The sequence below is a fragment of the Mustela nivalis genome, assembly GCF_964662115.1.
Source record: "Mustela nivalis genome assembly, chromosome: 5".
In the NCBI taxonomy this organism is placed as follows: Eukaryota; Metazoa; Chordata; class Mammalia; order Carnivora; family Mustelidae; genus Mustela; species Mustela nivalis.
In genome coordinates, this window is record NC_139024.1 from 9,575,427 (window position 1) to 10,152,142 (window position 576,716).

Sequence of the window (576,716 nt, forward strand, 5' to 3'; positions counted from 1 at the left end):
CCTGTTGATAAAATTAGGCTTAGAAACCCCCTACAATACCTGGTAGGTATCATCTCTAATTTAATTATCTCTGGGATACAAGAAGCAGAAATCCAGGCTCTTAAGAGGAAATATTTGCATTTAAAAGAACATGTTCACCCCCTGTTTAATGCAGCACGTGATTTAGGTTCCAAGAACTCCCCAGCATTCAGAGAACTACATTCCATTATTTCAGCTATGTGCCATTACCACGCCTATGGACTGAAATTACCTATAACATTGCCCGTAAGATCCAAGCCCTCCAACAATATTCACAATCTTAGAAAATTCTACATAAGAGAACAATTAAAAAAAATAGTTGCTACAGAATCCATAACCTACTGGAGAGAGCATGGAATGATATCAGAAACGTTATTGTAACAGGAAGATAACTTCTGAACGGACAGAGTCTCTCCTACAGTTAGACACCTCCAGGCCATCTGGTTATAACAATACAGGACAATGTAAACTTTCATTGTTAAGACTATTTGGGAGTCGGGGTGCCCTGGGACTCAGTCTGTTAAGCATCTGCCTTCGGCTCAGGTCATGGCCCTAAAGTCCTAGGGTCGAGCCCCACATTGGGCTCCTTGCTCAGCAGGGAACCTGCTTCTCCCTCTCCTTCTGCACCCCACCCCCCAACTTGTGCTCACTCTCTGTGCTCTCTCTCTCTCAAATAAATAAATAAAATCTTTAAAAAGAAAGAAAAACCACTACTGGGGGTAAAAGCCTATCAGCCTATGACACATAGATCAACCATACCAACCAACCATAGACACTCCCCAAGGAGCTTCTGTCCCCATACCCCGAGTGTAACACAGCGCTTTTGACAACCCACATACTCATATGGACTGATGGATATTTACTACCCAAAAAGAGGATATTTCAGTGATGTAATGTCATGTATTATACCTGGTCTGAACTGGAAAGAAATGAGAATCTTCACTCTCTAGCGACAACATCCATGGAAAATTTATTCTTCCACATGGGACACTTCCACAGGATGATTTGTGCTAAGAACTCCTCAGAGGTCACCTTCTTTGATCACACTCAGAGACATAAAATTGTCACCACCATCGACAAAGAATGCATTAATATATTGTATCCTATTAACGTAACATAGAATAATGTTATTAAAATGGGTACGTTTATCTCAGAATATTTGTGTAAGGATTTTCCAACATCTTATCACACCAAAGTAACAGAAATACTTTGGGTGAAACTGACAAGACTGATAACTCTAGATGAAAACGTAGAAGGACTCCCGGCGGCCCAGAAAACCTTGAGCAGCAGGCTAACCCACTTCGAGCAGGCCACACGGGCTCATTGTGTGGCCTTGGCACTCCCCAGCACCAACCCTGTCACACTGCCCAGAGATACACAAGACTTACATAGTATCTGTTCCTTTCTAGAATTACTAACAAAACCTTTTAAACCTGTTGTTTGTTCTGGCTCCTGGTCTATAACCCTTTAAAATACTTAAAGATGGGTTGGAATTACTTCTCTGCTCATATTTGAGAATCCATTCAGGACATCCTTCTATTGCTTTTAGCTATTATTTTTGCTAGCTTATTAATGAAGCTATTAGAATGTTATGCACCATCAGGTTTAAGAAGGGAAGATTACCAAAAAACTATGATTAACCATACCCTCCCCGTTCTTTTCTGTATGTGCCATGAGTCTCTGGCGAAGATTTCATTCATGATTTTCATTTGATTCTGTTGATTTGTTATCTTACCTTAATTGAATTCCGATTTAGTTTGGTTTCTGACTTAATTCTTATTAAATAAGACTTAGAGTTTGAGTTTTGATTCTGATTTGACTTAATTGATATTTGATTTAATCCTTAGTTGATTTTGCTTTATTCTAAATTGATTTACCTTTATTTGACTCAATTTTATTGATCTAACTGTTTTGATCTGTTGTGACTTTCCTTCCATGCTGTCAGTTGAAAATTTCATACAATTTAAGGTTGATTTGATTTTGTTTGATTTTCACTGGAACCATGATTACATATCTTAGATTTGCCTTTATCCGTAGCAGAGTAAAACCATAGTGCTGATGCGGTTAAAAACATATTTGATTCCCGCATGACCCTTTCATGAGTAATCATGGGATAGGATGGAGAGAACAAGATGGAGTCACTCGTGTCAAGCAGCGAGCTAATCAGGAAAGCCGCCAAGGGCGCCGCAGCTGACCCCAGCTCTCACCCCAACCGGCACTGACCGGCAGCACCAAGGGCTGACCATGGGTGAGGCCACAGCACCCGGAAGAACCCGGGGCTGATAATCACCGGAACCAGAAGAGGCCTGCAAAGGCCCACGACTGATGGAACTCTTTCAAGAAGGGAGGACCTGTGCAGCGAACTGTCGGACTCTCCAGCCGCTGACCTTCCCCGTCTGACCCCGCGGGAGAGGCCGCTGCCCCGGCAGGCTCGGGCTGCTGGGTCTCTGAGCAGAACGGAGATCCCCCGCGGTGTGATCACAGCCAGCGGCGAGCACGGAGGGCTGACCCGGGACCAGGCAGAGGCCTCCCCTCCGTGGTGCCCAGCGACTGACTTCGCTTTGGTTCATTAACTTCTTGCCTTTCTGGTGTCTTGTTTATGGTGTGACTTTGTATTATAGCTTGTCTTGTGTGACGTGTATGAAGCCCAGTTAAATGCGTAGTGAAATGTCATGGAGTTTGGAAGCCTGAACCTGCTTCACAATCATGTCAACCTTGCTCTGCGGCTGAATAAAACTGACACTGTGGAAAGACACAACTCACACGCCCGGCCTTCAGGTATTTTTGTGACACCCTCCAAGGAGCTTCTGTCTCCAACTTCGAGGTTACCACAGGCTGTGATCCCAGCTGGAGCTTTTGGGCCGGGACGTGTGGGGATTTCATTCTGAGATGTCCCATTAACCTCCTTCTGGACTCTTGATAAATTTAAAAATGCCTCAGGGTCCCTGAGGTGTGAGGGAGACACAAGAGGCTTCCTGAAGTGCAAATGAGAGATCTAAAAATTTCCTTTTTTTTGGTCAAAATGTATGAACGAATGATTCAAATTGAGTGGCAAGACTTTCACTCAAGGACAAGACATGACCAGGAGACAGATCCTTTTTTTTTAATTTTATTTATTTATTTGAGAGAGAGACAGTGAGAGAGAGCATGAGAGGTGAGAAGGTCAGAGGGAGAAGCAGACTCCCCTCGGAGCTGGGAGCCCAATGCCGGACTCAATCCTGGGACTCCAGGATCCTGACCTGAGCCAAAGGCAGTTGCTCAACCAACTGAGCCACCCCGGCGCCCCGGGAGACAGATCTTAATTGGTGTATTAGTCCAGTACATTTTGTTTTTATTAGCAGGGATACATGTTAAAAGAGGCAGCTATCAAACCAGATCAACCTCAGTCTAGAAAAGAAGTATTTAGAGATAATGTCAAATTTGTGTCCTCGCGAAAATAGTCTCTCTGACGTCCAGAGATTTCATTAGTTACATTCAACAATGGCGTTTGAAAGGATCTGGCGCTACAGAGTGCTGTGGATGTTTGTTTGCTGAGGTCAGGCTGAAGCGATAGTCTTCATAACATTCCTTGACAGTCTTTCCTAAGTAAAAGGAAAGTTGGAGACACCAACGCTTGCTGACAGCCTGCTTGCCCTATAGTAGGTTCTCATATGCCTTAATCTCACTGAGTCCCTATAGGCAGCTTTGAGAAAACCATTATTGTCCACTATTTACAGACATGAGGAAATCAAGGCTCACTTAAATAATTTAGTCTGTCATATTTGTCAACATTGGAAATGACCGTAACGGTGGACCTAGTGGCTTTACTTCTAGGAACTTGTCCAGCTGTCTGTCTTGTGTAAGTGTGAAATATGCTTAGTAAATCATTGCCTTGTGAGAACCCCAAACAGACAGCAACCTATATGTTTGTTGACAGGACTATCTCAATAAATATGGTACATCCACACAAACGAAATACTAGGAAGCCTGTAAGAAAGTGGTTCTATTTTACGAGGTGTTAATAAAGGTAAAAAGAACATTATCGTGCAATCCGTTGATGTAAAAAATTTAAAAATGCATTGTCTATGCCTAGGAAATTCCTGAAAAGATTCACCAGATGGTATTGTCAGAGGTTTTGCATAAAGATGTATTGCTTTATCTTAAGAATGAGTTTACATTTTAACAACTAAGAGCACACACTAGTATGTGGAAAAGCCAGGATCTGAACTCAAGGAATAATATAAGTACTGAAGTTTCCATATTCTTTTAAATTTGAAAGCCAAGGACAGGTGCCTGCAGCCTGTTCAATAACGCGTGTTTTGCTAGGAAGTCAAGGTTGTACCTATGACCTGTGTGTTCTGCATGCTCAGCTGAGAAGAAGTTCTGGGCAACAATCATTTTGGGCACCTAGCACCAAGAAAGCCGGAAGACCAGATTTTCCTGGTCTTTTCCTACTTGAACAATTTCTATAGGCTTGGATTCATTTGGAGAAACCAAATGCAGAATAACCAATGCAAATCAATATAAATAGAGAAATAAAAGTGAATCTCCATGTATATTCCTGACCCGTGGTTTACAGAGCCCGGAAGTGTGGTCACTGATGTAATCCTCATGTGAGCCTGATCTTTGCCTCTTGTTCATGCCACCATCCCAGGCTCTCTGCTTCAAGCACTCTGGCCTCTTCCTTCCTCCTAATTCCTAAGCAGAACACTCCCTTCCAGGGAAAGGACCAGGGCCTTCTTCTTGGGCGGCCATGTGACCTGTGCTAAAGGGACTGCGTCCAGATGGACCGGATCCTTGCTTTAATGCTCTGTTCTCACCATCCTTAAATTCTTAATCGGTTTGAACAAAGGGTCTCACAATTTCATTTTGTGCTGGGACTCCTAAATTATGTTGTTTATATTGTTTCTTTGTCTAAAATACTCCCCAGCCACCAACCATCCACCCTCCCCACCACATCCCAGCGAACCTCCCACTCAACTTTCAAAGCTCTCGCGAACAGCCGAAGTGATTACAATTCTCAGGGAAATCTCCCTGGCCTCCAGTCTAAGTCAACTTCTGTCCATTTAAGTTCTCCTAGTACTGGTTTCCTTGCCTTTGGAAACTTACCTCAGTTTGTAATTCATTGGAGTGACCACTTGCCTGCCTACCCCATCAGACTGTAAGGACATTAAGAAGAAGAGTTTCGGGGGTGCCTGGTGGCTCAGTGGGTTAAGCCGCTGCCTTCGGCTCAGGTCATGATCTCAGGGTCCTGGGATCGAGTCCCGCCTTGGGCTCTCTGCTCAGCAGGGAGCCTGCTTCCCTCTCTCTCTCTGCCTGCCTCTCTGTCTACTTGTGATCTCTCTCTGTCAAATAAATAAATAAATAATCTTAAAAAAAAAAAAAAAGAAGAAGAAGAAGAGTTTCCATGGTCTTGTCTCACACATGCCTCTGCTCACCTAGCTTGCAGGAAGACCCCATTCAAAAAACTGTGTGGAAATGAATGAGTAAATGAATGAATGACAGGAGTTATGAATCACAAATCAGCATTTGCCTGAGTCTACTCTTGAGCAACTCTTGGGATTCTGTGGAACACATCTGAAAACCACTGTCCCATCATTACCCATGCTAATGTGAACCATTGCATAATACAAGCTTCCACAAATTTTATTACTCAACAACATCCTGTTGTTGTGTGTTTTTTTCTTTTTTTTAATCTTTAGAAGTTTTATCCCTCTACCAAGTTTTAGGAAGTAATTTCATGCTATGATGTTGCTTTTGGCTGGTGTGTAGGAAAATGATGTTGTGAAGCTGAGCAGTATTTATTGGAGATGTTAAAAATGCGGTAAATAAAGGTTTTCATTATGCTCAAGATCTCTCTAGTGTGACTTATCATTGAAGTGCACATCTCTTAGGTACTTTCTAGGTATTGGCTGGCTTTTGTTTGTCTTGGATGTAAGGACCAAGGTCATGGGATTCTGAAACCCCAGTCCACTCATTTGCAGGTGCAGGAACGAGACCAGAGTGGTTCAGAGGCTCACTTACAGCGGTGAATTAAGCCAGAACAAGGACAGGAGTCCACTTCTCTTATGATGGTTCTCTAAAACACGTCATTTTCAAACTACCAATGTTTTAGGTGAGAGGTTTGAATGGAGTTTTGTGAAGGTAAGGACAGTCACTGTTAATATGGGACAAGGACTCGTCCTGGAGGAGCCACCCACCCACACAGAGGAACAGAAGAACAGAAGAAACATGACACAGTTTTCTGTCATCTGACGAGATCCAGATGTCCAGGGGAGCAGCAGCTTCTCCCAGACAAAAATTTGACTTCACTCGAGACAGTCACGGAAAGCTCTGGGTGAAATCGGGAAGCAGATGGCTTTTGTTTTCTGCTTCCATTTGGAAAAACCCATTCATGCCTCTTTCTTGCCTCCCTCCACCTCCTTCCCTTGACATCTTTCCTTGGAGGTGGCACCTTCCACGGACTGCCCGCAAAATCTCGAGTCTCCGCACTGAGACTGGCACACATTTCCTCAATGGCCAGAGCTTCCAGTGCTCACACTGGTGAGAGCACAACTGATGAGCAAAGGAATTGGTATTTGCAGACAGGTTTTTGTTATAACGAGATTGCCCTTTCAAAAGGAAAAAGAGCCTGTAGCCAGAGCAATGGAGCTGTTCTGTTTAGCTTTTGCACTCTTGTCATCCTGGTGAGGTGGAGGGATAGGGGTTCCATGGAAGTCCCTGCTAGGGACACAGCTGGTGGCAAGAGGAGAATAGCCATGGACTGTCTGGGTTCATTCAGTGACGTGTAGCTGGGATGACTACTATACGCTCAGGAAGTTAAAGCACTTTGGTTTTAACTAAAGAAATTAGTGACTTCAGGGGCACCTGGGGGGCTCAGTGGATTAAGGCTTCTGACTTTGGCTCAGGTCGTGATCCTGGGGTTCTGGGATCAAGCCCCGGACTGGGTCCTCTGCTCCGTAGGGAGACTGCTTCCTTTTCTCTCTCTCTCTGCCTGCCTCTCTGCCTACTTGTGATCTCTCTCTGTCAAATAAATAAATAAAATCTTAAAAAAAAAAAAAAAGAAAAAGAAAGAAAGAAAGACATTAGTGACTTCATTGTTGTAACTCAGAAACTCTCCAGCCCCAAACTCATTTTTACATAACAAAATGTTTTAAAATTCATCTTTTATTTTAATTTTGTTTTAAGTACGCTCCCCACCCAGTGCAGAGCTCAATGCGCGACTTGAACCCATAGCCCCTGAGATCAAGACCTGAGCTGAGATCAAGAGTCAGACACTCAACCAAATGAGCCACCTAGGGGCCCCTAAAATTCATCTTTTTTTAAAACTAGAATTTCTTAGATACAACTCTGTGGTTCAGGAAAACACAAATGCAATTGCCACTCCATTCCCTTCTCTTTTCTCCTCCTTTCTTCCTGAGGAGCAGAGTTTCCTGTCAACAGGTATGGATTCTGTTACTTACAACCCACGTAATCTCAGGCACGTTACTTAACTTTTTCATTCTCAGTTTCCTGAGCTGCAACATGGAAATGATAATAGTACCTATGTCATGGGTTTGCTGTGTGTGTTAAACTAGATAATGAACAAAGGACTTCGCATGATGTTTGATACCTAATAAGCACTCAATAAATACCATTATTAACCTTCCTGTTAGTTTCTCAAGTCAAAATTAGATTCTCGTTGTATTTCAGCAGTTCAGAACACAACTCAGTGCTAGGTCAACTAATGGGAAACTATTGCAGGAATATGAAGCTATGAGAACTAATGTGGAATGGCGGGGGGGACATGTGTGACTGTCCCCTCCTGCCCGTATCGGAAAATGGAAGCATGGGGACTAGTTAGGGACTCCCAGAGTGGGCGTGGGTCTGATACACAACTGTATCTTCTCTCACTGGATGAGCTGTTTGAAGTTGAAGTGAACCTCAAGGGTGACCTTGAAAATAGCAAAACTGGGCATGACAGATGCCTTTCCAATTCCAATCACAACATGTGTATTAAGTCTTCGCCTTGTACCAGATATTGACAGAGGCAAAAGTCCCTGCTCCCTCAGAACGGACACTGGGTAAGGGGCGGGGGGAGACAAGGCACCACGGTGCATATGTGAGGTGTCAGGTGCTTCAGGAAGTGCTCTGGTGGAAAATCAAGCGGGGGAAGGAGACAAGGTGAAGGGAGAGAGGTTATTTTATGTAAGGCTTCCCGCGGTGTTAAGCTTGCCAGTGGTTATCTGTGAAAGTGAACGTCCTTTTGTTTGGGTTGCTTAGCTAATTGGTTGGTTTTAGTTTTTGTTCCGTTTTGACTCAGTCACTTTTCTCTTCCTCTGTCTGGGAGGAGACACAGTCCACGTATCATGATTGGAAATGGTGTGCAGACCCAGAGATCTAGCAGGAACTCCTCTGCTAAGATCTGAGTGGGGAGACAGGGACAGAGGGTCGAGGCGGGAAGAGGCTGGAGGTCAGTGAGACTGCACGGATGGCAGAGGTGGCCCGGCCGGGCAGAGTAAGTCCATGACAAGGGCTGCTCCCTCTTGGTTCTGTGCTTGCCTGTTTGCTCCATGTGCACCTGACTCCCAGAAGGAAGGCTGGGATAAGAGGTTGAGATGGCAGCAGCGACCATAACATCAGCTAATCAGTTGGCTTTCCAGATCTCCGAGGTTCCGGCATCCCTGTGTACCCTAAAGCTGCACCTAGGACATTGCTTTGCTTCTCTGACCTGCTGTGGACAGACTCTGTGTGAGCTCTCAGAACGTGTTCATAGACAAGTGGTTGGGCACAACGAGGTGAGTGATAGCAGGAGGAGGGAGATTCGGGGTGCAAAGGTCTCTTGCAAGCTCACATGTCATTGCTCAAGTCACAGACTATGGGGTTACTTTCAAAGCCAAAAGTCCCACCTGACACACTTGTGCACACACACGCAGTGACACACACCTATATGCACACACACGGCTCCTGCATGGGAGGCTCTTCCAACGACAGTGATCGCCAACACGAATGTGGGGTATTTGCCGCTACCCCCACGATTTAGAGCTGGTAAATGCGAATGACAGCTTCTGCCCATGAAGTCTTGTTTCTTCCCAGGCCTTTGAGCAGAAAGGCCACCGGCTGCCGAGTGCTGAATGGTGAGCAAACGAACCCCGGATTTGCACAGCCCGTGGCTCAAAACTCATTTCTGCTGCTTCCACCTGTGTGCATTGGGGCAGTTAATCTAATCTTGACCCTCCGAGCTCTCATTTATAGTGACGCTGCCCTAAGGCTTGTTTATGAGATTCAGCGAAACGGCCTTTAACCCAGCAGTATGCTGTCTTAAAAGATCATTTTCTTTATTTTTAAAAAGATTTTGTATTTATTTATTTGAGAGAGAGAGCAGAGGGAGCAAGAGAGAATATGAGTGGGGAAGGAGGAGCAGAGGGAGAAGCAGGTTCCCCACTGAGCACAGAGCCCAACACGGGCAGGGCTCCATCCCAGGATGGGATCATGACCTGAGCCAAAGGCAGAGGCTTAACCCACTGAGTCACCCAGGTGCACCTGTCTTAAAAGATCTTAATAGTTATTAGTGACTCTGTACTAGAGGGGCCCACTCTGGTGCTGAATTCTTTCTTTCTTTCTTTCTTTCTTTGAGAGAGAGAGCAAGCATGAGTGGGAGGAAGGGTAGAGAGAGAGAGAGAGAGAGAATCTTCAGCAGATGCCCCACTGAACCTGGAGCTGGATGTGGGGCTCGATCCCACAAACCTGAGATCATGCCCTGAGCTGAAACCAAGAGTCCGATGCATCACTGACTGAGCTGCCCTGCGTGCTGATTTCTAATCGCGGTTCTCAGATCTATAACGATATTCTGAACATGTTGTTCCATAATAGTTTGAGCTTTTCCATCATCCACATCCTAGACCTGTATTTGCTCACTCCCTTGGCGTTTCTTTCTTTTCTCCATCCTCACTGTTGTTCCGTTTAGCCCCTGGGATATACTTAATCTCTTCCCTGGGGTGCCCAGCATCTCAAGCTTCTCAGCATTTTCACCGATGCCTCAGCAATTCGTCTATCAGTCATTAAACCTCTGATTAAGTCAAGAAATGTCAAAATGCAAAATATTCTTTTAAGTGAAAAAGGCCAGAGACATTCATAGTTCGTATAAACATAAGCTCCACCTTAGTTTCAAAATAGGTGACAAGTTTAATTTTAGAGAAACAGAGACATCCTAAGCTCAATTTCTAAAAGTATTAAATTAGTAGCTGTTCAGAAACACAAAGGATTCTTAGAAACAGTCCCTATCTAGCTGATGCCTGTCCATGTTAATATTCGCAAAGTAAAGTTATGGTTTTCAGGTGACAATTGTTCATTGACTGTAGTGATGCACACAGAGCTCTGGCACTTGCTAGGCATTCAAGAAACAGTGGCTCTTATTCAGACTGGTTTGGTCTATTAGCTGCTTTTTAGTTCATTCACAACATCTTTATTGTGAGTGTGCAATGGTAGATAAGCTCAAAGTTGTGAACAAAAATGTATTTTGTGTTCCCCTAGAATTGGAAATAGAAGGAAAATAAGACATCCATCCTAGTACCACACTCAGAGGCCCCAAGGTGGTTGTGGTTGACTATTTACTCTTATTAAACAAACAACCTGTGTTCTTCCTGGAAACGAAACTCTCATACTCTTTCCATGAGAACCACTGGGAGAATCACCTGTATTTTAGAGAACTTGTGGTTTCTCAAGTAAAGAGAAGGGAAGAGATCTGAAAAGCAGAACAATTCTGGGGAGTCTGCCCAACCACACTACCCCGATCTCAAACCCCAAAATGCTTACCCCAGAGCTGGTGCACCTCACAACTATCTTTTGCCTGAAATGTTTCCTACTAGAAGGTAACAGTTAGAGATGAACTTAGCATGTACTTTTGAAAATGTAATCTAAAAAAAATTAATTTTGGGGGGGAGGATTAAGAGGCTCGTGGTTCCTTGATGAAAACCAGCCTTATAAATATTCAGTAGATTGAGTTGATGGAAATGATAAGGAAGTGAATAATTATGTAAATCAATTATAGTAGATACCTATGTTCTGAGCAGGCCTGGGTCACTTAAAACAGGGATCCAAGTTAGTGGGTCCAGCTACATAATTTGTGGGTTCTGGAGCAAGACGAACATGTGTGAACCCTTGTTCAAACATGATTAGCAATTTCAAAAGAATGAAGTCAGTCTTATCTCACACCATATACAAAAGTCAACTTAAAATAGATTAAATGTAATATCTGAAACCATAAATAACTTCTAGAAAAATGTAGGGTATATCTCCTTGACATTGGTCTTGGCAAAGGTTTTTTTGTGTCTGACACCAAAAATACAGCAAAAAACAAAAATAAGTCAGTGGGCCTACATCAAACTAAAAAGCTCTGCACAACAAAAGAAACAACAAAATGAAATGGCAACCTATGGAATGGGAGAAATATTTGCAAACCACATATCTAAGGCATTAATATCTAAAATGTATAAGGAAGTCACATAACGCAATAGCAAAAATCCGAATAAGCTGATTAGAAAATGGGTGGAGGATCTGAATAGACATTTTCCCAAAGAAGACATATAAATAGCTAATGGATTTATGAAAAGATACTCAACATTGCTAATCATCAGGGAAATTCAAATAGAAATCACAATAAGATGCCATTTCATACCTGTTAGAATGGCTATTAGCAAAGATAAGACATAACAAATGCTGATGAGAGTCTAAAGAAAGGGACCCCTTGGGCACTATTGGTAAGAATGTAAATTGGTGCAGCCATATGCAAAGGAGTATGGAAATTTCTCAAAAAATTAGAAGTAGTACTACCATATGATCCCGCGATCCCACTTTTGGGCATAAATTCAAAGGAAATGAAGTCACTATCTTGAACAGTTATCCGCACTCCCATGTTCATTGCAGTATTATTTGAAATAGCCAAGTTATGGAAACAACCTAAATGTTCTTTGACAGATGAGTCAATAAAGAAAATACAGTATTATGGAATATTATTCAACCATAAAAAGGGACATTCTCATGTTTATGACATAGATGAACTTGGAGGACATTATACTAAGTGAGATAAGCCAGATACAAAGAGACAAATTCTACATGATTTCACCAACACATAGAATCTTTAAAAAAAAGTCAAGTTCATAGTATCAGCAAATAAAATGATGGTTTCCAGGGGTTGGATGGTGAGGAAATGGGGATATTTTGGTCAAAGGGTAAACATTTTTTAGTTACAAGATGAATAAGGTCTGGGGAATCTAATATACAGCATGGCGACTATAGTTATTTAAACTGTATTGTATACTTGAAATTTGCTAAGAGAGTAGATCTTAAGTGTTCTCACCACACATACAAAAATAACTCCGTGAGATACATTAATGAACTTGGTTATGGTAATCATTTCGCAATGTATACATATATTAAATCATCACATTGTACACGCTAAATATAAATAATTTTTCAATTATAAATTTTAAAAAGCTGGAAAAATGAAGAAAATTTCAAATAAAACAAACAAACAAAAAAGCAAAGATTCCAACAAAAACACAGGGTGAACAATGTTGGAGAATTCAGGATAGAGTTAAAAGAAAAGTGGGATGTGATTAAAAGGGGAGTAGAGAGAATGTAGAGAGGAATCGATATCAGAAAAGAAAATACAGAAGCCTCTTCCAAACTGATGAAAGACATCAATCCACAGATTGAATTTTCATTTAACTCCACATCCCCTAAGCAAAGTGCATAGTAAACAACAAGCTACACTATGTTCTAAAGAACAAAGATAATGAGGAAGATTTTAAAGACTACAGAAGCCAAACACACAAGAAAAAAGCTGATAGCTGAGATCTCAATATAAATAAAATAAGAGAGACATCAGTGGAGCATCATTTTTAAAGTGGTAAAGAAATCTCTTGATAAAACAGAATTCTATACCCAGCAGCAATACTGTCCCCAAATAAATATTTCTTTTTTTTTTTTTTTAAGATTTTTATTATTTATTTTCCAGAGAGAGAGAGAGAGAACACAAGCAGGGGGAATGGCAGAGAGAGGCAGAACAGGCTCCCTGCTGAGCAAGGATCCCAATGTGGGACTCCATCCCAGGACTCTGGGATCATGACCTGAGCCAAAGGCAAATACTTAACTGACTGAACCACCCAGGCATCCGAAAATAAAGATTTCTTAAGACAAGCTTAAGCTGAAACATTTTGTTGTTAGCAGCACTGAATTAGAAAAAAACACTAGAGTGAGTTCTTCATTCCAAAGGAAAATAATCCCAGATTGAACTGAAAATATAGAAAGGAATGAAGAATAATAAAAAAGATAATACATAGATAAATATAAATGAATATTGTTTTGTGAAGCAATACTAGAAATGCCTCATGAAAATTAAAATATATGTAGAATTTAAATGAATGACAACAGTAATACAAAAGTCAATAAAGGTAACAATAGAATTAAAAGTGTTCAAGGTGTTAGAATTTGAGGATATAGTTTATTAGACTCTATTAAGTATTCATGACTTAGTCATTTGTGTCTGATTATAACTAACAAGTTTATAGAGGGATCAATGGAATAATAAAATACTTAATTCAAAGCAATGGTAAATACTTTTTCAGGTAAAGTGACTAAGGAAACTTTAACCAGTTAGGTCAAAATGTGGGGAAAGAGTAAGATGGTTGAAATAATCTCAAATTTATAGCAATGATGTGAAAAGTAAAGGCACAAAATATTAATTTCTTTTTAATGGCTGTGTGATTTATTCTTTAGAACTTTTGACAAATATTTTGCACATTCATTTATTGAAAAAAAAAAAAAGAATTTCAAGACAGCAAAAGCAGAGCATTATTTTTTTTTAAAAGATTTTATTTATTTATTTGTCAGAGAGAGAGAGCGAGCTTCCAAGTAGCTTCTTCCTTATCCAGACCCAGATATCATCAACCATGGCTGACCCATTCCTGCACCCACCTGCTGTTTGCCTCACCTATTATATTTAATAAACCCTAGACATCAAATCATTGTATTGGGAAGAGCACACAGGACTTAGGGGCCAATCATATGTGTGCCGTATTGGGGAGGAAAATTTTTACTCTATCCTCAGGATTCTTTTGGCTGGTCTAAGAATTTAATCAACATGAGACAAATTAACAGGAGAAAAATCACATTTAATTTTGTATGTACGGGGGCTCCATGGGAATCCAAGGCCCCCATGCAGATAACTGAGGCTTATATGACATCCAGATGTAAAGAGAAAGGGATAGGGGTCTGGGACTTCAAAAAGAAGGAAGTTCTTTTTGAACTTCTTTTGAACTGAACTGGGAGTTCAAAAAGAAGGAAGGTAATTCACAGGAAGACGAAAAAAAGTAAAGGTTTGTCGGGCCATTCCTAAACAGTGGGACATAAGAGAGGAATTTTAACAAGCACACTGCTAATTTCCTCTCTGCCTACCATACCCAGCTCATGTTATACTCTACTTATCTCCCGTGATGGCTCCCTTCCTGGAGCAGGTTGTTTACCCACATTTTATCAGGCAGTTAGGAGGAAAGTCAAAGATTCTCCCTGAGCCTTCTGTTTCTTAAAAACATTCGGTCTAAGATAATCCACATGCCATAGAGACACACTTCGGGGTGGCGAATTTTGCTCGCCTATGGTAGAAAGGGAAAAATTCAGGTAGCTATGGTCCCACTGCTGAATAGTAGTAATTGCTAACATTTTCTTAGCACCCACAGGGTGCTGGAGATTGTTCTTGGCATGTCACACACGAATTTTGCTAGAGAACGGTGAAGCCATGGATAAAAACGGGTGCTGGGGAGGAACCCAGCGTCTGAATCCCTTTCTCTGCAGCTGGCTTTCTGCACATCTGGGACGAACATGATCTTTATAAAGAAAAATTTTATGGGCCATGGCCCAACAACCCTGGAGAGTCTCAGGGTCAGTGAGGGTAAATTTTAATGGGCAATTATGATTATTGGAGGGGTTGTGGATTAGACTTGCAAAACCTTTCTGCAAACCCTTCTCCAATGCCAGATATTGGCTTGGCCTGCTAGTGTCTGTGGCTTATCCTTCAGCCTTGAAGTGTTAGCAGGCTTCTTCCTGGGTTATAGCCCTTTCTGTCCTAACTCAGGTCTCCTTCACCCGAAGGAGGGGTCCAATTCTTGGCTCCTCCCTTTGAGGGTGGGCTGAACTTACGGGATTGCTTTTGATGAATAGAACAGGGCCGAAGATGTGGATGTTCTAAAAAGACTGTGGCTTCCACCTCGGATGCTCTGACACACACACTCTCTCTCTCTCTCTCTCATCCCAGCTGCTATGTCATGAGGACATCCGGACAGCCGCTGGAGAGTTTCTCAAGGCAAGGGGCTGGGATTTGCTGCAAAAACATGGATAAGCTTGAATTTTCCTGAGACCTTCTGAGGTCTGCCCACAGTCACATGAGTGAGCTGTGAGAGGACGTCAGCCCTGGCTGACAGCCTGGGACACCCAGCTAAGTTGTGCCCTAAGCGAATGTTTGCTGTTTTTAGCTCTTAAATAGTGGGGTAATTTGTTACGTAGCGTTAGGTCAGGAACACAAATTTGTACTAATCACTGGGAAAAAAATAATTAATAAGACACATCTTGAGTAATGAGTCACCATCCATACTCTCCTCCCAAGTATGAAATCCGATTCTTACTTTAAAAAAAATGGGTCCCCCAGGGAGGGGGGCCCAACATCCAGTTTGACCCCATATCTTTAGTGTCCACTTGGGGATGTGGGCCACTGTCCTTCCCCGCCTTCTGCTGGGCTTTCCTCTACGTCTGTCATCGTCTGACCCTGCATTAGTAGTTGTTCATCTGCAAGTACTCCTGTTATGCTTTTTACTTGTTAAGTTTTTTACAATCAATCAAGTTACGGAAATATAACTGTATACAGGAATATAGCACTGCAAACTTCTGGAGGGCAGACTGGGGAGCGCCCTGAGCTGCAGCTCTAGCCTAGACTGTGTAGTGACTCCATGTCTGCAGATCTCCTGGGGAACCCAGGAGGACCCTCTTGAGGTGACGCAGGCGCACATTGCTGTCATTCGGGCTGGGGCATCTTGACCAGCTGTGATTCCAAGGAAACCGTGCTTTACTTTTTTGTGTGTTATGGAAAGTGGTTGGTGTCAGTTGCGTCTTTAACACATTAAGAAAAGGATGCTTTTATTTCATAAATAAGGAGCAAGGAAAGGTAAAAACCACTAATGGGCCTTTTCTTAAATGTGGTATCAAGCTATAGGTTTTTGTTGTTATTGCTGTTTTTTCTTTTTTAAAGATTTTATTTATTTATTTGACAGAGAGATCACAAGTAGGCAGAGAGGCAGGCAGAGAGAGAGGAGGAAGCAGGCTCCCTGCTGAGCAGAGAGCCCGATGCGGGGCTCGATCCCAGGACCCTGAGATCATGACCTGAGCCGAAGGCAGAGGCTTAACCCACTGAGCCACCCAGGTGCCCCATTATTGTTGTTTTTAAAAGATTTTATGTATTTATTTCAGAGAGAGAGTGGGGGTGCACATGCTCTGGGGAGGAGCAGAGGGAGAAGCAACTCCCGGCCCAGCAGGAAGCCTGATGGGGGCCTTGATCCCACAACCCTAAGATCATGACCTGAGCTGAAGGCAGCCCCTTAACCGACTGAGCCACCTAGGATCAAGTTACAGTTTTAAATGACCTTTGCCAGATTCACATCAATCACTGGTCAGCAATCACTGGTGAGCTAGAGTTTCTGTGTGTCGGGCTGGGGAATTAAAAAAAGATGAATAACATGGGGCGGGTTGGTGGCTCAGTGGGTTAAGCTTCTGCCTTCGGCTCAGGTCATGATCTCCTGGTCCTGGGATCAAGCCCTGGCATCGGGCTCTCTGCTCAGCAGCAGCCTGCTTCTCCCTTTTCCTCTGCTTGTCCCCCAACTTGTGCTTGCGATCTCTCTGAAATAAGTAAGTCTTTAAAAACAAAAAAGATGAACAATGCCCTGGGTGTCTGCTGTTGACAAATTCATAAATCAGTGGGGGACAGGACCCCTAAGCAATTCATTGTAACACAGTAAGTAAAGGGTTAAGGAGCAGTCTCAGTTCAATTGGCTACAGTGACATTTCTTTTCTCTAATCCTGGTCCCAGGCAACCCACTTTTTGATGCTATATTTTTGCCATTTACAGAATGACATATAAGTGAAACTGTACAACAGTTATAGTCTTTTGTGGCTGGCTTTTTTTTTTAAGGTTTTATTTATTTATTTGACTCAAAGAGAGCGAGATCGTGAGAGGGGGACAAAAGCAGGGGGAGTGGGAGAGGGAGAAGGACTTCCCGGTGAGCAGGGAGCCCGATGTGGGGCTCGATCCCAGGACCCTGAGATCATTACTTGAGCCGAAATCAAGAATTCGACACTTAACCAACTGAACCACCCAGGAGTCCCTCATTTTCATTTTTAATGTTATTTGTCAGCGACCAAAACATTTTAGTTTCAAAGTCCAACTTCATTTTTCTTTGAAAGTTTGTGTCCCATCTGAAATATCTTTGCCTACCACAAGAGCACAGAGATTCTCTCATTCATTTTCTGACTTTTGTTCTTACATGATCCATGATCCGTTTTGAGTTAATTTTTATGAATGGTATAAGACAATGGTTGAGGTTCAAATTTCTTGTCCGGACAACCAGTGATTCAGGCCCCATTCGCAGAAGGGCTTTCTCTCCTCCAGGGAATCGCCTTGGCAAATTTGTTGCAAATCCACTGCGCAAAGAATTGTGGGGCAAATTCCTGGGCTGTCTATTCTGTGCCACTGGTCTATTTGTCTAATCTGCCAATAGCACATCGTCTGGAATATTGTCAGTGAATGTAAAGTTGATATCAGGTAATGTAAGCCCTTTAACTCCCTTCTTTCTTAAAAACTGGCTTGTCTGTTCTAAGTTCTTCCCATTTTCAGAGAAGTTTGAGAATCATCTGTAGTTGATTTCTATAAAGAACAAATTCTAGGATTGTGATTGTTTAAATCTACAGACCAATCCAGTAAGAGAGAATTGCCATCTCAACCTTCAGTCTCCCAACACAAGAATGATAAACCTCACCATTTATTCAGGTTCTCTTTAATGTCTCTCAGAAGTGTTTTATGATGTTCAGTGTTTAGGTCTTACATGTTGTCTTTTAAGTTCATTCCTAGGTTTTGTGATACTACTGTGAATAAGCGTTTTAAATTTCACCTTTCAATTATTCATTCATATAGAAATACTAATGATTTTTGTTGACTGGCTTTATATCTTACAACCTTGCTAAATTCATTTATTAGTTCTAGAATATTCTAAAAGATTCCTCGACATTTTCTATATTAGACAATGATGTCCATGAAAAAAAAAAAAGCAGTTTTATTTATTCCTTTCTAATCAATATGTCTTTTGTTTCTTTCTCTTACATTATCATGCCGTGTAGGCCCTTCAGAACAATGATGCCTGGAACGATGAAGGCAGATATACATGCCTTGCTTACAATCCGAGATAGAAGCTTTCATTCTTTCACCATAAATATGATGTTAGCCCAAGGTTTTTCACAAATGCTCTTTATCAGGTTGAGGAAGTTCCCTTCTATTTCTCATTGACTGAAAATAGATTTTTAAAATCATAAATAGGCACTGAGTTATACCAAATTTTTTTTTTTTTTTGCATCTCTTGATACGATCACCTTTTTAGTTTTTCAGTCTGTTGATTTCGGGAATTACACTAATTTTTAAACTGTGAAACCGAACTTGTATTCGTGGAATGCAAGTGGGGATAAACCCCACTTCATTGGAAATATGCTATTTTTTTTAGACATTGTTGGATTCGATATGATCACATTTTGTGAAGATTTCCTTGGGTCTTTACTCATGACTAGTATAGATCTTTCCTTGGAACGTTGTTGACTGGCTTTAAGAGCAGGATGGTGGTGACCTCACCTGATGAGTTCTGCAGTGTTCCCTCCATCTTTACTTTCTGGAAGACTTTATGTAGAGCTGGTATTGTTTCTTCTTTAAAGTTTTTTTTTTTTTTTTAAGATTTTAAAAATTTATTTATTTGACAGGCAGAGATCACAAGTAGGCAGAGAGGCAGGCAGAGAGAAAGGAAGGGAAGCAGGCTTCCCGTTGAGAGAGAGCCTGATGCAGGGCTTGATTCCAGGACCCTGAGATCATGATCTGAGCTGAAGGCAGAGGCTTTAAACCACCCAGGTGCCCCTCTTCTTTGATGTTTTGATAGAATTCATTATAAAGTCAAAAACCTAAGCCTAGGATTTTCTTTGGGAAAACTAAAAGTTACCAATTCAATTTCTTTAGTTGGTACAGATTTATTTATATTTTCTTTTTTCTTTGAGTTAGTTGTAGTAATATGTCTCTTTAAAATAATTTTTCCAGGGATGCCTGGGTGGCTCAGTTGGTTAAGCAGCTGCCTTCGGCTCAGGTCATGATGCCAGCGTCCTGGGATCGAGTCCCACATTGGGCTCCTTGCTCGGCAGGGAGCCTGCTTCTCCCTCTGCCTCTGCCTGCCATTCTGTCTGCCTGTGCTCGCTCTTTCCCCCCCCTCTCTCTGATAAATAAATAAAATAAAATCTAAAAAAAAAATTTTTTTTTCCACTTCATCTAAATTGTCAAATTAACTAGCTTAAGTTGTTAAGAATATTCCCTTAATATCATATTTTAAAGATGTCTTAAAAAACATTTATTTATTTATTTGAGAGAGAGAGCTCACAAATGGGGCAGGGGGAGGAGAACATCTTCAAGCAGACTCCCAGCTGAGTGCGGAACCTGTCATGGGACTCGATCCCATGATCCATGAGATCATGGCCTGAGTCAAAACTAAGAGTCCGATGCTTCACTGACGGAGCCACCCAGGCGCCCCTCCCCGATTATCATTTTAATGTCTGTACAATCTTTGGTGACCATCTGTCATTCATTCCAGTTGTCGTTAGCAGGTGTATTCTCTATTGTTTCCTGGACACTGGGTGCTGCTGGTCCCTGTACTTGGCCGAAGCTGGACACTGGAGAAGTGGCAAGTCTGGTAGCTTGGACACTGGACTCTGGTGCTGGTGTAGATGGCCAGGGAAGCCACGCACAGGGAAGCCACGCACACTGCAAGCACACAGAATGAGAAAGAATGATTCTGCCTCTCTTCAGTGTTTCCCAGGTGCTCACAAAGCTTAACATCGAGACATCTGTCAAAGGAAAAATAAGACTTAAATATTAATTAAATAATATAAAGGGCCCAGATCCATTTTCACAGAACTGGCAAAAAGTATGAATTTAGAGCTGAGAGTCTATACATTTATAACCAGAACAGAGCACTCTGTTAAGTAGCAAAATCTAACTGATGTATGGTAGATCTTCTTGGTTAATCTTCCAAGGGCCTTAACCCCCTTTTCCCTTTTTCTGTGTTGTGGTCTGGGAAATTTCTTCAAGATAGAGACTTTTTTCCCCCCCAGCTCTGTCCAACCTCTGGTGTTAATCTACCTACTGGATTTTAAATTTCAAAAATGAATTTTTTTTCATTTCTAAGGAGCTATTTGGATTCTACTGGATTGTCCAGTAGACAGTCCGGAGTTACTGGATTGTTGCATGGTCTTATTTTTTCACGATGATTTCTATATCCTTTAAAAAACAATTTCAAACACTCTTATTTTATCACTTATTTCCAATTCTGCTATTATCTCAGGTTTTTGCTAGTCTTTCTGTTTGATGTGTTCCTGGTGAGTTTTCTCTTGTGGTTTATAATTTTTGTTTGTGAGCTTATTTCTTTAAGATTTTTTTTTTCCTGAGAAAGTCACTTGTATTTTCAACTAAGGAAGTATCTCTAGAGAGTAGTTTATATTTTCTTCTTCTTAGCAGCTAGAAATTTCACCAACCTGAGACTAATCTTCATGTTACAAGTTTAGCTTGGAAATTCCCACATAATGGGGTTACTGTAAATTTCAACTCCACACCCCTCCAGGGTATAGGTTTGGAACCTCAATATTTCATAGGAGGCGTTTTTCCAGGACTCGGGGCAGAATTTACTTTATTGTTGCTTTCTTGGGAAAGCAGGGAAGTTTTTTAGCCACTTAATAAAAGGATAGCTCTTTCAGGATTTCAGTTTATTTATAAGTCTTGGTTCCAGCTCCTTGCTTCCTGGGGGCCCAAGAACACATTTCCTGCCCTTGCTTGGGTGTTAAAATCCCGTCCCTAGCGTTTGGGGCCCACATACAGATCTAATTCCTGCGCTGGACCCACGTCTGAGACCTCAAGTTGTAAGTTTACAGCTCATTCTGATACCTGGAGCTTTCGAACTCGTCCATGCATTCAAAATAATTTCCGCTATCTTTTATCTAATATTTCTACGTGACTGTGAAAAGGTTGTAAGGTTGGCAGTTACATTTGCATTAACTCAGTATGCCATATTTCTGGAACCTGAGTTTTAGATTTTTCATCATTTTAGAATTTACAGCAGAAGATTTTAAACAGGAGAGGGACACAATCAAATCTCTTTTGCAATGATCACTCTGGTAGATCTAAGAGTGAATTTTATTTTTTTCATTTTTTAAAGATTTTATTTATTTATTTGACAGAGAGAGACACAGTGAGAGAAGGAACACAAGCAGGGGGAATGGGAGAGGGAGAAGCAGGCTTCCCGCTGAGCAGGGAGCCTGACTGAGGGGCTCGATCCGAGGACCCCAGGATCATGATTGGAGCCCAAGGCAGACACTTAACGACTGAGCCACCCAGGTGCTCCCTAAGAGTGAATTTTAGAGGAAAGTCATTCATGACTGGAGGGCCAGTTGGGACGCTATTGCAACAGCCAAGATTCAAAGATGATGAGAAAGTGAAGGGTCTCCCTTCCCCCACCTCACCCGAGGAGAATTCTTGTCCTTTAAGAAGGGAAGATTGTGAAGTCACGTGGTTGCAGGATGATTCAAGGAGGAGGTGATGCCTGTTTTCATCTTTGAAAAAGCGGGAGGAATTATTTGGATAGTGAGCAGAGTGAAGAGCCTTCTTTCAGGGTGGACAGGCCCAGGCTAAGCCAAGAAAGGAAAGTGGTAGGAATGTACATGGCTTATAGGAAAGGACTGGAGAGTAGGACAGCATGACCAGAGCAGCGGGCCAAGCAGGGGGCCGTAGAAGGTATTGGAACAACCACTGAAACCCGATTGGGAAGGCTGTTAGATCCCCCATAGATATCCTTACCGTTGGCGATTACTAATATTTTGGGGAACACAGTCCTGGAGTTTGCCAGTGGAGAAACCACACAAGGTATTTTGGTTAGATTGCCATATGAAGGAAGTTGGATCCAAAATTGTAGTTGTCCCAATTTTCAGATCATCTACACTTTCTGTTGCCGCGAGAACCTAAGTTTAAATTTCAGAAAGAAAATAAATGTTTGACGATTGATTTAAACCATCCACTTCCAACTGTATCAAAACAAACAAAGTCCCGATTTGGTTGCTACCCACTGCCGTTTTCCGCTTGATTTTAAGATTATTTAGTAGAGAGCAGGACACAGATGGGTGTTGGATTTGCTTTATGTTTTTTAAAAAATGAGATGGGTGGGTGTTTTGAGAGCAACTTTAGGATGTTTTATTTTCCCTACGAAAAGTGGCATAGCCAAAATCATATGCACAGAATAATGTCTCACAAATGTGCTTCTTTCCACAATTATCAAATATTTTGGAGAGTTGGAGTAACTGTCCCATCTGTTAAAGATAAGTCCCTCAGTAACCTCTGGCATATGCAGAAATCAGAATGGAAATAAGGAGACGGGGAAAAGCTCAAGGTGATGGATTTACCATACTGAGCAGAAAAAGAAGCCAAGAGAAAGAGACACTTTTTTCTTTTTTCTTTTTTTAATGATGACTAGTTACAGAGTGGCTCAGTTCTAGGCCAGCATTGTTTTAGCCATTTATCTTTCTTAATAGACTGGTGAAAGAGATAAACACATTTTTATTAATTTTTTTGTGTGTATGGAGTTCCAATAGAAGGTTCAAATAACAATTTTTGACTTGGAGACCAGAAGCGGGATGGGTTCCGATTACTGTAGCAGCCACTTCATAGTCTGCGCCCGATACCAGGCCTGTGGCCAGGAAGAACTGATGTATGTGCTAACCCGTAGCAGACGGGCCTTTTCTGACACATCTGGGTGCATGCAGAGCCCGACATGGTGCCAGGCAGACGGCGGACGCTCAGGGAAGCTTTGCTGGATGACGGGATGGCGGACAGGAACACAGAAGCGCTTAAGCTACGGTTCCGTAAATGTATATTTAGATAATAGGTTATATACAACAAGGGCTATAAACTATGTGAATATTTTATCCAGAAAGTGAATCAAAGGGGAGTGACTCTAAGCTTCCTTTTACCTCCTCCAGTGGGCAAAAGAAATTTTTAAGAAATTTGGTGCTTTCCGCCTTTTTATGGGCCCCAGTATGTTCTGTTCTCATTCGTGGTGGGACACCACGCAGCCCAGCACCTCTGGCTATCTCAAAGCATCAGAAAAGTGTGTCAGGAGTCCCCTATGTTTGGCAAATTGGAATAGGTGCTGCCTGTCTCCGTACTCTGGGGAGGAGAAACGTACTTTGGGGATGCGACCTATACTCTGGGGATGGGACCCACACTCCAGAGACAGGACCCACAGGCAGACGGGCAAGACTCAGAACAGCAGGGTGTGCTTTGCTTCTTAGAAGGTCAGCTCTCAGGGCCTGTGAGGATGGTTAGAGGAGGCAGAGGAGGAAATATGGGAGGCCAGATCGACTGAGAAATTCAGGTTCTAGTCCAGGCTAGACATGTTGAAAACCTGGGCCAGGCTGGTGGCCACAAGGACAAAGACAACAGATATTTGAGGTGACGGGATTGGGGACTGCAGGACCACGGGCGCTGAGGCAGAAGAAGGGTTGAAGACAAAGCCCAGATTCCTGGTGTGGGTGGCCAGGGGCTTGTGACACGGTTGCCCAACACGGACGAGTCTAGAAGAGGAAATCATTGTGGGAGCAGGAGCTGCTGGGTTATAGGGTCAAGTCACAGAATTCTGCTAATGCGAGTCATGGTCCAGGAATCCCGCTAAAAGCTTACTGCCAGACCTGAGAGCCCTTAGTGAGGAGAAAAGATATTTTTTGTTTATAACTGGGCCAAATGTTTGTTATTGTTGGAAGCACTGAGCTTCCCTTCCTGTATCTGGGCACCCCTCACTAAGGAGGACTGGTGAGGCACAGAGCCCCACTTCTCGCTGTAGGAGCAGAGGTGGACTTTTCCCTCCCCCTGCATTCTGGCTGCCAGGATTCCAACGAGTTTCTGGGTTCAGCAATTGGTTGCTATGATGGTTAATTGTCCATTTCAACTCAGCTAGGCCACAGTACCCAGATATTTGGTTGAACGCTAGTCCAGATGTTGCTGTAAAGGTATTTTTAGATAAGATTAACATCGAAGTCAGTAGTCATTGAGTAAAGGAGATCGCCCTTCACAATGTGGGTGGGCCTCACTCAATCAGTTGAAGGCATTAAGAGAAAAAAAGATTGATGTTCCCCTGGAAGCAGAGGGAGTTCTGCAAGCTTCATCATCAGTTTTTTCCTGAGCCTCCACCCTGTCTGCTTGCCCAGAAGAGGGAAGAGAGCCAGAGTCCATTTCTGCTGCTTGCAATAATGAGCTTGTCTAATATAGTAACACATGCTCATTGTTGACAAATCATAAACACCAGAAAAGATGAAAAAAAAAGAAAAGAACCAATATAAAACTAAAAAATTCACATACACCCTGATGCAACGAATTTAAACATTTTCCCAGTTTCTTTCCAGACTCTTCTGTACATGCGTCACATAGTCACATCCATATGTATATGGTATTTTATCCTGCTGATTCACTGAGCAGTCTATAATTACTAAAGCATTTAGATGCGTCCTTAACCATGGGTCATCTTACTGGTACTCTTGGTCCTATCTCAGTCCTCTTGATGTATGCTTTCTGTTTGTCAGGCTGCCTTCTTAATTTCTTTTCCTCTTTGTTTTCTCATCCTCTGGGACCTATGCTGTATATGATTTGCTTTTAGTTCCCAAAGTGACTTGGAAATAGACACCCCCATTTAAGTCCGCTTGGGGTTACCTCTAAGTTTAAGAACCACATCGTTGAAATCAATTTCTCTAGTTACTAAAGTTGAGAACTGATGTACAGATCTCCTTTTCCCATACCCTCTCCCTGCTTTTCATGTAAGACCCTAACACATGTTAAGTATTTGCTCATAGAAATATTTTCTTAAGAATAGTTTTTTGCTTCATTGATTTTGAAACCGTATCCCAAAGGTTATGTATACATTCAATTGGTTTTAATACTTACCGCATGGCATTCCTATTCTTGGAACTTGTGCTTTCAGGAAGATATTAGAATGGTGCATTTTTTTTTTTTTTGAGCCCTTGTATATTTGAGACCATCTTTGTTACTTTCACACATGAATGACAAGTTGGTTTGCTCAGAGAAGTGTTCTCAAGCTATTAATAGAAACTTTTAATGGAGGTGAGTCAGACCTCCTTACCCTCTTACCAGCCATCCATGACTGTGCTGGCTTAGATGACAGGGAGGGAGGATTCAAAGGGGTAATTTTCAATCCAACCTCATCCACTCCAACGTCAATGGAAATTTCCCCCCATCCTGGCCCATGGTGCGCTCTCCTCTCTAATGCCCAATGGCGTCCCCAGGTCCCATATTCCTGTGTCCCTTCACAGGTATTCCAGGGGGCGGTTCAGGGAGGGTCTACTAAGTAAGCCCCGTGTCTACTGTCCTGTTACCTCCAAATGCCAGCTCGGAGTCCGTCCCTCCCTCGTGGGTCCGTAGCTTCACCAGCTGCTGTTACTGGAGATGCAGCCTTCTTTCATCTGCATTCGTCAAGCCTCCGCAGCTGCGTGTTCATTGCAACAAACCTGACTTAGTGCAGACAGAAAAGGAACCACCTTACAAGAATGCAGGAAAGCTTCATGGAACCCAGGAGCAAAACATGTCATCGGGTCTTAATAGGGAAGTGGAAAGTTCTATGGACCCTCCACTTCTTACTCCTGTTTCTTTCTACAGTTGGCTCATAAGGATAAGCGGAGAACGCTGTCTACAGAGTACTCAGTCCTTGCCACAAGGACCCTCGGAGAAAGTTATTGTGTAGCCTCTCCAACTGCACAGATGAGGAAGCCGAGACATAGAAATTAAGTTGTCACCCCCCCTGGGAAATTACAAACACAGAATTTAGATCTCCAGCATTGACACCCTTAGTCTGTGCCAAATTCAGGTGTAGCTACCCTACACATATAACTTCAAAACAAATACAATGTTCTAATTATGAAATTAAGGAGGAATAAAGGAAAGTAATCTTTGAAAAAACAGAATGTAAATGCTGAGGCAGAGCTATGCCGGAAGACACAGGAAATGGTTATTTGCACTTGCTTATAAGAAATGTCTCTGGGCGCCTGGGTGGCTCAGTCGTTGGGTGTCTGCCTTCGGCTCAGGTCATGATCCCAGGGTCCTGGGATCGAGCCCCACGTCGGGCTCCCTGCTCAGCGGGAAGCCTGCTTCTCCCTCTCCCACTACCCCTGTTTATGTTCCCTCTCTCGCCGTGTCTTCCTCTCTTTCAAATAAATAAAGAAATAAAATCTTTAAAAAAATGTCTGTATTCCCAACAAGTAAGAAGACTGGATGGCTCTCTGTAGAAAAAATACAGAAAAAGAAAGAGAAGAGTTATAAGTAAGCATTGGGAGAAATGATAGGCCCAAATTACATATGTATGATGAAAGAGAGAGAGAAAAAACCTTCTTTAAAGTCATGATATATGTCAAAAGCAAAGTATAGACTTCTGAAAATGAGGAAGTGTGATTTTGTCACAGGTGACATAGGAGTTCATTTAGAAGCACACTGTCAAACAATTTCCTGCCTTCTGACATGGGACAGTGGGTTGCCAAAGACATGTCTCCTGTACTATTTTCCTTGAATTCATCCTGCAGTCAATGAAGCTTTGGAGGCCGTGGGCTTCAATGGGCTCCGGGGCAGAGGATGGAGTGGAAAGAGAAACAGGACAAAAGGCCCTGGGGCAGCCCCGTGCCCAGTGTCATGAAAAGACTGGAAGATAAAATGGGGACCAAAGCAGAATTCTGGTATACAATGTCCCAATGCCTGTCTCATCCCCTAGGGACAGAATCAATATACATGTGACACCAATCACAGGAAATCTTCTCAAAGAATACTTCTAGTGAAATTAAACTTGATCTTTGAATTCATGTCTCTGGCAATGTAACAAGTTTCTGGAGGGAAGGCAGTTGCCAGGAGGCTTCAGACAGCTGTGTTGCCGAGTCGTGCATGAAAATGGCAGAAGCAGAACCAGCTAGGTGTGTCTCCAGGCCCCTCGGACACCACAGGCTGGCAGCCCTCCGTGGGGGTGACCTCATTTTTCCCCCACAGTGAGCAGCTCCTTCGTAGACTTTCCAAACACAGCACAAGAGTCCTTTCTCAGCTTACATGGTAGTTGCATTCCCGGAAAATTTGTGATGGTGAAGAGTGTGAAAAGAAATATTTTTGCATTTCTATGCAGAAAGAGGCGTTCTAGACAGAGATATTTGTAAGAAGCTTTTCTCAGCCCCCCAGTGGCTGGAGGCAGTTCTTCATCCCCCCGGCCTGTCCCCCGGTTGCAGGAGGCCTGGCATCCGGGGCCCCTAACCCACTAGGTCCCAGCAGCGATCCCTCCCCCACCAAGGGTGCTGCTGCTGGGAAGACCCCTTGGGTTAGAGAAGTCCATTTGATTCCCCTCTCTGGGACACAGGCAAGGTTGGTGCCCACGGATCCTTCCACACACACGTACGTTGGTGTAGATGACAAGCCAGTTCTAAACGTGTCTGCTAGGCAACCGTCTCCTCCTCTCATTTGTATTTACCATTGTCCTAGTTTAAAAAAAAAGTGGTAAAAACACACAAATTTACCACTTATTTATTTATTTATTTATTTATTTATTTGAGGGAGAGCGAGAGCCCCTGAGCAGAGCAAGGGGGAGAGGGAGAGGGAGAGAGAATCTCAAGCAGACTCTGTGCTGAGCACGGAGCCCTACTTGGGGCTCGACCTCACGATCCTGAGATCATGACTTGAGTCAAAACCGAGAGTCCCATGCTTAACAACTGAGCCACCCAGGTGCCCCCATAAATTTACCATTTTTAAGTGTCCAGAGCAGTGGTATTTGGCACACTCACATTGTTGTGCAAACACCCCCACCATCATCCCCGGCTCCCCCTTCCCACCCACCGCCTCGCTGACCCACAGGAGATTTTTGTTGTGAGACATGAATCCTCAAAGCCACTGAGATTTTGAGGTTATCTTGTTTCTACAGCATGGCCTTTTCCATCTCGACTCCTATCCTTCTTCTCTAGTTTCAGAGATAGGATTTACACAGAAAAAAGTTACATTCCCTACAAAAAGTCCAAACACAACTGAATTGTCAGTGTGAGCAAATGCCAGTTGTGAGATTTATAATAGAAACAGCATCGCGAGGATATTCTTGGGAACAGGAAATGTTGAGGAGTGCAGGAACATTAATTAAAAAAAAGAAAAGAGAAGAGAAGAAAAGTAAAGACAAGACAAGACTGCTCAAACTCCTGGAATGGAGGGAGGACCGACAGAGCTACCTGCCTTGGCATCTTACGTAAATCACTTCTGAGAATGACTTCGGTTCTAACTTCCCTGATCCCTAGGATACCAATTCTTTGTCACTCTTTGTCACACTTCCTCTTTAAAGAAAGAAAGTACTGACTTTGTTCGTAGAGCTTTTGTTCTTTTCTTTTCTTTTTTTAAGGTTCTGACCCTTTTTCACTTATAGGAATGTGAGACGTACAATTTCGTTCAGCATCTGGCTAGCTTAGTACTTCCTCATCAGACATAATTTTACTGTTACACTTATACCAAAAGTCACTTCAACAATGAAATAGTATTTAAGATTAAATTAGGAAGACTATTTCCTTCACCCAACATGTTTATCAACGTTATCCCCATGAGAACTTATCATATCAATTTTATGTATAGAGAGAATAATATAATGAATTCTCATAAAAATGTCATTTTGGTTTTATAAATTAACATTTTTGTCATACATGCTTTATTTATTTTTTTCCCTTTGCCAGATGTTTTAAAGCTAGTCTCAGACCTAAAAACAAGGAAAACTTTTGTCCGTCCAACATTTCACTATTAAATGCTTCAGTGCACATACCTAAAAAATAAAGATATTTTCTTACATAATCAGTACCATCATCACGCCCAACAGAATTAACAACATATTTCTCAGAACATCTGAAACCCAGTCCATATTTAAATGATCTCAAAGATGCAGTTTTCTTTTGTTTTTATACTTAGTTTGATTTGGAATCTAAACAAGGTCACATATTACATTTCATTGTTCAGTTAATCATTTATTATAAATTTATCTTGGTGTGTTTCCTTTTACTCCCAATCCCCTGTTTTTAAATATTTCTACTTTTCCAAATGTTTTCTTTCCTTTTTTTTTTTTTTTGGTGAGGTAAGTCTGAGCAAGACGCTCACTTTGTATCCGGGCAAATCTAGTATTTTTTTTAAAAGATTTTATCTATTTATTTGATAGAGATCAGTAGGCAGAGAGGCAGACAGAGATGGAGAAGCAGGCTCCTTGCTTGCAGAGCTGAGAGCCTGAGGCGGGGCTCGATCCCAGGTTGCTGGGATCATGACCTGAGCCGAAGGCAGAGGCTTTAACCCACTGAGCCACACAGGCGCCCCATGTTTATTCGTTTTTAACAGTCTTTAAAGACAATATGATATGGTAGTAGAAAAAATACTAGCTAGAGCTTTTAGGGAGTTAGATACCTGGGTTTAGTTCTGCCTTTAGGGCAAACTAATGATTTGAGTAGAGCCCAACCTTGTCCGAGCCTTGGTTTCTTCATGAGAAAGGCTGGTTTAATTGATAGACAAGATATACCTGGAACATTCTAAAATTTCGTAATGATATGTGACCAAAGAGACCTATGGCATCCTTCTGTCTCCCCAACAATTATACGAAGGTCTTAGGCTTCCCTATGAAGGTCGTTCTTCAAAGCAGGCTCTTTGGAGCCGGGAACTCATTTCCCTGAGGTTGCCAACCTTCAAAACATTTTAGCAAATACTTCCAAACTCAGTTTACAAGCCGCACAAGAAGGTAAGTACTTGATGTCCGCATCTCCCGTCTGATGGAAAAAGCATTCATTGTAGGTTTGCTCCTCGGATGAACTGTGCTGGGTGTTGAGGTGGCCAAGGCAGAGGTGGGCACAAAGATGAGTAAGAGAGTTTCTGCTGCTGAGGAACCGGCGGTCTGGGTGGGGTGGGGAGATAGGCACGTGCGGGACACAACCAAAGGGAACAAATAAAACCTTTGAGGGACGGAGAGTATCTTCCCCATCGCATTAGTCTCTCCAAAGTCAAGATCCTTATATAACTTTATATTTTGAGGCTGATAAGGTGACTCCCATGTGATATTTATCAAAAGTGATTCTAGCGGTGCCTGGGGGCTCAGTCAGTTAAGTGTCTGCCTTCTGCTCAGGTCCTGATAGCCCCGTCCTGGGATTGAGTCCCATGTCAGGCTCCATGTTACTAGAGAGCCTACTTCTCCCTCTCCCCCTGTTTGTGCTCTCTCTCTCTCTCGCTCTGTCAAATAAATACAATAATTAAAAAAAAGAGGTGCCTGAATAGCTCAGTCAGTTAAACATCTTCCTTTGGCTCAGGTCATGGTCCCAGAGTCCTGGGATCTAGCCCCGTGTTGGGCTCCCTGCTCACGGGGGAGCCCACTTCTCCCTTTCTCCCCACTTGTGTGCTCTCTCGCGAAATCTCTGTCTCTCTCAAATAAATAAATAAATAAATATGTCATTTATTTATTTATTATTTTTTTAAAAAAATTTTATTTATTTACTTGAGAGAGAGACAGTGAGAGAGAGCATGAACGAGGAGAAGGTCAGAGAGAGAAGCAGACTCCCCATGGAGCTGGGAGCCCGATGCGGGACTCGATCCCGGGACTCCAGGATCATGACCTGAGCCGAAGGCAGTCGTCCAACCAACTGAGCCACCCAGGCGTCCAATAAATATGTTTTTTAAAAAAATCTTTAAAAAAATGATTTTCGTGTGATCACTAGAATCAATAGCCAGGGTGGAAATATGAACAATCATTATCAGCTTGAAAGTAAAAAAGTTCAAAGCATCCTTTCGGCAACGTTGCGCCAAAACAAACACACTATACCCTCACTCATTTAAATGACCAATAAATGCTCTTTCAAGAAGTGAGAACATTGAAGCATTTATAACACTATGGGTGAATTGCCCTATTTTTAACCCCAGTTAAATATTTTAGGGCACAGGTGTTTTCAGTGGGATTTCATTTCTGCCGGATTATTTTCCCCCAACATGTTAACTGATTCCTTCACAGTCATACCGATAAGTATCTCTTAGGTTGACCAGGAATTTTAGTAGTTAGTCACTCGACGTTCCTTGGTGCTGACTTCCTGCTATCAGACTGGTCAGAGAAAAGCCATAGTTACCCCAGGCAACCCAGGAGCTTGTCCTATTGGATGTTCCAAGCGTTTCTTGAAGTGGGCTGATCAGTGGCTGTCACATTGCTGGTGTGACCCCCACTGTTGGTGCCAAGAAGAAAGATGTCACCTTGCCAAGTGCTGAAGAAGTGTTTGTTGTGGAAGATGAGCGTGGCTTTTCAAAAAGCTCACTTAGCGTAAAATCATGATCCTCATGTATTTATTCCAGACACAGTTATTGAAAAACTACCAGGGACCAGACCTGGTTGCCATAGTGTGTGGTTACATCAGGTGTTCTCGGCTGGGAGACCGGCTGCGTTGTACCGGAGAGGACTGGTTGACGTTCAGAAACAGATGAAGTTTATTCTTGGCTTCACTATTAGGAAAGGTAATTTCTGCTGTATGTATTAAGGCCATAGAAATCGCTTCCGAACGCAACAGACAATAGTGATAGAAAATTAGCTTCAGTAATTTATACTCACTGAATTCACTCAACCTGCACCTGCAGTTTGGGGAGGGGAAGCGCTACCGATGACGTCACAGCAATTCATCAGCACAAGCTAGGACTGCGCGGGTCTGGTAGCTGCCCATTTGAGAACCCGCTTGACATAGTCTGTTTACAAACAGAACGAAATGAAACAGTAAAAACAACCTTACTTAAAACACCCATGAGGCAGACCTGAAATGCTTGAAAGAGACTCAGATAAAATCTGTTCTTATTCATGGTTTCCTAAAATGACCCAACAGTGATTACCCAAAGGGTTAGGAGCTAGAGCCAATAGGATTTTTGTTGTTGTTGTTTAGAGAGAGAGAGACAGAGTGTGCTCGAGAGAGAATGGCGGGGGGAGGGGCAGAGGGGGAGAGAGAGAGAGAATCTTAAGCAAGTGGCATGCCCAGCGTGGAGCCCAGGAGGGACTCCATCTCTTGACCTTTAAGATCAGGACCTGAGCTGAAATCAAGAGCCAGAGGCTTAAGGGACTGAGCGACCCAGGCAACCCAGAACCAGCAGGATTTACAGGAATCCAGCTGTTCTGTACTTTGAGGCACCTCCCTCTGAGAGATGTCCAGAAAGGCAGCTTCCTCCCCGCCCCCCACCCCCACTCGCTGGAACAGAGGAGGTGGAGGGTGAGATTATCTGGGGTAGAGGGCACAATTGGCCGGAGGCGGCTGTGGTTGCAGAGACAAGCCCCCATTGCACAGTCTAAGGTGAGCTGAGAAGCAGTGCAGGCCCTTCATCCTCGCAGGGGCCACACCTGCTCCAGCACAGTATCCCTGTCTGGCTCAGCAACAGGGGAGAGAACAGGGAGGGGGAGCATGCCTGTGGCTTGCAGTCCTTTGTAAATGGTGACAGAGGAAAAAGGCCATTGGGTATGATTCCTGAGCCTGAACTTCCTTGTCAACCTCCCCAGCTCACGACAAATAACAAGAGCCAAGAACCCTCGTGGGTAACTTCTCTTCCTCTTTTCCCTTTTTTTTTTTTTTAAAGATTTTATTTATTTATTTGACAGAGATCACAAGTAGGCAGAGAGGCAGAGAGAGAGAGAAGAGGAAACAGGCTCCCTGCTGAGCAGAGAGCCCGATGCGGGGCTCAATCCCAGGACCATGGGATCATGACCTGAGCCGAAAGCAGAGGCCTAACCCACTGAGCCACCCAGGCGCCCCCTCTTTTCCCTTCTTCATGCTCTTCCTGTTTCAGATATCCCTTCTCTATCTGCAACTCTCTTCCCACTTGCTGTCAGTAGACTCTGCTCAGTTCACAGCTTTGACTTTCACATGGCATGTTGTGGAGAGCCCAACTGTGTGGGACATTCCTGGCTTCCTCCCATACCTGTTTTTCCTCCTTAGTAACAGAACTCCCCAGGGAAACCCGGAATAATGACTCTATTTCCCATCACTCCCTGCGGCAGGCTGGGGGCCCGGAAGTCCCACACGTTGTCTCGAGGATGTTGTGGCCACAAGTGGTGGAAGTCCATGGGAGCGATGGGTCGTGGAGGTTGGGGAAGTGACCAGCTGGAAGGTGCCTGTGTTCCTGCCATTTGTGGGGCTGCCCCAGTGACCCTGCCCTAACTGAGGGAGGGCCAAACAAAGTCCCTTATTTGAGCCTTTGTAATCCTGAGAATTTTGTCACTCTGATTTAATCTTCGTAGGAGTTGTAACCTGCTTTAAATTGAAACAATACCATCGTTTTAGCACTTACTTCTAGGCCATGTTTTAACAGTTTTAGGTTTATTAACTCATTTAATACAACAACCCTATGAAAAAGTACTGTTATTAGTCATACTCATTTTAGGGATGAGAGAAATGCAGGAATGCTAAGTCACTTGCTCAAGGTCATAGGAGTAAATGGCAGAATCGGAACTTGAACCCAGGCAGTATGAATCCTAAAAATGTACAGTCTTATCTTCTACAACAGAGGTTGGCAAACTAAGTAGGGCTGGTGGGAAAATCCAGCCTGATTATCCCTCTTTTTGTCAGTTTTATTGGAACATAGCCATACTCATTTGTTTCTGGATTGTCTATGGCTGCTTTCATCCTATGAAGGAAGAGTTGAGTAGTTTCTACGCAGACCAGTTGACTCCAAAGTCTAAAATATGTATTACCTGCCCCTTTATAGAAAAAGATTTCTGATCCCTGTTCTATGATATACTGCCTCTATACCTTATCTGGAAAAACATGAACTTCTATAAAAGATAAACCACGGGTGGTTTTTTACTTTAGACAATGGTTGACAATAGAATTGCCCAACTACTAAGGGAAATATTAATTTTGGTGACATCTTTTGTATCAGGAATGGCATTAGGCCCTTTACAAAATGAAGTTTTTTTCTTTTATAATCATCCCAGAAGGTAGATGTTCTTATCCCCATTTTGAAGATGAGTAAACTGAGACCTAGAGAATTAAGTAACTTGCCCATAGTTTCACAGCTATTAAGTGACCAAGCTAGGATTTGAGCCCAAGTATTTTATTTTAATCCTATAGTCTTCACTGACTATATCATGCCAACTCACTTGAAATATTTAAAATATAATTTAATTTACAGAAAAATGGGCTTTCCCAGTATGTTGTAAAACCTCCTATAAAATTTGTTTAGCAAAATTTAATGAATTATTTAAGCCTTCATTATAGGGTGATGATTTCACATCAAACTGGTCTCTGGTGGTTTTGGTCTAATATATGTCAACCTAGAAACTTCGAAAACATTGTTCATAGAACATCTTTCTAGAATTCTGATTTTCCTGGGTTGTAAAAGGAATTAGCTATTTCTAGAACTGTACTTCAAGTAGAAGGCCTTTTGAATGAGAAGAGAAAGACATGGCAATCTTTCCACATAAGCCAGTTCAGATAAGCCATAGTTCATCGTCCATGCCTTAGTCAGGCAATGATTCATTGATCGCTAACCAGGGAATGGCTTTTAATCTTTTAAGGATTATACACTTCTAAGAGGACCTCTGGATGTTTTCCCTTGAAAAAATTAACACATACTTAAACAGTTTTCCAAGACCTTTGGAACATTATGGACAACATTCTAGAGTTCCTCAGCCCTCAAGTTAAGAGCTTCTGTGTTATCTCTAGTATTTCCTCTCTATTATTAACAAGAGGACTTTGGACAAATTACTTAACCTTAGCAGGCAACAGTTTTTTCAACTGTATAGTAGGCATAACAACAGTATTTACAAGTTTACTGTGAAGACTAAGATAATCCGTAAAGTGTTGAGCATACGTCCGTCACATAAGCATTCAAGAAATACTAGCTGGGGTTATTAGAGCTGGTTTATCTGGTTTGTTTCCTACCTTTAAAATGTTACAAACAGGGACGCCTGGGTGGCTCAGTTGGTTAAGCAGCTGCCTTCGGCTCAGGTCATGATCCCAGCGTCCTGGGATCGAGTCCCACATCAGGCTCCTTGCTCGGCGGGGAGCCTGCTTCTCCCTCTGCCTCTGCCTGCCATTATGTCTGCCTGTGCTCGCTCTCTCCCCCCCCCCCTCTGATAAATAAATAAAATCTTTAAAATAAAATAAAATAAAATAAAATGTTACAAACAAGGCTTGATTTCAATTGATGAGGATTTGGCCACTGCTTATGTCTGGAACTGTGCTAGGATTTGTAGGTGATATCAAAATCTGGTTTATCTGGTTTGTTTCCTACCTTTAAAATGTTACAAACAAGGCTTGATTCCAATTGATGAGCATTTGGCCACTGCTTATGTCTGAAACTGTGCTAGGATTTGTAGGTGATATACAAATCTCATAAAACCACTGGTCATTCAATTATGCTATAGAATTTTTTACTTCTTAAGAGTATATAAGGAATTAATAATTTATAAAAATGATAATTAGCATTCTATTAATAAAATTGAATTGTTTAGAGATTAAACATAAAATATTTTTCTACTTCGGGATCCCTAAAGATGATGTTAGCAACTAATGTGGATATACATTACATGTGTTATATATGTAATATAGTATACATATGATATATTATACAATCTTGAGCAGGAAGTGATGGCATAATTCCCTGAGCTGCTTCTGACCTTGGAGGGCAGGATAGGGGATATTTAATGACGTTTCATGGGAAGCATCAAGGTAGCCATGTGTTAATGGAATGGGGGAGTCAATCAAGTAGGGATTCTTTTTGCCTTTCTCTCTGTTACATGGCACAGAACTCAGGGTAGAAAGACAGGGGACTATAGACTCAATAGCCACAGTTAACATTTCTCTCAGTAATATTTTATAGTTTTCATGGTAGAGGTCTTTGCACATATTTTGTTAAATTTATCCCAAGTCAACCATCAGAGTCCTGTGACTGTGATAGATCTCAGAACTCAGTGAATGGGGGGGGTCCTCAGTCAATTACATTTTCTTTAATGGAAAGTCTGCAAAGTATATTCTTATGACCACCATAGAACTCTAGTACAATCTTTAATAGAAGTGGTAAGAGTGGACATCTTTACCTTTCTCCTAACCTTACGGGGAAAGTGTTCAGTATTTCATCATTAAGTATGGTGTAGGCTGTAGGTTTTCTATAGAAAAGAGGTTTTCTATATTTGTATCAGTTTGAGAATGTAATCTTCTATTCTTAGTTTACTGAGCATTTTTTAAAAAATCGTGAAAGTGTATTGATTTTTGTTGAATTTTTTAATCTATGAAATGATCATACATTAGCCTTTTTATTCTTTATTCTGTTAATATGATTGATTTCATTGTTTGATTTCTTTTTTTTTAAATTTTTATCTATTCACTTAAGAGAGAGTGAACATGGAGGGGAGGGAAAAGAGGGAGAGAGAGAGAGAGAGAAGCAGACCCCCCACTGAGCCAGGACCCCCCCCCCCCATACAGGGCTCTATCTTAGGACCCCATAATCATGAGCTGAGCTGAAGAAAGACGCTTCACCAACTGAGCCACCCAGGTATCCCCATTGTTTGATCTCTGAATATTAAACTGACCTTTCAATCCTAGAATAAACCTCACTTGGTTATGATATATTATCTTTTTTTTATTAATTGTTGGATTTGATTTGCTAATATTTTGTTAAAAATCTTGCTCTTAAAGTGTATTGGTCTATAACTTTTTTTGGTAAGTTCTCTGACAGGTTTTACTCTCAGAATTATGTTGGATGCATAAAATACATTGGGAAGTGGGCTTTCTTTTTCTATTTTCTGAGAATTTGCATAAAATAGTATTATTTATTTCTTAAATGTTTAATAGAATTCACCAGAGAAACCATACAGGAGATTTTTGAATGTGAATTCAATTTCTTTCATAAACATAGGACTATTCATATTTTCTATTTCATCCTGTATCAGTTTTTGCAAATTATGTTTTTCAAGGAATCTGTTACTTTCATCTAAGTTGTCAGATTTAATGATATAAAACTGTTCATAAAATACCCTTTTGGTAACTCTTTCATTTCTGATACCAAACAATTATCTTTTCTCTCTTTTTTCTTAATTTGCCTTTTAGAGTTTATCAATTTGATTAATATTTTCAAAGAATCAATTTTTGGTTTTGTTAAATTTTTCTATTCCATGTTTATTTTCAGTTTCATAGATTTCTGCTCTGATTTTTATTTCTTTCTATTTGTTTATTTGGATTATCTTGCTTACCTTCTCTAACTTTTTTTTTTTTAAGATTTTACTTATTTATTTGAGAGAGAGAGCACAACAGGGGACAGAGGGAGAAGGAGAAATAGGCTCCCTGTGAGCAGGGATTGCAAGGCAGAGCTCTATCCCAGAACCCCAAGATCACAACCTTACCCAAAGGCAGATGTTTAACCAACTGAGCCAACCAGGAGCCCCCACCCTTTTTAACTTCTTTAAGTGGACACTACATACTTGGATAACTGAGTTTAAGCCTTTCTTCTAATATAAACCTATGAAGTTATAAATTTTCCTTTAATCAGTTTTAGCTATAGACCCTAAATTTTGATATGTCATATTCTCATTATCATTCAGTTTGAAATATTTTTTTTTAGTTTACCTTGTGATCTTTTTCTTTGACCTAGGAGTTATTTAGAAGAATTTTGTTTAATTTTCAAGTAGCTGAGGATTTTCTATAGATAGTTATTGATTTCTAATTTAATTTGTGTGTGGACAGAAAACATATTTTAAAATTCAATTTTTAAAAATTTATTGAGACATGTTATGATTCAATGTATAGTCTACTTTGGTGAATTTTTTCTTTATTAGCTTCAGAGGGCCCTAAGGGCCCTCCTTAGTGCCCATCACCCCATTATCCCTCCCCCCGCCACCACGTACTTTGGTGAATGTTTTATGTGTACTTGCTAAGAATGGATATCCTGTTGCTATTGGGTGTGGTGTTTTATAAATATCTATTAAGTCAAAGTGGTTGAAAGTGTCCTTCAAATCTATATCCTTAATGATTAAAAAAATTTTTTTTGTCTATCAATTTCTCAGTGCAGAGTGTTAAAATCACAAATCACAGTTGGAGATCTATCTGCATCTCCTTTATTTCTGTCATTTTTTGGTTGCATACAGTTTGAAGCACTGTATTTTGTTATGTCTTCTTGATATATGGATTCTTGTGTAGTTATGAAATAACTTTCTTTTCAGTTATACTTTTGCTTTCAACTTTATTTTGAGTCTATTTTGTCCAAAATTCATATAGCTACCTCAGCTTTCTTACACTTCTTATTTTATAGTCAAATTTTCATCTTTGTTTCTTTCATCCTATTCGGGCAGCTCTGTTTCAGGTGCCTCTCTTGAAGGCAGCATATAATTAGGTCTTCCTTGTCTGATATAGTTGAGTGTAAGTCTACCATCTTCATATTTGTCGTAGCTGTCCCATGCTTTTTTTTTTTCTTATTTATCTTTCCTGACTTTCTTCTGCATCACTATTTTCAATATTCCATTTTAATCCTCTACGGGCTCTTTAACTATGCTTCTTTGCGTTTAGTAGTTGCTGTAGTGGGTATAATATATGCCTTTACTTCATGACAATCCACTTACGGGTAATATTGTCCTGCTTCATATAGTTCATGGGAACCTTAGAGCGGTATAGCTCCATATGCCGTGTGTGCATGTGCACACACGTCGTGTTCTATGTACATTACATCTACCTCAAGCCAGTGAGGCTGATGTTTCCTGCATATAAGGAGGGTGGGCATTCAGGAAGTTTCCTCAAGGTAAAGAAAAAGAAGTAGCAAACTCCCAGATATCACCAGGTAGAGTTTCCCTCTTTCATGGGTAAACTCGACTCCAGTTTCTGCCTCCTTTTACTCACTCTCCACTGCTTTCATATATGAAAAAAATTTTTTTCCCTTATTATCTGTAGGGCTTATTTTCACCAAACTACATTGTCATCACCAGAACATAATCTCCACAGCCAATCTTCTTCAGAGAATTTTATAAGAAATTAAAGCCCTCTGGGTGCCTGGGTGGTTCAGTTGGTTGGGTGACTGCCTTTGGCTCAGGTCATGGTCCTGGAGTCCCAGGATCGAGTCCCACATGGGGCTCCCTGCTCAGTGGGAAGTCTGCTTCTCTCTCTGACCTTCCGCCCTCTCACGCTTTCTCTCTCTCATATAAATAAATAAATAGATAAAATCTTAAAAAAAAATCTCTCTCAAAAAAAATTAAAGCCCTCCATTGAAATCAATTAGGAAATGCTCACTATTGTGGGAAGATGAGCAAGTTTAAGCTGAGACTTTGCCTTCAGGGCCTTAATGCAACAAGCATCTACCGTAATGGAGACAGAGCACGTGGTCACACAGAAGTGAATCTCAATTGGGTTACTGAGGAGCGACTGGCACCTCACGGCAGAGCCCGCTCTAGATCCTCAGTCTCTTGAATGCTAGCCTAGATGTTGAACCGTTTGAAATGGCCACCGTTGGCTGGTTTTGACCTTAAAAACTATGAGTGTTACAATTCAGCCAAATGGTCTCTTATAGAATGTGGGTTTCATTCCTTCCTGAACATTTTCTCATCTTTACAAAGTCCTAAAGGACTCCCTGCATTGTTTTATAGAGAGATAAACAGGAGGAACAGCACCTATGAGAGTCACAAGTCCAGGAGGCAAAGCTAGGTGAGCAGCCCCACGTAAAGCGATCTGTCTTCACAAGGAGTGTCACCTGGTGTGGCCAGTGTGTCAGGTATGAGCAGTGACACCAATTACAGGGAACTGTGCTTCCTTGAAGGCGGGAGTTGATTATGTGATGTCTGATATCTTCATCCTGAGATGGTCTTAATAAACAGCGTGGGTTTAGTGTTGCCAGAGTCAGCAAAAACAAAAAATCAAATAAACACAAACAGGGTGCACGGTTAAATTAGAATTCCAGATAAACAACAAGACCTTTTTAGTGTATGTTTTCTTCTTATCACATGAAACATAGTTATACTAAAAATTATTTGCCACCGATCTGAAATTCAAACTTATCTGCAAATTTACCCGACAACTCCATGGTCTACAGTGTGCGGTGCCAAAGAGGACAGGGTTCTGGCCCTGGAAGTCTACACTGTTAGGGAAATGGACCTCCAGGTGGGATGTTCATGGTTCCATCTCTGGGAGAAAGCAGGCATCCCCAGTTGGGAGGCCAAGTTCACAAGGCACCTGGAAAGTGGGAGCTCGTCAAGAAAATCTTCCTTTTGAGAGCTCCTATACCAATAGTAATTAGCTTTATCAGGAGCTTTTTCTGTGAGTATCCTCTGTAATTATTCATTTGTTAATTGCTACAACATCCTGTGGAGGTTGGTAAATATTTCTACTACTTTCATTTTGCAATGAAATAAACAGGGACAGAAGAGGCAGCTGAGTCACAGGGCAGCCCAGCAGGCGGGGAGGGGACAGGCAGGATGGCCCAGGTGTGGGTGGCCTCACATACCGAGCTGTGGGTTTGCAGGCAAGCTTGCCTAGGGCTGGTCCTAGCAATGTAAAAGCTCAAATAAAAATCTGATACGAGGAATAAAGAAAATGTTCTGAGCTGTCTGAAAACTCCAGATTCTGAACAGCTTCATTGTTGGCAAATGAAATAGACCAGAACAAAAATATGTAGAAAGGAAACGGTGGAAAACAGATGGTTTTTCCAAAGGAGGGAATAGCTTCTCCACCCTTTGTTTCTCTCCAAGCAAAGGTGAATTTTCTTGTCAGTGCCTGGAAAAGGAAGACAGTAAGAGAAGCAAAGTGATTCCACCTGTAATAGCAGCAGTCCACACCGAGGGACTATCTCTCGTATCAAGGGGTTTACCAACCTGATTGAATTTAATCTCCACAACCAGCGCACACGCTCCAACTGTCCCCACTTTGCTGATGGGCAGGCGCAACTCAGAGGGCGAGAGAGACTTCTGGGGTATCCGCTGCTGTGAAGAGAGGAGGAGGACTCAAGGCCGGGACTGGCCCGACTTAAGTGCATGTACCATTGTCTGCCTCAACTTTCCACCCACACCCAGAAAACATCCAGCATACCCAAAGCTCTCCCAGAAGGCTCTAGGGAAGGATCCTTCCTTGCCTCATGCTGACTTCTGGTGACTGCTGGCAGACCTTGGTGTCCTTGGCTTGAAGACACATCTCCCCGCCCTCTGCCTCTGGTGTCCCATGCTTCTCTCTGTGTGTCTGTGTGTTTGTGTCTAAATTTCCCTCTTCATACAAGGACACCGGTCATTGGACTCACTTAGGATCTACTCAAGTATGACCCTGTCTTAGACTGATTGTAACTATAAGGACCCCATTTCCAAATAAGGTCATAGGTGCTGGAGGTAGCACCGGAGGGTATCTTTGCGGGGGACGGGGCACACTTGAGTGCGCCCACTTGAGTCCCACTATCTTCTTGTCTCCTCCCTTCTCTCTCCTTCCCTTTCTACATCCTAGGCTGTATACTGCATTTCCTGAACATCTCTCATTTTGTCCTTCTCCATCGCATTGTCTTGATTCCGACCCTAACTGAGCTGGATGACCCCAGCGGTCTCCCCTCTTCCTCTTTGTCCTGTTGGTTTCCCTTTCAGCCAACTGCCTCAGCGAGCCTGGAGCAATGTGGATTTGGTCATGGCATCTGCTGCCTAGAATCCCAAATGGCTCCCGAAGTCTTTGGGATCAAAATCGAGAGCCTGATTTTCTCATCTTTCAGGGACAGACTTACTAATCAGGCTCACGCACTGACCATTTGCAGCCGGAAAGCCACTTTACCGATCTAAGTAGGAACTGTAGCGCTAGACTCTGGGGTCCTCCAGCCGAGCCACACGCTCCCGGTCCTGCCACCTGGAAACGTAAGTTGTCAGAAGATCCTGTGAGCCTGGAGTCAGACAAGGAGAAACTGTTTCATGTTTTCCACATTGAATCATACCAGGTTGGGCAGCCCTGGATGTCCTCCAGGACCCTGCCGACCCCCCTTGGCACAGCCTGGACAGGTGAGTTTCGGGCAGGATCGGTCCTCTCGGGAGGGGCCTGCATGGGTCCTGCGCCTTGGATGGGGTCACAGCCTGTGTGGCTGTATGAGGTGTGCCTTTAATATAAACTTTACCAGAGATGGGGGAGAGGCGGGAGTGGGATAGAGGCGTGTTTATACCAGAGCTTTCCGAAGTGGTGTACTGAGAATGGCTTATGGATACGATGTCCCTCGGGGAGAGCAGATTCTCCTGGCTGGTCACCTCTAGCTGCACCATGTCTATGCTAGCGGTGGGCTGAATCATATCCCTGAAAAAGACAAGTTCAAGTCTGAACCCCCCATTCCTGTGACTGTGACCTTATTGGGAAATATGGTCTTTACTGATGTAATTAGTGAAGATGAGGTCATACTGGGGTAGGATGGGCTGATGTCCTCAGGTCCCATGTGCCCCTCCAGTGACACCTGTTCCTCATCTTCCCCACTGCCATCCCTTTCCTTACTTCTTCTCTGAGGGGAAACACCAATTTCTTCACCTCCTTGCCATCTGCAAGGCAGTTTAAGTTAGCCCCCACTGGGCCTGCGCTCAGAGCCCACTTGAGCGACTTATCCAAGGAATGGAGGCTCATTTTTAAGGAAACTGATATTCACACAGATAACTGTGCCCTTAACTGTCCTGTGGCAGTTATTCAAAAAGATACAGACTGAAAAAGGATACAAATTATTGAATAATTACAGCATGCAGATGAAAAAACAGAAAGTTTTTTCCCCATTTGCATCTGGGGAAACTGAGGCTTAGTCGGTAGGCAACTTGCCCAAGATGGATCCAGACTTTGAACCTGAAACGATCTGACTTCAAAACCCTTCCTTTAAACTATGTTACAAAATTGACTTCAAAAGATGTAGTCTTATAAATATTTGGAAGGGCCAGATTTGCCTTATTCTTCCTATAATTTTGTTATTTTATAGACATTTGCTGCTGAAAGTGGACATAAGACACCTGAAGAAATTCAGGATGGTGATCTATATTTCAGTTATTCTTGGCAGTTTATTTTCTCAGTAGTAAAAGTAAAAATTATTATTTGGTCTGGAGCCTACCAGCCTTCATAGCAATTCTACTAAATTTGTAGAGAGTTCCTTAAGTATCAGTGTATTGTGTTTTAGTGTTGGTAAAGCACTGTCTCTTCTTTCTTCCCTGAAGTTCAAGCATAGACATAGTCAATATATTTTCTTTTAAACCCTTGCCGTGATAATTTTCTTTCAATGCAAATTTGGTGTTGCATGAGCTTTGGGCATCCTATGAAATTCTTAGCCAAATAAAATAATAAATCACTCATTTTTTCCAAAAGTCTTTTCTGTCAAACAATATCCAGTTAGCTTCAGCTTAAATGAATGAAGTTTTTCAGCTTAAATTATTACACTAAGTGAAACTGGGGTGTGGGAAATCCCTCTTTTACTCGAGCAGCAAACTGAAAGCTCATGTTATTAAAATGCCCTCGGTCCTCCGTCTTCAAAGCCAGTAAACCGTCTGATGTCTTCTTGCTCTCGGGAACTTTAACCACAGGCCATCCTTGATGTGCTCAGACATGCACTACTCGGAACGGGGTCTTGTGAGCCCTCTTTACACGCGTGTCCTGCCTGACAGGATAAATCAACAATCTCAAGGCCTTGGTTGAAGTCCAAGCGCCACTAGCCAAGCGAAGATTCCGCACAAACATGCAGAAGATAGCTAGCACTGGGCAGGACCAGCTGTGAAATTTGCAGGCCTCGTGCAAAACGGAAATGCAGGGCCCGTTTTTCAAAAACGATGAAGCATTTTGAGACAGCAACAGCAGCTGTCTGTAACAGTAAGCCGAGGACTGGGCCCTCTGGGCATGGGCTTGGGCGACTGCAGAGCCACACACCCCTGGGCGGCCATCCTTCCAGCTTTCGGCTCCTCCTTCTGCCACCTGCCATCCGGCCCCACGCTCCTACTCCAAAATTTCATCTATCGCTGAGGCTGATTCTGACCCCTGGATACCTTGCAAACATGCCCATTTCGCCTCTCTCTTTCCCGATGCTTCTTACCTCCAGTCACTCTCTGCCCCGGGCCCCGCAGCCTGGCTCGCTTGTTGTAGAGATGCTGTCCTGCCCCGTGGATCAACCTTGGGAGGCTTCCCATCGCCCGCCCTTGGTGGAAGGCCAAAAACAAGCACATAGATGCCCACACCTTACTCTTTCTGTCCTGCTTCCTCTAGCATCTTCGGCTCATGCCGGTGCCTTAGTCACCCTGGCTTTCTCCCGGGTAGCTTCCCCGATAGGACACTCTTCCAACCTCCTTGCCCTCCCCAGGGCTGCCCTGCTAGCCGTTCCTTCTGTCTTCACCTGGCCCCTCCCGGTCAGCTGCAGGGCTTGGCTTGAGTCTGATGTCCTGGGGAAGCATTCCCGGCCTCCCAGAGCAGGACAGATCTCCCAGCTGCCCACTCCCCGCTCCCCGGCATCCTCTCTGCTTCCTGCTACAGCTCAATGCACTCTCCCTGTGTGGCTCCTGTCCGTGAAGGGGTGGGGGGTGGGGGTCCCAGGGCTCCTGTTCCCTCGCAGAAATGGCAGGGACTTGTCGGATGGGCTGTGGTTCAAGATTCTGACACAAATACAGCATCCTCGAGAAAAAGAACTATGGTCACTTAGTAACAAGGGACCTGTTTTGTTCTTGCTGCTACTCCGTAGAAGGCTGTAGAACACAGACACTCAGAGGAGCGAGAGGCTCTGGTGGCAGACGGTGTGACCCACCGGAACGAGTACTGCCCACCTGAGATGTGCACTGCTTGTGTTTTTTCAGTATGTTTAAAAATGCGGCGTTCTGTGGTTATGTGTGGTTTTGAAGGTTCCTTCTGTGTTCTTCCAGTTTGTGACGATATGCAGACACCACTGTGATAACCATGATGAACCACCCCTCCCCAGCAAACTTGGTTTTAAAAAAAAAAAGTACCAGGCAAGAGGAATTTCCTAAAGGGGTTTATTTTCTTTGCAAATGTGTTTCCTCTGACTGGAAAGGGGAAACTGCTTTCATCCCTCTGCTCACACACAGCAGAAGAAGGCATGAAGAGGAAGTTATGTATGGTGTCAGTGGCGCCAATGAATATTCTTATAAAAATTTATATAAAAGTGAGAGAACATAGCCGTAAAGCTAAGCCACGAGAGCTGCTGAACCCGAGGGAGGGCGTTTACCGCTCTTGATGTTCTGAGCTTTGAGAAAAAAGAGGACAATTGCCTTCTAGTCTCAGACCATGGCTGTACAGAGTTGTAGTTTCCAGCCTGGATTATCGAGCCTCAAACACTTTTTTCCTTCTGCTACATTTGTCTCTGCTATTCAGGCAAGAAGGATAAGAAACAGAATTTGAGTCAAGTCTGTGGGATAGGCTAGGTGGGTTTCAGAATGCGTAGTAAGGCTAATGGTTTAGATGAACATGAAGCAGTTTATACCAGCATTGGATGGGGTGACCCACTGTCCCTGTTTGCCTGTGACCCAGGAGTTACCGGGACCCCAGACTCAAAACTGAGATGATCCTGAACGAACCAGTGTGAGATGATGACTTGTGGGAAAGCAGACCAGGTCCAGGCCAGCCTTGGGCCCCGCCCCTGCTGGCCCCGCCCCTGTTGGCCCCGCCCCCCGATGGCCCCCTCTCCTGTGGGCCTCACCACCGATGTGTTGCGACTTGGCTCAGCTTCTGGTCCCCAGCACTCTGCCTGAAGAACTCATAATATCACCATTTTCCAGGGCAGTTTTGAGAATCGACTCTGGCCTGAACTTGGGAACTCAGAGCATAATTTCATCTTCAGTGGTGTCACTCAGCTTTTCACTTTCTAGAATGAAACCCCTTTAACTTGGGTTTTAAAATGATTTGTGATTTAAGAGAAAACAGGATCCCGGTATGAACTCAGATTTTGATACATTCGAACTGTCAAAATTGTTCCCTTTAAGTTGCACTCAATGCAAATTTCAGTTCCTAAAAAACCCAAATAAGGTAATAAATGTTAAGGGAAGGAGGGTTGATTTATCTCTTCCTAAACTGATGACCTAGTAGGAAAATTGCTGATTTGAGGAAAAACACGTCGGGGTTCACGCTAACACAGAGACACACTCATGGCTGTCAGAGTGATCATTCTATTTCTGCTGCAGGGGTGAAGGAAAGTTAGGGCAGGTTCTAAGGGAGGGCTGTCATTAAGACGTTTACTGTGGCGTTCCACTTCATAGGCACCCCTCCAAGGGGTCCGGTATTCCAGGAAGGAGATGGCATCATCATCCCACTTTCCAGAGAGAGACTCAAGTGCGTAAGTGGCCCAAGGACAGGCGTCCGGACCTGGTGGTCTCCCACCCCTACCTGGTTGCATTCTTCAGAGTGGGGCAAGTCCGTTTCCTAAGTGTCTTACAGCCCTCACGCTAGATCAGCCAACCAGAGCTGAGATGTCATTGACAAAGAACTCACCGTCTCTGTCTCCGCTGAGTAAGAGATGAAATAGAAGCTGCTTTTGATGTTTAAAGAGTCTTGATACTGTTTAAGGAATTGTTCTGTGTAGATTAGGAAGAACTTTCACATTCACTGGAAGACAAAGAAGAGCAGCGGCGATGGCAGCAATAGTCATAATAAACGCGCCCACAATGTGGGACTCGTCCCCATGCTACGAGGACGCTGAGGCTCTGGGAGGTGACTGAGCTGCCATTTTGTCCCCAGGCTAACCCTGAGGTTCACGCTTTTTGTGCTTCATCGCATGGTCATTTTTTAGTGTGTTGATCTCATTTTACAGCTAAGGAAATGAAGACACTTGGAGGCTAAAGGACTTGCTCAGTTCTCGTGCTCAGAACGTGCCGAGCCGGAGCTCACCCGTAATGGCCAGCCACCTCTGCAGGTGTCCTAGAGACCCTGCCAGCCCGTCGATGTTGAATCAGCCTGGAGCCAAGAGCCCCAGAGAATGATGGGCTTCTGAGATAAGAATTAGTACCAGTTAGTGATCTCTTGGTTGCAGGGGCAGAAATTGTAGAGTTAAACAAATAAGGAAAATGTTAAGTTTTTTAAAAAAAAAATGTCAAATTGAGCCTGGAATGAGCTTGCAGCTGGACCTCAAGAGGTACCAGACTTAAGCCTGGGACGAATCAGGGCATCTTCTCTGGTTTCTGTAGACCAGCTTTCCCTGCTCACCAGGGCCAGGCTGGAATGTGGCCACTGGCCACACCCACATTTACACAGTTTAAGTCCAGCTATTGGGAAAGGTTTTTTTTTTGTTCCATTTCATTCTCCAGGAGAAGGGCCAGTGAGTGGTCAAGTCTGGGTAGACCGTGTGCCTCTGGTCCCCACTCCCGTAGACGGGAGGCAGACAACACTAACAAGGCCAGCCCAGCCCCCCAGCCCCTCAGAACTGGGGAACCAGAGTTACCAGAGAACTGGGAATCACACAGAAAGCTGGGCTTATGGCCCAGTATATGTCCAGGCATCAGAACTCATCAAGTCAGAACAGAGCAGTGGAAAACATCTAGACAGAAGCCATGGTCCTGTTAAGCAGTGCTTACATCAGGGAAGGTGTATCCAACCAGCTATTTATTTCATTAAAATCCTCCAGAAAACAAGTATGTACCATAAAAATTGTCTTTGTGATGAACTGTTTCTAAAGGTTTTTTTTTTTTTTAATTTTTATTTCTTAAATTTGTGTAATGATCACTTAGTGGGGGAAATGGGCTACTGTAACTTCCATCCAACAATGCAGATGGGCCCAAGAGATTGTAAGTTTTCTGGAGCAAAGGAGTCTGCCGTGATAGATTTCCCTGCTAACGTCCTCCTGCTCCCGAAGCTCCTTGGTGAATAAATATCACGGTCTTTTTGCAAGAGAGGCAAGATGGAAAATTAGCAGATGTGAAATGTGTAGCTCTTTATAATGGATGCTGCCCAATCTACCCCAGGTCCTTTCTCTCCAGAAAGTCACTGAACGATATGCAAATGATATAAAGCAAAAACAAGCCCAGAAAAACAAAAACCAAAACCCCACAAATCACAATGCCTCCAAGCCCCTGTGCTTGTTAGCTGCAGGCCTCAATTCGTTTCTGACATGCGGGGGGACTGGGATAAGACACATCTGCCTTGGCTCTGAAGGACTTCACACGGAATTCTCTGTGGCAGAGAGTGGGGTCCGAGTCGGACGGATAGCTGTCCTTAAGGGTGACAGTCATCGTTGAGCAGGGACGAGCTCCTTCTGCCTCTAAAAGGCTGATTAAAGCTTGGCCTTCGTCCTGGTCTCCTTTCCGAGAATCTCCGAGAATCCCTGCCCCAGGTTCATGCTTTGTTACTATTTCAAGTTGGTCTGGATGATTTCCACGGCAACCCTCAAAGCATTGGGATCTGTAATTATATTTTGCAAGGGGTATTAGGCGCTGCCAACACATTTGACAGTTTCGTGTTGCAAGGCGGGTGCCCTAACTTTCTGCCACTTGGTTGTTTAATTCCATACAGTAGAGAGACTTAGTCGCACTAGTGGCCTCCATGAGGAAGCGGGAGGGGCCTCTCTGTGCCAGCAACATTCCTGCCGGTTTGGCTTCCCTCCCCGGAGGTAGGTTTCACGTTTGCCACGTGATGGCCCCCGCTGCTGTCAACAAGTGATTCATTGTCAGCTCAGAGGGAAAAACAGACTGTGGAGGAAGGTGCTATATGGTGATACATTCCGGGGTTTTTCTGCCTTCTGCTGGGTACATTGTGCCTTATTGTCACGCATCAGAGGTGGAAGTGTGACGCAATTAAACTGATTTACAAAAACCACATACAGAAACTAGTGCCTTTTTTTTTTTTTTAAGCCTCGGTGTGGTTAAGGTTTACTTCCTCTGCATATTTATAGCGGAGACTTAGGGGCATGGCTGGGGGAGCGCCAGCATCTGATAGGAGGTCTATCTGCTGGTTACTGCCTCTGCAATTTATATTTTCCCCCCCGGTTTCACAAGGAAAGGGTCTTCCTGGCCTCAATTAGATGTGAAGGTTGTGATTCTCGGCAGCCATTGGCCATTCCAACAGAGAGCAGGACTAGGAGCCGGAAACAGATCCAAAGAGGCACAGGGCTGGGAAATACTGCAGCAGATTATTTGAGCTCTCGATTCTGTGTAGCAACTAGCTCAAAAATAGACCTGAAAATGCATATACAAAGCAAGACTAATTTTCTGTCATAGGGCCGTGGGGCTTTAAAAGGCAGCCTGGACATCTCAGCGAGTCCGTTTTTAGAAAGGGAGGAAGGTGAAGTTAATGAACCTCGACACCTGCTTTGTTTTCTTCCTCTGCTCTAAAAATCCTGCCTGGTGAGGTTCTGGGGCACTTCTTAGATATTATATTTAAAGAACAAGAAGCAGCGGTGGCTGCGCGGTTCATGAAACATGCTAGAAACGTAATGAGGCCGATTCTAGCGTCTCCAGGCATTCGCTGGGAGCCCGGGCAATGTTTCCTAACCCGCAAATTTTCCAGGGTGAAATTCACACTACTTCACCTGGGTGTTTGGAGGAGTTGCCGTGAGGCAGTGTGTCAAATCTGTGGGAAATACAAGGTGTTCATCAGATTGTGGCTTGGGTCGCTGGAATCAGGCAGGTGCACAGGGAGGGGGTGACTCATGGAAAAGGCAGGCTTCCACCTGGAAAGGAGGCTCACTTGGTGTGTTGACATGTAGGAAAGAATGAGTCCCTAGAATCATGACTCCTTGTCTGACCTGCTCCTGGGTCAACATCTGAACCCCAGGACCATCTCAACAGCTTGTTTCTTCAAAGCTGAGCTGTCCCAGTCTCAGCCTTCTACTGTTTATAGAGTGCTAGTTAGCAGGGGGAGTAGACACTTTTCTGCAGTGAACTGTCTTGGCCTTTAGTTACCTAAACTCCATGGAGAAGGACTGGAGATGCGTGTGGAAGTGCTCCTTTCATTCCAGGAGGGTCTGACCTGGAAGCATAGGGCACTGCCGCAGGCCTTCTCCCTTCCCTGCTCTGGGAGAGGAGCCCCAGCCCCCACTCAGCATCAAAGAAGGCAGGAGGACTGACCGCCCATCACCCATTGTCATGATGCCAACCTCAGTGACCTCTGGAAACAACTTTCCATCTATTTCCAAGTAATCATGACAAAGCTCATGGTTTATGCTGCTGAGTGCGATCTCTGTGAAGTGAGTCAGAAAGAGGCCAAGAGGGCATCTTTGTTTTATTTTCCATTTGATTTGGGAGATGCAGAGGAAGCCATAATGTCTCTACCACACTCCTTAACAGGAGAATCATCCACTCTCCAAAAATGCATCAGAGCCAACAGAAAGAGAAGAGGCTTCTGCTTACAGATCGGATCCTCCCCCTTGACAAGGGTGTTGGAGATGCTGCTCCAGGAGCTTCTTCTGGACCTGACTTTTCCTTCCCAACCAGACACAGCAACTCTGAACGTGTGAGACACACAGTCTCAGCCATGGCATTGTTCTCTGATCTCTGGAATCTTCTTTTTCACTTGGCTTCCTGGAGTGAGCCCCACCCCGGGAGAGGCCTGGCCTGGCTCCTTTTCCTGCTGAGCTCTCAGTTTACCTAGTGTCCACATTTCACGTGTTCACTTTGATGTCCTCCAACTTTGCGCAGCACACTGTATTTGCAATGGAAATTCAAGTTCCAGACCTAGAGCTACATTTGACCTCCGCAGATACGCTTGCTCTGGGCTCCATGTCTCCCCTTCTTGAATCCTGGAAAGCACCAGGCTTTAAAACATGCATCACCCCTTCCTATACCCGATTTCACTGGACTTTTAGAAATGACACAGAAGTAGCTGGCTGGGGGTTCTTAGCCCCATTCTACAAATGGCAAAACTGAGGCTGCGAGCAATTGAGTAGATTACTTCTAAGGTCATACAGTTGTTACGCCCCGGAACTTGACTGTAGGTCAACGTTGCCACATCTGCATGCTCATCTCTTTTTAAAGAACCTTGTTTTTTATGCTTCAGACCTCTTTCTGCTCCGCGGGGTTCAACGCTAGAATAATAGGAAAGTGGTGACTCATAGCTAACTTCTGACTTCTTCTGTTACGTGCACAAAATAAGGCGGTCTACGAAGTTTTTCCAGAGAGCTCATTGCATCTCTAACAGCGCTTTTCAACTCTGAGCTCCGTGGATGGCCTGCAGCCTGTGGACCCTTGAGGCATGTTGTCGTCTGAACGGAAAAACAGGACATGCCTCCAACACTCGAAAAGTAAGGGCTTCTATGAAACTAAGGCCATAAAGAGGAACGGAAGAACGACGTGTCAGCTGTTCTAACACAATCAACTGATTACGTAGAACCCCGTCAGAAGTGCCCGGCTGTGCGGAGGGTGGCCGCCTGCTCTGAAGGAGTGTTTTGTCACCACCGTCGCTTACAACGGCAGTGATAATGCAAAGCGGGCCAACTAGCTGGTTTTCTTGCGTTTTAATTCTCTGTAGACCATGGGCCTTGCTTCCTCCTCTTTCTCAGGACACTACCAAGTACAAACAGTGACTCCTGTTACCCATCAGATCAGAGTTTTTCAAAATTATTTTATCTTATCTTATTATATTTTTGATAAGTACATTTCACTTCCTTCTGTGTGGTTGTCAGATCCTGCCTCCCTCCGCCTGGTTCCCCTCAGCTGCCTGCAGGCTCCCATCAGCCAGGCTTGGGGCCGTGAGACTGAACCCCCCTCCCCATTAGGGGGTGGAGACTGGGGTCCTCTGCAACTGCCCCCCCCCCCCAGCACAGTATGGTTGAGCAGTCGGCCACGCTGGCCTCTGTCCCTATCCTGGTTTTTTTCTGGCCCTGAAACCCAGCACTGAATGTCAGGCCGAGGAACTGGCGTTCCGCCTCCTCCCTCAGGCCTTGCTCCCCACTTTCCCTGCGCCCCCCAGTCCTCTGTATCCTCGCTCACGGACACTTGCATCAAGTTGGACAGAGCTCCCTAGAGCAGTGACACCGGCATTCCCTGAAGCTAAGAGCTGTCCTTGTGCAAACCCTCTGCCGTTGGCCTCTCCAGCCTCACCAGACGGAGATCAGTGCTGCTCCCTGATGGGGAAACGCGGAGGGGCGTCCTCTGGCATGTTTCCCAGGGCCTGACCATGACTTCTTTTATCTGCCATTCTCCTTCCTCTGAATGAGAACATGGATGCTTCCCCAGCTGACCTTTGGCCCGGATCCCTTTTTCAAACACCAGTGTCTCCTGTACAACTGGCAGCACATCTTCTTCTGACCAGATCACAAGCATCTCCTACTCCTACGCACTACCAGGCAGACTCAACTCTCCAATGTTGTTGGCTCTTCAGTCCATCAATATCTACTGAGCACCTACTGTGTGCTTGTCGCTGTGACTTCTGCACATCATGCAGCCTAAATAAGCCACCGTCCCAGTCCCTACAGTCCCTACCTAAAGGAAATGGAGTCACCACCAGTTTGGTGACCTAAGGCAGAGTCATCTTCCCACACGGCATATTTACAATGATTTGGTCGGTAAATCGGACCTCTTCTTCTACTTCCTAGTCAAGTCTAGAATCCTTCCTCCTCTTCCTCCCACCATGACCATCTTTTCTCAGGTCCTCGTACTTTCTCTCCCGGATGCTGCCGGAAGCCCCTCACTGGCCCTTGGGACTGCGGCAACCCAACCCAGCCCCCGTAATGCCGGCGGAACGAGACTCCTGAAGCCACATTTATGACATCACCGTTTCCTTGTGTAACATTCTCCCAAACACCTTCCTGACCTTTAGAACGAAATCTATGCCTCTTGGCATGATATAAAGGGTCTTCTGTGTTACCTGGCGCCTGTCTACCTCTCTGTCTTCTCGTTCCCATTCTTCTTGGGACTTATGCTCTGGTCACAGAGAACTTTGCCTAGAATCCTCCCCTCTCGCACCCCACCCCCATTCCGCGCCCTTCTTTGATCCCCTGCTCCCCTATTTATTCTTCAAAACTTGTTCTGATGCAAGTCTCCCAGGGTAGTTGTGCTGTGGGCCTTGTGGAACAAGCGAGCGGTGCTGTGCACACCTGTAGTCATTGCAGATTATCAGGACAATTTTCAGGCATATGGTAGTCAGTCAAGTGTATATGGCAGTCAAGTGCAGAGTGCCCCTGAGGCCATCAGCAGGGCTGCTCCTGTCAGCCCCTCCTGGCAATGTCTGCTGACCCTCCCCATCTGCCCTCTGAGGCTCTTCTCTGTCATGGCCAAGTCAGACCATCCTGTAATCATCCTGCTGATTAGTCCCGGAGCTTCTTTGGAAAATGAGCTCTTAAAGGAGGGGACGAGGTCTTTTATCTGTATCAGCAAGGAGGGTGCAGGGGCCCTAGTAAATGGTCCATAAACGTTTGTTGGGTGAATGAACATAGTACAGTGGTAGCCAAGGGCACGGACCCCTTTCCCCCTTAACCCCCAGCGAACCCCGCTGTTGTTTCTTCCCGGCGGTGGGGTGGCCCTCGTCACTCGTCACGTGGGCAGTCACTTCACGTGACGAGTGCGAGGCCTCAGGGAGGAGAGGAGCAACTGGCAGCTCTTACAATGATGGGGTATTGGCAGGTCTCAAGCTCCTTCTCTGTTGGGCTTCCCAGTTCAGGTTTCTGGACTCCCTCCATCGGTCTATTATTATTTTAGCCTTCCTCATTCTTACTAGAGAAGCCGCATGATCCTGATGTTATAAATATGTTTGGCCGCCAGCTCTGGGTCGGAGGAGGTGGGGATGGGATGGGGTGGGAGGTGGGGGTGGGGGGGGCGGGTGTGAGAGGTGGACTGTGGCTCCAAGATCTGGGGTGTGGCGGTGCGTGTGAGCGAAGGCAGCAAACATCCATGGCAGCTAAAACCCGAGGGCAGGGCTGTCAAAACCTTGGGGATTATCTGGCTATTCCCAGCTGCCTCTGGGCTTGGACGGTGGCCTCATTTGCATATTGGCTACCCTGACTTTTCCCGGGTGGGAGGCACTGCTTCCTGCTGCCGCCCACCGCTGGCTGGAGCCAGACCTCCCCATGTGTTTGACGATGTTGCCCCCTAGGGATCAGGCCCAATTTTCAATGACTATGGACTCCCCGGTTGGAGGCTCGCAGGTCTGTGGGCTGTGTTAGCAACTACAGGGGTGCAGAAGGGACCCCTCTCTCAAGGTAGGATGTCCCCACTCAAGGAACTGGACACCTTGATAATCCTGGAAAAGCATCAGGACTGGAAAGTCCTGGAAAGTCAAAGACTGGAAAGTCAAAGAACTCTGTGTACAAGGACAGAGGGGTTACTGAGCCCTGGCGAGGATTGCGATGAAGGTGGGCCAGCAATCCTGTTTGTAGAGAATTTAGCAATTTGCAGAGAACCACAACCTGCATTTTCTTGTTTCTTCCTTTCAACCACACCAGTGAGGATGGTATTAATGAAATAACCATTTTGTTGGGAGACCGACAGTTAATACCATCACCTTGGCCACTGATGGGACTACTGAGGACTGCCTTGACTTATCAACTGATATTACTCTCATTGCAAAGGTCACACTTGAAACAAAGCATCGTTTCAGAGGGAAAAATAAAATCCCCATGACTGTGACTCACCAGCGTGACTTTTCTGTAGTACCTAAGCTTTCTCCTGTGGAGTCTCTGGTAACATCTGGAAATATCAAAGCATGAACTAGACAGATGTGATGACTGGGGACGACTTCTGTGGATAATTTTCAGTTTCTGTCTTGCAACCATGATCCGAAAAATTACGAAAAGGCACTTTTAGGATCAAAAGCATTTATTTTTTTCAAGAAAAGATTTATGTATTTATTTGAGAGAGAGAGTGTGAGAGAGCGTGAGCAGGGATTGGGGCAGAGGGAGACAATCTTCAGGCAGATTGCCCACTGAGCACGGAGCCTGGATCTCATGACCCATGAGATCATGACCTGAGCCCAAACCAAGAATCTGATGCTTAACCGACCGAGCCACTCAGGCGCCCCGTATTAAAAGCATTTAGCTTCATTTCTTCATAGGAATGGAAAATCAAAATCATTCTGAAGTCATTTTTTTAAAAAGATGCAAAACAACTCTCCATTGCTTTGAAATCCCTCACATTCAAGCTTCAATCACAGCGGCATTGTCACATCGTAATCTATTTGAGTGAGTTAAACCAAATAATGGCGAAGGGTCCTTTTCTTCCTTTGATCTTTGAGAACAAAAGGGGAGCTCCAAAATTTATGCCGAACAGTCTATCAGGAGTCCCGATTGCTGCAGACATTCAGAGTAATGCCCGCACCGGCCGCGCTGGTGTCCTTCTATCGCAGATGCGCTCTGTTCCCCTCCAAGAATCGAGGAGTGACTAACACTCGGGAATACGGTGCCAAGAGCAGCCATGAGGAGAGAGAGACAACTCAGAGAGAGAATTTCTCCCTGGAGATTGTGAAATATTCTTTTTCAGGAGACAAAGCATCTTTCCCAGCTTCCCTTCATATCTTTGTGGCCAGAGCTGGGTCACATGTCGATTGCGTCTCCCCTTGGCCAGCGAGTTTGTTTGGACAATTCCTTGGGAGGGTAGAATGGATATTGGGATGTTAACCACCACTTTGGATACTGTTTCTGGAAACTTTGAGAGCCAGACCAGCTGTTCTTTGGTTTGAGGCAGATCAGAGGACTTGCTGCTCCCTTTTGAGGGTCTTTGGTGGTTAAATGAAAGCCAAAAAAAAAAAAAAAAAAAAAAAAAATTCCTCTTTTCTCCCTGCACTCTTATCTGCGTAGTTACAAGAGGGATCTCTTATTTGGAAAATTTGCTGTGGAAACCCAAAAGCACAAGGCAGAGTTTAACATGACGTGTTAAGGCCCACTTCTGCAATGCACTGCACGCCCATTTTACACAATGTTATGTGCGTGTAGACCCAGGGCCAAGAAAGCATGCTTAGGCCTCACTTCGCAGTAGCATCTGATAAGGACACATCTGATAAGGGCAAACGCTGTCGGTGGTCTACCCAGCAGGCACCTCTCATCTTCCTTGCTAACAGAACCCTGATTTTGTCCTGGTGTCTGTCCTCTCTAGGTTTCTCATTTGCAGCCCTAGAAGCAGAATCTTGGTAACTCGGGGACGGGTAGTCTCGGGGGCTGGTTTAGAGCAACTGTATGACCAGTTCTGGCCAATGACACAAGTAGGGCAGGGGTAGGTGTGGGCGGGTCATGGAATCTGAGGCTCCAGGGAAACATTTCTTTGTTCTTAAGAAATAGAGAAGAAACGGAACAGCCCCTCCCCCTCCTCTGGACCTTGTTACGGCCGTCTGCAATCTTGGGATGCGGCAACCGTCTTGTGAAGATGAAGGGAACTAGCCTAAGGGCAGAACTGCCTTACCTAGTACGGTCGACTGAAGAAAGACCCACTTGCCTTGTAGACTTGGGAGTTGCTGAATGAATCACGCCGGATGGCTCTAGCCCTGAATGTCTTGTCATCAGCTCACATCCCCTTGTTTAGAGCATGTTGACTTTAATCTGAAAGCATCTTAAACAATAATCCGCACCAAACTGTTGTTTCAGTTCACGGGGTGCTGCTTCCCCTCCTCTCTCGTTCTCTTACCCTCCATCTGAGCAGGAGTCCTTCTAAGGTTTGGGGAGGCCCTTCGTTCCTGAAGCTCACTTTTAAAAACAGAAATACTCGTCAGCACAATTACCAGTGCTGGTGGTAACCGCCGCGTCCTTTCTGTGTCCGCTCTGCAAGGTCAGCGCCAAACCCCTTGCCTACAGTGTCTTATTTATTTATTTATTTATTAAGGATTTGTATTTATTTATCTGACAGACAGAGATCTCAAGTAGGCAGAGAGAGAGAGAGAGAGGGAAGCAGGCTCCCTGCCGAGCAGAGAGCCTGATGTGGGGCTCAATTCCAGGACCCTGAGATCATGACCTGAGCCAAAGGCAGAGGCTTTAACCCACTGAGCCACCCAGGCGCCCCTACACTGTCTTTTTTAATTGTGAAAAGGACTCTGTGATGTGGGGACTCTTGTTATTCTCATCTGATAGGCGAGAAAGCCAAGGCCCGCAAAAGTTAAGTAGCTTTCCCTAGGTCTGAAAGCCGGCAAGTGAGGAAATGAAGGATCAAAGCAGATGCTGGCCACGCCCTTGCCCATCACCCTGACTTTGAGCTCTACCACCGCGGGAACAGCACACACGCATGGGGCAGAGACCTCTTGCCTGACTGTTTTTCATCCTCAATACGTGAGTTTCCCAGGAGAGGTGAAATCTAATTAGGTTCTAAAGGTAATGCAGTACATAAACGTCGCTGCTCGACAGGAATTCCCTTGTGAGTTTTATTTAACCGCTCTGCACTTCAGATTCTCTGTTTGTGAAGTCAGGACGAGGAGACTTGCCACTACCTACTTCCTCAGGATATGAGAAGATACACATGATCATGCATCCAAGAGCATTTTGCAATATCGAGAGGAAAAATACACAGAAAGCCAGGCCATTGTTAATGTGATTTTAGTAACTCCTCCCAACTCTTTGGGTGCTGATAGCGCAATGGAACCTGATAACTTGTTGAAAAATTTCCATACTGCTCCTTAAAGTCTGAGGAGAAAAGGCTCTGTGGGAAGATAATTGAGAAATCAATGACTTGGCGGCCACCCACCAAATACGTTTTAATGCTCAGGATTTTATACTGGACAGAAGGCAAGGTTGTGTTAAGTTAGGGAACATTTTTCCTATTTTACATATGTGTTTATAAAACATTTGGAAAGAATGGATCCTGACATCAGATATCTGATGTCAACCTAAATTATATTTTGTTATTTAAATATGAACAAACTGGGACGCCTGCGTGGATCAGTGGGTTAAGCCACTGTCTTCGGCTCAGGTCATGATCCCAGGGTCCTGGGTTCGAGCCCCGCATCGGGCTCCTTGCTCAGCAGGGAGCCAAGGAGCCTGCCTCTCTCTCCACCTCTGCCTGCCTCTCTGCCTGCTTGTGTGCTTTCTCTCTCTCTCTTTCTGACAAATAAATAAATAAAATCTTTTAAAAATATATGAACAAACTAAACTTAGGTATAGCTTGTGAACTAAAATTGATGTGGCCTTCCCGTTTTAGATCAAATGCAATTATAGAACAAAGATAAATTTACAAACTAGATAAACACAAAATGACAAAACCAATAAAATTCAGACTAGTAACATTAATTTCTTAGGATGGGTGATACTATTTTGTTGAAATAAAGTATGTTGGGTTTAATAATACATGGAGCAAAACTCTTGTTTGGTCCTTTACTTACAGGTTCCAGTTTGAGACTCAGTCGCTGGATTAAAATCCCAGCTCTGTTTCTTACTGGCTGTGTGACTGTGGGCAAGTTAGTTAACCTCTCTGAGACTAGGTTTCCTAATAGGAAAATGGAGACGATAACACACTCAACTCGAGAGTTCTAGAAGGAGTTCAGGAAGATGGTAACATCTGTCAGTTAGTTGGCACAGTTGGACATAATAGGAGCTTAATAAATGCTAGCTGTTACTACTACTGTTATTTTTTTCTTTTTAAATATTTATTTTATTTACTTTAGACAGAGAGAGCATGAGTTGGAGGGGCAGAAGGAGAGGGAGAGAGAATCTCAAGCAGACCATGCACCGATCTCACCGTGGGGCTGATCTCACCACCCTGAGATCGTGGCCTGAGCCAAAACCAAGACTCAGGCATTCAATGGGCTGTGCCACCCAGGGGCCCCTAATATTACTTGTTTTACAGTTGTTGAAAATAAGCTGAATTCTGCGGTAGTGTTGAAATTTGCGGTAAATGAGTAGTGAAAACTATGATTGCTGGAATAGATAAAAGAAAAACTTTTGTTACAAGTTTTTTTCTTGTACTTAAAAAGCTTCCCTGACTCCAGCCCCGGGACAAGTCCCAACCCCAGGACAAGCATCTAGCATGGGACACACCTGTCACTCACTTCTTAATTCCACTTGCCCCCTCCCCTCTCTCACATGCTTGTGCTTGGACTCATTGAAGTGGCTGCCCCTTCAGTGACCTGCCTTTTCTCAGCTCAGGCGAGTGAAGCTTTAGGTTAAAATCACCTCGGGGTAGAATGGAAACACGAAACTTTCCAAGTCAGCTTTTCCAGAGTTAAAAATCAAACAGGAGCTGGGGAGGCTCAAATCCTCTTTTCTTGGATCAACAAAGCACAGAGGAAGCAACAACGATGTCATTTTATATATGGAAAATGCTTCCGTGCCTGCAGAGGACTTCACTTGGATGGATAAGGGAAAAGAGAAGGAAGAAAAATTTCTAAAGCTGAATATAAATTCTAGGTCCTGGTAAAATGGCTTCTTTATCTGCCTGCTGCAGACTTCATGAACACCTGGCCGCAGCTATAATAATTACTGCCACTCATTGAGCAACTACTGTGTACTTAGCCTTTGACATATATAATTTCTTCCTCATAATAAACTAACAACAAAGGCAATTTTATTCCCACTTCATAGATGAGGAGGACAGAGGCTCAGAGAAGTGTGAATGTGTCCAAATTGCAAAACCAGTAAATAGTGAAAATTGGGCTCTGAACTAATCTCTGCTTGACTCAAAACTTGCTTTTTTTTCTTTTAAAGATTATTTTTTAAAAATTTATTTAAGGGATGGTGGTGGAGAGAGTAGAGGGAGAAGGACAAGCAGACTCTGTGCTGAGTGCAGAGCCTGATGTAGGGCTCAATCTTAGGACCCTGAGATCACATCATGAGTTGAAACCAAGAGTCAGATGCCCAACCAATCGAGAAACTCAGGTGCCTCCAAAACTTGCTTTCTATTTAGCACTCCATTTTTGCTTATTATAGACTCTTGTTTTCCTTGAAGTTGTAAAGAAAGACAATCCAGATGGAGAAAGTGTCATTGCTCCCCAACTGGGACTCTAGGGAGGATCCAATGGAATCAAAGGCTTGGATGGAATGAAAGGCTTGGACGGACAATCTTCCAGGTCCTTCTTGGTCCCAAGTGGGGAGGAGATGCCATGAATCTTCTGTGGCGTGGGGAGACTGAATAAGGAACAGGGATGTCATGACGGCTCCCATGGGGTAGTTGATTGCATTTGAGAGAATCCTGGAAGCAGGAGAAATAAATTTTTTGCTAATTGTTGCCTCCAGCAATCTGCAAATGATCAGTGGAATTAAATTTTCTTACACATCTTCTTACAGATTCCATGAGTCATTTCTTTAAAGTATATTGAAGATTATACCTGGAAATTGGTGCAGTATAGTAAGGAAACTACCAGAATCTCTTAAATATATAGATCATTTGTGGGGAGGAGTGAGAGGGTGTCCATGCACAAAGGCCCTGACCTGGGAGTCAGAAGAAGGGTGATCTAGTCTCCGCTCTGCCTCCCAACTACTCAGGCCCAGCCAGGAGCAATCATGATAATATAAACGGAAGAGCTTTTGTTTTCAATATGAAGCATTTACCATATTGCAGGTTAGATTAGTTTTTTTTTTTTTTAGATTAGTTGTTTTATATAAACCCATCATTTAACTTACATGACCCTTCCTCCAACTCACTCTTAAAAAAAAAAAAAAAGAGATTTACTTATAATTAAAACAGGTAATTTCAGGCAGGGTAAAGACCTCTGAGAATCCAGTCTCCATTCAAAGCAACAAGAACACCATCAAAAATGGTCAAAATCCACTCTTTCAGAGGTCTGAAAACTAACCGAAGGCTTACAACAATACCAGAAGCTTTCATTCAAGAAAAATTGCTGGATTCTGGTAAGAACAGTGATCTTTGTGGAGTTTCAGCTGTTCTGATTCCAGCTCCCTCTCCCCGGAACTCCTCTGTAGCCTTGAGGATCCACAGACTTGCAACTCTCCGTAAGGCGCCATATTATCACACCGTCACCAGGCACGGAGTGATGGCGGGTGCGACCCTGCAGATGGACTTGCAGACAGTAAGCCAGACACAGAAGACCATACGCCGTGTGATTGCGTTCATGTGAGATGTTCAGAGCAGGCAACTCCATGGAGACAGAAAGCAGGTGACTGGTTGGCAGGGACTGGGGGTGAGGAGTAATGGGTTACTTCTTGGGATGATAAAGATGGTCCGGAATCAGGCAGTGGTGAGGCTATAGATCCTGTGAATATACTATAGACACTGAATTGTGTATATTTTTAAAAGATTTTATTTATTTATTTGAGAGAGAGTGAGAGCGGGCATGAGTGGGAGGAGGAGCCGTGGCGGAGGGGGAGAGAGAGAATCTCAAGCAGACTCCACGCTAAGCGCGGAGCCCAGTGCGGGGCTCGATCCCACAGCCCTGAGCTGAAATGAAGAGTTGGTTGCCCAACCAGCTGAGCCACCCAGGTGCCCCTGAATTACATACATTTTTAAAGGAGTGAGCTTTATGGTATGCAAACTGTATGTTAATAAAGCTGCTATCAAATAAAATGCATGGAATAAAATAAAATTGGTAATTCATATCTATGGTAGAAAAGAAACCAAACAGCTCAAAAGCATTTAGAATAAAAGGTAAGTCTGCTTCCACTCCATTCTCCCAGCTGCTAAGTGTCTGTTTCCCGTGTGTTATTGTGAATCCTTTCAGAGATTTTTTTTTTTTCTTTCTTTCTTTCTCTCCGAGAGAGAGAAAAAGAGCACTCAGGAGTAGAGGGAGGGAGAGAGAAAATCCCCAAGCAGGGATTCCCAAGAATCCCAGCACAGAGCCCAGTGAGCCCATCGAGGGGCTCGATCTCATGACCCTGAGAACATGACCCCAGCTGAAATCAGAGGCAGACGCTTAACTGACTGAGCCACGCAGCCACCCCCACTTCAGACATTTTTTAATGTATTCCCAAGTACATAAGTACATGTACACGCATTTGTATATAAATGATAGCATACCACACCTTCTCCTCAGGTCCTTGCTTTTTCATTTAATTTTCATTTCATTAAAATTTTCATTTAAGTGTCAACACTTAGCAATCATTCCACATTAGTACACACAAATATATTCATTTTAAAAAATTGCTACAAAGAATGTTTTTGTATGGATGTGCCATAATTGTATATTGTATATACATTGTTCCCAATCTTATCTTATCTTATATTATTAAACATATTTTAAACATATGCAGGATCAATGGATTTACATATTTTCGATCTTGATGGATATTGCCAATTGCTACCCCACCATAATCGGTTCTTTCCCATTGATCAGAAAGCAATTATAAATCACAAAGCACTATTTATTTGCTGTAAAAGCTTGGAATGCATTCTTTATTTTTTGTGGGGGAGCAATGTGCATTGTTAAAAATGTAATTGAAATGTAATTGAAGAAAGATATAGGGGGTAAGAAACAGATCCTCCTGGAAACTTGAACTCCTTTGATTTAAAAAAAAAAAAAAGCAACTCTCTATGTCCCTTTCCTATTGTCTGAGCAACTGTCTTGAGTCTCCCTTGAGGAGGGATCCTGTACCGACCTCCCCTTCCTGCAGTACTCCCAGGGTTGGACTTTGGCTCCTCACTGTGCATGCTCTCCTCGGGCAACCTGTGCATCCCACTGACTTCGCTGTTGTCCCTGTGCTGTGGCTCCCTAATCGCACCCCTGCCCTGTGCCGGGACAGGGCTGCCATGACTCTGCCTACTTCCCTCCTCTCACCATCTGGCCTCTCCCGACCCACCAGCAGAACCATCCCAGGACTACCATTTTCCAGTCTCCCTTTAAAATCAAGGTTTTGTTGGAAGTCTGAGCTGGGATTCCCAGGATTTAGGTGAAATTCTCAAACCCCACACGTCAGGTGCACCTGGCTTCCTCTCAAGACTTTTCAGAGGTTCACGGGATGGAGCTTCGCAGGGTCCCCGAGGGAGGTGACCTTCACCTTCAAACTGGTGATGAAATTCTCATATGCAGGTTTGGCAGAGTGAGGCTCCCTTTACTTATTATGGGATGGGTTACTCGGGGGTGATGGCGGGGGCTTGCTGAATCTGGAGAGAATCACGAAGGTGTCGCAAAGAGGGGGCTGCTTACTGTGTGTCACACTTAGTCAGGTGTCTCTGTGACCTCAGCCTGGAACTTTACATCTCATATGCCACGACGCCGACAGTTGCTAGCTGTCAATAAATTCTAAGAGGACAAGCTGGATTGCTCTGTTCCCTCTGTGAGGCCCACCATCCGGGAGAATGTGGAGTCCATGACCCTGGAGGGGGGACCCCAGCACTAATAACCCACTATCTACTGGACATCTCTATGGGGCTGTCTCTTGGAATCTGGGTCAGTCTCTTATCAGAGCTCATGTTGCCCCCTCCCCTGGCTGACTGAGGACCCACTCTCAGCCGTGAAGGCTGAGCTCCAGAGTGGTCTGAAGCCTCTCCTGACTCTCCAAGGAAAACTTGGCCAGCTCCTCCTTGAAGCTCCCCCACTGCCCCCATCCACCCTCCCACCATCTGCGTTCCGTCCCCATCCAAGGAAGGCATCATGGAGCTCCCACGCTGGGGTTCCTTCTTCCTTATTTTGTATTTTGCTTTATTTTGTGTCTTAGTTGGATCGTGACTTTTCCATTTCTAACAAACTTTGAATGTGCCTCCCTTTGGTGGTGGATCCTGTGAGATCGGTTCCTGCTGTAAACTGTGTATGATGCGCTTTGGCTAAAACCATTCGATCAGCGAGCTCTTAGTTCACCTGCTACAGTTTTTACTGAATCTTAGACTTCTCTCCAGTTTCAGGCTTGCCTCTCGTCCAGGCCTGAGGCCTCTGACACACACTTCCATGCATCTTGTATGATGTAGGAAGTAATAGCTGTCCAAGGACGTGAGTGTGCTCAGAGCCACCCAGCACATTCTCTGCTGTCATTGGAAGAAGTATGGCGCTGGGAAGTAGAAGGTTTATTGTTTTGTCCTGGGGGTACCTCTCCGCTGGGTGTAGAGAAATCACTTATGTGACTGGTGGTTTTTTCCACCTCTAAAATACTGCCTCACGAGTTTTTGCAGGCATGCTGTCTGGTCTGTTAGACATTACCAGCGTGGTACTTAGGGCTTCTACGGAGCTTCAGAGTCAAAATTAATAAGAACTTAAACGCTTGAAGCTCCTCTAGTTATTAAATTCAGTGTTTATGAAACTTTCATTACATTAGAAAATGACTTATGGATTAATTATTTTTTTAACTTTGTAAAAATTCCTGAATAGCTAGATGATCTCCAGGAAACGATTGCTGACCCTAAATTAGTCACTTGAGCAAAACAAAAATTTTCGAAGTACTATAATAAGATTCTATTTATTTATTTTTTTAGATTTATTTTTTATTTTCAGCATAACAGTATTCATTATTTTTGCACCACACCCAGTGCTCCATGCAATCCGTGCCCTCTATAATACCCACCACCTGGTACCCCGACCTCCCACCCCCCACCCCTTCAAAACCCTCAGATTGTTTTTCAGAATCCATAGTCTCTCATGGTTCTATTTAAAGTGAGATGTGGACACATTTCAGTATGTTTGCTCTGATGTGGGGCCACAAACGTCAGAGTCCTAGGACTCAGGGAGATCTTGAAATGCCCCTGGATTAAAGGCTTTATATAGGTACCTAGTGAATTACAGAAAAATGCATTAACTACTCTGAAAAAAATCTCTAGAACAAATGCCATTGTCCCAAGAGGCCGCCAGCCAGGCATGTCTACTCAAACAGGGGTTCTGAATTCTACTGGATCATTCAAATTGCGGAGAAGAAGGTCAGGATGGTGGCTGAGAATGGGTCTTCTGATGATTGTTCCAAGTGAGTCTGGCAACTGGGCAGATTTGGGCACCGCTGGACTCTAATTGGGCTCCTCCCATCTCCTCTCATTTCACTTTGCCCTTGGTTTGCCCTTTTGGAAAAGAGCAGCGGATCATCCTCCGCGCCACCACATTTCCTGAACTTGACTGCTGCCAAGTCTGTCTTAGCCAGACAAGAGAAGCCCAAGGGCATTCATAACACAATCAAACATCGCTCCGTCCTCAGCCCTTCCCTTCTCAAACTTCTCCCCATCCAGAAGAATTCACATCCCAGAATCCTCATTCTTTTGCACTGTCCTTAAATTTCCTTCTGAACTTTCAGATGCTGCCTGGAACGTCTTTGTCTTCCCTGCTCTCTTGTTCCAAGTCCCAGCTTCTGCAAAATGTTTTCTATTCTAGTTTGGCAATAACGGGCAGTAGCTGGGATTCCTGGGTGAGAGTGCTGTCATTGCTGTAAAGAGACCGGAAGTAGGAAGTAAACAGTGTTCCATCTCCTGAGACCAACAAGTGGGGCCAAAGTGTTTGGGGGAGGGGGGAGGGGAAGAGGGAGGTTCACCTTTGCACTTCTGGGCGTATTACCTTTCCTGGGGCAGGAAGTCAGTTGAACGGACGGAGCTCTAGAGCCAAGTGGGGCCTGACTCTTCACTAATCCAGGCCGGAGGTTGGAAAGATGTTGTCTGCTGGAAATGTGACAATTGGTAATTTTAGTAAGGGTCTTATTTTTGCAGCAAAGGTCGGGGGGTGACTTCCTTCCCCGGGGGGAAGCCTTCCCTGCCTTGAGGTTGGTGTGTTTGGCTCATATGTGCAAGGAGAATGCCACCAGAATTATTTAGCATTTATCAACAGGCTCGCAGCATACCGCAAAAACTGCAGATTTCATTGTTTTTAATGGAATGCAGCTATCATAGATAGATAATTAAAATTAAGATGAATTTTCTTGGGGCATACTTGCCGTCCTCCGATTCTGCCTGTTAACAGCACAGTCACAACACACCAGCTGCAGCGTGACGCACGGTTTCTTGACATGTGACTGGTGATGCACGGTTTCAGAACCACCGCGGTGGGGGCGGGGGGGGGCTGTTCGGAATGCAGAGTCCTGGGCTCAGATTCAGGCAATCGGAATGTTGGGGTGAGGGGCCTGGGAACCTGCACGCTTAGCTTAGCCTCTCCAGTGAGTCTCGAGAATTCCAAAGTTGAAGAATCACCAATCAAGCTAGACTTAGTATGTGCTAGGCACTCCAACTGATTAGAAAAAAATCCTCACAGCAATTGTGCGAAGTAAATCCTGTCATCTGCCCTTTTACACCAAAGCTGAGCGGAACTGATAACATTTCTGAGATCACATAGGAAATGGCAAAGCCACGATTCGAACTCAGGTCCGTCTAACACTAGAGCCTGCGCCCTTTCCAGGCGGCTCCCATCTTCCCATGGAGGCCCAGTGGGAGCGGCCGGTGCCATTCACGCAGGGCCCCGGGCAGAGGCCCGAACTTTGCGGGAAACCCATGGTCTCTGTGAACTTTCTTCTCCAACAACTGCTGGATTTATTCTCTTTTGGATGGTGGGGTGCTCCCAGCTCCTGGGAGTCCACGCACCCCACGGGGCTCAGATACCGGGTGCTTTGGCTGCCCCCAGACGCTCCTCTTTTTCAGGAACTCTGGTAATTAGCAGCCAAGCACGGCCGATGCCAGTGGGAACCCATCCAACACCCATCTGCTCCCCTCCCAGAATTGGGAGACTGTGTCAGGAGGGACTGGGACTCGCAGCAGCTCCTCAAGGTGACCCTTCATTAGCCCAAATTAGTTGGCAATTCCCTTCTGCCCGCCTGGCCTTCAACAATGAGCATCTGCCTCCATTCGATGAAGATTCGAGAGCGAGTCTGCTGGGAGGTCTCTGAGAGGGACCCCTTGATCACGAGCTGTCCAAGCCGTTCCAGAAGCAGAGGCCAGGACACCCAGCCTTTGCTCCACCCGGAGTTTCCAGCCCCATAGTCACAGGTTCATGTCAGCTGAGTGAAGTGTTTAAGCCCCACAACGACTGGGCGCAGGAGGCCTGCGGGCGAAAGCGGGCGCTCCCGTCGAACCTGGGCCAGACTCCAGGGTCTCCCGAAGACCGTGTATGCCAAAGCTCTCCCCAGAGTACAAACCTCCTCAGTTTGGAATCTTCGGGAGGATCAGGCTGGATCTGGGCCGCCCAGGCCTCGTGTCATGTTTGGCAGCTTTGACAGAGCTGTTCCGGGCTACGGAGGGCCTGAGGGAGAGGCCAGGCCCAGGCTGACGGAGCGGCCTCTGCTGCCGACGCCCGGCCTCCCGCCTCCAGCCGCCAGAGCCCCGCTCTCGGCTTTCGTCCTCCCCCCCTCGGCCTCCGATTGTCAGCTTCCTCAGGACGTTCCTCGTGCAAAGCCAGCTTCCTCGTCAGGCGCCGTCTGCCGGCGTGTGGGGACCCGAGACCTCAGATCCTCTGTCCCTCCTGGCTCCGGGGCCAGAAGCTTCCCTGACCCGGCTGACCCCTCAGCTTCCCAGCAGGCCTCGGCCAGAGCTCAGGGGTCTGTTAGCCTCAATCCGGGTTTCCAGTTAATACAACACAGTGTTAGTGGTTTCTAAAAATACTTCTTAGTTTCCTCCTTAGGGCGATTTCGCAGGCTCAAGGCTGAGAACGAAGAAATCATCGTCACAGAGCCCGCAGGCCAAAGAGTAACTTCCAAACCGAAGGAATTCTAACCCCCAGGGAGAGCAGCCACTGGGTATTTGTTTATTTTCCACTTCCTCCTCACGGTTTAATATGATTCTCGCCAGGACGATTGTTAACCTTATGTCACGATGAGGATAATCACGTCAATCACAGTGTTGTTGTTATTCATCGTTGTTTCCATGATAGTCACGCTTATCCTGGGTCGTCAATGAGTTGGTTGTGGTGCAACACCGAAGAGAGTTTCTCTGCTCACTCACAGTGTCTGATTTCACAAAGATGATTCGGAGAGTTCCCCTAAAGACCCAGTACCTCTCACCCCTCTCTGACAACCACTGTGACCCTCAGGTGTCTCTGAAGGCTGAGGCTTCTGAAATGTGCCACGTCCCTCCAGAGATGGGGAGACCACCACAGGCTTGCAGGAGACACTTGGGGAGGGGGCCTGTGCCTTCCTGAGCCAACGGAAACATTCTGAAGCCTCCTTTCCTCATCCTGTCAACCCCAGGAATAGGCCTGTAAGCTACAGCCAGGTCCTCCTGGGACAAACCTGTCCCACACAGTTTTCTAAGTCAACTTGGGGCCTGGGAACCATTCCTACAGCCCGAAGGGATTGTGAACGGTGTTCTTAGCCCTCCTGAGACTCTATATTTTTTCTAAATAAGCTTGAAGGCAGATGGACCATTCCATTCCACCTAGAATGCCAGAGGGCGGTTTTACCCTCCACCAGAGCCTCCAGATTTTTTTTTCTAGGTCAGTTTAGGAGCCTGGGAGCAGCCATTGCCCACAGACATGCGCAGAGAAGGCCTCCAGGATTGTGTGAGCCCCGGGAGATTTTCTGAGCCCCCTCAGGGGACCGCAGAGGCACAGAGAGGGCCAGTGCCCACCTGACCAACCGCAGAATCTTCTAAGTTCTCTGAGGAAACCCTGGAGTTTCTGAGGATTCTAGCTAGGGGACGCTGAGGATAACGCACTCCAACAGCTCCGGCTGGAGATGTGCGGACCAAGACATCCCCACCTTGAGAGGCCCATGAAGACCCGATGGAAACAAGATTTTATTTTTTTATGTTTCATTTTGTTAAAAAAAAATATTTTGTTTATTTATGAGAGAGAGAGCACAAATGGGGAAACCCTGAAGCTGACACCACACTGAGAATGGAGCCCGAGGTGAGGCTCGATCCCATGACTGCAAAACCATGACTTGAGCTGAAACCGAGACCAACACTTAACCAACTGAGCGATCTGGATTCCCCAAGATTTTTTTGTAAAAAAGGTTTTTTGTTTTTGTTTTTGTTTTTTTTTAGAACAGAATAGCAGTTTATTATGCTCTCTACAGAGAATACTAACCAGCAGTGATTGCCCCCTTTTTGGAAACAACACCCAGAGTTCCTTTTGGGCAACAAGACCCTAATCCACTCTCACAACTAAAAGCCTAAATACAGCTTTACCCAAGCTGCCGGGCTCAAGCAGGCAACCCAGGCCTCAGCCAATAAGGGTGTTGTAAATGCATTGGGGCAGAGAATGTTGGAAGGCGCTAAGTGCTATGAGAACGCCTGGTGAAGTCCTGTATTCCTGGGGGAGGGGAACCAGCAACTTTCAGCAGTTGAATATGTGGTGTTTTCCTGGCAATTTGCAATCTGACCTCACTGCTGAACCTGCTAAGTGCTCTCCCTTCTTCCCCGCCTCCAGGCTCATCCCAAACCAGTCCCTCTCTCTACCCGGTAGGCAAGGTGGGCTTTTCAAATATAAACAAGTCTTCTCTGCTCGAAATCCTTCGACGGGGTTCCACGGCCCTGTTGGCAAAGGAAGAAGTCCAGACGTCCACCTTAGCACTTGTGGGGCTTGGTGATTGGCTCCTGCCTCCTTAACCCACACTGCCCTGCATTTTCATGTCTTCTCCATCACACTGTGAGCTCCTTGAGGGCAGGGATCATCTATGACTAGATTGCCATCCACACGATTGTGATTCCCATTATGAAATCCAACTGGGATCCCAGTTGAAAGTAAATACAGTTAAGCACAAGATAGAGGAAGAACATCTCTGTAAGCAGGAATGACATTCTCTCTGGATTCTAACAAAGGATCTAACAGAAACTGACACTTTGGAGAGAGATTAAGTACAATTTAAGGGGACTTAACAGGGGATCGTTCCCAAGTTTCTTCACCTGATCTGAGCAGGTACGCTCCAGGAGGTCACACTTCCTCTTCCCACAAGTAGTAACTCATTCAGACAAACATCTTCTTAAAACATAGTATCAGTTTAGTACAGACACCAATCTAGTGTTATGTAATAACCATGCTCTGTACATGGTTGAAGAGACAAGTTCTTTGCTATAATAAGCAGGTAGTCGTCAGAGCCATGAGCAGACTCGGGACATGGTTTCCCCTTCCTGATTCTTAGGAAAAGAACCTTCCTTCCTTCCTAAAGTAACACCTCCTTATTGGAGAAAAATTCTGAAGATACTGATAAGTAAAAGGAAAATGAAAATCATCTAGTAGCCCTCTACCCAGAGGTAACCACTATTGAGAATTTGGTTTTTCCCTCCATTTTTAAAAAAAGTTTTACTGAGATATAATTTACATGAAGTTGACTCATGTAAGATGTACATTTCAAATGCTTTTAGTATTTTCTCAGAGTTGTGTATCCATCACCATAATCAATTTTAGAACATTTTTATTACTCTAGAAACAAAACCTGTTCCTCTTAGCTTTCACCTCTCAAATCTCCACCTCCTTGCGTCTTAGGCAATAATGAGCCTAACTTCTACCTCTGCAGACCTGCCTGTTCTGAATGTAAATGGCATCATACACGAGGAGTTCCTTTGGGACCGTCTTCTTTCCCTTAGCTTCAGGTGCCTGGGATTTATCCATGTTACAGCACGGGGCAGGGGTAGACAGATAATGCTATGAGAGACCTTCCTCATTCTCTACTAAATGAATCAATTACATTTTCTTCTAATTCTTTTATGGTTTTTTTTTTTGAACATGTAAAGCTTTGCTATGGATTTTATTTTTATATAAGTAAGAAGCGACTTGGTGAATGTGACTTTGAATTCCTCTACTCTCTTTAATTCTTCGCTGATGGGAATTCTACCTTTATCACATTCTAAGTTCCAGTGTACATATCAACACTCTAGGCCAGCTCATCAAGAGACTCCAGTTTAAAATAAAAGGCAAGGCAGGGAAGGATTTTGCACAGTGTCCTGTAAGCCAGGACTTGTACTTATGTCCTACTTCAGCATGATGGTGCCAGGAGGCATAGCTGCCCTTGACTTTGAATTTACGCAACGCTCAGTGAACATGGGAGTAATGGAAAATTGTAACCTCTATTAGGTTTCTAATAGAGCATTTTAAAGAAATCACCTTTGGAGGAGGTGTGAAGAGGTAGGCAAGAAGAAATAGCATCAACACCTTCATCTTCTTCACCAGGAAAAATAACCAAGGGTAAAGTTGAACATTTGTTTCTAGGATTCCTAGTTAAGAAGCAAAAAGGTTTTTAAAACCTACTCAATGCCCAGTGTCAGCTGTGCCTTCCTTAGAACCTTAAGTGACTCTAGGGGAGACAAGGGGGGTCCCTTTCAGAAGAAACAGTTTCACTTGCTGTAAATAACAATATAGCACTCTAAGTGAATCTCGGGAAATCCCTGCCTCTGGGACTAGAGCAAGGAGTCACTGGTACAATCTAACCCCGATGGGGAAGAATTAATATTGCTTCTGGGCTATGCCATAATGTCGTATTTGCTGTGGAACAGATAGTATCATGAATTACTGTATCCTGCAAGTGCTAAAAAACAATTTTCGCAAAGGTAAAGGTGGACCTTTATTTCAGATACAGATTAAAGGAGCTAAAACATTGTCATATTAACACTTTGTGTCAACTGAAGGCGACCCTGTGCTTAAAGCTTTGAGTGAAGCTGTATACATCCATGTATACTCGCAGACCTAGTGTCCTTCGTAGACTCCGGGGAATGTGCGGGATGAGGGCCATCTGTATTCTATTTCCCCTGCTTACCTCCAGCTCTGAAATCCGGATTTCACAAAATCAATTCAGTTCGTGAAACATCTTTTTAGCCCAACTTGTGCCTCACAGCCCTCACTGGCCATGAGCGGAGAACGTAATTTTCCAGAATGCCATCATCCAAGGCTATGTGTGTAGCTGACTTTTACTGACAGTTTGAGGCCACGGAGAGGTTTATAACATAGCATCTGAGTGTACATCTAAAGTTAAGCCTGAATTAAACCTAAAATCGAATTACCCGCCATCCTTGCTTTGGTATTTTGTCCCATCTCATCAAGGGTTTCTGTCTCACTGCTCGTATTTCTGCCCATTTCTGTGCTATGTCTCTTCTCTCCCCTCCTTGACCTTCTCCCTTTCCTTACCTTCTCCTGACCTTTTATGCAGAGCACTTTGTCTCCCTTCCCCCCCCCCACTATCTTCTTCCAGACAAACCAATGAACACTGACCTCCCAACTAGACTGACTTATTAAAGTATTTTTGAAAACAAAGGCAATTCTTTTCACAAGTGGAACTCTGGTGTTAGCTGGTAAATAACATTTTATTGGATACTTGTACAATTCCCGGTGAAAGTAACCTTATGATAGTTTTGAATTTTACTTAACCCCTGTGTTTAAAAAATATTTTAGTTAAATAGTGAGGTAGGGCCAGGGGTAGTTTCTGTTCCTATAAGTTGGATTAGAAAAACTCATGACTCACTGGGCATTGGTTAGAGTACTCCCCAGGGTCTTGCCTCAATATTGGGGAACAATGAGCCCTAAATTAAACATGACCATAGTCCACTTAAATTTTAAAAGCAAGACAGAAAGAATCAAACTATTCCCAAGTAATTTACCTTATCAAGAACAAATTCAAGAATATCTACAGGAATACAAAAACATCCAGTATTCAACAAGGTAAAATTAATAATGCCTGGCATCCAATCAAAAATTACCAGGCATACAAAGAAGTAGAAATATACTATTCACTATTACTCACTACGTATACTATTGAAAATCACATAATAATACTTCTAATGTACTCTATTGGTTGAAATTGTCAAAAGCCTACTCAGGTTCAAGGGGTATAGATTCCACTTCTAATGGGAAGAGTTCAAAGATTTTCAAGGCCGTTTTCCAACACTACCACATAACCCGAAACCCAGTGTCTTAAAGCAACAACAATTTGTTTAACTCATGATCTGCTGGGCAGTTTGTATGGTCTGAGCTAGGCTTAGCTGATCTTGGTGGGGCTCACTTAGACACCATTGGCAGGTGGACTGGGGGTTGGTTGGTTTATGATGGCCTCGATGGAATGGCTAGGATGTCTGGGGCTTCTCTCCATATAGTTTCTGATCCTCTAGCAGACTATCCTGGGCTTTTTACATCATGGCCTCAGTGTTCCAAGGTAGTAAAAAAAGCAAGCCCTAGTGGGGGAGGGCTTTTCAAGTCTCTTGCTTGCTTCATATTGCTGTTATCCTATGGGCCAAAGTAGGGAATAGCCAAGCCCAGAGTCGGTGTGGGACAGTCCTGCCAAAGCAGGTAGGTACAGAGAGAAGAATCTGTGATCATTTCTCCAACCTCCCCCAAATACTATGATTATTCTCATTTTACAGATCAGGAAGCAGTAACAGGTAGGTTAAATAACTTGCCCAAGATTACCCAGCTAGTAAGTGAAGGAGAGAGGATTCAACCTGGGCAATCTGGTTCCAGAGTCTATTCTTACAATGATTGTGTGGAAGCTTGGGGAGTGTCAACTCAGGCCTCCTACAAGGGGAGACATGGGATGACCTGGAATCTGGAACATCGGAGAAACGTATCGAAGATGCTAATCTCTTACTGAGTCAGTGTGTGCATGGACGCTTGGGTTGATGGCTGCACAAAATCAACCTGTATTCAGCGTCCGGCACTACCAACAGTCATACTATTTGTAGAGAGGGAAGTGGAAAAGGAAAGACATAAGACAAAAACTTGGTTTTACTGTGGAAAAGCAATACTAACTCTAGCAATAGATGAGAACTGATGATTATTTCTGCTCCTTACCATGATCGCTTTTCTAGCAAACACATACTGAGCGCGCACGGTTTGCAGGTGTCGTGCGTGCCACTGTGGGTAAAGAAAAATGAGTCTAGTCTTCATGAAGCCTACAGCCCAGGAGGACCAAATGCACAGTAATGATTACACATCACAGCATATTGTCATTAATCTGAAGTTTTGATTATAACAAGCTCTGACTGAACAGGCGCCGTCTTCTTTTGCCCCCGTAGCATGCCTGTTCTAATCACTGCTTAAAGCATTCAAGGCAATACTGCTGAGAATTGGTGGGATATAATGAGTACGGCCTCTCTGACCTGCAGGGGACAGCTCAGCACTGTGGAACACAGAGTCCCTGAGCAGGAAGGGAGGCCTGGACACTGTCCCCAGTCCCCCGTCCCCGACGGCAGATGTCAAACAGACACTTGCCCCTGATATGGTCTGAACCTCCCCGGGGCTACACCCAAGAGCAAGGGTAGTACAGGGAACGAAATCTCCTTCCTCCATTCCACATCCTTGGCTGTTTTTAGAAGGTATTCAAAGGTTTCTTATAAAATATTCATTCAAACCCAAACAGGAAAAGCCTGCTGGGCTCTCAGCAGCCTCTGGGAGGTCAGTTTTCTTGGTGCCTGGAGGAAACCTCCCAGAGCTGAGGCCGAATGTTAGATCTTGCACGGGAGGCCCCAATCCAGAGTCTGAGGAAATGACACGACAGGAAGCAGACTCTGCCGCATCACAGGCCTGAAGTTAATGAGTGCTCGGGGAGAGTTAACTCCCTGGGGATTATTTTTTTAAATGTGATTCTGAACTACTCTTTTAAGAGAATGTATTTTCCTAAGATTAAAGAAACTTCTAATATGAGGAAAAATAATTTTTATCATTTATGCCCTATCAACTTTAAAAAGAGTTTTGAGGTAGCTTAAAATATGAGAGCGTGCACTAAGCAGGGCCGGGAAAATAGAGGTAAGAGGCGTTCAGAAGCCGGGGGCAAAGGGTGAGTGGGTCGATTCCGTGCTCATTCTGGAAGTTACTAATTCAGGACAGAAAGGTGGTGTAACGGATTGTACTGTTCACGTTGCCCGATTAGAGAAAACCTTCTAGAGAGATGGATATTTTCCAGGAACTGAATTTTGGGAGAGATTTCTTGGGAGACCGTTCCCAGGAGGGGTGCTAGCTGGGACCTCGGACGCGGTCTTCGCAGCAAGGTTGTAAACAACAGAAAAACTTGGACAACAGGAAATGCGAGCGAGCGTCCGTGTTCCCTTGCAGGATGGCCAGTCTTGTACCTTCTCTGACCTTCTGCTCACTCGCCCCCTGCCAACCTCATGAGGCAACAAAAGAGAAACACCGTGGGTCGTTTTGCTGTACAGGAGGGAGGAAAGGGCTGCCGGAGTTGCTGGCAGTACTGGTGGTGGTGGAGGACCAGGACAGGAAAGTGGATTCGCCGCACAAGTACCCGCAGAGCGTGTGATGACGGTTGCCACCGGAGGACAGATTGAAGACGGTGTGTGGCACAACCCCGGACAAGACCTGAAAGGATTTTCCGATCATCTTTTGTCCAGAGCACGTATATCCGCTAACCTGAAAGGCTCGGTGGTTAGGGGCTCATTTTCAGGCTCACAGAACAAAGCCTGATTTTTCCCTTCACTTCTGCCTGCCACAAAAGGGAGGTCATTATTGGAGAAATAGATTTGACCCGTAGGAACTGGAGGCTGGGGCGCTGGGGGAGTTCAGGTCATGATCCCGGGGTCCTGAGATCGAGCCCTGTGTTGGGCTCTCTGCTCAGCAGGGAGCCTGCTTCCCCCTCTCTCTCTGCCTGCCTCTCTGCCTACTTGTGAGCTCTCTCTCTCTGTCAAATAAATAAAATGTTAAATAATGCGGATTTTACTTTGTCTTCAAGCTTAGGTGATTCATTTGGATGATGTGAGAGTTTCTGTCGGTTATGAGCAGAGTGGCCCCGCGTTCCCATCTGCTGGGACAGTCCCAGTTCACATCTGTGGTCCTGGTGGGGTTATTAATAGGACCCCCTTTCACTGTCAAAAGTGGCTGGGTTGGGCGATGAATTCTATAATCAGGCTCGTGAGGATGTTTAAAAATGCTTACAGAACGTCAAAAGCCTGGCTTGCCAGTAAGGGGGGGTCCGGTCCTCCTTCCTGGGGAGGCCAGGGTTAGGGTGGCTTCAGGGCTGGCCGGTCACCTGGCTCCACGGGGTCTTCGTGATTCTGGGTTCTTCTTGTGCCTCTGCTCTGCCCCACAAAGGGCATCCTCCTCAACCTGGTGTCTGTCCAGGGACAACACGGTCCCAGCTGCCCCGGAGCTTTCATCCACACAATACACCGTCCAGAGGGAGAGACGGTCTCCTCCAGCAAATCTCTGCTTGTGTCTCCCCAGCCCAGCCTGGGTCACGGGCCACTACTGAACCAGTGCTGGGATTGTCTGAATGGCATTTTCTGGGTCCGACCCCGCCACCGTGAGGCATGAGGTAGTGTTATGCCATTCTCTTAGACTAATTAGGGCCCTCCTCATTTGAGGGTCCCCCTCTGCCTAAGCCTTTAGGAGGCAAAGGGAGGCTACTTGAATGAAAATCTGAATTCCCTTAAGAAAGAAAGGGAAGAGAGATTCTAGATGCAACCAGCAAAGGCACATGACACGGGCCATTAGGATTCTTCTGTCGGTGAGGAGTTTGGGGGACTTGTTTGGAGATTCTAGTACGAACCCTGGACAGAAGAACAGTCCTCCTCTTCCAGGGACAGTTGTCCTCCTCAACAGAGTGCTCAGCTCCAGAGAGACACACACGGAACCGTGAGGGAGGGAGGGACGCCAGCCTAACCAGCAGATTAGCCGGGTCAGCGCTGGTGATCAAGGACAGCAGTCTCGGCCAGATCACCGTCACATGTGTGGGAGCAGTCTGGGAGGGGAGAGCTCTCTCTTTGAAGGAGAACAAAATCCCTTATGACTTTCATCTCGTCAGCTGATCTTTGCTAACGGACTTACTCAAGAATATTCAAGAACATTCGAGAATCAGGAGACTTAAGCATTGACTCTTCAGAGTCATTTTGGAAGCTCGAATTCACCTCGTTGTTTTTCTTTCTGTGGTTTTGACAGCACGGAGGCCCTGGTCGGATGTTATGTTTTCTCCCTAAGAGTGACTCTGCTCTCACAGTATCTTCACCGGCTCCTTTCCTAAGCTGAGTGACCTCTGCTCACGCCCAGGAACCACTGAGGCTAAGTCGGGAAAAAAACACACGTGAGTCAAGTTTGTCTCAGCATCTGAGTATGTTTGCCTTTGTCTTCGGCCCCTTGGCTTTACTCCAAAGTAAAGTGTGAGCGCTTCAGAATCTACCATTATTTTGTATGTCTCCTCCATTAGCATAAGAGCTGAGCTCCGAATCATTGTGAAAGTCTTAGACATTTTCACCCTGAGCTCGAAAGGAGCAGAGGCAATGTTCTTCTCTTGCTTCTGGAGCCACTCTGGAGAATCTTGTTATACTATCATTTCAGCTGTGGCTACTTGAAGGGAATGGTCAGAGGCGAGGTCAGTGGAGGGTCATTGGTCTCTCGCCACGGGGTGAGTCTGGTGGCTAAAGGGACACCTGGGAGGTAAGCATCCTTGAGCCCTTTGCCATTGCCCCAGCAGCAGGAGGCTGTAGGTGAGGAGGCTCCTATGGACCTCTCAGAGGAAGTCCCTGTCAGTCAGCAGCACCAACAGCCGAGGGAGAACCAGGATGGCGGCCGCAGGGCAAAGACCCTGGACCTTCCCTTCCTCTTCCTCCTCCTCCGCACAGCACAGTGGGTGAAGGAGCGAGGTGGAGAGGGCGGCCAGAGCCACCACTGCCCCTGCCTCAGGCCAGATTTCTGAAGTGAGGACCTCATCACTGCTGGGGGGAGGGGGATATGAAAAGAAGTGGATTAACATGGATTGGACAAGACTTGTGCTTTTTTAATACCCTGTGTCACGAAAGAAACATGGACTCAGGATAGGATTGCTAAGGGACTGGACATAAAATGGGTTTATGTAGAACATAAAGCCATTTCCTATTGGTTTAGCATCGAATACCAAGTTAAGTTTGTTGAACAAAGCAATTAGCTACACATGTCTAGTATGAGTTATGCTCCACTGATCTAGCTTGTGTTTTCTATTTCTTTTTCTTAAAGATTTTATTTATTTGATAGAGAGAAAGAGAGCACAATTAGGCAGATCAGCAGGCAGAAGGAGAGCGGAAGCTGGTTCTCTGTGGAGCAGGGAGCCCAATGTGGGACTCGATCCCAGGACCCTGGGACATGACCTGAGCTGAAGGCAGCCACTTACCTGATGGAGCTGCCCAGGTGCCCCAGCTTTTATTTTTTACTTCAGGTCTTTTGAACTCATGGATGTAGAGTTTCTTTATTTGTTAATTAATTTTATTAATCTTTTGTGTCTTTTTGTGTCTAATTAACTTTATTAATCTTATGTGTCTTCCACCCCATCTCCTTCTAGAATGCACAGAGAACCTAGGACTGCCGTTCAAAGAGGCCGGCGACCACCTCCACAGAGCCTCCTCCATCGCCACGGCATCCAGCTCCATCCTTGGACAGACTGGCTCAGCCTCAACTACTCGGCTGTGAACTATTGCTTCAACTATTGCTTCAACCGTGTGTGGAGCACCTGCCAAGTACAGGGCCTTGTGCTGGCGGCTGGAGACGCACAGCTGTTCCGTACAAACCTGCGGCCTTCTGGATACTCCCCATCTAGGGAGGCCGGGCAGCGACTCGAAGGACAATGCAAGGATGGTGCGACCGCAGGGAACTGCGCAGGGGTGGGGGAGGGTGAGGGAGGAGGGAAGAGCAGGAGCAAGAGTCTCACAGCTCACCCCTCATCCCCTCCCACTGCTCTCCTCTCATTGACGCCAGAAAGCGCATTGGAGGGAGGCCTCCCATTGGAGCCCCCCGGGTGACCACGCACCAGAGGCCACAGGAACACAGCTATTAACTACCCTTCAGTCCATAAAATGCGGAGATGGGCCATGGGAGTGTTGCTCAGTATTCACAAAGATACTGGACCTTGAATTTGCTTTCTGCTGATGTTTTGTCCCTCCTTCCAAAAAGAGGCAGCGACGGGAGCACGGCATCAATCACTTCCTGGCAAAAGGAGACCAATTTCTAAAATGGGCTGCAGCATGCAATCAATTTCACATTGAAAGCTTCTCCTTCTAAATGCTGAAAAGCTATAAATCAACAAGCCTAATGGGTTTTGTCCTGTCTATTCAATATCTTCTAGGGCACTGAATTTAGAATGTAATGCATGGGGGGCAGGAAGCCCTCCAGCAAACACATGAGTTTGAACATTTTCAAAGTAAGATCCTCCAAGCTAAAAGCTTTCCTTCTCCCTTGTTGTGAAGCCTTGACCACTTGTCTGCTCGCTGACCATCACGCACTCAGAGCTCACCTCAGAGTGCAAAGGAGAGAGCACGATGCCTTGCCGCCATCCCAGCTCTGCTGCTCCAACTGTGGGCCCTCGGACAAACAAGGGGAGTCTTTGCAGGGTTCTCGTTCACCCAGCGAACCTTGAGGACGTAATGGAACATGTTACAAAGAACTTCAGGCAGACCCTGCCTGACTGGGGTTGCTTGAAACATGGCGGCCAACATGATGGTTGTGTTCCCATGTAGATCCCCTCGCCGGCTGCGTCCTCACGTAGAGGACAGAGGCAGCCATTGCCGCTGTATCCTTCTCTTCCTTCCTTTCCCTCCTTTCTGTCCGTGAGCAGGACAGAAACCACGAAAGAATGTCCCTGCTTCACTAAGTAGCCAAACGCGCAATTCTAGGCACTGTTTCAGGTGGGAGGGTGTGGGGCCCAGTGGGACCCACCCAGCTCTGGTTTCAGTAAAGCTTGGGTCGGGGAGAGGCTGCCAGCCTCCCAGTCTCCTCCTTCGGGAATGGCTGGGGTGGGGCTGTTTTCCAGCTGAAATCACAGAGGCCCCCCCTCACCGCTCAGACCTGGCGAGCCTCCTTTCAGGGCTTGGACCGGACCAGCCAGGATTCCAGGCCCCGCCAGCAGGGTCATGAGAGTTGTTGTAACTCACTGTTGTGGGGAATTTGGGCCTGGAAAACAAAGCTGTGTTGCAAGATTTCTTCATTCCTGGTCACACACCATCAAATTACTCATACATTTAATGTCATTTGAGTTTTTCTCGTGGATGGATCACATGGCCAGAATACAAAACAGTTGACCAAATCGAGCCAGGACTCCTAATTTCTAGACTTTGTCTTTTCTTTCTCCCCTTTTTATAGACCATTTAACCCATAATCTTTGTAAACAGAAAATAACAGAAGCAGATGGATAGGGTTGGTTTCTTTATGTGAGCAGTCCTGTAAGGCTTAGAAAAGGGCTTAATTAAAAAAAAAAAAAGCCTTGGGGTGCCTGGTTGGCTCATTCGGTTAAGTGTCTGCCTTCCGCTCAGGTCATGAGGCCTGGGTCCTGGGATCCAGCCCTGTGTTGGGCTCCCTGCCCAGCAGGGAGTCTGCTTCTCCCTCTGCTCCCTCTGCTCTACGCGCCACACCTTGGCTCCTTCAGCCCGGGCACAGGTTTCTTTCTCTGGAAGCCTCCACCAGCTGATGTATGAGCACATATTTCCTTTATCTTGGAATATACAGTGGAGGCCCTTGAAGCACAGCAGGTTAGACTGGGCATGTCAACTTCACAGTATCGCCACCATTCCTGTGTTTTGCTCACGGAGCCATTGCGAAGGGCATACAGTACTCCTTCTGGTGCAGCCTGAGCCCTTCTCGGCCCAGTACTCCGGATGGGCACCAACAACCCATCACTGTAGACATAAGGGATGGATTTTAGTTGCCATCCTGAAGGTAAGACTATCGTGCGAGCCTGGATATGTGAGATGCGGTCAGCTATCTTGGGGTAGCAGATAACCTGTTCTCTTCTAAAATGGAAACCACCCGCTGCTTCTCACATAGCGGTTGACCCAGAAAATCGTGTTAGAGGAGTTGGCAAAATTGTTTTCTGAAGTTGTACGTTCCCAGTGAGTCAAAGATAATACAAGTCAATGAGATATTAAGTTTCTGCACAGAGCAAAGCTCATTCAGGCAGGAAGCAGACATCTGTTGTCATGGGAGATGATGATAGTTTAGGGTCCCCTCAAGGGGACACCTTTGTCCTCTGGCACCTTTTCCAGATTGAGGATGATCTGATGGAACCTCTGGCAAGCAGAATTTCTCTTCCAGGCCCGAGCTTTCATAGGGGAGTAGAGGTGGGGGGAAGGGTGAATGGGTCGACGGGAGGCTGAGGGACAGGGAAGGTGGGCTGGTCCAGGCCATGGCCCTTTCCCTGCCACTCCCAGGTGGGCAGGTGTTCTGTGCACCACAGCAGCTGTGGGTGATGGTAAGGGGCTCAGACCCCAGAGCCCACCAGACCACTCCCCAACTCTGACAGGGCATTCCCCTCCACAGGTTCAAATGACCTGAGCCTATACTTCTCCCACGGACAGACACCCCTGTACAAAGAGTCTCTTCCGGCTGCCACAGGCTCCTGCTCCCTATAGGGGGCTCTCTCCTGTGCTGAGGTGGTTTCTTTGATTGGGTAGCAGACAATGTCAGCCACCTGCCCCCAAACCACGCATGCTCCCTTCCTGCTTCCTGGCAGACTCCAGGTGTCAGAAGAGGAATCCAATGAGCCAACCAGCCATGGCAACCGCACGCTGCTTATCGATGATTGGTTCACTGACACAGGCTAAGTACGCAGGGTACACTGTCTGGTGGGGGCATGTTCTGCGGTGAGCCATTTTTTAATAAACTTTTCCCACTATGCCTCGTATTGCTTTGTTTTTCTTTCCCTCTCCATCGACGAACAGGAAACGGCCACCAGAAAACCTGTTTCTGCTTTCCATGTGGCTCCCATAGGAGCCGATAACATGGTCTCAGGGCCTCAGGTTTATTCAGTCTTTAAAATCTGTGGGAGCCCAGGAGACATCATGGAACCCAGCAGCGGTCAGAAAGGAAGGTCTAAGAGAAACACTCTTTTCTATGTCTCCTTCCTCCCCTAGTTACCTCCTGCATAACTGCTTGCTCTTCCGTGGAGGAACCAGCAAAGGGAGACTAACATGCTGGAAAGTTCCATCTTACTGAAAGAAACACACTCGCTGCAAAGGGAAAAGCTTGCCCAAACCATGTGTTTGCCTTGCTAGCCTGTTCTGTGTCCACGACCAGGCATTTCAGGAAGGGGACCCTCTGTTGGAGGGGACCCCGTTATCATGTGCTAGGAGATGCCTGCTCGGAGAAGCCCAGCATCGGAGAGTGCTCAGCCCTTGTCCTCCTGTCTAGCCTGAAATCCCAGAGCATCCCCGGAACTGGGCTTCAGTTCTCTTCCCATCTGACAGCCCAGCTCCCTAAGAACTGTCAAACCACAACTGTGAGACAGTAATAGCTACTACTGATTAAGAGCTACCCATTAGATATGTGTTCGCATGGGCCATCTCTACCCCTTAAGTGATACTATGGAGGACAGGGAATTGTGCCCACTTTATAGACAGGGAAAACTGAGGCTTGTCGACACAGAGTAGTTCACCCCAGGAGCAGAGCAGAGTCCACCAGCAACTGGTCGGTCTGTGAGGAGCAGCTTCTTACACTGGGGAGCACCACCTGCCACAGGGCCAGAGCCCACCCTTGCCTGCCCGCCCACCTCCCTCCTGCTCTTTGCTGGAGTCTGACCAGGGATATGGGAAGGTGGAGAAGCCAGACTTGCTCAGTCAGCCAGCTCCCTGGTTCTCAGCCCCAGGAAGTAGGGGACAGTGTCTTGAGCCACACAGGTACCCCATAGCTGAGGGAACCAAGGACCCCAGCATCATTTCATAGTTGAGGGAGCAGAATCCCAGAGATGGGAAAGGCTGGTTGTAAGTCACTTAGGACAGTGACTGGATAATTTATTTAGCTCAGTTGCTCTGCTCCTGCCCTCGTGACAGTGCGGTCTCTCAGACACGTCTGACTGGATCGGGACGCAAGTTTAGACCCACTCCCAGGAGATACTGCCTTTGCCCAATACCTGAAGGTGTGTAATTTAATTGAATGGTGACAATCATCGGCTCACAAAATGGGCAGATGTTGCATTTATAGCAATCCTTGGTGACTTGAAGGAGAGGGACCTGGAGATGCTGCACAGCCAATGGCGAAAGGGCTTCCTTCCAGACCTTCACACCGGGGACTGGTAGTGCAACTGACAGTCTAGTGTCTGGCTGAGGTTTTCTAAGTTTTTATTATGGGTCAAGAGCACGATACAAGCTGGCTCATCTCCACTCCGTCCCAACAACGCAGTGAGGGTTGGTAGGGGCTGGCGGTGACATCTGGAAGATGGAAACATTGACCTTGGAAAGACTGCTTGATTTACTCAAGGTCACCCAGCTTATAGGCACCTGAACCGGCACTTGAATTCCGAGCTGCCGGAAGCCAGCACCCACATTCTTCATGTTTCTTCAGCCCCCTCAGAGCAGAGTCTTTTCTGTTTGCAAACTCATGGTTTTGTTTTTTTTTTTCCTGGAAGCCAGAGAATTTTGAACTCTGATTAGAAAATCACCTTTCCATATTGATAGGCCTGGGCCCCAGGTGCCCAGACCCCTCAAATGAGCCTGATTCCACACGGAGGGGACACGCAGGGTCTGGACACCCTAGGTGGTAGCTTTTGAGTTTATCCACAAAAGTGTAGTGATTTTAGTTGTGTTCCCCTAACTTATATGCCGGACCTCTCACCCCCAATATGACTGCATTTGGAGACAAGGCCTTTCAAGAAATAATTAAGGCTAAATGAGGTCATAAAGGTAGGGCCCTAAGAAATATTGGGAGCTCTTTCTCTCTCTGTTTCTCTCTCTCCCTCAATCTCTTCCTCTCTTTCAATCTCTTTCTCTGTCTTCACGCTCCCAGAGAAGAGGCCATGTGAGGACACTGCAAGAAGGTGGCTGTCTACAAGCCAGAAGAGAGGTCTCACCTGGAACCAGTCCCGATGGCCCCTTGATCTTAGGCTTTCAGTGTCCAGAACCATGAGAAGAGAAGTGTCTGTTTGGCTGATCCTGCCTTGTCACAGCAAGCCAGGCAGGCGAATAGAGAGTTTCCTTCACAGATCCTCAAAGCCCACGTTCCAGCACAATGCGGAGGTCAGAGCACAGCTTCTGAAGTCGGGGGTCCGGGGGAGGGTGTCCCATGTTCACCCAGGACCTTGGATTCTACTGTACTTTCATAGCCTGTTTCATAAGACTGACAGGATGATTGACTAAAGCAAAGCCTAGCAGTAGCGTGGTGGGTAGAACACATACGGATGTTATTGTCCTTGTGAAGTTAGCCTTCCTCTGAAGGAGCCGGCAGATGGCATTTTTTTTCATCAGGCAGGGATACGTGGGCTCAGTTGCCCTGGGTCCTTCCAGCTGTGGTCTGATGGTTCCCAAGCCCACAACTTCCTGACTCTAGGGCATCTCTAAGTCTCCATGAGGGTTCATGGCTTATTTTCAGTATATCCCGAAGTGTGTGGGATGTCTCGGGCTTGCTCACAATGATGCTACACGGGCTAACCAACACGGCATGTTCCTTCGCTTTTGGCTAGAATGAAACAAACTCACCATGGAGATGCTGCTTATCTCTAGATGACCCGAAGCTGAGATTGACAGATAGGCATGTGCTTGGTTTATAAGAAAATGGGAGCATAAAATAATTATTATCTTACCAGGGACTCCAAAGGAGCCATGGCAAGAAAAAAAAAAAAAAAAAGACAAGGAGTCCCAGGGGGTGAGAAGGTGAGGAACCCTGGATGAAACCGTTGCATAAGGGTTGCGTATTTCCCCCCCCAGAAATTTTATGGAAATACCGTACTTTTGGATCGAGAACTGGCTTGCTCTTTTAATGATTACATACGGCTTAAATATATGATGTTTCGCTGCACCACTCTGAGTCGCCAAAAGCCAAGGCACGTGAAGAGCTCGTGGGAGCCTTGAACACGCTCCTCACACCTGCCGTTGTGCGCTTGCACGTGGACTCAGCCCCCCGCGAGGACACGACTCCTTGTACTTCCGGGTGCTAAGTCCACACTCCGTACAGCCGCACAGGGCGGGCCACGCCTTCAGGGACCGGAGCCTGTGCTGCCATTTCCATGGAGGGCAGGATGGACACCTCCAGTGGGGCATCTGGATTAACCCGGTTTGTCACATTTAATGGCCTCAGGAAAGGCTCCGTCCTGGGTGTGTGCATCACTCAGTATCACAGACACTAAAGTAGCAGCTTCTGATGCAAACACAGCCCGGAATGACAGACAGAGGACTCTGGCCAGCGGGGGCTTGGAATACAGAAAGGATGCAGCCCTACATACCTCAGGCTTCTAGGAGGTTTGGCATCTCATTCTTACTGACCCTGAGGGGTTGCCCCTCCCAGGGCTAGTCTACTCCTGGAGACAGCAAATCAGTTGCCCAGAAGGCACCTTTTTCATATGCAAACTAACCAATCCAGAGTCCAGCCCCAGCCGCCTCCTCCATCTGGCTGTCACACCCTGGGCCTCTGTGCACCTGCCCTAATCCCAAGGGCCAGACCCAGACAGACCCAGACCCAGACCCAGGTGCCGGACACTAGGGAGAGCCCTTCCTCCCCAGACCCCAACTTGCCAATGCCAAGTCTGCCTGCCCTGCCTCTTCCATTCCTTCCCTCAGAAACCACAGGGAAGGGTCTTGCCTGCATTTTCCTCCCCACCCTGCCTGCTCCCCACCGACCCTGGTGGTTTCCGGTGCTGCCCTATGGGGTGGGCCCTGCCTCCTGATTTCAGGGAACTGCACATGTGAACAACATGAACAGAGGTGAGACGCTGTTTGCAGACAAGCCTTCGTCTATGTCATCCAGGTCTTTGGAATTCGCCCTGTGGATGCTACTCGCGCTGCGGATGCTATTGGGGAACCGGTGGAGGGCTTGAGAAGGGAGTATTCTAGAAAACCACTCAGGCTGTAGTTGGAGACCAGATTGGAAAGAGTAAGATTAAGATTGGAAGGGACCATTGGGAGTTTTCCATCCATGGCTTAGGCAAGAGGTGATGTCATGGGTTGAACTTGTGTTCCCCAAAAAGATCTGTTGAAGTCCTAACCTGTGGTACCTGGGAATGTGACCTTATTTGGAAATAGGGTATTTGCAGGTGCAGTTGGGATGGGCCCTAATCGAATCTGACTGGTGTCCTTATAAGAACAGGGAAAATGCATGTGAAGACACGAAAACACAGGGGGAAGGCCCCAAGGGGACCGAGGCAGGGACTGGGGAGATGCAGCTGTGGGCCAAGGAAGGCCAAGCATTGCCACCACTCCCCGGAGCTGGGAGAGGCAAGGCAGGCTTCTACCCAGCCTCCCAGAGGGAGCGTGGCCCTGCTGATGCCTTGATTTTGGACTTCTAGTATCCAGAACTGAGAGAATACAGAAGTCAGGGTACTCAGCAGCCCTAAGAAAGGCATCCAAGGGATCCTGGTTGACTTTGGGAGTGGTGGGGGGGCACAGAAAAGGGAGGTTATGTTGCTGTTTTCTTGAGGTTGAAAGACCTCGTTGGCCAAACAGATGTGAGGGTGAGGGAAGCACACGGCAATGGATGGTTCTAGATTTGGGCTTGGCAACTGCCCTGTAAGCTCCTGTTCCTTGTTTTGGATGAAGAGTTGGTCTATGCTAGCCCTCTTGAGACTGGCTGAGCTGTGGTGCTCTTGACCTTGTCTACACGCTGGTTCACCCAGTAGTGGTTTATGTAAGGGAAAGTCAGGAGACGGTCGCTGCTTTGTCCACCCCGAAGCCAGCCCACCCCGATGTCTGCGTGGTGAGCCACCCCTCTCTACTCTCGGTTCCCGTCATTTGAAGGAGGCTGCCTCTAGACCTGTGGCAGGGGGGAGCACCTCAGGCCACCAGAGTCCTCCCGCTCCTGGAGCTGGCTCAGCCCTGAGCACGGCCCATGGAGGCCTTATGAGGTTGTGTTCCAGGACTTGGCAGATGTGGAGGAGGGAGTCCCCCCACTCTCCTTCACTGGGGTTGCTGACCTGGAAGGACATAAGCCAGAGGACATCAGTGACTGTTGTGTCACTCCGATTCTGTGTGAGTGTGAGGTTAATGTGGGGGAAAGCAGAGCTGAGAGGCGGAGAGAGGGAGAGAGAGGTTGAGAGATCGAGTCCTTATGACATCAACTTAGCCCTTGGCTCAAGCCAGCCTGACGTTGGGTTATCTCCGTGATGTGACAAATCCTCCTGTTTGACTTTGATGTGGGTGTCCGCCGCGCTTCCCTCACTGGCTGATAGTGCCGATGAGTCGGACAGAGGAACTGTGGACTCCAGGCAAGTTGGGGCCCAATATCACTCTTTGGGTTCCTTCTGCGTCCCTGGAGCTGTCTTCCGTAGAGCATTGGGGGGAGGAGTGGCTAACCAGAGAAACTTGCTCAAACCATGGTTTATCTTCATAAAGACTAGTTTCCCCATGACCATTTTTTCTGTTACTCTACGTGGCCACGTTCTCTTCTTTTAAAGCTACGGACTCTGAGTTGGAAATGGAGACACACACAGTGAAGAACCTTAACACTCGCTGGGCCGTGGTGAGTGCGGGGCCCAAAGCCCCGGGTCTGACCACTCTGGGTGGTCTTTTCACTCTACAGCAGTCTCTGAGAGACGGGGTCCCTCATGGGGACCTGACTGGGACAGCACAGCACCCCGGTCAGGCTTCTACTCACTACAGAATAGCGAGATCCAGCCCTTCGTAGAAAGGAATATATCGGGGTAACTTACGAATGTTCTCCACAAACTGTTTGCAGCGGGTACACGTTGCCAAGGGGACAGGAAGGCTCTTATGCCCTCCCCGTCTTCAGAGGTAACCACACACAATGCGGGAGAACCCTCGGGCCCTCGTTACTTCGATGTGTCACAGTAGAATGTTTTTATTTTATTTTTTTTCAAACACATTTCCTCTTAAGATCCCTTGAAGTCCTTCTAAATCAGGCAGCTGGATGTGTGCAAGCCTAAATAAGCTCTTGTTCTGCAAAGGAAACCAACCACTGATAGTAAGCCTAAAATAGACCCAACCCAGGAAATCCTGAGCTGGTGTTCCTGGTGGCCAGCTCACAGGGCAGCAGAGTCCCAGCTCCCAGAAACGCGGGTGGACCTGAGCATCATATCCCAGCATCCCGGTCTTCAGGCAGGAACTGGGCCCTACTGGGGGCAGGGGGGCAGCTGATCCAGGGGAAAGAGAGCCTGCTGGGCCTGCCTAGGGTCAGACCCAGGACTGAGGGCACGTGATGGGACATTGTTCCAGTTGTGACTGTTCAAGGGAGACCCCTTTGGGAACTGTCCTCTGTTGATAGCATGATTCACCCCACTGTGTGTGTGTGTGTGTGCATTTGCTTTGATCATTATGATCACATCATCATTTTTTTTTTTTGCAGTTGTGGCCAGTGTATGTTTTTTAATTAATAGATTTTCTTCTCTTTCTTTTAAAGATTTTATTTATTTGAGGGATGCCTGGGTGGCTCAGTTGGTTAAGCAGCTGCCTTCGGCTCAGGTTGTGATCCCAGCGTCCTGGGATTGAGTCCCACCTCGGGCTCCTTGCTCAGCGGGGAGCCTGCTTCTCCCTCTGCCTCTGCCTGCCATTATGTCTGCCTGTGCTCGCTCTCTCCCCCTCTCTGATAAATAAATAAAAAATCTAAAAAAAAAAAAAAGATTTTATTTATTTGAGATAGAGAAAGCATGAGAGAGCACAGGTGAGGGTCAGAGAGAGGAAGAAGCAGGCTCCCCACTGAGCAGGGAGCCCGATATGGGGCTTGATCCCCAGACCCTGGGATCACGACCTGAGCTGAAGGCAGGCGCTTAACCAACTGAGCCACCCAGGCGCCCCAATAGATTTTCTTTTTTCAAGCAGTTTTGGTTCACAGAAAAATTGAGCAGAGAGTGCAGAGTTCCCACATCCCCCCAGCCCCTGCACTCACAGCCTCCCCTGCCAACAGCATCCTTCACCGAGGGGTGCGCTGACTACAGTGGATGGACCTACAAAATCCAGACTTTACGTTAGTAGCGTTCCCTCTCGGTGGTGTACATGCTATGGGCTTGGATGAACGTGCAATGACATACGACCACCATTATAATATCATACCAAGTAGTTTCACTGCCCTAAAAATCCTTTGTGTCCCTCTTACTCCTCCCTCCTCCCTTAATGCCCCCCATCCCCACCCAAGCACTGGTCTTTTTACTGTTGCCACAGTTTTCCTTTTCCAGAATGCCACAGAGGTGGAACCATACGGGATACAGCCAGCTCAGATGGGTTTCTTTGCTCAGTAACATGCAATTAAGAGTCCTCCATCTCTTTTTATGGCTCCAGAGCTCATTTCTTTTTAGTGCTAAATAGTATTCCAGTGACTGCCTGTGTCCCTCTTCAGATATCCAGCCACCTACTGCAGGACATTTTGGCTGCTTCCAAGTTTGGGCAGTTATGGACAAAGTCGTTATACATGCCCATGTGCGGGCTTTTGTGTGGACATAAGTTTTCAATTTATTTTGGGTAAATACAAGAAGCATGATTGCAGGATCTTACAGTAAGAGTATGTTCAGATTTTTTATTTTTTTATTTTTAGAGGTGTGGGAGGGGCAGAGGGAGAGGGAGAATCTTAAGCAGGCTGAACGCCCAGCGTAGAGCCCAGTACAGGGTTCAATCTCACGACCCCGAGATCATGATCTGAGCTGGAATCAAAAGTTGGACGCTTAACTGACTGAGCCAACACCCAGACGCCCCAAAAGTATGTTCAGTTTCATAAGAAACCACCAGGCTGTTCTCTCCTGGGCGGCCGCGCCGTGTTGCTCTCCCAGCAGCAATGAATGAGAGCTCCTGTCACTTCTGCTGCTGCCCCTGTTGGGATCTGGGCCATTCCAACAGGTATGTGGTGACAGTGCTGCTTCTAATGACATTTGGGGCACTATTTCAAGTTCTGACTTTGGATGCTGTGGTTCAACGTCTTGAATCCAAGGAAAGTGTAAGAGAACCGAATCGTACATTTATCATTCATTCACAAGTCAGATTTTTTTTTTGGAAGCTCCAATGGTCCAGACACTGGGGGATTCTTAGAGGAAAATGCTCTCCTTGTCTTCGAAGGCCTCACAGTGGAGTTGGGGAGATAATGACCAGATTGGAGAGCGATTAGCATCCAGGGGTACGTAGCAGCGGTGGCGAGGGGGGGGGCGGTTCAGTGCTCCTGTGGAAGGAAGTCTCTAAAGGGGGCTCTGATTCAGAGAGAAGGGCCTGGTAGGCATCCGGTAGGAACTTGGAGATTAGAGGTTATGATTTTAGGGCCACTGGAGTATGGGGTTTGAAGATGAGGAAGCAAGGATTCAAACAGGATAGGGGCATGACTGGGTTTGCTTCTGGGGGGGACCCCTAGATCACGTGCTCGCAGGGGGTGGACACACAGGAGGGAGTGACGAGAAGGGAGGGGACCATGGAGGGCAGAGGGTACAGTCCGCAGGTCTCCAGAGCTAGCGCTTTCCTAGCCATCCTCTGTTCTTGTGCTGGATTACCCCGAATCTAGCTTTAGGGACAGTTTTGACCTCTTCTCTTGAATCCTCAAGCTGGAACCACTTCTGCTGACAAAGGAATTCTAGAAGGCTAGTTCAGGTTATTGATTCTCCTCTCCTTTACTCCTTCGGGGGAGGCTCAATGAGTCATGAAATGGCCATGAACAGAGGGGCAGAAGTCAGGAGGGGCGGGGGGGGGGCACCGGCAGGGACTCACACGGGCGGTCAGTGCCGTTGAAGCCATGACAGGTGGCTGTGAAATTAACAGCACCCCCCCCCCAACTGCGGAGTCCGCTCAGCCTCCCTGTGAGAGTCCGCGCGAAGTTCGCTTGTGAGGATGATGCTAAAGGGGCTTCATCCTGTTTTAGAAAATGGGTGACGACCTTTTTTTTTTTTTTTTTTTAATACTCCCTCACTGCCTTCTGTTTTTTCTTTTCTTTTCTTTTTTTTTTTCCAGTTTATTTTTTAAGGGGCTCAAACCAGCAGCATTTGCACACACACCATTAAGCCCGAGCAGTTACGATGACGGTACGAAAAATCCATCAACGAGAAAAATAGATCTTTCCCGCAGACACGGGATACTGGTATTTCTCCGACTCGCCTGAAGCCAGTAGGGAAATTAGGCGTTGATGGGCCTTCTGAAGCTGGAGCCAAGGGCGGCAGGATAATTGGGCAAGTGCGGCTTCCCAAGGACAGGCACTGGGGAGTGGCCACCTGCTTCCTGCAGTGTTGAGTCCCCCCTAAATTAAGCTCTTTCAGCCGTTCAAAAGACCCTGAGCACCTACTATGTGCCGGGCATGGCTCCAGGCACTGGGAGTACAGGAGTGAGCGCGACAGGGTCCCTGCTTATTACGGGATTTATGTTCTATTTGCGGAAACATCATAAACAACTTCAATATTGTAGATAATGTTGAGAAGCAAAAACTGCAACGAAAAACTTTAAAAGCAAGGAAAGGGGCAGGAGACCGATGGGGGGATGGGTGGCTGTTTTAGAGACGGTTTGAGCCAAGTGCATCCTGTGGTGCCCGAAGGATATTTCTAGGCAGCAAGCTGAGGGGCCTGCTTGTGCATGAGGAAAAATCTTTCTGTGTGTGTGTGTGTGTGTGTGTGTAGGGAGGAGAGGCAGGTGTGTTGTGACTGTGGAGGAGAGGCTGGCTGGTATAGGACTGAGGAGAAGCCTCTCTCTGTGTGTAGGAGAAGCCACAGTAGCTAGAACAAGGCCAGAGGGTGGGAAAAAGGGGCTGATTTCATGCCCGTGTCGGCCGCTCATGCTGCCAAGGTAGGAACATGACCTGGCCAGGGACCAAGCCCCTCTTTGTGATGGGCACAAATGTCATAGTCACAAACTGGGTTATAAAAAAAGCCACATTTTGAGAACTACTTCATTTCCAACTCTGAACCTCCACAGTGGAAAAAAAAAAGGAAAACTGGTCTAGGTAAACTCAGTTGAAATCCGGGATTTCCTTGGTCAGGTGAGAGTTCCCTCTTGGCCTGAACTGGGAGCTTCTTCAGAATCTGTGTGGTGCTGGTCACGGTGTCCTTTGGGAACGAGCCTCTGGTTCTCCATCACTCTCTCTGCCCAGTGGCCGCCACAGAGACGCGACTCCTCTCAAGGCATCTTCGGCATCTGCATGGACTGCGGGGGGCTGGGACTTAGGGCATCTGCTCGAGGGACCCCATCTGACCACAGGCAGGGTTCCTGCCCCGCTAGGGTGCTGCTCATATCGTAAACCTCACAGATCTGTGTGTTTGCCCAGAGGATCTTGTATTGAATGTCAGTAAAGTGCGGTCTTCTTATAAAAATCAGTCTATGATGAATTTCCCCAATGGATGGAAGTAATGGGTCTTGAGGACCCTTTTCCTGATTTGTGCAGAGGGGCTCCATGTGGCTCTGCGCCCAGGACACATCCAGCGGCTCTTCCTAGCCTGGTCTTGGAGCCAGGGAGATGGGCTGCCTCCGTCTCTCTGCTTTTACTGACCTGCTATGATTTCCACTAGGCATTCACATGCCGGCCCGCAGACGGCGTGTCTCCTTAGACTTGACCCAAGAAGTGAGGCCCTGGTGCCGTCTGCCCTCAGGTTCCCCGCAAAGCTATGGAGAACAGCAGACTTCCCTCACCAAGACCCCACTGAGTGGGGGGCAGGGGAGCCCTCCACTGCTCCAAAGTCTTCCCTCAATCCAGAGTTCTCCACTCTTCTCCCTGTGGTACAGAAAAAAAACGCCAGTTGCTCTCCTTACAAATCTCTGTTTAAGCTCTACTAGTTGGTATTTTCTTTTCATGTCATGGTCTCTGGCCTGGCCGTAGAAAACTCTACATAGACACTCTGGGATAAGAACTGACTTCTGTCTTCTGGGCAGGGCCAGGGCCCCTTGGATGGGCCACGGACTCAGTGAGTGGAGGGTGGTGGCCCCACAAAGAACGGAGAGGAAACCCGTTTCCATCCTACAGATCACCCTTGAACCCTTTGATCTTGCTGTAAGGTTTCCTAGAAAGGAATGGGGCACAAATGCCTGACTTGTAAGTTCCGTTCACCCTGAACTTGAGGTTGGGTTAATCCAGGTTTAGACAACTCAGCAAAGCAGCTGATGCCTTGATAGACATTAGAAAGAAAGAAAGAGAGGGAGAGAGAGAGAGACAGAGAGAGAGAAAATCTGCTCCCTTCTTAGAAAGAGCACTGCTCTCCTCTGCAGCTCTGCGGCTCAGCCTTGCCCCTGGCAGGTGAGGGATGCTGAGGAAAGAGTTAAGGAATTCTTTCTAGGACAGATCCCACCTGCCGATGAACTGATAAGGAGGTGTCTGGAAGAAAGAAATGCTAGAATTTAAAAGTAGATCAGCCATCGCAGCTGGAAGTTCAGTCCTGGAGAGACAGAGAAGTCTGTGGGTCCCGAGGAAGTGCCACGTCACAGGGAAGATGCCATGTCCAGAGGTGACCGGGTTTGTATTACGAGGTCCCTAGCTTGGATCCTGTATAAGACAGAAGCAGAAGTGAAGGGGTGTCTTTGTGAAGGGGAGGGGGCACATGGAGAGCTCCAGACCAGGGTAAAAGGAGAACTCGAGGTGGTTCTGAGCTTCCTGAAAGGGTCATGTTTTCAATTACCTTCTATCATGCTCTTGGGTTAGATTTTATGGCAGAAAGTTAATTTTTATCCAGATCTTGGGCAGATGCCTATGGAAGGCAAGGCACCCGAAGATTTCAGTAAGATAATAGAGCATCAGTTCACAGGGCCCTCCTATGACCTCAACAGAGCTGGTCTAAAGCTATTACTTAGGGACATGGAGAATCTTATTTGATATTTCCATGAGAACAGTGGGTTTGGAATAATCCTTGGTGGCTTCAGAATCCATCTGTTCGCATTATGCCAAGAAATTGTGTTTTCTGGTGCAGCTTCCAGACTGACCTAACTAATTAAGTTTCAATACTCAGGCTAGATTTCAATCAGAAAACAGGTGCCACTAACAGATGTTTGCCGACCAAATTTCTCAATAAAGGACACTAAGAAGAAATCTTGCATAGAGTCTTCACCTCTATACATTTCCAGAGTGTTGACTAGGTTTCAAGGAAACATTTTTAAAAGGCTTTACAAAATAATCACTATTTTTTTCATCACAATGATCAATGACAGCTAGGCATGCCTCAAGACAGAATGCGTGTTTTGATTCAGGGTATTAACAAACAAAAAAATAAATTCTCAATCTCCAGTGAGCTGTACACGTTTGGTCAAGTTGGATCCAGCTGTGGAATCATCTAGAATTTCTGCTGGAGAATCATCTCAGCTGATGTTCCTGAAGGCTCTAAATATAAAGGAAAAGCTTGTTTCTAAGAGGTACCTTAAATGTATTATGAGGGGTTTCACTATTTTGAATCTCTGGAAGTAGAATATGTAAGGCTTCCTTTCCACTGTTTTGTTTGTCCCTAATACAGATTTTTAAAAATCTGAGGTCCATGTGTTTCTTAAGATGGATTTACTCTTTGGTGGTGGGGTAGAAATAAAAGAAAGGGGTGGTCTACTCTCGAGGGGGCCTGGGGTCCCCAGGTCAGAGCGCCAGGCTCAGGACTCAGAACTTAGAGTCCTTTGGGGAGTTTAGAGCCCAGGTTTGTTGCTTGCATTATTTCAGGTCAGTTACAGATTATTTTGCAACTGACCTAGGTTCTAAATGTCATTTAAGATGTTTGCTTCCATGAGAAAACACATTTTAAATTCCACGCTAATTTCTGGAATACAATCCGTCAGTGAAAAGTATAGAAAATATATCTCTATATAAAAAGCAGTTGTGTGTACAAACATGTAAGAGTCTAATATATTTGAGTGTATGGTATATGCCTTCATACGTGAGTATATGCCATCGCTCATTTCTTTCTCCGTTCTTCATTACAGTCAGCCTTGTTTGTGACGTAAGAGGGAGCTACCATCCCTTTATCAGTCATCTGGCATCTCATCAAACCACTGGCTCTGCGGATGCTTGTCTGGAGCCCACACACGGATGTCCGCATCAGCGCCGTGATGTGCGTGCATGGTGCAAAAACGGGATTTTAGCAAAGCGGCGTATGAATGTTTATTTTATGTCTTATTTCAAGGCCTCTTTTATTAAATATCTGTAGTCCAGAAATAAATAATTACAATATATGAGTATACGGTGTACACATTCTATGATATGGGAAGCGAGACACATTTTTCAGGGACTAACCCTGTGTCATGTAGCCAACAATGCTTGTCAATGGAACTGGTTAATAGATTTTTATTAAACAAAAATTTTTAAAGCATGCAGTCCCTAAATAATCTAAGTTACCTTACTATTGATCACAAATTATATATTTAGAAGATTAACTATTTTTTAAGATTTTATTTATTTGAAAGAGAGAGCAGAGAGAGAGAGATGGAGCACAGGGGGGAAGGGCAGAGGAAGAGGGAGAAGCAGACTCCTTGCTGAACGGGGATCCTGATGCGGGACTCGATCCCAGCACCCTGGGATCATGACCTGAGCCGAAGGCAGATGCTTAACCGACTGAGCCACCCAGGCACCCCCAAAGTTAACTTTTTTCCATTGGAATTTTATAAAATGATGATTGATGACCGCAATTTTATCCCAAAGTAGAATATATGCCACAAGGAATGGAAGGGAAGCCTCAAGTGGGCTTGTGGAGGGAGCACAGATGTTCTGGGTCTGAGGAGCAGACCAAGACTGCTCCTGCTCAGGCGCTCTCCACACAGCGCCTTGCATCTCAACAACCACATTTCCTTACAATGGACACCAAAGGGGTTAAAAGAGAAGATGGCTCGGCTTTCTGCTGAGGCTGTGAGGTCTCAGGATGGGGTCCCCTTGGGAAGTTTGGGTCTCTGTTTCTTGAACTGTTGCCACTGTACCCTTCTCACCTGAACCCCCGTCTTCCTGAGCATTTGAGGATTCCGTGCCCGAGTGAATTGTCCTGCCTGGCACGCCCCCATGTTTTATGGGGAGAGAGAACCTTTGCATGAGAATGTGAGTAACAGGTATTCTAGAAAGAGCATCAAATGTGTGACGGACATGTTTCAGATGTGCTGGTGGTGTAATCTTGTAAATATACTAAAAAACCACTGAGTCGTACATTTTAAAAAGGTGAACTTATGGTAAACTTATGGTATGTGAATTATACCTCAATTTAAGAAACTACCTGACAGACCAATTTAAGAATTCTGAGGAAAGCAGTCCCTCGGTCTGTCAGAGAGCTTATGGAAGTGTTGGCCCTTGAGCAAGGCCTTGAAAGCTAGGAAGGACTATGGGGAGAGTCAGGAAGAGCAGAGGGAAGATGGGGAGGGTAGGAAGTGCATGACTCCTACCAGAAGGTGAGGAGGCCAGATGGTCAGAGAGGGGAGCACAGGAAGAAAGGGACAGAGGACAGAAATACTAGTTGAGGCCAGAGAATAGAGGCTTTGATGTTGGTTTAAGCAGCATATGGGCAAGAAAAAGCCTTTGACCGTCTCCTGCCTAGGGCCTGACATGCACCTAGCATGGTTGGGGGAAGACCAATTTGTCTGGGTTACATGGGATGGACAGGCTTAGGAAAAGCTTTGGAAGGAGACTTCTTGGAGCCACCATAACACTCTGGGGAAGACAGTGAAGACAGCAATCCAGTAGAAAAGAAGGACAGATTTGATGGATATTATAAAGCAAGACTAGAAGGGATTGGACACCTGACTGGATATGGAGAGTAATGAAGAGTCAAAGACCATTCCAGAATTTTCAGCCAAGGACTCTACTAGGGAAGCAGAAACTAAAATAAGGACTGGTTTGGGGGAAAAGATGTGGAATTCAATTTTAGGTATTCTGAGTTTAGGGTGATGATGGAACATCTAAATGGACACTGAGCCAAGAGTAGCATGGTGCATCAGAAGCCACTCATAAACAGGTAAGGAAACTAGGAGCAGAGGCTCTACCCATCACCCAAGTGTTAGAGAGCTAGTTTCCCCCAAGCCAGAGCCAGAATCCTGTCTGAAAACTTTCTCCTCCTGGACAGCTGGTTCAGATGTGGGCTGGCACTGGGGAGGGAGGTGATCCAGGAGAGAGAGAGGCTGGAGTTCACTATAGAGGATAGACAAGAAGGCACTGGGAGTGGAAAAGTCTCTGCAGGGGAGGAGAACCAGGAAAGCGAAGGGCAGAGGATGTGTCCTCTTTTAGGGGGTGTGAGAAGGAAGCAGAATGCAAGGAGGTGCCAACTGGAAAAACAATGTCACTGAGCCAGAGGACAGAAGCACAGTGGTGAAGCACAGAGAGTTTGCCTGAGGAGCCTCGAGGCCATTCAACCGCAGCTTGCCTTCCATGCCCCCATGGCCCACCTAGGCAACACCATGGTGCCAGATGCTTCCGAGATGCAAATGAGATGGTAGACCAATCCTGCTGGATTTGGCCATTGGAGACCTTGGAGCGCCAGTCTCATGAGTGTGGCACGAGGGAATGCCAGGGATGAAGGGCAAGGAAGAGGATTTTTTTTGTTTTTGTTTTTCCTTTTTTTTTGATAGAAGAAAAGCGTGGTGACCTAGAAAAAGCAACTAATGAAAAGAGAGAAACTGAAGATGCAAGAGAAAGGGCTGGATCCTAGAGGTCATGGAACAGCCTAGGTCAAGCCTACTTTAGTAAATAGGAACTCTCTCCAAAGAGAGAAAAAGTGGGTGAAGACAAAACTTTTCTGGTGGAGCGGAGAATGGATAAACTCAACTAGCAGGTCTCTTTTTCAGTAAGGAGGAGATGAGGTTATCCATTGTGATGATCTAGTAAATACTCATTTTGTCCTTCTTCCTTACAGAACTTGACATTATTTGGGGCAATAATGTGTCCAGCTAACACACCATAATTCCTGCCTCTTTTGTGCTCAGGGGTTGTCATGTGACTCGACATTGGCAATGGAGAAATCTGAGTAAGATTTGGAAATGGCTCTCTGAAGGGAGCCATCTTAAGTGTCTTGTACCCATTTTGCTCTTTTCCTTTGTTTCCTTCCTGGAATACGGCTTTGATGGCTGGAGCTGCAGGAGCTATCTTGTGGCCATGAAGTGAGCCTGAGGATGAAAGTCAATGCTAAGAATGGCAGAACAGAAAGAAAGGGTTCAGGACACTGACGACATTATGGAGCCATCACTGACTCTGGATTGCCTGCCGCTGGGCTTATTTTGCATGACAGAAAACACATCTCTTTGTTAAGCCACTGTTACTTGGAGATTTTGTTATTAGTAGCCAAACACAATTCTGATCTGGCAAAGTTAAAGGCTGGGGTATGTGTGCGTTAGAAGGTGGAACACAGAGCAAGTAGATTACAGGGTTTGAAGCTCTTAGTTGCTCTAAAGTCATTTGCGAATTTAAAAAAGTTGAGAATCACAGCTGTAAGAAACCAATCTAGGTATCTGTGACCAGAAAATCCAGTACTCTTCAGAGGAGTGTCTACACAGTGAAAACTCACCCAATGCAAATCGATCTGATTCTTCCCTACACCTTGTTGACCTTGAAAATCTTATAAAGACTGAGGTTTACATTTGATGCCATTAGCAGTTTTTATTGAAGGAGGAAAATACTTTCTTAATTCATTTTAGGTTTAAGATAGATTCTGCAAACATTAAAACATGAAAGGCACTTCAATAAGCATAAGTATCTTGGAAAACATGCAATGCTCTGTATTATAGTGTGTTCACCATTGTTCCGATTCAGGGCTTTGAATCCACTAAGAGTTTAAAAGGCCTTTTTTCCCACCCTTTCACACCAAAATGTTTGACTCATGTGAAATACCAACACAGAATGCCCTGGGCAAATAGTAAGTGAGGATGTAATCCCCCCCCCTTTTTTTTAATTGCAGGCTAAAACCATGTCCATTCATGTAGAACCCAGAAAACATGTCTCCTTGGATAGGCCATATGGCTTCTCGGTGTAACTCTCCATCTTAACATATCTAGGGCAAACAGAGAGCCGTCCATTCATGTCTTCATCAGCAATACCAAGTGTCTCTTAAAAAGTCAACAGCGGATGAAGAAAAGTCTTCATGTTGCGCAAGATGGAAGAAAAGTCTTCGTGTTTCCAGCCCATTCTGTACGTGATTCCTAAGGTTTATGAGATTTAGAAAATAATTCCAGTGAAGGCCATTTATCTAGTTTTGTGGCAGCTGCAAATTCAGTTGCTCCAGAAACAATCTAATCTTCAGCCTCCCAATTATTTTCCATGGCTGGATTAATGTCCTGATGCCTCGTCTGAAAATCCATCCTGGCTGTATGGTGAGGACCTTACAGTGAGCAACTAGATGGAGGATTTCCCCAGGTACAAAAAGCCATGAGCATCTTTGACATTCATATGAAAGAAAACGACTTTCAGCTTATTTAATATTTCAATAACTTATTGTTAGAAGACAGAGACAAGGGGGTGTTGCATCTCGAGGGAACAAATGGGGGGGTGGTTTTTGATGCAGGCACATGGAAAATGGCATACGAGGCCATACGCAGAGCTCCAGGACCTGTGGAGGGGACCGGGGAATCAGACTTCATTTGAAAGGCTCTCTCCTTTGGACAAGAATATGCTTGACTTCCACAACTTATAGGTACTTAATAAAAAATGTAAACATCGATTTGACTTAGGCTCAGCTTCAAAACAGTTTAAGGCATTAATCAGAAAAGTAGATCTGACATTTGTTCCCTTTAGTCTCTTTTCTTACACGATCAAGACCTGAACAGGTGAGGCAGTGGTCCTGTGGACGAATGACAGACAACGCACTTCAAAACGTTCCTTAAACAATGAATGCGAGTTCCTGATGCCTTCTGGCTAACTCAAAACCACCAGCCAAGGTGGGAAAGCCCTGGGTTTCTGGTGAAGAGGCTGACTGTTTGTGGAGCTCAGGAAGGGGGCATCAAGTTACAGTTCCCCTCTTTGGGGAGCAAGGAGGCTCTGAGACCCACAGAGGAGCCCATCAGGCTGTGCCCCTCAGAAACCTGTGATGGCGGTCCCCGAATGGCTTGGATTCTGGCATTTTCCCGGAGATGCTATTACAGCCCCCAGTGCCAGGGACACTTCCTGTCATTTTAGGCAAATTCATAGACTTGCTGTTGAATCCGACAAGAAAGCCAGGCCCAAGCCCAGGCAGTGAAAAGCTAGGGGACTTCTGAAAACCCATTTAGGTCCAGCAGAAGCATGGCTCATAAAATGGGGTTTGCCTCTTGTTTTGAATCCCAGTCAGTAATCCTAAACATAATGGGGGGGGGGGTTACGGGGTCCTTGCAGGGGGCTGAGCTGAGCACAAGGGTCTTCCTCGGTGTTATTCTGGGCCAGAACAGGTATTTGGCATTTTGCTGGCCCAGGCTGGGGCTATGGCATCACCCTCCCAGGCTGAACGCTGGAATGAGCATTTTTTCAAGTGCGTCAGCACAAATGCTGGCCGATTCTCCCTAGGCACGGAATGTCATGTCATCCTGCCCTTTCAGCGGGCACGCTAGCAGCCGCCTTGACTCTCCAGCCAACATCCTCCCCAGGACCAGGGCACTCAGGCTCAACTCAGCCTCTGAGTGCCTGGCAAGCCTGCGGTGCCCGAAGCACTTCTGGGAGGAGGAAAGCAGATGGATTTTTAGATAACAAAGTGAGTGAGTGTGTGTGTGTGTGTGTGTGTGTGTGTGTATGCATGTGCATAGGTTTGATAATGGTCCAAGCTTTAATAGCACGGTAAAATATTAATCTTATTTTCATAGCCAGCATGCAATCGCTCCATAACACACCGACAGAATTTAGAAAGATCAAGGTCTATATGCAGCCACAGCTTGATGAAACCACCCAGCATTTAAAAATATTTGTATTTATCAGTTAATGGGAAATGCAGATCCATCACCAGAAGTTCCTTTCCTGAGATCAGGGGAAGTTGGGAGCTCCCCGGCTCATAGTCCTTCATTCCACAGACTCCCCCCTCTTTTCTAAGCCACAGACTAAAGGGCTGTGAGTATCTCTCTGGTCTGGGGCTTGAAGAAGTTCATTGTTATAGCAAATGGGCCTATTCAAGTTAATCACCCTCCTGGACCCTGAATGGGCTTGATAGCTTTGATTTGTTTCACTGAAATTCCCAATCCCCTTTCCAATACATGATGTCAGTGGGTATAGGAGATAAGGCCGGGGGTGTGTGGAGGATCAGTAATATATATTCTGTAAGTATTGGTTATTAAAGACATGAAAGATCCTTACTTCTTGGATTTTATCATAAGGAGGTGGAAAGAGGGACCAATCCTGGGAAATCAGCAACCACTGAATTAGATGATAGAAATGGAAAGACTCAAAAGTTCATTGTCTTCATCTTCCAGGTGAAGAAACTGGGAGTGGATGGAGACACAGACACTGGAGTGAGAAGTGACCCATCTTCTCCCCAGGGCCAACACTCTCCCAGGGTCTCAGGGCAGCAGATGGAAGGAAGCAGAGGGCAGAGGGTTAGGAAAGTTCCGGAAGGCACATCGTGGGGCTATTGCTTTTTGCTCCCAGGCAGTGCAGGCAAGGAGAGAATCCCTATGGGTTCGTGACCGTGAGTGTGTGTGTGTGTGTGTGTGTGTGTGTGTGTTTGTTGCTGTGTAAGGAAGAGCTCTGTCCCCCTTATTATAAATTCCAAGCGAGCACAAGGAGCTAGGAGGTCCGGGAGGTCAGTAATGGCTACACACCATCTGCCTTTCCTGTTTTCTATCTGTATAGACAGCATGAAAAGTTACAGTGGTTCCAAGACACCACCCAGCCAGAATTGTGGGGTTATTTTCAGCACAGGAGATTCTCCACCAACAAAGAATGGGCTTTATTCCAGATGAGACTTTAAATTGTGCTTTTCTTTTCCTTTTCTGCTTTCCTTTTCTATAAAATGGCAACTCTTTCGTGGGAGAAACCGCCTTTTTCCATAAATGCAAATCGCTGGGGGTGGCTGGTGTTTCACACAGTTGTGAGGAGCCCCAACTTGATTTTGAACTTGAGTCGATTGGGCGGTTGAATTTATTGTCTGGAGAGAAGCCTGGACAGAGCCTGCTGAGTCCCCGCAGCTGCCTCCGAAATGACTTACTCCTTAAATACAGAGCCCGCGTCCTTCTCGATGATAAATGAACGAATGAAGCAGTAATTTTCTTAATTCCACTCTGCTTCATGTCTGGGTGAGAATGATCAGCTACATGCTCAGGGCCCAGACGTGAAGCCAGTTTCTCCTCATATTCTGATACCCGAGGAGAACCTCGCGCTGCCCTTTCCAAGCACTGACCTTATGGAATAGGACATAGAAGACCGCCTCACGGTGGCCTTGTCCCTGCGGGCCCTCTCCCGCCACCCGTGGATTAATCGCCCTGTGGCAATCGGTCAATGTGGAACAAATTCTGCTGAGACCGTATCAGAAAGACAAAGAAAAAAAAAAAAAAAGAGAGAGAGAGAGAGAGAGAGAGAGAAAACCACTGTTGGAAAGCTACCCGCTTACCTGAGAAATCATCCCGTAAATCCCCCCTACCCCATTCCAAGATTTTACTTTTGGCTGTTTGGGGACCGTTCCTCGCTAGGGATACTTCGGTGAAACCACACTCTCCACAGGTCAGCCAGATGACTGTGTCGTCATTGAAGCTGTTAAGGATAACTGTACGCAGATCCGAAATAACAGAGGACGTCATTTTATTGGCTGCCCACAGGACGTTTGGTCACACAAGGAGGTGGAGACTGTGGCAGGCGTGGTACGACACAAAGCTCGTCTAACTACCCAACAGAAGGTGAACTGATACTTGACAGGGCACAAGCCGGCAGCCCCGCAGCCCGGGTGCCACGTGCCCCTGTCTAGCGAAGCTCGAGAAGCTGGCGCGTGTCGGCAATGTCCGTGAGCCTCGCTGTGCTGCACTGGCTTCCCCTAAAACAGCACTTGAAAATTCACCAAATTAGAAGAAAGAAAGAAAGCAAGCAAGCAGCATTTCCGTTTGAATACCAACACCACTTGGAAACAGACGTAGCGTGGCATGCAAATCCAGACCTGGTCTTTTTTTTTTTTTAATCCCCTTTAGGTTTTAGTTTTTGTTTTTAAATTAACAAATGGAATGGTATGTCTAGTTCAAATATTAGTAGCATAACATGTAAGTGCAAATTCAGTCTGGCCACCAGCGTCCTCAACCTTCCCGTGTGTCTGTCCCCAGAGCAGCGGGCGGACCGCAGAGCAGCCATCCGGGCCGGGTCCGTTCCTCCTGGGCTCAGCCCGCAGCCCCGGAGGCTGCTCCTCTCTCCCCAGGCCCACCCCTCAAATGCCAGCCGCCTGGAAACAGCCACTTCTCCATTTTCACGGTGATCAAAGCAGTCAGGGTGAGGAAGAAAGTTCCATCAACCCAAGCTGTAGGCATTCGGGCCCTGCCCTCTTCTGCCCTGGAAGGGCCATCCGTTTGCGCTCTGAGGGGTCTGGGCGCCCCAGGACCCGGAGTTGTCCTCGCCGCCTTGGAACCGGGTCACGGCCAAGCTCCCATGGTCTGCGGCCCTTGTCCCTGGGCTGCGGTCACACGGAGCTGAGCTTCACCAGCCCGCGCACCGAGTCCTCGTGCAGGGAGTCCTGGCTGGCCAGCCCCAGCACGTGCATGGTGCGGCTGTGGGCCAGGGGGCTGCCCGCCAGCATCCGCGGCGGCGAGGGCGCTTCCTCCGGGGTCAGGAACTGGTGGCCCACGTGCTCGTCTTTCAGGGGCAGGATGTCTGTGAGCGCCGCCTCGGCGGTGAGGTTGGGCATGGAGGAGGGCGGCGTGGGCTGCCCGAGCGTCAGGCTGGTGCAGGGTGTGCCCAGGCCCGGCTTCCCGGGCAGGTGCAGCTCGTCGCTGGTGAGGCTGGGCTCGCTCTGCAGCAGGGGCGTGGCCGCAGCCTGCAAAACGAATTTGGTGCTCTGAATGCACTGGTCCTGGTCGCACTGGGCAGCAGGAGGGAGCCGGCAACCCGAAGGTGGAGAGGCGACGGGCATGGGGTGGGGAGGAGGGGGGGCACAGGAAGGGGAAGGGTGGGATGTGAGAGAGAGAGAGAAACCCGTTAGTGATGCTCAGTGAGACAGGCAGAGAGCATGCACAGGGGCCTGGTACCAGCCAGGGACGCCCGCACCTGGAAAACACGTGCACCGAAATAAGCCGCTGGGGGGGGGACCCACAGGTGCCCACAGCACCCACAGGTGCCCAGGGAGTTAAGGGCAGCCAGAGGCAGTTACGGGCAGCCTCCTGGCCCTTGACCCCCAGACACGACCTAATTAAGGAAATATCCCCTGGAGACAGTCACAGGCTTCACCCCCCAGAGTTGTTTCTGGTGATCAGTGGCCGCTGCTTGCAGGCTGGAAACCACTTTTACTCGATTGTTTTACAAATACAGGGGCCCGCACCCACGCTCACAGCAGCATCCGTCACAAGAGCCAAGAGGTGGAAGCAGGGGTCCGTCTGCAGATAAACAGATCCACAAAACGTGGTCTAGACAGACGGTCCGCCACAGCTGAGCCGTGGACAGGAAGGACATCCTGACACAGCCCACCACACGGATGAACCCTGAGGACATCGTGCTGAGTGAGGTGAGTCACAAGTGGGCGAGTATTCCATGATAACACACGCGGTACCCGCAAGAATTAACTTCCCAGTGACACAAAGTAGAGAGAAGGGTGGGTGCCCGGGCCGGGGGGGAGGAAAGAGGAAGCCAGTGTGCCTGGGGATAGAGTCTCAGTTTTGAGACACGAAGAGGCCTGGAGATGGACAGTAGCCATCTTTGTACAACCCTGCGAGTAAACTTACTGCCACCGAACCGGACACTGAAAGATGGTTGAAAGGGTAAATTTTGTGTTTTGTATATTTTACTACAAGGAAGGAAGGAAGGAAGGAAGAAAGAAAGAGAAAGAAAGGCCCCTCAGGGTCTGGTCAGACTGTTGTTCACAAAGCCCCAGAATTCCCCACTGCTAACTTTCCATCTGCTTCGAGAACCCTTGAGCTTCTGTGTTTTTTTTAATCCGTGAAAGAGAATGCCAACATTTCACAAGATGTTTCCTTTTCTTCTAAGTGTCCTTACGTCATGTCGCACCTTATGTCCTTTCCCTCATTTCGCTCACTGGGTGAAGAAATGGTGTAAACATATTTTGAGCTGCTGGAACGTGGCATGTGGAACGTGGGCCATGGGACGTGGAGCGTGGAGCCCTCCCTCGAGCGATGGAGCAGGTATGGATCAGCCAGAAGACGCCTCGGCAGCCTTCAGAGATCTTGAACTTGAGTGTGTGCGGTCAGTCCTTCGAGAGTTTCAGGAACTGCTCTTCGACCAGGAGGAGGAAGAATGGGTGTGACTTTAGGTTCGAGCAGTAAGCGAGGCACTGCACTGTTTCTTCAGAAGTTCTTAGAACAAACACATTTCCCCCCTGAGGCTGAAGTGAACGAGTGGCTTGTTTAAGCCCTTACGGATAAGAGTAAGGCAAGGACCCAGCGTTTGGGGCTGGGTTTGCTTGACCATGAAGCTCTTTCTACTACTGCGCGTGACACATAGTAGGTACTTCATAAACCTTGTCTTGCTATCCCCTCCTCTCTTTTTCAGAACTCCCGAGTTCTTGTAGAACCTGTCCCAGCGGTTTTGTGGTGGAGGCGGCTCACTGTCCTGCCCAGGGGACACCTAGAGCTGCCATCACTCCTCCACCTCCGTGCAGGGAACAGAAGGAACCACGCACCGCGCACACTTTTGGGAGGAGAGAGAGTTCATCGAAGTTCCGACTTACGAGGTCTTTCTTCCTTCCTCTCTCCCTCTCTTTCTCTCTTCCTTCCTTCCATTCTTTCTTTCTTTCTTTTAAAAAATCTTTTTATTTAAATTCAGTTAACACAGAGCGTGTTATTACTTTCAGAGGCAGAGCTCAGTGCTTCGTCAGTTGCACATAACACCCAGACCTCGTTACATCACGTGCCCTCCTCAGTGCCCGTCACCAGTTACCCACTCACCTCCCCTCCAGCAACCCTCAGTTTGTTTCCTGTCGTGGAGGGTCTCATGGTTTGCTTCCCTCTCTGTTTTCTTCTTATTTTATTTTTCCTTCCCTTCCTCTATGTTCATCCATTTTGTTTCTCAAATTCCACAAAGGAGTGAAATCACACGGCATTTGTCTTTCTCTGACCAACTGACTTCATTTAGCCTAATAGCCCCTAGGTCCGTCCACATCATTGCACATGGCAAGATCTCATTCTTTTGGAAGGCAGCGTAGTACTCCGTAGTGGATCTACACCGCATCTTCTCCGTCCATTCATCTGTCAGTGGACACTCGGCTTTTCTTTCATTCGCTCCAGTGTGTGCGTCCTTTGGCCAGAGGGTTTCTTTCTACAACTGCAAGGGGCAGGCCCGCCCCAGCCCAATGAGGAGGAGGGAGGGCTGCAGTCCCTGTGAATGCACAGGCTTTCAAAGGTGAAAGACCCAATTTCAGGCAAGAATAGAGTTCTTTACCGAAGGAAAGCAAGTCTCGGGGGGACCCTCACTCTCCATCACCTTCCTCCCAGTCCAGGGAGCTCAGGAACACGGAGGGCCCTGGGCAAGGGCTGGGATCTCCTGTTCTCATTTTTCCCATCACCACCCCGTGGTTTCTGCCACCGCAGTGCTTTCCCGAGGGCTGGTCGGACACCGGGTTCCAGCTGCTGGTGGGGGGCCGGGGCGTTGCTTTCTGGCGGAGATGCTGTGCAGCGAGGCGGGGGCCGCGGGCGGGCTGGTGCCGGCAGGTGTTGCTCACGCTCTCCCGTACGGTCAGGCTGGTCCAACACACCGGCTTGGTCTTGACAGGGCAGAGGCAGAGAAGAGCAACCTTCCTGATTAAACATTCATCTTCTGGAAACCATCCTAGGGCTTTGGATATATTGTGCTTTGCAATGAACGTGTTGTGAAAAGCACGGTTTGGTCTCCTTGATGATCAAGACAGCTGGGTTCCCTCACCGCCTCCTCCACTTTCCGGGGCTCGGGGCTCGGTGCAGCCTGGGAGCAGGCCGGTGAGCGACCCTGGGGCTGAGCCGTGCCTGGAGGCCAGGATCCTGTTCTCAAATCTTCCCTCCTGGAGCTCTCCCCATGTCTCATACCTTCAGTCTACCCAGCACCCTGGGCTCTAAGGAAAGATAAAACTGCAAATCAGACTTGCTTGTCTCTGTTGCCTACAGAAAGACTTCCTTTTTATTGAACACTAATTGGCAAATTCTATTTTAGGGATCGGTGCAAGACTGATGTTTGCAGACTCACAGAGGATTATGTGAGAGGGCAGAGCTGGAGATTTTCGAGGTCAGGGGCACCAGGGCAAGGGGAGAGGTAGCCCCCCCTCCTGTCTCCAGCTCACTTCCCTGGTCCTTTTCCCTGGTCACTCCCCTCCAGCCATGCCCACTGCAGAGCCAGATTCCCCTGGAGGAAGTGGTCAGTTAGTTCCTTAGACCTTGTGATCATTGGGGACTTCACGTGGAGCTGGATGTGGTCTGGAAGGCTTTGTATGACCAATATCACTGCTGCCTCTAACAGGACCACCCGTACCCGGAGGTGGGTTTATCCTGAAGCTATGAGGCTTGAGATCAAGTCCCAGTTCCTGGCAAATTGTTTTCTTTCTCTTAAAGAGAAAGCCCCCTCCAAACCAGGGTCCACTCCTGTACACATTACAGAGCTTTCCTGTGGCCAAACTGACAATTCATTAAAACGGTAACAAATCCGTGCTCAGCCTCCCGGTCAGGACTATGAAAAACAGTGTTCCGATTACCAGAGGTAAAGCCTAAGAGCTTGAACACATGAAAAACAATTGACCCTGAACTATTGCTTAAAAAAAAAAAAGTCTAAATATAAGTGACTCAGAAATATTTTCAAAATGAGTATTTTGAACCCTAGCTTGTATTAACTGACTTCAAGCCTCTCTCCTACATTGATTTCTTCAAACATTTAAAAAGATGACTATCTTTCTGAGTATAGCTATGGATATTTCTTTCATCATAGGGCCTGCTTTCATATTAATAATTAACCTACTCTCTGCCGTGCATCGCTTCCCGCCAGTTTAACTTGCGGTCGTGACGTCCGTGAGCACAGTTACCGGAACGAAGAACCTAAGTGTCCAAATCCTGCTGACCCAAAACTTTGAAAAGAATTTGTCCCATTTGAACTGATTTTCCTTTAGACAATCAACCCCATATGGGGGAACCCAGGGACCAGGATTTGTTCTACTGGAGTTTGCCCATATAAATCTCTTATTGGTTCCACGTGACAATGGACTTTATTGGATTCCAACAAGGGACTAGAATTCTCACATTAACTTCGCATGTTTTGAACATCTCCTTCTTAGTGCTCGCTTCGGCAGCACATATACTAAAATTGAACATCTCCTTCTTAGAAAAGATTCAATGATTGGGAAGCTCCTTTTTTGTTGTTGTTGTTTTGTCTTTAAAGTTAGCATTCCCTCATTTTGCACAATGCCAAAATTCCCAGGAGGATGGGTTGATAAACCTTCATGGTTGCGATCCCATTTGATAACTCGGCTGATATTTTCAAGGTCACTGTGGAGGGGATCCATGAAGCGATGTACTTATACCTCCTCCTTTCACCTCTGCTTCTGATTTTTATTTGCCCATTTCTTCTTTCTTCTTCCTCTTTTTCCTTCCCTGTCTTCCTTCCCACCTCTCTCTTCTTAAAGGTCAGCCTTTCTTTTCTTATTTATCTATTTATTTTTTATTATATTCAGCTAGCCACTGTATAGTACATAATTAGTTTTTGATGTAGTTTTCAGTGATTCGTTAGTTAAGTGTAACACCCAGCGCTCATCACAGCAGGTGCCTCCTCAATGCCCATTGCTCTGTTACCCCCTCCCTACACCCTCCTCCTCTGAACCCCCCAGATTGTTTCTCGGGATCCATAGTTTCTCATGGTTCATCTCCCTCTCTGATTTCTCCCCCCTTTGGATTTCCCTCCCTTCCTCTATGGTTCTCTGTGCTATTGCTTATCTTCCACAGATGAGTGAAACCATATGATAATTGTCTTTCTCTGCTTGACTTACTTTGCTTAACATAATCCCCTCCAGTTCCATCCATGTTGATGCAAATGGTGGCTATTCGTCCTTTTTGATGGCTAAGTAATATTTCCTTGTGTATATGAGCCACATCTTCTTTATCCATTCATCTGTTGAAGGGCATCTCAGCTCCTTCCACAGGTTGGCTATCAAGGACACTGATGCTATGAACATTGGTGTGCATGTGCCCCTTCTTTTCACTACATCTGTATCTTTGGGGTAAATACCCAGTCGTGTCATTGCTGGGTCGTAGTGTAGCTCTATTCTTAACAACCAAATTGGCAAAGAAGAAGTCAAATTCTCCCTCTTTGCAGATGACATGATACTATATGTGGAAAAACCAAAAGACTCCACCCCCAAATTACTAGAACTCATACAGCAATTCAGCAATGTGGCAGGAGACAAAATCAGTGCACAGAAATCAGCTGTTTTTCTATACATTAACAGTGTAACTATAGAAAGAGAAATTAAGGAATCAATTCCGTTCACAACAGCAACAAAAACCACAAGATCCAAAGGAAATAAACCTAACTAAAGAGGTAAAGGATCTATACTCTAGAAACTACAAAACACTCATGAAAGAAACTGAAGAAACAAAAAGATGGAAAAATATTCCATGCTGATATATTGGAAGAATAAACATCTAAATGTCTATCCTCCCCAGAGCAATTTATACTTACAATGCCATCACTATTAAAATACCTTTGACATTTTTCAAAGAGCTGGAACAAAAAAATCCTAAAATTTGTATGGAACTGGGAAAGATCCCGAATTGCCAAGTTAAGGATGAAACAAACAAACAAACAAAGCTGGGGGCACCCCGTTGCATGTCTTCGAGCTGTATTACAAAGCTGTGATCACCAAGACAGCATTGTACTGGCACGAAAACAGACACACAATGGAACAGACCAATGGAACAGAATAAGGACTCCAGAAATGGACTCTCAACTCCATGATTAACTAATCCTTGACAAATCAGAAAAAAAATATCCAATAGACAAAAGACATTTTCTTCAATACAAGGTGCTGGGAAAATTGGACAGCTACATACAGAAGAATGAAACTGGACCATTCTCTTACACCAGACACCAAAATAGACTCAATAATGGATGAAAGACCTCAATGAGAGACAGGAATCCTTCAAAATCCTAGAGGAGAACACAGGCAGTGACCTCTTCGACACTGGCCACAGCAACTTCTTTCAACACATGTCGCCAAAGACAAGCGAAAATGAACTTTTGGGACTTCATCAAGATCAAAAGCTTCTGCACAGCAAAGGAAACAGTCAACAAAACTAAGAGGCAACCCAGGAATGGGAGAAGATATTTGCAAATGACAGTACAGGCAAAGGGCTGATATTCAAGATCTATAAAGAAATTCTCAAACTCAATACTCAAAACTAATAACCCAGTCAAAAAACGGGCAGAAGACATGAACAGACACTTGTCAAGAAAAGCTCAGCCTTTCTCAAGCCACCCCCCACCTTCTCGCCTTTTCATGAGCGGACTCCTCTCTTCAACCAGTAGGGGGCGACATCACAGCTTACTTCTCTGACAACTTGGTCCAGGGCTTAAGGCTCCAGCACTAACACCAAGACACCCTTAGGTGTCTTTTAGAGATCTAACCACTCACATAATCTTAAGAAAAACCAATCAAGCACCTGGATACTGGGCAGTACAATCCATCCAGTACAAACGGGAAATTGAGAGACTTGTGCTATCATTCCAAAACAAGCCTTTAAAGGTTACTATCTCTCAAATATTGGGTTGAATTCTATGAAACTGCCATTCTAAAAGTAAAAAAATCAGGGACACCTGGGTGTCTCGTGGGTTAAGCCACTGCCTTGGGCTCAGGTCGTGATCCCAGGGTTCTAGGATCAAGCCCTGCATGGGACTCCTTGCTCAGCAAGGAGGCTGCTTCTCTCTCTGCTTCTGCCTGCCACTCTGCCTGCTTGTACTCTCCTGCTCGCTCTCGCTCTCTCTCTCTGATAAATAAATAAATAAAATCTTAAAAAAATAAAAAAGTAAAAAATCATCCAAATGTGGAAGACCACTGGAATAGAAACCCGATCTCTTGGAAGAGTATCTATGAAAAGACCCTCGTGTTGGCAGCAGGAGAAACAGTGGGGGCAGGAGCACGGACCGCTGTGTTTGCTGTGTGAGGGCTGGCTGATTTACCACCCGGACAAAGCACTGTCATTTAACGTACAAATCAACTGATGGTTTCAGATGTTCAGATGTCACACACATTGTCACTTAATGTTACGAGGGGAAAGTGCAGAGATAATTTACTTTCTGTTTCTGCAGATTTTCAAATAAAATTGCTCATGTTGGGATACATTTTATTTTACTCTCACTGACTTCTTGTTTGAAATAAACCTAGCACACAAGTTCAATGCTGTTAAAAGCAAAGCTGGGAGTTTTCTAGACGGTCTTGTATACAAATGAAGGGTGAGTGAAATTATTTATGGCTTCTGCTCCAATTCTTGTCAAAAGTATTAGCATTGGGCATTGTGTATGTCTGCTTGGCCATGAAGCTGTCTTCTGGGGGTCTATGAGTGCTCAATTACGGTTCCAGAAATACTCTATACTTCTAAAACACACTTAAAATGTAGGTTAGGAAGAGAGCTTCCTTCTTGTCCTGTGATTTAACATTATTGTTTAATCTATTTATTTTTTTCAGATGATGCACGAAGAATTCTGCAAGACTAGTTGAATAAATCACATAAGTGCTGGGTTTAGTTTAATTAATAAAATTAACAATGAATGAAGTTGACATCAGATGTCTTGTAGACATTAAACATGCATTAATTCCAATTTTGTAGTTCACACGTTTTAGAGCTCATCATGTGTTTTCAAGTCTTAAAGATTGTCACCATCCCTGGAAAAGCACACAGGCACTTGGCTTACAGTGTCCAGTGGGTAGACTAGCCATGACCTCTGGTTTCTCAGCCCATGGACTGATTTGATCGTACCAAGGCTGTCCCTGCACCAAAGAGAACTCCGTCCCTCTGGTTCCTAGTTTCATATTCATAGGGGAGCCTTTTGCAGATGTGACAAAACTGGAGAGAGGAAGGAATGAGGTGGAGAAATAAAGACAGGAACACACCAGTGTTTGTGCAGAACCCCCAGGAGCAAGGCCCCGAGACGGGGACATTCACGCACACTCAGCTGAACGTCTAACGAGCCCCTCCTGCGTTCCCGGCTGTGTCATCGGCTGGGGCTGGGAGGACGGGGCACACAGGGTCTCAGTCGGTTCTAATCACCTCCGTTCACGACTCTCCCCTTCTTCCCTTCACAGGTTAGGAATGGGAGGCTCTTGGGACTAAAGGACTTGATGTCCCTGATGTCCCAGCCCCAGGGTGAGGACTGGTAAATACAAGCCCAGGGGCTGTGATGCCACACGAAGCTCTCGCTCTACCTTTCCACACTGCGCTGAGTCCTGAAATCTGTCCGTCTGCATTTCCCCCTCCTCATATTTCAGCTTTATTCGCTCATCCTCGATAGTGTCTAATTCGGTCAAGAGACTTGATTTGACTTGGTGAGGGCAGAGTTGACAGGGGTGGGTGGAGAGAAAGTCAGGAAAAGATATTAAATGTTGATTTTCAAGAAAAGACTCTTCCAGCAGGAGAAACGAAATCAGGTTAATAGATGACAAACCAGCAGCTCATGCTTTGTTAACAATGCCGATCGGCTGTTATTTCTAAGACAACTAATAAAATTGACCCACGTCTCTACTATTTCAAAGTGAATTTCTACAAACCACATCATTCCTTCATAAGCACGGGGAGGGAGCCATCTGTAAGTTTTCCCCACTACCGGCAGGGTACCCCCCGTCACCCCCAGCTATCAATGGGCACCTTCAGCTTCCCCCTCCCCCTCTCCTTGTGTTTCCTTTGGTGACTTTTATGACCAGCTTGTCACCAAGCTGAAAGGCGGGGGGTGGGGGTGGGGCGCATCCCTGGCTCCTTGTCCCCAGCCCTCCACAGAGACTCCACCCCTGACAGCTGCTGCTTCTTTTCTAAACCCACCTCGGCTGTCCCGAGCAGCCCCACTGCCGCAAGGTCTACTGTGAAGGTCTTCTTCTGTTTTCCCCATCTCCGTATTAACATGCTTCCCTCGGCACCGCATGGGACCTCCTGGGCTCCATTCACCCCCAGAAAACCTGATGGCATTGCTCTCTGCAACAGCTCCCTGCCTTGTGGAGAAATCCATGCTGCTTCTAAGGCACGCAAGGCTCTTCACACGCTCCCTCCAACACCTGCTTTGCAGCCCACAGTCTGGTAACTCAGTTGTCCGGCTCCTGCACCTGCATGCAGGGCCACCCCACTTGCACCTGTGACCTGTCCGTGCTTTGTGTGGCGTGTTTCTCCCACCCCTGGGTGGCTAATGCGTTTTAACGAACCTCTTACTATTTGGCTCCGATGTCATCTCCTCCAGAAAGCTTCGCCTGAAACCCAAGTACCTCTGTTTGGAGTCCCACAACTGCCCGGCCTCTCGTTTGCTAGCACATTCTGCTGAAATCCTCCGTACACCTGAGTATGAATATTTTCTGAACAGAGCATGTCTTAGTTGAGTCAATTCAGCTAAGGTTTTTCAAGAAAAACGTTCTTTGTGTCAGAGCAAAATATGGCTCAAAAATCACTCCTTTTAACCCAAAAGTCTTGGAGAATTCAAGAGAATTTGAAGGTGATGGTTTCCAATGCTAGCTGACGGTTCAAATCACCTCCGGGGTCATTAAAATGCCAGTGGTTGCACTACCACCTGGGGATTCCGACTGAGCTGGGCTCAGGATATCAGCGTTGGGATCCTAACGTTCACCCAGGGCTGAGGCCCACTGGGTTGTAATGAGCTCGGCTGCCAGATGTAAGGGCCAGATCTGAAGAGGTCCAGCTGACACCGATTTGAGGGCTTCTGGAGTTGAATTCGCAGAAAGCAGCCCGGCTTTGTGACTCTGAGCAAGCCAGGCATTATTCTAAAGCTTCAGTTTCATGTTTTGCAAAATAGGAATGTAAGGACCTATTTAGCCAGAGCGACTCCATCTTGGTTAAAAGCCATTTTGTTGTTTGTGCAGTAAAACTCAAACTGACCCTGCCCCCCCCCCCACCCCGAGAAGCTTACTTAGAAGCAAGTCTGGGAAACCAGTAAAATATGGTCGGCCAGTTCCTAATAACAGAGCCCAGAACACAAGGACGAGTCAGGCCAGGTGGAGACATCCAATCAGTAAAGCACACATATTGTCTCCCTAACCACCAACGAATGTGAACTCCACCTTTTGGGCGCCAAACTTGAGCACCAATTCTGACCAGAGTAATCGGTTAGTTTGAACAACTACTATAGGGTAAATTGTAATTCAATTGGCCACCTGCGTGTGACCTAACATGACTATGCAACTTTCTCTGTGTGTTACAATCTCATTGGCCACCTCTGTGTGGCCAGGCTTTTGCTCTATAAAAGGTAGCCTGTAAGATGGGGAGGGGTCGCTGTCTTCGGAGGCGGCCCTGACTGGTCAGTCTGACTTCTAATGCTTAGCATAGAATAGAGCTTTGGATAACTTTCACTTTGTTTCAGTCTCGTTCCTCTGGCCAATCAGTCTGACTTCTAATACTTATCATAAAATAAAACTTCAAATAACTTTCACTTTGTCTCAGTCTCGTTTCGTTTAATAACAGACCGAACTGGGAATACCTTGTAGGTTGCTGTGGGGGTTAAATGAGATGATCCCTGCAGTAATAGTATCCACACTGTCCACACTCTGTTGACTGCAGCGTGAACTGACTTTTGCCCCAGCGGAGACCCCCTGGCCACAGTATAATTCTGTATTAAATAAACTTGGTTCCACTTTTAGAACTGCCTGAAATGCACCTTGTTTGTTATTGTTAGATCACGTTGTGATTTAAATTCAACTTTAAAGGACTTGAAACCAGTTTTCACATCTGTCTCATTGGGGATTGGGACACAAGAACATTTTTTATTGCTCGTGTGCTCTAATTACATCTAATAAATGAAATAAATAAATAAAAAGGAAGACGGTGGGTTGCTTGTGGACAAATCGCTCCTAGCAATGATGCACGGCTCTTGCATGGCAGAAGGTAAGTGCCTGGATGTCCACTGGGCTCTCAGAACTGGAAAACCTGCAGGGATTGGGGTTCTTTCTGGCCAAGCGCTGCTGGGCCTGATGTGTTGGCTCGGTTTGAGGTGGTCTTGGTTGGGGTGTCTGTTGGAGGCAGACGAAGCAAGTCAAAAGAAAGGCATGTCATAATCTGCCTCAAGGAATTATGGTCAGTCTTGAAATATTTAAGCTCCTTTTTCCATATTCTGACAATGTCTGGAAAGTGCTTGTGTATTTCTCCTGGTCCTAACATTACCCAGAGCAGGACCTGCAGCCCACGCTGGAAGTCACTCTGGTAGGGTCCCCTAGCTCTCTCCTCCGGGGCACTTACAAGCATTTCACAGCCCGCGGCACACAAATCACCAATTACCCCTTCAGGGCTCAGTTTACCTATGTTCCTTCCCTCCCACCACATTCCCTCTCTTTTCACGTCTACAAATTACTCTTATTTGTTTTTACTTTTTCAGTCCTTAACTTTCCTTCCTTTCATCTATTTCCATAATAAAACAATAATGATATGACCGAAGAGACAAGGGCAACAGATTAGGTAACTTTGTAAAATAAATTCCTAGAAAGACAAGTGCTCTTGAAACTGACGCAAGACGAAGTAAAAAATCTCAACAGACCTGTGAAAAGTAGTAAGTGAATTCATAATCAAAAAACTATCCACAATAAAAGCTCAGGACCAGAGAGCCTCACTGGTGAATTCTACCACATCTTTTAAATGGAATTAATCCCAGTTCTTCATAAATTCTTCCAAAAAACAGAGAGGAAGAAACATTTCTCAACTCAGTCTATGAAGCTAATATTATCCTGATCCCAACGCCAGACAAAACAAGAAAAGGAAACTGCAGACAAAAATCTTTTATGAATATAGATGTAGAAATCCTCAACAGAACACCCAGCAAACTAAAGCCAGCAACATATAAGAGGGATTATACATCACGGCTAAGTAGGATTTATCCTAGAAATCTGAGAAGTATGAGACAAATAAGGGGAAGTTTTGGTATAAAGCCCAGACTGCAGCAGGGTCTCGAGTCTGGGTCAAGGTGGGTAGGAGGAGTGGGAGGAACCAAGGGTCACAGTGTTTACCCTTTTCTGGGAGGAGCTGGCTCCCTTTCCTGTGTATGGGGACTGAGAAGTTGTTCTCTGCTCTTCTGACCTGTCAAGCTGCAAAGATCAGAGCTTCACAAAGAGTTTCTAGCTAGATGGGACTTTAGAGACAAATTAGTTTCAGGTCGCATTTTGCAGGTGGGGAAAACTGAGGACCACAGAAGCAGAGTGACTTGCTAATAGTCAGGGGGAGTTAACTGGTGAGAGCCAGGACTGGAGCTCTCACTCTCGGCTTCCATCGAGGCTCATTCCCTCACCTGGGTCATGTCCATTGTTGTTCAAGTTACTCAGCGTGGATGCAGGGTTGATCTTATCATCATGGCTATCAGGGAGATGATGACAGTAATAATAATAGAGCTCATACTTAGATAACACTCACCTTGTGCCAGGCAAGGCTTTAAGTGCTTAATATGCATTAACTCACCTAATCCCCATAGAAACCTTACGAAGGATATCAATGTTCCCATATTATGGATGAAAACACTGAGGCAGAGAGGTTAAGCAACTTGTCAAGGTCATTTACCTAGCAAGCGGCAGAAACCTGGCTCTTTGCACAATTAATCCCTATCTCCTCTTGGAGAGAAGAAGGAAGGCCTCTTTCAAGCCTGGTGCCTGACTGTGAAGTGCACCCCATGTCGAAGACACATCCCTGCACATTTTTAAATCACTGCTGGAACAGCCCGGCCCAGGGACCTGTGCACTATTTACCAAATCTGGAGTGTACTTTGCCGGATTTTTAGATTTTGTCTCTGATAGGGAGAAGGTGGACCATGGAACTCAGCGATGTGGAATTTCTTTACTGTGGAGTCCACGGGAGTCAGGGGGAGCAGCTGGTCCAGAAAGCATATGCAGAATGTCATGTATCTGAACTTACGGTCTGCACATGTCATTAGGGTTGTGGCAGCTGGAGTGTTAACGATCCCGGAAGGCTCCCCAGGCTGACCTGTGCCTTGATCATTCCTTTACATCCCATGGCACTCTCAGTGCCTTGTCCAGAAGAGCTTGTACGCTTTTCTGGAAAGACCAGTGCACGCCTGGACAAAGAAATGAATGAAGCTCTTCCCCTTTCTGTGTGCTGGTGGCGACGCAGGGCTGTGGGACGTGGTGTCTTCCACCTCCACTTGGGTGAGCGAGGTAGACAGGGCATGAAGTCCAAGTGCTGTCAGCCTTGGCAAGTTGCCTGGGGTCATGGGGCCTCACTTAGTGCCCCCGGTCATCACTCAGGACGCCACGGTTACCAGGTTGGGCCTGAAGAAGCTCTGATGCAGGTCAGAGCTCTGCCCAAGCCCCCAATCTGACTGGCCCTTCAGGCATGTACCCTAACCATTCCTGCCAGGCCAGTGCCCTTGGGAGTATGTCCTTAACTGGGGTCATGGTGCGGGTCTAGATGGCCTGGACCCCAGAGGCACAAGGGCAATTCTGATGACTCTGATTAACCGTACGAAGCAAAATAACCACCATGTCCCCTTTGTCAAACCTGCCCTCTCGGTCTAGCATAGAGGCACACAGTAGGTGCTCAGTAAATGTTTGTGGAATTAACAAAGTGTGCCCTCATCCCATCTTAACATAAAGTGGCTTAACAGTGTCAACACCCTGAAGGGGGCCTTGTTTACTTCTTAAATCTAAAGAAAGTGCAGAGCAGGGCGAGCTCAGTACCACGGGAGTCAGGGCATGAAACAAACCTAAGTTCATTGAGTCTGGTAAGGACCCCTGCCCTTAGAGGCAGCGTCTAGTGAGGGCTCCTCCTGCATCCTTCATGTATGTGTGTGTGTCCTGTCCCCAGACCGCTGCCTCCTCGAGGACAGAGGGACTGCTCTCCAGAGACCGCACATCTCTACCCCCGAGTCGAGTCCTCAGCACACAGCAGGGACTCAGTTACCGAACGAACTAGAGAATCCAGACACAGTGTGTGAAAGCTCGAGCACACATCCCAGGAGTTATGGGTGGGAACCATGGTCAGGATGGCAAACAGGAACTTTCTCCTTACAGGACTTTTGTTGTGCACCTGCTGATCTCTGAGAAAGACTTCGGGACATGGATACTGTTGTCCATGGTGCCTGTTCACGGAAAGGAGGCAGTATACGAAACAGACACGGCCATTAGCCATCAGACTGGTTTTGGATCCATGAACTTGTGGCTATGTGCCCTGGGGCAGATGAATCCCCTCTCTTAGCTTAAAAAGAAAAAAAAGCGAGAGACAAGCAGGCCCCTTTGCATTGTTGGTTTGGATTCAGTAAGATTCTGCTCAAGTACATTGCACGCAGTTGGTGTCACATAAATGCAGTCTCCTTTCCTGTGGGCCTCGCTCCTTGCGCTCTTAGTCCTCATTTCCCTCCTCTAAAAACAAGGCGGTGCCCCTTAAGGGCCTCTTGTGTGGGTGAGTGCAGACTGAACAAGATGTCCTGCGGCCACTCTCAGAGTGGGGTGGCAAGGACCGTGCCGCACGCGCACTTGCCTCTAAAGGAGACACTTGGTCAGCAAAGCAAAGCACCAGAGCACAAACTAGACGCCCCCGCCGCCGACAAACAAGCCCCCGCAAGCTTGTCCTGGGGGTCCAAGCCCATTCTCATGGGTCTCGGGGAGGAAGCGGTTTCCCTGAGCGCTTATTGAGACAGCTTTGAGACTGTTGCTTCTAAAGCAGTTCTTTCTAAGCGGAAACAAAGTGTCCAAGAGGCTCTGGTTTTCCCAGTCTCCCCCAGAAGACAGGTCTTTGATCTGCTTGTTACAGAAACTCTGTTTTGGGTGATTCCCAACTATAAAGAATAAATAGCTCCAAGTGGGGTCACATCGGGTTCCCTCCTGAAACACTGAGTTTCTTTAGGGAAATCTACTCCAACAGAGGAAAGCCATGGTCTTCCAGACACCTAAGGGTTTTTAAGAGACTGACGGTCAGAGCCAGAGCTGACGGTGCTTTTAGGCGCCTATGGAGGGACTCCCGCCCTGCCCCAAGTCTTCACCTGCAGACTGGAAACAAAGCCTGTCCGTATGCCCCACCTCGCAGGACACCTGGGAGCCTTCTTTGGCGAGACTTACTCAGTTTGGGCTCTGAATGATTATGAGCATTAAGCTGTGCATGGCTGATCTAAGGTTTGGGCTGAGAGAGAGGTGAACTGGCCACCCAGTGCATAGAGTGAGGCGAAGGCACGGAAAGGGACCACCCGGCCGGCCCTGCTGCCAGCACTGGTATCTCATTCCCTAGACAACGCCCTGGTTCTGTGTAAGGGGGTTTCCCATCACAAGGTGCCATGTCCTGCTCCTGGAGGACTTTTTGCACGTGTACATCCCCTTACACGACCCGACCTGGAACACACCAACCACTCAACGGCCCTCGTCCTTTGCTGGGCACAGCCTTCACTTCACGCTTCCTTCCCCCCAGTGAGACTTTCCGTGGGCGTCCGGGAAAGGTTTCTAGCAGTGCTTGATTTGTTACTGGGTTAGTGACACAGAAGCAGAAGAGAAGCCTTTGCGGGAGCGCTGGGCCTGCCGCAGGCACCCCTACCATGTCGCTCTGTGACTGCGTGGCCCCGTACGCGGCCATCCCGTTGGACGGTGCGGCTGGCTGCGGCGTGTCGGACTGGATGTAGCCTCTTCTGTCGATGAGGCTGCCAGAGAAAAACCAAACCAAACATCGGAAGAGGGAACAAAAAGCCAAAGGCGTCATCAACCCTATTTTCATTCCCATTTGGGGCTCCCTGTTTCTGTCTGGCCCCAGTGCAGGCCCCTAGGGGTATACCCCCATTTAACCTTCACGTCCAGTCAGGGACCGAATTCTGTCACCTCGGCCTTTAAAAAATGCCTGTAGCATCTGTTCCCTCCCTGTCACCTGCTGCGGGCTCCCATGGTCTCCCACCCCGTCCCCCTAAGCTTCGTCTAGCGCCCAGCCCTCATAAGGCCTCCCCGCCTGCTTGCCCTGCTCTGGGGCCACTCCACCACCCGCCAGCACTCCTCCTACTTGTCCCCACTTCCCACCCCGGCCTCAGTCTGTGCCTTCTTAGGACAGGCACCGTGTCCTCAGGTCCTTCCTTGAGCGTGTGACACCGCAGCCCCAGCCCCGCCCGCTCGCACCGGTGTCTGCGGTCCCTGCACTGCTCCGGCTCTGGGTTTTCTTTCCCAGTCACTCTCCCTTCCACTCCACTGTCCGAAGCCCCCAACCCTTGCTCTTGCCCCTTCTCTGGATTCTCTGGGCCCTGCACAGGACCCCTGTAGTGGCACACACCCCTTTCCGCCTGGTGTCGCCAGGGTTTATCCGCAGCCCCCCCATCTAGCAGCCTGCCAGCTCCAGACCACGGCCCTCGTCTTCCCCCCAAAAGCACCTACCCTGGCCCCACGCCCACCCCCACCCCGGACCAGGCCCCTCTGCGGTTCCCCAGCGCGCCCTGTCGGTCACGTCCTGTTGGGGGGGTCCCCCGCTGGCCGATTTGCATCTGTCGTGGACTGTAAGCATCACGAGGGCAAGAACCAGGTGTTAATCATGGAGCCCCACCACGGACGCCCAGTAGGAGCTGCGCAGAAGCTTGGTGGCTGAATGAGTAGAAGTGGGTCCCTGTCTCTCGCTGGCAAGTGCCCAGAGAACAGTAAAACCATCTCTTCTGTGGCCCCGGGAGCTGTCGCCCAGAAGGAAGAAATGGGAAGCTTTATGCAGCCATCAAAAGAGCCGCCTTTTTTGCTTCCCAAGAGAAGGCTCAGTGTTCCTTGAGTCTAAGGGCAGGACTGCAAAGGGCAAGCGGGGAGGTTGGGCTGAGGAGTGGCCGCTCCTTGTGCGGCCCCCGCCGCGTGGGGCTCGGCCGCTGGCCCCGCAGCCTCCGCAAGATGCTGCAGGTGCGTCCCGGTGCCTGCGCGCTCCCTCCTCCTCCGGAGGGTGGCTGGCCGGTCCCCTGAGGCCGCCCCCCTCCTTGTCAGGTTGCCTCTCAGGAGACATGAGTTTTTCCAACGAGCACCTGCGGGTCTCCAGACTGCACAGTCACAAGGCCTGGAAAAATACTTGTGACAATGGGATTCTCTCTGCTTCCAGTTTCGGTTGGATTTCCAGAGGTATGGAAAAACCAAGAGGCGACAAGGACCTCCATCTTCCAAAGGTGGGGGGCGGGTGCTGGAGCCCCATGCAGCTCACACCGAGTGTGTGACCCCCTGCAAGGGCACAGAAGATCAAGTGGAAAGAGCACAGAAGGGTGGACAGTGGTCATCTGCAGCCCACGGTGGACAGGAGCCTTGCAGGTCCCCTGGGATGGGCCCGTGTGCAGTGGGGGTGAACTGCGACTTTCCGAAAGCTGTGCTGAAATCCTAACCCGGCTACAGGTGAAGGGGAGGAGAGTCTGCCTTTCAGTGAACTCTGGGGTCCCTACTCACGGAAATGACACTGTGCTCCAGGACACGGAAGTGCCCCGAGTCCTTTGTTTTATTTTTAGGTCACAGAGAAATTAAGGGGCTTGCAGGGGGTTTCATTCAGGAGCAGAAAAAAAAAAAAAAAAAAAAGAAAAAGAAAAAGAAAAAAAAAGAACGAGGTCCTCAAAAGAGTCTGAAAGGACAGAAGGGACGACAAAATGAACTTCGTCTCGGCCTGCATCCTCTGTGTTCGGCCTGTTTCGTGGACCAAGCACACACTCAACACCGTAGCACTCTGCCTCAAGTCTCCTTTCAGCCCTCACGGTGGCCGGGAACCCCTCTAATCTGGACGCCCTCCCTGCCCTCCCCTCTTGCTGTGCCTTCTGTGGTGCCCGCACTCCTCCACGGGAGCTCTCTCAGGTCTTCCTCGAACACGCCCTGCTCTCCTCTCACCCCAGGGCTGTGGCACGTGCTGCTCCTGTGCGTCCTCCCCCAGATTCCTTCCCCCAATTCCTACTCATCCTTACAACAGACGACAACTTTGGCCCCCTCCTCTGGGAAGCCCTCCTGGGTGTCCCATGGAACCTGCACCCCGCCCTCTGTCACAGCCACTCTTGGACTGTGTAGACTGTGTTCTGTTCAACCTGTCAGTGACAGGATGACCCTTAGCACTGGCCCACAGGGCCTGACTGATCACACCTTGGGACCTTCTGTCGTTCCAATTTTCCATTCCCTCTGCTAGACTTGTAGGAGAAACCCCTTTCCCAAACCTGGCCATTTCCACCCCGCAGCCATGCACAGTCCTGGGGACCCGTGCAGGGAACCAAACGTGGGTCTTTGTCCTCATGGTTCCTAGTTCTCAGATGGAAACATGAAGACATCTCCCAAGTATGTCGTTACACAATTTCGGAAGACCTCAGGGGAAATTCAGGTGCGTGAGGTTAGGCACGCTGTGGTTCGTAGTCCCCACTGCAGAGGCTTGGCTGGGATGCCCATGGAGGGTACTGGCCCTCTTAGGGCATTGGGGTGGGTGAGGTAGGGCAGAGAGAGAAGGGGCAGAGAAGGCGACAGGAGGGAGAAGCAAAGACAAGCGCCCTCCCCCTGCCATTTCTGTCCAGGGCCAGTTCCGGGAGCCGGTGGGCACAGTGGGAGAGGCCAGGGGCCCATTTTCCCTGCACAAACCCAGGAGCAGGTCATGTGGTTCCGAGGGGAGGGCCGCCCTCAAGAAGCGCCCCATCCAGAGGGACTTGGGCTCGGGAAAGAATACAGCCCCAGCTCAGCCACAGTAGGAAATTTTATCCAGTTGTGGAAGCAGTAGATTTGGTGATGAGATTTGATAAATAAATGATACAAAGTCGGGGAGGCCACGGGAAGGCTTGAGACGAGGACCAAACCAGGCCCTGACGTGTGCCTCCTTTACAGGCTGAATAGCCGAACAAAAGGCTTAGGTCGATAAAGTCGAGTAGCACTGAGAAAGGGTCTGTGCTGTGCGTTGCGCGCTCGCCTACGTGACTTCCCACATGTTGGCTAGTCAGCTAGAGACGACTGGGCCGGGGTCAGAAATTCTTGGCCGGACCTTGCTGCCCTTGCGCGGGCTCTAGACCACACCACTGTAAGACTGAGCTGTGCTTACACATACTATGTCTTGAGTGGCCTTGAAGTCAATACATCTGGCGCTAGAAGGTCTGCTACTGGGGCTTGGGAAATAGATAATGGGAAAGCTTGAAGGATTTTCTGTGCATGTTGCAAACTCTTTAGTAATCAGCTAAGAATAGATACTTTCTTATGATTGTTTCTGTTAGCTCTATAATGCCTCGCAGCCTTGAACACAATCGGCACTATGGGACATCCTGCTCCGTGCTCCTCCTGCCCCTGTCTCTTTGTCTCTTAATTTCTTTTCACCGTCCTCTTACCCTCAACGTTCCTGGTCGATTTGTCGCACCGGCCGTGACAACAAAGCAGCGCCAAAGGCAAATCGAAGAACGGGGAACAAGAAAACAGATTTGTTCCAAATGGGAGACTTCAAAATTCCTTTCCTGGGTTCAGATGCGTTTGAGATTTGGGGAAGGAGGCCTGTTCCGTTGTCCTTTGTCTATTACGCTCCTCTGAGGCCCCTCACCTGGACCTCACGGCCTGGCCCCATGATCCACAAATACAAGCCAGTAGGAAGCAAAGCCAATTGTAAAGAAACAAGCATATCCTGAGGGGTTTTCTGGCCCAAAGAGCCCGAACAGGGCTCCTGGGTGGGTCTGGAGGTCTCCTGGGGAAAGCCTCGCACCTTTCCAGGCACGTCTGATGCCCCAGCCCAAGGCGACCTTCCATCCAGAGTCCTTGGCTGTCCCTGCCTGCAGCCCTTCCTCGGAAGAAGCCCCCGAGGGACAAGCCAGGGGGCTCTTGAGGGGCCGCAGTTTGGGGGGAGAGTGGCACAGTAGGCTCCCAACTTTCTAGGCCCAAACTAGAAAACGATCAACTGCTAATTACCCAGTAGTGCCAGTTATATAACCCGTTAGTACGAGGCCTCAGAATATATGCTTGGGTTTATTTCTGGGGGGAGGGCAACACTCTTACTGCCCTAATGATATTTCAGTGAGCCTGATGATAAAATCGAGTGTGCCTTCCACGAGCACACATTGACCATGACTGGCCACGGAGGTCCAAGCACAGAGTGGGGCCACCTCGGAGACCAGGGGCTCTCGTGCAGTGCATTTATGCATTTAGAGGCCAAAAGGGAGGAAGTAGCATGTTTTGGAAACTCATTCTAGAGACTCGGAATATGTGCTTAATAAATACATTGGATGATTATCCAATGACTCTGTTGGAAATGCTCTGCCTGACAGTCGACTCACAAATAATGAGGAGCCGGCTGCATTTTGTACTTGGGTAGCTTCCCCAGGGGGTGCGGGGGGCAGCACGTACATCCCTCACTCGCACTCGTTCTGATGCCAGAGCCTGGGTTTGGGTCCTGACCAGGGGGCATTTACTAGCTCGGCAAATGTGGGCACATGTTGGAACCTCCCTGGGCCAATTTCCTCATCCACAAAATGGGATAGAATTGTCCCTACGTAGCTCTTAGGTACAGAGCAATGTTTTTTGTTTTGTTTTGTTTTGTTTTATTTTGTTTTGTTTTTTAAAGATTTTTATTTATTTGACAGACAGATCACAAGTAGGCAGAGAGGCAGGCAGAGAGAGAGGAGGAAGCAGGCTCCCTGCTGAGCAGACAGCCTGATGTGAGGCTCGACCCCAGGACCCTGGGATCATGACCTGAGCCGAAGGCAGAGGCTTTAACCACTGAGCCACCCAGGCGCCCCAGAGCGAGGTTTTAAAAGCTGATACATATAGGGACACCTGAGCGGCTCAGTTGGTTGGGCAGTAGATTCTTGATTTTGGCTCAGGTCGTGATCTCTGGATTGTGAGATCGAGCCCTGCGTAGGGCTCCACACTCAGTGCCGCGTCTGCTTGAAACTCTCTCTCCCTTTACCCCTCCCCCCCACTCGGGTGCACGGGCTCTCTCTCTAAATGAATGAAATCTTTAAAAGCCAACACACATAAAGCACTTAGAGCGGATCGAACACTGCTCATGAACGTCAGTGGCTGCCATCACAGTGCTGGCGCGTTACCACCGCCATGGAAACTCAGCTCTCAGCACCCACTTCTACAGCTTTCCTAACTGCTTCCTCCATTGCGTCCTGGACCCCCTACTCGTCTAACCACCACTCTCTCTTCAGCACGGATGCTCAAGATGATGCCACAGTTAATGGGAGTCACATGCCCCAGTTTCCCCATCTTGATCCTTCGGAGATTTTCCTCATCCTTGACAAGCATTCAGTGAAAGAACCAAAAAGATGACAGGAACAGCACCATAAGCAGAGCCAGATCTCTACTGCCCCAACGCCACGTCTCCGTGGCACAAAGCCGACCCCTGGCCTGGCGATCACCCAGAGGGTGCGATCAAATCTAACAGCGGGTTTTGTGGCTGGGTCTCTACCTCACAAGGCCTGTGCTGCCACACATACGTTGTTGGCTTTTCCGAGGTCTGCAAAAGCGCCTGACGCTTTCCGAATCTCACCTCGGAGAGATGGGCCCGCACAGGGCAACACAGCAATTGGTGAAGATGTTCCCGTAGCTGTAGGGATTGTAATTTTCTTTGCCTCTTTTATTTGACCAAGATCCTTTAATCTGAAAGAAAAAGGGAGACAATAACACCAACGCCACAGCTGAGGGAAACTGGATTGGAGGAAGGCCATAAAGAATGCGAAGTCATCTTTACTCATTTCTTTGCCAGGAGAAGCCGAGACACTTTCTCCAGAAAAACAGGCAAATGTTTTTTTCTCTCTAATGTGAACCAAACCTGGGTCACATTAGAGAGAAAGTAACATTCTTTGGGGACAATAATCTCTTGTTTCTATTACATGGCTCCAGAAGGTCAGCTCACATAAGCCTGTGGAGGGTTTTTCAGACCCACAGTTGGCGAGCTCAGCGATAGTTAAATGAATGGTGGCTGATGGTTAACACGGCTCCCCTGCCACCTTACAGCCTGACGGACGGAATCTGGCCTCACAGTGTTGCCCAAATAATCTCACAGATGCGAATATCCACAGCTACCAAATACAAGTAACTGTTAATATTCTCTTAACTCACGTATCTCTCCAGGCTTTAAGGTGATCTGACCGAATCTGAGGTAGTTAATCGCGGTACTGACAGAAACTGTCAGAAGCTAAATATTCAGAGCAGAGAGGACCAGGCTGTGAGGAACCTCGCCAACATCAGGATTTCTCTTTGTATACCTCCTCTCTGGCCTCAATAAGGACACACAGGCAATCCCGGACAGAAAGTGAAACTCTGGGTCAGGGTGGTCTCCTCCAGAAACGGAACTCTCATGTGGTAAACCTGAGAGGTGGATTCATTCGTTCACCCTGTCAGCCGGCCACGGTGTCCCTTCAGGGGATGTGTAACAGGTTGCTCACAAAAACCACTGAAAAGGAAGAGAATCTCCTCCCTCAGCGTCTGGAATTGGGTGTCCCTTAGCCGACCTCAGAATCTGACTGACGTGGTCAGAAAGTAGGACAATTCGGAGATCCCCAGCTGGGAATCGTGGAGGCCGACTATATGAAGATGCTTCCACAACATTCTTGGCTCCCAGAGGCTCACACCTGGACTGGGATATGCAGAAGGCCTTGGCCCCCAAGCTCGTCTCCTTTCCCCCTCTGCCTCTGGACACAGACGCCCACACCCAGCACCGCAGCCCGCCAGGAACTTACATCTTCATTCGTCGTCTGGTTGGAGCTGATCAGGTACGTGTGGAAACCCGAGAGGCCGACAATAGACCAGACCGAGAAGAAGCACACCACGGCCTCCAGCACAGTGGCCTGGAGTCAAGGAGCAGAACGGGGAAGGCAGGGGGACTCTCAGGGTGCCCGAGGAGCCAGGAAGACATGAGGTTTGGATGGGAAACACCCACAGACACTCCCCAAGGCCTTTGAGCTTGTCTTGCTTCATGTCAGGGCCATCCCTAGTCAGAGCGGTGTCCTTCAGGCTGGCAGTGTGTCCCCTTCTCTTCTAACCTCACCTCGTTCATGCTCAGTGAACCATTGGCGGGCTCCCTGAGCTGTCACATTGACAGTTACTTCTCTCCCCCAGTCTGGTGTCAAGGGTAGGAGTGAACTGTCACAAAACAACAGTTGACAGTTGGGCACAGGTCTGGACACTGGTACCTGGGAGCCTGGGCAGGCCTTCTTGTCATGTTTTCTCTCTCCCCGACGGTCCCTTCACCCAACGGTGGCTGCCCGCCCCCCACTATGAGTGGACTTCTGAGCCAGGGGGCCGTTTCTCAGAGTGGCATCGGGGGAGGGGTATTTCTAAGTCAGGGGACTTCTTTCCAGCCCCTTAACCCATGCTGACACATGGGGCCATTTTCAGCTAGTCGATGGGCGACTAGGAAATGCGGCTGCTCGCCAGACATTGAGGGAGGGAGAGTCCAGAATTCCACAAGATGTGCCATAGCCAGAGGAAAGTGTGGTGTCCCTCAACAGATGACACAAAACAACCTAGAGTGTCTTCCTTCCCACGAATGTTCATGAAATTGTATTTACAAGATATAAACGTTTCACAGGGAAAAACAAAAATATCCATCCTAGGTCTGGGAGTTGAAATACACACCATGCATCCCCCATCGATAAGTCATATCAGGCTTGGAGAGAGCAAATCCCGTGCTTTCTTTATGCTCCCAAGGACAGAAGCCATAGAGCATGCTGTAATAGACCATCGTTGATTTTTTTTTTTAGGATTGGAAACAATTCATCTTTAGGCCAGAGAAATGAACACAGTATTCAGTGTGGTGTCAGAATCTGCCATGTCATTATTAACAAATACCATCGTCCACGCACAAGGGGTGGCATGCGAAACGGGAGAAGCCACCAGGCTCCTGCCTGACTGCCTTTCGGCACCAGGATGAAACAAGGGCTGTGCTCTGTGTGACGGAGAGATATGCTTTACTCTTCGAAGGTTTGAATTTCTAGAAACCGCAAGCACTCAGAAAAACACTACTCTGCCGTTAGATGGACACGTGAAGAGGAGAACGTTCTTCTGCCAGCTAGCTAAGAGGGAACAGCCCCAGGTACCCAGTCTTCCAGATGCCAACATCTGGGGGTTCCCAGCGGGCCTTGTCCGTTCCTCACAGAGGCAGGCAGGAGGCGGACAGAAGTGAGGAGTAGCTACATCTTTTGAGAAGGGAAACTAAGGCACCGCTTTGGAAAAGCAGGTAGGTATGGACACATGGGGACGACCGGTGGGGGTAAGAGAGAGATGCAGAAAAGCAGACCCCATCCCAGGGGGACCACCAGCCTGGGCACCCCCTTTCATGTCTCCCAGGGTTGTCCAGATGGGGCAAATGGTGATGAGGGGAGGCTTCGGGTGCACCTGGGGACAGGTGGTATGGTAGCCCTTGTAGCAAAGATGGTCTCATTCTCAGCTGCCTTCTCACAGGTCAGGGCTCACAGATGCCCCTCCTCCATCCCCGGCCCCCTCCCGGGACAGACGGGGCAAGCAAACCCCGTAGGGTGTAAAGGCAGAGGTGAAGCGGAGCCCAGGGAAAATGATGGAGGTGAGCAGTGGGAAGGCTGATTCAAGGAAAAGGGGGTTGCATTAAGGCAGGTGACCCTGGCAATGAATTTGCGCAACTGGAAGGAAAAGACAAGAGCTAGAAAGGTCAGAGAGGAGAGGACCCATGACACGGAAACAAGCAATGGTCAGGGTAGAGAAGAGAATACAGAATGAAGGCAAAGGACTTATTTGCTGAATAATACATGAAGAGCCAAACTTCTGTCTCAGGAACACTTCGGTGTTGCCAAAAGTTTACAGTCGGTTAGAACGATGGTGGCGTCGTAACAGACACAAATGCTAATGCATGAACCATCTAAAAACAGGCATGTCCATGCAGGAGGATCACAGCATTTCAAGTGGCTTCTGCCCAGCTTCTGGCTGCTGCCCCATTTGCAGCGCCACCTAACATGACCACTCGTCGGAGGAGGCATTGTTACCAGTGGACATGTAACATTCAAGGCTTACAGCTCCAAAAATAAGGTTGCAGTTTTCTGTATTAGTATCTCATGAGCTTTAGAGATGTTTTATAAATAGCATACGGCATGGTTAGCTCAGAGCTGGGTCCGAATGACATGAAGACAAGGCAGGACGCCAGACGCAGCCCCCTGCGCTAGCCCCTCCCGGCGGACACCTCCCACCACTGCGCATCGTAAGGAGCCGTCATCGCCATTCCTAACAACTTGTGGCTGGTGTTTCTGGCTACGCGGCAGGTGGCACTCCAGAGGCTTCACATGGATGAATTCACTTGATGCTCAGTCAGAGACCCAGTGAGAAATGGGATTCCCAATTACCCAATAGGGAAACTGAGGCAGGGAGAAGTTCAGTACTTTGCTTGAGAAATAGTAGAGCTGGGAATGGACTCCTGGATGTGTGGCTGGGCCACTAGGACAGAAAAGCCATGGGCTGGTTCCTTTCCTATTCCTGAGAAGGCCCTGATGGCTCTAGGCTGACCACATCCCCCTGGGGGAGATGGGGACACTCCTTGTCACGGATTTGTGACCCTGTGGCAGCCTAAGTAGACCACTCCCCTTCAACTTCACTTTCAGGCAGGGGGACAAATAACTGAACACATCTTCTCACCGACTTGATAGCCAGATGATGAAAATACCTATGCCATGATAAGATCAGTATAAATTTCTCTTGGGTGTCTGGGTGGCTCAGTCGGTTAAGCATCTGCCTTTGGCAACAGGTCATGATCCCAGGGTCCTGGGATCAAGCTCCGCATCAGGCTCCCTGCTCCGTGGGGAGCCTGCTTCTCCCCTTTCCTCTGCTTCTCCCGAATAAATAAATAAAATCTTTAAAAAAATTTCTCTTAAATGTATCAAACCTATTTACTGAGAGTTTTAAAAGGGGAAATGAGGGGAAAAAAACATGCCAATTCCACTGAGAGCTAATTTAATAAGAGTTGGATGTTTACTGCCTCAGAGATGGCTCCAAATTACAGCAGTTACCACAGCCAGCCTCTGTCTCCCTCTGGCCTCCAGTAAGACAGGGAGCCCCTTGTGTGGCCGGGGTGGGGGTGGGGGGGTGTTGGCATTCTATTCTCTGTAGCTTCTAGCCCAGGATAGTGCACATCGAGGTAATCACTAGATGACTGTGGGAATGCAAAAGCCTGGAAAATGCTGATGGGCAGACACCGTCCCACTGGGTTCCCGCGCCATCCCAGGAGCGCCGGCTCGGTGCCTTTCTATGTGTGCAGCCAGCCCTGCACTGAGGCCAGCAGAGGTGGGGAGGGATTCCCTCCCTGCTCAACGGGAGTAGGGGTCTGTATGCCCATGAGAGGTAAGCAATGCAGACATGTGGGCAGGGTGTTGGACAGCCTAGCGAGGGCATCTCAGTATCTGGATAATCACAGAAGGCGAGAGATCATGGAGCCAAAGATTTTTAACCTTCCTGGGTCCCCACTCTTTTCTCATAAAAATATGCACACACGCTTTTTTCCCCCTTATAATTTCAGGAGTTTTGGAAACTCCTCTGATACCTCTCCACAGATACACACAGACCTCAAGTTAAGAGGTCCCGATTTATTTTAATCCCTTAATTTTATAGCTAGGAAGCTGAGGCCCAGAGGGGTCAAGCCACTTTTAGAAGCTCACACAGCAGTTCACGGTAGAACAGAACTAGAACTTGGTCTCCAGACTTCTAGGACAGAAAGAACCCTTGCCAAGACCCCACGTGATGGCAATGTCCCAGGACAGGCTGCCACTTACAGCAGCAAGGCCACCTGTGATCTGGAACCTGACCCATCTGTCCCACAGTCTTGTCTTCCTTAGCATGTCGCCAGCCACCTTTCCAGTTTCCGTCAATCAGACTGGCAATAGTGTTTTTTGCCCAGCACCAAATTGGGGTAATAGTTTATTTTTTAAAAGTCTGTGTTTCATGTCCGTTTCCTCATTGACCCAAATCCTCTGGGTTCGAGAGTGGCCGGGGAATGCCGAGTCTGGGCTCGGGCTCGGGCGCTTTCCTTCCTGAGCACTGGGTGACCCAGGCTCTGGGGGGCCTACGGGGCTGAGGGGCACTTCTCTCTGCAGCCACAGCCCTCACGAATTTTAATCTGCTTCAGGTCTCTGTTGCGAGTTCTGATGTTTAAAATGTAAGAAACATGTTCTTGGTCATCTTTTCTTTTCCCCCTTAAAAATTACAGTAAACTCGGCAGCCCCCCCCCCCCCCCGGAAGGGTTTCTGTGGAAGGGCGGCCTTCAGCGAAGCCGCCCTCTCTTCTCTAGACTCAGTGTCTACGTCAGCATTGGATGCTTGTGGATATTTGGGGTCAGGAATCTGTCAGCATGTTTTCCACATCTACTGGATGACCCTATAGTCCTTAGAGATGGGAAACGCAGCTCGTGCCACTGTCACCAGAGCGCCACCCTGCGTCGGGGGTGCAGGCCCTTCACGTCCCGGTGATTCACGTGGCAGATACTGTCCCTGCAATGGCTCATTGGTATGTGCACGGACATACCAGAATACCATCTGGAAAGACCCACAAACACTGACAAGGTCAAGAGCAGTGCTCCTTTTTTTAATGCTTCTGTTTCTGACCATTTGAAATCTCTTACAATGAGAGTATGTTCTTGTAGTACTTGGGTGATTTAAGAAACCCAACACCATCCTCCCCGACTTTGTGCCCTCATGAGATGTAATCTGATGCTGCTTCTTCACGGGACTTCCCCAGTCAGACTGGTCAAGGCACCGGGGAAGCATCTCCACTCCCTGCGTGGAGAGAGGGACTGGCGGTGAGAAGATCCGGCCCCTAGTTCTGGCGACACTGTTGAGCAGAAATTGGGGGCACATGACCCTTCAGTGCTGACTCAGCTGTAAGGGACCTCAGGGCGCCTGTCCTACTGATTTTCTGGGGTCCCTTTGAGGATCCACAGATACTGGGACAGAAGGGTCCTAAAAGCTGAGTTTAGCAAAGGCTTGTGCTGCCTTCATTAATTTTGCAACAGGCAGTACGGTGTCCCTCCTTCCTGGGGGCGCTGAGCCAACTCCAAGCCTTCTACCACATTCCATTCAAACAGAACCATGTCCATTAGGCCACTGGTGGCTTTCAGACATTGCGCCTCGAAATGAATGCAAACTGGGGATAAAAAGGCTTTCTGTCAGAAGCCTCCACCCACGCAGAATCAATTACCATTTGATTTAGCAACCACTGGAAACTCTTCGTTTGGGAGCACCGAACAATAAGTCATGATTAAAAATGACTGTAATCCTTTTAATTGGATGTTAATGCCATTTCATTGCAACGACCCGCTGATCACAGGGCTTCCCTTCTCTGGCTCCTCCTCAAATGACACCGCCTGCCCTGGGGTCCTGTCCCTGTGGGGTTCCACCTCGTGGAACCTCGAAGCTGGGGAGCCCAGGGCGTGGCCATATGGTTCCCCAGGCACCGTGTGACGGGCCCCATTTCCTGTGAGGTTGGAGCATGGTCACCGCAGGCTCTTGACTTCTTCCTCCAGTATTTCATGCAATGAACTACAGAGGATCCTGAAGGTATTTCTAGTCTCACACAGCGGTTCCTGGGGCGGGGGGGGAGGTGTCATCGTTTAGGTTCTGCTCCTCAGTAGACTGCAAATAGGACTTATTTCCCCCGAAACCAGTGCTGGCAGTCTCCCTTTTCTGCTGTGCCCTCTCTCCTGGACACCCAGGGCTGAACCCTCAGAGTTGGCTCTGACCCTCCACCCCATCCCCTCCCAGCAATACTGATCTGACTGCCGAGCTGCTGGCTAAGCTGTCCCCTAGTCACTCATTCAATTTTGGGGGCCTTTCCCCTATAAGCATGTCCTCCCTCCTTCCCTGTAATTCCCTGCTGCAAGGTGAGTGTTATTAAGGCAACAACAAAACCCAGCTCTGGGGATGTCATCACCTGGCAAAAATCTAAGCTGGTTCCCTAGCATCCAGGGGAGGAAGGTGGTCCCACTCCAAGCTATTCAGGCCCCTCCCTTCCTGGGAGCAGTCACTCCTGACCCCTACCCTCAACTGGGGTTAGCCATCCCGGCCTCCCTGCCCCTGCCTACCACGTGTATGAGCCCAAGGACATCTGTGTGCTTCCACCATGAGGGCAGAAGGCCGGCTGACTGGGAGCCAGCACCCCGCAAACCTTGTTGAGGGAACGAATGAACACAAACCCAGCTCCGGCCCTACATGTTCCCTGTTCTTCCCTGACACGTGCTGAGATGCCAACCCCCGCCCCCTCCCCAACCACCAGGCTTTGCTCAGGCTCTCAGTTCTGCTGGAGACCTCTCCCCTCCATGTCCCTGTTAGCAAGCCCCCCCGAATCTTTCCAAGCCCTGTGCAAACACCACCTGCCAAAGCCTTTCCTGATTCCCCTGCGCGATGCCCTTCTGGAACCAGCCCCCACCCTTCGGCCCCAGCGCAAGCTCTCTATGATTTCTGATGCCACTTAAGATTTATTCTGCTTTTGAAAAATCAGAGTCCTCCACCAGATCTTGGCATCAACAGATGCTCGCTGAAGAGAAGCATGAACCACCCCGCCCACCCTTGCTGTCTGCCCCCTTGGATAGAATGCGCTTCGGCATTGGTGGTTCCCTCATTCGCGCCAGTATCTCTGATAAGGTGTCTCAGCTCGCTGTTAATTCGCCATCTGTGCTTCTCATTTCTCTTGTTTCATCAACGACACGGCTCCCAGTTGGATAGTCTGCGGTAAATCCACTGAGAGAGAAACCTTTGCCGGTGCCCTGATTCCTTGCCACGATGTTTTGATATCATGGTCCGGAGATCAGATTGGAGGCCACGGAAAACATAAATTTGAGTTATTTTCTTGCCCGAGAACTCTCGGCTGGGTCACAGGCAGAGGCAACAGGGGACTTCAGTTCTGCGCTCAGGCAACGCCCCAGAAAACCTCTTGTTCTAAGAACTTGGCGCGGGACAGACTCTGGCCCTGTCGGGACTGCGGGGCTGGAGAGGATGAGCTGAGGGCAGCAAGGCCAGCAGCCAGGGAGCGGTTTCCATGAGGGTGAAATTCCCAGATCCGTCTCATCCGTCAGAAACCAACCACCTCCAAAGAGGCCCGGACTCCCAGGGCCTCAGCGATGGAAGGGAGCTTGGGAGCATTAACATGATCTGATGTTAGAAGCTTCTACCATCCCAGCAGCACGATCCATCATCTTTGGGACCGCCCCTGTCCCTGTGACCTGGGGTTGCTGCCCCAGCGGTGAGCACACCTTCCCCTGCGAGCTGAGAACAGCCCCTCACTGGTACCACCTGGCCATTCCCGTGCCCCTCCCAAAGCCACACATGTGTCCACAGGAAAGGCAGGAGCCAGATATACTGAACAGATAACTGAATGGGAACTGGCCTGACTTACCACACACATGTAATCACTCCTAACCAGAACTTCGGATTTTCTCAAAAACACATCACAGCCCCACAGACCTAAGGCATGCTTTTCCTTCTGGAATACCAATTCATGATAAATCATCAGACCTCAACCCTTTTAATAGACTCACTCGATAGAAGGAGGGATTCTTTTCCAAACTGAGAAGACGCGTCAGCACCCAGAGCCTGGCGGGAGTCAAACCGACGGGGGAGGGGGCGTTCGGTATTCAATTCATTTATGTTCTTTGTAACTAAAAAACCCAGCACCTCACTTCTTAGCACGGGCAAGTCTGATGTTCCTGAAGTTCCCCACTGTTTCCGAAAGAGTGAAGAAAGATGCTGCTCACACGGCTCCTGTCATCTCCCTGCCCGTCTTGTCCCCGCTGGGCCGCTGTGCTGTCACGTTCCCCTGGGGGCCTGCTCTTGGTCCCTGATGTCCTCTAGCAGGGCATCAGACAGACGTAAGGGCACAGACCTTGAGATGGGCAGATCGTCCTGAATTCTCAGGTTGCGGCCGCGCTTCAGAAGCGGAGAGCCTTTCTGGCTGAGGTGGGAGAGGTGGGCGGGAGAGTTTCAAAGTGTGGGAGGGACCCGGCCCGCTGCTGCTCTCTCTGAAGAGTAAGGAAGTCCTGAATCTGAAAATGGAGAAAGGGTCCTTCATCCTACAACCCACGGACATGGTCAAGCACCCGAATGAGCCCAAGAAAGGGTTCTCCCCCGGAGCTTCCGGATGAGAGTCGAGGCTGGTGATGCCTTGATTTCAGCGCTGTGGGACCCAGAGCAAAAATGAGCCAAGCCTGCGGCCTTCTGACCTACAGAACAGCACAGCAATGACTTTATGTTGCTTGAAGCCTCCAAAATACAGCAGGCGCATGTTGGGGGTCGGTCCCACAATCACAAGCAGGTGGTGGCCGCCACAGGCTCTTGACTGGGCTAGGTGGCTGCCCAGCTCCTGACGTAGTGGCCATGTCCGGGTGACACACAAGAAGGGACATACCTCAGCCCCGAGATCCCGCAACACCATCTGGAAAGGCAGTGACTGAGATGCCTGCGTGTTTTCAAAATCTGGGCCATAGCTAAGACTCTTTACTTCTACCTGAGAATGTAATTTGGAGGGAAAACAAGCTAAAATTTGCTCGGAACCTGACAAGAGCATTTCTCTCTCTCCTCTCCTTTCTGTGTGGACGGTTTCTCCTGCAAAGTCAGCGGGCCGCTCTTTCCACCAGCAGCATCTGTCTGCTTCCCTTCCTGAGGAACGCAATGCTCTTGATTATACACAAGAGCACAGCCAAATCATGAGAATGAGCAGACATGTGCTCTGAAAGAAGGTTCTGGAAGAGACCGCCCATTGGACATCTTGCCACAAAAGATGCTTCTTTGAAATCACTCCTGTCATGCACATAAACAATATTCTGGTGCTGGGTGTTCTCACTTATATTTCGTATAACTGACTTTGTCGCCACAGCATGTCAAGTACGGAATGGCTAACTCTAGCAGGTCAACAACTTGAGACACAAAAGGGTTCAAAGAAATGACCTTAAACATCATAACTGTGAGGGTAAGCAGGAATCCAGATCTCGCTCTTTGGTCCTTCCTTGGGATATGATAAGATCCATGCATTGGGAGGTCTGTAATAGCTATCAGGAAGACCCGTCAACAACAGACCAACCACACACAAGAAGTGCGTGTGCTCTGCTCCAGGGGGACAGCTGTGCACGAAGGGGGTATGGAGGTGAGCCCCAGCGAGCAGGAGGGAGCCTGCTGTCCCCAGGGATTGGAGCACCTGAGATCCCCCAGGTCCCAGGTCAGGCTTTCACCTCCCCTCCCCGTGCAGAAGAGTCCCCAGCACTGATGCCCATTCATTGTCTGGAAAGCTCCACAGGCATCCATACAGGCACACACTGTCGGAGAAATCACAGGTGCCAGGGACAGAGGAGGGGCGGTGGCTTAGGCTGCCACCCTCTCGAGGCTTCAGAAGGCGTTCCGGCTGCAGCCCAGTCCTCAGTTCTGGTTCTCAGGTGCATTTATAAAACTTCATGAGACCGGCATGTTTTCATGATGCAACCAGTTTTCTGAAAGACAGATGAGCCTCTTCTTCAAGACAAGTCTTGACTATAAGATATACCCAAGCAACATGTGACAACAGAAGGGCACAGAGGAGATGGTGGATGGAGTCGCCGCTGACAGCACTGGGAAGAGAGACAAAGAATGACCCTTCCCGTGGGACCTGTTCTTAGCGGCCACGGACATTGACAATTTTGATCTCAGGACCACCTTTCCTTCTGGATAACTTCTAGCTAACTCTTGCCTCCCAGATCCTTCATAGAAGACAGGATGTACCTGTAAAATGTATTCTTCAAGTCGGCTTTGTAGATCTTCCATATGCCCCTGCCCCCTTTCTGGGAGATCAGCTGACTATAGACTCTGTACTTGTAACCAACATTCTGTGCTTTAAATACAGAAGTACCAAAATGGAGATACTTTATAGAATGAAAATATATACAGGACCACATTTGTTTTCAAATACCTAAGTAACACCACACACACACACACACACGCCCCCAGGGACACGAGCTGGTTCATTTTAATAACGAAATGATATAAATGATATATACATCTTAGCAAACTTCTTCATTCATTGTTTAAGAATCCTCTACCACAAGATGAAGATGACTTTTGGGAGAAATGAGAAGTTCAAGTGCAGTCTACTTGGTTATACGGAGAAGGAAGAGAGGCGGTCCCAGATGGAGCCAGGTCAGTGGGTCCAGGGGGCCAACCCTACACTAATGAATGGGAAATCTAGGGGGACAGGTGAGGCAAGGAGCCCATTCAAGTCCATCATGGGTGAACATTTTCTTTCAAGAAGTTCAAAATACAATAGCACGTGCCCATACAAACTGCTTGGCAGGGTGGGATCAATCCAAATGTCTTGAGATTGACCATCTTTCAGTTAGTCCATTCAAGACTGTGAAAAGGTGTTCTGAGCCTGGGAATAATCTAGGTTATCTGGACTGCTTGAAGGTGTGCCTAACAGCACTCCCAGAAGGAATCCATAAAGGGGGTCCGAGGATTCCCATCTGGTGACCTCATAGCGAGCAGGCCACCCACCAAGGGTGTCTGTAAACACTTCGCATGGACCCCCTGCTCATCAAAATGAAGTCCGCCGGACTCCTGCCCATACCAACCTGATTTAACAAAAATCAATGCATGTTTTGAGAGTGAGAAAGGATTTACACTTAGCTTTCTAGTTCGAGAGCACTTCAACTTAATACATGCCTAAACAAGTCATGCCCAGGTTCAAACCTTTGGACGCTACTGCTTGTCACGTGAACATACTTTTTTAGAAGGAACAAAGGAGAATAGAATTTCTGAGAAGAAAAGTGAAGGCACAGAGGAAGAGGTAGTTGAGTAGAAGGTCAGCCCAATACTTAGCACGTTAGCATTGTGGGAACCAGGGCAACCCCAAAGGATATCTTGCAGGACTGTCCTTAAGCGCATTTAGGAATCCTGTCTGCTGTGAACCTGTGGAAATGAAAAAAAAATTTAGTATTCAAACATTCACCTCCAGAGAAACAGCCCTTAAGTTGGAAGTTCCCTCATCTACATAAAAATAATAGGTGTCTAAAGATCAATTAAATAATTACATTTTGTTGTGCTACGGCTCCCAGGATGCTGATCCGGGACCGAGATCCAACTCAAGTTATTTAACAAGAAAATGGCAGATTCATAATTAGGCCCAACATCTGCAGGATATTTTTTCAATAAAAGCAGATGGATGTCTGCATACTTTCCCATAAATTATAGTTCTGATTACTCCTTTGTTTTCCTCATTTTAATAGGAAAACAGAATATGGGATGTTATTTTCTTCCTCTTCTCTTATGAAAGACTGTTTTTCCAAAGTTCATTAACTGTTGACCTCGGACATCCTATAAATTAGGCTGCATCTAAAAGATGTCTTTTTCTGCACCCGGAGTACAACATAGCTCATAAAGTGACAATTTATTACTCACTCCTTTAGGAGTGAATTGCTGGTGCAAAAAATACTTTCTTTAGGGGCTTGAGGAAAGATGCATCTGACAAGAAACATTTTGTCTTTTACACGTTGTAGTCATGGTTTTTAAACACAAAAGCCCAAGAGGAGGAATGCTTGGAGCTCCCATCCCCGAGCGGTTCCTGCTGTGCTGGGTGAAGCTGTGTATGTGGGGAATGGAATCCGGCCTGGAGCAGCAGCAGAGGAACAGCTGGGCTGGGCACAGTGTCCCGTGCTGCCGCAGCTGCACAGGGGAGTGAGAGGCAGGGTCCCACACCCCTCTGTGTAAGAGGGAACTGTGGCTGGCCACGGGAGGGCTAAGCATTTGTCCCCAAAGTCCCATTTCCTCTGTGCTGTCTTCCCCAGTGGCCACCACTGAGGCACAAAGATGTGCCCGGGGCTAGGATGCCCAAAGGTGGGAAGACGAATAAGGAAAGCTTAAGGTTGTCGCTTCCATCTCTGTGAGGCCGGGGGGGCAAAACCAGCAAGTGGGCTGGGGCAGATCTTAGAGAAGTAAAATGAGGACATTAAAAGAAATGAATTCTCTTTCCCTACTGAATCTAAACTGGCCCGCTTTCCCAAACTTTCCATTCTCAATGAGGAAGTCTGGCTGTCCGCTTCCTCAGAATCTCTGCTGCCACAGGATTCCGCCCTGGCTCCCCTTCCTGTCATGGCCTCCAACCCCCTCCTCCCCAACCCCCGGAGCCTGTTACCTGGCAGGGAAAACTCAGGACAGTTCTCCAGCTGCTCTCAGTGTCCTGCCTTGGCCAATGTTTTCAGAATATTGGGGGATCATGGGAGCCATGTAAAAACATACCCTTCCTGAGAGCACTGAGTGCCGAGCCAAGTCAGGGGGAGGTGGGGTTGTTGGTGGGGGGGATGGGTGGGTGCAGAATAAGAGGAGAGGAAAATCCTTATTTGCTTTTGTTCAACATATTCTGGTAACTTGCAAGCAGATAAATTCTGAATGTTTTTGGTTTTTTTTTGTTGTTGTTTTATTTTGATGGGATTAAAATATATAAGCGTAAATGACAGCAAACTCCATTTTGTTGGGTCTAGGGTGACTAAAACCTGAGGGGAGATAAAGCGCAGTGTACATCACCCAACTGTGGGGGCAGTGGCCAGTTTCACTGTGAGTGTGTGTGTGCGTGTGCTCCCGAAGCTCACGTGTGCAGGTGTGCAAGCAAAAACTGGCCCTTGGTGTCCAGAACACAGGGGCAAGGTCATAAATATGTCCCGATAATATACATAGAAAAGCATTCTGAAGTTGCTAAAGATGATCCAAAAATGTCAAGTTTAAATTCTATTTTTTAATGTCCTAAATGCACTGAGGTCTCGGTGTTTATTTCTTCTCGAGTCGTTTCTGATTCTTTTGCCTCTTAAGATGCAGAGAGGACCCTGGCTGCATTTTTACCACTTTTCAACTCTGAAATGAGAGGGAAAAGGTGCCTTTGCAGAGGCCATGGTGAGTGTGGAAAGGGCCTCTAACAAATGGCTAGCCCCTTCTTGGGAGCGCACGGGGTCTCGGCCCTCAAGCATAGACGCCCAGCCCGAGTCCCGTTGGTATGAAGGGATTTCAGCCCAAAGAAGGGGACCTAAGTTTTAAAATGCCATGAAAATTTGGGAGATTCTACTTCATGTCTGAATTTGACCAACACATCCATGTGAAATTCTCCATACTGTCTCCTTGGCTTAAGCCCCCGCCCCACTAAAAGAGAGGCCGAGAGTAACTCTAGCCTTAGCACACCATCTGTGGTTTCAGCACTGCCCCATGGGGAGAAAGGGAGGCCGTGTTCAGATGCTCCCAGAAACAGGGCAAAAGGGAGCTCTGCATTTGCTAATGGGCGGTTCCATTTCTGGAATGTGGACAAGAGGCAGTGCTCGACTTTAATGTTGCTAATGGCACTGGAACGGAAATTTAAAAGCTTAAGTTTATAGTTCAAAGCCAATTTCCTTCCTTCTCATCATTCCCTGTTGTTGGAAAGTGGATAACCAGAAGTCAAAAGAAATTCAAAGTTATGACCTTCAGAATAGGAAATGAAAAATGTCATCTGCCTAGGCAAATACATATTAATCTCCTTAATATCCCAATCTCGTTTTTAATAAAGTTGCTTCCTTCGTATACCAGGGATTTACTAATGGTCAGCCGATAACTGGAAATCTTTTTGATTGTGTATCTTTAGAGTGTGTGTGTGTGTGTGTGTGTGCGTGTGTGTGTATGTGTGTGTGGAAACCCAGTCTTCATTCCCTAGACATTGTTTTCTCAGGATGGGGACTGTTCTTACATAAGCCAGTATCATGTTAAAAGTAAAACAAAACTACTGTTTGATGCTTATCATTGCAGCACCTTCTCCTTTGTGCGAAATGTGGGAATGAGTCTTCCAGGGGATCCCTGAGCCAAAGAGAAAGTGAGGTCACTGAGGTTGGAACAGGGGCAAGCCTATGAAGGAAAAAATCTTGTAAGTGCAAAGAGAGCTTGATCTGGGTGATCTGGTAGCTGTGGCTGGAAAGATGAGGAATGGGAGTAGGAGGAACAAGGGGCAGGAAGAAGGGCAGAGAAAGAGGCTGGGGGGTGACAGAGAGGGGGAACAGGGAGGGAGGGCGGGGAGGGAGGGGAGACAGGGAGGGAGGAAGGGGCGTACACGAAGGGGCAGGCTGGACGTGAGGAGAGGAACAGGAGAGGGGAAAAGAGAAGAAAGAGCCCGAAATGATCAAAATACTAACTCAAAATTAAATCAGAAAACCAAAGGCAGGCACATGGTTACATACATCATCTGATTTCGCCAGCATACTTACGAAGAATGACGTGGGTGATAACGAATGCAAATATAAAGACTGTCAGAAAAGACAGAGATAAAATAAACATATAAAAAAATCTGTAGTTTCTTTTCCCCACACAGTTGCCTACCCAGGGACAGTGGTGATCAAACCGTTCTGAAATGAGAGGCAGAAAAAAAAAAAAAAAAGGAAATCAGTTAATAGAATGTCTTTTTACTCGAGGGAGCCCCTCCCTGCCCCCCAATACTCTGACAAACCATCGACCCTTGAACGGTGCCGGGATTTGGGATGCTGGCCTCCGCACAGCTGCACACCCCATCTAACTTTGACTCCCCTGAAATGGAACTACTGATAGCCTTCTGTTGCTTGGAAGCCTCAGCAATCACATACACAGTCGGGTAACACATGTTTTACACGTTATATTATTATATACTCTACTCTGGCAATAAAGTAAGCTAGAGCAAAGAAAATGTTATGAAGGAAACTGTAAGGAAAAGATAATACATTCACAGCACTGCGCTGTGTTTATGGAGGACTGCCCAGGAATCACCGGCCCAACGAGGTTCTGGCCTGTGCTGGTCAAGGTCAACTGTACCACAAAATCACATCCAACCACATATTTCCAAATGCACCACTCAGGGAAATGCTTAACATGAAGATGTTTCCAGAACAGAATCATTCTTCCAACAGAACTCAGCTGTTTTGAAAAAACGAGGAACACACCTTCCTCTCAAGCAGTAACTTAAAGGAATGGGAACTCAAATTCTTATCATGATGAGAAAAGATTTCCTTCTTCTGTAAAAGCCTCCGAGATTCACACAACAGTCTTCTGTCTTGTTTGTGTGCACGCATGCGTGCACGGGGGTGCGTGTGTGCGTGCGAGTAGCCACAGACAGAGGTCACAGGGGCGGTAGGACAGAGGGGTCCTCCTCTTGTTCTCACATCCCATAACAACCATTTCCCAAGGAATGTCTCCACTATTTCAATAGTTGTAGGAAAATTGTATTTTAAAAATCAAACTGTGATCTTCACGTCCAATGTAACACACTAGATTTTTTAGTCCGCAATTCTCAGCTAAGTTACCTGTAAAGGGAAGATGCTCTTACAGGCTTGTTGAGGGGTTACCTAATATCTGGGAGCGCATTTTTAAAAGTACACGGTGTTGGGGCGCCTGGGTGGCTCAGTGGGTTAATCCTCTGCTTTTGGCTCAGGTCATGATCTCAGGGTCCTGGGATCGAGCCCCACATCGGGCTCTCTGCTCGGCAGGGGGCCTGCTTCCTCCTCTCTGCCTCCTCTCTGCCTGTGTCTCTGCCTACTTGTGATCTCTGTCAAATAAATAAATAAAATCTTAAAAAAAAAAAAAAAGTACACGGTGTTTTGTGGTTTGTCGAGAGAAGTTGCATGTCTTGATACCCCTGGCCTTGAGCCATTTCTAGGAGGAAAAATGACGTTGCCTTTTCTAGAGGAGCAAACTGAGTCCTAGAAAGAGGAGAAGAGACCCCTCAGGAGCAGGGGGGCCAGAAGCTGAGGCCAGGCCCCCCCCCATACGCTGGCCCTGGTGCCCTGTGGACGCCTGAGGGTTGACACTGGGTGCTCTAACACTGTCTCCCCTGGAAGCCTGCGGACAAATTCACATCTTCTCACTGCAGGAATTTCACACAAATTCTGTAATGCCATTGTGATTTGTCCCTCCCCTTGCAAGTCATGGCCAAGGGCTTCTCTTCTCTGCGGCTCAGCGGATCTTCCTTCCAGAAGGACTATGTGGAGTGTCCTACTAACACACTCACCCTGATTACACCGCCTGCCGCCCACGGGGGCCAAAAACACTGGGGGGCGGGGGACACCTTAGCTTTTCACTTGGGGTCTTTCCCAAGCTTATCTTCTACCCAGTTTTCAGATTTTAAATATCTATGTTTTAAAAACATACAGAGAGGCTTTTGGGAGGTGCGACTATGTAAGTAAGCCAGTCCAAAGCCAGGAAAGGCAGAGGGTCCTTTCTTTCTGGTCACCTGTCATAAATCACTCATCTCCCATTTTATGTCTCCTGCAAGATTGCTTCTTGAAAAGGGCACAAGGGACATTCGGAACAGTGGTGGTAAAGGAACTGTAATATCCATCCTAGCTCTCAAGGTGCGTTATGGAGAAACGGCCAGTGTGAACAGAGACGCCAAAGAGAGATTTCAGAGCTCACTGGCCTAGTGACAAGCTGCTGGCCGGTACGAAGCTGACACCTGCGCGAAGGGATCTCTGGTGGCGGTCCCCTGTCCTGTGTTAACGTGGGCTGCCGAGTCCACACAGCTGGAAAAGTTAACTCCTGTGCCAAAACCACCTCATTTCTCCCAAGTCACTGGTCTACACAGACTATACGAGAAGACGTCTACACAAAGAAAGGCAAAAAAAGGAAAAAAAATCTGAACCAACCAGATATTCCTAAGACTTTGAGTCTGTCATTTTGAGAAGCCTCTTTTTCTTGATCCATGAGGACCGAACAGGGGAATGGGAGGTAGAAACCCGGGGGCACAGGAGGACATGCTAGATTGGAACTTCTGATTCCAGCTGTGAAAGCCGATTTCCAAACCCCAGATACGATGTGGACTGAGCCTCTGCCTCAAGTATCTATCAGCGCAGAGGACGCCAGGGCTTGGGAGGTGTAACTAGCACTGTGGACACGGCCCCTCGAAGCACCAGGGTCTTTGTAGCCCACGGTAGACCATGGCTAGCGGGGCAGGCGGCTGTTTTCTTTCTAGCTGAGAAGTCTTAGCTAAGCGGGAACTCTGGTCTTCTGGCGGGAGGCAGAGCAGCTGGGGAAGGTGAGGGGCAGGAGACCCTTGCTCATGGCGTCTGGGAGGGTCCTACGAAACCAGGAATGGCGGGAACGCCGGCTCTCCCAGCGCCCTCCTCCCAGCCCCTTCCTAAACGTCTCTCTCTGCCCGACTAGCGGCGGTGGCCTGCCCGCTGGGGCTCAGCTTGGGCCCCTTCTCCTCTCCATGGATTCTCCACCACGGGGAAGTCTCTCTTCATCCCATCTCTCTTCATCCAACCACACACTGGTGATGCCAAAATGGCATGGGCCACCTTCAACAGGTCCTGTCCACTCTACCCCCACTTTTCTCCACAATCATTCATTTTTTGCTTGTGTTTGCCAGCGCTACGCTAAGTCTTTAATACGTGTTTGTCAAATGGCTGCATAAACGCTCATACTCCCAAGAGGACGTCCACGCCAGCAAGCGTGTTGCCCAACACTGCGCTCAGTTGGTGCACAGCAAAGCTGGCACAAAGCCCGCTCCATCTGCCTCCGGGACTCCCGGCCATGAAATGCACGTGGCCCTTCCTGAGTATTCTGCAGGTGCCCGGTGCCATGCCAAGTGCCAGGAAGGAACACAACAGCAACAACAACACTCCGTGGCTTCAAGATGCTCCTCATCTTATTGGATGCGATGCTTTATTTTCAGACTCCAACTTTTCTCGCACTTAAGGAGTGAACTCCTCGCCGAGAAAAGCTACTTTAGCATCTCACGCAGTCTGCTCTCTCTCGCCAGTGCTGGCAAGCACACCGCGTCCTCCCTTTACGGGTCGGGGATAAAAGCAGGACAAGGGGTGCTCACCCCGTCCTGCATGGCTCTGCTCAGAACACATGTGCCCTTGCTCGGAGTGGAGGAAGCTCAGGGGGCACCTGGGGCTGTTCTGAATGGGAAGACTCCTGTGACTCAGTTTCCAGGGAGAGGAGCAGACAGGAATTGGGTACAGGCCGAGCTGGAGCAAGAGGAAGTGTGCATGACATGCCCTCGGGGAGCCTGTGGGAAGCAGGAACTGCCTGGGCAAGAGGTCATCTGAGGGAGGAGAAGGGGGACCCAACAGCTGGCAAAGGTAGCTGCATGCGTCCGCAACATCTGGGACGTTTCGAACAGCTGTCACTAGAGGTCAGTTTGTGTATTTCCTGCAGGGAAAAGTTAAATGGAGTGTCGTCTGTCCTGGGGTTGGGGGTGGCGGTGGGTGTATGGGGTGTTGTGGGAGAGTCTTTTAAGAATAAATTTTTTGGAGCTGCTGCCACAGCCCTTGATTCTCAAGTTTGGACCCTGCCAGAAGGGAGTGGTCTCTACACCGTGGCATTTCTGGAGGGTTCCTTTCCAAAGCACCAGGAGCTATTCCTGTGCTGTCGCACTGTCCTGGATCTGTGCTCAGCCTTCCCTGCACACCGGAACAGAGCCTGACAGGAGGGGGACAGCACAGAGGGGCAGTAGGTGCAGACAAACATGGAAGGTTCTCTGAAAAGACTGGAGATCTGAGGAGTTAGCTGGGGCACCCTGACCTCAGCGCTGTTAGCACCACGCTGCCCTGTAATCATCTGTGAATTGTCCTCCCCTCCTTCCCCAGGTGAGTGTGCAGCAAGAAACCATTTCTAGCTACCCGAACAGCCTGGCAGACACTCAACACACAGGCATCAAGCCAATGAAGAGATGCCTTTAATGGCTTTTGGTAGGTATCCAAGTGATCGCTGGTTGCCAGGTGCAGACATGGAATATGCTGGTGAAAGAGAAGATTTTGGGCGAGCCAACCTGAGGAAAAGGCAGGGGTCCGTGAGATCTGAAAGCACTCAGACAAGCCTGAGGGGTGGCAGCTGTCGACCAGAGCACCAACTGGACAGTGTGAGTCATCGCATGGCGAGAAGGGGCCTCTGGCTTCTCCCACTAACAGACGGAGGCGGGGAGGTTTTATCAAAAGCTCCAGAGGATGGACTGGGAAGACCCAGATGCTATGGCTGGGAGGCAGGCCAACTTCAAAAAGTCACCTGCCCTGAGATCTTTAGTGGGGGAAGGAGGCCCCAGAAAAGCAAATTATGGTCTTACTTTGTTAGCTCAAAACTCAAAATAATAATGAACACAGTATTATTAGTGATGATTGAAGGTACCGTTTATCGGCTGCCTGTTACGTCATGATGTATTATGTGTTGTTAGGATTACCTTGTCATTTGTCATTTACCCTGAACAACAGCCCCATTGTAGGTGCTATGCCCACACTTTACAGAGGAGGGAATCACCCAGAGACACTCTGCCCATCGAGAGCCGCAGGTTTGGAGGGGAGACTGTGTCTCTCCTCCAACTAAAGGAAGATCAGGGGAAGGAATGGAATAGGAAAAAGACCCCAAACACAAGGAAAACAGGAGCGGTATTAAAACTGCGCGAGGATAGAACAATCCACTGAAACATTAAGGCAAAAATATTTGCAGAAGTTGTATTTGAAGGCTGCCAGAGAAAGAAATACAATGCTTTAAAGTTTAAGAGGTTAAAATCTCCTCAAAGTCTGGCTCTAATATAGGCCCTCAAGAGTGGAATCAATCCAAAGATAGAGGAAGACCGTACCCTCAGTCCAGGCAGCTGCAGACCAGAAAATTGTGCATTTTCCAGACAATGGTTCTGGGCTCTGGTTGGGCTGCATCTCAGCTTGGTCGGAAGGGAAATAATCCCAATTTCTTCCCCCAAGAGCATCTTGGGAATCATGTGAAAAAATAGATGGAAATATACAACTGAAATTTAAAACTCCTAATTTAAATGTTACCTCTAAATTAAGTTAAATGTTTTCAAATATATGAAATGGGAAATTATTTTTCTTTAAACCTAGGGCTTTTTTGTTTTTCAACATCCCAAATTAGAAAAATCTTGCCTTATGAGATACCTTTTTTTGTTTGTTTGTTTGTTTGTTTTTTTAATTGATGAAATATTAGAGTGGTACATATTGTTATCTGGCCTTTATGATTCCCATGCACTTCTTAGACACTAAATAATTCATACCGTTCTAAACTTTTGGTAAGGCCCAAGTTAAAACAGCTTTGCTGCTATGTTCAAGGACTGGTTAGGTTTCTGGAAAACAGCCTGGGATGCTCACTCCACTTCCTCCTCCTTCTCTCACTCTTACCACTTTTATCCCCACGAGTCCTTGCCAGCCACTGTGCTCAGTACTTCACATGAATGTGTCCTTTACTTCTCAGGCAACCTGGTAAGGTTGACACTATTATGCCCATTTTAGAGATGAGAAAGTGCAGCTGGAGAAGTTGGCACTAGAGTCCAGGTGTTAACCCGAACCCTAAACCACCACCTGTTCCTGACTCCTGGGCTGGTTGCTGTATCAGATGGCCCTAAAGGCCCGGCCCTTGCCTCCTACAGAAGCAAACTTGGGCACCCACAACCCAGCAAGACCTAGCTAGCTCAAGTCTGGGGATGCCTGCCCTCAATCAGGAAGTCCTCCAATGTATCAAATGATGACCACATTGTCAGCAAATGATGACCACATTGTCAGCAGAAGGAAAATCAGAAGAGGGGTCTCCTTTGGAGACATACGGATTTGACAAATCTATCGCGACTGTGGGCTTTGGGGGTTATTTGGGGCAAAGGGACATATCAGGGAAGGTCTTCTACCCCACTGCTAAGGAGTAAGGCTCCTTACCTGAAGATGAATTCTACCTGTAATATCATATTGACTAATTTTGTGGCCTTCATTTATCATCTCTACATGGGGACTCAATTTCTCCACGTGTAAAAAGTTGAATTCGATAAGCTCCAAGGCCCCTGTGAGCTATAAAGTAAAATGCAAAATGACTCTGTTTTCTTAGTCCCTGTATGGATTTTTTCCAGTCTTGAGCCCTTGCAAATGGCCTATAAATTAAGATTCTACAGCTTTTAGCTCTATTGGTTAAAAAACTAAAATTTCCCATGTAAAACCAACAAGTAAATGTAGAGTTGTTGTAAACTTTACAATGCAATTTAACGTCACCTTGGGCAGTGATGTGGAATCAAAGCATGGTCTCATCTGCACCCGACCCCCCACCCCTGCTCTAGCTTCTCCATTAACCAGCAAAGTACTGAGTCTTTTTGGGCATTGAGGGAGGGGACTTGACAACACAAAACTAAGGTGCCTTTAGCTCCCCCAATGGCAATCTGTACACATTTCTATTTCCTTGAATTGTCTCAGTTTGCTTAACTTCTGTTTGTAAGGCTGGTTTCCAATGCTGGGGGAATTTTCTGCTTCTAGAAGGAGGGGAAGCACGCAGGGGAGAAGCCAGCCTTTGGAAGCAGCTGTGCCATGAGGGAGACCATGGCTGAGAAACAAAGATGACAACAAAATTTGAAAAGAGGGGGGAAAATGAATGTCTTTCCAGAGAAGCAAAGAGAAATAGTATCTCCCCAAAATGGGGAGGAAGGCAGGAAAAGACAATTTAGTTTGTAATACAAATAGTTTTTGAAAAGAGATATAAGAAAGGTAATAGAAATACGATGACTTTAAAAAGTGAATCAGCCCATTATGAGGTAGAAGGAAAGAATTCTTAAATTTGGGGTCCTAGGGGGGCATCCTAGGAAGTGTCAGTTCCAATGAGGCAGGCAAATGGCACTGCCTTCTCCGGTCTCGCTGTCCCAGCATCTCTGGCCTCGGGAAGACTCAGATGAGAGCCCCACTATTGAGCTCTTTGAGCTTCCTGGAATTTAGTTGCTGGATTAGAGCTCTGGCTCATTTTGACAAAATCAGTAATGTAAGTTCAAATTTGCATATCCTCAAGACAACAGTCTTGAGGCATGGGTGGTCCCTGCTGTGTGGTGAAACTCTGAAATAAGCCAGTGCCTGGGCATTCAGGAAGTCTTACTTCCTGGCAGTCATTCTATGAGCCTGCCCAGACCCCTCTCAGCCTTGGCTCCCCACTGTCTGTGGGTCTGCAGGGCCAGAAACGCTGTCTGGGAATTCCTCTTCATTCTCCACAGAATAAAACTATCTTCTGAGTCTGAAAAAACAAGCTCGTGCTATCAACCAACACCCCTCAGAAACTTCTCCATGCCTCTCTAGTAATTCCAGGCCTTGAAATCAATATCAACATCACCTGACATCGGAATGACTTGAACATCTGTAGGGCTTTCTGATTTTTAGTCCTTGTTAGTGTTCGCTTATCTTACACCGGCCCTGGGAGAGAGGCAGCCCAGGTGCCCGGGTACAGGTGAGGAGAGTGAAGCCGGGAGCAGGTGGAATTGCCAAGGCCCTGGTTGCTCCATGCTGGGTCTGGGTCAAGAACCACTTTTGATGTCCTGTTGCTGATTTCCTCACGTTCCCACACTTCAGTCACGTTCTTTCATGTCCCATCACTGTGGTTTTGAAGCCCCAAATGAAGGTTTGAGAACAAGGGTTTCAGAAGTGGTTTATCTTGTGGGCACATAACACACGTAAAGCTGATGATTCTAAGGCTCTTCAAAAGCTGTCAATTTGACTATGGACATATATGGTTGGAAGCCTGTGCTCCTGATGGGAATGCTTTTCTGGAGTAAGCCCTTCTACAATCTTGTAGCAAAGACCTGATGTCGTCTCAGGCACAGAGCTGTGTCGATGAGCAGGATACAATAACTCAGTGGAATTGATGATGAATCCCTTGCATAACAAACTGATGTGTTCAAAGTAATAACCTTAAAAAAATTACCCAGAATGAAATCTTTTTGCAAAGCTTCTGAGACATTTTATTTCTCTTAAGTTGAAATTGTAGACCCAACTTTATGACAAGTAGAGCTAAAACAGAAGACCAGTGCAAGGAAAGGATGGCAAATATGTACTGTGCTTTATATATTTTAGGGTGCTTTCCCATGTAATAGCTCATCCAGTAATATACCCGTGTCCACGCTGTGTCTCGTGGCTACCACTAATGACTATGTGTTACGAGATGATGAACACAGATGTGGGACTGGAGAGTGACAGGGGCCCGTGCTCCTCCTATAACTGTTCTTTAGTCATGTGGCCAATATTCATATCTGTAATATTCGTAATTGTCCCCAATTTTGCATTTCGAAAAGGTGGGACCCTGAGGCACCCACCCTGCCTAGCATGCTCAGAGTTAAGGCCTTCTGGAGGCTCAGTGCAGTTATCCTACTGGATAGTCCCGGCTGCCCTACTTTGCAATACAGAATAAAAGAAAAGCCAGACTCAGATGGGCTGAAGGGATATTTGATGCTCAGAAGTCCCCTGTAGGGTTTTCCCAAATTCTCACAGCTGCTGTCACTCTGCGCAGATGTTCGGCCCCTCAAGTATCTGCGTCCCCAGCTGCTTGTGTGATTGGCATTCCGGAACATGTGCCTGAGATTCCACAGTCCCTTTGTCCCTTTGATTCAAGGCTTGGTGATCTGGTGCAAACATCCAGGTTTGGGAGGGTACCGTTGAGGGTAGGTAACCCAGTCATTCCTATTGAGCACAAGGAACTGAGGGTGTGTTTGGATGTCACTCACCCCAAGCTCCTTTACTTCTCTTACTGATACATTCACCTTGACTGAGCTCTTGCTATCCTTCCAACGGCCCACTAGGCATTCCTACCTACCGGTCTTGTAGACACCTCACCTTCAGTGGTCCAAAGCTACATTCATTATGCTTCCCTGTTCACTCTTCTCCTCACCACTGCCTTCGTCTTAGCAAATGGTGCCCTCGAGGCATCTGGCTGCCCAAGGTGGAGAACGTACTTTCTGCCCATTCCTCATATGCAGCTGGCCAACAGGACTGCCCGCTGTATCCTGCTGTCTTGTTCATGCTTCTGCCCCCGTCTCTGAAGGCCATCGCAGTGCATATGCCTTTATCAGCTCTTCTGTGAACCACTGTCAAACCTTCCAGGGGCGCCCCATCCGTGCATGGCTGCTAGAAGGACCACCCAAAGCAAATAAGATCCCATGAGCCCTGTGTTTGTACTCCCTGTGCGGCTCCCGCTGCTGGAGCCTCCCCATTGGGTGCAGCCTTGATGGGACATAGAACTGCTGCATTTCCAGAATGAGCTCCTTGGGTGCTGGGAGGTCCCTCTCTCTAGTCATTCACCTTTTCTTCCCTTTCAACTAGAGGAGACAGACCTCTATTGGTTTTATATATTGAGTTTCCCCATTATATTGCATTTTCTAAAATGGCCCACTGCTTACAACCCCCCCTGTCACCCCCACATACTACAACCAGCTAGTAAATGTTCCCTGTAATTATTCCGAGCAGTCCCAAGTTAAGATCCCAGTATGTATGGTATCCCGCTCTTGTCAAGTGACAGCTTGGGGGAGCCTTGTTGAACAGCCACTGGGTTCTCAGGAGAAAGGACCTGTGACCTAACCCTAAAGGCTGATTTAGCAATGTCCCCTAGGCAGGTCTGTGGGTCCCAGCAGCTGGATATACTACTGTCAAGGTTCTTTCCAATTCAAATATTAAGATTATAGGGCTGAATACAAATGTCAGAGATTGAAGTCAACTGAGTCGGTCTTGCACAAAATTAGGAAGTGCTGGCAGGCTTTAGCAGCAGGAACTATAAATAATTGATAAGAACTGGTCCTCTTATAGACACAGGGTAGGCCCAGAAGGAACCAGAGGCTGTAAAGCCTTCAGACTACAAAGTGCTACATAAATACTCCCCCTCCCACCAGAATCAGATCAGCACTGATTTCTCAGAAGCTAAACATAGTGGGTTGTCTTCTCGTTGGTGGCTGTTGTTCACGAGAAGTGTGCCAGCACATCCCTGAGTCACTCTGGTCTAGCCAGTGGATCGTCAATTACTGTTTTAAAACAAGGCACTCAAAAGAAGAGGTCAAGGTTCTCTCTAGTGGTCAGGATTACCAACATAAGTTGTGGGGTCCACTGCAAAATGACCCTATAGGGCATCTTATAGAAAAATTCATAAGATGGGTGCCTGGATAGCTCAGTCGGTTAAGCATCCGACTCTTGATTTTGGCTCAGGTCATGATCTCAGAGTTGTGAGATCAAGCCCCAAGCCGAGCCCTGGGTCACCTCTGTGCTGGATGTGGGACCTGTTTAACATTCTCTCTCTCCCTCTTCTTCTGTTCCTCCCCACCCACCCCTGGCACACGGAAGGGCACTCTCTTTTTCTCTCTTAAAAAAAAAAAATTCGCAAGAATTTCAAGACAGCGACAGCAGAGCATTAAATCGACCTCGGGTCCTGCACAGCCATGAAGCCAGACCTGCTAACTGCCAAGGGTTTATGGTCTGGGAAAGTGATTTTCTATCGAGGACAATTAATGGCTAGAAATTCCATCGGATTGTCTGAAAGGATTTACAAAGGGCATCTAAGAGAGAAGTACAGCAGGGACATGGTGATGGACTATTAAACCTGCAGGAGGCTGACGTCCCATCCCTTGTGGAGAGCAAGTGGAAAATGCCTCGCTGCTGACAAGGCCAGAGCTACGGAGCTCAGGTCCAGCGGCCAGGCCAGGGGAGGCTCCTGCCGCTGGCCCGGGGCTGCTGGAGGTGTGACTGAGGACGGCATGATAGGGGTGAGGTTAATGAGAGAAGAAGGATGACAGGGAGGACACAGGAGGAAGCGAAGGCTAAAACCCATCCTCTTGGCTACAGTTTCCCACCAATATCAGAAACTCAGGTTTCTGGGGGCGCCTGGGTGGCTCAGTCAGTGAAGCATCTGCCTTCGGCTCAGATCATGATCCAGGTCCTGGGATCGAGCCCCACGTTGTGTCCCCTGCTCAGCAGAGAGCCGCCTTCTCCTTTTCCCTCCGCTGCTCCCCCTGCTTCTGCTCTCTCTCTATCCTTCAGTCAAATGAATAAATAAAAAATCTTAAACAACAACAACAAAAAAAGAAACTCAGGTTTCTGACCTCTAGGGCAGTGGTTCTTAATGCTTTTTATTCCCAAATGCTTTGAAAATCTGATGAAAACTGTACCCCATCCCCTCCATGCCCTCATACACAGGAGTTTCCATACAACCACCCCAAGCCTGTTCTTAGACCCTGGGGTTAAGAATGGTTGATCGATGGTTTCCCTTGCTGAAAATGAAGCAACTCACTTCAAACAACAAATTTTCAAGTTGAGTTGTTCTAAGAAGGCAGGCAGATGGGTCTGTTCAATGTGCGCCCTCGGGTCCTGAGGAACAGTGTCCTAGAGCCCCACCTCTTTTTTTTTTTTTTTTTTCTTAAAATCTAATTTTATTCCTAAAGTTCAAATTAGCTAGCGGTAGCACTGAAAATACACTTTCACTATACAAAACAGTGTAAACTGATTACACGTTAATAAAGGATTTAACACAGCTGGAGGACGGCTCTCTGCTCACCCCGCGTAACTTCCAGCTGCCGTGCACCCACACAGAGCGTGAGCGGCTTTCCTTACCGGAAGGGCCTATGTTTTATTCAGGGTCTTTCAAACTAAGGGCTGTGATTAAGTAGTGGGTCACGAAATTAATTTAGTTGGCCACGACCAGCATTCTGATTTTTAAAAAGGAAGACAAATAGCCTGGAAAATACCAAGGCATCTCATGTAATCAAGTTACTGCTTCACGAAACATTTATATACATCAAGTACCAGCGAATATGCATTTCTTCCTGTGAGTTGCAGGAAAGAAAAGAGTTGGAAAGCAGCTACTACTTTATTCACATCTGTAGCTGGCACAGGGCAGGCCCTCAGATACTTGCCCAGTGAATAAACGGATGTAGGTATCCTATCTGCAAGAGGCCAAAACGCATTCTCAATCATGCCATTTCCATGCTCCCAGAGCTGTTATCAGGGGTATTAGATTCTGATCAAACTTCTATTTTATAACTTTTTATCTTTTCTCTTGGGAGTCTGAAGATGTTATTTGTACTTCTTGAACTTTGAGAGTTTGTGGGTGGGGTGGTGAGTTTTATTTAGTGTAAATTTTGGGAAGGAAATGTTTTTGTTTCAGTTGAGAGCACTAACATAGTGAGAGAACTAAAAAAGCAATATACCTTTTTTTTTTTTTTTTTTAAAGAGAGGAAGGTGAGGTGGAGAGATGAAGGTAGATATAGCCAGAGGAATGTTTAATCTTTCTTTTTCCTTTCCTTGCCTCCTTCTTTTTGCTCCCTCTATTCCCAAATATTAACGGAGCAGCTTCATGCCAGGTAAGGTGCCGGCGGCTGGGAACACGGAACGAGGGAAAGAGATACCGCCTGCCCTCCTGGAGCACCCACTCCAAATGAGCCTTCTATCAGGACAGCCTCGTGCATGCAGGCAGAGTTCAGAAAGCCAGGAGAGGCTTCCCAGGTCCCTCCCCGAAAGGCAGGCAGGAGTTCACAGAGGAGACTGTGGCTTGTTCCAGGAAAGGCGAAGACAGGGAGGCCAAGCTGGAGAGGTGGGCAGGGCACACATCCTCATGTTTGACCGGGTTAAGGATGTCGGTCTCCTTCCTAGGAGCCACCAGCAGGAAAGCACTTTCAAGAAGGGTTGGACGATCACGTTCTGTCTGGAGTCGTAGAGGGGGGATCAGATGGGGAGAAGAGACGGATGGAAGAGGCCACCAAGAGACCCCTGCCTGGTCATGATGAGAGGTGACGGCAGCTTGTCGCTGGCCCTGGCAGAGCAAAGGTAGGGGGGTACGTGAGTGGAGCTGGGACCCCCCCGAGTAAGACAGAGCCCTGTGATGGAGAAGGAAAGAGTCAAAAGTGATTCTTAAGTGCTTGCCACTCCAAGTGTGACCCACAAACAGTTTGGCTCTCAGCAAGGTGAAGGTCCTGGGAAATGCTGATGTGGGATGTCTCTGCTCCCCAAGTGGAGATGTCAGAAAAACAGGGGGCAGCTGCTGGTCTGGAGCTCTGAACTCTGAGCTCTGAGCAGAGGTCTGAGCTAGAGCCATAAACTGGAGGGCAAGATTTCAGGAAGACAAAGGGAGCCAACACACTTCCCAGGGACAAAGCCCAGCACAGACTCCCCAGGGACAAAGCCAGGAACCACACACGCATCAAGGGAGACAGCAAGTCAGAAGGACACTTAGGGAAGGGGCTAGGGGGATAGAGGGTGGACAGGGAGACCAATAGAAACAGACTTTCACAAGGTACTTGCTTGTGGCTTTCCTGGGTGTTGAAAAAAAGTATTTTTAAAGCAGAGTTGCAGTTTGACGATTATAGGCAGAAATGAGGCAAGCACTTCTTAGCCAGATAAAAATAAAACCCACAGCCGGAGGTCCAATCTACCTTTGGCTCAGAAGGAGGCCTTGGAGCAGCACACACAGACACTGGGCTGTAGTCCCATGGTGCCCACCCAAGACGGGCAGAGAATGGGCCCCGGGGCCCCCAGAAATTCTGTCCTTGAAACCTCCCTGTTGCTGGGGGATGTGCTTTCCAAACCATCTCATCAGACACACAGTCTCTCTTTTTTTGAAAAGCATTTTTAAATGAATGTGCAGAATAAAAAAAGTAATGTTCAAAAATTATTTTAAAGGCATTATTTTGAATGAACAGAATCCTCTAACAAAGCATTTTTTGTCAAGTGCACCTATCAACGAGCCCCATTCTGCTGTGAGAGCATCTGACCCCATCATCCAGAAAGCCGCACAGGGCAGGGCCTGTGCAGGCTTCTGCTTCCTACCGTGGTTGTATTTTCCATTCCACAGTTAGAAACTGGAGTCCTATTTACGAATTGGCTGTCCAGAAGAGAAAAGGGCTGGTTTTGCATGGTGGGAGAACTCTAGCCCCTGGGACAGGAAGTCACAGTCATTTGCTGAAAATGAACACGGGGGCATCCTGGCTTTGCTCATTCAGTGTGGGAGCTGGGCCAACAAGGTCTGTCACAAAGGGATGGCTCTGCCCTCCTACACCGGCAGAGCCCTGACCTCACTCCTGCCAAGTGCAGGCTCTAAGACCAAGGCGACTCACTTCCCCTGCCTTGTCTCATTTGGGGCATGAGCCCTCCTGCCATCCCAGCCTCACCCATGGTGAATGACGAGAACATGACATGTGTGACCTCTGTCAGACTTGGGGGGCTGGGCGTGTTACTTGATTACTCCCGCTCTTAGGTCCAGGTGGTCTCAGATTGACCCAGGTCAGCTATCTGCGGACAACAGGTTGTAAGGCAGCTAGGGCCTCTCCTCGGGCAGCGATGATGCCACCAAAGGACCCTGTTGGAATCTGAAGCTCCCTGGGATGAGGACGATGAGGGCTCACCCTACAAAGTCACAGACAAACGTTCTAAAAAGGTGTTTTAGGATGTTGTTTCCCAATTTTCTCTCCAAGAAACTGCTGATGACTTTTAGACAGAGAGTCAAGGACAGATGGGACCCCAGTCCGGCTAGGATCTACCTCGGGAGGCCCCTTGCTTGCCCCTGACACCCCGAGGCAAGGCTCCTTCTCCTCCCGGGCTCGCTTGCATGCCTGCCCACGGCCCGTCCCTTGGGACTCCTGGGTGCTCTTGAAGGACTAGCTTCTTCTCATGCTCTATCCTGTGGCTCCAGCACGGGGGACAGACTCTGCTTGTGGCAGGACTGGAAATGGACTCCTCATTAGCGGCAACTAAGAACAACCTACCCACTCAGCAGGAAGCTCGGAGCTCACTGCGTGAACTGTAAAGAGCGAGGCCTGGGCAGCGTGAGCATGCCAGCCGTGGGGGCCGTTCTGGGGGAAGGGAGCAGAGTTACTGTGGGGTCTGCCCTCAAGCTAGCATCCTTGGCAGCTCCCAGGGCGGCGGGTCCTGTCCTAGCACCGTCTGCTCTCAGCCCCCTGCAAGCTCCTGACCCCACCACTCGCTACCCTCCCTTTCCCCATGTTTGTCTTTTTTGCTCTCTTCTTTCTCTTGCTGTGATTTTTCTAGCGCTTCCCCACCCCCCTTCTTTTCTTCCCTCTATGTGTCCGACTTCACAGACACCAACTAACCACTCCGGCTTGACATTGTAGCTCTGGCTCTCTGCAGCTGGTCCCATCGTTTCTAGGTCCTCAGGTTTAAGTGGCTATGGATGGAGTTCTGGAACGAGGGCCAGAGGCTTCCGGGCAGTCAAGCTGAGTTATGTGCCATACAGACAGGTCAGTGTGCCATGATTCACTTAAAATACGTGAACTCCATTTTTCTTTAAAAACATTAATTTTTTTTTTAATTTAAAGATTTTATTTACTTATTTGACAGACAGAGATCACAAGTAGGCAGAGAGGCAGGCAGAGAGAGAGGAGGAAGCAGGCTCCCTGCTGAGCAGACAGCCTGATGTGGGGCTCGATCCCATGACCCAGGGATCATGACCTGAGCTGAAGGCAGAGGCTTTAACCCACTGAGCCACCCAGGCGCCCCTAAAAACATTAATTTTTAACATGGGGATATAATCATGCTTCCAAGAGATAAAGGGCTCAAACCCTCATTCCCCTATCCCAACGCCATGAATTCAGTGAAGCACGGACTCCTGCTGGCTCTTCCCCTGAAATATTTCTGGAATCCATCCACATTGTTTTTCCACCTCCATGGTCGCTTCCCTAGCCTGCGCCAAGGGAACCTGCCAGGGCAGCATCCCTCCCACTCATCTACATGGCTCTGTCTTGCCACCATCCACTCACTGTCTGTAAGGTGGACTGAGGCCACTTTCTGAAACACAGTAGGGTCACTGTGTTGTCTCCTGCTCTCAGGGTAAGACGGAGGATCCTCAGTGGGCTTGGAAGGTGCGTGTTTACCTTCTGCCTCTCATTTACCTCCTCCCTGACTGCCTGGGCTTTTCATGTCAGCCTCTTCCTCGGGTCCCTCCCTCTGCCTGACAACCCGTGCTTATCCTGCGGTTCTCAGATTGGGTGCTCCTTCCCCTGGGTTAGGAACCTCTCCTGCGTGTTCCCACCTGTGTACTTTTGAATTGTTCATCTGCCTCCCCATTCCATGGATGCAGCCCCGCGTTACTGGGCGGGTACCTGCAAGCTTGCAGGTGGGACCCAATCAACCCCATTCATCGCTGTCTCCCCAGTGCCTGCCTTGCATGGGGCCTGACAATCGACAGTTGGTAGACATCCCTCCGACAGCTGAGAGAAGTGCTTACAGAGTCACACGTCCAGCCCTAGAGGATCAATAGCCTACAAGCCCCCTGCTTCCCTGAGCACGGGGTTTTAAGAATCCCAGACACACATGCTGGGGACTTTCTGTCCTCCAGCAAAGCATCAGCATGATCAAAGATGGAAAAAATGCAGGTGCTTTTTTGTTGTTGTTGTTGTTCAGCTAACCGGACTGAAAAATAAACCTACAAATCAATTACTAATAATGGTTTTTCAGGCACAAACCGCCGGTGGAAAACCAGTTACTTTTATCATGTGATAAAAGGCATACTCCTCTATTATGATATCGTTGTGAATTTAACTCCTAAGCGTCAAGAATATGCTCTATAATACCACCTTATTTTTGCCCGCTTCCAAGGGAAAGACATGTGGCACAAACCATTATACAACCCACGGCGGGGGTGGGCTGGGGCTGGGAAATGATCTTTGCTTCAAATCTAAGATGACGCCCAGTGAGCCTTTGCGGGAAAGCCTTAATTTCTTTAACTACACCAAGGGTTCTTTTCTTCCCAGTATTTCTCAGTGGCATAAAGAGATTGAGACAAGGACAGTGGGGAGGAAGGGATTCTCAACAACTTTTAAGGAACTTTCAAGAAGGATTCTGTTTACCCAAGAACCCAGAGAGGTGGTGAAGACAAGCTCAGACGCTCATCCCGCCACTGAGACCGCCCACCCGCCTCCAGGAAGCTATGTGTCTGTGTGCTGCACACCTGCATTTCTTGAGAGAGAAAGAGGAAGAAAAAGGGGAAGGAAGAAGAATGAGCCCAGTGTCATTGGTCTTCTTAAAAAAAAAAAAAAGCTTGTAAAAATGGCATTCTTGGGTGTCTGGGTGGCTCAGTTGGTTAAGTGTCTGCCTTTGACTCAGGTCATGAGCTTGGGGTCCTGGATCCAGCCCCACATCGGGCTCCCTGCTCGATGGGGACCCTGCTTCTCCCTTTGTCTCTCCCCTCACTTGTGCACCTGCTCTCTATCTCAAATAAATAAATAAAACCTTAAAAAAAAAAAAAAACACCAAACAACCAAAAAACAAATGGCATTCTTGGGGGAAAAAAAAAAAAGTTACTGGGTATACTTGAAAAAAAAAAAAATTAATACAGTCCATCTGGTGGGTGGTGGGGTGGAGAGATGTTACCTGTCATCTTCAGAAGTCTATTTTCTAACAAGTGAAGAGTCTAAACAAGATTTAAGCGGGGTTCTTAACTTCTTGGGTGTGCCGTGACCCCTGCCAGGAGCCTCCTGAAGCTTACTGGCCTCCCCTTCCCTATGTGTTTTTAAATTTATAAAACACATGAGAGGACAAAAGAAACCAAAAATCAGTATTATTTTCAAAATAATTAAAAAGTTGCGACACAACAAAATGCATGCTTGTTTATTCATATGCCAAATAACAGAAATTAGATTTTATCAGTTGTTGTAATTGTGAAGCAGTGACAAGTGGAAAGGTTGGTCTACATATCTGCAAGGCATCAGAAATGTCTGTGGTTTCTCGTGGTGACTAACCCTATTTGTGTGGTTTGTGGCCTGTATATATAATTGAAGGATATATTAAATTCCATTGAGAGGTTCGTGAGAATAAAGATGGGATTGTTTTTCCTATCCAAGCTCATGGATCCCTGAATTCCATCCACGGTCCCCAGATCCGGAATCCCTGCTCAAAGCAAACTCTAGAAGCAAGGTGTTTGGTCTCTGGTCAGGCCATGTCCTTGGAGGGGCCAGGCCCGGTGACGGAGCCGCATTTCTCTAGCAGTGGCCACGGTCTACCTGTCCTCATGGCAACTGAGCTCCGGCTCTGAGGCTGCTGGAGCCTTGCTCTGTCCAGGTCGCTGGGGTAGATCATGGAACTCTCTCCCATGTGGGGCCCACGGCTTCCACTCAAGTTGCTGGTACCTTCTGATTCAAGTACACAGCTCACCTCATTAAACTCTCCTCTTGGATCTTAACAGACCCATGGGAGCCCTGAGAAGAAGGCCCAATCCAAGTACAAAAAGCCTGTATTATGTCAACTCAAGAGGGTAATATACATGTCAATTGCACACATGAGAGGATTCTAACGATCTGAATCACTTACACATGTCCCTTGTCTTGCTAACCTCTCAATAATCCCAGGACAATAAGCAGTGTGATGAGTTTACTTAAGACTTTGCATGGTTCGTGGCAGATGCTCACCTTCTCTACTCATCCTGGAGCCTTCAGAAGCTCTTAGAGGTTTGTGAATGCCTGTGACTCATCTTCCTACTCTCCCTGCAAACTGCAGCCCTGCCCGGGACCCAGGCACAGAGCCTCATTCAGTGTTGGATGAATGGCGTGTTTCTGCTGGAGTGGGATAGAGGTTACGGTCTTTCCACACAAGTTAAATCCTACTGTCTGCCTCCTGCTCACCTTCTGGCCCAGCTGAGTTTCTCCCTGCTATGCAGCTGTGCATTAGAGCTTTCCCACAGGGCTTGGGAGGACGGCTTCTTACCCAGGCTACTGGAGTCCTGCTGTGTGACCATTTGCAAGTTCCTGCCCTCTCTGAACCGGAGCTCTCTATCAAATGGGGGTGATACTCTCTACCCCCCCTAATGCACAGGCTGGTTGTGAGCAACAGATGAGATAAGATATAGAATCACCTCCTAAAGTAAAAAGCCTTCCCTAAATATATGATGATGTCATAAAAACCCAGGAACTATTTGAGCGTACATTGTTTCTGTGTATTCATTTCCTGTCCTTAATAAAAAATGTAGCAATCTCATGTTACAGGCACAGTAGTAACTTTTTTTACATTATTAATTTTCATTTTTTTAAAGATTTATTTATTTTTAGAGAGCAAGCGAGCATGCGTGCAAGCAGGGGCAGTGGGAGAGGGAGACAAGCAGACACCCCACTGAGTGGGGAGCCAGACACAGCTCAATCCCACGACCCTGAGATTGTGACCTGAGCCCAGATCAAGAGTTGGATACTTAACCGAATGAGCCACCTAATGCTCCACGTTACTAATTTTTAAATAAGTGATTCTTCTTCCCCTTTTCCCAACTTAATCTTTTCATGTTAATGAGTCTTTTATTTAAAATACTTTCCAACCTTTTGAAAGTAAAATAAAACTTAACATATTCTAAGAAACCCAATTATTTCCAGAGCTTTTCCTTTTCAATGTACAAACTTATACTAAGCTTTCAAAACAAAAGCACACAGGTTACTGGTCACTATCCCAGTGGGCAGCCTTTAAGAGCTCAGTCCTGCCCGACTGCTGCTGACAGTAGGTGGAATTCTGTGAAACCTTTATCGTTTAACACCCAAAAGCGAGCAGCGGGATCAGCTGGTCGACCACAGATATGTTGGAAGAAAGAACTTCATAGCTGGTGATGTATATTTTATCCTTTGCTTCCCTAACTCCCAAATCCATTGCTGGAGGACAATTTCACCTCTAGGCAACTTAAGAAAACAACAGATGGCTGGACTATAAGACACTCTATAGTATAAAAAGATGAATAGACACACAGCCTTAGAAAGTGACCGGTCTTCAGTCTTCGAGTCTCCCTGCAGGTGACAGATTGGTTAATTTCAGCAAATACTCACTTTCTTCCCTCTTGAGATAGAATATCCTTCCCTGTGCCACTGACAGATCACAGTCATGGGCATATGGCCATCTGACTTGTTTGGCCAATGGAGGCTTAGCACATGTGCTCCTAAGCAGGGGCCTTAAGAGATACTGCTTGCTTTGGTGTCCCATCACCTGGTCCAGTGACGCACACTGGGAGAAGAAGACATCCCTGCTGGCTGCAGTCCCTCCATCCTGGGTCCTCAGAATCAAACTGGAGAAGACTCACCCTCCTCAATGCCCGGAGCCAAGCCCAGCCAGTTCTCAGAACTGCCTGTGACCCACAGCCACACGAGAAGGAGAAGTGCTATTTTTTAAAGTCATGGAGATTTCAGAGGATGTTTGTCAGACAGCATCGCTGGATAGTAGCTAACAGATACATCTCATCGACTCACTTTACACTGTGAGATTAGCCCTCCTAAGGCCAGATTTTGATCTTGTTCCAGCAATTCCTGCTAGTGGCTGAGTCTGGTCCCTCCTTCTTGGGCCACATCCGGAGCCTCAGGGTGGCTGCCATCTAATTTTTCAAGACTTTCCTCCCATCTCATCCCTTTGTGAGAATTCAGCTAAAATGACCATCCTAAGGTCAGACTAGCTATCCCGAGTGTTAAAAACTTGTCAAATATTCTTTATGGTGTTAGTGAACTTTTCATAAGTAGGCAGAAAACTTCTCGACGGCAGGAGTCCTGTCCTGTACTTCTTTGCCCTCTCCACCCACGTAACCATCTGCTGCTGGAGGCCAGCTCCAATTCTAGGCCGCTCAAGTCAACAGCATGACGTATACATACGTTTGATTTCATTACAAATGCTTACGTTACTTCTACCCCTGTTGGCAAACTGTGTCCACATCCACCTCAGACACCCAGAGAAAAGATGGCCCTAAGGGGAGCTGGAGGAGAAAGACAGCCTTTTTGATGAGTTTTCAACATTTCCTATGCATGGTTTCCAGCAGCCTCCAAAAGATGGTGGTTACTTATTAATATTAAAATCTCAAAGTGGCTAATCACCTTGAGCAGTTTTTCTTCTAGAAGTGGCTGCCTCCTGTCAGAAGAAATGAGCAATTCCTGAGGCTTCCGCATGGCCTGACCTCCGGGCTGGAACGCTTGCCGATCCCCTGGCTCTCAACCTTGACTGTGACTAGGAACCCGCTGGGAACTGTGCTAAAATGCAGACTTCTGGGCCCACATAGTCCATCTTAAGACATTTATACGGACTTACATGCACTGACACCTAGAACAAATGTGTTGTGATTTGTGAATCTACTTCACAAATATGTTGTGAAGTAGATTCTTCTGCAAGAGGAAAGCCTTCGAGGAGTTTCATTTTATTTTGGTTATAGCCTCAAAAGCACCTCTAGACCCTCAATGTTAATGTCCTTTTTAGAAGAAACTCCTGGAAGCAGAACACAGAAGACCTCATTGTGGGGAAAGCATGTTGAGAAAGAGATGGCCAGGGACGGGGCAATGGTGTGAAGACTCCACGGACAGTGCAGAGCCAAGAGACAAGCTGGGGCCAGCCGGGGACCCAGGAGAAGAGGAGCGGGCATGATGTTCGGGACAGAAGAGCTGGCAGGAAGAGACAGCAAACGGCATGGAGGCAACCAGAAATGGTTTTCATTTGACGCAAGAGGAGGTGAAAAGACTTCCAGGAAAGAATGTCATCTTACCATCAAGTGAGTCAGGAAGGTTACTTGGAATTCTGTCATCTGTCACTTAAGCTAATAACACCGAATCACTGCTAATGAGTGACTTCATTAAAACTCCCCTCTCTTTCTGAAAAAGGACTTGAGCTGCCTATAAGCAAATCAGGAAGAAGTCAGTGCCAAAAATACATGCCCTGAGGTCTTATTTATATGCTCAGAGGTGGGTAAATTTGGCTCTGAACTTCTGATATGACTAAAACCTTTAAGGAACACATGGCAGTCTTCTGCACAGCCATGAACTGAATTCTGGCCCTCTCTCCCGTCTGCAAAGAGTGAGTTACATCACAACAACAGTGACAGTCCTGACTTTCTCTTCATTTCAAAAACCCCCTTCAGCCTTCAGTCCACTATAATAGGTGATCAGAGAAAAAAGGAAAAATAAAAAGAAAAAAGAAAAAAACCACCTCCAAGTTTGTTTTTAGCTGTAAGAGCTCATGACTGCAGGTATTCACTTAGAGTTGGAGGTAGGCACACAATTAGGGGAGGCACGCAGGAACTTTCCAGAGGTCCATAAAGGTTAAAAACAGGGCTGGTGGCTTGGATCCAAAAGCATTAAGATGATTGATAGAGTTTGAAGTTTAGTGACAGGACCTGTTGCTTCAACCAAGGAAAAAGGACAAAACTCCGGACACTGAGGAAAAACTGACAGGCTATTGGAAGGGACTAGATGTCCCGAGGAGCAGAAAAACCCAGCCGTGTGCAACCGCAAAAAGCTCAGAGGCCGGCCCCACAGGAGTCGTAGAGTAAACAGCTCCCCCAAATCTCAGGGGACAAGCCTCTTGGACTGTTTTCAAGCATTTGCACAAGTCTCCGAGCTTCTGTCCTGTCTGGTCTGCCCAGTATGTTGACCCACTGGGTCTCTTGCCTTCAGTAATGCAGTAACCCCCTCCTGACACTGTACGACTTGGCAAAGGGACCCCCTCAATGAGAAGTCTGGGTTCCAGAAGACCCCTCCCTGTGGTACCAGCCCTACACTGTCTTGATGACCTCTGCCATTCTCGCCAGACGGTGAGACCCTTCTAAACAAGGACTGTGCATTCTGATGATCGTTTCAGAGATTTGGAAAATTAGAAGTGACAATGAAGAAAGTATTCACACACACACATATACACATGAATAGGCAGCCCTCAAGTCACTTTCTGCACCTGGTCTGTGGGTCAGGGACATGCGTTAGACCTCATGATATCCAACAGTACAGGTCTCCTTGCATTGCTTTTTCCCCACAGTGTTACTGGTTATTAATGGCTAGCTTATTCTTTTGACTTAACTGTGTAATTGTTTTACCTCATCCCCTGCCTTACGTTGGTTAATTTTATAAAGAATATTGTGGAGAGAGGGCGCCTGGGTGGCTCAGTGGGTTCAAGCCTCTGCCTTCAGCTCAGGTCATGATCCCAGGGTCCTGGGATCCAGCCCCGCATGGGGTTCTCTGCTCAGCAGGGAGCCTGCTTCCTCCTCTCTCTCTCTGCCTGCCTCTCTGCCTACTTGTGATCTCCCACTTCCTTCAAATAAATAAATAAAATCTTAATAAAAAGAATATTGTGGAGAGAATGTATTTTGATTTCTATTGTGATTCCTAACTGATCTATGACCACTTACTTTAATGTATTAATTTGGTAACTAATAACCCTACTGAACTTTAAATGAGCTCTGATGTTTGCTGGTACTAGTTCTAATGTTATTGTTGGTTTTCTTGTCACCTGCAACGAAGGGATTATTTTGCCTGCTTCTTTTTGAAAGTGCATATTTATTTTATCTCATCTTCCTGCGTTAGTTTAAAAAAGCTAGAAAAATGTTAAATGCTAGCCATGATCGTGAACATCCTAATCTGTGTCTAACTTTAATGTAAAATAACTCTAGCATTTTGCCATAAAGAAAATGTTAGCTTTTTTTAATCTTTACAATTGTGTTAAAGGATATTCTTTTTGTTAGTTTTTTTATAAGTGCCTAGCAATTTGTACATTTAAACAACATCTCCTTCGGTCCCCTATCCCCCATTTTACTCTGTTTTTATGAGTACAGCTTTTCTAGATTCTGCATATAAATGGTACCATACACAATTTGTCTTTGTCTGACTTATTTCACTTAGCACCATGTCCTTGAGATACATCCATGTTGAAACAAATGACAGGATTTCCTTCTCTCACGTGGAGGAATAATATTCCATTGCATGCCTATACCGCCATCCTTATCCATTCATCAGCTGACAGGCACTAGATTGCTTCCATTTCTTGGCTATTGTGAGTAAAGCTGCAATGAACATGGGGGTGAAGATAGCTCTTCAAAATGCAGTGGCTTTAAAAAACACAAATTTAGTGTCTTGAAATTTTAACAGGTCTGGAGGTTGGCTCAGGGTCTCCCAAGGCTAGGATCAAGGTAAAGGTCGGGGGTGCAGGTGCCATTGGGCTTGGGTCCTCTTCCTTCCAAGTCTAGTGTGGCTGACAGCATTCATTTCTTTCTTGCCTTTTCCACATGGTCCCCTCCATCTTCAGGCCAACCATGCAGGATGAATCTTTCTCCTACTTGGAATCTCTGCTGTTTGCTCTGAAGGGCTCTTATGATTACAGTGGGCCCACTTGGATCATTACTTGGAGTCAGTTAATTAGGAACCTTACTGGCATCTGGAAAACCTCTTTGTCATGTGAGGTGACCTAACTGTGGAAGTAATACCATAGTATGGAGATCATGGGGCCCAAATTCAGCCTATCAGACCACCCAATCTTGGTCTGCCAAGTTTTAGAGTTAGAAATGGGTGCCAGATTTTATTAAATCTCCTTTTCTTATCTATTATCATGATCATATACCTTTTGGCCTTTGACCTATTGATATAGGAAGAGACTTATTAACATTTTAAAAATTGCAATCCTGGGATAGGCCCTTCTAAGTCAAAATGACGAATTTTCTTATTATGCTGTTAGATTAAATTTGCTATGTTAGATTGAATTTGCTATGTTATCATGTTGACTTTTACATATATTTATTAAAGAGAGTCTTCTTTTTCTCATGTTATTTTGTTAGATATTAGTGTTAGGTCTATGCCGTCTTGGAGAAATGAACAGAAAAGCTGTCCAAGCTGCTCTAAGATCTGAAACGCTATTCAGAGCACTGGAAGTAAGATTGTTTGGTTCTGGCATCTTTCTTGGATGTTTCTTTAGTAAATTACTCAGTCTTTCATTATTATTAGTCTACTTAAGTTTCTACTAATTCTTTGACTCATTTTCCATAAAGTCATGTTTCACTGAGATTTTCAAAGCAATCAGCGTATTATATAATATGCAAACTAATGTAATTATTTTCTAATAACTAAAAATTCACCTATATTTGTCTTATTTGAATCTGTTATTTCTACTTTCTTTTTATTTTCTCTTTCAGTCTTACCAGAAGTTTATCTTTACATTGCTTATTTTCCAAAGAATCAGAGGTGGGATCATATTTATTCTTCTGTTTTCAAGGTCACTAATCATTTTCTTCCTGTTTTTCTTAAGCTTATTTTGCTATTCTTTTTCTATCCTCTTGAGATGGATGCTATGTTTGTTTTTTGGTTTCTAAATTCAGGGTCTTTTTGCACTAGATTTTTAAAAACTTTTTATTTTATTGGCCATTCACCATCCAAGTAAATTTCCTGTTTTGGGGAGAATCCCAAAATAGGTAGGAGACAGGACCCCACCCTTCCACCCCCCAATATAGAAGCTGAAAGTGGGTAGTTAACTTCTCCCACCTTGCTAGCTCACAGGTGGGGAAGTGAAACAGGCCCAGGGGCTCCCATCCAGATGTCTGAACCCACAGTCCTTGCAGACGGACGGAGTCAGTTTTAAGTTGAGAGCAGCAGCAGAATTAGAACTTGGTGGTGGTGCAACAAGCATTTTGCTTGTGGTGCTCGTGCCTCCTGTGACATCCTTTTGCAGCCGTGACTGCACTCAGTCACGCAGCCCTCCCTGGCTCTTCCTGGTTTTCAAGCCTGGTTCTTAGGCTTCTCCTTCATTCCTATGGGCTACCTGACAGCTTTCCAAATAACTCTCTCTTGCTTAGGTCAACTCTTGTGTGTGTTTAAAATGTAGAATTCTAACCTGCATACAGTTTTCTTTTGCCTGTTTCTTATTGTCATTTTCTAACTAGTCCACAATTGTGATTTTGAGGTTTGTGTTGGAAGTTTAAAAAGTTGTTTTTTTGTTGTTTGTTTTTTTAAATATCACAACTGGTCAGGTTTGTGTATTTATCTCTTTGTGACTGATTTCTAGTTTTACTGTTGTGCCATCAGGTATTATGGTCTGTGCAATATCTGTTCTTAGAAAGCTAGGAATTTTTTGTGGCCTAGTATGATTAATATTTGTAAATATTCCACATACCATTTAAAAAAAGGTAAGTATACTTTGTAGAAACAAAGTTCAGCATATACTTATTAATTATATATTAATATTCTTTATTTCCTTACTTCTATTTTATTTACCTGAACCATCAAAACTAGAATTATACAACTGTTTCTCATTAGCATTATGTTTATACAAAATTATCCTTGCTTCCTCTAACAATTTTTACTTTATATATTTTGACACAATATTACTGGGTGCATATATGTTGATGACTGAATTGTTAATTGTACTCTTTACCAGTGTAAAATTACTCTCTTTGGCCTATGCACCATAATAAATATAATGATTTCTTTCTATATTGAATTCTTCTTAATCTGTTCTTAGTAATGATCGTTGAGGACTGTCTTTTACTTGGATGTATCTAGCCACTAGCACAGGGTCTGACACATAGGTCCTTATTAAATACAACTGAAAAGGAAAGATATTTGAAACTGGGGGGTACAGTAAACCCCTGTTTGTTTTGGTTCTTGGGAGAATGCAAATGCCATCTCTCTCCATTCCCCTCAAATGATACACTTTCTTGGGAGATTAATAGCCCTCTCCCCATACCTAATAGTTAAAAAGAAACTCCAGAATGCAACTCTACACCAGAAGGCACCTGTAATTCCAATTCTCAGATATTCTAAACCTTTTAAGACTGAGCCCAACAGTGAAGCAGTAGCTCTAATGCGTGAGCTCTAATATACACAGAATATACACAACAGACAAAATATCAGCAGCTGAGCTCAGAAAACCACATCACACAGGAAGCTGCCGGATCAATGGGACGGAGACACTATGGTGTGGGGTGAGAAGGGGAGTGTGCACTCCTCCCAGGAGAGCGAGAGCACAGCAAAAAAGAGGCAGGGGAATGAGAAAAGGAGTTTATAAGGATTTTTAAAGATGGTGGTACAGCCCTACTCAAAACAAGAGTCACTGAACACCAAGTGGAGGGCCTCTAGAGGTTCTTTGTGCCACCTACACCAGAACCAATAGACGAGGACAGAACAAAATGGGACCAGGGCACCCCCTATGTAAGGAAAGAGGCTAGCAGCACTGAGTGCAACCCAGGGGCTGACACAGCCTGAGGGCTTCACGTGCCCTTTTCTTTGTCTTCATAGGCAGAGAGTGTCCTCTTTGCCCACACAGGGCAGCAGGTCTGGGACCCAGGGGGCTGCTGCCTCCAAAGGCCACCTCTGGGCCTCAGGCTAAGCTGCTTCTGCCTGGTCAGAACTAGACTAACTCGAGGTAGAGCAGGCTTACAAACACATGCGCGGTCTCATTGTTTAGCCAACTCAACTTCATCCACAGGGTGTGATTAAGCTACTTTCAAGTAAGTCCCTTTTAATTACAGGCTTAGATTGTGTTCAGAATACCCAATTCCGGTGAAAGCTGCTGGCTTTTTTGACAGGAGACCAGAGACCACCAAAGGACAGACTTCCCTAAAATGTGGAGCAGACTCACGTGGGGGCTCCAGTATGTATACAGTGAGTTGGAGAGGACCTCCCAAGCACGCAGTGTGCTTTCCAGCACCTTCAGTTAGTCTCACTTTAATCATGATCTGAGGGATCCTGAGGATCAGAGACAGAAGAAAGGGCTCCATGGCCCCAGATGTTGGGTCATTTAAAAATACCGTATAACTTCAAAGATCACCTGGATTAACCAATAAGCCAGAATACTCTGTTCTGCCTGTGCAGAAACAATGGATGGCAACAGAGAAAAAGAACTAGAGAGAAGATAAAGAAAGGTTCTGAGAGACAGACAGAAAGAGAGGTAAACAGTCAAAACCAGAGCGGAGAGGCATATGTTCTCTTCTACTACTGCAGGTCCTCTAAAGCCCACCAGATTACAGGAAAACAAGGTGATTCTTATCACGCCGTGAAGATGAATCTTGTTCTGTGCAGTTACCTTGAAGCATCATGGTAGCATTTCCCTGGTCACCCGTGACAACACTGATGGCAAGCACGCACTGAGCCCCCAGTGTGCACCACGTCTACCTGTGGTCTTTGCTGGACACTGTCTCACTTAATCCTTAAAAGAAACCTCTGAGGAAGTACTAGGGTCATCCCATTTTAGAGAGGTGGTAACAGTTGGGGACAGTCAGATAACCTACCCAGGTACTGATAGCATCCAATGACAGGACCTCGATCTGGTCTTGTGCATTACACCCACACTGCCAACCACTAGGCTCTGCTAACCTGTTCTGTATTTGCACCAGAGTCTGCTCTCCATGGAAGCTTTGTCCCTCAGTTCTCAACTCAAAATACAGAGCCCCTCCCAGTATGCTCTCATTTCAAACTTAGTTAACAAAGAAAAATACTTTTCTGGACCACCTGGGAAACTGCATTTTTCCTCTCTCCTCTCCCAGTGTAAAGCAACACTAAGCCATGTACATAGGAAGAACCAACCCAAACCCATTCATTACAAAGGAAGGGAAGGCGCATGTGCTAACCCTGGCTTTCAGCACATCATTGTACATTTCTCCCTGGCTGCAAAAAGTATAATTCTTTCAATAAAAATTTTCTTCCTACAAATAAAATCATGGCAAACTCTGCAATTACAATTCTTAGTTGGAGACATTTGCTTTCTGTTCTGTTTTCCCGAATGTGGAAAAAGGTCCAATTTGCTGGTCTGCTCACGGGTCACCCCAAAGGCCCAAATGTAGCATCATGGACTGGAAAACAAAAGCTATGTAGGCTTGAATCACTGTGTAGTTGTTCCAGGAGTGCTGTGAGTAGTTTTATTTTTAATCAGCTGTATGCTACTTGTCTCACCTGTCACTTGTACACTGGGGCCCTGGCCAAGCTTTGCCACACTCCAGCCCCAGGACCAGCAGATGCTGCTTTGAGGCAGATGTTGGCAATGTGCTCTTTGGCCAGTTCTCTTCCCCTTGAGCCCCCTCCCAAACTTTCCCCTTTCCTTGCCTTCCCCTTTGCTGTTCTGTGTCTCCCAAATATAGGACACCACTATGCTTATTGGTGGTGTGTGTGTGGGGGGGTGCTGGATTGCTACTGTGACTTGGATTCATCAGAAAGGTTGCAGAAGGCTCCTAGACACTGTGGACTGATGGCTCCTATTTTTTTAGCTGGTACTTTCCACAAGACACTGTAGAATCGTAGACAGTTATACTCAAGAAGCACACCATTAACTGCGGCTGTATATAATTTTGGTAAAGGGATTTTACATCTACTCATCAGGGTTCTTTAAGGGACATTGTATGTACACCTCCGGGTGTTGGAGGGAATGAATAAGACGATGATATGACCTTTTAGAAGGCGTTTTACAATAATCCGAAGAGAATTTTAAAACATGATGAGCTGGGAAGGAAGTTTTATCATGATCAGGAGTCTAGCCTAGAGACAGAAAACAGAAAATTGGAACCAGTTGATATAAATGAACAGTTGGATGTCTAGAAGTGGGTAAATATTTTTATAAATAATAAAGAGAAGGAGGTACCCAGTAAATTCTTTGGGTTTATAGATATCAACTCCCTACCTATGAATGCCTAGTGAAATATGTCACCAGACCTTCAGGAGAAGGCAAAGTAACAGAAGAGTTTTGTGAAAAATTTAAGTTACATCATATAATAGTTCATCATTAGTATCAAAATTATGACCCAAGCAAAGGTTAAGCAAGACCCAAGCAAAATTCTCAAGCAAGGGTTTTGAGAATCTCTACAGGTTATTTCCTGAAGTCACCAGGAAGCCTATCAGAAATCTATCAAAGGCTGCCACTGTGTCCTTGTGGAAACCCTGGTCTGCTATCACATGGAGGATGAAGTGTGGTTTTGGTCATCACACCCACAGAGGGCTACGAGTAGATCAAGAAATTATCTAGAGAGAGCTAATCAAAATATCAAGGAAACAGAAGTAAGAACTGAAGAGTAACAAAGATTACAGACACAACAATAACATTTGCTCTACCCAGGCACCATTCCAGGCTCTTCCTCATATCAACCCACTTAATCCTCCAACCATCCCATGAAGTAGATACTGTTATCAATCCCATTGTACAGATGAGAAAACTGAGGTATAGAGAGTTGAAGTAGCTTGTCTGTGTCATGATGCTAGTATTGGCACCCAGGCCATCCAGTGCCAGATTCCTGACTCTTGACTCAGGCTACTTGCAAATGGGAAAGGACTGAATAAAATTCCATGCCCTTCTGCTTGGGGGACAAGGCTAAAAGTAATTTACTAAGTTGATAAAAACAAGACAAGGCCTGATGGCGAAAACGGGGACTTTCTACCAATTTTAGGTTTTTAATGTTAGGATGAAATAATTTTCAGATAAAAGGTAAACAGTTTGCACAGCAGAAATGCATTACGACATTTTCTTTCCCTCAAGAATTGAGACTACAATTCTAATAGATTCAAAAAGAGTGCTGGCCAGGCATGATATGTTACTGAGGGAAGCAAATTCGGGTCTGAGCTCATAGAGGATTCCCGGGCCTAATGCCCAGAGTTATCCATGGCAGGTTATGGGACTGGAGAAATGTGGGTCTTTCCCAGGGGGCAGAGCACTGTCTTACCCACCCTTCCTGTGACTTGGGTCTTCTATCATCTCCTTGCCAACTTCATTCTCTAAGAAGCTTCAGACCGGGAAGGAAGATGGTCTGTGGGTGTGACTAGCAGTTCTCTGGCTGAAGTGACAGGAAGTGCTTGCCAAGTAATTCCAAGGGCCTGAGACCCAGGTCAGCTGTAAAAATCCCCTGTTGGGCCAATGGTGGCCAAACAGTAGAGCCATGTCTTACAACAGAGGACCTCTGTGCTACCCATTCCCTCTGCTGTTCCTCCAGTCTGTCCTGGAGAAAGCAAGGGGACACAGAGGCAAGGTCCTGGTGGTCTCTGGGGAGAGCAACCATCCTAACTAGGGGCCTGGAAGTCCTCCCGCCTCTGCCTCTTTTCCTCTCCTTGGACTTCATGGGGCCTCCAGTTCCCCCACTAAGTGCTTCTCTGAGGAGTTGGGAGAACTAGACAAAGCCCACCCGGCCACATTTAGGCAACAGAGGGACCTCTGGGTAACAGGGTTTTACTTCTAGTGCCTGCCGATCTGGAAGCTCCAGGAGCAAAGAACCCCACTCTGGTGTGTGCGCTCCGGGAGGAGAAGGTCTAGGGCGCTGTACCCGGAGCGGAGGTGGTGGAAGAAGGAAAAATGAAAAAGTAAAAAAAAGAGAGAGATTCGGTAACACTAGGTTTGGTGAATGGGATCGGCGGCAGGAGGCGCTTGGAATACGGCTAGTACTGAGTTCAGTCCCGCAGGATGAGAGAAACCCACGTGCTCTCGTCGGCTGTGCTAAAGCGAGTCCTCCGAGGAAACGAGCCCCCCCAGTGCGGCCGACACCTGACCCCCGCGTGACGGGCCCAACCGAGGCTGTCCCCGCGGCTACTCACCTACGCAGTTATCGCAAAGGCTACAATGAGAGGCACGAGGGGGCCGGAAAATCTTGCAGGTGAAACAATACTTAAGTTTCACAGTCTGTCCATTGATGATGACTTCTTTGGTTCTGGGAGGCGGGCGGTACCCCCCTGAACTGGTGCCGTTTGCGATATCTGTGGAGAAAAGAAGACAAAGAGCGCACGCTCGTCACACGGTCCCCGGTGCCCTGCAGGCTCCCGCATCTAGAAGGGAGGCGTGGAGTCTGCATGTCTAAGGGCAGTGGCCACCCTTGGCCTTGGGACACCTACGCCGTTCTGGGAGGCACGTGACACACGAATGTTCCTGAGGCGCTGAGGAACTACTGTCCCACAGACTTCCTGGTCCTTGCCAGGACTTGGGCGGGGGAGCGGGATGCTGGGACTGTTTCACACAGGTGGGAGCGGCCACGTGACTGAGCTCTGGCCAATGGGATTCCAGCACTTCCGGTGCACTGCTGCCAGTGGGTACCTCCCCAGTGGAGCCCCGCCCACTCTCTCGCTCCCGGCCAGGGCACTTTAGAACCCCAGCAAACTGGGGACCCTGGATGACTGTGCAGAGTAGAGCTGCCTCTCTGACCTCTTCGCCCTCCACACTCTTACATGGACACCGAATCCCCACCAAGTTAAATTGCTGAAGGTCTGGGCTTTGTTACAGCAGGTAGTGTTGACCTATTTAGTACAGTGGGTGATACTGGTATCAAGATCTTTCTCCAGGGGCACCTGACTGGCTCAGTCATTAAGATCTTTCTCCCCTGGTGCATCCCAAATCCAGTTTGAGAATCTCCCACCGTGTACACTGGCCTCCTCAAAAATCCCAGGTATTGGATAGAGGGAACGTAAGTCATATATACGTGTGTGTTTATATGTATTCAAAAATATACATGTATATACATTTAAATATACGTTTAAAGGCATATTATATATATTCAAAAACATATACATTAAACTGATATTTAAGAAATAATTTCCCTATTTTGTTTATTGTCTGGCCAGCATCTTTTGCCTGGCCAGTTTTTTAAATGTTGAAAAAAATACAAATATGTATATTTTTTTAAGTTTCATTTTATCTTACAATCTCGTTCTGGTCCCTGAGTTCACATTAAAATCACCCAGGGAGCTTTTAAAATTCCCCTAATGCAAGGACCCCGGGCCCAGACCCATTACATCAGAATCACCCCCAGGATAGTTCCGATGTGCTGCAGGGTTGAGAAGCCTGCTCTACAGGAAGATAAAACATGGGAGTTTTATTCTCATCTAGACCTCTCCCAGCCCTGTAAGTGCTGCCAGAAAGAATTTGGGGCAGGCAGCTCGCCGCGCAGCCAAGAGCAGGAGGCCACGAGGGATAAATAGCGAGAATATCTAAGGGCTTCGGCAGAGACTCTGCAGCCAATAAACAGTCAGGACAGACCCTAGGGGCTGGAGGAAATCTTGGGAAACTTCATGGTGTTCTGGAAACAGAGCCAGGAGCATGAAAGGTAGCTGTCCCTTTTAATTCATACACACTGAAAGTACACACGATCAGACAGCAACAGTTGAAACATTTGGCAAATTTGCCAAGGGGTAGTGGGTAGTCCCACCACCCACAGAGCCCCGCCCCCAAACAGCTGGGAAGAGAGTTACGGGAAGAGCTTCTGAAACTACTGGTCTTTCCGTCCTGCCCTCAGACAGTCTGATTTCATTGGCAGGGTAGAGTCTGGCATCAGAGTGGTAAAAATTCCCTGGGGATGGTGGTATTTGCAGAGCTGTACCCTCTGCCCGCCGCCCTGCACGGACAGCACCCACCATGCACGCCTCGTGATATCAGGGGCCCCTCACCCTTCACCCCAATCTTCTGTAAGAGAAAGACAGAGGCTGGAAAATCTCCTCCAGCCCTTTGGCCTTAGTGTTGGAATTTGTGAAAATACCAACCGCAGCGGTAAGACAAGCATATTGAGCAGTTAGCCATTTTCTATTCACGGAAAATGAAAGTTCTCTTAAGCAGGTTATGGGAGGAGAGGACAGAGAGTTCTGGAACACCTGAGGGAGAGGAGGTGGTGGGAGGCAGGGAAACGGGAAAAGTAAGGAGCAGCCCTCTGATCCACCCCTGGACTGAAAACAACCCTTCTACTTAGAATAATTAAACAGCCGTGGAGTCATCCTAAAGAGCCTGGTGGCCTTGCCAAGTAGGATACCCTCTCTTGGCATGTGTCCCACCTGCCTGGCCTCCTATAGCTGCCCCATGGGACATCTCAACAGCTTTTCTAATAAGGAGAAAGCAAAGAGAGGACATGGCTGTGTACTTCCCTAAGCATCTGGGTAAAAATAACTTGCTTTGAATAGATCAAGGATAAGGTCAGTTCTCCAGAGACCATGCCAACTGGATGCCACTGAGGCCTCGATTAATTATGACTTGGTGCCTTCCTGGTCTTATGTCAGCCCGAAATCTACTGTATCAATTCAGCTCATGAAAACATGGGAAGAAACACTAGAAAGCCAGATATAGACTTTAAAATAATAATCCAATCAGTAAGATTTGTGTTGATTTAATCAGAAAAGTTTAAAAACTGGATTGTCAAGTGCAGTGTTTTAAAAAGTGGGAATGATAAACTCACCCACACTAGAACTACTAAAGGCTTGGTCTGAGTACCAGTGGCTTGGAGAAGGATCTGCTTGCACTTCTTAAGACAAACTAGTGACCCTGTAGTTCCCTAGTATATTCTGGAAAGATTAAAGCTTTGACACAATGTGAACTGAAGGCTATAATTCAACAGACACGGTCAACTGAAGCTTAAGACCGAGGCTAAACCCCAAAATTCTTTGACTTAATATCTGGAGAGCTTTTTATCTAAAAGAAATGGAAAAATCAGAAGACCTAGATTCAGGACCCAGCTGTGCCATCATTAACTGACTGAAAGTCCACAGAACTAAAATAAAAACCAAAAAGTCAACTGACATTCAGGATATATGGTTGACCTGTGAACAACGTTGGGTTTGGGGGGCAAATCCCTTGCACAGCTGAAAATCCAAGTATAACTTTTGGCTTCCCCAAAACTTAATTATGAATAGTCTGTTGTTGACCAGAAGCCTTACAAATAACATAAAGTCGATGAAGATGTATTTGGTATATTCTATGTATTAGGTACCGTGTTCCTTAAATAAAGGAAGCTAGAGAACAGAAAATGTTATTAAAAAAATCATAAAGGGAATACACATTTACAACACTGTTCTGTATTTATTGAAAAAAATATCAACAACACATGTATAAGTGGCCCCGTGCAATTCAAACCCACATTGTTCTGGTCAACTGTAGGGACCCTAAGCAAAATACCATGCCAGAGGCCATGGAGGTCCCATGACCAAAGACAGACATGGGTGCAGAGGGGGCAGCGAGAGGGTGTTGCTGGGCAGTCTGGTGAGCAGTGAGTCTCCTGGCTACCCACATGGTCTTCCACGCACCTGACCTTCTCTTGCTGCTCAGTCTTACAGAGAGCCCGAGCTCACCGCACAGTTGCTTCCTTGCGCCCCCTTGACCAGGCGATGCTGTTTCCTACTTCCAGGCACGATGCCTTCTCCCCCTGGGCCTCCCTTTCCTGCTGTCTGCATAGACACCCGTCCTTCTTAAAGGACCAGTTTGAAGTTCTCTTTGTAAGCTGAGCTGTTTCCTCCTTTAGACTGCTACCATGCGGTTCCTGTATATATATATGATATTCAATCAGTAGGTCGTGTTGTGCAGGGTTTGGTCCTGTGCTGGGAGCAGGGGGAGACACCTCCTCTGCTGGTGGTTCTTACAGGTCAGAGGGAGGACCTTGCTAGGGCAATGAGACCAGGATCTGCTTTTGTGTCTTCCCCCAGATGCTGCTGGAGGGCGGAGACCGGGCCATGCCCACTTGCATATTCCCACCATCCAGCAAAGCTCCCAGCACACAATAGCTCTTCAAGGTACATGTTGTATGGAAGGCTGATCGTTCTGGAAGGTGGGCACCAAAGATGTCTGGATGCCCAGGATTTGTGTCCTCCATAGGCACACATCAGTCTGATGTGTGAGTCCCTGCGCCCTGTGACCCACCCTTCTCCCTGGGAACGCCTCTCTCAACATCTTCCTCCAGCTGTTGCTCCTCTCAAACACATCCCTGGCGACTGCTGGTCCGAAGGCCCATCTCACCCAGCTTGTCTGAACCACCAGAGAGGGCCGGGCGACACGGACAGCTGAGCACCTCAGGGCACCCCAAAGGGGCCATTTTATTTCACATCACAAATTCAATAGCCACCCCAGCCAACAGCTTTCAGGCACACCTGGGTCCAGGATAGATGTGAATAATACGGGCTTGAAACCCAGGGCTTCAAATACCCCCTGAACACAAAGGAAGTTTCTCCTCTGCATTCAGACAAATGTCAAAGGCTGGTCAGAGACTCTGTTCCTCATCCCTGGAGATGATGAAGCCCCGTGGCCCACCCCACATCATGAGGCACAGAAGGTGGTTCTCCTGCTTGAATCCTCAATGACTCTGTGTTTTTGGAGTTGGGTTTTTGTTGTTGGCAACAACTGTGCCTCTGCTTCTTGGGGCTGCTCTTTGTGGTTTAAGCACAGCTGTGGAAAAAAGAGTAATTGAACTCTGCAATACCTAATGGGTAGAGAAATCTAGAATTTGGGGGGATAAAGCTCTAACAGCACTTCAAGTTTATATGAGTCTGTATTTCTTTCTTTTTTTTTTTTTTTTAAAGATTTTATTTATTTATTTGACAGAGAGAAATCACAAGTAGATGGAGAGGCAGGCAGAGAGAGAGAGGGAAGCAGGCTCTCTGCCGAGCAGAGAGCCCGACGCGGGACTCGATCCCAGGACCCTGAGATCATGACCTGAGCCGAAGGCAGCGGCTTAACCCACTGAGCCACCCAGGCGCCCCAATGAGTCTGTATTTCTTAAGGACACTTTTATAAACAAGCGTTTTGAAAGAGCTTAAAAGACTGAAATGGGTTTTTTTCTTCATGAAGAACCACCCCTCCCCTGCCTTGCAAATTGTCGGTAGCTGTGGCTGTGGAGGCAGAAACAGTGACAGAATACCATTTTGCCGCAACCTCACGACCAGCAAAGAAAAGGGGGTCTGGGGAGGGGGGAGGGGACGCTGTGCGCACAGTGTGGATCCGGGGACGCAAATGTTCTCACTTGGACAGGAGGCCCGGGCTTAGCAGAAGTCTTAAGTAAGCTGTTTGTTAATACATGTCTATTTTAAAGCCACTCTCTGAATAAATCTTGTTCTCTTCTTGAGGCAAATAATAAATAGGGCACTCACATCCCAGGAGACCCACTTGTGTAGCATCTCATTTATTCCTGCTCCAAATTCAGGGAGAAAATGGTTGACTTTTAAAACTGTTGAACTTCACCATATAAAATAACTGAACTCTGCTTTTTTGAAATGCAAAGGGAGTGGGGGCACCGGGGTGGCTCAGTTGGTTGGGCATCTGACTCTTTGATTCCAGCTCAGATCATGATCTCAGGGTCATGAGATGGAGTCCTACCTTGGGCTCTGTGCTCAGCGGGGAGTCTGCTTGAGATTCTCGCCTTCTCCCTTTGCCCCTCCCCCTGTTCACATGCTCTCTTATCTAAAATAAATAAATAAAATCTCAAAAAAAGAAACGCAAAGGGAGGGGCACCTGGGTGGCTCAGTCAGTTAAGCGGCTGCCTTCAGCTCAGGTCATGACCCCAGCTCAGTGAAGAGCCTACTTCTCCCTCTCCCTCTGCTGCTCTCCCCACTCCTGCTCATTCTCTCTCTCTCTCTCTGTCTCAAATAAATAAATAAAATCTTTTTTTAAAAATGCGAAGGGAAAAATCCAAACTCACAAAAGGGGCACATTAAGATTCTTTTTTTTACCCAAAGGATTCGGAACACTGGGATTACCTGATGCATTGAACCTTTATAGACCATTCGGCACTGACAGTGTCCTGGAGAAAGGGAGGAACCTCCCTTATTAACCTCCCTTAATAAATGTTTAACTGGAACGAAGGCAAAGCTTCTCTGAACTAGGATACAAGTCGTAGGGGAAGTATAATTCGCTGTATATGCAGATCATTACATTATGTCTCTGCATGAGCTGGAGGACAGCTGGTGTGTTTGATACCCCTGAAATTTCACAAGGCTCATTTCTTTGGTGCTCTGCAGCATTTGGACCACAGACTACCCAACCTTGAAATGGTTATCTATCATGAAGGCATATGGCTAAGAGCCAATTAACACAGACTCTTGGCTAACAGTCTGTAAGCTTCCAAGTCCGTAGGAAAATATTCACATGATTCGACGGTAGACAACTCAACTATTAGAGCATCAGGGGGGAAGGTAGAGCAAATGCTGATCTGTCCACAGACATTGGCTGGGTTTCCACTGGAGGGTAAAATGTGAATATTTTCTCGCTGCTCTACTGGAGGGCAGTAGCTTTGCTCCTGCAAATGCTTAGATACAAATGTGCATTTGAAGGCTCATGAATGGGTCACGGTCCCCTAGCCTTCTCCCTCCAGATGAAATCTCTGTTCTGTCAGTTTGTCTTAAATGTTTATCTTCAAAGACTGGAACTGATGCCTGAGGTGAGGCTCACGCAGGCTGAGTTCAAGCCTGAGCCATACGGGCGGGTGGGCAGACAGGTGAGCCCCTTCTGCTCTGTGGGGCACATCTCAAGGCAGAGCAGAGATGGCCTGCAAAGCTGGGAGCAAGAGAACAAGGAAAGCAGGAGCGGGGAACCCATGGGCAAGCACGGGTCCCACGTGGGACTGAAGGGGTCCTACCAGGAAGGAATACATGTGGTCCTCATGGCCCAGTGAGGCCTCCCCTCAGTCTGTCAGCATCTGTGAATGTTGGAGGTACCCTGGTAGGCAGCACAGACCTGGTTCCTGCCTTAAGGAAGTTTATGGTCTAGTGGAGGACATGGATATTAACTAAGTAATCAGACAACTTAATGTGTCGCTATGCATTCTGCCTTTTTGAGTCAGAGAAGCAAGGACATCCTCCTGGTGTGGGGGCTCTCCCCAGAAGAAACTGTACTTGACCCAGGATCTGAAGGATGATGGAGGGGGGACTTCCTTAGGCAATGCCTGTGCACGCGTGTGCAAGCTGGCTGGGATACTGGAGTTAGGAACTGGGTATTTTAGGCAAAGGGAATAATGACCTGTGCCCTGGCCCCAGGACAGGAGGCAGACGGTATATTCAAGAGGAGAGAGGAGGTTAGTGTGACCAGGACACAGTGCCTGGGAGACGGTCTGAGAGGAAGAAGGCAGCGGTTTGATGACACAGAGCCTTGTGGTCATGTTTGGGATGTTGGCCTTCATCCTAAGTGCAAGAGGAAGCTTCACTGTTAATTTTTTGTGACAACTTGGCTAAGTTGTGTGCCCAGTTGCCTGGTCAAACCCCAGGAGAGATGTTGCTGTGGTGTTTCTAGATGAGATTAAGATTTAAATCAGATTTTGAGTAACGCAGATAATGCTCCATCCTGTGTGTGGGCCTCGTGCAATCACTTGAAGGCCTTAAGAGCAAAGACCGAGGTTCTCCAGAGTATAAGAAATTCTCTTCAAGACTGCAATACAGAAATCCAGCCTGTGAAATCCGGACTCAAGACTTCGACCTTGACTCTTTCCAATTTTCCAGCCTGCAGGCCGGCCCCACAAACTTCACTTGCCAGGTCCCATAACCCCTTAAAAATAAACTTAGATACTCCTATTGGTTCTCTTTCTCTGGAGAACCCTAACACAGAATCCAAGGAGGATTAAAATGTATATGTAATACAAATGTAGGTAACATGTAAAATATCAGTTGACTACAGTCCCAGAGATGGGCTAGGGACAGAGGGAAGCAAGACAGCCCGGTAGGAGGGACTTGGAATACAAGCCAGGAATGATGTTAGCTCAGAAGAGGATGGGGACTGTGGCGATGGAGAGGAGTAGACATTCCAGAAACGTGAAAATGGTAACATCAGTTACTAGCGGCTGCGATCAATGAGAGTCAGGTGGGTGTCGGGGTTGAGTCTCAGGCTCTGGCTGGCACATGGGGACGGGGGAAGGAGGGAGCGCACCTGCTAGCAGTGAGTGGGAGGGCATATGCAGGTGGATGCAACACAGAGCAGGACTAAGTGGAAGGGCCGAGGCTGCAGAGAAACATCCCTTGACCATAACAGCATCACAAGGCGTGGGGCCAAGGGCTGAGCCCCAAGGCACTTCTACGTCTCCAAAAGCCAGGAGCACTGGAGAGGCAGAAGGAGGGCACAGTGTTGCTGAGTCACTGAGGCGGCTTCAAACACGTTTGGAAAACCCTGACACTGGATTCCCTCTGGGAGATGGACTGCGACATCAGCACCACAAAGGTGCTAGGAATAAAAAAGTACAAAGGAAAAACCCAGGGTTTCCCCCAGTGAACTCGGTTCTCCTCCCTTCCAAGGAAATTCCTGTCCTGTGGGACAAGGAGCATGATGGGACCTGCTAGAGGTGAACATGCTGGTGTAGGAGGGGGAGGCTGGCAGGGCAAGCAAGTTTCCCTCCGGATGAAGGGGACACGGCTGGGACGGTTGCAGAGTGGATGGCGGGTGGAGCAGGAAGGAACGGTGCTCCCTCGGGGCTGGACAGAAAGCAGGGGAGTCAAAGCACAGCCAGGACGCCACGAGGGCGAAGGGATCAATGCACGCCCCCCCACCCCTACCCCGGGCTCAGCCCGCAGGCCCAGAGACAGGAGAGCAAGGAGCTGAGACTGTGAGTCCCTGGGCTGCCCTCAAACCAGCAGAGTCATTGAAGGAGGCAGAGAGTTGGAGAAGGGGTGAAGAGTGCAGTGGTGGGGAGCTAATGCAGACTCCTGGGGATGGGGACCCGGCAGGGGGCCTGGGGCAGATCCCATATAAGGAGACTAGCTGCCTGCCCTTGCTGGAGGCATGAAGGGTGGTGCAGAGGGGATCCTTGTTCCCACGGAGTCTCACACCCATGCTGGCTGTCTGGCCTTCATGAACAAAGCAGGGCACTTGAGGTCTGCTGCAGGGACCAGGGACTTGAGGTGTGCTGCTCACACACCGTGGCTGCCTGTGAACCACTCAGGAGGAGGAACGGAAGGAGACAGGCACTGCTGCTTTCTGGCTCTGAGGGGCAGTGATGTACATGTACCCTTCCCACTCATGGTGCGGCCCGTGGCCCTCCCAGCACCATAAGAGGGTGGAAGTTGGGGGAACAATGACAGCGCAGCAGGCAGCAGGAGCCTAAGAAAGAGGGAGATGACAAGTGCAGACAGCAAACCCACGGTGCACAGAGCAGCCCAGGCTGGATCTCGCCTCTCCTGAACACGCAGCTGGCTTTGGTCATGGGAGGTCACGGCGCTTAGAAACCATGAAGGCTTTGGGCTTCCTCCAGACTTGGTCATCAAAGGGCTCGTAGGTTGGATCTCCCTTAGGGGAGAACATGCCAAGGAAAAAGCATTCGTCAGATGAGAACTGCAACAGTCACACTTCAGTCCCACAGCCGCTCGACCACTTATGGCTTTAACCAGGAACTGAGAAAACACAAGGAAATAGTTGTAGAGAATTGGGCAAAGCCACTTTCCTCTGTATGCTTCATAGAACATAGGGAAAGGAAACCTTAGAGAATGAGCCTCCAATGCTGCATTCATTTGTTATTCCTGTCCAATATTTACTAGGCCCCGACTGTGTGCTAAGCAGCCTTCCAGGTGTTCTGGAGATAACGGTGAACAAGTTAAGTCCTCTATCCCTTTACACTCGAGGGAAGGCAGATAAACCCAGAGTACAGATTTTGAAATGTACAAACAAATCGCCTTTAGCAATATCTCTTACTCTTGACTGAGGGTCAAGGTCACCTAGGGCAGTGATTCTCAACCAGGGGTGATTTCGTGCCCTAGGGAAAATCTGGCTACGGTCAAACATGTCTGATGACTTTTTTGGTTGTCACAAGCAGGAGAGAATGCTATCGCATCTAGGAAGTTAGGCCCAGAGATGCTGCTGAACATCCTATAATGGACAAGACAGCCCTCACAGCAAAGAACCACCCAGCCCAAGATGTCAGTGGGGCCAAGGATGCGGCACCCGGGCCTGGGGGTTTGCTGCTCAAAGTGTGTTCTGTGGACCCGTGATAGCAGGGGCACTAGGAAGCTTGTTAGAAATGAGTAACGCCAGGTCGTTGGAGGCATGTGACAGTTCGAGAAGCACTCTGTCCAGAGGCAAACACTCATTAGCAAGCAGGACAAAAGCTAAGGGTTGGGGGTGGGGGAGTTCCTAGGTGCATTTTTTCAGGTAAGGTGACAAGCACCACCTGTGAAGGTTTGCTCACTTGGGAGCCTTTTAAAATGCAAAGATTCCTTGCTCCTGAAGATTCTTAGGTCTTAGGTCCAGTATGTTTAGGTCTTAGGTCCAGTATGTTTAGAAAAAGCTCCCTGTGGACAGCAAATGAAGAGGCTTGGGATACAAGGCAAACAGGACGCGGGCAACAGTTAAACTCAGCCGAGTTTCTAGCACTAGCTGGAGAACCGCAGGAGCTGGCCTGGGGACGCGCACGAGAGGGATGTGTGCCATTTACTTTACTTTATTTTATTATTATTAATATTATTGATGTGTGCCATTTATAAAGATGTTAACGTTACCCGAAGAGCTGATTTTATCTACTGAATTATGGAAAATGGAAAGTGGGCCCCAATGAAGATGCCTGACCAGGTGTTCAAATGGTGCTTTTTTGGTTGCCTTTCTAACAGTCTTTTTTGTTCAAAGACAATCTTAAGAGAATCTGAATATCCCCAATGGGAGAGAATGAAGTGGCTCTGGTTTCTGTGACTGGGCCTGTTTGTTTCATGCCCTGCTTCCAGGGGACGCAGTTTGCAAAAGACAACAGCTGTCTGAGGGAAGAAGGGCCCTGTTAAGTTAAAGGAGAGTCCCTGTCCACATTTCTGTGTGCTCACAGAGTTAAGGAGGTGGCTATGAGCGTGAATTTTAACTATGACCATGGAATGGTAAACATCATTCTTCACTGTCACAAAAATAATCCCACGAATATAAGCCCAAATATTCCTAAAAACAGTGCTGAAGCATATGTTCCAGAAAACAGGATGGCATTGGTGAGAGAAGTGTGATTTTTTTTTTAATCTGGTGGAGAAAACAGGCCTCAGTTTCTCCACATTTAACTATGACCCTTCGAGTGCCCACAGTTCAGGGGCAATGTAATTCATTGAAAGACCTTGACTGTCAGATGCTATGATGTTCAGAGCTATCAACACTTCTCTTTTGGGGGCCTGCCCAGATCCTCTAGGGCAATATATATATATATATATATATATCTGTATCACTAACTAATACAATTAAAAACAAGAAAAAGAAAGTGCTTAGTAGCTGTGACCTTTTTAGTTTAACTGAGTTCCTCTAAAACATGCTTCTGGCAAAATGAAAATTAATGACGATCTTATTTTTTGCCATACTTTTTTCCCCCACATGCATGCCAAAGACTCACCCTTAAATATAAAAGAAATAAAGGTCATTTGTCCTTGCAATGTTTTAATTTCTCTCACCAAACTGCTGAGCTGCATATATGAAAATAAATTCTTTCACTGAAGGCCAAAGCTAGAAGTATTTGTGTGCATTTCTAATCCATGGGGACAGTCCCTGCATCATTAGAAGCTACTATATATTGGACAATGATAGAGCTCAGTCTGGGTTATTGGTGTTTGGAGTATTATATGACAAGGAGGGGAAAACAAGGTTAAAAACTGGTCACGGGGGCACCTCAGTGGCTCAGTCGGTGAAGTGTCTGCCTTCAGCCCTGGTCAGGATGCCTGGGTCCTGGGATGGAGCCCCGTGTCGGGATCCCTGTTCAGAGGAGAGCCTGCCTCTCCCTCTGCTGCTCTCCCTGCTTGTGCTCTCTCCCTCTGTCAAATAAATAAATAAATACAATCTTTTAAAAAGCACCTGGGCGCTGCATGCCACGTGAGAGCGGGGCTGTACTTCCTCATTATCACGAGGGAATCTGATGTGCTTTTATTGATGGTTGGGTGGCATCAACAGGAGGACATTAGCAAGGACCAGCTTCTATCTCATTCTGTCCAGCAATGTCACAAGATTGCATCTTTAGCACTGAGAAAAAGAGAATTAAGGATGCCACTGGATGACTAGTGGATGTTATTTATAAATGCATTGTGTACTTTACTGGAAAAAATGTCCATCTATGGTGGTTCTATAATATTTTCCCTTTTGCTTCTAATCAATACTGATTGAGAAAATTAATAAGAATCTTTAATAAGATGGGGCACCTGGGTGGCTCAGTGGGTTAAGCCTCTGCCTTCGGCTCAGGTCATGATCCCAGGGTCCTGGGATCGAGCCCCACATCCGGCTCTCTGCTCTGTGGGGAGCCTGCTTCCTCCTCTCTCTCTCTCTGCCTGCCTCTCTGCCTACTTGTGATCTCTGTCTGTCAAATAAATAAATAAAATCTTTAAAAAGAAAAAGAATCTTTAATAAGATCATGGGTATAAATCCATATCTGGGTATCTATGTATCTATCTAAACATCAAAAGCCTACACACACACACACACACACACGCACACACACAAGTATATATATAATATTAGCAATAACCAGTTGGAGGGACGCCTGGGTGGCTCAGTGGGTTAAGCCTCTGCTTTTGGCTCAGGTCATGATCTCAGGGTCCTGGGATTGAGCCCCACATCGGGATCGAGCCCCGCGTCAGGCTCTCTGCTCAGCAGGGAGCCTGCTTCCTCCTCTCTCTGCCTGCCTCTCTGCCTACTTGTGACCTCTGTCAAATAAATAAAATCTTTAAAAAATAATAATAACCAGTTGGAAACTATAAAGGGACAAAATCCCATTTACTTCAGAAAAAGTAATCGCAAGACTAGGAATAAATCTAACCAAAAAAAAAAAAAAAAATAGTTGGTGGGTTTCAAAGGCAGAGCTCTGCAAAACAACACTGAGACTTTAAGGAGGTTTCGAAAAACAGAGGAGCGTTCCGCATCCTGGAGTGCATAATTCTGTACTTTAAACATGTCTGCTCTTACCAGAACACTTTATGCATCTGTTACAAGGACAGTCAAAGGCCAATATTATTTGGGGAAATTCTGACAAACTGGAAAAAACGATTCTAAAGCTTCATCTGGAAGAATTAAACAGGTGAGAATATTTGCAAAAAAAAAAAAAAAAGAAAAAGAAAAAGAAAAAAAAGGGGGAAATAATTGTCCCAGGAAAAAAGTGAAACATTGAAGCAGAATAGAACATTCCCAGAGAAATAAAAATTCTTTAAGTTTCAGTATTTGATAAACGCAGCTTTTCAAATCAGTGGGGAAAACAAGAGCCATTCAATAAATGGAAATGGGATAAATGCCTGTTTGTTTAGAAGGAAAACCCCCAAATCTAGAACCATATCTTATACCAAGATACGTAAACATAAAACATTACAGGAACTAGAAAAATGTGCATAAAGTTAAGAGTCCGGGTACAGGAAAGCGCTTTCTAAACACACAAGCCAAGGCAGCATATGTAAAGAAAAGACAGAGGACTCCGACTACACAAAAATTTGAAAAACTCTATGTCAAAAACTCCATAAAGTGCAAATGATAAAGTAGAAACATTGGTACACACATAACGAAGAGTCTATCTTCAAAGAGCTCTTACAAACGATTAAGAAAAAGACAAATATTGCAATTAAAATAGGGAAAAGACGTGAACAGGGAACTCACACACAAGGGAGAACTAGATCAGTAAATCTATTGAAGGAGTTCGCCACTTGGCTGCCCCCAATCTCAAACAAAGGCCCGGGTTAGTTTTAAATGGTGATATTTAGTATTGGTGAGAGCAGGGAGGACAGGCATGCTCGTGCACTTTCGGTGAGAATATAAATTAGCATAACCCTTCGAGGATCTCAAAACATTAACATAATATATCTCAAAACATTAACAACCTATATATACCTTTGGCAAACCAAGAGCATCTTTAGACATCTGCCTTGGGAAATTTCCATGAATGTTGATTGCGACACTGTTTTTTAGTATTAAAAACTGAAGTGTTGGGCGCCTGGGTGGCTCAGTGGGTAAAGCCGCTGCCTTCAGCTCAGGTCATGATCTCAGGGTCCTGGGATCGAGCCCCGCATCGGGCTGTCTGCTCAGCAGGGAGCCTGCTTCCCTCTCTCTCTCTGCCTGCCTCTCCATCTACTTGTGATTTCTCTCTGTCAAATAAATAAATAAAATCTTAAAAAAAAAAAAAAACTGAAGTGTCAAGAAAACAGAATTGGTTAAATGACTTGTGATCGTGATTCTACAATGGACAGCCATAAACCTATTGAAGATGGAGTGGAATGCTTCATAGTACAGAGCAGGGGAAAAAAGTCTGTTTTCAAAAGAGTTACACATGACATGTGTAAAAATATATTATGCAGAGAAAAGATACTGAAAGGATACATCAAAATGTTTACCATGGGGTGCCTGGGTGGCTCAGTTGGTTAAGTGACTGCCTTTGGCTCAGGTCACGATCTCAGAGTCCCAGGATCGAGTCCCATGTCCGACTCTCTCCTCAGTGGAGAGCCTGTTTCTCCATCTGACCCTCCCCCCTCTTATGCTGTCTCTCTCGCTCACTCTCTCTCAAATAAATAAAATCTTTTAAAAATGTTTACCAAGGATATCTCTGATTGGTCGGATTAATTCATTTGCTAAAAAAAAAAAAAAGAACTAAATAAGTCCTTTATGTCCCTCATGGGTTCTACAATCAGTATGTGTTATTTTGTAAGGAACAAAAAAACTGTTGACTTTTAAAACATCTGGCAAGAGGCATAAAACACTTGCAAAAAGGGTTGAGATAGTCTGGGTTCCCTCTAATTCATAAATTCAGACGTCAACGGAAATAGTTCTGCTGCTTCAGAAAAATACTTTAAATTCATAGATTTCAGCAATTGTTTTATTTTTACTTAGTGACCATTTTGCGGCATCTACTGTGTACAAGGAACCGTTCTAGGCACTAAAGATAAAGCAACGAACAAAACACACCAAACCTCTCTGCTTTCGGGCAACTGACATTTTGTACGTGAGGACCAGAACGGTTTTGAGCAGAGTGGATATTCATCAATAATTTTAGAAAGATGTTCTCCGCTCCGCCTAAGGACTGGTTGTGAGCTAGATGCTTTTCAGATTCCTTTTTCATTCCTGAAACGATGTGAGAAGGAGTCTGCTCCACTCATTGGGGCCACTTGTCACTCTTGGAATTTGAATCCTCCTCCCGGCTCTCTGGCACACATGGTGCTGACTGGGGCCAAGTCATACAATTAGCTCACTTACCGCAGATTATCTCAGCACAACATTGATCTCTAGGAACACTGCCTTTCCCGCTACTGGGCACTGTGTTCTTTCTGCCGCCACAGTATCACCCAGACTGTGCACCAAGAGAAAGCAAGGGGAACAGAGAATTTTCCCAGGAGCCAGGAGACCCAGTTCTCTTGTCTGCACTGCCGCCCTTGAGTGATTGAGGTCTACTGGTCTACCCAGATCTGTAGAACCAGGAGCCGGAGAGATGACGCAGAAGGCTCTTGGCTCTTTCCGGGTGTAGGAGTCCGTATGGATGCGTGCCCCCCAGCTTTCTGATTCCACTTGGCTTTGTGCTTTGCATCATGCGTGCGACTAAGTCTGGATCATACTGAATAATGTGCTTGTGTTCTCCATGAAATCAGTTCTTGTATTTTCGCTTTAGTCCCACAAGCAGATGGTGAATGGGTTGAAGGCACACTGCAGGTAGGTACTTAATAAATGCTCGTTAACCAGCCCTCCATTAAATCGATCTCCTCCATGCAACACCTTTCCACTTACAGTGATTCCATGAAATTGTCCAAATACTTTTGCTTTGGACTGCATCCCGAGGACATGCTCCTTCTTGACAAGAGCAGCAGGGAAGAGCCCCCCGCCTGCCCACCCCCAGTGGATCTCTGCATCTAGCTCCTAGAGCCCCACACCTGCCTTAGTGGGCCCACGGCAGTCCCCAATGTTCTCTGGTACCAGATCTGAAAAAAGGCCAAGGTCATGGCAAATCAGGCAAGAACGAGTTGCATCTCAACTTGCTTCTAAGGCAGGCAGTGGTGATTTTGTCTGCCTTACTGGTGCTCATCCATACTTTAATAAAGGGCTGTAAGATCTCTGAATAAAATGTGTCGGGGCGGAACAGAACTCAGATAAATTATTTAATAGCACACACCTTGTGATCAATAACAGTGCAGGCTAGCTTTGACAGAAACAAAACAATTTCATTTTTCCTTTGTTCTCTTCCTTGCTCACAGCGTAACTTGCAACGAGAGTCAAAACTGTGCCGTTTGGACTGGAGGCAAAGAAAATTGAGTTTCCAGTTCTTGAGATTAGCATTTAATGGTCACCAACTTCCACAAGTTTAAAAAAAAAAAGTACACATAATACAAAAGACAGCACCTAAATGCCTACAAGTCTCCCTCCAGTCATGTGGACACACTGATCCTCCTGAATGTGATTATGGTTTTTTTTTCTTTTTTGGGTCCCTTTTGGCAAATAAAGTATCTCACTCGGGTCCCAAGTTTGTTGGCATAAAGCGTGAATTAGAAATCTGAGTCCTTATGCCTTTTGCTTCTGATTATCTCATCATGTGACAGTCTGCAGACGCCAACGGAGACCACCACAGAAGGACGTTTTTAACTGCAAAGGATACAATGTTTGATTTTTTACAAAATCTTCTTGTCATCTGGGTAGGAATGTCTCTGTTCCTTTGTCAATTAACTTGGAAGAAATACGACTGAGACATTCTTTGGGTTTCCAGCCCGATTTCATCTGGGCAAGGGCCCCGATGTTCTTAGGGATCTGATATTCCCGGACACTCTTTCCATTCTCGGCCCGTAGGCTAATGGTCTCCATGTCACAGAGATGCTCGGAATGGCCCAACCAAAGTACCTTGTGTTTCACTTTTGTTCAGGCTTCTTGAAGTCCTAGAACTTCAGTGCAGCCCCAGGGCTCAGACTCCTCCAGAAGGGCGGCCTTCAGAGGCCATTAGCTGCTTGTTTCTGAAACCTTCCCCTCCCCTGCTGCCTACTCCCTTCCACGCAGGTCTGGGTGACAGATTTTTGGCCTGAGGCTCTGAGTCCTTGTTAGCCCTCAGTCTTGGACAGTGTCTCATCAGCCCGTCTCTGCTGGCCGGAGGCGGGTCCAACCCCCACCCCGTGGTTTTGTATGTGAAGGAGAGAAACGACCAGATTTGTTCTGGACGCACATGTTGCTGAGCAATGATGGTCCACCTGGACAACTCCTTGCTAGGGCATTTGTCTAATAAGTGTCTTCCAAGACGCAGGTCCTGCAAACAAGAAGAATACATGCTTCTCCTTCAGACAGAAGCAGTTCTGTGGGGGGGATTGGGGAAGGAACACCCCCACCCCACCATACACATAGTCAGAACAGAGCGATGCAGAAACCAGCCACTCCTGGGTGTGCGCATGTCCTCCAGACCAGTCCCAGCTCTTCCTCTACCTCAGGGTGGGACCTTGGGGAGTGTGCTGGAAGAAGACTGGCAGGCCCTACTTCCTAGAGATGCTCTGTGGGTTTAGGTTGGGGCCTGAGGATCTGCATTTTAATGACAGCTCTGCAGACCTAAGGATGACAGTGGCTTCAGGACTCCCCCTCCCTCCTGCTGGGTAAGTATCTGCTCCCAGACCCTCTCCTGGGAGCCCCCACCCCACATCTCCCTAGAGACACTGCCCAGGGAGCCCTAGGCATAGCTCCTGGGGTCTCTACACCCGAGCGGCTAATGGAAACTGGGGGTCCGCCCAGAGTACACAAGGGCAGGGCCCCTTCTTGTAGAACTTCCCATCCAGTAGTTAGGAGCCAACCCCAGGAGCTCTGCTGGCCCTTCTCACAGTTTGGGGCTCCAGGGCCCTGCTTCCTTTCCTCGCTGCCGTGGCCCGTGGGTTTCATGGTCATCGCGGACTCACAGGCTCTTCTTATGGGGTTCCGCGGCTGGCTTCAGGCTTCAGGGCCCCAGCTGCACCTGCACGGCCTCGTGGCCACACACCTTGGCGACCTGCTCACACTAAACCATCTGACCCTTCCTGGTAAGCAGCTCTCTGAGTGGAGGAAGCAAAACGGTTTTGTTTGATGTATTATAAACCCCCATGTTTCTCACTCAGCCCGCAGAACCTCAGATACTGAGAGAAAAAAGTAAGACCCCAAGAATCTCTATACATTCCATGTTTAACTTTCAAATTCAACCCAACAGTTCAAGGCCAATGTCGTAGAGCTCCATACCAGGCAGGTGCGTACAGTTCATGTCCCCTTCGACAACAAAGCGAGGGCAACAGCTGTGTCACCTGCATTCCCCATAGTTATCCTAGCATAGGAGAGTGGGTCTCACATTGGGGGCTCTAAGTGGGGACCCTAACGGCTGAATCAGAATCTCCAGAAGTCTCTGACCTGCGTGTTAACACATTTTATGGTCAAAAAGTGACACACGGGGATGCCTGAGTGGCTCAGTGGTTAAGCATCTGCCTTCCACTCAGTTCATGATCCCGAGGTCCTGGGATCGAGCCCTGCACCCCCCGCTGAGCCGGGAGCCTGCTGCTTTCTCTCCCTCTGCCCCTCCTCCTGCTTGTGTTCTCTCTCTGACAAAGAAATAAAATCTTTTTTTAAAAAAAGTAATATACCAATGGTTAAAAAAAAAGTATCATGTAAAATTTTAAAACCTCTACAGGAACTCTAATCTGCACGGACATGGAAACCCTTGGCCTAGACAAACCCGTGGCACCGGACAGCTGCTCAGTAGGTGCTGGATGGAAACCCGGACAATAGAGCCTTCGAACCCCGCCTGCCCCATCCGTCTAAGGCACGCTTCTCCCATTCACGATCTGAGCCAAGCACAATAAACAGCAAATCTCAGGGGCAGCTGCAAGGGCCACTCCCATCATCACTGGGAAATGGGGCTCTCTCAGGGACAGTCCTTGCATGGGGCCAGCTAACGCACCCGAGCCCCCCTGCTATGTGCCCACCTTTAAGTTTTAGTTCCTTTCTGGCTGCGATTCAACTTATCATTCAAGCTTGTTCAATTTCCTGCTTCTTGTGTTTTAGCAGATTTACAGCGAGACGTAGCAGCCAACACAGTGTTCTAGATATTGCTTGTATAAATAGCTTCACTTTCTGCAGGTTAAACGCGCGGGCTCCTCATCCCACTTCCGTGAGGCAAGCAAGGCCACTGGATCCCATGACCCAGGCGAGGACAGGAAGCCCCAAGAGACAGATTTGCTCGGTCCAGGCAACTAGCAAGCCACCAGTAAGCAGGCTTAATAAAGGTTGTGAGTTCATGTAATGATACGGCTTTTTTCTGATTATAAAACTAATACGTGATCATCGTAGAGAATTCGGAATATCAGAATATACAGAGAAAAAGTAAGATCACTTGTCAGTCTAACCACAGGGAAAAACCTCTTTATGTTTCTTCCCATTTTTCTAGGGTTATGCATATATGAAGACTGTCATTTATGCACATTTTTGCATTTTGCTTATTTTCATTTGATGTTGTGGCAAGGTCATTTTCATAAGTCTTTAAATATTTAATATATTTATTTATTTTAGAGAGAGAGGGGGAGAGAGTGTGAGCAGGGGGGAGGGGCCAAGGGAGAGGATTCAAGCAGACTCTGTGCTGAGCCCAGAGCTGGTCACCGGGCTCCATCTCAGCACCCTGAGATCATGACCTGAGAAAAACCAAGCTTTCGATGCTCAACCAACTGAGCCATCCAGGTGCCCCAGTTATTAAATATTTTTGAAATCAGCATTTTCATGACTTCCTTCCTAGCAGTAATTGCAGAAGTACACAGTTGTTCATTTATCCATTTTCTACTATTGTACATTTAAATCGCCCCTAAGTTTTTACAATTTTAAAAATTTCTTTTAAAGATTTTGTTTATTTATTAGAGAGAGAGAGAGCAAGCACAAGCAGGGGGAGTGGCAGAGGGAGAGAGCGAAGCAGTGGGAAGCCCATCGTGGGGCTCAATCCTAGGATCCCAGAACCATGACCTGAGCCAAAGGCAGATGCTTAACTGACTGAGCCACCCTGGTGCCCCAATTTTTTACACTATTATAAATAACCCTGCAATGAACATCTTCATATTTATTTTTCAAGTCAAGTTTCAATTTTGTTCCTCAAAGCTCTATGAAGTGGGTACCTATTTTAATTTCTTTTTAATGGATTTCTTCCATCACTTTGTTATTTTGGCCCTAACATTAATTTCTAAAACTTGATACAAAGTGGAAAGACAGCTCATCATGTTCCTTCCACTGATTCCAGGTCTCTGAGAGCTTTTCTTTTAACCCACTGAGCCACCCAGGCACCCCTCTGAGAGCTTTTCTTCCAGACTCTTCGGTGGGCAAACCATTTGGAACTGGTCTTCTACAAAATACTATTCATGGCTCTCTGGAGCTTGAGACCAGGAAAGACAAAAGAGGGAAAAAAATTATGTAAAGAGTATTTTACTGAGAAATTAGGAAGTGACCGTGGAACATGAACACCATTTTCCTTCCAAAGCAGGTTCCTTGTACGGGGGCAGAGGCATTTGTCGGATCCTACAGGTTTAGTCAAATCCTCCTCTGTCGGATTCCTGCCACCAGCACGGGCATAAAGAGGCCACCAAAGCAGCTCTGTGTTTGGTGGCCAATCGTACCTACAGAAAGAGGCAGGTGGCCAATTCTGGGGTAGGGTTTTTCATCACTCTGGCAAGGGAGCCACACTGCCTTGGGGAAAAGAGCATCAGAGTGGAGGGCAGCCAGCTGCTACCAGGTCAGCCGCCCAGCCCCGATGGCATACCTGCTTCAGAAGGCTCTCAGGCAGCCAGACACCGGGCTGGCACCCGCTGGTCACAAAGGGATGGCCTTGCCTCTGCTGGCCAACTCTGTCCAGTGAATCACCTCTGCCGTCTGCTTCTGTAATTACCATCAGACTCTCTGTGTTCATAATTGCCAAAACATGCAAATAGTCATTAAAATATTGATGAAAGAAAACCCACAGCCATTGATCATCACAGAATAGCAGTTGTTAACTGCTTTTATCTCTGGAGAGCTTCGTGGGAAGCCTGAAAAACCTCTCCATCATCACGCTATTTGTGTGTTTGGGGCTGTAATCGTCCTGAAGGGTGACCAGAATCTGAAAAGCCCACCTGCATTTCTCTCAAAGAGCTGGAGGAGAAAGCCAGCATCTGGGGACCGGGACCTAGGTGGCCCTCCCCCAAGGTCACATTTCCAGATGTTTTCACTCTGGTGTATGTTTGGCCAGGAAAGAAAAGGAACCTCCAGCAGGGAAGAGAACTCTCCACTCTACATTACTGGAACTCAGCAATGTTGTTTTATACCCCCAAAGTTCAGTTGGTGACTTTTGCAAAATGCCAGACCAATAATTTTTATTTTAGTAACGACTCCCTAGAACTACCCTGTGCACTGTCAACTGGAGAAATGGAATCATAAACACCTGAAATGAGGATCTGAGGCAGAAGAAATAAAGCCCAAAACACAATTCTGAGTCTTCCATTGCTTTAGCCTGAATTCAATCTTTCTTTATTGATGGGCTGTTGCTTTTCTTATATTAGAAATTCCTCCTTCCCACCAACTTGGATTCCATTTCAGCACCGAAGTTATTAGTTTTGTTTTCCTGTGGAATTGGTAACGGCTGGATGTGAGAGCCTTCTGGACGGGCCGTTCTTGTCACTAAATGGTTCATCGGGGGCTCTCTGGGTGATGGATGGCTCTTAAACAGTTTCCCTCTGGTAATGCAAACCAGCTGAGGCGCGAAATGAACCACAGACTCACATTCGTGCACACCAGGCATCCGTCTTATGGGAACGAGAGTGACACAGCCATCACCAAGCTCAGAGTAATTACCAGACTTTTTCTGGAATGCCGATACCACAGTTGGGAGTTTTAGACCTGCTGTCCAATATGATGGCCGCCATCACCTGTAGTTTCCGAGCACTCAAATGTAGCTAGTCTGAATTAGGATGCTTTGTGAGTGTAAAAAATACACACCAGATTTGAAAGACTTAGTACAAAAGGAGAATATAATATATCTCAGTACTAAGTTCTGATTACCTGTTCAAATGAGAATTCTCTGAAGAACTGGGTGAACTAAAAATATTATTAAAATCCATTGCACTGTTTCTTTTTACAGTATACAGCGGCTACTAGAGAATGCAAATCAGCATCCTTGGGTTTGTAGCTCACAGTATATTTCTGTGATATGGTGCTGGTTTGGGCGGTTGAAAATATCTACTGGAATTTAGTGGAGAATCTCCCCATATGTTATTTATTGGGGTGGCGGGGGGGAGGGCTGGTCCCAGGACTCTGCCTGGATGTGCACAGCACCAGCCCTCATGCTGGTGTGGACCCTTCACTCCTGGTCTCTCTCTCTCTCTGCTCTCAGATCTGTCTAATGTTCTCGCTTTTCTCAGTGGTGTGGGAATGAAAGTAGGAAGTCTGCAGGGACGGGTCCAGCGCCCAGAGGCGTACCACACACCCTTCAAGTATCTTGACGCTCAAGTTATTTTTAGAGCTAACTTCACAAGTAAGAACCACCACAGCCCTGCCCCTGGAATAAAATTTTGCTTTTTTCTCAGTCTTCGGCCTAACACAATCTGGACACACATCTAACCGCACAGCTCCAACAAATGTGAAATTCCACACTTCAGCCCTGACCGCTCAATTTCTGTCCATTTATATAAAAACTCTCACATATCAGATGATTCACTAGAGACTAAAATCCGAAGATGGCAAAAATCAAGTTTCTTTTGTCTCTTCTCAGAGCAGCCCCTGTGAGTTCTAAGAGCGCCAGGCTTCTCTCTCAGAGCCACAGTCTGACCCCCTCTCCTCAACTGTACACCTGCCGCAGCCTCCTCACGATGTCTGGCTTCAGCTTCCCCCTCTCCAGAACCCCTTCGCTCGCCGCTGGAGAAATTTCTGTCCTGGCTACAGGGAGCTCAGAGCTCTACTAGACCCCACACTTACTGCATCGCATTCAGCCCTCCCCTACACTTGAGGACAGACAGTATTATTGCGTCTCTGATCCAGAGAAGGGGACCCCGAGGCCAGAGGGCCGAGCACTCAGCCCAGATCGCGGCAGTGAGGGGCAGCGTCAGGGTCCTGGCCGCCTGCCTTTAGGCCTTTGCATGCGGCTCAGCTTCACGTCTCTCAGGCAGCAATCCCTCCGCACCCAGTTCCCTGGCACAGACCAGCCTCCCCCCACCTCAATACTCCTTTTGCCCCACCCTGACATCGAGCTGGCTTCAGCTCACCTGGAACCCACCTGGACCCACCCTTGGCCCGTTCCCCCTCTGGGTGACCTTCCCCTCCCAACACCCTCCGCCAAGCCCAGGCGTGCCCAAAGACCTCAGCTGTCACCTCCTGCTCAAAGCCCCTGCTCTGTTCGCAGCCTGGCACCCACCGTCCCCATCCGTGGGGCTGAAGGGACTGAGCTGCCTGCTTGGGACTCTTCATCTGCAGCTTTCCTTTGAAATCTGAGAACCTCTTGGACTCTTCCTAGGAATCCCTGATGTTTTCGCAAAGGAGGGTGAATGTTTTTACTCCTTCCCAACCCTGATTGACCCCCTGGATTCCAGACCACCCCCGCCTGGCGGTGAGGAGAACACCATCACCCAGCTCTGCCTCAAGGAACCCACGTCCCCTGCACAGTGGGTACATGCGTGGCCTCAGGCCCCAGGCGTGGCCTAACTCCTGGCTCTGCTGTTTACTAGCTGAGAGACTCTGGGAAGTTCCTGGTCTCCTTCGAGCCTCAGTTTCTCCAGCTGTAAAGTGGTAAAACGAGAACAGCATCTGAGAGGTACTTCGGCTGAGAGAAGCGAATTAGCCACAGAAAGCTAGCTCGTGTCCCTGTATTTCTCTTTCCCGTCCTAAGATTCTGAAACAGCACCTCCCTTCCACTCTCTGGCCCTCCACTCCGCCATCTCCTCCGTCAGCTGGGGTCCTCCTGTCTTCTGAGATGCAGTTCAGACTTGTTCTCCCTACAAACTCTCTCTTGATTTCTCTCCCCGGCCCATGGTTTCCTCTGTTCTGTCCCATCTGTGGTGCTCAAGCCCGGGGTGGTTTTTGCCACTCCCCCCAGGGACACTTGGCCCTGTCAGGAGACAATTTGCTTGGGACAGGGTGCTGAACCCCTGCCAAGACAGGACATCCCCCACTCCCACCCCACAGAGAATTCTCTGGCCCCGAAACGTCAACAGTGCAAAGACCGTCACCCCGCACTAAAGTCATCGGTCCGTGTTGACGTTCCTGTTTAACGACAACAACAACAGCCTTCCTGGCTGTCTGAAGCCAAGGAGAGATGCCTCAGGAGGAACTAAGCCTGGTAACACCTAGATCTTGAGCTTGTAGCCTCCAGAAGTGTGAAAAAGTAAATTTATGTTGTTAAAAAAGAAAAAAAAAAACCCTTCGGTGGTTTCACTGATGCATGCCAGCCTCCTGCTGGGTTTCTTCTGATTCTTCCACAGAACCTAAGACACTGCTGTGCTTAAAATAGACTGATTAATTGATCATGATCAATTTTCTAACTAAACAGTGAGCCAGGAATATTTTTCATCGAAGGTGTGGAGTATGGCATCACAAGATGAAAAAAAGCCACATAAATGTTTGAAACATCCTGTGCTGGTCGAGAAAAATGCAGAAGTCTAGTCACCAAGCCAAGTCTGTCCCACCGCAGGAGGGGCTGGGGGAGTCAGAGAGCCCCCTCCCCCCACCCGTCAACATCAGACACAATTACACAGGTCACCTCTTCGTGACCTGTTTCTTATCTGTGTTCTTTTCTGAGAACTTGACCGTTTGGTTGGTATTCATGGGATTAATATGCTAGAAGACAGCCAAACCTGGTCATCCAAATCTAAGAGAAAACGTGTCTCTTTTCTACAATGGAAGTGGCAGCCAGGAAGGTGCATCGGGGATCTAAAACTGATGTCGAGGGATGCCTGGATGGCTCGGTTGGTGACACGTCCGACTCTAGATTTGGGCTCAGGTCATGATCTCAGGGTCGTGAGATCGAGTCCCATGTCTGGCTCCACACTGAGCATGGAGCCTGCTTAAGATTCTCCCTTTCCCTCTCCCTCTGCCCCTTCACCCCCGACTCATGCTCTCTGTCTAAAGAAATAAATAAAATTGATGTCGAGTTGTTCAAGGCACAGGTAAACAGGACGCCTGGCAACTGTTCCCTAGTCTGCCACAGGGCTTTCCTGCAAAGCTGACAACTAAACAGAGGGGGAAGAAAAGACCTTCCTTCCCACCAGCACTTCCTGGGGCAGCCCCGTAACTGGGTGGGGGGTTTCTGTGGAGCCCAATGACCAAGCCCCCGACCCATTCCTGCCCAAGGTGAGGAACAGAGAAAAGGCATCCTTGTAACTCGTAACAAACCTCTCTGTGCAGACTGCAAAACCGAGGGCAGCCCCAGCCCAAATTCCCATACTTCACTTGTTGGCTCGAAAAGCCTAGAATTCCAGTCTATTACAGAGAGCTGCACGCATCTGGGGTGGGATGTGTAAGAATAATTAGACAAAAGCTCTCTGACTTGGCGAGAGGAGTGCTGTCCTTCCAGACGACGCCCAGACGACACTCCAAGTTCAGTAAGGCGGGCCTGGACCACCGGGAAGTTACACAAACTGAAAAAGAAACTCATTAAGGATCAGAGGCTACCATTCCGAGCAGGCCTTTTCTCTGGGTGTTTGCGAGCTTCTAAATCAACCCTGTCATCAGCCATCTGATGGCATCCAGTCAGGAAGCTGTGGCCTGGCTGACCCCCAGCCCGGCCCGCTCTCACCCTCTCAAATGGTCCATTACACTGGAGTGAGGGTCGAAGATTTACATCTTGTAAAACAGAGCCCTGGCGGGGGGGCAGGGGGGTCCTCCTGCTAGGACTTTTGGCTCTGGAGGAGCGTGGGACAGACTTACATGAGGAGGGTCATCTCATGCTGTGGGGGACAGACAGCAGTTCCCACTGGTTCAAAAGCGTCAGCAATCCTTTGATAGGAGGTGAAAGGCAAACTTGTCCCATGAGGCACCAGAAGGAAAGCCTATGTCCCGCCAACTCACAGGCTCTGTCGCGGTCCCCTGATTCGGACACTCTGGGATGCGGGGTGTGGCATCTGTCTGAACAGGCCCTTCAGTGATTCTGCTGTGTGTTCAGGTGTCAGAACCGGTGGCCTTATCCACAGCACAGAATCTCACTGTACTAAAAACTTTAATGCTGGGGCATCTGGGTGACTCAGTGGGTTAAGCCTCTGCCTTCGGTTCAGGTCATGATCTCGGGGTCCTGGGATCGAGCGCCACATCGGGCTCTCTGCTCAGCAGGGAACCTGCTTCCTCCTCTCTCTCTGCCTGCCTCTCTGGCTACTTGTGATCTCTTGTCAAATAAATAAATAAAATCTTTAAAAAAACCTTAAATATCATTAAAAACAAAAATGATTCTGCTCAGGTATTCCAGATGATTCCATCACTTACAACTTTACAATGACCTTGATAGAAATGAAAAGAACTCTGCTAAGAGTACAATTTCCATTATTATAGTGGCTCGTGCTGAGTAAGGACTCAAGTATATGTTGAATATGTGAAAAATGAATGCATGTATGAGGTTCTTTGAAGAAATGGTGACGTTAAGAGCCATTCTCTCAAGCTTTACTCCGAAGTGATCTGAAGCAAGATAGACAATACCAATACCTCTGAGAGATTCTAACAACTATTTAGGTCCAGTTCTGGATCCTTTAAATCTGTGATGCCTAATATGCTAGCCAACAGACACGTGTGAGCCCCAGGAATGTGAGTAGTCTACACTGAATGTGAGTAGTCTACACTGAAGATGCAATGAATGCAAAATAACACTGGGAAGATTCAATGCCAAACATTTTTTTAAAGAGGAATGTAAAATTTTTTATTAGTACTTTTTGATATTGAATGCATGTTGAAATGATAATATTTTGGATACCCTGGTTAAAGCTAATATAGTATTAAAATTAACTGTATCTGTTCCTTTTCATTTTTTAAATGTTATTACTGGAAAAGTGACAATTACACATTTGGCTTGCATTATATCTCTATTGGATGTGCTGCTCAGTGTTTTTTTTTTTAAGATTTTATTTATTTATTTATTTTAGAGAGAGAGAAAGAGTGAGGGGAGGCACAAAGGGAGAGGGAGAGAATCTCCAGTAGATGCTGAGCAGAGCGTGGAGCCCACCGCAGGGCTCGATCTCACAACCCTGAGATCATGACCTGAGCTGAAATCTGAGAGTCGGACACATCACCAGCTGAGCCACCTGGGCGCCCCTGGGCTGCTCAGCATTCCTCCAAGTGTGTTACATCTAGCTGTGTGAGAGCCACAGGAGGCTTCAGTCCACTTCTACTCTACTGCTTTCTCTTGAGTATAAGGAGCAACCCATCTATCACTCACTCAAGGACCCTTGGATTTCAAGTTTCCATCCTTAGAAGAAAATAAAGAGATTTTTCTGAAGTGCACACTCCAAATTTTGATGGTAATGCGGCATTCATCCACTTGTCTTGTTTTCTCCTAGACAGTCTTCATCTACAGTCTCAGAATAAATGGTCTTCACTTCTGCCCACTTCTGTAAGTTAAGAGTTTTCCTTTGGGGGCTTATGCAAGTAAATCTGGATAAATGAAAAATGTGAGGAATTTTTCCCTCACAAGAGAGGCTCCCCCATTCTCCCACTGTATGCCTCCTTCCGTCTGAGTGCTGGCTATAAGTAAGGCCCTACACCTGTCCCAAACTCTGGACAAATCAGCAGATGTTAATCTATTCCTAGTCTTAGGCATACATTTGGAGCCTCAGAACTTGTCCACCAGAAACACAAAATTACAGTTTATCTACCTCCCATAGGTTACTCTTGAGTTTCCCCAGGCACAGAAGGGAAGGGAGCTAGAGCACACGTCCACCCCACCGCCAAAACTGGCTGTCAGTCCCTACCCTCCAGCATTAGATTCTAAAGGAGGCGGGAGAAAGATCACTTGGAAAGCCAACAGTGAGTTGGTTTGATTATAACAAAGTTTTGGAGGAAGATCATTGTGGCAAAGTTTGTTTGTTTGTTTTTTTAAAGATTTTACATATTTATTTGACAGACGGAGATCACAAGTAGGCAGAGAGGCAGGCAGAGAGAGAGAGAAAGAGGAGGAAGCAGGCTCCCGGCTGAGCAGAGAGCCCTATGTAGGGCTCCATCCCCCAGGACCCTGGGATCATGCCCTGAGCCATGTGGCTTTAAGCCACTGAGCCACACAGGTGCCCCTGTGGCAAAGTTTCATTGACTCGCAGACCCCACCGACATCACAGAGCACGAAAGCTTATAAAGGACATAGGGGCATCAAGGCCAGGTAAGGGATAAGCAGAGACACTAAGAGTAGGTTACTCAACAAGGGGCTCTGCGTTAAATTGGACCCCTAGCATAGACTCCAGCCACAAAAGACATAAAACATGCAGATGTTTTATGAAGCAGAATGTGGGAGGTTCCCTAGACTTAAAAAAAAAAAAAAAAAAAAGAAGGAAAGAAAGAGACAGGAAGGGGGGGAAAGAGAGAAAGAGAGAAAAGCTCTTCCCAAGAAAACTTCAGGGAGTGCCTACTGCTTCTTTGACCAGAGCGGCGTTCTCTAAGTGTCCTCTCCTGCCCTGCTGGGCCCCTAATCCTGGGCCAGCCCTGCACCTGCTCAGCCCATCTCCTCCCAGCCCCGACCCAGCCCGCCTCCCGGCCCTGGTCCATTTCCTCTCTCCTCACTGGGTGCTTTGTTTCCTTTGATTCCTGAGCCGCCTTTCATGCTACTCTACACTTTAATGAGAAAATGCCTCCCACTTCCAGGCACAAAGAGCCTTCCCACTCTTCTGATTAACCTCCTCCAGCGGGATTTCTTTCCTGAAAAGCCATTCTCGCTCTCCCCTCCTCCTCGTGCCTTGCACGCTCACCAGGGCGGCTGCCTTGCCGTTCCAGAGCCCGTTTTGCCCAACATGCCCTGCCCGTTCTTGGATGAAGCGCGGTATCTTGGACTCCCCCTAAAACCGATCGACTGACTCATTCCCTCAGTCAGAAGAGCCATCGTTCCATCATTTTGCGTCACCCTCCCAGGGACGGCCAGTTAAAGGAAGAATGACAGTCCTATTCCTGGGAATCAACTTATCTCCTGTTTCGTGCACCTACAGTTCGCTTGCAGGGTTTACACAGGTGTGCGTGCAGCTTTGCAATCTAAAATTATTCCCAGAATATGTCATTCTTCTTGTTTAAGTAGTTCACAGGCTAAATGACCTAGAATATTCAGGTTCTTGGATTTTCATGGTCAAGCCAAGGAGGAGGAAGGATTTATTTCTAGACTCATAGGGTGATAACATTGGAATGGATCTTTGCACTCAGAGGGTCTATTTGATATGCACTAAAATCGAGGCTCAGAGAAGTTAAAACACTTCTCAGGGTCACACAGCAAGTGGAAGAGCTGGGATGCCGACTCAGGCAACGTAGCTCAAGAGCCTGGGCTCATAACCATACGCTTCACTGATAACAAAAGCACACAGGGACTTTGGAATCTGTAAAGCACCACCAAAAGAGAAGGTATTTGTCATACAGTTATCATTAGTCAGTAATAATAAGGGAAAAGATACCACTCACAGGCACTGCCAGGAGACTTCTACACCGAATGCTCAAAGTCAGTGAATTTGTAGTTAGCCACATTCCTGAAATCCTGGCAGTCCGGGGAGCTTAGGAGGAGAGGAAGTAAACACTGACTGGGGGGGGAGGGGTGGAGGACGGAAGAGGCTGGGCGCTGGTCCCCGGCTGAGAGCGAGAGGCACCAGGGCTGTGCTTCTTGGCTTCCAAGGGTCCTGTTAAAAATTTAGATTCAGAGTCGCTAAGTGTGGTGCAGCCTGAGGCTCTGCATTTCTAATAAGCTCCCGGAAGATGTTGTAGCAAAGATTTAGGGACTCAGTTTCAGAAGAGAAAGGGCAAACAATAGGTATCTGCAGTTGTCTCCCTCTGAGCCTCAGCTCACTCTGCAAACCAAAGGAGTGGTCCAGGGTGATCTCCACGATTGCCGAGGCCCCTTGAAGCTGGAATGTTCTATGACTCAGAGCACTGCTGAGGACAGGCCTACCTGGAGTCCGGGAAGTGGGTTCCCCAAGCTCTTTCACTGACAGGATCTGCCCAGGTCAGTGCCCCTGGTTGGAGAAGGGCATTCCACGAACACACACCCGACTCTTGCTCTTTCCTCTAGGCCTGGTCTTAAACCACGGGGTCCCGATTCCTCCATGGTTTTGGTGCCACCTGGACCTTTCCATCCCCTCCTTACAGCTTCTGGCTTCCTCTGCCCTCTTGCAGCTGACCTGTTCCTCACCCTGGTTCGGTCATCTTCCCTGCGGCACAGCCTTGTATATGAGAGCAGATTATAATTACAGCACGTTTCTTCTTTCCTCTCTTTTTTCTTTTCCCTTTTCCCCTTCCTTCCTTCCTTCTTCCCTCCCTCCCTCCCGGCAATGTGTGTCAGTACTGCTGTGTGCCATCATTTTGCTGATCTAACAGACTCTAAAGAATGGGACATTCATGCGGTGAGAGAGAGTCCCCTCATCTGTCATGAAGCGATACCTTTGCTTCGAGGGCAGTTTCATTAATTCTCTAGAATAGATTCCAAACCTGTACGTGTGGACACTTATGTAAGTAAGTCGAACCTTCAAATTGTTAAGACTTAATATATTAAAAGAGACACCCAGTGGCTTCAGGTCACTAAAATACCCGTGTAGATTTAGGAATTCAGATTCAGAGGCTCAAGACAGTGGGGACAAGAAAGTGTGACCTCAGCAAGTGCCCCTGGCTCAGTTTTCCCTCCTGTCCAAGGGAGGAAAATACCACTGGCCCCCCACAAAGCTGTCTGGAGGACACCGAGGCAGGCGGTTCTGTAACGCGCACCCGCACAGGAGGGGAGCTGCTGGGTGCTTTTCCCCGTCGTCCTAATTCTCCACTCCAACCATCACAGGAAACTGTCCTAACCTCACAAACAAGCAAACGCATTTATATCTGAAACTGGCCTCGGGTCCAACACATGGTACACTCCCCCAAGTTCGCGTTACTACAGGAAGAAGGAATAACATAGGCTTCAGTGAACATCCTGGATGAGAAACACCCAGCCTCCCAGATCCTTTGGAAAAACAAAAATCTCTGGCTCCTTCCTTCCCTCAGAACTAGAGCCTTCAAAATCTTGTGGTATTTCCCCAAATACCACAATTTTGAATTGTGACATCTGGTTCCCAGCTCTCCCAGGCCTGGATTTTCTTTTTCTTTCTTTCTTTTTTTTTTTTTTAAAGAGACAATCAGGAATTTTGACATTCTGAGTTGCCACCCCGAGTCGGTGTGGGAGAATCCCTGCCCACCCTTCCCTGGCATCCGTATGCTCTAGATGATTCTAGCATTTTCCCTCAAACAAGGACATCTACTTTTTGTTTTCATCCTTGAATGCCATTTTCTTCAAATGTCTTGTCTCTTCCAGACTGTATTTCAGATGTGCTGGGACACCCTGCTCTCCCTCCCCTCAACTCCTTCATGAGCATCACGAGTCCCAATGGACAGGAGGTGCCTGGATCTGCAGGCGGTTTCAAGAGGGGCGTTAGGTTGTCTGGACTTTCCCTGTGTTTCTACTCTCTCCACCGAACTGGGATTTGAGAAGCAGGCCCTATGGCCACAACGTGCTGGACACAGCTCTCTATTTCTAGGCCATGGGTGACGGAGGAGTCAGCCAACAGGATGGGAAAGCTGGATGATGTCGACAGTCTGGGGGAGAGAAAATAACTTAGGGGGAATGGGAAGTGCTACTTGTTCCAGTAAGACCAGAAATCTGTTGCTCGGGGCCTGGCTCCCCAGAGCAGTGAGATGGTGGGCTGTGGTTAAAAGCACTTGGTGGGGCGGGGTAATGGGAGACAGGCCTGCGTTCCTAGCTCTGGTCAAATGACCTCTGGCCAATCACTTTCCTTTCTGAGCCCTGGCTTTCCTGTGAATAAAACAAGAAATGAACAGAGCAGCAAGCAAGCAGCTGGGGAGAGAGGATGGCAAAGGCAGAAGGAATCCCACCCAGGCAGGTGTAGTTCAAGTCTGAACAGAGTTCCTAGGGCTGGCCGAATGTTTGTGAAAAGCTGAAATGTCCATAGCAGAGAACGATTATACAGATATACTGGGAAGATTTTGGAGGTGAGCAGAGAGATTCAAACAGGATTTGGGAGAAAGGAGCAGAAAATATCACCTTCTGGAAAGAAAACTGGCAAAACCCAATCAAATTAACCACCAGGATCCTACCCCTTCTCTTTCTGGATGTTCTATACTGTGGGCATCTAGTATGCATTACCCAAAGTGAATCCAAGTGTCAGGTAGGTTTAATCACATATCCATCAAAGATAACAGATGTAGCCCAAGGCCAAAAATGAATGGAACCATCACATTTTAAAGCAATTTTATGGTGAATATTACCAGTAGAAATAACCAAAAAGAAACCAGTATTGACTGCAAAACATGCAATCACCAGGAAAATCTATCTTAGTAGAAGTCATAGTTCTGTAAGAAAATTCCTAATGGCAACTTTCAGGATATAAAAAAGACCTGAACGAGAAAAAACTCTTAGTTATAAATTTTATGCAGAAAAAAATTACTCCAATTAAAATGATTTTAGTGAAATCATTTTAGTAAAACATCGAGATGGGAGAAAATTGGAAATAGTGGAGCTTTACAATACAGAACATTGATAAAGGTCTTCAATTGGCTTAGAGTAATCTCAGAAAGTATTTTCTTCAACAAAAATCCATCAGTGTTGTTAAAATCCAATTAAGTGTTTCACCTCTTAAACACAGAATTAAAATGTCTCAAGGGGGGGGAAAAAAAACTCCAGCAAGTCAAGTTGGCGGGTGAAGACATCCTGTTCCCATGAAACTCTTCCCAGGACTCACTCTGTGGCATTGGGCATAACCGAGGCTGGTTGGCCGGTGTTTCCTCGGGTCAGGAAACCATCCTGCTCCCTAAACATCTCATCTAAAGGATGTCCGGACCAAGGACTAATTTGAGAAATAACGAAAGGGAAACTCTCATCTTAGAAATGGTGGTTGGTTCTGTACACTTCAAGAAAAGTTGTTGATGGGAGTCTGGCGGGAGAGTAGGGGGTAGGGGAAGAAGAGAAATAGAAGTAGGGGGAGGAGAAGGGGGAGAAAGAGATCTAGGGGAAGGAGCGGGAAAGGAGGAGGGGGACCAAGAGGGGACAGAGGAAGAGAGAGGGGAAAGGAGAGAGAGGGAAAAAGAGACAGAGGGAGACAGACAGAAGGAGACAGAGAGAGAAGGGAGACTCGTGTGCCCACCGTGTCCCACCAACTCTAACTGCCCAATAAAAGGGGCAGAGCGAGGCAGTAATTCTTCAGATTCTGCTCCTGCCACAGCCCAGGTGAGTTTTCTAAAGAACGCCCTGCTTCCTTGGATCGGATTTGACACTCCCCAAGCAACCATAAGATCTTTGATCAATTTATCTCTCTGCCTTTTACGGATCCTGCCTTTGGTGTTGTACCTAAGAACTCCGGGTGTCAGGGTTACGGTGACACAGGGAGAGATTTTCCGAAGGAACCAGCCTCGCTTTGGGATCCCGACAAGCTGAGTTCGCATTTCGGCTCCTCCAGGATTCCCTCTCTTGGGGTCCCTCTGGACTGTCGGACTGTCGAGGCGTGGGAAGAGGCAAGACGCATAATGAAAAACAGAGAGGCAGACCCGCCGCTCTCCCCCATTTTGATCCCTGGAAAGGTCTATCCCTACTGTGACTTACAACACAGTCTCATTATTTCTTTCAAGCCCCAAATCCACTGCGTAGTATCTTATCCTCCCTGAGTGAACTGAAAAAACGGAGTTTCCCAAGTGTCACGTTTCCAAGCAGGACTCCAGTGACCAAGTGAGACCTCCCTGCACCCCTCCCCCACCCCGCCCCACCACTGCCATCCTGGGATGTCATTTTAGCTGTAAGGTAATGAACCAGGAAAGCTCTTTCAGAAAAACATAAGGGTAAGGCCTTTTAAGAAACGGTAACAGACTCTGAGACGCAGAGCGTCCCCCTCTTCCTCACCACCTCCTCCCCTCCCGAAACCTGAAGACAGGGAAGCTGGTCCCCCCCAACCCCTTGGCACAGCTTCATTCAGTTACTCAGACGGCTGGTTTCAAGTGGCTACCGTGGGCTTCTGTAAGGAGAGCTCTATAGACAATTAGAATTAATAACTAATAATAATAAGTTTCCAAATCTCATTTTCATTTTTTCCTTCTTCAGTTAGATAGCACAAAGCCAATGTGCTAAGACTTCATTGAGACATAATCTTATTCTCCACGGCCAAGTAACACATGGAAGGACTCCTAATAAAGAATTAGACTGGCTCAGCCATTTCGTCCTATCACGTGGCAGGTGGAGAATTCTTTTATGACAGTCTATGTATGTGGGAGGTGAGGAGAGAACTGGCTGGGAAAAGAGAAGAATTTTTCTTTTTAAAAACACAAAAACAGGGCCGCCTGGGTGGCTCAGTGGGTTAATCCGCTGCCTTCAGCTCAGGTTATGATCCCAGAGTCCTGGGATCGAGTCCCGCCTCAGGCTCTCTGCTCAGCAGGGAGCCTGCTCGCCTCTCTCTCTCTCTGCCTGTCTCTCTGTCTACTTATGATTTCTCTCTGTCAAATAAATAAATAAAATCTTAAAAAACAAAACAAAGACCACAAAAACAAAAACCCGCAACCATTTACTGAGCTGATCCCGAGAAGAACCTTATAGGATAAAGGTTATTATTCCCATTTTAAAACTAGCCTAACGCCATACAACCAGAGGCGAGTGGGCCTTCTTCTGCTACCCCATCTTCCTCCTCTCTCCTTCCTCTCCTCTTTTTTGGACAGTTTCTTGTGCTGTAACTTACCACCCTAGCAGTTATCCTCTGGAAGCATGCAGTAACATGACCTTTCATAAATGCATCGGGCTGTGCCACCAGTACCCCAGTCCACTCTTAGACCGTTTTCACTATTCCAGCAAGTTCTCTCACGTCCAAGTGTGGTGACCCTCACCTGTGCCCCCACCCCAGGCAATCACTCCTCTGCTTTCTGTCTCTAAAGCCACTTCATATACACGGAACTACACAGTAGGTAGCCTTCTGATCCGGCTTCTTCCATTTGGCGTGTTTTTACCACTAATCCGTGTTGTAGCATATGTCCGCACGGGGCTCCTTTTCATCACTTACCGACCGTGTGGCTATACCACATATGGTTCATCAGTTTGCCCAATGATGGACATTCGAGTTATTTCCAATTGAGGGTATTAGGTACAATGCATATCAGGAACGTAGGTTTTCGTTTCTCTTGAGTATATACTTAGAAACAGACTTGTCAGGTTATATGGTAATCTATGCTTAAAGTCTTGAGGAATTCTGAGGACATGTTTTCCAAAGTGGCTGCAGCATTTTACCCCACTGGTGATGCACGAGGGTTCCCATTTCTCCAGGCCGTCACTGACGGTGAGAGCTGTTCCAGTGGGTGTGCATTGGTACATCACTGCGGTCTTGATTTGCATTTCCTTCTTTTCTTGTGTTCATTGGCCACTCATAGATCTTTTTTGAAAAAATGTTCAAATCCTTTACTCATTTTTGATTGGGTTGTTTTTCTTATTATTGTGTTGTAAGAGATCTTAATATATTCTAAATACAAGTACAAGATCCTTTTATCAGACATATGATGTGCAAATACTTTTTCCCAGTCTGTGGCTTGTTTTTCTATTTTCTTAATGGTATCTTTTGAAGCACAAAAGGTCTTAATTTGATGAACTTCAATTTATTATCTTTTTCTTTCTACAGATCATGCTTTTGGTATCTATGTAAGAACTCTTTTTTTAAAAAATATTTATTTATTTTAGAAAGAGAGAGAGCATGCATGTGCATGGGTGGGGGAGGTGCAGGGACAGAGGGACAGGGAGAGAGAGAATCCTCAAGCAAACTCTGTGCTGAGCATGGAGCCCAAGAGGGCTCAATTCCAGGATGCTGAGATCATGACATGAGCTGAAATCAAGAGTTGGTCCCTTAACTTTCTGAACCACACAGGCACCCCTTTGTAAGAATGCTTTGCCTAACCCAAGGTCATGAGAATTTTCTCTAAGTTCTGTTCAGAAGTTTTAGAACTTAAGCTCTTACACTGAGGTCTACGATCCATTTAGAATTAAGTTTTATGTATGGTGTGAGGTAAGGATTCAAATTCATCTTTCTACATATGGATGGCTGATTTCTTTATTTGTTATGGCTTTCTTCAGCTTTTCTATTTCTTTTTGAGTCATTCTTTAGGTAATTGTGGCTTGCTGAGAATTTGTCCATTCATCTAAGTTGTCTAATCTGTGGCGTAAAGTTAAAATCCTTTTAATGTGCTAGGGTCAATAGTGATGCCTCTGCTTCCCTTCCAGATTTTGGTACTTTGTATCTTCTCTATGTCTTTTTTTGGAAGGAGTGGTGAATGGTATCGTTCAAGATTTATCAATTTTGTTAATCTTCTAGAACTAACTCTTGGTCTCACTGATTTTCTCTGTTGTTTTCTGTATTCTATTTCATTGATTTCCACTCTCATCTTTTTTTTTTTCTTTTAAAGATTTTATTTATTTACTTGTCAGAGAGAGAGAGAGAGAGTGAGTGCACAAGCAGGGGTAGCAGCAGGCAGGGTGAGAAGCAGGATCCCCCCTGAGCAAAGTGTCGAACTGAGGACTGATAAAGGACTTGACCCCAGGACCCTGGGATCATGACCTGAGCCAAAGGGAGATGCTTAACCAGTGGAGCTACCCAGGCGCCCCTTCACTCTCACCTTCAATATGTCTTACTCTTAGTTTGCCCTTTTTCTAGTTTCTTAAGGGGAAACTTCAGTTACTGACTTTTTTTCCGTATTTCACTCCAAAGCAAATTAGCCCCTCAGGCAGGTAAGCTGCTGGTTTTCAGAGTCTTCCCTGTCCAGCTAGAACTTCCTTACCTTTGGAATTCAGGTGGGCACTAGACCAGCCCTGGGTGAGACTATCACAGACACCCAGTATTCTTATCCAAAGTCCACTAGATTTTCATGAATAACTGTCCCTCAATACAGTTGAATTCTAGACCCATGAAATGGCTGTGATTGTTTTGTCCAGTTTTCTTGTTGTCTCTTGGTGATAGGATATGCAGAGCCACTCAAGTCTGCCATGCTGTCCTGTCTTTAAAGACCCTCCCCTCTCCCTCCTTTGAAACAAGATTTGGTTTCATCCTTTACCCCATCTAGTACTTTCACAGATTCTGTGTCTCAGGGGGTGTAGGGCAGAGCTGGTGTTAAAAATACTCATGTTGAAAAAACCACTCTTAAGTTATCAACTTAAAGCCAAAGGAAAAAAAAAAGCACTTTAGTAGATCACTCAACTTCCTCAATATTAACAGGGATGAACAGAAACTCTGTGCCTCTTAGAATCTGCATTTATGATAGAGAATTTCAGTGGCACTCCTTGTCATCCCCAGTTCCCAATCTTGCTGATTTCACAGATGCTCCTTGCACTATCTGAGAGGTGGGAAAGAAAATAGGATTGCAGCAGGAAAATGCTTCAAGGCCAGTGTAAAGACCAAGGTACTCAACACACTGCTTGAGTAGAGGGTTTTCAAGCTGTGTGCTAAGGTGATGTGGGTACAGGCTATGCAGTTTCCAGAGGCCCAGTTCTGTTTCTGAAGGAAACTGGACCAGTCTCCTCCCCAAGACATGACACCCTGGAAAGAATAAAGGCTGAGACCCAGGAGACCTGGGTTCAAGCCTCTGGCTCTGCCACTTCCTCCCAGTTAACCTCCATGGGGCTCTCCGTTTCCTTATTTGCAAAATGAATGTCATAATCAAGTCTTCTTCTTAAACTTACTTGGGTATGGTTAATTCAGTTATAACTGTGGATGGCCTTTACAGAGGATTTACATGCTATAAATGTAAGCCTTTAAATTATGAATTAATATATAATTAATGTCTTGAAATCCCAAGATGCACTGGCTAAGAAAGAGACTGTCTCTCCATTGCTGATTCTTCCTTTCTCTGCTTGCCTGCCTCGGGACACAAGAAGGCTGCAGCCAGAGGACCACCACCATACACTCCCGTCATGAACTCCTTTACTGCTCCCCTTCTGCACAGCCGGGATGAAGGATGGAGGCAGATGCCCAGAGGACATAGCCATGCTTTGGTACCTGGAGAGGGCAGTCCACAGCACATGTTGCCTCTCAGAACCCACGCTCCTATCTCTTGACACCGGAAAGCCGGGGCTTTTGGCTGAGTGAGGCTGGGAAGAGAAGCCCACAGGGTAAGAGGAACAGCAGGAGGGAAGTGTCAGATGGGTTTTCATGCTAAGCTTTACATTCACACAGAGTCACCACAACCCCTCAGCCACACTTGTCAAATTATCATAGTGTCACTGCAAAGCTATGAATTCACAAATGCAAACTTTTAAGAGCGAGAAGTTCTCTTTTTAACTAAAAAGGGAACATTAAAAGTTTACCTTGCAGGGGATTAGGATTTGTTTTAATATGTTTAAAACGGGTCCCTGTAAACTTTTTACATTTCAATACAGGGTTCCAATATCTAAGGAAAAATGAAAGCTCTTCATCTTCGCATATACCATGAACATATATCTTTGTTGCCTTAATAAAGAAAGTTCTGGGTCCTAGGCTGGATCAATGAGACAGCAGAGGAAGACGTAACCTCCCCAGGCTTCTGTTCTGGGAAACCAGGAACAAGAAGGACGCTCGTAAAGGGAACAGAGAGTTGCCCCTAATAACGACGAGTCTTACAGGACAGAGGCTCTTCCTCAGCCGGGCTTGGGTTTCAAAGACACATCAGGACCCAGAGCATCATGAGGGAGGCACCGCTGCTTGGTGGCACCACCAGCCCCTGGGCTGACCTCCAACCACTTCACATCCCACCTCCTACTCAGCCTGTCCTGCCACCGAGGAAATGAGGACTTCCCGGACGCCTCCCTGGTTACACGCCACTGTCCAGTGCCCGTCCTGCACCGGCACCTGGGCCTGTCCTCCCACATGGCAGCTGAGCCCCAGTGGGAAGGGACCCAAGGCTCAGGGCAGCCCATCAAGGTTACCTATTTGTCGCTCCAGGTCGGCGGCTTCATCGGGCGTGGCTCGCGGAAGGACTCCTGGGTCACTGAAGCTGGTGCGAAGCAGGGTCCCCATCACAAAGAAGAAGAGGATGCCACCAACCACGGGGATGGCAGGGGTGATTTTCACTGCTAGGTACGGGCAGCTGCCAACAGGTTGGAAAGGCCAGGAGGGGAAGCGGGGAGGGGGAAAAGAAAGGAAATACAATGTCAGTAATCAACAGGGCACGGTCTGTATCTTCCAAGAAGCCGAAAGGCTTATTAGAGGAGCAAAATTGATTTCCATTAAAAATTCATCTATGTTAAGCATTTCCATTTGGGGAGGTCCACAGTTCTCTCTTGTGGATAATCGAACCCTCCCTTTCCAGCCGCAGTAACCCAGGCCCTCTGCTCCCATGGTGCTCCTTGGGAAAGACACGGGCAGGCAAGGGACAGTCACCGTGCTCCGTAATCATCATAGGACATGTTGGGCTTGGATGCTTTGTGGTCAATACAGCACGTGAATCTGTGTGACCTGCCTGCCCTTCCCCGGAACTGCATCGTAAAAGAAAACACCAGCTTAGAGCCATCTTCAACAGACCCAGCCTCTCCTTCCTGAGTCAAACACCTTCATGGCATGAAAAAGCTGAGAATGGTAAATTCATCCTTCAAAGGCAAGAAAACATTTTTCAATCTTTTGGAACTAATCTCTCCCAAAGAGGTTAATGAGCAATGGAAATGAACTTGCAAGCAGGCGTCTGAAGAGGCTAAAAGGAATTTAGGCAGCTGGGATATGATACACTCCTGCTTTCCAGAAGGCATGTGAGCTACCAACTAAAGAACATGGCCCAACTCAGTTCTACTAAAACGTCCTCACTGTCCTTCAGTCCTGGGAGCTGATGTGCAGCGGGGACTGGGATGAGTCGGGCAGACTAACGTCTGTGCCAGTGGGCTCTGGGACAGCTTCAAGCACCGGGCCCACTGTCAAGGTCCCTTGATTCCATGGAGGTGGCGAGAAGCAGAGTGAGAATGACCTCGATGCCTGGAGGTGAGTGAGCTGAGTGGGATCTGCCATGACCACGATCAGTCTGTTGTCACCATGTTCAGTCACATCATGGGCACCAAGGGACACAAGATGGAATCAAAGAATTGTCATATCTGGAATGGGAAGCACCTCCAAGATGGTCCACCCTGTTGGCCGATGCTCGTGTCCATACTCGAGAAGAAACAAAGAGAGGGAGTGGGGTGGAAAGATCTGGTCAAGACAAGGGGCTCCATCCTGGGAATGCTAGCAACCAGCACCCTATTCCTGTGCAGTGTTTGCAGAGCAAATGGTAAGGTCACTGACAGGTTGGTAAGGGGATCTCGCCAAGAGTCCCAGGACTCAAAGACCACAGGGCATGATGGCCTCAGGCATGATGGTCAGCCTCAGGCCCGTGAGAACATCTGGTCTTCTAGACACCTGGAAAATTGGACAGGTCTCTGTGGGATGGTTACTGCGATCTGAAGACCAAAGGCCTCTCCAGAGTGCCCTGTTTGGAAGGAACCCACAGAATTTCCTACAACTTTAAGAAGGTAGAGGAGTGACCCCCAATAGGACTAGGCCCATGGCCTCCAGGAAAATCACCTGATCTCGAGAGACAAAAATATATGACATTTCGAATATCTCTTTCATCTCTCCTACACCAACTGCTCTGCAGAAACAGAACAAAACCACCATCACCGATATCATGTCACACTTAACTTCCTGGGTTGTCATTGTGACTTTCCTTCATGGGACTCATGGGAAATCATGGAAAACAGTCCATTGTCCTTCTTGCATCACTATGACCCTGTCCAAACTCCCAGACACTTAGAGCCTTTTTAAACATCCTCAGGGTTTCTCGTAGGAAAGCGAATTTGGCAAAAAAAAAAAAAAAAAAAAAAAAAAAAAAAAAAAAAAGCCAGCAGACATAAAGAACTTGCTGTGGAAAAAAGGAATACAAGACCGTCTAACCTAAAGACATCCACTTAGTGGAAGTATTTCGTTAAATAATGGAAAGGATGTTTTTAATCCAACTGATTTTGCTCTGCATTAAATTAAAAAAATAAAAAACAATGTTGCTTTCCTTGAGTGTAGTCTGGCAAATACTGACATAATTAATACCCTTTAATGGGGTTCCAGTTTTCCTTAGAAAATGTGAAAAGCTTCAGGTCAAATAAAAAAACATTTAAGAGACTGGGGACACCATAATCTGGTAAATGGCACTTACTGTCTAATCCTGGATTGTGAAGGGAACATTTTCTTGCAATAAGATTTAAACAATTAGAAGGTTTTAAAAGATGGCCCCACTGAGGGATTCAGTATAAAGTGACAATCAAAATCACATTAACGACGGAATCAAAGTTGGAATCCTAATGCTTGTATGGGGCTGAATCCCAGCTCATGGTATAGGGTGGTGCGATGGGCTCTGGGGATGGGTGCCTCTTGGGCACCTCATGTCTACGATGTTAAGTTTGGCACATTTGGACTGTGATGTGAAGCTTCTGTGAAGAACTTGTAATAAAAATTCATTGCTGCAAGTCTGCTGAGTAAATCTCTAACTGTCACATCAACCTGGAGCTAAGAGCAAGGAACGTAGACTCCAGAGGGTCCTTAAAAGGTATTTGTGTCATAAAAATGATGTTATCTTTACTACACTTATTATCAAATAAAAAATAACCTCCCCCATTGTATTAAGCCTTGAAAATGCGTTAGGTACCACAATCAGAAATAAACAGAGTCCATATTGAAGGCATAAAACTGACCTTAGTCCTAATAGATCTCTATTTATAATAGTCCTAAAATATTTTTTTCAAGTTTTTATTTAAATTCTAGTTAGTTAACATATATGGTAAAATTGGTGTCAGATGTAGAACTTAGTGATTCATCCTTTACATACAACACCCGTGCGCATCACATCCTGTGCCCTCCTTAATGCCTGTTGCCCCTCTAGCCCATCCCCACCTTCTGAAGTCCCTCCATCAACCTGCAGTTTTTTTCCCTATCACTAGGAGTCTTTTATGGTTTGCTTCTCTCTCTCTTTTTCTTCCCCTTCCCCTATGTCCATCTGTTTTGTTTCTTAATCCCACATATTCCCACATATGAGTGAGATCATACGTATTTGTCTTTCTCTGACCAACTCATTTCATTTAACATGAAACCCTCTAGCTACATCCATATCACTGCAAATGGCAAGATTTTATTCTTTTTGATAGCTGAGAAGTATTACTCTGTGTGTGTGTGTGTGTGTGTGTGTGTGTGTGTGTGTGTGTACACATACATCTTCTTTATTCATTCATCTGTTGATGGACATTTGGGCTCTTACCATAATTTGGCTACTGTTAGTAACATTGCAATAAATATCAGGGGCATGTCCCCTTTCAGTCAGTAGCCCTAAAATATTTTTTGTAGCCTAAAAGAATCTACTCTAGGTGGACTCTGTGTGTGTGTGAATGTGTGTTTGTGTGTGTGTATGTATTTCATAAAAATGATTAGAGAAATGATTGTATAGAAGATGATTTCCCAGAATTCAAATTTCAGGCCAAGGTTTCTCCTCTTTCTCATCATTAATGAGTTTGGATAGGAAAGAGTTGGAAGAGTCATCATGCAGCAGCACCCAGGGCAGAGCTGGACAGGATGTCGGGGCAGACCAGGCAGTAGGACATGATCTGCCATGGGTGTCACGAGCTGTGATCTATTTAGGTCACTCTGGCTTCTCCAAGGTTGGAGCCTACTTCAGTCCTGCTGAAAACCCTCTTGCGAAGGTGGTTTAGTTGATCTTAGGTGACAGTGTACTTGTCTTTCCTTTTACTTGCTTGATCTCAAACTTGACGTGCTCCAGGTCTCACAGAGTACCTCCTTCGAGCAAGATGCCACTGATGAGTAAGCCATGTCCTAAAAAGTTTCTTGTTGTCCCAAGTGCACTGGTATCTTTACAGGACACTTCTGGCCACTTCTCCAGGCTGACAGCTCCAGAAGCCTCCCCTTACCTCCACCTGCCTCTCATCTCCCGCCAAGGATGCCCACTGCCTTCATTGGATAACATGTGACATTCAAAGGTCAGAGAGATCCTCTGTCTTCTAAGCCTGCTAGGTACGAGCTTAATTTCCTCCTAACAGGTGCTGAGAAGATTTCACCCAGGAAGCTTCTCTGGCCAGGAGAAGGGTAGGTTCTCCCCAGTTCATAGAGCTGAGTGTGAAATAGGTTTGCACCTGTGAACATTAACTAGAACCTCTAACCCCTTCACAGCCTGAAGTCCTAGCAGATAAAACTCCTTATTTTGGTACAATTTTGGACAGACCATCCCCCTGTCCAACCTACCTCTGTGAGACAAAGCACAATGTCCAGTTTCTCTTTGAAATCTTGGACAACACTCTTTATAAGAAGCAGCAGAATTCACACCGCTAAGTGCACGACAAGATCAGGGCACCTTCCCACTGCTGCTTGGAGAGAGTGGAGAACGTATGAAGTCCCTCTGGTAAAGATAAGGCAATCAGCAGACCCCGCCCCCGACAGGGCTCGCTAGACCTCCCTCCGGAAGGAGGCAAGGCTAACGGGAAATCCCAGCCAAGCCCCCGTGGCCAGCACGGCTTCATAGCCCAGCCACGGCAAAGAGCAGAGAAAATTCTTAGCCCGAGCTCAGACAACTGGAAAATGTCTCCTTCACATTTCTGAGCAACTGTGGCTGGGATCTCCAACTCTGAGAGCCATCTGTGAGGAGGAAGACTCCTTCCCCCGAGGGCCTGGATCTGATACAAGATGATGCAGCTGCCAAAGACACAAACCCAAATGGAGGCCTCTCTCTGGCCAAATTGTGACCTACATGCAGCCCAGGGCCTGTGGAAAACAGGCTCTAAGCGACTTAGTCTTCATAAAGCTCAATGGGAAAATGTCCGGAGAGGGGAAAAAAATTGCAAAGAATCTGAAAGCATGTGTTTTCATAACATGAAAGTAATGAGCTAATTTAGCACCAGACCAAAGAAATGCTAACCTGATAAGAAGCCATGCCAGGGCCCTTCCCCCTCAATGGTGCGCGTCAGTGGGGGCCGGTAGGCTCTGGCTTGTGGTGAATGAATACCCACAACAGACTGTTACCTCGTTGGATGCCAGAGGTAAAATTTTTCCAGGTAAAAATTAGAAAATGTAGCATTATCAAAAAGGTAAAAGGGATATTTTTCTCTCCCTCCTTCCTTCTTTTCTTTCCTCCCTTTCTCCCTCCTATTCTTCCTTCCCTCCTTCCTTCCTGAGAGAGGGATGCCCGGGTGGCTCAGTCGGTTAAATGACCTGAGCCTTCAGCTCAGGTCATAATCCTAGGGTCCTGGGATCAAGCCCTGCACCAGGCTCTCTGCTCAGCGGGGAGCCTGCTTCTCCCACTTCTCCCCATTTGTGCTCTCTGTTATTATCTCCGTTTCTCTCTCTTAAATAAATGAATAAAATCTTTAAAAGAGAGAGGGAGAGCAGTAGGTGGAGAGGGAGAAAGAGAATCCCAAATGGAGGAAGAGAGAGAGAGAATCCTAAGCAAACTCCATGCTCAGCGTGGAGCCCAATGCAGGGCTCAATCCCACAACCGTGAGATCACAACTTGGGCTGAAATCAAGAGTCAGATGCTCAACTGACTGAGCCACCCAGGTGCCCCGAGAAAGAATGTTTTCAATTCCATCAGCAATCTTCTCAAATCTGTATACAAAATAATGACTTGTTCTTTGGTGTTTATTGATGGGATAGGGTAGTTTTCTGGGTGCTCTTGTTACCCGAGCCCATACCTTAATTCCTACAACATTGTTTTATCATCAAACAGATACTGACATCCCAGAATCAGTGCCGTCCTTAATTCAGCATTCCTACTTAGAGGATGGCTCACTGGTTTGAATGTGACATGCAACCAATTCCTTGGACAAAACTCCTTGGGCCATGTTAGTTTCAGAGACATTTCAGAGAGGAAATCTGGATTTCATTACTGGGTAGCCAGATTTCTCTGTTTCTCCGTGGGACATTTTTTGGGCAGTGGCGGGGTGGGCAGGCGGGCGGAGATTAGCTTTACTTAAAAAGAAAAACAAAACAAAATAAAATATTAACAAGATGTGGCAAAGGCATTAAAACCAGGTGGCCTTTGGAACAGAAAGTAAAGAATCTTTTCTTATATCAAAGCAATTTGAGTCATCTTTTAATTTTTCACTTGTAAATGGGTACACATACACAGGAAAACAAAAAAGAAATTCTGTTTTGTGGCTCATGACCCCGACACAACACAGCCTACATTTGATGTTTGCCTCCTGTCCTATACATATGGACAAGTAAACACCAGAATCACTATTCTTTACAGAGAAATGAGGCCCACCGTGAAAGTCCATACAGGGGGAGACAGCCTTGGCTCTGTGACGCTATACACCAACAAAAGACATTTCGGTGTTTCGGAAATCACAAAGTGAACCTATTATTTTACATTCCAGAACCCTGATTGCAATGCATTTTGGTAATGGATAGCTAGGGAAAATGATCATAAAATGAAATAATCTGAGCCAATGACTCACATGTCTGAAATAATGACAGAGTAGCCTTATGAGGAATGGAGGTCGTGAGGGTTGTGATAAAAATGATCTTTTCCTCTTCATATGAGTCACTGTAAAATAAGTGTAGTCTTCATTTATAGGCAGGGACATAAACACCATTAATTGTATGATTTGTTCCTTAATCACCTACTTAGAAGTAAATGGACCACCACAGGGCAAAGATAAGCACATTACCTAGAGACAAATAGAGAAAAAAGTGGATTCAGAAATAATATCCGCTCACAACTCTAGAATGGGGGAAAAGTGATGATTTCATTAACCCTTAAGACTATCATTTCCCTGTAAGAGAACTCCAGGTCTGGAAAGCCCCCTACTTGCTCATTGCACATAATATGATCTGGAAGGAGGGAGTTTTTTTTTTTAAAGAATTTTATTCAGGGACACCTGGGTGGCATAGTCGTTAAGCGTCTGCCTTCGGCTCAGGTCATGATCCCAGGGTCCTGGGATTGAGTCCCGCATGGGGCTCCCTGCTTGGTGGAAAGCCTGCTTCTCCTTCTCCCACTCGCCCTGCTTGTGTTCCCTCTCTTGCTGTGTATCTCTCTCTGTCAAAAAAGTAAAGAAAATCTTAAAAAAAAAAAAAAAGATTTTATTCAGGGGTGCCTGGGTGGTTCAGTGGTTTAAAGCATCTGCCTTCGGCTCAGGTTGTGATCCCAGGGTCCTGGGATCAAGCCCTGCATCAGGCTCTCTGCTCAGCAGGGAGTCTGCTTCCCCTCTTCTCTCTCTGCCTGCCTCTCTGGCTACTTGTGATCTCTGTCTGTTAAATAAATAAACAAAATCTAAAAAAACAAAAAACAAAAAAGCCCCCCCAAAGCCTCAAAGCATATTAAAAAAAAAGATTATTTTATTCAATTATTTGACAGCAAGAGAGAGAGAGAGAGGGTGCAAATGCATAAGCAGGGGGAGAGGCAGAGGGAGAAGTAGATTTCCCCCTGAGCAGGGATCCCGATGTGGGGCTCAATCCCAGGACCCTGGGATCATGACCTGAGCCGAAGGCAGATGCTTAACCGACTGAGCCATCCAAGCATCCTTGAAAGGAGGGAATTTAATTAAATGAATCCAGGGACAAAGGGGGTGCACATAACAAGAGAAAACTGGGAGGAAAAGCTCAAAGCCAGAGAGAAAGGCTGGGAGAGATGAGAAATCCACACACACATTTGTCAACTGTAAATGTGGCTCACAGAGTCATCAGAGTCCCCCGCAGGCTCATTCTGACATCTGTCTACTTTCTGATCTGAGAACTGAAGCTTTCAGGCTTTCTGAAGGGTAGGAGGCAGGTGAAACCCAGAGACCAAGAAGAGGACAGTCCTTGAAGAACCTGGCTGCCTTCTCCCTGCAGGCCTCCCAGCCGGGTGTGTCTCTGCCTAGATGTCCCCAGATAGCACCATCCTCCCTAAAGCCTCTACAGCTCCTTGGTGACAAAATCTGTTTCATGATTCTAAAAAGGCCTCCCCGGGTACCCTAAGAGGTCAAATTATAGACTCAGAACCTGGGAATCTGTAGTTTAAAATGGAGGTTTCAATGCACAGGGTATAAGCAGCCCGTCACCTGCGCCTCTGTTGAGAAGGTCAAGAGCTTGTCGGGAGAATGGTGGCATTTCGAAGTTTCTGCCGAGTGATTTTGAATTTGATTTAAAATTCCAGGAAGTCGAAGGCTTCGGGCTAGTGTGTGAACCACAGGGAGGAAAGCCAGGATTTCTCTGCCCTAAAGACCGGCTCTTTCATGACCCACGTGATTACTTAGGCAAGACGACCATACATCCTAGTTTTCCATTAGAGTCCTAACTCAGATGACCTGTCATTTTTGGGCAGAGTATGGTCACTAAAGTACCAGGCCATGGTAACGCCATCGCCGAGCTCCCCTTGTGTCCTAGGCCAGAAGAAATGACAAGACCAGAGAGGTCCCTGCAGGGAGCTGTCTGCCCCGGGGACATGCTGAGAGCCACAGTGGGACGTGGGAACTTAGACCAGGTGGCTGGAGGACAGTTAGCCTCCGCCCTGGCCCTACCCAGAATGCCAGTGTGGCTGCTCAGATCCTAGGAGTTTCTAAACTAAAGTTTCTAAACATGGCTTATTTTTGCAGTGGAAAATAGATGATTAAAAATAAATGCATAAATTCTCCTTGAACTGAAAAAAGGGAGGAATTGTCAAATATTAAAATCTTTCTCTGCTGTCATAAAAAAAAAAAACTCCAACTATCTATAAAGAAGATGCTTGACAATAATGCATATTCCAGGTTAGAGCAAAAGCTCAAATGGCTAAAGCCCCTGATTTCTACAGGTACATCTAATGAGGTCAGTGTGGTACGAGGTACGGGGTAGCATCTATTTAAAGATACAAGAGCCTCACATCACTGCATGCGACAGGAGAAAGTTCTCCTTTTCTTGCCCTCATGGGTTTTCACCTTAAACTGAACATTTATATATCAATAGCAGAGACAACTATGCCCTGGTCTTCCTATGTCACAGTGAGAAACAAAACCAAACCCAAGAGACAGCTGAGAAGGAGGCTGGAGGTGTAGACCCACGTGCGCCGGGACACGGGCGCCATCATGGCCCGGCAAGCCCTCTGGGGATCTGGGGTCCCGGACTCATTGTCGTGTACCTCTTCCTATTCTTGGGTTGGGGCTGGGTCCGAGGATGGCAGGACGGGGAAAGAGGCCCTCTGGAATGAGAAGGGATGAAAAGCTAGTAAATTAAACTTCTCATACACTGGCCATGTTCTTGGAGCTGAACCCAAATGACGGACGGCTCTGTTAGAAGCATCATGGCTGAACAGACCGTTCAGCACAGAGACATTTTCAACAGAACACAATTTAGTGTAACCATTATATGTTCAGGAGAACCTTTTCCGGGATGAAAATTCTCTGCCTTGTTTTAGACTGCACGGTGGACACCAATGGACCTTGTCTTCTTTCCCAAGACACTGGGGAGCATCGGGTTCTCTGCTGGAAAGTGACCCTACGATGCCCGCTGGTACCACGCAGCATATAATTGTTGTTTATGTGGTCTGTTCTCTCCTCCCTCCTGCTAGCCCTTGTCCACAGCAACCCCGCCCCAGGGTATGTGAAATCAGGAAGCATAGCACTGAGACCTCTGCCACAGTGTGGCCCCAACCTCCATTACACTGGGGGATGGCATCTCCTTCCAGACTCTAGAAGCCACTGATATAGGAAAGTGGACTTGAGTGTTATGAAGACCACCTCAGAACCATAACCATTCGACCTTTGTGTGAGTTTCAGGAAGTTTCTACAGATGAGAGCAAGCCCTGTGGATACTGTGGGGACATCCTACGTCACCTTCTTTCATCCAATCACTCCTCACACTTGCAGTGAGGCCATACTGCATGCCAACACACAAGGCCAAATGCCAGGGATACAAGAAAATCAAGACCAGATCCTTGCTCTCAAGGGGCTCACCTCCTGGTAGAAGAGACAGACCCCCAAATCAGGTAACTACACACACAACAGCAAGTCTGGTGACAGTGGTACAGAGTATGTGGGGGGAACACCGAAAGGGACCAGCTGGCCTGGGCCTGGATAGGACCGGCGAAGGCTTTCTGGAGTGGGTATTGACAGCTAAGCAAAGGTTAGAATAGCACCTACAAGAACTTGGAGCCACTTAACCCCCCACTGTGTTCACTGTATCCTGGCCTTCCGTGGTCGACCACCAAGCAAGAAGGTGGGGCCTTCTCAGACCTACCTGGACTGGACTCCCCTGCAGGGACAAGTCCAGCAGGAAGGAGCCTTTGCAGGCTATTGGGCCACTCCTCTATCCCCAGTACCCCAGACACCTCCCACCACAAAGCAGGCACTCTGCAAATATTTGCCAAATTGAGTTTAATAGAATCATCAGAGCAAACCCGCAAGCTCGAGGTCCACACTGTGGCTGGAGCTGCAAACAAGGTGTCGCAAAGAGTTCAATGTTCATGGAGTCATGGAGTTCAATGTTAAGGAAACCATGCGTGAAGATGAGCAGACCTCCATCTCGATATATTCCCTACTTCTGCTGACAGCTCTCTCCTATCCTGCTAAGGCTCCACTCATCCAGATGTCACAGTTAATTTTCTCCTATTCCTGAGGGGAGAAGGAGGGCCACATGCTTCCTTTTGGAGAAGAATTACCAAGCAAATTTCCTTTATAGTATTCCTCTAAGATCAAGGAGAGAAGATTTGGTTTTTAACATACCCATCCTTATAAATGTCTCAGAAGTAAGACAATGGAAGATAAATACAGTTGAGAAATCGCCAATCATTGGGACCAAGAACGCACGTGACTTTGGATGGCAAATCAACTTCACTCATGCACTTATAGAACGATGTTCTTGTCCATAGCAGACACCATTGTTTGAAAAAGAGTACATGACACTTACTCAGAATGGAAATACGGTGTTTTTGAGGGGAGAAGAAAAAGTCTACACATGTATTTAAGGAAAAAAGTTCTATTTCCCCAAAAGAGAGAAATAACAACAAAGCAAGGTAACCAACTTAACAAGCCCATGAACATTTTGACACCAAATGGGAGTCCATTGGGTAAGGACAATTTCAGAAGGACATATTTGGTAGAAATAAAAACAAAATGAAATTTAAAATGGGCAAAATGCAATTTACCAACAGTTTTTGGATACGGGGTGCTGTTGGGGGCTGCAGATTAATTTTTCCCTAGTCTAAAAAGACAGCACTTACTGTTCATGAACAGACGATTTCTTTTGCTACCCCCTAAACACTGCCCATGCTACTGGTTATTCTACTGTATAAAGTGCTTTTCCACTAAAAAAATGGTGAAGGCTTCTCTCTTCCCTGATGGTGGGGAAGACTCTCCTACCATGTAATTATCCAGCCCATTAGAAGGCGGGGTCAGATCAGACAGATACAGAGGGGAAGTCCACCCTTGCAAGGCACACAGATGTGGTCACAGGGTTTTTAAAGGAACAGTCACTAGGGAGGGAGACTGCAGGGAGAGGATGGAAGTTTCCAGTTTTTGATCAAGAACCTACATTTCAAACAGTCTCGCATATCATATTTCATGAACTCCCTATGAAAAGTCTATGACCTTGGCATTTTACAGATGAGGAAACTAAGTCATAAGAGGTTCACGGAATTGACTGAAGACATCCAGCCCATACATTTCAGAACAAGAAATCATATCAGACGAGGCTGTCTTCAAAGCCCACATGCCCAGGGCACATTCTCTCAATTACACCACCATGAGGTCTGCATTTTTTTTTTTTAATCGAAGAATAATGACATACAATATTGTATTGGTTTCTGGTGTAAAACAGTGTGAATTGATATTTATCTGTATTTCAAAATGATCACTACAATAGGACTAGTTACCTTCGGTCACCAAAGTTGTTGCAATATTATTGACTATGTTCCCTATGCTGCACATCACATTGCCTTGTCTTCTTTCTTTTATAACTGGAAGATGGTACCTTGTAATCCCCTTCATCTATTTCACCCAACCCCTCACCCCAACCCTACTGCCCCCCTGCCCTGGCTACTTCCAGTTCTGATCTGCACCCTCTATGCCTTCTTAGTAAGATACAGTAACTGTTGTACTTGTTTTTACCTTCTTATCATGATCTCAATTACCCTCATCATGTGCAATTAAGAATACCTAGAAAACCTGAAACTTGATTCCGCTGGTAGGTGCCTTGCCCCATTTGGAGAGAGGAGAGGCCCAGGTCATGAGATACAGCACCTCCCAATGATGGATCACCAGCAGATGGATAGGAAAGGAAACAATTCACAGACCTGCCAAAAAGGCAGCTGAGCCCAGGATCCTGTGCTGTGAGCACCAGCTGGAGGCCCAAACTGTGGGGTGAAGAGGGCCGCTGTGAGGGGGCGGAGAGCCAGAGCCACTAACGCGTGGGACACGGGAAAGGGGTACAGCCATATTTCGGACACACAGATCTTTAACTGCTTAGGGCGCCCCCTAAGCTTCAGGGAAGACTAATGAGGGAGAGAACCTTAGTGCTCCAAGGTCAAGAACACTGCTCTTGGGCTCTGCTTCTCAGTTCCATTGATATGTAACCAGCTCCATAATTTCTGCCTAGAAGAGTGCCTGTATCCCCAGAGTCCCTGTGAAACAGGCTTTGACACCGAATGGTGAAAACACTCCTGCTATTTCTACTTGTGTCATACACACACAGCCCTGGTTAGTACTGCCTCAGTATTGGGGGATTCTGAGGGGTATAGTGCTAAAGCAAAACTCTCATTTATGAAAAAAAGCAAAGCTTCCTAAAGTTCCCAGGCTATACCCAAGGAGTAACTTGCTTCTCCTAAGAAGAGGATGGGGTACAGAAAGTCGAGAGCCCCTACTTCCCAGAAGCCAGAGTGGGACTGAGTCTAAGGCTCTGATTTAGACTTCTGTCAAGCAGACAAGACAATGAACCTCAGGTGAGAACAGGTGGAAGGTGCCAGGTATCACCCAGGAGCCTGGGTATTCTTACTAGATAGTACTGAGTATAGTACTTTACATTACTGAGTACAGTGATGGACTTTTTATGAAACTCTTTGAACTCACTGGAAAAAAAACTGAAAAATATCGTATTGACCAATTAATGCCTCAACCACTCCATTAGACCCCTTGTTCGTTTCTAAGTGTGTTCTTCTGTGGCTCAACTTTCATGCTGTCTCTTTCTTTCCAGCTGTGCACTTCCGAGATAAGGATCTTCTCAGTTCATTTCAAAATAGAATGGGTTCCTAAGGACAGCCCGGTGGCAAACATGACTCTTAATTTCTTAAAAGGGGAGGTCAAAAGGCAAATGGTGTTCAGTAGTTCTAGAGAAAATCACAGAAATAACCTTATAGCATATGATGGGAAGACATCTGGGAAAAGCATATTTAACGAGAGCCCAACAACACGGGTTTAGGCAAAGGAAGTTATGCCTGGCTATCCGGATGGAATTTTTGGAAGGTGTTACTGTCATGAAAAGCACAATAAATTAAATCACTGCCACACATTCCTTGAATTTTGCTGAGCAGATGGCAAAGCTGGAGATCCAACCAGGAAGCTGGAGAACGATACAGAAGACTGGGGGAGAGATCAGAAAGCGTCTCCCGCGGAACCGAGTCCTCATTCATCTGGGGCTTGGGCCAGGCATCATTCACTTGGTTCAAACAGTCTGTAGGATTAACGAAGTCCAAAGAACTGCCATGTCTGGAGGGTGACCTTTTACATTTCCAGAAACAACTACCTGAGAGGGAGGTCATGTGACTGCCAAGGAAAACCACTTTATGTTTTAAGCACTTGTGAGACTCTATGATGTCAAGAAGCAGACGTCCACCCAGCTGGCCCCTGATGCTCTAGCTGTGTCTGTGGGCTCAGTGACAAAATCTTGTGGCTCTAAGGCTCATTCTGGACAGTTCTTGAGGAAGACTTTTTCAAGCAGAAGTTTCCATAGTTTGGGTTTCCCCTCTCCTTCTTCCCTCAGAGGAATGTGTGTCTGCTGCTGCCCTGAGCAAGAAGACAGGACTTTACTGTTGTCTAAATATAACAGCAAGCTTTGCAAAACTGTTTTTTCAAAGAGAGGAGTTATTGGATAGGACATCTGGGTCGGAACCTAGGAGATTGGGTAAACTGGACAAGGAGTATTAATCAGTGCTGTTCTACAAGTGAGCTGAGAAGTCTGCCTCTCCTTAAGGGGAGCCATAAGTCTGGAAGGGAGTGGGGGCTCTCAGCGAGCCAGGCCTGCCCATGGGAACCTGCTCTCAGGTGGTCAGGAAGAGGCCAAGCCGTACCTTCAGCCATGTCTTAATCTGGAGGTTATGGGCTTCGCAGTCTACTAGGAGAAGATCTGTGGGTTCTTTAAGGGGTTTGTGACCCCCAAAGTATTTCAAATTACTAGGAAGGGAGATATAAACCCATGTACCTACACAGAAAGTACATTTCTGCACTGCTAAAAATGCTTCCCAAGTGTCTCTGTGTTCCCCAGCCACCATTCACCACCTTAGCCCTTCTCCCCACACCCCGCAGGCCTCTCCATGAGCCAGGAAATAAAGCTAATGTCTGCCCATGTTATAGTCCTCCAAGTCTTGCTCCGGCAGTTGGTAAATAACATGGTTATCAGCTCTGCCCACAGGTCTGAAGAGTGGAACCAGCCTGACCAACTGACACTTGGGGCATACACATTGGTCCAGCGGAAGACGGGTTCACAAATTCTGAAGTAGGGAGGAGACACGGGGGCCACTTCAAGGTTGGTGCCAATGTGGGGACAAGCAGTGAAGCTCCTTCCTCATTCACAAGGCCAAAGGTGGGCAAGATGCCTGAATGATAAAATACTTCACCTTTGGCAAACACAGGAGTGTAAGAAGGTTCTAGAAGAGACTGAGGAGGGGTACCATCTTATCTCTAGCCTTTTCTGGCGTCTGAGAACTTCACCCTGACAAGACCAAGTAGACTGACAGTTAAGATAAGAACCTGATTCACTTCTACCCCAGAATCCGAGGACTGGGTCCAGAGGGCCATGTGACAAGTTGCATGGTATGCGGGAAGGCCTTAGGTACTGGAATCAGAACAAGTGGCTTCAAATCTTAAATCTGGCACTTAGTCTATGAACTTGAGGAAGCTACTCATTCTTGCTGAGTCTTCGTTTCCACCTGTTTGAGCTGGAACAATTGTAAATTACAGGTACTGACATGCCCAGTGTAGTGCTGGCTTGAGAGCTGGTGGGTTACTGTTTGGAAGACCTTCCACAGAGCCCTGGATATATACTGTGTACTCCCTTAATATTATTCCATTCCTCCTACAGGAGCTAGTCTGGCACTTGTGTGGATTTCTCGTAATTTTCCATACTTCCTTGTTGTTCCTGGTTTGAGTCTGGTCCAGTGGCCTCCCTGCGGTTTAAAGTTAAAGCCCATGAGGTTGTGCATTTGTTTCAGAGGCCAGCGAGTTGGGAAGAAGTGTGGCTTCAAAGCTCGGAGAGGAACTCAAGAAGTGATCGGAAGCCACTGGAAAAGAGGGTGAGTAAGCAGTCTGAAAGAGAAGTGTGGTGGAGAATGGAGGTTGAAACCAGGAACTGGCTCTGTGCGATTCGCTGGCTATGAAGACCGGTCCCCCGCAGCCATGGAACAGCAATGGGACCAAAGGAGGTTCAGCTGTCATGCTGTTGGATGCCCCAAATCATTCAATTGAAACACCATAGAAAGAAGTCCTTTCATAGGACGGTGGGCAGCTAACCAGATGGCTCTGGCGATCCTGGCCTCCTGGTGTTCAGCCCCACCTGGAGTGGAGGCTGGCCTTGGTGACTTCTGGAAAATGGCCAGAGAAGTGATGAGTTCTCACTTCCAAGATTAGGTCACAAAAAAAGATGGCGACTTCCCTCTTGCTCACTTTCTCGCTCTCTTGGGGGGAGGCCTGGCTGGTGTCATGCTGTGAGCGGTCTATGGAGAGGCTCTGGAGACAAGGTTCACAAAGGGGGCCACTGGCCAACAGGCTCAGGAGTGAACTTAGAGGCAGGTCTGCCCCCAGTTGAGCCCTGAGATGACCGCAACCTGGCGGGACACCTGAGCCAGAGGCCACAGCTAAGCTGTGTGGGATTTCTGACCCAGATGCTTCGAGATAATAAATGTTTGTTGTTCTAAGCTACAAAACTGTGGGATGATAGTTACACAGCAATAGCTCACTCACACACACAGAGCTCCATCAGGCACAAACTACATTCAGAAGTTACATCCGCTGAATAAAATGGAATATTCTTCTTCCTAGAGTGACTAGAACAGAATCACTTAATGGAATAAATCCTGAGATCCTTCCAACCTGAGATTTTGTCTGACTGGCTGAGTGGTATTCGGGACTCCCTTGGGATGTGGGGAAAAAACTGCAGTGCTACAGATCACCAAACACTTTGTTTCCCTCCCCATTTTAGTTCCATCTTTTATACAAAGTTGTAAGGGATACACATTTACCAATGAGTCTTTGTTTCTTAATGAGTTCAAAGAATATTCTTTCTGGAATCTGACTATGCCAACCTTTGTGCCCCCGGAGTTTGACAGGACTGTGAGAGGCATAAAATTTAAAGTCAGAAGTCTCTTGGTGGGGTCTGCATAGCCACTGACCAGACATGTCTGCTATCCCTGGTCCCAGCCTCCCACTAGAACCCCCACAGGGACACCACAAGAAGCACAAGAATGTCAAAGGCAGTGAAGATTCAAGAGAGGAACAGCACGGGCCAAAGTCCAGGGGGTTCCATTAACATACCGTGGATGAGGACAAGCCGAGAAAGGCATTTCTAGATCACACGTCACCTATTACATAAGCCGTGAAACCAAACAAAGCAGATGCCCCCACCCCCAAAGGGCAGGGAAAGACCTTAACACAGAAGAAATGAAGATGGCATCAATCTCACTAGTGATGGAAGAAGGGCAAATTGAAAATACCATTTGTAGATTCATATTGACAAACGCCCCCAAGGCTCAAGAGAGAAAGAGAAAGAGAGAGAGAGCCTGGGAGAAGGCGGGGAGAACTATCCCTCCCCCCCGCCCCTTGTCTGCCCCTGGGAGGACAGACAGCAGGCCAGCGGTCCTGCCAGCGGCCAGAGCCTGATGGTGTAAGGCCTCAGCTCTTTTAAACCTGGTCTGTCTGGAGAGAAGGAAGCGGGTGGAGGGAGGAAAGGAAAGGAAAAGAATAAAGGGAAGAAAAGAAAAACAGAATTTACAGTGAGCAGATTTCTAAAAATCATTAAAAATTACTTTTAAATAACTTCTCAAATAAAAAAAATGATTAAAAACGGTTTTCGGGAGCATCTGGGTGACTCAGTCGGTTAAGCGTCTGACTCCTGGTTTCCGCTCAGGATCTCAGGGTCAGGAGCCCCCAAAGCGGGCTCCTCGCTCAGCAGGGGGTCCACTTGAGATTCTCTCCCTCTATGCTCGCTCACACTCTCTCGCTCTCTCAAATAAATAAACAAATAAATCTTTAAAAAAAAAAATAGGTTTGGTAACTTTTGGGGACCAGAAAAGAAATAATTTCCTTAAAATCCATACCACTAGGAAGTAGACTCCTGGAATCTCGTTTCCTATGCCCATGCTTCCTGTGCCAGTTACTTCCTCAAAATCTCAGGGGCAGGAAATGGGGGAGGGGAAGCCAACAGGCCCATAAACAAGACAACACCCCCACACTTAATGGAAGAGTCAGTGTGAAAACCAGTGACACACTGTCAAATCCGTTCCTGTCTGTGACTCAGATTTACGAGCTTCTCGCTAATGTCTGAATTTAATTTGAGAGGATGCATCGAGTCTTAACTCTAATTATGTGATGGCAGAATTTCCCCTTTTTCGCCGTGAAAGCCATTTTTATCTGTTTGGCTTTTGACATAACATCTGCATTTATAAAGCCTGGCAGGAACGTGCTGCATGGATAGGTCCAGGGGCCTGAAACAAAGTCTGCACCCAATCTTCCGACAATCCCGTGGTAGCTGCTGGACCAGAGGAACACACAGAGCTGCTTAAGCAACCTGGCAAAGGTCATCTAAGCAGTGAGTGTAAAGGGCAAATCTAGGACCCCTTCAGGCCAGAGTTGGGTATCTTTGTGCAGCCTGGCTTTGTGGCTTTTTAAACACAATTTATTACATACTTGAGCAATTTACAGGTTCATTAGGTTAATTAAGGCAACCATCTCAAAGGCTGCCCCTATATTCTGGGGCCTTATGCTCCTCCCTGTGGACTGGGAGGCTTGATGCCATCAACCCTCAATGAAAGAATCAAAGCTGCTCCTTGTGCTGCTGATAGGGGAGGGCTGTGGCTGGGGGTCCGGAGGCCCAGCCAGGAATTTCAGGGTCGGCACCTTCCCTCCCCCGCTGCTCCTGAGCACTGTCCTTCCAGGAAACAGACAGGCGACTTCTCTCCCGATCCCTAAGTAACCCCTTGCTCTAAAGCTAAGGTTCAGAGCGGAAAATGCAGGAGTCCATTATTCAAGGCTGACCTCCAGAATTTTCTGAGCTAAATTACATGATGGGCACTGAGTCGGAGTTCAGAGTTAGCTAATATGTCAGACTCCAAACTATAACGCAAAGCAAAGATCTGACTCACTTGTGTGAACTCCTGACTCTACCTACCTGGGTCCCTATTTCATCATCTGTCAATGAAGTTGGATTAAACCCCCAAATGAGCCTTTCAGCTCGAACATTCCATGGTTTTAAATACGTATCTGCACGCACATTTCACCTTTCCTCCCCCACAGACATATTGGCAGAGTACAGCTACATTTTATGTGATTTCAATTTATGTGAATTGAAAATAGTAAGATTATAGAAGTATTGATAAAGCTTCATTTTATGTGCAAAACTCCAAAGTCCTCTGAATTAAAGGAATTATCAAGAACCATGTCATTTTAGAAGGAGTATTCAGTGCTATTCCCCAGGTCAGTGGACACACCAGCCATCCCTTGTACCAGCATCCTACGGCCAACACTTTTGCTCCGTGTCTCAGAACACATGTATGGGATTTTAGTGACGATTGTGTTATTTAAATATCTACTGGACATAATTTAAAATCTTTGGAAAATGTCCTATAGAAATGTCACTGACGTGATCATTAAGAGGTAAGTGCTAGTGCTGATACTGGAAAACACTAAAAATGTAATAACTTTGGAAAGAAAGATTGTAAAACACTATTATGTGTGTATAATTATGCTTTTCAAACATTTTGCTCAAAACAAGCACAAATATCCTTTTATTGGTTGCAGATTATGTCTTTGAAGAACACATCCTCCTCTCTATAAACTTACTTCTAAGGAAAACTAGTCTCAGATTATGTGTTTTAACTCATATGAGATCTTCAGAAACTTGCTTCTTGCATAAACTAAGACTACCAGGTAATCTCTAATTAAATACGTTCCAGTAGTGGCGCCTGGGTGGCTCAGTGGGTTAAGCCTCTGTCTTCGGCTCAGGTCATGATCTCAGGGTCCTGGGATTGAGCCCTGCATCGGGCTCTCTGCTCAGCGGGGAGCCTGCTTCCTCCTCTCTCTCTCTGCCTGCCTCTCTGCCTACTTGTGATCTCTCTCTGTCAAATAAATAAATAAAATCTTTAAAAATAAATAAATAAATAAATAAATATGTTCCAGTAGAACTTCTGTGCCATGACAGCTGGGGAAGAAAGACCTAGAAGCATGGGCAGCCAAAGTGCGTAAAGGCAGGAATGCAGGGGGGAAACAGCCGAGTCTCCCTGCAGGTTCCGCCACCAGTCATAATGGGAAAGGGACTCTTTCCAGGGCCACTGCCCCAGGTAAGGACACAGCTGGGATGCAAACAGAAACCCATCTGCCCAGAGTTCGGCATAAATCATGCACTCCAGTTAGACTCAACTTTAGATCTGGAAGTGACCCTGGAAATCATTGCTTGTCCTGCAAATGCCCTTCCCTTCCTCTCTACTTGGCTCAAGTGCCACCCACTCCGAGAAGTCCTTCCTGAGCTACCCTCCCAGCCCTTTAGTGTCTACCTCTGTGTCACCCAAGCACCCTGCGCATCCGTTCACTCCCCTGCTGGGCTCCAATTGCGGGTTTTGTCACTCCTCTTACTCAAAAGGACACTGAGTCCCTTGGGGACAGTGACCAGCTGGTCAGCTTTTTATTCCCAGGACCTAGCAAAGCGAACAGACTCCAGGGGCCACACTATAGATGTCTGCCCGACAAAGCCAACCAGCTGAACCCTTTCCTTCTGCAGGGGAAGAGCCGAGAGGGAAGGGACTTGCCCAGGGCCACACAGCTCCCGAGGGCCAGCACTGAGACTAGGACTCAAGGCTCCAAGGCCCTTACCTGCCGGTCATCTGGGACATGCATCATGTGGGAAGCTTACATTGCTTCCAGAAACCTTGTAAGGCAATTGTGCTTCTAGAACCACCAAGCCTGTGCCTTTTAGAAAGTTATTTCACTTAGACCTTCTCTTCCCCATGAGCACACCTCTCTGGACAAGAAGATACCCGCCGCTGGGCACACACTGAGCATCTTAAGATAAGTAGTCACATAAGGAAAGTATCTCGTTTTTTCCATGTGATGTCCTACTTGCCTTCGGGTTTATTAAAATTACGTATTATTCCCTGCAGTTGCTTCAAAGCATGCATGCATGCATGAATGAATGAATGAATAAATAAATAAATACCAAACTTTGTCTCTTTGCTTCTAACCTGAAGACATTATCATACCTTTAATACCAGGGTTGGAAAAATGCAATATACACGATAGGCCTGAAGCTTAGTTGCTACTTCACTGTGTTTGGATCCCTATGCTCCAGGACAAAAATCAAAAACCAGCTCCCCGTTCCACGATGACTCTGGGAGGGCTCATGCTCTTGTGGCTAGCAGCATGAGCGAATCGTGCGAACCCTCCAGAACCCGGCACTAAACACCAGGGGCCCCGCAGGGGGGCTGGGGTCTCCACAGAGCAACAGCAGTGACTTCTACGTGGCTCTCCCTCTCCCACCATGGCTGTCACCTGTCTGGGTTGGCTCATAACAGCTACAGGGTGGCCAGTAGCATACCTCCTGGTAAGTGTCCCCCAAGTGCAGGGGAGGGCCCAGGCCACTGGAGTGAAATGACTGCGCCGATCACAGAGCTCGGGCCTGGAGTCTTCTGTGGAAATAACTAGGGGGACCAGTACAGGGTGGGGGTGGGGTGCGAATGCCAGGTGTCTCGGGCTCCCACCCAAGCCCCAGGACATGCGTGTGGAGGCAGATTCCAAAGTCCCCAGCAGCCACAGGGGAGAAACCCGGGGATGGGAGGAGGTTTGGGGCCTGGAACTGGAGATGGAAGGGACAGCAGGAGAGGCAGGGGACGGGTTTGCAGAGCTGGGGGCCGGGGCACAAGAGCACACACGGGAGGGCCTCTCAGCAGCTGTGATGCCTCTAGTTCCTTTTCCGCGCCTCCTGTGAGTTGTAGCTCATTCCTCGTCACGGCTTTGCCAGCCTTTACTCCCCAGGCACTGAGCCCACCACCAGCTTGTTTCGGGGTGTTTGTCAAACACACCCTAAGTCCCTGTTGCCCCAAGAAGCTCGCGACCACACACCTGGCCTTCTGTTGCTTGTAAGTTACTGCTGTTAGGAACCACTTGCTTGAGTCCCAAACTTAACTAGTGGCAAACATCACCGTGGCCTGGGGAAGATCTAGCAAGTGCCGCTTCTTCTTCTTCTCTTTTCCTTCTTCTCCTCCTCCTTTCTTTCTTTTTTTTTTATTTTTTTAAGATTTTATTTGGCAGAGAGAGATTACAAGCAGGGTGAGCAGCAGGCAGAGGGTGAGGGTGAGGGAGAACTAGGCTTCCTGTTGAGCAGGGAGCCCAACACGGGCCTCGATCCTAGGACCCTGAGATCATGACGGGAGCTGAAGGCAGACGCTTAACGGAATAACTTCCCCAGGCACCCCAAGTGCCACTTCTTTCACACTGAAGCACAACTAGACTCAGGGTTTCTGGAGATTTAAAAAAAAGAAAGAAACTGCAATGGCAGGTGGGTGGTCTTTGTTGCTGCAGGCCTCCGCACGGGGATCCGGCCCGAGCCTCAGACTGCAGGAAAACAAACAGAGCTGCGGGCAGCCTGCCCTGTGTGAAGAAGCCAGCAGGGTCTCTGCCTTTGCCATCCTCCTGCCTGGCTGTGTGTCCACACCCACAGGTGCTTGGGTGCACACACACATATTAACACACACATGTGTGCACTGGTACACACATGCACGTCCATGCTCACATGTGTACATGCATGCATTCACACATACACACATGCTCACACGTGCGCACATGCGTGCTCACACAGGCATATGTGCGTATTCTCACGTGCACATACACATTACACACGCGCATGCTCACACATACACACAAGTGCACACACGCGGTATACACATATGCTTGCACAATACATGTGCACACACACACTCCTTTTCAAGTTGTTCACAGGCAACTCACCCCGCTGACCCTTTCTCAGCCACCAGCTGAAGCAGTGGCCGACATGGGGCTTTGATAAAGAACACAGGCACTGCCTCCAGCAACACTTCAAAAAATCCACCCTCTCTCGGTGATGACATTATGTTCTTGATAAATAAAAAAGGAAAAGCAAATGCCGGCACTGCTTTTGAAACGCAGTAAGGACCAAGACCACAGGCAGCTCCGTGGACCAAGGATCCGGCCTGGGTTAAGGCAGCCGCTCCCGACCGGCCCTCGTTCAGCTGTGGGCCCCGCTGCTGTCTGAGCTCGGGAGCAGTCTGGGTGTACCTGGCAGTGTTCGCATGCCCCGTGTGGCTGACTGCTGGGGAGATGCTCAGGGTGGAAGGTTCTCTGGGGCACACCCATCCCCCACACACTGTGGAGAAAGCAGCCAGGGGCTGGGTGGCTCAGCCAATTAAGCTCTTGGTTTTGGCTCATGTCATGATCCTGGGTTCCTGGGATCGAGCCCGCAGCAGGCTCTGTGCTCAGCGGAGATTCTCTCTCTCCTTCTGCCCCTTCCCTGCTTACGCTCCCTCTCTCTTTTTCTCCCAAATAAATAAATCTCAAAAAAAATTTTTTCTTTTTAAATAAAAAATAAGAAGAAAAGAAAGTAGCCAACTCCACTAGGAAAACCAGTTCTCCCATTTTGGGGAAGAGTTCATGGCTCCTGAGGAAGGAAGGGTTCAGTGGAGGAACGCTCAAGGCAACAAAGATGTCCACGGGCCTGACGCTCACTTCAGTGCTGTGGCCAGATATCCCACTACCTTCCCATCGGAACTCTCAGTACTTGTTCTCACTGCTTTGCTAGAGCTTTCCAAAAGGAACACAGAAGAAACCCTGCCCCTGCCCCTCCCCTCGGTGCAGCCATGGTGCAGAGTCTGCGTACTACAGATGGGATGGGCGCGGTGAGAACAGGTTTCTTCTGGAAAATGACAGATGCAGCTGGAATGGTTTACATATTTATCAACGTAATGCATCTCATTGTGTCTAGCGACAAACACGCCCAGGAAGGACCACAGAGGGTCGGCATTTACTAGCCCTTCAGTTCTCATTTGATTTCATCTCAGACTTGATCTTCTGTCTGCATCCTTTGTCCCTCCTTGCACAATTTTATATATGACTGCAGTCCCAAAATCTTGGTTCCCGTCCCTCATCACTACATTCAATCCACTAATAAATATGGATTACTTAGCAGGTGGATTTACAGTGGGGCTAAAGAAGATTGGCCAAGTCCGCAAATAACATCCCGGTATGACAGAAAGAGCACGGACTGTGCCCTCGGGGTCCTAGAGCCTGCCTGTCCATGGGAATGACAAGGACATACTCCCAGAACTCTGATAGCAGATTGTGTTAAGAGAGCAAACCTAGAGAGATTCAAAATGTAGCTGATTCAAAATATACCTAACACCGTATACAAGATGTTCAAGCAGCACTACTTAGAATAGTGCGAAACTGAAAACAAGCCAAATGTCATCACAAGTAGAATGTATTAATAAATTATTCATTACTATAATGGAATATTATACAGCACTGTATAATATAATATAATATGTATAATATAATATATATAATATAAAAAGGTAGTATTTGCTGCATACAACATACACACATCTTACAAATCTAATGTGAAGCAGAAAGTACACTGTGAGTTTCATTTATATAAAGCTCAAAAACAGGCCAAGTTAAAACCTATAACGTTAGAGGACAGCAGTTCCTTTTGAGGGGCTGGTGGCTTAAAGGGGGATCATGGGGGGCTGGCTAGGCTCTATTTCTTCCTCTGAGTGCCGGCTTCATGGCTCCAATAAATCTGTGAAAATTTATCAAGCTGTATCCATAATTTGTACACTTTTTAAAAAAGATTTTATTTTTTATTTGAGAGGTAGGGAAAGGGAAAGAGAGAAGGAGAGAGAAAAAGTGTACTTGTGGTGGGGCAGGGGCAGGGGGTGAAGCCGACTCCCCGCTGAGCAGGGAGCCCGGTTCGGGGCTCGATCCCAGGACCTGGAGATCATGACCTGAGCTGAAGGCAGACGCTTAACCACCCAGGCACCCTGTACCTCTTTCTGTATATGTTATATATCAATGAAAGGTACATATATATGTGCAGGGGTGAGTGTAGGACACAATGTCTGGAAATGTACAATGTCTGGAAATGTGCAGCTCAAGAAACCTGGGCTGCTCCCAGTTCATCATGCATGATTTGGCATGAGCTCAGAAAAGAAGGCCTAAATGTGATTATAATCATATAAGCCAGAATGTGATGTTACACTGTGCTCTGCTCAAAAGATAGTGAAAAAGATTTGGAGAGGGACAAGTTTGTAGTGTCTGTCCTCACCATCCCCCAGAGAGGTGCTCCATCAGGAAGGCAGGAATATTCTGGCTACTAGAGATAGGCTCAACTGTGGGTGATTCATCAGGCCTTGCCATTCTCAGCTGACATGTCGTTTAAGGTCATTTCTCCCTTCATTCTTGTTCCCCACTCACAAACAGCCTTCCAACCACAAATCCAATCTCCCCAGCCCAGGACACCCTAGAGTTCCAAAAAAATATTCTGGTCACTACAAAATGGCTGCACTAAACCCACCCACATCCTACTGCAGACACCTGCAAGGCCCCTGCTACAAACACTTCGGAAAACACTGGGACAACACTGAGTCCCTGCACTTGCCAAGTTGGGAACTAGACCTTGAACTGCAGGAGCACCCCCAGAGCACAGTTCCCCTGACCCACAGCCCCAGATCTCCCATGCTCTTGGAATGGGCTACTTGGGCATGTGTTCAGTGCCTGTACCATAGGCAGTCACTTCCCAGCCACCTGCAGGAAGAGAGCCTGGTTGGCCTTCCGGAGGTCAAGGCCAGCAAGACTTTCCAGGAGGCAACAGGCTTCAGGAATCAGTCAGAATTAGTGGTCTGTTCCTTGTCTCGGGGGTTCCTTCAAGTTGTGTGACATCTGTCTTAACTCGCTCCTCTCTGTCCTTCCTCGCTGCCCACTAATTAACACACAAGTGAAGTACAGGGGTTCCACCCCAACTGTGGGTAGTACTGACCCCGGCATATACTATGTTTTCTCCTATCCTTTCTACCTGCGATCAAGTTTAATTTTATAAATTAAGCACAGTAAGAAATTAACAACAATAATCAAAGAGGAAAATAGCAACCATATAGTGTAACACAGGTTACGTGAATGTGTTCTGTTCTCTCAGACTATCCTCTTGTACTATACTCTCCTGATGATGATAACGGGAGAGAATCAAATGCCCCCATGATGAGGTGACATGCGGGGACCGCTGTAGGCATTGTGATGTAGTGTTGGGCTACCATTGACCTTGATGACAGGTCAGAAGGAGGATTGTCTGCTTTTAGACCCCAGCTGAACTCAGGTAATTGAAACTGCAGATAAGGGGAGACTACTGTCTACACTGGGGGTCCTGGGGACCCTTCCTGATCCTACGCCTTGATGAGGTCTAAATACCAAACAACAGTCTCATCAGGGGACATTTTTGCTCTATTGTCCCCTTCAGCAGAGTCTTCCATTCCTGCTACTGATAGGAACCCCAGAGCCTGATAGCCACAGGGGAGGTTTTGGAAGGTGTTCCCCGTGGATAAGGAGGGGGACTACTGTATTTTAGTTTTGGTCTGGGGCCTGCTCTCTGCACAGCTGACAGTGACCACAGGTGTGCAAGGAGAGGAAGGAAAATTCATGGCATACCAGACTTTTGGACGTGGAAGTGAATCCCTCTAGGACATGGCAAGGGGCACCTCCTTGCTCAGGCCAGTGATTCCATGCTGACCCCCGGCATGGCAGGACAGTGGCAGGCAGTGCTTGGCCCTGAGCTTGCTGGTTTGCTCATCCCAAGGGGAACTGGAGAGCCCAGAATCTCTACCTGCTTGCCTTCAACATGTCTTTTCCTGGCTGTCTTTTTCTTTCAATCTCTGAATCTACATTTCACACACTTGCTAATGAAAACTCAACTCATTTTGTTTCTCTAGACAGAACCAATTTCAGGCAAGTAAACTCATTCAGGACGACCTGTGTGAGTCATCAGCCACTGTCGGAGAGGAAGGGTGAGGACTGAGAGGCCGTGGGTCACAGTCACGGTCACAGTAGGAGGAGCATAGTGGGCTGAAGACCACTGACGGCACTGAGCCCCTGGGTGGGTCAGTCCCCCTCTCTGAGCTGCAACTTGCTCAGCCATAAAATGAGGGGCTGGAAATCAATGTTTCTAAGTTCCCTTCAAGATCCACGATGAGTGGCTAAGCAGGCTCTTCTTCAGATCAGGCCTGGATTCTGATCTCTAATTTCACCACTAGCTGTGTGACTCAGGCAAGTTACCCAGCCTCTCTCAGCCTCTGTTTGTTAATGTGTAAAACCACAGTAATAATCATCCCATAATAACATGATGCCAATCATAAAGAATGATGATATGGTATATAATATACAAAAATAATAAGAATAATACAAGTGAAGTAAATGTACGTGCAGCATTAAGTCAGGCAACCCTTCCGTGTAAATAATAAATAGCAAAAAAAAAAAAAAGAGTGTGAGTCTGCGTTTCCATTCACAGAAGCCCAGATGAGACACAGTCTGCTGTGAGGAACGGTAGCGGCTTAGGTAAGGGTGCGAGATGTTCAGAAACGACTGAATTACCACCCGATCCAACCCCGACTCTTCAAAGGACCATCTCCAGCCTTCACTAGCAAGTTCCGGCGAGCTCCCACCGCACTCACAGCTGCGAAACATCTCGTCTATAGGCACATGGATGACAACTCCTGAGGTTTTAGTGTGCATTTATGGAAGCTAATGCCAGAAAGAGAGGAGAATGGTGCTGAATAGTCAATTTTGTTTACATCTTACAGAGAACACTGAGCCATTAAGAGCAATCTGTGCTTAAGAGCGCAATGTAACCAGCCAGCTGGGGTGTCTCTCCTGACGTCCTCGGCTGAAGGGTGTCCTTAAGGACAACAGCACCAGCCACACTCCATTTAGAAGTGGCTGCTTTGTTTAACGAAGTACGGCAGAAACAACTTTAGGACACTGATCTGACGGGTACACACATGTCTTGTTCAATGTTCTCCAGTATTAGGATTGCATTTCTCTTCTGGGTTCTTTTGAGCTTTCTCTCACTGTTAACGACCTACCAGTTCATACAGGGGGTACCTGGGGGAGCTCAGTCAGTTAAGTGTCTGCCTCTTGATTTTAGCTCAGGTCACAATCTCAGGGTCGTAAGATCGAGTCCCCTATCAAGTTCCACACTTAAGGTGGAATCTGTTTAAGATTTTCTCTCTTTCCCCCTCATCCCTCATCCTGCTTGTGCTCTCTCTCTCTCTCAAATAAATAAATAAAAATCTAAAAAAAAAAAATAGTAATTGCTTACAAAGGCAGAAACACAAACTTTTCCTGAGGTAAGGAAAAATGTTTAACTGGCATACGTAAAGTATTTCATTCTTCAATAAAGAGGAGAAGAATGCTTCAAGAATACTTAAGAGTAGCCCAGTCCTAAATTCTGATGAGCTTAGGAATTAGAAAATAGAAGTACTGAGAGACAGCTATGTTTTCATCTGTTCCAAAAAGTTCACTCATTTCTAAATAAGCCATTTATTTACTATTGCTCTCGTTCCCCCAAGGAAGCCCATGGTGTGTATGTGCTTGGGAGTGTTATGAACCACACAGACTGTGTCCCACGTCGTGCAGGAACATGGCACTGTCTTTGAAAGGCAGGTCACAGAGATCCTGAGGAGGAAATGACCAGATCAGGAGCAGAGCCACTGACATTCCAGAGGGATGGAGAGCTGTGAGTGGAGAAGGCTCTGGAATGGGCAAGGTGGCCTGGCCAGGAGCCCCCTTGAGATGGCTGGCGGCCAGTGGCCTGGACCTCGCGTCCGCACGCCTCCATTAACATCCTGCTGGATGCTTACTTGCTATGTGACTTCAAATTCCTTAACCTCCCCCTGCTTGGGTCTACTCTGAAATGAAGGTAATAGCTGCAGGAAGGAGCAGTGTATTATTATCCGGGCACTATTTCACACGCACGGGGCACCGGGATAGTGTCTGTCACTTTCTTATTCAAGGTAGCTTATCATTACCTTTGGAAACACTCCAGTTCACCACTCCCTGATCTAGAGCTTGCTGTCTATGCATCTGTTTCTAGTAAATCAAGATGACTAAAAGGCAAAACTGATACCTTCTCTACCAGCTCTCATGATCCAATCAACAGCATAAGCATCATTAAGTATCATTTGTTTATGCACAGTACGGAGATAAAGGACAACACCACTCAGGACATGCGCTAAACCAACACGGAAACGAAACCTGCTAGGCACTGACCGTATGAGCAAGCGGACGTCATTTACGTGAAAATCCTCTCCCGGTGCACGCCCGCCCCCACCACTAGTCCCCACAAGCCGATCCACTCTCCTCAACGGTTGGCTGTATTTCACAGAGAATGACACGGGGAAGCAAATATCCTGAGACAAGTAGCAGGCCCAGGGCGATTCCTCTCCCTGCTTTGCACCTGAAAAATCCTTTCTGACTCCAGCAAAACACGGAACCACCTTCCAGGTGGAAACATGAGGTAAGCAATCCTGGCCATTTGTCCCCACGCTGTGGCTCTGGAACTCAGACACACAAAGAATCTGCACTTTAGAAACAGACATAGACAACTTTGCTTTAAAAGAGGCAAATGGCCTTGGCACTGAGGGGAGACTGGGATTGGCCAGGGTGGAATTAGAGACAATGGCTTTCCATGCTTTTATTTCTAAACCATAAAGGTCACTTTTGATTAAAAAAATTTTATTTTATTTGTATCATTTATAAAAGATTTTATTTATTTATTTGTCAGAGAGACAGCGCATAAGCAGGGGGAGTAGCAGCCAGAGGGAGATGCAGGCTCTCCACAGAGCAGGGAGCCCAATGGGGGACTCCATCCCAGAACCCTGGCTGGGATCATGACCTGAGCCACCCAGGTGTCCCCTTATTTGTAGCATTTTTGAAAAATACAGCAAGGAGAGAAAGTTTTCAAGGAAATGGCAAAACAGCAGCAGGCGGCAGCCTAGGGGTGGAACCAAAGCCCCCAAAACACCTGTAGAATCTGGTGGCCCCGCCCACAGATGGGCGTGGCCACTTGACAGCGCTCCAAGTCATGTTGTAGATGAGCACCTCCTGCTCATCCGCACTTCAGGCGAGGCCCCTTCTGAACAGGTACATGTTCTCCTCCTCTTGCAGACTGCAGAGAGGGCCTGTGGCCAAGGAACAGCAGACCCTGGAAGGCAGGTGTTGCGGGAAGATCAGAACTGCCTACGGAAGAGGAATCAGAAAGTAGGAAGAGAATCCAACAGCAGAAAGCCAAGAGGAGAAAGTTCCGGAGCAGGGCAGTGTCTCTACTGACTGTCAAGGCTGAGGGGTTACCTTACATGTGGCCTAGCGGTATCCAGAGGGGGACGAAGAGAGAAAATTGGTTCAGCAGATCCATGCCTGTGTGTGGGTTCGTGCCCAGACCTGCAGGACTTTGGACAGGGAGAAATGGGGACCTTTGAAGAGTAGGCTACCCAGGGCAGACCAGACCTCAATGGCCTCACTCACTCTGGGTCTAAGATCCGTGTTTAGGAAGCTCTGGGCAGACACAGTGGTATCCATTCCACAATATCCAGAGAGGTGGTTCTCCCTTAGCTGTAGTCAATAGCTCATGCTAACATTTCCCTCAGACCCGTGTAAGACGTATCTATTGATAAGTTTTGCATAAGTGAGCTCACTAAAATGAGATGGTGTGGGCTTTTTCACACACCATCTAAGGACTATATCTAATTTGTCCTGGAAAGACTCTGGAAAGTTCTAGCTTGTCATTGCTAAGTTTACTATCCTTTGCATGGTCTGGGAAGAGGTACCTGGAATATAATACAACTGAGAAATAAGGTTGTAGGGTATTGTAGAGGTTTGCATTATAACTCACAGACTGGGGGTTTCCACCCAACTGAAGCACAAGTAACAGTGTAAGTCAGAGGGCAGGCACAAGTGGTTCTTTATGAAGAGACGCCCAGAGTCACAGAACATGGGATCTGAAAGAGACATCAGAACTCTTCACCTTTTCCTTTTACGAAAGCAGAAACTGAAAGAGGCTGACAAAATCACAATTGTTCAATGTAGTCACTGGTGGTTCCATACTGGGCTCTGTCTGTCTTTACGTTTTGAGTGAGACACAGCAAATTTCTCATGGGGCTTTAAAAGATTATGCTGAATCAAGCAAATGACACCAGAAGTCCTCCCTTTATCAGAAAAGTAATTACAGGAGCAACCAGGTCTTCCCACCAAGCATCAATGCCCAGAGGGGAATGTAACCAGAGGTGGAAATCACCAAACAGGTGTGCAGTCTACACTAAAGCTCCTCCGCTGTGTTTCTGAGTCACACAAGTCCTGATCTTGACCTTCAACCTCATGTGCTCATGGCATTCCCTCTCACCAGGGGATTCTCTTGCTGGTGCGTGCCTTTTCCAAATCACTCATTAAAAATATGTGATGAGGCAAATATTGCCCAATCACTACAGACATGACAAGGTTACACCTCTCCACATAGATGAAGGCTCACTGAACTCCTATTCACGTATCACTTCTGATGGCTGCCTCCCTATCCATGAGGAAATATTTCCCCAAGCCACAATGACGTCAGGGTTTTAATAACTTTCAATAGAGTTGTTAATCAGATACTTTTTCAAGGTCTAAATAGATTTCAGCCACTGGTTCCCCCAACCATATGATGATTTGTTCCCTGATGGGATATTAATTGATCCATCTGACACAGCTTCCTCTTACAAGAATCCTGTTACTTTGTCACCCAAAGGCAATGAGTCACATTCACTTAAGAGCTCAGTGAGCCTCTATTTTAAAAATTATCATGTGGTATTTGATATGGGTGATGGGTGGATAGACAGGTTATGAGAGCCCAAAGAAAACATCCCTCCCAACCTAACCCTACCATCCAAATAAACATCAGAACTTATTACTGATTATCACTGGAGTCAACTTGGTGCTTTTCCCTGATGCCGCCTTCTAGACTAACCCTCCCTAGATAAACACTCTTGATTTTAAAGATTTTATTTATTTACATGGGAGAGAGAGAGTGGGGGGAGGAGCAGAGAGAGAGGGAGAGAAAGAACCCCAAGCAGACTTCCCACTGAGTGCGGAGCCTGACTCGAGGTGTGATCTCACGACTGTAAGATCATGACCTAAGCTGAAATCAAGAGTCGGATGCTTAACTTAATGTGCCACACAGGCACCCCAACCACCCTTGCTTTTAAACATATATGTTTACCATATATGGATGCGTCCTAACAATATATTGTTTTAATCTACTTGCTTTTGAGATTCATAAACATGGCATTTTACTGTATGTGGTCTTCGGGAACTTGCTTTTTTTTTTTAATAAAGATTTTATTTATTTGACAGATGGAGATCACAAGCAGGCAGAGAGACAGGCAGTGAGAGAGGAGGAAGCAGGCTCCCAGCTGAGCAGGGAGCCCAATGTGGGGCTCGATCCCAGGACCCTGGGATCATGACCTGAGCTGAAGGCAGAGGCTTAACCCACTGAGCCACCCAGGTGACCAAACTTGCTTTTTTTCCCTTAAATTGAATATTCAGTTTTGAAGATATATCCATGTCATTGTGTGTGGCTGTAGTTCCTTCATTTTCACTGCTGTATGGCCATCCATTGTGCAAATACACCAGTGTATTTATTCTGTTATAGGACATTAAGATTGTCTCCAGGTTTTTGTTACAATGAACATTATTATCAAGAACATTCTCAAGCATGTCTCTTAAAGAATTCATAAAATACATATTTTTCTTGCTTTGAAGGGTGTAGGCATGTTCTGCTTTACAAGATAGAACCAACTTTTTATCCAAGTGTTGAGACCAAATGACCCCCCACCCGCCCAGCAGTGCCTGAAAAGTCCTGTTTCCATACACCCATTACCCCTGACACTTGTGCTGTCAGATGTCTTAAATCCTTTCAAGTTTAGTGGGAGTAGAATAGTATGTCATTGTGATCCTAATTTACATTTCCCTGATTACTAATGAGGCTGAGCATGTTTTCATGTTTTCAGATTGTCTACCACCTGGCTCCTAATAATTTTACGCAATTCATTTTGTAGCACTGAGTGTCAAACTATTCACCGGCCCCAAATCCTGCTTGGGAGAGGGAAGGGGTTGGAAAATAAGACGCACAGTATCTTACAAAACACGGGTGGCTCTGAGTCCTAGGTAATAGAGATAATAGATACCTTGGCTCTGCAGGTCATTAAACTCTGCCCACACTAATCAGCAGCCTGTGGCTGGGGGACTTGAGCTCAGCTTAGAAGGTAGGTACGCACGATAGAAGGGAAAACTCTCCGGCCGGTTAGGGGCGCAGGACTGGCAGTGTGAAATCTGTTTAAAAAGAGGCAAAGAAAGGCCCACCAGAGGCTTCTGGGAAGATCCTTCCCTATTCTTACAGGCAGCACAGCAAGCCAGGATTTGGCTGACCCTAGAAGTGAGGGAGGCAGCAGGCAGGTCCACAAACAGCAGTAAGTCCACAAGGAGGACGATGGTAGAACAACGTTATCGTCATGGAAGGCAGAGCAGACAGATGGAACAGCCCGGGTCCTTGATCACGCTGCTGAGCTGCCAGGTGAACCAACACTGATCCACTCTGACTCAAGGTGCCAACTTAGGCAAACTGATAAATTTCCTTGTTGCTTAAACCAGTCTGCACCTGGCTTTCTGTTACTTCAACCGGTGCGCCCTGAGACAGCCATCTCTGATCTCAGTGTCCTTCTTTGTTACAAGAACAATACTGCAAGACCGCTGATTGGATGACGACAGTGCATATCACGTGGTTGACAACTGGCAGCCATTACTGTTAATGACGTTGGGTTAAGTGCACAAATGCCCAACATTCAGGGTGATGCCGTGTGGTCCAAAGGTGCCTTTTAGCCACAGAATCTCTTCCAGCCTGGAACAGGAGAGTCCTATATCCTAAAGAGTCTAGAAAACTTCTCCCTTTGGGGAGAAGGAAAATGTTATCATATCCTTATCAATAAGGGAGAAGCAGAGCAACTTGTGAAGAGTGAGGGTCTTATTATCAAACTGTAAAACCAACCACTGACACTGCTACGGGTTCCACGAACCAGCGAAACGTTTCATCTTCATAGGAGGAAATCAGTCACCAGGGTGATGGTCTTGTTTTTGTATTCCAAAATAAAACCATACTGGCTTTAGAAATGTAGAAACACTCTGAACATGAATACACTTTTTAATAACTTCGTGTGCTCATAGACACAAAACAAGAGCTGACACAGTTTTAATATCAAAGTTTAAATTTCAGTGCAATGCAATACTAATCACAGGCTTTAAATGTAATCTTAGAGAACAAGAAAATACCCAGTAATACAGCTAATTTAGAGTAGAACAGATTCCTGGAATAATTATTTAGTTCAGGAAAAGATCGAGAAACGGTTGACACCCCAAAAAATCACATTATTCCAATTTTGCACAATTTTTTACAGCAATATCCTAGTTGCAATAACATAATTGCCTTAGAAAAAATTAGACACCATACAAAGTATGTCGAACTATTTTTTTTTTTTTTTTTGCAGGGGAAAAATCTGGTAAATAGCCTTAGAGGAAGTAAAAAATGATAGCACAACACAAGGAAAGCAAACAGAAGAACCAAAATGAGTCTACCCAACCCTGAGTATTATTTCTACAAGAAAATTAGTTAAGATTTCAAATACCAGCACTGAGAAGAGGAAACCCTGAATTTTTATTGTTTGCTTTCTTTCCACCATTAACTGTACTGATTTTGTCTAGCATCTTCTCCTACAGAAGAAACTGTAAATTAAGCCCCATCTTTCCAATACACTAAATAATGAAGTTCGTAATGAACCCATGATAATGGGTCTTTTTTTTCTGGAAGCTGCAATTTAGTTTATTTTTCTAAGGAACATCTGCTATGGTTTTGAAAGGTTGCTAAGAAGGGTTTAAGAAAAGGTGATACAAAGCAAACGACTTCTTTATCCTATTCTTCACCAAAAAATGCAGCACATTTAAAATTTAAACTTGTATTCTAAATTATGAAAACCATTTAAGGTTTTGATGGTTCTTCACCTTCATGAAGGGGCCATGGACTCCGTTGCCACGGGTCACATTCATTCTGGGGTGACGGGGCCAGGGTTGGGGTTAGTGACAGTGACCTATGGGCATCTCTAACTGGAAAATTGGAACAGAGCTATTCCCCTGATAGCCACATCCCAAATTCACCCATTAGCAAATCATATCAACTGTCAAATTCCTGTTCATCCTAGTTGCTTCCTATGAGTCCATTAATGACCCCAATCAGATCCACACTAGTCCGTATCTGGAAATGACTTCTGCATTTCTCTACTTGCTCCCATGTTCTAACATTCCATTCTGCCTACCACTGCTAAAGTGATTATGTAAAAGTGACTTCCTGTTGTACTTAGAACATAATCTAATGCCCTCAATGTAGTCTATGAGGCTTGCCTGATCTGGTGCCTGGCTATCTTGCTGGCCTCATCTGCTACCATTTTTCCTCTTGTTCAATGCACTCCAGTCACACCACACTTCTTACCATTCCTCAAATAGGCCAATTTCATCCTACCACAGGGCTTTTGTACTAGCTGATCTCTCTCCCCACAAACGCATTTTACCAGATATTTGGAAGCCTCAGTTCCTTGCTTCTTTCATATTTCCACTCTTCAAAGCAGAAAGAGGTGTCATCTCTTCAAAGATGCCTTTCCTAATATGTTGCCTAAGACAACCTAATCTCAATACTTAGGAATAAACATAACCAAAGAAATAAATAACCTGTACTCTGAAAACTATAAAACACTGATAAAAGCAACTGAAAATAACACAAATAAATGGAAAGAGATTCAATGATCATGGACTGGAAAAATTAACAATGTCAAAGTGTCCATACTGCCCAAAGCAATCTGCAGATTCAATGAAATCCCTATCAAAATATCAATAGCATTTTTCACAAAACTAGAAAAAATAATACTAAAATTTTAGGGACACACCGAAGACCCCAAACAGCCAAAGCAATCTTGAGGAAGAACAAAATCAGAGGTACTACAATTCCAGATTTCAAGCCAAACAGCATGGTACTGGCACAAAAACAGACTCATAGATCAATAGAGCAGAGTAGAGAGCCCAGAATTAAATCCACATATATATGGTCAATTAATCTATGACAAAGGAGGCAAGATGAAAATGGGAAAAAGACAACCTCATCAACAAATGGTGCTGGGAACACTGGACAGGAAACTGGACCACTTTCTAACACCAGCCACAAAAATAAACTCAAAATGGATTAACAATCTAACCTGAGACCCGAAACCATAAACATCCTAGAAGAGAGAAGACACGGTAATTTCTCTAACATCAGCCATAGCAATATTCTTCTAGATATGTCTCCTGAGGCAAAGAAAACAAAAGCAAAAATAAACTAATGGGAATAGACCAAAAATAAACCAAAGATAAGATCAAAAATAGACCAAAAAGAAAAAACTGCAAAGGAAACCATCAAGAAAACAAAAAGATGGTGAGTATTAAGGAGGGTACGTATTGCATGGAGTACTGGGTGTGGTGCATAAACAATGAATACTGTTACACTGAAAAGAAATAAAAAAAATAAAATAAAATAAAAAAATAAAAAAGATGACCTACTGAATGGGAGAAGATATCGGCAAATGCCAGATCCAATAAGGGGTTGACATCCAAATATATATAAAGAACTTACACAACTCAACACCACAAAGACAAACAATCTGAATGAGCAAACAAAAAAAAGCAGAGTCAGAACCATAAATACAGAGAACAAAACTTGATGGCTGCCAGGAGGGAGGGGGGAGGCTTGGGCCAAATGGGCGAAGGGGAGTGGGAGATACCAACCTCTGGTTATGGAGTGAGTGAGTCACAGGAAAGAAAGCAGAGCATAAGAAGGAATACACTGATATTATAAATCGATGTAATAGGGCAGATAGTAGCTATACTTACAGCAAACACAGCGCAATGCATAAACTTGTCAAATCATTAAGTTGTACACCAGAAACTAATGTCACATTGTGTCAACTACATTCAAATGTAAAAAAATAAATAAATAAACGAAACAGCATAATCTCCCCAGATCTCCAGCCTTATCCTTCTCAGTTTTCTCCCAACAGTCGGAATTATCATGTGATATTACATTACACACGTATTTGTGGCTTTGTTTATGGTCTGTTCCCCCTATTAGAATGTAGGTTCATTGAAGGCAGGGACATTACATTATTCATTGCTAGAACAATCCCAATCCTCATCAAATGTTTGTTGAATGAATACATGAACGGATTCATTGGTTTCCTAAAAAGTGCAGACCTAACAAATCCCTACTTCTTAAACATTATATTAAACCATAATTATGATGGAAATTATAGGAGGATCCAAGTAGCAAAACCAGTACTTGGTATAACATGGGCACAATCTTCCTGTCGCTCTCATCCCATGAGCCCATCTCAAAGCTGTCCCTGGGAAATGTCAGGAACTTACCCCTCCTAGTGAGGTAGGTCTGGATGGATGGAGGAAGACCAAGTGCTGCTCTACGGCAGACACCACAGCAGGGGCCACACACCAAAAATGTTCTCTGATCCCCTGTAGAAGCTAAGAGTTTTATGGGCTGCAGAAAGCGAGTGGGATTAAAATCAGGCATATTGTCAGCATTTTCCGTTTGCTTTTTTTCATTCCAGTTTTCAGAATAGAATATATCATCTAACCCCAAACAAAAATAGCATTAAACACGGTTCTGCTTTACCAAAGCCATTAGGAGCCCATAGGAATGGAATTAATATTAAGCAGAGGGGGTCAAAATCTGCTCGGTTCTTCCTGAGTAAGAGCCATGGAAGTCAATGTCAAGTAGACACAGACAGAAATGATGGGTGGCTTTCATCTATTAATAAAGTCCTAAGTTTAAGTGAACAGATGTTTGGGAATCACTTTTTGGACACACTACCACCTTTATCTGAATCTGCTGGTTTTTATTTTAACTTTTATATAGGCAAAAGAAATAAACTAAATGGGACAAAGGGAGAATGAATAAAGTGCTAACATCTGTTCCAATAAGCTGCTTTTTCCTCTCTGCTCAATGAGATAGACATTTGCTAGCAGATTCCAGAGATAATGTGCCTTAAAGGCCTCCCCAAAATAAAAATAATAATATCTGCACAATGATATCTATATTGATACTTGCCTGCACCAAATCCCTTGAGCCACCCAGGTTTGGACTTGACTCCAAATATGGGCTGGAGGAGACATAACAAGTTCCCATCCTAGCCCCTGGGACCAATCTGCCCCTGAGTCCCACTTTCCCACCTCTGCTCATGCTCCCTTCTTCCTGGACATGCACTTCAGCTACCAGTGTCTCTGTCAATGTTCTACCCCCTACGGGGGCTCTTCTCAGTCTTCCCTTCAGCAAATCTACCTTAATCTCTCACGTCCAAACTCCTCATTGCTTCTAACACTCCCTTTGTAGTGTGCCTTATGGTCTTCAAAATATTTTCACATAACTTGTTCAGAAGACAAATATTCTTTTTTTTTAACATTTTATTTATTTATTTGACAGAGATCACAAATAGGCAGAGAAGCAGGCAAGGGTCGGGGGAGCAGGCTCCCCACTGAGCAGAGAGCGTGATGCAGGGCTCAATCCCAGGACCCTGGGACCATCACCTGAGCCGAAGGCAGAGGTAACCCACTGAGCCACCCAGGCGCCCCACAAATATTCTTAATATTATTATTCCAGGACATGGATGAAGAAAAGGGGAGTATTCCAAGTTCAAGGACCCACAGGAGGCCCTGAGGCCTTCCACTGCCCTGCTTCATCAAACAATGCTAGGACATTGGGTTCGTCTGGTCGATTACAGGCTATGAGAAGAGGAAGGTGGGTACGCCTCACAGCGCTGGACAAATGATCATTACTTTAAGATACTTGTTGACTGGGATACTGGAGAGAAACAAGGAGAATGGGATTCTGGTGCTGACTCACTATCTTCAGTTGTCTGATTGGTGGCAAGTCACTGAGATTCCATTCAGATCCCCCAGCTGCTGAACTGAAGGGTTTGGGTTGAATGCTGGTGTTAACCCTCTGGTCCTAGAATTCGTGAGCAACATGCCCACAGACATGGCGTCCCCTTGGTTGACTCCTTCTGCCAGTATCACAAATCCCAAGTTGTCAAGTCCCCAAATTCAAGTACTCTTGTAAATGTGCTAGAGCTTCTAGGCTGCCATGTGTCCACTGGAACCAAATCTTCACGGGATTCATGTTGTGGGACACGCATTACACATGGGACCCTCACCACACTTGACATGAGGTGGTGTTATTAGACCCACCAGCCCTTCGTGTAGACCACAGCCCTTGGGGAATACGCATAGAACAGTAAAACTCTTAGTCCGAATCTGTGAATGCCAACATTTCACTGTCTCTTCAAGGCCATACTTTCCAAGCAATCTAGAACAACTGAACTGCCAGAGAACCCCCAAGATTCCACCTTTCCCAATTACTGAAGCTGATCACACTGGCAGTGGAACCTAGAGGTATTCCTAAAATGGAAACTCCTTCCTACTCATCTCATCCTAGCCGCCACACTCACTCTCTCAAGCAAGGAGTAATTCTCAAAATCAGAGAGGCTTGAAGCTCAAAATCTTCAAGTCATTTTGTATTTTGCCCTCAATCTCCTTCCTTATCCTGCTCAAGGCAAGCTCTTGGTTTCCTCCCATCTTCCCTCTGCCTGGCCTCCATCCGCCACGGTCCCTAGTGCCTGGTCTCCCTGAGGCACAGGCTTCCAGAAACCTTCCCCCCTTTCTCCAATCCATCCCACCCAGAGCAGACAGAATAGTCCTAGGATCTCTGCTCTGCTACACCACCCTCCCTCGACACCCACAGAACATTTCGTTTCGTCACTGTGTTCACAAGAAGGGCAGATAAGAAGAAGAGATCAAGAGGAAGTGATGAAGGAGGGAAATCACAAGTCTGGTTTCTGTGACCTGTGTGGAAGGAACTCCTCTGAAGCCTTGTTATGCAAGTTGGCGTGGGTAGCTGTTTCCTGAGCTGACATAACAAAGTAGCACAAGCCAGGTGACAGAAAAAAACAGAAATGTCTTGTCTGGCGGTCTGGACACTAGAAGTCTGACATTCAGGAACTAGAAGGGCCATGCTTTCTCTGAATGTTCTAGGAGAGAATACTTTTGGTGTCTGCCAGCTATCCTTGGGTTTGCTCGGCTTGGAGATGCGTCTCTACCATCCGATGGCACCTTCTCCCTGTGTCTCAGTCTCTTTGGGCTTCTAGAACAAAAAGTACCTTATCATCAACAGGAATGTATTTCTCAAGGCTCTGGAGGCTGGGAAGTCCAGGATCAAGGTGCCAGCACGGGCACACTCTAGTGGGGACCCGCTTCCTGGCTCATGGATCGCACCTTGTTGCTGTCTACACATGGTAGAAGGGACTCGGGAGCTCCCTGGAGCCTTTTATAAGGGCACCAATCCCATTCATGAAGGTTCTACCTTCAAGTCCTACATATCTGCCCAAACCTCTACCTTCTACTACTATTACAATAAATGTTAAGATTTTAACACGGGAATTTGGGTAGAGTAGGGCAACAAACAGACCATATAGACCCTTGTATACTTTCACACAGCCTACACTCTGTGTATGTTTGTATCAGTGTCCAAATGTCCCCTTTCTAGGATACCAATCACAGTGGATTAGCCCTCATGCTAATGTCTCAATCCTCACTTGATTATCTTTATGAAAACCCTATTGCCAAATAAGATCATGTTCTGAGAGTTAGGACTTCAATATACCTTTTTGTGGGGGGGGGGCACAATTCAACCGCAAGAGCATGGGAAAGGATGACTTACTTTCCAGGGGGGCAGTGGACCAGCCCTTGACAGAACTCATACTCACAGATTGTATGAACCACACAAGGTCTACCTACCCAGGCCCTCGACATCGTCTTAGGTGAGTCCATGTAGCCACCGTGCTTGACTTGACCTTTCTTCTCTCCGAACTATACTGGGGAGATGGAGCTGGAGGCCCGGGAGTCCCAGAAGCTCTTGCAACTAAGAGAAAATATGGCAGGAGGAGGAGTTGGCTTTATCAGGAGAACGTGAAAGGTATAGCCGTGAAAGGACGGCAGTGGTTTTGCATGTGTCCTTATCCTTGGCCTGGTCCAGCTGTTCGCTCCTGCCCTCATACCGAAGCCATCCTATACTGTCCCTCACTGCATCATTCCGAGTCAGTGGGCATCGTGGTGATCCGTGTGGCTTCTTCCCTCTTGTCAACACTCCCTGCTGTGAGTAGGAATGTCTAAAACATCCTCCTCCTACACACTGCCTGGCTGGTGGGGAACTGTCCAAATGGCAAGGAGAGAGCCCCAAGCTTGTTCTGTCTTCTCAAAGTGCGGTCTTTACGAGCGTAAGAATATTACAGATGTTAATAATAAGAATGTTCGGTATTTTTTTTGCTGAGATCGTGCAAGCTTGCTGAAAGATGCCGATAAATGTAAATTGTTCTTAAAATACCTCATATTAAAAAACTCAATAGACATCTATTGCATATCCACTCACCATATGCAAATTAAGATGAAGCCATTTAAACATCGCTTTGTGGATTCACTATAGAAAGTTTATAATAATAATGCAAACTTAGAGCTCACCCCAAGTAAGACATTTTTTTTTTTAAGATTTTATTCAGTTATTTTTCAGAGAGAGAGAACACAAGCAGGGGGAGCTGCAGGCAGAGGGAGAAACAGACTCCCCGCTGAGCAGAGAGCCCGAAGTGGGGCTCGATCCCAGGACCCTATGCTCATGACCTGAGCCGAAGGCAGTTGCTTAACCAACTGAGCCACCCAGGCACCCCTCCTTGGCTTTTCTTATACCCCACTTGCTTCCCAGTACTGTGCACACAATTAAGGTGTAATCCTTAACGCGAACCCCTCAACATTTCCCTCAAGTGCTTTGCATAGTCTTCCCTCTGCCTTCATCACTGCTGTCCTTTCCTGCTTCCTCCCCCTGATAAAATCCTGAGACCCCTGTGAGCGCACGTCCACTGTCTACCTCCGCAAACACCACACCTCCGTCCCCGTACATCATAAATGCTGGTTAAGTGAATGAAACAGGAAGTGCCGAAGGCTTGTATTCCATTACAATTTTGGACTAGTTTAAAAAAAAATTTCAGTTACATGGGACAACAAAATTAGAGCTTATTTAAATGCTCCAAAATATGGAAGCTTGCATGTGTTCAGTGCTTGGCAAGGAATCTACAAATGGAAGCTTTGAGGGGAGAGCTTTGCAAAAACTCTGTCTCCTTGGGGCGTGCTTTTCTCCACCTATGTTAAAAGGAATGAAAAACAAACCCAAAGAGGCACTTAGGAGGCCCTATTCCCATTTCATAGCCTAAAACTGCTTTAACAGAAAGATTCTCCCTTCCAAGTGCCGTCGTTTCTAGAGAAACATGAGGCAGGAAAATGCAGTCTGCTTATGGCCAAGAAGATAAGAAGAAACCTCGAGGTTGTCAATGAGCATTTTATCACTTGCCTATTGGTTTGGCTGTCTCTGGTGTTGTTTAAATGTAGAATATGTATTCAGGATATGCAACGGATTTGAGATTACACATTCAGGAAATGAAATGGATTTGAGACCTTAGAGCCTACAGAATGCAATTTAACATTTTTCTCTCTTTGAATTTATTAGATTTTTAGAGCGTTATTTCTTTTTAAACTGCCTTAATGAAGCAAAGTGAACTACCCTGGAATGAAAGATTTTATGAGAATGGGTTTCCTCAGAAGGGCCACAATCTCCAAGAAAAGTGCTATGTTCGTCTTTATAAGAATCCACCTACAGTCTTCCGTCTCTTGCGTGGACACGGAAGGCACTGCGGGAGCCTGGGATTAGACAATCCACGTGTTGCCTGGCTGTCCCCTCAAATTCAGGTCACCGTCTTTCCAATGCAAATAATCTCCCCCTCCAGACTGATAGATCCAGATGACAGAGGACAGGCCCGTCATTGCTGTCATTGCCATCAGAATGTCTAGCCTTGAGGAGTCCGCATGGACGGGGCAGGGAGGCCGAGGGTGGGGTGGGCATCCAGCGACAGGCTCCCCCCATCTTGCATCACACAGCTCGCAGGCAGAGCCCGGCTCTCCACAGTCAAATGGCCCGAAAGTGATCTCCCTCTGGCCCCGACCTTTCTAAAGCTTAGGGACTTTATGGTACCTCAGAGAGGACCAAGTTCAACCCCCTTGTGGTAAAGCTGAAGCAACCAAGGAAATAAATGCCCAAGGACAACCGAGAGTCAGTGGCTGAGCCAGGACCCTGCGGGACCCCGTGTAAAGAACCACGCTTCTTTACAAACAAGGGCAAACAAAGCCACATGCAGTGCTCCTCAATGCCATGCTTTTCCAGTCCCAAAAGCTTTGCCATCTAAGCGGGTTGCCACAGCTGGCTAAGGGGAGCCACTGGTGTCACAGAGAGGTGCAGGGACAAGGATAGCTTGTGGAAGCCACCAGCTGGAGGGCAGGGGTCTACCATGCGTGTGTGCTCATCTACTGCACAGCTGGGACCAAGAGGCCACCTCCAGGGAGAGGCTTTTCCACCCCCAGTGCCCAAGACCCACAGGACAACGTCACTAGGCTGGAGGTGAGTTCCTGACAGAAGGCCGTGAACTTCCAGGGCCACGCCCCCACAGCACTCCACAGCACTCCTCAGGCACTGGGTCACGACCACAGCCCCAGCTCTTCTGGGCCATCTCTCACAGCTGTGGGCCCACGGGGTCTGAGGTCTGTCAGGACTGTTGACTGTCTGCCCCAGTAAACATGCCTGATGGGCTTGCTTTTGGCTTCCGCGGTCTTTGAAGCCATCAGTTGCTTGAAGAGAATGGTAACCCTAAGGCACACAGGGCAAAGCTCCCCCTCACCTGCGCCTGGGCCTCCAGAACTCCCCACTCGGGGTCACAGGTCCGATACCATTCTCTCTTGGCCCTGACCACGTCCCAGCAGGCCCCAGCCTGTCCTCTCAGTCCAGGGGCGCTGGAAGATTATTCTCCACCTGCTTGCACATGGGTCCTCCCCCGAGGGTTCTGGTGCCCACCTCCCGCCTCCCCCTGCCTCCCCCTGCATGATCTCTGCTGCAGGGCTGGTTCACTCACCCTGACAATGAGCTTCCTCCCTGCTTGTCACCTTCTGTGGACCCCTCCCCTGACAATGGGTGTTCTAGTTCCCCAAGGTTGTGGTCCTGTCCTCAGAGGGGTAAGAGAAACAGGGCGAGGTCCATGCACGGAGAGTTCAGGAAAGCCAATTCCTCTCTCCAACATGGAGCAAAAGGAACAGGAGGAGCCACGGATGTGCCTGAGACCCAAACACAGCTGGAAGGTCTAATTCAGGCTCCAGCCCTGACAGGCTCATGACACACAAGACAGATTTCCTGAAAGCAGAGAGCAATCGCACGTCACAAAGTGACACAGGAATACAAACACCGCCATCATTCGAGTTCCAGAAAATAACCTGGGGGGAGGGGCGGACATGGAGGGAAGGAGGGAGGGGGGAGGGGAGGTGGAGAGAGTATCTGTGGAACGTGGAGGTCCCACCGCTGAAGCATGACTGGGAGGGAAGGAGAGCTCCCTGGGTGAATCGTGGTGTCAAAAGCCACTGACCAGATATGTGACTTGGGTGAAATCCTTCACCTCTCTTGTTTTCATTGATTCATTCAGGCATAAGCTATATTCCTACTATGGGCCTAACACTGCTTTGGGCACTAGAGATAAAGCCAGGCCATGAAGGAGGGTGTGGGGGACGGAGAAAGGAGGTGAGAAGAGGAGGAGAGAAAGATGAGGAACAGGAAAGGAGAAGGGGAGGGGAGGGAAAGGAAGAAAGAAAGAGGAGGAGGAGGGGGGCGGAGGGGGGAGGAGGGAAGGGAAGGAAGGGAGGAAGAGGGAGGGGGAAGGAAGGGGAGGGGTCGAGGAGGAGGAGGGGAGGGGAGGAGGAGAGAAGGCAGTAGCAGTAGCGGAGGAGCCTCCGCTCTGACGAGCTTCGTGACTTCATCAAGTAATCACACTAATTAACAGAGGAACAAACCCTGCAATAAACACCCCAAGGAAAGGCATGTTTTCTTCAGAGGGTGAAACCAAGGAAGTCACCCAGACCAGGAGGCTCGGGGAACAGGGGGCTGAGCACCTTCTCTACGAAGGCTTGTTTCCAGATGAAAGACTGAAATGATCAAACATTGATCTGGATTCCTGTCCTCCTGGACTCCTCTCCTCCACATCCAGTCCCTCATCAGAGCCCCATCTCAGGTCTGAGCCCTTCTGCGCTTCCCCCAACAGGGCCTGGTCCAAGTACTGCCATCTTTGCCTGGACTGGTGCAGTAGCACCTCAGTCAATCTCCTGCTTCTGCCCTTTACAAGTGCAGGAATGGTGGGACCTTTAAAGCCTGCAAGGTAACTCCCTCTGCTTAAAATCCTCTGACAGCTTCCCATCCCACTCAGAATAAAATCCCAAACCAAACCTCTGACCCACAGGGCCTTCTTCTGCCATAATGTCCTTCTGTCCTTTTACCGCCCCCATCACCCCCACTGCTGCCCTTCCCACTGCCTTCCTTGCTAGGCCTTTGTTCCGACAAAGCACTGTGCCCAGAATGTCTTCCCCAGACCATGCACCCACGCCACAGAGGTCCATACTTGAGGCCTCCCACACGCCTTTTCGTGAGCTAAAATACAAGTCTCCCGACCCCGACTCTTAAGCTTCTCACTTGCTTTACCCATTGTTCATGCATTTAATTTATGCGCTAAGTGTCTGTGATGTTCGGGCTGCTCCAGCTGCTGGGAAGACTGCAGTGAGGGGGGCAGAGCCCCTGTTCCCCTACAGCTGACGCCCTAGAACCAGGGAGAAATGACAGCACCTCTATGTGTCAGCTACCCCCACACACAAAGAGCAGAATCTGCCCCCCAAGCCCATTCCCTCAATTCCAGAACTGGCCGTGCCTCCCGGGGAGGGGACAGCCGCAGGGCAGGGGACAAGCAGGGTGGGCAGTCAAGCCGGAAGGTTTCTGAAACACAAGATGGATGGGGTGGGAGGCAGTGCTGGAGCTCAGAGTGAGGGTAGGGGGCAGTAGGAGGCTGCAGAGGGGCCCCAGGAGGGACCCAGCCCCTCTCAGGAAGAGCCATTGCTGGTTCTGAGCTGGGCGGTGACAGGTGGGGCTTCATGTGGAAAGAACCTGTCTGGCCCCAGGGTGGGTGTAGGGGGCACCTGTGCTTGGGAAGGAGGTGGTGGTGGTTTAGACGAAGGTGGTGGGCGAGGAGGGAAGCCAGGGGCCGGGTTTTTGCTCCAGTGAAGTGGGGTTATGCTGCTACCGGCCTGGAGAGCCGTGCGATGGGGGGAGGTGGCCTCCAGCCCAGAGCGCCCTAGGATTACGACAAAGGGGAGGGTGGTTCAGGCAGGGAGGAGCGCCCCGACTTCTCTGAGGCAGCCCCTGTGCTCAGACGGGGAGCCTCTGCGCCTGTGCGAGCGGGTGAGCTCCGGGCGCTTCTGAAAATGGCAAATCAGCACAAGAGATAATTCGATAATCAAAATAATTAATCCTCAGGATTACAATTGAAATGCTAGCCACTTAGCGACTCTATCATTACAATCCCTCGCAGCCTCTTCCTGGTCCATTCCACTCCCTTCTAGCTGCCAGTTTATGGAGTCAGAACTGTTAAAGGGGTGACAGCGAAGGCCACATGTCCCTCAGGCGCCTTGCTACCAGACTGGGGCCAGAGGACGGGGGCCCGAGGCCTGGGGATGCCCCACCAACCCGGTGGCTTGGAGCCTTTGGTTTCTCAGTTCAACAAATTAAATTTGAATACAGAATTATACATTCGGCTCGTTTGTAGAACTTGATTTTAAAAAGTAAAAGAGGAAACCTATATGATCTCATTGGAAATGTATTAATCACGTCCTAGTCTTTCCATTTACGAAGTCTCTCAATTCATCTTCTTTCCATTTCCAGGGACACTAACCTAGTCCAATCCACCACACCATACATTTTTTAAATTTTATTTTATCTTTTCAGTGATCCAAGATTCAGTTTATGCTCCAACCACCCAGTGCTCCATGCCATCTGTGCCCTCCTTAATACCCACCACCAGGCTCATCCGACCCCCAACCTCCCTCCCCTCCAAAACCTTCAGTTTGTTTCCCGGAGTCCACAGTCTCTCATGCTTCATCTCCCCATCTGATTGCTCCCCAATTCACTTTTCCTTTCCTTCTTCTAGTGTCCCCCGTGTTATTCCTTATGCTCCACAAGTAAGTGAAACCATATGATAATTGACTCTCTCTGCTTGACTTACTTCACTCAGCATAAAGGATGAATGCCCAACTTTTGAATCAACACACCGGAACGTTTTAGTGAATCCCCACTAGACGTGGAGCAGTGGGCCAGGTGCTGGGGGGGATCAGAGAATGAATGTGCTTCCCGCCCTTGACTCGAGGAACATAGAAAAAGCTGCACACGTGGACCCTACACTCACAAGATAAAAACTCACCGAGAAGAGGTGACAGGACCCTCTGTGTCCCGGTCCTCCGTCCATTCACACATCCCCCTGCAGTCCTGAAGGCGTCAGGGAGGATGGGGCGTGGACGGGGAGACATTCTGCTGGGACTGTGGTGACCTGGCACCCTCACTGCGAATGACCGTGACCAAGGTCATGGCTGAGAGTGGCTCTGACCCTCAGGACACATGCTCCGGGAATGCCCTGCCCCTCCCCTGTCCCTCGCCCCCAGCCTCCTCTCGCCCATCCCACCTCTCCCCTCACAAATCCCTAATTCCTGCCTCACCCATCCATCTTTTCGGAGCCTGAGCAAGGCAGGTTCCGACAAAGTGCTAAAAGACCAGGGGAACCGGCCACTACTGCGGGGTGATAAAGCAGGGAGGGGTGGGGGCGGGGGAGAAGCAGGGAGCTGCAGGCCTGCCAACAGCATAAACATGATTTCAAGGAGCAGCCACACTCAGTGCCTGGCACCGAAGGGCCTGGCCAGCCCAAGCAGGGTTTGCTCCGCTACCATTTACAGAGGACTGCCTTGGGCAGGTTCCCCGCTGGGGGCTCCAGGATAGAGGCGGGCACCAGGCAAAGAGACTTTCAGAAACACGGAGGAAACCCAGCAGGGGGTCACGCTGTCTATATTGCTCTTGAACTTACAATTTAAATACCAGACCAGGGTTTGGACTTTGGAGGCATTTTTACTACTATGAACAGTAATACTTCAGTGAAAAGACTTGTCCGCATCTCTTTGCTCACTCATCAAATTACAGTATTTTTCTAAGGGTAAATTCCTGGAAAGGAACATTAGGGTCAAGGAGATGCTTATTCTTTCTTTTTTTTTGCCAGTAACTTTTTATTTACATTGCCGAACTGCTCACCAAAAGAGCTGCACCATTTTATTTACAGAAAAGGAAGTGAATGAGGTTAAATAGTTTCCGCTGTTTATCATTTATATTTCTTCTTTTGTGAATTATCCATACATGTTCTTAAACTTGCCTTTCTACTGAGTCAATATTTTTGTCCTTTGTTCTGTATTAATCTTTTGTGTAACAAGTACCTTGCAAATACTTTTCCATCTTTGTGGTCTTTAAATTTAAGAGGCTTTGCTTTGACCCAATTTTGAATTTGGGTCATCTACCAAACTTTCCTGGCTTTTTGTGGGATGCTTGTGAGTGCCTTCTTCACCCAATTTTATAACAGCCACAGACATTTCTCTACTGCTTTTACATGTTCACTTATTTAAAGTATCAATCTGTCTAGATTTGACGTAAAGTTTCTCAAAGATCCATGTAAGTACATAGTACATTAAATTCTTATATAGTCTTAGGTCTTATTCTGTGTTATTAACTCCTCTGGCTGTCCTGGGATCAGGACACACACAGCTTTAATTATTATTAAATTAATAACTTATTTTTTTAAAGATTTTTATTTACTTGTTTGTCAGAGAGAGAGAGAGAGAGAGAGTATGTGTGTGTGCACAAGCAGGGGGAGTGGCAGGCAGAGAGACACAGGAGCAAGGAGCCTGGTGCAGGGCTCTACCCCGGAACCCTGAGATAATGACCTGGAGGACAGACACTTATCTGACTGAGCCACCCAGGCGTCCCAATAATTTATTATTTATAAACAAAAATGCCTCATCCTCCCACCCCTCATTATTTACTTTTCAGAGTTTTTCCAAATATACACATACTTTTTTTCTTTCAGATGAACTCGAGTTATTTCAAAACTTTCTCCCCAAAAATCACAACTATAATCCAGCCAGAATTGTGTTAAATTTATAAACTAATTTGGGGTAGGATAGACATCTTTACTATATTGCATTTTCTATCTAGATATTTAACATGATCTTCCATTTATTTAAAAAAGTTTTGTATCTCTCGGTCTTATACTTTTTCCATATGAATACCGCATATTTCCTTAAACTTTATTCCTACGTGTGAACTACTTAGGTATTGGGTTAAAAATCTGAATGATTTTTATTATAGTTTCAGTTGGTCATTGTCCTGAGAAAGCATTTTTTAAAAAATCTGTAATGCTCTGAGTTAGCTCTTACATTATTTCTAATACTTTTGGTTCTCCTGAGTTTTCTTTCTCTTCCTGGAAAAAGGCAGACAATCACATGTTGGCAAGTCAAGGTAATTTTGCATCTTCTTTCCTCTATAACATACCTTTATGTTCCCATTTAATTGAACAGGTTATCACCTCCAGAAGAATTTTAAATGGTAATGCTCACAGGAACATCTGTGTTTTGCTCTTAAATTTATTGAGAATGTTCTGACCTTAAGAATGAAGCTGGGGGTACCTGGGTGGCTCAGTGGGTTAAGCCTCTGCTTTCGACTCAGGTCATGAGCTCAGGGTCCAGGGATGAGCTCTCTGCTCAGCGGGGTGCCTGCTTCTCTCCCCACACCGTCACCCCTGCTCCGCCTGCCTCTCTGCCTACTTGTGAGAAAACTTATTTTTAAAAAATTATGAAATGAAGTAGTGATGCAACATGGGGGGTTAAGGGGGTAGGAGAAGAATCAATGAAACAAGATGGGGTTGGGAGGGAGACAAACCGTAAGTGACTCTTAATCTCACAAAACAAACTGAGGGTTGCTGGGGGGAGGGGGTTTGGAAGAAGGGGGGTGGGGTTATGGACATTGGGGAGGGTATGTGCTATGGTGAGTACTGTGAAGTGTGTAAACCTGGCGATTCACAGACCTGTACCCCGGGGATAAAAATATATTATAATGTTTTTAAAAAATTAAAAATTAAAAATCAAAAAAAAATTATGAAGCTGACTGGGGTGTCTGAGTGGCTCAGTCAGTTAAGAGTCCAGCTCTTGATGTCGGCTCAGGTCGTGATCTCAGGGTTGTGAGATTGAGCCTTGAGTCAGGTTGCAAGCTCAGGGCAGAGCTTGCTTGGGATTCTCTCTTTCCCTCTCCCTCTTCTCCTACACCCACTCCTACGAAAGAAAGAAAGAAAGGAAGAAAGAAAGAAAGGCAGGAAGGCAGGAAAAAGAAAGGAGGAAAGAAGGAAAAAGGAAAGGAAAGGAAAAGACTTAAATAAGACAATTTTTGTAAGGCTCCCACCAAAGTGCTTGTTCTTCATAGGAATTCGATAACCGGTAGTTATTGGTATTATTTTCACCATTCCTACCCTCCCTTTGGCTTGTTCCTCTCCTCTGTGGCTTTATTCATGCACTTTCGCTCTGGTCTATACAGCCCCATCCAAGTGTCTTATCTTTCTGGTGCTCTGGTACGAGGCAACAGCCAACACTTCCTTCAGGGTCCAACTCCTGACAACTCTTCTGAGAGACTCTTCTTGACTTCATGAATGTGCCTGAAACCATCCTCTGTGTGTTCTTGCAACATTTTTTATATAATTCATGTTACATTACAGGCTTGATTATATGCTGCCTTTAGAATTTTCTAGATAACTACAAGTGGCCTTGTTGGTTTCATGGAGATACACCTTGTCTTCCTAATTAAATTGAAAGCTTTTGAAGGCCAAGGATCATATTTGCTGCTTTTTTATTACGCACAGACCCCAATCTACTGAATAATGACACGAATCCCGAGACAAAATAGTACATGGATAAAATTACCCAAGTAATTTTCCTAATTCAAAATCAAGCATTAAAACAGGATTGGAAAACTGAACGTGCAATGATTACAGAAACTCTGAAAGTAATTTTTGAGACCCTCACAAATCTTCATCTCCTATCCCCTCCCCCACTCCAGCCACACATTGCCCGGCCCCCTCTCCTCCTGCGGGCTTCAGGTCTTTCTCATGGATTATCCGATCATCCATTGATTATCCGATTATCCGAGGTGCCCCCCCCCCACATATTTTTCTCCATCTCAATGCCCAGTGAGCTTCCTTCCTCACAGTCTAACATTGTGTTGGCTTACTTGCTCACTAGACTGTAACCTCCAGACCCAATTTTAGACAGACCCACATAGTCTTTCTTCCTTTTTTAATTAGTGAAGTTTAGTTGACATGCAGTGTCATATTAGTTTCAGGTGCACAACAGAGTGGTTCGACAGTTCATACGCTCCGCAGTGCTCACCACGATCTGTGCTGTCCCCATCGGACACCCTACAGCCCTCGCACACCTATATTCCCTAGGCTGTACTCTTCATCCCTGGGACTCATTATTTTCTGACAGGCCCACTTTGTTTACAAGCCCACTTCCCGGCACACCAAATGCTCCATACATGTTCGTTGAATGAATGTGGGAAAAGCACCCGTGCGCCCAAGCTTTGTGACTTCCCGTGCTGGGGAGTATAAGCAAGCAATCGAGCGTCTTTGAGCCAGAGATCTGGTACACAGAGAAGCAGAACAGAGACATCTGCTCTGTCAGCTTCACAAGGATGTTGTAAGGACTGGAGAAAAACTGTCTGGGACAATGCTTGGAAATACGCACTACCTTTACATCGCAAAGCACTCTTGCGTGCCTGGTGGAGTCTGGCTTAACTAGGCAGGGCTCTGGGTTCTAGTCTTACCAAATTCATCCCCCTCTGTAAGAATAAACACCACTCTCCGTTTTAAAATCCAGAGGGCACCAGTACTCGGATGCCTTCACAAGACTCATCCTGAAAACGCTATTTAAAGGGGAAAAGTCTAAGAAACGAGAATAAGGTTACAACGTTTTTAAACTATTCAATGAGAGCAATTGAAGTGGTGGTGGTGGGGGGTAAAAATCTGCCCATAGTCTTCGTGCAAATTTCAAAACCAACACTTCCTGATGGGGTGGGGGGGTGGGTTGCTCCTTGTAGCTTTAAGCTATGACCACTTTTACAAAGAAAGCAGTTACACTTGAGTGCACTCCATGTACCAGGTTAATGTTACAACTTGTCTCCAACAACCTGTTCATTTTCTTAAAATTTCAACTCTAAATATTCCTCCTTGAGAAGAGTAAGAAGACAAGTAGAAAGAGCAATGTGAGATTCCCGCCAAGTTTGCAGAAAGCGTTGTAATTGGATGAAGCCGGCTGTGTTGGTAGACATCTTGAGCATCTGAGACAGACTTCTGCAGACAGCAAGTCCACCCTCTTGCGCAACCACCACAGAACTACCACTGAACGCGGATGCAGGTTACCTCGTAAAAGAAAGGAGCAGTTATTCCTCCCACACTCACAAAATACACATCCTCAATTTATGGGATTGAAACAGGTGACATAGTTGCTGCTGTTGCACCAGCCACAAGAAGGCGCTTCCACCCAGATGCTCAGAATGCAAACTTCCAGGCAGGGGATGAGCTGCCCTGAGCCCGGCAGACAAGTCCATCCAGGCACAAGTGTGGGCTATTTTTAAAGCACAACCCAGGTAACGAATGTACCCCAGGTCCAGTGAACCCTGTGGACAGTCGTGCTCTGCCTACAGACAGCTAACGACGGCACCACAGTGAATACAGAAAGCCCCATAGAAGGCAGGCCAGGGAAAACATGACCCAGCATTTGAAATTAAAGCTCTTAAGTCCCCCTAAAAGGGTACGCTATTCTGACAGCTTGAGGTTCAGAGAAAACTTTCTGGCTTTGTCTACAGATTGACAATATCAAAGAAATAAACACTCGGGTTCCACACCCTCTCTCAGACCCAACACAAAGTTGGTGGGGGGGAGGTTTGAATCCCTAGGGAAAGTGGATTTCAGATGCAAATGTCCTGAAATCCTTGACTAGGATTTCAAGTCAAGGCAGAGCCTGGCCCCGTGGGGTCTCAGGTAGGAGACTCCCAGGCCTGAAGTCATATTCCACTAAAGCAAAGGTCAGTGAATGTTGTCTCCAAAGCAAAACCTCACTCCTTTCCCCAGAAATCAAGATCCAAGTCAGCTACAAAGGCCAGGCAGGGTCTGGCTGTTAAAACGGGATTGGGTGCTGAGGGCCCCTGGAAGTGGGAGGGGGAGGCACGCTGGGGCTAGCTGCCTTCCCCTAGAAGGGATGGTGTAGTTTCTCAGACCCCATGTGGGTAAGTCCACCAGGAAGCAGAAGCGATGGGCCTCCAGCATGTGGCCCCTGCTCAGGGCATCTCGGGGCTGCGTGAGACCCAGGGAATCTCACTGACAGAGGAAAGGGTTCCAGGGAGTTGGTACAGCTCAGGCCTGCGAGAGCCTCTGAGAGCCACAATGGGGTGGGGAAAACAGCCTCTGTGCACCCGCCTGGCTGGGAGAGGGCTCAGGGAAATACATCAAGTCCCAAGCCTGCTGGCCTGGGTTCTCCCGTCTTCCTTCAGCTCCTGCCTGGCTCCCAGGCCCTGTCTGAGAGTAATTAACACAATAAACCACGATAACCATACCTGACTCCCAACCACGTACCAGGAACTAAACGTCTAGGAAACAGTAGGTTTTGAGTTCAAACGCTCTGATTGGGGCGTATTCCCGGCTCCACCATTTACAAACTGTGTGGCCTTAGGCTAGCCCGGGTCTATAGGCTGGGGATGTTGGTCCTTTCTGCCTCTTGGAGCCCGGTGACATTCAAACAGCGAGAGGCTTAGCAAAGGCAGGCAGTAAAGGTTCAATAACTGCAAGTGGATATTACTTTTTTTTTTAATTTTTACTTTGGATTTTCTTTAACCCTCACAGGTTTGCAAAGAAACTCAGGTCCAATGTCACGAGAAAGGCTAACAATGAAAGGGAGACAGAAGACCGGGTCTGTGGGACTCCAGCGGCCACTCGTGATGGCCCAGGGTGGTGCCGAAACGGAGGGACCAGCCGACCCAGATCGGCTGCCATTTTCCCGTCAACCTCCCCACCGAATCGTGTTGCCCTCCCACCTGAAGTCCTTCTGAGCTCAAGCCCATCACCTCCGGGATGAAACGCACGCTCGGCAGCAGGGCAGCGGGGTGTTTTGGCATCCCCCATCAGAGAGAGCAGCAGCAGAAGTTTGCACGGAGGGAAGAGCTTGACGTTTGGTTTCACAATGACCCACGTTCAAATTTTGTTTTTTTACTTACTACTTATGTGCCCTTCTGAAAGTTACTTCTACGTCTTCACTTGCAGAAAAGATGCTAACACCGATTTAACTTGGCCAAGGAGTGCAGTAAATAGCAGCCACATCAGGACCACTTCCCAGCCCCATCTTCTGCCATTGGCCCACGGTCACCTCACCCAGAAACGGGGACAACTCCCCAGCACCCCGCATCTCCCCTGTTTTCTCCCATTTATGTATCCTGTCCCTTGAGTCTTCCCCACCCCTCCCACCCCTGTACTACCGTCTGTGGGGCTGAATCACATTTCTCTTTCAAGATTCCTCTCTAGCACGAGCTCCTCTGGGGATCCAGCTCCCGGGGAGTCCCAGAGCGTCCACTGCACACCACTCTCCAAAGACTGACTGTATGGCCTTATTCTAGAGATTTTCGCTCCCATCTCCACCACTGGACTGTGTTCTTAAGAGCACAGTGGGCATCTCCCATTTCTGGACACCAGTTCTTAGCACTTCATAAGCACTCTCTGTGTGCTCGCTGAGGCGAGAACGGAAACTTACATAAGGGACTCAGGCTCTCAGTCGGAGACCTGAAACATACAGGAACGATGATCAGAATCACAGAATTTCAGAGCTGGAAGGAATATGCATATTCACCTTGGCTGTTGCCTTCATTTGAAGTGAAGGGATGTCAATCACAGTTTGCTGGCTGCCCAAGATAATGCAGGTAGGCGATCCTTGGTCTGGTAAGATTAACCAGGACAGGGAATACTCAAAAAACAGCTGAGTATCCTTATGTGGCCATGGGGGCACGAGCTTAGTGACATCATGGGGTACAGTGATGTAATGACTCTCTTACACAGGAAAGCTATGTTTTCTTCCAGCGTCACCAAAGACATACTGGGAGGCACAGACCCCGGCCACTCACATAACTGATGGGACCCAGGAATCAATACCATGGACTGGAATACAAATAGAGTCCCCTCATTTCCTAAGCACTGAAATGGAAATAACATCAGAAACAGGAGAGTAGGGGTGCCTGGGTGGCTCAGTGGATTAAAGCTTCTGCCTTCGGCTGGAATCATGGTTCCAGGGTCCTGGGATGGAGCCCTGAGCATAGGGCTCTCTGCTCAGCAGGGAGCCTGCTTCCCCCTCTCTCTCTCTCTGCCTGCATCTCTGCCTCCTTGTGATCTCTCTCTCTGTCAAATAAATAAATAAAATCTTTTAAAAAAAGAAAGAAAGAAACAGGAGAGAGATACAGGTGTGGATTTTTAAATTACAATTTTTTAAAAAGGTTTTGCTTTTGAATATTCAGTTGCTGAAGCGGTGTACATCACAGCCAGAGACACGAAATCGATGTGGGACAAACATGTGTTTCAGTTCAGGACAGGCCAGGGAGAGCCAGAAACGCAGAACTAAAACAAAACCAAAAACCTAGCCACATAAATGAGTGATAAAAGTACAAAGAAACAACACTTTGGCCAAAGCTCAGAAAGGAAGCTTTTAAATAAAAGGTAAGATACCAGCAGGGCAAGGGAAATGATTTTCCAAACTTTCTTTCTCCTTTATTTCCTCGTAGAAATCCTTCGACAAACAGAGGTCACGCTGCAGTACTCCGGCCCCGGGGTCTGCCCCGGCCCAAACCCCCCCAGTGCTATGGAACAAGGTCACCATCGGTCAGGTGTGAGGGCCTCACATTCACCACTGGGTCCGAGAGTCTATGATTCCAAAACCTACCTTACTTCAAAATAAACCAAATCCTCCCCTTCTATCAGCTTCACTTTCCCTAATCTTCACACAGTTTGGTGCAATTGTGCCTGTACCCCGGAAGTCCTTGGATGTCGTTGTATTTTTCATGACACAGAAAGACTGCAGCAGATTACAAAGAGACATAAATAAAGAGAACCCTGAATCAGGCATCTTAAAATCCTCCAAAATGAGGAAGGCTGGCCTCCTGGTGGAGCACGTGTGTCACCCACACACACACGGAAGCGGAAGGGGACGCACAAGGCTTTACCCACAGCCTCACCTCCTGACCCACCCTTCTTCTAGGTCATGCTGGCAGGAACGGTAATAATCACCCTACAGCAGAAGGAGAGCTAGGCATTAGCTGGCAACAATCACAAAATGGTTCACAGATTGTACTAAAGCTTTCCATCAAGGTCCGGCATCATTATTATTACAAATAATGAGCTTCCATTCTCTTTGGCATTTTCCCACTGATTTTGTATAAAAAGAAAGTAAATTACTAGGTAAGAAAAAAAAAGTTTGCAGAACACATTTCATCTGATTTTAAGGGTCTTTCTCCTATGAAGATAATACCCTACAAATATAATATACTACCCACAGCTCCCAGCCAGATGCCGCATATCAGAACCGGTGTTTTGTTAAGCAAGATCCCCTGTAAAGAACAAGGCTTCCACCGAAATGCTTGCAAAGCGTCAGCAGGTGGAAAAGGGGCATTTCTAGACCCGAGTTGACAGGAGAAGGGCTGAGACGGCACGCTTTGCCTTGCTTCTGTGCAACAACACACTGGATCTCAGGACGGCTGGGTGGGCCCCGGAGGACAGTCACACTAGCAATGCTGCCCGGGGGAGCAGAGGGTGACAGCACACGCAGTCAGCACGCTGATGGCAGCCGGCTGCAGCCATTCACGCCCTCCGCCTCGTCTTGCCTGGCTGCGCTGCGAGGATAATTAGATGTCATCAGACCCAGCCTGGAGAACAGAGCCAACTGTTCACACTGAGAGCAACAATTCAGGCCAATTAAGCTGGGGCGCTGAAGAGCTGTGAAGAGCGTGTTGATTAGCTTGAACGTAAGGTAGATTATTTGAAGGGAGAAACAGCAAGCGGCGTGCAGACATTAGAATGTTCTCCATTTGTGAGACATCCTCCCTCTAGTTCAGGTGTTTGAACTGGACGTTTCCAACTGGCCACTATCAGAGGCCAAGTTTATAGGGGGCCATAGTTTCCCAGGAAACCTCAACGAACTGCCAGAACAGGAAGATGGTGAGACCACTTTTCTGTGAGTCTTCTCTGTGTGAAGCAGCATCCATGGGAATGTCATAGGGCAGGAGCTGGCCAGGTTATGGTCACCTGATCCCAGGACGCTGGTTATAAGGCAGTGCCCTTCTTGGCCAGCGAGCCAGCTTCACCGCCGTCTGAGCATTACCAAAAACAGGACACCAACCCCCTTTAAAAGGATGCTTCATGGCCAACTCATTTATACACGTAGTCACAGAATATTTTTGGGGCCCCCATCCTATGGCAGACACAGTCCCAGGGACTGGCCCTGAAACAATGGATAAGACAAATAAGGTCCTCGCCCTCACAGGGTCCCAACAAGTGACCTAGAGGACTAGTTCAATTACAATGATGGAAGTGACTGAGAATAGCCAACGTGCGCAACGGGAAATTAAAAAGGCAGGAGAATTCAGTGACGGGCAGCCCTCACTTGCACAAGCCATATAAACCTTATGCCAAACCTGGGAACATGGTTCTTCCCACCCCTCTTATTTTAAAACAATGAGATTCATTAAAAGCCATTTGAATAGCACTCGAAATAATGCTGTGTGGAAAGACAGGTCCACACAAGAGCCTCAAGGACGTGCGGACATGTCTGGTACCCCAAGGAACCGTGGCGCCAGGCTCAAGGGCAGAGGACAGCAGCAGGACAGGAACGCATGTGCTGATACAGTGTAGGAAGAGGAGGTGGTTCCATCGGAAGTCAAGGTCAGAGACCAAACATTCCCAAAGTTTCCCTGCCTGTCCTGGAGAGACAGTCACTTGTCATTACCCCCAACAAGCCACCATCAACCTTCAAAATGCATTTCACTTCATCCAAAAAGAGCAGAAAGGGGTCACCCATAAGTCACCCACAGTTGGCTCCAGTAGGTAATGTTTTGGAGGTTCTCCAGCCCAGTGGCTTTCATCAAGGGGCAGCCCTCTGAACCCATATGCACAATCTGGCCTCCCCTTGCCCTCAGATGAGGGGTTCACAGAGAGGGACACTGCCAGTGAGGGCCACCCAGCAGGACGGGACAAGAAAGGACCCAGAGATGACACCCAAGAGAGTGTAAAGCCTGCTGACTGTGCTCAGGGGACCATCAGGGACCTGGATCTTCTTCATAATTAGAACCCCACCCAGCCTGGACCATTATTGCGAAGGAAGACACATGAATACACAAACAGGAGAGAAGCAAAGGGAATGAAAACTGTTTCTTCCGTGACAAGGTGGCTCAGAGTTAAACCTACAGCACAAGGAACTGTGGTGACGAGCAATCACAGTTAACAGATTCTAAGACACGCCTCAGAGACAAATGTGCCAATCCAGTAAGCAAATATAGTAACTCAACTAGCCCGTGCCTGAATTCCTACCGGTTACGAGGAACTGCGCTAGAGGCCACGGAGTTATGGGAAGAAGTAGGACAGGGGAGCTTTCCCAAAGCCCAGCTGCCTGGGATGGGAAAGAGCCAGACACTGAGGCCTCCGCTAAGACCCGAGGCCCCTCGCTCATCTACAGCAGACCTGCCGTCAGGTGCCGGATGAAGGGACAGGCACGAAGGCAGAAGGCACAGAGGTCAGGTATGGATGGGAAACCACAACACCCTGAGCTGCCCCAAGAGAAAAGCCACTGCGGCTGACACGTACTGGGGACACCCCAAATCATTTGACTCCCTGGCATGAGTGCTTTCTCCCCACCTGTCTGAGTGCAGCTACCAACCCCTGAAAAGTTCATCCACACCCTGTGGACTTGGGTCCTGCCTGCCTGTCCCCCAGGGTTCCTCCTATAGGCTCTGCTGCTTTTACTCTGGATTAGAAGCTAGCAGCAACTCCCGCAGGATCCCTTAGACTGGACACCTGCTGCTAGGTATGCCCCAGTCCTGTCCCAGAGTTATCAAGGATAACTCTTCTAGGACCATGCTATGCCCCTCTCAGTGCTGATGATCTCATAAGAGAGACAGTCGGACCGACAGGCATAAAGGAAACAGACACAGATGATAGATGGATATGATGGTAACGATTCCAAGCACTGGGTACTCAGTGCTTTAAGAATGGTACAAAAGAAAAAAAAAATAGGTAATAAAGGAGTATCAGGGATGAGTTACGTTCACTGACTCTCGACTGGAGGGAGTAGTAAGGACTTCCTGGAAGAAGTGACATTTGTGTTGGGTATAATTACTAGAGGTAAATTTCTGCAGATGGAGGTAGCAGGGTTTGGGCAGGAAAAGGAAAGCAATAGAAGAAACGGTTCTAGACGTAGGAACAGCATGAGCAAAGGTGGGAAGGTACGAGTGTTCACCATGCAGTGATGGGAACTGCCATGGGGTCTGTGGGAGTGCAGGACAGAAGGGCAGGAGGCAGGCCTGGCCCTGTCCCCGAACAGCACTTCACCGGGAACTCGCTTGTAGCTCCTCAACCTCCCTCTAGCTGACTGTCCATTCTCTGCAGACTTTCCAAAAACAAGGAGGAAACGTAAGATAAAAAAACACTATCTTAAGAGACACAAGCTGCTCATCTACAGAAACTATTGCCTCTCATTTCCAAAAACACAATAAAAATATCAACTCTCTCTCTCCATAGTTTACACAGAAAGACTTAGTGGGAGAGCTGAGGCCTGTGCACACACAGGATTTCAGAGCGGGTGTTTGGGGATGAGATGGGTGAGCTCCAGGCAGAGACAGACAAGAATGCCGCCGACAGAACATTCCCCTGCCAGAGTCCTTCACCAGCCTCTTGGACCTCACACAGAACAAGTTCACGATCCTCTCTCTTTCCTAACAATCTAACCGATAAAAATGAACAGTGCAAAACAGGTATGTTAGAACCCCCAGGAAATGTTTGTTTTCAAGCCTGAGGATAAGAATGACATGATATTTACACCTTTCTTCTTGTACTATGACAGTGGTCTATTTTATCTCACAAAAGTGATGGGGAAGCCTGTTCAAACACGAGTCTCCTGTATCAGAGCACCTAATGTAGCATCAGAAGTACCAAGTGGGCCGTCTGCATTCTGAGAGAGCCGATGTGGCCCATGACAGTACCACTCCCCTCAGCGAGGGCTCGCGACCCAAAAAGGGTTCCTCCAGAACCGCTGAGCCAAACCGGGGTGAACCTCGGGGAACGGCAGGAGGGTGGCCACAAACCTGGCAGTCCTCACGGGAGTGAGGCCACAGGCAGATTCATCATCAGAGAGAAATCTAAAATCACCCCTAGCCTAACCCAAAGTCTGTCCGCTGTCCAGCAGCACCCAGTGCAGACAATTCGAGAGTGTCCGTGCTAAAAGCTCCCCTTCCTTGGGACTCTCCCGATGCCCAACCTTGGTGCACCACGGAACTCAAGAGCCTGTCACTTTTAAAATAGTTCATTTGTGGGGCACCTCTGTGGCTCAGTGGGTTAAGCCGCTGCCTTCAGCTCAGGTCATGATCCCGGGGTCCTGGGATCGAGCCCCACATCAGGCTCTCTGCTCAGCAGGGAGCCTGCTTCCTCCTCTCTTTCTGCCTGCCTCTCTGCCCACTTGTGATCTCTGTCTGTCAAATAAATAAATAAAATCTTAAAAAATAATAATAAAATAGTTCATTGGCTCTTCACACGATCTGTGACAGAGGCAGAGAAGGAGGCTTCAGAACAAACCCCATCTGACCGAGCCACAGGCTGCGAGAGGCTTGCTCCAGGTCCCAAAGCAGGCGCGTCCGCGAGCTGGGAGCCACAGACTCCTGCCGTGGCTTCTCCCACCACACCTCGCTGGCTCTCTATCAAGCAGGATGCTACAGTGCTGGCCCCTGGAAGAAGGTGCTCCCTCGTGCAGCCCCGGGGCGTCAGGGCAGGTCCAGGTGGCCTTCCCACTGCCATTTCTTGCTGCTTCTGGCCCGCAGGAGCCAGGCTGCACCTGCCCAGGTTGGTGGTGGTTGGGGGAGGGGGGAAGAGTTCTGCAGCTGTCAGCAAAGCCAAACTCCCTGGACCCCTCCCTAACACCGCTGCTTCTCTTTTCTTCTCCTCTCGTGAGCACTTGCTAGGGGCCTGTCTACTCTCTCTCATGGTGGGGGGGGGGGCAAAGCTCTGCTTATCAGACTCCCGTCGAAATCCCCGAAGTTACTCTACAGCCTCCCGGCCGCTGAGCTTCCTGCCCAGTCTGGGCTGGGCGGGCGAGGCCGAGGCGCCCAGCTCGGCAGGCCCGGTGCGATCTACTTAACGTATTTGGGCGTGAGTGAACCCTCTCCTTGAGGAGTTGCCCTCACGACGAGGTGCTCAGGTTCAAAGGCAAACATCTCTTTGCCACTTCTGTTCACACCTTCAAAAACAAAACCCAACCTCCTATGAGCTCAGAAGCCTTAGGCGAAAGCAGTAGCTAAAAATCCATTTCAACTCTGAGGGGCCTTCCCTGAAAGAGCAAGAGAGAAGCAAATTCCTTACGCTGGAGTGTGTAGGAGGGCCCGCGGCAACCTGCGAAAGGCCCCCGCGGCTGCCAGAGATGAAGAACCCCTCCATTCCCCCCGGTGGGGGGGGGGGTGGGCGTGAGGAGGCCAGCTCCTAAAGACTGGTGACGGCCAACTAAAAATGTGAGTACGTTTTTAAAAAAAGTCTTGAGGTACACAGAGTCATAGCCAATTCCTTTCACTGCCCTTAACAGGCCAGTCACTCTTCTGAGAGTTTTACCTACCTGTACTCATTCATTTTCTGTTTTTTAAGATTTATTTGCTTATCTGAGAAAGAGAGAGAGCACGAGCTCTCAAGAAGGGGCAGAGGGAGAGGGAGAGAGTGTCTCCAGCAGACTCCATGCTGAGCGCAGAGCCTGACTCAGGGCTCGATCTCGCAACCTGAGCAGAAACCAAGAGTCAGATGCTTAACCAGCTGTGCCAACCAGGAGCCCCTGTACTCACTTAATCCTCAAACACCCTCTGAGGCAGGTGCTGTATCCCCATTCCCCATGAGAGGAAACAAGGGCACAGACAGGTCATTTGCCCAAGATCACAGAGCTGGTTAGTAGCAAAGAAAGGACCTGAACCTGGGAAGTTGTGCTCCAAGGTCCGTGTTCTTAATCCCAACACCATGCTACCTTTCTGACAGGCGGATTATGCAGGATTTACCAAAGAAGAGATCTCCAGCTCAGTGGCATTATACCATCCCCCGGTGCCGCTGGGTTGGGAGGGTCGTGGATCTGACTCACTCGCTAGAGCCTTTAGAATTCATTGTTTCATATATATATATAGCATAACATATATATATATATATATATATATATATATATACACATATACATATATGTATATATATATATATATATATATATATACACATATACATATATGTATATTTGATTTCAAATGCTAAAACTGATTTTTTTAAAAAGATCTGTTACAGAGAGAGAGTGCGCACACACACGGGGGAGGGGCAGAGGGAGAGGAAGAGAACATCTCAAGCAGACTCTGCACTGAACGTGGAGGCCGACACTGGGCTCCATCTCATGACCCCAAGACCACAATCTCAGCTGAAAGCAAGAGTCATCGCTTCACTAACTGGCCACCCAGGTGCCCCGCCAAAGCTGCTCTTAAATGAGAAGATATTGAAATGATCTTCTGGGGCGCCTGGGTGGCTCAGTGGGTTAAGCCTCTGCCTTCAGCTCAGGTAGTGATCCCAGGGTACTGGGATCAAGCCCTTCACTGGGCTCTTTGCTCAGTGGGGAGACTGCTTCCCCCCTCTCTCTGCCTGCCTCTCTGCCTACTTGTGACCTCTCTCTGTCAATAAATAAAATTAAAATAAAAAAGAAAATGATGTTCTACCTAAATTTTTCCTGAGGGCATTTCCTAAATGATTAAATATAACAAACATTTCCTGAGCATGTACCGAGCCACAAGCACTAGTCTAAGGGTTAGGGATACAAAGATACATTTTCTGGTGGTTCAGATACTTTGAACAGTGACTAACAGCCAAGTTGGGTAGACAGGAGCATCACTGCACCTGGACTGCTGGTGTCCTGGGGAAACCTCTCGAGACACAGCGAAGGGACCCCTCTGGCTGTGTCACTTGTGGGGAGGCCAGGGAAAACCAGCCCAAACAATGTGAGTATACCTGACGTCATGGAAGGCTGCTTTCAGCGAAATGATTCGGACAAGGGGAGAATGAAATGTGAGAACAGGAGACTCAAACCCAAATCTACAATTACCTTCTTAAAAAACAGCAGCAACAACAACAATGATGACAAACCAACCACAAAATTAGTCTTGTGGTGAAGTCTGGGGGAAGGAAATAAGCAAGCTTGTGAGGTGTGAGGCTCGTCCCAGTTCTTAGATCTCCTGATCTGTTTCTGAATGGTCACCGTATCCCTCGGCTTCCTAATTTACAGACATGCCCCCAAATAATACAAACTCTATGATCGTCACAAAACTCTATGATTGTCAGACTCTTCTAACTCATGATTGCTTCCAAGTAGATGTTACTGAAAACTTACTGTAGCAAACTCCTGAGCACACATTAATGTGAAGTTCTCCAGCGTGTGCTCTGAAATAGGGACCTTCTCATTCCATCCAGGATGTGGCAATGAACTGTTTTAATTACCCAGCAGCTCTGTGTTAAAGTCCAATTGAGTTAAATAGATAGTAGTATTAACTGAACAGTAAAGGGCATTTAATTAAAGTCTACCCGGATAAAAACCGTAGCACCAAAATGCAGCCAGAAATTGCTAATTATCTTGCATACGTCTAAAGAAAGATACCCTCATTCATACAACAGTATGATAAAGGTCCTAACATATTCATGAAAACAGCGGGAAAAGCCTTTCTTATTCTTTTGTTCCAGCAACATAAATAAATGACAAAGATCCTAGAGACAAAACACAGTGTTACAACTCCCTACATGGAAATAAACGGCACAGCTGTGTGACCCAGGGCTGTGCTGTACGGTTCCACGCAGGCCTGAAAGTGAGACAAATGTCAAGTAATTACTAGAAAGTTATCTTCTTTGTAATAGATCTTTGCCAATGGAAGCCTAATAAAGACCATTGAGCCAAATCAATTTTTCTTATAATGATACATTTAAAAGAAAAAGACGTGTATGGATTGAACAAAATACCAGAGACTTCCCCAGCATCAGCCAAGGAAAACAAAACACAAATGGTTTGGGGGCGTTTCTGCATTTATGGATTCATGGAAATATAATCAAAAATCAAAAGTGACTACCATGCTTAAAATGAGCCACAGATTTTCAAAAGCACCAATTATCTTGTCCTTTTTACTCTTCAAAGCACAGCGCCCCCCAAATACTGATTTTGTTTAGAAAAGGGACATGTAACGTGATACAGTGCCTCCAATCAGTGCTGTGAGGCACAAAGGGTGTCCAGGCTTGGTCTGTCCATGGTCTGGTAAGGGCCAGAAGCTCGGTAAGTGCCTAAGAGCAAAGCTCCCCTTTGTGTACACCTGTTAAGAACCAGGTAAGCTGTCTCCAATCAGAGCCTTCGGCACTTTCCTGTAAGACGTTTGTGTAACAGGCAATGGCCAGAAAGTGTGTGTTTATAATTGTCTTTCAGAGAAAAGTACCAGGAATGACAAAAGGAGAAAATCACCTCTACACTGATTTCCTTTTTAATTCACAGGGTAAATGCGGATTCAGGCATTAAAGCTGTGTTTTCTTTCTTTCTTTCTTTTTTTTTTTTTTTAAAGATTTTATTTATTTATTTGACAGAGAGAGAGATCACAAATAGGCAGAGAGGCAGGCAGAGAGAGAGAGGGTAGCAGGCTCCCCACTTAGCAGAGAGCCCGATGCAGGTAAAGCTGTGTTTTCTATTCCCAGAAGCAAGCCCCCACTCTACTTGTTTGAAGGGCCAAGCAGCGGAGTTTGAAGTCAAAGCAGGAACCAGAGCTCTTGGTCCTGGAAACACACGCAACGACTCAATAAATATTCACCTCTCCGCGCGAGGTCCGGCTGGGTCCCCTCCCCATGCTCTCCACACCCCTCGGTAAAGCTACGATGATTTCAAGGCCTGTATTAACCTCTCCCCGGGCCCCCTCCTCCAAGGCTGCCGGGGACACACACTTATGTCCCACCTCCTGACGCCCACCCTCCCCAGCTGCAGACAGCAGCTGCTGTGACCAGAGGCTCCTTCCTGCTGGTGGAGACCATGCCCACCTGCGAGAGGGCCACACGTGCTCTCCCATGAGAACATCCTAGTACCAACCTGAGCCTTTTATCTACGGCCTTTCATTTAACTCTCATGCCAAGCCATGAAGTGGACCCCACCATGAAGCCCATTTTACAGATGAGGGAACAGACACAGAGGCCTCTTGCCTATCTCCAAGATAAGCTCTCCTGCATCGGGCCAGACGGCGCTCTCAAAGCGGAAACAAGGAAACTTCTGTTTCATTCCTCCCTTTCCGCCTTCCACGACCATCTTCTCTCCCCGGCTGCCTAATAACCACTGTGCTCAGCAAAACAGGTTCAGTTTCCTCCACAAAGGCAGCCACTTTCCCAGCTATTTCCAGCCCGCACACTCTTCATCTTAGACAACTCCCTCCTGTGATAATCGCTTCCTTCTCTTCTAAGACGGCAGTTACCAACACAAACCACTTCTGAGCACACGCGGAACCCTCCATGGAGGCCAGTTGTACAGTAAAACCCCTTTCTGCAGGGAGCCCCAGGGGAGAAGCAGGTGCATCCGGGGGTGGGGGTTCCCGGCAGGGGAAGCTCAGAGGCTGGGAGTCCATTGACACAGAAATCGCCAGGAAAATGCGAGAATAGAGCTGCAGACTGTATTTAAAGCTGGACCCCTCACAAGTCTTGTTAGTTTGTTCATCTTACGAACATATCTCAGAGGCCTCCTGGGGGGCGGCATCGGGGAACAACATAGTATCGTCCTCAGGCGTCTTCGGAAGGCCCGGAGAGCAGGGAAGCAGATTCCTGGGCTCCACTCCAGACCTTCAGAATCAAACTCCTGGGGGTAGGGATACAGGAAGCTGAGCTTTAAACAAGGACCTGGAGATTCTGAAGACCATGGAGCAACCCTGGGTTAGGTGCTGAAACAGACCCACCCATTATAGAAATAGAAAAGACACATTTCTGACATATAAGGCCTTCACATGTCAGGGGTGTGTGTGCAGTGGGAGCTGACATGGCCACCCACAACTAAGTATGGAAGCCAAGTGGTGGGCTGCTAAACCAGCTCTCCAGGCACGGTCTGGTGAGTTTCCTACTCCTCAAGAATTCTGCGGGTTGCAAACTTGACAAGTCCCACTCATATTTGGAAGGCATCATAATATCTGTGTGTGCACGCTTTCCCGAGACATTCTATGGTTTTTGTTTTCTAAAAACATCTTCCTTTACCTCGGGCCCAATTTCTTCCACTAGGTTTGTGAACCAGAGATCATCTATGTAGTATTTTCATCTATGTCCACTAAGATACTAATGTTTCTAACTTGAAAATTTCTTCATAGACTCTGAGTAGATCAACAAATGCATTTAATAGAGATTTCTCCAATGATGACATAAGAATGGCTAACAGACATATGGAAAAATGTTCATCATCATTAGCCATCAGGGAAATTCAAATCAAAAACACATTGAAATACCACCGTATACCAGTTAGAATGGCAAAAATTAAAGGCAAGAAACAACAAGTGTCAGAGAGGACGTGGAGAAAGGGGAACCAAACCTCTTACACTACTGATGGGAATGCAAGTTGGTGCAGCCACTTTGGAAAACAGTGTGGAGATTCCTCAAAAAATTAAAAATAGAGATACCCTATGACCCAGCAACTGCACCACTGAGTATTTACCCCAAAGATACAGATGTAGTGAAAAGAAGGACCATCTGTACCTCAACGTTCATAGCAGCAATGGCTACAATAGCCAAACTGTGGAAAGAACCAAGATGCCCTTCAACAGATGAATGGATAAAGAAGATGTGGTCCATATATACAATGGAGTATTACTCAGCCATCATAAAAGATGAACACCCACCATTTGCATCGACATGCACGGAATTGGAGGGGATTATGCTGAGTGAAAAAAGTCAAGCACAGAAAGTCAATCATCATATGGTTTCACTTACTTGTGGAACGTAAGGAATGACATGGAGGACATTGGGAGAAGGAAAGGAAAGGTGAGTTGGGGGAAATTGGAGGGGGGAGACGAACCAAGAGAGACTGTGGACTCTGAGAAACAAACTGAGAGTTTTAGAAGGGAAGGGTGTTGGGGGTTTGGTGAGCCTGGTGATGGGTATTCAGGAGGGCATGCACTGCATGGAGCACTGGGCTTATACATAAACAATGAATCCTGGAACACTACATCAAAAACTAATGATGTACTGTATGGTGACTAACATAACAAAAAAAATGCATTTAGGATATTTTTCTGCAGTTTTTCTATCTGTAAGGTAATAGTTTTTTAGACAACATAAGCAACACTGAAAAATATTCATAATTCTACAACTCTAACAGAACTGTCATTTTTAGTATTTTCATTTCCAATCTTTTTTCATCTGTACTTATTTGAACGCAGTTATGCTTGATGAATATCTACAACATCGTAACACATTTTCGACCAATATACTATCCTGAGCAATTTCCATCTTGTTATATAATTTCTCCTATTATTTTTGTGGCTGCATTACATTTTGTGAAGTCTAGGTGTCATTATTTACTTAATCATTCTCTTATGGTTGAATGTTTAATTTGGGTTCCTACCAGTTCTTCAAAAGTATAAATAATAGCATTTTTAAAAATGTGTTTTCTTCCTACCCTTAGACTAGAATCCCAAACATTGGCTTATCTAAGGAAAACAGAATTGAAAGACAGTGGAATATCAGCCCACCCCCTTTTTTTGGCTATTGAAAAACAACTTTTTCTACATAGCATCTTACAAGTTGTCATTTACCAAACACCTACTGTGTGCCGGCCCACCTAATCCTCTTAACACACTTAAAAGTAATGTTACTCTCCAGTGTACAGAGTGGGGGGGTCTGGGTCTCAATGTGGAGTGGGGGCTGAAGGCCCAGCCCTGTTGTAATTCATGATTGGGGGGGAGGGGCCAGGGACGAGGGCACCAAGACATGTGTGGTGGACATCGGCGCTGTTTGCCTGTCGTTTCCAGCTCTCCCCCACTTCCAGGCACCTGGAGGGACCGTCCCTCTGGCCCCTAAGGTTGGATGGAGCCAGTGGGCTGTTGAGTGGCAGTCCTGCATCACTTCCAGGTCAGAACATCTAATTGATGGTGTCAACAAGTGAGGGGATGTTACTCCTTCATCCCAGGTCCCCGACTGAGGTGCTTATTCTGGGCAGAATCCCCAGCGGGCATCAGCGCTCCCGCAGCTTGAGCAGGAAATATACTTTTGTTGTCACAAGTCACCAAGACTTTGAAGCTATTTGTTACCTTAGCATAAGCTCACTTATCCTGGCCTAGACAGAAGCACAGCCTGAAAAACCGACTGAGAAGGACTTCATGGGGTAGGGTGGGGGGTGGGAGGGAAGCTAACACTGTGAGCCACCCCCGGGGCATTCGCACCTTTCCAGACATAGGCCTGTCAGCTCGCACAAGGGAGGGCAGCGCTTTGTGCGCCGTATGGGGGTGAGGGCGGCGGGGTGAAGAAAGCCTGGGAGCTCGGGGTGCCGGACAGAGGACAGGCTCAGGCTGCTGCGGAGGAGAGCACTGGCTAATTGGCCAAAAGGGGTAGACCTTGCTGTCAGACTCACCTACCAAACAAGTATGCCCTAGAAAGACACGAGCTGTCATTCATAGTGAAACCTCTTCCCGGGGCATCTGTGGGGCTCAGTCAGTTGATCGTCTGGCCCTTGATTTCAGCTCAGGTCATGGTCTCAGAGTCTTGGGATTGAGCCCCGCCTCTGCTACCTGCTCAGCAGGGAATGTGCTTGGGATTCTCTCTCCCTCTCCCTCTCCCACTGCTAGCTCTCTCTCTCGGTTCCTCTGCCTCTCCCCCTGCTCACTCTCTCACAAATAAATAAAATCTTTAAAAAAAAGTCTTCCCTCCCCAAACTACTACCTTCTGGAAAGATGGGCTCAGGGGAACAGAGACCTGGCATTATCTGTCCAGGGCTCAGATACAAGCTGTTACTCCAACTCAAATGACCTTGGTTCTTTTCTGTATCTGAGCATCAAATTCTCATCTAGGAAATGGGAATAAAAACATTTTCATAAGATGTTGGGCTAATTAAAAGAGGAAGAATGGACTTACAACACAGTAGGTCTTCAACACACTGTACCTATTGTTTTTATTATGAAGCAAGTTTCCTCCCAGGCTCATCCTCTTCAGAACACAGGAAAATGGGCAGAATCCTCCCACTAGTTTAGCAAAATGAAGTCCCAAAAGGGCAAGGCCTCCTTCAACTGGCTTTATCTTAAAACTAGTCACTCTGAAAACAGACTCTGTCTTTTAGGGCAACTGAGGTCAGGGAAGCCTCTGGCCATCAGGGAACTGTCCAAGGGCAGCATTATTTGCTGTAGTAGCCAATATCAAGGCCATGTAGCTTGCAGGCCTGGATAAAAACCCTCTTCCTCCCCAGGCAGGCCCCTAACCTGAGCAGGCCGTGACAGCAGATGACCAGAGCTGGCAACAACAGCGCAGGCAAGTCCTTTCCACTGGCACCAGACAGCTTCCCCAGGTGACTTAGCTCGGAGAGGCCTCTGCAGGTCACACGTGGCCTCTGGCCCCACTCACTGTGCCTCCTGGTGAGGATCACCCCCTCACCAGCCACCACTCTGCCACCACCACACTTTCCCAGGCATGCCCTTTGCTCTCAGGAACTCAGGAGCTGCTACATTATATCCTTCCTTCTTACAAGAGTGATTTTCCGAAGTTTTTGGTATGTTGATAACCCATCCTTGTTTTTCTGGTGTGGAGTTTTCCCCTCTCATCTCTGATGTGCTGCATAACATAGTTACTTAGTGGGGTTGACAATCTTCTGGACATTATTTGTAACAGCCACCAAAGGGAAACAATCCAACATCCCTCAACCTAAGAATGGATAAACACAATGGGGCCTCTCCAGACAATGGAATATGATTCAGTGGAGAAACACAGACACAGGCTACAACAGGATGAGCCTTTAAAACGTACCCTAAATGAGAGAAGGGAGACTGACTTCTGCCTTTCACTGCTGAGTCAACAAACGCTGCCCGAAAGCCTACTGTGTGCCAAGCACCATCCCAGCGTCGGGGCCTCAAGGAAGCAGCTCCCTTTCTTTCTGTGCAGACGGTGCTATTGTGGGGCCAATGGGGCTGTACCAAGTACACTGAGCTCCCAAGAGCATGGCAAACTGAGACCCTGAGTTGCCATGGGAACCAGCATTGGCAAAACACACAGGTAGATGGGGCTGGTGGCCCGGAAGCTGGCGCAGGACCCTCCCTGGGGGGGTCTCAGGTCTTCCTAAGAGAGGCCCGAGTATACTCAGAGGTGGCTGTGAGACCAGACCAGGGCAGAACAAGCCTGAATGCCCCAGCGCAGGCTTCTGGAGCCAGGCTGATGCACAGAGGCCAACCTGCCCTCGGGGATCTCAGTACATCACATTTTAACGAGAGCCTCATGGCACTTCGTGAAGTGGGCCAACCTTGGGAAATGTCTGTTTTTCTTACCCTCTCTTGTTAAACAGAATGACTCTGTCTGGCTGTTGTGGTTCAAAGCAGCTCCCCCCGGAAAGGGCTCAAACTAGCCTATTTTATTTAATTTCACAATGTTCATGGTTCCCGGGGAAAATGTTTTGTTACAAGGGTGGTTATTGTCTTAATGGGCTTGGGTATTTGTCCTGCGGTCGTTGTGACTTTCTGTTCCCCCAGAAGTTCTGTTCTCAAGAACATTCTCAGAGACGCCCTCATGAAGACCAGTGAATCAGGACCTCAGAACTGATATGCTGGTACCAGTTTCCAAGTGGGCACCTACGTATACTCTACTTGGCCTATGACAACTTAGGGAGAATATAAAATTACCATCATCTAAAATTTAATTGCTCAGTGAGAGAACTGACCATATCTGTGCTTTTCTAAAACAAAAATAAGTCTCTCTTTATTAATGGGTCCAACTCAATGAGCAATCTTTAAAAGTTTAAAAAAAAAAAAAAAGGCTACTTTTTAATACGTCATGTGGCAGATTAAAGATGGCTGCAGATTCCTTGCTACTCCTGCCACTGAGAAATTCAATCTAAGTGCCCTCCGCTTGAATCTGGTGACTTGCCTGAGTAAATGTGACCCAAGTGCTATTCTGAAATTTCCAAGACTAGCTCAAAAAAGTCTTACAGCTTTAGCCTTGCTTCTCTGGAACACCCAGGACCCCGTGCTATGAGGAAGCCAAAGTTAACCACACAGAAAGACGAGATGCTCAGCTAGCCTTCTCGACTCCAGCCACGCCCACAAAGGAGCCGTATACACATGTGAAGAAGCCATGTCTCCTAGCCCAGTCAGCAACACACCCTAACCCAGAACACCCTGACCCAAAACTGCCAGCTGAACCAAGTCAACCCGAAGAACCACGTGATGGTACGCCAAAATATGTGTTGAGCCCTAAGTTTTGGGATGGTTTCTTAAAGGAGAACAGATTCTTGCAACAGGCAGGAAAAGAGAATGTGATTATTTTTCATAATCCTTCATGTAGTAATTTTATAATTACTTAATTTACAATAAAAGGAAAAAATGGTGAATTTGGACAAATGATAGTTCCCCATATTCACCCCAAAATCTGTAACTTCATAAGTTACAGATGTCATTTGAAGACCAGAAGTAACCATTAAATTAGTCAAGTGTTTATTAAACACCCGTTACATATAAAATTAAGATGTGAAGTATCTAATCAGAAAAACTATTTAACAATTCCTGGCCTGAATGAACTATCTGCAGTCATAGGAGTAGAAAAGGGCACAGAAATGAATTAGTTCAAAGTCCTACAGTGAAAGGAATTACTCAGCACATATACAGAAGAACAATGTTACAACACTACATGTACTAAAATAAACACACAAACAGAATATTCCAGGTTGCAATCTTCTCAACAGCAGGTAATGATTCTCATCACTCTTTAGGACTTCCAAACCTCCACGTTAAGGAAGGGTTTTCAACATGTATTTATGGCTAGAGCAATGAAATATTTAAGCATGGACTGAATTTCTATTACAGTTTTTAAAAATTAATTAATACTTTTTAATTTTATTTATTTGGTTTTTAAATTGGGTGTGGAGCCCAACGCGGGGCTTGAACTCACTATCCTGAGATCAAGAACTGAACAGAGATCAGGAGTGGGGCGCTTCACTGAGTGAGTCACCCTGGTGTCTCTCTATTACTGTTTTTTTAAAAGAAAAGAAAAGAAGAAGAAGAGGAGAAGAAGGAGGAAGGAGGAGGAGGAGGAAGAAGAAGAAAGAAGGAAAAAGAAAGAAGAAGAAGAAACCTTTACTTACTATAATTTTTAAAATTTTATATCAGTATCATTTTTAAATCCGATCAATCAGAGCTGTGGGGAGTGGACAGTGGGACAAACCTCAGCAAATCTCACTTTTTGAGGATTGTTTTACATCAAAGAGTAGATCAGTCAATGGCCGTCTTCACCTGGAAGGACCTTCTTGAGCAGGAGGGCTGGGTGGACCCGCTGGGTTGTTTTCCTTTGACATGATCCTCCCTCCAGGCTCAGTGTCTGTTCCCTCCGGTAAGGTGCCGGCGGGGGGCGGGGGGTGTCTAGTAACACATCACTGTCAATACTCACAGGGGTAAGACCGAGGCTGTGGGCTCCAGAAACAGCTTCCAGCAGTCAACATCCCCGCCTCGGCCACATTGCAAACACCCAAGAGACAAGAGAAGCACCGGACTGTGACCTCTTCTTGTTTTCTTACTGCCTTGGGTGTCGACGTTCCAAACTAAGCACTTCCGGGCGGGTCTGCAGCCCCCCACGTGCTCTCTGCGCATGTCCGCGACTCCCGGACGCACGTGAGACACGCCCCATCACGTCAGGCGCGCTTACGCCCTGCAGTTCGGCTCTCACACAAGCAGACGTGGCTCCCTTCAAGCCCCTGTTTCTATGGGCTTTCAGGAAATTTCATTAGTAATGAAATGAGGCCATTTTCTTCTTAATAATTGTGTGAGGGTCACAGTTAAACAGCCGAGACAGCACCAGCCGAAGCCGTTCTGTACGACGCCCAGCCGGCCCTTCTCCGTGGGCGACGCCAGCTTGAACCCGCTAGGGGAGGAATGGCGGGCGGGGAGGGAGGCCTCCCCAGAGCAGGGCAGGGCTGGCGGGCCCCGAACTAAGCCCTAGAGACTGGGTGCCTCCTCTTCTCTCCCTTTTGCGAGGGGCGGAGTCAGAGAACGACACCCAGGGGTGACTTACAACCACAGCCACTTCTGTTTCTGAGACTTGCAATGCGCGGCGACACAAGGACATGCTTATCCTCCAGAGGCGTTCTCCTCCGAGAGATCTTTCCAAGCCAGAGGCTACGACGCTGCTTTCCCTCACCAAAAAGAGCCAGAGACTTACACAAAAAAGTCCTGGGACTCTGCACCTGGTCAGGAAAAGCTGCGAGAACAGGAGGCGGCCCGGCTTTTCCCCTGCTCAGGTAGAACAGAGCAGCAACAGCAAAGGGAAAGGAAATCACAGTCGGCCTTGAAGTCCGGATATAACCCGGGCTTCTGGCTTTGAGGGGATTTGGCTGTGGAAGTTCTGAGAGGAGCCACGGCTGCCTGTGTAACCACAGAGATCTTGAGGAAACCTAGGGTGAACGGCGCCAGAACACAGGGTAGGGAAAAGCACAGAAAGGTCGAACAGGCCTGCCCATCTCCTCCGCAGTCACAGAGCTGAGGAGGCCACTTGGAGCTGAAGGAGGTACATTTGGAGAAACAGAAGGAAGAGCTCGCTTCACACGGTGGCAGGAAAACCCTGAGACTCGTGCCGAAGGGGCCAGAACAGGCAGAAACTCCAAGGAAGCTCAGAGAAGGTTTAAAGTCGTGGCTGGACAGTGAGTTGCATCTTGGTGGGGTTTTTTTGGGTTTTTTTTTTTTTTTTGTCTGATTTTCTTTTTTTATTTGTGGTAGGAACACAACACATGAGCTTCCCGCTGAACCACTCTGCACAGCGGACTTCTAGAACTCATTCATCCTGCAAGACTGAAACTTGATATGGTGAAGAACGACTCCCCATTCCCTCCTCCTCCCAGCCCCTGGCAACCACCAGGCTTCTCTCTGCTTCTCGAAGTTCAACTATTTTTTTAGATTCTTCATATATGCAGTGTCAGGTGATACCTGTTGGACATGACCCTCTTATTTCTTGTAGTATAATGGCCTCCAATTTCATCAGTGTTGTTGCCAGATGGCAGGATTTCTTTCTTTTTGGTGGCAGAATAATGTTCCATCACGTGTATATACTACATTTTCTTGTTCATTCATTCATCCATTGGTGGACACCTGGGTTGTGTCTCCATCTTGGCTGTTGTGAGCAGTGCTGCAATAAATGTGGGACTTGTATCTAGGGAAATGAGGCTGCCCAGTGCCCACCCACAGAACCTCATTTGGTGTCATGCCGCCTGCTGGACCAGGATCTGACACAACAGGGCTTTTTTAAATTTTTTCCAGAGCAGGAAAATGATCCTAAATTAAGGGCAGGCTCTTCACACATGAGGACCTCAAGACGCAGACTGCTCTACCTCTGTCATGGGCTGGGTGCTCCAATCGATGCCTTCCCAAAGTGACAAATTGCTAATTCCAGAAGTCCCGACAATGGTAATAAGAAAGTGCTGGAACTGCACTGCCCAGCATCCTCTTTACCAGGTAGAGGACAGGATCATGGAGTATCTGCTCACCCCACCCACCACTGCCCCTCTCTGTTCCTCCACCTCTGCTCCCCTTATCCATCTTTCACAGCGGGGGATGTTCACCCACCCATGGCCAGTGTTTCCCTGCCATGCCCTTAGACTTTGGCTAAGCATCGTCATTTTAATTTCATCCAGAAGGATGAAGTGTCTGGAAGGGTGGGAATGGCAGCTACTAATGTAAAGACCTGAACCCAAAATATAGCTACTGTGGCAAAAATAAGTAGGAACTAGGACGCATGTCTAGGAAACATGCTTGCTTGTTATCATCCAAATGCCTTTGCCTTTGGGAATTACATGGGCAATGAAGCTTGGGCTGGTAATGACCTGCACATAAGAGTGTGGGAAATCAAAGTTCCAAACTCAACGGTGATCTGTCTGATGCCTAGGTCCTGCTATGCACAGCTATATTCTGATATCCCTCTGAAAGCTATTTTTAGTAGCAGTCATTATTTAAGGAGGAGAAAGAGAACATTAGAAGTATTCATAAAGGCACAGGAGACTCTGCCCACAGGTGGACTGCCTTTCAAAGGCATCTTTCCCCACAAAGACCTCTTTTTTCCCTTTGAACAATTCAAGATTAGAAGCCTGGGACCTCCACCACAATTTAATGAGATTCAATGAGATGACTTCTATGGCAATGGCCACCAGGGAATTTCCCAGGCCCCTGGAATGTGTGTGTTATTTCAGACTCCAAAACCGAAAGTACCCAGCAATGACGTCAGGTGCTCCACAGCAAAGTGCATGTGCATTTTAACCGGCTCTTAACTTTGCTTCTTCCTAAGCAGATCACTGTGGCTAGCAGGCAGGAAAATGGGCCTTTTTGAGCACACAAACATTGCATTCATTGTCCAAACAGGAAAAAATAGATACAGGAATTATTTGCTTAGCTCCTGTGGTTACCAACCTGTGCTGGGGAGAAACACAATAGACCAGGAGACTGTGGTCAGAAGTCACACGCAAGCACTCCATGTCCCTGCATGCATTTCTGCTACCCCCCACCCCACCCCCCACTGCCCTTTGCAACCCTACCTTGCTCCTTCCCCCTAACGCATCTGCACTCACTGCCAAATGCGATGTTTACACACAGGCTCAGGTTAGCCGTCTTATTTTCTGCCTCCATATAATTTAAGTGTGCAAGTAAGAACCGGCCAGCACTCTTGATTCCAGATGACCAGAACTCTTGTATTCTAGACTTCTAGGAAGCTTCTCTATAAAAGGATTCTTGTATGGAGTGGGAAATTGGGATCAGTGATGTCTAAGACCTCTACTGATGTCTCTAATTCAGAGAGTTTCTTTTTTCCTCAGAAGCACGTTTCTTCAAAACTCCTCATCATGGAAATTCAAGAATTGCTATGTAGGTATCAACAATGATCTCTGGGGAAGTAGACACGGGAAGACATCCCAGTTCCATTAGACCCAGCAACTGAGAGGAAGGAAGTAGAGAATTTGTTTGTCAACTGTGCCCCTTTCCCAGCAACCCCCGCCGGGCTCTTTAGGCTTACTCATCTAGGAGATTCTAATCCTGAGGCTCTCTTCATGTGCCTCTCTTTGAGCTCCCCAGAAACCCCAACCCTTCCCATGTCAGCTGACAGGCAGTGTTCATTAGTGAGTGGCACCTAGACATAGTAAAACCTTGGCCAAACTTCATGGTCACAGAATGGAAGGTGTCCTATTCTGCAATTCACAGTGCCTCTCCAACAATGTTCCCAAATTTCCAGCCACCGACACAGAAGCAATGAATTCATCCCCTTCCTAACAGCTGAGGAAACTGTAAAGGCTAAGAGGGAAGGGGATATAGAGAGAAGCCAAAGGGAGGCTGACTTATTCTGTTCCTAAGGCTGGTGTCACCATCAAACAGTAATTCGGAGTGTTATCACTGAGAAATGGCAGAAGCTATAGGACACATTTTCTACATTGTAATGAATGTCAGTCATCTGTTTTCCAGAAAGTTCTTTCATAGACACTTTTGGAGGAATACCTTTATCAACATATATGTTCATAAATGGATCAACACTACTCTGATAAATCGTTCAGAACAGTGGTCCCTGTCCATTTCAAAGATAGGGACTATTTTTTAATGTTAAAAAATTATGTGCTAATGGATCATTGAACATTATATCAAAAACTAATAGTGTGCTCATACTGTGGCTAACTGAATTTAAATTTAAAAAAATCATGTGCATCCCTGTGTGGAAGTAGTTGTACTTCATATCTTTTGATTATTGAGAAAATACTAATGACAGAAGGCTATCGTGAATTCAGCTATGCTTTTTTTTTTAAAGATTTTATTTATTTATATTTTGACAGACAGAGATCACAAGTAGGCAGAGAGACAGGCAGAGAGAGAGGAGGAAGCCAGCTCTCTGCTGAGCAGAGAGCCCGATGCGGGGTTCGATCCCAGGACCCTGGGAATATGACCTGAGCTGAAGGCAGAGGCTTAACCCACTGAACCACCCAGGTGCCCCTCAGCTATGCTTTTAAATTGAATTTATGTTTGATTAGTCACAACAGCATCTACACACACTTGAAAAACTCTAACATAACATTATACATAAGGTGTGCTACTTACTATCCACAAACTGTACTGGTTTCTTGAGCCCTTGCTGTGACCCTGCCACCACAAGCCTCCCCTAGGCCAAGGCCCTCAGACTCAGAACCTCTGGGGTCTAACCACTTCTGTGAATTCTGAAAACCATAATTTTACCAGGTGATTTCAAAGGAATTTTGAGTTGACACTGTCAAGAGGAAAAAAGGCAAAAGCATTTACTGTTAATTTTTTCTCCCTTTCATGACACCTTTATATTCCTATTATGGTATCAAGCAATGAAACTGATAGCAACAGAATAGATTTTGCACCACTTTTTGTTGTCTAACCATCAACAAACATTAAACAAGAGAAGATACTAACGAATCACCACACTCGCTGCTCCGAGTGGCTCTTACAGTCTAATTAAAACCCACAAGATCAATGCTGCGCCAAATGAAAAAAAATCACCATGGGAACTATGAAGAGTAAAAAAAAAGACTTTTGTTAGCAATCACATAAAATTACCCTGAATAATCCTCCCTCATCTTATCCCCCGACAAAAACACTCCTCTAGGCTTAAACATAAATAAATGTCAATAACCTGACTCTCATAGATCCTTACTACAGATCGAGAAGAAACAGCCTCAAGTGCGTGAGGTAGGGGTGGGGAAACAGAAGCAGCTGTTTATTCATCTTGTCTGCAAAGCCAGTGTAAGCCCATGTCCTTGTGGCTGTTTTATGTGTTGGTTTCAATGGTCTTGTGTTTTAATTTGTCCAAACTAGTTCTTCTTTGCCACCAGGACAGAAACAATCAGCCCACAGCGAAAACCTCAGCTTGGTGGTCGAGGCTGGCATGGGGGTGGGGGTGGACTCTCAATGTTACCTTTTGTTGAGATGAAACCGAAGGGGCCAGGCAGTGGTGGCTGGATGAGACCCCCCTCGGAGCAACCAAAACTGAGAACACAGAATCTATGCCGAACCGACAGCTCAGATCTCAGAGAGATTCCCGTGCCCAGGGCAACTCACTTCCAGGCATCACCTCTAATGTGGATATCAAGGATCAGCAGTTGACAGAAAAACCACATTTCTGTAATTTCAGATTTGTGAAGAAAACAAAGAACATAACACTGAATTGACTGGTAAAGCTTCCAGAGAACAATGGGATATCTTAATTTCCACGTATTCTTACTCACTGACAAAGGCAAGGGCAAAACGGAGAATGGCACGGGCATTATTGTCCATTTTAAGACATGATAGGATAGTTCCTCTCCAGACTTCTTGGACCAGGTTGCCCATTTCATATTCCGGTTGCACAGAATACCATTCCCAAGTGACTTGCAGCAACCCAATCCACAAAACCATACCAACTAACATTCCTGCTCCAAGCTCCAGGAATGACTCTGGACCGCATCTGTTTGCTGCAGGCAAACAAATGAAGTCCCCTGGAAGCCAAGACTGAGTCGTGATGAACACCTCACCACCAAGTCCCGACTTGGTGGGCCAACTTGATCGGGCCAACTCAGGGGCCAGATCAGTGTCCGTGACAGCTCAGGATGTGGAACAGATTGCTGATGATGACGTCATTTCACAGCAATTTAAAGTAGAGGTGGAAAGCACCAAATGGTTAGGCAAACTCTCTGAATAACTGCAAAACTCCTCTGAAACCTCACCCTTCCTTGGCAAAGTTCCAAATTAAAAAAGAAAAAAAGAAAGGAAGGACGATAGATAGATAGATTAAAAGCGCAGCCTGATAGGGATCCTTGCCTTTGTGGACCCACATCTGTATACCACAGAAGCACAAACTGCCAAGGGGAGGGATGATGGGGCTTTGCCTTTAATTCCTTACTATTATTTTTTAAAGATTTTATCTATTCATTCACAAGTAGGCAGAGAGGCAGACAGAGAGAGAGGAAGGGAAGCAGGCTCCCCACCAAGCAGAGAGCCCAATGCGGGGCCCGATCCCAGGACCCTGAGACCATGACCTGAGCCAAAGGCAGAGGCTTTAACCACTAAACCACCCAGGTGCCCCAATTCCTTACTATTTTAAAAGTACCCTCAAATAAGTCACATCATGGCACACCTGAAACAGCTGGGCACCGCATCGGACAGCTACAGTCCTTCCCCACTTCTCAAAGTCCAAGTTTCCATGGTGTGGGAACTGACACCCAGTTTTGTGGCCCTGACTCAGGAGAGCCCAGGCTGGAGTGGCTTGGCCTGCTGATCCACCTGCCACTCTTCCAACTGCGGGACAAGCAGGGAGACGGCCACCTGGGCCACTAACTGCCCAATGCAGCCTGTGTTTGAGCAACTGAAAACATCAAGATTATTTTTAGGTCTTTGAAACTACAACATCGAAAGGCTCAGAGGCCAGACACGCTTTCAGAAGGGTCTTTGCAGAGCCCTGACTCAGCCCCACCATTGGGCATGGGGGCCACACGCCTGCCCGGCGTCCTCGGGGAGCAGGAGTCAGCAGAAGCCAGCAGCCGGTCTCCCACAGGCCATGTGTTTTCACGTCGGTGGCAGCAGTCTGCAAACATCAACCAGCTCCAATGAAACCAAGCCATTGCCAAAAAAAGCAAAACTCCCATTTCCTCTGTTCCCTCTCTGATGCCAACAGCTCCTTCACCTCTGTCCCCCAAGTCAGATTAAGTGGGCGTGGCAGTACGTGGCAGCTGTCAAAGAGTGTCACTTGACACTGAGATCAGTGCCAGGAGAGCGCTGCTCAGGCACACAATGGGCCAACGTGTTTCTCCGATTCCCCGTGGAAAATGAACCGCCTTCTCTGAGGGGAAACGCCATGTCCCACAGCATTTGCTTTCTAACAAGAGCCGCTTGTATCCGCAGCTGACTGGAAGAAAGATTCCATTCTGTGCTTCATGAAGAAAATGACAATGATCCCTCCGTGGCCCGAGTCCTGTAGAAAAGGCGGTGTCCGAGCCTGCAACCCAGGGGCTCTTAGATCCTGACCCCACCCACTTCACCCAAACTCCAGGAGCTGCAGGACGGAACAAAAGCCCACAAAACCCGGCAGCATCACTGGAGCCTCCGGATTTAAGAAAAAGCTTCTGGGTCTACCACCAGCCCACTGCAGATCTCAGGTGGGGTTTACTTGCTTCATTTGGGAGGAGGGCAGGACTGAGATGGGGCTGCAGCTCACCACAAACCTTCCATGCTAACATAGCCCTTGGAGGCCTTTGGGCTTTTCTCCCTGGCTTTTGTCTGTTCTTGTTCCAGAGCTCTTCTCCCCTGGGACACGATGATCCGTCACTCGGCCCTCTTCAGGCACCTCTGACACACATTCCACTGTCCATGTAGACGCCACATCTTCAGAAAGATCCAGACTGTATCAAGTAGCCACTGCTACACCCATTGGCCTCCCCGATCCTGCGATGCAGACTGGGAAATGCTTGGAGAACTTGGGGGAGAAATCATACTGCAGTAAATGCTTAGCTCAGCTGACTTCTAGAGGCTTACTGCTGCCTTTCAAAGTGGCCTGGCAGCACCTCCCAAGAAATGTTAGGCCACAGACATGCTGGTGGAAAAAAGCATGGAAGAAGCTCTTCATTTGCAGTAAGGAACACTGTTAAAATGCACGACAGCCGAATGGAGGCCTGTTCTCGGCCTGAGGTACCCAACAGCACAGTTCCCAGGGCTGTCAAAGGCACTCACAGAGGGATGCTCCTTGTCTGATGGAAATCGATATTGTGCTTACACTGTGGCTTAGGGGGCATTCAGATGTGATGTCAACGTCATATACAGAATTAACAAGAGTGAGCGCTCCCTGGGCCCACAGGTGCAATCAAATACTCCTTTGTGAATATGGAGAAAACCATCACTGCTTTCAGAGGCTTTTTAACGTGCCGGAAGAAGAATAGGAGCATTAATCTCTATTTGCTTTTAATTTTGTGAGTTCATTTTTAAAGATGCATTAGAAGCATTTTTAAAATCAGTAGTGTTGTACTGTGCTTTTCCTCTTTCTTTTATGGGTAAACACGTTTCACAGCCAGGGATCTTCTGGAATTAAAGAGCATGATCCATTACCATAAAGTATTTAGAGAGATGACAGAGAATTACTCTTTCATATTAGAAGAAAAGTGCATTCACAAGTATCAACGCTTGAGGACAGGACTGGAAGCCTAAGTGTACAATGTTTAAAGAACATCTGATGCAAATCTTTTAACCTTATTTCTTTGTCCTTTGACCTTTTGGGTGGCTGAAATGCAGATATGATGGCTGGAGCTAGAGCAGCCATTCTGGACTATGAGGTAATCTTGGAAATGTAGGCCAGTTACAGCTAGTGACAAAAAGGAGCCTGTGGCCTTGAGAACTCTGAGGAGCAATACTGCCACACCAGTCCTATCCTGTGAGAGATGTTTGTCTAAGTAGAGGATAGTTTTTCCTATTGCTCTCCAAGAAACCTTGACCTAAGTTATATACCCCATAACTAAAGCACTTGAAATAAGCATAAGGTTTGGAATGACAGCTACCAACGAATAAGCAGAGCTATTTGCAGAGGCAGAAACAAAAGAAATGCATTTGCCACCAGAAGTAAGTATATATGTGGGGTCGTGTGTGGTCCGAACCAAAAAAAAAAAAAAAAAATGGCCTTAGAATGAATGAGATCTAATACAAGTTCAGGTGGACCAGCCAATCACCCATCTGGTCTCTGGAGGAAAGATGCTGCATCCCTTGCCCCTCACATTGATTTTGGGACAGAGTAGATGGTCAGTAAATACCTACCGAATGAATGAATGACATTAAAGTCAAGAAAGTTCAATAAACACCTATGAATAAATGAATTTAAAGTCAGGATAGCAGCTCAACCTATGTGCAGGGTCCAATTATTAAAGGATATCCTTTTTAGTATAGAACAAAATAATAAAATGAGAGACTCTCAAGTTTGTGTAGAAAATGTGTCTTAGAATTAAGTCCCTTTAATGGCTCCAGTTTCGCTGTAGAGAGGCACGAGAGAGAAGAAAATGTAAGAGTTCATGAGAAGGTAACGCTTTATTCTGCAGGATCTGAGAAGAGTGAATTTAGGATTCAGGGTTGTTGGGTATTGATACACTGTCATTCCGATTTCATAAAGCTTCAAGATAAAAGATCAACACACAGAATGTCTTTTGAATCTAAAGAACAGAGGTGAAAAGTAGAGATCCCTTTGGAATTCCTGTCTGAAGAAAATGCTGCGGAGAATCTGGAAATACCAAGATCCATAACAACGACAGTCATCCTAAATCAATCCAGCTCAGAGCAGAAGTTTTGTCAGATGGGAGACTTCTATCATGTAAAAGAGCTAAATGTAACAGGTAGTGGGGGTGGATGAAAAACAAGGATAGTGTATTTATTACCCTCCTCTAGAGGATCAACCACAGTTTCTTGATTAAAAAGAACATTACCCATGTCTTAGTGATCTTTAGATTTGTCAAACATCTTTCTTTCTAACTTATATTATAAAATCTAAGCCCAACTTTCCTTGACAGTACAGAAAATTAAGGTGTCATAAGGTCTATTAAAGGCAAAGGTTGAAATTATAGAATTGAGCAGAACATGGGGCCTACCAGATTTTAAAATTAAGAGTAAGGTTCTGAGTATTTTTATTTTTTTCATTTAATTTTATTTTTTCAGTATTCCTAGATTCACTGTTTATGCACCACACCCAGTGCTCCATGCAATATGTGCCCTCCTTAATACCCACCACCAGGCCCTCCTAACCCCCCAACACCCCCAAAACCCTCGGTTTGTTTCTCCCGAATCCACAGTCTCTCATGGTTCATCTCCCTGTCTGATTACCCCCAATTCACCTTTCCTTTCCTTCTCCTAATGTCCCCCATGTTATTCCTTATGCTCCACAAGTAAGTGAAAGCATATGATAATTAACTCTCTCTGCTTGACTTATTTCTCTCAGCATAATCTCCTCCAGTCATGTCCATGTTGATACAAAAGTTGGGTATTCATCCTTTCTGATGGCTGCACAATATTCCACTGTATAAGTGCTAAAACAAACAATCCTAAAATTTGTATGGAACCAGAAGAGAACCCGAATTGCTAAGGAAATGTTGAAAAAGAAAAACAAAACTGGGGGCATCATGTTACCTGATTTCAAGCTTTACTACAAAGCTGTGATCACCAAGACAGCATGGTACTGGCACAAAACAGACACACACACCAGTGGAATAGAGTAGAGAGTCCAGATATGGACCTGCAACTCTGTGGTCAAATAATCTTCAGCAAAGTAGAAAAAAATATCCAGCAGAAAAAAGACAGTCTCTTCAAAAAATGGTGCTGGGAAAATTGGACAGCTATGTATAGAAGAATGAAACTCTACCATTCTCTTACACCATACACAAAGATAAACTCGAAATGGATAAAAGACCTCAACAGGAGGCAGGAATCTATCAAAATCCTAGAGGAGAACATAGGCAGTAACCTCTTCGACATCAGCCACAGCAACTTCTTTTAAGATATATCTCCAAAGGCAAAGGAAACAAAAGTGAAAATAAACTTTTGGGACTTTGTCAGGATCAAAAGCTTCTTCACAGCAAAGGAAACAGTCAACAAAACAAAGAGGAAACCCACGGAATGGGAGAAGATATTCGCAAACGACAGTACAGACAAAGGGCTCATATGCAAGATCTATAAAGAACTCCTCAAAGTCAACATCCAAAAAACAGATAATCATGTCAAAAAATGGGCAGAAGACGTGAACAGACACTTCTCCAAAAAAGACATACAAATGGCTAACAGACACATGAAAAAATGTTCATCATCATTAGCCATCAGGCTCTGAGTATTTTTAAAAAATCCTTAATTGTATTAGGCAATTTCATACCAAACATACACAACACACACACACACACACACACACTCCCCCCTCCTTCACAAAAATTCCTACCTGGGCAATTTTACTGCTTGGAGACAAAGGAGTATAAGCAAAGGTAATCTATTTCAGGCTATAAATGGGTAAGCCAGTGTCCCCCAAAGGGTGACTCAGAAAGCAGATGGTTTAAGTGGTTCATGGACAAACTTAAGTCCTTTCAAGTAAGTCCACTTGTAAAAAAAAAAAAATACTAAGCACATTTGGAAATTAATAGTCCACGTGGCAGGCAGTTCAGAAACATAAAACCTAGGTCAGAGACAGGAAATCTGTCCAGTCCAAGGTCAGGTTTGGGTGGAGGGACAGGCTGGCGGGGTACCATGACCTCAGCCTCAGAACTCGCAGACCAGTATCAGTACAGCACTAAGTCAGGCCAGCACCCCGGGCCATCCCAGCTTTCTGGGCCACTCTCCAGAGCTCATAGGACCACAAGACTGTCATCCTCCACAATCCTGGGGACCTGTGTATCCCTTGAGACCTCAACAGGCACTCTCTGTTCCCTGTTTTTTTGTTTCCCCTTAAAGTACATGCCATCTGCAATAAGTAATATCTAGGAAACAAGGCTTCCAGGAAAATAATCCGAGTAAGAGAGGTTTTTGTGTTTTAATGTCTATAAAATGCTTTTACCCCCCCCAAAATCGAATTTGATCTGTCTGAACCAAATGCTCTCTTACATGATTCTTTTTACCATAGTCTAGAAGTAGATTAACCTATTATTTCAGTATCCCATGTATTCATTTATTAGCAGATGCTTATTGAAGGAATACAAATTTATTCCCTATATGTTTATTGAGTAGAAGACCTATCATGTGCCAGGCATTGTGCTGAGGCTACCCTGCTTTCTTGAGCTTATAGCCCGACTCATAGAATGACTCTGCTCTGATCTCTAAGGAGCAGGTCCAGACTTCACCTTTCTCTGTCCCAGACAGCAACACGTGACATGGACAATGTGCAAGGTCATCGTTCTTCCATTGGCCACTTCTCCAAATACCTCAAAACTTGTTATTATTTCTGATATTGATTTGTGCTAAATTTATCAAAGGAAGATGTGGCGAGGATTAACATTTGTAAGCTCTGATGAAGGTCAAGATCATAGCAAAGGTTAATTGGCTTCTTTGGAAATCAGAAGCGTAGTGTAGGCATGCCTGTCCTTCCATCTCAACCTTCCACCCTGACAGGGGTCAGATCTCGCCCATCCAGAAGGACACAACCAGCCTCTGCAAATGTGCGTAAACACAAGACGAGATTTTTGACATTCAAACCTGTCCCACAGTTAGCAACAATTATTACTTAAAAACACTAACGTGTTTCGGTTTGTAGAGATCTATAAATTGTAAGAAGTTAAAATCGCCTGGGTGGCTCCGTGGGTTAAGCCTCTGCCTTGGGCTCAGGTCATGATCTCAGGGTCCTGGGATAGAGCTCCACATTGGGCTCTCTGCTCAGCAGGGAGCCTGCTCCCCCTCCCCCCAACTGCCTGCCTCTCTGCCTACTTGTGATCTCTGTCAAATAAATAAAATATTTTTTTAAAAAAAGAAGTTAAAATCGGGACAAAATGCTGAGTATGGACACACACCTTGAGGAAATCTGACTTGGGAATCAACTTGTTAATATTTCTGGGAAGCACAAGCTGTCTCCTGCTTTATTGCCATGTGCACACCTGCCTTAGCTGACTGGAGCCCAATTTATAGATTCGAGGAGGGGTGCTAAAATTCAATTGTCAAAAGGCATAATAGATTTGCAACAAAGATACGACCTTTTCAGAAACAGGTTTGGCTTTTTATTTATCTCTTGAAGTCATAAAATTGATCCATTTAAGGGCTGGTTAGTTCCAGGCCCTTCAGCTTGCAAAGAAAATACTCTATGCAAAAGTGAAAGAAGAAAATTGAGTATCCAGGAATTCCCTGGTTCATGAAACAGTTTGGTGATTTACTTCTCTTTAGTTCTGAACGCTGTGTATTCCATGGGCTTGGAAATATTCCTCCTTAAATACATTTATTTGCTGACATTTATAAATATTTACTGAAGTGGTTACCATGTGTCTCAAAGGCACCATCAGATAAGGATCACCATGATCCGTTACAGAAAAATCTGCAAGATTAGTTTGGTTTGAAAATACCATAAATGGATAAAGCCCTTCATCCTACCTCGTGGGTCCCTAGCACAGGCCTCTAATTAGAAAGAAAGCAGAAGTAGGAGCCATACCTCAAGAATCATCGTCCTTATTAATTTCTCACAAAAGGTCAGATACAAGTCTGTTCCATGTAAAATCTCACTTGGCCCAAATGAGCCAATGAGGGGTATCCAGTTATCATCCCCACTCCATGGTGAGAAAACTGGGGAGAAAGTACATCAGCTCAAGATCACATAGTTAGAAAGCAGAAAAGCTGCCATTCAAGCCATCGGGGTCGATGCCCAGTTAAAGCCAATTAAAGTAAGGGTGGGAAATTTCAGAGCGGTGGTTTGCCCTGGGGTGCCCAAGTCTATGAGTGAATCGTCCCATCAACAGTAAGTCGCAGGGAATTAGGGAACCACATGATTTCACTTGGAGAGTAAAGCCTCGTTCGTGTGCCCTGAGGACTGAAAGAGGAAAAGCAGAAATAATTAAAAGTGGGCCCAAAGTAAATAAAAGAAGCCGGACACAGAAGACTACACACCGTATGATTCCATTTATATGAAATACTAGGAAAAACCCAACTATCGTGACAGCAGATCTGTGGTTGCCAGAAACTGGTGACAGCAAAGCGGCCCGGAGGATCGGAGCAGTTTCTTATTATGACTGTGGAGATGTTTTCACGACTGAACACATCTGTCCAACTCATCCCACAGCACAGTTAACACAGGTGAATTTTATTTTCTGTAAATTATACCTCAAAAAATCTGATTATTTTAAAGTGACTTTAAAAGAAATTGAATAATACTCATATAATATACAATGGATACTCTCTATTCCATTTTTTTAAAAGATTTTATTTATTTATTTGACAGACAGAGATCACAGGTAGCAGAGAGGCAAGCAGAGAGAGAGGAGGAAGCAGACTCCCTGCTGGGCAGAGAGCCCTATGCGGGGCTCGAACCCAGGACCCTGGGATCATGACTGAGCCGAAGGCAGAAGCTTTAACCCACTGAGCCACCCAGGTGCCCCTCTCTATTCCATTTTTTAAAAGATCTTACTTAATCATTTGGCAGAGAGAGAGAGAGGGAGAGAACACAAGCAGGTAGAGGGAGAGGGAGAAGCAGGCTCCCTGCTGAGCAAGGAGCCCAATGGCTGAGCCGAAGGCAGACGCCCAGCCAACTGAGCCATGCAGGCATCCCTCTCTTTTCCTTTTTTTTAATCTTTCAGATAAACCTATACTCAGTGGGAAATTTGTATTTGAAGAACCAAAATCTTTCATGCTTTGAAGCTTCTCATTTCTTCACAAACCTGATCTCACCCCACAGGCAATGTATCCTGCTCTAAATGACAACTGTTTGTGACTGTCTGTGATAAGATCCTGGGCGTCTGGAAGGTGCCAGGTATGCACAAAGCAGCTTCACTAAGCCTGGCCCTTCTGGGTCACAGCTGAGTAGCCTTGGGGAAGTCACTGAACTTCTCTGAGCCTGATTTTCTCCTTTGTAAAATGGGAATGATCATGTCTGCCTTCCAGTACATTATGAGAACTAAAAGGGCTACTGATAAATGAAAGCACTTCCATTTTTATTATTTTAAAATGCCAAAAAGGTCTCATTTTTTAAAAATAGGAAAATATTCTCTTCAAGACACCAACAGTCTACCGTAGCACTTGCGGTTAAAGCCATAAAATCTGAAGTTTTATTAGAGTTTCTTATTTGTCCTTTCTTTGTTCCAAGCACAGAATTTCTATAGGGACCTCATGTATTTTTCATTGTGCCTGGCCACAGGCTCAGCACACTCAATAACGATTTCTGGACAATTAACAATAGAAGGGAAGAAGGGGAGGCTTGGTACATGCGGGTAGGGGGTGAATGCAATATAGATGAAAAAAATAGTATTTGTTGCCATAAATTATTTTTTACGATTATTTGTGGGGTTGTATATTCAACTTCACTCATTTAGTAGATATGTTATCCACCCCCACACATGTTACAGGCAGGAAAAATATTCACTTGGTACAGGGATAAGCTTCATGGTAGAACAAAGTTTCGTAATTAACCAAAATATATCCTTTCAGCTACTCAAAGTCAGACTTAAGCACCCCAGTTACAAAGAAATCAAACAAAAATATTTTTTAAACACTGCTGACAAGACATGAATAGTTGTGCTGGGGACAAAAGCCCCAAACTTTGTGGCATGAGGGCAAGAGGACAAAAGAAGCCACTTACCCTAACCTACATACGTAAACGTCATGAATCAAGGTAAAAACTTAAACGAAATGGGTTTATCCCTTCCTTAAAAAAAAAAAAAAAAGATTTTATTTTTAGTAATCTCTACACACAACATAGGGTTCGAACTCACAGCCCTAAGATCAAGAGTTGCATGCTCTCCAGACTGAGTGGGCCAGGTGTGACCCCATCCCACTTCCTTGACAAAATGTATTCCATAAGGGCTTGGAAGGCCAAGTTCTATATAGGATTCTTGAACTCCCCAGCATTCTGCACCCAGACCTCAGCCCTGGCCTTCCCACCCTGCCTCGGTTCCCTATCCCTTCCCTCAGCCCTGGAGTGCACAGCCCCACAAACACAGGCAAGAACCTGCACAGCCTCTGTAAGTGGGTTTGGGGTCATTTGGACAAGAAATTCTGAGTCTCAGGTACCCAGAGCAAAGCCTATAAGAAGGCAGAGGTGAGTCCATTTGGCCCCATGGGGAGACACAGCAATGGAAGGACCTGAACAAGGCCCCGTAAAGCCCAGAACTGGGACTCTCTTGTCTACACTGGAAGCTAAATGTATGACTAAACCTTCGATGGATAAAACCGTATTACATTCCGACAACACAGATTCATAAATGCATATACCTATGTGTGCATATGTACATATAATACACACATACACAAACATACCAGCGTCTGACTCGTATGTAGCGAGTTACTAACCCTGTGATACAGAGAATGTGTCAAAGAGTCAGAAAAGGAAGAGACACAGACTAAATGAAGGGTCAAGGAAAACATTTGGGATGGGGCAGGAACTGAGCTGGGGTTTTATTTTTATTTTTTTTTTTAAGATTTTATTTATTTATTTGACAGACAGAGATCACAAGCAGGCAGAGCGGCTGGCAGAGAGAGAGAGAGGAGGAAGCAGGCTCCCCGCTGAGCAGAGAGCTCAGCCCAGGACTCAGCCTCAAGCTCAGCTTGAGGATCAAGCCCCCAGAACCCTGGGATCATGACCTAAGCTAAAGGCAGACACTTTAACCCACTGAGCCACGTAGGTGCCCCCCGGGTTGGGGTTTTAGAAGCGGTGCATATGGCTGCAAAGAGGAGGCTGGAAGGAGGCCCTGTGTGCGTGAAGTATTAAGAGAGGACTTTCTGGAGGTGGTGTCTAGAAGAGAAAATATCTAGATCCAGGGAAGAACAGACCTAGCCGCCAAGTGTCCCTAAGATAATATCACCAAATACAGCTCTGCTTACTGGAAATAAGAGGGAAGCATGGGCACTTGGAATTCTTTTTAGAAAAAGGTTATAAACAGAGAAATATGATCAAATTAAAATCACAGGGAATTGCTAAAACCTGCAATTGGCCCAGTGCCCTCCGTGCCACTGAGTGACTCATTCTTTCGGGCCGACACTGTGAGCTGTGCCTGAGCGGGTGGAAAGGCGCAGGCCCCAGACAGGGCTCTGAGTGGAGGCAACCGGGGTGCAGAGAATATTAACTCTGACATCTTGGTTTTATAACGATTCAACTCTTGGCATTTGGAATCATTTAGTTTGACACCCTAGCCCCCTACCCCACCACCACCTTTCTCTCTCTCAGGCTTTTTCCAAACTAAAACCATCTCGCTTCAGTTGGGTGTTCTGTTTTGTTTTGTTTCTGGATCTAAATATAGTTTAAAAAAAAAAAAAACAGAACAGCATTAAAGGCCTGAAATGAAAAAACATGGAAGGGGGATGTTTCCCTTTCAGACCAGATTCTAGTCTATTCTATTCCCCAATAACTTGTACAAAAGGTTAGAAGGACGTCTCCCCGGTCCTGCTCCCTTGTGGCCCAGTCACCATCCCAAGATGGCGGAAGAGATTTGTGACTCACTGCGAGGAGCCGCTGGCCCAAAGCGAGGTTCACTAACGCCGGCCTTTCTCACCCAAGCCTGAAAGCATTCTCTGTTGCTTTAAAAATAGACACTGTTCTGGCCAGACAACCACATGAAATGGAGATGTAACAGGAAGAAGACAGGGGCAGGACAAGGTTCCATCTATTTCTAGTTTATTTTTAATAAACTATGACGACCTTTGTCTAATCAAAAATGCCACAAGCAGCAGGCCGAAGACAGGCAAAATTAACTCCTAGGATCCTTCTGTCCCTTTGGGTAATATTGGTTTGTCTCCACTAATTCGGAGTTAATATTTCTAGTGGTTTCACAGATTTACACAAACGATGTATACAAACTGTGGGCAGGGGTGACAAGGCTAAAACCCTTCCCTAGGAGTCACTGGGAATGTCCCTGGGACCCCCAAGCCCAGCCCCCAGCCCTGTCAGCAGACTCAGAGTTGCCGCCCCCAACTCTGGCTTCCACGGAGACTCTCCCCACTGTGGTCCTTGTTCCCTCCACACTGAATCCAACTTCTGGCCACGTGTTCACTTCAGAATTTGCCTTGGTCATTCCACAGGTTGTCCTGCCTCACCCTCCTCTGACCACGGATGGCCTTGATCGACTGACCACACTCCGGCAGACCCTCTGCCCAGCCTCTCAGTGGGGGAAGTGACAGCCTATGAATGACTTTATGTCCAAGGCTGCCCACAAAATGTCTCCTGCAACGGAAGTAGAAAACTTCTCACTGACTTTCTTAGATTTAGAAAGGGGGAAAAAAAAAAGGTCATCTTACCAGAGGGTTATCTTAGAGCTTCTTCCATCCTCAAAATTCCTTGACCAACAACAACAGTAGTTTCCCAGAGTCCACAAGCAAATATCAAATGCCGTGACACAAGGTGGAATTTGAACCTAGAGCCTGGAATCCGGCCGTTACCTATGTCATGCTTACCCATGGTGGGCTTCACCGTGGTCGTGCAGACTGTCTGTAATAATATTGTGGAAGTGCAGAATTTGGAACCAGACAGAATAAAGTTAAAACTTTTATTTTTTAACTGACTTTTAACTTTTTAACGGACTTTGGACAAGTGCCTGGTCCTCATTCTCCTTACTCCTAAAATACGAAGCTCACGAGATCATTGCAAGGAACAAATGAGATATCACATAAAAACTTCGCACGGGGTGCCTGGGTGGCTCACAGGGGTGCTAATCCCCGGCACATAGACGAGCTTCACCCCCAAGGACAGCAGTCACTGTGGGTCAATGAAGAATAGCTTCGGTGGTTCTCCGGCTGCTGTTTTTGGTCCGAATCCTGGGGTCTTTCCTCTTCCTCCAGTGAATTCCTAGGTTCAGGCACAGGGGCCTGGAGCAGAGTGGAAGTGGTGGGGTCAGGGACAGGATCACCCAGGCACGACCCCAGTGCTCCCCCTTCTCTCTAGCAGGGGGCCCCCAACCCAAGTGACCTGGGGACAAACAAACCTAAGTTGGCTTCAGACTACTAACAGGAAATGACCGCCTCGGTTTTGCTAATTATGTTCTTTGATCGAATTCTGGATACATCTTCCTGGGAAAACGTCCTAGGATTGTTGCTTTAAAAAAAAACGAAAACCCCACCCAGAGCACTGCCCGTGGCAGAGGGCGCCTCCAAGGGCTCGCCTGCTGCGTAAAAGGCAGAAAGGGGGGCTGTGACTCTTCGGGAGGCATGTGGCCAGGGCCTCGGGCTTGGGCAATGAGCTACATCTGCAGGCAGCACAAGCATATTGTTCGGTGCCCACCAGGGACGCTTTCTGCTTCGGGGAAAAAAAGAGCCCTAGGCAAACTGCCAGGGAAATGATGTATTGCAAACATTTTTTTCTTCCTCTTTGGTTAATGGAAATAATATTTACTTAGCCACCGACAAACAGGCGCTCTCAGAGAAAGGGGCTTAGATGCCTGAGATGAGTTCTGAAAGCCGGGGAAAGAGGGCTCTCCTACTCTGCTCCTGATCTACTCTTCCTTCTGCCAGCTCATTCTGTAACAACAGCTGGGGCAGAAGTTTTCAGATAACTTTCTGAATATTTGTGTGCCTTCCATAGAGCGCAGCTTCTACTATTCTGAGGCTAGATAATAAGCATCCATCTATCAATTTTCTAATTAATAAAGCTGAAGCACCATGAGGATAAAAGATTTGCATCATAAAGAAACAACAGGTGTTGGCAAGGATCTGGAGAAAGGGGACTGCTCGTGCACTGTTGGTGGGAATGCGCGCTGGTGCAGCCGCTCTGGAAAACAGTACGGAGGGTCCTCAGAAAGTTAAATCTAGAATTACCCTATGATCTGGAAATCCACACTACTGGGTTTTTACCCCCAAAATACAAAAATGCTAACTCAGAAGGATACATGCATCCCCATGTAGCCTAAGTCCAGAGATAGATAAATGGATAAAGAAGATGTGGTATAGGGGTGGGTACATGGTAGAATATTATTCAACCGTTAAAAAGGAAATCTTGCCATTTGCAACAACATGGATGGAGCTAGAGAGTATAATGCTCAGTAAAATAAGTCAGTCAGAGAAAGACAAACGTCATATGATCTCATTCATATGTGGAATTTAAAAAATAAAACAAATGAAGGAAAAAAGAAGAGAGAGAGAGACAAACCAAGAAACAGACTCTTTTTTTTTTTTTCAAGTAGGCTCCACACCCAGTGTGGTGCCCAGTGTGGGGCTTGAACTCATGACCCTGAGATCAAGACCTGAGCTGAGATCAAGAGTCAGGTGTTTAACTGACGGAGCCCCCCAGGTACTCCAAGAAACAGACTCTTAACTATAGAGAACAAACTGATAAGGTTACCGAGGGTGGCAGGTAGGGGGGGTGGGGGCAACAGGGGATGGGGACTAGAGAGTGCACTGTCATGACGAAAAAAATAAAATGATACAAAAATAAATTTAAAAGAAGTTCAACAGCAAAAAATGAAAAGATTTCTGTAATGAGTTAACTGTATTGCTAATGCTAAATTTTAAAATACCCAGTACTTGGACCTATACTAACTCCCTTTAAAAACTTTCTCTTTGGGGTGCCTAGGTGACTCAGTGGGTTAAGCCTCTGCCTTCAGCTCAGGTCATGATCTCAGGGTCCTGGGATCAAGCCCTGCATCGGGCTCTCTACTCAGCAGGGAGCCTGCTTTCCACACTCCCCCTCCCCTCACCCCACCTACTTGTGATCTCTCTGTCAAATACATAAATAAAATCTTAAAAAAAAAAAAAACCGCCTTTCGCTTCTTAAAATATTCAACTTGAGTGCAAAGACAATTATACTGACAAAAAATACTTTTCCTATAGGATACTGAGTGATAAAAATCTTATATACTGGGGCACCTGGGTGGCTCAGTGGGTTAAAGCCTCTGCCTTCGGCTCAGGTCGTGATCCCAGGGTCCTGGGATCGAGCCCCATATAGGGCTCTCTGCTCAGTGGGGAGCCTGCTTCCTCCTCTCTCTCTCTCTCTGCCTGCCTCTCTGCCTACTTGTGATCGATCTCTCTCTCTCTGTCAAATAAAAAAATAAAATCTTTAAAAAAAAAAAAACATATACTGAGGAACAAACACATTCAAATGTAACACCTATTGGAAGATTCCAAATAAGTTTGAAGCACAATTTATTTTTTGTTTTAAGAGAGAAGGGAAGGGCAGGGAGAGGCAGAGGGAGAGCGAGCGGGAGAATGTTAAGCAGGCTCTGCACCTGGCACACACCCACCCAACTTGGGGCTAGATTCAGGACCCTGAGATCGTGACCTGAGCCCGAATCAAGTCAGACACTTAACTGACTGAGCCACCCAGTCACCCCCAGCACAAGTAATTTCTAATTTAATTTTCATTCTGTAGAAGTCTTCCAAGTGTTCCAGCAACAAAGGATGTGTCTTACACTATGCAGGGAGGGTCTGCGGAAGGACAGACCCACAAGAAACTAACAAAGGCCTCTTAAGCAGAGCTGAAGTCATGAGTCAGGGTGAGAATGGAGACTTTTGTTTCAAATTTTGAACATTGTGAATCTAGTACCTGTTGAATAAATGATGCTATTAACATTTTTTTAAATAAGAAGGTGTCTCCAAATATCTCTAAAAAATTTATCTGAAGTTAAATAGCAATGTGCCTTGCGGCTTTATTCCCCACAAAATCTGCAACCGAGATCCGCACACCAGGGCCGTGACTCCTAGGATGCGCTCACTTCCCACCCTCCCTATTTAATCCTGTGGCTATCAGTGACCTGATGAACTTCAGTACCGCGAATGTGACACAGAGGTCCTACATCACGGCCATGGACCCTGCTCGGCAGCCACGAGCCTCTGTCCAGGCAGGTGCTCATGGACACTCCTGTCAACCCACTGTCACCTCCCTTTACCCAACCTCTGGCCTCTCTCTTAGCTCAGGGCCATGTGATGGGAGAGCGCACTTGTCCAAAAACACAAGCCCAACAACTCTGAAAGTCATGGTCACACTGCTCAAGTCAAGACAGTTCTCAGAGCTTCTTACACAAGAGAATCAACCACTTTGCCGTTTCCTATGGTTCCTACAGCAGTCCCCAGAGATGGTTCAGCACTGGAAGTGAGAGCAAGGAATTGCAAACTTGGTTGCACAGAGCATATTTGCAAACCAAGATCAAATACCTAACATACTTGACATTAGTGGTAGTGATGTCACCATGTCAACAGTGGTGACGCCACTGTACAGATCGTCCTTTCTTATCTTACATGGCCCAAGACAGAGGTTAGACCTCCAGCTTCTCCAGAGGTGGACTCCCACCTCCCACCATGCCCAACCCCAAAAAAGCCCACACACTCTTGCCCTTTGTCATGTGACCTGCAATGGGTCCTGGTAGCCTCAGTGGACCTCCAGCCCCACTGTCCAAACTGGCCATGGAAGTGGCCATGGCCAGTGTGAACAAATGAGACACCTGCCACATCAGAGAAGCTTTGCATTCAACACTGTGGTTCAGTGCGGTCTCGCTTCTGCCTTCTACCAGGAGAACAGCATGTCCACACCACTGCTCCTCCAGGGAAGGGAAAACCCATTCACGCAGGGCCCGTAGCCTAAAGAGCAGACCCATGCTATCTGAGCAAGCCACTGGTTGTTGAAAGTCACAAAGTGTCTGGAATTGTGTGTTACAGTAGCAAACTTAATACCCTGCCCTAGTCATCCAAGTTGCATAACTAGTGGATTTGATCTTCGACTTCCCTGCACATACAAATGTGGTGACCAACAGTGACAACATGCTTGGGCTATTTTCAATCACACAGAAAACCAGACAGTCATCAGGACTTAATGATGGTCAATAACTGATATATATTTGGATTTAAGATATTCTTTTTTTTTTTCTTAAAGATTTTTATTTATTTATTTGACAGACAGATCACAAGTAGGCAGAGAGGCAGGCAGAGAGAGAGAGGAGGAAGCAGGCTCCCCACTGAGCAGAGAGCCTGATGTGGGGCTCGATCCCAGGACCCTGGGATCATGACCTGAGCCAAAGGCAGAGGCTTTAACCCACTGAGCCACCCAGGTGTCCTGGATTTAAGATATTCTTTAAACAGGCCCACTGCTGGATTGTTGGGACTGATCTACGCTAAATCAAATTGAGGCATCTGAGTTCCTTTCTAGTTGAATCTGGACATTCTGGTATTCAGCCAGTATCAAACCTCATTCCTGCAAAAATTCATCCTGTAATTATTTACTAGGTACCACACGTATGCCAGGACCCATGTCAGGCCAGCTGTAAACTACATAAAATTTCACTGCTGTCCAAGGTGATTTCACTTTCACGCAGAGTACTCAGTATTATTACTATCTGCATTTAGGTGTGCAGGGGGTAGAGGAGGCTGAGGAGGCAGAGGGAGAGATGTGCCCAAGTACACCACTCGGGCTCTGCCCTCGATCTCCTGGAGAGGCAGTGGAGTGCAGTAAAGAACCCAGCCTCCGAAATCAGATCGTCCGGTCTGAACCCCTGGGTCTACCACTCGGTGTGGTGGGGGGGACTTTGAGCAAACCCTCTCCGAGCCTCAGAGTCTCCATCTGAGAACATGGATCTCACTGGCTGGTCCTGAGGAAGAAGGGAGACGAGCACAGAAAGCTTCAGACCCGGATCCTGCGCTGAGCAAGAACTCAGAACTGCATTCTGGAGTCTCACTCGCCTGTGCCCGTGACCATCAGGGACAGCGGATTCACCTTACTTCTCATTTAACAGTTTTACTTCAGTGAGTGGTCTCCATTCATAAATAAACTCCTGTGGTTGAAATATTGCAGGACTTTCTCTTCCTAATTAAATCCTACACGGGAGGAAGAAGTAAATGAAACCCATCCATGTTTTGAATGTGGGTTTCCAAGAAACAAGGGGTCTTTCCTATATGGAAATAGCACACACACACACACACACACTAAAGAATGGACACTTCTTTTCTTCCTCTTTTATCCTGTACTTTTTTATACAAGAGACTGTGTCTTCATTTGCCCATGTGCTTGTCAGAGAGAAATTAACATAGGAAATTTTCCTTCCTTACTCCCACGCAACACATCTGCCAATCCAACACTTACAGACGCAGTGAGCCACGAGGAGGCTACAGCCTCAGAGAACAAATAACCAAATTAACAGAACTTTGGAAATACGAACAAGTATTTGGTGTCAGCCTGGAAACAACCCGCAGCTAAAGAGCTCTCTTCTCAAAGATTAGAAACCTGCCGGGACAGAACGCAGGATTTGCAAATTCTGGAAAGATCCGAGCTACATGCAATCCTTCTAGACAAGTGTAACAGCCATCTCCGCCTTGACCTCCACCTCCTAAAAGGTGAGCTAGGCCCCTCTTTTCGACTTCTGCTAGTGACTTCCTTGCAGACACAAAATTACTACAGATACAAAAAAGAGGCAGAAATAGAAATCTGGGGAACTGTTAGGTTCGCTCCGTGTCTTCTAGAAAAGACCTTAATAGGTTACACAGCCACTTCTCTCCCTGCAAACGGTTCAACTTCTGAAATAGGAGATTCGCTCTCCTGCTTGCAGTTTGAGGATACCAAATATTTTATTGAGGACAGACTGTATCCCCTGCCTTCCGAGAACTTAGACTGATTCTGAGCAGTATTACTCATCATTCATTCATTCAACAAATATTTATTAAGCACCTACTATACCTAGAACCTATTGTTTTAAAGATTTATTTGAGAGAGAGAGAGAGCACACAAGCAGAGGGGAGGGCCTGAGGGAAAGGGAGGAGGAGGGAATGGGGAGGACCCAAGGGAGAGGGAGACTCCCTGCTGAGCAGGGAACCCAACGTGGGGCTCAATTTGAGGACCCCGGGATCATGACCTGAGCTGAAGGTTGTCGCTTCACTGAGTCACCCTCAACGCCCCTACCTAGACCCTATTCCTGACCCAGAAGATTCCAGTAGAGGAATCTTTAAAATTCTGCTCTCAAGGGATGCCTGGGTGGCTCAGTTGTTAAGTGTCTTCCTTCAGCTCAGGTCATGGTCCTAGGATCCTGGGATCGAGTTCTGCATCGGGCTCCCTGCTCAGGAGGGAACCTGCTTCTCTCTCTCCCCCTCTGCTGTTCCCCCTGCTTGTGCTCTCTCTCTATCTGATGGATAAGGAAATAAGATCTAAAAAAAAAAAAGATAAAATTCTGCCCTCAAGAAACATACACTTTAATGGAAGAAAGAGGTTATAAGCAGGATTAGAAGGTAAAACATGTATTAGTATTCAGAGGAAAGGATTAAAACAGAGGAGGGAGTGGCACCTGGGTGGCTCAGTTGGTTAAACATGGGACTCTTGGTTTGGGCTCAGGTCATGATCTCAGAGTCCTGAGATCGAGCCCCATGTTGGGCTTCACACTCAGCAAGGAATCTGCTTGCTGCTCACCCTCTCCCTCGGCCCTCCCCCCAGCTCATGCTCTAAAATAAGAAAATAAATCTTTGAAAAACAAAAACAAAGTAAAGAAGGGAGGATACAAAGTATATGGAATTTCCACTTTAGATGGGACAGCCTTAGGATTTGGGCATAACCAGAGGTGGGCCCTGACTCACACGTGAAGGAAGAGAGAGAATAAGCCGGCTGTGTGTACATCTGGGGGAAAAGAATACCCCACAAAGGGAACAGCAAGTGCCCAGACCATGTGGGAGAGTGGCCCAGTGTTGGAGGAGCAGCTAGGAAGCCAGGGAAGCCCATGTAAAGGAACAAGGGCGGGGGGAGCTTAGGCCGATTGGGGCAGATCAGACAGCTAAGCTCACGCAAGGCTTCCCAGCCCTCAGGGGCATGACCTGACTTCTGTCCGAAAAGATCACTCTAACTCATCACTGTGTTGACAACAGGGTTGGACGTGGGGTGCGGAGAGCCGGGAGCCCCATCAGGAGGTAATGACATCGGGAGGTAATGACCGTGGTAATGGGAGGTAATGACAGGAATGACGGTGCAGGCCTGGGGGCGAGGTGGCCATGGAGGTGGGGAATACCGTCTCATCACGGACACGTGCACGTTCTCTAACACGGGCAAAGTAGCACAAGTACATGAGGGGAACCAATCAGCCATCACTCTCCAAAGCTGGGACCGGAGCGTGTGCCGGAGTTTAATCGTGGGAAAGGCCGTCTGGAGACATGGAGATGGGTAAGGCACCTGGGAATCCCTTTCCTCGCGTACAAAGCGGGCACTGTGAGAGTCACGCTCAGACCTGGGCAGCCATGAATGCCATAGAGGCTGCTAGAAATGACCCCGATCACAGCCAACGTTTGCAGATACAGCAGCCTGATGATGAGCCCCGAGAAACAGGGAGGATCCTTCTAGAGGCCAAACTTCAAGATAACTACAATCTCAAGGGGCAGTGTTGCCAACACTAAGATGCTCTTTAAAGGAAAACTTTTTTGTTTTTCTTTTCTAGAAAAGCTCAAGGCATGAACTGAAAAAGTCTTCACACCCCAGAGAAAAAGAAGGCCTCCAGGGCCCCCGGCCATGAGGGCTAGCTCCAGACAATTCCATGTTACCTCTGAAATGGAACAGCAAACGTGGACACAGTATTCGGACAGGCGTCTGATAAACGGCCAGCGAGTAGCTAACTCCCTGGTCTGGCCATATCCCGCCGCCGTGAAAGCCTGCCTGTTTCAAGGCTATGCCACAGTCGTACCCTCTGCATCTAGGGAGATGCCCAGATCTCCCGAGCACCCTTGACGATGACCATAGCTGTCTCCCCATGTAGGACAGGTGTGTGCAGTCTCTGTCCAGCCTCTGCTCTTCTGATGGAAGTTTCTAAGACATGGTTCTCAATGTTTGCATCGTTCTAACGCACCAAATTTGGTGTTATCTGTAAATGTCACAAGTAGACTCACCTTTAGGCATCTAGGCTACCCAAAATACATTAAATAATACTAGTCATTGAGGGCACAAATTCTAGGGCACGGAGAAAGGCTCTCTTCGCCTTCAGGAATTACACAAACGAGGCTCAGCAGAGCTGCTGAAATGGAGGGCTCTACCCCTGCTCTGAGCTTCCACTGGGAGAAGCAGGCACAGCACTGTGCTTAAAGCGTGGGGCCCTGCGGCAGACCCGCAGCTCTGGTGCTGATATGAGGGGGACTCGGGATAAGCGGCTTAGTCTCTCGGAGACTCAGATCCTCTGTCTGTAAAATGGGGCTAACCCTCAGATGCACCTCAGAGCAGTGTTCTGAGGATGAAATCAATTTGTGCATATAAAATAGTTAATAGAGGCCACCTGTACTCACTAGTTTGTACACATACTCAGTAAATTTCTCAGCATTTGTGGGCCAGGAGCAAGGCTAAGCTCTTTGTGTGCTTTTATTTTCACTTTAGAAAAAATAGTCTGGGGGCACCTGGGTGGCTCAGTGGGTTAAGCCGCTGCCTTCGGCTTAGGTCATGATCTCAGGGTCCTGGGATCGAGTCCCGCATCGGACTCTCTGCTCCATGGGGAGCCTGCTTCCCTCTCTCTCTCTGGCTGCCTCTCCATCTACTTGTGATTTCTCTCTGTCAAATAAATAAAATCTTTAAAAAAAAAAAATAGTCTGGGGCGCCTGGGTAGCTCAGTCAGTTGAGCATTTGCCTTCGGCCCAGGTCATGATTCCAGGGTCATGGGATCAAGTCCCAAGTTGGACTCCTTGCTCGGCGGGGAGCCTGCTTCTCCCTCTGCCTCTGCCACCACTCTGCCTGCTTGTGCTCGCTCTCTCTCAAATAAATAAAATCTTTAAAAATAAAGAATAAAATAAAAAACAATCATAGGCTCACAGGAAGGTGCAAAAAGTGTAGAAAGAGGTTCCAAGTCCATTTCACCCTGTTTCTCCCAATGGTAACATCGTTTTCAAGCCTTACCTTTTTTAATCATCACATTTTATGAGGTAAATATCCCTATTGGCCCCTTCGCACAGATAAAGCAACTAAGGTTCATAGCAGTTAGATGACTTGCTCTGCATCACACAGCTAGTAATCAGTGGGATTCCAGAAGCTACACTCTCAGTCACCAGCCAGATCGCAGCACCTGTGAAGGACGGGAAAGGCGGGGGCAGGGAGAAGGGCATGGGCTCGCTTGCTCTGATGCAGCTTGCCCGCTTGGACAGCTCTTCCTCTGTGCAAACGCGAGGCACAAGAGACTACCCCTCAAGAAACAAAATAACTCCTATCTGGCAAAGAGGCGTTTGGGGAGCAAACCCTCAGTGACAGGTTTCTCAGGGCCCCTCCATCTACTTGGAGCCAAGATCTGCAGAGGTTCTCTGGGAGAAGCCCCTGAACCCCGAAGTCCAATAAGCTAAACACTCTCCTAGTAACAGGGACTCTTAGGCAGGTGGTCAGGATTTCCTGATCAACACGATGTCACAGCAACAAACATTTATACACCACATACTATGAGCCAAGTACTTTACATGTATGACCTAACCCCTCAACATCCCTCTTAGGTACATCCTATCATCTCTCCATTTTATTTCTTATTTTTAAAAAGATTTATTTATTTATTCTAGAGAAAGTGAGTGAGCGAGCTAGTGGGAGGTGGGGTAGAGGGAGAGAGCCTTCAAGCGGGCTCTTCACAGAGCAAGGAGCCAGACACGGGGCTCAATCTCACCACTCATGAGAACGTGACCTGAGCCGAAAACCAAGGGTCGGACACTCAACCAACTGAGCTCCCCAGATGCCCTTCATCATCTCCAGGTTCCATATGGGAAACTGAGGCACGGAGAGGTTAAGTAGGTCACCTGAAGTCACACAACTGGTAAGCGGGAAAGGTGGGATTTGAACCCAGGCAGCCTGGCGGCAGAGCTCATACCCCTCACTACTCCTCCTCTTGCCTCTCTAGAAACACCTAATGAACCCCGAGTGGACTCCTGCTTCTCCTTCTCACGTGGCTCCGTCTGATCTCACGGAGGTTAGCTGTCATCACTTAAGCGCTCGTGTGTGGATACCTTGTTCTCTAACGGCTCCGTGGGCGGACTAGGAGAGGCTCCTGCTTTCACTTTTCCTGCTGCTTCCACAAGGCCTCGTCCAGCGAGCAGCACTTTCTGAGATGAATGTCTACAAGCTGCTCCTAAGACAGGCTTGCTCGGTCGGCCCCTTCAGCCCCTCCTGGAGCCCTGGTGGTCCTGCCTCGGGACCCTGGGCACTTCCTGCCTGCGTGTAAATGGTGTATTGCTCTAATCCGAAGTCATAAATCAACGCCTCACCCAGTCCTTAGAAATCCTCCCCTATCTTCTTCCAGTTCTCAAAACTATTTGCATGCGCTCTGCAGTGGTAGCTGTCAGTTTCTGAAGGGCCCCCATATATTTTGGGAATGAAGAAAGGAAATGTTTTGTTAGGAAATAAGACATGGAAATGGCTGCACGAGACGGGGGGCAATGACGTTTCCTTTGGCCAGGGGACCGTCCCAACCCGAAGTGACAGTGTTCAAGTCACCCAGCGACCCTCGCCCTCACTGCCACAAAGACCCTTTGTCTGACAATATGATTCTCTAAGCAGTGAAGTGGCTAAGTCAGCATGAATGCCCAATTCTAGATGAATTCGGCCCTTGGAACTCACCACAGTCTGGACAATACCCTGAATTTATTACTTATAAGATACATTTGTCCAAAGCCTTCCCTCCGATCCCCTGTAGCCAAGTACATCCATAAATTCCACAGCTTTGGCTCAAACTGCTTTTAGAAATAGTATTCTAACTTCCTGACACCAACACTAATATTTTGGCTGCTTCTAATATGACATCCAGACTTTTGAATTTCAAAAACAATGCCTGGGACAAAGGAGGAACATCCTATGGCATAACAGAAAGAAAAATATCTTTTTATTCCGGGAGAAAATGCTTTTCACAAAGGCACAAACGTCTTTTGATGACAATGTTAAATGTAAAGGTTAACATAGATGTTACTATGGTGATGCTCCCATTTGCAAATCCACATGAGATGTTAGCAACGTGTTGCACTGCAGGTACGTGTGAAAATATGTTAACTTCAGCTAATGGAAAATACAGAGCTCGGCCTATACCTGACACTTGCTTTTAAGGGTCTCGTTGATTTTCCAAACTCTGCAAATGCAACTCAAAGTCCATATTTTAATCATACCGTCTCTAAGATTCTCTGAATCTGGCTACCTTGCAGATTTCCTGAGTCCTCTATCAAAATAAAAATAATCACCTTATTTTTTAAAAAATTCTACTGCTAAAACCTATGAGAACTTTCCAGAAAGCATTGTTAAATGCCTATGGTCTTCTTGCCCAGGAAAGCCCCAATTTGAGACACCTTGGAATTCAGTTCAAGAATTATATCTTCCCAGGTAAATACTTTCTTACAGTCTTTTGTGCTTTCTCATTTCTTTTTGGAGATTTAGAAATTTTGCACCATGGGCGTAGTTAAAACTACATGAGATACATTAAGGATACATTAAGGATAATGTCTCAGATCTGGAACTGTACACTTAAAATGGAACATTTTGTAATTCTATTTCACCTCAATTCAAAGATTACCTGATAGTTGAGTACACATAACTTCTAACTAGCTAAATCCTTATTTAGAAAATCAAACAAATGGTAAAAAAAAAACAGACCTGCATGTATTTCTTATTTTATTCTTCCATCCCACAGCAACAGGAACATCTGTAAATTTAATCAACTTGTGCTTTCCCTTCTTCTACAAAAATCTGACCTATATGACCCCATAATTTCCTATGGGAAAGAATGAATCCTAGCATTCACAGGACTGTTTTTTTCCCAGTTTTAAAGACAGAAATTTGTTGTCCTACAGCAATCAACAATATAGTTACCAATTCTGAAACAGATAATACATGTCAATAAAAAATTAAATAATTTTAAAAGTATATAGTTACCAAGAAGAGCTAGCAGCCTACATATCTGAAGAGATTTCACCTTGACATAGAAGGTCATTTTATTAATAAGAGGAAAGCTCTCAGGCTGAGCCTTTAAGGGGAGGATTCTTAACCTGAGGGCTTCCGGGGATCCATTTAGCACTGAACTGACCCAAGAGTTGTTCATAAACATGAGCAGGGATTTTTCTGGGAAGAGGGCTGACAACCTTCCTTTCAAAATGATGAAGGACCTAAACCTCACTTTGGAGACAGCCCATTGAGGCCTGGGGCAAGCACAGAATGAGCCTGTCCTCAAGGCTCGTGAGCACAGCACGAAGCCCGCCGTTCATTCTCCCGACACCACCATCCAGAGAACCCCGGTATCCTCTAGAGGACACGTGGCCTCCTTATAAAAGGACACATCCATTAACCTAATTCATCATTCCGGCACTGCCTCCATCCAAGTCGTTTGAAAACGACAAGGCGCTGTCCGGAGGAGAGTTTCGTGGGCCTGACAACCAATGAGCCTTCAGCAAAAGGCCCCTGGTGCAGCGCCCCAGGCTCCCTGACCCTCTTTCCGACCACAGCTTTTATGGGAAAGAGCCAGGGAACCCCAGGAAGACCTGTGGTTCCAGGGCAGGGCCACCACGCGGGGCCAGCTGTGGTTGCCACGTCCCATGCATAGCCACAGCTCCCTGCTCTTTGTCGGCAGCTGCCACGTCTCATTACGAAACTCCCGGGGCAGGGGAAGCCTCCTCTGCCTCCCCCAGGCCCACCACCTGCCACACCGGCTCCTCCTTGCCAGCTTAGTCTTCTGCCCCCTCTCTGCCCTCTCTCCGGATGGCTCTGTGCGGGTGCTCTGTGCTGGGGGACTCGCCTGCCTGACTTCCCTCCAGAGTTCTAGAATGCGGTCTCCAAACTCACTAGAACTTCTCCATCTGGAAATTCCACAGGCCCATGGAATCAACACAACCCACACTGAGCTCATCATTTTTCCAAAGCAGACCTGCCTCGCTCCCCCCTTGCCAGGAACAGAAAGTGATGCCCTTAGGAGCTCAGATTCAAACCCTTCCCCTCCCCTTTAGAGAGTCACGGAGGCCTGCAGACCCAGCCTCCGTGAGCTGCCTGGCACCTGGGCCCACCACGACGTACTTGCCACCGCCCCCAGCTCAAGTCCTCACAACCACTCACCTGCGTGCCCCAGAACCTGCTAACCCCTCCTCGCACCTCCCGGGGGTCTCTGCCTCCACTCCAAACTATCCTACTGCCGCCAGATTAATTTACCTAAAAGCTCAGCCCAATTTCACCCTTCCCCACAGGAGAGCCACACTGTCCCCGGGGCTAGCAAATTAAGAATGGTGCGAGCGAGACGGCACGAGGCCCTTGAGTTACCAGCACAATGCTGAACCCTCGACAGGTCTCACATTCATCTCCCAAGCGATCTCAGAAGGTTACACCTTCATAATCTCTATTTGACAAATAAGGATGTTCTGGAGGACAGAAATAGTACACAAGTGAGCCAAGGCCCCACAGCTAACACCAAGCCTCTACAGTCCCTTTGCCTAGTGTCCAGAGGCCTCCCACGGTGCCACCAGCCTGTCCTGCCTTGTTGGCTACCACTCCTTGCCCAAGACCCTGGTCCGGTCCTTTGCACCCATGCTATTCTCACTGCCTCGTGTATCTCCAAATCCACACCTCGCCCAAGCATCCGTTCAAACAGCGCACACCGAGCACACATCTGCCGCGGGCCAGACTCTCAGCCACTCTGCCAGTCCTCTGGGTGCATCGAAAAATGGAAAAAGGGAACAGATGGGGAGGAAAGGGGAGGCCCCTGCCCTATTCAGCTTGCCGTCTGGTACCAGAGACAGACACTGGTCAAGAAAGCACACATTTGGAGTGCCTGGGCGGCGCGGTCGGTTAAGCAACCGACTCTTGATTTCAGTCCAGGTCATGCTCTCAGGGTCATGATCTCAGAGTCATGAGACAAGCCCTATGTCAGGCTCCATGCTGAGCCCTGAACCTGCTTAAGATTCTCTCTCTCCCCCTCCCTCTGCCCTTGCCCCTATCTCTTAAAAAAAAAGAAGAAGAAAGAAAGCATGTATTTGTTTATATCTCAACCTTTCCTCGGTGTTCATTACAGTGTCATCTACTCCATGAAAACTTTCCGGAACACGCCATCCCCTTACCCCCCCGATCCCTCACACCTCCGCGTGCTAGCATTTTCCCCATGGTGCCCCTTCACTCTTGCCTTCTTTCCAATGCACACGCTTACCCTGGACTAGGAGGCAGCACCCCACAGGCAGGACGTGCATTGGCACACCCTAGGTATGACTGGTGACTTCCCAGAGCCTCAGCTCCTCCACCCATAAAGTACTTAAGGTCAACATGAGGATTAAGTGGGATCAAAGTCTCCAACCCCCGAGGACCTTCCTGTGGGACCACGAACTACTCCCAGCTTGGTGGCAGGGGTCGTCGGTGCTCAGTGAGAGCCCAATGGCTTGCAGCATGTCTCTAGGTGACGGTCAAAACAAATAAGCTGTGGGAGAAACCCCGAAGCTTGTTCTCTAAAGGCTCTGCCGGCAGCCCAGGAATGAATGCCCTGAGCTGGTCCCCTCTCCCGAGACCATGGCCAACCCAGACAGGGCTCTCACGACACTTGTCACACCAGGATTCTCTTCATCATAGGGCGGGTCAGTTTCATCAGGCAAATGCTAGCTCCATGCCCACAACAAGTGAGGGAGACCCAAGCTGCCTTTCCTCTGTAACCTAGCTCCTCCCTATAATGTAAAGCCTGGAGAGTGGTTGTCCTCTCAGGGCCCATGCCACACAGGCAAAAGTTTGATAAACCAGATAAAACTGGGTGAGAGATCCATTTTGAAAGCACCCAGAGGATAGTAAAAGAAAATGCGATTACTGCTATTACTGTGGCCTAAATGATTCAGAGTTGTGTTTTCAGTGACCCAAATACAATGTTTCAGGGCACCTAGAAGCGTTACAAGGGACACTAGTAGGAGGTCGCCACCAAGCTGAAATGATCGGATCACATGAAGTCCTCATGGGGACTTTCAGAGCTGGAGAAAGGAGCATGCTGGGGTCACTCCAGCCATGGATGGGGCTGAAACAAAACACCAACCAGCCCTGTGAGAACAGGTGTCAGCTCCCAGTGGGGTTCTTACCGGCCAGGGGGCCCCCATAGGAGGGACTGGTTCATGCCCCGACTCCATGCCCTCCAGCCTCTGTTTAGAGCACCGGAAGAGCACCCTGACCCTGAACTCAAATGCAATGGAACTACTGTATAGAAATACACAATTTATAAGCAAGCTTCTCTAACTTTTAGGTGACCAGGGATTAATTACATAGTAGACATAATACTGCTTTTCTTTCCAATTTTCTTTTTGTTCTTCAAAGCTATGAAATCTCAAAGCTGGATTTTTTTTTTTTAATACTCCTTTGGCTTATCTTCCAGCAGTGGCAAAAGCCACATGCCGTGGCATCACCCCTGGCATCACTGGGCTCACGGCTATTTATGATGGCGTCCGCGGCCCAGTCACACGCTGCTATAATTACTGGGAACAGAGCGCAGGTGTGCAGAGGACTGGATCTGGTTTTCCCAAGTCCCTGCTATTTCCTTTGCCCAAAAATCCAGTGCTCCCTCAGGAAAGATGTGAGCCAGCCGACTGGAAGACATCAAAGCACCCTCCATCTCCACAGCCCATGTCATGTCACAGTCTGTTAACATCTCCATCGGAAAAGGACACTTGTCAAGGTCACCGAGGGCCACCAGCTGTGCTCTGAGTCATGAGCAGGGGCATCTGTGCACGTGTTTGCACACGCCAGCCACTCCGTCCGGCTGCTGTTACCAGAGTCTGTCCTTCCAAGTGGCACAGTCACGCAAAGGGAGACTCTCCAGGACCGGTGCTCACCTGTCACCTCCCCTCGCCCTCCCACCCTCCCACTTCGAAACCAAAACAAAATATTCCCAAGGAAGTTAAGCGGTTTGTCCGGGAGTCTGCGGTTGAACAGCGGTTCCGGAACAGCTCAGCCCGGCCGACCTCTCGGGGAGCCAAAGGATTCTTGCCTTATCCATGACTTTTAAACCTTTTCTTTCTTTATTCAGAAAACCTCTAGGAGTTTCTGTGTTTAGGCAAATAAGCCTTATCCAAGAGGGGCTATCATTATTCCAAGAAAACTAGCCTCCTCTCCAGTATCAGGAAAGACACGTAACGGTATTTGGTATTTAGTTTGCAACCATGTGCCCACATAAAATTAAAATTATTAGTTCTGAGGGCCAACTTAATTCAGTTATAAATTCTTATTACCCAAGTAAGTCTCAAGAAATAGAGGGAACTTGCCAGCAGTGTGTTAGATTTCATGCCCAAATGCAAACCTGCCACCTGCCAAGGCACATGACAAGGTTTTCAAAGAAAAGTGACCACAGGCCATTTAAAATCTTCATCAGGACAGATGCACTGCGTCTTGGGAGGTGAGGAGTTCCAGCCCCATGACAGCAACAGTAGGGCTACCCTCCAAAGTGGATTCTTATGCAGAAGGAAACTTAAAAAAAAAAAAAAAAAGATTGTATTTATTTATTTGACAGAGAGAGACAAAGCGAGAGAGGGAACACAAGCAGGGGGAGTGGGAGAGGGAGAAGCCGGCTTCCCGCTGAGCAGGGAGCCCGACTGTAGAAGGAAACTTTTTTCTTTACTTCCCACTTGATCAGCAGGGACAGTGCTCCTTTTGGAACAACCATCTGGATCTGAAAACATAAAAAACGGTTCCCCGAAATTGCACATGCTTAAATGTCAAGACTATATAGCAACTTCAAGATGCGCAGAAAAGCTGCTTTTCCTACTACATTATTCTACATTATTTGAGTCACCATAGGTTGAAACAGTTGGCTCATGTCAGTGGCTTCGGTGGCATGAAAGCCATTTTTTCATTCATAAAATCATGTGGAAATAGCTCTAATTAGATTTCTAGTACAAAACAGGTCTGCTTCCGTGCAATCTTAACACCTTTTATTCTATCTCAGAGGAAGTAAAATTTTAAATTAAATGATAATGGGAATTATCCAGGACTCTACCTCCTATTGGAAGGCTCCCAAAGAAAATAAATACTCAGGAGCTTTCGCAGCAGTGCAGGCGAATCAGCTGACTTAGGAACTCTTCCGTAAGCTTCACACCTCCTATGCAACTACTAACATCCTTAGGAAAAAGCATTGGGCAAATGCATCTGCTAGACCAGAAGCTCCCTGAAGTGAGGACTCTACCCTGTTCTCTTTTGCTCTACACAGTCTCTTACTTAAATGACGTTTTATTAATAAAGGAATGCATAATCTCATTATTCATTAAACACAATTGCCGAGCATCCACTCTATCAGGTACTGAAGATACCAAGATGAGTAAGACAGAGTTCTTTTGTTTGCATGACATGTTTTCTACTTACTTAAAAAATTAAATATATGCAGTGGAAGAGAGCTCACGGTGCATCTTACACAAATTTCACCAAAAAGAAAAAAATATACTAAGAAGCTGTAGTGAACTCTGCTCCTTCCCATGGACTTTTATGAGGCCAACTCATGAGGTCCTTTACTTCAGCAGATTGTTACCGACTGAGCATTTCCAGAAGTCTAAGGGGTTAAAAAAAAAAAATTAAAGCAACATTTCTTTAAAAAGCCAAAGGGAATGTGTCAGGTAACTGGTTTGATTTATTGTGACCAGCAGTTCAGACTAAATTTCCTAAGGAGTTGAAGTAACCTTGGATAACTTCAATAGTTAAGAGATTTCAACATAACTCACACTAGTAATAATGTAGAAACTTGCTCTCTAATCCCAACAGATATACTAAGATCATTAATCCCCAATCATGAAAACAGAATCCTCGTCCACAGAGCAGCTTCTTTGCTCTTTCCTATCACTGACACATGCCCTCGCACTGGATGTGGATTCTGGTGCTACCATCTTGGTTGCGGAGGTGAGAAACCTGAGCACACAGCTGACTCAACAAAAATTCTCATCCAGTACTGGGGCCCTGGCACTGATCTCCCCTCTCTGCGTGGTTCCTGAGAGGGAAACTCGGGGCTGGAATCCAGGCTCTGCCTGTTAGACCAGCTGAGTCATCTGTTGGACGAATTGCTTGCCCCCGCCCCCAGCCTTGCTTGCTTCAACTCTAGACGGGAATAGTAATGACACCTCCCTCGGACAGCCATTCTGAAGATTAAATTCAGATAATACTACACAGAGCCTGATGCAGGCACTCAGTCACTACTACCCATGCTCACACTCCTTTCAGCCTCTGTTCCGTATATAATCTGGTAGATGGGAGTAGGTAAGCCAGCTGAAGACAGCTGCTATTTACAGACAACTTCATCAAGTAGATCAGCAACATGACAGCAGATCTGCAGAAGTACCACACAAGAGCGCAGCGCAACCTGGGTGTCCAATTAACCTTGCCAGACCAGCTGTTAGGTCAGTCTTCCTCCTGGGACCACTACCCAGCTCAGTATAAATGGAATGATTTATCATATCCATGAGATAGTCACAGCACACACGCCCTGCCCAACTGCACTGTACACAAATACCAAAGTTTTAGCAGAGGCTACTAATGATTGGCAATCTTAGAATAAGCCACATGTGGTGGACAGAATGATGGCTCCACAGGATGTCCATGCCCCGTGACCCGTTAGGTTATGTGGCAATGGGGAATGAAGACTGCAGACAGGATTAAGGTTGCTAATCAGCTGACCTTAAACTAGGGAGATTATCCTGGATTATCCCAGTGGACCCAAGGTAATCTAAAAGGTCCTTAGAAGTGGAAGGGAAAATCAGAAAAGAGAAGCAGAGAGGAGGCAGCACTAGAAGGACTAGGTCCAATGTTGCTGGCTCCAAAAATACAGGAAGGGACCATAAGCCAAGGACAGCCTCTAGACACTGGAGAGGTCAAAGAAACATTCTCCCTGAGGAGTTCCAGAAGGACTAAAGCCTGCCAACATCTTAATTTAGCCCAGCAACACCCATTTTGGACTCCTGACCTCTAGAACTGTAAGATAATAATTTGAGCTGTTTCAAACCACTCCATTTGTGGTGATTTTGGTGCAGTGGCAATAGAAGTCTGATATCCCGTATCACCCCATCGAGATCTTCTGAGCAGAGACCACACAAACCCTTCAGGAGAGCATTCTCTCAGACACTCTCCTTTACCCATGAGGAGTCTCTACCATTCCGACCTTTTTGGTTTGAAGTTGGTTACCTCTATCTGTCTTAGGGGTGTCTTCATTGATTTCACTTTCCAAATCATTCAGGAAGCTCTTTTGGAAACGGAGAGATGGTTTTTGGGATCCTGGATGATGTTGATGATGAGAAATGAAGTATCACCTGCCCTCCTGCGGCCCGCCCTCCGCCTTTCCTCCCTCCCTTTCTCTTCCTTCCCTCTCTCCTGCCCTCCCTCTTTCCTTCCTGCCTGCCTGCCTTCCACAAATAGCTATCAAGCACCTAATACCGATGGTACATACTGTGAGGGACAGTGGAATACAGGAATGAATAAAGAGTCCTCAGCTCTTACCCAAAGAGTTCATTAAAGACTCACCACCCACCTAGAGCAGTGTTTTTCAAACTTTGTATACCATTACCCATATTTGCAACAAATGCATATTTGCATCACAGTCTAAAATGTACACACATACACATACAACTGAAAAAAAAATTCTACAAAACAATAATTAAACTTGCCAAAGGAGATGTACTTGACATTCTATTGTATTCTATTGTATTCTATTCTACTCTAAATTCTGACCAGCAATCTATTAAATTGTTTCATGACCTAGTAATCGATTACACCTGTCGGTCTGGAAAATGATGAGCCGGAAGTCTTCGCACCTGTACCTGGATGCTCGGCGTACAGATCCAAGGAGGCCCATCCTCAGAAACTTCCTCAAGGCATTAGTCAACCCCAGACCGTTCTTTTCTCCGGCCCACCACTATCCACACAGGCTAAGATGACTCAGATTCAACATTTAGATTCCAGGCATTTTGATAATAACAGTCACCCACCTCCCCCACGCCTCTCCCAAGTGCACACACACGATCTCTTTGCCCCTCAAAGGGAAGGAATAGGTGGTACCGAATGTGGAAGACTGTGACTCACTGCTCCTGTTAGCCAGGTACGTGGCTAAGAATGTCACTCGAGTGAGACCACAGCAAGGAGCACAGAGCCACGGAGGACAGCACGGGCTGGGCGCTGAGGCCACACAGAACCAAGTAAGCAGGCGAGATCTGAGGTGAGGAGAAGCACTAGAAACACTTGAACAGAACACCACGGGACTAAGAATGTGCTGGGACTAACTTCGGTGATCCCCCAGCATACTCGGGAAGGTTGCTAGTGAACCTGCGGAAGATCTGGTCTCAGTCCTCAGCAAGCCCTCGCTGAAGGGCCAGTGGGCAGGGGCTGAGCCTCCTCCCAAGCTCACCCATGGGGCCACGGCCATCAGCCAGTGGCAGAGGGCACGCTGCGAGCAGCAGCTGAGACGGTCATGGCATCCCTGTACGTAGGAGTGCCTAATCTGCACAGAGACTTGCTGTAAAAATGGGAAATTTCACCCTCGATTACTTGTCATCCCACCTAATGACACATATTAAAGTTTATCTTTCCACAGGCTAATTTTAGTCTGATACCAATTCACAGATCGCTAGTTTGGAAAAACACCACCCTGCTTTGCCAACCCAGTCCACTCCCCCTGGCAGATTCCTATGACAGAAGAGCCGGCAAGGCCAGAGAGAAAAGATGAAGCCTAGAGGCCCATCAACTATTGTCCTTAGAGGCCAAAGTCATAAACAGAATCCTGATTAAGAACTGTTACCAAAAAAAAAGAAAAAAAAGAGTTGTTACCATATTCAAAGGAAGGGAGATCAACATCATATCTTATTTTTGTCTCTTACTCCTACAGGATTAAAAACCCTGGGAGATATACTTCCTCTGAAGTACAATCCAAGGCAGCCCTCACTGTGATAGCCCACCACGCATCCTCCCCATGCCCGTGGACCCCCAGCTCTCATCTCCCTCTACAAGCCTGGACCCCCTGGTTCACCACTGGTTTCTCTCTTGCCATTGGCTTTGGCTTTCCAGCCACCAGGTTCTGCATTTTTCCCTGCTGAATCTCCACCTTGAATGAATGGAGCCAACCATGCCCAGTGACCCACCAGCTCAACGCTCTGAAGCCCTGCTGTGGGAAAGCACAGAGCAGGGAGCAGATTTTCCGAGACATGCATGGTCTCCTGTCCCAGAGACTCAGGAATCCTGCCTCACGCCGTAGACAAGTTCACTTCCTACTTCACAGAGTAACACCTGTAAACCTTGAACTCTCAACCCTCCCATGTCTTCTCATTTGGCCTCTGACAACACCGAGAAGATCAAGGCCATCAGGAGAGAGTGCCCCTCAGTTGCCTTTCCACCCCGCCTTTCTCCTTTCTCTGTTTCCCCATGTCACGTGGCAGGTGGTGCTGCCCTATATAAGGCTAACGTGTCCCTCCTTTCCTTCTTGGGACCCCTCTCCCTAACAACTCCCTTTCTCACTAATATTTTCTACCTTTCTCTGTAGACTGACTATTCCCATATCTTCTCCTCCAGATACTGTCTATTTTTTTTAAAGATTTATTTATTTATTTATTTGACAGACAGAGATCACAAGTAGGCAGAGAGGCAGGCAGAGAGAAAGAGGGGGAAACAGGCTCCCCACTGAGCAGAGAGCCCGACGTGGGGCTCGATCCCAGGACACTGAGATCATGACCTGAGACAAAGGAAGAGGCTTTAACCCACTGAGCCACCCAGGCGCCCCCAAATACAGATGACTTAATTTCTCCTTCTGGTTCATGAACAGGAAGTCTACAGCATAGGAAGTCTACACTTCCGCCCCCTCGAAACACAGCTTTTACTCATCAACCTCCTCCACTGATATCCTCACTTCTACTAAAAATGCTCCTGTTCAAGGGTCTTGTTCAACGTTCTTGTTTGGGGGTCCAATGAGCCCCAAATTGCCAAACACAGTAAACCATTTCAATCCTCTTCTCACTCACCACCTCTGTGAGCTCTGACTCTGGCTCCCACTCCCCGATTCCTGAAACCCCCTCCTTGTCACATGGATTCCCCGTCCCCATCATCTCCTTTTTCCATAAATGATGGCTAAATGAAAGTCCTGAACCAAATTAATTGCTTCCCCCACCCCGGCCCTCAAACTTGCTCCTCTTTCTGGAATCCCCACCTCAATGAATGGTACCAGCAAACCACCCAAGAAGGGTGCCCCCTCAGAGCACCCTCCATGTTCCTTTCGGGTCTCTCACCCCCCACCTCCACTCAGTGGTCAAGCCATAGAGCTTTTACCTACATAATGTCGCTTGTGTCTCTTCCCTACTTCCTAACCCTGGGACCATCATCTGACACCTGGTTCTCATCACTTGAACATGAACCAGGCCGAGGGCCTCCTTTGGACCTTCTGTGCCTGGTCTGGCCACCTGGGATTCAGAGCCTTGGCACCTTGCAGTCTGACTTTTCCTGGCTCTCTAAGAAGAAGCAGGACACTGGGTGGAGATCCACTCTGGTCAAGGGGTCAAGGAGCCTCCCATGAAGAAGAGCTCGGAAAGAGTAGGGGCTGCCCAGGGAAGGCCATTTGGAGTGGAGGGGGAGGCGGAGTGACAAAGGGACAGAAGGGACAGGTGTCCAGCGTGCTAAGGAGGGAAGGGGCATGGCATGCTCTAGAAGCCAGCGTGGCTGAAACCAGGAAGCAAAACATAGTCTCACCTGAGGCGGAGGAGGACCAGGGGTAAGACCGCCTGGGACCTTGGGACGCAGGTGAGGACAGTTTCCACTTCAAAGCAATGAGAAGCCGGGGGTGACATGATCAGGCCTGAATTTTTACAAGATCCCTCTGTAAAAAATGCTAATTAGTGAAGCAATGATGGATACTTCCCAACGTGATAAAACAGATCTCACTAAACGGAAAACAGCATTTATAACAGGAACTCTAGAAACATTTTGCTACTCAGGAGTAAGACGATGTCCACTGTCATGGTTCTTTGAAGAGATGGCAAATACACTTGAGTCAAAGAAAGAAGTTAGAGATTTAAAAATCAGCAAAAAGAGGTAAAGGGGCATGGGGGTGGCTCAATCGGTTGAATGTCTGGTTCTTCATTTCGGCTTAGAGGTCATGATCTCAGGGTAGTGAGACAGAGCCTGCATCAAGCTCTGTGCTGGGCGCGGAGCCTCCCCAGGCACGCATGCATATTCTCTCTCTCTCTAAACAAACAAACAAACAAACAAACAAAACAAAAGATGTAAAACTGTCACTATTTGCATATGATATTCTCATACAGATAAAAAAAACTCTGAAGAATCCATTAAGAAACTATGCAAACCATAAGAGAATTCACTAAAGTGGTAGGAGAAAACTCCTATGTAGAAATCAATAACTTGGGGTGCCTGTGGGGCTCAGTGAGTTAAAGCCCCTGCTTTCAGCTCAGGTCATGATCCCAGGGTCCTGGGATCGAGCCCTGCATCGGGCTCTCTGCTCAGCAGGGAGCCTGCTTCCCCCTCTCTCTCTGCCTGCCTCCCTGACTACTTGTGATTTCTCTCTCTGTCAAAAAAATAAAATCTGAAAAAAAAGTCAATAACTAGCTTGTATATAAACAATAACCAGTTAAAAGACGTATTAGAAGAAAAGGCCTCCCTCTATAAAAGGAACAAAAGAGTGAAATTGTTAAGAATAAATGTAACAAGAACTGGACAAGAGCCATAGGAAGAAAATTTAAATTAACCGGCAAGATGTAGGGGAAGAGCTTGTAAAGTCTATGGGCAGGAAGGTTCAACAATATAATGATGTCGATTGTTCCTAATCTAATCTATAAATGTTAGTGCAATCCCAATAAAAATAATGCGATTTTTTAAAATACTCAGGACAGTCTTGTCTTAGAGCTCCTAATGAAAGGATCCCTCTGGCTGCCGTGTAGCCGTGCATTAAAGAGTGAAAGTGGAGGCGGCTGGGGGACCAGCCAGGCTGTGGCAGTGGTCCCCAGTGAGAGCTAAGAGAGCGAGGCCCAGGGCCTGGCCAGGGGTCTGGGGCTGGAATGCCGAGAAAGGCATGCATTTGAGAGATACTTGGTGAAATTCGTAAGACATGGTGGCTGGCTGGACCTGGGAGATGAGAGAGAGTTCTCCAATGATGGCTCCTGGTTTCAGGTTTGTATATTTAATAGTGAATCAAACCTCTGACCAACGGATTCCCCCTCTTTCCTAAAATCACTGTTCATGCAGTGTTTCTGCGCTAGGGGCTGGGCAAGGGATTTGGCAAGGCCTCCCACAAAGGCTTGTTATCCAGCTGTTTGGTCAGAGCAAAGTGAAATACCAATGTTGCTTCCTGACTCCATTAATTAGGAGTTAGGCACAGATCTTTGGTGGACAGAACGGTTTCAGCTTCAGAAAGCCTGCTGACCCTTGTTCTTTCCCTCCTGGTGCTTCTTTTCCCCTTGTGATTCAAAACTGTGCGAGAAAAAAAAAAATAGGGCAATGATGATGTTAGAGTTTGACCTAAGCAGACTCGGTGTTGATTTAGCTGGGGCTGGACAATGTCCCCGCAGAATCCTGAATTTCATATTTAACAAACAAACAAATCCCTCACGGTCAAAAAAACACCCTCACCTCCATGGCCTGACGTTCTGTCAGTGGCTGCTTCCCCCTGAGGCTGGCTTTCTCCCCTGTCCAGAAATCCTTCCAATGGATTTTCAAACAGAACAAAGTGAGTTTAAATATGTCACACAGTGCTCGCCTCTCGAAGCTTGACAGAAACGATTTCAGTGAATGCATTGTTTGATATGAAAAAGAAGGGTGTTTGCTTTCGGTACAAGGCATGGGTCTGTTAAAACTCAGGTGAAATAAGCCAGTGCGTTGGGTGGGACCAGTGTAGACCCGGCTTAGCTTTTCTGCGGTGTCTACACAAAGCTCGAGTGAGGTGCTCGCCGAACCAGGGCTTTGAAACTTGCCCTGAACCAGACTGCCCGGGGTCTTACTTCAGTCTGGTCTGCAGGTGGAGGCTGGGGCCTGAGAGTCTGCATTTTTAATGGCTCCCGGGTCATGCCATCCTACAAGTGCACAGATGGCACTGAAGGGGAGCAAGAGTTTCAATGAGCTCGGCAACTCCCACGCTACATTTCTCTAGAGTTAACCTGCAGATTGGGACGCGTTCTCCTGATTTATGAAACAGAGACTTTGCCGCTATCTTATGTCAATGACCCTCAGCTGCAACCAGTGAATGTTTTTCAGAATCTCTTCAGACTTCAAACATCTGGAGGTCAGAATACCCCATCCCAATCTAATCCAGATGTTATATTTGCTTAAAAAAAAAATTTAGGGTGCCTGGGTGGCTCGGTCGGTTAAGCATCTGCCTTTGGTTCGGGTCATGATCCCGGGGTCCTGGGATCGAGTCCCACATTGAGCCTGCTTCTCCCTCTCCCTGTGGCTCCCCTGCCTTGTGCTCTCTCTCTGACAAATAAATAAAATTTAAAAAAAAATCCATACTGACAAAATCCTGCAATACTCAGTGAAACCTCACCAATTTGGATTAAATCAAAGGGAAACTTTAATGATGAGATTTTAAAAACATAAGCAGGTTTATTACTTTCAATTTCAAAGGGTAAACAAGCTTCAGGGGTTTGGAAATAGTCTGCTCTTTTAAATTTTTCATATACTTCCCTATGGATCATGGTGACCCTGTTTCATTTACGCGATCTATGAAAAAAGAAAACACTGAGTCTTCCAAGACCCTACACAAATTATCACAGACTCTCAATAAAAGGAAATAGAGTTTCAAAAGTCATCCTATATCTAAAATGAAAAGCCTCTAAAACTTAACTGTCACTCTCAGTTCCTTCAAAATCCATGCTTGTCAGTGGGCTTCAGTTAGCCCATTTTTGAGATAGAAAAACTAAGGCCTAAAAAAAAAAGTCCATAGAATTCAAGGTCAATGTTATCTTCAGGACCTTATTAAACAAAGGAATGTCAATTGCGGTAAATCCTACCCACTTAAGTACCAGCTGCCTTAAGGGAATGTACATGTGGCTCTCTACAAACACATAATCTCACAGTCTAGTTGTTTGGCCTTGGAAAACATTCTCCTTATCCACTGAGAAGCAGAATGCGTACAGAAGAGTGCATTAACGGCTTTTTTTAAAAGAAGAAAAGTAAACAAAGTACACTCATTTAAGCTGTTTTTCCTGTAACTACACAGATCTCGGCTCCTGAATACAAAAGGCCACGGGGTAGTCATATTGTGGAAAGAACTACTGTTTTGCAAGGAAATATGCAAAATACAGAATTAAAAGGTACATACTAAAAATACTAAAAAAAAGCACAGAGTAAGTCTATGCAAATGCCTTACACATACTGTCTTTTCCCTGGCTATGATGACGAGTGCTTACCCTGCCTGTCCTGATCAAGGGGGTGGGAGGTGTGCCTTAAAAACATGAGGCATCTTTAAAAGCCATGAAATGAAAATGGAATTTATACTATTCCCAAATATTAATGACCCATGAGAAATTTTCAGTTAACCTGGGTTTTATTAAGTCTAGTAACCTTTGGGGCATCTGGGTGGCTCAGCTGGTTGAGTGTCCGACTCTTGATTTCAGCTCAGGTCATGATCTCAGGGTCATGAGATCAAGCCCCACATCAGGTTCAGTGAGGAGTCTGTTTGAGATTCTCTCTCCCCCTCCCCCTCTACTCCTCCCCCTACTCACACACTCTCTATAAATAAATAAAGATAAATAAATATATATATATTTTGAAAGGCTAGTAACCCTCCATTGATCATCTTTCTACCATACGATGAGCTCTAACTGCCTGCCCGGGTAACCCTGCACCAAATGATAAATGAGCTTAGCTCCACAAGGACAGACTGGTCCCCTCTAACTCATTTAAATCTGGGGTGGGTAGGATGGAGGCAGAGAATCCGGACATCAGGATGGGGTTTTGAAAAGTGTGGATACTCACAGGACAGGTATGGGAAACCTCTGGAAGACAAAAAACAGAGTTTGCATGGCTTCTCTGCTGGGAACACTTGGACCGACGTCATTTATCTTCACAACATGGAGTTCGCTGAGCTCCACTCCCATTCCACATTCCTGTGCTATTGCTGACCCTTTGATTAAGGAAGCCGAAGGAACTATACCCGAGGGGAGTCCCCACATGCCCGGGAAACACTCTTCCTATGAGGCTACGGTGTGACCCATTGGAAAGGGCTCTTTACTGAACCAGACACACGGGTTCAAGGTACTCCTAGTTCTTGTCAATTTTCTTACCTGCCCAGTCGAGATACAGGTTGTATCGGCCTCCAAAGGTTGTGTAATGAGGCCCCTGAAACCTGGAAGGGGTTCAATGAACACGGACTGAATTCTCAGATGAGATAAGTATGCCAAACATATATCCCAAATGTTACTTATTATTATTCTTTTCATACTTTTCCATCAAGGTTCTCAAAGCACACAGTACTCCGGTAATTCACAGTTCACTAAACAGGCAGTTGTTTTTAATCTCGATTTCACTTTTGGACTCAAATTGTTGGTAAAAGTCTCAGTTTCTACCCTGGGCTCTACAGTGGGAGCAGCAAGAACTACCGAAGGGGACGGTCATGGCGGGTGTGTGACGCTGTGCATTTGTCACAATCCACAGACCTGCGCAGCACAAAAGGGGAACCCCAAAATACACGGCAGACTTTGGTTAAAAATAATGTGTTAAGACAGGCAGGTCGGCTGACCAGCTGTAACAAACGTACTGCCCTATCAACAAGGCCAGAGATCAGAGGAACAACCCCAAGAGGAAGGAATCAAAAAATCAAAGCCCCTTACTTTGGCCCACCTGGGGAGCCCTTGGCCCCTAAGCAGAGACACACTTGAATCTCCAGTCCTGTTCCAAGCCTGCTGCTCCACAAATTGGCTTCCATCCTCATGAGAACACTTTAAATTTAGCGCAAGGACTACGCTATGTCTGACACTGGGGCGGTTCGTAGTCCAATTACTCAAATTCCTCAAGAGTCCACTGCAGTAATCTGATCACCAAAGGTCTCACCCAGTGCTTCCCTCTTGGCCCATATGTGTCAGACTCGGTCTGACAAGGAAACGCACACCTGCGAAATTATTTGGAAAGAGATCACTTTGAAGAAGTTTGGCAGCACACACATTCACTAAATGCTTCTGGGAGGTAGGGTAGGTGGCGGGGAGCAAGACCCAATTCTCTGGTTTTCACTGTGAGTAAAAAGGCACAAAGTCATGAAGCAACTTCATCATTTAAAAGCCTCTTTCTGCCCTCAAAACATGAACAAGTCCTGTCTACTCACAGTTGCAGCCCTACTTTTTTAAACCTACTGTTTTCTCCACTGCCTTGATCATACCTTCTAGACAACGTACACACACACCCATCTTATGCCCCATTAACCAGCCCCAAAAGCAAAGTGCAACACAGTCGGCCTCCAAGTCATTTCTGGAACAACTGCTCAACACTCCTTTCCCATTCATGCCTACAGAATTACAACCTGGTGCTAGATCTCCATAAGGCAATCTGGGAATGAACTGCAAATTTTAAAGTTCAACTTTATAACTGCTGACCCAGTAACCCCATTTGTGGGGCTTTATCATTTTAGCAAGTATGAAAGTTGACTTCTCAACATACATTCCACCACTGGCCCATGAGTGGTTTCAGAATGAGTAACAGGACAGGCAAGGGCGTCTTCTGGGAAGGACATGCCGAAAGCAGTGGTCTCATTCTTCTCCCGGATGTTGTCAGGCCTGACGTGCCCCCAGGATTCTGTACAGTCAACCTGTGACCACACGGACAGTGAGTACAAGGGAGGAAAGGACCTGTGGCCTTGAGACCTGAGTTCATGAACCAGCACTTCCCGGAGCCTGCCTGACCTTGGGCTTCTCCTGCAGAGATAGTGTCTTTATCATATAAGCCCAGTGTAGGTCACCATTGTCTGTAACTTACAGCTGAAGTCATCCGACACAACTCTACAGCTAAAATCACATGTTTATGTCAACATGTGTGTACAAGAATGTTTACTGCTGCCTAGTTAGTAACAGCTAAAACCTGGAAACCTAAAAGTTCATCCTGGCTCAGTAAATCATGGCCCATCCATAGTATGGAACATAGTGCAGCCCCTAAAAAGAGAGAGAGGCTCTGTATGTGGTAATATGTTAAGATACCCAAGGTATAAGATTAGTTGAACAAAAAAGGTACAGAATGGTGTGTAAATGACATGATCTCATCTGCATAATATATACACACATACATATTTTCTATATATGCATGCACACATACACGCTTGCATAGAAGTTTCTGGAAGACACTGTGAAATTGGTAATGGTTACGGCTGCTGGCAGGGCAGCAAACGGAGGTGAGCTAGTTTTCACTTAATAGTCTCTGTACTGTCTGGATTTTCAGCACAAGATGAATTACTCTTATAATTTCTTAAATTAAGATGAAAAATACTTTCAAAAAGAGCAAAAAAAAATCAGACGATTCACAGAAATTCAAATGGAAAATATACATATAACAAAACTGATGCCTAGAAATTCATCCAAGTTAAACTTTATGTCTGATTTGTAGGTTAGCCCCAAAAAGATGTTTGCTTTTTAGCCCTCTTGCTCCATTTCCTCTAAAACCTTATCATCTTCCTAGCTACTGGCTGTCAGTATGAATTAGGGAACTATAAACTCATTGTCATATAGCCTGAGCAAAATAAATTTAAAATAGACAGTCCAAATGCACACAGAGATAGCCTAAAGCCAAATATAAGTCTTCCCAACGATCCACACCTCTGTGAATCGCTGCGAAACCAGAGCTGCCTATAATATTTTAAGGATAACAAAGAGGGGCGCATGGGTGGCTCAGTGGGTTAAAGTCTCTGCCTTCTGCTGCGGTCATGATCCCAGGGTTCTGGGATCAAGCCCCGCATCGGGCTCTCTGCTCAGCGGGGAGCCTGCTTCCTTCCTCTCTCTCTGCCTGCCTCTCTGCCTACTTGCAATCTCTGTCTGTCAAATAAATAAATTCTTTAAAAAAAAAAAAATAACTTTAAGAAAATCGTTTTATTTATCTTTCCAGACTTACTTTTGGAGCCTAGCTTATACATGGGGCATTTATAACTATATTCACTCAGCAGAGATACCAATGTTGAATTATGTCCCAGTGTCGTTATTAAACAGAAAGACCTGTGGTTCAACTCACTACCAAAAAAGTAGTCTCATCCCAATGTGAAGTAACATTCCAGAAACTCTGTGCTTTGGGGAGGCTGTGGTCCCCCACTTTGTAGGGGACTTGGCTGACTGAGGCTTTCTGATGAGTCTCTTGGGTCCTGAGACTCTCTCTCATCTCCTTTGACACTATATCTGGTCTCCAGATATTGACTCTGCGCCTTCCCTTGCTTGTTTCCTCCTCCCTGGAGCTGCCCCCTCCCATCGCTATTTCACTGCCCCGCCCCTGCCCCGCCCCTGCCCCGCCCACCACTATGTCGCTGGCGGCCCTGTTCACGTGTCTGCATCTCCATCAGCTTCCACTACCCTACCCTGGTCCACTGGCGGCCAGCACTTGTTTTGTTCCCTGTGGTTCCCTGGAAGCCGGCACCGGGTGTGGTATTTTGGGGGGAGATAAATCCGTAAGGGGGTTCTGATCCTGCCCCTCACAAGCCCTGGAAATGGGATGAGCTCCTGTGGGACCGTGTGAGCCTGGATCTCCTCAGTTACCAAACAGAGGTAATCAGGCACTGTTTCCAGTTGGTCCAGGTGGAGACAGTGGTAGTAAAAGTCATAAGTATGATAATAATAGATGCTCAATGCATAAATCAGTCTGAATAGTCCCGTCACCTGGCACAGCTGGGCGCCACCATCTCACTTATTCCTTTAATGAATGGCCCTGGCCACATGACAAGCAAATAACCCGCTACCCAACCCCCCCACCCCACCCCAGTGCCGGGTGCAGAAGGTCTGCCCTTCTCCAAGACACACTGTCTCTCAAACATGTACTGCCTGGGGAGCTGTAGGCTCAGTCTTCTGGAGCACCAGGATTCCAGCAGGTTCCACAGAGGTGCACAGAGGGAGAGGAGACAAGGCAGAAAGGCGAGTTCTCTGGGCCACACATTCCACTTTGCATGGAGCTCAGAACAGGTTTTGGGTTTTCTGGCATTGGTTTTAGCGTCAAAATCCTAGCAGGCAAGAACTGCTTCCCTCACCATAGTCTGAGAATGGGGGCCGAGGCTCAAGGGAGCTCATTTGAAAGCTCTATCCCCTGAGCCCTTCCCCCTCCTATCACTCCATCTCCCATCCAAGGGGAATTATTTAACTTACAGGATCTTTGAAAAGAGAAGAAACAATCCTTAAAACTCTTCTTGAGTCCTTCTAGATCAATGATTTCCATATCAGAAAAGGCAGGCAGCGCCGTCCAGACACACCAGTGACCTACTTTCAGGCTTTATCTAGGTTCGCGGTACGAAGCGCTGACCTGACTCCTCACAGTACCTTTGAGTGATCCAAGGAAAACAAACAGTTCTGAAAAACTGAAAATCGTGTACCTAAATATATATAAAGAAAAAACCTCTCCCAGGGAAACAAGAATGTTTTTAACGTTAAAGAGGGGAAGAGGCATTGGGAAGAGTGAAAAGCAATAGCAAAACACACTTCCTTTTAACCGCCCCATCATCCACCCTGCCAGGGCCTGAGGTTTTCAGCTCTTGCCCCCACCGCCCTGTGGGGCCCAGATGCAGGCTCCCTGGGGACCGGAACAGCCTCCCCTCCTGGCCCATTGTCTCAGATTCTGACAGAAAGAATATGCTGTCTTGGTAATGTTTCAGGTTAAAAAATTATACCTCCTTGGAGTTCTTCCTGCCACCAATTTTTTTTTAATAGAAAACAGAAAATATTTTGAACCAAAAAACAGAAATATGACACCTTAAGGTATATGCATACAGAATGAGGTCACCAAAATGGTAACATGGGAGAACCCCAACATCAGGGTGCCTGGGTGGCTCAGTCGGTTAAGCGGTTGCCTTCAGCTCAGGTCATGATCCTGGAGTCCCGGGATTGAACCCCGCATTGCGCTCCTTGCTTAGTGGGGAGTCTGCTTCTCCCTCTGCCCTTTATCCCACTTGCTCTCTCTCGCTCTCTCTCTCTCTCACCAGGGAAGGCTGCCACCAACTTTTAATCGACCCTAAAGCATATCAACATATCGTAAGAATGGACATCATATTTCTGAGCTCTTTTCTAATAAGCTTTGCTCTCATGAAGCATCTTCTTACATAACACTACCCTATGCTTCCGGCTTCTGTCAGTTCGTCTGAGCGTGTGATTGTTTTGTTGTTGTTGTTTTTCTAATACTTTCCTATCCCTTGCAAAGCTCTTTGACATACTGGCCATCAAGACGGTATCAATGAACTGTTACAACAGTGTTGCTTACTAATATTACTTAAAGCTCTCTAGGGCCTAGCACAGACCAGAACAAAGAAGGGCTTTAAAAATAAAAGTAGTGGGGCACCTGGGCAGCTCAGTGGGTTAAGCCCCTGCCCAGGGTCCTGGGATCGAGCCCCGTGTCGGGCTCTCTGCTCAGCGGGAAGCCTGCTTCCCCCCCCCCCCCACCTTTTCTGCCTGCCTCTCTGCCTGCTCGTGATTTCTCTCCCTTAAATAAAAAAAAAAAAATAAAAGTAGTAATTCAGTGAATTGCGTATCAATGGAAGATCTGGATGAGTCCGAAACATCACCGGGATCATTCTCTTGGCAGTGAGTGGGGCCAGACCCCGGCACCCCACCGTCTCTGCCCACACCCTCCTCCTATCCTCTCCACAAAGCCTGGCCCTTCTGTCCTTGAATCCTCACAAGAGCAATTTGGGTGCTGTAACGAGAGAACCAAACCAAAGTACAGAAATGAGGGGAAGCCAGTCGAATGGTATCAAGACACGGACAAAACTTGTGGCTCTGATAAGAAGAATGAAAAGAATTCAGGATTCGGTCAGGCAGTTCAGAGATGTATGAACAAGCTGCGCGCTTGACCCAGGGGGACGGAGACATGAACGGAGTCTTCCCAAACAGCATGTTAACAATGGAAAGAAGTCGTGAAGGAATTTCATATGGGTGTCAGCTGAACGCAGAAAGAAATACCGCCAACTGACCAGTGCGGACGCTGAGTGGTTTCTGGGGGTTGGGTACAATCATCCTCGCAGATACAGCCCGTGGGCTCCTCAGCCTGGCTGGAGATTTCAGGCTCCAACCACAGCCCAGTAGCCTCTCACTGCCATAAATTGTCTTCCCAGTAACTCAAACCAGCAGTCTCAGCCCTTCCCAAAGGATTACCCCAGCTCCCCAGCAGAACACGAACCAGTGCAAAATACCCACTTGGGTTTCATTTCAAAGCTGGGAAGAGAAGAACTGGCAGCAGGAGAAACTGGCTCCAGTCACCAAAGATGCTGGCTAGCCGCATTTTCTAGATTCTCGGAACGTCGGGGCTGGAGGAAAGCTTTGAGGTCATTCAGCAGTGTCACAGGTGGAGAAAGGAGAGCCCAGAGAGGGAAAGGGAACTGGCCAAAGGCACACAGTTCAAGAGCAGCAGAGGGGCGACCAGAGCCCAGGGTTCTCTCCATGAACCTGTTATGCTCCCGACACCCGAGTGTCGAAATTCACTTTGGATTTTATCAGAGAAACCAGACACTCCGTGTTTCATGCACAGTGGCCTGCCGTCCGACTTACCAAATAAACTTCAGACCTTCTCCCTTACTTGTGAATGAAGGCCGAGAAGTACGGCTCCTCTTGACAACCCAGGTCTTGGAAATCACTGGGCTGATCAAGGCAGCTGGTGGCTTGCCTCCCGGGCGACCACTTCTCGTCATTCAGGCGAGCCAGCCCAGGAGAACAGGACTGGCTGTTTCCACAAAGAAGACCCTTGCCAAAGGCAGTGGATGGGGCCTGGCTGCCATTGTGGGCAGCACCTGCATGGAATTCCTTCACAGGAGAAGATTCTAGCAGGTGTGAGGGAAATTCAGCCTCCGCACCGGGTTCATTGAAAACTCAACAGGGACCCCCACCTGCGGGCTCCGCTGGCTTCTAACCAGGCTGGTGGAGAGAGAAATTACCGATGAAAACAGATGTTCGTTCTCAGTGTTTCTGCTCTCTTCGCTCAGTTGCCTGACAGGGTTGACGACATTCTTTTTTTTCTCCTTTGTCTTATGTCCCCCTTCCTTGTAAACACTGTTTAAAGATCTAGCTGTGGAGTTTAATTTTGTCTAACACATCATCACCAATGTTAAATGCTTCGGGAAATACTGTTTACTTATGGAAGTCCCCCAAAAAGCCCAGGATAGTTTACCCATAAGCAGTGGGGTCTGAAGTACTAAATATGATATGATATCACTATGCAAGCCAAAATCCAGAGAGGTCAAATGAGAACATCAGGAATTTTCAAGTAAGCATTTTGATCACGGCCGGCTACATTCTGGACTTCCATATGGAGAACCTGCCTTCCCCCCTCACCAGGTTCTCCCACAGGCCACGTGGAGAAGGATTCCCCATGCCAAGGCCAAGCCCTCCGCCTGGGCTGTAGAACCCACCCTTGCTGCCTTCTCAAGAACCCTGCACTGTCAAATAAACTGACTTTCTCTTAGAGTCAACCGGATCCTTGGAAATTTACTTAGGCGTCTACTTTTTTGAAAGGCGTGGAGCACTGGGTGTGGTACATAAACAATGAATTTTGGAACACTGAAAAAAATAAAATAAAATAAAATAAAAATGTTTTAAAAATTTTTAAAAGAAAAGAAAAAGGCCTCCCAGCCTCATACCCCACTGCCTGACCTGTTCCTTCCTTCCTGGCCAAACTCTTAAAGAGTCGGTCACTTCCTGCCTACTACCACTCTTTCCTCAGCTCACTCCAATCTGGCGTCCTCCACCACACTGGCCCCCATCAAGGTCACCAATGACCTCCATGTCACCAAATCCAGCAGTCCTTTTCAGCGATGGCGTTCAAGTCTGCCTACCGCCCTACCCGATCCACTGTCTGTGCCTTGCCAGCAGTCCTCCTCCTTCTCGCTCTCTGCCACTTCTCCGTATATGTTACATCCTCCTCTGCCCTGCCTCTATGTGTCCCTGGAGGCTTCTCCTTCATCCTAAACTCTCTCTTTAGATGCAATGCTTGCTTGTAATGCACAGAGAACTCACAAGGTCTGAGAGAAGCTCCTCAAACTCAACAAGTCCAAGCAAGCCCATAGTTGCTCTCTCTCCTCCTCCCTCCTCTGCCCCCCCAATTCGACGCTGCAAACCAAGAACCCGGGAGTCATCCACGACCGTCCTTCACCCCAACCTGAATGCAGCCTAAGCACGGTCAGCTCTATCTTCTCCGAGGTGTCTCACACTGTCCACTTCTCACAATCTCTGCTGCCGCACCTGGTCCATATGCCACCGGGTCTTCCTCAAAAGGCTCCTAATTCTGCCCCCTCTACTCAGCTCCCCATCCTTAAACCAGAGTCACCATTGCAAAGCACACTTCCAATAGCGCTCTATCCCCCATCTGAGGGCAGCCTGCTGCCTACATAAAGGCCTGCACACCCCCTTCTCCCAGTGCCACCAGGAGAGCCTCCCCTCACCCCGAATCTGCCTACTTCATTCCTCCACAGTCCTCAGACCTCAGCCCCCTGGAGAAGCCTGCCCTGACCTGTTCCCTGCAGGCAGGGAAGATCGCCTCGCTATGCTTTCCTAGCACTGTATACTTGGCATTTATTAGAGGTCTTCACAGCTCTAATTTTATAGTTGCTCATGTGATTTTCTGGTTAATATCTTCGCCCATCCCTACTGCTATGTCAGACATGAGAATGCGCTTCCCACACCCCCTGCTACAGGGAGCATAATGGACAGAGGCAAGCCCCAGAGGGTGGATGGATTTCCATCTCCGTGCCTGTGCACGCTGGAAGCCATGGCTCCGAGAGGGTTGTCTAGTCAATGACTGAATGCAGCGAAAATACTCAGACACACCCGTTCCTCTGACTGTCCCAGGCACTCTGTCTCTGTCCTCTGAATTTGACTCAAGGACTCCCAACGGCTTTGCCAAACCTCCCTAGACCATGCAGGATGCTTCTATACAAACTTCTCTCCCTCTCACCTTCACTGGGGGTCCATCTGCATGGTATAAAGGCTCTCCCCAAGTTTCCAATTTCCTCCCCATCTTCTTCCCTCTTAGGGCATTTCCCCTAAGGGCACATCTGAGCCCTTCACATCTCTTCTCCCAAAGACCCAAACTAACAAAACCCTCAAACGAGAAGCCCCACAAGTGCAGGAACCTTGTCTGCTTGGGTCGCCAGTTAGTTTCCAACACCTAATGCAGCCATGCTGAATGCATATTTGTGGAATAAATGAAAGAATCAATTAATACATAATTTTTGAAGGAACCTAGAAGACAAACACATCCAGAATCTCTTATTGAATATATGCTCCTTACTTAGTGTCACCTATATTGACATAAAATACTGAGTAAATTCTCAAGGCAGTCACTGAGTTAGGGCAAGTTCCCAAGTGACTGGCAGGAAGTCACAGTGCAATCTAGCCTGTTCCAACATGAGTGATGCACTAACTTCTATGAATAGTAAGTAAGTACAGAAATAAATGCATTGGGTACCCTTTTCAGTGTTCTCCACACTACCTTTCTGGAGTGGAAGAAATACATTGGCATTTAGTAGACAACTTGTAACCCATAGCAGAAGGAGGGCCCATGAGACACAGGTGGAAGCCCGAACAATATTTCTAGAGAAAGAAAAGAATACACCATGGGTTCAGAAGAGTTTTGAGGTTCCATGGAGACTTGCTTTAGACAGAAAAAGACATTTTAGAAAATGCAGTGCAGAAAGATTTTTAGCACACATGCATCCTTCCCACTAAGTATCTGAATGTGAGAAATTTTTGGCTGCCTTCTGACTTAAAAAAATGCTCTAAAAGAGAGATACCTTAAAAAGAAAAAAAAAATCATCATTCTGAAAGAATGCTGTCTGTTGCTTCAGGTAATTTTAAAACCATGAAATAAGAAATTCCCCTTCCCGAGGCAAATTGTCTAAGGCAGTGACATCACGCCTCCGCGTACTGATTAAAACAGAGTCAGAGAAACTGTGAGCACCGCGCACACCAAATGGAATGAGAGGTGCTGTTCGTCAGCCTTCTTTAGGGGCATCTCATAAGCAAAACCTCTGTGGCTTAGAGAGCTGGCCTCCCCACGTGCGAGATCATAAAGATGATGTCTTGACCTGATAGGCAGAGAGATGGGGAAGTGATCGGCCACTAGGGTCCCGAGTCCACATTGTTCTACAAACATGTAATGTGTCTCCTTGCTGGACCAGCCTCTGTTCGCAGCCTCTGAGATGGCTTATCACTCGCCCTCATTCACTGTCACCCTTCCAAGGCTGATCTCAAGTCCCACTTCAATCTGTCATTCAGAAGTGTGAGCTAACCACCTTTCACTTTGGTGACAATCCCAAATAGCTACCCCCGTGGGCTCTCTCAAACCCATACATCTGAAAGCTGCTATCTGTAGCCCCTGTCCTTCCTCTAGATCTGATTCTTCAAGTCCTTGAGGGTGCTGGGTGCTCTCCTTCAAGGTCACTTGCAGAACTGCCTGTCTAAAATCTGACACATTGGGGCGCCTGGGTGGCTCAGTGGGTTAAATCCTCTGCCTTTGGCTGGGGTCATGATCCCAGAGTACTGGGACTGAGCCCCGAATCGGGCTCTCTGCTCAGCAGGGAGCCTCCTTCCCCCTCTCTCTGCCTGCTTCTCTGCCTGATTGTGATCTCTAACTGTCAAATAAATAAATAAAATATTTTTTTTAAAAATAATCTGACATGTTGTCGTGCTCTGACTCTGGACCGTGGATCTCACTGGGCCCGCTCCCCTCCCCCAATCACCAAAGTCCTGGCAGCTGTACAGGCCCCGCCCCCTGAATCTCCCAGCTGAGAGAATCCTGATTCCCAAGTGTACTTCATCACGTAGTCGCTGATAAATACTGAACGCATTCAGATGCAGGCCAGTCTTCCCACGCGAGTGCGCGCCCCTGCCCGCTTCCACACGAGCCCCAACAGGCACCCAGTGCGCACACATCCAAAGACTGTGCCATCTCAACCAGTGGCTGCACATCAGAGGTACCTGGAAAGTTCTTCTTAACTTTTCCTTTTGCAATAGTTTTGGGCTCAAAAAAAAAGTTGGAAAAATAGTGCAGAGAAAATTTGATGTTTCCACGTCTCTCTACTTTCCTTTCTTACTCTCCAACTTTAATCTTCTTGGCACAGGTCTTCCTTTCTACGTAAGAATGTACCGATCACTCAACCCACCCCAAGAGTGACACCACACAAAACTAAAAGACAGTCAGCATAGTGCAATGAGCTAAACCACAGGCCTTACTCACACTGCACTATTTTTTGCACACATTCTTTTATTTGATCTATCTATATAATTTTATGACACTTCATCCCTTAAACAGATCAACCAAGACACAGAACTGTTGCAGCCGCACAAAGGAATAGCTGGTACTTCCTGTTACAGTCACACCTGCCCTCCAGGTCCCTAACCCCTGGCAACCAGGTGTCTGGTCTCCATCTCTGCAGTGTTGTCATTGGAAGACTCCCACATATGAAATGGCATCGGACAGAATGTAACCTTTGGCAGCTGGCTTCTTTCACTCTTTGGTAGCTTTTAATAATGGCCTCTCCTGAGATTTACCCCCTCCCAACTCCCAACCCAAGCCTGGGATCCTGATTCACTACATCTGAGGGGGGGACCCCAAAGATAGCGTTTTACAAAGCTTCCCAGGGAATCCTTATCACCTGTGGTGGACAGGCCTAGGCCATTTCTCCTGGCATTTGGATGGCCAAGGTGTTAAAGATGGATTCCAATACCTTGCTAAAAGCAGGGCACAGTACAGCCATCACTTGCTTCTTCTGCCGTATCACACAGGGCTCCCGAGAGAACCGGATGGGCCTGATGCAAACGCTTTCCCATAAGCTAGCATTAGCCTCCGCAGAAGAGAACAGGTCACCTCAGAGAACACTACCCGCCCTGCTTTCTAGAGAAAGGAGCCCAAGGGAGCAGGGTTCGCTGCACAAACCGCCATGTGGGATAACCTACTGCTGCTCGCCTCTGGAAGGTGGGTCTACACAGAGCTTCCAGAACCAGATCCCTGATGAGCTGTCACCTCGATGCCACAGAGTCGTCTTCCCTCACCAGGTGCCACCCAGCCCAGCCCAGATGGTGGCACCCCCACCCTCGGTGTGGATTCAACACACCCACCTCCCCAGGGACACAGAGGCAGAAAGTGCTAGCTGTTCCTCAGCAACTGTTTGCCTCCTCTTATGTAATACGAGAGGGTTTGACGGGTCATGCAGAAGCACAGAGCAAAGACTCATTTCTCAATTGCTTTTGCAGCGAGGTAGGACTCTGACCTGGCAAATGGGATGCAAGCGGGCTGCCATGCAGCGGCTCCTAAAGAAGGCAGGGAAGGGCTCCTCTTTGCCCCTTCTTCTCTCTCCCATCCTTGTGCCTGGGACTCGGATGCAATAGCTGGTGCTCTGGCTGTCACCGGGATCCCAAGAACAGGGGTCATACCCTAGGGAATAAGGATGGATGAGCAAGGTGGGGGCCGGGGGGCTCTCAGAAGACCTTGTGGCAAGGGGCCACTGTGCCCGCCTGCACAGCCAACCTCTGACATTTTCTATGGGGGAAATACAAACTCTTATCTTAATTATCCCACTGTTAGTGGGGGCTTTCTTGTACCCACAGCAGACCGAATCCTGGCTAAAACTGATGTATATGACAGAGATACACCCGACACATCACATCCACAGAACAACATGACTTCCTAAAGACTGGTCACCATCACTACATCTGACTCCTTCCTGGGCCTATTTCTGCATTTGACCTTTATCGTTTCTCAAACAAACATGTTGCTATTTCCTAGCAACATGACAGTACTTGCAAGAGCATCGAGGACACACATAAAAACAACCACCTGCTTCCTGATGATCTGACTCCTGAGAGCGAGCAATGAGTTTACTTAGCCAGGTGGCTCACCCAACCGAAGTTTATTCAGCTCTCGGTCCACACATCATCCTAATCAAGCTGAAATAAACACAGACATGGCGACAGGCAAAAAGAAGTGCCGGCCCATCAGACTGTGATTAAATGAATGCTGAAGCACCCCGTTCTGCCTTCCTCGAGGGTGAAGGCACAGTGATTTCATCATCATCGTGCAGCCAAAGCACCAGGAGTAAGTTTTAAAGGAGACCACCCTTCCTTTTCCGCTAGGGCTGAGACAGCTACTGTGTCTTCTCAGAGGACAAATGACTTGGTTTGGGTGGTCTACCATTATTTGAGGAATTTAATCTCATAATGAAAAGAACACTAAGAGTTCACTTTCCTCACATGGTACATTGCTGGGAAGCTTTCTGGACTCCAGGCAATTCTGGCTTAATGAAGGCCCGCAAATCCTAGGAAGGATACAACATGGCTGAACGTTGATCCAAATGAGCCTATAAGGCAGAAGGTTCCCTATCCAGAGACCACCCCTGGACTGCTGTCTGTACACACAGGGGGAGCGGGGCAGGGGAAGGCAGGGCACTACCCCAGTGTCGGAGGGGAGCCTCAGGGCAGCCCAGACTTGTGGATCTGGCTGGAGGCAGTGGGGAGGCTGAGGTCCATAGGGGATGAGAACAACTCTGCAGCCCCCAGGGTCTGAGTTCACATCCAATTCTGCCACTTACTAGAAAGCTGGCTGCAGGCTAGGTGTCCACCCTGGGCAGCAGAACTGCCTACGTTATAAGGCCACTTGTTACAGGGATTAATGATAGATATCAGAATTCCTGGCCCATAATGAGTGCACATTACATTTATGGAAATACTATTATATATCCAGGGCACAGCTAATCCAAGGTTGAGAATGGCACTGCTACAATGAAAAGCTAATGCATGTATTAATGCCTAATACTCAGATACTATACAAACAAGACTCATCTCCTTTCTCCCTGTATCCCTTTGTGACTTGCAGACAGGCGCAAGACCTTCTGCACCTCAGGCAGTTAATTCAGTGGGGACTGAGCACTTCCAGAGAGATGGACAGAGCAAAGAACTAGAGAAATGGGAAGCAGAGCTGCATGTTCAGTTGCACAGTTTGTGCACTGAACAAGAGCATTTCAAGTAAGAGGCACTATTTACATCATAAACATCATTGAATTATGTCTTTATTTTGATAATATTCCAGCAGAGAGAAATATCTTTGTTTTCATAAAAATATTTATATGATAATTATCTGACAGCTAGAAATAAACCATCTTAAAGAAGGAAAGACTCTCAAATTTACACAAAGGTGCCATATGAATTAGTGATGAAACAATCAGGACTCTACTGGGGAACCCCTGGCTAGAAGAGATACTACTTCTGAGTCTGGAACTATGCCCTCTCCTAACTGAGCAAGCCAAATTCCATCTAATTCTTGGAGCAAAATTTTTCTGAAACCATATTCAACCAAAGCCATGTTAATTCAGTGTCCTAGGCGGTCAACCTTCATAAACCCAACATGACAACTATGATCCTACTTACAGCAATACCTATGGACTGTCACTGGATCAAGAAGGGCTGAACAGACACATGGGTCCCTGTGACTGTGGAACCCCTTCAACCTTCTTTCTCCTTCTCACGCCCAACCTCTGGATCCCGGTCTCTACCTTCCCTCGCAGTCCCCAAACACAGCTTCCTGCTTAAAGCCTCAGGCCTGGTGAGAAAGCGATAAGCTCATACACACTCTGAGCTGGCTTGATACACACTAATGCACTATCTCTCCCGTGGGCAATTAATATTTTAAAAAGCGTGACCTCAAAAGGATAAGGCTTAGCTCAACAAAAGACACCAAGGGTGTTATTATCCCAGTCCGAAGGAGGAAGCAAAGAGGAAAAGATGGTGGTGGTCAGGGTGGGTGGGGCTGGGGAACAGTTATCCGGAATTCTCAACTGATGCCTTCATCCTCACCGAGCAGTGCATGGCCCTCTCCATAGCACTGACTTATTACAGAACCATGGCCAAATGTCTTTGCTTGTACACTGTTTTATTTATAAGGCCGATCATTCTGTCCAAACACTGAACTATGGCCTCGCTTGTAAAATGTAAGCAATGCCACGTTGTTATTAAAAGCAATCGTTGAGACGCCTGGGTGGCTCAGTCAGTTAAGCATCCAACTCTGATCTCAGCTCAGGTCTTGATCTTGGGACCATGAGTTCACGTCTTACGTTGGGCTCCATGCTGGCTGTGGAGACTACTTAAAAATAATCATCATCATCATCATGGCTTATGTTTGAGTAAATCATGGTCAAAATTCAGTTGCTTGTGCAAATATGTACATATTATGGTCATTAACAACACAACGTATGTCCCTCCTTCTCCTCATTATCACTCTCAAGACTATCGGTTTACTGGCAAAATTCCCGCAGTCCCAAAGAAAAAAGAACATTAAAAAATTTTTTTCTTTTTTTTAGTCTACTTGGGGAAGGTTTTTCTTTCCTTTTAAAAAAAAAAAAAAAAAAAAAAAGATTTTATTTATTTATTTGAGACAAAGAGATAGCAAGGGGCAGGGGGAGGCAGAGGGAGAGGCAGACTCCCCAGTGAGCCGGGAGCCCGATGCAGGGCTCAATGTGGGGCTCCATCTCAGGATCCCAAGTTCATGACCTGAGCTGAAGGCAGACACTTAACCAACTGAGCCACCTCAGCACCTCATACTTGGGGAAGGTTTTGTACTGAATCTCAATAATCAAAAATGTTCACAGATGGGTATCTCTCCTTGTTTCACGTTTCTAGGTTCAGACCCTAACATATTTCTGAGCCGCTCCGAGTCTGTTGTTTAATAAGCCAGGAAAACAAATAAAAGTTGGAGATTCCGCCTCACAGAGGTTGGACTCCACCCTTTCTGAAGTCATAGTTGTATGAACACTCTGCACTGACTGACTTAGGAGAATCGGTTTTGTACCCACTGCTTCTAATTTGTTTGTATATCTCATTTTCAGAAATATCAGTAGTGCCTAAGGAATTCATTTATTAACTCTTAACTCCTGATGAGATAATCCATCAAGGGCAACGAGCATATGAGGAAGAGGTGAGCCATGAACCAACGAGCTAGGAAGTTACCTAAGACCATTTGCCCCATTTTTCTGTAAATTTAAATACGCTAAAATAAAAAGCGTATTTAAAAGCAAGCTACCAGAGTGCCTGGGTGGCTCAGTGGGTTAAAGCCTCTGCCTTCGGCTCGTGTCATGATCTCAGGGTCCTGGGATCAAGCCCCGCATCGGGCTCTCTGCTCATAGGGGAGCCTGCTTCCCCCTCTCTCTGCCTGCCTCTCTGCCTACTTGGGATCTCTTCCTCTCTCTGTCAAATAAATAAATAAAATCTCAAAAAAAAAAAAAAAAGAAAAAAGAAAAAGAATCCTTAAATAAATAAATAAATAAATAAAAGCTATATAACCAAAGAAAAGACGCCAACTTCAAGAGTGTCTGTGAGCCACGCACAGTGCGAATGGTTCCACATACCTTCCCCTCCTGCATCACTGCCAGGAAACTGCCAGAAACTACCACCGTCCCATTGTCAGAGGACAAAACTGAGGACCAGACAGCTACACTTTCCAGGGAAACAATGGAGAGACTCTCAAAAAAGCAACACACAAATATCCACTCAGGTTTCGGTCAGCACAGGGATGTCTTCTTAACAAAGCAACAAACACGGACCAATGGCCCTCCCGATTAGGACAGGAGAGCATAAACTTCCTTTTAGAAAACCCCCATTGGCCACTTTCAGCTTTTATGCACAACATGCTCTAAAGATCCGTAACAGGATGTTTTCTCCTGTGTAATCCCGACTGACAGCAGTAACTACTACCGAGGCAATGTGCTGATTCAGGAAGATGATCCGCAAAAGCCCCTCGTGGGCTCCCGGCCCTCCCAGGCAGGCCCCGCTGGGAAATGTCCTCAGGCGGAACGCTGCTCTGTGCCATCTGTCCGGGCGCCTGTCCCGGCCTAGCCTGGTGCTGGTCTAGCGGGAGCCCAGGGCTGGGGAGATGGGCGCGCCTGTAACGGGCAAGCCGCCTTCCTCGGCCGCCCTTCATTCTCCCCGACGCTGGTGGTTGACAGTGTCTGTGTTATGGTGTCACATTAGCTAATGAGATCATACTTGCTAAACTAAGCTAAGCTAATGAGCTCTGCTTAGCTAATCAGCTCCAGAGAAATGAGCTTTCTTTTTTTGGTGAACAGGCAGCCCCCGAAGTCATTTGAAATTGGGAATACGTTTCCCCATAGAAAAGTGGCAAAAGAAGGCAGAGTTCTCAGGCCGGCCCCACACCCCTTTTATTCCTTAAGGAAGGGAATATTAGCACAGGAATTCTGGGTTCTAGGAGCTGTGGGTGTATAGTACAGGGAAGAAAGAAACTGGCTTTCCTTCTTCCGGGTGCACAGGTTGCATGCAGGTCAAAAATGGAAGAAGAAAATAAACATAAGTGACAACTCCATCCTAACCCAACTAGATGACCACAGGTTTCACCAAGTGTATTCTCTGGTTCCTCACCTTGAAGGTTATTTACTGTCACTATGGCTTGTGACAAATCAAAATGGTATGTGCTGAAATGAACACACCAAAGAAATTATATTAAAACCCCTTTCCCATCCCAGGGTGCTCATTGGGAATTCTGTTTGTGTTTCTTTGTATATATAAGATCCAAGGTCAAATCCATGAACTCCAGTGAAGATGAGCATGACTTTCAGCCGTGAATTACCCCCAGGGCAGACCACAGGTCGGCTTAGGACATCGGTGCTGCCAGAGAAGAGTCCCACTTCAGGGAGTTTATTCAGAATTCTGCCATTGTTAGGAGGCAAGTTTTGTGATTTGCAATTTATTTTTGTATACAAGTTACAAAGGTAATACTTTTTGTATACTTATATACAAAAGAATGTTTTGTATATAAGTTACCAAAAGTGCTGGGGAAAGGCATTGGGCCCAGAAACTTCTTTGTGTTTATAGCTTTTGAAAGGGCTTCATCCAGCCCTGGTCGTGATGACCCAACTGATTCTGAGCAAAATTCCCCTAAAGCAGACAGCCTCAGCCCGGGGCCCTTATGCAGAATGGCCCGACCCATCTGCTGGGGGCCCACCCGAGGCCTGCGCCTACGGTGGGCACAGTGTGGGCATCGTGATCAGGGCCCTGGGAGGGGGTCCACAAAGCATGGGGAAGATCAGGCACAGCCTCAAGGAAAGCTGCGTCATGCAAAAAAATGTACGTGGGGAGAGCTAGTGTCTGGGTTGGCTTCCGCCCAGCAGAGAAGCCCGGTTCCCGGAGCAGGAAGAGCGTGGAAGGCAGTTTCCGGTTCCAGATCTTTCTTCTTCACAAAACCATTAACCTTCTGGGGAGTCCGTAGGAATGATAATAACAAAAACTGCTTTTGTACCTTTGAAACAAGAATCTTAAGAGGAAAAAAGGCACAAGTTACGAAGAGCTCTCCACCTGTCTGAAGAAAAGGCATTTACGTGCAAATACTTCTCACAGATGCTACAAACACCTTTATTTCTTATCTCATGGCCCGGTGCTTATTCGGAGGCTCAGAAAATATTGACCTGGGCCCTGACAGCAGAGCACAGCCCCTCAATTTCACAGCACGGGTCACCACGTGATATGCATACAATCCTCCGGATGGGGCCCCTTGTGTTTGGCACGTGGTAAATACTCAACAGATACTCCTCGAGTAAAGAAATATTAGCAGAAGTAAAAGAAGAGTGAAAATCTCATGAAGAAAGATATGGGGAAAGTGTTGGAAAAAACAAATGACCTAAAGGGACAGGATGGAGTCCCCCCATTCGGAAAGATGGCATTTCCTCTCAGTCTAAGTGCGGGCATCAGGAAAGCGCAGTCTGATCAAGCAGTCTGGAAGCAGACATCTCAGCGTCTCTCCAGAACATCGCCTCGGTCGGTAGATGTCTTCCTTGCGTTGACCAATGTAGTCCACCAGATGCTTCAAGTAAAACCACTTTTCTCCGGAGGCTGAATGAACTGAACGGACTACAGAGATTCTGGAACGAAGGAGGCCCTCCATGTCTACCACACGCATAGCCAAACTCTTCCCCTTCCCCTGTGCTAGTCAGCGTTGCTGCCAAGAGCAGCCTTACTGGTAGAAGAACCATTAGGACTAGAGAATGGCTTTCCCTAACAAAAAAACAAGGAAAATAAATAATAATGACAATATTTCTTCTAAAACACAGAAGAAATACTTCCATTTGATACAACCTACTGGTTTCCTATAAAACATCTCCATAGTTTCCCCTCTGATTCAGAAGAGAGAGTGCTTCTTTAAGCTTTTTCTAGAGCATCACTAATTACTCCCATATTCTCTTTGGTGAAGACAGGGAAGAAAATAATGACAATTATAAAATCTCCTTCAGTAAGCATTCATCCTTTCTGATGGCTGAGTAATATTCCATTGTGAGTGTGTCTGTATGTTTGTGTGTATCCCACATCTTCTTTAACCATTTACACCATCATGGATGGAACTGGAGGGTACTATTCTGAGCGAGAACGTCCTTCAGAGGAAGAATTATCATACAATTTCACTCCTATGTGGACTATAGGAAACAGCACAGAGGATCATGGGGGAGGAGAGGGCAAACTGAATGGGAAGTCATCAGAGAGGAAGAAAAACCACAGGAGACTCTTAACTCTGGGAAACAAACTGAGGGTCACTGGAGGGGAGGGGGGCGGTGGGCTGGGCTAACCAGGTGATGGGCATGAAGGAGGCACGGGATGTGATGAGCAGCGGGTGTTACATGCAACTGATGAATTATTGAATACTACATCTGAAATTAATGATGTACTATATGTTGGTTAAATGAATTTTTTTTTAATTTTATCTATTTATTTGACAGAGAGAGAGAGATCACAAGTAGGCAGAGGGGCAGGCAGAGAGAGGGGGTTGGGAAGCAGGCTCCCTGCTAAGCAAAGAGCCCCATGGCGGGGCTTGATCCCAGAACCCTGAGATCATGACCTGAGCTGAAGGCAGAGGCTAAGCCCACTGAGCCACCCAGGCACCCCTTGGCTAAATGAATTTAAATTTTAAAAAAATCTTCAGACGACAAAGATCTATCTCACACCGAGAAGAAAATTTAGCGAAAGGTCAGGTTCAGCCTGAATCCCAGCCTTGCCTTCCCCTTCCTCCACACAAATGCAGGCTGGCTTGGCAGGCCCTAAGATGCAGACCCAGAGGGGACAGAGCCGGGGTCAGGGAGGGACTCTCTCCTGCCCGTGGGCTGCTGCTCCAGCTTCACACTGTGTCCACTCCCAGCAGCACATCCCCGCCCTGGACGCCTCAGGTCCCTGAGGCTCTGTTCTGTGGCTCTCCAGAGCTGGAGAGCTGCCTGACACCTTCAGGTCACTGGGGCCACCTTGATCCCATCTGTGGCCTGCCCGGCTGGATTCCCTCTCCCCGCCACAAACTGCCTGCGGTGGAGGCTGTCATTGGCCATGCAGATTACCCGCCCCCCGCCCCACCTCCACCCCACTGTCTGTTCTTTTAGGACAGAAGCATTTGCTCCCCCAGCCAGCTGCTGGAATCCTGGCATCGGTCCGCTTCCAGCCAAGCCCCTCTCAGAAGGCCATCTGTAACTGGAGAAAGACATCCGGCCCAAGGTCCTGCCCCTTCTGGCGGACCAATGTCCCACTTTTCTAATCTACAGAATTGTAGATCAGATCATGAATGTGTGTGATTTTAAGTCACAAAGTATGTGGCAATCCCTTATGGCAGCAATAGAAAACTTATCCGGAGGAAAGAAAGAATGAGGAGACAGGAAAACAATTCCGTATATGTCTACACTTTCAATCTCCCTATTATGCATGATCAGGGCTTGCATTCAGGAAAGCTTGAGATCTTCCTCGAAAATACCAACTAGGGTCAACTCTGCGTGATCAGACCAAGCCTAAAAGCTCACATCCTCTTTAGAGTCAAGAATATTAAGCTCATGTTCTAGAGAACAAACCCACCATTTCTTGTATCACTATAACCATCCACAGCCAAGAGGAAGGAATGAATGGCACCCTTCATTGGTTGCCACCTCAACTCTTAAATAAAAAATAGAATGCTAATCGTTTTCTAGCTCAGTAAAGGCATATAGCTTAAAAATAATACTTCTCACCTTTATTTTTTTTGTTGTGAGCCAGAGAAGAAATAATTCCTGTACACAATCTTACTCAATGTTAATCCAGATTAAAGAATAATTTAATGACAAAGAGTAGGCTTCTCTAACTTTCAGTAGCTCTTTATCTGTACAAGACAAGACCATTCTTTTTGGGGCACCTGGACGGCTCAGTCGGTTGAGCATCGCTCTTGGTTTTGGCTCAGGTCATGATCTCCTGGGTCCTGAGCTCGAGCCCCAGGTCAGGCTCCCTGCTCCACGCTCAGCAGGGAGTCAGCTGGAAGATTCTCTCCCTCTGCCCTCCCCCGTGCACATGCTCTCTCTCAAATAAATGAATGCATCTTTAAAAATGAATAAATAAAAATAAATCCAAGATGGTACCTTTTGAAATATCTGCATAAAATATGCATAAAGCTAATGGAATAGAAACAGAAACACAAACCCGCACATCTCCTAGAGTTGTAAGCACCACTTGCATTTACGTAGGGACCATTCTGGCATTGGATTTGCATGGATTGCTATCTTACAGAGGAGCAGGAAAATTTATCTGAGTTAGTAAGTCTAAGAGCCAAGCAAAGGATGTTTCTCCCTCGTCAGAAAGACAAATAAGCTATATATAGCTGCAGAATTTAACTTGACTTTGGCTTATATGTCCACAACGTTCTTATCTGTCATCAAGAATGTGTGTATGGGAAATTCATGGCATTAAAAGACCCCAAAATAGTACCATTCAAGATGATAAAGTGCATCAATTATGCAAATCTGAGGCTTGCAGGAAAGATCAGATCACTGGGAGTCGCTAGCCTTCTAGCTGCCCACTTCTGGGGAAGCATAGCTCAGCAGACCCAAAGTAACCACAGGCTGTTACCAGAAAGGCCTCAGTGGGTCCAAGGTATGGCAGATTGGTAAGCCAGGTTCCTGGTCTCAATATCCCAGGAAGAATGAGCATCCTAGCACACCGCACTATTGAAGAGGCATCCCCACTTGGGTCACGTTTCCACATTCAGCCCTTTCCAGAATCAACAGATGGATAACTCTACACAGAGATCTCAAAGAATACAGAGATTGTCATCTAGCTTAATAGTTGTGAGAAAAATAGAAAGGTCTTGAACAATTGATTTCAACACCTCTGTGTGGATTTATTTTTCCATGCAATGGGAGTGTAAGTCTATCACTACAAACGTAACAAGCACAGCATGGAAGAAAATTCGAGAAAGAAGGCTGGGACTGTGGTCCAGCATGGGCTGGTGAGGACCTACACCACTGAACTCAAACTACTTTACCAACACAAACACCTCTCCCAAGGGAGACCCAGGGTTTGGCACAATTGTGGATACATTATTGAACAGCAACTCCTTTCTCTCCTACTCAAGGACACGTTGGAATGGAAGCAGTGAGTGAGAAAAGCTAACCTTGATGTTACCAGAAAAAATTTTCTTCCTTCTCAAGTGACAGCACTGTAACTTTAGTATTATTGGCACATTTATTGCTGCATATTCCAGAGAAGTCTAAACACTTCATTTGAGAATTTCTGAAAGTTAAGTTTTCCAGTGTAATAAACCTCCCAAAAACGTAGTGGCTTAAAACAACAACATTGTTCATTCACAAATCCTCACTGTGGAGAGAACATGGTGGGAATAGTTCATGTCTGCTCCATTGGCTTCCGCTGGGGTGGCTCAAAGACCAGGGGAAGAGGGGGAACGGAATCTTATGAAGGTTAACTAGCTTGCATGTCTTCTGCTGTGCCAGGAAGACTCAAACAGCTGGGTAGGAAGAGCTGGGGGATCCATGGGCACCTCTCTATGGTCCAGACTCACTCCATGTGGTCTCTGTACTACGGGGAGTCTCTATGTGATGTAGCTAGACTTCTCACATGGTAGCTCAGAGCTCTAAAGGTACATGTCCCAAGTGAGAGAGAGAGAGAGAAATCATGCCCTAGATAAAAGTTTCATCACATGTCTAACCTAGCCTCAGAAATTACACAGCACCACTTCTGCCATGTTCTGTTCTTTAGAACAGAGTATTAAGGCAGACTCATATTCAAAGGGTAAAGAATTAGACTCCATTTCTTAATGGAAAGAGAATTTAAGATGTTATGAATATGTTTGAAAACCACCACATCAGTATGGAAAGAGAAGAAGAGTACAGCCTAAGAGACATTAAAGGAAAGGATCAGTAGAGGAAGAAGGACTCAAGTACGTGAGAAAAGGGGAAACTGCAGTGCTGGGGACCAGGGAGGGGTTCTCTTCACTCACAGTGGTGAATCCAGGAACAGCACATGTGGGGCTCAATACCTTGCTCCCTGGGCCGCAGAGGACACCTGGGTAAGAGATCTCCACAGACAGGAGTAATTCACGACTAGAAGACAAGTGCTCTAAGCAAGGAGAAAGAGAGCAAGAGATGAAAAGTCACCTTGGAAGAGGCAAGAGTGATCACCAAGATGATTCAGACTTGCTCGAGAGAGGAAGAAAGGGAGAAGAGGAATGAGCAAAGTGAATTCAGGGCAAGCAGGAAATGAGATATAATACAGGAGAAAAAGAAAAAGAAAGTGGAAGCAGATGACCATCCTAGAAACTATAGGAAGTAGAAGTTTCATGTAAAGAGACAGTAGGGACACTTGGGTGGCCCGGTCAGTTAAGCGCCTGCCTACCACTCAGGTCACAATCCCAGGGTCCTGGGATGGAGCCCCATGTCAGGCTCCCTGCTCAGCAGGTAACCTGGTTCTCCCTCTCCCTCTGCTGCTCCCCCAGCTTGTGCTCTCTTGAGCATGCTCTCTGTGTCAAATAAATAAAATAAAATAAAATAAAATAAACAGTAAAGAGAAAGTAGTCACATACACCTACAGCACTGAGAGAAAGGAAAAATAAAAACAAGAAAGAAGGATATCAGATTCTGTCAAGAAAGTAATCAGGAACGCACATTTTGGGGACCCATTTTATTTTTACTATCTGTACGAGGGAGGCAATAATTTCTCATCTCAGCAAGTAGAACTGACACCTCTAATAGACTCCAGGGTATTGTGTTAAAATAAGCTTTTTCTCTGTATTCTTGAGAAGTGCCTGCAAAGATACCAGACTTAGGGAGCTTAAATCCTTTCCCAAGTGAGTTAGACAGCCATTCCTCCACGGATAAGACTACCTCAAGGCAAACCACATACAGCCCCGGATGGCCATTGGCTACACCCTTCTCTATCAACCACCAGCCTTATCATAGTTGATGGCTTTCAACAGCAAGACCAAGTTCCCATGGACTTTGAGGTCAGCAATTTTTAAAACTCCGTTTGAGGATATATGGAAATTACTGCATTCCTATTTTTAAAAATGGTGTGCTCTGTCCAAATGTGCTTAAAATATTCTAAAATGAAAAGGTCTCATTACAGTTGAAAGAAAGTCTACCTCAAAAATCTCTAGAGGGAGACAGGGAAGCCTATTCCAATGGTGTGTTGGCTCCCAGCTGTGAAGGGTCAAGGAAGTAGAGGCAAAAATAGGCCTAAATTAAGGAGAGCACAGCTTCTACAGATTAGAAGAATGGAATCGGGGGGAAAAAAATACACACACAGAGACCTGTCATGTCTCCTTTATTCTGGGACTGCTCATGTCAGAGGAAGATATTTTCTTTCTCATGTAGATGACCAGAGTCTGAAGAGTCTACAAGAGCTGAGGGCTGGCTGGTTCAATCATAAATCCCTTCTATCAGGACTTTCACCCAAAGCCAGCTACATGAGAAAAGGTCAGTAACAAACCTTCATGACCATTACAAGTACCTGGGGGTTTGTATCTAAGCTAGCATGGGATCAGAGAAGAGACTCCACACTCAAAGTATTATAAGTGGGGGATAAAAAGTTAAGCTTTTTAAAAAAAAATCAATGAAAAACTAGCATCAAATTAAACAGATGAAGATTTGTGATAAAGTATCTCACTTATGATAAGGACATATAGTTCCATAAACCTTACTCTTAATTGTATGTAACTTCAAAGATTAGATGATAGTTATGATTTATCTTTTGAAAACTAATTCACCATCATATAAAAGCGTAACAGACTGAATCTCATGCTAAATTCTGTTACCCAGGCCTAAGCATTTGAACCGAGATGTCATAGTCATTGACAGGACACACTTAAATCAAAACCTATGAAGAGGCAGCCTTGCATATTCTACCCCTTAAAATGATAGTAAATGCCAAGAATCAGCAAGAAGTCCAAAAAAGAAAGATTAGAAATAGTATGAAGAATAAATTTAGTGTATTTATACAAACAAAATATTATAGCAATAAAAGTTAATTATATATATATGCAACAACATACATGGATCTGAGGAACACATTAAGTTAGAAAAATACAAGTTGAAAATTGTAAGAGCAATCGCTCCCACTCTGACAATGAGAACAAGCCAGATTAGCTACAAAGCAGTTTTTTTAAAAATATATCAGGGAGCTGAGGATGCAAAGAAGCTTAAATGCATTGAGCCCTTCCCAAAAGATAAAAGGCCAACAGCTCCTTTCATTCCTAGGGAAGTCTCAGGAGGAACAGGAATTCACCATATCCAGGAGTAAGGAGAAAACAGGCAAATTTTTAGGCAATTTTAATGGCTATATGGGTGGTTGCATGGGTAAGAATACAAAGAGCCTAAGCCACAGAGTAAGTCTGCACCACCAGCCAATCTGCACCACCAGCCAACTCTTTCCCATAGATCCTTACCAAAAAGACAGCAAGAATACACCAAAGGCTGGGGGTAGAGCAGGAGAGTTCATAAGCAACTGCCCTGGGGACTCTGAGACCTTCCTAAGGCTAAGGGAAGGGTCAGAGCATTCAAACTGAAAAAAATCTCCCTAATGTGCTTCGGGTCTTCATCCTAGGCACTTCAGCAGCTCTCCAAAAGCTGAAGCCAGACATCTAAATCAAGAGAGATGGGCTGAGATCAAGAAGGCTGGGACAGGGCTAAAAGCAAAGAAAACTCCCCAGTAACCCAAAATGCTAATGAACTGGCTCAGAAAACTTCCACAGTTGGGTAAGCTGGTGCTGGGCTATGAAGCATAAAGAAATCTTAAGAATTCAGATCCCAATTCCTGCTAAAGGAAAAGTCTCTGCCCTTGAAACATTTGAACTCAATGATGAAACAGGTCTAACTAAAGCTTCAGAAAAGACCATACCCATTTCAATAACAGATTAAACTGACTCAGCACACACACTAGTGACCTGATAAAAGGCACACACTTTTAAATTGATGCATACTCTACAATTCTTTTACACACAATATCTGACATGCGATCAAAAATTATGAGACACACAAAGAAGAGAGAAAATACAACCCACAGGCAAGAGAAGAAATAGCCAAAAGAAGTAGACCCAGAAATGATACAGCTGTTGGAATTATTAGGCTGGGAGTTTAAAATAACTACGGGGCACCAGGATGGCTCGGTCGTTAAGTGCCTGCCTTCAGCTCACGTCATGGTCCTGGGGTCCTGGGATCAAGCCCTGCATCAGGCTACCTGCTCAGCAGGAAGACTGCTTCTCCCTCTCCCACTCCCCCTGCTTGTGTTCCCTCTCTCACTGTCTCTGTCAAATAAATAAATAAAATCTTTAAAAAAATAATAAAATAATAAAATAAAAAAAACTACAAGAAAATATGTTAAGGGATCCAGTGGAAAATATGGACATGAATGGATGGAGAATTTCAGAAGAATAGAAATTATTGTTTTAATTATATAAAAAGCTGTTTTTTAAATGTAGAAATGCTCAAAATTTTTTAAAAATTTCACAGATTTTTTTTAAAAGATTTTATTTATTTATTCATGAGAGACAGAGAGAGAGAGAGAGGCGGAGGGAGAAGCAGGCTTCCCAATGAGGAGGGAGCCCAATGTGGAACTCAATCCCAGGACCCTGCAATCATGCCTAGAGCCAAAGGCAGAGGCTTAACCATCTGAGCCACCCAGGTGCCTGACATCATAGATGTTTTAACACAGCAGAAGTAAGAATCACTAAATATAAAGTCAGACCAAGAGGAATTATTGAAATTGAAGCATATGCACACACATACACACATATACACACATAGAGTATTAAAAAAATGGGACAAGAGACAGAGAAAAGAAATAACTGAAGAAATAATGGATGAAGAAGCTCTAAAACTGATGAAAGATATCAACCCACAGATCCCAGAAGTCTTAGCAAACCCTGAGTCATGTAAGTAGAAAGAAAACTACACCTGGGCATGTTGTAGTTCAGCTGTTAAAAACAAAAGATAAACAGAAAAATCAACTGGGGAAAAACTCACCTATCATGCCACAGGGGAAAATGCTAAAAAAAAAAAAAAAAAAAAAAAAATTAACTTCTCATCAGAAACAAGAGAACAGAAGACAATGGGCCATTATCCTATCCAGTGAAAATATCTTCTATCTTTTAAAAAATGAAGGCAACCATTTTCAGAAAAAGCAAAATCTAAAAGAACTTGTCACCAGCAGACCTGCATCAAGAAATGCTAAAAGTACTTTTGCCAAAGCGAAATGATAGAGATGGAAGAAATAAATAGTACTAGAAATAGTAAATACGTAAATATAAATATAAAATCTCATTTAAAATTGTCTCTATTTTATACATGTATAAATGTATTATTTTAGCTTTTACATATGGGCATATATTTTACTTTAAATTATCTTTGTTTCATATAGATATATGTATTTATGTTTCTCTTACATACTATTGATAGTTTTAAAGCAGTAACATTAATGGGTTTATAGCACACACAGTATATAATATATGACAACAGAGTTATAAAGGGTAGGAGAAGTAAGTAGAATTATAATGTTTTAGTTTTTCTACATTATTTGTGAAATATAGTATCACTATTTGGAGGTAGACTATCACAGGGTAAAGATGCATATTCTGATCTCTTAAATAACTATTAAAAAAATACAAAGAAATAGTTTAAATATTTTTTTAAAAATAAAATGGTATATTAAAAATATGCAGTTCATCTAAATGAAGGTAGAAGGAGAAATGAGAAATAATATATATTAGATAAGCACAAAACAAATACCAAGATCATAAACTTAAATGTAGTAAAATTTAAATATGGACTGTTGTAGCCACATTAAATTTACTGAAATTGATGGTATCATAGCTGACTCTTGAACAAAACGGGGTTGGATGCCAGCCCCACTCCACCCCTACTCCATCAGTTGAAAATTGGTGTATAACTTTCAACACCTTCAAAATCTTTACCTACTAATAGCCTACTGACCAGCAGCCTTACAGATAAAATAAATAGTCCAAATACATATTTTGTATGTTACATGTATTACACACTGTATTCCCACAATAAAGTAAGCTAGAAAAAAGAAAATGTTATTAAGAAAACCATAAGGAGGGTGCCGGGGTGGCTCAGTCATTAAGCATTTGTCTTTGGCTCAGGTCATGATCCCAGAGTCCTGGGATCAAGTCCGACATCAGGTTCCCCACTCTGCAGGAAAACTGCTTTTCCCTCTCCCACTCCCCTGTTTGTGTTCCCTGTGTTCCCTCTCTCACTGTGTCTCTCTCTGTCAAATAAATAAAATCTTGAAAAAAAAAAAAAAAGAAAGAAAGAAAGAGGGGCACCTGGGGGCTCAGTGGGATAAGCCTCTGCCTTCGGCTCAGGTCCTGATCTCAGGGTCCTGGGATCAAGCCCCACATTGGGTTCTCTGCTCAGTGGGGATCCTGCTTCCCCCTCTCTCTCTGCCTGCTTCTCTGCCTACTTGTGATCTCTGTCTGTCAAATAAAGAAATAAAATCTTTAAAAAAAAAAAAAAACAAGGAAGAAAACCATAAGGAAGAGCAAATACATTCACAGTACTGTACTATGAAAAAAATCCATACTTAAATGGACCCACACAGCTCACACTTGTATTGTTCAAGGTTTAATGATATGGTGCTTACATAAGAGAATGTCTTATTCTTAAGAATTAAATGCTGAAAATTTTGGATATAAAAGGACATGGTGTCTGCAGTTTACTCTTTGACAGTCCAGACAGAGGGAGGGAAAGGGACAGAGATGGAGGTTGGGGTTGTTTGTCGTGGGTTTTTTTTGTTTCTACAAAAGATTCCTTTACTTCTTTATATATATAAGAATGTTTTCTTTATATTTTTTATATAGAAACAATCTACTGTTTGGGAATGCATACATTAAGAAACCTAGAGGGAAGGGGCACCTGGGTGGCTCAGTGGGTTAAGCCTCTGCCTTCGGTTCAGGTCATGATCTCAGGGTTCTGGGATCGAGCCCCGCATCGGGGTCTCTGCTCAGTGGGGAACCTGTTTCCTCCTCTCTCTCTGCCTGCCTCTCTGCCTACTTGTGATCTCTATCTGTCAAAAAAAATAAATAAAATCTTAAAAAAAAAAGAAGAAGAAGAAGAAACCTAGAGGGAAAAGAGGCAAACATTAATAATTGCTGAACACAAGTGTTGAAGATCTCAGGGAGGGGCAGGGAGATGGATCAGAGCTGAAACCCAGAGGGTGTGAGTAGACTCAAAGCCCCCATATCCAGGTAGTTCCGGAGTTGAGTGGTAGCTCCACAGGCACTCTTTACAGTAGTTTATTTCCAAACTTGCATGTCTGGTACACAGACTCTTCTGCATGAATCTAATATTACATTTGGGTTTCTTTTTTCTTTTTTTTTTTTTACATTTTTTAAAGGGCAGAAATTGAGGAGGTAGATCATCCAGTTTATAAAAATTAGTATGAATTGGGACCAACTTTTATATTTACTAAAGAACTAAACAAAAGCATTAAGATGGTCCCCAGCCTTTATCTGAGCCAATTTTTTTTTATCAGATCCAAATTCCTGGATATAACTTATTAGAAGTATCTGTTGACTACCAGTGTTTTCCCTTTCCCAACAACCTCAGCTGTGAAGAAATGAACACACTTCATTAAAACACTTAATTTAAATTCTCTTGCTAAGACAGAGCAACTCTGCAATGAATAAATTACGTGCAACATTGCTCTGCAAAGGAAAAATCTTCAGGTTATGTAGATATGACCCATTAAATAATTGACCATCATTACCTATTTCAGGCACCCACAGGCATCCTTTCTGTATAACTTGGTATCACTTCCCATTAGCTGAGAGTCAACAGAATCCTTAAGAGTTTTATTAAATAAATTCAAGTATCCAAAGTCAAGAACCCATCAAATGTGAAAATTATTCCAGGTACTGGTGGTAGTTGGGTAACATTCTTATATATCACAGAGTACTTCATATGCTTAAAGCATTTAGTTAAAAAATAAATAAAAAATTGAAAGAAGTCTTAGTTAGCCAAGTGAACATCTCAACTCTGTCACTGGTTTCTCAGTAACTAAGAAAACCTTTTATTTCCTCTGCTTCAATTAACACACTTGAAAGGGGATGAGACCTGATTCTAAAATCAGAAGAATTACATCTAATAATCAAAGCTTTTAAGGGAAATGTGCTCTAGAAGGCTCTATTAATTATAAATTTTATTAACGTTGACCGCTTTCCAAGATGAAAAACTAAAGCACAAGGAAGTTATCTTTTCAGAGTGTTTCCATATTGCCATTATTCCATAAACTACAAATATTCACAGAGAGCCTGCGATGTAACAGATACCGCTTTAGGTACTGGAGCACAACGGTGAGCAAAACTAACGCATTCCCTAAGCTCATGAAATATACATGTGTTGATCTCGCACACAAATGAATGGGTTAGTGCCCTCAAGTCAAGAGGTCAATAATAAGGTTACTTGGTTAATAGGAAATGTTGAGGGTAACATCCTGATGGTCATCCACTATCATGCACCATTATGCCCTCTCAGTGTTCTATGATGCATGACTTGACCAGCATCTGGCTAGAAGACAGGACACCTCCCCGAGGTTTTCTTGATGGGGGAAAACTTGATGCAGTTCTGAATAGGACAGTTGAGAAAAGAGAGGGTCCTTCTATGTTATAAGGGTAGCATCTTCTACTAAATAATAAAGGATTTCCAATCTATAAGGGAGAAATTATTATTAGAAATAGCACCTTTGTTTATGGGGGACAGGCCCTTGTTCCATCTTCAAAGCAAACATCACCCCATGACCAATTAGTCATCAAGTTTTTCAGAGGGGATCGACCAAGGAAAGAAGAAGGGGGAGGAGGAAGAAGAAACAAAGGGAAGGAGGGTAGGAGAAAAGGGGAGGGAGAGGAGGAGAAGGAAACATATTTTTTAAAAAATCAACGTACTTCTAGTGATGAGAAATTTTAAAAAGCATCCACATTCCCAAGGGTTTCCACCCCAGTCACACCTCTGAACTGTCTGTGACCACAGCATGGAACTGGAAGACCATCAAGTCCATGATCAGGATGGGCTTCCCCACACCTCACAGAAGCTCCTGGCCTCCTGGTTCATTTCCTTCTTGGATCGGAGACTATGACCAAGATGAGACCAAAGACTTTTTCTTTTCAAAATTTCACACCGAAACAAGAGCAGGCTGTAAGTATGTGTATGACAGAGAAGAAGAGACACAGAAATTGATCAAGCTCACCGATCTTCTCCAATTGTGCTTCTGAGGACGTGAGAACGAGGACATCGCTGTGAGGCTCAGATGAACCAGGCCCTCAGTAACTGCGAAGAGCGGTGACAAGTGTGGACAGCGCTGTGAGCAGCTTCCTTCCATCCCGAATACGGCTAACAAAATGCTAGCACTCTCTATCAGCACATATCAGTACATATGCTGAACACAAGGTACCCCAAAATACACAGCCCCACCCTACTTGCAAACGAGCAGAGTTGCATCTTGTAGCTTCCAGTAGCTTTTTTTCCTGTCTTCATGGTGCTAAGATGGTAGGTCTGAAAATGGAAATGAAATCCAGTCCCGGCTTCTTGGAGGCCTTCTCAGTGCTCCCACTCAGGTCTGGACAAGGGGAGGCGGGGTCCCAGACCTCTTGCCGGGACTCCCACTCCGAAGGGGCAAGAGTGAAGCCACGTCTCAGACTCATACAAAGGTCTTTATCTCAACTGCAAACTACACAGTTCCACATTTTTTTTTTCCAGCCCAACCTGCTATCACTGTTATACAATTAATCCACTTACTCCCTACTTCAAAGGCTCTCAGAAAAGGGAGTCCTGGGGAAGCTACTTCTAAGGTTTGCGCTAATGATATGTGCTATTCATTGAGTATTGACTATGTATGAGACACGGCACTAACTATACTTTTTAATCCAATCTTCGTAACACTTTAAGGTAGTTATTATTAATCCCATTTAACAGACTGGGAAACCGAGGCTTAGAAAAGTCACATTATGTGCCCAGGGTCATATTTCTGGTTAGACTCTTGGGATCTGTCCTTCCAAAGTCCATACCTTTAAGCACCAATCTATGCTTGGAGGGAGGGCAGCACTGGGGGGCAGAAAAGGCACTGGCTTTGCAGTCAGAAGCCCTGCCACTAGTTAGTGTGTGACCCTTGGTTATTTCACTTCTCTATGCCTCTGTCACTTCACCTGCCATGGGGGAACAGTCATTCCCGCCCTGCCGTTTGCCCAGGGTCAGAGGCAGTATCAACACCTGTTGCTCTGCTCTAATAAGTAAGTCCCTTTCTCTTGCACGAACTTCCTTGTCCTCTGTTCAAGGTTGGGACTGAGAGGAAGGGCAGGTGAAGAGTTGCAGGAAAAGGAGGTCCGAAGCTAAGCCCTGTGACTTCCTTTCAAATGTTGTACTCGCCCATGGGGAAACATGGACTCTAATATTTGAACACGAACTCTACTAATATTAAAATTATCTAGACATGAAATTAATCCAAGTAGGCAAACACATAGTATGTGCTCAATAAATAAGAACAGGCAGAAGGAAAGCGGGCGGTGAGCAGACAAAACTGGCACTTTCTCTTGATCTCTTTTAGGCTGTTGGCATTTCATATCCTATGCATGCTTCTAATTGAACTAACTGCTTCTCTGAGTCTATCAGATTAATTTGGCCGAAGTCATTTAATTTCACTTTGTCATTAGCAATGATAAAGAACTTAAAAGCAACACAGTGACAATATTCTTAGCCAAACCATTATATTCTATAGTTTGAACAGCCCTGTGGTTTTTCCTAACTGAGGCATCAGGCCAGGACTGGCCTATTTTCTTGAAATTTCAAATTGCCTAATTGAAGCAACACTCACGGAGACCAAACACACACACACACACACACACACACACACACACACACACACAAAGAGCTTATCTAAAAATGAAGCTACCAATGGTAGCTAATAAAATCCCAGCACACGTGTTTATCCCTCCAGCCATTGGTTAGCACAATGCCGATGCAGAGAAGGATCCCTAACAACCCACCAGTGAGGACTTTGGGGAAGTCTTGGAAGAAACATACACAGAGCTTAAGAGGCACAAATGAATTTATGATGGTTTGCACGAAGGAGTATTTGAATAAAGAAAATAGCAGTAAGTACCACTAGAGGGGATCTCCAACCATCCAGTGGGGGTCTGGGTGTACACAGAAAATGAAACATTCATCATCCCGGATGAAACACACCTGTGGCTGAAGCTTACAAAACTAACCCGTTTTCCCCCACTCTTAAAATGGCTAAAAAAAGAGCAAAAATGCCAATACAGATCAGTTCAAAACTTTTTTAACATTAGGAACATAGTGAAGCCTATCTATCTAGAAGGCCACCTGTCATAGAAGCCACCATTAGAAGCATGGCATCTGTGTTCAATCACATGGCATCCTCACCCCGGGGCCTGAACCTATCATGACTCAGACCCTGGTCTGTAAGGACGAGTGGCTGCCTCTGGAAGGGGACAAGGCGAGCAACACAGGAGGGAAAGAACATTTCTCCTGCCATTGCCAAAGCCGTTTCACACCCTCCCTCTCCCATCCCCAAGGCCCCCAACAGGCTCCACCCTAGTTGCAAATGTGCCCCAAAGTTAAATTTCTGGAAGAGACCTGGGAAATGTACCTAGTCAGAAAGGAAGGGGTTGTGTGTGAGGCCTGGGGGCACTGCATGGCTTACCTCTGAGATCTCTCTCCTCACCTGCTCTAACTCAATCCTGTTCATCATAGCACAATGTTCAGACGCAAAATGTTTTCCCTCAGGGTCAGAGGGCTTTACAAGAAAGGTATTACACTGTCAAGAGATCATTCATTTCTGACTGACACAGCATTTGGAATACCAAACCCTGGGCGCAAAATAAGAGCCTATTAAGACTTACCAGAGACAAAAGTAAATAAACACAAAGGTTTAATTAACCCTATGCAACAGAAGACGGAGACTGAATGGGTACCATGCCCCATAATAAGCAGGATATGGAACACGCAAAAAAACCCCAATAAATGTATTCTGGGGGTGGGAGAGTGTAGTGGGGGAGTGGCCACAACTTTGATCAGACATAGGATACCAGCAATTACATAAGAAGCTACATTGCAAATGTTGGACCTAATAAAAGCAATTGAAATTGATTCTGGAATGTGGTTAAAGGACTTTATCTAACCTATTAATAAATAAGAAGATCTTTCATTAGTTGGCAGGAGGACAGTTGCTACCGGCCAACTTGATTTTCCTGAAAACGGCGAAGACTTGCATGTGCTTTTCTTCAAATAAAAGCCCCAAAGTCCCAAAGTACTGGTTCCGGAAACAGAAGTTACCACGCAGTGTCATACTTTTCCTGAACAGACTGAGAAAGTTTCCTCTCACCTGTTCCCCCAACACTGGGGAAGGGGGGAGGGGAAAATGTGTATTTTCAACGTTTTTTATTGAAACTTTTTTTAAAAGCAAAGAGTTTGGAAAGCTCACGGTAAATCAGAAATTGTTGATCAAGAGTGACCATTTAAGGAGAACAAAAAATGAAAATATCCTTCCAGGCTACATCGGGTGGCCTACACTTGGAACCCTGAAATAACCAAGATTCTTCACTCTGTAGTTAAGGTACCTATAAGACTTAGTAAATGACATTAACAAAATGCCCTATGCTGGTGAGGAAGGAAGTCATTGCATTTACCCCTGACTGCCTGAGCAGTCAGCCTCATCTTCCCTTCGCACACAAGGCTACATCTGGGCTGGCTTGCTCGTCTCCAAACTCAGCCGAGACAGCACCAAGAATCAGTCACCTGCGAGGTGCCACCCAACCCCTGGGAGCACCGAGGCCGGCACACCTTCCTGGCGTGCCCTCTCCCCTCTCCCCTCGCAGAGCCCGACCCAGGGCTGCCTGATCTCTGGGGACCAAAGTGCAAACGGACCTCCCGAAGAAAGAGAGGGAGAAGTGGGTTTGCATTATATAACAGTGTACAGCAAATAAGGCTTCTAGAAAACGAAAGTAGCGGAAGGAGGGGCAGGGGTCGGGGGAGGCGAGGGGAGCGGGGCGTCGCGGAGCTTCCGCAGCCACTTACTCGAAGGCGAAGAAGAGTCCGCTAGTGACCAGGATGAGGACGAGCGTCAGGTAGAAGACGCCCGTCTGCCGGGCCATCATGATCCTGCCGTTGCAGAAGAACTTGTTTCTTCCCGGGAAAACCTCCCATTTCCTCCGGGCCGCGATTTTCTTCTTCTTGTGGGGCGACTCCATGGGGGAGGAGCTGTGGGTGCTGATCTGACTGTACTCGCAGTCTTTCATGGGCCCGCCGCCGCCGGGAGGCATCCACGAGGGCAGCCGGCGGGGGGCGCACGCCCCCAGAAGCCCCCCGGCCGCGCGGGCCCCGCCGAGCCACGACCGCCGCCGGCCGCCCGGCCGCCCCCCGAGCCGCGGCGCCGCGACCCCTACGCCGGCTCCCGGCTCGGCGACAACTTTGCCGAGGACACCCAGGTTAACCCTTGCGGGAGCCCAGCTGTCATAGCCGGGTCCCCCTCCGGGAGGGACGGTGCTCGCTTGCAGCCCGCGGCGGCGGTCCTCAGTCGCTTCCAGCCCGCGTACCGGGGCTCCGGGGCCCCGCGGGGCGCGAGGGGCCGCCCGGCCGGTCCCCGGCTCGCCGCGCGCCCGCCCCCTCGCACCGCCGCTCGCTCGGCCCCGCCGCCCCCGGCCCGCCGGCCGCGCCTCGGCTCCGGCCCGTCGACCCCCGAGCGCTGCGCCCCGAGGGGACACGAGGCGGCGGCCCCGGCGCCGGCTTCTTCGGGAGCCACTTCGGCGCCGCGGCCAGGTTTATTCCAATCCTTCCTCCCGGCGGCGGATCCTCCCCAGGAGAGAGCGATGGAAACTGGGAGGCCGCTCGCGGCACCGGCAACCCCTCCCAGGGGTGGGTGGGGAAACCGAGCACGTTCTTCTGTCAGGAGCGGGCTCGGCGACAGCCCGGGCGCTGCTCGCTTGGCGACCCCGCGCCGGCGCGCCTGGCAGCCGAGTCCAGACCGCGGGCCCCGCGCGGGGCTGCCGCGGCCGCCCGGGCAGAGGGTCGCGGCGGCGGCTGGTGGGCTGCACGGCCAGCGGATCCCTGGCTCCCTCCTGCCCCATAGGGGCCGGGCGGGGCGCGAGGAGGACCGCGGGGGCGGGGACGGGGGGGGCGGCGGAGCGCGTCTCGGGGCCGCGGGGCGAGCGCCACAGACACTTGTTTGCAAGGCTCAGCCCCGGCGCGCGCGCGGCGCTCGGAGCGGGTCCGCCTCCTCCCAACCGGGTGGGCGGCGGCCCTCGCCGAGCCAGCCCGGCTCCTCCTCCCGCTCCTCCTTTTCGCCCGCGGAGCCCTGCACCGGCCCCGCGGGGTCCCCGCCCCAGGCCCCTCGGGCGGGCCGGGCGCCGTCCCCTCCACTACCCGGGGGAAGGCGCTGGGCTCCCCGCCGGCATCGCTCGCGGACGGCTCGGGTCGGTGCCCGCTGGCCGGGGCGCGCACTCGCCCGCAGACTCGGGCCGCCACCTCCCGGCTTCTCCTCCGGTTTATTCCCGGCCGCCGCTGCCGCTTCGGCGCGCGCGCGCGCGCACACACACACACTCACACACACACATTCACGCTGCTACACGCAAAGCCCTTCTTGCCGCTCCCGGGGACCTGAGGAACCCGCGCGGAGAGGTGACCCTCCCCGGGCCTGCCCCGGCTCGTCCTCTTCCAACCCCCAGCGGGGCGCGTGGTCGACTTGCGGGGAGCTGTACTGCTGCCCGGGAGTGGGCAGGGGTGCCCGGCGACGGGATGGGGAGAGGGGGTACGGGACAGGCCTGAGTCTGGGAGAAGGGCTGCGGGCCGGGGTCTCGGGGCCCGAACGTTTCCCAGGTTTCCCGCGGGGAGAGCGGAGCGGTCTAGGTCCCCTCCGGCCCCGGATCCCTGCCTCCATCCCGAAGGACAAGCCCGTGGCGGCCAGGCTCTGCGGAGGTTGCTGCCTCCCCAGCCCTTTCTCACTTCTCGGACACGGGCGCTCGCGATTTACACGCTTTATTGCTCCCTTTTCCCCTGCGAGCGCCCAGGGCAGCAGAGGGACCGACCGATCTCCTCTAGAGCCGGCGACTTCCCTGCCCGCCCCGCCCCACCGTCCCGGCCGATCCGCCCGTGCGCTCGCGCGCTCGCTGGGTTTGCGGCGGGGCCGGAGCCCTCGCGTGGTGGGAACAACCAGTGGGCAGCGGAAAGCAAAGGCTGCCGAGCCGGGACGCTCGGTTTTCCGAGCCCCACTTTCCTTTCGCCGCCCACTGGGATGTGTAGTTCTTCCTCTCGCCCACTGGCTCCGAGAGGAAATACGATTTGGGGACCAAAAAACTACAAATCCCTGCATCCCCCGCGACGAAAGCGGGAGAGGCGCGGTGCGGGGCGTTCTGGTGCTCGGAGACTGGAGATGCGAACTAACAAAGGGAATGGTTGGGGGCGGCTGTGGCTTCCTGGGGCTGGGTACTTTACACGTTACACACGTTCTTTATCTGATCTTTGCTGCAACGCTGCGAGGCACTACTGTGTGCAGTTTAGAGAACGCTCTACTTGCCAGAGATCTCAGAGTGCCCCTGTGGTGGAGATGAGATTGAACCCAGAGCCCTGAGAATTTCCTTTTTAAAAAGCGCTGCCTCGGTAAGCCTTGTCAAAGGTAGAAAAGAACTGGGTGGGATCAGTTGGAAAGAACTTCCTGCAGTAAGGGAAAAGTGGTAAGGATGGCAATTATAGTGGGACATGAAGTCATAAGGAGTTATGGAAAAAGTGGAATTCACAAGTGTCCATTCCAGAGCAGGTTAGGGGTATGGGTCCTACGATCAGAATCGGGATTCAGTGATTTTAGGTTTTGTATGATCTATGAGCGTATGATAGGAACAATTAAGTACTTTGTGACTGCAGTATTTTAAAATGACAAAGACAACAACTAGCAAAGCTTAGACATTTCAAGTGAAAGGTCTCATATGCTTACCTGTTCTTTAGCTCATGGGATCAAGGGGATGTTATTCTTACTCAATGTATAGAACATACCTTTTCTCCCTGTGTCCAATTAGTATACTAGCTCCATCAACTATCTGGCTTTAAAAAGACTTCTATCTTGGTTCTCAGTGAAGTCTTAGTTTTTCTGGTATCACTGTTGTACTTTTAAAAAGTCCTTCTCTGTTAGAGACACTAAAGTATTTGCAAGTGCTTTAAAATACTCCAGCCCATCCATCTCCAAAACCATGACCATATTGATGAAACAATACTGGCAACCTATGGAAAATTGTTACATTGGGTGGTACATGTGAATTAGTAATGTATTGTTGCAAATTATCACAAATTAAGAAACTCAATAACAGTTTAATATCTCACACTTTTTATGGGTCAGGTGTCCAGGGACGTAGGATCCTCTGCTTCGGGCCTTAACCTACCATCAAGGTGTGGACAAGGCTGTGTTTTATCTGGGGGCTCAGCTAGAAAAGTGTCAGCTTCCTCACTCAGGGCCTGGCAGATTTCATTTCCTTGCAGCTGTAGGATGGAAGACCCTGGCTTTTTCTGGCTGTCCACTGGAGACTGCTGTCAGCTCCTGGAGGGCACCTGGAGTTCATTGTCATGTGCCCTTTCCTAACATGGCCACTAACTTCATCAAGCCAGCATGGAGAGTCCCCAGAGTAAGTTTGTTAGCAAGATGGAATCTTATACAACATAAGTAATCACACAAGGGCGATATCAAATTGACATACTCTGTTGGTTAGAAGCAGGTTTTTTGTTTGAGAAACAAGATGGAGACACGTAGAAAGTCGATAATGAATTTCTTCCTGATGCGATAAAAATAACTATCTTTTCGGAAGTATCTTCTTTATTAGGTAGAATCCTGGTTCTTGAGACATTTAGCTCACTAGATCCGGAGGACAATCCAAGGAGGCAAGGATTCTTATCAGTATTTCACAGGGGCGTAAACAAGCTCAGAGAAGTGGGGTGATGTGCCCAGGGGCTCATAGCTAGTAAGTAACCAAGTCAGGATTCTCCAGCCAGGCACGTGTGTGGGGTTCCAACCCTTTCTACTCCAGCCCACTGCACAATGAAAAGAGTATACTGTGTCTGACTAGCTGCCTGCTGAGTAGACTTTGCTCAAAGTGCGGCTGGGGGCTGTGGCCATTTGGATATGCAGAACCAAGGGGGCAAGGAACTCGGGACAGTGGGAATGGTGGGGGAAACACATGGCGATTCTAGTTGGACTAGAACTGACAAGATTCGAGAGCAAGTAGTTTACTTAGGAAAGGATTCCAGAAAACACCGGTGACAGTGAAGTGAAATAGAGGGGAAGAAGCTTCTAGAGCATGCATTATGAAGCAAGTTACCAGCACAGGGGACTGAGGCTCAGACCCTCCAGGGGGCACTGGGGAGTGGTGCAGAATCCACCTCACAGCTCCCCACTGCAGGGGGTGGGGCGCGGGGGGTTTGTGAGGAAGCTGACCTTTGCCCACCAACCTAGCAGCTGCTAGTTGAGAACTGAGAGCCTTACTCTACCTTCTTAACACCTGATCAACCCTTCTGAAGCTGATTTAGTCAGCACTGCCGTGGGCACTCAGAACACCAAGCTGGGCCTCCCTGGATTGTTGGGGATATCTTTGATTCCAGTGGGCCTTTCCCTGTTTCCACCTGACTCAGTGGGCCCACCGACAACAAGGTTCTGTTATTAACAAGATTAGAGCTTTCATCCTTTCATCCGAGCAGCTCAAAGCATTCCGCAGACCCACCTCGGTCATTCTCAGAATTTACCTCCAGGTAGCGGAAAGGAAGAATGGTCTTAAGTATGGTTTAAGGAAAGAACATTCAGATCCAGGACATTATATATCTTATATACCTTTTGAGGTCAGGATGAAGTGCTTCCAGGGCGGTCCAGGATGAAGTGCTTCCTATGGAGGTCAAAGGGACAAGGTCCTCTAAGGAGAACTTTGAAGTCATCCCGAAAGGGCTTTCTTCCGAGAACTCTAGGATGGCAGGAAGTAACTGCTGAAACTCCAGTATTAAACAGAATTCTCCAGAAAATCAGACACCCTAATCCCTTCCAACCCAGAGGGTTGGCTCGTAATTTTTACATGTGCTCAGCACCTCTGGGAACATCAAGGGTCAAAACACATAAGATGTTTAAAGTAATAAACTTAGGGCTATAGGAAAAAAGTGGATGATGCAGAAAAAACATAATCCAAAATTTTCTTATAATAGGCAAAAACAGAGGGAGACAACCATAAAAGACTCTTCATCTCAGGAAACAAACTGAGGGCTGCTGGAGGGGCGGGAGGTGGCGGGTGATGGACACTGGGACGGCATGTGCTATGGTGAGAGCTGTGAATTGTGTAAGACTGATCAATCACAGACCTGTACCCCTGAAATGAATAATACATTATATGTTAGTAAAAAAATATATTCTTGTAATTGCCTGCAAGTGAGCCTTTCTTGCCTTTTAACACTAAAATATATATATTTTTTTTCCGGTATTTTCATAAAAATAATGCATGTGCATTGAAAAAATTTTATTTTATTTTATTACAAAATTTTATTACAAAAAAGAAAAAAAATTATTTTTATTTTATTACAAAAAAGAAAAAATAGGTTGGACACAAATACACAAAATGTAAAAGTTGTTCAAATTCCCATCACCTTAAGATAGTCTTTTAACATTTTGTTAGCCATCCTTATAGAAGTCATTTTACACACGTACATCCGTATCATTTAACAAAAATGGAATCATATCCTGCATGCTATTTGCATCCTGTATGCTTTTTTTTTCAAATTGTGGTGTTTTTTTTTTTCTTTCATTGCCAACCCCCCCTCTTCCTTAAGTAACCACTGTTTACAATATCTATCCTTCTCCAGACTCATATCGCTATAGGCAAAGACACAGATACGGTCCGCATTCCACTTTCATCTATTGTCCTGATAATGTTCTTTACAGTTAATTTGTCCCCGCCCAGGCTCATACATGGTGCTTTGCATGAGGTCTCTAAGAGTCTTCTTCCGGGTGGGATAGCCACATGACTTTCTGCCTTTTGTTTATTGATATTGACATTTCAGAAGAGTATAGGCCATTTATTTTCGTACAGTGTCATTCAGTTTGGGTTTGTCTGGTGTTTCTTCACGATAAAATCCAGCTGAGGACCCTCACCGGCACTCGGCTTATGCACACAGGCAACATAGCTGAACCTGCCTCCTTCAGGCCCGGATTTGTTTGTTTGTTTGTTTTTATTTTAATAAATGTCTATTTTAATGTTTTTCACAATAGAATAAATGCTTCTCTTGATGACTGCAGATACATAAGGCTGTTTGGTAGTATCCAGAACCACCACAGGAACAGTTGTTTTCCTGATTGGTGTGTAGTCTTCAGTAATTATAAGGAATTACTTGTCTCGAACTGCTGTCAAACCAGCAGGACTGCATTTATGCATCCATCATTTTCAGGATTGTTGGTAACCTGGGCATATTTTCCCCAAATAACTTTGCCTCCTTGTGTCACAAGGCCCAACTCGCTCACGTTCACCTCAATTACAGTACCTTTGGTAATAACACCCAAAGTTGTATATAGTGGGGATGAAGGATTTTTTTTTTACACCAAGTATTGGCAGGCAAAAGGTGGCTTTCAATTCAGGATGTGTTACATGGGCCTTTTTGAAACGTAAGCCCATTGGCCTAATGAATATTTCATATTTAGGTGGTTTTCGAGTAAAGCCATCTCCAGCAAAGCAGACTTTAGTAACCATTCTTTTCCATGCTTTCTTCTTTCTCTTCCTGTTCGAATAACTTTTTTTTTTTTTTTTTTTAATCACAAGTAGATGGAGAGGCAGTCAGAGAGAGAGAGAGAGAGAAGCAGGCTCCCTGCCGAGCAGAGAGCCTGATGCGGGACTCGATCCTAGGACCCTGAGATCATGACCCAAGCCGAAGGCAGCGGCCCAACCCACTGAGCCACCCAGACGCCCCTCAAATAACTTTTAATACTTCTGTTTCTCCCTGGGCTCGAACTTTGGGTAAAGGAACTTCCCATTTTCCCGCTTTCTCTTTTCATTTTTGTTTAATCCTATTAGAAAGTACTTTAGCTGGAGACTGTCCCTCCCTGTCCAGTAGATATGCAGGTACTGCTCCTTGTGGAGTCTTTTCATCATTCTTTTGTTTGGTGTTTCTCTTTTCATGCATCTTGATAGTCTTTTTCATCTGTATTTTCTCAGCATGGCGCTGTTTATGGTAGAGCTTAGCTTTCAGACCAATCATCTTTTTTGCCTTCTTTGAATGTTCATGAGCCTCTCCACCTTCTTTCTTTCTCTTGTTCTCATGGTAATCCAAACGATAGCCATAGCGCTTCCGGTGTAACTCAATATATTCATTTTGTGGCATGGTGACGGCTGCAGAGCTGTGGGGTGCAGCTGTCGGGGCGCAAACAAGATCTCAGTTTTCCGATCTCCCACACCCACGAGCTAACTCCACCCAAGCCGCGCCGGGAAAGAGCTGTTTGTTTGTTTTAAAGTAGGATCCATGCCCAAGGTGGGGCTTGAACTCACCACCCTGAGATCAAGAGTCCTATGCTCTACCAGCTGAGCAGCCAGGCCCCGCTCCTCGCACCCTTTTAAGAAGCACGTGATGCTTTTAAGCACCCTTTTAAGAAGCACAGGTACTGGATAGAGCCGAAATGTGCCACAAGCCCAGGCCAAAACTGACCCCCAAAATATAGACACTTGTTAGCCGAGAAGCCGAAGCGTACGCAGGCAGTTTTAAAGCAGCAAGAGTTATGAAGAGGGACAAAGTCTCCCAAACTCCTTTGCTAATTACTCTTAAAACATGCAATAGAATAGGGGCGCCTGGGTAGCTCAGTTGGCTAAGCATCTGCTTCGGCTGGGGTCATGATCCCGGAGTCCTGGGATTGAGCCCTACTTCTCCCTCTCCTCGGCCACTCCCCGTGCTTATGCGCTCTCGCTCGCTCGCTCTCTCTCTCTCCTCTCCCTCTCTCTGTGTCAAATAAATACAAACTTAAAAAAAACAACAACAACGACAAAAAAAAAAAAAAACACCATGCAACAGAGCAGTGAGCATGATGGCGAAAGGAGAAGTTTCCTACTGGCCATGAGAAACAGGAGTTCTCAGTTCTCCGGCTCGCACGGCGACCACCACCTGCGGGAGCACAGGGGAGAGAGAAGCTCCGAGCTCTGCAAGCGGTTCCAGCGCCAGGCCAGCCCGGGTGTGCAGAGCACCTGCACCTGCCGCCGCAGCCCGTCTGCCGCTCGGGGGAGGACGAGAGTGTAACAGACACTTCTCTCAACAGAACGTGCTGCTTAGTCAGAAAGAGTTCCAGAAGAATCCAAAGCGGATTTCAGAAATTTTTTTGTCTCCTCTGTAAGGAAGGGGTTTTGAGGAATGTCTAAGGCTATTTCTGAATGAAAGCTAGCCAGTGCAACAGCTTGCGGGCCGTGTATTTATTCTCTGAATACATGGAAACCGAGTTGGGAACAAACTTTTCTTGGCATCCTCTGCATTTCTGGGAAATAAAAATCTCATTGGAATGAAAAACTGAAACCTACCTACCTTGAAGGTTGGTTGCGAGGTCCAAAAATACATACAAAAGTGCCTTGTAAGTAGTAAATGCATGTGCAAGTATTAACTGTATTTTTATTATTTTCCCCTTTTCTCCGATTTTTGCTGTTTATATTGTTTTCTTTCCTTTTTTTTTTTTTTTTTTTTTTTTTTGGTATTGTTTTCTTTCAAAAGGCAATTGAGACCTGTATAAAGCATCTACTTCTACTCGTTTGGTTTTCTTTGGTCAGTAGCTTAACTCCTAGTTGAAAAGGGGAAAAAAAATATGTCTTTGTCCTCCCCAAAACACCTGCATAACAATACATTTGTAAATTCTGAAACTTATTCCCGTTTGGGCTGTAAAAATATCAGGGATATTCTTAGATATAGGTAATTCAATGAGATAAAGAGTGCAAATCTATTTCCAGAAATTTTCATTTTTGTAACTTTCTATGTTCCTGTAATAATATTTCACCTTAAGAGGCATTTTAATTTGTTCTAGTACAGACTTATTTTAGGTTTAAAATCATTTCACAATATAACATAGTAAGTTATGCTTTACCCCTCTTACATCTTTTCTGGAATGACATAGATATAAGTTATTGGTTTTTTGTTTTTGTTTTTTTAATCTACTTGAGAGAGTGAGCAAGAGGGTGAGAGCAGGAGCAGGGGGAGAGGCAGAGAGGGAAGCAGGCTCCCTGCTAAGCAGGTCTCCATCATAGGACTCCATCATAGGACCCTGGGCAAGTCTCCATCACATGCAGGTCTCTATCATAGGACCCTGGGATCATGACCTGAGCTGAAGGCAGACACTTAACCTACTGAGCCACCCAGGCACCCCTAAATTATTGTCATTGTTTTTTTAAATAGGCAGCATTATTTCAGCTTTCTATTAGCCTATTTAGATATGTTGAAAAAATCAGATTGCACATTTCAGTAGAAGTATCAGTGAAATTACCTTGTGCCCTTCTCAAATCAGGTCAAATGATGTTGGTTTATCCAATACTGGTGATGTTCATTTTGATCATTAGGATAAGATAGTTCCACCAGATTTTTCCCATTTAAAGTTATTATTTTGGGGATATGTGGGTGGCCCAGCTAGTTAAGCCTCTGCCTTCCGCTCAGGTCATGATCCCTCGGTCCTGAGATCGAGTCCCTACATCAGGCTCCTTGTTCAGCTGGGAGCCTACTTCTCTCCCTGCCTGCTGCTCCCCCTACTTGTGCTCTATCTCTCTAGCAAATAAATAAATAAAATCTTTTTTTAAAAATAAAGTTATTTTTCCTTCCTAATTAATAATTATAAAGAATGTAAATATCTTATTCTTCACCAAACTCTCACACTAATTAAAATTAGTAAACCACTTGATGATTTCCTAATTTTATTCTTCTTCCTACCTTCCTTCTTTCCCTCTCTCTCTTCCTCTCCTTCTCCCTTCCCAACTCTCTCCCCTCTCTCCCTATTTCTACCTCTCCCCACCTCTCCGCCCTTTCTTGGATTTTCGCAGTAAGGAAGAATTTCACCTTCCTCCCCATTTCTGTATCTGTTCACTCATCTATTTCTATCAGAATGGCCTCATAGATATTTATATTGTTCAATAGGTTATTATCAATAGTTATTTTAATATTCGGATTGTTCCAGATTTGGCTGCTTCAGGCTAAGTCCTGAATAATGTGATGTGAACTGATCATTCCTGGCTCCCCCACTAACTGACTCCATCACCTATGAGGGCTCATCTTGTCCTTCCCCTGTCTTGGTCCTGCCAGTCACTTCTCCAAGGGGTCCTCGTTCGTTTTAGCGGAAGATATATATGTGCTTGTATACCTCTATCTCTTGCCATCTCCATAAAAACATAGGCAGGTATAGACATGTACATTTATTTTTCTCAATGTTAAAATCCATGTTTTTAAACTGATACATGCAATTCTATTTAAGAACTATAGGCTATATTGCATGTTCTTCTACTTTCCATACTTGAAGACCAGCACCATTATCCACAACATATTTGTTCATTTCCTCAAGCCTAGAATCCAAAAAAGATTTCAGAACTGCTAGCCCACACCACCAAGAAAAGCAAACCAACAATCTAGATTGAGTAAGTATTTACAGCTCTTTCTTTTTTATTTTAGATAAAATAAATAAGTAAACAAATAAATAAAGATGGGACATCTTTGCTTTGTTTTTAACCTTAGGAAAAAGCATCAAATATTTCATTGAGAGGTTTCCTTCTATTTCTGGTTTGATGAGTTTATACATACAGAGACGTTGAATTTTGTAAGATGTTCTTTCTATACCTATTGAGATAGTTTTCTCCTTGATTCTGTTAATATGATGATAATCCCATCGACTGATAACTGCTTAAAATATATATATATATACATTTCTGAGACAATCCTCACTTGTTTAAAATGTATTATCCTTTTCCTATATTGCTAGATTTGAATTAACAATATTTTGTGGAAAATAAATTGCATCTAGGTTATGAGGGTTGTTTAGTGATTTTCATTTGTTTGTTTATTCTGTTATGTCTTTGTCATGTTTTGTTTCAGGATTCTTCTCCTGGCCTCATCAAACAAGACGCAATTATTCACTCATCTATATTTTTTTTCCAAAAGGGTTTTATAAGGCTGCTATTATTTCTCTGTTCAATGTTTGATAGTGGGGCACCTGGGTGACTCGGGCAGTTAAGCATCTGACTCTTGATTTCAGCTCAGGTCATGATCTCAGGGTCATGTGATCGAACCCTGTGTTGGGCTCTGCACTGAGTATGGAGTCTGCTGGAGACGCTCCCTCTCCCTCTGCCCCTCCTGCCCCCCCCCCCCCGGCTCTCTCTCACTTTCTCTCTCGAAAAAATAAAAAGAAGAAAGAAATGAACAAAATCTCTTTTAAAAACACAAAAATAGGGACGCCTGGGTGGCTCAGTTGGTTAAGCAGCTGCCTTCGGCTCAGGTCATGATCCCAGCGTCCTGGGATCAAGTCCCACATCCGGCTCCTTGCTCGGCAGGGAGTCTGCTTCTCCCTTGGCCTCTGCCTGCCATTCTGTTTGCCTGTGTCTCCTCTCTCTCTCTCTCTCTCTCTGACAAAAAACAAACAAACAAACAAACAAAAAACACAAAAATAAATGTTTGACAGAACTCATCAGCCAATTTTTTTGGTCCTGGAATTCTATTTGAGGGAAAGGTTATGACAGCAAATTCAACGTCTTCAAAAGATATAAAATGACTCTAGTTTCTATTTTATCTTGTTTCCATTTGGACAAATTATGCTTTTCAAGGAATTTTTCTCTTTCATTTAAGTTATTGGATATCATGGCATAGGATTGTTCATGACATTCTTCTGTTATCCATTTAATGTCTGTAAGATCATTTATTGTAAATATTGGCAATTTTCTCAATCAGCTTTGCTAAGTGTTTACCAGTTTATTAATTTTTTTCAGAAAAATTAATTTTTGCCTTGTTAATTTAAGCTAGTGTTATTTTCCTATTTCATTTGTATCTGCTCTTATCTTTATAATTATCTTCCATTTGTTTACTTTAGGTTTCTAGATTTGTTTCTAGATTCTTTTTTTTTTTAAGATTTTATGTATTTATTTGAAACAGAGAGAGAGATCACAAGTAGGAAGAGAGGCAGGCAGAAAGAGGGGGAAATGGGCTCCCCGCTGAGCAGAGAGCCTGATGCGGGGCTCTATCCCAGGACCCTGAGATCATGACCTGAGCTGAAGGCAGAGGCTTTAACCCACTGAGCCACACAGGCACCCCTGTTTCTAGATCCTTAAGTCAGAATCTTAATTTTACATCTTTTTTCTTTTCTAATATAAATATTTAAAACTCTGGGATCCCCCCTAAAAACCACCTTAACTGCATCCCACAAATTTTAATCTGTTATATTTTCATTATCAGAGCTCTAAGTGTTTTCTAATTTTCCTGGTGATTTTTTTTTTTTTTTGTCTATCCATGTTTTATTAAGAAGTGAGTTATTCAATTTCTACATATCTTATTGTTATTGATTCCTAATATTTTTGAAAAGATTTTCTTATTTATTTATTTGAGAGAGAGAGAGAGTGTGTCAGAGTGGAGAGGTCAGAGGGAGAAGCAGACTCCCCACTGAGCAGGGAGCCTGATGCAGGACTCAATCCTGGGACTCCAGGATCATGACCCGCTTAACCAACTGAGCCACCCAGGCACCTGATTCCTGATATTTTTTTGTGGTCAGAGAACATACTCTGTAAGATTTGAGCTTTTTAAAATTTATTACAACTGGTTTTATTTTCCAGCATATGGTCAGTATGTCATGATCCCAGGTACACTGAGAAAGAATGTGTTTCTGCAGTTCTTGGGTACAGAGTCCTTGAAGTGTCAATTATGTTAAGGTAGTTGATAATTTTGTCAGGTCTTTTACATCCTTAGGAATTTTTACTCTAGTTGTTCTCTCATTTATTGAGGGAGAGGTGTTAAAATTTCCAACTATGATTGTGGATTTGTGGATTTTCCCTTTATTTCTTGGTTTTTGCTTCATGTTATTGGAAGCCTTGTTATTAGAAGCATAAACATGTATGGTTATTTAATTGATTTGTATTCTCAATGAATTCACCACTTTATTGTCACAAATATAATTCTTTTCTCTAGTTATATTCCTGTTGAAGTCAATATTGTCTAGTGTTAATTTATCTGGCACACCTTTCTGATGTGTACTGTTTTTATGGTAAATCTTTTTCCCATTATTTAGCTTTCAACCCCTTGGATACTTTATGAAAGCCTAATTTTTTAAAATAGCATGTGGTTAGGGTTTGCTTTGTTATCTAGCCTGGCAATTCCTGTTTTTAGTGGGAGTGTTTAGTACATTTACATTTAATATAATTATTGATATGATTGGGTTTGGGTCTACCATTTTATTTGTTTTATATTTGTCTGAGCTGATCTTTTGCTTCTTTGCTACTCTCTTCCTGCCTCTTTTTGGTTTTGTCAAAAAAGAACCTTTATAACATTCCATTTTAGTTCCTCTATAGGCTTTTCAGATATACCTCTTTGCCTTATTTATTAGTGCTTTCTCTGGGGATTAAAATACATATACTCATCACAGTCTTTAGAGTTAGTATAATATACATTTTAAAATCTTGAAGTAGTATAATGCTCTTAACCTCTGTTTCGTACATTTGATGAGATTTATTATAACTGTATGCTTTACAAGCCACAAAATATGTGATGACCTAATTTTTGCTTTAAATAACCATATGGTGCTTAAAGACATCAAGAGAAGAAAAAAGCAGACTTTTATATTTAGCTACATACTTAACATTTCTGATTCTCTTTATTCCTCTCTGTAGAAACAAACTTCCACATGATGTCAATTTATTTCAGCCTAAAGAAATGTGAAAGAAAACTTTTCTTTATCTGGTATTATTTTAGTTTACTTTCACTTTTTAAGGCTATTTTGATTGCATTTAGAATTCTGGGTTGATGGGTGTTTTATCCTCAGACCTTTAAAGAAAGAGAGACTCTCTCTCTCCCTCTGCCTCTCCTTCCCCCTTCCCCCAGCTTGCGCGCGGGGGGGGGGGGGGGGGGGGGGGGGGGGGGGGGGGGCGCGCACACACACACACACACACACACACTCTCTCTCTCTCTCTAAAAAAAACCAAAAAACAAAAAACAGTGAACTATTTGTACAATAGTATATTATACAGAGTGAGATGGAATAATTAGAAGTATAAGGATAAACATAAGTTTTTAAAATGATATTAAATGAAAAAGAAAGTTGCTGGAGTTTACATATATATGGTGGCTTTTATATGAATTATAACAAGATATTTTGTTTATGGTTATATACATGGATACTAAAATTCCAAAGAAACCCAAAGGGACAGTAAACACAAAATTCAGTGTATTTTTTTAAGCAAGGGAAGGAGTGAAGAAAAAAGAAAATGAGGATCAAGAGTTTAAGCTGTGTAGTTGATACAGGGGAGATTATTATATTTTTGTTACATTACTATCTAAGCTTTTTTGTACCCATTATTTCTTGATTATTTTTTGGAATAACAGGATTGCCTTTTTACCTCATACCCCAACTTATTTAGAAATACATAGAAGAATTTCCAAATAATGTATTTTCTCAGGTAAAAATCTATCTTCCAGAAACCACCAAATATTTAGTCTCTTTCTGACCTTGTCCTCTTTGATAAGGGAAGTCAGCATCCACAGTATTGAGATAGAAAACAGCATTTTATTCACAGGATTAATAATTGAGGTCTCGGCAAAAGACAGGAGCTGCCAAATACAGGTTAAAAGAAATACTTGAAAAAGAAGAAAGGCATATTTAGTTTACTAGAACAATGTAAATAAGGTCTACTGTTAAGTTACACATTAATGTTGACAGGCCCCGTGAACGGCTCTGTCCACACAAAAAATCATTACTGCAAGAAAAACTTAACATTATACTCAATCTCAACAGCTCTTATCTGATAAATATTTACTATCCCCTTAGGAAAAGGGAAAGTGGATAAAAAGAAAAAAGTCCATTTTCTTAGCTTGGGTATCTTAACAGTGAAACCAATCTATTTAGATCAACACAGATGTTCAGTGAGCTCAAGGCAGAGTTAAAAAATTTCTTGTTGGCTGGGAAAACAAAACAAAGGGAGAACTGAGAAGAAAAAAGGAGACAAAAGAGTCTGAATGATATGAAAATTGTAAGGTCTGATCCTTAAAAACATTGGGTAGCCAAGAATTCCAGGATTGTTGGTGAACTATATCTCATCCATCATTCTCAGAGTCCCAGGCATGTGCCATAGGTGATGAGGAAGCAGAAATGCACAAGCTCTAGTCCTGGATGTTAGGTATAGTAACCAAAAGATAAGTGGACACCCTCACAGGGCAGACATGCGCCACAATGATGGTGCCCTCAGCAGAGCATCGGCCACAAATAAAGGAATAACTTACTTGTGGACAGTTTCATGGGCAAGCTGACATTTGATCTGGACCTTTATGGGAAGTTTACTCCTCAACCAACGGAATAAAAAGAAAGTTCCAAAACCAAGATGAAAGACAACAATCATGGCATTTTTTTAAAAAATGTCACGAATGAAGGATTATTTTTTAAAATATATGTGTTATGGGCTGAAGTATGTCCCTACCCCAAAAATTCATTCGTTGAAGTCCTAAATTCCCAGTACCTCAGAATGTGACTGTATTTGGAGGGAACGCTTTCAAAGACAGTGGGCTATAATCCACTTTCAATGACATACAAAGATGAAGGTCATCAACACAGAGAAGACAGCCATCTACAAGGCAAGGAGAAAGACCTCAAAAGAAACCAACCTTGCTGACACTTTGACCTCGAACTTCTTGCCTCCAGACTTGGGAGAAAATAAATTTTTATTGTTTAGACCACCCAGTCTATAGTACTTTGTTATGGCAGAACTAGCAAACTGATATAACATAGTATACCTAAAATGATGGTAAAAATCCTGTGTTGACCTTGATATTCAAATCATAATGTCTAGTTAAAAAATGCAGACAGGTGTATAGAATGATCCAATTTTTATAAAACTGTGCAACTAAATGCATAAATATAGCTAGAAAGATGACAAATGTTCTCTCTGATGCTGTGTGTTATTTTTTAAAAAACTTTCTCCGTTAGGCTTTTCTGCATTGGTCCATTGTTTTAATAAGTACGTGAGTGGATGAATTCGAGTGGGAATAAATATATAGAGCAAGAAAAAGAAATGTAGCTCAGGGCAGAACCTTGGGGAATGCTGTTATTTAAGGGACAGAAGGTAGAAGCAAGCCAAAGCACAAAGAAAAATTGGTCAGAGAGGAGAAAAACCCAGAGTATATTCCAAAGAAACCAATGGAGGGCAAGGTTTTAGAAGGAACAGCCTTCTAACCAGGGTTCAAGGGTGCAACGAGCCTCGTGGACCCTGGCAGGACAACACTGCATCTGGAAACCAGAAAGTCATGCTGTCCTCGGAGACCTGTGGTGAGGCCAGTTTGTAAGGGTTTGCGGAGAAAATTGGCAGTGAGGAGGAAGGTGGCAAAGCCATGAATAGTGAGAAGAATTACAGACCTTCAGGTATAGAAGCAGACTGTCATTATCATGCCAGGAATAGTCTGAATTCAAACCCAGAGATGCTGAAATGCCAGTTACCCTAGAAACCCAGAGAAGAATACCTTAGCAACTGTACCAAGCTGCTGTATTCGGCAGGGTACCTGAAGATGTTCCTGGCCCCACTCTGGTGTGATCTGTCAATTAGCCCAGAGTCTTTGCTTAATGGCAAAGATACTTCTATAGACTAAAGGCCTTGACAATGAGATCGCTTAGTAGCCTCTCTAAAATAATAAGCACTTGGTAATTAGAAAGGTCCCATAATGTGACAAGAAAGCGTTTCTAAACTGTTATGACTTTGAGGAACATGCTTTCTTGTCTAGTTTCTGTACCTCTTAGCCAGGTTCCCTTGGGATGAGAGCACAATAAAGCGAAGTAAAGATAGAAGGAGAGAGGGAGGGCGAGGGTCTGTGCGAGGCACTGAGGTTTCTCCCTTCATTTTAGCCAGGTAGCTCGGGCGTGACATTTCGTCAGTGCTATGACAAAGATATCATATATATCGTATTTACATCATATTATGTAACATTTAGTTAACTAATACACGTAGTTAACTGTTGTGGGCCAAGCAGCATACCACATACTTTACTGGAAATGGTTAATTTCATTTTTACACAATTCCACTTAGGTGGCTGTTATTGTTATCTCCTGTCTATGGAGGAGGGGCCTGAGGCTAAGAAAAGTTGTGTTATGTACTTGAGATGACACAGACTCCTTGATTTAACATCACTTCTTGGCTACTACCCAGGGCACAAAGTGACCTTTGACATTAGGTCTCTCAATGAGGACCCCGCACCCGGGTCCCACCATCAGACACAAGACTGAACAGACCGAACAACACTTAAAAGGAGAATCTAGATGCTGTAGGAGAGGGGTGTCCGCTGGCGGCTGGGTGTCCCCTCGCGGCTGGGTGTCCCCTCGCGGCTGGGTGTCCCCTCGCGGCTGGGCGATCAGAAGGTTTCTGAGAAGAGTTCACAAGCGGAGCTTCCTTTTACCATAAAATCAAAACATCATCTGCCTTCTCTACCTTTCTTCCTTTGTCTTCTTCCTTCCCAGCTCTTTCCAGGCTGGCTCTAACCGGCCAGGCTGCGCTGGTACCACCATCTGTTGATAGCCGTGGTCCTCCCTCTCTTCCAAACACTAAACTTCCTAGCCGCCCGCCCAGCTGCGCATGCTCCCATGCTCAGAGGCGGAGCTGTCGTCATGGCCAGCTGGCCGCGGCAAGGACAACCTGCCGAGGGGGACTCTAGTAAAGGACCCTAGCTAGCCTCGGGACTTTGGATCGGTATCTCTGAGCGCTGTGTGGACTGGCTGCTAGGGCAGGTATCATTAAAATAGTCTCTGCATCCAGTGTGGGGCTTGAACTCATGACCCCGAGGTCAAGAGTTGGATGCTCTTCTGACCGAGCCAGCCAGCATTCCCTGGAGGCCCTTCTGAGTACAGCTCCGTCCTATGTTAGCAAATTCACCTTTAATTGTCATCTGGAAAACAAAACCCTAAAATTCTTTGTGTCCCAAAAGTTGGAGGATAAAGGAATGGAGTAGTCAGGTTCACATCGTGAGCCAGGGCATTGCTGGGAAAGTCCCAGAACTCTCTAACACCCACATCTAACCTCAGAATCTGTTTCTAACTGGCTGAGCTGCTCCACCAGAAAGCAGAAAGTGATTGTTAAAATAAATTAGTTTTTTAAATATTAATAGCACTTTTCACATTATTCACAATCAGATGTCTCCCTTTTCATAATCAGAAGAGAGAGGACCTGCTTCTAAGGAAGTGTTTCTTTTCTTTCTTTCATTCTTTTCTTTTCTTCTTTTAGATTTTATTTATTTATTTGACAGAGAGAGGAGATACAGCCAGAGAGGGAACACAAGCAGGGGCAGTAGGAGAGGTAGAAGCAGAAAGCCTGATGTGGAACCCGATCCCAGGACTCTGGGATCATGAGCTTAACCAAAGGCAGATGCTTAACAACTGAGCCACACAGGCATGCCTAGTAAGGGTTTCTTAAGCCCAGAATAATTTCTGGATACCTATAGAAAATAAGCCAAAGATATTGAAGAAGAATGGGAAAGAGTTATTTGCTCTTATCAAAAGCAAATTATCTCTTATGAGAAGAAAAGTCTTTGACCATTGGTAATTCATTCTGTTGAAAGATACCTCAACAACTGAAGAAAAAGCTCTCATTAGACCTGGAAAAAAAAAAAAAAGGATGAAATAAAGAAAGAAACATAGATTTGATCACAGTGCCAGAGTCTCAGATTTTTGACCCAAAGGAAAGGCTGAAGATGCTTGAATAACTCTTTCAGGCATATGCACAGTATGAAGAACTAGATCTTCTCCATCTCTTCCTTAAGATTTATTTCTTTATTTGGGAAAGAGAGCACACAAGCAGGAGGGAGGAGGGAGAGAGACAGAATCTCAAGCAGACTCCACGCTGAGCACAGAGCCCAACGCAGGGCTCGAACTCACGACCCTGCAATCAGGACCTGATCCAAAACCAAGAGTCACGCATTCAACTGCCTGCACCACTCAGGGGTCCCCCTTCCCCATCTCTTGAGGAGTTTAGTTTTAAGAACAGTTTAGATGATATAATTGGGGCAACTTCTATGTAGAATGACGACAAAATAAGATACTAAAATGATTGTGGCTTTAATTGTTCCTAAGAGTAGGCTAGGTCACCGCCCACTGACAGTTCTTACTCTCAACCCTCCCAGAATGCATCCAGTGGCCACCGGAGGTATGATCCACTTTGCAGTTCCAGGTAATATAATCTAAAGAATGTAGCAAGAAGTCTGTAAAACCAAAATAGCTGAATCTTCAAACATATCCTCTGTTATATTATTTTAAAATCTGGATACCTAAAGTGTCATTTTCCCCCTAGTTTAAAAATAATGCTATTTTTATTATTGTTCCCTATGGAAACCGTTTCCCTAGGCATGGCAACAGCCATGTCGTAACAGAGGATTATTTACTTAAGCTGGTTTTTCTTGTTGCACTTTGGATGACAGAAACCCATATTTTATCCCAGCGGATCCTTCAAGATTAATCTCTGCATACTCTTGGAGAATCATCTAATGCTGCCACAGCCACACTCCCAGCTGCTAAGCAGCCAAGGAGAACCATTCTGTTCCCCAGAGATCAGTTTGAGGAACTTCAGGTCCTCGGGGACTAATGGAAAGTTACAGCAGCTGTGACGAGAACTCTCCAAATCTATCTGAGGTCAAATGTCAAATACAGCAGTGGTGCTCAGAAAGTACATAAGAATTCCAAGAAGATCTCCATGCTTGCACAGGAGAGAAAGAACATTCCCTTTGCCTAAAACGTATTTCTGACAACGTATTATTCTTCGCTAAACATTAAAGAACGGGAAATTCTATTTGCACCTATGAATGAGTAGCTTGTATCAGACTAACTCTCCCAGAAAAACAGCCATAAAAACACTGCCTCTCACTTAAACAGCTATTAAAACAATGGAGAGTAACCAAAACAGCTGGGACTTAAGCGGTCACGATGCTATAGAGAAATGAAATATGCAAAAGTGAGCCAGATTGTTACCACTGCTGTTCTCCAGGGAATTTGCTGAAGTGTAGAGGCCAGAAAGACACACACACACACACACACACACACACACACGCATATGTGTGTACATGCATAAGTGATCAAGTGTTGTAGGAGTCTCACTGGGCTAGGGAGATGAAAAGCAGAATCCAGGGCTATGAAACTCAAAGGATGTGGGGATCCAGCATCCTAGAGAAGTGAATCCCACATTCCCTCTGCAATTTCCCCTCAAGGTATCAATTTCTCCCTAAGCTAATTAGACATGGCCCCAGAGGAAGAAACCAAGCAACCACGCAACAGACATCTTCTTAGACTGGAAGGTCCTCAGGGACTTTGGTGGTCTGTGGAGTTCAGGAGTCCTGGCACACGTTCCAAACTTTCAGCTAAGACTGCTGAAGGACCGTACCCTAGGAAAAGGTGCAATAATTCAGGGATAGAAGAGTCCTTGTGAATACTGAAACTCATCTCCACTCAGCTCAATTCCTGATTGTGTCATGGGGATCTGTTTATTAAAATCAAATTAAATCATCTCTGTAGGAAGGTGGTCATCATCTAGAGTCTCTATGATTTGTTATATAAAATTCCCATCATTCAATCCAAATTACCAGGCATACCAAAAAATATGACCAATGACAAAGATTTAAGGGGGGGAAAAAAGCCAAGACAACAGAAAGAGAAATTCATGTGATCTAGATATTAAGATTCTCAAACCCTGACTTTAAAATAACTGTGATTGAAATGGTTATGGAAATAGATAAACATATGGAGGGTTTCACCAAGAACAGCAATCTATTTTTTAAAAGCATTAAATGGCAATTCTAGAGCTGAAAAATGCAGTGACTGAATTGAGAACTCTAGAACTGGATTTAATGATGGACTATAAGCAGAAGCAAGAGTTAGCAAACTGAAAGATAGATCCATTCGAAAACAAACAAACAAACAAACAAACAAAACAAACAAAAACTCAGATTGAAGCACAAAGAAGCAAAGCCTGGGAAGAATGAAACAGATATACAGTAAGTAGATAGTGGAAAACCTGAATACATGTGTAATTAAAGCCTCCGGAGACAAGAAAGAACAGGGCAGAAACTATTTCCCAAAACTGACAGAAGACATGAAGCTGCAGATTCAGTAAGTTTTATGACCTCGAAGCAGGATAAATACAGAAGGAAACCACACCAAGACATGTCATAGTAAGACTGCAGAAAACAAGAGCTCAAGGGGAAAAAATCATATAATAAATAGAGAAAAAAGACATATTACCCTCAAAAGGGCAACAATAGGGGCACCTGGGTAGCTCAGTCAATTAAGTGTCTGTCTTCATCTCATATCATGATCTGAGATGATCCAGATTTCCAGGATGGAGCCCTGAATCAGGCTCCCTGCTCCCTGGGGTCTGCATCTCCCTCTCCCCCTTCCTCTTCCCCTGCTCATGTTCTCTGTCTCTCTCTCTCTCTCTTTCTCTCTCAAATAAATAAATAAAATCTAAAAAAAAATCAAAAGGACAACAATAAGACATCTTGGAGGCAAACGCTGTATTTCTGTGCATTGGCAAAAAAAAAAAAAAGAAAAGAAATTTAAAACACAACATCACTTACAATAACAGCAAAACTTGTCAAATAGCTAGGAATAAATCCAACAGAAGATGTGTGAACTCCCTTTTCTGGAAACTATAAATCATTCCTGAGAGAATTTTAAATAGACCTTAATAAATGAAAGAATATACCAAGTTCATGGATTAGAAGACCTGATATTTTAAGGGTTAATTCTACTCAAACTAATGAATAGACTCAATGCTCAAAGCAATCTCCATTTTAAAAAATGCTTGAAGGTGGCTAACAAATTAGAAATTGACAAATTGGTTTTAAAATTTATACAGAAATGCAAGAGCCCCCCCCCCGCCCAAATTAAAAAAAAAAAAAAAAAAAGAAAGGAAAGGAAAAAAAAAACTTGGTGAAGAAAAAAAAGTTGGAAGACTTACACTACCAGATCTCAAGATTGATTGGAAAGGTAAATTAAATAAGGGAGTAAAATTGGTCACTGCAATATAACAGAGTTAAGTGAATCAGGTGGCCTTTTCAATAAATGGTAGTATATCAACATAGGACAAATTTAACCTTAATCCCCTATCTACAACCCAAAATCAATACCAGGTGGATCATTAGACCTAAATGGGAAAGGTAAAATGATACAGCTACTCTAAAATAACCTAGGGCAATATCTTCACCACCTGAGGTAGGCAAAGATTTCTCAAACAGGACATAAAAGGCACCTAAAGTAAAAATAAAAGGTGAAAATTGAACTTTATTAAAATTAATAGTGTCTTTTATTAAAATTAATAGTCTTTTATCAAAAGACACTATTAAATAATGAAAAGGCAAGTGATAAGATGTGAGCATATATAAGTAATGAATCTGTATGTATATGCGTGTGTGTGGTTCCTGTAAAGAAATGAGAAGGCAAATTTAATGTCTAATTTAAAATGGACAAAAGTCTTGAATAGGCTTTTCCCAAAAAAAGTACAACCAAATGGACAATCAGTATGAGAAAGATATTTGGTATCAGTAGTTATCAGGAAAATAAAAATTTTAAAACACACTAAAATGCCACCACTCACCCAGCAGAGTGGTTAAAACAAAAAGGACCAACAATCCCAAGTATTGGTGAGGACACGAACACCTGATCTCTCATCCTTGCTGGTGGGGACATAAGTCAGGGCAATGCTGTGGCTTATTTAAAAATGGCCACACGCTATATCCATCTGTGTATGCATTTGCAATTGACACATACAATTTGCATCTGACTTTGCAATTCCTCCCTCCAAAAGGTCTCTTTCTCCATTCATTCCTTGAATCTTGGTTTGGCCATGTGACATGCCTTGGCCAATGGGACATTAGCAAATGTGACACCAGGAAAGACTTGAAAAGACCTGGCATGTTGGAATTTGTTCCCTTTTATGCTCCTGGAAAACTACCACCATCACCATGGGAATGAACCCAGACCAGCTTGCTGGATTATGGCTGCCCCTTTGCTAAGTTAGCCCCATTGCTCCTACTGATGACCATCCAGCTTCCAGACAAGTGAATGGAGCCACCAGCCCCCAGCTGATTGCTAATGAAGGACCGAATCCAGCTGACATACATATGAGCACAAAAGAACCATCCCAGTTGACGACAGGTCCACTGCACTGATCCAGGGAAAAATGAGTTATTACTTTAAGCCATTGCATTTCAGGTGGTTTGTTATGCAACAAAAGCTAACTGAATAAACCACTTTGGGAGAATGATTTGGTAGAATCTGTTAAACACATACACTACTCCTGAACAATTCCACTCTTAGGTATATACCAAACAGAAGTGGATCAAAAGACATACATAAGAAGAATGTTCATTGTAGCACTATTCATAATAGCCCCAAACTAAAAGTAGCATAGATATCTATCAAGAATAGAATACGAAAACTGTGAAACAGAGTACTATACAGCAATGAAAACAAACAACCTATTGGTAAATGCTCAGCAACAGATGAATCTTACAAATACCATGTTAAGTTTAACAAAACAGACACAGCACAAAAAAATGTATACTGTATGGTTTCATTTATAGAAAGTTCAAAAACTAGGAAAAATCAGAATAGGTTTTTGTCCAGAAGGAAGTATGAAGGAGATTTCTGGGTGCCAGCAATATTTCTTATTTTAATCTACCCATTTGTGTCCTCTGGGTAAAAATTAATTGAACTGAGTATCCAAGATGTGTGCCCTTTACTGTGTATTGTACTTCTATTTTAAAAGTGTAAAAATTAGTAAGAAGTGGTTCCTGGTTCTATATTCTACAATGTCTTTTGCAGGGAGCTTATCTAGCCCCACACAATTTTAGGGACATGATTTTTCCTGTATATTTGCTGATTTCATTCTCCAATCCTAGTAGACACACCTGTACTCACATGATCCACTAGCATGGTGATTGCAGACCCAAACTCAACAACTCACTTACCCCACATATCTGGCCTTGTGTGCTTCTCATTTCCAAATGCCTTTCATGGCACCTCTCATCACCTTATCTTCCTTGTTCTCCAGATCAATTTGTCAAGTCCAGTTGGGTCTTCCTTTGAATTTTTCCTTCAACTTGGTCCCTCTCTCCTTTCTATTATGTCAATCAGAGTTTGGAGGCAGGAGACAGAAACCACTGCAGTTACCTTGAGCAGGAAGAGATTTAATACAGGAAATCCAAGGCTTAAAGAATTATTGGGAGGCTGGAGAAACCTTCTTCAGGCTGACTTCCAGGAATGGCTCTGAGAAGCAAGAATACTCAGGTAGATCTCCAGTGAAGATGGTCCTCATCTCTCTTCCCACTTCACTGGAGCACATTCATTTTGTAGAATGTAATCTACATGCAGAACACTGGTTGCATCGGAGTCGGGGAATGCAGCCTTGGCTTTCTGGCCTCTGTAGTACAGGAAGGCCACTGGAAGGAAATTGAAATAGGTACTAAGGGTCCATCCACCATGTCCATTGGACATTCAAGCCCATATCTCTTACACCTGGACTACTCCTTTTGTCATACAACAGGCATCTACTCAGGGTCTGCTGAGTATCTGGGATTGAAGTAGGTGCTGGGACTACCAAAAAAATACATAGTTCCTGCCCTTGGGGAGTTTCTATTCCTGCCCTAGGAATAGAAACCTAACAACCAATGATCCCAAGACAGAGCAGGGAAGGGATGTGTGAAGTTTGGGCAGCTGCACTTGGAGAATATGGAAAAGATGCTTTTATCTCTGCTAGGAGGAATAGGAAGCTTTCTTGGAAGGGACTCAACCATATTTCTGAGTCTTTGATAACATCAATTCCTCTCTCTGAAATAGATCTTCCATTCCACCTAAATAAAAATCTTGTGCAAGAACTCACTCATGAGTCTTAGTAGCTAAAGGCAAACTTAAGTTAGAAAAACTTTGGGGGTGAGAGGGTGGTATTACGGAGTCCGTAAAGTGTGGTCTGGTTTTATCCCATACTGGCCCCTGTCTCTGAGGCCCTCTTTTTTTCAGAAAAGTCCACTTGTCTTTCTGGCATTGCACCTCCCCCAGAGGCGGAACCAGATCTCCTTTTGATCTTTGAAGCAGGGCAAGTCCCTGGTTCCTTCTAAAGAGGCAGAAACACATATCACTGCTCGTCCCCAAGGCTGTGTGGGCAGCCGCCCTTCCACCGATCTCACAAACCCACAGGGACCCCGGAGCCTCCTACGCAAAGGCTTTAGGGACTGAAAAGGAGAAAGGCATGCTGGATTTTCAAGCTGAGTTTTCCTTGGGCCTCCAAGTTCAAATTACAACACTTAGTCTACTTACACTATCTAGTAAAACCAGAATAAGTTCACATTTTCTTTCATTAATCACCAACTATATCAAGTTGAACAGACTAAACTCCCTTAAACAATCACGCCCATTTACATCTTGGTTAATTAAATCCCCTCAAATATGTTAAACTGCGAGTACAAATTTAACACACTCAATTTTCTTTTGAACTACTTCAAATGCCTACCTTAAGCAGCAAAACCTTTCCAAGTACTTATACAACTTTAATAAATCTATTAAATTAAACCTATTAATACTGTGACTCTCCAGTTCACTTAAACATCCAAATACTGTTTATAAATTTAATCAAATTTTTATACTTTATATAAATCACAAGTCTAAAATCAATTACTTAATTACACATTTTAAATTGGGATCACAAGGCTAGTCTGTCTTTGTTCCAATACATCCAATTCTATTATTACAATGAAACCCGACTATACCCAGATTTTCTCAATGATTTCAAATGTATTCCTGAACTACACAAAGGTATGAATATTATGGCTTGATTTCCTTCAACATCTAATTCTAAACATTCCTGGGGCTAGAAATACAGTCTTCCCATTGAGGGAACAATTTCATCACCCCAAAACAACTTGAGTTGTCTTCTCAAGGTTTTGGAATCACTACCGCTCAGGCAGTTGGGTCCCAGACAAGAGTTCACTTGTCCCGGTCAATCCTACCTGTGTCAATGATGGACTCGTGAGTCTTTCTTGTAGCCAGACAACAAGGGACTCCAAGTCCTCACCTTGCCTAGGGGATTAATCTTAAAGCCCTTGCCATCTGGGTTCACGAGATGGCATGATCTTCCAAAACTTCTTTCAACATTGCTACCTGATGAGGCCTGATGGAAACCCACATTCCCATTAAAATTTCAACTAACCTTATCCAACCCCACACTGCCTGTTTGAATTTGGATTCTGTTCATCTTCCCCAGAATGCTTATGGACATTTAAGTGACATCTGATTGTTCTACTTTTGTACGCATGTGTCTACTCCACCTGGCTCTGTGATCATGCTGATGATGCCAGTGTCCCCTCATAGTGCCTTCTCCAGTGGGCCTTGCTAATGCAGACCGGAAGTGGCGACCTTTCTCTTTCGAATACCCCCTGTAAACCACTGATCTAAAAACAAGTAGGCTTCGAGGTGCCTAGCAGCTCAGTCAGTTAAGCTTTCCGACTCTTGATCTCAGCTCAGGTCTCGATCTCAGGGTTGGGAGTTTAAGCCCCGTGTTGGGGTCCACACTAGGTGTAGTGCCTACTAAATAAATAAATAAATACAAATAAAAACAGGTAGGCTTCCTATGAGAGTCACCACCAAGTGACTGGAGAAATAAATAAACTGAAGGTAAGCTATAAACATTGATTCTATCAGATGACAGCCGTGTATTAACATCTCAAATACCACTGAGCACTGACTGACTGTATACCAGGAAGTACAGATACAGTGACGAACGAGACCCAGCAGGTCCCTATGCTCATCCCAGTGAAAGAAACCCTGCAAATACATAAGCACACGACCGGAACCCCAAACGTCTCCAAGATCCACACAGCCCCCGCGTAACTGAGAACCCCAACATCTACCCTCTGCACCCCAGGCATTTGCGCCCTGGGGCCCACTTTGTGATGGCACACACTGTTCCAACAGTCTACCCTCCAAAAATAGAAGGTTTCTGCCCAAATGGCTAAGTGACCTGGAGTGAGAGATGACCAATTCCTTGGGCAACAGTTTCCTCCTGTGCCAAAGAGAAATAATGGGACCTACCCTGCAGGTTTATTTATTAAATAAACTCATTCAGGTAAAGCACTCGGTATAAAACTTCACACAGAGCGTGTGCTTGGTAAATGATAGCTAGTACCATCTTCAATATATGCATATTTAACTTTAGGTATGTGTCTTCGTCAGCTCGGGCTGCCATCATGGAATACCACAGATGGAGTAGATGGAACAACAGGAATTTATTTCTCACAGTTCTGGAGGCTGGACTTCCAAGATTAGGGTGCCAGCATGGTCGGGTTCCGGTGACGATTCTCTTCCTGGCTTGCAGACAGCTACCCTGTCACTGTGTCTGCGTGACAGAGAGACAGAGAGAGAGCGAGTGAGCAAGCTCTAGTCTCTTCATCCTCTTATAAGGACACTGGTCCCATCCTGAGGGCCCACCCCCATGACTTCCTCTACACCTCATCACCTCATCACCTCCTAAAGGCTTCACCTCCAAAAACCCTCACCCTGGGGGTTAGGGTTTCACATATAAATATCAAGGGGACACATTCAATCCTTAACAATATTCAATCCTTAACTCCACTGAGCTTGAGTTTGGGGTTTTTTTGTTTTTTGTGGGGTTTTCTTTTTTGGGGTTTTGTTTTAATCTCTTGAAAATGATACATTCCTGAGGCCATGCACAGATGACCCTTGAGGAACCATAACTTTCTGAGTGGAAAGCATTGCCAAAATCATCCTTGGTGTGTTATCTCCTTTCAAGGAACAAAACGTTCCTTCAGGAAGTGAGCCAGTCATTCTCCACATGTGCCCTCAGATACATTTCTCACCCTTCCGATCTTCTTTGTGCTCCAAAAAGCTTGTGTGGGGTCCCTTTCAGCCGATTTCTGTTAGGATGTGGCCAACAGATGACCCCAGAGGACATTGAGGGCAGGAAGCAGGGCAGTGTTTCCCTGTTCCTTTCATGATGTGGTGGTTCAGGGGGTGGCAACACCCTTCCACAACCACACCTCCTGTCAGAGAGGGCACCTTCTGCCCAGCTCCAAATCTCACCAGGACCCCTATCTCCCTTCAGGCCTAGGGTTCATCACAGCTTCCTACTGCTGTAGTCTCTGGGTGCCTCCACCTCTCCTAGCGGTTCTGTAACCTGTGCATTCCTGTGCAAAGAGCCCCTTCATTAAAGAATCTTCTGTTGGAACTACCTGAGAGGTTTCTCATCTCCTGCGGGGACCCTGGTTGATCGATGTAATTATCATACATTTCAATATTTTTCCATACAGCCTACTTTCTTCTCAGTCATGCTCTTAGCTTAATAAAATACTTGTCGTCATTAAAAAAAGAACTTCTAAAGAATTTCCAATTGGCACATGTAGCTTTTGCAAGGTCATGATGATAATTGCCTTGAGGGAAACAGCCATTTTTAGGATTACTTGGAAGTGAAGTGGAGGAGTTCAGTAAAGGAAATACAGTCCTTGCCGGTCTGATACATGGCTGGTGTTTTAAGAAATAGGAAAAATGAGAAGTTAGAAGTCAGCACAGGAGTTCAGAGTCAAGCTGTCAGAAGACTGTGCTGTCGTTACTCCTTCTGCCTTCTCAGAGCTCCCTCCCTTTAAGGCAAAGTACTAATTGTCTTTCAGGAGAAATTGGACTCGTATAGGCTCAGTCAACATTTATAGGAATTACCATGAGGCGCACCCGCATCATTCCCCCTCCCCAGATCTTGGAAATCAGGAAACTAAAATTAATCTCAGAGGGCTCGACTTTAAGTCATGTCCTGGATCAGAACAGAGAAATGCCAAGTCACCTTATGTGTTGAAGGGCCTTTAGAACTGGAAGGCTCGGCTTTAGCAGAACTGAATATATTAGGGGCGCCTGGGTGGCTCAGTGGGTTAAGCCTCTGCCTTCGGCTCAGGTCATGATCCCAGAGTCCTGGGATCAAGCCTCCCATCCGGCTCTCTGCTCAGCAGGAAGCCTGCTTTCCCCTCTCTCTCTGCCTGCCTCTCTGCCTACTTGTGATCTCTGTCAAATAAATAAATAAAAACCTTAAAAAAAAAAAAAGACCTGAATATATTAAACTACCTAAAGCAAAAATCTATCAGTCAGAAGAGACCAGGAAAAGGAGAATCACAGAAACAGACGTCAGCTGTGCTCCATGAATTAGCTTCCAGAAGAACAACCGCGAAGAACTGAGAATGTGCTGATATCCTTCTCGTGAGACAAACGCCTCAGCTTATCTCTGCCAAATACCATTAAATCATCAATTCTTTTCATTCCCTATGTTTCAACTCTGTGCTCACCAAGAATTGTTTTTAGAGTAATGATTTTCTTATTTCAATACATGTGGGTGTTTGTTTGTTTGTTTTTTAAGATTTTATTTATTTGTCAGAGAGAGACAGAGGCAGGCAGAGGGAGACACAGGCTCCACGCTGAGCAGAGACTGCCTGATGCGGGGCTGGACCCCAGGACCCTGGGTCATGACCTGAGCTGAAGGCAGACACTTAACCAACTGAGCCACCCAGCCCCACAATACATTAATTACAAAAATAATCAGAAAATGTGGAGCAAGCTCAGGGATGACGTTAATACCTTGATTTATTTTCTCCGGTGCCATTTTTCACACATACAAATACACAAGCATACATAGTAACAAAAATAGAAATATTTCATCCTTACTGAGGTGTTTTTCGACTTCACTGAAAAATAATGAGCGTCTTTGTGTGTTGACAAATATATCTCCACCACAGATTAATGAATACATATTTTTTAGGTAGGCGATCCTATCTTTTCTTTAGCCAGAGATCTGTCATTGCACATTTCTGCCATTTCCGTCATTTTTCAATTACCAAAAGCACCACAGGAGACAGACTTGTGTGCAAATCTTTGCACCTCATTAACCATTTCTCTGCACAGACTCCCAAAGGGCATGGGCATTCCAAGACTTCTGATACATTTTGCCAGATTGCTTTCCAGAAAATATTATAATTGTTACAGTGTTTGCCAATTTTTATAGGTGATAAATCATTAGGTCATTATTTTAATATGTATTTTTCTGATTACTAGTGCAGCTAAAATTTTTTTCATGAATTTATTAGGCATTTGAGTTTTGTATCTATCTTCCTGTTCATCTTCATTGCCCATTTTTATTGGGGATCTCTTATTTTAGAAGTTTTTGTATTAATAGGGATATTAACTTTTGTGATATATATTGCAGATCTTTATCCCAGCTTTTTATTTACCTTTTATTGCAATACGGTGTTTTGCCTTGAGCTCAGACTCAGTTAGGAATGAGTTTGACTTTGGAATGAATCTGGCTAACACTCCTGCCCCTCTTGCCTCCTTCTGCTTATTATCTTATGGTCACTAAATGGCTGCTGCAGCACTAGCCATCAGATCTGTGTTCCAGGCAGGAAGAGAGTAGAGGAAGAGACAATGCCAGCTGACTCTTTTTTTTTATAAATTAATTTATTTATTTTCAGAAATACAGTATTCATTATTTTTTCACCACACCCAGTGCTCCATGCAATCCGTGCCCTCCATAATACCCACCACCTGGTACCCTAACCTCCCATCCTCCCACTTCACACCCCTCAGATTGTTTTTCGGAGTCCATAGTCTCTCATGGTTCACCTCCCATTCCAATTTCTCCCAACTCCATTCTCCTCTCTAACACCCCTTGTCCTCCATGCTATTTGTTATGCTCCACAAATAAGTGAAACCATATGATAATTGACTCTCTCTGCTTGACTTATTTCACTCAGCATCATCTCTTCCAGTCCTGTCCATGTTGCTACAAAAGTTGGGTATTCATCATTTCTGATGAAGGCATAATACTCCATAGTGTATATGGACCACATCTTCCTTATCCATTCATCCGTTGAAGGGCATCTTGGTTCTTTCCACAGTTTGACGACCATGGCCATTGCTGCTATAAACATTGGGGGTACAGATGGCCCTTCTTTTCACAACATCTGTATCTTTGGGGTAAATACCCAGCAGTGCAATGGCAGGGTCATAGGGAAGTTCTATTTTTAATTTCTTGAGGAATCTCCACACTGTTCTCCAAAGAGGTCGCACCAACTTGCATTCCCCATTGGCCAGAACTGGTCACATGGCCACTCCGAGCAGTAGATGAGGGGAGGCAACACAAAGAACTGGAGATGGGAGTATGTGAGCAAATTTACACTACCTGCCACAGAGCAGTTTCCAGATTTATATGGTCAAATTGATCTATATAGACCACCCTGACTTACCATGGTTCAACTTGAGATTTTTCAATTTTGCAGTGGTGTGAAAGTGATGGGCACTCTGTAGAAAACATATGTCAAATTTTTACGTCGGATCTTTTCCAGGGCTAGAGACATGCAGGCAAACTCTTTCATGATGCTAGGCAGCTCCAGTCAGCCTGAGACCTGAGGACACACACTAACAGCCATTCTGTACCCATACAGAATTCTGTTTTTCACTTTTGATATAGTAATTCAATACATTATATGGGCTACTCAACACTGTTATAAAACAGTCTGTGTGTTCCATGATTTTGTAAGTATTCTGAGCACGGTGGAGACAGCCCAGGCGAAGCTGTGGTATTTGGTAGGCTGGGTGTATCGAATGCATTTTTGACTCACAATGAGTTACCGGGGCATAACTCCGTTGTAAGTGGACCAATATCTACATTTATTTTTTGGTTCATGCTTTGAAAGTTGTTCCTCAACCCAAGGAAGTTTCCCACTAGGCAGTTATTCTTACATTGCTTTTAAGTTTTCATTGTAATAGGAGATAGAAATCAAAGACATTTTTTCCAAATAATCAGTTAGTTGTCCCCATATTGTTTCGGGGGCTTTCTCTACTAATTTGAAATATGTTTGTTCCCCATCCCATGGATCCAGTCGGCTGTTCCTGTCTATGGTTAGTGCTTCAATTAAGGTAACATTATGCCTTTAACATTGCAGGGCAATCCCTCCCATAAGGCTTTTCCAAAATTTCTTGACTTTTTTGAATGTTTATTATTCAGATGAGTTTTTAATAACTCTGTCAAGTTTTCTTTAAGACTTTATTTGTTTGTTTATTTGAGAGAGAGAGAGAGAGAGAGAGAGAGAGAGAGCATGCACAAGGAAGGAGCAGAGGGAGAGGGACAAGCAGACTCCCTGCTGAACGTCAAGCCTGACCTGGGGCTCGATCCCACAACCCTGTGATCATGACCTAAACTGAAATCAAGAGTTGACGCTTAACCAACTGAGCCACCCAGGTGCCCCACATTCTGTCAAGTTTTTTAAATGATTCTAGTTTGATTTCAGCAGGAATTGCATGATATTTGTAAGCTGAGAAGAACTGACAACCGGACAGGTAAGTTTGGGGGAACCAGAGATATGCCATCGTCAAGACTTCTTTCATGTGTGGCATCTTTTTTTCCCCTGTTTTGAATTTTAATCAGTTTAGCTAATATATAGGAAAGCTAATGATTTTTATAATATTGATTTCACAGCTGACCACCTTATAGAACCCTCAGTTCTTTCTAGAAGTTTTCCTTACTTGTTTTTATCTACTTTACCTGCCAGAGCCTAAAAGAGAGGTGTCACATGCAACTTTCTGACTGTTACCTGACTTCCGGTTATGGTTCTTACCATATTTACACAGTATTAAATTGGCATTTGAACTCATGAGCCTGATTAATGTGATCTTTCCCAGAGAGATAAATCTGCTCTTGCCCTGCGGACAAAACCAAGTTTCGGAGACAGCAGAGCTGAGTTAGCAGAGCTGCAACAAAAGCCTTCTTGGAGTTTCTTCCTTGTCGCTCAGGCATGAATTTCTTCTACACCATCTCCATTAGATGTTAATCCAGCTTCCACTCAGAAAGTCCTAGCAATAGGAAACAATATAATTCAAGTTCCTCATTCCATTCGGGGGACTTTTCAGATTTTTAAAATGTTTTTATTTGAAACAAAATCTACCTAGTCTTTCTTTCCCCCATGGTTCCTGAGAGACTCTACCTCTTTCTCTAGCACTTACCCTCAGCTCTTTTTTCTGAGACAACATGGTTAAGATTTCCTTTTGTAATTATTATTTTTATGTTATGTGAGTCACCATACAGTACCTCATTAGCTTTTGATGTAGTGTTCCATGATTCATTGTTTGCGTGAAACAGCCAGAGCTCCAAGCAATCTGTGCCCTCCTTAATACCCACCACCAGGCTCACCATCCCCCCAACCACCTCCGCTCCCCTCTGAAACCCTCAGTTTGTTTCCCAGAGACCATTATCTCTCATGATTTGTTTCCCACTCTGATTCCCCCCCTTCATTTTTCCCTTCCTTCTCCGAATGTCCTCCCTGCAATTCTTTATGTTCCACGCATAAGTGAAACCATATAATAACTGTCTTTCTCTGCTTGACTTATTTCCTTAGCACAGTCCCCTCCAGTTGTCGATGCAAATGGTGGGTATTCATCCTTTCTGAAGGTTGAGTAATATTCCATTGTACATATGGGTCACATCTTCTTTATCCATTCGTCTGTTGAAGGGCATCTTGGCTCTTTCCACAGGTTGGCTATTATGGACATTGTCACTATGAACATTGGGGTGCAGTTGCCCGTTCTTTCACTACATCTGTATCTTTGGGGTAAATACCCAGTAGTGCAATTGCCAGGTCATAGGGTAGCTCTATTTTTAATTTCTAAAGGAATTTCCACACTGTTTTCCAAAGTAGCTGCACCGACTTGCATTCCCACCAACAGTGTGAATGCAGTTTCTCCACATCCTCTCCAACACATGTTGTTTCCTGCCTTGTCAATTTTTGCCATTCTAAGCTGGTGTAAGGTGATTTGAATTTCCGTGATGGCTAATGATGTTGAGTGTTTTTTCATGTGTCTGTTGGCCATTTATATGTCTTCTTCTTATTTATTTATTTGACAGACAGAGATCCAAGTAGGCAGAGAGGCAGGCAGAGAGAGAGGGGGAAACAGGCTCCCTACGGAGCAGAGAACCCAACATGGGGCTTGATCCCAGGACCCCAGGCCCACGACCTGAGCCGAAGGCAGAGGCTTTAACCCACTGAGCCACCCAGGCGCCCCTGTATGTCTTCTTTAGAGAAGTATCTGTTCATGTCTTCTGCCCATTTTTTGACTTGATGACTTGTTTTTTGGGTGTTGAGTTTGAGAAGTTCTTCCTGTTTCCAAGCCACTGTCCCCTACATCTCCCCTGCTCTCTGAGGATGCTGAGTGGCCAGTCCTCACACAGGCCAACTAAACGGTCCATGTCTTTTTCACAGGAAGCACTCCAGGCCAAATTTCCCCCACCCTGCACTTGGTTATTTTCTGCAAATTTGATTTGTCTTCGTTAAAGTCTGTTCAAGTCCGACTTTTGTGGAGTCTGCCTAAGCCATCTTAAGGCATTTCTCTTTCATCTCACTCATTCAATAATTAAAGCTTCCTGTTTTGTGCCATCTGTAAAATGTAATAGTCATTCCTTCCAGGGTCTAGGTTCAAGTTGCTTACAAATGTTGAATAGCCTGCAGCATGGCCTCGGGGGTTTCCTTCCAAGTGGTATGTAAATTAAGACTCTTTGGGCACAGGTGCTCAGCCAACTTCAAAAACAACCAACCTTAGTAATAAAGTTACGAAATGAGGGGTTTTGTCAAAAGTCTTCTGAAATACCAGTACAATAGTGTCCAGAGTTCTGGTTGACCTGGTTGCTTACGGGCACAGTGCTGCAGGGGAGTAGGGCAGATGGGGAGAAGCCCCGACCTAGACTAGGATATGGCCCCTGGAGTGACCTGCATGACAGGCTGAGGCTGGGGCGGGAGCCTCAGAATTCACCACAAATAAAAATGGGAATAATTGGGGGGCCTGGGCCTGCAGTTGGTTAAGTGTCCACCTTTTGGTTACAGCTCAGGTTGCGATCTCAGGGTGGTGAGATCAAGTCCTGTATCCTGCTCCAGGCTCCCAGGCAGGCGGAGTCTGCTTCTCTCCCTTACCACACTCATGTTCTCTCTTTCCCTCTTTAAAATAAATAAATAAATCTTAAGAAGAAAAGAAAAGAAAAATGGGAGGAATAGCCAGCTGCTCAGCTCCTGGCAACTATGAGGGCCTTGGCTTCCAGACGGTGTGTGAGCAGGAAGCATGTGGTGCCGGGTGGGCAAGTGTTCAGTGGTTATGGGGGACAATTTTCTGTGAGAGAGGGTGAGTTTTTTTCCATTTGGGCAAAGAGGCATAAGAGGTAGCACCTGCACTGTGAAAGACCCCTCTAGGGACAGTATGGCAGCCAGAGCAAGGGTGGCTGAGGAGGACACCACAGAGGACAGCTTCAGGACAAGGAGGGAGAAGCAGAGTTGAGACAGAGAGAGAGAGAAGCTGAAACACGTGCTACAGATGGGGTGAAGCCGGCAGCAAGGGGCTCCTCCTGGGCAGAGTAGCTGGCCCCCAGAAGACTGTCTTTGGGTCTAATGGTGATCCCGGTCCCCTTGGCTTTGGCCAGCACCACTGGACCATGTGACGTGGAACACAGAAACTTCCGCAAATGGAACCGCCTAGAGCTAGTGTTCTGAGAAGCTTGAGGATGTGACGGGCAGACTGAAGTCCTCCAGGACCAGTGGCTCCCAGGCCCCCAGCACACTGAGCTCCTTTAAGAAAAATCATGTGGGAGATAGGATGTGCTTCAGCCCACTGGTTGCTCTAGGATCCGAAATCAAGAGGAGACCCCCTGCGGGATCTGTCATGAGGAGCATTTGAGTGAAATCCTTCCTGGACGCAAGATGACTCCGTGACTTTTCTCAGAGTCCTGCAACTCTGAGAAAAGCAACCAAATAAGGATAAATATATAGCAGGGCTTGAAATAGTAAATCTAATTCTACTGTAAGTCAGTGTATTTTTGGTTTCTCCACTATACCAATTCAGAAATATGCTTTGGGGACTGCATTTTTCTTCCTAATTGACTGGAATGAAGTAGATTCTTCATGACCATTTTGGCTTCCCCAAACCGCCCCCCCAACCACACACACACATAGCTCTCTCTTTCTTCTCTTTTAGAATGTGAAGAACAGCTTTAAATTTGACATGGGAAAGTGAGGCATTATTTCTGGCTTGAGTCTAATGGAAGCTTCGACCCCTCCATGAAATCTGGTCTTCGCTCTTCCGACCACCCAGAGGGTTCAGATGAGCTGCAGAGCGGAGACATTAAATTTTAGATCTGCCCTTGAGCTGCAAAAGGAAGGCGGGGAGTTGTTTTCTACGCTCTAAACGGAATAACCTCGTTTCTCCAAACTGAGCTAGAATCAGAATTTGCGGGGAGTAGAAAGAATCCTAGTGACCAACTAGGTCAGTCTTTCTCAAACTATAGTCTTAAGGCACAAAAGATATTCGTCAACAGAGATTTCTTTGGCCAAATTAGTTAGAGAATCGCTGCTTACTAGGTCCTCTGGAGGACTCTGAGAAGCCCCAAAGCAAAGAAACCTGTTATATTTTGTTTGCCAAACTTATTTGATGACAAAACGTTTTTTCCCCAGGTAACACCTAGCAGCCTTCTGGAACTGGCATGCTATCAAAGCTAATTTCTTAGTGCTAAACAGTGCTGGAGAGTGCTGATCTACGCAGTCCTCCCTTTTATGGAGAAGGCAAATGAAGCCCATATTAAGAGATATGGAGACAATGATGCCCCGTTACTGGCAGGGCTGGCTTCCAGACAACCCGTCCAGGCTCTTTCTACCTTTCTACCTTGGTCGTAGCTTTGATGTATCCCCTAGCATATTTTCATTGTCTGGAATTTGGAGGTTGTATTTATTTATAGTGCATTCCACAATGAATCCATCAAATGCTTTGAATGTTTTAAAAAGGGTATTGGGTCCTGGTACATTTGACCTAAAAAAGACATCATCTTTTAAGTGGCATGTAATTTACTATATTGTGAAATATTTTATCACACTATATAATCACGTTTTAAGAGGTTATTATTTTTACAACCAAGAATAAATCAAAGGGGTCAAATCTCAGTAAAATACGTTACTAAATTGAAAGTATACTGTCCAGTGAGAAGTAACTGTAGACACTGCTTTTGTAACACAGAGAGAACAGTCGGTGAGCCAGAATTACAAAAGAAAAATTGTTCAAAGGCCACAGATGTATTCTTTAAAAGTAAATTCAAGGAGTTGAAGCATGCTAGCACTCTTCAAAGGCGACATTTTTCTGACTTATTCTCCGAATTCCAGAGGCACGGTGAATCTCAATGCATTTTAGGGCCACACAGTTCTTTCTGACATTCCAGCCCTGGATACTTTGAAATCTTTCTTATATTTCTTTTTCTGTCTTAATACAAGGTAGACTACCATTAGTTGGGATATTTTTAAAATTGGCTCCTAGCCTCTGAACATCATGTTTGCCAATCCAATACTGGCCCAGGTGGTACCATTTTGTGCACCAGAAAAGGCAGCCCTTTCCAGGTGCAGTGGGTGACCTGCACCAGAGTACCGGGCTTGTGAGCAGAACACAGGCTGGTTTCCAGCCCCTGTCCTCTGGGTTGGAGGCCCGTGTGCACGTGAACACATCACACAACCAAAGGCAGGGGCCCTGTCTGCTTCCATCCTTCTCCTCCAGACCTCTACCTCTAGACCCACTTCTAGACCTACCTAGAGACCCAGCCTTCACCTTGACCTGACTTCATGGACTCTATTTATGGATTGCGGACCTCTCAAGTCTCCTCACCGACTCAGCACCAAAAGCCCACTGACTCTGTCACAGCTGGGATCCTGGTCACGGGCTCTTCACTTTGCCTGGGCTGTGCCTTTGCATTTAGGAGTTACAACCTCTAGGTCTTGGGTTCTGTGGAAGGTCAGGATGCTGTTATCCATGGGCAAGTCTCTTGATGACACTAACCTTCTCACCTGAAGTTCTGAACTCCCTCCTCTGCCCTGAATTCTGGAACACCATGTTAATTGCTTTGACAGCTACTTCATCTCACAACCAGACCACCAGGACTACAGCCCTCTATTGCCAGGACCCCATAAGCATAGGCTTTGTTCCCCAGGACAAGCCTACTTGCTTCTGAATCATTTGTGAGGCTTCAGTTGCTGAGCCTAATTCTGGGAAACAGCCCCTAACCTCTAAGTTCCAAGACCTGGACCATCCAGGCTCAGCACAGACGCATAACAATCTCCTAGGTGTTCTAGACCCACGTTATGCAATAACAATTGACCTGAAGCACCGCAGGGGTCTCAAACAGGAAATAAAAATTGCTTTAGATCATACTGAACTTGTTAAGGCACAACGTAGAAGACATGAAGTTAGGAAATGAAGTTCCACCTTCCCTGAAGGCGGAAATGGAAAGACGCTTTGATGAAATTGCCAGTAAATTAGAAAATGGAGGATCCTGGAACTCTAAGCTCCCAATGAGCCAAGGGCCTCTTCCCTTCACCAGAGTAAACCCAGCCCCTCAGACCGTCACAATCAATTCAATTCAATTCAATTAATTCAATCCAATCAATTCAATTAAACCTCTCAATGAATGAGAATTAAAATCAATCTGACCACAGAATTTGTTCAAAAAGTAATTTATCACTCCTCATCACATATGTCATAGAACCTGTTTTCAGTCACTTTGTAGTTTATTAACTTTAATCCATCAGGAGAGAATAATTCACCAAAAAATACAATAAGCATTAATGAAATGTGTGTGCCTGTGTACGAAATACTGGCAAAATGAAATGCACAGATGGAAATATATTTTACTTTTGGCAGTGTTAAAGGGTTTTTCTCTGACTGGGACACACATGGGACTAAAATTAAGAATGCCTCTTATTGCCAGAAAACTTGACAATTTACAAAATGCTTGAACACATGTGAGCATATTTGATCCTCAAAAGATCGAGGACTATCATTAAAGGAAATTATATGCATCGATCTTTTATAAGGAAAGATCTGTGGCTCGTGAAACAGAACAGCTTTCAAAATGATTTCTGGTCTCTCGTTAACAGTAACAATCCAGCTGTGAGCATAGAAGGAGGTAGGAAAGATACTCTCTACCATGAAGACAAATTGAGAGGAGAGTACCTGTAATGGCAACTTCCATTTACTGTGATGAAGACAGACTTCTATTATTCAGCCTGGGGCAGTTAGAGATACTATTCTAAGAGGTAAGTAAAGAGAGGCCGGAAGTGAGTGATGAGATACAACCTTTGAAAGTCAAGTTTCAGCTCACTGCAGAGGAATCATTACCCTTCTTAGCACTTCCGCTGCATGGTATTGACTGTAGTGCACTTCAAGGCAGCTATAACTCTGGGAGTCTGGAGCAGAGACTGGGAAGAATTCAAGAGACTCTGAGAACATCAAGCTGGGGGATATACACTTGGCAAGGGCTCTCCACCAGCCGAAAGTCTCTCCAGGGGACATACGCTTCTCACTCTTACTCCCTCGCTATCCAAGTGTTGTCACTGGATACCTGCTAAAGAGTTTGGTGAATTACTCTGGAAACCTACATAATATTTCTACTTACACAGAAAAAAAAAAAAAAACCTCTTTAAATGAAGTGATACATTTTTAAAGTATTTTTATTGTTTTTCTTCCTTGTTTCCCCCCTTTCATAAAAGTAATACAAGTTTCTTGCTAAATGTTTTTTGGAAACATTATAGGAATTTGTAAAACTGTTGCTTTGGTCAGCATTTTGCTTATTAGGACAGACAGATGAAATATGATTAGAAAGTTTCACCTCCCCTCTTCCCTCAAGGTAACCTTTGTTAATAATTCCACATAAAGCCCAGCAGATCTGTTTTCCTAGGTACACATTTAATTAGGCAACAGCTTTTAAAGATCTCTGAGCTTTATTTCTGACAACTATCTTATATCAAGAAGCAGAGAGAAGAATGACCAATATGTGACGTTTATCAGGTTTTAAAAAAGAATTCACCCTCATATTTTAAACAGGGAGAAATTAAAGCTCCAAAAGAAATGTTTTAAAAATAGATGGGGAAAAAAGCCTGTCAGTGTTTGGAACTAGAGAGAGCGAGGGTACCCACGTTCTGGGAAACCATAATGCTAACAGGTTTTCTAGCCATTGAAACTTGAAATAGAATCCACAGGGGCCCAAAGGTTTGAAATAAGAATGTGGTCAGATGCATAGATGGTATGGACTTTCAGCTGACTAAAACAAACACCAAAATAGCAACAGAGTCGGTCTCAGATGAGCTTGCTTTCCCAGCAGCTTCTTTGCTTGCAAGACATTTCTATTACATTTTCCTAAAAGGGAATCACGCTTCCACTGAAACACCAGTCCTGCTCCCATCACACGGAGCACCAAACTTCTGTAAATGTCTGACCACAGGGACCCATGCTCAGCATATGCCCCACCTTGCTGTTTCAGAACCAGCAGAGCCTGTCTCGCAGAGACACTGTGTTCCAAATATCTGCGAATCACCTGTTTGGAGATCGCATCACTCATTCTTGTAGAACCCAGTCTAGGTAGGATTGGAGAGCAGGCCAGTTAATTTGATGGCACCCGAAGTCCCTAACTGTGCAAACCGCAGAAATAGGAGATCTTGGTTAACATTGTCTTTAAAATGCATTTTCTTTAAGTGTCCTAATTGGGATGCCTGGACTGTGGTTCTAATCTCAAGGCCAGGGACTCCCCATCCTGGTTTCATGTAGGCTTCCCAGGTCTTGGGATCACCACCTTCTGGAATCTGGAACCGAGCAAAGGACAGGAGCCTAGGGCCAGTGAGGAATGGGGTTTGGGAGCTCCCTACACGATAAGGTCGCCTCATCCAAGGGGCTCCCAGTCTCTCCTCTCAAGGCGTGTGTCTGACAAGGAACTTCAAAGTGCACATTTCTCACCACGGCAAAGATTACCCATGGGTTTGCCTTCATTGCTCTTCACCCTCTGTATCCTGGGAAACTGAACTTAGGGGTAGGAAGGAGGAACGCTGTCCTCTGCTTTGGGGAATTAGAATGAAGATAGACGTTTGTGAGCAGCAGCCCTTGGAACAGAAGCAGAAAGGGGTCCAGCAGGGATGGTTGATATTGCCTCAGAATGAAAACAGGCTCTAGACGACAGGGTGCTGTAATGTCCCTAAATTTAAACATGACTTCTCTCTCCTCTATTCCTTACAGTAAATAGTAATGTAAGTCTTAAAATAAAAAATGTCTGTGGTTTGGCAGGGACGGGTGAGGGGCGGCAAAGATGGGGAACTAGGTAGCCTGGACATGTCCTCTCTGAGCCGTCTTGGGAGAAGACAATTCCAAGTGCTGAAGTGGACGGTGTGGCTTTAAGAGGTATAAACTGTAAGAGTTAAGCAGAGAGAGGATCTCTCTAACCAGCAGCATCACTTGTGAACTCCTTAGACATGAGAGTTCCCAGGCCCCATGCAGACCCACTGAATCAGAAACTCTGGGAGTGAGGCCCTTCGGGGAAATTCCAGTTACCAAGCTCAAGCTTAGGGACCACTGGGTAGTGGATAAGGACTCGGACAGAATTGCTTTTACTTATTTGTTTGTTTGTTTGTTTGTTTTCTACTTACTTTTGACCCCCTTCACCCATTTCTCCTACTCTCCACCCCTTCCTTGCCTCTGGCAACCACCGTGGTATCTATGTCTGTATCTGTGGTCTTCTTTTTTGTTTGCTTGTTCTTTTTTTCATTTTTATTTTGTTCGTTTGTTCGTTTAGATCGCACACACAGGAGAGGTCCCACAGTATTTGTCTTTCTTTGTGTGACTTATTTCACTTAACATAATGTCCTCGAGGCTCACCCATGCTGTTGCAAATGGCAAGGTTTCATTCGTTTTATGGCTGAATATTCCATTAAATATGTATACTGCAATTTCTTTATCCATTCGTCCATTGATGGACATTTAGGTGGCTTCCATACCTTGGCTATTATACATAACGTTACAATGAACATGGGTACAGCTTTCCAAGATAGTGTTTTCACTTTCTTCAGATAAATATTCAGAGTGGAATTGCTAGATCATATGTTAGGTCTATTTTTAATTTTTTGAGGAGCATCTGTACTGTTTTCCATTGCAGCCGCATCAGTCTTTTCCCACCAACAGTGTAGAAGAGTTCTCTTCTCTCCACATCTTCAGAGACACTTATCACTTGTCTTTTTCATAAGGGCCATTCTAACAGGTGTCAGGTGATTCTTACTGTGGTTTTGATTTGTATTTCCTTGATGGTTAATGATGTAGAGCATCTTTTCATGGCTCTGTTGGCCAGCTATTTGTCTTCTTCAGAAAAACGTCTATTCAGATCCTCTGCCTGTGTGATTTTTTTTCTTTTTGCCTTTGAGTTGTATGAGTTCCTTATATATTGGGTATTAGCTCCGTGTCAGCTATACAATTTGCAAATATTCGCTCCCATGCAGTAGGTTGTCTTTTCATTTTGTTGATGGTGCCTCTACCGTGCAGAAGCTTTTGGCCTGTGATAGTCCCACTTATTTCTTTTGCTTTTGTTGCTTTTAAAAATAGAGCTGCTTCCTGGCTCGGCTTTTTAACAGCTGTGTGAGTTGAGCAAGTTAATTGGTCTGAGTTTATGAAGAAAATTAAATGAGATAACATATTTGAAGCACTTAGCACAAAGCCAGGCATATAGAAAGCACTCAATAAATATTAGCTGCCGGGATCACCTTTTTGTATGAGGGAAAGGAGAAAAGATGAGTCCTTAATACCTTCAACAAGTGAGCCCAGTATTTACCAGTTTAAAGGGGACTTTCAGACTCTGGCCTTGTATTTCCAAGGCACCAACAGAGCAGTAGTTCTCAACCCGACTGATCATCTGAAACCCCATGGGCTTTTATAAAAAATATTTTTTTTTATTTTGGGGGGAGAGGGCCAGAGGGAGAGGGAGAATCCTAAGCAGGCTCTGCATGGGGCGGGGCACAATCTCAGGACCATGAAATCATGACCTGAGCAGAAATCAAGAGTCAGACCCTTAACTGACTGAGCAGGCACCCCTAATTTTTAAAATTTATTTATTTATTTTTTAATTTTTTTTTTAGAGCGGTAGAGAGAGCCCCCAGTGGAGCTTTTAAACTGCCCTGCATGGACCTTCAGAGCAATCATCTTCAGCAGTAGGCCCTGGGCATCTATAATTTAAAAATGTCCATAGGCAATGCTGTGAAATAGCTGTGGGAATTGAAAGTTATGATAGCTAGTGTTAACATGTATTGAGTATCTATCTGTGCCAGGCACTACGCTAACTTCTTTATTTTTATTGCTTCCTTTAATTCTCACAGCAACTTCTAAGGCAGGTAATGTCAGTTTCTTTTATATATGAGGAAACTGAGGCAAAGAGCCTAAATAACTCAGCCAAGTTCACCTAACAGAGAAGTGACTTAGGACCTGAGCCCAGATGAGCTACTAATTGTAATTAACTAATGCATTCATTTACTCATTCATCCAGAATTTATTATGTGTAACCAGGTAAGGAGTTGAGAGCCAGGGAATCTAAAATTGAATAAAAATCTCCATCCCCATCCTGAAGAAGTTCATGGCCTTTGTGCGAGTGTTCAGAATGAACAAATGACAGATTGTCTCATTTTAAAAGATGATGTCATGCGTCGGTGTTTGAGAGGCTGAAAAGATTTTCTACGACTTCCAGCCTCTTCCTCTCGGTGACCATTTATAGAATCCACAACCGTTGCAGATCAGCCTCCTAGACAGAAGCCCAAGCCCATCTGGGGGCGGCCAGCACCAGCGTCGCCCCGCAAGAAGGGCTCTGGTGCAACCTGGACATCTGCGTTAGCAAGTTCTCAGGGTGGTCCTCGGCTGTCCCCGTTGGCTTGTCTAACGCCAGTTCAGCAGGACAGCCGCCCGCCCTGCTCGGTAGGTCCATCAATCAAAGCACGGGACGGAGGTGATCGCAGCCGAGCTGGGGCTGGCTCTCTTCCAGCGATAAAACCTGCCCCTTACACCTCACGTGAGCACTGCTACGAAATTTCCCGGAAAAGTACAAAGAGAAGACATAGACCTGCTTTTTAGAATCGTGAAATATTAGCGCTGGTTAAATCCCTGTGTGGAACGAAGGCTGGTCCGGGAGACGGAGCTCCAGGGTCTCGAACCCGCCGGCCCTGGGCTCGCCGCGCCATCTGCGACCGCTCACTGCCTCCCAGAGCCCGAGCCGAGCACTGCGGCCGATTAGACGCTGTCCTGTTCGAGTGCGGCTTTCGGGCTAAAGGCCCGAGCTGGAGGCGGCCCGCGCCCCTCCGCCCCGACCCCGAGGTTGGGGTGGGGACACCACGTGCAGCCACCACGCCTTCCTCGCGGGTCGGGGGGAGAGGTGAGAGGGTTTGGGACCCTCGGCCGGTCCCCGGACCGGTATTCTGAACGCACAGGGAGAGCCGGTAGCGGAACCTTTCTCCTCCGCTTCGCTCGCGCTTCCCCCCGACCTCAGTTGGCGTCGGACCCAGCCGTGGAGTCTTACGAACATGGAGACGGCAGGTGCTGAGCATGGGCCGCCGTCCTCAGGCCTCGAGGCTCGGGGTTCCACAGACGATCGGCTTTTCCTGGTGAAAGGTGTGGTGTGGTGAGGTGCTGGTGTCGGGGCGAGCTCCTCCCGGGCCTGCGCTGGAGCCGCCATTCCCACACACACCGCCCTGGGAGACCTAACCTTGGGTTGCCCCTGAGTTTAGCCGGTGGGGATCGGCCGGTCAGGGGTCGTGCGGGGTGCAGGGTGGACTCTCCCCTGGGCTGGGGGGCTGGGCCCGTGAGGTGTCCTGTGTGCTGCATTTTCCCCATCCGCTCTGCAGTTTCTCCCGTCCCTTGTCCTACCTTCCACTAGCTTGTTTTCCTCCCCGGGAGAAACTCCCAAACCGTCCCTGGGAAGAGGGAAAGGGACCCTGGGCCACTTCCCAGCACTTGGAAACGACCCCGCAGAATGATCTCAGCAACCAGAGGTCGTAAGGTCACGCAGGTTTCGCACCCCTATGGTTTACCTTTGGCCAGAGCCAACTAGCTTTCGTTCTCACATTTCAAAGTGATTTAAAATTGAAATATTGTCTGAACTTAACTTGGGTACATCTTCTTAAGGTGGTTTTTTTTCCCTCTTTCTCTCTTTCTCTTTAATATCTCTCCTCGCCTTACCCCCAAAACTCTTGGCAGGTGGAGTTTTCCTTGGTACTGTGGCTGCGGCAGGAATGCTAGCGGGATTTGTTACAACATTATCATTGGCTAAAAAGAAAAGCCCTGAATGGTTCAACAAGGTTTGTGACCCGGAAATCCATTCATAGCATTGTTATTGTTTACACGTAATTGGCAGCTGTTTTGCATGGGAGAAGTAAAGAAAATGTTGGTGGACTTTCATGTTGTTTTAAGAAGTAAACCTATATACCTAGATTCAAGAAGTGTACAAATTAACCAATGGTCTTTATTTTCATTTAGAAAGAAGTATTTAGGGAGACCTGGGGGGTTCAGTTGGTTAAGTGTCTGCCTTCAACTGGGGTCATGATCTTGGAGTCCTGGGATCAAACCCCATGTGGGGCTCTCTTCCCAGTGGAGAGCCTGCTTCTCCTCCCTCTGTGCCCTCTCTCTCTCTCTCAATCATAAATGAAATCTTTATTTAAAAAGAAAAGAGAAGTACTTAGTTATGTGATTTCTTTTTCTTAAATTTTAGCAGCACAAGACTTGGAAAGCTATCCAGTACATTTCCTGTTCACAACATGACTAAGTCTAAATCGGGGTAATTCCCTATCAGTTGTAAGAGGCCCAGTATTTTATACACCTCTGGGGGAAAAAATGATGCCAGTTAAATTCTTGACACAATACTGATTCCCAGCAGCATTTCTATTTACTTATTTATTTAAGCTTTACACCCGGCCTGGGGCTTGAATGATCCCAAGATCAGGAGTCTCATATTCTACTGACTAAGCCAGCCAGGCACCCCACCAGAGGCATTTCTGTTTCAGAAATGTTCAATTGTTGAAATAAAGTGCATCTTATCATCGAGAAACATGGGTCAGCTCCTTGAGCCCAGAGATCACACATGCTTTGTGCTGCTGCAGCCCCGTTCCCCAGAAAAGTCCCTGACACATAAGGGCTCAGTTTGGGGTGAATGACCACAAGCTACTTAAGGCAGAAAATTCTTACTCTCTGAGCAAGACTAAGTAATCACTCATGTGGTCATACCCCAGTTGGAAGATTTTTCTTCTCATTGACTTGTCATTACTTGTTTGCACGTGTCCTGTCTGCCCTCTTCGTCCCGTATGACTTCTTTATCCATCATTTCATTGCTTCAGATGTTAACTTGGGATCTTTTATGTATCAGGCACTGTGCTAGCTAGGTATAGGAGAAAGAAGAATGAACAAAACATCTGCCTTTCAGGAAGCTAGCATCTGGTGCAGGAGACAGATACTAAATATTGACACAATTAACTATATAATTATAATTTGATGTTTGCTTGGAAGAACAGTGTTAATAATTGGATATCATGCTTAAGCACTGTAAATACCGTAAAGGAAAAAGACCACATCTAAGATGCTTTTGCTTCCCATCTGCATACTCGAGACTTAAATGGAACTACAGAAATCACTGTGATGAAACTGTGGTCATTTTCCCCCCTGTATTACAGAATATTTTCCGTGCAGAAATACATCTTGTAGAAGGAATCAGTAAGGCCTAACTGATAGCAAAGTTTTAACAGTACAATTTGCATAGATTTCTAAGCCAAAATTACCAGTTAACTTTTGGGTCACAGACCTTTCTGAGAATCTCATGAAAGTTACGGATTTTTAGGGAAAAAAACTACATACGCACAATTACAACTTGGTATTCTATTTTGTGGTTCTAAGATTTGATTATCACACATGCCCTATCAAATGTGGTTGTCAAGCTGTGGTCCACAGAGCCCTAGGATCCTTGAGACTCTTTTGAGGGTCTGTAAAAAAACTATTTTCATAATAATCCCAAGTCATTTGCGGGGGTAAAACTGCTGGTGTATTAGTGTAATCAAGGCCGTGGCACCAAACTGTACTAGGAGTCATTGTGTTCTCTGTTACCATGCCTCTGTAGTTTCAAAAACAAAATGAAACAAAACAAAAAAAAACCTCGTTGCATGAGAATGTCCTTGTTATAGCAGTAAAAGTGGTGATTTTATTAAATCTTAACACTTGATTACTATTCCACATGAAGAATTGGGAAGTATCATAAAGCCCTTCTGATCTATACCAGAGACGTTTTTCTCTAGGAAAAGCAATTGTATGATTAAGTTGCATGCTGAACCAGCTGCTTTTTTTCATGTAATATCATCTCGTATTTGAAAGAGCAACTGACAAACTATAGTTATTCAGAAGTAGGTATTTGGCAGATATTTTCAAAATGAACAAAATGAGCCTGTCATCTCTCAAGCAAGCGCTTGTCGGTATTTATTGTCAATGAAAAAAATTGAAGCTTGCAAGTGAAAATTAGATCTTGGGAAACGTGCCATTGGGAGCATGATAGGTGCTCGATACGTAAGGCTCTCCTGATGAGATTGCTGGTAATAATAATGTGATATTTTAAATATTTAATAAATGGTGTCAGCCTCGGAAAGATCTGCATAAATTGGTAAATCAGTATTTCCTGAATGATCCTAATGCATGAATAAAAGGCCCATTCGAAATACAAAAGAGATGAATGGATTTTAATATAACAAAGTGCAAAAAACTCAACGGTCTGACTTCCAATTCCAGAGTACAGGCAGCTATTCAGGAAGTTTCGGTGGAGTGTCAGAGAAGGGAGGCTGTTAAAATACTTGTCCCTTTTCCAGCCACAGATCTCTGGAAGACTGGATTTTATTCACATTCTTCCATCAAAAAACATATTGCAACAGATTGAATACAGAAGCATTTATGACAATTCATCTGTCCTTTATTAAGCCAAACATTTAGAAGATTAATCAAAACGTAAAACATTGCTTCTTGGCACTAAATTCTTTTGTTTTGTAAGGCAGTTGTTTTCATAAGAATAGGTTTCTATTCACCTATACTGGGTTGATTTTTTTTTTTTAAAGATTTTATTTATTTATTTGACAGAGAGAGATCACAAGTACACAGAGAGGCAAGCAGAGAGAGGGGGGGAGGCAGGCTCCCTGCTGAGCAGAGAGCCCCACGTGGGACTCGATCTCAGGACCCTGAGATCATGACCTGAGCCGAAGGCAGAGGCTTTAACCCACTGAGCCACCCAGGCGCCCCTACTGGGTTGATTTTTAAATGAATACTTAAATGAATACTTTTCAATGAATACTTTAAATTTAAATTAAAATTTTTAAATTAATACTTAAAATTTAAGAATTTCTTAGTTTTAATTTTTAATATATTAAATATTCGTAAGTATAATCCACACAAGCAGAAGTCTTTGGGATCCAAATAGAAATGGATCCTGAGACCGGAAAGTTTGAGAACTACTGTTCTGGCTGGTTAAATATGTTGTGTAAAGTTCTGCCTCTCCTCTGGGGGAGCATCTAAATTAGAGCATTACCATTGATCCAGACTGTGTCTGAGAGGCTCAGAGGTTCTGAAGCAGGTAATGCATTTACACTTAGCAAGCGCCGGTTTAAGAATCCCACTTAGGCAGTGTATTTCAGAGTCACCGCCTGGCAGTTTTCCCTGACATTAGTAGTGAAGATAATATCGAGCATTTGAGTGCTTACCACGTGCTGGCTGCTGCTGTTCCTTGAACCCCCATCACAGCCCCATGAGACACTGTTATTAGGCTGTCCCCATTAAACTGAGGCACAGACGGATTAAACAACTTGCTCACCATGGCACTCTTTCCATCTTATTCTTGGTGAGGAAATTATACTATTTTTAGCAATTTTTTACTTAAATAGCCTTCTGTGTGCTAGCCTGGAATCGAAGCATTCGTTATAATACAGATACAGATTGCAACTCAGGACTCTAAAAATGACCAGCTTTAGTTGGGGACAGCCTACACTGCTATTATTTCAGGAAGATGGTCATCATTTCTTTAAAGTCTTAACCGCAGTATCTTAGCGGAGTCTCACACTAGTGGAAAGGGAGTAGTAAATGCTGAACGAATGAACATTGATTTTTCTTTGTCCTTTACTGAATAAACAGAGGAAGGTATAAGCTAAGGTCCCTTTTAAAAAAAACATGCACATACATACATAATACATAGATAATTTCTGTCCTTCCCAAGGAAATAAGGAATTTTTAACTTAAGTTTCTAAAATAAAATTTAGGCACTTAAATTGACCCTCTTCTAATAATATTTGGTTAATGGTATTGCTTTTGGATGAAAATTCAGGCTAGTTAGAAGTTAGTGAATTTATATGAGATCTGTGGTGAACTGATCTGAAATGAACTGCTCTGAAATTACAGCAACATGAGAAAAGGGAGAGGAGAGTGTTTTGATCACAGAAAATAAAGAAACATCTCTTGAAAATCTGGTTGGGTCTCAGGTGTATTACAGACAAGTGTTAAGTCAACAAATAGGTCAGGGCACGGTGTGAGACCTGAAGATACAGGTAAGCCCAGCTTTTCTATGTGCCACCAATAACATTCGTAACCACAGCACGTGATACAAACCTTGATAATTCAGTGGGTTGAGCAATATAAAGGAAGATGTTCTTAAGAAGAAGGGCTTTTTTCCCCCAAGTAAATGGAAATTTGTTTCCAGAAGGAAGACCAAACATTACAAATTTGCTATCTTATTACATTAGCTGATCAGTTTGATGGCATTTTAATGAAGATGCCAGTGAACAGAACCCAGAGAGAACCTGACAGAATGTTTTAGGGCTTTTCTGGGATAATTAATAGGCAAAAAGAGCAAAGAAAAGTTTTGGAAAAAAATAATCAGTAACCAGTGCTTTCAGTGATGGGATGGTTATATGCTTTTGAAGCATGCATCGCATTCCTAGTCTTCTCTGTCAAGTTCGTGTGCTGTAGGCTGAAAGTTGTTCAGTTATTATGGTTATAGATTTTTTTTACCGTAATGAGGCCTTAAAACCCAAAAGGAGAGTCATTGTTTATTTCCTACTTTCTCATGACTAGCTGCCACAAGTTGGGTTTCGCCACAAGTTGGGTTTCTACTGTGTGCCACACATTTTGCATATACATTTACAAGTCACACACAAAAACAGACTCAAAATGGATGAAAGACCTCACTGTGAGAAAGTCTTCACAGTGACTTCTATTAGTTCACCTCTTTGAGGAACCCCTCCTTAAAGCTTCCTCTAATTGCAGCAGTAGATAATGTATCCTCCTCTGGGACTGTGGTGCCCTGGGTATAGTTCTTTTGTTGCACATTCCATTTAGATCACAGTTAACTTTTATGTGTCTGTGTCCAGCCCCCATCCCCCCGCACCAGTGACCGAAATTTTTAGTCAGAAAGAAGTTACTCTATTTGTCTTTTTCTCTCTTGTACCCAGCTGCAGCTCCTGGCAATGCCCTGCCTACTCAAATATCCGTCAGTCAGAGAAGTTGTGACCTAAGTCTTGTAGTTAATAAGTAACAAAGCTGCTTTTTGAACTTGGGTTCGTCTGGCATCCCAAAATTACGGTGACATTCCGAGAGTCGTGAGCATCAAACATTCCCAAAATAATTATACTTTCTGAACTGATGCTTTTTCCTTTCTTTCTCCTTTGCAGGGAAGTATGGCCACAGCCGCCTTACCAGAGAGCGGGTCTTCCCTTGCCTTGCGAGCCCTGGGCTGGGGCTCACTTTATGCATGGTGTGGGGTTGGTGTGATCAGCTTCGCAGTCTGGAAAGCTTTAGGAGTTCACAGTGTAAGTAACTGCGGTCCTGTAATTGCTGTCTGAATGTTTATTCTACTTTCTGTGACTAACTATGCCTGATTTCCAAGAAGTGTGTGTGTGTGTGTGTGTGTGTGTGTGTGCACACGCACATGTGTGTGTAACTTACACCCCAGGCTAAACAGCTCCATAATGGGAATGATTGGCTTTTTTTAAACTACTGGTAGGAGGTTCAGTGGACCAGGCTGTGTGTGACAGGTGAGAACTGACGGTGACTTGGTATAGGTGGCAGCAAGGGAGTTGAAGAGAAGAGGTTCTGGATATATTTTGAAGGTAGAGTCAACTAGGACTTGTTTCACGTCGAATGTGAGAGGTGAGAGAAAAAATGAAGTCAAGGATCTCCAAGGCTTTTGGCCTAAGCAGCTGGAAGATGGATGGGGACAGCGTGAGAGGAGCAGATGTTCGGGGATAAAGTCGGAAGCTCCGTCACTCACAGGGCCTGTGAGTTTGAAATAATCCGTTAGATAGCAAAGTGGAGAGTCAAGCAGTTAGATATAGAAGTTTGGAGTTCAGAGGAGAGGTACAAGGTCAAGATGTAAGTTTGAGAGTCTTCAGTATGTGGATAGTAGTCAAAGCCAGGAGACCAGATGAGCTCACCAAGGCACTGAACAGAGAGAGAAAAGAGGTCCGAGGAAAGAGCTCTGGGCACTCCCAAGGTTTAGAGGTTGGGAAATATGGAGGAAATTAGCAAAGGAGAAAACCCGGGAGAACAGTGACTTGGATGCCAGGTGAAGAAGGTGTATAGTGGCGTGAAATCATGTAAGATGAGACTCGGCAGTTCGCCGAGTCAGTGGTGTGGCGGTCCTTGGTGGGTAAAGCCTGGGTGGAGTGGGTCCGAAAGAACGGAGAAGAGAGATTGTCTGTATAGACACGTCTTAAATTCTGCTCTACGGGTAAAGAAAGAGATGGGGTCGTAGCTGGAAGGGGGACTGAGATCAAGAGAGGCGGTTTTTGTTTTTTGTTTAAGTTGGGAGAATTGTCAGCATGTGAGTATGCTAACCGGAGCGATTCCGTAAAGGGGGAGAAATTAAAGGGGGAGTGCTAAGTAATAATACTACTATAGGCATTACCGAAGTTTTCCCATTTGGTTTAATCATAACTGAACGTAGGCATTATTGTACGTTTTACTCAGAGTATACTGATGGACAGACAGATAGATGCTGCTTTTCTTTTAGTCTGACTAACCTTTATTTTTAAAGTAACTCTGCTGGCTAGTAATTGTTTAAGTTGTGTTTACACGGAAAAGTTATTTGGGATGATTTTTGTTGTCAGCCGCAGTTTTGCTTTTGGCCAGTATAAAGTCTCTCCTTCCGTTGCAGGCATCATACCAGACTTTTAGACATAGCGGGTTATTTAATCTTCACAGTGACTATGAAGCAGATAGTAATATCCCCCTTTTATAAGTGAGGAAATTGGGACTCAGAGAGGTGAAGTCACTTGTCCAAGATCACACAGCTTATAACTGACAGAGTCAAGATTTGGATCCAAGTCTGATAGTCTTTAGAACCTAGGTTTTTTTTCCGATGTTACCTCCCCTAGCTAAGATAGGAAAATAGAGATGTAGTTGAAAGGGGCCAGAGTGAGGGGGAAGGAGTAAATTTGGTTTTAATTGTGCTGTGATCCACACATTCGTGATGACTTCACTGGTTTTCCTGGGTATCTTCAATGTGGGCCTCATCTCCCGGCTTTCTAATTAATGTCAGTTAGATAGAGGACTGGGCCATTCTTTCCTCATAAAAGAGAAGGCCTCCTTTTAGCCTTCATCTGCAGTAGAAAAATGCTTAGGGTATAATGGTAAAGCAGGATTCATTTGTATATATAATATGAGAGCAGTTACTTGAAAACAAGTGGAAAAAACTGGGGGGAAATATGTGCAGTAGAAATGTGTGGATGAGTTATGGGTGTGGGAGTCGATTTTTTTATTTCACTTTTCTGTATGTCCCTTAAATATGTATTACTTTAACAGTAATACTGCCATTTAAATTTTTATTAATTTATGCTAGAAATGAAACACAGTTGCTTAGAAGTTCACAGAACTTCTTTGACCATGTGTGAAATATACTTGAGGGCATGAGATACTTAATAGTAAGGTTATTAAGCTTGTAGTTTCTATAAAAATGATGGTCTTTTAGCACTTTAAATTGACTTGATGGAATTGTCAGGGGATGTTTCCAGAACTTAGTAATGTGGGTCATAAGCTGAATAATAAAGTTTTAAGAAATTTTAAAATATAAATAACCTTTGAACGAGAAGAATCATAATGAATCCATCCAAACTTTCATAGGCCAACAAAGTTAAGATATTTAGTTTAAGTTATATGCTCAAGAACTTGGGCTTTATGGGCTATCTGGTGTTATTCTAGTTTCTAGAATGTGAACTTCTTTGTTTTATGGCAACTGTAGGAGGATTATGGCCTAAAGAAGATGGTTGGGCAAGAAAAATTGTTTTCTGATTGGCACTGCTGAATACAAGGACACTTGGAATCTTTTTATATCTTCATGTCTTTAAAATGTGAGAATACGAGTGTACTGTCCCCCTACCTATAGACCAATAGGAATATCAGATTGCTATCCGTATCTGAGAAGTCTCACAGAAAAATGAACCACTGATAGTTTTTCAAGGGCACACCTTTTAAAAAGCAGTAGTGTTTATGAATTTGTTCATTCAAAAAACATTTGTGGGTCTACCCTGAGCCAGGCACTATGCCAAGACAGGGCTCCCAGCAGACCATTACTGTGGAAGGCTTCGGTTTTAAGACTCTCTAAGCAAATTCTTATTATATGACCCACTCTGCGTCTTGCGGACAGCAGTACTACATTTCAGTTCTCAGAGAGTTTGGAGGATAATTGTGAGATTGCCCCAACTCCTGAGAACTGTTATCTTTCCACGACTAAAGAAAACAAATCTTAGAAAATGCTGGACAGAAATGGTCCAGATCTATGCACTCAATAAATAATTGGTATGATTATTCTGGGTAAATTAGGTAAATCAGAATCAGTCCCTTTGTCAAATAATTAATGGTTGGTAGCAACCTTGAATCCTATTAAATCGTTATAAACCCAGTTCAAAAAAAAGAAGGGTGCCATCTACTGGCTGAAGGAGAGCAGTGCACATTCCCTATTTTAATTCACAGCTACATCTGCTGGTCTAAACCAGGACATGCTGAAATGCTTGAAGCTAAGCTCTTCAGTTTCTTAGAAATATTTTGGATTTACACTTAGTTTATTCGTAGTTGTTGTGGAATTTATTTCACATAAAAAATGTATAATACATCAGATATAAGTTTACATTTTACTCAATAGTGTTATCAATTAATTAGAGACTCTAACAAAAGCAGAGGTAGTAGAGGCTATCTTGTCAGCGGACTGAAGCCAGTAGGTGTGTCCAGGATTTAAGGTGGGAGCCTCCCTCCCTCCATGTCTGAGCCAGTCCAGATTCAGTCTGGGAACCTCTCACCAGTTCTGGCCATGAACAGCATTGTGGGCCAGCAAGCAAGGCCTCATTGCTCAGTATAGATTCATCCATTACTTTGAATTACAGCATTTTATCATCTGATTATGATTGAGGCAGCCTTCACTTTTTAACAGTAACTTAATTGTTGAAACAATGAACATTTACTGTGGGTCTGTGGTCTCCTAATGCACCCAGTGATCCCAAAGGATCCCAAAGGATCCTGGGAGACTGCCATATTCAGGCCAGGTTCACCCTGTGGCAGTATGATTAGATGCTTTTTATTATTTTAAGTTTAGAGTAGTTGAAATAAATGCTTGTCAGTGAGTACATAAGGATGTCTCGAGATACCAACTAGTAATTCCCCAGTTATCAAAAGAAGCAAGCCAGGGCGCCTGGGTGGCTCAGTGGGTGAATTGTCCGCCTTCGGCTCAGGTCATGATCCCAGGGTCCTGGGATGGAGCCCGGCATCAGGCTCCCTGCTCAGCCAGGAGCCTGCTTCTCCCTCTCCCTCATTCCCTCCCCACTGCTTGTACATGTGCGCTCTCTCTCTCTCTCTCTCTCTCTTTCACTCTGTCTCGCTCACACTCTCTCAAATAAAAAAACTTAAAAACACCATGCCACTTAAAATTATTCACCTGTGACTCAAGCACAAAGACTTCACTTTTGTACCTTTTCCTATTTATATTAAGTATTGATACTTGAAAGGATTTCTGAGAAGATTGAGCATAATTACGATTAGACTATTCTGCCTTCTTTCCCCTCCCCTTAGAAGGAAAAAGGTTGGATGCAGACATAATTCCTGATTGATACGACTGGGAAATCTGGGGCTTTTTTTGCCTGGACTCTTCTCTTCTCTTCCAACATTTGTTGGACGTGAGGCTGTCTCAGTACCAGTCGGAATCACCACTGCTAACATTTACTGTGCCTTGTAGTTAATACATTCATGATACCTGGTGTAGTTAGATTCACAGATAATTTACAGTCGTTGCCCTCAGAGGAGCTAAAATCTCAATAGTAATGAAACCACAAATGAAAACATTTTTAGTTATTGTGAAATACATTAAATCATCCAGAGACTTAAATTTAAAAATTAACTTGTAAATAAAGGAAATTTTTCGTTTAGTTTGTCTTTTACCAGATAATAAGAAATATTTGTTTTTATTTACATATATTGCTTATTTTTAAAGAAAGACATGTTTAGGACCTATCTTTTTTAAAACAAAGATATTTTTTGTTTATTTTGTGTTTTATATTGTGTTTATTTTATAAAATTATGTACCCATTTAAGAAAAAAAGGGTAGAAAAGTACAAAAAGGGAAACAAAAATCACCAGAAATCCTATTTAGTTGTAATCACTTATTACAGTAAAAACATCCCTTCAGACTTTCTGTATGTCTGTGAATATAATTGTATGTAAGTGTTTTACTGTTCTATTCTAGAGCCTTTTCTTACTGAATAGCCACAAGAACATCTTTGCATAATAGGCTGTGTAAATCTCCATCACTTTTAATGGCTACCTGGTGTTCCATTATATTATAATTTATGTAATCAGTCTCCTGCCAATAGCACTTATATTGTAATTTTTCACTATTAAACACCATAGTGAACCTCTGTAGGTGTGCATCTTTTTATACTTTTCTCAGTCAGGAAATTTGTCCTAAAGACAACTGATGTTATTGTTGAATCCAGGGGCATTTAAAAATGTTTTTGATGTCCAAAGTACAAAGTTGATACATTTAGAAGATACTGACAGTGCATACAGGTTTCCTAGCTCCCTCGCCATTAGTGGCTTCTATTACTTTGAAATGTTTGCCAATCTGATAAATGGAAAATAATCTCTTTCTTCCTTTACTGTTTCTCTCCAAAGTCCCGCTGCTCTAAAGGCTTTTATGCAAATAATCTGTGATTGAAGTCTTACACATGTCTCCAGCCCCCATATTGCCTCCTGATCTGATATAGCTTACTACTTTCTCAAGAGCCCAGGCTTCCTTTTCCTTAAAATCAAAAAGTAAAACATGTCTTAATTATTTCTCCAGAAATTGGCATCTGTCTTTCCTATTCTAAGAAAGATTCTTTAAGAGAGGTAATAATATCTTTCTTCTAAGACAATATTGGATTCATTCTAATAAAATGTATTTTCTCAAGCTCTTTTTGGTAGCTGCTGCTAAGTATACTTTTTAATGTTAATGTATATGCTCATTTCTTAATGACCTTATGACCAGCTTTGAGGGCTTTTGCTAATTACAGTAAAATCTCTTTCTTTTGCTTTTTTGCTGATTTCAGTATCTGGTAGATCTTATATTAAATATGTTTATTCTGAACCATTTTTAAGTTATTTGTCTCAAATGAAGCAACATTGTAGGTGAATGCTAGGACCACATATATAAATAAAACTATGAAAAAGCTTAGAGGTTTTTAATATCTAAGATATTTAAGAAGGAAATAGACTGTATGCTTTGTACTTTGCTTTGGTTCCGGTCAGAGGTTAAAAACAAATCCATTTCCTGGCAAATTGTTTAATGGTGACCACTTCTGAGGGATCTGCAGGGGAAGTCAGAGGAGTGACTAAAATATGTCCCTTCTGCATCCTTGCCTAATCTAATTTGAGAGCTTCCGAACATCTCTACCAGCTTCTGTCCCCAGGAAGCAAACTTCAGTTCCTGACTCTGATTACCATAACATCAGCACACCCAGCTTCACTTCCACTTCCTGATGGATCTTCCTAGAACTCCTAGAACACAGAGTCATCATGATCTGACACAGGCAGTTCTGTCTGTCAAGCTGAAGGCCTTCAAACAACGTAAGCATTGAGGAATATATTCCTGGAATCATTTTTAAATTAATTGGAAGTGGCACTGTGCATCACTTAAATTTAGGTCTGAGGTGACAAGAACATCTCTATAACCCTTATTTCCCACTCACTGCTGCTCTAATGGGCTTGGCATCCGGTGGTAAGAGGCACTCGATGTAATGTGGAAAGGAATTTGGTGACAGAGAGACCGAATCACAGGCACTTGCTCAGTTTAAAATGGGAGATAATGACCAATGTTGTATTTTGTTTTCTGAGGTGGGTTTTCCCCCCCCCTAAGCCAAGGGAGCAGGAAAAGAAAAAAAAAAAAACCGACAGCTTTTTTTATTGGCATATTGCCAAAATACCTCTTCTAAAAACCCACCAGTTTCCTTTTATAAGTAAAATAGGACCCAAGCATTTTATAAAGTGGGAATGTGCAACAATTATTAGAAAAGATAAGCTCTGCCATAAAAGCCTTCTTGTTCCAAAGCCTGACACAAATCAGGCTTAATCACCTCAGGAATGTTCCTGGCCTTATTCCACTGGAGGAAAAATATCCTTGATTTCATTTGGGTTTTCTTTTTCTTTGTCCTTATTTCAATATGGAGCATAGAAAATTGGACTCAGATGAGCAGATCTCTCTAAATAAGGCACTGTGGAACGAAGACCCAATAGCCTATGCTTCTCCCTACGCTTTGTTTTAAAAGGTACCCATTATTGGTTGGTCACTTAGAAATACCTAGGAATCTATAAAACATTTTTATATGTATATGTTGATATATTTTTATATATTACTTTTCGTTTCCCAGTATATCTGATAATGAAGTGGTCTCTCAAATTGAATTCTCCTGACCGAAATGATTTTAAGAAGAAATCTTTTTTTAATGTGCTGTGTATCTTTCCACAGTGTAGACTGTGCTGAACATAATTTCTATAATTTTTAGTGAACCAAATCTATATATCGGATATATATCAGTTATTGTTTGTTTCTTGTGCTAATGGATACTTGCCTTTTATAGTTCTTCATTCTTTTTGTAATTTTTCTCAATCCTAGTTTGGCTCTTATTTTTTCCTTCCCACTATTCCATTTCCTTCTGAAATGCTGCTGCCTATTTTATACATTTTATGCTAGGTTCCTTACTTTGCCTTTAAATTTGCTGCTCCGAGGGTCCCTCTGCTCTAGCTTCATCCACACACAGAAGGCTGCCAGGTCTGCGTCTCTAGTCGACTTCTGAGCTCCTTGCTCATGGACCCACTTGCTAGACACCGATGCTTGCATGTCCTGCAGGTCTCACGTGTGTTCCCACATGAATGTTATTTACTGCCCTGCCCCCGTCCCCACGCAGCATCCTACTCCTGGGTCATTCACTGTGAGTGGCCGTGTCATCCGTAGAGCCGCCCGGAGGGAAAAGCTGGATTCTCATCACGACCACACTCTTTCTCACCCCTGTATCTAATCACTGAGCACGTCTTGCTTCTCCACACTCCCACTGCCATTGTCCCTGCCCCAGGATGGTCACGACGGACCTCTCCTCCCTGCCTCCCACCCGGTCTCTCCATAGTCCTTTCTCCACACCGCGAGAGGGCTCTGGCCTTCATCTTCCCCAGGGTTCATCCTGCATCTGTACCACTCACTCTGCCTTTCTTCATGTCACCGTGGGCGAGGTGTCCGTGCCGCGGGCATAGGTCCATCACGTCCATCTGTCGGAGGACCTCGCTCCCAGGAGTACCCCAGCCTTTGCTGATTGTCAGTCCCCCGCTGCTGTGTGTACAGCTGTACAGCTGTGTGTACAGCTCCTCCCGCCTCTGCAGATTCTCTCTTGATGTTCCCCATCTTTCTCCAACTACTCCTTTGGTCCGTCAGCCCCAGCTGTGGTCCTCGGCATCTGAACAGTCTGCGCAGTCGGCCGTCGGGTTTGCCCTGCACGTGCCTGTTGCGCATCAGCAGTGGTGTGGCCCAGAGGCACGCAGCAGCCTGGGTCTCACTCAGAGCTCTCGGTCTCCTCACCGCCTCTCGTCGCTCCCGTGCGGGCTGCGTCCCTCCCGTGCCTCCAGCTGCCCAAGCCCGGAACCCAGCAGAGACTCATCATCTTGGCTTCTCTCATTTCCCTTCATTCCCTTCATGTCATCCACGGGCAAGTCCTGCTTGTTGGCTGTGCTGCCAGACACGGCCTGGCCCCTTTCATCTCTCGCCATTGCATTCATCTTTTGCCTCGCAGAGTTTTCCGGCCTCTTCTTTACACCCCCCTGCCCCCCCCCCCCCGCCACCGAACTCTCCCTCCACACAGCAGCTGGAGAGATTTGTAAAGTGTCAGATGACGTCACTCTGAACAACGCTTCAGAGGCTCCCCGTGAAGAAGTCTTGTGGGACGTAGCCCCACGTGCCAGCCGGCCTCCTCTTGGACCACCCAGTCACCCCTCCCACCCGCAGACACCCCCCTGCCCCCCACCGCACGCCAGCCTTCCTCCTGAGGGCCCCTCCTCCTGCTGGTCCAGCAGACTCCTTGCCCAGGTGCTGGCCTGGCGGCTCTGTGTTGGCTTGTAGAGTTTCAACCCTGTTTGCGTTCGTCTCCCCCGAGAAGCTTCCCCAGACCATCGGTCCCTCTCGGATAGCATCCTGTTTTCTTCTTTTCACAGCACTGTTGCAAAATGAAGTTCTTTTGACCATTTACTTGTCTTATCTGTCCTCACAGAATGTAAATTTTAAGAGGATAGAGACCTCATTTGTCTTGTTCACTGTTGTAACCTCAGCACTTGATAGAGCACCTAGCATGGAGAATGTGTCCAGGAGACATCTGTTGGATGAAATCTGATCACTGTTTCTGCCATTTCAATGGCCCACTCTTCCCTGGAGAATAAAATCCAAGTTCCTTGAAATGGTTTGGTTGCTCTCTGGTCTCGCTCCTACTCATTTTTAATCCGCTGGTTCTTAATGGGGGCATTTTGACTTCCCCTCCCCACAGAAGAAAGATACTTGGCAACATCCACAGACAGTTCTGATTATCATGACAGTGGAGGTTTTCTGGCATTCCATGGATAGAGGCCAGGGGTGCAGCTCGGTGGCCTGCACTGCACGGGACTGGCCCCAGAAAAAGGATCTGATGCAAATGTCCACAACGCATCGCTCAAGACTCTGGCTGGTTCTCTCTTTATTGCACTCAGAGTTCTAGCCTTGCCGAAAGGCCATGTCCTTCTAGCCTCTGAGCCTTGACCTTGCTAATTTCGCCACTGAACATTCCTTCCTCTCTTCTGTTTCTGCTGCTGACTCTGTTCTTCGCCTGGATGGGTTCTTGAGGCAAATAAGGAGTTCATCTATTCTGGCAGTTTTGAGACTGTAAAAAATAACTTAAGTTTCCACCTTTAGGTGGAATTTAAGTTTTAGGTAAATTTAAGTTTTTACCTAAATTGAAGGTAACTTCCATGTACAAACATATTCTTCATGTCATTTTTTTTTTTTTTAGATGAATAGAACTGCTATCGGGGACTACAGTATTATTTCTATTAATCCAACCACAGAGAATAATTGCAGTGAATTAATAAAAACACATCTATTTAGAGCCTAAATCCATAAAATTAAGCTTTGTCAGTTTTTAGCTACAAATTGGGAAATTTAAACACTTATTAGTGAATTTTAGTTTCTTTGTTTTTCGTGATTTGTGCTCCGTTAAAATATTTCACTTTTGAAAGATAAATGCATGTGGCTCTTCTAAGTGCATCAAAAATTATGTGTCGTGGGCGCCTGGGTGGCTCAGTGGGTTAAGCCGCTGCCTTCGGCTCAGGTCATGATCTCAGGGTCCTGGGATCGAGTCCCACATCGGGCTCTCTGCTCAGCAGGGAGCCTGCTCCCCTCCCTCTCTCTCTCTGCCAGCCTCTCTACCTACCTGTGATCTCTCTCTGTCAAATAAATAAATAAAATCTTTAAAAAAAAAAAATTATGTGTCGATAATGCCCTTAAAGAACACAATTGAGATTTGGATTCTTTATTAGATGACCTTGCCAATTCCTGTTAACGATATTTGAATACCATCAGTGCAAGTTGATTGCAGTGTTTTGACTTGACGTCAAGTCTGCCCTTGTTTTATTAGGAGAAGAGCTTTGTGGCCCTACTTTTGTCCTCCCCAGCATTCCCATATCACCGACAAAGGAAAATGCTCTAAGGTGCTGGTATTTGTAAATATAGATTTTAGTATATGAGCAATAGAATCACAGCCCACTAATTTGTTTTAAAACTATAATTTGCAATTTATGATTTTTAAATCAGAAAGATTTTTAAAATAATTATGTTTATATAATGCTCTACTTGCTGATAAGTTTATAGCTTATAATATTAATTAATAGTACTTTCATCACAGCTTCTCTCTCTTTCTCATATCAAGGGTTTTGTGCAGTGGTTATTTTATAAAAGCTTTCCAAAGAATGAAACATTTTTTTACAGGATGAAAATATTCTCTCTGCCATTGAGCATTTGTTTTACTGTGTGTCTAGTGCTGCAGAATTTCTTTTTTGTATGTTCTGACTTGGTAGGTATTGGCTTTGGCTTTGAAAATGGCTAAGAAATCTTTTAGCTTATCCATATCTTTATCTGACTTGTATACATCAGCTTTGCTAAGAAACCCCAAACAGGTACCTACACATTTTACCCACCCCTTAATTTAAAACTTTGGCACCAGGTGGATTCTCCAGTTGTGCCTTTCTGTTTCTCTCACCTTTCAGCGCTCTGGCCTTACTTCACTGGGTTCTTTACTCCTTTTCTACCATGAATATTTACTGAATTCACTTACCGAGCTCTGTTCTAAAGGGTCGTGATATGCTCTAAATAAAAGGTGATCTCTTTGGAGTGACAAGTTCCTAAGTAATTACATTTAATAGTGTGTGATAAATCCCACAATGAAGAGAGGTACAAAAGACATTGGTGGCGTAGGATTCTTAAAAGTCACTTCTGCTTGGGGGATTGTAGAGACCAAGAGGGTGGAATATTTGAACTGCACCCCTAGCTAGAAAAAGGGCAGGGGACCTGCGGGAAGAGTCTAGGCAGAAGGAAGAGAATGACTTACTTGGAACCATCGCTGATCCAGAAGACTTGCTGGTCATTTTCATTTCTTGCTTTCTCCCTCCTAAGTGATGTCGTCAAGCATAATCAGCATAATCCTGCCATCAGCTGTATTATGCTGTATTTTGAACAGATAATTTGAGTTAGGTTTTCCATTCAAAAGGAATAAAGAGCCACTGAAGACAGGTCATTAGGGAGCTATCTGGCTGTATTTGGCTTTGCACATCTTTGAGTAGACCTAAATCTGCTCCGGGGGTCATGTACGTCTCTTTGTCTGTCTTAGTTATTCCCTTCTTACCTCAAGACTTACTGTAAATAAAAAGCTGCTTTGTTTGAGGTATTTTTATTTTGGAGAGTGTTATTTTCTCAAAATTGATTTAGTTGTGGCTAAGGGGAAAAACTGAAGAGGCAGCTGTCAGAGATTTTATTTCTGAAGAGGTTCAAACTCTAGAAAGAAAATTACTTTAGAAAGAAGTCATTTAGCTACGAGTCTTTATGTGCTTGAATTTCATCCTCAAGAACACTTATCTTGGAAAATGACTTGACTGGTCAAAGGAATCATTATAGGAAGAAGGTGGGAACAGGCATCAGGTTAAAACATTTCAATTACGACTGGGATAAAAGAAACTATCAAAAGTTGGTCCTTTAAAAGGATCCCTCGAAGATGTTAGCCACCATTAAATAAAGATGATCATTTGAGCAATTCCAGTTTTCAATTTGATTTTGAGAAATGGTTACCATAAATCTGACCACTATTGTGGATGGAACTTAGGTATGTGGTGCTCTCACCGTTGTGTGTGTCATGGGGCTTGTGACCGCATACGTTCCACATGGGGGGTCTGGTCCCTGCTAGAGTGCTAAATCACACCGAAACAGGATGGCAGGAGCCCCATTAATAGCCACACTTTTCCTCCGCTCACCACCTCCTCTGATTATTCCTGTCTTTCTAGACTGCATTTCCGTGGCAGAAAGGGTAAGAATAGCTTTCCCAGTCCTAAATATGAAATATTTAATAGAAGGTTATCTCCCCACCTTTCGACTCGAGAAGTCGTTTTTAATCAGGACTCGGAATCCCAGCCTTGCCTTTGGCCTGAGAAGGAAGTAACAGCGTCCGCGTGAGTTTTCGCGCCGGACCCCGCGCAGTCGGCCACTTCCCCTTGTCGTCGCTGCTGTGACTTCCCAGCAGTTGTGGGTCATGGTCGTGGCTGTATGAAGGCGGTGGCACCTTTCCAAATAGAAAGTTCTCAAGTGGGGTACAGCCGAAGTCAGGAGCCCCACCTCTCCTACGCAGAGAAATGGTGAAGGCGGCCATTTGGAGACGGCGCACACACCTTATTCGTCCCGGCAGGGATACACTTCAGAAAAGATAACCCTATTTTTATCTGTACATATTGGGATTTTTTTACTTGGCATCTGTAGCAAAAATAGAAAATCAGTAATCCCGGGGGTCTTGGGTGGTCCATTATTCACGTTAAAAGTTGCAGAGACTTCGTGTTTATAAAACTTTCACTTCAGAATTCATCTGCTAGAGAAGTCCTTTTCCCACCCGAGTCCAACGCAGAAATTTCCCCGGAGGCCCTGGCGATTCCTGGGGGCCCGGCCGCCTTGCGCAGCTGCGGTAGTGGTCCGCGGGGCCCGCCGACGCCACGGCCTTGCGCAGCCGCAGTAGTGGACTGCGGGGGCTCCCAACCGCCACGGGCTTGCGCAGCCGCAGTAGTGGACTGCGGGGGCTCCCAACCGCCACGGGCTTGCACAGCCGCAGTTGCAGGAGGAGGGCACGTTTAAGGGTCACCTGCAACTTTCCGTCCCGCCTGGGAGCTTGTCTGGCGCTTCCCTCCTTTCTCCCTCCACTTCTCGAGTGAGTGGCCATGAGTCGGGCCGTGGGAGTCCTGCGGGCCGGCCGGAGAGTGGGCGCCGGGAGAGTGAATTGGCTCTGTCCCCCCCGGGCGGCGGGCCTCCCTCTCACGGGCGCTTGGGCCGTCCCCCCCGTGTGCAAGATGGCAACCGTCCGGTGCGAGCTTCTCAAGAACTTCGCTTCCGAGGAGGCCGTGCCTCACAACAAGGTCTCCATCATCGGAACCGGATCGGTTGGCATGGCCTGTGCTATCAGCATCCTGTTAAGGGGCTTGACCGATGAACTTGCCCTTGTGGATGTTCATGAAGACAAACTGAAGGGGGAGACGATGGATCTTCAGCATGGCAGCCCCTTCGTGAAAATGCCAACTATTGTGTCCAGCACAGATTACCTCGTCACTGCAAACTCCAGCCTCGTGATCATCACCGCAGGGGCGCGCCAGGAAAAAGGGGAAACACGGCTGAATTTAGTCCATCGAAATGTGGACATCTTTAAATTAATGATTTCCAGTATTACCCAATATAGCCCTCGCTGCAAAATGATCGTTGTTTCCAACCCAGTGGATATACTAACTTACGTGGCCTGGAAGTTGAGCGAATTTCCCCCAAACCGTGTTACTGGAAGTGGTTGTAGTCTGGACACGGCCCGTTTCCGTTTCTTGATTGGGCAGAAGCTCGGTATCCACGCTGAAAGCTGTCATGGGTGGGTCCTGGGAGAGCATGGAGACTCGAGTGTGCCTGTGTGGAGTGGAGTGAACGTCGCTGGTGTCCCTCTGAAGAACCTGAACTCAGCCATAGGAACTGATCAAGATCCTGAGCAGTGGAAGAATGTCCACAAAGATGTGGTCGCTAGTGCCTATGAGATTATTAGAATGAAAGATTATACTTCTTGGGCCATTGGCCTATCTGTAGCTGATTTAACAGAAAGTATTTTGAAGAATCTTAGAAGAGTGCATCCAGTTTCCACATTAGTTAAGGGTCTCTATGGAATAAATGAAGAAGTATTCCTCAGTGTTCCGTGTATCTTGGGAGAGAATGGTATTACAGACCTTATAAAGATAAAGCTGACCACAGAAGAAGAGGCTTGTCTGAAGAAGAGTGCAGAAACGCTTTGGGAAATTCAGAAGGAGCTCAAGCTTTAAAGTTGTTGGAAACTACCTTTCTGAAGTAGTAGTTACAGGGTTTTGTTTGTCAAAAAAAAAAAAAAAAAAATTTTTTTTTTATAAGCTTGAATTTCTACAAGTTGGAAACAGGATAAGGAAGTAGAGTGAGTTGCCCCCAAGCCTTTTTTTTTTAGCATCTAGATGTCAGGATGCTTTTTTCTCCTGTAGTTCCTAAGTGACCGCATCGAAGGTGTTTCTGTACCACAGATGTACCAGCACGTGCTGTGTGTGTGTGTGTGTGTTTGTTCTTTGGTCCAAAAAGGATTAGGATATAGGCATTTGTGTTATAGAAATGATAATTTTCATTAAGTACATGTTCTTTCATTCTGGATGGCTTATACTTACTATGTTTATTTACCATTTTTAAGATGTTGTAACTTCCTTTACAATGTAAAAATAAATGTACCTACAGAAGTACTTTGTGTAATGAAGCCATAAGCTGTCTTCATTCCACTGTGACAGTCTGTCACCTGGGCCTTAAAAAAAAGGCATTATAAAACGGGAGCTGCAAGTAGGTCCTGTTTATTTGGGGGTAGAGAGGCATATGCATACACGTACTCTTGTATGGATGCCAGGGAAGCAGGATCATTAGGTTAAAATGTGAAAAGAGGAGTGATCTGGTTGGCAGTTGTTACAAAGTGTTTAATGCAGTAAAATACAGAGCTTTTAGAAAGAGGCCTAACAGAGATGGCAAGTGTTTCTGTCACTTAGTCAGCAGGGAAAGGAGGTACACTTAGATTTTGGAGTTGTTAAAAACCAAGCCTGACTAACGTTATTTTAGAACTGCCTCTGAGAACCTGACCTGTTAGCAGGTTAAATCAGGAAGTGTGTTACAGACTGTCCTTGTTCGGTCGGGTCTTACCAGCAGATTGGGCCCTGACCCCAAGATGCTCCCGCCTCGTCCCTGCTGCTAGTTCACTTCACTAGCAGAAAGCTTTTGTGTTTCAATTTTGCCCTGTTAGTGTCCTAGAAATTGGTTATTTTAATGAGTACTTCAAGGATTGTATTTCTCAGGAAGTTACACATTCACTTTTCATTCCTTGATCAATGGACTTTACTATAGATGCTAAACTTTATTCATCTGATAACAGTGAGGGTTTAGGAGAAAGTGAAGGTGCTTGTCAGGCCTTTACCCAAATGATGTAATAACTTAGAAAATTTAAAAAAAATTTTTTGTTAATATCTTTATTTTAGAGAGAGCGAGCACACAGGAGGGGGAGAGGGAGAGAGGACCTCAAGCCAACTCTGCTGAGCACAGAGCCCGATGCAGGGTTCCACCTCAAGACCTTGAGATCACAACCTGAGCTAAAGCCAAGAGTCAGATGCTTAACCAACTGTGCCACCCAGGCACCCTGAGAAAGATTTTTAAATTCATGTCAGCTTTCCTAATGCAATTGAATATTAAATAAATAATACGGTGTCTTTAACCATATTTTAAGATCCATGTGGCTATCAGCAGGGGTAATCAAAATTGAACGGTACCAGCAAATACTCTCTAAAGCCAGTCCTGGAAGGCCTGGGAGGCTCATTCCCTTAAGCGTCTGCCTTCAGCTCAGGTCATGATCCTAAGATCCTGGATCGAGTCCTGCATTGGGCTGCTTGCTCAGCGGAGAGCCTGCTTCTCCCTCTGCCTACTCTTCCCCCTGCTTGTTCTCTCTCTGACGTAAATTTAAAAAATAAAGCCAGTCCTCCTTAGTTGAATTTTATCGAGAAGATCTAGGACAGCAGTCTGCCCCCCAAAATGACCCTTTACCCTAGTGATCAGAGCTCCCATACTATTTTATTGGAAACATCTAGAAATGTTCTGATTACCCAGGAAGTAGTACATAGAGTGGGACAAATTGATGTACCAGGCTTTTGGAAAGTAGGAAGAATGGTGGTTTGGTTGTTCCAGCTGATTCTAAGAGCCATTTAAGCTTAACTGCACAGAGTTCCTCTTCCCCTTAGCCCAGTGCTTGAGTTTTCATTCAACCATGTTTCAGCCAAATTTAACATAATTTTGAAGGGGATCAGAGGATGCCCTAGGTCTGTTTTGTAATTCTCTTCACTATGTCAGTCAGGATAGACTGGGTTATGCTACAGTGAGAAACAGTCTCCAAATGTGTGGTTTAAAACAACAAAGGTTTATTTCTCTTATAAAATCCAGTGTGGGTTTACGTGTGTCTCTCTAAGGGAACTGTCCTACACAAGGACAGTTTTGATCTTGAGGCACCTCTGTAGTAACACAGGTTTCCTTTTTTCCGTGGCAAGGTAAGAGTGGCCTGGAAACAGCTGCGGTTAAATGCATCACCCTGGATGTGATGCCCATTTCTTCTGCCAGAACTAGTCACATGGTTACCTAACTTCAAGAGGGTGGAGAAGTTGAACCCCCTGTGTCTAGAAGTCCACGACTTCTGGTTATCAGGGAACATTGCTAATAACCTGCCATGCCATTTTAAATAAAGTGGTAGCCATTGTAGGAGTATGTATGCTTTTGAAATCCTTCTTAGTGAAAGCTGGTATGTGATTAGAGGTTCTAGAGGTACCAAGTTTTCCAGGTCACGGGACCAGCGTGGCTGTGGTGAAAGAGCCCAGGGCGTCAGTCAGTTGTACTTAGAAAACATGTCACCATGGCTGGTTTAACCTCTCTGACCTCTGGTTTCTCATATGCAAAGTGCCGGCTCTCATTTCTGCTGCATGGAATTGTAAAGACTAAGTAATAGCCCCGTACTTGGTTCAGTGCCTGGCATCCAGGTCATCTTAAATGGCAGACATTTTTATTCCTGTTCAAGAAACAGAGTCTTACTCTATTTTATGGAGAAGCTGAATTTCCAGGTTCTTCAGAATTACTCTTGGTACCATAATTATTGACCTATCTGAAGGCTTTCTCATCACTTGTTCCTAAAAAGCTTTTGTCATGCTACGTCCAGCATTGACGTCCTGCAAGAGGTAATTGAAGTAAAGGAGCTGGTGAATGGCAAAGACATTTTACAGCTTGAGCTTTTTATTCCAATAACTGCTTATTTTTTTAAGAATAGATGCTATAAGGATTTTCTAAAATTAATTGGGTAGATAGCAGCTTTTAAGGAGTTTTTCAGCACACCATATATGACCAAAAGTCTTTTTTTTTTTTTTTTCCTGCCAAGACACGCATGATGAACGCACAGCCGTGTCCCAGGTCTCCTGCCGGCACCCTGGCTTTATGGCCCTTTACAAAGCTGTTGCAGTGTGAACGACAGTAACATTGTCAGAGGCACAGTCTTGAATCTGTTCTGATGTCTGAAAAGTTGCTCATACTCAGTCTTTAGAATGTCCATATTATGACGAAGTACTTACAATAGGTTTCCCAATTGTCATGACATTGTATTTGAGAACTGCCTTTAGGAAGTTGTACTTTCCAATAATATGACAACCCATCACTGCGGGACACAAACACTGGAACTTAAGGATGAGGTTCTTGAGCAGTGGACTTGTTGCCCAGGGGGTGCCATTCCTGTCTTAGTCTTTGTGGAGAGCAGTGGCCCTGCTTAGAAGGGTAGCCCTGTGACCCCTAGCCAAGGTCAAATTCTTCCTGGTCCGAGGAAAGAGGGAAGAGATCCCAGAGTTTGCAAAATGCTGCAGAGTAAAACTGAGTTGCTGGATGGAGACTAGTTCCTAGCATGCCCTGGCCTCACCAGACTGTTGGGATGTAGGGTAGGGAATGGGTTTATGCCAGTAGCTGTCAATGTTATTGTGGAATCTAGTACATTGGTGTTATAATCAAATTTGCTTAAATTAACTCAACCCCTAAATCTTTTCAAGCACATTTTTTTATCCTTTTGTTTTTCAAGCACATTTTTAAGCAGAAGGTTCTGTTAGCCTGTGATAGTGTATTACTGATAGACCCACACCTCTAAACTGCATCAGAAATTGACAGAGGTTTAAAAAAAAAAAAAAAAAGCAATAACAACAACAACAAAAACCCTGAAGGTTTTCATTTACTATCCATATAACAAAAATAGTACGAACTTAAAAACCTGCTGTGAAACCCTTGCTTAAAGCAACATAAGGCCCTGTTTATAAAACTTAAATGTGGACTCTGGGTTTCCATTTCCACGGCTGTAAAATTAAAGAAGAGGCCTGAATGGTCCACTTGTCTCTCTTCCTTTATATCTCTTTGAAGCCTGTCTATTCCTAATTGGCTCTTTCTTCAGATGATTCCTTGTGGTGGCTCAGTAACTCATTTATGACTCTGGGAGCAAGTAAATGATACAATACTTGGGAAATTAAAGGCAAGGGGGAAAAAAATCAGTCCAAGAGGAGGAAATGGGAACACAGGCCCCCATGCTGAAGTAGAACGCCCAACCTTTACTCCTCCCCAGACCTCAGCTGCTTCCCCCCGACTCCTCCCTTCTCAACAACTGCCCATGTCCCACATCCCTGAGAAGGTGAAATGGTAAATGATTCATGTCCTCGCTCTCTGACACCCCATTTGAAAACATTATGTTTAGTTGTGACAGATGTTACAACCAGTGACGGCAAAGGGAAAGAACTAGGCAGCACATCGTAGACCCTGACCAGAGATGTCTTTGAACTGAGAAAGTGTATGCAAAAGATTCCTCAGTGGGGCCATGTTGGTATTTTGGACAAAGCAATTTTTTTTTGAAGATTTTATTAATTTATTTTAGAGAGAGCTCGAGAGAGAGGGAGAGGGAGAAGCAGGCTCTCCCCTGAGCAGGGAGCTCCACGTAGGGCTCAATCCCAGAACCCTGGGATCATGATCAGAGCCAAAGGCACATGCTTAATGGACTGAGCACTCTAGGTGCCCCCAAAGCAGTACGTTAGCTATTTAGAATCTTCCCCCAACCCCAATGCAAACAGCAGTTCCCTGTGGTTTTGGCAACCAAAAGGGCATGACAGGGTTTGAGAACTGCTGTTGGGAACTATAGTTCCAGTCCCTCCTCAGTACTACCTCTGGTTGACAACCTCTCATGGAGGATTCGCCACAGTACAAGCTGGAGAGTTGCGTGGAAGACTGGGCTAGGGAGAGGCATACCTGCCATGGACGTGTGTGTCTTGGGTCCTGGTGTCTGGGACCCAAACATTGAGATGGTTGGCACGGACCTCCTACAGACTACATAGAATAGGTAACCTCCTGGATCTCCCAATGTTAGAATACTTAGACCAAAATGACACTGAACTATAATGTTTTCAACAGATCTGTCATATTATATCTATGCATGTGAGCTGTGTTCTTGCAGCCCAGCACTGATGATGCTGCCATGACAGTAGCTAGTAGATCACCGAACACCACGTGCTCGGTGCTGTGCTTGCATCCTCACCACCGTGTAAGCAGGTGACGATCTCCATTCTATACATGTGGGATCTACCGCTTAGAGACAGGAAGCAGTTTCCCCAGGTAGTGGAGTTAGGATTTGAACAGAGAAGTCTAGCCAGTACCAGAGTCTGTGCTGCAGGGACTGGAGCGCATGCCTAGCACTTGACGAGGCCTGAACACGACACACTGGCTGAATTTAGAGACAAGGGAAGGAACCAGCTTCAAAACCAGGTGAAGTAAGAAAACATCAGCCGACTCTCAGAACAACCCACCCAGAGATGACTTGGTGCTGTCAAGTAGTGCAAGGTGCTTCACAGCTCTCAGGGGGTCTTTATCCTTGAGAAACGCAGTTCGGATGTGGCTGATGAGAATACCGTAAGGCCATGCCATGCTGTAGAGCTGAAGTTATGAATTCACAGCAGGCCCAGATAGATTAAATAATGAACCAAATCGTGTATAGCTCGGACTATCTAGTGGAAAGATGATCGAGCTCCCGTAGTGAGTGCTGCCCTCCCTTAGAGCAGCGCCCTCCATCCGTGGAGCACCCTGCCGAGTCTCTTCTCTTCATTTCTTCCTTTTGGCTCCAGAATTCTTGGTGTAGTTAAGATAAACAGAACTCCCTCCCCCCCCCCCCCCGCAAAAACCCAGAACTCCCATTTTTAGCTGTATCTTTATATATGAAAGCCAACAACACATAGCATTCTTCTGGTAGGAAATAAATATTACGGAGAGTTGACAATTTAAATTATGTTGCCTTCCAGATTTAGAATGGCATTTTATGTTATTTAAAGGAAGAAGAAAAGAGGTTTCTCATTTCCTTTTAAGGTAGCAAGAACAGTCCTTACCTTTTATTGTACCCACAAGCAATGCAGTATCATTGGGGCAGCAACAGGTTCTCTCTCATTGCTTTGGCTCCTTTCCCCTTCTTTTAATTTTGATAACTGATTTTTTTTCCTTCTTTCAGATGAAAGACTTTCGAAGTAAAATGCAGTCAATATTTCCAGCAATTCCCAAGAACTCAGAATCGCCTCTTGAGTGGGAGGAAGCATTGAAATCCAAATGAGATGAGCATGGTGGGAAAAGTCTAAAACAAACGTCATGGAGAGGGTGGCTTTGGAGATGTCACAGAAGCAAAGGGACTCCCCTGATTTATCATCAGGGACATGTGCATTGCTGACCGAACCCATGGGACGGATGGCGTTCAGTGCCGCACAGGAGGCCTATATTCTGTGTGCTTTACTTTAGTGTGTGTGTGTGTGTGAAGGTTTTCCCAAAATTAGGAAGATTCTTGCAAAATAATTACATGGATAACCTCTCGGTGGAGAAGATCCCAAGGGAAATCCTTCTGTTTACAAGGGCTAAAACCAAGTTTTGTACCTGGGGGAAAAATAAACATGTAGTAACAGATGATGGAAAATCTTTATAGACAGACTCCTAACAGCACTAGTACTTCACTGTGTCTAATTAAATGAGTTTCCACAGCCTGCCTTGTTGGATGTAATTGTCAGGGCGTGGAAGGCTTGCTGCTATTAGGCCCACTCCACAGTGACAGGTTCACAGGGAAACCCTGTCAGGCAGCGGATGTGGCTCCGTCGTCTGGAACACAGCCCTGGGTTTGCTTCTGCTTGCCAGTTAGCTGATGAGCTCACCCCAAGACCCTGGAAATTCTCAGACATAGAGAAGAAGCCAGGAACAGATTATGATAGCCCACAGAGACAGTCATGCTAAAATAATAATTGTGGATATAAATTGTGCTTTTTTGAGGAGTCGGTTCTGTGTTCCTAAACATTGACCAATAGTTTGTAGTTTCACCTCAATTGTTCATGTAAAAATAGGCCAGTTATCACCTAGCTTAACAAATATTTTTAACCAGAAAGTTACTGAGGTATTGAGTCTCAGTATTAAGTACTGCCTCCTGACGGATTCCTACACACAGGCCCAGCCCTTTCCTGTCCTCCTGACCTCTCAGAGAAAACAGGGGATAATGTCTACGTGCAATTATTTTTACTGGAGATGAACATTTTTTAAAGAAATTACTTTAATATGTCAGTATATCCCAAAAAATATGGTTGGAGATCAGTAGTGCAATTCCTTTATAATTAATTAGGCTTTAATTAGCAATCAGGTTTAATAAAGTACATTTGAAATTTTTCTGTTATAATGAAACCTTTTAGTGCTAAGGAAAATTTTTAAATGAAATGTCAAGTGCATAATGTAACATTTTTCTCTGGACCACGTTACCCTGTTAAAGTTGCTGTATTGTTAATTAAACAGGTGTAAGCAGCATCTGAGATCATATGTAACCTGTTAAAAATCCAGGACTAAAAGGAAAGAACCGTGGAATTTATCAGGGCGTATGGAGTAGCAAAAACTCTTTGCCCAGCTTTCATTTTTAACTAAATCTCTGCTAAGAAAAGATTCCCAGCCTCTGAATGGGCTGAAGGAAGGAAAGGCCAGAAGCAAACCGAACAGTCTGTGTTCCTGTTACTGGCCTGAGTCCAGGAGCAGGGTGGGTGTGCTCTGTTCCCCCATGGCCTGGCACATGGGAGGCCTGAGGAATGAATGTTTGGACACAGACTTCTGAGGCATGACTCGTGTTTACAAACCCTTTCCGTACGTCTTTTGTTCTTGAGGCATGGCAGGGCGGCCCCATAAGAATGATCGTGAATCACCTGCTGAGGGAGCGTTGACATGGGGACAGACTCCCTAGGAGACACCAGGCATAGGCTCCAGTCGTATTTGAAAAGCAAAAATGGAGTAACGAAACTGAGAGTTGAAAGGAAAACAAGCAGTGTGATCGAAGCATTTTTCTATAGTCAGAACTCCGATATCAGAAGATTTAGTCATTTGTCTATTCCTTTTATACCAGAGGCATATTGTTAAATTGGTTAATGGAAAGGAAAAATGTTGAACAGATAATGTTATTCTTTATGTGAAGTACCATCTGTGTATTGAGTTCTGAATGTTCCTGGATATGGAAGAGAGGAAATGTTATGGAATTTCAAGTTTGCCTTCTTTGCTGTCTTTATCTTGGGTAGAGTATGACAAACATAATCACATTTATCTCCTGGAGCATAAAGAGTTTTAATCACCCTATTAACCAGGATGACATTTTTCACAGACTTAAAAAGGAATAGAACAGACATTATCTCCCCATAAGCAATCCATTTCATGGAGGCTGAGCACTAGAAATTTTTTAAAGGACGGATAACACAAGCCATTTCCATTTCATGCGTAAGCCCACATTAAGGCGGCTTTCCCTAAGAATGTTGCTTACCCTGGTTGAGTGTTAAGCTTTACGTTTAGAATCTCAGCACCAAAAGAGCTATTAGAGAAAGCAATATAGAGAAAATGTGATGGGCAGGGAGGGGCGACTTCCCAGGCCTCGGGATTCATTCACAGGAAAAAAAAAAAAAACAACCAACATGTATTCCAAGAGGTTATTGCTACCCTGTAAAAATGTATCCATGGGCTGCTGTTACCTTCAGAGTCAAGAAAATACGATTTCTAAATAACCCCAGAATGAAAAACAAGGCACGGAAAGGGCCTCATGCGATGCTGAGCTTCCTTTCTCTACAAGAAACAGGGATTCTGATGATCCGGAGTTGGGGATGAACCACTGTGCGACCCGGCGGCGCAAAGGCGTGACCGCAGGTGACCCTCATTCCGTCGCACCGACTCAGGCGACATGAGAAAAACCTTGCTCGGTGCTCAGTCCAAAGGTGGCATCTGATCACCTCATCTGTCATACATTGCTTTGTTTCATGGACAGTATGGGACTCAACTTGCAAATTAATCGTGCAACCTAAGGGGAAAATGTAAGAAATTAAGAAGGAAAAAAAAAAGCCCATGGGGACAAAAGTAATTAAAATCCACTGAATTTAGCTATCTCACTGGGGGCAAAATTTAATCTCTCCTAGGTTTGGTTCATGAAGAATGTTGTATATTGTCACCAATTTTCATGTATCTTCTTTAAAAATAGAGCAAACAGTTAACTGTAAAGTAAAATCAGCCAGGTAAACTATAAAATTATTTCTCCAAATAGTTAAATTTCTCACGAAAGGCAGTAAAATACAGATTTTTATAGTATATTATCATATTCAAGTGAGATGCTTTTCCTTTCTGCCAAGAGTCATTGAATAATATGTCAAGGATCGGGGTCTCTATATTGGTGTTATCAGGACTAATTATCAAAGGCGGCGCTTATATAAGGGGAAAGTGAGCATCTCTTGGAGGCAGTGACATTCATCTGTAATAATGAGTGAGGCTGTTAGCAAATTTTGTCTGAAGGCAGGTTAACTCAGTTTGGGAGAAAATTAGACCAAGAAGTACATAGAGCTCAACTTTCCTGCCCAAGCAGTGGAGTGACTCAGGACCTAATTTGCATTTCTCAAACAAGCTTGCCTCATTATCATTTGGTGATAAAAAACAAAACAATAGTGAACACAGGCAAGAGATCATGTAAATGTTCTCAATGATGAAGGGTAAAGGCCATTTTTTTCTTAAGATTTTATTTTGTTAGTAGGAGCAAGCATGAGTAGGGGTGGGGGTAGAGGGGTCAGAGAGGGAAGGAGATTCCCTACTGAGCAGGGACCCTGATGTGGGCCTAGATCCCAGGATCCTGAGGTCATGACCTGAGCAGAAGGCAAAGGCTTAACCGACGGAGCCTTCCAGGAGCCCGTAAAGGCCATTCGTAAGGGGCTCTCTTAGGAAGGCACACCGAGGTAGCTTGGCGCATGGATGCAACACCTACTACCCACTCACTCGTCTGAAAACGCTCCAAAATCCATCTTCCTCCTGCCCCTGCCTGATGCCTCCGGCTTAGCACAGGAGTCCGGGCTGACCCGACAGATGGCCCTCCAGCACACAGCCCGTGATTGCCACGAACTCGGGGCTCCTCACCACAGACTTGGGGCTCCAGCGAGCCTGGGCCTGTTGTTCGGAGAGAGCACAAGTGGCCACACTGACTTGGAGGTCGCTCCGTTGGGACAGAGGTTACAAAGCTAAGAAAAGTCTGGCGTGGTAAATCTCATGCCAAGCTAATGTGAGAGCTCTCATTGAAAGATCCGAATGATTGAGGAAACCCTTTGTTCTGAAGCTAGCTTGTGGGCCAGCCCCAACTCTCTTCTCATAGATTTATTACAGAAGATCGTAGTCGAGTATGGGACCATCACGTCAGCAAGCCTAGCCCATCCTCATCTAAGAGGATGACTTTTTATGCAAGTCCCTAGCGGTCCTGGAGATACGGCCCCGGCCTTGTCCGGGCTGACCCAGAGTTGGAGGCAAATGGCCTTTGTCTCCCTCCACAGATCAACATGTGGAGCGGTTCCCCCGTGTTTTCCCCGGTGTCTCTCCCAGAGACGTTCCCATGGGAATGGTCCGCATTCTTCACGGATCCACATTCATCCCAGGAGTACCTTTGCTTTAATTCCTCAGTATCCCACATGCTACTGAAGAAGCAGGGGATGAAGAGCCAGGTTAAAAACATAGGCCCGGGGGTGCCTGGGTGGCTCAGTGGGTTAAGCCTCTGCCTTCAGCTCAGGTCATGATCTTGGGGTCCTTGGATCGAGCCCTGCCTCTGGCTCTCTGCTCAGCGGGGAACCTGCTTCCCCCCTCTCTCTGCCTGCCTCTCTGCCTACTTGTGATCTCTCTTTTAAATATGTAAAATATTTAAACAAACAAAAAAACAGGCTCTTTGAGCCCTTAGAGAAGCACTTGCTCCATGACAAGGAAGTGGGTGTCATCCTTGCATGGTCTCTTCGGGGCACGACCGAGGCCATAATAGGCCCTCAGGAGCTCGCATGTGAGGGAGCGCAGGAGGAAGGAGGTGCCGAGGGACGAAGGGAGAAAAGAGGAAGGAGGCGGAGGAGGAAAGGCCCGGCGTGGGGAGGGAGGGACGTCCTCACTGGGAAGAGGGTCCCTACGTCCAAGACCAAACGTCCAGCTCCTGGCCAAGCGGACGGATGACCGTCCCCTTCTCACCCATGCTGACCACATCGACCTCAGCCACCAAATCTCGAGAACAAGAAAAGTCACGTCAGAATGAGGAAGGAGTAGCATCGGCACCGGGTCCTGGGACCTGGCAGCGGTTGCTAATTCCCAGTCTCAGGACCAAACGGTCCAAAAATTAAAAATCAAAAGCAAAATCCTAATGCATTTCTCCGAGTCACGGAGCAAGAAGAAATAGAAGATGAGCCGGAGGACGAGTATTACTCAGGATGAGCCCGTGTGGGACCGCAGCGGTGGCCCGGCAGAACCCAGTCGGGCTCCCAGAAGTAATGACAGTGGAACGTTCCTTGAACACTAAAGATAAAAGAAAAGAAAGAAAAATTCCTGGTGCTTCTCACTTCATTTTAGGGACTTCACTCTCTAGCAACAGCCTCTAGGCATAAGACTCCCCCTCACCTCTGGGCGGAGGAGGTTTATTTTGGAGCCGGAGCCGAGCTGAAGTTTGGCTCCGAGTCCCCAGGACGCGCGCGCACGCCCCGCGGGCTGCCCCCCCACCCCCGCCCCCCGGAGAAATGAGACCGAGACCACCTCCCCGGGACCCCAACCCCACTTAGCAAGAAGTCTAATAATTCTCCCTAATCCACCCAATTTGTGCTTCGGGGTAAGCTCCCGCGGCCCCCTCTCTGCTCAGCCAGTCGCTAAGTCGGTCACATGCGAATGACCCCGCGAGACCGCCGCGCGGGTCAGCGGCTCTGGGTTGCCCCTGCCGGGAGGCCGCGACCACTACCAGACAAGCGCGGGCTGGCAGGCTAGTACCCCCGCTCCGGGCCGCCACGCGTGACGTGGCTGCCGCAGTGGAAATCAGTAGCATCTCAGATACGTGAGAGCCGAGAGTCCCAGCGGGTCCGCACCGTCCTGACCCGGTGCGGTGACTGGATCCGCGGTGGCTCCGGACGCGGACGTCACCCTCAGAGCAGCCATTGGCCCAAGAGCGAGGTGCGCGCAGCGGGTCAGTGCTCGCCCCCGGGCTGGTCAGCTGCAAGGCGTTGGCCGAAGATGCTGCCTCCCCCGGACTGTCCCTTGTCTTCCAGGCGCCCCTCCACCCCTGCACGAGCACCTGGGGAACAAGACTGGAGCTGATCCTGTGCACAAGCGGAGGAACATTAACTCCAGCCTGGGGAAGCCTTCCCAATGCCTCACCTGGCACAAGGTCAAGGCCAGGGGCAGGGTGGTCAGAATCCTTGGGTTTTGGATCCCTGCTCATGTTGCCCAGGTGTCCTGCACCACCCCCTGCGGAGACCTGTTCACGTCGGGGGCTGCTTCTGGTGGATCCAACCCCAAGATCAGCCCCAGCTCTCCGAAAGGAGACAAGTGAGCCGCATGTTGGCAGGTTAAATTAGCCTCTGCTAATTTTCCTTTTTTCTTTCAGAACAAGGATCGGTTGATGTGGATGAGAGATTTTGCAAACCTCTTTGGAGGCTCATATTGTGGGATCCCCCGGGTGCCCCATGAGCACCTCCCAGAGCCCTTCCTCAGCTAGCGCCGTCTTCCCCGTCTTGGGGAGTCACTACCCGAACCTCATCCTTGTTCACAGTGAGTTACTAAGGGTCAATTCAGTAGTGATAGGCCAGTAAACATTTTCTCCGCAGCTAAAACTCCTTTATGATCAACGCCAGTATAAACATTTAAAAAATTCTTCACGGAGTACCCAAGTCACCAGGCTGTCCTCCCTGAAGGGGGTCTCCAGGAGCTGGCGGGGTCCTCCCCCACCTGACTCTACCCTCCAAACCCCTCCAACCCTCCTCCAGCCTCCCAACCTTAACCCCAAGCCCAACTTACACCTGGGATGACTTTGGGCAAATGACCCACGCAGGCTCAGTGTCTCCATCTCTAAAATGGGTTCCAGAAGCACGTCCACATCACGTGTTCTGGGAGCGCTTCACAAAGCAGCCAGCCTGTGTCACAGGGGCACTTGATCTGACCCTCAGTGACAGCCTGGGACTCCTCCCGCAGGATACTCTTGTTCACCCCACCGTCCCACTGCTCTGCCTCCAGATCTCACCCACGGGAGGAGGGTGGGAGCCCTCTCGGGCCTGGGCTTCCGGGGCCGCACCTGCTGGTGAACCAGGCACCATGAGGAGAGAGTCCGCCCTCCAGCCTGGAACGTCCCCTGAGCCCTCAGGGACTGCTGGGCAGCCCCAGGGGGAGCAGGGAAAGACTCGGACTGGGGAAAGAAGGGCTCGGGGCTCCTTCGTTACTCTGCCTATACCCACGTCCTCAAACCTCACTCCAAGTCCTTGTGAAAACCCAGGTCTTGGCCCCACCCCCAAACCTCCAATTCAGTGGTCTGGGCGGGGCTTGGGAGCTTGCATCTGTAACTAGTTCCAGGGGACACTGACCTGCTGGTTCAGGCACCACAGTGAGAACCAAGGCCCCATTCTGTCTTTCTCTCAGGTCCGTGCTAGGCAGAAGAGGTGCCTCGGGAAAGCACCTTTGCTAATCCCTCGCTTGTATCCACAGACCACCTTCTCAAGCTCCTGCGAAAGCTACAGCTCGTCCCACCCTCCTGATTCAGCTCCCACCTGCCTGCAAAACACATGGGTGGCTGTCACCCTCCCAACCCTGTCCCTGCCCCTTCCCTCCCTCGTCACCTTAGAATCGCTCTCCTGGGCAGCCTGGCAGGAGTCTCGCTGTCCTCCAGCCGCCATGTGCCATGGGCTCCTCCACTCCCTGCCCTCGGGCGAGCCATCTTTACAGGCAACGCGGACCCCTGGACAGGTTCAGGGGTCGTGGGAAATGAGCTGGGAGCTGACCATTTTCAGTCCCCGACTATTCCCATTTTAACTGGGAAAGGAGACAGGCTCGCGGGAAAGAACAACTAGCCGAGATGGGTATGAGAGCCCCAAGGGGAAGGGGCAGCAAGGAGGAGAGTCCTTCCCCCAGACCTGGTCAGGGAGGAGGACCTGGAGAGGGCAGGGGAGGGAGGGCCTTGGAGCTGGCTGCAGAGGGCCTTGGAGCTGGCTGCAGGAGGCGGGCCCCGGCGGGTCGCCGTGCGGGAACCCGAGCCTGGGAAGTGAGTCAGTTTACCCAAGGCCTGGGCTACCAGATGAGAAGTTTGGGTTTTGCCTCTAAGCAACGAGAAGTCCGTGACATTTCCTGAGCGGGTGATTTAGGAAATTGGCATTTCCTTCCTTCCACTCATTCATTCATGCAACTCACTTAAAGCGCAATTACTAAGCGGCTGGCGGGTGCTGGGTGGGGACATAATCACGTTTAGAGGCCCTCCTTGAAGATTGGACTGGGGGTGCCTGGGTGGCTCAGTGGATTAAGCCACTGCCTTCAGCTCAGGTCATGATCTCAGGGTCCTGGGATCGAGTCCCGCATCGGGCTCTCTGCTCGGCAGGGAGCCTGCTTCCCTCTCTCTCTCTCTCTCTCTGCCTGCCTCTCCATTAATTTGTGATTTCTCTCTGTCAAATAAATAAATAAAATCTTAAAAAAAAAAAAAAAAAAAAAAGATTGGACTGGAAGCCAGCCGCGGCCGGCACCCGGGAGGCACCTCCCCAAGGCGGCCGACAGGAGGCGCCAGGGTCCGGAGACACCGCTGAGTCCCGGGGCTGGGGCAGGGCCGGGTGCGGGCTGAGGGCTGCACGTTAACAGGTCTCATTGGCACTAACACTCCTCTTTTTATTTTATTATTTTTAAAAGATTTTATTTATTTATTTGACAGATCACAAGGAGGCGGTGGGTGGGGGTGGTGGAAGCAGGCTACCTGCTGAGCAGAGAGCGCGAGACGGGACTCGATTCGATCCCAGGACTCTGGGATCATGACCTGAGCCGAAGGCAGAGGCTTTAACCCACTGAGCCACCCAGGCGTCCCTAACACTCTTCTTTTTAAAGAGAAGGTGAGAGCATCCGGCAGAGCTGTACCCGAGCGGGACCCCGCGTCTCTCTGGGGTGAAGTGTCTGAGTTCCCCGGGGGCCCAGGGAGGGTGGGGTCTGGTCCCGCAGGCGGTGGCGCCGCACGCCCGTCCAGCGTCTTCCTGCCGCTGAGCACGGGGTCCGGTTCCCTACTCCGGGGTCCCACAGGGAGGGACAGCCACGGATCCAAATAGTGAGAACCCTGGCACTTGCGTGACATTTACGGGGTGGGGGGGGGGGGGCTGTTCTGAAGACGCGCATGTATAAGCTCATTTCACTCTCAGAAACGCCCCGGGAGATGGAGAGGAAACTGGGGCCTTGGGAGGGATGGAACTGTTCCCAGGGTCGCAGGCTGGAGGTCAAGCCAGGAGAAATAACCCGCCCAAGGTCACACATCTAATTGACGCCACAGGTAGGATTCCACCGCGTGTGAGACCTGCAAAGCCCCCTCTCCCCTTCCCCTGGCGGCCACCCAGCAGGGAAAGACTGGGGACAGGGCACTAGGAGGCCAGCGATCCCCAGTCCACCGAGCCCGGGGCCTTCGTAAAGGCAGTCGGGAAAGCAGAAATCAAGCTAGAAAGTTGCTAAGTGAAATGCATTTAGTCTCTGCTGGATAAACACAGCTTCACAGCCGTAGGGAAACCAGGCTCCAATGCAGAATTCTCCAGGGGGCGGGGACCCGACCCCTACCCAGTCCCGGATCCACGCCTTCAATGCCAGCACCTTACCCGCATGCGCATGTGGACCCCCAGCCTATCGTCCAAGCGCCCCCGGCGCCCCACCTGCCACCCTCACGTCTGACGTGGGGCTATGAACACCTGCGGGGAGGCCTCCGGGAGAAGATGGGCCCAGGGCTGGGCTGGTTGCCGCTTGCGGTCCCCTGCGCCCCAGCCGAGCCCAGGCGCCCCCTCAGCTTTGCACTGTGCGTGCATGACCCTGCCCCCTCCAGCCCCTCGCTGTGACAGCTGGACCCTCCGGGCACGTCCCTCCCAGGCCCCTGTAATTGTCACCAAGCGAACACTGTACCGGAGACGCTGATGTCCGTCGGAGGGCTAATGCACTGCTTGCATTGCTTTCTTTACTCAGATGAGGAAGCTGACAAAAGGCTTCATGTTTCCATCCTTGCTTTAGCTGCCAGAAAGCTCGGTGGGATGCTGAACCACGAGTCACAGCAAAATTTTATTATTATTATTATTATTTTTTTTAGGATTTTATTTATTTATTTGACAGAAAAAGAGAGAGAGCGCACAAGTAGGTAGAGCGGCAGGCAGGGGCAGAGGGCGAGGGAAGAGCAGGCTCTCCGAGGAGCAGGGAGCCGGATGTGGGGCTGGATCCCAGGACCTGGGATTATGCCCTGAGCCAAAGGCAGTGGCTTCACCAACTGAGCCACCCAGGAGCCCCGGGTCACAGCAATTTTATCACCTTCCCCACTTCCTCCTCCTTCCGTGTAACTTTTCCATTTTATAGTCTCATTTTAGCAACCTGGTTGTGCACATGTCTTTTATTGGACGCTGCCTCAAATCCTTTTTAGAAGCTGACAGGGTATAAATTATAAATAAAAAATAAATACAGCTGAAATCTTCCCATTGTCGCTTTCTTACTTCTGGGGTTATCTGAAGGCCTGACATGGCGTTTGTGATCAATTCAACGTAAAACCTTTTATCCACCAACACGTTTTCAAAATTTCTGTTTCTGCAGGAGACCCTAGGTTGCCATCATCCTGGACTCACAACTGAAAAGTTTTCACAGGAAAGCAGTTTATAAACATTGTCACTTTTAGCAGTGGCTGTTTGCAACACCTCAACTAAATCTTAATAAGTATTGTTTAAAATTTGGGGTTCATTATTAATGAGCTGGGAATGGCTGAAGGAGGGGTGTAGCCTAGAGTCACTTCTGGTCGGAGAGGAAGGGTCTTGGGGAATTTATACTGTAGCAGAGAGATTTCGATGTCATTCCTTCTCTTTCTGCCACCCTGAGAGGGACCCAAGGAAGGAGGGACGTCCGGCTAACAGGATGGGGCAGGCGTGCAGAGAGGTAGATGAAAGCTGCCGCTAACTCTGGAGGGAGTCTGGTTCTAAATGAGGAGAGACCTGTGAGCTACCCAGGGTCAGGACAAAGGCACCTTCTGACCTAAGTCTGAGGAAAGTGAGAGAGGGACAGATAGGCCTTGGTTACAGGCTTTAGTTTTTGAAATCTTAGCCTGTGAGATTCGATATTTGACCATTTTACGTTATCAGTATTTCACAGTTGTAATAGGAAGCAATAATGAAATGGAATGGAATAGTGCGGCACAGCATAAAATATGATAAAATAGCACGGAATAGAAAGTTGTTCAAAAGAAGTAGTAAGTGTGCGTGTGTGCGTGTGTGCGGGAGAGCTTGCCACTGACAATTCTTCACGAGCCTGGTTCTGACTTTCTTGCCTCAACTCCTGTCCACACCCATTTTGGCCCTGCTCGAACCCTCTAGACCCTGGGGTCTCTGTCACCATCCCTGTCCCCTCTCGACACTCTGAACTTGAAGTGGGACCCTCTCTCTCAGTCGCAGACTGGTTCTTCTGGCCATGACCCTGATTATTCACGCTGGTGGTATCTCCTGTTTCTGTCCCTGGCCTCCTGGCCCCCAGGGTCCTCCTTCCACTGATCTCACCGAGGCTCGCGGGGAAAGATGGCATGTTCCTCATATTCTGGACTATATGAGCAAAGCACTTTGCCCCTTCAGAAGAAGCAAGTCCTAATTGTTGGTCAGATTTTGAAGAAGCATAGTCTGAAAAAGAACCTACAAAACCAGATTTATTCAGTGCTGGCAAAAGTCGCAGCCCCAGCAAGACTGGCCAGTGGCATTCTTCTCAGTGTGAAAAGTGCTGTCTATTTCCATACAGTTGCCACTGGGTGCGGAGCTTTGGGTGATTTTTAAAGCCTTCTTCATACTCTTTGTACTGTTTGATATTTTTTTCCCCCTGTGAACATGGATCACTCTTCTGACAAGAAAAGGTGATTAACCTTTTTTTAAATTTTATTTTGAGAATAAAATATTGCCTAGAGTATATTGTTGATCTAAACCCCAAACAGTCCCCAAGTCCAATCCCTCCTGGGGAAGGAGACAGACCCCAACTGCCTCCTTCCAGAATTGTAGCCTCCACCTGCTGGAAGCGTGTCCCCTGTGAGTCCTGACTACCAGGAACGCTCAGATTAGATGAGATCATCTGGCTTTCCCTGTTTTCTCTGCCTCTGGAGTGGAGCCCAGAGCGTCTCTCTGGACATTCCTGGACACCCAGGAAAAACAGACTGCACCGATGTTATCAGGTATGACTGCTGTGCTAAGAGGGCAAGAGACAGGCACACAGGAGGAAGCGTCCACATGAGGCTGGAGACCGAGATGGGGGAGATGCGTCTTCAAGTCACTGGACATCAGGGATTTCTGGGAACACCGTCGCTAAGAGAAAGGCATGGAACAGAGTCCCCCTGCAGACCTCAGAGAGAGTGTGGCCCTGCCGGCAATCCAGAATCCATTTCTCCTTGAGGAAGTGCATTTCCATTGCCGAAGCGGCTGCAACGCCCCGTGGGCTCCACGCCCACCGGCTGACCCAGAGCCCGCTCCATGCAGCCACCAGCGCTACTGACCGCATCCCACTGAGCGGGTTTGCCTGGCCGTCCCGCTCGCCGTGCGCCAGCTCCCGGAGGAGGGGGGTCCACGACGCTCTCCCTGTCTCCCCGCAACCCCCACGCACTCAGCACTTTGCAAGCAGTGGAGGCTGAGCAAACGTCCTCCTGTCGGGGGACCCTGGGGACGCCGAGGTCAGCCTCTCCTGCCCTCCTCTGATGCACCGCGAGGCCCTTTCCTTCTCAGACCGGTGCACACTTCCACCTCCACCCCCCCCCCCCGGCCCCGGCCCCCAGCCCCGGCCTCCAGCCCCAGGCACGGTCTTGCCACGTTTCCGCGTTCCCAGCCCTCGGGAGCCCGCCGGGTGCGGGGCGCGCGGGACGGACGGGAGGCTGCCCTGCGCGCTTCGTCCAGCAGAGGGCGGCCGAGCCCGGGCCCCGCGGCCGCTGCGTGAGGCTGTCCCGCGGCGCCGTCGGGGGGCGGGGCGGGGCGTGGCCGCGCTTCTTCCGACTCCGCGGCCCCGGCGGCCGCTCCTCGCAGTCTGTGGAGGGGTGGGGGGAATGGGGAGCCCCGCTGTCGCCCTGGTCTCCGCCGGGTCCTCCGCGAAATGGGCCGGAACGAAAGCAAGGCCTCGGCCGCCCCCCGAGGCCGGGACGGAGGCCCCGGAGGTGCGCAGGGTCCTTGTGGCCCCCAAAGGCTCCTGGGACCACACGACCCAGCGCACTGCGCTCCGCGCCCTCAGACCCGCTCCCGACTCTCCCTCCCCAGACCTCCCCGCCCCAGCCCCTACCCCAGACCCCTGCAGGGGCGGCACCCCGCGCTGCCTCGGCTTTGAGGGGCCCTAGCTGCAGGGGGCAGGCCGACCCCTCTTAGTGTCCCAAGAGATGTTTCGGGCCGTTTGGGTTTTCGCGTGCCTTTTTCCAACTGCTTTTAGAGGTTGTTTTGCCTCCGACCAGTTACTACAGTGTTCAATGTAGAAAAATGACAGACAAGCGAATGAGTGGGAAAAAAAAAAAAAAAAAAACCGAAGTCCCAGCCTCTGCCCCTATCCCCACTGGGGGATGTACTGCCGCATTTCACCTTCTGCTTGTGTGTGTGTGTGTGTGTGTGTGTGTACAGAGATGCATATTGTTTTTCCAAAATAGGAATCACATCCTCTCCCTGACCTGTCATTTTTTTAAATTTTTATTTATTTTTTTATTTGAGTGAGGGACAGAACACGTAGGGGGAGGAGCAGTGGGAGAAGAACTAGCAGACTCCACACTGAGCCCAGAGCCGGCCAGGGGGCTCCATCCCAGGACCCCAAGATCCTGACCTGAGCTGACAGGAAGAGTCCGGGGCTTAACCAGCTCAGCCACCCAGACGCCCCTGTCACCTGCTTTTCCACCCAACGCAGGGGGGACATCTCTCCACGAGGGGACTGCCATGGAAAACACACCCAGGAGTGCAAAGGCCTGTGCAGCTGAGGGCTCTCACTGGGAAGTTTCTGGAAGCAGGAGGTTCATGGGCCCCCAAGGGCAGCATTGCTCACACTCTCGGTCCTCTGTGTTGGCGAGGTCTCCCCACAGCAGCCCCCAAGGCTTCATTCTGTCCCTTTCAAGAGCACTCTGAAGAACACCCCATTCCTGTACCTTTGCTCTTGTCTTCCCTGCCCCCACCTTGAGTTGAAACAACTCTGCCCTTTGTGTGCTACTTTAACAATGAGCAACACAAAATGAATCTTACTGACATGGGAAGGAACATCATTCTTTCTGCATGTGGGACAGGAAAGACGGGCCTCCAGATCAGCCGCGTGGAAGGGGTGGGGTGGGGGTGCTTCTGCCTCCTGGGGGGACATTTGGCAATGTCTAGAGACATTTTTAATTGTCAGGAGGAGGTATTGCTCCTGGCATCCGGTGCAGAGATGCTAGTCCGCAGAGATGCTGCTGAACTACCTGCGATGCCCAGGACAGCCCCCGAAGTAATTAGCCACAGCAAAGGTCAACAGCGCAGAGGTCCAGGCCACCTGCTTCAGATGCTGGTCAGCACCCTCACTTGGGGTCCAAGAGCCTCCCAGCCTTGGTCTGCCTGCAACATTACCTGAGGGGCCATGGCCTTGACTGCTCACTCCTAGGCCCTGTCCATTTCACCCCAAGGTGGGAAGGTGGAGAGACAACGGAAGTGACAGGCCCGGAGCACTCGGGGAGGTGGCGGGGAGAATCACTCGGTAGCCAATGTGCCCTGTTTTGCTTTTTTTTTTTTTTTTTAAAGATTTTATTTTTTCACTTGACAAAGAGAGACACAGCGAGAAAGGGAACACAAGCAGGGGGAGTGGGAGAGGGAGAAGCAGGCTGCTCCCTGCTCGGCAGGAAGCCTGATGTGGTGCTGAATCCTAGGACCCTGGGATCCAGGGACTGTAGGATCATGACCTCAGCTAAAGGCAGACGCTTAACAACTGAGCCACCCAGGCGCCTCTGTTTTGTTTTATTTTGCTGAGCAAGGATTCAGATCGTTTTCTCAGGGTTGTTTTTCTTTTTTTTTTCTCTTTTTTTTCCTTTTCTCTTTTTGGGGCGGGCTGCGGGGAGGAAGACATGACTCATTTCAGCCCTTTTGACGCAGAATCCCAGAGTGTTGAAGCTCTAAGGAACTGGAGGCATTTTTCTCATCCAACCATTTCACTTTCCACACGGAAAACGGGACCCAGACGCAGGTGTACACAAAGCCCCTGTGCTCCATTTCTTAATTTACAAAAAATAGCATCTCCCTTTCGCTAGGTACCACCTGTGCCTCAGGCACGTTCACACATTCCCTGCACGGCCCACGACAAACCTGTGATGGAAGCGTGACTTCCCAGGGGAGGGCGCTGAGCCGCATGGCTTCCCGGAAGCTGCAGAGCCAGCAGGGAGAAGGGGAAGCCCAGCAAGGTTCTCCCACCCTGAACGAGACCAGGCCTCTGGCTCTCAAATTTGGCTGCCCGTTAGAATCATCTGGGGCATTTGGCAATGCACGTGCCCAGGTCACCCCTCAGAGATCTGATTTCATTGGTCTGGGACGCATTCTGGGCACTGAGATTTTCAAACCCTTCCCTAGGGTGGGGTGGGGGGTCCAGGTGCAGCAGGTGTACGGAACCCACTCAAGCAGACGCCTTCTGACCCATAACCCATGTTATTAACCCGGGTTAACATCCTGGACATGATGTCAGGGCAAGGAAGGGTCTGTTTCATGAAATGTTGAGGTTTTAGGATATCTTCTTGGTAAAAGCCTCTATTCTGTGTGTCTAGAAACATTAGGATTGGCTTCGAATGAAGTTTCCTTCCATCTGAATACTGCGGTCCCCAAATATGGTCTTTTTGGAGACCTGTATTTTCTGGCCGCTCTCTGGATGTCTGGAGGGTTGATTTAACAGCTTAAATACTACTCCTGGCTCACCGGGTTGGGGGCTAACCCCAACATCACAGATTGGTGTGGGCACCAGGGGGACACAGGCCCGGGAGCCACAGGCCAACATTTACCGATGCATTGCGGACACTTGTACCTTTAGCAGAAGGTCTGGAAATGGAAAGGCCCTCAGATGAACAGTGTGCCAGAAGGGGCATCCCAGGTGCTGGGGCGGGGTAGGGGTGGATGACTTGGGTAGGGCAGGGGCTTCGACCTCCTAGCCCTCCCACACCTCTTCTTTCAAGTCTGGGCCACAGAACACACAGTTACATATGACTTTAAGTGGCCTGTTCCTCCCTGGACCTGTAGACATCTGCATTTCTGCCCTTCAACCAGAAGAGCACTTTAACGCCGACACAGGGAGCTGAGTCATCTCACTTAATCCTGGCAACACCCTGGAGGCAGCTGGAGCCCAGGCCAATAGAGGCCCCCCAGGAAGGCTGCTGACTCAGTTGTAGTCCTGTCCACCCACAACCCTGGGGTGCTTCTTGTGCCTGACCTCGGGTTCAACGTATTGTACCGCGGCCAACCTGGTCTGCACCCCTGCAGCTCAGCCCTCCACACCTCCTACTTGGGCAGGAGCCCCTTCCTGCCCTCAGCCTCTACCCGCCCACTGCCCGTCAGCCCGTTTGGCCTCCATGCTCCAGGTGTTCTAGAATTTTCCATCCCCCTCCTCGGGCAGTTTGTTTCCTTTAACAAACCTTCATATTTTCTGTGGAAGCCCCAAATTCACATCTCTGGGCCAGTATTAGTACACTCTTCTCAGCTGGCTAAAGCGATTTTAATATGTCTATCTCGTCTGTCTATTGTATTTTTATTTCCTTACATTCCAAGCTCTATGTTGACAGGCATTTTGGCATAAAAAAGGATTGCTCCGTTATGCAAGTGTTTCTGTGTGTGTTTGCAGTGTGTGTGCGCCCGTGGGAACCGTGGGAGCACGGGTGTGTTTTAACCACTGATTCTCGAGTGTGGTTCCAGAACCAGCAGCTAACAGGTTTCAGAACCTGTTAGAAACGCAAACAACAAGCCAGACCCCAGATCTACTGAACAGGAAACGCTGGGGTGTGGGGAGACCTGGCAGTCTCGGTTGTAACAGAACCCACTGATCCTCCGTGTAATCCAGTTTTTTTAGGATCTGCTTAAGACAGAAGCTTACTATGGGGTCTCTTAAGACACGAATAGGTAAACATTAAGAGCTCTGATGTCCTTGGAGAGGGGTCAGTAGTGTCTTTTTTTTTTTTTTTAAGATTTTATTTATTTATTTGACAGAGAGAGATCACAAGTAGGCAGAGAGGCAGGCAGAGAGAGAGGGGAGGAAGCAGGCTCCCCGTTGAGCAGAGAGCCCGATGCGGGACTCGATCCCAGGACCCTGAGATCATGACCTCAGCGGAAGGCAGCGGCTTAACCCACTGAGCCACCCAGGCGCCCTTAGTAGTGTCTTTTTTCAGATTTCTTTGTTCATGCTTTAATGGATAAGAGGCATGCGTGTGCCCGTGCATGTGCACGTGTGTGCACACACTCATTCCAACTCTCCTCGGATCTGGGGAGGCCTCCCCCTCGGCCCCTGGCTCTGCTCCTGGGGATATTTAGCCATTGAGAAAAGCAGGTCTGAGTCTCCCTGCTTGACACCAAGGTCATGGTTTCAGAGATGGCGGAAGGAAAGCGAGAATGAAGTCAGAGGAATACAGCTGCGGCGGTGGAATGTCAGGCACCGGGGCCAGTGGCGGGGCCATGGAGGCGACGGTGATGATGGCTGTGAGGTGACGGAGGTGGTGGCAATGAACGTGGTGTTGGTATTGGTGGTGGGGCTGCTGGTGGAGGTGATGATGGTGATGATGAAGGCGGAGGAAGGAGCTGTCGGTGTTGTCGGCGTCCTTGGTGTGGGCGATGACGGCGCTGGGCTGCTAACACGCCGGCCCTCGGGTCGCACTGCCCGCCGCCCTCTCCTTCCCCAGCAGGTGCGCCGCGCGTGCATCCCGCGTGCGCCGCGGGGTGTGACGGCGCACACGCGCTTGCACTTACATGGGCCCGCACCCGCCGCCTTGGCTGGAGGGCCTCCGAAGTTTACAAAACCCCTAAAGCTTTTAAAATAAAAATAGGGGTTAAACCATTTGGATCTTCCAAATTAGAAAGAATAAATGAACCACCCAGCTGTAGTTATAGGCAATTAATGTGATTCTGGGAGGGCTTCGCTGCAAGATAATGGAAAAGCTGATTATAAACGAGCCAGGAGTAACGAGGGAGGTCAGAGCGGTCCCTGAGCTCTGAAGGAGACGCCGGAGCCCGGCTGCGTCCCGCGCCCGCCGCTTCGAGGTGCGGGTCTCCTTCCGCTCGGGCTTCCAGACCCCGCCGCCCGCTGGGGCCAAGGCCACGGGCGCGGGGCGGGGCTGAGCCCGCGATGGCCTGGCCGGGAGGAGCCGGAGGGCAGGAGTCTGCTCTCCCTTGTGCAGCCCCTGCAGCTTCAGGAAAACGACGCGGCTGAAAATAAACCCAGAGAAGGGCGAGAAAATGAGGGCAGAAAGGGAGAGAGCGAGAGTAAGGTTCCCCGTGAGAACCGACTAAAAACAGGACTTCTGACCTGGAAAGATACCGGCAGGAGCGGGGAGGGAACGTGTGTGCCAGGTGGCTCTTCACCCCTGCCGGCAGGCATCCGGGAACCCCCACCGACCACCGACCACCGACCACCGACCACCGACCACCGAGCTCCGTAGGCCGACCCCCCGGCTTGCATATTTGCGCTCCAATTTTATCTTCGTCTTGAGGGTTGTTTTTCTGTTTGTTTGGTTTTTTGTTTTGTTTTGTTTTTATTATGCTCCTAGGTCTTTTAAATACATATAATTTTATGTTTCGTTTTCTTATATTCTACTGCAAATTCTTTTTTTTTTTTTTTTCATTTTCTTTTTTTATTTTTAATACAGGCTCCACACCCAGTGTGGAGCTCAAGGCAAGGCTTGAACTCAGGACCCTGAGATCATGACCTGAGCTGAGATTGAAAGTCCCACACTTAACCGACTGCACCAACCAGGCGCCCCAACAAATTCTTCTCTAAAAACAAGTCAGAGCATGAATGGACAAACAAACAAACAAACACTTGGAGCTTCAGCCGGGAGCTGACCCAGTTCACCAGGCAAGCTCTGTTTCTGGTTGAGCTAAAACAATCAACCGCAGCCTTTCCATCTTCAGAAACTGCAGTTTGGGCCAAGCCCTCTTTCTGGAGACCTGCCTTACCCACCCCCACCCCCCACCAAAGGGGCCTTGCACTTGATATGTCAAGCCTCTGGGCCTCCTGGTTGGAAAGAGTTGCTTTCTGGCCCTATTCAGCTCTGGAAGGAATTGTCCTTAGAGAGAGGAGGGGTTCACCCTCTTCCTCAGACAATTTGGATTTAAGGAGCCTGCTCCCACTTCCAACTCCCCCTATGTGGGAGGAACACCATGGAGTCCTAAGGGGATAGCCCCACCTTTTGGAGAACAACCACTTCTGGACCTTGTGAATAATTCATGTGACCAACTGTGGTCTTTATGTGGTAGTTTGTGTGGCTAGGTGGGGAGTGAGACTTCAAGAACTCCCATCCACAGCTTATAAAGTGACAGTGCTACACAGTGGCTGAAAGCCTGGGTTCGAATCCCAGCTCTTCTGCATACGGGCTGGGAGACTTACTTAGCCTCTCTGCACATCAATGTCTTCACTTGTCAAGTGGGGATAGTAATAAACCTCCCTCGCAGAGATACTGGGAGTATACACAGATGAGAGATTTAAAATGCTTGGTTCCATGCCCGGCATGATGCATATTATGACGATGACCATTTTTATTACTATTCCCTTTGGGTGGCATGCACTGACCTGCTAGCCTGTTGGAGAAATTGCGCCACTAATACTTCGATTGGGGTTCAAAGCCTGGTAACTGGGACATTTGCCCAGTATGACTCCAGCCCCAGACCTCACTGGGCAGGAGAGGCTGTCCATGTGACCAGTGCCATCACAGAGTCCTGCCACAGTCTTTCTTCACAGGACACTATGTTAGCGCTGCCACAAAGACTGACGCCAAATGGGTCTGGGACAGAGGAACCGAGACCTTGGCTTAGGTGAAGTCTATTTTTTGGAGTCTCCTTTGCTTTTGGTACCCACGCTCCCAGTAGCGGTGATCTCTCTCCCCTGTGGCTACTGTGTTGTCTGACTCCCTTGTCTATATTGGAGGAAATCTTCATGCTGAGAGTCTCGATTCGATTCCCAGCTTCCCCAGCAGCTAGGAAGACCTGCTTCCTGCCCGACCCATCAGACATGACCATGCAAGACCTCAATTCAGAGGTAAACCATGTGGGGGCTCCTGTTTTGCTGGTCCTGGCGAGGCTGATGTGCCTGGGTTCTAGTGAAGATGGTGGCTGTGGCTGCCGAGCCCACCCTGAGCCACCAGGTCCGGTTCCCAGGGCAGAAGTGGCAGCAGGTGGCAGCCAAGATGGCAGTGGGGCTGAGCTCCTGACATCTGGTGTGAGCAGGGACTTTGGGTGCCGATGTTGGAAGGCCAGTCTTGCTCTGTTTGGCCCGCCCTCTCGAGGCTTCTATGGGCCAGCCAACAACTAACCATGCCCTTTCAGCTTAAACTGGCCCGGGTGCCTTCTGTTCTTCACGGCGGAGCCAAATGAGTGATAAGCCACCACTTACCAGGTATTCTCTGTGTGCCAGGACCTCCCAGTGGGCACTTGACCACGCCTTTCCACCAAGGCTCGCAATCCCCTGGGGACACAAGCTGCTGATTTCCAAGAGTCAAGCTGCCTCATGTGTCAGTCTCAGGCCAAGCCATGTGGGGCCAGCGATGGGTCTCTTCAAGGGAGACAGTAATTTTTAGTCTTCAAACCTAAAATGCACTCCAGATCTTCTCTAGAAGGGACTGAAACCCCAAGATGGACCCTGGAGCTACCCAGGCTCCCAAAGGTGCTCCTTGGGCTGTGTGGAGCAAACTGGATGTCCCTGGGTCATCTGCACCCCAGCCTAAGCTGCTGGGTCCAAGGATGCACGTGGCTGGAGCCCTGGGCTTCTGGGGAGGGCTGTGTACCTCCCCAGGGCCCACTGCCCTGGCAGCCCCATCAGATCTCTGAATCTGTGTTCAGTTCACCACCCAGCTGCAGGCAGAGACCTCACAACTGCCCAAAGAGACGCACACTGCCTTAAATTATGTGTGCATACTGTGTGCGTGTGTGTGTGTATGGACGATAAGTGTCTGTGGGTGCGTGTGCATGTATGGGGGTACATGTCTCTGTGTGTACATGCATGTACAGTGGGTACGTGTCCATGTGTGCATGCATGTATGGGGGTACATGTGCATGTGTGTGTGTTATATATGGGGGTACATGTCTGTGTGTGTACATGTATGGGGGTACATGCCCGTGTGTGTGTGCACGTGTGGGGACATGTGTCTGTGTGTTTGCATGCACGTACAGGGGTATGTGTCTGTGTGTGTGCGTGCATGTATGGGGGGTACATGTTTCTGTGTCTGTGCGTGTCTTTGTTTATATGTGTGTGCATGTTTGTGTGTATGGTGTGCATATATACATGTGTGCATATGCAGGGTGTGTCCATATGTGTGTGTTTATGTGCGTGTTCATGCACGTGTGTGTGTGAGAGTGTGTGTGTGAGTGTGTGTGAGTGTGTGTGAGTGTGTGGTGCTCTTCTTCCGGGCATTGTTCTTCACTTCAGTTCTTAGTTTTATTACATCATCACAGATTTTCATGGCAGAAGCTGGGGCCGGTACCTCCAAAGGGACAGTTGCACTGATCCTGTCCTTCAGATGACTCTGTCCCAAGTCATCATCGAACAGCTAACACTTTCTGTGAACAACACTTTTTAACTCCCTACTTGCTTCCTCCAAGCCACAGACAGAACCGAGGCTCTGTCATCACATGCTGTTTCATGCTCAGTGCTTCTGATGAACGTACGTAGTGAGCAGACGCACACATGTGTCTCAGTGCTTCTGATGAACATACGTAGTGAGCAGACGCACACATGTCTCAGTGCTTCTGATGAACGTACGTAGTGAGCAGACGCACACATGTGTCTCAGTGCTTCTGATGAACATACGTAGTGAGCAGACGCACACATGTCTCAGTGCTTCTGATGAACATACGTAGTGAGCAGATGCACACATGTGTCTCAGTGCTTCTGATGAACGTACGTAGTGAGCAGACGCACACATGTGTCTCAGTGCTTCTGATGAACATACGTAGTGAGCAGACGCACACATGTCTCAGTGCTTCTGATGAACGTACGTAGTGAGCAGACGCACACATGTGTCTCAGTGCTTCTGATGAACGTACGTAGTGAGCAGACGCACACATGTCTCAGTGCTTCTGATGAACATACGTAGTGAGCAGATGCACACATGTCTCAGTGCTTCTGATGAACATACGTAGTGAGCAGATGCACACATGTCTCAGTGCTTCTGATGAACGTATGTAGTGAGCAGACGCACACATGTGTCTCGAGTGCTCCCTCCCTGCCAGGCACCGTCGTGGGACCCCGGTGTAAAAGGGACAAGCTGAGCATCAAACGTCGTGGAAGGGCCTGGAGGCCTCAGCCCCAGAAGGTGGTCTGATGGGAGGCTGGGTGCTGGGTGGAAAACACAACGGCGGGCTACCGGGGAGAGTGGGTGGGCCCCTCTGAGGCTGGTCACTGAGGGCGCAGGGACCACACAGAGCGCTGGCGGAACCCCCAGGGCCCAGGAGGACGAGGACACCTGGCTGTTCTAGGGACAAGAGAACTGAGTGTGGCAGATGGTGGGGACCAGACATAATTCATGCAAAATGAAAGGGTAGACCCTTGCTCAGAAATTATTAAGAGCTTCCAGACGGTGACAGCAGGGTAAATAGCAAGCCTGGGGCCCTGCGTGCTTGAGATGGGGCTCCATGAAGCAGGCCCTGAGCGAGGACGGCAGGCAATGAGACGTGTGCAGGGCCAGACCTTGGCATTTTGGATTTTCTTCCACCTGCAGCGGAAGCCACAGGAAGGGCCAAGCTGGGGCAAGACGTGACATGGGGCCCGTCCTCAAACCACGGCCTGGCTGCTGGGAGGAGCCTAGGCTGAGGGGCGCAGGCAGGTGCAGGAGGTCCAGGGCTGCGGCCGGGCCCAGGACCAGATGAGCAGAGGTGGCGAGAGGAGGGCGGATTGTAGAGGGATGGGCGGCAGGCAGCGAGGGGTCGGAAGCCCCACAATCCTGCCTGACCTGCAGTGCAAGGTGCCCCCACCAGGCCTGCGGGACCACGGCCGGTGCCCCCCGACCGCGGGGAAGCAGCTCCTCTCCCGCGGTTGCCCTTCCTCTCTCCTCACAGAAGCCTCATCCCGGCTCCCGCCCAGCGACAGTGCTTGCCAGAGGCTCGTCACGGTCGGAGGCCATGCTGCCAGATGCTAAATCTCCCCCACCAGAAATCTGAAGACAAAACGTGCAGCAGCCACTGCCCAAAACCAATATGTACCAAACCGCGCAGAGCCGGTTGGAGCAGCAGGTGCCGCAGCGGTAAACACGGGAGGCCGACATGTTGACTTTGGCAGCTCACGCGTGTCTTGTCGTGGAAAGAGAGTTTATCGAAACTGAAAACTGGGACAAGGCAGCTCTGCAAGGCCACCCGCTCTGACTGTCGTCCCAAGCGGAGTTAAGAAGCGCAAGAGTCACATTTCCGGAGCCGCCGGCACACGTGTGGGATGCTCAGACGCCCCAGAGCCCTTCCACACGCTGCCTCAGTCCTTCCCACAGCCCCTATTTTCCAGATGCTGAAAACGGGGCACAGAGGGGCTGAGCGACCTGTTCAAGGTCACACAGACCCTTCAATGAAGCCCAAATTTAAAAAACCAACTGGCGGATCCCGTGAGCATTATAATAGGTCTTCGCCGGTCACCAGAATCCTGATGTCCTCTGCCAGCGGTTGGTTTGGGACTGAGCATGAGACCCTTTCTGGCCAAATGAGATGGGAGAGAAAGCTGTGGGATCAGGAGCTCCTGGGAAAGAGCTTCTCCCTGATAGAAAGGCCTGAACAAATACCCATTGACTCTTCTACCTCTACTTCCTGCCTGTGGGCTTGTTATGGGAAGGTCGGGTGAGTGGGCTCGGGCAGCCTTTTAAGATCCATGAGGTGACAGGCATGAAGCCTGACGATGCAAAGTGAAAGTCTGGAATGCGTGACCAGCCTGTCAAACCAACCCTAGGACCTCCTGTGTCCAGACTTCTTGTTGAGTAAGCAGGAAATGTCTTCATAGTTGAAGTCACTGTCACTCAGTTGAATACCTCCTAACATAAATCCCGGGCTGGTTTCACTTCAAAGCCCATCAGCTTTCTCCTGTTACACTCCGATGCTTACGTGAGGGTCCAGCTGTCCTCCACTGCCCATTGTTAACCTAATGCCTGACGATTACAGAAACAATCAGATTTAGAAACTGGAAAGAAGGAGTGGTGGTCCATTCAGCAAGATCAGAAATCTCGTTTCTGGCCTCCATTACTCTTGGCATGAATCCTAGCATCACCGAACTGCAGAGCTGGAACACCCTCATATTACAGACAGTGATATGGAGCCTATGAGAGGCTAAGACTTGCCCTGAGGCCCCCAGACCAGAATGCTGCTCTCAGCCAAGTATCTTTTCCTTACTCTCCACACAAACTCTTTATCAACTTATCTCAAACTATGACTGGCCACTCGTCTCAAATCAAGAAGAAATTCTCAATTTAACCACATTCTGACAGGATAAACTTTGATGTCATTAACTGAGGTTTCTTTCATGCATGTCCCCTTGGGTCAAGTTATCACCCTCTTCCCATGAAATCAGCAGCACATCCCGCCCAAGATAATAAAAGAACCCAGAAGAACCCAGAGCAGGGTTAGTGGGTAGAGAGTGTCGAGTTCTTGGTTTTTCAGACGGAAAACTAGTTCTTGAATCTCATCACAGAGACAGCTGTCTTGAAAGCAAGAGTTTCGCATTTGGAATTTGAGAGACGAAGCTCTGATGGGAGCCAGTGACACGTGTGAGTCACAGACCGGATGCTGAGAAGGGGAGAGCACCACATGCCCCTTAATGAAGACTGCCCAGGCTGGACAGAAAGGGAGCTTAGGTGCTGGAGAAGCCCTGAGAAGGTGACTGATATCTAGGGAGAAGGGGCAAGGAGGACATTGGCACCGTCCCACACTGGCACAGGGGTCTGTGATGGGTGGTTACACAGTGTCACACACTGAAGATGTCCTACCGGTTTACAGATGAACCAGACCAGCCCGGGTTTCCCTGCCCATTGGGACCCCAGAGCCTCCAGGTCTGAGATCCACCTCTCCCTCGGCCCACCTCTGATGCCCAACCTCTCCATCCCCAACCGTGGCCCCAAGCCTGGGAATAAACGCCAGCTGGGTGCAGAGAACCATGGGTCTGGGCTAACAGTATTGGGGTCCCACAGTCTCTGCCACCATTTTGTTTTCACATCCTGAAAACTCTTCCCCAGGTCGCTGGGAAACCCAATTACACCTACAGCTCCGGGGGCTTGACCTTGAACAAGGGGGTCAGCAGCCCAACCATGTGCCCTGACAACTTCTCCGTGGTACCCTGTGCGGCGCCAGGGGCGCCCTGGAGACCCCCAACCCCGCCACTTTCCTTCCAGACACCCCCCCCCCGCCCCGCTCCCGCACCAGTGCTGCATCCTGATTGGCCCAGGCCCAAGGCCGAGCTCATCTCCCTGTCAGTGATTGGTTAGAGATGGGCCTGCTGTTCCGCCAGGTTGGTTTCCTGGCTCTGCAGGGGAGACCCTGAGATCCGCCGTTCCTCCCAAGACTCTGTGGGGACGCACGGCCCAGGACCCCCGCAGGCCGAAGCTGGTGCCCCCCTGACCTGGCTTCGCTGTGCAGGAGCTGGAACGTAGGAGGCCTCCACCGCCTGGTAGAGGAAGAGGGTTGGAGTGGGAGGTCAGGTGGCATTGCCGCACTCACTGTGTCACAAATCGCCAAGGTCCTCAGTGGCACCTGATGATGAGCTAGACAGCCCTGCTCCTCGGGCGTCGTGTTGGCCACACGACTCACTCAGGCAAGCAGGCATCTGGGGAGAGTCCCACGCGACTCACTCAGGCAAGCAGGCATCTGGGGAGAGTCCCACGTGATGGTTCTTAGGAGAAGTCTGTCCCATTTGATTTCTTGCCCTTCTGCCATTGCTGGGAGAAAAAGCTTCTTCGGAGCACCTGCTCCCACTTGAGCCTGGGCCCAGGGTGCACACCCCTGGAGCAGAGTCATCCCCGAGCTCTGCAGGGAGAAGCGGAGGCTCCCAGCGACGCCCAGCCTAGAGCAGCGACTCCAAGCCACATGCAGACCCTGAGCTCATAAGTGTCATGCTCATCAGGGGTCACCGAGGTTCTGGGCTATTGGCTACATGCGCGGCCGTGAGCATCCTAGGTGCTCTGTTTGCACCTGTATTTCATAACTTGTACTGGTTTATCCCCTCTTTGACAAAAGAATTGTATTGGCCTTAGAGTGCTATCTCTAGATCTTATGGGGAAAGCACTTCACAGAGGACGTGGTATGGAGTAGACACTTGGTAAATAGAGTGATGATGATGGTGACACTGGTGCTGGTGATGACGATGATGATGGTGGTAGTGGGGCTGCTGCTGCTGATGGTAGTGGTGGTGTTGATGGTGGTGATGGAGATGATGGTGATGGTGGTGATGAGGGTAATGGTGGAGATGGTGATGACGGTGGTGACGGCGATAATGGTAGTGGTGGTGATGAGGGTAGTGGTAGTGATGGAGATGATGATGGTGGTGGAGATGGTGATGACAGTGGTGACGGCGATAATGGTAGTGGTGGTGATGAGGGTAGTGGTAGTGATGGAGATGATGATGGTGGTGGAGATGGTGATGACAGTGGTGACGGCGATAATGGTAGTGGTGGTGATGAGGGTAGTGGTAGTGATGGAGATGATGATGGTGGTGGAGATGGTGATGACGGTGGTGTGATGCGGGTAGTGGTGGGGATGGTGATGGTGGTGAGGAGGCTGATGGTAGTGATAAGGGTAGTGGTGGGGATGGTGGTAGTGATGGTGGTGACAATGGTGGTAGTGATGGCAATTCTCTGAGGCACTGGTTAGAACCCTGGCTGCTCAGGGTCACTCCTGAGCTCCTGGCTCATCCACAGAAGGAGAACTTTCTTCCAGAAAGACCTTGGTGTACAGAGAGCCTCAGGCTTACAGCCCGAGCAGCGCTTCCCTGATTTCAGGCTGATCACACAGCAGCTGGCCCCCAGCTCGAGTGGCTCTCGGGCATTTACCTGCTTCTGGCATTTTGGCTGGCAAACACAGACGGTAACTCTTCAAAAATATTAATGATATTATTATGGAAAATAATCATCAATGAAGACATCACAGAGAAAGGCGGATTAAAATGAGCTGTGTGATAGACTTTCCACCTTGTTGTTTCTGGCAGGGGGCCAAGACCCGAGAAATGATGAGGTGCTAATGAGGAAAGACAAAGGCCTTCGTCCCTCCGTAGCCTCCTGGGCCTTCTGGGGCAGGTGCAGGCCTCTCCTCTCCATCCCTAGCGGGTTTCCTGGAGCCTTAGGCAGCTGCTGCTGCTCTCCCCTGGACGATGTGGGTTGGATGCCGCTGTGGTCACTAAAAGGCGAAGTGGGCCACCGAGAGGCCCGGAGAGAGCCAGATTGACTTACTGCACAAATGACCCAGGCCCCCAGGGGAGAAAACGACCCTGTTCCCAGGGACGTTCCATTCAAGTGAGAAAGATACTTTCCAACCACATAAATGAAATGAGTGCAGGTACTACAGATGCTTCAAATAAAGTAAAGCAAGCCCCCCCCAAAAAAGGGAAGAGAATGTTGAGGTGGGGAAAGGGGTGTTAGGGGTTGAATTGTGTCACCCCAAAATTCATATGATGAAGTCCTAACCCCTTGTACCTCAGAATGTGATTGCATTTGGAGACTGAGGCTTTACAGCGGGGACAGCATTAGCACGAGTTCAGTAGGAAAAGCCCCAGGCCACTCTGACTGGTGTCCTTATAAAAAGGGAAGTCCGGACCCAGACACACACACACACAAACAGGAGACCATAATGTGCACAGAAGCTGGCATCTCCCAGCCCAGGAGAAAGGCCTGGAAGAGGTGTTCCCCTGCAGCCCTCAGAAGAGGCCCGCTGACATCTCCAGACCCCAGGACAGAACATGCCAAGGGAGTCTGCTGGACTCCCTTCCAGGCTCTTTTGTGGGATTTGCTGTTCTTTGCAAGCGATCAGTTACTGAAACCTGTCCTTGACCTGGTAGAGACTCCTTCACCCACTGCCCCTCCCTGAGGTCGATTCCCGGCCCGTCCTGCCAGGCCCCGGGCCCTCGGCTGCCTGGCTGGTGGCTGGATAGGTCGGCATAAGCAGAAAGGACGGGAAGCTTTAAGAAGAGCTTTCTCGTGGGTGTTCCGGCTCTGCAACCACTTTCAGGCCAGCCTCAGCCTTCGCCTGCTGAAGGCGCCATCCTTACCGCCCGCAGGAACCAGCACGAGCTGCGTGTGGCCGGTGGGCTCAGGGCGGCAGTGTAACCCCCTCACTGTCCCACCACTGGTGGCCTCTGCCGTCGCCACTGGCAGAAGCAGGTTCTCAGTTTCCTTTCATCTTTCTCCAACACTCAAGCTCTACAGTGATAAGAAAATAATTTCGACAAGGGTCAAGCTTGTGGATTATACTTCTTTGTATAATGCTTGGCCTATTACTTTGCATAAAGCTGGGAAATGATCGCTCCATGCCGCTCAGCTGAGCCGGTGCTCAGTGTAGAACACCCTTGGTAAGTGATTTAGAGAGCAACATCGACCTTCTACGGGAGTATACGTTTCTGAGTCCTCACCATATACCGTCAGATAAATTATTAGCACACACTCCAAATACTTCTTTCCAGTTTGACACCGTTGGAATAACAGCCAGGCTCTTGGAGCGGCACCTGTTCTAGCTCTGTAGCTCTGAGCCCAGCCTCTTTCAACAGTCCTGGTCCCAGGAAGGCCAGCTCGCTCTTTCCTGCATCTTCAAGGTCGTACCCTTGACTTTTGGCTGGAAGCCCTTAAGGAGTCTGGGCCGCTGTGCTCAGGGGGCTGCAAGCTTGCAGAACTCTGAGTCCATTCTTCTTTTCTTCTGGGCAAAGATCCTTTTCTCCTTCGAAATCCCTGTGGATAAGACACACAGGCTGGAGGCGACTGTGGCCTCAAGGCTGAGCAGCCAGTTGAACAACTGCCTCTAAAAGGTGCCCCAGAAGCAGATGGGGGAGGGCCCCCGCTGTCTTTGGCACCTCCTTGTTCTGTGCGTGTGTAACGCCTGGATTCAGACATGACCAGGGCATAGGAAACATACTAGCCTAGGAGTTAAGAATCCGGGCTGGTCCCAAACTGCTGGGGCAAATGAAGTCCAGCTTAGCTCCAAGCTAATTGTCCTGGGTGGGGCAGGTCATTTAACTCCTCTGGGCCTCAGTTTACTCAGCTGTATAATGGGAATCATGATCATTTTGCCTTTAGAATTACTGAGCATATTAAGAGTCAAGACTCGCAAAGCATCTAGAATTTACCATCTGGGTGTTGGCTGTTATTAACACAGCTCTCCTGGTGGTGAGTAACAAGGAGCTGGGGCATTGGGGGTGACGGAACAGGATCTGGAATGTCTCACTGAGTCATGGTGTTGGGTGAATTTGACAGTGAAGCTGATTGTTATGTCCCTAAGGCCCCAGCTGTGCAGGATGAGAAAGACACAGTCTCTCAGTGGTATGGGGAGAAATGACCTGGGGGATGGCTCAGTAGTCAGTTACCTAGAAGTCAACCCCCGGGGGGGGGGCTCCCCTCCCAAAAAAGCTTATGTCATCTCACCTGTGTCCCTAGATATGGGTGATTAGAAGAGGGAGGACTCTAGCCTTCGCCCACACAGACAAAATACACCCGCGCCAATTTGGGGTGCCCACTGTAAAAGGAGTGTAGCCAGGCAGGGATGTGTGCAGAGCAGGAGCTGGGAATACAGAGGCTCGGAAGCATGTGGATCGAAGCGACGCTAGTGATGACAACAGCTTAGTACTTGCTCACCTAACAGATGTTCCCCAGTGGGGGTCAGCCCCCCTCCAGCAGCAGAGCAGGGTGCCTGCCTGCGTGAAGAGCATGGAGCCTGTGAAGGTAGGTGCGGGTCAGGTGTGGAAGTGACCACATGCTCTCCGCTCCATGCATCCCATGACCATAGCGACCTTCAAGGGAGCGTGGGACCTGCAGCCTGGCTACGAGACCAGAAGAGAAGCTCGATCCTCAGCCAGCAACCTTTGCTACGGTGCACAGCGTGAAGAACGTCCAGGATGGGGCGCCTGGATGGCTCAGTGGGTGAGGCGTCCAGCTCTTGATTTCAGCTTGGGTCGTGATCTCGGGCTGTGAGATTGAGCCCCACATCCGGCTCTGCGCTCAGAGGGGCGTCTGCTTGAGATGGTCTTTCCCTTTCCCTCTGCCCCTCCCCACCCAGGCTCTCTTTTTTCTCTCTCTCTAAAATAAATAAATAAATCTTTTAAAAATAAATAAATAAAAGAAGAAGGTCTAAGAAACCGAGGATATCAAGCCTGAAAAGACTTCGTAGGATCCAAAATGTGTCTTTAAAGGACGGAAGGGGCTTCTCGTGAAAAGAGAGATTCATCTCTGTTTGTGTCATTCCGAAGGGTATGAGTAAAACCTGTAATGCACAGAAGAAGGGAGGCAGGTGGCGTGAATCGACCATCCTGCTTTGCCCAGGCTATCTGGTCTTAGTCCTGAAAGTTCCACCAGGACCCTTGGTCCTCCTTGTCAGGGCCGACTTTGGGTGGACCCAGGTGTGTCTATGCTAAGAGTTCTCTCTGCAACCGCCCCTCCCCATCTCCCTCTTCTTCAGTCATAGCGTTGTTGGCCGTGAGATCAATGCTAATGAACCAATAATATATATGAAATAAGGTGTCTTTAGGCAGAAACACATATAAAACGAGGTTATGTATTGATTGATCGATGAAAATGTTGTGACCAGTGGCTTGCAGAAACGTAACCCCATATTCCTGCCAGCAGCAACGGCCCGGTGTTTGCTAATTTGATGATGGCGATATCTTTATGGAATGTTAACTACCAAAAATAACAAGGCTGGATATCTATGCCACTAAATAGTCTGGGGCCATAAAAAGAAATTAAGTACTGATACTACAACATAGATGAACCTTGAAAACATGATGCAGAGTGAAAGAAACCAGCCACAAAGATGATGTATTGTAGGATTCTGATTTATAAAATGTCCAGAATAGGGAAATCTGTAGAGACAGAAAGATGAGTGGTTGCTTAGGGCTGGGGGAGGGAGGGGCGGTAGAGACTAGAGGAGCAAACCCTAAAGGGCACAGAGTTTCTTCTCAAGTGATGAAAATTGTCTAAAATTGACTCGTAATGGTGGCACACATCTCTGAATGAACTAAAAAACACTGAATCGTGCATTTAAATGGTTGAGTTGTGCGGTGTGTGAATTATATCTCAATAAGCCTGACATCACCCCTGCCCTTCATGGAAAGGCTCAGCACCCCCTCCCAGCATCTCTTGTGGGAGCAGCCCCCATGCCGGTCTCTCCAGCGCCACTCCCTCCAGAACATGAGCAAACTGGATTCTGACTCCTGGCAGAGGCGCCCAGTGTGACCCAAGAGCTCCTGGAGAATGCAGGTCCTTGTCTTTGCTTGTTTAAGCGCAGTTTAGAGGATCCCCCCGTGGGCACGTTAGAGCAGGAAGCCAAGCAGCCCGTGGCCGGGATCCCAGATAACGGAGCTGTGCGGTCTCTTTCCACCTGGAGGAGCTCATTTCAGCCAGATAGCTTCTGAGCACAAGTCACAGAACACCTGACAGAGCAGTGACGAGAGGTCATTATTCCATGGGGCTAGGAGTCCCGACCTGAGGGCCGGGGGTGTTTCAGGCTGGGTGCAGGTGCTCTATGGCTTCCCAGTGCCCCACCCCCCATCCCAGACCTGCCGCCTCAAGGTCACAGGACACTGCCAAGTCACCAGCGTCAGGTCCGCACACAAAAAGTGTTAAATCCAGCTGCTCCTGGTGGGGAGAAATAAGAAAAGTGGGGGGTGGCTCTAGGCGCGCAGAGTGCAGCACAGGAGGGCACCGTGGAAGGTCGAGGGCAACTGAGGCTGTTCTCCAGCAGGAATAGGGTCTTGGCATTCGAGAATCATCAGAAAAGACTCAGATACTTGATTCAGAGTTCTGAGCTCAGAATCTAACCAGGTTCCACGGTGTTGGGGGGTGGGGGTGGTCAGCAGCTAGTGACCTGAAAGTCCCTGGGCCTTAAGACAGTGGAGCCCGGGCTTGGGAGGTGGCTGGGCCCCAGGCTGTCCTGAAGAAAGCGGGTGCGGGCACCGCTGCCTCCCCAGGAGCCTTTCCTCCGTCCCAGGAATTGAAGCTTTACTGTGTGACCGGGGAAACCTCTTGTGGCTGCTTTCTGGCCTCTGCGTGCCCCTTAGCAATTCCCGAATCTTTGGATGCCGAATGCACTTTGAAACGGATCCTGTCCGCGTAGACGAGGCTGCCGCAGGGCTCGTGGGTATCCGGAGCCCCGCTGCGCCCGCGATGAGCGGTCGCGCCTTCCACACGCGTGTGCTTTCGCAGACCCACACCCCGAACGTGCCACCATGTCTCGTGAAGACAGCAAAACAGCTGCCACCGTCTAAAAATTAATTGGTTTCTGGATCATTTGCATTTTTTATAGTTTGCCAACAAAAGGCCGGGAGAGGGGAGGGAATTTATTAATGTTCGAAGAAATTCTCCAACAGGGGAGCAAGCGAGGTTTTCAGCGGGGCCCAGAGCCGCGCATGTCAGTGGGACACGGCGTCGCTGCCGAGCCGCGCCCGGGCGCCCCTCCGAGGGGGACGGATACGCGGCTCCCCGAGCGGCTGCCGCGGCCGCCGGAGACCGCCCGGGGCTGACATTATTTTAGTCGGGGTCTGCGTTATGGTTTGGTAACGGCCATTTCCAGAAAACAACCAAGGCAATTTCAGGATTCGCTGTCACAATAGGCACCCTAAAAATAAAGTCAGCATAAATAGATTAAGACACTGACAGAATAACAAGGCATAAAGCATTGGAACGAGCGCCCACGTCCAGAGGGCGGCGCAGCGCCCGCGCGGGGCGGCGGGGGCGGACGGGAGTCTGCGCTGCTGACTCGGGGTTTCTGTTTCCCCGACCGACCAGAGCGCAGCGCGAGGACCGTCAGCGCTTCATCTAGTTCCACGCTAAGTGCGGGCGGAGGCACCAAGCAAAGGAGGGAAAGCCACTCTCCTTGCAGACGTCCCATTTTTTTGGTGGCTGACAGCCCTCAGATGACAGATTGGCAGTTTTCCACAGCTGCCCCCTAGTCCCAAACACGAGTCTGGAGAAGGATAGGGATGTGGTGCAGAAGTGGAGGGGTGGGGGGGTAGAAAAAATATTTTTAGGGGCGCCTGGGTGGCTGTTGGTTAAGTGTCTGACTCTTGATTATGGCTCAGGTCATGAACTGGGCGGGAGAGAGGGTCGTGGTTTGGAGTCCCAAGTGGGGCTCCATGATCAGCGGGGAGTCGCCCGTCTCCCCCCCATCTGCCCCTCCCCCTGCTTGTGCATGAGCTCTCTCTCTCTCTCTCTCAAATAAACTTAAAAAGAAAAAAAACCATGTTTTTAATTCAATTGAGATATTTGGAAAAAGTAAATCTGTGGCAAACTAGTATGATAGGAAAGAAGAAAAACAATGTGCTAGAAAAGCTGTATCATCATAGGTCAATACCTGCTAACTTTGGGGAGATGGGCTCTTCTGATCTAGGGGTGTCTGGCCATCTTAATCAACTAGTCCCTGGTAGAGCTCTGGTTGGGCTTTCTGCAACCCATCTCCCTCAGCCCCACCCCCACCCCATGCACACCAGCGTGGCTGGAAGATGTCACTGCTTCTTCCCACAGCCCAAGCTGGGCTCCAGGGAGAAGCAGGCAGGGAGCGCGGGAAAACCCCCACTGTCTTCACCCTTCACTGATTCTAAGTTAGCAGAATAGACTAAGGCAGCAGACACAGAACATCTAATAGCATTTTGGGAAACAACTTTTCTCAGCCGAGTTCCCTGGTGTTGATAGGTATTCGGTGAAAAAAAAAAAAAAGTGTTCTTAACATTAAGTTTGGTAAATTTGCATCTGGGCTTCTCAAAGCCCTTAATATGATCTTGCAGGAGGGATAAAGCAGATGAGGGTCTCAAACAAATTTTACCATCAGAACTCACCCTTTTAAGAATTGTGTGTGTGTGTGTGTGTGTGTGTGTGTGTAATACCTGGGAAGAAGTCTCTGGAAGTATGTTTTGTCCTAGATACAAACCACATGTTTTCATCCAGCCGAATGTCCTCAAGGCAGTGCCTCATCCTTGAGAGAGGTGGGAAGGTTGAGGAAAACAGTCCTCTGCATTTCTGCTAGGCCAAGACCAGTTTTCTTTGAAAAAGAAACATTTTTATTGTGTGGGGGGTTTTTTGTTTTGGGGGTTTGGTTTTTTTTTTTTTTTTCTTTTGTTTTTTCAGTTCAGTACCCATTCAGTTGTCTACAGGGGATGTGGATTAAAGATTGAGGACAATGGCATGGAGTTCTCTGGTCTGGGGAAGAAGCAGGGGACCCCAAGGTCAGTCTAAACGTTGCCTGGTAGCACATGCTTCGCTCGTGCTTTTCCATGCTATGCTAGGATTTTGGCAGACATTCATTAGAGGTCAATAAAAGTTAAATAAATGAAATGGGGCTCCGCTGCAGAGACATTTAATCATTTCATTAAGCATACTATTGTATCCAGGTGCTTTGCCAAGTGTAGAGCTGGTTATGACTTCATCTAATTCCTAACTGCTGGGGAAATCAGCGCGAGACTCTTCTGCTGTTCCTCCCTCTTGGTGCGGCCCGCCCCATGCAGCTGCGGGAGGACAGGCGGCCAGGACGGGCTGCCAAGGAGTTAACCTTCCATGTTTTGGAAAGGCAGATGGGACTTCTAATCAATCCTTCTCTTGAAGTTTCTCTAGCCTGATGGAAATTAAGAGAAGGCGAGGAGGTGGGGGGGGGGGTACTGGGGTAGGGAGGGGGAGGATGTGGGGGAGGATGTGGGGGAGTGCTGGGTCCTCCAGCTTGGCCAGGGTTTCAGACCCTCTTGGGCACCCAGAGCTATGTTCCAGAGTGGGGAGTGCACTTTTGCAATAGAGGCTTCCTGGAAAATGTGGTGTAGGGCTCCCTACTCCTGCCTTCTGGGAGATCTGTGCTTTTTTCTGAAGCCAGCCCCCGTAGGGCAAGACTCAAGAAGCTTCAAGGTTGTAGAAGAGGGTGGTCTTCTGTGTCTGCCTGTGGTGGGAATCCACCAGTGTGCACTGCTTGTGGAAAGTATCATGACAGCAGAGAATTTCAATGGAGGACCCTCCAATGGGCATCAAGATCCTCTCCAGGACAGACCCACACAGAGAGGGTCAACTGATTTTCAACAAAGGTGCAAAGGCAACTCCATGGGCATAGAAGGGACGGTCTTCTCAGTAGATGAGGTTGGCATAATTGGCTATCCGCAAGCAAACCATGAACCTCCATCCAACCTCACACCTTATACCAAGCACCATTCTCAGAAAATGGACAGAGATCTCAATGTAAAGCCTAGAGCTATAAAACTTCCAGAAGAAAACATAGGTACAAATTCTGTGACCTTGGTTTAGGCAAAGATTTCTCAGCAACAACACCAAATGCAGGACTCATAAGAGGAAATAAAGAAGATAAGTTGGATTTCATTAAGATTAAAAACTTTTGCTCTCCAAAAGAGAATGTTAAGAGAATGAAGACACGCCATAGACTGGGAGAAAATATTTGAAAAATACCTATTGGATAAAGGACTTATACCCAGTTATAACTCTCAAACCCCCCTAACAAAGAAAATAAACAACACAATTAAAAACTAGACAGACGATCTAAACAATTTGCCCAATTGTCAGAGAACACCAAAGAAGATACATGGATGGCAAATGATCACATGAAAGATGCTCAAAAAATGCATCGCTAGGGAGACACAAAGGAAAACCATGGTGAGATACCACTACAGCCTTATTGAAATGGCTGAATTAAAAAGACTGACCATATCAAGTTCTGGTGAGGACACAGAACAATGGGATCTTGACCATGAGTCAGAAATAATGTGGTTACTTTCTAGAAATAGTTATTTTGGAAGAGTGCGGTATTACAGAATAATGGTTAATTTGACATCAGGAATCTAAAAGTGTCCTCGGTCAATACAAAGAAGATGACCGCCCCTCCCCCTGTCCCCTACACAGCTGGTATCCCTGTCTCAGTAGAGGCACTCACTATACAGAAATTTTGGATAAAAAATGTTTGAAAAGTTTGGAAACATAAAGAGTATCTCTAGGAAGAAAAAAAGGGATTTTTTGATGAATCTTTTTTTTTTTTCCTTGTAATTTCTCTTTCTTTCTTACCCTCAACCAGAATAGAAAAAGTGAAATACAGAGTCTTGATAAACTTCCAAGATTTGTGCGTGTGGACCTTAGGAAGACTGCCAAAAGTTGCAGAGAGTGGTTTATAAATCACCTAGTATTTGCCAATATTTACCTGCTCTTAGAATAGATCTTAGTATTTACCTACTCCTAGAGAGGTTCTTTTTTTTTTTTTTTTTTTTAAATGATAATGTTATTGAGTTTCCGAAGGAAGGTATGAATAGCCAGATTTTAGAGGTGATTCAACTGGCCTTCAGAGAGGTCAGTAACTCATCCCGGGTCACATAGCTGGGAAGTGGCAGAGCCAGGGCTGAAACCCAGGTCTGCGTCTTGGACTCCGTCATTATGTCTTTCATCCTTTATGTTTGTTCCAGAGCCTCTGATGGCTACGTGGTCATTGCTCCACCCCAGCCACAATTGTTAAATACTTCCTGGGGGTTGGCTCTTCCTCTCCCCACTGCCTGCCCCTCCTCCAGCAGCTTGGCCTGTTGCACTAACCCTAGAGAAAAAGCCTAAAACCTAAATCCACTCCAGACCCCAGAAGAGGAAAGCTTCCCTCACGCCCCCTTACGGCCTCAGTATGGAGTATCACCACCTCGGAAAACCTCTCGAGCTTCTTCCTTAATGGGGGGGGGGGTGGGGGTGGGGGGTGCAGCGGAGGGTGCTTCAAGACTTCTCTGATCAGCTTTGAAGATGAGGTCATGTTTGACAAACAGCATTGTTCCGTGCAAGCAGCAGTCAACGCACTTGGCAGGAATAAAGACTTGGAACATGCCAGTGATTATTTTTAATTGGATGGGCCTCATGGCTGTAACAAAATCAATGTATTTCTGGGGCGACTGCAGAGGCACTGATCCGACTTGGCCCCGCCACTCCCGGGCGGCCAGAGGAGGCCAGCGGCAGAGAGGAGTCCCTTGGCTTTGTGGGGCCGGGGCCACAGATGCCTCCCTGGCTCTTCCCACCTGCTGGGACGAGTCCCCTATAGGCCAGGGCCGGCAGGGGAGAGGCGGGGGTTGCCTAGGAGGACACAGGGTGCAAGTTCAGGGCACGTGGGGCAGAGGGAGATGCAGAGAGGTGCGGGCTGGTGCTCCCCAGCCTGGGGCTTGGAGGTTCCGACCGTGCTGTGGAAAATGCAGATCACTGCTGACAATCTGCCACTTTGTTGGGGGAGGGGGGGGTCCAGATCCCATATCAAGGGTGACACTGATCCCCGGTGAGACAGGGCGCCTTGTAAAGCCCTTTTTTTCTGGCTGGATTCATCGCTGTGAGATACTAAAACTAAACGACAGAACATCATCTCCTGGGCATGGTTGAAAAGCAGGTCTCTGCTGGGGGCTGCCCATGGTCTTTGGGGAGATGGGTTGTTGGTTGTTGTTTGTTTTTGTGTTTTGTTGCATAGGAGGTGGACTGTTTGTGAGCAAAGCAGGTAAGAGGAATGTTCTGTGGAGACTTTAACACTTTTTTCTCTTTTGAAAATGTTGCATGAAGGAAAGAGAAAAAGGAACAGGTGCTCACACGATTAGAGAAGCCTCCAATCTGGTTGAAAGGTTTTTCTCAAGGAAGACATAGGCACAGCGTCCCTTGCTGCGTGGTTGTTAGTAAGCAGGGTGACCCCTCTTGTCTGCGAGCCTGGAGGGGACCCAGAGCCCAGAGAGCAGGGTCGCCCTCCCTCCGGCTTACCTGGGGAGCTGCACACCACAGACCTGCCAGGGCCACAGGCGTGCCAGGGACACAGACAGCGTGTGCTAGACATGCAAGTTTATGGCCGTGACCCAGGAGTGCTCTGCAGAGCTTAGCAAGTGAGCAACCCCCGGGGGCAGTGATGGGTCTTTCGAGGATTTTTGGAAGTTGCTTCTGCACAGCCTTAGCAGAAAGGAAAGGGGGAATTCCCTGTGGCATCTGGGGCTTCGCTGTGATGAGTGTGGATTGTGCCAAGCTGAGACTCGACTTGTCCCTCCGGAGCAGTTCCCAGTCAGTAACATCAGAAAAAACTTAAAACTCTGTATGGCAAGGCCAATTTCAGCTTCTGATCTTTGTCCTGGGTAGGGTTTCGCCCTCTCCCCACCACACACACATCTGAAGAGGAAATCTCAGAATTCAGACAGCCCCGAAATCCACCTGAGCTGGGTTCTCTGGAATGCCCTTGACGTCTGCATTAGGAGCGCGAGGAAGCTTTGCTTGTAGGCTGGGTTGCATTTCCTACAAAGCCTCTGATTGTCACAGCCACATAAACTATTTCTCTCTCAAGGCATTGCTTTTGTGTAGATATTTATCATATTTTTTCCCCTCAGTCCAGAAGTGAATTCTTTTTTTTTTTTTTCTCCCGTAAATTGAAGAAAATCCTCTAAGCTGTTTTGGACTTATTCAAGCATGTAAAAAGGGTATTTTCCATCCTTAGTTCAGATGCTTAGTATGTGCGTGGACAGCCCAAATAATTTGAATTTAAAACTTTGAATTGGGTCTCTTTATGTAACATCTTAAAAAGGTGCCATTTATGAAGAAAAATATGGTCATGAAATAAAGGATATGGGGAGTAAGTGATCCTGCTGGCTACAGAAATAGATGGGGACTCATAAATCTTAGTTTCTATTCTTGGCTCTGGAAAGAATTTATGTATTCCCTGCGTTTGGCGCAGGGAGGCAACAGGGAGAGAGATTCAGGAACCTGGATATGAGGGAAAGAAGATCTTTCTGGAAAAGTGAAATGAAATCCACACGTAAGAGACCGGAGCAAGCATGAGCACAGCCACCTTCCAGAAACGGACCGATCGGGAAGTCCGGGGGAGGTCAGCGCAGGGAGAGTCACGGAAGCAGCTGCCGGCAGCGCCCATCCAAGGGCAGGGGAAGGAGGAGCTGCGGCGCGCAGGGCAGGCTGGGAGGTCACAGGACACCTCGGGGCCGAGCCCCGCAGTGTTCTGCCTTGTGGGGATCAGCAGAGGCTCCCTGGCCGACGGCTCTGCCATTTACTAGCTGTGTGAGCTTGAGTCTCTTTGAGCCGTTAACCTCTCTGAGCCCCAACAGCCTTATTTGGGTAAATGGAGAGAACAATACATACCCTGTGGTGTTGAAGAAGGATACAGTGATAAAACGTGTATAGATCACTTAGCAGGGTGGTGGTGGTGACTGGAATGGTAATGGTGGGAGTGACTATGATGGATGGTGGTGGTGGTGGTAGTGATGGGGGTCCTGGTAATGGTGGGAGTGATTATGATGGTGGTGGTGGTCTTGGTGGACCTAGCCTCAGTGCAGAGTTAGCTAGGTCTGGCTGGCAGAGTCTCATGCCATTATCAGTGCGCACTAGCCAAAGACACCAGGAACACACAGGCAGTTGAACAAAGTTGCGTTTCTTGGTACTTGTTACCCCAAGGGAGATTGCACACTATGGGGAAACTTGGGGTATCATAGTAAGGAGGTGGTAGAGGGAAGCTTCTATCGAATTTGGGCTTGTGTTAGATGAGGTTGGGGGCTGCTGCTCTGGGTGGGGTATCCGAACACTGACCCTGGGTATGACCAGGCATGGCTGATTTTCTCCAGGAGGTAGAGGAATGAGGAAGGCTAAGGTTCTAATTGGCAAAGAAGTGGCCGTCTTTCACACCAGGTGGGAGGCAGGGACATGCGGTCACTTTGTCATTGAAACAGTATGCTTGGGGTTTATTTTATTTTTTGTCTGTGTTCACACATGATTACGGGAGTGGCCTTGTTTTTGTCTCTCTCCATCCTGGTCACAGAGTAACCTTGTTCGATGTTGGTGTTCAGCAAATTTGTGTTGGTTCAATGAAAGAACACCACGGCCGAGCTGCCAGTGCCAGGCCCTGCTTTTTTTGTGTCTCACCATCTAGCCCCAGAATCCTCGCTCTAGTTCATCACTCCCCAAGAACCTCTTTGGTGATAATTGGGCGTTTCACGTAGGAGGGGACAATTGTGGGCAGAGAGGTCTGAGTCTCTCCGATCCCCATGGTGATATTAATGTCGGATCAGATGAAATTGCCGCTCTTGTAGTTCAACAGGATTTGAATATTGGCAATTTCACATAGTCGAGCCTCACTATTTCTCACTGTAGATTAATAAATTGTCATCCTGGAGCCCAAAACTGTCCCCCGTGAGACTATGAGTAGGAAGGACTTTGTCTCTGGGTGTGAACGATTTGGGATTTCTGATCCTTTCAGGTAGAGCGTTTAACTTCAGACCACATGGAAAATTATCAAGGTCATCATAGAAGGCTCTTGAGAGAATATCAGATTTCCCTCCATGGCCCCTTCTTTAATTTCTCCCAAGGAATCAGCCTCCATATAAAGTTCTACCATATCGGTAAGTCGATTAACTCAATCCCTTGTAAAATGACAGAATTATGACTTTGCCGGGGCTTAGACACTGCCCACTCTTCCCAGGCGGAAGGGGTTGGGTCAGCGCTGTTGGGCGATGCCGGGAAAACCAAGGAGAAAAGTCCAGGTGCACTCCTGAGGGTGGGTGTGAGAAGAAACACTGAACTTGAAGGTGGCTGGGGTCCAGACAAAGAAACCACCCAAGGCGACAACATCCGAGGGTGGGTGGTGGAAACCACCCAAGGCGACCAGGTACAAACCACAGGCCTGACATCAAAGGTTCCGAGCCTGACTGTGATCTCAGTAAAGTTCTCGGGGTGACTGCTGCTGTAATGGACTCTTTCACCTGGCCAGAGCTTGGGAACACCTGAGCGGGTTCACAGAGCATACAAAGCCGGCCGTGCTTGGAATGGTGCTACTACGGGGACACCTGCGGAGACCGAGGGAAGGAAAGCAAGGGTCCTGAGTTTTTCCAGCACGCCGCTGGCCTGCGCTGGCCCTGCGGGTCTGGCTTGCCTGGCCAGAACCAGTTATCCGCCAGCATGCAGGAGCTTTGCTGCTGCTCGGGTTTGCACCCTGAGCCCAAGTCTGGGGGAGAGGAGCACATTCGTCTCTGTGGCTGCTGCTACTAACGACCAAAACGACAGACGGGAATTCTCCCACGGTCTGGAGGCCGGAAGTCTGCAATCAAGGCTGGGGACTGGGGACAGGAATCCGCTCCTGCTTTTCTCCTAACTTAGGACGTCTGCTTTCAGTCCTTGGCGTCCCGTGGCTGGTTGCCCCATAGTCCCATCTCTGCTTCCTGCGTCACATTGCCTTCCTGTCCTCGCTTCTCTTCACCGCTTCTGGCTTATCTCGGATCTCTCTGCCTCTCTCTTACAGAGTCACTTGTCTTTGGATGACTCAGGAGACTCTTGTCACCTCTAATTATATATGCAAAGACTCTTTTCCCAAATAAGATCGCATTCACAGGTCCCAGAGAGTAGGACACAGACTCTTGTTCGGGGGACCACCGTTCAGGGCCCTGCAGGGGGCTGGGGGAGCGGGCCTCCCGGGCCTGGCCCATTGGTAAGGTCCGGTGTCTCTCAACCAGGCCACAGCTTCGTAAGTACCAGTCTTCTTCAGCGGCAGGTGTCATGGTTCCCACCCAGCCTTGGAAGTGGTGCCTCCCTGGAGTGGCAAGGCCATTCCTGAATTATCTCTGCTGCAGCCCGTCCCCCAGTGGACACTTCCTGTGTCTCCTTTAGAAACCGGGTGGCCTGGCTTCCTTCTCTCCCACCCTCTTCCTCCACCCTTTACCCCAGACGGGGCCTGAGGCCGGTGCCAGGGATCTGGAATGGAAGGGCCCGAGAGCAGCCCTTGAGGACCCACAGTCTGGAGAGGCAGAAGAAGGGGCTCCCCTCTCCCCCAGATTGGGGTCATCAGCTCCCCTTCTAGGCCCGCTCTGGCAGCCCAGCTCACAGGGGAGGCTGCCCATGGCACGCCAGGTGCAGGATCCATCAGCCTGATGCAGATACGAGCTCAGGATGCCCTGTGTCCCCTGGACTGGCTCCTAATCCCCAGGCAGTGACTAAGCATCTTTCCATCACTGCTTCAGCCATTAATTTAAGCGCCACGTGGCCTGGATGTCCTGTTCTCCTGGAACGCCAAGGCTGTCCACAGAACCATTGATTTAAGAGACAATATCCCTTGCTTCCAAGTTTATGAGGCAATAAACAGCCCCCGCATATTGATGAACGCGGAGCTGTTTGCTCAGCACATTCGCTGCACACATTTATTATGAGGCTGTGCTTGAAAGCAAATGGAACTGCACTATTTTCTTTCCCTCTGGGGGGCCTCGCCCCTCCCCCACAAGGTTTCGTAACCTAGTGGATCCCTGGTCCCTCTTCCCACGGTGCGGGGATGCGTCATGTGACCAGCGGAGCTGCAGGCTGCTGGTTCAGGGCTCACCATCCCCGTCACCCCGGATCCTGGGGGGCCTTTCAGGGGGGCCCTGCCGCCCTGCCGGAAGCGTCCAGGATGAAAAGCGTCATTTTTCCGAGGGCCCCACCCAGGAGGCCTTCCCTCAGGCCTGGTCTCATCCTCCCCGGAGAAGCGCGCACACACAGTAATAATAGAACCCAGCCACCCGCCAGCAGCCGTTCCCCGCGTGGAGTGACACACCAAATAAAATTCCTTTTCATCTTGAGAAGCCGAGACGCTACAAGGCTGGGCTGCTGGTCCATAAAGATGAATCTTCGGAGCATTTACTAGCTGGAATGCCCCGTGAATCCAAACTGGTTTATGTATAAAATATTAGGGAGGTTCGGAGGAGGTGGCGAGGCCGTGTGGGGAGCAGGCAGGAGAGATCAATGGCAAACTTTGTGCCAACTAAGCAGTTCCGTGCATGCCAACCGGCGAGAGAACAACCCTTGAAAAATGTATTAGATTATCCAGAACACAACACTGATTTATGGGCGCGGTAATCCCCGACTTGCCATCCCTTTCCGTAATGGAGAGATATTAGGGTGATGGTGGTGGCTCTGTAGGAGACCGTCTGGCTCCGTGCCCACCCCCGCAGCCCTGAACCAGTGGTGAACCACGTGGGAAAAGCAGGGGTTCGCACTTGGAACGGCACCTTCTGATGTGGAGGGTTTGGAGAGCTGAAGTGTTTCTCAGCTTGGAATGAAAATTGACGGCATGAGGGATTCATTTTGAAAAACCTAATCGTATTGATTAGCTTAAAATCACACAGTTTCTCAGTGAGCAGGAGGAGGCAGGACCTCTGGGAGCAAGGGCGGAGTGGCTGGCAGGGCCACCTCCAGAGGGACCTCACGCGGTGCGGTGGCTTCCGATGGTCCCACCTTGACGTAGCTATGGCCTGGAGCACACGGCATCTGGCGCCACTTGAGCGGGGAGGGACAAGGACAGAGCTTGTCTTTGGAAGAAAAGACGCACCCTCTCTCCTCTGTCACTGGCCTTCTGTCTGCTCAGTGGGCAGGAGCCAATGCCCAGTGTGTGCCCTGCACGGTGCTAGGCGTGTGGGAGATGCTGAATACGGGGGTGAGGGGGGTCCCTCTGCTGTCTACTATGGGCTTTGTGAGACATCTGAGGAAGCAAATCAGGGACCTTGTCCTCCGGAGCCTTATAATCCCAGCTGCAAGCAGGGCACAAGAGCCAGAGGAATGAACAGAATCTGGAGCGGGTACACGCACCAAATACACAAGAACAAGCACCTTGTCACGTGAGGGTGCGGAAGAGTGACCAAGAAGAACTTCTCGGGAGGGAGTGAGCTGTGCTCAAGGGGACTTTGCTTTCTGTGCAAAGGGCTTCAGGGACGTGCCGGGTAGACACGGTCCACCCGCCAGGCCGGTTCACCATATTTTTTGCCTCTCTGGAAGACCTCTCTAGAAGCTGTCTTTCAAAAACGCTCTGTTCTAAGGAAGTCTCAGCTAACAGGAGTCTAACTGTGTCCTAGGAAACAGTTCCAGGAACTCTCATCTTTTCTTCCATCTCTCCTACATGCCCAAGGCCAAGTCTGTTCCCTGACTCCTTGGCAGCTATAGAAACTCCAGTGAATTTCCACACTCAGGACAGGAAGGTCTGCCTCTCTCTGCCCATCCCCTTCATCGGCGGAGGGATCTCCCAGGCCTGGAAGAAGGGGAGGCTCTTGGGGTTGGGAGAGAGGTAATCCCACCACCCTGCAAGACTATCAGCTGCCGTAGCTGTGGGTGAGAGAGAGTGAGGGGTGACCGCCATCACCACTGTCACCACCGTCACTGCCGTCATCATCTTCACTATCACCACCATCACCGCCACCATCACCACTACCATCCCCAGCACCAGTACCATCGCCACCACCATCACTGCCACCACCATCCCCACCATCACCACCGTCTTCATCTGGTACTGTCACCACCACCGTCATCACTACCACCATCCCCACTATCCTCGCCATCACCACCACCATCACCATCACCATCACCCATTAGCATTCATTCTTAACGGTGCCTGTGAGCCAGGCCCTTTGCGAAAGGCTTTGCATGTATCTAAACTAATCCTCACAACAACCCACCGACGGAAGGGCCCTTACGATCTCATCTGATAGACGAGGACACTGAAGATTAAAGAGGTCACCCAGATAATAAGGGACAGAGCAGGACTCAAGTCTCCGCAGCCTCACTTCACAGCCTGAGCTCACCGTATACCAGACTACCTCCTCTCCTAGGTTAGGGCCTCCCGTTTCTAGTGGTTTCTTGAAGGCTTGACCTGGGGACATTGAAACAATCCCTTTAGGTCATGGGCGAGCTGCTGATGTGGCAAGAATGGAGATAGGATCACCACATCCGTTTGCTCTTTGTATCACCCACTCATTCATTCACTGTTCACCACTGAGCTGGGTGGAGAAGGTGTGAAGGGGCAGAGCAGTCTCTCCCTGGGGGGAGCTCGTCCGTGGCCCTCCAGCCACAGGTCCTTGCCCCTGCCCGGAACAAGAAGGCTCCGCTCTGAGATCTTCCATGGGCGCCAAGTGACAGGAAGTCTGGGGGCCTCCTCCACGCGGCACCCCCTGTCTCTTTTCTTCCCACCATCAACCTGAATGCTAGGAACATCTTTTTAAAAAACCTCCCCGCCCAAGACAAAACTCTAATCCATCTTGCCTAAGACATTTTCCCTTAGATTTAAAACCCTGTGTAATTTAAGAGATATGTAATTCATGTGTCTGCATTTAAACCATCAAAGTGCTTTTAAAAGAGCTATTTGAAATCTTTGGAGCTTTATGAACCTTTAAAGTTCTTTCTTTGAAACATGGGAATCACACACTGCCAAGGATAAAGATAGTCAAATACCAAAGGCTAGGGGTGGGCTTGAGACTCTAAATCCATGACATTTCACTTTATAAAACTGAATTTCTCATCTTTAACATCCACTTCCAATTAGGACCGCAGGCCGCCAGGGACGGCTCCCACCTTGCCGCGCCCCTGCACGCCGCCGAGTGTCATTGCTCAGCCGGCACCAGCCGAGGCTCCACGACCGGGGCCTGGCGCCCGCCAGCAGCCGCGCTGGGACGTGACAGTCACAGGGGCACCTTTTCCAAAGTGCACCAAAGCGCCAAGGACAGGGCGCGAGCCTGTGGAACCAGTGCCGCCCAATTTCCAGCCTGTGGCGGGGGATGAGTTGGGGGTGGGTGAGGGGAGGGGGGCAGGGAGAGGGGCGCGGGGCGGGGGGCGCGGGTTTGAAAGGCGCGTTCTTCCCGCGGCTCCCCTGGTGGTCGAGTGCTGGGCCCCCGGGCGGCCGCGATTCTGCTGGGGACCGGGAGTTCCCCCGACGCGTCTGTACCCGGGTGGTACCTGGGCTCCCTGAACCCGGGGGACCCGCATCGGAGAGGGCCTGGGTCCGTCGCCGGCCGCCCCGGCCGGGCCCGCGCAGAGCCGACCGCAGGGAGGAGGGAAGGGAAGCGCGGGGACGCCCGTCGTGGTCCTTGGCGCGGAGGCGCGCGGCCACCCCGCGGGGTCGCGGCTCTGGGGTCGCTGCGCCGCGAGCCGCGGACTTGGGGGGCGGTGGGCCGCCTGCGGGAGCAGCAAACCCTTCGCGCGCGGGAGGCGTGCGTCGCTTAGGGCCGCTGACCCGCCGCGCTCAGTCTCGGGCGGAGGTCGGAGTCGCGCGCGGGCCCCGGGAGGGCGACCCCGCGGGGACGAGCCCTCGTGCCTGCCGCGGGGTTCGCCCTCCGCCGCCGCCTCTTCGCCCGCAGGCGACCTGGGGACGCGCGCTCCACGCGAGTCCCCGCTGCGCTCCGCTGGGCCCCGGCCGCGCCCACCGCGCCCCGACGGGGGTGCCGAGCCCGACCACCCTCAGACCCGCTAGAGGGCCCCCGGCCCGCGTCTGTCGTCCCCAGGCCACCCGCCGCAGCGACCCGGGAGCACCCAGCGTCGCGCCTCCCGCGCCCCGACCCCTCCTGATCCCCGCAGGTCGGGCTTCCCCGCAGCTCCTGGCCCTGAGCCTCCGCCTCCCTCCTTCTGTCCCTGCTGTGCGGCGCCCCCAGCCCTGCCCCCTTTTATACCCCGGGGAAGAGGGCATTTTACTCCTTCTCCCGCCTTCCGCCCTGCTTCGGAGCAGCCGGTAACCCCGCTCAAGGCGGCCGGGACTCCGGGATTAAGGGTGATCCGTGGGGCCTGTAGTGCGGGCTGCGGCCTAAGGCAGACGGGGCCTCAGCCCGGCCTCGGTTCTCGGCCGAATCCTGTTTTGTGCGGGTCACGGCAAGCTGGCCTCCCGGCCCCACACCCCCTCCCCGCCCCCCGCCCCCTCCCCTCCTACCGGCAGCGTCCTGCACATCCCAGCACCTCTCTTGGGCTCTACCTAGAGCCATCAACTAGCAAGTTCCAAATGCTAAGCAATCCTTTTCCCCCTCCGCTGTTGAATTTGAACAGTGGCATGAGATTTTGAATTCTAGAGCTTTGGGTTCCCTTCCAGAGCAGTAAAGAAAGCTAGAGTTGATGTGACCAGGTTGAAACCGCCAGAGGCCAGGGGGCCTGCTTCTTCCTCCTCAGCTGCTTCCCCACCCTGAGAGTCTCCACCTTCCGCCTGGGTCTGGCCCCAGCGCCTGGAGTGACGTCCAGGTCCTCGCCCCAGGCCTGAGTCTACAGAGTGTCCTTTCCTGGTGACATCAGTCATCTTCCGTGACTGAGTATTGCTGACAGGAAAATGTACCCTGTTGACAAAGAAAGGAGCGCATCTCCCCCTTCACAGACCCACCCCCCTTTCCGGCACCCACACCACTTACAAGAGCTACAACCCCCAAGCACTTGGATGGCGAAAACATCTGGAAAGATGTCCCGGGTGGCATCTTTCTTTTTCTTGCTCTCTCAACACCAAATTCGGGCTGAGCCAAGTCCTGCCAGTCTTCTCCTTGAAGTGTCACTCAGATCCACATAATGTTCACAGAAGGTGGAGTCTTGGAGGCCCCAAGCTAGGGGACGGGTGCTCTAGGCGAGGGGACAGCAGACGCAGAGGCAAGGGGCTGCGAGAGCACCCACAGTTGGGAACCCGTGGGTGTTGGAGGCCCCTGCTGGGGGGCTCCCTGTCCTTTCCCTCGGGCCATTTAGAAGCCAACACACCCCTTCCAGCCCTCTGCCTTTTGGACACGCCCTCTCGTGGGTCAGGAAGCGGATCTGAGAGCCCTGGCCATCCAGTTCTGTCTTTGGTTTCCTCGACTTCTTGGGGAGAAATGAGCTTCTGAAGTCCCTGACCAGGGGCGAGCGGGACTTGCTGTGCACACAGCGGAACAGAGTCTAGTCCCCACGTGCCTCCCAGCCTGTGAAAGCTGGGATCAGGCCCCTGCTTCAGGACAGAAGAGGCCCAGTCAATGTTTTCCACCTTCGACATCTCCTCAAAATCTCCTTGGATAGGAAGATTCCTGTCCCTTCCGCCCCCCACCCCAGTTGCCCATCTGAACCCATCTCTGGACCTTGCCTCCTCGGAGACTGTGCTCCTGGAGCCACGGGGTGTTCCCGAGCGCTGCTGAGCTGGGAGGTGGGACGGCCGCCAGGCGGGAGAGGACCGCTCTCTAGGCCTCTTCATGGAGAACACTTATGTTAGTTGAATAAAGCAGTAGCCGGCCAGCGAAGTCCGTGAACTTGGCCGACCGTACCCTGCAAGGCCTCTTCTTGGAGCCAGCCTGTTTTTACCGAGGCTCGTGCTCCCGGGAAATGACGCAGCATCTTCAAATGCAAAAGGCCATGCATGACAACTAGAGATCTAAAAAGTCCCATGAACTCAGAAGTCCTTACTCTGTGCCTGTTACTAGGCTTCCAGTGGAATATTTTAAGAGCTTTTGATGGAAGCCACCAGCCTTCCAACAAATCACCTAGAAATGGAGACATCTGACCTGGGGGCTGGGGTCCTCCCATCACCATGCAAACAGGGGTTGCTACTTGGAATTAAAGTCAGTAGCTAGGGTGCCTGGGTGGCTCGGTTGGTTAAGCGTCTGCCTTTGGCTCAGGTCATGGCCCCAGGGTCCTGGGTTTGAGTCCCACATCAGGCTCCTTGCTCAGCAGGGCGCCTGCTTCTCCCTTGCCCTCTGCTGCTCCGCTCACTTGTGTGTATACGTGCACATGAGCTCTCTCTGTGTCAAATAAATAAAAGTCTAAAGAAGCCAGTTGCTGATCCAATCTAAGTGTTTTTAGGAGACAGTCATGGCCAGGCTGGGCCCTGGGATCTGCGCCTGCCCCACCTGGCCTAGTTTCTTCTTCCCCGGTCTGTGAAATGAAGCCTGGAAAGTTCTAGATGTTCTAGCGATCTTTCTCTGGAGTCCACGAGGGGCTTCCTCTCCCACGCCCGGGTGGAGGGCTTCAAACGCAGGTACTCAGATTGGACTTGTAAGGTCCAATGGTGGCTCCGTGGGGCTGGGCAGGTCTGTACCCCATGAGCCCGTTCCCTCAGTTAAGGGGGGATGATGCGCCAGGGCCCGGCCTGTGTCGTTGCACGTTTCCAGGAGATGAGATGTGCAACAGTAAGGTGTAGCGGACACAGCTGTGCCATCAGTTATGGTTAACGGTACTTCATGTCCCCCACCCCCCCACCCCCCCCTGGGGACCACGGTTTGAGCCAGAAACTTACCCAATAACGAGGATAATGAGGAAAGAGTATGAAGTACTTCGGAAGACTAATCCTGCATACAGAGTGTTTAATTCCATTCTCATCAGTCCTAAGAGAAGACATACCACTGATGTCCCCACGATGTCCCCACGTAGAGGTCAACAACAGAGGGGCCGACACCAGTGGAGTTCAAGGCTGCCAGTCAACCAGCATCGACGCAGTCACTGTCTGGAGAACATCCACCTTCTCCAGCTTCCTTCTCACACGCGTGTGCTAACACACGCACACTTGGCCACTTCCTGTCCTGGGGTCCCCTCGCTGAGCCAGGAGGGATTTCCTGTCAAGCGCAGAGGCCCCTCCACATCGAGAGGGTCACGGTACAAAGTCCTGTTCCAGGCCTAGAAACAAGACCCTGTCCCACACAGCTGAGGGGTCATGTGCACGGACAAGGGGGTCTCTCTGGCCAGTGACCGGCCTCTGGGGTGTCCTCTGCCATCAGCTCCACTTGTCAGCAGGGGAGCCACTCCCCACCCAAGCTCCTGGAGTCCCATCTGGAGCCCGGGGCGCCCCGGCCCTGGGTTTCCCTTAGTTTACTGCCACCAAAGAGCTGGGCACGAGGGGCGTGGCACAGGCTGCCGTGGCTCTCTCCCGTGGGCTCAGCGGAGGAACTGGTCCACGCCGGCCACCAGCCACAACTTCGTCCCCGGCTCCTGCCCTGTCACCGCTCTGCTGCAGCCTCCCCTCAGGGCGCCCTCAGGGGACCTGTTTCTGGACCACAGCTGGGGTTCCCGCCAGGGCCGGTCCCCATCCGAAGAGCGCCTGCTCCTTCCCGGGCAAAGGCCAACTGCCGTGGGCGCGCAGACGTTGGGCCAAGGAAGCTGTCCAGGGTTGGAGGCGATCCTGGCTCCCGGCTGCCTTCCGAAGGGCACGGAAACTTCTCCGACCAGAAGGCTGCGCCGTTATGACGCCCTCGGGACAAGCCACTGCGGGGAATGGGGTGTTTTTCAAGCAAAGCCCACTTGTCACCCCATGCGGGCCCTAAATCAGGGCCACATTATTTGAGCTCTCTCGGGGAGGAGGGCTGGCTCTGTTAATAATAACAATGTACTCATGGTGCACTTTTCGATTTGAATTCATTTTTGTAGCTAATTCTGGCTGCCGAATGTCTTCATTTAAAATATACATATACATGTATTTTGTTCAGTATTTTAATTAGGCCCAAAGGAATATACTTTCAAATTTTGGTACACTTCATTTGTTATATTAATGAAAAGCCACTTTAAATCAAGTTACATGTTGATACTTCATTATGTATGCTGTTCCCACACATCTCTAAAAGAGATTTACGTTACAGGTAGAAACCACAAATACTGGTGGTGGGCATGCTCTTAATTTAAAATGTAGAGTTTTCTGTGGAGGTGCAGGGAAAATAGGAGGTGGCCCCCTTCCCTGGGGTGGCTACCTCTCCCCGCTAGAGTGGCTGCACCAAAAATTGCAAGTGGCTGCTCTCCCCGACCTCGCGGGCGGGGTCCTCGTGGGGGCCCAGCCTCCAGCCGGTGGGGCTCCATGGCAAGACCAGAGACAGAAGCACGGCCCGAAGGACTGAGCGGCTGACCTGGACTGGCAGGCATCTGCAGCTCGGAAAGAAAGGATCTGGGGCCTCGGGCACCTGTGGGGATCCTGTGGGATCGGGGACTCGTGGCCATGGCACAGATACATGGGCTCGATGGTGGCCAGCTGCACACAGACACTCACCCTCAGGGATCCTGGTGTCATGCCCGGCCCCTCCCCCAAAATGCAGATGGCCTGAGCCTGGTGTTGACCTTACCCTGGGCTACGGCTGAAAGTGGCTGTGCTCCTTGCACTGTGCCGGGCGGGCTCTGCCGAGACTCCGTGGAGGTGGGGTGGAGATGGGAAGGCCCTGGGCTGCTGCCTGCCAGGTCCCACCGAGCAGGTTCTGCAGGAGACAGAAGCCCACCCCCGCCACCCCCTGTCCCTGTTGCTGGGCCACTGTGACACAAGCCCGGCCCCACGTGAGGAGTGAGTCATGGCTTGCTTCAACACTGTCTGCTGACATTTCGCCTGACACCTGTCCCTGCACTGAATCTGACTACAGTGCTTGTGACTGGTTTTGTTAAATCATCTCGCCCCGCCTCGGCAGGGCTGCAAGCAGCCTGCCGGGCAAAAGGAAGCAGGGAGAGGACTTTCCTGAACAGCTTGGAACCCTGGGCCCCCTTTTCCTCAGCTTTCTGGTGAGGAAGGTGGTCACTGGGACGCCGAGGATAGAAACTGCCGTCAGACCTGCTTCCTTCATTCGGCCCCCGGTGCCTCCCACACTCCTAGACATTATTTCCCTGGATCCTCTGCATATTATTACCACCCCTGCTTTGCAGATGGGTGACTGGTTTTCAGAGAAATTGAGTGACAGGCTCCAAATCACGCAGCAGAAATGGGGTATCTGGGAAGGGCGAAGGGGGGAGTGGATGCCCAAGGTCTCTGTGGACCGACACCCGTGTTCTACAACTTTCCTAGTGACACTCAGGGCTGGGGGTTTCTGGTTGACATTTTAAAAAAAAGATTGTATTTATTTATTTGACAGAGAGAGAGACAGCGAGAGCAGAAATACAAGTAGCAGGCAGAGGGAGAGAGAGAAGCAGGCTCCCCATCAAGCAGGGAGCCCAATGTGGGGTTCGATCCCAGGGACCGGGGATTCTGACCTGAGCTGAAGGCAGATGCTTAATGACAGAGCCACCCAGGTGCCCCTCTGGTTGGCATTTTAACACCTTATGATGAGAAATAGGAATTACCGACAACATTCTGGATCTTATCTCTTCTCAGATAAGTTTTGGATGTATAGGCAAACATTGCACTGGAACGGCTGGCTGGAACTCAGCAGCATATGTGCTGAAATGGCCTCTTCATAGACAGGATAAATATGGCAGTTGAGTGATGGAAGAAGTGTTTCACATGATGTCTGGAAGTCATATTTGGCCTGGATTTTCAAAACCATAATTATGAATGGCAGTACATAATAGCAACAATTTGTGGAACACCTGCTCCTTGTGGCCAGGTCTGTTATGTCATCAATTCATGAGGCATACACCTGCTTGCTGGCCCCTACAACCCGTCACACTAGCCTCTTTGGCTGAGGATCACATTAGACTCTTTCCTACCTCAGGGCCTTTACATGTGCTATTGTGGGTGCCTGAAATGCTGCCCCCTGGGCTTTGGATATGGAGGCTTCTTGCCATCCCCCAGGACTCCGGGAACCCATCCCTAACCATCCAGTCAGCACCTTGGAATGCTCTTGCAGAGCGCTGGCTTTTTCTTCCTGGCACCCACCAGAATCCTGGAATTATGTTATTCTCCTATTTTCCTTGTTTGTTTTCTTCTCTCCCACTTCGGGTTGTCAGATAAAATACAGGACGCCCAGTTAAATGTGAATTTCAGACAACAAATATTAATATTTGCATTAAAAAATAGTTTTTTTATCTGAAATTCACACTTACCTGGGCATCCTGGATGCTTATTTGCTTAATGTGGCAACCCTGTTCCCCCCCAGCTAAAAGCCACAGGAAGAAAGAGACTGTGGGGTCCAGCAATTCATTCCCAGGACCTGGCTCACAGCGGGTGACTGAACACACCTAGAAAGTGTCTGCACAGAGATCTCAGTGCCACGCTGGGCCCCTCCACATAGCGCATGGGACAGCACGGTCCCCTGTCAGGCCATAGCACCCATGCACAGGGGATCAGAACCCCAGGCCCTCCTCAATCCCCACTGTCAACAGACCAGGTTCCAGAGCAGATCAGCACAGGTTCACATAAGCTATCTCTGATGCCCTTAAACCTGGGCGGGAAATCAGGAGACACAAGCAGTGGGGAAACGAGACCATGCGTGTGCGTTGGTGACTTGGGGGCAGAAGAGACTGTATGTGAAAGAGGGGTGTGTGCAGGCTGGGAGGTGACAAGAGAAAGCGCGCATGACCTCAGAGGACCCAGGCATCCATTAGAGGTGCTCGTTGCCGTGGAGACCAGACAGCTGGGTGAACCGGCCCACGGAGGCAGAAACAAAGGGGTCTTAGGGGTGGATGTTCAAGGACAGTGAGAGAGTTGAGCACCTGTACGGCTGCCGAATGAAGACTCGGGGTGCAGAGGAGCTCCCGGACAGCCACAGGAGACATACCATAGGGAAGGAGAAGAACCGCACGCCAGCAGCCCGGCAGCTGGGATCCAGGGGACGGGGAGCTCAGAGAGGGTTGAGATCCATGTTGGGGGGCATCTGAGCTAGATCTTCTCGGGGTGGCCTCTCCCGACACACACAACAGTCTCCAGGAATGGGTGCTGGGCTCACAGCCTCCGGGGCGTCTGCCCGCCTCCCACAGTCCCCCCCACCCCGACTGGCTCTTCCCCACCTCACGGCTCCCACTGACCACGCCCCAACTCTTCCCATGGTGGCTTGACCAGGTCCCCTTCTCAGAGAAGCCCTCTCTGATACACCAACATGGGAACCTCCCGTTATTCTCTGTTGGGTTGACTGAGATTTTTTCCTTTATTATAATACATAGTCCGATGTGTAGGCGTATCTATATAATATGTCATACCTGTAAGATACACACTATAAATATATGAATAAACAGCTGACTCCCTCCTTGGACTCCCGGATCACTTTGCCTGGATGTCTCTAATTGTATTTTGTCATGACTGTAATTATTTGACGAATTGCCCTATTTCTTATCGAATTCTCTCCCACTAGACCAGGAGCTAACCTTCCACTCTGTGTGCCCACCGCCAGGGGGCTGGCCCTGGCAGGTGTCCTGTCCCATCCTGGTGACCTGTCCTCACCCCTGGGGGTGATGCCAGGGGGCGCATCCCAGGTCCTGGTGCGCAGGCCCCGGGACGAGAGAGGGACTGGTGACCACGCTCTCATTCTGGGCCCTGAGCCGAGGGCCTCGAGAACATCACCTCATTTAATCCGAGACCTTTATAGAGTTCCCATTCACGGCCGAGAGTCCTGGGGGTGAAAGCTTCATTTGCTCGAGGTCTTTCTGACTCCAAAGCATCCACCACCCTCCCACTTATCCACATGTGAACCTGGGAAAACTAGGTGTTCTTAAATGTGAAGAATTATTAAAAAGAGCCATCCACAAACCGACAATTCTGAACCTTGATGATAATGCGTCTGTAAATGAGCCGTCATTCTGGGATAGATCTACCTCCACGCCCGTGCTCCTGGCCCTTCCCCAGAGGCCCTGGCTCTTTCTGGTCCCCCAGCCTGAGCCTGCCTCTCTCCAGAAGGATCCACTTCCTCCCACACTCTGGAATTTAGGGAACTACCTCTTGGCATGTGGAAGGGGGATTTGACCCTGTCCCTGAGCCTGACACAAAGCATCTGACTATGGGCCCTGCATGAAGGAAGCTCATCTGGGGATGGAGGCAGCCAGAGTCGGGCTGCGGTGGGCCCTGGGTTCACGGAGGGGCCTGCAGCTGGTGGTGGCCTGGCTGGTCTCCGGCAGGCCCAGGCTTGTGAGCCCTTGATGCATTTAATTACCGAGGAGGGCGGTCCCCACGTCTTCAGCCGGAAACAGGCCGGCGCTCGTTCCTTCCAGCCAGCTCCCCGCTGCAGCTCCGGGCGTGTCAGACAAAGGACGGTGCCGCGGGACTGTCCAGCGGCTTCTCTTTCCCCCCAGACACCTCGGCTGCAGCCTGGGCCTCACCTGCACAGCAAACAGCTGTTCTCGTGTCCTCAGCAAAGCCCAGCTGCAGGAGCCAGCGAGCAGGGCCCGGGCCCGAGACAGCGTGCCCTCGGCGGCGACAAGTGTGCATGTGCACACGCGTGTGCGCAGCGTTTGTCAGGACAGGTTACGCGTGCAATTCCTAGGCCACGTTTTCCTGTTGGTCGAGGAGCGACGTCTGGAAGAGCAGGGCCGTGACCCTGGTTCCCGCGCCCTTGCGAAGCCCCACTTGAGCACGTCCTGAGCCCAGGCCCAGGGATCCACAAGACGGCCAACAGGGGAAATTCCTCCCGAAGAAAGCGCATTCCACGCGCTGCACCTGTGCCTCTGCAGACGGGCTCTGGGGCCCACAGGCCCGACACGACCTGCCGCCAGCGTGACGAGGTTTCCCCCAACCTGCCGGACGGCAGTGACATGCGGGCAGCGGCCGTGGCTCCGGTGGGTCACAGAGCAGGGTGTCCGCAGGCAGCCTCTGAAGGAGAGGGGGAGGGGGGACAGGTGCGGCTGCTCGAGGACAGGGACTCACACGGACCTCTGTGCGTACATGGATGTGTGTGTGTGTGTGTGTGTGTGAGAGAGAGAGAGAGAGAGAGTGAGAGAGAGAGAGAGAGAGGGAAAGGGCTTTTATTGCTCTGGAATCTACTTTTCTCCTTGAAAAAGAAATTCTTCCACGTCACAAAGCATCCGAGTCCGTTGTGCGGCCGTAGTATTTCCTCGGCGGTGGCGAGGGGACTTGGCCTTCATGACGGCTCTGTGCCAGGTGCGGTCGGCTCACACCCAGGCTGCAGGCGCAAACCGGACACCCCAGCCTGGACCCCGCCTGGGGAACGTGGGGGGCCTGGCTTCCTCACCCAGCCGGGGGCCTGAGTCGTTACTGACCTACCTGGATTATTAACCGTCACAGCCCACCCAGGCAGACATTTGAAACTCAAGTTTTTTTTTATTTTTTTTTTTTTAAAGATTTTATTTTATTTATTTGTCACAGAGAGAGAAACAAGAGCAAGCACAGGCAGACAGAGTGGCAGGCAGAGGCAGAGGGAGAAGCAGGCTCCCTGCCAAGCAAGGAGCCCGATGTGGGACTCGATCCCAGGATGCCGGGATCATGACCTGAGCCGAAGGCAGCCGCTTAACCAACTGAGCCACCCAGGCGTCCCTGAAACTCAAGTTTTGTCCCCCCAGCTATGCTAATGAGATTGGGGACCCAGCCGGCTGTTAAGAAGGGGAGGGTGACAATAGAGAGGAAGGTCTGAGCTTTTTGACATGACCTTAGGTGTCAAGAGGTTATTTGGTCCACGCAATTCCCTTTGCAGACAGAGACTGAGGGCAGAAACACAAAACTAAGGGAGGAAAAAGGGAAAAAAAGTGACACAAGGGTTTTTTTTTTTTTTTTCTTGTGACTATAACTCCAACAGATTCAATTTTTATGAAAAACTAATATTCTGGTGGAAAAGTCAACAAGGAGTATAAACAGAAATCTTCTAAAACACAAAATATGATGAGATAACAGCGTACTTTTCAAGAGGCCTATTTTGATGACAAAGAAGTGAAAACAAAACACTAAATTTTTTTTTTGGTCTATCAGATTTGAGGGGGAGTGACACCCATTGCTGGCTGGCCTCAAGGGGCTGGGTCCTCTTGTGCCCTTCCATCGAGGTTCCTGGCGACCTGACTTCCCCAGAGTGTCCCCGGGTGACATGTCCGAAGAGCTTTAAATAGACTCATCCCACTTGACACATTGTTTTTACAGGAATTTATCCTAGGAATTTATCTTAATGAATTAATTAGAGCCAGTCACCAAGATTTACCTCCTAGGATGTTCACTGCAGCATTTTTTATGATGGTGCAAATTTGGAGAAGACATAAATGTCCGACCATAGGGATCAGTGGGATAAATGGAGCCCGAGGCAGCCACTAAGATTCAAATTTCGGAAAAATTAATGACACGAAAAGGCTCGTGATATAATACATGTTAGGATTTGCTTATAAAATCGAACCCTTTATGAGAGATATTTCTGGGTGCCACGATTCTAGGTAACTTTTATTTTTCATTTTTATCTCTGCGCTTCCATCCCCTCCAAACATTTCTGCAAAGGGACCCATCTTCAACCTCTCATTGTGAGACGCGGACCCAGGAAGGAGGTTGGATGGAGGAAGGGAGGGTCCGGGGGGAAGGGAATGAGCATTTCTGGGATGACTTTCTCACTCTGGTTTCCGTCGTCAGCCACTAATTGCAGGGTCAGGGGCTAGGCAGCTGCTGTCCTTGGGGGCGCCCCCCAGGGCCCCCCAGGGCCAGGTGGGTACCCACGGCCCCCCACTGTTATCTGCAAGATAGCAGTGCAGAAGCAGGTAGGAAGTAGACAACCCCCAGGGCACCTGTGAGGTCAGGCACAGACAGGCAGCCTGGGCCTTGGCAGCAGCTGGCGTTTCCAATGGACCCGCTTTGATGCCATTCCTAGAGGTTTTGGTGAAGACCACACGGAAAAGATTTAGAGAAGGAAAATTCAGGGGCCAATTCTCCCTGAATCTAAATCACTTTAAAAACAAGAGGAAACACATACCTCTGCCCTACTAGAAGTCTGCTCTTCAAAGGAAACCCCTTAGTTAGTTCAGCTGGGACAAAACACACGCTTTTGGCCACATGAACAATGTGTTCCGAGCCCGGCGGCCTCCCAGCCTCGGAAGACCCGGCCGTGAGCGGGACAGGCCGGTTCGTGCCCTCGGGGAGCTCTGAGGACGGTTCCCGACAGAAATGCCGGTTCCAGGTTCCACACGGCGGTGAGGAGGAAGGCGGGATTTGGAGGGTGCTGCGGGAGGAGACAACGCCTTTGAGAGATGGTGGCGGCATCTCCGGGCTCGGGGACAGCCCCGGCCAGGGGCGGTGGGAGCCACTGCTCCTTCTGCCCATTTCCAGTGGGGTCCGTTTGAAGCCATCGAAAGGCTCAGTCCCTACGAAAGCCCCAGCAGAGGCCCTTGATTGCCCTCTGGAAGGCTAATTAGTCCCCGAAACAGAGCGTCTGTGGGCCTGGGGACAGGGGAGCCAGCCGCCGGCACAAATGGCCCAGACAGCATGGGGCTGCCTTCTAATGGCTTTTTGAAGGTTGCGCTGTGTTTGATTGACAAACGCCATATGTCCCCCGCGCTCAGGGCTTTGGCCTCTCCTCTGAGTGCTCTCTCCCGCCTCTAAAACAGGTTCCTCTTCGCTTTGATTTCAGGTACGCGATGTATCAGTCCCCGCTCCGCAAAGGCAGGAAAGGCGCGGGGGCCAGACCTGCGCCGCCTCCTCCCTCCTGCCCTGGGGACTGCGGCCCTGGCTCTGGCAGCTGAAGGCCCTCGGGGAGCCTGGCGGGCACGGCGGGTGTGGGGCGCCCTGCCCCGGACACGACCAGAGCCACGTGTCCCTGCGGGCTGTCCCGGGACCTGGGACCGCAGCTCTGCCGCCTCCCCCGGCGCCCAGTGGGAAGGGCTGGTTCCTGCCTCGACCAGGTCCTCCCGCTGGAACTGGGGTCCCCTCCTGGCTCCTCCTGAGCGTGCACCCGCCTCCGTCCTCATCCTTGAGGCCTGACCTGCTGTTGTCCAGGCCTTTCCGGAAAATTCTCATGGCTTTCATCAGCCTTCTCTTGGAGACACTGAAAATCCGAGATCTCGCGTCTTCCCATAGTTCTGAGGGCTGGAAAGTCTGGGCCACGAGGACAAGCTTGTTCCCCAAAGGTGACTGGTGGGAGAAGTTGGCAAGGCTGTCAGGGAACGCAGTGACAAGCCCATCACCTGCTCTAATGACTGCCTGCGTGTTTGCCTCACTTTGTCAGAAACAACATGCTCATTCTTGCATGACATCCAACACCTGTCTGTCCCGCACGCCCTTCAGGTGATGTCCTCGTCCCTGCCAGAGCGCTCCCCTTCTGTGGGACCCCCCACCCGTGTCCTTCCCCAGACAACTTGCGTTCTCTCCCTTACTAGGGGACCCTGTCGTTTTCTGTCCTCCACACAGTCTGCACCTACCTAGAGTCCTGGGCCCCATCCAGGAGCACCCCTGCACCCCATTACCACCCACTCTGCTCCCCAACGAGGCATCAGTGCCCCCAGGAGCCGCACTAACTCCAGGAGCTGTGGGAAACCCCCCAGAGAGAGAATTCCCTCCGGCCTCACTTGTAACACGTGTCCCCTTACTACCCGCCGTCCACTGGGCCGCGGAAGCCACAGCGAGCCACAGAGGACAGCGTTCGGTCCACTCCGCCACCCCAGCAGCTGCATCTGCCGGCCAGTGTCCTCAATGGCGATGGTCTCAGTGAGCTTCCAGGAGGAAGGTCTAGATGGGGACAGTCCCAGCTGGGGTGCCGTCGGCCACCTCCCTCCCCAGGTCCCTGCCCACTTCACGAGCCTGTTTTCTCTTTTCGCTGATTCTGTGAGCCACGCGATCTCCTTCTAATAAATGCTGTTCCTGCTCGACTGAGCCCGCGCTGGGTTCTGTGGTGGCAACCAAGGGCCCTGGCTGGAACTGAAGCTCCTCCCAGGGCTTCTGGAAGCTTCGCTGGCCTGGGGCGAGCACTGCCCACCATTAGGTGGTTAACGCTCCTGGTGGGTTTGGGTGACTGAAGACTCACGTGTCCTGGAAGGCCGACGGGGTCCTACGTGCATGGCCCAAAGATGCACCTGTCACCCCTCCATGCGGCAGTGACCCTTCCTCACAGGGGCGCTCACTCCCGTGGGTCACTTCAGACGGCCTCTAGGCTCCCCGTTGGCTCTCCATGGGGGTGTCCCCTGGGGGGCCTCCCAGTGACCGGCCTGTGCTTCCGCCTACTCTGAGCGGGACGGGGAAGGAGGCTCCTTGTTCTGGGGGGAAGCAGGGAGCCCGCACCTCACCGACGGGCCCACGATGCCAGGGAGGTGGGAAGCAGCACTGCTTCTCCCACTCTGGAATGGGGGTGATAGGGAGCAACGAGCTCATGAGAAAGTCTTACAGCGCGGCCCGCGTTTTCTCAGCCACTTCCCTACATTCCTTTTGGCAAGTTTCCCCCGAGGGGCACCTGTGACTCCCAGGGACCCTCCTCACTCGGGTCTGGGGACAGGCAGCCGGCAGGTCGCTGTGTGGCTGGAGGCCCCCTCCGACGGCGGCTGCGGCCTGTCCTTGCGGACGCGGGAGAGGTAAGAAGGGGCCGGGCCCCCTGATGGCCTCACCCGAGCCGGCGAGAGGCCCAGGGCCCCGAGACCCTCCGCTGCGGCTGGGTGGGGGCCGGACCCGGCGGGGAGAACGGGCCGGTGGGCGGCGGGCGGAGGGAGCCACCGGCCGCGGAATAAGCGGTTCAGGGAAGAGACGCGGCGACACGCGGCGACGGAGCCCGGGCGGGTTTCAGGCCCGAAGCCGGGCGTCCCCCAGCCCCGAGAGAGCGCAGGAGCGCGGGCCCCGGGCCGGCCGGACGGAGCACGACGGAGGTCGCCGTCCCCGAGCTGGAAGCGTGGCTGCGTTTCCTGAGCTGCGACGGGGCGGGCGAGGCCCAGGGCCTGAGGGCCGCCGGCTACAGGTCAAGGGCGCCCCGAGCAGGGGCAGGGCTGGGAAGGAGGGAGGGGCTTTCCCTGCGGGACGGACCCACTTTTCAGGGCCAGCAGCTGCCATTTACAGGTGTCGGTAGATCTCGCCGAGGAGGCACCGGTCCCCTGCTGAGGGGATGGAACCGCACGGGCCCCTTTCCGTCGGGCACAAAGAGGGCAAGTGGCGCCCTTGGTTCAGGGGCGGGGTGACCCGCTGTCCCCGGTTGTCTGGCACACGGACCTGCCAGCTCTCATCAAGGAGTCTGGGCCAGCGGCCGCCCTCTCCGGAGGGAAAGTGTCATGGACTCGTGTCCCCGACGCCCGCGTCTGACAGAGCCACTACCCCCCGTGTCCCGGCACCCTGAGCTCGAGGACTGCCGGCAAGTGGGCCGCGGGGCCCCCGAGAAGAGACCAGCTGCCAGCACCCGGACAGCCCATAAGGCTTCTCATCCCCGGGACACGTCTGAGGGCCTGAGGTCACCCCGTGAGGCAGGACCTCCGTGGGGTCACAGCCACTGTGTGGTGGCATCGGCAGACACCCTGGGCCGGGGGGACAGCCATGGACAGCCCTGCGTCTGGGAAACGATCACAGGATCGTGTGTAGAAATGACACATGCACGACCCACTGTGTCTCCGCTCCGCAGACGCGGCGGACAGTGCCCCGGCCGCACGGAGAGCCAAGCGACCACGGCCTCCCGCAGCTCTCCGAGCTCTCGGAAGGAGGCGCGGAGGCCACGTGAGCCACGGCCGAGCGCTTGAATGTGTTTTACAAAATTAAACAAATGAAAATAAGTGTTTCGATGTAGGAGTTGGAAAATAAAGAACACAGTGGGCTGGAGGGAGGAAGTGGAGGGAAGCCGGTTTCGTCCATCCTCGTAGGAACTTGGGTGAACCCAGCGGTGGACTGCCGGGCACGGGCCCCAGGACCCTGCCTTGGCCTGTCTGTGGGGGGCCCATAGGCCATGCCCGAGGCCCCTGTCCCCGCTGTGGCTGTCACATGCAGAGCGAACAAGGGGCACAGCAGACCCAGGTGCTCACTTTGGGCTGTTCTGATCGCTTGAAAAGGCTGGTCTTGAGGCACCAGTGACCAGAAGAGATGTAATTACAGAGAAATGGAGACACCAGGAAGGAAGTTGGCAGGACAAAGGAGACTGAGGGGTGGCTCTCTTCTTGCTTCCCTCGGGAGCTGGCCTTAAGGGTCCAATGGACCATGAACTGGCCACCAGCCACGGCAGCTCGAAAGGCCATCGATGGTTCCAGAACCCCAGCCTGAGTGTGGGGTGCGGCAGGACACCGGCCACTGGGGATCTGTCTGAAGCCCTCTTGACCTAAGGCTGGAGCTTGTGGTTCAAGGTCAGCTTCTCAGCTGCGTGCCGGACGCCCTAAGCAAATGGGGTGGGGCCGGCATCCCCATTCTTCTCCCAATGGCCAGGGCGCCCTGAGACCCGCGCGTAGTCCATGCTCTCCCGTCAGCTCCCTGTGCTCGAAGATCCGAGCAGCTGATGTCCCGGTCCAGGACGCAGACGCAGATGTGGCACCAGAGAACTCCGACGGTGAAAACTCGGAATACTGGCGAATGTCGTTTCCCCAGGGCAGGGATTTTTGGAGCCAGGTAGGATGCGTGTTGCCTGCACGCAAAGAGGCAGGACACTGGCCTGCCAGGGAGCATGTGCGCTGGGGACCCGCGAGCTGAGATCTGGCCCCAGCATTTCCTCTGAGGGGCCGGCATCCTGGGGGGGGGTCTCAGCTCTCTGCAGGTGGTGGAGGCCACCCTGCCCCACACGATGAAGCTGTCCCCTCTGTGCTCTGTCTCCTCCTGACAGGCCCAGAGCCACGGCGGGGCCAGCAGCCTCTGTCCTTCCTGCTCTTGGCCCTCACCGCGCGCCTCCGGGGGTCCCTCACCCCTGGACCCTGCTCCTGCCATCCACAGCCTCGTTCTGCGTGCCGGCAGAGCCCTCAGGCCCCTTCTCGTGAACCACCTCCTCGCAGACACCCCGATCCTCCCTCCAGCACACCCCCGTGCTCCACCGCCACTAACCGGCCACCCTTGCGTGTCCCACAGCACCGTAAACTCATAAAGCCCCTGCACTCGCCTCCCGTAGCAGCTGAAACAAAGTACCTCAAACTCAGCGGCTTAAAACAACACACATACTGTGCGTCATGCAACATCTGACAGGCCTGTGGGCTGGAGGGCCAACAGGGGTCTTCCTTGGGCTAAAATCCGGGTGGCACAGGGCTGTGTTCCCTACTGAAGGCTCTGGGGAGCATCCTGGCCTTTTCCAGCTTCTGGAGGCTGCCCGTGGCCCCTTCCTCCACCTGCAAGGCCAGGGTCCTCGCACCCCCTGACCCTCTGTGTGGCACCTTCAAATCCTCTTCTGCCTCCTCCTTCGTTTTTTAAAAAACCTTTGCATTTACCTTGGGTCCACCAGGACGAACCAAGATTATCTCCTTGCCCCGGGTTCAGCTCGTGACAACCTTGATGCCCCTGTGCCTGCAGCCCCCCACATCCGAGAGTCTGGACATCTCTGGAGACCACTGTTCTGCACCCAGATCGCATACCAGAGGCTTCCAGCTGGTCCCCCTGCTCGAGGACTAGAGGCCCCATTGGGAGTGACCCACACCAGGAAGTGCCTTTCCCTTCCGTCTCTTCGGGCCACACAAACACCAGGCCTCACGTCCCCAAGTTTTAAAGATTGGGACTGTCCCATGTTTTAAAGATTGCTCACCCTTCTTAGCCAACAGCCATGACTCTCACTTGGCCCTCAGCACCCCTTACCTGAATCCTTTGAATCCCCGACAATTTTTCTCCGCTAGTTTCACTCCTTAGGTTCCCATCGAGTTCTAACTGGGGATCTCACTACTGTTCAAGCAGCCACCGAGGCCAGCTTTCCTCGGTGGAGGCAGGACTCCTGCAGTCTTGTCCTTGCTCACCTCCCCAGTCTCCTCTTGGCACCCCCCACCCCAACTCCTACCTACAACCACTTCAAAACCTGCACTTGAACAATTCTAGATTTCTTTTCGGTCCCAGAATGCCCGGAGATCTTTTCATAACTCTCCCATATGATGAGCACTCTTTCTTTTCTAAGTCTCACTCATGCAGTCTCCTACAGGAAGGCTTCCCAGGGTGCCCCTTCCAACCTGGGCTGGGTTCCTCTCCCGTATCCTCTGCAACATGCATCAGACTGAATGGTCCTTACCTGCCAAGGTGTGTGGCCACACTCAGGCGTGTGAGGAGATGCTCCATATGTTTTTGGAATGAGATTGTCATTGTTTATTAAATGCCCATTGTATGGTAGACTCTTTTGCCTACTGTTATGCTGATGGGAATGACACGGGCGAGGCATGGAGAAGTGCAAACTGAAAGGTAGGGTCTCTAGATGGGTCCTGGGGAAACCCCAGAAACCTCCTCCTCAAAAGGCTGGCTCTTTCTCCCCCGTGTCAGGTACAGGAGTGAGGCATGCCCCCGTGCCCCGGCAGGGGGGGAGGGTCAGAAGCTCTCTGCCCTGGAGGTGAGGGCGGCTGGTGAGCCGAAGACGCGGTGGCAGGTCTGCTGTGAGTCAGGATCGCAGGCCTCTCCCAGGGACAGGCGAGCGCTGGGAAGCCTCCCATCAGGGCTCCACCTCAGTGGGGTTTCCCAAGTGCTTTTGAGAAAATAGAAAACAGACTGCTCCTCCAGTCCCCGTAGGAGATGCCAGACAGGAGGCTTTGAGGAGTGGGCTCCAAAAATGTAAGTTCAATACCCCAGATGAACATGAGACGTGGAACATGATTTACAGGCACTTAAAAATCTCACCATTTAACAACGGCCTTAAAGACAGATTCTGGGCGTACGGGAAGAGATGCCAGCTCACGTCAAGACCTGACTGCTCGGTGCTCTGAGCCCCCACACGAATATCAAATGACATTTTTGAAAACAAGGCCCACCAAGATGCAATTCCACTAATTAATAAAACCCAAGCTTTTTTTCCCAGATGCATCCCGATCTACGATTACCCACCAGAGCAGACATCAAATGTTACACGTGGGGAGAGGGACCCGCACATGAGAAGTTGGCTGAGAGAGGCCTTCACTCGAAGCTCCCTCTGGAATTGAAACTCATCTCGATAAATCACTGTGGCTTCTCGCCATCAGGAGTCTTCTCCCTTCAGAGCTTATGGCCAAGAGAAGCACTGGCCATATGTTCGCACCATTTGGTGAAAAATATACGGAACCAACAAAACAAGCATTGCACTTATGGGTACTTTTTTTTTTTTTTTTTTTAAATCAAGCTAAAAGTATATTCATCTTTAATGTGTAGAAGATATGTCATTTCTTCCCCCATGGGAACAAATAGCCTCTCGGTTTAGACCAGCGTTTTTGGAGCCATGATCCAAACACAGGCAACTGGGGTCCTCCCCAGATGTCCCTTTTCACTTTCCATTCCTCAGGTGTCTTCTGCATCCCAGTGGAAGGAAAAGGGAACCAGGGAAGAAGAGATTATGCAATGAAAATCCAAAACGATGTCTGGCGCGGGCACCAAAGAGGTGAGGCAGAATCTTCTAACCACCACCAACCCAGGGAAGCTTCCTAGAGCATCTGAGGGAACGGGGCTGACGGTCATGCCAATTCCTACTGGAAAGGCCCCTTGCTGGGGTGACTGGGAATTTCAACTTTAAAAGCTAGCTGGGGTTCGCGTCATTCCAATCTCTCACCGAGGCTCATCTGTGAAGGCCCATGGGCCCAATGGTACTTTCGGAAGAATTAAATCCCAGTACAAGTTTGGTAGTATCTCTGAAGGTCCAGAAGGGTAGAAAATCTGACATCTCCTGGGAATCTTAGGCTTTGGTAGATATCTTGTTCCCAGCGGGCGTGGGATCAGAAGCCGCGTGCAGGAATTCACAGAGCCCTTGGGTGCGAGGATGAGGAGGGAGGCCCAGGAAAGCCCCAGAGGTCAGAGGCCTGTACCACGGGCTCTTACATGTGGCAGTGGGTGAAAGTTACACCAGCCTCTCGACACAAAACCTGTCGATGAAGGGCTTGCGGATCACGAAGGCCGCAGGAAGGAGAGACTTGTGGAAAGATGTTCCCTACAAGGACAGAGCGCTGCCCAGACTGCCCAGACTTTGCTTGAAATCTGGCCTATGTTCCTTTTAACAGGTGTGGACTGCGCATCTGACCTCACGTCTTGATGATGAGGTTTTACGAGAGGACCCCCCTCCCCCCCTTCTAATCTGTGGCCAATGTACACATGGCTTCTGTTTTGGAAGTGCCTGGATCCCCTGGATTTTGCGTAGAGCTGCAAGCGTTTCTTGGGCAAACTCGCGTTCTTGGAAAGGGGAGGTCTCAGCTTGGTTCCAGCTACTTTGCACGCCAGCCTATGGATGTTCTCATGTTCTACACCAAGGCTTCTGTGAAGACAGCTAATAGCCACGACATTCTCTCAAGCGCAAGAAACATCCAAATGTGAAATGATCACCGCTTCCTGGAAGCGGTGTTATAAATGCTGCCGGTTTTTGCCTTAAGAAACTGCTTTTGTTTGGACAAGGATATCTTCAAGAGGCTGAATCCAAGTTTAGGCTCCTTAAGCCTTTGGAGAGATCTACAGTGTGTAGAACATGCGGATCCTGGGCCATCCGAATGCCAAATTCATGCAGATCAAAGCTCAAGGTTCATTTATTGACGGGACCTTAAGCCCGCGTGGAAAGGAAGAGCGTCCCAAATTCCTTTTTGGTAGCCCCCAGAAACTGGCCTGTCTCCAGCTCTGTGGGAAGACTAAGTTCCTTTTGTAGAGAAAAGCCCTCCTCGCCAGAGGAAAAGGAACAGCAAAGCAAACAGAAAAGTTGCAGTTGGTCACCTGCCACATCTGGCCTCTGCAAGATGTTCCTAGCCACCGTCTGATTCGAGGAGGGCAGGAAAGGACAACTGTCCTCCGAATACGCCTCCCCGCCCCTGGGGCCTGGGACGTCACAGGTGAGGTCTGCCACCGCCTCTGGAGGTCCGAGACCCCAAACTGACCTGCGTTAGAGAAATTTAGCACAATCACCTTGCCCGCTAGGCACAGGCTGTCAACCGACTAAGCCTTTATGGTTTTTCGAGAAAACCTAAACCAAAAAAGTCACACAAACCGTGTGGCTGGTTATGAAGACAGGAAGACATCCTCTCAGGGGAGATTTTAAACTTTTGTGAAACATGCTTGAGAGCACCCACCAAAGGAAGTGTGTGTGTGTGTGTGTGTGTGTGTGTGTGAATGTGAGTGTGCATTCAGGGTGAACACACAGCGATCACGCAGGTTATCAGTTCTTTGTAGAATTATCTCCTTCAATCCTCACCAGTCCTGAGGTCGGCATTACCCCGTATTATGGGTCAGGAAACGGAGGCTCAAAGAATTTAAGGACCTTGCTCAAGGTCACAGAGACAGCAAGAGAAGGCTTCACGAGCTCCCCCAGGGAGGACCCTGCAAGTTCAGTGTAAGGGATAGGGTCCTGCGGGAGCCTGGGGAGGGAGGCGGGCTCTTCGGCGAACGCGGTTAATCTACCAAAGCGGCCAAGTTCATTGGGAAAAAAAGAAGGTTCCAAGGTTAATTAAGTCAGGAAATGTTTGGGATAAAACAGGCTTCCCTTCGGCAGGATTTCTCAGTCTTAATCACGATCATACAGAGCACAGATGGCCCAGAGGGGAACATGTAAGGAGTTTTTGGTGGTTTTTGTTTTTTGGGATCGCTCTTCTGTTTCTTAGAGAATGCCTCGAAGAAGCTGGGGTAAAACTTCAAGTCCCTGAAATCAGACTCGGGAAGAACGCTGCGGCCGGTCTCGCCCCAGCCTCCAGCCTCCCCTCAGGGTCTCCCATGTTTACCTCCCAGAGTGAATTAACGTGGTAATGGGGACTGCTGTGCTCTGGAAGGCCTGGAGTGTCATCAAACAAAGCAGGACAGGGGAGTCGGGACAGAAGCAGGGAGCGCGGCAACGGGAGACAGATGGGCCCGGGCACACGGGAGGGTCTGCAGGACTTAAGGACAAAAAAGGCCTCGATAAGGTCTTCCACGAGTTTTGGTCGATTCCTACATTGCCAAGGGCTCACCCAGCGGCCTGGTGTCCCTGGGCCCCAGGGTCCCGTGGTGGCTTTGTGGCCCCCACTCCAGAACACACACACGACCTGACGTGAGCGTGAGCAGGGAAGGGCCTGGGCTGTAGACTCACATTCCGGAGCCGGAGGGGCCTTGGAGACCAGTTTTCCTGGTGTTTGCAGGCCAGCCTGGCACTGAGCCTCGCCTCGGTCCCCTTGACTTTCAGTCCAGAGCTCTTCTCACCGCACTCGGAGGTGCTACAGTGAGAGCCTTAGATTTTTAGTCAACAAAAATGCACCCAGTGTCACCCTCTGTCACCGTCTGACCCCAAAGCCTGTCCTGTGACAGGGTCTCTGTTCACAAGTGACTCCTAGGAGCCTAGAACAGGGCTGGGCGCCCTGCGTGTGCTCGACGCCTCTCTGCTGAGTTGATGAATAAGGGGACATCTTAGCGTGTTACACACTGTCACCAGAGACATTTCTCGGCATTTCTGAAAGCTCGCCAGACTAGGAGCTTCTCCGTGGGGCTGACGGGGGCGGGGCGGAGGGCAGGGCCGTCGGGCGGCTGGCCTTCCCGCTCTCCGAGAAAGAAGTGAAACACAGCTCAGCAAGAAGAAAACGGGTTGTTTGGATTGTCATTTGTGGCTCATTTATAATACCTTTTCTGCTTCCGCGCAGGTGAACAGATAATGGGAATCGGTCCATGGGGTTTGACAGGAAATGAAAGATTTCCAACAGTTTTTAAATGGATGGATTTCAGGGCAAAGGCCAGGTTCTTTCCATAAAAGAGGTAGTTAATAGCTCGTACTGTACCCTCCGACTGCTCATCCCCCCCTTAAAAAGCCATTCTCTATTATAACTTTTCAAAAACAGTGAAACTAGTTTCTGAAGAGGCCACATTTGCCAATGAAAATGGATTCTCTGTCATTCTCAACCTCAAACAAAACACGTGAATAGTTATTTCTGGGTACACGCCACCCGATAGCTCTTATGTGACAATAAAAAATTGCACTCAAATACCAACAGATTCCACTTTATAGCACCATTCCAAAATACTAAACTTTCTTTGCACCTTTATTTTTATCTTTTCTTTTTTTTGTACACGTTTAAAGTACGGGCATCCTGTCAATTTCTGAAAAGCCTCATGGGGGGAAAAAAACCAACTAATGTTTAAGACAAAGCAATGACTCAGTTTGTAGGCAGGTTGATCTCAGGCAGGCTGGACGCTCTTCGTGGGCTGCTGTGGTCTTGGTTCTGGGGTGACTGGAGAAAGGATGCTAAAGTCTTCCTGGATTATTCAGGTTGCATATCAGCATGTAAAAACTTGTGGCGCAATGCTCAGACTCTAGGTACTGATTACAACACAAACCATGAAAACAATAGTCTTTTGTAATGACTTTTTCGAGTGACAAAGGAATGGGGATGTTAGAGGACTTTCAGGTCTGGGTACACCTTTTATTCACGCTCTGGTTAAGAGAGTGGTTAAGATTGCTATCGAGTTCCCTCGTACAAATCTTCGCATTTGAAGCTCAGAGCGCTAAAATCTGTTCTTAGCACGCAGATGTACTTAAAGTAGACTTATACGTGGGTTTTTAATTCAACATCTATTTGGCTGCACTGTTAAGTACGAAGACCGCGGGACTAAGGAAGGTGAGGCTGACAGAGGAGGGCACTGCTCGCAGAAAAATCGGTTTAGCGTGACATTAGAGTCACGTTTCACATGCTGGTCGCAGCCGTGTGCTCTTGTCTAACTCTTCTGGGTGCGACCCCTGGGGCAACGGGTCTGGTGAGAGGACTGGGGGGGTCTGAGAGGGCCGGGGCTGGCGGGGTGGTGGAGAGGTAGCGTCAGAAGGGAGTCCGCTAACACCTTAATTCTGCAGCAGTTTCAAAGAAATGGAGTGTTACACGAGAACAGTCAAGGACCCAGGAAGAAAAAGTTCAAATTTGAAGTGACTGGTTTTAAAAAGCTACTGTGCACCAGGTAGGAAGGAACACGAGATTATTAATATGCCCTGAAATAGAAATAATCACTTTGCACTATGTACACCACATATAATAGAACATCGTCTTTTTAACATTGCACAATATAAAGGTTATACACAGCAGAGTAAACTAAATGCAAAATACCTCTGAGGCACGCAGAAGAGACACGGACGAGACTGAACGGAGTCAAATCAAGATAGGGTTAGGAAAAGGCAGAGTGTACATCATCAGGCCAGCGAGCTCCGGGGCTTAGCCGCCGCCTCCCATACACACCGGAAATTCTCATACCTCAGTGTTGTTAGGGTTGATTGCTTTAAACAAAGACTCATTACCTAAATGATCTGAGAAAATCAAAGTGTTGCTCCCCACTCTGAAGTAGGTAGGTAGTCCCTAAAGGTCCCTCCGGACCTCGGGGCTTCAGGATGAGGACGCAGTTAGTACACGGCTGGGCTTTCCCTTATTTCTTGGGAAGAAGTTGGTTACTGTGAAACCACTGTAAGGAAACCAGGACAGTATTCAAGAACACTCATCACAGTGCTTAACAAGATTTAATGTACATTTATTCTTAACATGTGGAACATATAAAGATTTTATACTGAATAAATGATATTCATTAAGCCAGAGGAAAAGGAGGAATTTACATCAAGTTTTTTCTTTTTTTTTTTTTTTAAACTACATTATCTTGAAATACAAATGTGGATTCTCGTCACTGAAAAATCTTTCAAGTTGTGTTTCTTCTTTTTAGTTGTATTTGTTTCTTTTTTGTCTGTACTGGTAACCATAGTCTAAATCAATCCATATGCAACCATTTCCACACCTTGATTCATGAAGCAAATTGTGATCAGCTGCTCTCCCGAAATAGAGCATGACTTTATACATACAGAAACTTGTACATTACCCTCTTTTTTTGTTTTTTTTTTGTTTGTTTTTGTTTTTTGTATTTTTTCTTTTTTTTTGGAGATATGGCCCTAATGAAAAAATATATAAAATAAAAATAAAAAATTATTTAAATCTACCATCACTTCGTAGTTACCACATCATGAAAAAGAAACTAAAAAATTTGTACTAAAAACAAAAACAAAAACCAAAAAAACCAAAAAAAAAAAAAAAAACCAAAAAACAAAAAAAGAGAGAAAAGAAAAGAAAAAATGAGGGTATGTTTCATGTACAACTTCTATATACATCACAGCCCATAGGCAGTAAAAAAAAAATATTTAAAAAATGATTAAAGGAATTGTGAAGAACTGTCATGTGGAAGGTCAGACGACAGACAGCAGACATGACGGTAGTGGTGAGGAAGCAGTTTCCACTGATCGTTGTCAGGTATGTATTTTCATTCTTAACTTAAAAAAAAAAATTGTTTTTGCTCCTAGCCTAATGTAACCATTTTCCTGTGAAGAAACCAGTATCATTTCATAGTCTGACTACTGACTGACACACCTCCGTGAGCCCCTATCCCTACATCTCTAGAAGTTTCTATTGCACAGAGCTTTGGGCGATGGGATACAGTTTGTTTTTTCCATCATCTGAAGAATAACATGCCTAGGAAGTTGATAATTTTTCACCTTTTTGCCTCAGTGTGGTGAAATTTTCTCATCCTTAGCATCTTTTGCCACTTTTTTTCCATTAAAGTCAATTTGCTTCCCAAAAAAAAAGGAAAAAAAAAAAAAAAAAAGAAAATATGCAATACAACATGGAAAAGAACATTAAAAAGAAAATCTGTGAAAAACAAAAAGTGACCTTTGAATGCACTAGACAGCAACTTTGGTTAAAAAAAAAAAACAAAAACCAAAATAAAAAACCCCAAAAGGAGGTACTTATACACACAGACAGCAAATATTAATTTCATAACTGTTCGAATTAATTATTTCTTTAATTCCCAATTGGTAAATAGTGAATGGGGCAGAGGAGCAGAGCTTTTCTTTTCCTTCTTCCTACGCTGGATAAACAAGAACAGAAAACAGCCAGTTACACGGGAGCCTCCAGTCTTCACGCACACATGCTGCCTTCTCACGGGTGTCATAACTGCCCAATCTGAAACAGTACGTCACAGATGACAGACGCGACCAGAGAGTTCAGGACGGCGGATATCGAGATGTCCAGCAACCGGCCCTCGTGCAGGAGGAACTCCGAGCGGTTCTCGTCCACCCTGGCCATGGCCAGCAGAGCCTTGGCCGCCCTGCACATCATGTCCACGCTCGGCGGTTCTAGAGGCGGGGGCTGCATGTGCAGGAGGTTGTGCTGGCTCTGCTGGTACTGGGCCATGGTGACCCCGTCCTCTAGGAAGCTTATCAAGTTTCCAATGCTCCCCTTCTGCACAGCTATTGCCCGTGCTGCCAGCGCGTCCCCTTGGGCCAGGTTCGATAAGAGCGCCATGGACATTTCTCGACAGACTGGGTTTTTGCGATCTCCCACGTACCTAACTAACGTAGCATAGAATTTCTCCTGACGACTAAATGGAGGCGTGGCCAAGATCAGGTCCACGTTATTGTCCTGGATGCTGAGTTTGCAGAGGGTCTCCAGCACGAGTCTCTGAGGCGACAGGACAGAGTTGGGTCCCACCGTGGGAAAGGGGTCTTGTGCCTCTGCCGACGGGCAAACCATCCAGTGCAGCAAGCCATCCAAAATCGGCAAGCAGATGCTTTCTGTGTAAGCAGACAAGTCTAGCTGCCCGGAAATGTTGGCCAACGTGACCAGCGTGTTATCCCTCAAGACCTCCAGGCAGTCCCACCACCACTCATCCTTGCTGCAGGCCACCCCCTTGTCCTCGTCTTCCTCTTTCTCGTAGGTCTGCGGCGCTCGCTTTCTCTCCGGATGCTCGTGGTGAAGAAGGATCAGCTTCCCCAGGATCAGCACCAAGCCTGGATGTTTGGACATTTCGGCGTCGTTGCCAGGCACAAAAGACAAGCTACGGACAATATTCGACACACAGATACAGCGCTTGGCCAGAGAATCCTGCCAGTGCGCGATGGTGCAGAGAGGAGTCTCGTCTCGGCTCCGTGGCTCGTCCTCCAGCAGCTTGATGTTCCGGTGACTTTTGGCTTGGTGGATCCCGAAGGGGAACTTGCTGCTCTCGGTCTGGGTACCGGGGTGCGCGTCTTCCGGCAGCGCCCCCGGCCGAGCGGACAGGACGTCGTCGATGGTCGCGATGATGCTCTTCTCCTGCTGCTCGTCAGCCTCGCCTCTGCCTTCCTGCTCTTTCTTCCTGCCCGTGGAGCTCCCGGGGGGCGGCGGACGCCGCCGAGGAGGGATTTCCATCTTGCTCTCAAAGTGAGTCTGGATGTGCTCGGTGGTGTCGCCCCCGCCGAGCTGCCAGTGCAGAAGCCCGCTGTTGAACTCCTGCACGCGGCCCAGCTTGTCGGACCGGTCGACCACGAACAGGTTGTTCTTCTTGACGATCTTTATCGGCAGCTTGTCGAACTTACTCGCTTGCCTGGGCTTCTCCTTGGCGTCTGCGGGGGCGCTGGGAGAGGCCAGAGCCGCGCCGCTCTTCTCCTCCGTCTCTGTCTTCCCGCTGTCCTCCTCCTCGTCCTCCTCGTCGTCCTCCTCCTCCTCGACACACTCGGCCTCTTCCTCCTCTTTCCCGGAATCGTCGGCCCACGACTGGCTGTCGTCTCTCTTCACCGCATTGTGGTCAAGGGCTTTTTGGCTGGGGTCGCCCACCTCATATTCCATAAGAATCCCAAAAATGTCAATTAGGCATTTTCTAAAGTACTCTACTAAAAGTTCGAGAAATCCGGACAACTAGAGAGGGGACAAGAACAAGAACGGAACAACGTCAGAACCTTGGACCGGGCGGAGAAGGGCAGCCGTCCTGAGAGCTATGGATACGGTTTTGGGGTGATCTTCTCAAGTTCTGATTCCTTTTCAGGTAGGCCCAGAGAGAGAAACTCCATCTCAGAGGCGGCTTCCTGACTTTTACGTTAACTAAATCAACATGCACCGTGTTCTCCCTTCCTGCTGACTTTCCTACTCCGTCTATAATATGGAAACTTCCCTGGTATTTTCTTCTTTTTAATATTATCAAGTTCTTTGCCTTTTGTCTGTTGCTCTGACTCAGACCCACCGCACTCCGTACGGGCAGAGCGGGAACGTGAACATACGGACTCCTTCACCCAAAGCGAGTCTGTTCTCCTCCACTATTTGTCTGCGATGGGCTTGCCTGGATTTTTACGGTTATTATTCTTAGGATTTTATGGTTATTTTTGTCTCAGGTGCCATAGGTTACTCTAATTTACATTCCCCGTATATCTTCAGGAGAAGATAATTTCAGCAATGTAGTAGCTCATAAACACAGAAAATTAAAAACAAATCAATTTAGCCCCTGATAAATGAATTAGAGTGTTTCATAGAATGCACTTTTACATTTCAGCTACCACAACTCCCGCTGAAAGACAAAAGCCACCTGAGAACCAGTTTCGTTTCCTTGCAAGTTTGCGTTGAGAACGCCGACACAGTCCATGATTAGCAACTGCCCAGCGCCCCTCCCCCAGTGCCCACGCCACCACACGTAGGGATGACGGAGGATAAGGAGGGACTGGAGGATTCTTTTACGACAGGTGTTTTGGAAATCAATCGTATTTTCATATCCTATCGGTTTCCTGAAAGTGGGTGTGAACGATTATTAGGAAGTAAGGGGCCAATCAAGTAGGACCTTAAAGGACTCGCTTTTAGGGGATCAAGACACAATTTTTCACGTGAAGACTTGGGTGTCTGTCCCCTGATTTAAAGTTAACTTTTATCCCCAAGGTAGGGGAAAGCGGCAAGTTACTAAAGCGATTCTGGTATGAAAATGTGTGAGCAATGCCCGCTCACCTGCTCACCTAAGGACAGAAGGCAGGCATTCTAGAAAGGGCACTACACGTTTTTTAGTATTTTCTGTTACAATGGGCTTCACACGATGTTTATAACCTTATTAATACGCGTCCTATCAAGTGAAAAATTGCCTTTCAGGGCTATAACAAGGACTTAAATGTGAGAAGACAAAGTGGAAGATTCTGGTCCAATTTCAGCAGAAGCAAGGTAATTAGATGTTTTGGCTTTTTTCACCCAAAGCAGAGAATTGTTCATACACAGCAGGGAGAATTACCTCTCTTCATTTTTGTTTCTAAATATTTCTTTAAAAGTTTGCAGCTCAGTTGACTCTGGGGCATTTTCCCTAATGCTCTGCTTCCCTTCTCTCCTCCAGCAATTACGCGGGGGCCCCTTGAAGCCGACTGCCGGACAAAGGAGAGCTTGAAGCTCTATTACGCAAGTCGGAGGCTTTCCAATGACTGCTCCAAAATAAGGTGGAGAGAGGCAGCAAGGAAGGAAACAGACCGAGAACCAAGTCTGGCCATGAGGTCACAGTATCTCAGCCGATGATGGGGATATGGGGGTTCATTAAACGGGTTTCTCTACCTCTTTCTCCCGTGTACATTTTCTACACCATAACGTTTCTTTCTAATCAAAAGAAAGCTCAGGCGGCCGGGTGGCTCAGTGGGTTAAAGCCTCTGCCTTCGGCTCGGGTCATGATCCCAGGGTCCTGGGATTGAGCCCCACATCAGGCTCTCTGCTCAGCGGGGAGCCTCTTCCCTTCCTCTCTCTCTGTCTGCCTCTCTGCCTACTTGGGATCTCTGTCAAATAAATAAATAAAATCTTAAAAAAAAATAGACAGAAAGAAAGCAGTTCGGTCTCCCTGGAAAGGAGGGTATGTCCCACCCCCAGCTCCCGCAGACCCAACACTGACCACGGGCCCGGCTCGATGTTGTATTTCGGTCACCTCTACTGGTTGCTGACATTCCTTCTCAACAGCAACTTACTTTTACTATCTGTTCCACACACACACACACACACACACACACAGGCGTGCACGCATGCACACTGGAGCCTGAAGCGAGTTACTACTCCCGACTCAATCTCAGCTCTTCGTCCGTAACAACCACAAGGGCGGCCACGCCCAATGGATGCGGTCACCCCGACACTAGCTCCCCCGCTGCACACGCCTCAACGTTCCTCCGCTCCCTGGGTCCCTGGCGGGTCGGGTCCGGCTTACCTGGGAGAGACTGAAGGTGGCGACGGTGCTGTCATCGTATAGGAGGATGTTAATAGTGTCCAGAGCCCAAGTACTTTCAGCCAGAAGACCTGACTTAAGGGACATCATCACACGCCAGGCCTCAGGAGTAACTAAAACGGGGGAAAGAATGAGGTATAATTAATATCAGGTCTGTGGCAGGAAAGGAAGGAAAATATCACAAGAGTAAGAAAAAAGTCGAGTGTTGAGTTAAATACGGATTTCAAACAAATGTCCTGAGGCATGCTTAAACATGATCGTTTCCAGATTTTAAATGGCGGGGACGGCTTCCTAAGACACTTCCCGCTGTTTAAGATTCCCTTGGCTTTGTTGGTTAAACAGAAGCCAAAAGCGCTTCTCGAGGTGGTGGTGCTGAGCACCACGGCCCTTTCTCAGCCCTGACTGCTTTCCCTTAGCTCCTAAAAGACTCCGTGATGACGCAGCGAAGTGTTAATAACGGAGTCAAACCAAAAATGGCGTTTGTCTTCTTTTGCCCGCTCGATTCACAACGGTCTCAGGGCGGCATCCTCGGAAGGCCGGCAAATACGCAGAAAACAGGCAAAAGTCAACTCACAAACAGCGCATTCTGGGACAGACAGTCTTGGTATTCCCTTGCTGTCCCCTTCTCTCTGAGCTCCTGCCCTCAGAACATGCTGTTGACAATTATTAGCACGTGGAAGGTTCAGATATTTCAGTAGCTTGGTCTGAGCCAGGGGATGGGAAACAGAAGGGCTGCACTCTTCTCTTCCCCCTTCCCGTTACTGAAGAAGACACAAGGATGAGATCAAACATTTGCAAGATTTGCCATAAGATGCGGCTAGACGAGGCCCATTATATGTCTGAGATTTCCGTCTCAGCAAACTGCAGAAGCACCTGGCGGGAACGGGCCCGGGCAATCAGAACTCACCAGAACAACAGCCCACACCGGACACCAGCAGCAGTTGCATGCGCTGGAGGGGGCCATGGGTGTCCACCTCTACTGTAATTTCATCTACCTCCCATATTTTCTAAAAGGCATACTACACCTTTGTAATAGAAAAAGCAAACTTTCTTTTTTAAAATTAGGAGCATAAATTTCCCCAGGCTGAGGACAAACGCAGATCTAATATGTGCAAAGAAATTTTATAAAAATTTAAATACGTTTATTTAAACATGTGCACACACATAAACACACAAACACACGTGCATATTTTTCCATACATATTTCTGCATATAAACGGTGCTCAGTGTCTGTATCTCCTGACCTCCAGCACCCTTCTCTGCAAGTCCTTACTTCCCTCCCCCTCTCTGCCTGTGTAGGTCCGTAATTCCAAGGGTTGAAAAAAAAAACCTTTAATATCTTTGATATCCTACTCGCTATAGTAAATGATTTCAAGTCAAGTGATTCTGAGGTTTTTTGAAAAAAATTGTTTTTTATATAACCACGGTCCGTAATTTCCTTTGCTACATTACAAGTACTTCAAAAAGAATGCAAAAATACTGCATGTCCTCCTAGATATCCCAGATCTGGGGTTAGTATTCAGAACATCCCAGAGAGAATGCGCAAGCATCAGCATCCATCCGAAATCGTTCCTTGGCCCGTATCTCCCCCCGCTATAGGGCTTATGTTAAGTCTACACATCACATTGTATCGGATTCCACGTATGATACTAATATTCATCCACATATCATACGTAGGCTTCCACTTCTTCCCAGGGAAGCGCACTGTCTGGGGTTCCCCAAATTACAGAGGGGCTCGCCTTCAAGTCTTCTCAGGCCACCTGAGCATGTCATTAGCCTCTCAGCCTCCACAGAGGCTCGCTGCAGAGGCCAAGTGCCTGTTGGCTCAGCATGTGGCACTGAACACGGTTACCGAGGACCCCCGGTCTCGCTTGGAGCTCTATTCTCTCACGAGTAATAAGGCCTACGTGTGAAAATACCCGTTTAGCTCACACTCCTCTCCGGCCCTGTTTCTTTGCTCAGATCAGGGCTCTGCAGACACATGTCCTGACAGCCTGTGGGCCCAAGACGTTCATCCCCGGGGAGACGGACAGGAGCTGCATCGGAACTATGACTACGGTTCTAGATCACAACGGGGGTTCGTTTCAGGACAAGGCCCGGGGTGCTTACCGATATCTTTTGAGGTAATCTTTCGCCTTTGTTTCAAGACTGGCTGTGATGCCTCAACGGAGCCAGGGGGAAAGGTGATCTCCCTTCGGATGGGGGGTGGCTGGGGGGGCGGCCCCGTGACCTGGGCCGTGGGGACGGTGGGCAGGACCTTCTGCATCTTCAGAGAAGGCAGAAAGGGAGACTTGCTGGGGGACATGCGGCTCTCCAGGGAGCGCTGGAAGGAGGCGGGGCTGGGGGCTCTGGAGACGTGGTTTGGCAGTGACGGCGGCGTCTGGTAGGATGACTGAGGCGGGCGCGTGATGGGCTGCATGGAGGCGGGCGAGGACATATAAGGCTGACGTTGGCTGACGTGAGAAGGCCACTGGCTCTCGTGGTTGATCCTTTGATCGGGTACCATCATATCATCCGTGCGGTTCATGCCTGGGTAGGGCGGCGCCTGGCCGGGGCCGCCGGGGCCCTGCCGGCTCTGGTAGGGGTAAGGCAGGTCGTTGCGCGTCGCCCACATGCTCTGCTGCGGCCCCTCGCTGGAGGACGACTGCATCGGGCCGCCCATCATCTGCGGCGGGATGGCGTGCGGCTGCATCTGCGCCGGGCCCTGCATCCGCTCCCTGTTGTAGGGGTACGGATACTGGCCCTGCATGGGCCTCCTGTCCGGGCCCGAGTAGGAGCCCCCGTACTGGTTGTACAGCTCCTGCTGCTGGCTGCCGTACTGCATGTTGTACACGTCTCCCTCGTGCCGCTTGGCTGGAGGCCCGTACATGCCGTCCATATGGCGTTTGTAATTCTGAAATTCGCACCAAGACAAATCATACTGATGTGCTTTTACAGGTATAATCACACACGTAAATTAGGCAAAACAGTTATTACCTGGCCGGATGCTCATTTCAAAACGAATAGGGGCAGCTCCCTAAACGACTGGGACTAACCATCTAGGCCCCCGCTCGGGATTATAAGGGCCGTGGCACGTACTCCGAAGAGGGTTCCCGAAGTTTGCCCGTGCTTTGGTATTTTCTGTGGGGAAAGAAAGGCTTCCTCTCTCTTTATCTTGGTAGCCCCAGCCTTGGTATTTCCTAGGGCTGCGGTACAGGGGGCACAGGCTCTGGTGAGCCCTGCATGGGCTCTGCCGGCCAGGGGCCCGCAGCAAGAGATTCCTCAGGCTTACCTTTCTGGAAATGTCTCCACACAGCATCCAGCTCCTCAGACTGGACCCGCTGTCCTGACACCCTACGGACCCCGGCCCCCACCTCAACTTCCAATGAAAGCCCCGCCGGCCCCAGCCTCTGACGGCAGGGCCCGCGTCGCCTGTGTACTAGGCTCCCCCTGTGGACTCCCCGGGTTCCAGCACTCAATCCGAGCCAGATCCTCCTGACGGGAGAAAGATGCGGATGTGGTAATTAGTGCTCTTTTACCTTCCGCGGAAATTGCTTAAGGTCAGCTGGTTTAGTAACAGAATTTACTATATGTACATGTTCCAGTCACATTAAATGTATAAAACCCCCTCTATGCTACCAGAGGTCTTACACTGGAAAAGTTGTTTAGAAATAGCAAACTCTTGGGGCGCCCGGGTGGCTCAGTCAGTTGAGTGTCTGACTCTGGTTGCAGCTCAGATCACGATCTCGGGGTTGTGGGACTGAGCCCTGCATGGGGCTCCACACTCAGAGGGCAGTCTGCTTCCTCCCTCTCCCTCTGCCCCTCCCCCTGCTTGCATGTGCACGCACTCTCTCTCTCTCTCAAATAAATAAAACCTTAAAAAAAAAAAAAAAGAAATAGCAAATTTCTGTGTCTGAACAGCCCAGCACGACATGCAAGTCTCTGCATCAGTAGTGACAATTATAAGGTTATCTTATACAATTCAAGATCTATGGCCGTGTAAACCAGCATCAACCATCCTTGGTGGGCAAACTATGTGGTCGTTAGTATCTCATTTTTAAAAAAACGATTAACTTTCATTCTTGGTATTTAATATTTTAAGTTGTTTTTATCTACACATTGTCTGTAAAACATGAACAAATTTCTGTTCTAAAAAAAAGGCATTTGATAGACAATACACATGACAGAACATGCTATATTCGTTATATCTGATATTCGTTACTCGGACTGGTTAGTCTTGACAAGGCTGAATGTCCTTTACTTCCTACAACACGTTACATTTCTTTCAGGATACCATACAACCAGAGCTTTTTAAAATTTGCTGACTTCAAAATCCCAATACTATTTTCTAGCATAAGCAAGGAGATCCTGACGCTGCTCCTTTCTCTTATCCTCCCTGAAACTCTTCAGAAGTAACACAAGTTTGGGTTTTAAACCGAAAGCACGGAGATGTGTGTCCACTCGCCAACTCACCGGCTGCTGCGGATACAGGCCGGGCTGGTGTCCTCCATATGGCGGCTGTCCTGAGGGAGGGCCTTGGCCTGGGTACTGCTGCCCGTAAGGTTCATGCCTAGAATGAGGCATTCAAAGAACACTTCATTGTCAAAGGACCCCGGGCCACGAGAGAAACCAACAGCCCGTTTCTGGAAACACTGCAGCCTTCCTGGTTTTGTGTTTCCTTCACTGCGCACACCTTCCAACAGAGGCACGTCGAGCCCAAACGGCACGTTAACTTTTAGCCACAGGGACGGCCACACCCATCTTGGGAATGCTGCCAGTCTCCTGGTGAGTCGGCGCGCGAGGAGCCCCGGCCCGACCCGCCGCACCCCGGGCCTCTGAGGAAAGTCCCTGCCCACCGGCCGACGCGCCCCTGGGCTGCGAGCGTCACGAGGCACCGCGAGGGCGGGCACTGATGAGAGCCAGAGACGGACAGACCGTCTCGGGAGGCAACAGGAATTCCGGGAGTACCAGAACACAGACCTGTCCGCGTGGAAAATGTCCTTACTTATTTCTCATTAGGAATACAAAATGTCCAATGTTTTCAAAGTATACTCCACATTTAATCCAAGTGATACTGAGTTAGCTACTAATTGTTAAAATACAGCTACTCAAAATTTCGAAGCCCTGTGATCCTAACAGAGAGGACTTAAAGAGTGACAGGGCTGATTTAAATGGGCTCCTATATTAAATCTGAAAATGGGAATGAATAACATTTATTTTCCAACTCCCATTACACTGAGAAACTCTGAATACCATAAAAACAGTATGTGTGACAGAGCAGTAGATTTGAGGTTTAAAGGGATAAACTGGCTTAGTTAGCATACTGCCTGCCTGGATCCTGTAAGACAGAGGGTACTGGCACTGAGTACGTTCCTACAGTGGTCAAGGGATGAGAATAAGAAAGAAACGAATGGATTTTGAGACCATCACAGGCAAAACAGATATAGAGGAAGTGTGTGCTAAGGGCATTAATAGCTAGAAGGAAGCTTACATTAGGAGGAAAGAAATATAACCAACACAGATAAAATTTAAGCTGAACAAGTAACACTTTTCAGAAAACAAGGTAAACCCTAAGGCGGCAGAGCCAAAATGACTTAAACTAGCTCTGGAAGGTCTTTTAGGAGAAACAGAACAGGGCACTTCCCAGGGCTCCTTTAAGAATGTATGTTCCAGGGTAATTGTTCTGTCAGCTGGGAAAAACAAACAAACAAACAAACAAACAAAAAAAACTTCTCTTGGATCCTCAAAAACAGATCTAAATAAAATCCCCAATCTAGTAGACTAAACCTGATTCATGCAAACATCACTAATATAGTTTCCCACACAGCCAGGGTAAGAAGGAGAAATCTAGACTCTTAAGTCTAGAAGAACCAAATCACTTTAAGCTTGTGATGGCTCTGCAATCTCAGGCACTACGTGCCAGAAAGAGCTTGTTTGGTAATTAAAGAAACTTTCTTCCCTGCTGCATTATACCCCCGGACACCTCCGCACGGCTCTCACGACTTTGCGCCTGCCCTTGGCCAGCAGGAGGCCAGCAGGAGGCAGTGAGGACCACCGCCCGCCACCGGCTTCTGAAGGAACCCAGCCGAGGCCATCCCTACCCTGAGCTTGGGTCTATGGCTACAGTCAGAAGAAGAGCTTTCTCAAATGCCTCCATTTTCTTTAAAAAATCACAGATATTATGTGAAAGACTTTGTTTCTGAGCACTTCTCTATTAAGGAGGCAAAGAACATACCAGCAAAGGAAGGTGCTTTCAGAGTCAGCATTTAAGTCGGGGGCAGGGCTAAGGGGCCTTCTTCACAGAAGTCTACAGTGAGCTGGTTTTCCGTCACCTCTCAGACACATTTCAAAGACTGTCCTTCTGTCTCCGTAAAAATAATCTGGATGGGCACCGAAACCCAACTTGCCATTCAGTGTCCAGATACCATCCTGAGAAGTATCTGGAAAAAAGACTGCCGTGGCTTTCCTCAGAGATGTTATTCAAGGAGCAAAGCAGTCTCTCTGTTTAAAATGTTTGCAGGGAAGAATGGAAACACCTGAAAAACCATGGCCGGGAGGGAACTTTTCCCAGAGCTCCCTATCACTCCGGGGGTGTGGGAAGCCCAGAGTGGCCCCCAGTGTGAGAGCATTTCCCTAAGGAAGAAATGCAGGTGGGGAGGGGTTTGGTGGGGCCGTGAACCCTGGGTTTGTGGAGCCGTGCAAGGAAGCTGGAGGTGTGGTGGCCGTGGTGGCATCAGGAGGGCATCCCAGCGCTGCATGGGGCCTCCTGGCTCTCAGGAGCCCTTCTCTGCAGTCCTGCTGAGGTCAGCTGCTGAAGGCAGCCCCCCGAGGCCATCTGCGTCAAGCCCAGCAGAAAAGCAGGTCCAAGTGTTGTCAGCAGCTACCAGGGCTCAGGAACGCGTGTGTGAGGAGAGGTTCCAGTAAACCTCATGATCACCTCAGAAAACACTCACCTTCGATCATAACCGGCTCCATAGGGAAACTGTTGCCGCTGCCCCATGCCCAGACTGGACATCGCTCCAGAGGGACTTTGGTTATACATGTCCTGCATACTGCTAGTGGGCATCTGTCCTTGAGTCATAAAGGGCTCACTACTTCCAGGCACTGCAACATTTTAAAGAACACATAGAAAATGAAGCATTTGCAAAAGCCAAGGGGCCCAAACAGCCCTTCCAGTTGTTTCTGTAATCCTTAATATGGTGGACATTTATCTTGCTCTTAATATGGCCAACAACAATACAAACCAAAGAGTGTGTGGTCTGGAGTCAAGATGAAACCCAAGATCCCTATCCCTTACCCCATATACAGGCCTTGTAAGAGCCCTTTCCCTTGAGTGGGAGTAGAACCCACCAATATGGTGGAAATGTTGCTCCCATGATCACATACGTGATATGGCTAAAGGGATTTCACAGATGTAACTAAAGTCACCAACCAGCTGACCGGCAGTCAACCAGAAGGGAGATTATACAGCTGTGTCTCTTAAATCCATGTCTAGAGGTCAGGACACTTACTCTCCTGCTGGCCTTGAAGAAGCACCCGCCATGTGGTGGAGAGGGCCACGTGTCAGGAAGGGGCGGTAGCCCCTAGCACTGTGAAGGCCCCCAGACAACAGGGCTCCAGACGACGAGACCTCAGTCCAACAACGGCAAGGAGCCACATTTACCCACGACCTGATCGAGCTCAGGAGAGGACCCTGCACTGCAGACAAGCGGAGTCCAGGCCACCACCCTGATGTCCACCGGGGGAACCCCAAGCCAAGAGCCCACAGGAATGTGGGGTCCTACACAGATGTTGTTCTGGGCTGCTGAGGTCATGCTAATTTGTTATGAAGTAATGTCGGAAACAAACACAGGCCCTTTCTTGGGGCAGCCAGGCTTCCGAGTTCCATTCCTTGTCTATAAAATAAGGTTGGTCATGCCGCCTCACGCAGCAGGCATGAGGAAGAGAGGACACACACGAACAGGTGACCCTTCACACAGGCGCTAGGGGTGCTGACCCCACAAAGGTGAAAACCCACGTGTAACTTTGGACTCCCCCATAACCTAACTACTTATAGGCTACTGCTGCCCAGAAGCCTTAGTGCTAACGTGCACAGTACAGGGAAGGGGCACCTTGGGTGGCTCCTTGGTTAAGCCTCTGCCTTTGGCTCAGGTCGTGATCTCAGGGTCCTGGGATCAAGCCCCGCATTGGACTCCCCACCCAGCAGGGGCATCTGCTTCTCCCTTTCCCTGCTCACACGTACTCTCTCTCAAATAAATAAAGAAAATCTTAAAAAAAAAATTGCACATATATTGCACATTACATGAATCATATACGGTATTCTTCAGTAAGCTAAAGAAAAGAAATTGTTAAGAAAGTTGTAAGAGAAAATACACTTACAATAGTGCACATCTATTTATTGAAAACACTCTGTGTATAAGCAGCCTCATGCAGTTTGAACCCATGATGTTCAAGGGTCAACTGTATGAATAAAGCTAGTTCCTGTCCATTCCAGGGGAAAAAGTAAAAAACAAGAAACAAAAAACCTTAACATGAATACCCACCTACCAACTCACTGCAAAATCAGGGTAAAGAAAACCGCTAGGGAATTAAGAATAATTCAAGAATGGATGAAATGCAAGTGTTTCTACCAGGGCGCAGAGTGGCAATTAGGTCAAATATGCAAATTAGCATTAGCTCAGAGCCTGAAGGAAATTGGGTCAAGCCCAGAAACTAGCCTGTAGGCAAATTAAACATTTTAATGCAAATCTTAATTGATAGACAGTCCTGCTACCTTTCTTCATCTTAGGAAGGTTACTTTTATGTTACACGAAGCAAAAGCTGATTAAACTTTGGTGAGCTGATAGAGTTTGTTCGGCGGGAGGAGAGCCCACATCAGGACTCTGGCACCGGTGGGATGTGCTGGGCTTTCCCATATTTTCTTATTCAAGCTCAAGTCAACACGTGGCCGATTAAGTTCTGATGTTACCTTCCATTTTATAAATGTAAAAACAGAGGGACACAGACATTAAGGGGGATAATTAAATAGCTTAATTCCTTGATACACAAAAAATTCTTAGAAAGCCAGTAGAAAAAAACATCAGATTAAAAAAAAATGGGCAAATAAATGGACATTCAGGAGAAAAGAAAAATATATAGCTAATCAGTATATGAAAAGATGTGTGACTTCACCAATAATTAAAGAATCCAAGGGGGCACCTGGGGGGCTCAGCCGTTAAGCGTCTGCCTTCGGCTCAGGTCAGGGTCCCAGGGCTCTCTGCTCAAGCCCCGCATTAGGCAACCTGCTCGGCAGGAAGCCTGCTTCTCCCTCTCCCACTCCCCCTGCTTGAATACCCTCTCCTCACTGTCTCTGTCAAATAAATAAATAAAAACTTAAAAAAAAGGGAAAGAAATCCAAGTTAAAACAATTATGAGACTTCCCCTCTTTGAATTAAGTATGAAGAGGACCGATACTGGTCATTGCTGGTAGGGGAGGAGGGTCCACACACTGTGACATGCTCATATGAAGAGTATTAACTTGGTCTAACTTTTGTCAATATCTGTTATGTCAGGGCTATTATTTTGGTGACCCCCCCCAAGGGTATTTATAGCCTTTGAAGTCTCCTCCCACAATGAGTTTGAGCATCATCATGTGACCAGCGTTGACCTATGGGGTGCCGGCAAAGTGGAAAAACCACTTTGGGTGGTACTTTGTAATGTAGTAGAAGATACTCAGTAAGGTAGAAGTTCATATCCCATGACTCAGTTATTCTAGGAATCTATTTCATAGAAACACAAGCAGGTGTGAAAAAAACAGCTGCTTCACTCCATAATCACTGCATCATTTTTTATAACAGCAAAATACTATGAAACAACCCCTTCAGTATTAGAGCACTGAAAAGGACAAGTAGGGGCACCTGGGTGGCTCAGCAGGTTAAGCATCTGACTTTTGCTCAGGTCATGATTGAATCCTGCCTTTGGCTTTCCACTCTAGGGGGGGTCTGCTTCTCCCTTTGCCCCTCCCCACTGCTTGGGCTATCTCTGTCTCAAATAAATAAATAAAATTTTTTAAAAAAGAAAAAGAATGAGAAAAAGTAGGTGGGGTGCCTGGGTGGCTCAGTTGGTTAAGCATCCCACTCCTGGTTTCGGCTTGGGTCATGATCTCAGGGTTGTGAGATCGAGTCCCAAGTTGGGTTCTGTGCTGGGTGTGGAGCCTGCTCCGGATTCTCTCTTCCCCTCTCTCCAAGTCTCTGGCTGCCCTTTCTCTCCTTCTCAAAATAGAAGTAGGATTATGTGTAAAGATATTAACGAGTATTTAAAATACACTGTTTAGATACACAATATATAAATATTCACTGTTCACTTGAAAGCCAGTAGCCGATCCTTTGGTTGGTAATGAATTCAGGAAGTTGGTGGGGCAGGGGGGCAGGTGGGCAGGTGGGCTGAAGCTGCTCTGGGCACCGAGGCTCAGACAGGCTTTGCCACTGGCCGTGTCACTGCACTGCAGCCCAGTGGCAGCAACAGCAACAGAGAACATGGTTTCCCTCAATGCTGGTCATTACATGAAAAACCAGAGCACCACCAAGTTCACGGACAGAATAACATGAACTGAGGAATGTAAAACTTTATTATAACAGGGACAGGGCTACACGAAAATCTGGGTCTTGTGGGTTTTCTGTTTTTCTGCTTTAATTTGGTGCTAAACATAGCAGCACTGTGAGGTAGCAGGTGAGCTGAAGCATCCTGGGGACATGTGAGAAGGCCCCCCTCTGAGCCACTGTATCGTTTACACGGTTGATGCAAACGCATTATACAGCTAGCTAGCGCCTAACATGTGATCCATAATCATGCCCCCACCCCCAATTATTTTCATAATAAGAAAGACCATAGACGCGCAGAAAAAAAGCAAAGCAACTCCCTCTATCCAATCTAGCATACAGGCAGGAGACTGGACAGGATATGCCTAACTCTTGAGGCTAGGTTCCAAACACTACTGATTATTTTTCCCATGTTACTGTCATATTTTCAGAGTCTAAAAAGGTGACACAACTACCATTGGCACTAACAAAATGTTCTTTCTAGTCTCTCATACCACTAAGAAAAACAGCTACCTCCAACATTTACAAGGCTTGTGAATTTCCAAGCTTATGGATGTACTGCGTTTTCCGCAGGATATTTACTTCGAACAGGCCAGCTCTGAAGCTTTTTGAAAGGAAAAATTATAGATTATCTTACTCAGCATAACAGATACCTGAAATGGCACATAAGAAATAGATATTAAATGTAAAATTATTTATTAAATGACACACACCTAATATTTAAAATTTTGAAATTGTTCATTTTTTATTTTTCACTGGTCATAAGACTTCTGGGAAAATCCTGGCTTTGTGTTTCTCTCTACTTAAGACAAGATATCAAGAAATTCGCACACCCCAAACATCTAAATCGAACGGAAGTACCATCGTATAAGGAATCCCTGAAGAAGTACTTCTGTAAAAATTGTATTCACTACTTTTCTGTATTTTTTTTTCAATGATATTCATATCATGCCTCAATTTCACAGCCCAGCTGCACTTGGAAGAGTGCCAACCCGCACTTGGAGTGCACGTGGCTGGGGAGGCACTCAAAGGGCTGAGGCTTAGAGGCTTAGATGCTACATTTCGGTGCCCAGTGAAGACCTGGGACTGAGCAGTGTAACGGGAAACACCCCGCTGGGTGTTGGCTGACGTCGGTCGGAGCTCTCGCACATTCTCTGCGGTCCCATCCGAGCCACAGTGCTCCGTCCCACTTCTCTGCTTAGTTCTTTAAAATGATTCCTAATCCTAACGCTCTGCCCGGCTGTGGACTGACACCCTCCACCACCTACCACCTCAGTGCAGCCCAGAGTCACCTTGGGCCTTCCCTCTCTCCCTCTTGTCCCTCCTGTCCCCAGCACAGGTGTGAACAGTGAGCCTCTGCTTCCCAGCCGTGCATCTCCAACGTGGTAACGTCCTCACCCTCCCAGTTGGTATCACTTGGCTCATCCCCTGGGACCTCCACGTTCAGGCCAGCCAGCGGGGCCTGTTCCTTCACCATCTAGAACACACAGCGAGTATGTCCACTTCTCTCTTTCGCTGCTGGGATCTGACTCCACCCCATCATCTCTCCCCGGGGCCCCTCACGGGGTCCCTCCAACACATTCTTCACTTATTTATACCATTTTATTTATTTATTTGAGAGAGAGAGAGCTAGAGAGAGCATGACTGGGTGGGGGTAGGTAGAAGGAGAAGCAGGCTCCCCACTGAGCAGAGAGCCCAATGCGGGGCTCGATCCCAGGACCCTGAGATCATGACCAGCTCGGAAGGCAGGCGCTTAACCCACTGAGCCACCCAGACGCCCTGCCGGTTATTTTTAAACAAACACCTAGCTGTCTTACTTCCTGCAGAGCATCTCTCAGCTAGGGTTAAAGTCCAAACTCATCCACACGCCCATGAAGGCTGAAATGTTCTGGTCCCAGTGGTCCCGATGCGCTCGGGCTGCACACCCCCCTCCACCACCGTCCCCCAGGCCCAGCTCACTATGCCCCAGATGCCTTCCACCTCCTCAAACATGCCAAGCTCGCTCCTGCCTCGAGCCACCCCCAGCTCCCTGCGCCTCTCTGACCCCTCACTCCTCAGGTGGCCACGGATAACCGACACCTCCTCAAAGCCCCCCACCCACCCTTTCTCATGGGATGTCCCCCCCACCCCCACCCCATAGCCCTGCACTTTTGTCTCGGGGTCCCTTCTCGCATCAACCGCCATATTTCATTACAGATCTGTGGTTTGACTGATTTGGCAGCACACCACGCCGCCCAGCTCTCGCGAGCCCGGGCTGTAGGCTACGACCCGCGCCGCCAGGGGGCGCCAGGAGCGCGCTTGCGCACCACGTGTGTCATTCTCCAAGGACCCACTCAACCAACCTCCATCACAGCCTGTAGACAGGTCCCAGTTTCTAGATGAGGAAACGGAGGCTTCCCAGAGGCCAGAAATCTAGGAGGCCGAGGAGCGGGGACTCCGCTAGTCTCGAACAGGTAAGTGAACTGGCCGTGCGACGGCCGAGAGAAGACCGTCCTCTGGACCGAGCCTGGGCGAGGTCCCCCTGCACTCACCTTTTCTCATTCCACCGAAGGGGTCCTTGTTGGGTTCGTAGGGCATCCTTCCCATCACGTCCGGCATGCTCAAGCCCTGCTGGTAGGGGGCGCTCGGAGTCATGGAGTTCCGCTTCGGGAACGACGAGTCGCTGGCGTCAGAGAACGGGTCGTGCACACTGACCGTGCTGCTTCTGAAGACAGGAGAAGGGAAGCTTCAGAAGCAGCAGGAGCTGCCACCGGACGCTTGTTCGGGAAAAAGCTTAACTTGAAAATTAATGTAAAAACCATCCAAAAATCATGACATGACTAAAACCCGTAGGAATCAACGTTACAAAACTTGCAAGAGAACACCACGTCTTCTCCAAAAATCCGTGGTCTTGGGGCTCACGGAGACGCTTCTGCATACCTTCCACCTTGCATCGGGGTCATCTGTCCATGAGGGGTGGAGGCTGGGGTCGGGGGCTTCAGGTCACCTGGAACTTCTGCCATCGAGTTACTGCCAGTGGATTGGGGGGTCTGTGGACCTTGCAAGGATCCTGAGTTAGCTGACAGTAGTAGCACCAAGAGAAAAGAAGGAAAAAACGAGAGGTTATCAAGTAAGCTCATCCTTCCTACTTATTAAAAAAAAAAGGGGGGGGGGGAGACAACACAATACCAGCTTATCAGAAATAGTAACAACATCCATTACTGGTAACCATACAGTAAAATCAGTTGCTCTTATATTATTTATAGTGAAAATTAGTAAAAGTTTCTTTCTTTGTTTGTTTTTTTAGTAATCTATTTGGAAACATACTTCATTTATGAGCCATAAGACATATTTATACCTCTTGACTGGGTAATTGCTTTCCTGGGTATTTATCTCAAGAAAATAATCTAATCTAAAAGAAGCCTTTAGGCAGAAAAATGTTTATTTCAGTGTTGTTTATAATGGAGATAATCTAAATGTCTGGGAGTAAGGAAAAAAATGGGATGAAAAATTTGGTATACTGATTTGAGGGACTACTGTGCTATTTTAGGAAAAAAAATTAGAAAAATTAGTACCAGATCTTAGGCAATGAGAAGTGTTTAAGTTGAAACGCAATGATACAAATTAGTAATGAGCCTTATGTCACTTCAATGCCTCCCCAATGTCTGGATGTGTCTATGCTATGTCATTAATAAAGTCATTTTTAGAGCTACGGAATCAGATTTGTTATTACAAAACCAAAGTCATGCTCTTTGGAGTTCTTTAATGTCATTATCAGAGACCTGAGATTTGGCTTTAACTATAATTACATTATAATAACAGAGCTCAGAATTGAGCAGATCTTCTCAAAACTTAAACTCATCTCATTGGAAGAGGCAGTATTTTAAGGGTTTCTGCTTTATCAGCAACCTTTGCATGTTAGGTGCCCAACAGAGCTTGCCTTCATCTGTTAAACAAATACTTATTGAATAAATAATATGCTTGCTATACTGCTTACTGTATTGTTTTTTTCTACTTCCGCATGCACCAGCAGTGTCCCAAACTGACAAAAAAGACAATAATTCCTGCCCTCGTGCAGTTTATAATAAATGCTTTCAGAAGTGTTACAAATGGTGGAACTACCGGCTGCTTGTAAGTGACTTATCGTCACTTACGATACTGTATATGTTATTATCATGGAGCCCCATCTTAGGAGGTGTCCAAGACTCATTACAGTTACCATCAGCCACATCTAACTGTCGAGGAGATGGGGTTCAACAAATCCCTGGAGATTACAGAGCACGCTGGATAGGAGCCCCAGATGGAAACGAGTCCAGCACTCGTAACTCTGATAGCCTCAGCGGAACAGGAGGTCTCTGGGGAGATCAGGTCGCCCCCCCCCCCCCCGGCCTACTTGGGAATGAATCCTGAGCACTGGCCACCAGGGCTGTATATGGTGTCTCCGGAGTGCCTGGGACCAGAGTGACTCAGGGAGGCTGTCAGAGATGCCAGGAAGACTAACTTGAAAAACAGATCTTTTTCAAGTAGCTATTGCAAAAGAAAAGCTTAGTAATGCATGCTTATAAATCAGATTTTGGTGAAAGCCTGAAACTACAGATTAAATAAGAAGACTGTAATCAAAGAAAAAAGTGGAGTCTTCTATAAATACAGAAGGATAATCCTACAGATGGGACTGCCCCTCTTGAGCGGGCAGGAGAAATAACGTGCTTCCTAAATCTCAGACCAGACTCCGCACAGTGGATGGCACGGCTTCCCTGGAAACATGGTTCACAGGCTGGGATTTCAGAATGACCCTTATTTGTAAGTATTCACACTTACAGCTAAAATTAAAAAAACAAACAAACAAAAAAATAAACCCCCCAAACCAAAAACTGTCCCCTCTGCTAGTGTTTTTTCCTTTCCCTTCAAGGGGGAAAAAAAACGAACGCCCCCTCTTGAAGCTCCATTAGTAGATGAGGCCGGCACACACTGCAGGCTCTCCCTACCTTTTGCCAGAAGCTACAAATGTATACTCGAAAGTAAACAATGGAAAGGTTACTGAAGGTTAAGTACATTCCCACACTTCAGACTGTACAGCCAGACTCCTAGCTGGGAAGATAATTTACACAGCACGAACCTGGTGCCCTAGTTCTGGCTGGGGTTGCGGGAAGGAGGCAGGGAGAAGGAAGGATAGCTGATATGTCCCAGGTCTACCGTGACTAGAGGTCACCCAGAGGGCACCTTTGTTTATAACCTGAACCCCTTTCTCATTTATCTTCCACTGAGGATTCCCTAGTTGGCTCCATGACAGGTTTTGTGACATCACCTGTCAGCTAATAATAGAAATGCAGTCAGCCACCTGCCAGCAAAGATGGATGGGTTTTTGGTTACAGACTTACTAATTGAATGTGGAGCTACCTTGTCCCCCCCCCCCCCGCCCCCATCCCTAGCCTGGCCCACCTCCCACCGCCTTCCAGGCGGCCTGGCCGCTTGTGGAGAGTCCTGCGGCTGACCATGAGAACCCCAAAAGTTTATGTACAGACTTATTGTAACAAGATTCCCCATTGCCCTCAGAGATGCAGCCGTACCCCAGGCCTTGCCCAGTTCCATACAGGGACTTTTTTGAGTCACTGGAAGACCGTAACACTGAGCTCTGGGGTGGGAAAGCTGGTGACCAGTGAAGATCGTGGTGCCCCCAAGGACTCAGGGGTTCTACCCCCCCAGAGACTGGCAGAAATGACCTTTAGCCCACACTAGCCACACCAAATCAAAACCAAAAACAGGAGGACGAGTCACGATGCTTATATGGCCAAGGGATCTCAGATTTAGGGTGCTTCAGAGTGGCTGTTTAAAAAGCCATCTAGCACGTTTCTTAGGAATCGTTTCGATTAGTTTGCCTGGATGGGAAGAAATGCACCACAGTTGCCTTCCAATGGTGAAAACTGACTTCTAAGAACACAGAGTTTGGCTGAAAATTAGTTTTTTAAAAATTTTGCAGTATATGAGGTCCTGACATGGCACATAGTTTGGAATAATTTTTTTTCCCTTCTTTGACAATAAATAGATTTTGTTTTCCTTAATGCTAGTTCTGGACTCAGAGAGGCCACTGACTGACGGGTGCCAGGGGAAAGCCTGGCTTTTGGTTCTGGGGCTGCTGTTTCTCGCTACCCCACCGACCAGTCTGCATGTCCTTCTGTCCAGCTAGGCCCAGGAAGCCCTCCTCCCACATCCCCTCTTCCCAAGACTTGGGACCGTGCGGACCACTGAGAAGAATGTATTGTGAGAAGTACATCGGCAATCCAGGGTCCTTTGTGCAGTTAAAACGGTAATGTTTCCATAAAGACAGCAGTTTAAAAAAAGGGAAAAAGGCAAGAGCTGACTGTTGAGAGAACAGGCCCTACACTTTCTGAAGGGTCTATGGCTCAGCAGGATTTCTTGTACTGAAGCTGGTGCTCACTGGGAGAGCTATTCTCCGTGCGGAAGTGCAGCCCATTCAGCAACGTGAGTTTTTCCCGGCAAATAAAATATACCTTTACATCTTCGCAGACATCGCCACTTTGGTCCCTACACCCCACTGAGTTTTTATTTTGGAAAAATAGTTTCAGGGCTGTTCACAGGCGGCTTGTTTGACTCTGTGAACTGAATGTAATGTTGTGAGACTTTTAAAATTAGATTTCACAGTTTTTAAGGTATACGGTAACAGCAAAGGCTTCGGATCCTTAAGGGTGGGGTGAGAGAGGATTTCTAATTGTGTTTAGAGCTGTCAGGTCTAAATATATACCTTGGTACATTCCCTGCTAGTGCATCTTGGCCCTAGGAAGTATTTATGTGAGATCTCTTGGTCGGGACCCGCAGGCACTCGCACTGCCATCCGGAAAGCAGGTGGAGGAAACAAGGGGGAAAACAGCTTCTTTCTTTGGCTCACAGACACCTTCTTCTCTGCGTAGAAGGCTTCCCTGTTACAATGCCATTTCAGTACAGTAGGTCCAGGCCTATAGCACGAGCTGGATGCCACCCACCAGCTAAGAGATTTGGGGCCAGTTTCTCAGATCTTATGTGTTAGTTTTCTCACAGACTTTGTGATTTTGATGCAGTATGTGCATCACAGCAGTGATGTAAAGATTAAATGATAGAGCACTTAGAAAGGGGCCTGGCACGTGAAGTGCTTACGAAATGCTGGCATTTGGTCCCAGAACAGTCTTGTTCACGTGATGGGAGGTGGCAGGAACGGTCGGGCCTGTCTTGTACATAGGACAGTGTGGCTAAGTGCTGACCATCAATGGGCTTGGATGTGGCCAGGCGAGGACATAGCTGATTTAACTTGCGTGAGGTCACCATCCCCAGGATTGGGGATGATGCAATTTTCTTCCTGAGAATACTGTGTTTATCAGAATATAATGATTCAGGAATCTGGAAGGCAGGTAGAGCAAAGGAGAGCGGGCGAGCTGATAGGATGGCAGGGTCTCCAGCAGCTGAGTGGAGCGGCCGGAGAGAAGGCGGGTCTCATTATTCTGGTTTCGCTGGGGAGAATGTAGGCAAATCGCCTTATTCCTAGGTAGGATTCCTAAGACTCCTGACCTCTAGGTCGGAGCTAACTGACTGCTGGGACTCAGAAACAGGGCTGCGTGGACCTTTCCTATGCCAGGTTTGCTGGATTGCCTGCAAGGGAGGGCTTGCTGGGCAGGGGACGTTGAAAACCGAGTCCAGATTTCATTTTGCGAACACCCAGCTTGGAGTGTCCCCAACAGCAGCAGTAGTAGGGTGGCGTCTTCTGGGAGTGCAGAAGTATTTGCACAGGTTACTGGGAAGTTAGCAGGAGTATTTTAAAATACCTGTAGAAGGATTAGAGGCAGAGAGCTCGGAATTCCCGTTTTCTTAGACTAAGAAGGTAAAGCAGAAGAATGGTGCCTTTGCAATGTCGGCCCCAACAGCCACATCCCAAACATTTTCTTCTCTTAAGCACCGTCAAGCGGTTCAGTTACAAAACCCCTTGTCCTCAAAGACCCCGCATTCGGTTTGCTTTCCTAGCAGCGACCTCCCCCGCGACAGCTGCAGTACTCCCACTTACCAGGAGAGGGCGGCTGGAGCTTGGGCTGCTTCTTGGTGTCCGTCGTGCTGAAGACTTCCGGCGGGGGCTCCTCCCCACGCTCTATCTTGCACTCAAAGGCAAACAGGTACTGAATATACTGCTTTTTCAGGGAGCTTGCCGCGCTGCTTGAAGTGCCAACATTTAGGTTGGTTGCCAGCTCACGCCACTTCTTGTTTTTATTAACCTAGCAAAAAAAAAAAAAAAAAAAAAAAGGCAGGATCACTGGTTTGCAGCAAAGTGGCTTGTTTAAAGCCAGGAGACAAAAAAAAGCACTTAATGTCTTGGTTTACTTCTTCTTTTTTCATTTGCCTCTCTTAACTAACGCTCATTACTCCCACTCAGTAGTGCACAGACAGCGTTTACAGTTATAAAACCATTAAGGGACCTGCTGATAGCTACATAAAAAGCATCGCTCGTCGAGATTCTTCTGCCTCATGCACCTTCTAATGCCTCACACTCTTCCAGGCCGCTGCGGCTCCGAGCCAGCGATGTTCTCTGAGCAAGTATACACCATCCCTATCCCCTTCCCACCTCTCATCTAAAAAAAAAAAAAAAGGAAAAAAGCCATCTGAAAATGAATTTTAAAAATCAATAACATAACTATTTTGCAATTTAAGTGTTTGAGCCTTGATATGAAAAACAGTGCTTCCTTCCAACAGCCACAGGCTCCCGGAAAGACGAGCCTGTAATTCCAGCCCGTGTCCCTCCTCTCCCCAGGAGCTCTCCTAGGGTGCTGGGCAGAGGTGACACTGGGGGCAGCCCACACCAGCCATCAGCCCTGGGTGGCTTCATGAGGCCACCAGCTAGCCGACATAGCAGGCCCAGGGAGTGACACGGGGTTCCCAGGTACCCTCAGGGCACAGAGAAGGCAGCCGCAAAGGTAAGGGAAAAAAGGAAGAGAAAGCCCGAAATGCTACGGGAGGATTTGGGGCATTAACTTTTGATTTCTGCTTGGGCCAGAGTCACCGGTGGTTGAATGGCTGAAGGCAACATGCGGACCTGCAAATCCCCGGGCCTCTTCTGCCTTCAGGTATGTGCACCTTGTGCTAAGGAGCCTGGTGAGGGTTAAGGGGACAGTGGTTTTTAAATGAAATGTTTCATTTTTGGATTCACATTTTCTCACAAAGCTCTTTACGTCCATTTACTTAGTACTAAATGGTACGGGATAAGCAAACCTCAGAAAGCTCATGAAATGCCCAATTCCACTTCGGGCACTTAATGCCTGGCCGTGCCAAGCACGCCTGTGGACGGCTTCGGAAGGGCCAGGCAGAGCGTTGCCTGGGACACCTGACAAGCAGGGCCCTGCACCCATCTCCTGCGGGCCCCCGGGCGGAAATCACAACGGGGTGAGAGCCACAATGTGGCCGAGCGGCTCACCACTCTGGGGTCCAGCCGCCCGTTAGCCAGGCCGCTCCGAGCCTTACTTGCAGACCAACGCGGCAGCCCACACCACCGGCAGGGCCCAAGGAACGCGTCTGGACACACTCTGTACTTCTGTGAGGGTGAAGGCCACTGTCCAGTGTCCTGAGGATTCTAAAATTTGATGCCCAGGGGGTTAGGTGCAGAGGGGAAAGGCCAGGGGGTCGGGGTGCGGGGAGAGGTGTGCGTCTTGAGCTCTCTCCCCACGGACCCAACTCTCAGCCCTTGGTCCGTGCTGTGTGACTTACCATCCGTTTCTGCAAAGCCTGGAATCAGGCCCTGCCTGGGCTGCACACCGCAGGTAGGATGCGGCCCGCCAGGGACGGCTGAGAATAAAGGCCTCTCCTGCCTCCCCTAGAGCCACACAGCACTGAGACCGGGGCGGGCCCTCGCTGACACCTGTGCACGAGGGGACTCACTCCGGGATGGTCGGCGACCCGTGGTACCTGGCTGCAATGTGGGCTGCCACAATGCATACTAGACCACAGGGGCCCACAGCTGCTCCTCTCACTGATCTGGATAGGAGCCCAGGGACGGGCAGGTTTTTAAAGCTCCCCGAGTACTTCTAATGGAAAAGCAGGCTGAGAGCTGTTGGTGGATGGGAACAGAGCGCGTCTCAGAGCCAGCAGGCAGGCCGCACCTACCCTAGGTGCCCCTGACCCACATGATCGCACCTCACCGTTACAGCTTTCTCCGCTCTTGGGGCTGATGCCCCCTGTATTTTACGGGTATAGAGAAAGCCACAGCCAGAACAAAGGGACAGCAGAGTGCCCAGCACGCTGTAAGCATGATTCTGGGGACACCCTTTGCCTGTTCCTCTTGCAGGACACTGTGTTCCGAACTAGACTCCTTGTTGAAAGCAGCGCCAGGACCAGTGTGAGGAAGGCACGGGACCCCAGGGTACAAGACAAAGCGAACACTGGCTCCGAGAGGCCAGGGCAGGGTCGGCACCGCACAGCCCTGGCCCTCTTCCTGTCCGGGTACTGGGGACGTACTGCTGGATACAGGATGTCGTTTTCTTAATCTACTGCTCTGGACAGAGGGAGAGAGCCAACTGCATCTACAACTGATCCAGACAATTAATTTGGTTACCTGCGAAACATTTCTGGAGTATTTCCTGTGGCATCTTGGCAGAGCCCATGCAATTCTAGAGCGGTCAGAGAACCTAAAGGAAGATCTAGCCCAGCTGTCTGACTTTACAGATGAGAACAGAGGTGCACAGAAATGGACCGAGGTCACCCTGCGAGTTGGTGGCAGGGCCAGGGTCCCGAGCTCTAGTGTTCTCCCCTGCAGCACCCAGACACAGAGCCCCTAGGCTTAGCTTTTCCTTATGGAAGGAAAAAAACAAAGTTTGAGTCTGCACAAAGAACCCTGCAGGGAGACCTTCTGAATGGTGTCTCCTCGTGGGTTCACTCATGTGCTCTCACCTGTGCCAAACCTCCGATCTCTTTGACGCAGACGTAGAGCCGGAACAGGTCCAAGGGCTTCTTGCCCACGGCGGGCAGACTCGAGACGGGCGAGCCTCTCTCTTCCATGAAGGTGAGGTATCTGTCGACCCATAGCTTTCTCTCTGGCTCATTCCCCAACTCATACACCTTTGTGATCTTTTCCCCAGTGGTGGTGGAAGAGCTGGACTTCTAGGGCCCAGAAAGAACATTTGGCGGGGGGAGGGAGAGTACGGGCAGGCAGAGGGAAAAGGGAAGAAGGTGAGAAGAAAGTAATGAGCTACCAAATCCAAGAAGAGAAGAAATTTAAAAACTACTGCTATCACACAACAATTAGGAATGAAGGCTACTAGTTCAGGCACAAACTATACATTTTCTTATAATTAAGACTTTACTTTGACTTTAAATATAGGGCCCAAACTCCCCCTTTATATACTTAAAAAACAAAAACAAAAAAACCCCAAAAACCTTTTTTTAAAAAACTTGATTGATAGAAGCGTTGAATCCCAGAAGGCATGATTCCAATGATACCTCACGTCATTTTTAAAAATAAAAGGGTGCTCGCTCATAGAATAACCACAGTGAATTTAAAATCTCACATGGATGTCATATTATAGAGCCCCCCAAACTATATGGACTCTTACTTCTTATCAAAATAAGAATGGCTAAGGGGCACCTGGGTGGCTCAGTGGGTTAAGGCCTCTGCCTTTGGCTCGGGTCGTGATCCCGGGTTTCTGGGATTGAGCCCCACATCGGGCTCCCTGCTCGGCGGGGAGCCTGCTTCCTCCTCTCTCTCTGCCTGCCTCTCTGCCTGCTTGTGACCCCCCCTTTCTCTCTCTGTCAAATAAATAAAAAATACCTTAAAAAAAAAAAAAGAATGGCTAATGTCTGTCCTCATTAAAATGCTAAAGCATACGGAGGAAAGCTGATACGGGACTTGCCAGAAAATGTAAGGTAGGTCCCATAAAGCCCTGTGGTGTGGGTTTTATGCTCATTTGCAACCTTTACAGACTAGCGTCCAGCTAAAGTTCTGGCATTTACTCATGATGACTAGATTCCCTTACTTAAGATTTCTTGAACTTCTCTGCCAAGGCAAGGGGCTCCTAGAGAATTATTTTAACAGACTTCATAGGAAACCGTGCTTTAATCACAAACACATGTGCTATTTCATACTCCCTGAACATCTATGGATAAAAATATACATTTACTTTTACACACATGGGTTTATGGGCTCATGTGGTTTATTCTGATGCTAATTCTTTGTTTTTCTAATTATATCTGACACTAAAATGTCAAAAGTTACTCTTTCTGCATAACTTAAACCCACCTTCTGGGTTATGGGATCTGGGAAGGTTAAGACTTCTGGTCCTAAACAGCCCAAGTGTCTGTTTTTCTTTTCTTTTATGTCTTTGTAATTGTAACAATGATTTGGGTACTTGCAGTATGTGCAACTTCAGGGTTATTGTGAAAAATTGCTTCTAAATTCTCAATAAAGATTTCCTTGGAACAAGAACTGACTTCATTTTCTTATGTGTATTTACCAGCTATCATTTGCAGTGGATAGCTGTTATTTTAAATGGGAGTTCTTCTTAACTCTTTTCCATTATATTTAGCCTAACAATTTTAAATGCATAGCTGAAATTTTGGGGGGTTAAATAACATGACTGCCACTTAAGTTTGAAGTTACCTTATTTGCAAAGGATCCCCAATAAAAGTAGGACCTCAGAAAGGATGCCTGAGAATGAGACTAACGAAGCTGGGTGAGTGGCAGCTTCTCCCCTAATTAACGTGTACTTCTCTTGAGCTACTGCTGCTGAAATTTTAAGCCTTCAGACTCAGAATTACTGAGGCATAACATCTTTACATTAAACACACAAAAAATGGGTGATACAAGTTGATGTAAATAAAAAATTTAGGGTGGTAAGATAAAAAAAGTGTGACCTTTTAGAATTCATACTGATGCCAAGGCTAAACAGAAAGTCACTTAAAAATTACTTTAGATTTGAGCTTAAAAATATATACACATATTCATATATATAGCAACACATCCATATACATACTCAGAAACTCAGAATATGGAACACACTGTATATTCAAATGATAAGTTTTTAAAATTTTTTTCCATATTCTTATACCCAAGGAATGTTTGACTAGGAAAATAACTGTCCTACTGGATTTTTACCACATTTCAGAAGTTTTGTCATCACTGATAGGGTAATTATTATGAAGAGGTTTCTAAATGCTAGTTTGAAAATATTTTTCCTTTTGGGGAGCAATAAAAAAATGGGTCCTTTTTTTTTAATAAAAATTTGAAATAAGAATAAGAGGAGAAAAGCATTATCACTTAAAATCAATAATAATAAAAAAAATCCCAGCAACCTCCGTACTGCAGTTCATTTCTGAAAAACTGAGAGGTAAAAGTCTGACATTCCATTCAGGGTAAGAGAAGTAAAAGCAATCATTTCAATTTAAAACTATTTTGAGAGGCGCCACCAACATTCTGAACAGACGCCCCACCTGCCACTTCTGGCCTGGTCCCCTCCAAAGCCAGAACGCGGGAGGCTTCTGGAAGGACAGTTAATCAGGACCTGAGCAAGGAGACTCCACTGCTGTTGTTCCCATTTATGAAGAGTATATCCCCTACCCTCAGATGGGCCTAAAGTAACAGTATACTTAGTTTGGCTACATACATTTTCACTTTTCTTGCCGTTCTTTGTTCAAGGAACCTGAGTTTAATGAACTTCTGAGTATCTCAGTTCATTCTCATAAAGTCAGAAAAGATTAATGAAAACAATGGTTTTTTTAAACTACATTGTCTTGTTTAGCAGAGCATTGTTTTTATATCTCCAAAAAAGACTTATGGATTTTTATGGCACCATAATGTAGGAAAATGCATCTGTATGAAAGAATGTGGTCAGGACTCAGGTGACGTGTACGGTCCCGAAAGAGGTCTCCCGGGCACCTGGGGCTCCTCCGTCTACATCCCTGTCCTCAGTGGCCCCTGGTGACACAGCTTATAAAAAGCGTATGTTTTATATGGGATTACGGGTGTGCCCTACGTTTTCCTGACTCCCACAAGGCAGGGTCTGTGCTGATTCTGAATGACCCATGGTGACTGCACACTGGAGGTGGCTGGCGTCGAATCCGTTCTGTGACGGGGTACTCGAATGGATGAGAAAGGTCTGAGAAGTCTAGCACCCTCCAAGGAAGAATTCACAGCTGTATAAAATATCCCATACACAGGATTTCAGGGAGCAAGGTGCTGAGTGGACGCGGAGGCAATCTAACGAGACTGGAAACAGGAGCGATCATCACGCCTATGGCGGGCGCTTGCCACCTCCACTCCCAGGCTCAAGGTCCGTTTCCTAGCCAACGACCAAAGTCAGCATGTGGGCGTCCGAACAGAGAAAAAGGACGTTAAGAGAAACAAAAGTGTTAGGAAAGAAAGGTACATACATGAACTTTCTTTGGCTCAGAGACATTAGCTCTGATGTAACCTCTGGATAGGTGTCATTGGACACTTTCCCCACTGACCTTGGGCCAACAAACCCACCCTGCAGAAAGATGGGATGACCCTTTCAGGTCCCAGGGACCACCTCGCACTGCTTCAGTGTTGTAAATACTGTATCCTAGAACCCGAAATTATCGTGGACCCCAGAAAAGAAAAGGGGGAGCGCTGAAAGACTGCAGCAGGACTTCATGGCGCCACAAATGTGTTCCTTGCGTATATTTTAATTAAGTCTATAAGTACAGTTTGCCTCAAATCTTTCAGGCAGATTTACATTTCAGCAGTCTTTACCATATGCCCGGTAATATGTGTATGTGCAAATGTTTATTTTTATTTTAGAATGTTCCGTAACACAACAATGTTGGTCCATCGCACCCTGTCAAAGCACGGAACATCTTCATCATGTAGTCCGCTTCCGGCCTACGGTGAGACAGGTTTTACCAGAGACACTGGGAAGGGTGACTGAAGTACAGATTGAAGTTGTGTCTCAGAAAGGACAGTCAAATATTCCTAAACTGTGTGATGCCAGCAGTGATTTGACAGCAGAGATGCTCTCAGGTCCGCCCTTCCACAATCGCTTGGTTCCCTTCCTAAATTAGCATCTCTTTCAAGGCAGGGACCATGTTCTGAATACAGAGCCTAGCTTAAACCACAGCTCCTCTGTCCCTCTCTACCACTGGAGCCAGAGGCTTGCTTGTGAATTCTTTTTTTTTTTTTTTTTTAAGATTTTATTTATTTTAGAGAGAGAGGGTGTGTGCAAGCACGAGCCGGGGGTGGGGAGAGGCAGACAGAGAGGGCCAAGCAGACTCTGAGCGGAGCCTGGAGCCTGGAGCTTGGGCAGCGGGGCTCGATCCCACGATCCTGAGATCATGACTTGAGCTGAAACCAAGAGTTGGACGCTTAACTAACTGTGCCACCCAGATGCCCCATAAATTCTTACATATAAAATGGTTATGGTACAGGAAGAGACAGTGTATGTGGAAATATTTAGGAAAAAGGCAAAAGCAGCATGCAGTTTTAAGCATAATTGTTTTAAATCAGAAAATGAAGTCAACAATTCATTTTATCTTTTTCTTCTATTTAAGTAGAAAGTGTTTTTTGGTTTTTTTTGGGGGGGAATAGAAGTTTCTTTCCTGAAGGACTCATTGTATGGCGGTAGCTAACTAAGTTAAAATATCGTAACTATCTCACTCAATCTTTATAAATCCAGAGTTGGTAATGGGGCATTTTTATTTATTTTATTTTTTAGTTAACTTATTTTTTCATAAGGTGGAATTTTTAAACATGTAATATCATCTATTAGTAGTCTAATTAGTATGCTTAATTATTACCTTAAGGTTTTAAAGATTATTATTTTCAACCTCTGAAATTTTTCCCTCCGAGCCAACATACAAATGTTTTAAAAAAGTTGTAATTTGAGTTCCACCTGTTAACCTGAGAGTAGGCTGATTCAAAAATGCTTTTCTTATGATGAAGACAAAACAAAACGCAATACCGGGGTATGTTATGGGAAAAACACCCATAACACTGGCTGCCTTCTGAGACTCAAAGCCAATAACACAAGGACATCAAAATGCAGGCTTTGCACTTCCCCTTCCTGCTAGTTCTGCTTAACCCGCCCTAGAGCATTTTTCATTTCATCTTGGTTTTTGCAAAAGCGAAACATGTCTACAGAGAAGGTAACAGCGAATATCGCCCTTTCTTCCTCTGAAAAGGAAAATGCTGGTTATGCTAGAGCTCCACATGAATTTTACAAACATTTACTGGAACCACCAACCCTTCAAACCTTCAGCTCTATCTGTTTAAACCAGTGAATGGATAATTAATAGCAGCCTTCTTTTGGGGTTTTGACTAGATTGCCAGATTCTGCACATAGTCTTCTTCCCTCCAACGTGCTTTTCCTGAGCTGTACTCTTCAATACATCGTCTTACAAAAATTAGCGTGTTAATTAAGCCTTCTTGGCAAGTAATTGCATGTTAAGTTTTTTTTTTAAAACAGATCTTTTGATTCCCTATATGAATGTAAAATAAAGGTTACTACAGTGCCATTCCTATTCTTTTTTTTTTTTTAAATGGCACAGAATTAATTTCTTCAGTAGGAAAATGAAGACCAAGCTCTATGGACAGAAGAACATTAAGGCTTAAAAATAAATTCCCTTATAAGTACGTTACCATTTTTTTTTTTAAACGTATCATATGGAAATCAACACTTAATTTCAAGACGATCAGCAGTCTTGCACAGGAGGGAATTTTTCTATCTCGACTGATTCTAATGTAGGTACATATTATTAATCCAAAAGTAGCATTCTAAATATTCACACGTGGTAACATTTCTACTACTTTTCTGTTAATTTCTGACAGGTGGATTGAAACAAAGCAGGCTGATATTATGCTAACCTGTGCCCAGAGCATAATATCTCTATTTTCAGGTAGGCAGTTTTTGAAATAAGATGTTTCAGATACAACAGCCCATGAAAGATTTAGGCCAAAGGCCAAATTTGTCATTTATTCCGTGGCTGCTATTAGTTCCCATGTAAATGGAGAAGTAGCTCATTCTGAAGATCTTTATAAGTGCACAACAGATCAGACATTTAAACAAAGTCACTGTGTGAAGGAGTTTGGACCCAGTAACACAATCGCATGCTTCGTATAGAGGTGTTCTTTTATAACACCGTTTCATTACCAGAAATCAACTTCTATGATTTACATAAATGTTACTCATTTCATTACTGACATAATTATCAAGAAAACCCTTTCATGGATAAATTATGAAGAAAAAGTCTTATAAAACAAATAAATAAGCAAGCATTAAGATAGAATTAATTAATTATCAAAAAACCCCAAAAACAAAAAAAACAAAACAAAACAAAAAACCACACACAAAAAAAACCAGAGCCACTTACAGGGCTTGATGGAGTCTTTGGCCAGCCTGGGCTGCTAATGCTATCGCTTTCATCTCCATGAAATGAGGAGATGCTAGCAGAGCTGGGGGACATTGGGGAAGGGACTGGCAGGTTGCCGGGGGTTGGGGGCTGAGAAATACCCTGAGAGCTGTAGCTATCCTGTGGTAGAGGAATAAAAAAAAAAAAAAAATGACAAAGGTAGGGCAAACTTTATTTAAAATAACGAAAAGCACATCCAGTTTAACACACTAATTTTTATATATAATGGATATATATAAAGACATGGACAAACACACAAAAACACACACATATAAAGGTATTAAAACAACATTCTTAATTAGTATAATTTGGTAAGTTTGCTGGATGCTGGATAAGGCCACTAAGCCACCATGCTTACTTCAAGCTTACATGGAATGCTAAGCATGGGTTACCCCTTATGAAAGAAAGAAAGGAAAAAAAAAAGCTGTTCACCTTATTTATCAAATAAGGCAGGAAAGCAAAATATTAAGTATGTTGTTGTTGCTGAGGCGGCCAAAACAGGAAGCTATAAACTGAAGGCAGAGAAAATGGCTGCAAGTATCAAAACCAGGCAGGACCCCTTCCTTCTCCCCACCCCCAGAGCGCCTCTCTCCGGTGGGTCTCGTCCCTCCGCCCCTCCCCCACGCCCGTGAGTTCGATGCCGTAAGAACTAGTAACTTTCAGATCCACACCATGGAGGGGGGTTGCGAGGGGAGAGCGAGGAGAGCTACAGACGTGGTGCACGAGATGGACGCATGCGCGAGAGAAGAAACCAAATGGCAACAAAAGTGGAGGCCGACACCAGTGACCAGAACACCACGGCAGCTGCAGCGAGGCAGGCCCCACACCGCGTGCAGAGGAGAAAGGAAGTACCTTCGACTTGCTCTCGGGCTGCGGAGTGCCTTCTTCTTTCCCGTCGGCCTTGAGGGGCACGGGCAGCTTGGAGTCCCCGGGAGACATCATATCTGCAAGACCCATAGATGCTAATCGAAAACAGGAGAAAGAGTTTAGGATTATACATGTGAGGCAGCGGGCCGTGCTCCTGCTAACCCCAGTTACCGAGACACGCGTGGGACACCTGAATTTGCCCTGAAGGAAGAAGAGAAGAGAGATGATAATCGAGAGCACACCGCTTCTCTGAAACCTACACAGCCCGGCATTCTGCCAGTCCTTTTGTAACTTTAAAAAAAAAAAAAAAAATCCCAAAGACAAAAGGACCACAATCATTTACCCAACACCCAAGCCCCTGAAAGGCAACTCGTGTCAATATTATTTTTCCAAAATTACTAACAGCTTTAATAGAGCAGGTGCGAGGGGTGGTAAGTCCAATGTTTCCGTGGGTCATCGGGTGTGAAAGGAAATGCCAGGTGTGTGCATTTTTTACCCGATGACTGGAAGATTTCGTGCTTTCTTAATGTCCCGCATTTACAGAATCTACAGTTTGTAAAATCACTTGACATTTTCTATTGTTTCATTTTAAAGGCTTAACTAGCACACGTAGCCTAGGCTGCAGTCATGGAAAACAGTCATAACAAGTGACTTGAAAAACAAGAACCAAAATTAATCTTCGAAGGACAGGATTTCTAATGATTTTACAACGGGGCCGGTTTCCTTTCAGTCTGGGGCAGTGTGTACACTTATTAATGCCCAGCAGGCGCTCAAATGCCCAGGTCAGACCCCTCAACCTGCTCAAGAGTCAACGTCACAATTCCCGGCAAAACTCACTTTCTACGTCAAAGCTCAGAAATTCAATCAAGGTCATCTAGGATTTGGAAGGAAAGATTCACCAAGGAACAAGTGATTTGTACCCATTTATTATGAACACGAAGAGACATTTCAGAGTTAAGAAGGAGGGTCTGGCTTTCTTTTTAAAGGAAGAACAAGGCTACAGTAGGGAATCAGCGTAGACATCCGGGGACTAACAGCTGAATTTCTACAGAACCCCACTGTGACAACCATCTGCACGGCGCTGGGCTCGGAGCGCGACACCAAACAGATGTGTGAGGGAGACGAGGGAGAGCGGAGAGAATGAAGAGCCTTGTCAGTGAGTGAAAGCCAGCAAACATTCCTGTTTCAACACAAAATAAACCTGAGGTTCTATGCACAGGCCCCGTTCTGCACTCTGCAAACAGAAGTGCTGGCTCCTCCCAGGCAGTGCGTGTGTTGCATAATGTGCCAAAAAAAAAAAAAAAAAAAAAAAAAAAAGAAGAGAAAAAGAGAAAAAGCAGCAGCTTTAAAAAAGGCTCCACAGATTGCCCACTACAAAATGATTATTGCACATATTCATGTATTACTATGTTTTAGAAAATAATTAGTTTTAATTACAGCAGTGAGAGAGCGAGCAGGGCTCTGGCGAATTAGCTGGCAAGCTTTGCGGTGCTAATTTGCTAATATCGTTAGCATCACGGCAGGTTGAGACCAGAGGTCCTGCCAAAAAAGCCGACCCTGCCACGTGCCCAGGAGTCCGGCGGTGCGCTCGTGGACGCCCGGGGAAGCGCCCATCTTTTCCACGGGACGCTGGTGCGCGGGTCCCAGCCCGTCCACGCCCGGTCAGCCCTTGAAGTCATCACCACGCACACAAATCATAATTGGGATGTTTTTCTTTCTTTCTTTTTTTTTTCCAAATTACTTTCAATACTTAGACTTTAAGAACTGGAACAAAAAGCTTTTTCAAGTGATGCAGCTGCAGAGAAAAAATCTATTGGGATCAGCTAAAAATGCTGTTATTTTTGTGAATGTGTGAAACCTCAGAAAAGCAGCTGAGAGAGACCGCCTCAGGACCGCCCCGCTCACAGCCCTGGGCTGCTTTCATGCAGTCTTCTCTCCGGGCTCTAGCGCTGGGGGAATTAGTAAATCTGTACACTGAGAAACACCCTTTTTAGAAGAACAGAAAGGGGAAAAAGAGCGGGACGAGTATGGAAAGAGGAGCTTCTTCAGGGAAGTCTGTGTGTCGTCGCTAGTTATGCACAGAGCTGTCACACAGGAAGGACAGCTACGCCATCCTGAGAATGTGGCAAAGTCACGGACACGCGGCTTCTGTGAAGGCCTGCCCCTTCAAAGTTTATAATGAATAGTTCTGTTAGCATTTGTACTAAGTTATGCCTAAATATTACTGTTGAAAGACAGAAAGTAGTAATATTTGTGTTCGTGCATTCAATGTGTTAACATATCCATGAACCATTTTTAAGCATGAAGAGGTAGGCCAAGGGGTATCTGGGTGGCTCAGTGGGTTAAGCCTCTGCCTTCGGCTCAGGTCATGATCTTAGGGTCTTGGGATCGAGCCCCACATCTGGCTCTCTGCTCAGGAGGGAGCCTGCTTCCCTTCCTCTCTCTCTCTGCCTGCCTCTCTACCTACTTGTGATCTCTGTCTCTCTGGCAAATAAATAAATAAAATCTTAAAAAAAAAAAAAAGACGTAGGCCAAGATGTATTATTATAATGAATGATAATAATTTATACTGGCTTAAAAAAATCAGATTCAGATGAAGTTAAGCATGTATGTTGGTTTGAAATTCCCCAAACCTCTTCACTATTATATATTTTTAAATGGGCATTTAGGATATGCAAGTATAAAAAATGGTCAAAAGTGGCACTGCTTTATTATTTTGGGAGATAAATAAGGACAGAATTGAGAGTAGTAGTGTATTTAGTACTCTTGCCTTACACTGCAAATTTTATTTTACTAAGTGGATCATAAGGTCTTTTCTTACTGTGGCTTTTTCTATTCCTTTTGTTGAAATGCTTATTTTTGACTTCTTACCAGAATTCTCAATGAATCACTGCAAAGCGCTATATGCCTCCTAGGGCAATGACACTCCAGGGGCACTATTTTTTTCTTCTCCTTTCCCAGAAGAGAGAGACCACCACTGTTGTAAGGATGTGTTAAATCAAGGCCCCGTTCTTTCTCCTGTTGACATCAGTAATCTAGTATGTAAAGTTCAGACATAAAAAGGGGCAGTAAAGAACTCGGGCCTGCAGAAAGTGCTGTGTGAGTATTGTAAATACATTTCAAGTGCTAGCCTCTGGCTTTACCACTGAAATTTAAGAGCTAGAATGATTTCCTAAAGTAAGTGTGGGTCAAGGTCCTAAGGCAGCCATTCCACCCTGGATTTAATATATTCAAGAGGAACATAAAGAACATATGGTGTGAGCAAAGCTGAACTCAACACTCGCTCTTCTTGTTCAGCTTTCTTCACTCAGTCTTCCTACAAGGTGGCCAAGTCACTCCCAGAAGATGCAGACGTGCGACCAGAAGCACACACGTGGTTCGTTCTTTTCACGGTAAATGATAGAATCTTTTATTCCTTGTTTTGGAAAACACAGGAGGGCCTGTCGATGTGTACACATGTGCGGGCAGGCAGGACTCTCTTTATATGGGGCACACAGAGCAAAGCACCGTGGACGTGACACGTACGGAGGATATGCGAGAGGCCTGGCAAGAACCTTCCGAGCCCTGGCCATGACGTACCTCCACAGGGGCAGCGAGAGCGCGAGGCACACCACCCTCACTGCCACCCGCGCCCCCTCTCTCCGGACAGGCAGCCCAAGGAAACATGCGGCCTGAGCACACCCAGCACGCCCGCTGTGCTCTCAAGAAAGCCCCAGCTACCGACCAAGTCCGGCGCTACCAACCGGCTCGGCATAATCCCAGTCTGCATTCTGCCCACTTAGAGAGAAAAGGTTTTCATCTTTTATTACACGTTCCATATCTTTGATCGGGGAGGGAGGACAGCAGTCCACCGAAAATCATTCACTTCAAGCAAGCAAGCAAGCAAGCAAACAAAAACCCCAACAATCTTAGAAACCACTTGGACATCCAACCGTCAGCAATGGTGCTCAAGAGCCAAAGCGTCCTTAGAGAAGGACCCTGAAGTCTCAAGACGGTCACCACCTATCTGTCTGGTGGATGCATATGCGAGCCATGGTTTTGTAGCTTTTTAAAAACATTTCAAAACAGCAAATTATCTGGTAAGCAGCTAATGCCCAACAAGTGGGCCGGGGTTCTGCCAGGAGACTGCTGAGCCGAGTACCTCCAAATCGGGGTTCTTAAGCTTTAGCGAGCACTTATGAAAACTACCTGAGGCGTCTGTTAGGAGCAGAGATTTGTGCACCGTCCAGAAATTCGAAATCTGTAGTTTTAACAAGCATTCTGGGTAACACGTCGTTCTTGATTTTTGAGAACACGGAAGAAAGCTGTCGATCCCGTGGTAATGAGCTTGCCTTTTTCCCTCTGTGAGGGTTAACGGAGCTAGTCTGCCCCATACTGGTAGGACGTCAATGGGACACTGCCTGTGGGACGGAGCCGTGGTAGGTTGGCGGAAAGGTCTGGAATCCCGACCGGGCTCTTGTGTAAGAGGAAGGCCTGCCTACAGGAGTATATGGCTGTTCCTTTACTATCTGGAGGTTACACAGATAGAAATGCCCTATATTTTGCAGAGCGGCTTCTAGTGAGGCAAACTTAGAGCCACAGATGGCAGATTTTCTGGAATTTAGATGTCTTCTCTGAAGATGATGGTTTATATGAAGACAAGCATATAACAAATGAATATTATGAAAGGAAACACAAAGAAGTATAACACAGCTAATAACACAAGGATTAGAAAAGGACGTATTTAACAAGGCTATACGTGACTTCTACTTTTGCCCACTGCATTATCTAATTCTAATCTTTTAATGCAAATAATTTTTTTGAAAAAAGCTTCTTTAGAGGAAAAAAAAATCCCCCCCACTGCTTAGCACCCCACATTTCCTGCATTTTAAAATGAAGAAATAGTTGTCACATTCATACTCACACTGACTCCATTTGAATAATTACTTGCTCACTGAAGCCTGTAACAATTTGTCACTACACAGGAAGATGTTTTTTGGCCCCGAACCCCGTCTATATCACAACTGCCTGAACTCTGCAAAGAGGATGCTGGGATTCCAGTTGCATAAGCTGTCGAGGTCCAGCAAATCCCACTGCCGGCCCTGGACATCAGGGGGGCTATCTGCACCTTCTCCAAAAGTGCCCTTACACAGAGAACACATTCTGCCCTTATCACTGGTCATTGATCCACATGGGCCCAAAACAAGTAGAGTGATGTGATGATGATCGAAGCCATCTGGGGCCCAACTCTAGAAAAAGTCAAGAGCACGCCTTCAGACCAAAGCCCATCAGGAGCCAGTCGGTAATTTTATGGGTTCCTCTGCCACTCCCGTTTCCCTCAGAGACTGTAACATAGAGACAGCTTAATGGGCAACTATCAGGAGACACACAGTATATGCTAACTCGTTAATATTCTTTGGATGTGCTAGCTAGATGACTACTTTCTATCAGGGTGCAGTTGATGGATAGAGCTGGAATAAAATCACCTAAATGTGTAGAGGAAAATTTGATAAATGTCTAAATTATTAAAAATTCAATGTTTCAAAATACACAACACAATAAAAAAAATTTTTACTAGCCCATACTAGACTGTGAGGCTAAGTAGCCTCTCACTGAACAGGTTTCCTCTGCAGGAAGTAACAAAGAGCTGCAGTATCTGAATAATAATAATAATAATAATGATAATAATAATAATAATAATAATAATGAAAAGAAACCCTCTCTGTGAATTTCCATTAAATTGGTTATTCCCCAGGAACACATAAATCTTCTTAGGCAGGGCACAGTGCCATCTTTTTGTGGTTGGTTATTTTTGTGGCTCTGGGGTCCAAAGGACAAAGGGAAAAATGAGTACTGCTAATAGTAGGTGAAAATTTATTGTGCAGTTTCAGTGCTCTGAAGTAATTTTATTTCAACGAGCCAGACGAAACACGTTATGTCGTAACCCAAATACACTGTTCCCTGGGACAGTGCTGAGAAGGGAAGGGAACCTTCCGGCTAACAGACCGCCGAAGACTGTCCTCTTTCATCTCAAACGTAACAACACCCACCTTGCTGGGATGAATGACCAACAGCAGGAAGGACTATTCTAGTTATTTAAAAACCTTCCATTTCGCCACTAGTTTCATTCTTCCTCTTGCACATACTTTTAAAGAGGCGTAATCAGAGAAGGGCACTATTCAATGAGACCCTGGAAACCAACAAGTCAGAAGCTCAGAGAGGATGCAGGCCCAGCCTGGAGCAAAGAAACAACAGCTTCTGGGGTGACCTTTCAAAGTCCCAAAGGTCAGAGGGGTGGCGAAAGGCAGAGGAAATGAGAAAAGGTAGTAAGAAAGGGCCAGGCCTCTAACTCCACGGTGTTTCCCTAACACATCATGAAGCCTCACGGGGCGCACACAACCGGCTACACAGTGCTCTGTATTCATCGAAGGCGAGCATCCTCCCTGGGACAGCGCCAGCCCCTCCGACAGGCATTAGAAAGTGACAGGTCCACTACGACCCACAGTCTCTTCTCATCTCAAGAGCTGCGCTCCTCAACTGCTGGGCAGTGAGGGGCGTGGGGAGGCAGTTCAGGGCCTATGGAATCTGAGAACGCAGACTCTTGGCACAGGTGTAGACATTCCTGGTCTTTCCACAAACGCATCCACAAACGCATCCCCTTACTGCACTCACCGGACGGGCTTTGGTAAGAACGCAGTTGTTGACATCACCAAGGGGGTTGAAAACGTTAAACACGATGGAAAATTTAAAACAATCCATTAAGAAAATAATAGACTTTCTCACTGGAGATGATCTGCAAACAGCGCTTACGAACAACTATTTCCGGGTATGTATTTCAAGGTGAAAAAGTACTTCAATGCCCCTGGTTCCGCCCTTCAATCCCTCCTCAGAAAGTTGAACTCGCACTGAATGGAGCACCGGTTTTGTCGGGGGATCTTCCAATACTTCGAATGTTGCCCCACGAGAAGAAGAACTCCGCGTATATATCGCTGTCCCCAGGGTCACTGGGAACGTGCTCACCCACTACAAAATCACAGAGGCCGCGCAAGTCATTCACACAAAATATAACATGATCCTCACGTCTTGAAACGTTTACATAGATTGAGCAAGTTTCCAGGCAGCAGACAAGTTGAGTGTGTCCCCCTTTGGCCCACTGCTCGGGCCGTTCACCAGTGCAGGCCTGCGGGGAGCGGGGGGGCGGGGAGGGCAGCTCCCAGAGCGTGGGGCTGATGCGGTTACCTGCTGAGCTGTTCACCATGTTGGGCGTCATGCTGTAGGGGGGTGCCTGGGTGTTCATCAGCCCAGAGCTGTTGTTCACGGACTGGCTGTAGGGAGAGCTGGAAGCCATAAGTCCACTCTGATTCATGCCGGGAAAACTGCCTTGCCTGTAGGAAGAGAAAGCACACGCGTACATATGCTGGCCACGGACACCGGCGGCACGTCACCCGGGGAGCCATTTCTCAGAATGCATCTAGGCGAGGGGCGGGGGCCACTATTTTTCATGTTCGCTTAAAATAACTTATTTCCCGGAAAGAGGGCTGAACTACTGCTAAGTAATTATTTAATCCACTGTGTAAAAATTCCAAATAATATAAATTCCACAAATAAATTATACATTTTGAATCATGTCAAGTGTTCCAGGTTATGATTTATATAGAGGAATATAAGCAAGAAAGGGAGAACTTGAAATAAGAACAGGAATTACAAAAGCAAGCAAAATTAATTTCTAATGTTTAAGAAGATCTGACTCTGTGAGCATTACTTAGTGTCCTCAGATCAAAATCCAGAAGTCAAGGGATGAAAGTCAAATGGGCAGTTGTGAGAAAGTTACTTAAAAATTCTTTCTTCGGGAACGCCTCGGTGGCTCAGTGGGTTAAGCCTCTGCCTTTAGCTCAGGTTATGATCTCAGGGTCCTGGGATAGAGCCCCGAATCAGGCTTTCTGCTCAGCAGGGAGCCTGCTCCCCCCCCACCCCCGCCTCTCTGCCTGCCTCTCTGCCTACTTGTGATCTCTGTTTGTCAAATAAATAAATAGAATCTTTAAAAAAAAAAAAATTCTTTCTTCGACCTAAATGTTCTGATAGAATGAATGTGGGAAAAAACATTTCTAAAACCCTTCAATTCTGTTACTTAGCATTCTGTAACTAGGTACTATGAAACACACACCAATATCCCCATATTAACTTTACACAGTAAACACCAGACTTTTACTTCTTTTTGTAGGCTTTCCTGGGACAGGAAGGAAGGGAGCTTCAACGGGCTGACAGGGTCCCTAAGGGTCACCCTTCCTTGACTGTAATGCAGACTCATAAACTTACATTTTGGTGATTTAGTTTTGCTAGTTTTTTCTGTGTGCTCTGTGAAAGACAAACTTTGCACTCTTGCAAGGGGAAGAGGGTATTTCTTAATCTTAAGGGGACACCTGTGGCACAAAGGCATTTCTCTAACTGCTGGAAATGAGACGGGGAAGGGGGGAGGTTTGAATTGCATGGCACTTTAATTCTCGCAGGAGAATTACAGGCAGAGAGAAAGATGAAGGCAATGTGACAAAGAGCCTCCAGTCGTACTCAAGCATCTCTTACATAAATAGTATACCTTGAGAAAATTTTCCCAACTTTTGGCTACCAGTGTTCCTTCTTAAGAGAAAAACTAATAGGAAGGGTAAAAATCCACACTTGGCATTATCTGTTCCAAATATAATATGAGTACAAGCCCCCTCCCCCAGCCTCCATTAAGCTGTCATCTGATGACTTTCCATGTATAACAGTAAAATATTTTTGAAGATTCTTTAAAAGATTAACATAAATCATTTTAAGAAAAACCCAATATACTATTCTTTTTGTGTAGCAATTTTCAATGGATTCAAATTCCTGGCTGGTGGAAGAAGTTCAAACACAGTCCACTAGGGAAATTCCAAGTATAAGGGTTTGAGTGGGCTTTTTTTTTCTTTTAAATATTACATCAACCATTCAGAGAATTCCTGTCCAGACAAACACTCTATGATGGCTTAGGACGAACATTCTAGCAAGCTGAAAGACTAATGGCATGGGTGTGGCTCTGGGAGAAAGGAATGTTACTTCAGCCTTGAATTCTGAGCTCACTGAAGTGCCATTTGGAATAACTACAGACTGCTGAATCCAGATTATAATACCCACTGCAGTTCATTAACAATGTATCTGAGATCATTTGACGGCTTCTGATTAACCTCGAGGTCGTCAAATACTTCTAAATGCATTGCCCCACAGCTGGCAACAGTATTTCTTTATGGTTAGGGTCTTAACATCCAGCATGAAAGTGGCTGGCGTTAATTCAAGCATCTTAGGTTCCCCTTCTGACGTGCTCTCATTCAAACAAAAGACAATCTCACATTTATGTACCTGTTTTGAAAGAAAACAAGAACAAGTGGCACCTGTTGGGGCTGCTCTCCCAATTCTGCAGCACATAAATCATCTGAAGAGCGTCCTTAACTTAGGAACAGGTTGGGTTTTCTGAAGACAGCTTTCAAGTCTCAACCAGGGGTGACCTGTCCTTCAAGATCCAGGTGCAAAGGCCACCCCCTCGGCAAAAGCCGGCCTCACTCCCCCACCTGGAAGCCCCACCTGCCCCTGACTCTGCCTATCAGAGCCCCCTGCACTTTCTTTTGGGTCTTCTAATAATTTATGGTGTGCATTGTGGGTCTTTTGGGCACGTATGTCTCCGAGAGGAGCAGCTACTGAGCCTGCCCAGCTACTAGAGTAATACTTGGTAAATGAACTGGTAGACAACGTTGTCATCCGAGTACACAGGCCTCAGGCCACCTCTTCAGGCTTCCCCCAAACTCAGTTTTGCATGTGCTGTGACTCCAGGGTGCGCGGAACAGTCGGGTCCTTGAGCATGCTGGCTTATAACTTAAGCGGCAAAGAGAATCAGAATAGAGAACCCACCAGGCAGGCTCCTGGTAACCCTAATCTAGGATTTCTCCCCCAAGTCTGCACTGTCCACTCGCAATCACCGTAAGATAATAAAGGTATGCATTAGAGAGTAAAAAAACAAACAAAAAAAAACAACTGTTAAAAGTAACAAGAAATTGAAGACGTCGTGCTGCTGGCTACAGTGGTCCTCGATGAAATCATGCCTGTAGTTTTACAAGTTTGGTCTTGACTCTGTCATACTCACACTTTCCACGGTCACTGGGATCTGGGAGCAAATCTCCTCAGGTCTCTGGGCCCGTTTTTGCATGTGACACGCAGGGACAGATAACGGTAACTGTCATGACTTCTGAGGCCCTAATAAATGCACCTGGCCCAATTTCTAGGCATTGAACACATTTAATTTTTTAAATTCCTGGAGGAAGGTTGGTGGGATTATGCTTACATACCGAGAAAGAAAAAAGGATCAGAGAGACTGAAGAAGTTGCTTGAGAACACACAGCTAGTAGGTGGCAGGAACAGAATGCCTCAGGCCGGCTTTCAGTCCGTGTCCTCTATCGCTTTCTCCATGGGATCCCTAACGCTGCTAGCACTCGAGGAGACATGGCACAGGGAGCCCACTGTATACCTTCCCTCTGTCTGCTGTAGTCATCTGTAGTTGTAGACGGCTGACAGATACAAAGTAGAGCTTTTCTTTGGGCTTCCTGAACATCTGCTTCCAGGAAGGAGTGTCACAGGTGTGGCGGGCCCCTCGGGTACCCAAGGAGGGAAGCGGCTGAGAACGGTGGGAGTCTTCTCAGGGTGGCCGTGTGTGGCCATGAGCACAGCACTTGGCCATCTGTCCAAATGGGGGGAGACAGCCAGTCCTTCCATCATCGCAGAAGAAACCCTATTCATTATTGCTTCGGAAACTACCCGCCAAGACTGTTGGTAATTCTGGACAAGCAAGATGGGCTAATACTAAAAAAAGAAGGCTTTCAATACACTCTGCTGAATGTTGCAAATTGAGACTATTTTGTTTTGTGGAAGGAAACCTAACAAGGCCGCCTCTCTGACTAAGTTGAGCGCCCCAACTCACTATGGCGCGCCTAACAGGAGAGGGCACCAGGTGCGGCTAACAGAAGAGGGTTTCTGGGGCTCACGACAAAAAACTTCTTTGGTTGGGCTGACTCCTATGACTTGGACCACAGAGACCTCAAAAGAGGGCCCTTTCCAGAGCCAGCACCCACCGACCGCTAAATCCCTTTCTGAGCACAGCAACACTCAGATTGCTGCCAACGGCATCAGGACAGTTGAAGTCAGTCACTCAGACACTCTCTTTTTCAAAAAGAAACAGGGCAACACGACAAAAACAGGTAAAAATGCAAATGGAAACAAGGGCAACACTGTCCACGTAAAACCCTAAGATATAAGTTGTATCTGGAAAAGCAGAGTGCCCTTCTTTGACCTTGGGGTGTGAACTCCTGGGCTATCTGTTACAGGTCTACGGGCTCAGATAGTTTTTGTTAAAAATTACTGCTGGCCTGATGCCACAGGTTCCTAACCTGCGCTGGCTGTGGCGATAAATGGCCAATAACGTCTCAGAGGGGACCCAATAAACATTCGAAGTAATGTCATGTCAGTGCTTCGTGTCGGTGCTTTGCTGCTAGCAGGCTGCGTGGGAGGCACGTGCGCAAATGGGCCAGGCCCCGTGCTCCCCTGGGCCTTCCGCAACACAGCACTGGCCCTTAATTTTTTCCAAGTCAAAGCATGATGTGGGGGTTGTTACTTGAACACGTGGACCCACAGATTAACTAGAAGAACTTTACTGAAATCAGTCTTTGGTTGGGACTAGACATAAATGTTTGAGATCTGTCACTCGATGACAAGAACTAGGTTATTATAAGAAGAATAATTCAGAAGTGGAGCCTGTACACCCATTTCCCTAAAGCACTTCTCATCCTGCTTCTCAGTCTACACACACACACACACACACACACAACTGTTTTTTTTTTTTTTTTCTTAATAGATCTTCCTTTTATTCACTTTGGAGATTTCTCAAACATTACACATTCATCTGCAAACAAAGAGCTGGCTTTGGGGAAAAAAACCCAGAAGCAAACACCAATTTTAAAGCGACCATTTCCAGTGGTTCACGGTGAAGGCAGAAAGGGGACTAGTTTCCAACTACAGCTTGACCCAGCGGTTAAACGCATCAGTATGAAACGCTATCAAGGGTAACCGCACATTTTTTTCTAAATACCTTGTTTTAAAGTCAACTACAAGAAAATTTAAAGTAAGATCTGTATATGATTTTGGTGCTTTACAAGAATATTTAGGCCACATTGTTTCAGCAATCACCACTATTTTTTCTTAACAGTGACAGACAGGGAAGTGTGAAATGTGTAACTTGAATGTGAGTGGGTTTCTGATGCAGCTCTTTTGAGAAGGGTCGGGGCGGAGAGAAGAAATGCTTTGGGACCAGACGCCACAGGAGGGGAGCCATGTCATACAAAGTCCTGGGGGCAAGCCGCATGGAGAGAAGCTGCACGCAAGAGTGCCAGCATGCCCACGGGAAACATCATTCTTGAGTCATGTTCACCAGGAACATAAAGCAGGGCGTGCTCCACTGGAAAACGGCACGACTGCGTACAGATCTTTCTCAACATGGACTGTCACTGTGGATGCAGCTGGAGTTACGTAGCCAGCAAAGATTGCTTAATGACAAAATTAATTAGGGTAACACCAAAATTTGGAGCACTTTTCCACTTAAACCCAACAGTCATCAGAACCAGGAACCTAATCTTTGCAAAGCCCAATTCCAGCAGAATTTATTTTTAGAGAGTTCCAACTGTATGTGTAACACTGCACAGGATGCCCTATTTTCAATGATTTAGAAACAGAAGCTGTCTTCACATGTGCCCGGCATTGCTGGAGAGCACGCTCACCCTGACTTACACCATGTCTCCCCCCAAGCAGTACTGAGGACAAATTCGGTCAAAACTATTTTAAAGATTTTATTTATTTGACAGACATTACAAATAGAGAGAGAGAGAGGGGGGAGGAAGCAGGCTCCCCACTGAGCAGAGAGCCCGATGCAGGGCTCGATCCCAGGACCCTGGGATCATGACCTGAGCTGAAGGCAGAGGCTTTAACCCACTGAGCCACCCAGGTGCACCCGGTCAAAACTATTTTAAATCTAATATCTGAAGTGGGAAAAACACTGCTGGTACCCCCAAAACAACATAATCAAAACACAAAAGCCAGCCAACCATGCCCAGCCCCTTTCCGTTGTGGCTAATCCGTTGCACGCCTGAGACGACATGTGCACTAGCATATTTTGGTGGCAAAATAATGCTATCGGTTCAACAAGCGAGAGACTCAATCCTGGGAAGGTAAAGTGGCAATTTGTATCTTTAAAACCAAAGACGACATGGGGTGCCTGGGTGGCTCAGTCCGTTGAGTGTCTGCCTTCAGCTCAGGTCATGATCCCAGGGTCCTGAGATCAAGTCCCACATCGGGCTTCCTGCTCAGCAGGGAGCCCGCTTCTCCCTCGCTCTGCCTACTTGTGATCTCTCTCCGGGTCAAATAAATAAAATCTTAAAAAAAAAAATAAACCAAAGATGATGAAGAGAAGTGTCAACGATTTACAAACAGTAGATTCCTGTGGAAATACACAGCCACGTGTTATTTAAAAAAGACCTAACAACCGTACACCTTTTGCTCAGGGAGACACGGCAGAAATAACTAACATTAATCAGAAACATCTTGTGTTTCTTGGTAGTTACAATCACTTGTTCGAGACGAGTATTTTAAGACTGTATGGGCGGGGAGGGGGCAGGAGGAGCACAACAACAGGAGGGCCAAGCGGAGACACAAGTCAAATCGCCGGAGTGGATGGCCACGGCCACCTGCGAGCACGCTCTGTGGAGGAGGCCGAGGTGGGAGCATGGGGGAGCCTGCAGTCAGGGAGGTCAGGAAAGTTCCCTGAGAAACGGATGCTAGATCAGATCAGCGGGATTCAGTGAGGAGAGGACGGGGCACCCTGGCTCAGGGGTCTGGCAGCAGGGGCAATTGGCGGACTAGAGGGCGTGAGCTTGGAGAGGGACAGAAGGGCCCCGGGGTCTGTGGGGTCCTGTCTGTAGGCTGGGACAATAGGAAAGAGACTAGGGGTTGTTAAGCAGGAGCAATGGCCTAAAAAGATGTGTTTTAAAGACATTGTCCCCTGCTGTGGACAGGAAGACACTCGGGCGGTGCGAATGGACCTGGGGCCGCAGGTGTGCAGTTACTCCAAGAGCTGGTAAGAGAGGCCAGGAGGGCAGTGGCACAGCCACTCTCAGAGGCACATTTGACAGGACGGGGTGAGGAATGAGATACTGGGCAGAAAGGAGAGGGGCACTAAGGTGTCTCCCCAGGTGTCCGGCTTGCACGAGAGGCTGGGTGAGGCAGTCACTGAGAGCTAATGTCACGTGGGCAGCAGGAGGCTCAAGTCTGAGAAGCAGAGGGAGAGTTCTAGAACTCATTTTTGCTTCCTGTGCTCTTACAACCCTTCTCGAGTCTTTGGTTTAAGATATTCCCTCGTCGTGAATGTGATCCCTTTCGAGGCAGCCTGTTCCCTTCCAGAAGGCTGAAAAGTGCAGGACATCAGCCACAAAGCTACAGCAGTAATGAATCACTTTCCAGCAGCTATAAATTAATAACTCCCCAAACCCTTTGGTCATTGATACACTTCAGTTTTATTTTTTCCTTTGAGAATGGGCAAAAAAGGAATGTTGCTTTTCAATAGCTCTATGAAAAAGACCCTTTTGACAGAGGGGCTGTGGTAACTTTGTTCACTGATCTCGAGAATGGTCTCTGGAGTGGGTGCACAGTGCGCGGCAACCCGCGGGCGAGCTGTCCCTGGCGTGTCCCGGCCGCGGCCCGCATCACGCGCGCTGCCCCCCCCCCCCCGGGCACCTCGGCCTCTCAAGCATTTCTCCGGGGCGTCTTCGCCTTTCTCCCGAGAGCTGTGTTTTCACCCTGCATCTTGGGGAGGCGGTTTCTACTACGCAGCGAGGAATCCGCATATTCCATCTTGATTTCCTAAAAGGCTCTAACACCAGGAACATCTTTTTCCTTTCTGTTCACTGCTTCATGCAGCCTTCTCGGCGGGATCCAACCTGTTATCAGTCCTGCTCCTGGCATCGCCGCTAAAACGCACCTGTTGTGCAGTTTCAAGATTAAGTCCTTGTCTGCCTCAATGCAGGTACCCCCTTTCGATTTTCCTAAAGCCGCTGACGGATTGTCACCTTCTTTCTCAAAGCAACCAGGAGAACAAATAGAGCTCGAGGGTTTTGAGGCGAGAGACTTCCCTGTCAGGGTGTGAAGAAAATGTAAAAAGCGTTTGGCTGCCTGAAGTCTGGTAACTGATAACTGAGAATGTTCTCTCCATCTCCACGTTGATTTGGGGTTGGTAAGCCCATTGTTCTGTGATTCCGAAGAACTGCTGGCAATCAAAGACTAACAGCAAGTCTCCCTTCCTTCAGAGACTGCCTGTTGACTCCCAGCACACAGGCTGCCTCAGGCTCAGGGCAGAGACCAAAGCCCTGGAGGCAGGTGTGAAACCCCAAACCTGTCTCTTCCCCGGAAGAGGAGGACCCCAGGACTCTGTGGGTTCTGGTGCACGTAGCTTCCCACTGGGTCCTGGTAAGATGCAGATTGCACAGCTCCCCGGAAAGGAAAACTAGTTGCCACTGAGGTTGCCCACAGAAAGAAAACAGTGCTCTTTTCTGTGTTATGTCAGAGATCTTTACTTAAAAAAAAGCTAATTTTGCAATTATGATACCATTAAGAAAAGATCTTAAGTAATTCCTAAGGAGGGCTATTCCTTTTCAGTGATGGAAGCACCCACCCTTTACCCTAGGACATACCCTTTCTGGGCACAAGGTGTAGGAGAGAGTGACGTTGTGCACCACGGACAGGTGCACAACAGCTTGACAAATACTGAGGAGCTCTGCCACAGCGCCCATCCAGAACCAACCCGAGTGACACCTGGGAATGTGGTCACGAAGAATGCACAGATCCTGTCCGCACTCACAGACTTCTTGTACCTAAAGAGCCAGTCTATCGCATGAAAAAGAGAAAGAATCCAGGTCCTGACATCTCCATCTTATAAACTTGCTAGAGTGATATTCTGTAAAGCTCTCAGAGAATACACTTATCCTGGCTCCAATGCCAGGAAATATTCGGTATAGTCATTTCTAACTTACAACAAAATCATCCTAAAATTCTTAGATTTCCTGAGCTGAAAGCAGCACTGGCCCACAAAGTTACTTCATTTGTGAGGCAACACTATTCAAAATTAGGGTAAAATGTGTTGTAGGAAAAGCCTGAATGCTGAGCAAAAAGTCTAGATCATGACCTTCTCACCATTTGCTCTTACCTGGTATCTAACAGTCAAAGGCCATTTAGAAAGAGTTAACTTTCAAAGCCATGGACAGAACCTTATGGGGTTCTGTAGCTGTGATTTTTTGTTTTTTTAAAATCTATTCATGGAAGTGAAATTCAAACTAAGAATTAAGGTCATCTTTGGGAGTGCTCCCACAGCCCTTTATGCTACCAGCTAAGGGGTACCGGAAGCCCCTTGCCCATGATCGTCATATGGTCACCCAGGATGCTTCCCAAACCCCAGACCGGGACAGGCTATGACACAGATCAGGTCCTCTTTACTGCGTTTAAGCTGTCTCTGGTGCCGTCTACCCGAAACACAGCTGAGATGACGCAATTTCGCACAAAGCAGGATGGGGTGCTTCCCGCGGTCAGCCGGAACGCTTTGCAGGGTGGCGATGAGGCTGGTGCTGCTCCCTGAGATACACATGACTTCAACCATCTTGCCTTTTCGTAACTGTGGAGAGCTCAAGTTGCCTGCACTGTGGTGCTGCCTTTCCCTGGGGACAGATGGACTGGAAAGCCGATTCTCGAGGGGACCATCCCAGCTGGTCTGGTGGAGCTGTGAGGTCTGTGGGGCAGAGACGCTAGTGGCCATGAGGTCGGACATGTAGCCAAATGGCTTAGCCAAGTAAAAAGGGGCACAGTCCACCAATGTGAGGCTCCCTTGGGTTAGTAACGGGAGCTCCGACCCACTCTGTGTGTCACCATGGGTCACCTTAGATGGAGGACAGCACCCAGGTTTGGACTAGAGCATGGACAGGAGATACTCTGAATGAGGAAGGCAGGTCTAGACACGGTGGGGAGCTTGGAATACTGCAGAATGTGAGGACAACCATGTCTGAGAAGGCAGAAGGCAGAAAGTCAGGGGATTTGGGGAGACCAACTTGGCCCTGAATCAAGAGACTGCCAAAGTCCGAGATATGGTTTCAGGTTTGCACACCCATTAGTTTCTCCAAATGCTATCCAGTAACCAAGGCTTGGGTCTAGTATTCTCCTCTGATATCCATCAGGGACAAAAAAGTGGGCATCTGACTTTCCACTTTCCACCTGCGTCCCTCTGAGTTTCCCCTAGTTCTCTTCAGGGAGCGGGAATCCCAAAGGCCAAGCCTTAGACATGCAGTGGCCACCCCAGGGACCCTTAGGGGATTACAAAAAATACAGGCTCATGAGACTCCCCCTGCCAGTGGCTGGGGTGGGTACAACTCCCGCCAGGCAACACAGTTGCTTGTTTATGGAACTTCACAGACCCTAATCCATAAAAGGGTTGCTCTACATCTCGGACTTGGATTCCTTGGATCTCATTAAACTAAAAAAAAAAAAAAAAAAAAAAAAAAAAAATATATATATATATATATATATATATATATATATATATATAACCTTAGTCTTTTAAGAATTACTATTTGGGGCACCTGGATGGCTCAGTTGGTTAAGTGTCCGACTCTTGATTTCAGCTCAGGTCATGATCTCAGAGTCATGGGGTCGAGCCCCCACACCAGACTCCACACTTAGTGCAGAATCTCCTTGAGATTTTTTTCTCCCTATGCCTCTGCCTATCTCCCTGCTCACACGTGCATGTGTGCACCCTTGTAAATAAATGAATAAAATGTTTTAAAAAAATTAGTGTTTCATTTTTTTCTAAAAGTAGGCTCCAGGCCCAATGTGGGGCTTGAACTCATGACCCTGAGATAGAGTCACACACTCTACTGACTGAGCCAGCCAAGCACCCCTTGTTTTACTACTGTTTGATGTGAAGACTAATAAATATACTCTGTGGTTACCACAATAGTTATGAAACTCTGAAAGATTTGATTAAAGACATAATCTTAAAATGCCAACAGAATACTCAATTCTAAATTCTGAAGGGAAAAGAGGCTAAAAACTAAGCACAGTATTTAGATGATAATGCAAAGGCTTACATTTAATTGCAGAAATAAAAACTCTACTTAAGCCTTTGAAATCTTTTGTCTTTCAATAATGTGACTTCTCCAATCACAGCTATTATTTTAAAACCTAACTGTCCAAAATCCAAAGGGCTAAATTCTTTGTTAATACACATCACTCCAGTCCCTTCAGGCCCGTGGACCCCACGGCAACTGGGTCCTGACACATTTAGAAGTTTTTTGCCCCTTCCCTTTGACATTTTAATGCACTGTCTCCATTAACGTATTTCCACATCAGTGGCTCCCGGCCCATCAGCAGAATTGCGTCATACTGGCTTCAAGGAAAATAATACAGAAGAAGTGCCTCGCTGGCAAACAGCAACAGGGGAAATGAATTATAAATACACCTCCCTAAAGACAGTTGCTGGAAGACATGTGTGTATGTGGGATGCCCATGAGATATGGACGTAAGCGGCTCTCTACAGCCCAGAGGACAGGCTAACCCACTGATTGTGCTGATCAAGTTACTTTACGATTAAGATGACTTCACGGGATATAATGAGTGACTAAGGTTAAAAAATGTTAGAATTCCCAATCTCTTGTTTCACTGAAAACAAAAAATATTTTTTGGAAAGATTTATTTATTTTAGAGAGAGAGAGTGCTAGAAACAGCTAATGGGGGGGGGGGGGGAGAGGCGCAGAAGAAGAGAGAGAAACCCAACCAGACTTTGTGCCCCCGAAGTGGGGCTCGATCCCACAACCTTGAGATCACAACCAAGAGTTGGCCGCTCAACTGACTACGCCGCCCGGGCGCCCCCTAAAAACAAAAAATATTTTAACAAAACTGATTTCGGCTATCCTAGTTTTTGGTCTGATGTAAGTATAAAAACGTAGGTCTCCAGATTCATGGTTGTGATAGTACGTATAGAAGTTCCCTTGCAGGCAAGAGTGATACAACTTTCCAAACTGACTGACTTTTGCTCATTTTTTTCCCCCCAAACTAAGAAGCCTGTGAGTCTGGCTCTTTCTGAAGTTCAATCAGTGCACGGGCGCATCTCTTGGGGACAGCACAGGGAAGACGGATGTGGCTGTGCCAGCATCAGCGGCTATGCGCCCCTGTGGGTCCAAGGGCTGACTCGGAGCCCTTCCTCCAACAGCCATGCTCTGGCCCCGACAAAGCCATGTGCTAAAGCCATACCGGAGGGCGGAGACTCAAACCCATCCGCCGTGTGCCCTCGAGCAAACAGTGACTTCACGTCACAAGGCGTGTGGTTCCAGAAACGACGACGCTGTGTGTGGGGTCTGCGTGGGGAGGTGCCAGGCCCGTGGTTCCCTGCAGGGGCATCACAGGGAGGGCAGGGAACCGAAGCCCGGACCGTAACTCAGAAGCACGATCTCCACCAAGACTTGGGCCTATGGCTGGTTTCCGGCAAGAGAACTGCCCTTAGGCATGACGGAGAACTAAAATTAAGGTGTTTTCTTTTAAAGGGAAAATCGAGAGAGACTGCACTAAGCGAAGCCATTAGTGCAGGACACTAGTGCAGAGCCGGCCTTGCCCACCTGTCCCTGGTGGAAGGGTCCCGAGCAGGTAACTCAGAGAGACTGGTTTCCTCCACCGTGAACTCAGGGGACAGAGGCTGGATGACACCTATAAAACCTATAATCCCTCTAGCTCTGAGGTTCTACTGTTCTGTCATGGAAACCAAACGCTCTTGGAATGCAGAACGGGACATTATCTTCCTTCTTTTTAAAAAAATTTATTTGAGAGAGAGACAGCGCGAGCAGGAGAGGTAGAGGGAGAGAGCGAATTCCAAGCAGACATCCCTGCTGAGCACAGAGCCTGACGTGGGGTTAGATCTCAGCACCCCAAGATCACGACCCAAGCTGAAACCAGGAGTCAGGTGCCCAACCAACTGTGCCCCCCAGGCGCCCCTGAAACATTCTTGTTCTGATGAAAGATCATAAGGATCTGTGTCAGAACTCTGGCATAAGCCACCTCAAGTCACCAAAGACGAGATTCAAACTGATACCTGGGGGTGCTGGGGTGGCAGTCTTCAGGGAACCGAAGGATACCCCCGCCTAAAGATGTGGGGCTTGGCGGGCCGTCTACAAGTTCACCGAAGTCATGCTTCATCCTGGGGCTCACGTCCAAGGCAAAAACCTGGGTAACTCCGATGTAGCCAAATCCACAAATCGGCTGTATTTGGCAAGAATGTTACCTGTTGGACGCTTCCAGGTGCCGCCCAGAATGGACGGATGGACGGAGGCAAAACCCACTTAGCAGCCGAGGGAAATTTATGTGTGTGTGTGGCCTCAGATTCATGGCAACGGTTCTTTTGGGGCAGTGGCTAAAGTCCCTCCTAATCATCTGGCCAGCTTTGACTTTCCTCTGCGGACAATGTCTCAACTCTGTTCAACATGGTGCCATAGACAGCCATCAGAACTGGACGGAGGGTGACAGTCACTTGCCATTCCTGAACTAGGCTTTCCCATCAATCGCTAATGTTTCTGCCTCTCAGTACTTCAAAAGAGCACCACCTTAACCAGAAATGCTTTAAAACTAAACAGAGCAGGGACGCCTGGGAGGCTCAGTCACTTAAGTATCTGCCTTCAGCTCAGGTCATGACCCTGGGGGTCTTAGGATCGAGCCCCTGAGTTGGGCTCCCTGCTCAGTGGGGAGCCTGCTTCTCCCTCTCCCTCTGTTCCTCCCCCAGCTTGTGCTTGCTCTCTCAAATAAATAAATAAAATCTTAAAAAAAAAAAAAAACTAAACACAACAATGCATTTTCTGAGTAAAATGTGTATCAGTGTATATGGCGGGGGGAGGGGCATCCTGGACAAATGCATGGTATAAATTACTGATTCCAAATGATTAGACATTATTACTGAGCTAATCTAGTACTCGAACAGTAAGAGTTACCACATTCTATTGTAAATCCTGATAATCAAAACAAGGAATTCCTTTATTCAAAAGGTAAACAAGAAAAAAAAACCCCCAAATCTTCTACACGTTCCTTAACCTACTCAGGGCAGCACGTGGGTTTCACCCTTCTCATGCCAGCCTTAAAAAGGGAATTAGTGAAACGGCTTCCAACCAGTCAGACCCGTGTGCTTTCTGTACCGTCTTCTCTGCCACGAGCTGCGAAAGCCCGGAGTGTAGCTGCCGTGAGCTGGCATGTCTCACAGCGAGCTCTCTGTTCCTGTCTAATTGCACACGTATGTGCGCGCACACACACTCACTACCTTTGTCATTAGTATGTCTTTTTCAGGTGCTTTGAGAGGCTGTGGGCCCTGTGGGACTCTGATTCAAGAAAGAAGGCATTTTAACAAACTCTGTGAGGATGTTTCTGCAAGGCCATTTCTTCCCCAGGAGAAACCAATGTTCGGCAAATGGGTTTTTCCAAACTGCCCACCTGCCTTCCGCCCAGCACGGCTACCAACGGGGAAGACGACAAAAACAAAAGCGAAAACACGAGTTTGCTGCAAGGAGATGTGGAAAGCAAAAGCACGTTGAAAACCAAATTTCTCAACCCACAGCACTAAAACATGTACTACACATGTTTTCTCACGCTCAAGCTTCTGCTTTGGGGGAAAAAAAAAGGCACAACAGGTTACGTGGATGGCGAAGGGCAAAGGAAGGAAGATTTAAAATAGAAATAAAACTTTCTTTTCTTTCTTTTTTAGAAAGAATGCTGTAGACATAAAAAGGCAAAATTCTGAGCTCACAGGGATGGGGCCGCAAAGACGAGCCTTTGCCAAGTGTCCTTTAAAAGATTTACAAAGAAAAACTCCAACATCTTTCTTGTTCTTATTTTTAATTAAGGAGGAGGTGTTGTGTTCTAAGGAAGCTATGCGGATGCTGTTGGCTGAAACGCAGATTGGATCTTCTCGTGCTGGTTAGCTAACATTGATTTTCTGCCCCAGTGGAAGAGATTTTACTCTGATGCATGCCATTTAAATTCATTTTACACAGCTGCTTAATGTGGCTTGGCAAGGCACAGCCAAACTAGCTTTGTGGGACTAAATAGAACTCCAGAGTTGGTGAGGGACAGATCCTATGGATTAGCAGCTAATGACGAATGCCTCCCTCTCCCCTCTGTGATTTTCCTACTGACTCATGGACTGACCTTGAAGGTACCACAAGAGAGGAGGAAGAGGAAAAGACAAAGTCCCAAAAGAATTACGTTTACCTAATTCTACATTTATTATTTCGCTTTTAGGATTATGTTTACAAAATTCTGTATTTGTTGGCCCACATTTAGGACCATGTTTACAGGATTTAGAACTCTCGACTGCAAAATTATCATTTGCTCTTGCTGTCTAAATAAATGTATCCCGAATATAAAACTATTGGAGGGCTGTCTGTGTTACGTATTCACAACAAGTCGTGAAAGCACAGTTGTATACGTTTAATCTTTAAACAAAGCCAGCGGACTGTTCCCTGTTTTATCTTCAGCAAAAATGTGGCGTGTTTCTACTGCAGCTACTGAAGAGAATTCAATCTCTGTGGCATAATCTTATTGTTACGATATGGAAAACAATATCAAGAATAATATTTTCACTAAATAAATTGCTCAATAATAATACACCATAGGAGCATTTACTAACCTAAAAATGGTGACAGCCTGCTCTTATAAAGCTTTGTAGTAAGGAAAGAAGAAAGACACGTTTTGTTGCTGTATGTAATTCCTGTGTTGAAATTGACAACAATATGGCAACACTATGTTTAGAAAGCAAATTCTGTGTTGGAGGATTTGGTTGCATTTTTCTGGGGACTTTAATATTCTAAAACTCCTTGGGAGAAGTAACAGAAATCTTTGGCACAGATATCTGCTCAGTGATGATATAATGAAACCCCTCTTAAGTCCTATTAATAACCTGAGTCATGTCTCCTGCAGCGAGTCTCCTGTCAAATAAGGTTGCTGTGCTCGGAATTTGGGGATGTGTGTGGGAGCAGGTCACTGTAGTGGCAGGAATGACAGTAACACAGTTGTGGTAACAGTGCTGTACGACACAAGTTCCCAGACAACACGAGGACGACAGTGGGGGAAATCACGCCAGGGGAGGTGACTTCATTACTCTGATGGAGCTCAGAGTGTGCATTTCCCTCTCAGGCACGAAGGAGAGAAGCAGCCATGCCCAAAGCCATGCAGAGACGGGATCTGGGGACGGCATGCAGGGCGCCACCACACTACCACGGAACCGTCCAGAAGAGTGAAAAACGGAACAGAACAAAACGAACAAAAACCCCGAAACAAATGAAAAGAAACAAAAAGACGACCCCCTCTGGGATGGATTTCCTTTTAGGTCTTTCGCTTTCTTGTTTGGGGTGTTCCTTTTGCAGCCAGATGGCACGGTCATTAACGGTTTAAAAAAAAAAAAAATGCCCAGGTCCCGCAGCAAGTCAGGGTATGTGGCTACCTACCCGTACTGGTCAGGCTGGTGCATCATGGGAGCCTGAGAGTTGCCATAGTTGGGGTGCTGGGAAGAAAACATGGGGCGTCCCCCAGCCCCAGACTGGCTGGGATAAGCAGGCGACCTAATGTATGGTGGCCTAAAGCAGAACAGAAGAACAACTTCTTTGGATTTGTTCTGTAGACAAGTCTGAATCCCCCTGCGCTTCAGGTTCTCTCCACGCGTGGGTGTGAGCGCTACAGAATGTGGCCTCGGCCTCTGTCCCATGCAGCTGCCTGCCAGGGGGACCGGAGATGGTTCCTCGAAAAAAGGGCGGGGAGGAGGGCAGGGTGAAGGAGAGAGATGGGGAAGACTGTCAGAGCTGGTCCCCATGCTCACATCAGCGCACCCCTGACTCCGGGACAAGCCAAAACGCACAGTCCTCAGAGCGCCCCGAGGGCTGCAGCGGATGGCCCAGGAAGGCAAGGCTCTGGGGTGGCCAGCTGCTCAGAGGCAGACGTGACAAGGCAGGGATGTGTTCCTCTGCACGAATCGGTAGAAAATGCCACATCGGCTGATTCTGGAAGGGAACAGCGCAAGACTCTTACGCAGAACAGCTAGTTATGGCCTGTCCCTCTGGGTGTCTTCCTCCCAGGCCACCAGCCGCAGCCTCTGGTGCCATCCGGCACTTTCCACCTGAGAGGAGCTGGTGCAACCATGAACAATTCGGTTCAACTGATCTCAGAACTTCAGCTGGACCAGGAAAACCGGTGTTCATGGACAGGTTTATTAAAACACTCCCTAAGGCCTGTGTGGGTTCCATTTTGTATAGACAGGGGTGGGGTTCAGGAGATTTTAAGGAACTGTAATATGGATGAGAGAGAGAAAAAGAATGACTCACTTTCATTTTGATTCCTCAAGGGAAATTCATCATTATTTGGAGCAAACGTGAGACTAAAGGGGTCCCTAACATCCCCCGAATAGCAGCTTCAGAGGAAAAGTAACAAAGGGACACATTTAAACACACACACACACACACACACACATTTTTCTTTCCCTTTGACAAAAATCTGATGCTTCTATCTTTTCTTCTGAAGACACCCTATCTTCATACGTAGCTTTCAATGTGCTTTGATTTAAAACGTATTTTAGCATTTGTTCAACATAATGTAAAACATACCTATAAATACTTCTCTTAAAACTATTTACTTCTGTCTCATAAATTTTTCATTAAGTATGTTATTTTTATGCAGTTTAAATAACTTCAACAATTTTAAAAATCAAGATTAAAAACAAGTAAGTAACTGAGGCTAAAACCTTGCTCTGTCAACTTAAAACTTTATGAAATATTATCTCTGCTTTACTGGCCACATTTTGGTTTGGACAGATAGAGAGGTAGGCCTAGAAAAATAAAATCTACCATGAGAGTATGAAATCCATAATCTCACACAGAAACATTTAGACAAACACACACAATACGAATATGTGCATAGACAAAGATCCTATTTTATAAAGACTGTTATGGTGGGTTTAAAAAAAGAAAGGAAGGTGATTCTTTTTCAGTAGTTTAGATTTTAGAAGCCTACATTTTCAGCTTTAGACCTTTCCTGCTTAAACCTTGCTCCTCTGACGGGACACCCAGCTATGGCGCTGCCCTGGGCGCGCGTTGCAAGGTCTAGTCACGGTCATTCTGAACGAGCTCCCACAGCGGACTCGGCCACCACTCAGGTTCCTCCCTCCGTGTCTCACAGATCGTGGTCTGCCACTGACTTCTCTGTACTTTAAGGGACAACGTGTGTGAACACCAAAGGGATGGCCAAGCCGAGCGACACCACACTCCCCACCCCGGGTGACGCGGGCGTGAGGCCCGCTCGCAGGTGCGCACGTAGACCACCTGCCCCGACGGCATACCTGCTCTGGGCCGAGTTTGCAGCGGCCTGCATCACTGCGGCGGCTGCCTCCTGTGCCTTACGGTTCACGGTTGGCATCGGCGGCCCCATTCCTGGCCCTCCCTGCTGAGACATGCCGGGAGAACTGGGGGTCATGCTGCTCATATTTCCAGGAAATGGTCTGTTCTGCATCCCAGCTGATGGCATTCGTCCCAGGGGCATAGCACCACATGGCTGGCTTGGCCCTTGTCCATGCATCTGGTTGTTGGCATTGATGCCCATGCCGGGCCCCGGGCCGCTGTAGCTTGCACTGGGCACCCCGCTATACGTTGGGGGTCTGGAGTAGTTACCTAAACAAAAAGCAAACACAAATTAAAGCCTTTTACTCAGTATCTGGACTGGTGAGAACATTCGCTGGAAATGCTTCTTGTCCAACAATGTGGTCAACACAGAACGGCAGTCATTATCCTTATTAACCCTTCCCCTTTGGCACGGATGAGGCTGGCTGTGTCAACACGTGCTCGCTTGGCCCATTCCAAAGGCAGAGAGCCACACAGGACTGCTGCGAGATGGAGAGGACAGGCAGACTCATCACCCAAACCATCCAGAAACAGGCAGGGGACGCTGGTAGTGAGTGTCGCCTCAGTCCATCCAAGGCTCACATGCTTACCTTTTAAGCAAAGTCATGATTTCAACCCTAGTCCTTGGGAACACACCACTGAGACTGCAACCACGTCACCACTGTGCTTGACAGTCCTGATCCGGGGCTCTCAGAAAGACAACACGTGAGACAAACGTGTGGTCAAAATTATCCTCCAAAACCCCACAGGAGGGGCGCCTGGGTGGCTCAGTGGGTTAAGCCTCTGCCTTCGGCTCAGGTCATGATCTCAGGGTCCTGGGATCGAGTCCCACATTGGGCTCTCTGCTCAGCGGGGAGCCTGCTTCCCCCATCCCCCCGCCTGCCTCTGCCTGCTTGTGATCTCTGTCAAATAAATAAATACAATCTTAAAAAAAAAATAAAATAAAAAAAATAAAACCCCACAGGGGATGTCGTGTGGGGGCTCAACAGCAGTCTGGCCAAACAATCTGCTTTTCTCTGATGCTGGGAGCACGTCTGGTTTGTTTGTGTGTTTGTTTTTTTTACCTGAGCACCAGATGAAGCAGCTAGTTTGTGCTTAGTGCCTGTCTTAGGAAATATGGCTTCAAGCACTACCCAGACGTGGGCGCAGTGAAATGGGGACACCGCAGGGAGCAGGCAGAGCCTGAGGAGGACGTGAGGGACCACAAGTGCACCCCCAGCCCCGTTCACAGTGGGGGACACACTGAGGAGAATGGTGGCTTTAAGGGTCCCAACTATTTCAGTAGTTCTGTCTTCTCTCTCCTTCCACACCTTTTATTTTGACTGAGTGTACATAGATTAAAATCAAATAAATTAAAGGCATATGTAACGTCATTCCAATAATAATAATAATTGAAGATAGTAACTGCCAAACCACACAACGTACGACACGCGGGGCTAAATGCTTTGCTTCGATGGTTACATTCATTTCTCCAATAACCACATGAAATACATATAAATGACGACGATTCCATCTACAAATGGAGAAAATCAACAGCTAGTAGGTTAGGAGTCAAGCTCAAGCCAAAGGATTATGGGACCCATGTAATTAACCAATAAAACATGCTGCCTTCCCACAAATGATTACTGAAATAAAATGAATGTAAAAAGCATTTGTAGAATACAGATCAGTGTTTCCCAATCAATCCTTACTGCTTTCTGGAAGAATCTCCTTGTCAAAATAATGTAACTGTTCTAGGGGATATAAAGTTAAATACAATGCAATTCCTGCACTCAAAAAGCTCAGAGCGCATGTGTGTGTGTGTGTGTGTGTAGAGTAGCAGGGATAAGACAAGAAAGTGTAGAAAAGCAAAAAAGAAAAAGTGCAAGAATAAGTGTGCTTGGGGGTGGGGCAGGGATCAGCGCAGTAGGGGAGTTCGGAAGGTTTCTTTGCTGGGCGGGGACCTCGGGAACCTGTAGGTGGGCAGGCCCTGGGACCTGGGGGAGCTGGTGCCGAGTGACGGCTCCGCACAGACTGTCTCCCAGATCTTAACTTGTTCTCCCCGTTCTAGGTTTCATCCTCTTCCCCATAAACCAAAGATAATCCCCTCTACTACTGTCTACTTGCGCTCTTGCTAGGGTTAAAGGACATTATGTATGGGAAGTACTGCAAACGAGCACGTGAAAATGGGAGGGAGTAGGTATCTGGGTGGTGAGTCAGGCAGAGGAGAGGACAGCACACGTTACAGCCAGCCAGACCGCAGACATCAGGCCACTGATGAGCTCTGTGTGGCTGTGTGCCGGGCACCCTGGGGTCAGAGGGCACGTTCAGGAGGGCCTTGTGTTCCAAGCCTCCAAGTGTACGGTTTATCCTGAAGATAAAGAGGAGTATCTCCAGGTTTTCCAGCAGAAATTGGATTTGATGAGTAACAATAATAAAAGCAAACACTTAATATTTACTGTATGCTAAGCTCAATTCCAAATTCTGTGTGAACTCATTTAATCCTCGTTTCAAGCCTAAGAGGCCTCTGTTATTACAATCCTAATTCTGGAGATGAGACACCTGAGGCACAAGATGTTAAGGAGCCCGTCTCAAAGTCATGGGCCTGCTAAGCAGAGAAGGTACCGTTCGCACGCAGGTAAAATCTGTGTGTGGTTCAGAGTCCGAGCACATGACACTACTGGGTGGCCTCTCAAACGCTTAAGGAAAAACTATACTTATGTGACACATCATCGCAACCATAAAAAGAGGTTTCCTTAATCCACACGTGTGAAACTGCATCACCTATAAACCTACAAGAGATCTGCGGCCTTTTCAATAGGGCCTGGGTACATCACGTGAGCTTTCTTGTTGGGTGTCCGTGGAGTGTGTTATTTATTGCAGATGGCGAGAAGGTCACCATTCACAGGGACCATGGGCTGACGCGTTTGCTGTAAAGGTCTGGATGGTACATATTTTAGCTATATGGGCCAGATGGTCTCCATACACAAATGAGAGTGCCTGTGTCCCAATAAAACTTTATTTACAAACACAGGTGGTGGGCCAACATTGGTCATAATGTGCTGGCCCCTGCTACAGACCAATCTCAGGACAAACCAATATAGTGCTCCGCCAGCACAGAAGGGGACTTGTTACAACCAGCAACTTCTTCAACTCTGAATGTCCTCTGGAAGGCGAAGGAAAGCCTAAAGGGGAATGACAACAGAGTGATGCCCCAGTAGTACAGGAACTGGAAATGGGAGGAAAACAAGAGAGACTAGAAGGAACAGGAGAGGTGTGAACAGCTACCATTCAGGTCCTCATGAGTCGGTCTTTAATAGCCAGCTCCTTGAATTTATGCTGCCTTTTCCTAAGAAAATACTCTGCCTTTGCAGAAATAATCGAACGGACACTGTTTCCACGTAAAACGTAAAACATTCACTGTTGATCAATTTCAAAGTTCTTTATAAAAAGTTCTTCAGTTGTTTTGGAATCTCCCACCCCACAGGACCACACATAAGGTCCCCGTCTGTCTTCCTGTCACACCATTGTGGTGGAAAGGGCACCTTATGCTTCCCCGGCTTGTGAGGGACACAGCGCGGTGGGTAGGCTGCTGGCCTGCCTCTTCCTACGCCTTCTTGGAGCACAGGCCTCCGAAAGCTTCTCTGTGGGCAGAGTTAAGACTTGTCTCTATCCTCACTGACCTCATACGCCCTCGCTTCCAGACAGTCTGATAGCATCAGGGAACACAGTGCTCTTTTTTGGCTCTTGCTTTTATTAAAAATAAATAAACTCATTCACAGTTCGAATGCAAATGAAATTAATTCACATATTTATTCGATTACTAGCTCCCGCCCTTCCCCAGCACTTGGTAAGTGACTCATTTGGTAAGAAACCGGATTCAGTGAAAACATATGTACCCTTTGCTTTCGAAGGAAATGAAATAACACTTGAATCTTGTTTTAGAAAACAAGCGTTTGGACATGGTTCTGGCAGACGGGGCCCACAATGCAGTTTTGTTAGAGAAGAAAGTTCCTGATTTTGTTGAACTCTGCTTACGGCTGGAACAGAGAAACCCTGTCAGCCTGGGCTCTTGCACTTCGGTATAACTGGCAGTCAGGGGCTGTATTTTAAGGAACACAAAGGAAAGAAATGACTGAGATGTTCGGTTACCCTGGACCCTACTTCTTCCTTCTCATTCATGGTGCGTGCTAAGAGGAGGGCTGCGTTTCAATGGCTTTGCTCCATTCCGCAGCTGGTCTGCGGACAGCAGGTGGGCGGGGTCCGTGTGAGCACACAACCCAGGCACACACTCACACACGCACGCAAGCACTTGTGCGTAGAAAGGCCCATTGAGTGCTGTGCTCCCAATCTCATTCTCCTCAATCAGTTGGGTTGATTCCATGAATTGGCACTCAAAAGCACACGTCAAGGGAATCCGTTCTAATTACAGAGGCCTCTGTTTGGGAGAAGAAGTACAAAGTCCCCTTTTCTTCTCCTTGAAACGCTAAAGACTTTCCTCATTAAACTCACATGCCTGGATAAAAATGCTTTCTAAAGGCTTTAAATGGCTTAAGAGGCAGCAATGGATGAAGTGCAGGCTCTAGAATTTGGGTCTGAATAGCGGCATGACCTTGGATAAGTTACTTAACCTGTCTGACCATCGGTTTTGCCATCTGTAAAAGTAAGCACAATCATGCGGACCTGGCACCAAGGGACTAGCAAAGTGCCGAGCACAGAGGCCCCGCATACACAGGAGTGGCCACCATCATCATCAACGATCACAATACTGTCAGCATCGTGGATAACGGATGATCTTTCCCCATAATCTTTTTTAAAAATGTGTGGAAGGAGTGAAAAGTGATTAATGCCCCCCCCTTGCCTTCTCGATAACATATCTTTCTCCCCCAAATAAACAAAAACCAAACATGTAAGCCAAGCAAAATATGAGAGGAAAAGCCAGGAATGAGAAGTGCAATCTTATTTCCATGTTTCTCTAATAGATTAGTAATTTGTTGGCACCAGCACCGACAGAAAACAGATGGATCCAGCGTTAAGCACAATGAAGGCAGCAGATGCTGGGCCAGCCCACCTCAGCTGGACGGGTCTTCCAGCCAAGTCCGAGAGCCCACAGTTTTCAAGTGGGTTCATCTTGGCACACCAATTTTGGGAAATCGGTCACCAGATAAATTCAGATTTCAACCCACCAGGAGGTGTAGTCAAGCACTAGCTGGAGCGGGACTCTGTTCCAGTCACATTATTATTTTAGCAGGACCACAAAAAATTCTGTACCTGACTCTGGAATATTTAATTTGCAAGTTATAGTCTATATTCCAAGCCTCCTGCCTATATTGAAGAACTATTAAGTGTTTCCACTCACATAAGAAGTTTTGCTTCTCAGTGTCATCATTTGACAAAAACTGGAGAATCACTTCTACACGCAAGGCTCCCTATCATTTCCCCCATGCTGTGGAGGGTAAAACGGTGCCCAAATCACAGACTAGACACTTTGCCCAGAGCAGGAAAAAAATAAAACAGACTAATTAGCTATGTATTATGATAAATGTAATTGTGGATTAGTGCTAAAAAGGCACTGACCTTGTTGTTCAGTTAATTATGTTTGGCACTTCTTATAGCTGTCTACTACATCACGATTTTAGGTCAAGTTTATAGAGATAGAATTTACATACAGTAACAATCCTATAGGTCCTATAACTACCAGAACATGGGATAGTTCTACCATGACAAAAAAATTGCCCGTTTGTGGTCAGTCTCATGACCACCCGTGGGAAACACTGATCTGATTTCTCTTCCTACAGCTTTGCCTTCTCCCCAGTACCTTCATACACAATCATGTCGCATGTAGTCTTTTGTGTCTGGCTGCTTTCCCTTAGCATCACGCTTTTGAAATCCATCCACATTACTGCACACGTCAGTGGCTTCTTCCCTTTGGTTGCCGAGTAGCTTTCAATTCTGTGGACATTTAAGTTGTTCCCCGTTTTTGGCAATTACAAGCAAAGCTGCTAACATTTGCACACAGGTCTTTGCGTAGACATAGGTTTCATTTCTCTTGGCAGGACCCGAGGAATGAGAGTGCCAGGTTGTAGGGTAAGTGTGTTTGACTTTGTAAATCTACCAAAAAATGTATGAGTTAAAAAAAAAAATGTATGCATTCTAACTGCTCTACATACTTGATATTGTTAATTTAAAAAAAAAAAAAAAAAAAAAAGAGCCATTCCAGGAGGTATGGAGTGGGTATCACTGTGACTTTAATTTTCATTTCCCCAATGAAGAATGAGCATTTTTCACATGTTTATTTGCTGGTTACCATATTTCAGTAAGATCCTTTCTGTGTTAAAAGAAAAAAAAAGTTGTATTTCAAAAACCTTCTTCTAACTCCAGCTTTCTACACAGGCTGATAACACAATATAGATAGCTCTTTTATTAGATACTACTTTGGAGGGAAAATGATCCCTCCAAAGGAATCATTGTGGTCTTCGTAGACCACAAATGCAGGTTCAAAATGAAAGATAACTTACCTTCAGTCACATTAAATCCTGCTATTGGTGGGAATGGAGAGAATTTGTTTTTGGAATTGGTATTTATGGCACCACATCTTCCCTAGATCAACATGCATTTTAAGAAGTCTTCACGGTGGAAGAGAAATAGCCATACTGCCCAAAGCTTGGAATAGAGGGGGAAAGGCCAACTGCCTTACAGTATGGCTTCAGCGACTCACTTCTGGTAGCTCTTTCCGTATGTTACCTAAACGAACCGCTTTAAAAATTTAATTACACGATAATGCAAGCTCAGTGCAGAGAATATACATGCACAGAAAGAAACAGACAAACATGATCCTTCGTTTCACCTCCCAAAGATAAATCTTAAGCATTGAGTCATCAACCCCAACCCTGTGAAGCATCAAGGTAGGGTGGGAAAAGCACCAGCACCTCTGGAACTCTCCATCTTCATCTCTTTCAGAAAGAGCTCTGAAGGGAGGGCCTCCTCCACGCTCACTGTGTGCTAACGGCTAGGGATTCGGCAGCAAATGAAGGCAAAGAGCTGCCATTCTGGTGGCATGAGACAGGCAAAGAAGTCAAGTCTAGACCATGTCATGTGGTGCCAGTAAGTGCCCTCAAGAAACACGAAGGGAGATTTCTACAGAGTGGCGAGGGGAGGCGTCCCACCAAGGTGACCAAGGAGAGCCACCCCAGCGAAGGGAGCTGTGTGCGTGTTCACGGCTCCCCAGGAAGAAGTGCATCTTCAGAGAAACAACTGTCACAGAGACTGACATCAGACAGGCCCAGGGGACATATGGGCACCGTCAGATGCCAGCCAGCATCCGACTCCAGGGCAGGGAGTGTGGAAGAGAGCACAGGCCCTCAAGGAGCAGGGTTATAATGGTCTGCTATGTGGGACCTTTAGAAAGCCATTTGTCACTCCCGAGTTCAGTTCCCTCATCTGCAAAAAGGATATACTATAAAATTATCCGTCTAATGTTGCTGTGGGGGAAAAGAATTAATAACTGCAACTATTGTTGGGCCCTGACAGTCAATAAATAGCACCTTTCAAGGAATAGAGAGGAATTGTTACTGTATCAATGACTTTTTATCAGTGAAATGATCTTTTCCTATCTTGCACATATGTCGAATTTTACTTTCATCATGCACAAATTTTCGAATTTATTTCTCAGACTGAGTAGAAGTAGCACAAACATTAAAAAATGTAAAAACATATTATCTCAAGTCAATAGCAAAATTTAGTATAAAACAGTAAAATCTCTATGGTAAGAAACAAAAGCATCTCAGAGTCACCGTGGTCACCCGTTGCTGGAGCTCCTGTCCTCCCTGGGCTCCAGAGTGGCCATGCCCTGGGCGTGCCTGCGTGCGGACAAGCGCCGCCTGGAGGGAGAGCTCTGACCTGCTTCCCCTGAGGGCTGAGGGACCCTTACCCTTTTGTGGCTTGTCATTCAGTAAGGCCGTTTCTTTTCAAACATTTGAAAAAATGGCCAAGCTATGAGCCCTAGCAAAAGGCACCTTGCTGAGATGTCAAGAAAAGCTGAATGTCCACATCCTGTATTCCTATAGTCTGTCCAGCTTGTTGTGACCAAGAACTTCTGTGGAGGAACAGCCCACGGGATGACGTCACGAGGATGTGCTTCCTCAGCCAGGGGGTGAATGGCAGCACTCTTGAGCGCTGCTGGTTTTAATTAGCAAGGATAAAGAGTTTTGCACTGGTCAAAATTAAAGCTGCTTTATGGTGTTTTTTTCTTCCTTTTTAAAATTTTAAGTTGCTTTGTAGTTTAAATTTTTTTCACTCCTTCCTAAATCCCTGGGTTTTGATAAAATTGTGATGGTTATTGGTCTGTTAAGAAAAATTCATGCTTAAATCTTACAACGTGGAAACTAAATCTGAGCATAAAAATTAGACTGCAAGGTAATATTGCTTATTTATAGCAATATTAAGGCTAGATGCCGATTTTCTGCAATTAGTGACAAATATGCAAAAAATATTTATCGTCATTTTGAGAGACACTGTTCTAGAGAACACAATACAAGGCAGTCTTTGTTCTTAAGAAATATAAAGGCTGGGGCACCTGGGTGGCTCAGTGGGTTGGGTCTCTGCCTTCGGCTCAGGTCATGGTCTCGGGGTCCCGGGGATGAGCCCCCCGTTGGGCTCTCTGCTCAGCGGGGAGCCTGCCTCCCCCTCTCTCTTCCTGCCTCTCTGTCTACTTTTGATCTTTGTGTGTCAAATAGATAAATAAAATCTTTTTTTAAAAAAAAGAGAAAGAAATATAAAGACCATAAAGGTGAAATTTGTTTCAGCTCTTTCCCCCAAATTCATTAATAATTAACATGTCAATTCTGTAACTCCTTTCTATTTATTAAAGCAAGTCTCAATCACCCTACTCGCAAACCCTTTATAGGGATAGTTACTATATGTACTTGCTTGAAGGTAGAAAAGCACTATTTCATAAAATATACCGCAATTAAACATTTTCACACATTTAGATTGGATTCACTCTACTCGCGTATTTAATAATTCAGAATTTACAGTATTAATGTACATTTCTAAAAATTTCCTTAACTTCATAGAAACTTTTTTCTTCATCTCTAGTACCTTTGATGTATTTCTAAGCCTGTATTCCCAAAACGTTCCTTGTTCCTCAAAGGCAAGTAGCTTGTGTCTCCCCAGTGGCTCACTGAATGAACTGGCCAGGAGGGGTTATGTCGGAAGCATGGGACTATGTGAGCGGTCTCTGAGGTCTCC

The 576,716-nt window shown here is 47.0% G+C and overlaps 4 protein-coding genes, 4 long non-coding RNA genes and 1 pseudogene across 30 annotated transcripts in view; 5 read left to right on the plus strand and 4 right to left on the minus strand.

Moving 5' to 3' along the window:
- Positions 1-93,877: 93,877 nt before the first annotated feature.
- LOC309864236 lies at positions 93,878-94,835 on the plus strand. Its single transcript, XR_014311405.1, has 2 exons — positions 93,878-94,028; positions 94,581-94,835. It is a non-coding gene; the product is annotated as an uncharacterized lncRNA (long non-coding RNA).
- A 3,368-nt stretch (positions 94,836-98,203) lies between these two features.
- Positions 98,204-366,654, minus strand: ZDHHC14 (zDHHC palmitoyltransferase 14; the record flags this gene model as incomplete). 4 transcript variants are annotated; one of them, XM_082729580.1, is made up of 9 exons in its annotated part: positions 98,204-103,528; positions 119,397-119,499; positions 125,286-125,395; positions 126,478-126,585; positions 137,630-137,673; positions 140,979-141,116; positions 172,727-172,885; positions 211,849-212,009; positions 366,070-366,654. In XM_082729580.1, the coding sequence occupies 9 exons, from the start codon at positions 366,312-366,314 to the stop codon at positions 103,175-103,177; spliced, it is 1,422 nt and encodes a 473-aa protein (XP_082585706.1). In that variant the 3' UTR covers positions 98,204-103,174. The 4 variants fall into 4 exon arrangements, with proteins under 4 accessions (XP_082585706.1, XP_082585704.1, XP_082585705.1 ...); XM_082729578.1 differs by having other exon boundaries at positions 98,204-103,573; positions 366,070-366,652; XM_082729579.1 differs by lacking the exon at positions 366,070-366,654 and adding an exon at positions 284,502-285,041 and having other exon boundaries at positions 98,204-103,573.
- LOC309864235 lies at positions 285,145-288,781 on the plus strand. Its single transcript, XR_014311404.1, has 2 exons — positions 285,145-285,747; positions 285,824-288,781. It is a non-coding gene; the product is annotated as an uncharacterized lncRNA (long non-coding RNA).
- Positions 366,655-372,215: 5,561 nt separating the features above from the next.
- LOC309864227 (ribosome biogenesis protein NSA2 homolog) lies at positions 372,216-373,482 on the minus strand (annotated as a pseudogene). The gene is made up of 2 exons (XR_014316683.1): positions 372,962-373,482; positions 372,216-372,777 (listed from the first exon to the last, which is right to left on the minus strand). The product of XR_014316683.1 is annotated as a ribosome biogenesis protein NSA2 homolog (transcript).
- A 36,139-nt stretch (positions 373,483-409,621) lies between these two features.
- On the plus strand, positions 409,622-439,576 carry TMEM242 (transmembrane protein 242). The gene is made up of 4 exons (XM_082729583.1): positions 409,622-410,731; positions 411,317-411,417; positions 416,800-416,937; positions 437,536-439,576. Exons 1-4 carry the CDS (start codon positions 410,644-410,646, stop codon positions 437,632-437,634), a joined length of 426 nt encoding a protein of 141 aa, XP_082585709.1. The 5' UTR covers positions 409,622-410,643; the 3' UTR covers positions 437,635-439,576.
- Positions 427,173-431,702, plus strand: LOC309864226 (L-lactate dehydrogenase A-like 6A). Its single transcript, XM_082729582.1, has one exon. It carries the CDS (start codon positions 430,127-430,129, stop codon positions 431,252-431,254), a length of 1,128 nt encoding a protein of 375 aa, XP_082585708.1. The 5' UTR covers positions 427,173-430,126; the 3' UTR covers positions 431,255-431,702.
- Positions 439,577-502,160: 62,584 nt separating the features above from the next.
- Positions 502,161-508,902, plus strand: LOC309864234. The gene is made up of 2 exons (XR_014311403.1): positions 502,161-506,373; positions 506,405-508,902. It is a non-coding gene; the product is annotated as an uncharacterized lncRNA (long non-coding RNA).
- The window catches only part of ARID1B (AT-rich interaction domain 1B), a 436,238-nt gene continuing 367,174 nt past the window's right edge, over positions 507,653-576,716 (minus strand). For 4 of the 19 annotated variants that reach the window (XM_082729546.1, XM_082729560.1, XM_082729544.1 and 1 more), the window contains 13 exons: positions 567,431-567,758; positions 549,169-549,314; positions 541,936-542,045; positions 541,045-541,203; positions 534,616-534,825; positions 531,749-531,953; positions 526,642-526,780; positions 526,254-526,426; positions 520,099-520,249; positions 517,619-517,715; positions 515,276-516,059; positions 513,149-513,279; positions 507,653-510,858 (listed from right to left, as the gene is read on the minus strand). In XM_082729546.1, coding sequence (XP_082585672.1) covers positions 509,134-510,858; positions 513,149-513,279; positions 515,276-516,059; positions 517,619-517,715; positions 520,099-520,249; positions 526,254-526,426; positions 526,642-526,780; positions 531,749-531,953; positions 534,616-534,825; positions 541,045-541,203; positions 541,936-542,045; positions 549,169-549,314; positions 567,431-567,758 — 4,358 coding nt within the window. In that variant the 3' untranslated portion in view covers positions 507,653-509,133. Of the gene's footprint in view, positions 510,859-513,148; positions 513,280-515,275; positions 516,060-517,618; positions 517,716-520,098; positions 520,250-526,253; positions 526,427-526,641; positions 526,781-531,748; positions 531,954-534,615; positions 534,826-541,044; positions 541,204-541,935; positions 542,046-549,168; positions 549,315-565,550; positions 565,680-567,430; positions 567,759-576,716 lie in introns of all 19 variants that reach the window. The other 15 variants (XM_082729553.1, XM_082729549.1, XM_082729551.1 and 12 more) reach the window with 6 other exon arrangements.
- On the minus strand, positions 551,185-559,581 carry LOC309864238. Its single transcript, XR_014311407.1, has 2 exons — positions 555,331-559,581; positions 551,185-554,950 (listed from the first exon to the last, which is right to left on the minus strand). It is a non-coding gene; the product is annotated as an uncharacterized lncRNA (long non-coding RNA).

What these genes read in the sequence shown, in the direction of transcription:
- LOC309864226 (XM_082729582.1), top strand. Translation starts at nt 430,127, where the DNA reads ATGAGTCGGGCCGTGGGAGTCCTGCGGGCCGGCCGGAGAGTGGGCGCC.
- TMEM242 (XM_082729583.1), top strand. Translation starts at nt 410,644, where the DNA reads ATGGAGACGGCAGGTGCTGAGCATGGGCCGCCGTCCTCAGGCCTCGAG. An exon ending in TCGGCTTTTCCTGGTGAAAG is followed by an intron (nt 410,732 to 411,316) that starts GTGTGGTGTGGT and finishes AACTCTTGGCAG; the next exon opens with GTGGAGTTTTCCTTGGTACT. An exon ending in AAGCTTTAGGAGTTCACAGT is followed by an intron (nt 416,938 to 437,535) that starts GTAAGTAACTGC and finishes TCCTTCTTTCAG; the next exon opens with ATGAAAGACTTTCGAAGTAA.